The sequence below is a fragment of the Tursiops truncatus genome, chromosome 3 (genome assembly GCF_011762595.2).
Source record: "Tursiops truncatus isolate mTurTru1 chromosome 3, mTurTru1.mat.Y, whole genome shotgun sequence".
NCBI classification, from domain to species: Eukaryota; Metazoa; Chordata; class Mammalia; order Artiodactyla; family Delphinidae; genus Tursiops; species Tursiops truncatus.
This window is the reverse complement of record NC_047036.1, coordinates 87545927-88122642: the sequence shown is the minus strand read 5'-3', so window position 1 is coordinate 88122642 and position 576716 is coordinate 87545927. Positions and strand designations below refer to the sequence as shown.

The following is a 576716-nucleotide window of genomic DNA, read 5'->3' as shown; positions in this document are numbered from 1 at the left end:
TTTGAGTTTATGATCGTTTTTATTGGTTGTATGAGGTAGTCTTTATTTTGCTTTGATACTCTTTCTACATTTGAAAATCCTTCCTGATTTAGTAAGCATCCTGTCCATCTTCCATTTGCCCCTCCTCCATTGTCTACTCTTCTCTGCCCTGCTCTGGCCCCTGAAGGCTGATGCACTCACAATGGTCTCTTTTGGACACTTGACTTTCAGTTGAGTGCAACCAATGAGCAGCCCTGGGATGGGACTGGATGGTAGAAAGAGAGTAAGTCAGGTTATTTATTTCCCCAGCACCCTCCCTGACAGGTAGTCATGGACTATCTGCATCCCTCTATCCAAGGCCACAGCTCCTGTCAGATAATATTTCCATACTGTTACCAACTTCTCATTATGGTAATTCTCCCCTCTCTTGCCCCTTCTGGCATTGGGTGGTAACCTATAGGACCTCTTACTAGTAGCCCCATAGGACATTAACACTGCCCATATCTTTATTGAACTCTTCACAAATTATCCAACTTGATTATACCATAAAATTTTTGCTGGAACCCTGACTGATATAGATGGATAATTTTAGTATGAGATGAGACTGAAGAGATAGGTAGGGGAACAATCATACTAATATGATCAGATGTACTTTTTAAAGAGATTTCTCTTGGTGTAATTTAAAAAAATATTGTAAGAAAGCCAGAATGGGTGTGGGTAGATCAATTAGGACATTTTATCAACTGCCCAAGAGAGATTAATTGTGCTTGTCACAGATTAGATGAGGAGATAATGAAGATTACTCCCAGGTTTCCAGCTTGCATAACCAGATGATATAGTGGCTGTAACATGGAGAATGCTGGAAAGAACCAGGCTTTCCAAATCCAAGCAAGTGAGCACAGCAAGGAGTTCCTTTATTTTGATTCAGAATGTATTTGGTATGAGAAGCATTTGCCATATCCAGGACAAGGGCAGGTAGCCAGCTGGATGTATGGGTTTGGAGCTCAGAAGAGAGGATTTAAAGATGTAAATTTGTGAGACGTGGGCATAGATCAGTTGGCCTAAGGGCAGAGTAAAGAGTGAAGAGAGGAGAGGGCTGGGAATGAGATTTGAGGAATCCATCATTTAATGACTGGCTAGAGGCAAAGCATGCAAACGAACTGAGAAGGAACAGCCAGAGAGAAAAGTGGAAATCCAGCTATTAAAATAGGTCTGTGTGTAATAAAAATACGTGACAGTCAGACTGGTAAGAGTTTTTAACATCCAGACCCATCTCACCTGGTGATGACAGCCTAGGGTGGCAAAGACTCTTTACGTTTCTTTCAAACCTTGGAAAGCTATAGAGACAGTGTAGCTAAAGCAGGATTTAAGAATAGTGGCTCAGACTCAGATAGCCCAGATTTGCATCCTAGCTTCACCATCTATCAATTATGACCTCAGGCAAGTCGCTTCACCTGTTTCATGGTAAAATGGGGATAAATTATTTTTTCACCTTAAGGTTTTGTGAAAATTAGATAAAATAAATGTATTCAAAGTCTATAGCACAGTTCATGACACAGAGTAAATGTTGGACATCATTCTCATTTTTCACAAAAAAACATTAGGGAATAGGGACTTCCCTGGTTGTGCCGCGGTAAAGAATCCGCCTTACAATGCAGGCGACGCGGGTTTGATCCCTGGTCAGGGAACTAAGATCCCACATACTTCGGGGCAACTAAGCCCGTGCGCCACAGCTACTGAGATCACGCGCCTCGTCTAGAGAGCCTGCGTGCTGCAAACTGCAGAGCCCACGCACCCTGGAGCCTGCGCACCACAGCTAGAAAAGAGAAAAACCCACATACCACAACTAGAGAGAAGACCATGCGCCTTAACAAAGATCCCACGTGCCCCAACTAAGACATGACACAGGCAAAAATAAATTAAATAAATAAATAAAAATAAATGGTTTAAAAAAATTAGGGAATACCACTAGGAAAGCAAACAAAATAATAAGTAGAAGAAGCCACCGCCATGAGAAGCCCACGCACCGCAAAGAAGAGTAGCCCCCGCTCACCGCAACTATAGAAAGCCCGCACCCAGCAACAAAGACCCAACGCAGCCAAAAATAAATAAACAAAATAAATGTTTATGTAAGAAAAAGGAAAGAAGATGTTACCGGAGTTGTTTTCCAGGAACTTGGGGTCAGCTGTGTCTAGTTTGAGCTTAACTGGTTAAGACTGGTTAGGACCACCGACCCTCCACGTGGTCAAGTGTGAGTGTCTGCTAGGTGGCTTGGCGACCTTTTTTTTTTTTTTTTTTTTTTTTGCGGTACGCGGGCCCCTCACTGCCGTGGCCTCTTCCGTTGCGGAGCACAGGCTCCGGACGCGCAAGCTCAGCGGCCATGGCTCACGGGCCTAGCCGCTCCGTGGCATATAGGATCTTCCCGGATCGGGGCACGAACCCGTGTCCCCTGCATCGGCAGGCGGATTCCTAACTACTGCGCCACCAAGGAAGCCTTGGCAACCTTTTGATGTTAGAGGGCTGAAAGCTCCACCCTCAGATCCTGCTAAATGCCTCCATGTTTATACCTGCAGAGGCCCATAACTTAGTTACACCTGCACAGGACAATGATTACCGAACCTTTTTCCAAACACCTTTCCCCATGCTCCCCATACTCCCCATGCCTCAGACCTGTAAACCTGGAAAGTCTTCTTCTAGAACCACACACAGCACAAGTAGACTATTATTCCAAGTGAGGTTCAAGCTTTGAGTTTATGATCGTTTTTATTGGTTGTATGAGGTAGTCTTTATTTTGCTTTGATACTCTTTCTACATTTGAAAATCCTTCCTGATTTAGTAAGCATCCTGTCCATCTTCCATTTGCCTGTTTTATTCTTTATCCCATAAATTCCATCTTCTGCTGCTTTATTCTTTATCCCATAAATACTCCAAGCCCCTTGCCTTTGGCGAGGTGGTTCTGAGACTTGTTTTTTTGTTTTCTTGCTTGTCTGGCTTGTGAATAAACCCTCTTTGCTGCAAATCTCAGCATCTCAGTGCTTTGGCTTGCTACACATTGGGCAAAACGAACCTGGTTCAGTAACAAAACACCTAGACAAGAATTTCTAAAAATTTTTCCTTGGAATACCCAAGTTTCTCTGCATAAAAGTGCTCCATGGCAAATTGATTTTGGAAAATCCCACACACTGTTTCTCCTTTCTTTGGAGATTCCACAGGACAGTAGCATATTAAGAGCTCTGAGAGGTACAGCATCAAGGAATACTTTTAATTTCTGTTTCACTCATCATTTCCCCATTTTATTTTATTATTAAACCCTTTTGTGATAGCATCTTGCAGAAATAATGTGTCATAGAACATTTTGGGGGAAAGATGCTATAATTTTGGATGAAGAAAATAATTTTTTTCCTTAGCACATTTGAAGTAAACAGGTTCTAAAGGAATAAAATGATAACCCAACCAGATGGGAGGTTCCTTAAATTTTTTTTTTCATATAGTTCACAATATGATGATGGATGGATATTTCCAATATCCATCCATTCATTCATTGCACAAATATTTATGAATGCTCAGTATTTATGATCACCATATGGCAGGCAGAGTTCCATATGCTAGAGATGTAAGCAAGAGCTAGACAAAGATCCTGCCCTCATGGAGGTGTCATTCTAATGGGAGACTATAACATTGAATCAGGGCTTTTAACACACCTTGAAACTTTTTTTTTTAACATCTTTATTGGAGTGTAATTGCTTTACAATGTTCAGTTAGTTTCTGCTGTATAACAAAGTGAATCAGCTATACGTATACATATATTCCCATATCTCCTCCCTCTTGCGTCTCCCTCCCACCCTCCCTATCCCACCCCTCTAGGTGGTCACAAAGCACTGAGCTGATCTCCCTGTGCTATGTGGCTTCTTCCCACTAGCTCTCTATTTTACATTTGGTAGTGTATATATGTGAATGCTACTCTCTCACTTCATCCCAGCTTACCCTCCCCCCTCCCCGTGTCCTCAAGTCCATTCTCTTCATCGGCATCTTTATTCCTGTCCTACCCCTAGGTTCATGAGAACCATTTTTTCCTTTTTTTTTTTTTTAGATTCCATATATATGTGTTAGCACATGGTATTTGCCTTTCTCTTTCTGACTTACTTCACTCTGTATGACAGACTCTAGGTCCATCCACCTCATCACAAGTAACTCAATTTCGTTTCTTTTTATGGCTGAGTAATATTCCATGGTATATATGTGCCACATCATCCAGACTGTGAGGTGAGTTGAGGGTCCCTACTGGTGCTTGGACAGTCACCTTGCTAACTCTTGACCTCATGAACCTGACTCTGAATCCCTAGCTCTATAAGCCCCTCCTTCAACTCTTCTCTCAATGTCCTTGAACCTCAGCTTTCCCATGTGGAATTGTCACTCTGGATGTCAGCATGCTCAGGTATCTTTGTCAGAGTAACCAGCTCCAGCCTTGGCTACAGTTAGCAGCCCTGACATTCCAGTGGATGAGCCCCAGATCTTCAGGGGGCAGGGTGGTGGTGAGATGGTAGTGTTGAAGGAAGTATTCAGAAAGAATGGGTCCCACACAGCAGCAATTGCATATATACTGAATACACTGAATATTGGAAAGTCACATAAATTGATAAAACATCCCATTTTATTAAATGGCAAGGGGGAGAATCACTCTCAAATTCAAACATGACCATTAATAGACATATAAAGTACTTGTCCCAAAAAGCAAGGATTCAAAGCCACGTCGATCACAGTCCTTTACAGATGTTTCACATTTACTCCTTTTGAGGCAGAACATCTGAAGTTCTATTATTCAGTTATATAAAACTAAAGAAAGGCAAAGGGAGTTAGAATATTACTGTTCTAGTATGTATTTGAATTTGTAAGGTGAAATCATTACCGAAGTCTTCTGGCCAGTAGCCCAGATAATATGTCCATTGCAAAAGATGAGAGTAAAATCATTTTCAGTATCTCCTCTGAAGCTGAACTAAGTTAACAGGTAAAGCATTTGACATTTGATGACACCTGAAAAACTTAATGAATTTTACTCTTCAGTTTCCTATAAGCAAAATTCCTGTTAAAAAGAAATAAAATTTCCCGAAATGACAACAGCCTCCTTCGTTTTAAATTACTAAAATATTAACAACAACTTGTTACTATTTTATAACTTTAGACAGTAATGTGCTGATAAATGTTTAACAACTGTCTCTTTGGGGGGAAAATGTTCTGGAGGATTTGTAGCATTTGCCAATTTCCATAGTGTAAATTTGCCTACCATGGCCGATTTCAAGCTATAAGTGTGACATGGATTCCAGAGTTGAGAAGAAATGCAGGTAATCAGACTTCATGAGCCAGTGAGGGTGGTCCAACGACCATCACTGACTCTAAGTTTACAAGTTCTTTGAAGAAATCTATTAAGATTCTTTTTTTACAATTAAGGGAAGTGCCACCAAAGATGCTTATGTTTCCAGAAATACATAAGAAATTTATACCACAAATCTTGTATTTTCAAAGTCTACCTGAAAGAAAAACAAAACGTCAAACTGTAACTCTTTATTAGAATTTCTAAGTCACAAAGATATATTTAACATTTTTCTTAAGAGGCAGATAGCATAGTGTGTTAAAGAGTCAGAGTCCTGATTTTGAGTTCATGCTTTACCCCTCTCTACCTTTGATTTGGGGCTAATTATTTTATCTTTCTCTGTGCCATTGTTTCATTACCTGTGACTAAATAGGGTTAATTGTCACATTAGCTAATAGAGTTATTGTGAGGGTCAAGTGAAAAAGTGCATAGAAGGTGCTTTGCAACAGTGCACAGCACACAGTGAGGATTTAATAAATATTAATGTTTTTGGCGTCATTGGCTATTTCTAATGAAATAAACACACAACTTGTTAACTTGGGGGTTGGCTCAGCTGCAAAGGATGAGGGGACCTTGGCACTCTAGTGAGCTGGGGACAGGCAGAGGCTTGGCTTGGTCTCCTAGCTCCACAACTTACTGACTTTACTTCTCTAAGGCTGAGTTTTCTTATATGTGAAACAAGCATGACAATAGCGCCTAACTCATGGTGTTGTTGTGAGGATTAGTATCAATACATGATAAAGCACTTAGAATATCACCCTGGCATACAGTAAGAACTCAATGAACATTAGCTAAAATTATTAAGGCACAGGCTGTGTTGAATAGGAAGTGTGCTATAGTTGTAACTTGGCTAAAAGCATAAGCATCATCAAGTTATGGCAGAGGACTCCAAATATGCTTACTGCCTTCCATTGGTATGGACTCTGGAAATGGGGTGGAATAGCATATAAGGACAATTGTTTGAATTAACTCATGGGAAATAAGAAAAACAAGGAAATGAGTTACTGCCCATAAAAGATAATTTGATACCTTTTCCAACAATAAATCCTAATTTGGTATGATATCATAGCTTAATATTTCTCTGGCTAATTCTCAATGTTGTATTAATAATTGCCTTCTAACTTGTCTGAAATTGTCTCTGGGAGATATATGGCTCCTAGAAACTGCACTGTGCATTACATCTGGAGTAATTATAAAACACACTGATGCCTAGGAACTGGTTCAGTTGTTCTCAAGTAGGACTTGGACATCTGTATTTTTTTTCAAATGGCCCAGATTATTTCAATGTCCAGCTAGGACTGAGAACTTCTCTCCTAGAAAAAGAGTTTCACAATCAAATCAATGGTCATCAAAAACCTTTTACTCACAGCTGCTAGCTCTAAGTACTTCAACATGATGAATAATTACCGACTGTCCCTTTTTCTAACACACAACTGAAATCAGATTTTAATTTCTCTTTTCTCCACTAAGCAAAACAAGAAAGGAGAAAAAAAAGAAAAAACAAACTTCATTCAACCAATGTTTTTATCTTCATTCAGCCAACATTTATTGAGTTAATTTTTGTATATAATGTAAGGTAAGGGTCCAACTCCATTCTTTTGCATGTGGATATCCAGTTTTCCCAGCACCATTTGTTAAAAAGACTGTCCTTTCATTGAAAATCGTCTTGCCACCCTGTTCAAAAATCATTTGACTATATTTGCAAGGGTTTATTTCTGGGATCTATATTCTATTCCATTGCTCTATATGTCTGTCTTTATGCCAGTTCTTCAGGTGAAATTTTGATAAGTGAAAGGTAACTATAGTATCAGTAAAGGATCAGAGGAAATATCAGAGCTACAGAAATCTGGGCCAATATTTTATTTTTAGCCTGGCAACATATAAGGCATATATACCCATTATAACTCAGTTCTAGCCACTACCAGTTTGGGTTGGTCTCTTTAGAAGGAGCAGAAGCAACAGAATAGCCCGGTATAGGCTCTGATATTCTCTTCTCATCATCCTTCTTCCTGTGTGCCTCTGTGGTCCTTGCTTGCTTTACCTGTCCTTCTCCCAATTCCAACAAAAAGGCTGAGAAAGAGGGGAGACTTCTATTTTCAGGATTTGAACTTATTTTGTGTATAAATTAACAAGCCTGGTTGTCAGTCATTTATATTTTAATGTAAAATACAGAATGCAAATACTCTGGGATACTTAGAGACCACTGAGATGTAGCGAGAAACTCTAATGTGACATCTACTTCCTTATAGAGTCAGGACTATAAAAATTCAGATACACATTCAGTGTTTTCTTCATTCCTATTGCCTCTTCATGGTGGAGACAAGAACAGGAGTTTTATAAGTGGAGCCAAGGATCCTCAGTGCTTTGGGCTGGGTTGTGAATGTTAACGATGTGGAAAAGAATACAAAAAAGGAAGGTAGAAATGAAAAGCATTGTCTGCTTTTGTATTTTGCTGAGTCCTAGCTCTTGATCAAATTTGGCTAAGAGAGATGAGTTGGGTATTTTGGAATACTGAACTAGCCTCAAAAAAGCTGACGTGTGTGCTATTCCTACTGAAGTTTGCAAGATGCTCTGAGCTCTTCAGAGCACGCATGCAAAACACATATTTGAATATCAACCATGAGAACAATGCTATTCTTATACTGGGGTTGAATGGAGGATTTCTGTCTCCCACTGTTTCACATTCTGCTTGTTACAAAAAGAGGGAGGTGAAGTTCTCACAGCAGGTGAAGCTCTTTCCTCATACGTAGAAATTCTCATGGACATCGCAGCTTTTGGTTAATCTCTGTAGCCTTGACTTTCTGACCTTATCGTATTTACAGGGAAGTCTTATACAAAGGACATCACTAATTAAGTCAGAGAAAGACAAATATCATATGATATTGCTTATATGTGAAATCTAAAAAAATGGTATAAATGAACTTATTTACAGAACAGAAATAGAGTTACAGATGTAGAAAACAAACTTATGGTTACCAGTTGGCAGTGGAGGATAAAATTGGGAGATTCGGATTGACATACACACACTACTATATATAAAATAGATAATTAATAAAGATCTACTGTATAGCACAGGGAACTCTCCTCAGTACTCTGTAATGGCCTATATGGGAAAAGAATCTAAAAAAGAGTGGGTATATGTATTCATTTTGTGATTACATTTTGCTGTACACCTGAAACTAACACAACATTGTAAATCAACTATACTCCAATAAAAATTAAAACAAAAACAAAGGGCATCACTCATAATGACAGTTTAAAATAATGCTATGCAAGAAAGGAGTCTTTGGTATGTTTGCTATGTAAATCAGGCAAAAATTCTCACAAAATTTACAAAATTAGTACATTATCTTCATTATTCTCCAGGATTCAACTAAAGCCTAAGCTCAGAACTGATCAGATTTAGGGTGGAAGACACTGTACATCTCCAGTTTACTTGGACTGCCTTACTTTGGAGTTTTTTGTTGCTCATCTGTGATTTTTATGGGCTACCAAGCTGATATAAATTTAGGTATTTCTAAAATCCGTATTGGGTGTGAAGATTTGTTATTAAAAATGAAGTTAAAACAGGAAGACAACACGTAATTGCACCACTTTGAGAATATGGCTGAATGTCATTTATTCAAAAAAGATTTCTTCTGTTATCATTCTTAATAGCTATCAAGTATGGTCTAAGGCCAAATTTTATAAATGCCTTTTAAAATCAAGATACTTTAGAAAGGTCTTTTTTTTTTTTTTTTTTTTTTTTTTTTGCGGTATGCGGGGCTCTCTCTGTCGTGGCCTCTCCCATTGCGGAGCACAGACTCCGCATGCGCAGGCTCAGTGGCCATGGCTCATGGACCAGCCGCTCCGCGGCATGTGGGATCTTCGCGGACCGGGGCACGAACCCGCGTCCCCTGCATCGGCAAGCGAACTCTCAACCACTGCGCCACCAGGGAAGCCCCTAGGAAGGTCTTTTTGATGCTGCATGCTTGGGGGTGGCTGCCACAGGTTCTCAATGCTGTACTTGGAGAGAAGTTAAAATGGACAATCACTTAGAACATTTACAGAACTCAGAGGAAATAAACGTTTGAATGAATCATTGACCCAAACGAGAAAAGCTTCTATATTATTTTAAATGCATCAGAAACCCTAAAATAATTAGTAGCAAATATGAACACAGTGGAACAAGCCTAGATCTTTACTCCAAGAGCAAAGTGGTGAATCATCCTTCTGGGGCCCATCTAAAATTAACATTCTTCAAGACTCCCTTCATAGCATTTACTGTAGGTATATTTCACTTCATCAGAGAAGAGTATGCATAAACTGATGTTAAAATACACAATCTAGCTCGAAAAAAATTATTATTCCTTACAATTTTCTGTTTTTCTATAAAATGCCACTTTTTGATATCACTATCCAAACAACTCCACTAAAAAAATAATGAAACTTAAAATGCTAATTGGCTATTGTCTCTAATCTGTCCATAATAATATATCTGCTTGAAAGATCTATTTTTACACTTCTTCTTGAAATTAGTAATATCTGTGAACACCAAAAAAAAATTGTATTTCCTGATCTGGATAGTGATTGCAGAAGTGTCTTCACTTAAAAAAAAATCATGAATTTAAGTATGTTTTGTGTGTATGTTATACTTCAATAAGGTGTTTTTTTTTAAAAAAAATAGGTACTATAAAAGCCTCTACAATAATACACTTGGAAAAAATATCAGTTCATATCACAGACCAATGGCTAATTTTCCTAATAATAAGCCTCCTAAAAAAAAAGAAGGAAAAAATCCACAACCCAAGGAAAAAAGTCTGCAAAGTATATGAACTTACAGTTCACAGAAGAAAGAAATTCAAGTGGGTCATAAACACATAAGATAAGGTTAAATCCCATTTATAATAAGAGAAATGCAAATAAAACTTTATTGAAACAGCACTTTTTGTTTGCCAGCTTGTTAAAGGTCAAAAAGGTTGATAACACTCTGTGGGAAGATCACGGAGATCAACAGACACACTTCTATACTATAGGGGAATGAAAATTGATATCACTTTTATGGAGGACAATTTGATGGTATCTATCACATTTACAAATGGATTTTTTTTGACACAGCAATTCCTCTACTATTTAACCTACAGATATGTTCAAGCATGTGCAAACTGACACATATACAAGGGTATTTATGACAGCATTGCTTACAAGAGCAGAAGATGAGAAACAATCTAAATGTCTATCTGTAGTAGACTGATTAAATAATGTTACAGTTGTACAATGACATATTCTTAACCCCAGAAAAGAACAAGAATGTTCTTTATGAGCTGCTATGGAAGGGTCTCGAAGATCTACTGCAGGTGAAAGATAAAAACGGTGCAGGACAGTGTGTGTAATATGCCATCATTCACACAAGAGGGGGACTATATTTTAAGATTTGCTTGTATAGGCACAAAATATGCCTGGAAAGATATACCAGAAATTCATAGCATTGATTGCCCAGTGAGGGCAACTGGGTGACTTGGGAACAAAGGTTCAAGGAGGACTTTTCACCTTATGGTTTTTTGCACCCTTTGAATATTAGAGTGAAGGTATTGTTTCCAAAATAAAAGAAGACATTAAAAAAATATGCCTATGAGCTTCTGTATTTTCAGGTAATCCTTGCAGATTGGAATAGATCAAAATCACCTTGGGTGCAAAGGGTGATCTTATCCAGCTTTAAGGTGTCAGTAGGAGAGACAGTCAATGTGTGGTGTACAGTTATGTGAGAGTTCCAGAGACTCTTGTTTTGTTTTGTTTTGTGCTGTGTGTTGATTTTTGGTGACTATTAGTGTTCCTAATGAGTTGCCTTTGTTACTAAAAAGGTAATTGCTAAAAGACTACTAAAAAGGTAAAAATTGTGCTAGAGAATTATACAGTCTCTTTCAATATTAGTTCTATTACTCTAAGAAATTCCAGTAATTACTTAAAGCATGTGGTTGTTCTAATTCAACTCTATATTTATTGAAATATCACTTACCTTTCTGAAGAATGCCCTTGATAGAATGCCTGAAATAGAAGCTATAGGACACGAGAAAATATAGTCTTGGCATTAAGACAACCAGCTTGTTGGGTTGTTGTCATGTCTTATTTTGTGTTCAGCAGGTATCTAACACTCTGAAAATAATCAGAACTGGTTTTGGCAGTTAATAATCAAATGGCAAGGCTGTACATCCAGTCTGATTGACTGTGCCAACATCAACCATTAAAATTAAAGTAGCTGAAAAAAATCAGACAACATGTAACAATGGCCTTAATTACCCCACGGTGGTAAGATATATCCCTAGGGGAATTATTTAAATCTTTCACAGCATTAGGGGAGACAGGTAGTTTTGTAGTGATCACATTTGGTTTTCTACATGGCACAGAAATCATACATTGAGGAGTGGTGAATATAGCATTCAAACCAATCTCTAGCCAACACAAAAGACCAGTCTTTTCCCTCCACAATACTTTTATGTAAGCTATTGCCCATAATTCATTTTGCCAGATGACTTATAGCACTTTTTCCTCCTCCAGTACGGGACTGAATCTAGTGTTGGATAATTGCATGTAATTGTCATGCCTCTTTAGCCTCTTTTAATCTGGAACATCTCCTTAGCCTTTTTTTTTTTTTTTACAACATTGACATTTTTAAAGAATGCTGTCCCTCTACATAATTTTTTAAAATAGAAGTTTCTTCCTTTTGTGTTTGTCTGATGTTTTCTCTTACTTAGATTAAGGTTTTGCATTCTTGGGTGGAGTATTGCATAGGACAGAGATGCTGTGCTGTTCTTAGAGTATATCATTTGGAAGCACACAATGTGCATCTGTCCCTCATGGACGATGTTAATTTTGATCACCTGGTTAAAGTGTTGCCCAGTTTCTGTACTCCTTAATTACTGGGTTGTTTTCCTCAGTTGCAACCAATAAGCAGTGTGTGGGGAGCTACTTTAAGACTATGCAAATATCCTATTCTTCACTTCTAGGTTTACCATGCATTGATGATTCTTGTATAATCCAGTCTTTACCATTATGGTTGCAAATGATGATTCCCAAAATTGAGCACTCCCTCTACATTTACCAGAAAGGCCCAGTCATTCCACTTTAAGCAAGAGAAGTCACCTATCTATACATCACCAGTAAAAATTCATGAGTACATATTTTTTTCAGTGATTTAAAACTCATTATTTTACTTATTTGGCAAGTGGAAATTCATTCAGCTGGCTTCTATGTCTTTGTGACATGTCCCTATGATGTTTTTTGAGTACTTCTTTACTCTCTAGATAACATGATGTTCCTGTATCATCTTGTACCTACCCTGCCCCAACCCTGGAATCAGTTATTTCTCTGAGAAACCTTTGTTGTTTTTAGTGAAAATGATATTAAAGATAAAAATCTGGATGCTAGGTACACTGATTGCTGCTACCGTGTCTTTGCTTCTTGGCCCTTTCAACAGACAGAGCTAGGAAATACATGTATGTATATCTACATATACATACACACAAACAAACATACACACAAATAAATATACACACACACATATATACATGTACATATACACATGCATTATAGTAGCCATGCCAGCCTCCAAGATGGCCCCCAATGTTCCCTGCCTCTTGGCATTCACACCCTGATGTACATACAACATTGTATAAGGTTTGGTCTGAGTGACCAACCAGACATGACAGAAGTCATGACATGTCTACTTTTGAGTTCAGGTTATTAAAGGTACTGTGGCTTCCGTTTTGGTTTCTCTGGCTTTCCATTTCTTCCTCTCCTTCCTTTCTCTGGGGGAAGTCAGCTGCCATGAGCAGTGTTTGGAGAGGCCAACAGGGTAAAGAACTGAAGCTTTCTGCCAACAACCATATCAGTGAGTTTGGAAATGGTCCCCCAGCCTCTACCAACCATTAAGATGACTGTAGCCTTAGTCAACAGCTTGATGGCAACATCATGAAAGACAACGAGTCAGACCACCCTGCCAAGTCATTCCCTGATTTCTAACCCACAGAAACTGTAAGATAACAAATGTTTGTTGTCTCAAGCTGCTAAATTTTAAGATAATTTGTTAAGCTGCAAGAGATAACTGATATATGCATATACACATGCATATATACATTTTCACATTCATATCTCCAACTCCAATCCCTCCCTATATTCCACATTCGTATGTCCCTTCTTCCTACTGAAAACCCTTGTGCCCAACATCAACATATTAATTCATTTGCTTAAGTCTATTACACATTCAAAGTTGTTTCAGAACTGTGAGAGTCCACCTCTCTCACATGCTCCCCCTTTATAGTCATAACCTTCTTTTTAAATGAAATATATATCATACATTAAATAATTCAATTTCTTGGCATATTCCTTGACTTTTAAATGTGTATTCTTTTTATTATTCCTTCATAGATACCATATTACTTTTCTATTGTTGCATAAAAAATTACCACAAAATTAACAGCTTAAAATAAAACACCTTGGGCTTCCCTGGTGGCGCAGTGGTTAGCAGTTATCCTGCCAATGCAGGGGACTTGGGTTCGAGCCCTTGTCCAGGAAGATCCCACATGCCACGGGGCCACTAAGCCTGTGCACCACAACTACTGAGCCTGCACTCTAGAGCCCATGAGCCACAACTACTGAGCCCGCATGCCACAACTACTGAGCCCTCGCACCTAGAGCCTGTGCTCCACAACAAGAGAAGCCACCACAATGCAAAGCCCATGCACCACAACGAAGAGTAGTCTCCGCTCACTGCAGCTAGAGAAAGCCTGCGTGCAACAATGAAAACCCAACGCAGCCAAAAAAAAAAAAATTTTAATAAAAAATAAATTAAAAAAAAAAAAACACCTTTATTTTCTCAGTTTCTCTGGGTCAAGACTCTGGATATGAATTAGCTGGATCCTCTGTTAAGGGTCTCACCAAGTCTGAAATTAAGATGGCGACCGGTGATGGGGGCCTCTTCCCAAGTTCATTCAGGTTGTTGACAGAATTCAGTTTCTTGCAGTTGTGGGTCCGAGAACCTTAGCTTCTAGAGACACCACTCTCTACAGGCAGTTCACAACATGACTGATTTCTTCTTCTTTAAGATCCACAGGAAAGTATTTGCTGTTGCTTCTTGACTCTTTCAGGGTTCACCTGATTAGGTCTAGCCCACCCAGGGTAATCTCCCTTTTGATTAAGTCACAGTCAAATGTTAGGGATCTTAATTGTGTCTATAATATCTCTTGCCATATAACATAACATAATCCTGAGAGTTATAACATAACATAATCCTGGATGACTCATAAAAACATCCCAGGATTTACAAACCGGAATCTTTTACTACTGAAATGAAGAAGAGCTCCTTTTCAAAATTGACCAGTAGTTTGGAATTAAATTTATTGTTGTTAGAACACTTACGACACAATAATTAGAATTAAGCAAATGAATTAATATGTCCATCATATTCACAGGTTCAGACCACACTCAAGACGTGGGATTATACAGGGGTTGTACACCAGGGGTAGTAAACTTAGGGCCATCTTGGAATTCTGCCACAGATATCACAGATGTTTTAGGAAAAAAACCCCAAAATATCCTACGTTTTTTTGGAGCACACTGAAGTGGCTACAGAAGATAGGCAGGTGACATAAACGAGCAACCTGAGCCAGGTTTGGTAAATGACACAGTCTTGCTCTGTTTAGCAGGAGGGGCAGCTACTTGCCCCCAAACAAATGTAACTCAAGGATGTGGACCACTATCGCCAGATCACCTGATTTTTTCAAGGGAAGTTAGAAATTTGAATTTGTATGTGTAATCTGTCATTTTAAAAAATGTTGCAAACTAGCTCAAATATTTTAAAAAATGTGTTGGCCAAACAATTGAAAATTGGGACTGTATTCAGACTACTGCCTATCAGTTTATGGAACTGACTTACTGTGATCCCATGACTGTATAAGTAAAATAACAGGTTAGGAGACCTGCCTGAGCATCATGAAAGTACTTGTGTCAGGGTTTGGATTAGAACTCTATTCTTGTTGTCTCTCGCACTCCCTTTACCCTAAGTATTCACTGAAATTTGTTCCACTGTTAAGTAGTCAAATAATCCACTTGAAATTCAAAATGCTTTAAATAGGTTAATCATTTCTCGAGGCAATTACTCTTCAAACTAAAAAATTTGAATCATTTTCCCTTCCCTTTATCTTGAAATAAGATACCACAGGAAAGATTTTTATTCACAGTCCCTCTACTAAGACAAGGTATAATTTTTCAAGCTTTAGTAACATTTTGATGTATTGCTTTTGAAAAAAACATTTGCCAAGAGATTAGTAATGTAATATCTGGATAAACAGTTGCCTGCTAGTTGAAAAGCAAAGGTTCTTCTCAATTAACTTATATCACATTAGACATTTATGTCAAGCGGGTGCTTCATGGAGTTTGACATCAGGACAAATATTATTAATAATAAATCTATCTTTCAGGTGTATTGTAAAGTATAATTAGTTACTATCTGAAGAGTGTATGTAGTACACTCTTTATACTTGCTTTATAAATCCCCAGTATGAGTTCTTATTAATAACCTTAAATGAATTTGACATTAATCAAATGTGAGTTAATTTGACATGAATCAAAATTGCCCATGACCCGGGAGTGGTATAAATTGTATAATTATAAAACTCAATGAGTCGAACCAAATTCAAAGGAGTAAAAAGTGGAAATAGATATAGTTAAACACTAACCCGAAACAGTTTTAAAAATACAAGGAAGGGACTTCCCTTGTGGCACAGTGGTTAAAAATCCACTTGCCAATGCAGGGGACACGGGTTCGAGCCCTGGTCCGGGAAGATCCCACATGCCACGGCTAAACCCGTGGGCCACAACTACTGAACCCACGTGCTGCAACTACTGAAGCCTGCACACCTAGAGTCTGTGTTCCGCAACAAGAGAAGCCACGGCATTGAGAAGCACGCACACAGCAACGAAGAGTAGGCCCTGCTCGCCACAGCTAGAGAAAACCCACGCGTGTCAACAAAGACCCAATGCAGCCAAAAAAAAAAAAAAAAAACTCCAAGGTAAGTTATTGTATAGGAAAATAGTAAAATTGTAGAGCATAATAATAAGATTTAGCTATTTGACTATTGTTTTGAATTAAAGTGAGATTCTCTTCTTTTTATAAATGATCTTTTGACTTCATGTGAAAACCTTAAAGGAATCAAATCAAGGAATAACTACCCTCCATAAATCCTTGCATCACTGGACGACTCATAAAAACATCCCAGGATTTACAAACCGGAATCTTTTACTACTGAAATGAAGAAGAGCTCCTTTTCAAAATTGCCCAGTAGTTTGGAATTAAATTTATTGTTGTTAGGACACTTATGACTCAATAATTAGAAAAGAAATAAACCAATTAAAAAATGGGCAAAGGATCTGAATAGATATTTCTCCAAAGAAGACCTACAAATGACTAATAAGCACATAAAAAGATGCTCAATATCATTAGTCATGAAGAAAATGTAAATTCAAGTTACAATGAGTTACCACTTCAACCCCACTAGGATGGCTAGAATCAAAAATGCACATAATAACAAGTGTTAGTGAAGATATGAAAAAAATCAGAATCTTAATAAATTGCTGGGAATGTAAAGTGGTGCAGCCACTTTGGAAAACAGTCTGACATCTTCTCCAAAAGTTGAAATAGAACACCAATTCACACATACTAGGATGTCTATAATTTTTTGATGATAATAAGAAGTGTTGGTGAGGATGCAGAGAAACTGGAACCTGCATATGTTGCAGATGGGAATATAAAATGGTGCAGCCACTGTGGAAAACAGTTTGGTGGTTCTTCAAAAAGTTAGACATAAAATTACCATATGACCCTGAGAAAACCATAATTCAAAAAGAGTCATGTACCAAAATGTTCATTGCAGCTCTATTTACAATAGCCAGGACATTGAAGCAACCTAAGTGTCCATCGACAGATGAATGGATAAAGAAGATGTGGTACATATATACAATGGAATATTACTCAGCCATAAAAAGAAACAAAATTGAGTTATTTGTAGTGAGGTGGATGGACCTAGAGTCTGTCATACAGAGTGAAGTAAGTCAGAAAGAGAAAAACAAATACCGTGTGCTAACACATATATATAGAATCTAAAGAGAGGGATGGTTCTGATGAACCTGGGGCAGGACAGGAATAAAGATGCAGATGTAGAGAATGGACTTGAGGACACAGGGAGGGGGAAGGGTAAGCTGGGATGAAGTGAGAGAATAGCATTGACATATATACACTACCGAGGGTGAAATAGATAGCTAGTGGGAAGCAGCCGTACGGCACAGGGAGATCAGCTCAGTGCTTTGTGACCACTTAGAGGGGTGGGATAGGGAGGGTGTGATGGAGATGCAAGAGGGAGGGGATATGGGGATATATGGTTATGTATAGCTGATTCACTTTGTTATAGAGCAGAAACTAACACAACATTGTAAAGCAATTATACTCCAATAAAGAGGTTTAAAAAATAAATAAATAAAAAATCAGGGGATTCTTCTCTTAAACATGTAGTGCTCTGCCTGAGGAGAGTTAGTTATTAGGGTAGGTGCCTGCAGCCACTACCATTTTGACATTTGGAGCCACCCCTGTCTCCTGGCCAGCTCCCTCCCTGTCCCCACACCTCAGGTGTGCAGAACTACTGGTTAGCCATCCTGATTGTGCTAGAGGTCAGATGAGCAAAACAGTACAGACACTCCAGACCAGCTACCAGGAGCAACCAACATAGTCAAACAAGATCATAGACATATAAAGAAAAACATCAGCATGCAGGAGATAGAGAAAGATATCATACAGACAAAACAAAAATCCTCTTACAAAAAAGAACCATCAGAAGTGCTCTTGGGCAAAATAGAATGGATCCAAGACAGTAAATAGCAAAAGGAGAATAGCTGTTCATGATATATATTTTTTTTTAAAAAAAGCAAATGTTTTCTCCCTGAAGAAGAAAAATGAGAAACTTTAGGGGAAAAAGAGTATAAAATTCATGCTCCGAATAAGCAAACTAAATTATGACTGGACTTGATGCAAAACATGAAAAGAGAATTCATGTAGGAATATTCATGACAGGAATATTAGCCTTCTAGTGGCTCAGGGGTCATGACATTGGACCCAGCACGCTCCTTTCCTCTCCAACGGACCATACTTACATAATGATAGTAATGCAAATATTCTCATCCAGCAGAGCAGGAGTCAAGAAAAACTCTTTGAATAAACAAATACCTTAAAAGAGGAATAGCCAAGAGATAGAATTTAAATAAATAAATGCTTAAATATTCAAATGTAACCAATAGAAGACCTAAAATAATAACTACTAAAAATTAGAAGTGGGAAATGAGCTAAGGAACAGAAGTCATCAAAAGATGAGGAAAAGATCCATCTTTCGGGCTTCCCTGGTGGCGCAGTGGTTGAGAGTCCGCCTGCCGATGCAGAGGACACGGGTTCGTGCCCCAGTCTGGGAAGATTCCACATGCCGCGGAGCGACTGGGCCCGTGAGCCATGGTCGCTGAGCCTGCGCATCCGGAGCCTGTGCTCCACAATGGGAGAGGCCACAACAGTGAGAGGCCCGCATACAGCCAAAAAAAAAAAAAAAAAAAAAAAATCCATCTTTCAAGGCAGGGAGTAAAAGACAGGCGATTAACTGATCAAACAAAAAACAGCATTATGAGCATATTTAGTAGTATGGAGATAATCACCAGAAAAAGTTTTAAAAAAGATTTTAGTTGGCTGCATCTGTGGAGAAAAAAATGCCTAGGAGATTATACCCTTTTTCTTTATAACTTCATATCAATTTTTTTTTGGTATTCTTGTTTCTACGTAATATGTGGCTTTGATAAAAGTATTAAACCCCAATTTTTTTTTGAAAGTCAAAGAAGGAAATACTAGATTTGAACCATCATCTTCTCATTCACGTGAACATTAAGTGGTCAGTTAAACTGGGGGAAAATAATAAAACCTGACACATTCATTAGAGCTTGTCCCTAACCTCCAAGTAGAACAAACATGATCTTAGGACTTGAAGAAAGGTTAAAAAACAAACCAAAAAATTATGCCAAGACAACTATGGGGGTTTGGAAGAAAATACAGCCTCTGCTTCAGAACAAGATGAGGCCGTTGCTGAGGCTGGGAAACCTGGGAGGGCAATGGCCGTCATGGATGAGTGGGCGTCAGGAAACCACTAGGTGGGACTGCCCACTCAAGGGCACCAGAGGCCAGAAAAGGCAGGGGCCTCGCTTTGGATTAGATAATAGAAAGCAAAAGTGAGATCTGCTGTTCTAGACAACGTGGTCAGGAACCCTTCATCAGATAAGCTGACATTTGAACAGAGACCTGATCAAAACGAGGGAGTGAGCCATGAAGGTACCTGAAGGAAGGAAAGTCCAGACAGGGAAACAGCAAGTGAAAAGGCACTGGGGTAGAACCTACACTCAGTGCAGGGCTTCTCGTTCAATGTCTTAAAGGTGTTTTTAACTCAATATGCTCCAAATTAGACTATCTTTTCCTTCAAACCCGTCCCCTTTCAGCACTCCCAACATGAGTAAATGGCACAAGCACACAGGCTTGGTACAAGCCAGGAAGCTTGGAGTCATCCTTGATAAGAGCCCCTTCCTGTCCATGACAGCTAATGCATCTAATCCCTCCTGAGGACGACCACCCTAGTTCACACCCTAGTTCATCATTTGCAGGGACTCCTCCATGGCCTTCAGTATCCACTCTCATTATACTCTACACTGCAGCACGTAAAAATGCAAGTAAAGCATGTCAATCTCTCCCTAAATTAGAGCCATCCAGTGACTTCCCAGTGCTCTTAGGATAAGTACTACAATAATTAGCTTGGCCAAAGATGTCCTGCAGGGTCTGGACCTGCTGGCCTCTCCAGGCTCATGTTGCACACTCTCACCTTTGTCTTCTCTACTCCATTCACAATGGCTTTCTTTCAGGCCTGAGGACACTAGTCTTTCTCCTGCCCCAGGTTTCTGGCATCTGCTGACCGCTTTGTATGCCATCCCTGTAAGCAGGCTGTATTTTCTTGAAACTTTAGATCTCATTTCAAATGTCACTTCCTCAGGGAGAACTTTCTTGATTAGGTCAGGTCCTATTTTTATCACTTCTTGTGCTTTTCCTTCCACATCAATCTCCTAAGTTTTCTGATGGCAGGAACAGTGTGTATTTTACTTACATCCCCGGAACTTAACAATAGTGCCTGTCATATAATAACTTCAGTAAAGTAGACTTTTCCTCTCAAGCCCCTGGCTCTCTATCAGTTCCTGGCCTTCCCTCAGAGTATTTCACTTTCTCTTTCACTGAGAGGACAAAATAAGCTATGCCAGACTTCTCCCTGACCAGTGAAAGGAAGGTCACCATTCCCTAGAGTGGGGGTGAAGAGGAGGGGTGTATTTGCTGTACATCAGCCAAGTGGGATCTTGCACTGTCTCACCCAGGCTCCTTTTATTGCCCTCTGTACCACTGGTCTGCAGACCAGAGGTGGTAAACATGAGCCAGAGAGAAGAGCTCTTCCTGGGAGAGTAAACCCCAACCCTGATGCCTGACACTCCTGGTTCACGGATGGTGAAAGACTGCCACTGAGGCAAGACTTCCAGCACATGGGACAAAGCTCCTACTCCCAGTAGAATGGGGGGTAATAGGTATGAGAGGCCATTCAAAAGTCTTTTAAATAACTGTTACAATAATAGTTAATATTTATTAAGCATTAACCATGAGACAGTCACTGAGCTAAGCATTGTAAACACATTACCTTATTTAATCCTATCAATAACCTATGAGCTAGGAACTATTATTTTATCCATTTTACAAATGAGGAAACACACTTAGAGAAGTTCAGTAACTTACCTTCATCTCACAGCTAAATAACTGGTAGAACCAACTTTCCAATGCAAACCACTGTGCTATACTGCGTCTTTGGCAACATGGACTTTCTAAAGGTAAAAGTGGTGCAAACTACTACAATTTACCAAAGTCAGGACATTAACCGGGCAGTCAAGACGTAGCGTTAGGCAATTTTTTTAGCAAACGTAGACTAGTGTCACCTTTTTTTTTTTTAAATCACAAACTCAGTATGTTTGCCTCAAATATATTCATGGTTGTGTTTATTCAAACATAATATACGTGAACATAATATACATGATTTTAGGTGTGCCGGGTACTTCCACAAGAATAGTTATTCCAAGGCACAGTAGCATTACAGAGGACATGAGCTCTAGTATATTTCATTATTGAAGAGTTTGTCTTGTAGTCTTCAGGTCAATAAACCTTATAGTTGGGTCAATACTGGACTGTTCTGAACAACTTGGTATCAAGCACTTTGCCTGTGGCTATAGTGTGCTGGAACTCCCAACTGCAGGTTGGAGTTGCAGGTATGTGCAAATCTACTTAAAATTATACAATCACGGAGGTAAAAAGAACTTCCTTATTTTTCAGATGTGAAAACCAAGATTTGGAGAGAGTAAGTGAATTCGCTTTTTTAAAAAACATTTTCAAAAAGAAATTTCCAGAAATTAAGAATCTGATGATTCTTAATTCATCAGAATAAAAATGTTTAGAGATGAGATGGGGAGAGAATTTAGTCCTTCCTTTTATAGCTTGGTTCAAATGAGATCCTTTAGGACAGGAAAACCTCTTTCTATGTTCCTTGTCTGTGTACTTTTTTTGTCTATGGCTCTAGGTATTATTTTATGTTGTACAAAAGCTCTAGGCTTTTAATATCTGTCAAAAACAAACAAACAAACAAAAAGACATCGCCCTTGTTATATAAGGTATGCTGAGAATTGAACATAAGTAATGCTGGGCAGTTAGATGATCTAAGAATCAGATGATCACTATCGAATAGAAAAAATCAATTGCCTTACTTTCCTCCCCAGAAGGGGCACAGTAGGGGATAGATAAGTGCGGGCTGTAAATAGTTTATTACTTGGTAGTTCTTCCTAATGGCAGGCAGCACTGAAGCTGAGGAGGTAACAAGTAGTCTCTCAGCCAAAGGTCAATTTCTCTGGCCCAGCAGCCTTTTTACTTGGAAATACAATCTGGGTCTAATGTTGATTTGAAAGGAGAGGTTATTATACCATCCAGCTCCAGGCATCAAAGTTCTAAAGGTTTTTAAACTGTGCTTCGTTTAAGAAAGAACTCAAACCTGTGATATTTGTGCTTTATTGCTTGTGAAAAGAACTGATTGCCGTGGTTAGCATAACTGCTTTTATTGAGAAGTGGAAGCCAAGTAGTGGAAAATAAATCCTGTAGCTCTATGTAGGATGTCTGAAATATATTTCATTGCTTCAGTTAGCTTCCAGAAATAAAAGGGATGAGGTTGGGCCTCTGGTTCTTTCGATTATGATTGTCCATGAAATCAGACGGGGGGCTCTGCGGGGTATGGAGAGGATCACTGGGAGTTTCTGGGCGGAGGGAGGGACCTCCAGACAGCAGAGCCTCTTGTGCAGTAGTGAAAGACTAGTTCTGAATCACTCTGCTCTCGGCAGAAAGGCTAGGAACCCAAAGACAATTGGATTTACATTTACAGTTTTTAAAAAACCCTGCCCTTGAGGCTAAACCTAAGCAATTCTACCGGGACTGGGGGAGTGGAACCTGCATTTAAAGATGCAATTTTTATCTCCATTCAGGGAGAGTACTCTTCCACTTTTGGATTTACTGATAGTATTAGCTATGTTGGCCACAGCCAGTTCAATTTCAGTCTTTTGACACTGATTCAGGTTTGGCTCTTTTGGGGCCAATTATCTCCAATTTGAATAATGCTGATTATTACATATGATAAATTCTTCCTAATTACATCACCTGTTTAATCTCTAACACTATATATAATTACAACTTTTTTTTTCCTGAGGTAACTTTGACTTATTATGTTTCATATGTAGAACATAATTTGACTTCTGTATATGTTATAGCGTGTTCACCACCAAAAGTCTAGTTTCCATCTGTCACCATACAATTGACTCCCTTTACCCATTTAGCCTTCCTCCCGGTCCCCCCTTTCCCCTCTGGTAACAACCAGTGTGTTCTCTGTATCTATGTGTTTGTTTTTGTTTTGCTTTGTTTGTCTTATGTCCCACATAAGGTATTTGTCTTTCTCCATCTGACTGATTTTGCTTAGCAAAATCAGTCAAATCATACGGTATTTGTCTTTCTCCATCTGACTGATTTTGCTTAGCATAATATCCTCAAGGTCCATCCCTGTGGTTGCAAATGGCAAGTTTATATTCACAAATTTTATAACACCTGCTTGAATATATCTCCCATATCTGTGAGTCTACGCGGCCACGCTTAAAACAGAACTAAACTAACTGCTTAGTTCATAATTCAGTTCATATTACTTGAAAAGGGGCAATGACTCAGCCACAATATATACGCATTTCCATGGTTTACATTTTGAAACCTAACTATGAGCAGGTTATTCATATATTATTATGTCTAATAATTCCTTTGGGAATTTTTCTTGGTTATGTGAATACACTTCAGAAGTGAGTTATTCAAGCTAGCATGGATTTGTGTGCTGATCTTGTAGTAACTTCATAATATATTGGCCACAGTTCTTTCAGGTAGACAGCCCCTATTTGTCCCAACCTGCAGCAGTGTAGCTTTATCGAGGGGCCATCACAACTGTAACCTTCACTCATTAGAGGGACAGCATTACAGGCCATTTTGAATCATGTGAAGCTGAAATCAGAGCTTCGGTTTCTATATTTCCATGAAGAAAATGTGTCTCTCAGTATTAAGCTGACTAAAATAATCGAAGGATTGGTTCTGCTTCAAGAGAATGCATGAGAATAGATGTATTTGGCAATTTGTAGATTAATTAAGCCATAGGCTAGGGAGAAAACGGCCACAAATATGACAACAGGTTTATACTGGTATCATAAATGGAGTAAAACACATCAGCAAGAAAAATAGTAAGACTCTAATAAATGAAATGCAAAGTGCACAAAGAGACAATACTCAAAAGAATAAATATAGCCAGTAAACAAACTTGGAGAAGTGTTCAGTCCCTACCAGTAATCCAATAAATGCAAACATTTTTTAAAAGATATTGTTTACATCCTTTAAATTGGCAAAAAATTAAACAAAATTCAAATACCCAATGAGGCTGAAGTGGCAGAGTCTGTCACTCTGCTATAGTGTGCCATTTTACTGGCTCATTGCTTTAAAGGATATTTGGACAATATGCACTGAGAACATTAAAAGCATGCATACTTTTGGTTCCATCCTTCTTAAGAAAATAATCTAAAATGAAAAAAATAAAATCTCTTGTGCATAAAGATAGTCACTTCAAAATTATTTACATTAGCAAAAAGTTGAAGCAACCTCAGTAGTCAAGAATAGGAAGATGTTAAACAAATGGCATATTAGCCATAAATTAATGCAGTCATGAATATTTATTCATACATAAAAAACCTGTTTATAGGCTTTTGGCCCGTATGACAGTTTGATATTTCTCCTCCACCTCAAGTACATTAAAATTTCACTTAAAATTTTTAAATCTATAAGTAAGATCAATTTAAAACATTTTAAGCCTCAATGCCCAAGTTGAACAGTGGCTTAAATACAGCCAAAAAAGAAGTATCGAATTGGGAAACAGATCTAGGAAACGCATTGAGAATTCCAAAGCAAGATAAAAAGATAGAAAATATGAAAGAGATATTGAGACATGGAGGATAGAAAGATCAGGTCCAATATATATCTATGAAGTTTCAGGAGTAAAGAATAGAGAGAATGGGAAGAGGCAATATTTAAATTAAAAATGGCTTAGATTCTCCAATTGTAAGGAGACATGAGGTCACAAATGAAAGGGGCACGCCAGGTCCTGAGGAGAGTAAAACCAGTTCACATCTAACCACATTATAGTGAAGCCAAGAATATGAAAATCACAGAGAAAATTCTAAAAGTTACCAGAGAGAAATTCTGATTACCTACAAAAGAACAATGATGGCCTTGGGTAACTCACCTCTGAGGTGTATCCACGTAATACAGAAAATTCCCAGTTGGTATTACTGGAAATGTTGAGTATTTCCAACCTATACCAGTAGTTGGATTTCTCAATGTTGCCTGTTTTATATATCTATGAAGGATATCTATTTCTATATAATTTTGTACTCTGATAACTTACTGAATTCTCTCAGTGTTTACATAGTTTTTTAGTTGATTCTCTTATGTTACCCATGTATATAATTATATCATCTAGAAATAACAATATTTTTACCTCCTCTTTACCAACGTGTATTCATTTTGTTTCTTGGTCTTGTCTAATTGTGTTGACCAGAACTTCTGGAACAATATGAAGTAGCCCTCACATTTTCATCTTGCTCATCACTTTATGAACCAGTTCCAGTAAAATCTTAAATTACTTGAGAGTGGTGTCACTTGAGAGTGGAAATGGATTCATCTTTAACATAATAAAACATACCTATTGGTTCCTGTTTTATTTATACATTCTTTATGAAAAATGAATGTTGAGCATTATTAACACGTTTTCAGCATCTATGAAGATGATCATGTAATTTTTCCATTTGGATTTATTAATATGATAAATTATATTAATAGCTTTTTCTGATGTTGAATTATTCCTGAACTTCTAGATAAAATGTCACTTGGTCATGGTTTATTATCTTTTTAATATGCTGCTGAATTTTGTTTGTTAATGTTTTATTTAGATTTATTACATAGATATTCATAAGAAAGATTGATCTGTCATTTTCTTTTTTTTCTTTTTCTTTTCGCTGCCGTATTTGGGATCTGGGTATTGCTGTTTTCTCATTTTATGAAGAGTTTGGAGGCTTAATTTGTTTCATATGTTCTGTAACAATTTAGATAGCACTGGAACTATCTGTCTTTTAGGAGCTAAATAGAATTCTCCTGTGAGAACATCTGGACCTGATGATGTTTTGGGCGTTGCTTTTTGACAACATTTCGTATTTCTTCTCTGGTAATGGCTGTTTGTATTTTCAAATGTCTTCTGAGATCAGTTTTTGTAATTTAATTTTTCTTATGCAATTACTCACATTACCAGGATAGATGTATATTATATATACAAGATCATATTATATCTCATATTACATATATATACATCCAATATATATAATCTCAAACTTACAGAAAAGTTGCAAACACTGTGCAAAGAAGTTTTTTTTCCCCCCAAACCCTCTGAGAGTGACTCATTGACCTGATGCACTATTATCTCCTAACATTAGGATAACTTTTCTACAAACAAGGAAAATCTCCTTTATAACCCAAATACAAGGAATTCAGGAAACTAATATTGATATATTACTACCATCAAATCATCAAACCCCATATAGGTTTTGTCAACTGTACCAACAATGTTCTTTATAGCAGCAGTCCCCAACTATTTGGCACCAGGGACCAATTTTGTGGAAGACAATTTTTCCATGGATGGGGGTGGGAGATGGTTCAGGTGGTAATGTGAGTGATGGGGAGCAATGGGGAGCAGCAGATGAAGCTTCACTCACTTGCCTACGACTCACCTCCTGCTGTGAGGCCTGGTTCCTAACAGGCCATGGACTGGTAGTGGTCTGCGGCCCAGGGTTTGGGGACCCCTGCTTTACAACAAAAATGTGTAGTTCAGAATCATGTGTTCCATGAGTTATCACATCCCTTTAGTCTCCTTCAGTGTGGAAGGAAATTTGTCTTTCAGTGACTTTCATGATCTTGGCACTTTAAAGCATTATAGACAACTTATTTGGTAGAACGTACCTTAATTTAGGTTTGTCTAATGTTTCCCTGTGATGAGATTCAGATTCAGCAAGTGTCTTTGGCAAAAACATCACAGAAGTAATGGGAAAATTCTTTTATTTCTGTGGTTAAATTTATTGCTGTCTTTTTTAATTGTCTCTGGATTTTGAGTCATAATTACAAAGCATTCTCCACACTAAGATTAAAGAGGCATTACCCATATTTCCTTTGGTACTTAAATTGTTAGAATTTTACAGTTAGATCTCTGATTAATATGAAATTTATTCTTGTGTATATTGTGAGATCTAATTTTACCTTTTCCCAAATGGCTACCCAAGTCCATCTTTGACTCAGTGATTTGAGATGCCACCCTTATCATACACTGAATTTCTTCATGAGCTTGGATATCTGTCTGGGCTTTCTATTCTGTTCTACTTGTCTGTCTGTCTAGTCATGCACCAGTACCACACTGCTTTGATTATAGTGTCTTTGTACTATGTTTTCATGCCTAATAAGAGTACTCCTCATATTTTTGTTTTGTTTTTTCCTGACAATACAGGCATGCTTGTTTTTCCATACAAAATTTAGGACCAACTTTCTAACTCTATATTAAAGCTTGTTGGTGTTTTTATTGGGTTTGCATAATATAAACAAATTCACTTAAAGAGAATGTAATGAGTGTTCTTGTTCAAGAATAGAGTATATATTTTGCATTTGTTCAAGTTCATGTTTGTGTCTTTCAGGAGTGTTTTAAGGTTTACCACATATAGGTTTTGGACATTTCTTAACTTCATTCTTAAATATTTGTTGCTGTCATAAATGGGGGTTTTATTTATCTTTGTATAGAGGACTTTGTATTGAAACTAAACAAACTCTCATCACCCCTACAGTTCCTTATCCTTCTCCTTTTACCTAAACGAGTTTTTTACTCTATAAGTCATCCTTCTGCATGTATGTACATCTTTTTACATATTTTCTGAAATCTAAGATATTTTCAATCTTTCCACATTTCAAAATGTAGAAGCTAAAACTTTTCTCAAATTCAGTCCATCACAAGAATTCTTAAAAAAACACACTTCAGGAGACTCTCTTTCTTTCTTTCTTTTTCTTTCTTTCTTCCTTCCTTCCTCCCTCCTTCCCTCCCTCCCTTTCTTTCTTTCTTTCTTTCCTTCTTTCCTTCTTTCTTTCTTTATTTTTGGCTGCGTTGGGTCTTTGTTGCTGCACGAGCTTTCTCTAGTTGCAGCGAGTGGGGGCTACTCTTCGTTGCGGTGCATGGGCTTCTCATTGCAGTGGCTTCTCTTGTTGTGCAGCACGGGCTCTAGATGCCCAGGCTCAGTAGTTGTGGCACATGGGCTTAGTTGCTCCGTGGCATGTGGGATATTCCTGGACCAGGGCTTTTAACCACTGTGCTACTGGAGAAGTTCCCTCATTTATTTCTGAGGCAGGTTGACACAGTCTGTGATGACTAGAGGTTTAAATGTATTTAGGGTTGTTGTTTTCTGTCTGATAATCTAAATTAAGTGTTGATCATAAGATTAAAAGTTATCATCTCCTTAATACTAAAACCAGGATTTTTAATGTTAAAGTTCTATTGATACCTTTTGGTTAACTGAAAAACTAATTCACCCATTGTTTTTTAAATTATTGCAGCCATTCTCTTGACTTTCCCTATAGCAGTAGAATTTATGATATCACAGGAAGAATGGTCATTTTCTCTGCTTCAGTCACTCTTTTTAGGACTGGATGATGATAATATAAATAAGTCTACTTTAAAATACATAAAAGCGTCAAGAGTTTTAAAACAAGCTTTAGGAGGGATCCATAACTACTCCTCCCTCTAACCTGAAGAGATGCAGAATATGCAAGATGACCAAAGAAATTCTGGATTTAAAACCCCTGTGGTAACTATTGATCAGCAAAAATCGAACAGGAAAATCTATGGCTAAATTCATGTGATTATTATGGTGCACAATCTGCTATTAAATTGTTTCTGTTTATCACTACATAACCAATATTCTTGGTTGTGGGGAAACAGCTGAACCACCTTGCCAACTTTAGAGACTCAACTTGTGACTTCAGTCATGGTACAGCCAGCACCTCTACAATCAACAGCAGAAAACAAGAATGTTTTCTTATAATAAATATTAGCAAAGTGTATGTATATTTCCGTTCTTCAGATGACTGTGTTGGTTTAATCTAATTTTAGTTCATAGATCCATTTGTCTCTGGTTCTGCATCAGAGGCAAAAATTACTTTATTTGATTAACTGAGGTCTGGGAAGAATTCTTCCATACGTCGTGATATTCAAGTCTAATGCATTCATTAGGAAGAAACAATTCCATAACCTAACATAAATCGTTTCAAATTGGAATAGTCAAAAAAAAAAAGTTAATATCCATATAGAATTTCTTGTGTTACATAAGCATGTGCAATCATCTAAAATTAAAACTCATCACTTTGTATCAGAAGCAGTAATAAAAGCCAAAGTTCTGCCTCATTGTTCTCTAGCGAAGCATGAATAATTCATGATTCAGGTAAGCTTCCCTTCTCCCCTGAGTCTTCCACAAGATTTTACCAATTTCATTACTCAAAATGTGTCTCTTAGGGCTTCCCTGGTGGCGCAGTGGTTGAGAGTCCACCTGCCAATGCAGGCGGACACGGGTTCATGCCCCGGTCCGGGAGGATCCCACATGCCGCGGAGTGGCTGGGCCCGTGAGCCATGGCCGCTGAGCCTGTGCGTCCAGAGCCTGTGCTCCGCAACGGAAGAGGCCACAACAGTGAGAGGCCTGTGTACCGCAAAAAAAATTAATAATAATAAAATAAAATAAAATGTGTCTCTTTAGAGCATTTTAGCTACACTAGAATTGAACTAACACTAGATGTCATACCTTCTGATGTTACTTTTTGTAGATCTGTCCTTCAGCCCTCTTGCAAAGCAGAGTGTGACCAGGTCTTATGGGACTAAACAAGATCTCAGGGCCTAGCCTTGCTTCAGGGCTTCCCACTCTCCCTGAATGTGGCCTGGCTCCTCTTCATATTCTCCAATGTTCTACTTGAATTCAAATCTTTTCTCATTCAGAAGTATGTGGTCCCATCTATCCTTTCCAGAAAGCTACCTATAATGAAAAATTAAAATTATCCTCTTTTATAGCTGAAAACACCTCTTCTAATAGCAGTTTCTACTTCTCAATAAATGCCCCCGACAATAGTGTCACTAGTTTCATCCATCACATATATTAATTCATTTATTAACATTAAATATTTATTGAGCTTCTACTGTAGGTGATGTGCTACAGACAGAAAAAATCTCAAAGTCTGCCTTCAAGGAGGTGACAGATGTAGCAGGCTAAATGCTGAAACACCAGTGGTAAGAGGTGCTATTTCACATGGACTGGAGATGTGAAAACAATGACCAGGGGTAGAGCAATTAGCTCTGCACATAGACTGCAATTGAATCAGCAGGTATCTTGGGGGAAATTGAAGAGGTTACTGCCTGTTTAATTCTATTTTGTCTACAAAGCAGGATTTGAGATTCTTTCTTGAGAGTCATGGTGGTTAAAAGATATGAGGAGAGTAATAAAGGCTTGAAATAGTCACCAAAATGATGGAGAAAGACAGCTGATTAGGAGAATTAGGATAAATTCCAGTTAGCATAAAAGATCAGCATACATTGGAGGCCATGAATCTGTAGAGGTTCCATATCAACCTGGTTGTGTGATTCTCCTCCATGGATGGTAGAGTGAAAACAAGGGACCAAGGTAAACAGTGTTTATGTGTCATAGATCTCTGCCAGAAGGAAGGAAGTGAAGCCAGGACAAGGCTGATAACCTGAGAGATGATGGAGGGATTAGGAGACAGGATACCAGGGAGTAAGGCAGTATGAGAACCAACATGGTATGATGTTTTACTCATGTAGTAACATGCAAGGGTCTAAGATTTCATCTGGATCTAACCTGGTTGAAGGATCAGCCATGGAGCAGGTGACTGAATGGGAGGACTTCAGGTGAGGAAGAATGCAACAGTTCAATGAACTCCTATAAAGCCTCTCTTGGTGTCAGGTACTGTATTAAGTCATGAATCAGACCTTATAAGAACTAAAAGAGTTCAGAGTAAAACTGGTAAATATCCCATTTAGTATGTGATAAATAATAATTGAGATGAAATGCCCAATTATAGTAGGCATACAAAGGAGAAATTATAGTCAATAACTTGGCAAGTTCAGAGAAGACTTTTTTGAGAAGGTAGTGCTTGCCAGAGTTACTCAAGGCAGGGTAATATTAGGAAATAGACACATGACAGTGATGAAGAGGAGTTGACGGCATCCAGTCTCATGACTTCCAAGTGAGAGTTGCAAGCACCAAAAGAGTACAAGAGGAAAATATCTCCCCTCCAATATCTCTAGCTGTCCTAAATCCCACCTAAACCATTCAGCACATCATTGCCTCAACTACTGGCCTTAAGTACCACTTTCAACACTTCAATTTCCTCTTTAAATCCTTCCATTTCTTTCTAGTTCCTTCACCATTAAAATAAGAAACCTCAACTCTTACATCAGAGAGAAATGAATGTTGTGAAGGCCTTTTGTTTTCCTTTCCCCTCGCTCCCTGTCCAATAGTATTTCCCATCACTTACCTATCATGTACTTCTGCGATGTGTCATCTGCTTCCCTTCTCTCCGATTCATAAACACTCATGCCCATTTCCACATATTTTCCTCATCTGTAATATTTCTCCCAAACTTCCCTTCCAAATTAAGTCATTTTTCACAATCTGGCTGAAGATCTGTGGCTCCCATGATGCCTTTCCTTGACTATCTCTGAATTATTTTACTGCATATTTTGGTCTTTAGAACTGTGTTATCTCCTGGTCTTCTCTAATAGTTCACGTGTGATAGACTTACGTTTTCAAATAAGGTCCCTGAGGACAGAGACCTTGTTTTATACCCCTAGATTCCCACAGTGGTTTGTAGAGTATTGAACACAGAATAGGTGCTTGAGAGGCAAATTAATGTGGTAGAAGGTACCTGAGTCGGGAAAACTCATTTTTTTTAAATTCAAGTTTTACCCCTCTGGCTAAATTCTCTATATCTGTGAATTGAGGAACCTGGACCCATGATCACTCAGATCCCCTTCACCTGCTGCAGTCTGATTCTAGCAATACTAATTATTTTATCTATTTGACAAGAAGTTATGATAATGCACATCATATTGCTTTTTTTCTAAGATTCTATCACATAGCATGCACCATATTTAATAGGATAAAAACTGAATATTCAATGTAAACTTTAATTGTAAGAGTCAAGCTCAATGTATGATTTAATATAGATAATGAACAAATATTTATAAAATTTATTCGTTCATTCAGCAAATATTTATTGAGTACCTATTATGTGTTTCAGGCACAATTCTAGACTCTGTAGGACACAGTGGTAAATAAAATAGATAAGGTCTTTGCTCCCGTGGAACTTATATTCTAGTGGAAACAGACAGATAGTAGGTAAATATATAATATAATGTCACGTGTGCTACATCACTCATGTCAATAAGTGCTATGAAGAAAAATAGAGAATAGAAAAAGGATAGAGAGTCATGGGGGTGGTTACAGATGAGGCAGTCATCTTAATTTCAATTCCATACAGTAAAGATATGGGCATTCTTGTAGACATGACATAGACATGTATAGGTGTAAACATAGATACAGGTATAGATATACAGATAAATGTAAATGTTCTAGATACAGCACTATGTGCCACATAATGAGCTAAAGTGTGTCATACTTACTAGTTTATTTAATTTTCCCAACAATCCTTTGAGATGTACTACCCATTTTATGAATGAAAAAACTCATATTCAGAGAGTTTAAATAACACATCAAAGTCACTTCCCTAAAAGTGTCAGTGCTGGAAACCACATTCTATTTGTGTGCCATTTGCATAAGAAAACATGTTCCATTGAGGTTCTTGCACAAAAATACTCGAAATAAGAATAGAAAAATAAACCACCATGTATTCTGATTACCAGGAAAGGCAATGTTTTTTCATTTTAAATATGTTTTAAAAAGTCATAGGTCCTTTGTGTATTTAAGAATTGTAATAGAATATTATACCACCATAAAAGCCAATAAAATAGCTAAATATAGAGATCTCCAAGGTATATTGTTATATGAAAAGGCAAGGTGTAAATATGTAAATATATTATGCTGAAGTTTGTATATAAAAGTGGATGGACTTTTTATGTGTGTATATATGCATAGGATATCTCTAGCAGGATACAAAGAATGTTAGTATCAGTGGTTGCCCTAAAGATGAGTAAGAAGGAGGCTTACTTTTCACTGTATGTAATTTTTATAACTCTTAAAACTCTATGTGCATGTATTGCTTATTGAAAAATTGGTTTGAAAAAATTTAATGGAATAATTAATGTCAAAAAGACACCCGAGCTCTTGAGTCACCCCCGTCCACCCCTGTTGTGGCGAGTGAGGTTGAGTAAGTCCTTGCCTGCTCAGCTCTCTAGTATCTGCGATTCTTATTCTTTAAGATGCCTGAGGAAGTACACCATGGAGAGGAGGAGGTGGAGACTTTTGCTTTCCAGGCAGAAATTGCCCAACTCATGTCTCTTATTATCAATACCTTCTATTCCAACAAGGAAATTTTCCTTCGGGAGTTGATCAGTAATGTTTCTGATGCCTTGGACAAGATTTGCTACGAGAGCCTGACAGACCCTTCCAAATTGGACAGTGGTAAAGAGCTGAAAATTGACATCATTCCTAACCCCCAGGAGCGCACCCTGACTCTGGTAGACACAGGCTTTGGCATGACCAAAGCTGATCTTGTAAATAATTTGGGAACCATTGTCACGTCTGGTACTAAAGCATTTATGGAGGCTCTTCAGGCTGGTGCGGACATTTCCATGATTGGGCAATTTGGTGTTGGCTTCTATTCTGCCTACCTAGTGGCAGAGAAGGTGGTTGTGATCACAAAGCAAAATGATGATGGACAGTATGCCTGGGAGTCTTCTGCTGGGGTTCCTTTACTGTACGTGCTGACCATGGTTAGCCCCTTGGGTGGGGTACCAAAGTGATTCTCCACCTTAAGGAAGACCAGACAGAGTACTTAGAAGAAAGGCAGGTCAAAGAAGTGGTGAAGAAGCACTCACAGTTCATAGGTTATCCCATCACACTCTATCTGGAGAAGGAAAGTGAGAAGGAAATCAGTGATGATGAGGCAGAGGAAGAGAAAGGTGAGAAAGACGAGGAAGATAAAGATGATGAGGAGAAGCCTAAGATTGAAGATGTGGGCTCAGATGAGGAGGATGATAGTGGCAAGGATAAGAAAAAGAAGACAAAGAAGATCAAGGAGAAATGTATTGATCAGGAAGAACTGGACAAGACCAAGCCCATTTGGACCAGAAACCCTGATGGCATCACCCAGGAAGAATATGGAGAGTTTTGTAAGAGCCTTACAAATGACTGGGAAGTTCACTTGGCAGTGAAGCACTTCTCTGTAGAAGGTCAGTTGGAATTCAGAGCATTGCTGTTCATCCCTCGTCGGGCTACTTTTGACCTCTTTGAGAACAAAAAGAAAAAGAACAACATCAAACTCTATGTCTGCCATGTGTTCATCATGGACAGCTGTGATGAGTTAATACCAGAATATCTCAACTTCATCTGTGGTGTGGTTGATTTTGAAGACCTTCCCCTGAACACCTCCCAAGAAATGCTCCAGCAGAGCAAAATCTTGAAGGTCATTCGTAAAAACATTGTTAAGAAGTGCCTTGAGCTCTTCTCGGAGCTGGCAGAAGACAAGGAGAACTACAAGAAATTCCATGAGGCGTTCTCTAAAAATCTAAAGCTTGGAATCCATGAGGACTCCACTAACTGGCGACACCTTTCTGAGCTGCTGCGCTATCACATCTCCCAGTCTGGAGATGAGATGACTTCTCTCTCAGAATACGTGTCTCGCATGAAGGAGACCCAGAAGTCCATCTATTACATCACTGGTGAGAGCAAAGAGCAGGTTGCCAACTCTGCATTTGTAGAGTGAATGCGGAAGCAGGGCTTCGAGGTGGTGTACATGACAGAGCCGATCGATGAGTAATGTGTGCAGCAGCTCAAGGAATTTGATGGGAAGAGTCTGGTCTCGGTTACCAAGGAGGGCCTGGAGCTTCCTGAGGATGAGGAGGAGAAGAAGAAGATGGAGGAGAACAAGGCCAAGTTTGAGAACCTCTGCAAATTCATGAAAGAGATCTTGGATAAGAAGGTGAAGAAGGTGACAATCTCCAATAGGCTTGTGTCTTCAACCTGCTGTATCGTGACGAGCACCTACGGCTGGACTGCCAACATGGAGAGCATCATGAAAGCCCAGGCACTTCAGGACAACTCGACCATGGGCTACATGATGGCCAAAAAGCACCTGGAGATCAATCCTGACCCCTGCATTGTGGAGACCCTGCAGCAGAAAGCAGAGGCAGACAAGAATGACAAGGCCGTCAAGGACCTGGTGGTGCTGCTGTTTGAAACTGCACTGCTCTCTTTCGGCTTCTCGCTTGAGGATCCCCAGACCCACTCCAACAGCATCTACCGCATGATCAAGCTAGGCTTGGGCATTGATGAAGATGAAGTGACAGCAGAGGAGCCCAGTACTGCTGTTCCTGATGAGATCCGCCGCCACCTTGAGGGTGATGAGGATGCCTCTTGCATGGAAGAAGTAGATTAGGAATTTCTACCTGCAGACTTTGTTCCCTCTGTATAGTGTCCCCATGGCTCCCCCAGCAGCAGCCCCAGTGGCCTTGGCCTAGTTGGTTCCTTCTGCTGATGTCTAGTGATTTTATTTCTGTCCTTCTGTCTAAAGCAGGATATAAGGGCCTCAAGCCCTATCCCTTTCCACATTTGACATGGGGTTTGAATGTTGTGTATTGTGTTTTTTTGTTTGTTTTGTTCTGAAATTAAAGTATGCAAAATAAAGACGATGCAGGTTTTTTATACAAAAAAAAAAAGACACCGAAATTGTTGATAGAATAAGCTTTTGCAATTAGATCCTTTTCTTAACAAGGCATACACATTTTCCATGGGAGAGCTTTCACGTGTGGCCCCACTGAAAATTAATATTATGAGAAGCTTGGCCTACTTTATGATTGTTGAATCGCGATCCTCTACAACCAAAGAATAAATGAACACTTGGACAAGTAGAGTAGGAAGTGATGACACTGGAGAGTAGGAAGTGAAAACATAAACAATCTAAACACTATAGTTAGAAACAGTAATTCTCCACCAGACATCCACAGAATAATAGGATCCTAAAAGTTTCTTTAACCAGAACAGAATAAAGATTTGGGTTATTTTTTAAAACTTTCCTCTTATATGACATTTTTCCTTCAAACTTTCAAGTCTCCACCAAAAACCTGTGAAGGAACACGTTATTCACAAGAAAGTGGTGGGAAGTAAGTGAGAAAATATCAGATATCTCTTTGTATAAAATTTCAAGAATGTCAAATGCCAGTGTTATCCTGTTATTTAATGTATTTTAAATATAAAATGCAGTTTATACTAATCATTTGCCCTTTTGAGTCATGAAATGTAAGTTTTTAGCTGTAATAGGTATGTAAGAAGTTTTATCTAATTCAAATTTATGTCTCTGTATTGAAATATGAGGTGAGTCCAGAGCACAGCTTCACCATAATCCACTGGGAATCAGACCTGTAATTAGCCATTCTTGGGTATCACCACTTGCCATTCAATATGACTACAGCTGAGAAAGCATTTATCTGGCAACAAAAAGCTTTTTATATGTTATATGTGTCAGCTTTGCGTAGTTAGTTAGCTCTGTAATTAACTCTCCTTTATAAGAAGCTTTGGCGAAGTGTGTGGGAGTATAGGTAATGAAATATGGCAGGTTGATGCCTTGTGTCATTTTGTAAACTAGCTATAGCACCAGGAAGAGAAAGGTCGTGGGTCAACATAAACTGGAACACAGCATTATAGAGATATTTAATTTCTGAGATTATTTAGAAATAAATGACTATGGTTTGACATACATTGACCCTGCATCTACAGAAATGTAACCTCTTCACTTTGAAACTTCACTCACAGTGGTGAGGTTGCCACTCAGTTTTCTTCCTTCCTGACAGAGCAGGTGGCTCGTTGAGGTCACTGCCTACAGCAAAAAAAATAGTGTACATGTTTAGAACAGAAATTTCATCAGCATAAACTAACTGGGCTGAAATGAGGCTCTTCTGACCTTATGTAATTAGCATCCAGTTGTAACCAAACAACCCAGATACCTTTGAATCTTTTGCTGGGTTCCATGAATTATTAAGTGGGGACTCTGTTGGGTTATCCAATTAATGACATAAATTTTACTTCCAGGAAGGATTTTGTTCATCTTTAATAAGTGTTTACCATTTTATGGGATTTTAAAAAACCACTTGGAATTTGGGTCAGGAAAACCCAAGGGATTTATGTGACTCATTGACAAGTGGTTAGAATAAGAGTAAAATAACCTTCATCTGGAATGTACAAAAATAAATAGAGCAAATTTTCCAACAAAGTGACTTCAGAACAGAGAAGAAACATATTGGAAAAGATTCCCTTTGATAAAACATAAAGATTGAGGTGGGAATAACAGAATTATAAAAAGATGTTCTTTTGTAGTTGGAAATATGAAGCCTTCATGATTAGAGAGCTATATTAGTCATATACCTGGACCATATGTTTGAAACAAGAAATCCTCTATCTGAAAAAAAAAATGCCTGAAACCACCTTTTGTGTACAGACGGACCTTATCTCTCAACTTCTGTGTATTCAACTAGATCTTGGAGGCCAAGTTTCCTTTAAATCCCTTCACAGGTGTATGTGACTGATCAAGGAATCACTTTTTCCTACCCACTTCGAGGTAGCATGACAACATCCAGACACCTTTAAACAAAGAACGCTTGTGCCAGGAGAAACAAAGATATGAACAAAGAAAAGTCGACAAGTTTGCTCAAATCACCAGCCTTCCTGTGCTTCTCCATCATCCCTCACTGAATAATGTCATATCCTTTCTACCAGACATAAGACAAGATGATGGGAAGAATGTAAAAAGAGACAATAATATTCTTTTTTTCTCTGTACTGAATAAGGAATGTACAATTGCTCAAAGCAGGTAATAACATATTTAGAGATAATAAACATGTATTCTCCCAAATAGAGAAAAATAAGTGGTAGTATTTGATCAGCTCCCCAATTCATGGGAATGACTATGCAGTTATAGACAATTAGAATGTGGAGTGATTCACATGGACCAGAGTTAGCGTCATGGAAACATTAGGCTGTGAGATGGCTAGGGAACATGAGAGGGTTGAGACATGTTGGAAAAAGTAACTCAACTGTATAAATACTGCATAAGGGCAAGAGCAAGCAGGGTATATTTAGGAACTAATGATAAGGCCAATGATTGTCTTGGATTGGCTAGAGAAGGAAGAGGGGGTCAGTTTAGAACAACTAATACAAAATATAGAATATGGATTTGTTCCTCTTGACACTGAACACCCTCACTGAAAGGTCATGAACAAGGTAGTGAGCAAGGGAAAATAAATTATGCATAAGTGCAGAGCTTAGCTGTATAAAAAGTCCCTGAAATTTAAAATTAGTTATAAAAGTACTTCATTTAACCAAAGGTCACATCCTCATCTGGCCATGGTTGAGAAAACAAGAAGTAAGCAACAAGCAGCCTTTGAATATCCGGGTGGGGAAAATCGTAAACACTTTATGCTAAGATCATCCAATTCACCATGAGAAAATTGACTCTCAGAGGCTATTCACTGTTAATTTAGAGAAAATCTAACTCCTCTCTCCACTGCAGAATAGAAGCAAGAAATTAAAAGAGGTAGCTTCTAGACTCAAGCATTCTGACCGTTGTAACATTTGATAGCTGACCATCTGAAAATAAAGAAGGAGGCAGAAAAAGTATTAAAAGCAGCCATAAAGTGAGAGATGTGGTAATTATTTACTTGAAACTGAGATGAATTACCTCAGTAAAAAAGTCTTCACTAAATTATTTTAATGCTTTATTTTCATTCTCTAATAATTTCGTTTCTGTAATAGAAGCTCATATTGTGCAATACAAGCCAAAAAAGAATGGTTTAAAAATGTGCGCAAAAAGCCAAACTTTCTCTGATTTTCTGACCAATTTCAGATGTTACATACTTTACTTAATTTCCCATTATAACATGTGGTTGTACTTACACTAGACATCTATTATATTTGCTTCAAGAGAACTGAACGAAGCCTATTGTGCAACTACAATATCTTCCTTGTAATGCTGTAATCATATCTTTGCCAGGAAATAACAAATTTTTAAATAACAATGTTTAAAGGCATATGTGGTCTAAGAAAATGTCTTTTTTTACTAGGCAGAGTTCTTGCCAATTTGATTTCATATCATACAAACTGGTCTAAGTGAACATAGAAAAATGGAAATTTCTTCAAGGCTGAATACAATCCTGATACAGTAGTCATAGTTTGTTGCTTTTCTGTATTAAGCATTAACCTACAAGAAACTGAAAACATGGTAAGGTCTAGCCTAGGGTCTTGTGTTTGTACCTTGGGCTGTCAGACCATGTCCAGATGTGGCTGAAGAAAATGATGAGGATGGTGTCATGATGTGAGAATTCAGGGTTCCATTCTGGGGCCATATGTTGTGATGCCTAATATTAAAGTATTTTGAGTACTTTTTAAAAATAATTAATTAATTAATTAATTTCTGGCTGCTTTGGGTCTTTGCTGCTGTGCTCAGGCTTTCTCTAGTTGAGGTGAGCGGGGGCTACTTTTCATTGAGGTGTGCGGGCTTCTTTTTGCAGTGGCTTTTCTTGTTGCAGAGCACAGGCTCTAGAGCGCAGGCTCAGTAGTTGTGGCACATGGGCTTAGTTACTCCATGGCATGTGGGATCTTCCCAGACCAGGGCTCGAACCCCTGTGCCCTGCATTGGCAGGCGGATTCTTAACCACCAGGGAAGTCCTTGAGTACTTATTATACCCAAGCACTGTTCCAAGCTTATTACCTAAATTAACCCATTTAATTTTATTTTAAAAAGCCCTATTAGGCGGGACTATTATTGTTCCTATTTTAAATATGAGGCAGCTATGGCTGAGAGGTTAGTGACTTGACCATGATCTGGGGAGCAAAACCTAAATTCAAAAGCATGTCCATCACATGGGAACTCTTCTGTTTATTAATTACTATATTTTTCAACCAAATACTAAGATTTGTTTCAAGATTATAGAGTTGGCAAGATGATATAGCACCAGCACTTCCCAGATTATTGCTCTCTGCCTCTCCAGTTTTATGAAAAGTATAAAGGACAGCAAAGCAGAATTCCAAAACACAGCACCAGGAACATGCAACACACTTGCTGATCTTCAGGAACATGTCAACAGTTGATTTTGCGGCCTCCTCCATGTTAGCTGAAGTCCTCAAAATGACTGTTTACCTCTTTGGGAAGGCAAATACAGCCATAAAACTGCTCTTGAGATTCAGTCTGTGGTCATTCCCATTGTGTTATTCAGGATTCTTTTGGTTGCAAAGGGCAGAAACCAATTCAATTCACTTAAGCTAATGTAACTTAAGCTAGTGTAGTATTTAGGGTTCACTACTGGCTCCAGGTGAAGCTAGATCTAGGTACTCAAACAATGTAGTTTGGATATTTTCCACCTCCCAATTGGCTTACCCCCATGTTGCTTTCATTCTCAGGCTGATCTCAAGTGGTGGCAGAATAGCTATTAGAAGGTCTAGGCTTAGCAGCCCCAGAAAACAACGACAGTTTCTCTTTCACAGTGGTTCTGGCAGAAAGTCCTAAACTGACATTTATGGCTGTGACTGGCCTGCTTGGGCCTCAGGTCTACCTCTGAACTAGTCTCTCTGGCCAGGGCATATTGCTCTCATATGTCATATACCAACCACTGACTCCAGAAGAAGGTTCAGCCCCAGCAGAATCACGGGCCTCAGCTACATCAATAGAAGAGTGTGGTTCCCCTAAAGGAGCATGGTTTTACCTCAATATAGGGAAATAGATGCTGAACAGTATAAACCACAGATGTCCAGTATATTCAGCCTGGCATGCCAGAAGAATAAGTTTCCATCTTACCATATCACTTTGAGGACATTTGGGGTTCTCCATCAAAATGACTTCCCTACAGTGAGCTAGCCTGTGGTGAGTCAAGGCAAGAGTGAGCGGAAGAACACCAACAAGGTTTCACTGAATCATACCGATGCAGATGTGTACACAGAGCAGCAGCAGAATACCCAGGCAGCTGTGGCAATCTGAGATGGTGTGACTATTTAAGGAAAGGCAACCTTTAGCCCAGAGGGTAGAGGGGCATTGCTAGTAAAGTACTTTGCCACATTACAGTCAACAGGTTGAATTCACATGGATGATGCTTACTGTGAAAGTAACTGCAAGCCGTGCATGTATCAGACTTTGTAGCTTTGCATATATGCAGAAGACAATGTTGACAGCTGTAATATCTTCAAATGCCAAGAATTCTATTTGGAAATAAAATGTGAAAGAGCTTCTACATTTTCCTGCACACAAAGGTTATTCTGATTTAACTCACTTTGTCAGGCTGCATAGATTTCCATTCATTAGAAGTTGCAGTCACCCAATTCAGTCACTTATAAATACGTCGTATTAAAAAACTTCATTTGTGAGTCAGTGCTTTTAAAATTGGAATCCATTTTTCCATTGAAAATGTATTAAAAATGGGGACTGGGTTCCACGGCTAGCCCATAAGTATTAATTAAGTAATTCGAATATGCTAGGTATAGTGCCTAGCACATTGTAAACACTTAATAGATATAGCTATTATCATTGATTATAATATAATAATGTGAAAAAATGATCAAATCAAAATTATTTTTTAAAATAATAAATAAGAATTAAGCTAATGAGCATTTAGAAAAATAACAGACAGGGAGACTCATTAAGTTACTATGAAAAAACAAGCCCTACTTCTTTTAATTCCTAATTCCAATTCAAAGAAGAAGGTATTTAATATATTTTAGCTTAAAGATTATTTATTGTTACTAAAAAAATTTAGGGAGTTATCTTAATATTTTTCAAAATAGAATATTTTTATATTATTATATTTTGAATTTGGGGATTCTATGTAGTTGCAAAACTGAATCAAATATTGTATTACTAGGAATAATGTTTAATGAATTGCTTTTTATTTACCAAGAATTTTTCAGAACTTCTTCCACCTGCTTGCATCTGGATGCAATTTCATTTATAAACTGAGGAGACAGTATATTTCTATTACTAAAAAAAAGAACTGTAATGGGGACAGCCATAATTGGATTTACATCTTAATTATTTACACTCTTCTTTTTGCAGCCTAAATATTCTATACCTTAGAGTTGTTTTGCAGACAAAATATCACCCATGATTAGTAATGCAGATCCTCTTTTGACATAGGTGACAAGTTCTTTTTGGTAACTTGAATAACTTCTCAGTAAAATTAGCTTCATTTAAGAATTAATTCCACAAAAAGGGAACCCTCCTACTCTGTTGGTGGGAATGTAAGTTGGTGCAGCCACTAGGGAAACAGTTCATTTGTATCATATTTTCAATTCCACATACAACTGATACCATATGTTATTTGTCTTTCTGTCTGACTTCACTCAGTAACAAAAAAACAAACGACCCAATCAAAATTGGGCAGAAGACCTAAATAGACATTTCTCCATAGAGGGCATACAGATGGCCTATATATACATGAAAAGATGTTCAGCATCATTAATTATCAGAGAAATGCAAATCAAAACTGCAATGAGATACAACCTCACATCAGACAAAATGGCCATTATCAAAAAATCTACAAACAGTAAATTCTGGAGAGGGTGTGGAGAAAAGGGAAATCTTTTGCACTGTTGGTGGGAATGTAAATTGATACAGCCACTATGGAGAACAGTATGGAGGTTCCTTAAAAGACTAAAAACAGAACTACCATATGACCCAGCAATCCCACTACTGGGCAGATACCCTGAGAAAACGACAATTCAAAAGGACACATGTACCCCAATGTTCACTGCAGCACTATTTACAATAGCTGGGACATGGAAACAACCTAAATGTCCAACGATAGATGAGTGGATAAAGAAGATGTGGTACATATAAACAATGGAATATTACTCAGCCATAAAAAGGAACGAAATTGGATCATTTGTTGAGATGTGGATGGACCTAGAGCCTGTCATACAGAGTGAAGTAAGCCAGAAAGAGAAAAACAAATATTGTATATTAACCCATATATGTAGAGTCTAGAAAAATGGTACAGATGAACATATTCGTAGGGCAGGAATAGAGACATAGACATAGAGGATAGACACGTGGACACAGGGAGCGAAGGGGAGAGTGGGACGAATTGGGAGATTAGGTTTGACATATATACACTATCATGTATAAAATAGATAGCTAGAGGGAACCTGCTGTATAGCACAGGGAGCTCAGCTCGGTGCTCTGTGATGACCTAGATGGGTGGGATGGAGCGGGGTGGTGAGAGGGAGGTCCAAGAGGGAGGGGATATATGTATACATATAGCTGATTCACTTCATTGTACAGCAGAAACTAACACAACATTGTAAAGTAATTATACTCCAATAATTTAAAAAAAAATTAATTCCACAGAAAGGGAACCCTCCTACATTGTTGGTGAGAATGTAAGTTGGTGCAGCCACTATGGAAACAGTATGGAGTTTCCTCAAAAAACTAAAAATAGAGCTGCCAACAATCCAGCAATCTCACTCCTGGACATATATCCAGACAAAACTATAATTCAAAAGGATACATGCACCCCTATGTTCATAGCAGCACTATTCACTATAGCTAAAACATGGAAACAATCTAAATGTCCATCAACAGATGAATGGATAAAGAAGATCCATATATACAATGGAATATTATTCAGCCATAAAAAAGAATGAAATAATGCCATTTGCAGCAACATGGATGCAACTAGAGATTATCATACTAAGTGAAGTAAGAGAGAAAGAAAAATACCATATGATATCACTTACATGTGGAATCTAAAATATGTCACAAATGAATTTATCTACAAAACAGAAACAGACTCACAGACATAGAGAACAGACTGGTGGTTGCCAAGAGGGAGGGGGTTGGTGTGGGGGATGGAGTAGAAGGTTGGGGTTAGCAGATGTAAGCTTTTATATATAGATAAATACAAGGTCCTACTGTATAATACAGAGAACTATAGTCAATATGGTATGATAAACCATAATGGAAAAGAATATTAAGACGTATGTATATTGGGTTTGCCTGCCGATGCAGACACGGGTTCGTGCCCTGGTCCGGGAAGATCCCACATACCACGGAGCAGCTGGGCCCGTGAGCCATGGCCGCTGAGCCTGCACGTACGGAGCCTGTGCTCTGCAACGGGCGAGGCCACAACAGTGAGAGGCCCTCATACGGCAAAAAAAAAAAAAAATATATATATATATATATATAGAAGTATGTATATGTATAACTGAATCACCTTGCTGTACAACAGAAAATAACACAACACTGTAAATCAACTATACTTCAATTAAAAATATATATTAAAAAGGAATTAATTTCACAGATCTATTATAGGAAAATCTGATGCTAATTTTTTGTTTTTTAAAAATTATGTAAATACTAAAGACATCTAACTGCTATCATTTATCTGATCGTTTTTGTTTTAGTGACAATTTGGGGGAGACTTTTTAAAATCAAATATCTATTTAAAAAATAGAGAATCATGTATGTCAAAAAAACCCAATGTGTTAGTGTCAATAAGACTGCCTCATTAGGGTTTATACTGCTACTTTCTAGGTATCTGGCACACTGCCACATATAAAAGAGATGGAATAAAGACACCAGATTGACTGAATTTTGCTTTATTCTTTCATTCATTCAACAACTAGTTATTGAGCACCTAATATGAATCAGAAATGTTTCTAGGGAAACAGGAGTAAACAAGACAAAGTCCCAACCCTCCATAGAACTTATATTCTGCTTGAGGAGGACAGATAATCAATTATTAGGTGGCATTATTCTTCCACTGAAGGAAAATAAAGCAGGGGAAGGCTAAGGTGAGGGAGAGAGGGAGAGTGATCAGGGAAGTCCTATCTGAAGAAGGTGACACTTGAGAAGGAACTAGAAGGAGGCAGTGAGTCATGTAAAAATCAGACTACCAGGAAGGGCAAAGGCCCTGAGGTAGAACAAGCTCACAGTGTTCAGGGAAGAGCAACACCATGGTGGCTAGAACAAAGTGAGCAGGCAAGAGGGAGAATGATAGACAATGAGGCCACAGAAGCGGGGAGGGCCAGACCCTGTAGAGCATGCAGGTCACGACAAGGAGTTTGGTTTTACTTTAGTTGCAATGGGAAGCCACTGGATGGTTGGGAATAGGAGAGGGACATGATGTGAAGTTTGGAAAAGAGGCCCTAAGGAGACAAGAAGAAGGCCGTTTCAGTAGCCCAAGCAAGGGCTGACACTAATGCACTATTATAATATTGACTCTTTACTGCCTAATTCCTAGATGAAAAATAAAAATTGTTTCTGCATAAGTGGTGTGTTGGGAACAGAAAAATCAGCTATTTAGCTGGAGCAGTACAAATGCAGCTAGAATAAAATACTGGTTTCTATAATATAATGACTGTAGAGCAGGGGTCGCCAACCCCTGGGCCGCGGACTGGTAGTGGTCCGTGGCCCTGTTAGGAAGCGGGCCGCACAGCAGGAGGTGAGCAGACGGCAAGCCATCGAAACTTCATCTGCCATTCCCCATCTCTCGCATTACCGCCCGAACTATTCCTGCCCACCCACGCCCGTCTGTGGAAAAATTGTCTTCCATGAAACCAGTCCCTGGTGCCAAAAAGGTTGGGGCAGCTGCTGTAGAGAAACTATTTACCTGAACTGCCAGTTTACAGAGGTCTTTGTGGATGGGAAATTAGGGAAGAGTGTAAGAGGTCAGAAATTTTCGAAACACATCTACCAGCTTATCTCCATTCCCCTCCCGCTATTGACAGCCTGACTCCTGGGTGCTGTTATGAATTGAAAAGCAGGACTCTACTGCTGGCACTGAACACCTTCTTCCAAAGTAAAACGCTGCCATCTTGAGGTTTCCAGAGTAAAAAAATAATACAAAAAACAAAAAACCTATTTAAATTTGGGAAAAAAATATATAAGTATCATAATTAAATTATATATATGTATAAAATTAATTTTAAAGAAGCAGGAAGTTTTCCCCCCAGGGATCTTTTTTCACATAAGCTTCGCTTAATTTTGTTACATAGCAAATGCTCTCTGAGAGTGAACTTTCTTTAACCATGCAAACAGTAATAATGAATTTGAAGTTACTAAACACATCTGATTATATTTCTAATTGTTTTCTGTAGGATCTTCTCTCTCATTGTCATAATCAGTCGTTTTTTCTGGCTTCATGATGACCTGCTACGACACTTGGTAATACATGCAACTTTCCTAGCAGATGTCATCTAAATAGTAGTATTGGAACTTAAAATTATGGAATAAACCCACTTCTATTTATGGTTTCTGTGATAGTTAACTTTTTATGTCAAATTAGCTAGGCCATGGTACCTCAGTTGTTGGCCAAACACCAATCTAGATGTTGCAGTGAAGATATTTTTTAGGTATGATTAACAGTTACATCATTAGACTTTGAGTAAAGCAGATTACCTTCCATCACGTGGGTGGGCCTCATCCAGTGAGTCGAAGGCCTTAAGAGAAAAGACTGAGATCCCCTAAGGAAGAAGGAATTCTGCTTCAGACTTGAGACTGCAACATCCACTCTTCTTTGGGTCTCCAGCCTGCCAGCCTGTCTTGCAGATCTTAGACTTGCCAGCCCCTGCAATTGCATAAGCCAATTCCTTAAAACAAATCTCTCCCTTTATACACACACACACACACACACACACACACACATCCTATTGGTTCTGTTTCTCTAGAGAACACTGATTAATCCAGTTCCTAAATCTTCAGAGGAAAGTCCTATATGACTTTTTGCATGTTTAGAAGTATTACTTCCTTGCTTCTCCATTCTTCCAAACATCACGTTGGCTGTTAAGAACACGAAGAAGAAAGTTTGAAGTTTCAATATGATGGGAGGTAAGGGAGGTAAATGTAAGAGAGGCAGAGATATTTACTACCAGGAAGGCAGGCACTACCCAATGCCAGGAAAAGCTGGGGGAGCTTGACAGAAAAGTCACAATTAAGCTGGATCTTGGAAGATTGGTAGCAGTTGGCTAACTAATGTAAGAAGGAGGAGATCTTCTAGACGGGTATGATGTTGGGTTCTAAAACATGGCAGCCCCTTGCCATTAATGAATTCATTAATTAATGAATTCATTAATTCATTCAACAAATATTTATTGAGTGCATGTTGTATGCCAGATAAGGGTTTTGTCCTTAATTTCAACTCATATTATTACAGCTGGGGAAGGTCCATCATATTTCTCTTGCTGGGTGGCTGCCTCCCGTAGTTCTGCTCTCTTCAGGTACCATAACAGATGCTGGGGATAAAATGGGGAGCAAACCAAACAAACGTATGAAAGATGTTTAGGATTAACTTTAGCAACTAATAACAGAAATCCCCAAATAACTATAGCCTAGACATGATAGAATTTTATTTTTCTCTCATCTAAATGCCCACACCTATGACCTAGAGTTGGAATGCGAGCACAAGGCTTCTTTTATCTCGCTGCTCTGTCAACCACGTCATGCAGGTATCATTTGATGATCCAGAATGGCTGCTCCAGCTCCACTCTCTTGTCAACATTAAGCCAGTAGGAAGAAGAAAAGCAGGAGGAGAAGAGCGTTCATCAGGAAGTCATGTATATCACTTTTCATCAATATCCCATTTTCCAGAACTGAGTTACACAACTACAACTAGTCTTCATTAGTAGCAGCCATATGCCCAGCAAAAAAAAATTGAAGAAGGGAAGACAAATATTGAGAGGCCATGGGCTGTGCTTCAGAAAGGAGAGAATCGGAATGAGCATTACTCTGTAGACTACACCCTTAAGCTGAAAAACAAAGTTAATATGCAGAAGTTAATTGTTGGTTTAATGTCTTTTAAGATCTTTACTACATAATTACATTGTCTTAATGATAGTTTAGAAGAAAAGTGTACTTGAATTTTACCAAAAATCAGGAAACAAATTTATCTTTTTCTGTGTGAGTTAATTGACCAATAGTTCAAGCAATTGGTTTTTTAATGGTGAATCTATATCCAATAGCTATATCTTCATTCTTTCATGCTTTGAATGCTTTATATGATACATGTGAGAGGAAAACACAACCACTGAAAACAGAAGTCCATAACAAGATTTCTCATTAATAGCAAAAGTCTGAAATATTTTAAATTATGATATTAAACCATATCTATGTGGTGACCATGAAGGAGCACTGCTCAGACTCATGCCTCAAAGGACCTGCTCTGAGGAGCGTCATTGACTGACACGTCTCTGGACCTTCAAAAGTTTCACATTGAGGCCACACACCCTCTGACTGCTCACAGCCAATGACTGAGCACAGCAGGGGTACTAGAGAGGGAACATGTGGATTTACAAGCCTGGTCCTCAAGAGACTTTGCAGCTTCTGCTCTCTGTCTTCCCCTGTCAACACTATATGATGAAGCCCAAGCATCCTCCTTGAGGATAAGAGACTGTGTAAAGAGAGTAGCTTAATCAACAGCTGACACTAACTGCCAGGGCTGTGAGGACATCTTAAACCATTGAGCTCTAGTCAAATGGCCAGATGACTTGCAAACACGTGAATAACACTAGGCAAGAATAATGCTAATAATGCAGAAGAACCCCCTGAGTCTAACTCACTTTCCTAAATGACTGAATCATGAGCAAGTCAAATGGTTGCTGTAAGAAGCTGCTAAATTTTGGAGCAGTATAATAAGCAGCAATAGATAACTGATATACACCTAACATATAAGGTACAGAGTGGAGATTAAAAATATATATACATGGCAAATCCTAGCAAGATGAAAATTCAACATTACGTATTAATACCAAACAGAATGGATTTTAAGGCAAAAGCCATTATTAGAGTTAAAGAGGGTCAATATAATTCTAAACTGCCTACACCTAATAAATGTTCTCAGAATAGGTAAAGTAGAAAAAAAGAAAAAGATGGAGCTACAAGTAGAAATAAATTCACAATTAACACAACCGTATTAGTGATTAAAATAGGTAAAGCAGACCCAAAAAATGTAAGTATAAGGGAGATTTGAATAACGGTTAAAAAGTGGCGTTTAATCAACATTTATAAAAACTCATATTCTGTGGTAGGATGACTCCTAAGGTGGTCCCCAAATTCCCACCTCTGAGGTAAACATCTTATATAATCCTTCCCCTCGAGCGGGTGCAGGGCCCTTGAATATGATGGGATAGTCACTTCCTTGATTACATTATGTCATACATGACTCCATCTTATCATATTGGAGAGAGATACCCTTCTGCTGGCTTTAAAAAATAACCTACCATGTGTGAAACCACATGGCTAGGAGTAGAGTGGGCTCAAGGAGCTAAGAGCAACCCCAGGCCAAGAGCCAGTAAGAAAATGAGGCCTGCCGTTGTCAACTGAGAAATGCAGTTCTACAACTGCAAGGAACTAAATTCTACCAACAACCCACATGAGCTTGGAAGAAGCCCCTGAGTTGCAGATGAGAACACTGCTGGTGGATACTTCGATTTCAGACTTGTCAAACCCTAAGCAGAGAACCCATGCCCGGACTTCTGACTTACAGAACCTGTGAGATGTTAAAAATGGATGTTGTAAAGAAAAAAAAAGGATGTTGTTTTAAGCCTCTAAATTTGTGTTAGTTTGTTACACAGGAATAGAACACCAATATAGACTCAAGCATTAGAGAAGCATACTCTTCTCAACCACAAATTGAATATTTATTAAATTGATCACAAACAAGGTCTTAGGGCATAAACTACGTTCTTTGATCTCGGTACAATTAACACAATAATCTATTCGTGAGTTTTGGGAAATCTAGAAGTTTTCAGTGCCTTAGTGTAGCCTAGAAGTGCTGAGAGTGTTGGCTATACATGAGCAGGTGCTGAGGTCAGGAAAAGGAGGCTGCCAGGAGAGGACACTCTGGAGCCAGGAACAAGTGACTGTGACCGTGGACTAACCAGTGGTGCCTGTACCTGAATAGTGCACAAATGGCCAGGGACTGGCTGTCCTGCCCCAGTCACTGGTCCAGAGGTAGCCAAGCAGCCACTGGACAGGAGGGCCAGCAATGCTCCAAGGATATTTCTCACACCCTTCCAGAGTCAAGAAAGACACCCCAACACTATCTGAAGAGAAGCAGCTCGTAGAGAAGAGAAGTAAAAGAGTGAGCATTGAACCCAGAGAGAATGAACCTCCCCTTCGATGACGGCGACAAAGACAACTAAAATGGAAACAGACTGAGATACTATTGATTGGCTAGTTTTAAATATTTGGTTATTTTCCCTGCTACACAGCACAGGTGGCTGGTGAGGTATTTTTTTTTCCATACCTGAGAGAAGTGTGATTAAGAATTTTTTAACACATCACACACAATATTCTTTAAAACTCATTTAAAAGAGCAATACTTAAATTTTAATATCACATTTCATGGCAGGTGTCTGCTTGTTAGACCTATCTCTACACCAGCATCTGAAACTCAAGTGCTTAACAAGGACCAAGAAGGTAACATAAATGAATGAAGTGGATTAAGTTTAAAAGAATAGGATATGTCAGAGTCTTTGGTAACCTGAGGGGCACATGTCCCAAATAAAAGCATCTCAAATTCCATAGAATGGGGACTTCCCTGGTGGCACAGTGGTTAAGAATCCGCCTGCTAATGCAGGGAACACAGGTTCAAGCCCTGGTCCAGGAATATCCCACATGCTGCGGAGCAACTAAGCTCGTGCACCCCAACTACTGAGCCTGTGCTCTAGAGCCCGCGAGCCACAACTACTGAAGCCTGCGCACCTAGAGCCCATGCTCTGCAATAGGAGAAGCCACCGTAATGAGAAGCCGGCGCACCGCAACGAAGAGTAGCCCCTGCCCGCCACAACTAGAGAAAGCCCACACACAGCAATGAAGACCCAAAGCAGACAATAATTAATTAATTAATTTTAAAAAATCCTGTAGAATGGTTCTGTCCAGTGGGCCACCATTTTGCATTTTCCATAATATGCAATACACATATATATTTGTTTTCTGTATTACAGCTAGATCAAATTGTATCATAGTTAAATATTTTTATATCTGTTTCCCCGACAGAGAGATCCGCCAAATGCTGCATAAGTGTCCTATTCATCTTTATATCCCCAAGATATATCCCCTGGCATACAGTAAGCTTGTAATAAATAGTTGTGAATGAATAAATACTTGTGAAACTGGTGAATGAATGAATAAATGACTAAGGGCCCATAGCAGCAAATCATCCAGATCAATGCATTAACTGAATGATGGCAACATAATCAAATCACAGACATGAGCTTGAGGCCCCTCACAAGGGTCTGCTTGTCTGTGACATGAAGTGCAAACAGCTGACAGCTCTCTGCTTCATGACAGTCTGCAACCTGAGACTCTAGAAACTCAGTGTTTGGAAAAGACACTGATTTCTTTCATTTTTAATTAGGTGACCAGTGGTTAGGTTATTATTGCTAGAGACAGACTGATTAAGAAGTCACTGACGAGTCATTTGTCCTCTTTGGAGGGCTGTCACGCGGGCACATTTACATAATGACAGCTTCCCGCTGGGAGCTCTGCTCTCAGCTTGTGTCACTTCTGGCAATAAATGCTGGTCTCTCACTGTTCGACATTTCAGTAACTTTTTCTGAGCAGGTATCTTTTAGAGGACATTTTTATTGAAAAATTTTAGAAATGGAATTTGCTTTGGCTTCAAGTTCTCTCTGTCTCTCTTTCTTTTTCCTAGAAAATAGGTTTCTTAAGGTGGTGGTGGTAGGACGGTAGAAGGAGGGGAGAAAATCTGCTTTGGAGAACTGGTTCCACCCTAGAAAGACTGCTTTGGAGAACTGGTTAAAAGAGAGTCACTGAAGAGGTGGTGGGGAAGTATAGGAGAGAGAGAGAGACAGAGACAGAGTGTGTGTGTGTCTGTGTGTGTCTGTGTGTGTGTGTGCCTGGGGTAGAAGCTGGAGAGTGAGGGGTGGCTGGGACGGCCTCTCCTAAATATTGTTGTATCTGAAAAAGCAGAAAAACATCTTTTCACCTGATAAATTTTCAGACTAGAGCAATCCCAAGCCTCTAGTCTGCCTTGTTACTTTCCTTTTTTTAATTTTTCATTATTAAAGACTTTCAAGGCTCATTTGTGTTTCTCCACTTTTATGAAAACAGCTGATTATATGCATTAAGTAAAACACTCAGTGAGATAAGACAGAGAGAAAGAGTGAGAGAGAGAAAATTCCGCCTCTGAGTATTTCAGATTAGTGAAGCCTTGGTTATTTCCTAAATGGAATACCATTAATCAAGTCTGTAATTTGAATCATAAACACACACACACACATACACACACACACACACACACACACACACCAAAAAAACAAAAAAAGAAAAAAGAAAAACTAAACTTCAAATGCAACCTTCAAAATAGCTAAAAATATCTATATAGCTCATTTGGATTAAGGATTCCAAATTAAAGAAAAGTCTAATTGTGTAAAATAAGGAAAACTGGCTTTTACAGTGTTGCCAGCTAGGAGTTCTTCTGGACTACTTAATGATGTTCTACCCATATGTCTGAAGTTTTCTGAAATAGGTGAAACATTTTTATGCATTTTTTAGCATTATTAATTTGCTTGGCAAATCTACTTTTCCGTAAACAGTGATGGTTATACTCAGTACAGTGTCAAAATTGTGGAACTACATCAAGATTAAAAAAGTATATTCTAAGAACACAGGGAATTTAACATCAGAAAATCTACTAATGCAATTGATCATATTAACAAATTAAAAAGGAAAAACATAGCAACACCCACTATTTATTTTGTTCAAGAACTTGTAATTTGGACAGGACTTGGTAGAGATGGTCCACCTCTGCTCCACACAGCTTTGGTTGGAGTGGCTTGATTGGGGTTTGTAATTCAACTTCTAAGATAGCTCACTTACAAACAGGTTGGTACAAGCTATTGTCTAGAAGCTCAGCTGGGATGTTTAGGGGAGGCTCAGTTCCTTTCTGCAGGCTGCTTGGGCTTCTCTACAGCATGCAGCTGGGTTCCAAGAGCAAATGTTCCAAAACACTTGGGTGGAAGCTGTAAGGCTTCTTAGGATTTAGACTTGGGAGTTCCATAATATCATGTCTATTGCATTCTATTAGTTAAGCAAGTCTCTTAAGCCAGCCTAGATTCAAGGGGAGGGAACTACCTAGTCTGGTTTGGAGATGCTGGCATTTTTCTGTTTTACTTTTTTAAAGATTTTTTTTGATGTGGACCATTTTTTAAGCCATTATTGAATTTGTTACAATATTGCTTCTATTTTATGTTTTGGTGTTTTGGCTGTGAGGCATGTGGGATCTTAGCTCCCCAACCAGGTATCAAACCCACACCCCCTGCATTGGAAGGCGAAGTCTTAACCACTGGACTGCCAGGGAAGTCCTGAGGTGCTGGCTTTTATAGGAGTTGTACAAGAATACTAGCTGTGTGCACCAGGAGAGCACAGGGTCTGTGCTCTCTCCTCCTCTCTCAAGGGTCAGACATTCTCACCAACACTTGCTATTTACTGTCTTTTTAAAAAATAAATTAGTACAGCCATTCTAGTCAGTGTGAAGTGGTATCTCATTGTGGTTTTGGTTAGCATTTCCCTAACAACCAATGATGTTGAGCATCTTTTCCTGTGGTTAGTGGCCATTTCTACATCTTCTTTGGAAGCCTTGTTTTTTGTGTTAGCTTTCCTCGTGTGCCTGGAAATCCTTGGCTTTTTGCCCTTAAGTGTAAAGAATTAAAAAACTAAATAGATGACTCCCTCTTGAGAGAGCAGTGAAATCACAACTAACTGCTGAACAATCATAGACAGGAAGACACTGGAACTCACCAAAAAAATACCCCACATCCAAAGACAAAGGAGAAGCTGCAGTGAGATGGCAGGAGGGGTGCAATCACAATAAAATCAAATCCCATAACCGCTGGGTGGGTGACTCACAAACCGGAGAACAATTATACCACAGAAGTCCACCCACTGGACTGAAGGTTCTGAGCACTACATCAGGCTTCCCAACCTGGGGGTCAGCAACGGGAGGAGGAATTCCCAGAGAATCAGACTTTGAAGGCTAGCGGGATTTGATTGCAGGACTTTGACAGGACTGGGGGAAAGAGAGACTCCATGCTTGGAGGGCAAACACAAAGTAGTGTGTGCATCAGGACCCAGGGGGAAGGAGTAGTGACCCCATAGGAGAGTGAACCAGACCAACCTGCTAGTGTTGGAGGGTCTCCTGCAGAGGCAGGGCATGGCTGTGGCTCACTGCAGGGACAAGGACACTGGCAGCAGAAGTTCTGGGAAGTACTCCTTGGCATGAGCCCTCTCGGAGTCCACCATTAGCCCCACCAAAGAGCCTGTAGTCTCCAGTGCTGGTCGCCTCAGACCAAACAACCCCCAGGGAGAGAACTCAGCCCCACCCATCAGCAGACAAGTGGATTAAAGTTTTACTGAGCCCACCAGAGCAACAGCCAGCTCTACCCACGCCCAGTCCCTCCCATCAGGAAGCTTGCACAAGCCTCTTAGATAGCCTCATCCACCACAAGGCAGGCTGCAGAAGCAAGAACTGCAATCCTGCAGCCTGTGGAACAAAAACCACATTCACAGAAAGATAGATAAAATGAAAAGGCAGAGGACTATGTATCAGATGAAGGAACAAGGTAAAACCCCAGATAAACAACTAAACGAAGTGGAGATAGGCAAACTTCGAGAAAAAGAATTCAGAATAATGATAGTGAAGATGATCCAGGACCTTGGAAAAAGAATGGAGGCAGAGATCAAGAAGATGCAAGAAATGTTTAACAGAGACCTAGAAGAATTAAAGAACAAACAAACAGAGATGAACAATACAATAACTGAAATGAAAACTACACTAGAAGGAATCAATAGCAGAATAACTGAGGCAGAAGAATGGATAAGTGACCTGGAAGACAGAATGGTGGAATTCACTGCTACAGAACACAATAAAGAAAAAAGAATGAAAAGAAATGAAGACAGCCTAAGAGACCTCTGGGACAACATTAAACGCACCAACATTTGCATTATAGGGGTCCCAGGATGAGACGAGAGAGAGAAAGACCCAAGAAAATATATGAAGGGATTATAGTCTAAAAGTTCCCTAACATAGGAAAGGAAATAGTCACCCAGGTCCAGGAAGCACAGAGAGTCCCAGGCAGAATAAACCCAAGGAGAAACATGCCGAGACACATAATAATCAAACTGACAAAAATTAAAGACAAAGAAAAATTATTAAAAGCAATGAAGGAAAACAACAAGTAACATACAAGGGAACTCTCATAAGGTAAACAGCTGATTTTTCAGCAGAGACTCTAGAAGCCAGAAGCGAGTGGGATGATATACTCAAAGTAATGAAAGGGAAGAACATACAACCAAGATTACTCTACCAGCAAGGATCTCATTCAGATTTGATGGAGAAATCAAAAGCTTTACAGACAAGCAAAAGCTAAGAGAATTCTGTCAAACATTTAGAGAAGAGCTAACACCCATTCTTCTCAAGCTCTTCCAAAAAATTGCAGAGGAAAGAACACTCCCAAACTCATTCAAAAGGCCACCATCGGGCTTCCCTGGTGGCTCAGTGGTTGAGAGTCCGCCTGCCAGTGCAGGAGACATGGGTTTGTGCCCCGGTCCGGGAAGATCCCACATGCTGTGGAACAGCTGGGCCCATGAGCCATGGCCACTGAGCCTGTGTGTCTGGAGCCTGTGCTCTGTAATGGGAGAGGCCCAGGTACCACAAAAAAAAAAAAAAAAAAGGCCACCATCACTCTGATGCCAAAACCAGACAGATACTACAAAAAAAGAAAATTACAGACCAATATCACTGATGAACATAGATGCAAAATTCCTCAACAAAATACTAGCAAACAGAATCCAACAACATATTAAAAGAATCATACACCATGATCAAGTGGGATTTACCCCAGGGATGCAAGGATTCTTCAATATATGCAAATCAATCAATGTGACACACCATATTAACAAATTGAAAAATAAAAACCATATGATCATCTCAATAGATGCAGAAAAAGCTTTCGACAAAATTCAACACAAATTTATGATAAAAACTCTCCAGAAAGTGGGCATACAGGGAACCTACCTCAACATAATAAAGGCCATATAAGACAAACCCACAGCAAATATCATTCTCAATGGTGAAAAACTGAAAACGTTTCCTCTAAGATCAGGAAAAAGACAAGGATGTCCACTCTTGCCACTCTTATTCAACATAGTTTTGGAAGTCCTAGCCAGAGCAATCAGAGAAGAAAAAGAAATAAAAAGAATCCAAATTGGAAAAGAAGTAAAGCTGTCACTGTTTGCAGATGACTTGATACTATACATAGAAAGTCCTAAAGATGCCACCAGAAAACTGCGAGAGCTAATCAATGAATTTGGTAAAGTTGCAGGATACAAAATTAATGCACAGAAATATCTTGAATTCCTATACACTAACAATGAAAGATCAGAAAGAGAAATTAAAGAAACAATCCCATTCACCATTGCAACAAAAAGAATAAAATACCTAGGAATAAACCTACCTAAGGAGGTAAAAGACCTGTACTCAGAAAAGTATACGACAGTGATGAAAGAAATCAAAGGTGACACAAACAGATGGAGAGATATTCTTGGATTGGAAGAATCTTGGATGTTCTTGGATTGGAAGAATGTTCTTGGATTGGAAGAATCAATATTGTGAAAATAACTATACTACCCAAATGTTCTTGGATTGGAAGAATCAATATTCTTGGATTGGAAGAATCAATATTGTGAAAATAACTATACTACCCAAAACAATCTACAGGCTGAATGCAATCCCTATCAAATTACCAATGGCATTTTTTACAGAACTAGAACAAAAAAAATCTTAAAATTTGTATGGAGACACAAAAGACCCCGAATAACCAAAGCAATCTTGAGGGGAAAAAATGGAGCTGGAGGTATCAGACTCCCTGGCTTCAGACTATAATACAAAGCTATGGTAATCAAGACAATATGATACTGGCACAAAAACAGAAATATAGATCAATGGAACAGGATAGAAAGCCCAGTGATAAACCCACGCACCTATGGTCAACTAATCTATGACAAAGGAGGCAAGGATATGCAATGGAGAAAAGACAGTCTTTTCAATAAATGGTGTTGAGAAAACTGGACAGCTACATGTAAAAGAATGATATTAGAACATTCCCTACCACCATACACAAAAATAAACTCAAAATTGATTAAAGACCTAGATGTAAGACCAGACACTATAAAACTCTTAGAGTAAAACATAGGAAGAACAATCTTCGATATAAATCAGAACAACATCTTTTTTGACTCACCTCCTAGAGTAATGGAAATAAAAACAAAAATAAACAAATGGGACCTAATGAAACTTAAAAGCTTTTGCACAGCAAAGGAAACTATAAGCAAGATGAAAAGACAATACTCAGAATAAGAGAAAATATTTGCAAACGAATCAATGGACAAAGGATTAATCTCCAAAATATATAAACAAGTCATGCAGCTCAATATTAAAAAACAAACAACCCAAACAAAAAATGGGCAGAAAACCTAAATAGACATTTCTCCAAAGAAGACATACAGATGGCCAAGAGGCACAAGAAAAGCTGCTCAACATCTAATTATTAGAGAAATGCAAAACAAAACTACAATGAGGTATCACATCGCACCAGTTAGAATGGGCATCATCAGAAAATCTACAAACAACAAATGCTGGAGAGGGTGTGGAGAAAAGGGAACCCTCTTGCACTGTTGGTGGGAATGTAAATTGATACAGCCACTATGGAGAACAGTATGGAGGTTCCCTAAAAAAACTAAAAATTGAATTACCATATGATCCAGCAACCTCACTAGTGGGCATATGCCCAGAGAAAACCATAATTCAAAAGACACATGCACCTCAATGTTCTTTGCAGCACTATTTACAATAGCCAGGTCATGGAAGCAACCTAAACGCCCATCAATAGGTGAATGAATAAAGAAGATGTGGTACATATATACAGTGGAATATTACTCAGCTGTGAAAAGGAACGAAATTGGGTCATTTGTAGAGACGTGGATGGACCTAGAGACTGTCGTAAAGAGTGAAGTAAGTCAGAAAGAGAAAAACAAATATCGTATATTAATGCATACATGTGGAATCTAGAAACATGGTATAGATGAACCGGTTTTTAAGGCAAAAGTAGAGACACAGATGTAGAGAAAAAATGTATGGACACCAAGTGGGGAAAGTGGAGGTGGTGTTTGGATGAATTGGGAGATTGGGATTGACATATATACACTAATATGTATAAAATGGATAACTAATTAGAACCTGCTGTATAAAAATTAAATTAAATTAAAATTTAAAAGCTAATTAGAAATGGGTGTGTGAATGAGGGCTATCAACTCTGAGCTTCTCTTTAAGTTTATCTGGATAAACTTCATTTGATGTTGATATATTTAGGTATTTCCTCTTGGCCTTGTTAGGTTTCTAAGAGTCTTCTGACACTGACTGGAGGGAAAGAGTCTGGCTGACTGTTCCAGATGCTCAATGAAGGATGAAGTTCTCTGCATTCAGCATTCAGTAAAGTGTATGGTCACTTATTCCCTCTGTTTCTGTCATTGTACCCATGTTTCCTCGGCTGTGCATGAATTCCCTTCCCTATCACCCCCTGTACAGAGATTCTGATTTACTGTCTCTGGAGATAAACCTCTGGCAGTTGCCCAGAGGTGTGGAAAGCAAGAGGTAATTTAAAAATAGAATCATATATAAAACAATATTAACCCTGTACTACTTTTTATAGTTTGACTCCAACACACACACCCATACATGAACACACTTCACATCCATTTCCAAATGTACCTGGAACTAACAGTTCCTGAGCCTTCTCGAGACTCTGGAGTAAATTGTGAATTGTGTTCATTCTCAGCTTTCTCGGCTCTTAGTTGAAGATCTGGTCTTCTAGGCAGTTTACCCTCCACGATCCACTTTCCACCTTACAAAATTGTGTTGCTGTTTTCTCCTCTCAACTTGTCACTATGTTGAGAGTTTCTGACATCTTAAATTATACCTTGTCTCTGGTCAAAAGGTAAAAACTCACAGTTATAAGATAAATACGTACTGGGGATGCAATGTACAGCATAGTGACTATGGTTAACAATACCGCAGAATTTGAAAGTTGCTAAGAGAGTAGATCTTAAAAGTTCTCATCACAAGAAAAAAATTGTAACTATGTGAGGTAATTGATGTTAACTAAAGTTGTTGTGGTGATCATTTTGCAATATATACATATATCAAATCATTATGTTGCACAGCTTAAACTAATACAATGTTGTATGTCAACTATATCAATAACTTCGGGAGGGGGAAAAAGAAACTTTGGCTGAAGTTTTAGCATGTTTTGGGAAAAGAATGAGATTATATGTATTATTTTATCCCAGTAAGCAACTTAACCTACATTCTTAGTAGTTTTGTTTTCTATATATATAAGTATATATATATTTATGATGTATATATTCTTCTAGCTGCTCAACAGTGTTTAAGTTTGTTCCCCACTGGAAATGTTAGCCTCTGAAAGTGAGTAAAGAAGACTGACACAAAAATAATCTAGTCTCTAAGTGAAGGGGCTATAACTTTCTGTTATATAACCAAGCTGCTAAAACTACTATGAAATGACTAACTACTGTATATTCTTTGGTAGTTTAACTTCTACAGACTTTTAAGTTTACTGGTGTGTAAAATTTTATTGGATGGCATAGCAGTGGATCCTGGAACCAGACTTCATGTGTTTCGAAACAAGACCTTGGGTAGTTTACTGAATTCCTTTGAGACTTAGTTTGTTCAACTCTAAAAAAGAAATGATGTGTATTGACCTAATAGGTTTATTGAGAGGATGAAATGAGTTAAAACATATAAAGTGCTTTGAATAGTGCCTGGTATCTAGTAAGTACACAATAAATGTTAGGAATTAGAAGTGAAATGCAATTTAAGGTATTGACATTACGTTGTTTTAAGTGTGCAAATCCTTAAGATAATTTTGTATAGTACTTATGAATTAAATGGCCTTACCAATCTTAAAAAAGAGTGACTTTTGAAAAAGTTAACACTTCTGTTTCTTTAAAAGAAAAATTCAAAACATCATATAATAATTTTTAGTTTGTACCTACTTAAACTTCATCCGTTCTGCTAAAACTTAGGAGAAAATAATCCTTTAAACTTTGTTGTAATTGTACTTACATAAACTAAAAGTATGAAGCAGCCATTGTGTATGTCAACTTAATAAAGCCAGTATATAATTAAGAGCAAGCTAAGCTCCATGTGTTAGATAACTCCTTCATTCTTTAGGTGACACGCTGTTTAAAGAATTACCTCTTTCTTTTGGTAATTAAAGCCAAGCAAATTTTTTGTCTTTCTACTATTAAAACGAACTCCCTTTTAGGCCTTGTTGCTTAATTAGAGGATATGTCTTCCCTAGTGATAAAAATATTTTACCACTTGAAAACCAGCTTTGCATTATCTCTTTTCTAGCCGCTGGTTGAAATCTAGCATGAAGCAAGACTGGCATCTGGTGGTCATATGTGTTCATTACATACAGTTATGCCTTTGGAAATATTTCGTTTGGGTTTTAAGGCTCCTTTTTATTAAACAAAGAAACAAACAAAAATAAAATTAAAAAATTTTCAGTGAGTACTTTCATATTTTGTGAACTTCAAAAGTTGTTTTGAGGGACTTCCCTGGTGGCGCAGTGGTGAAGAATCAGCCTGCCAATGCAGGAGACACGGGTTCGAGCCCTGGTCTTGGAAGATCCCACATGCCGTGGAGCAACTAAGCCCGTGCGCCACAACGACTGAGGCTGCGTGCTGCAACTACCGAAGCTGTGCGCCTAGAGCCCGTGCTCCACAAGGAGAGAAACCACCACAGTGAGAAGCCTCCCACGCACCGCAACGAAGAGTAGCCCCCGCTCACCGCAACTAGAGAAAGCCCGCGGGCAGCAACGAAGACCCAACGCAGCCAAAAAAAAAGTTTTTTTGAGGTAAAATTTGTAGAAGATTACAAAAGTAATAAGGGATTTGTATGCAATGAAAATCAATTAGGGGACATTTTGAATTCCAAAAGTACACACAAAAAAATGGCAACTAGATTTATCTTGTTTCATGTTTTTAGGTTGCAAAAAGTATATTGATTCTTCTGAAAATATATGGGGACTTTGCAGAAGATTCCTCCTACAAATCAATTTAAAAGACATCAAAAGCAAAAAAAAAAAAAAAAAAAAAAAAGATACTGCAACAAGAACAACAAAAATGTGTAAAGACAATATTATCAACACTGAACTAAGGGGATATGTCTAATCTTGTCTATAAACTTCACAAGTCATCAATGAAGAATAATTCAATTTAGAGCAGGGTAAATATAAACGCCAGGAGTAAAGAGTAAAGGACAAGTTGGCAGGGCAAGACATTGTAAAAACCTTCTTTCATGTTGCCCAATTTGGAAGTACTAGAACTGATGACAGGAGCATACTGGGAAAAAGACTTGGAATCTAGTCTTTGGGGCCCTTCAGCCCACATTCCAAAGCAGAAGCTAGAAGAAATACCAAGAAGGAGAAGTGTTTTCCTCGACCCATCACAAAGTGGGGAGGGGATGGGGATAATTCCTGGGACCACTAACTCAATCTTGAGTGATAGTGGCAAGGAAAAGCAGGTAAGTGTGGAGATGTAGGTGCACACACACACACACACACACACACACACACACACATGACAAAACATATGATGACTGTTCCCCAAAGTGGTTCATTCATCCTAAAGATAAGAGAAAAACACATTGAAAATAATATGTCCTCACAATTGGTTAGGAAATATCACTATCTCAATTCATCTAGTCTCAGGTGCAGGAGTTTTAACAGAATTATGAAGAATGGGAAAGCGGAGATAAATTTCTCTGAATATAGTTACCCATAGACATGGCTTCCTCCCTATCCAGCTCATGAAGCTACATAAATGAACAGAGGATAGAACATTTCATCTTCTAGCTCCAGTGAAGACTCAAATAGTGCCCAGAGAAATAGGAAAATAAGCCAATAAGAAGCCATAGATGTTATTGCTACACAAATAATAATTCTGAATAAACTATTCTGACTCAAAGTTGAGAATAAGAGAGACAATCTTTAATAATATCTATAAAAGAGAAAAAGAAACCAAACACCAGCATCAAAGAGAATACTCTGGACAAAGTTTACTCTTGCAAATAGAAAAAAATTTAGAAAACAACGTTTAATAATGTCAGAGAAAAGTTGACATAAGAGAATTGCATAAAAACAGAACAGAGTTCAGTATTTTAGGAGGAAGATAATATTGTTGGACCTCAAGTTCATTACGAGCAAAATTTACCCTACAGAGAAATGAAAAAGTGACATTGAGATATGTTTAAGATAGCCACACAATGAAGAGGAAAAAAAGGATAAAGATAATTTAGAAAAAAGATAATTAGATATAGAAGAAAGACAACAGAAAGCCAAAATATAAATAATTGGTACAAATAAAAGGGCAGGCCCTATGGAACACTAACAATTTTTAAAATTTTTCAATAAATGGAGGCTTAACTAAATCTACAGATTTAAAGGGATCATTGTATTACAGATAAAAATTAATTAACTGAAATAAACTGCTCCACAAAATCATGTATAAATATGATTAATGTTTCATTCGTTTTATTTAATTATTCAGTTTCCTAACTGCTTTATTAGCAGGAAGTCCAATTATCTCCCTGTTGCATCTCCATCCTCTTACAGATCTATACAAGAATTCTTGTGGCCATTACAATCTCCAAAAGGTCAAAAGGAGGCTACTCCGGCCTCCACATCTGTGCAGGAATAGAACTGCACCACGATCAGTCCATTTCCATCATTAACTCCCACTGCAACCCAACAGGTTACTGAAAATCAGTTCATATAAATGAGGGAAATAGCAAATCATCATCAGGCAAATAGCATAGTAATAATGTGGCAGGCAAGAACACTCAATGGATGCCAGGAATGAGTGGGCCAAGTATAATGAGAAATAGGGTAGTCTCAAAGAATCTCCCTCCACGATATTTATTAATTGAAAAGGAAAAATGAAAACATCACATTGGAAAAATGCTGCCAACACCACTTTAACCAGGTGATCAAGGCTTATGTCATCCCCAGTAATGTGACATAGTGACATCATTTACCTCCTGAAAGGATGCACCGATAAGAGCATCTTCACTTCCGTGTTTTTTTGCCAAAATGCATAACTTGCATCTAATCATGCATAATAAAATACTGGACAAACCCAAACTGAGGGACTTTCTAAAAAAATAACTGACCAGTAAGTGCTCTTCAAAAGCATCAAGATCCTAAAAGACAAAGTAGGACTGAGGAAATGTGACATATAGAGGAGGTAAAGGAAGCATGAACTAAATGCAATGTGGGATCCCAAATAGGATACTGGACTAGAAAAAGGACACTATGAGAAAACTGAAAAGATTTGAGTAAGATCTGTAGTTTAGTCAATATCATTGTTTCAATGTTAATTTCCTGGTTTTGATAATTCTATTGTGATTTGCAATCTGTTGTTAACATTAGGGGAAGCTGGGTGGAGGGCCAATGGGAATTTTCTGTACAGTTTTTGCAACTTTTCTACAAGTCTAGAATTATTTCAAAATAGAAAGGTTTTTTTAAGTCCATATAATTCATTTAATCCTGACACAGATACCTGTCAGGGTCACATTGTCCTTTGAACGGAAGTGATCCTCAGTGCTGTCCCAGCCAAGTTTGTCCCACCCTTGGGTCCTTGGAGAGTAGCTTTTTGTGCTCAGCTCTTTCCATTTTTTATACACAGGCACATCTCTGGGTCTCTGTTGGGTCAGAAGTTCTGGAGTGGGGCTGGTTTCTTGTTTTGGCCTCCGCGTGATGTCAAAACTATGTCTGCCTTTCACCACAGAAAATAATCCACAGAGCAGAGTTTTTATTTTTAATTCTTAAAATATGAAAGGTCAGATTATTACCTCTTCCCTAAGCTATTCTCCCACTACCTCATTTACCCCAGATGTAGCAGACATAATTGGTTCCATCCCACCTCCCCTGACCCCATGAGTTCACGTGTTCCTGCTATAGGCAGTTTCCAGTATGCTGAGGTTCTCACCTCCAGTGTCTCTTCACTTCTTTGCTTGAGGGAAGTGAAGAGGCACTGAGGGATCTTAGTCCTGGCCAGCAAGTATAACCTGCAGTGTTGGGACGGGGCAGAATTGCTTTGTAATGACAAGACAGTGAACTTGCTTAGATAAATCCAGCGGGATTAGGGTCAATGATCATGAGTTTTCAGTGAGGGTGATCTTCTCTGCTGTGTGACTTTCATCATCAATGTCCAGCTGAGCTGGTGCAGACATGAACAGCAGATAGTTGGGTTAATCCAGGGTAAGGTTTTGCCAGACATGGGACAAAAGATAAAAGAGCATAGGAATTTAGAGAATTGGCAAAGGCATTGTTGAAACAATAAACCTAATTTAAGCTGGAAAAAAGAGTAGTGTAAAAAAATGGCTGGCAGACAGAAAAAAAGTGGAGAGACAAATGAATAAGTATATTTTTATGCATTTCCATCTTTATGCAGATTTCCTACATTTGCTGAATGAATGAATGACTTTTAAAAGAGTGAGCCTTTTATTTTATTCTTTATACTTTATACATGTTATATATTCTTGTATATGTTTAATGTTAATTATCAAATATTTTACATAAAAAGAAAATGCAGAGGTGAAAACACAAAATTTATTTCTGTTACAAATCTCTTTACTACGTAGATTACACGGTCAAACCTTCCCGTTTACAATTGATGCAACCCATGCTTTGTTCCTCAAACAGAGGATTTCTTTTTCTTCTGAAAAAAAATAATCATTCTTAGTTGGTAACAGATTAGAAGGGCTATATCTTCAGGTGCCTGTTCCCAGGGACCTTCAGTCGAGGCAAGAATTTAATTGCAAGGTAGCATTGATAAAATGAACATGACATCCCTTTAGGAAAGCTTGCTGACCACACCACATCACCATATTCTAAGGTCTTCTCCATACCATGTCAAATATGACCTGGCTCATGCTAACAAACCCTCCTGCTCTGGTCTGTCCAGCAAGGCCAGGTGGAGTTACATGACAGTTCAGGTGATGATCAAAATGGCTGCGACAACTTAGAACAACCCTGGGACCACAGGAGAAAACTTTACAGAAATTCCGCAAACACCCTGTGTGCAGATGACCTCACTGCAGCCAACACAGCACCTGTCAGGAGAGCCAGCAAAGACTGGGGCTGGGGCCTTCCCTGGTGGTCCAGTGGTTAAAAGTCCATCTTGCAATGCAGGGAACGCTGGTTCAATCCCTGGTCAGGGAACTAAGATCCAACATGCTGCGGGACAACTAAGCCCGGGGGCCACAACTAGAGAGAAACCCACGCAGAGCAATGAAAGATCCTGTGTGCTGCAACTAAGACCCAATGCAGGCAAAAAATAAATAAATATTTTTTTTAAAAAAAAGCTTTAAAAGACTACAGTTTCAAATAACCTCCTCTTCAAATATTGGACGGAGATATTAAAAAACAAAAACAAAAGACCACGGCTGCTCCTGGACATGTGGATTTAGCGTCACTTTGAAGTCTGAAGAAGACCAGGGTCTTCTCCTGCCATCTAGTGATCATTAGTGGAAATGCAGACCCCCAAACTCCCTGAAAGACTGCAGCAGTCTGGTTCCGGGTTAGAGCTGGCCGAAAGGGAAATTAGGGGGAGATCTGGAAAACAGAAGTGAAGCTGCAGTCAGTGCTCTCTGAAGGTCACTGTGGTTAGAGACGGTGTGAGAGCCAGACACAGAGGTGCCGGCGGGTTCCGGCGCTCCCAGCTCTTCCCGACAGCTGGCTGTTCTGAGCAGCAGCAAAGCAACCCCACACCCACCACCAAATGCTCCTCTGTAACTCAGAGGCGACAGCCAAGAGGAGGGAGCGGCCTTCCCTAGACGCTGACGCCAGCCCTTCAGGGTCCCACGCTAGTAGTGGATGTGCCTGGCTTCCTCCACGCTCACGCTCGGACTTGTCCACCTGTGCCCATAGTCCAGAACAACTGCCCTTTTCCCTGGCCCCCCAACTCCCTTTTCCAAACTTTACTGCCCCAGCCCTTCTCCCACTAGTGTACTGTCCAATTCCTATCATAGGGACTTCCCTGGCAGTCCAGTGGTTAATACTGCGTGCTTCAACTGCAGGGGGCACGGGTTTGATCCCCAGTGGGTGAACAAAGATCCCACATATCACATGGTGCAGCCAAAAAAAAAAAAAACAAACGCACCAAGCTTCCAGTTGCTGTAATAAATCCTTATTCCATATACTTGTAGTGGCTCTGCTTCCCTGAATGAACTTCACTGAAACACTCCCTCTGCTGTAATCCATGACTGCAAAGTGGATGCTTCCCTGGATAACTCCGGGACGACCACGAATCCCAGGAGGTTGCATCTGACTGGTGGACTCTAATTCATGTTTGCATTCCTGCAAATAAGGTAAGCAGGAAATGTATGGTGTCTGTTTTGTTTTTAAGCATTAAAATGTGGAGATGATGTTTTCCAGTGTCCTGTTTGAAACAGATGGCCTCCTTAAACTGGATAGTTTGATGAGAATTTAAGATGTGGGTAGGGGTTTAGGGAAAGCGGAGAGCAGTTGCAGTCCCTGCGCTTGAAGAATAAAGAGAGGGAGCAGATAATACAACCAGATAGGGGTGTGCAGGGGGCATCAGACAGGAGCTTTAAATATTTAGAAACCCTAAAATTTTGCAAAAGTAATTTCTTCAATACTCTTTTTCTTTCTCCAATATTTCTTTTTTTACCCTCTGAAGTAGTTTATCTTAATTATGGAAGGCACTGGGGAATTAATTATTTTAAAAATATTGCATGAGATCTTCCTTCTTTCCTTCCTTCCTTCCTTCCTTCCTTCATTCATTCCTTCCCTCCCTCCCTCCCTTCTTTCCTTCCTTCCTTCCTTCCTCTCTCTCTCTCTCTCTCTTTCTTTCTCTCTCTCTTTCTTTCTTTCTCGAACCTAAAGTAATTACTTCTGTGAAGTTTTTTTCTCTCGTCATGCCAAATCTGACTCCTCTTACCATTCCAGCAGGCTATCCCAAACATATTCAGATTGCTCTAACACATATTCTCAAATACCTCAGAAGATTTTTACATAAATGTACTCATTTTCTCCACTAAAATTCTCTTTGTGTCATCTGTATTTCTTTATTTTGCACTTGGCAATTTTCTATTTAATAAATTTATTTATTTATTTTTGGCTGCATTGGGTCTTTGTTGGGGTGCGCAGGCTTCTAACTGTGGTGGCTTCACTTGCTGTGGAGCATGGGCTTTAGGCGCGCGGGCTTCAGTAGTTGTGGCTCGCGGGCTCTAAAGCACAGGCTCTGTAGTTGTGGCGCACGGGCCCAGTTGCTCTGAGGCACGTGGGATCTTCCCGGACCAGGGCTTGAACCCCTTTACCCTGCATTGGCAGGCAGATTCTTAACCACTGAGCCACCAGGGAAGTCCTGCACTTGGCACTTTTAATTTTCTTTTAAGAGTTTTCATGGAGCTTATTTTCCCCCACAGATATTATTTCCTCACAGTCTTTGCTTTTAAATAAGTTCTACCATTTTCTTCATTTTCACTTTAAAGGCCCTAAAGAGACTTTGTGAAGATTTTAGGGGTTCTGGACAATTTTTAAGGAGAATTTTTTTAAAAAGTTATTCTTTCTTTGCCAACTTTAGATTCTTAAAGAACTTAGTGGATTTTTCTAAATGAGAAGCTTCCAAGTAATTTGATTTTTTTCTTTCTCCCTGTTTTCTTTCCTGACCATAGAGACAGAAGCTGAAAATTCCAGATGAGACTCTGGGGAATAGTTTAGGAGGCTAACCCTAAATCTACTTCTTTCTCTTCTACTTAATAGAGGTTCCCCTCCAACCCCTGCTCTGGGCTAGAGAGGGGTTTTTTTTGTTTGTTTTTTGGGTTTTTTTTTTTTTTTGTGGTACACGGGCCTCTCACTGTTGTGTCCTCTCCCGTTGCGGAGCACAGGCTCCGGACGCGCAGGCTCAGCGGCCATGGCTCACGGGCCCAGCCACTCCGCGGCATGTGGGATCTTCCTGGACCGGGGCACGAACCTGTGTCCCCTGCATCGGCAGGCGGACTCTCAACCACTGCACCACCAGGGAAGCCCAGGGAGGGTTTTTTTTTAATGAAGATTTTCCTCCTCCTAGTGCCCTAGTTTTAAAGCAAGGGTGAATTTCTTAAACATGAAAATTTTCTGGAGCTAATTTCTTCTCTTACACCTTTAAAAGTCTCTGACTTTTTGTAAGAAATCTGCTTCAGAAAATCTTAAAGGCACTGGGGAATTAATTATTGAGGAAGTTTTGCATGAAGCTGTGGTTTTCCTGTCTGCTTCAAGTACCCCGTTCTTTCTGAAAGCCTCAGGACATGAGACGGTGTTCTCTGATGAAGAATGACATCATGCAGTAAGTGTTGACTCAAGCTGGTACTGCCTCCCAGTTGTGAAATTGAGGTGTAGATGAAAGAATGTGGTTTTTAGAGTCAGAACACAAATTTCAAGTTTTGTGTCACTACCACCTAATAACTGCATATTTGTAATTGATTTGCTTGGCCTTTCTCAATCTCATTTCCTGTATCTGCTAAAGAGGGAATCATATCTACTCCCAAAGGTTTGTTGGGAGAGTTAAATTTGATAATATACATAAAAGTGCCAAACATGACTTGGCACATAGGGAGGCATTCAGTCCTGATATCCAAGAAAGCTGGCCAGGGAGCTGGGCTGCTTATTGGTAGGAATAGAGAATATCAAACAAGCCCCATTCTTTGATTATCCTTGACTATGCCTTTAACAGTCTTGTTATATGCTTTCCCTAATATGGTGGTTTTCAATCCCGGCTACACATTAGGGTCACTTAGGTAACCTTAAAAAATATTGAAGGAGAGGGAGCAGTGAGGAATGAAATCAGAATCTTTGGAGGGGGCAGGCAAAGATACATGTTTTTCTGGTGGTTCTAATGTGTAAGTCATGACTGAGAATCACTGACCTGAGTAATTTTATGCTAAGGAAAGATATTATCATAACTTGTGAAGTCTAGTCCCCCTAAAACCAAGTTTCCTGCCAAGTTTATGATTAACTTCTCAATCTAAGACTTTATTCCCTGTCTTGTCCTGCCCCTGTTCTCAGGATTGAGGAGTATCAAAGAAAAGGGAAACCGAGCAGAACTTGCAGGGCCTTCCCGGGTACAAAAGCCTCTCTGGTTCCCCTGTTTCTTGTTTGTAGGAAAAAGGCTTTGGTCTTCTAGGCCTTCCCTGGGTTCTAAAGAGCAGGTACAAGCAGTTACTAATTAGGGAAGTGAGGGAATGCAGAAACAAAGGAAAAACGATTAAGAAACAATAGTTCAGCTATAAAACAGAGTCCTAATTCCTCCTCAAGGGATATACACACCATTCTGACACATATCTTTGAGTTGTTCTGTGGGAATTAAGAACACCTCCAGGGCTTCCCTGGTGGCGCAGTGGTTGAGAGTCCGCCTGCCAATGCAGGGGACATGGGTTCGTGCCCCAGTCCAGGAAGATCCCACATGCCGCGGAGCGGCTGGGCCCGTGAACCATGGCCGCTGAGCCTGCGCGTCCGGAGCCTGTGCTCCGCAACGGGAGAGGCCACAACAGTGAGAGGCCCGCGTACTGCAAAAAGAAAAAAAAGAACACCTCCACCCAGGTGGAGGATGTTGACTACATGCTGACCACAAACATGTAGACCCCAGACTGGTTGGAACTAGAAGGTTGATGATTAAGATACCTGAAGCACCACCCTGTTACCTCGCCACCAACCAATCACAAGAAAGTCACCCACCCTGCAGCCCTCACCCCAAATGTTGCCTTTAAAAACCTTTCCCTGAAAGCCATTGGGGAACTCTAGTCTTTTGAGCATGAACTGACCTCACTCCTTGCTTGGCACCCTGCAAATAAATGCCACACTTTTTTTCACCACAACCTGGTGTCAGTAAAAGTGGGCAAGCAGACCCAAGTTTGGTTTGGTAACACTTTTAAGAACAACTCTCCAACTATTGACAAAAAGACATGCCATAGATTGGGAGAAAATATTTGGAAAACACAGGTCTGATAAAGGACCACTATCCAAAATTTACAAAGAACTTTTTATTGAGCAAGGGTTTACTGCCTGACACACACAGAAGCCAGTACTATGTCACTGGCTTTTCAGAAAAGAAAAAGCTTTATTGCAAGGTCAACCTGAAAGGAGACTGGGGGCTCTCAAATCTATCTTCCCAATCCAGGATTCAGGGTGAAATTTAAGGGGTTTTGGGGAACAGATTGGTATGTGGAAACGCTGGCAAGGCAGGTTTCAACTGAAGGGCTTTGGAACTTGGACATTTATGGTAAAATACGGTAAAGGGGTTTCAGCACTGGATATTCCTGGACAGTGGACCCTTCGCTTCTGAAAGGGTTCCAGTGTTCAGGTTCCAGTCATGTCCCAGGTCCTTTGGTTCTGTCACCGGGGAGGGGAGGTAGAGACTTTGAGGTCAAAATTTTCTCCTCTGCCTATGCTCAGCTGCATGACTTGTGGTTTTGTTCTGTCATCTCTGGAAAACAACTAAGTATCTTGTAATAAACAGAGTAGGTCCAGTTTAGGCTGGTCCTGTGGTTACAAACTCTTACAGTTCAATAATAAGGCAAACAACTCAATTTAAAAGTGGACAAAAGATATGAACAGATAATTTGTATTAATCATTTTATTTATTTATTAAAAAATTTTGGAGTAGAGTTAATTTATAATGTTGTATTAGTTTCAGGTGTACAGCAAAGTGAATCAGTTATACATACACATATATTTGAGGTAGGAGATTGATGGGCCTCTGACTGAACAGCTGGAGTTTGTCCCCTGTGGACAGATACTCCAAGATGAAGGGGAGGAGGAGCTAAGCCCTGCCCAGATAAGAGACCACATGTTTCTCATTCTCAAGGTCAAGGAGACCTTCCTGACTACACATGCATAGAAAGGCTCCTTGAAGGTCAGAAAGGGAGAGGGTGCCACACCATAGTAGGTGATGTCAACCTACCCATAGACCTCTTCGCTAGAATCCATCTTGGCCGAGAAATGCACGTGCACACGTGGGAGGACCCTGAGATAAACCAAATATGAATTCAGAACCAGGCAAAGCAAGATGATTAGCCAAAGGAAACCGAGAAAAGATGCCCCTTATAAGTGATTCAAACTACCACGAGGGCATGACTCTCTCTCTGAGTCCGCCCATGTGTCTATCCACATGTACTCTTTTTCCTCCTAATAAACACTTTACTTGTTGCACTACTTTCCGCCTTTATGGGAATTCATTTCTGCAAGGCTGTATGGGCCAGGGTCTTCTGGTGGTTAGGATTCAGTGCTCTCACTGCTGTGGCCTGACTTCAGTCTGGGAACCGAAATCCTGCTTCAAGCAGGATTGGGAACTGAATAGGAACTAGTTGGGAACTGAAATCCTGCTTCAAGGCCCTGCAAGCTGAGGCCACCAAAGATCATATTCACTCTTTTTAATGTATTAATTGTTAAAAAAATTTTTTTTTGTATTTTATGATGTTTTGACATCTTACAAAGCTTGCTGGCTGGGGAGAGACTGCCCCTCCCAGGGATAGCCAATTCTAGAGATAGCAAAGACTGAGCTGGGAGCACATCTTTTACAGACAAACCAACCAGTCCCAAATCTATAACCTCAACCACCTCCTTGTCTTACTCTCACACACCAAACCAGTATTTTCCTGCTTTACATCATCCTAGGGCCAGGTAGCAGACAAGTAGAGACCATCCTATAGCCCAAATCCCACTAAAGTTACTCAAACTAGCTAGTCCTCAACTTTTTTTGCCCATGGAAACCCCAGTAAAGATGCTTCCTCTTCCCTTTCCTCTTACCAATCTCAAATGGAGGGGAGGGAGAAGGGGATAGATTTAGTGGGTAGAACTAGGGCTGCTCTTTGGGAAAATTGCAAAGTAGAGGTGTGTGTTTGGATTCCTCAACAACCTTTTTGTGTTGTCCCCAAATTTCCCAAGGCCTCACACCTCTCCCTGTCCTCTTGTTTTCCCTGCAGGAACCAAGTGCCCCTCTCAGTTCTCTAGGGCAACTGTCTTCAAACATTTTTGTTCACTTACCCCTTAAAATAAGTATGAAAATCTGTGTACCTTGCTGCTCATTTTTAAAGTCACTAAAATTTTTATCATACATTTAAATAAGCTAGTTTCTTGCCAATAGAGGATACAAAATATTAAATGTATTGTAAGATAAAATAGGATGATTGATTATAATTGGAATCAATATTTTAAGATAAAATTTGATGAAATAGGTCTCTACCTTGCTGAATAAGCATAGCCCACCTAAAGAAGTGATGTTGTATTTTTATCTGTGGGTTTTATCCAATGTATGTCAACATTTTGGTAGCCTCACAAACCATTCCATTTGCATTTAAAGGAATAAGCATCATTATCTATGCTTCTTATCCTGTTGTGAATTTAGTGTCTCAACATGGGCCAAACACCCTATTTCTCAGGCCAAACTTCACCTTTAACAGAAATGTATGTAAGATCCCATGCCTCAATTAATCATTGCAAGAGGGTTCCTTGAAAAAAAAGCTTTGATATTTGTTTACCTCCTCAGAGGTATTTACATCCCAGAGGATGTGATGAGACTGTGATGAGATTTGGATTAAGGGTGGGAGACAGGTATGCCATTCTCATACCACTGGGGACTCAAATATTTAGACAGATCAATTTGAGGAAAAGACACATAAGGATGTTGACCTCACTTTAAACTATTCGTGTAAGTGCACATTTTGGAAAGTTTTCAGGTATCACCATGGGTGTGCGTACCTATTGTTATCTTTTAAAACTTAACTCTATTTTAAACCTTATATTAATGGACTAAAAGGATTCATCCTGTTTAAAGAAACTTCAGGTATCATGGAGCTGGTAGTAGAAGTATTTTGGAAGGTGCTAGTACTTGCCCATTGCCCTGGAAATTACTCATTAATGGTTATCATCCTTTGCCTGCACACAAGATGCACTCTGGTTTTAGATTCTTGAGAAAAATCCACATTTAGATCTTTATTTCTGTATATACTTTCTATTTTATTTCTGAGCTATTAAAATGTAGGTTTCTTTTTCAGATTACTGACAAAAGCTATTTTTTCCTTCTCTATTTTACATATAATCTTATTTCTTTCTCATCGTAAAGACTTGAGATTGTATTCACTTAAGATTTCAGTACATTTTCATATATATGTTTGTCTTTTTTCTAATTTTTAATTTTTTTAATTTTTGGCTGTGTTGGGTCTTCATTGCTGTGCACTGCTTTCTCTAGTTGCAGTGAGCGGGGGTTACTCTTTGTTGCGGTGAGCGGGCTTCTCATTGCAGTGGCTTCTCTTATTGCGGAGCATGGGCTCTAGGCACGCAGGTTTCGGTAGTTGTTTCACGCGGGCTCAGTAGATGTGGCTTGCGGGCTCTAGAGTGAAGGCTCAGTAGTTGTGGCTCATGGGCTCAGTAGTTATGGCTCGCGGTCTCTAGAGCGCAGGCTCAGTAGTTGTGGCACATGGGCTTAGTTGCTCCACGGCACGTGGGATCTTCCTGGACCAGGGCTCGAACTCGTGTCCCCTGCATTGGCAGGAGTATTCTTAACCACTGCACCACCAGGGAAGTCCTGTCTTCTTCTTCTTCTTCTTTTTTTTTTTTTTAAATGTTATTGGAGTATCGTTGATTTAAAATATTGTGTGTTTGTCTTAAATATATAAATGAATGCATTACTTGAGAGATTTCAAATGGGATTAATTTTTTTCCTTCTGCCACAAGTTCTCATTTCCTCTTTCAGTAGCCTAGAAATAAAAACCCAATTTTGTAGTAGTTATGGTTTAGATAGAGGTTGGCAAACTATAACCAATGAGCCAAATCAGGCCCAACGCATGTTTTGTATGGCCCATGAGCTAAGAATGGTTTTGTAAAATTTTTACATTTTAAATTGTTGAAAAAAATCAGAAGAAAAATAATACTGAGCTGGTCAAAAAGTTCATTCATTGTTTTTCAGTAAGATGGCTCTAATAGCACTTAGCTGTCTTTAACTTCATTCGAAACAATTTTGTTATATTGTATTGTGCCATATCAGCATGCATTTAAAAAAAAACTTACCAAAACTGGTGAATTTTTGTGTAGTCATTTTAACATTGAAGATGGAAGAAAACAGCAACATTTTCGGCATATTTTGCTTTATTATTTCAAGAAAGGTAAAAACGCAACTGAAACACAAAAAAGATTCGTGCAGTGTATGGAGAAGGTGCTGTGACTGATCGAACGTGTCAAAAGTGGTTTGCGAAGGTTCATGTTGGAGATTTCTCGCTGGATGATGCTCCATGGTCGGGTAGACCAGTTGAAGTTGATAGCGATCAAATTGAGACATTAACTGAGAACAAAGTTATACCACGCAGGAGATAGCCAACATACTCAAAATATCCAAATCAAGCATTGAAAATCATTTGCACCAGCTTGGTTATGTTAATCGCTTTGATGTCTGGGTTCCACATAAGTAAAGCGAAAAAGACCTTCTTGACTGTATTTCTGCATGCGATTCTCTACTTAAATTAAACGTAATGAAAATGTTTCGTTTTTAAAACAAATTGTGACAGGCGATAAAAAATGGATACTGTACAATAATATGGGATGGAAGAGATCGTGGGGCAAGCGAAATGAACCACCACCAACCACGCCAAAGGCCGGTCTTCATCCAAAGAAGGTGATGTTGTGTATATGGTGGGATTGGAAGGGAGTCCTCTATTATGAGCTCCATCCGGAAAACCAAAAGATTAATTCCAACAAGTACTGCTCCCAATTACACCAACTGAAAACAGCACTCGATGAAAAGCGTCCAAAATTAGTCAACAGAAAACGCATAATCTTTCATCAGGATACGGCAAGACCGCATGTTTCTTTGATGACCAGGCAAAAACTGTTACAGCTTGGCTGGAAAGTTCATCTGCCATATTCACCAGATGTTGCACCTTTGGATTTCCATTTATTTCGGTCTTTACAAAATTCTCTTAATGGAAAAAATTTCAATTCCTTGGAAGACTGTAAAAGGCACCTGGAAGAGTTCTTTGCTCAAAAAGATTAAAAGTTTGGGGAAGATGGAATTATGCAGCTGCCTGAAAAATGGCAGAAGGTAGTGCAACAAAACGGTGAATATGTTGTTCAATAAAGTTGTTGGTGAAAATTGAGTCTTTTATTTTTACTTGAAAACCGAAGGAACTTTTTGGCCAATCCAATATTTTATGAAAGAAAAATTACATGAAATTCAAATTTCAGTGTTCATTAATAAAGTTTTATTGGAACACAGTCATATTCTTTTGGCCACAGCTGCTTATGCACTACAATGGCAAGGTTGAGTAGTTGCAACAAAAACTGCATAGACTGAAATGTTGAAAATATTTACTATCTGGTCCTGTACAGATGTTTGTGGTCTCTGCAGCAGTTAATTATCATACAATTAAAAGTATGCTCCAGAGTTAAAATAAAGTAGTGTACAGACTGAGTTGACTTTTCACATTGTTTTTTAAACACCAGAAAGACACATTTTGAAATAGAATTCTGTCTAGCGGCTTTCCATGTCATTCAGAATGAAATCCAAAGTTGTTATCCTGGTCAACAAGGTCATTCTTGATATTGCCCCTCCCTACCTCTGTAACTTCTGCTACACTCTGCCTTCAGTCAATCTGATTCAGTTACACTGGCTCTTTGCTGTTGTGGGACTCCTACCTCAGGACCTTTGCACTTACTTGACCCACCCCCCACCCCCACATACACACCCACAGATATCAGCATAACCTACTTGCTCATTGCATTTTTCACTCTGTTCAAATGTTAACCTCACCAAGAAGCTTTCCTTAACCATCTTATCTAAAATAGCCCCCAGCCCCCAACACACATACTCCATTTGCTAAAAATGTAAATCCCCTGAGAGCACGTACTTTAAGACAGTTTTATTCAACTCTGTATCTTAGAAGTATGTGGCGCAGAGTAGATGCTCAAGAGTATTTGTTGATGGAATGAATATATGATCCCCTGAAATGGATATGTGTGAGTTACTACATCAAAAAGAGATTCACATCTAAAATGCTGCAAGTTCCACTTGACAAAACACATGCAAGTACGCATAGACTATCCTGCTTCATTAATGTAAGGCTTTAGGGCAGAAAAAAAAAAAAAGTAAAACACCAGAGAACTCAAGATATTGGCAGATAAAATTGAACCGCTGTGGGTCAGACTTCGTAAACTTGCGCTAGATGTGGACACTCACTCAGAAGCTAGTCGCAGAGTCAGTGGTAAACCAAAGAGGAGGTGCCAGCAAGCTGGGCTGGAGCAGAACAGCAGTGATCATGAACCTGCAGGCTGGTGTGCTAGGGTCTCTCATAATTGTTCATTAGCCGTGTAAGTGGCCTGTGGTGTGGACTTTTTTACACGTAAGAATATTGACTCCCAGAGAAGTAATTTGCCTTAACTTTCACTTTATGCTAGTGAAACTGAGCTAGTGGATTCTATAAGTTTTAGGATTGCCAAATGGAAAACCAATATGTGGGTGGTGGTTTGCAATATGAAAGTATGCCTTATTCGAATTCTTTGAAGCAGAAAACGCTGACATAGTTTTTCCTAACAATTCGCTATGGGAAATAAGACAAGGAAATGGGTGGGAGTTGTCCAAAACTGAAAGTTGGCCTGGAGATAGAATGCAGATGGAGGAGATAAATAAGAAGTGTGAAGAGTTGATCTCTTAAGACTTAGTGGTAGAATCCACCTTTCTTAGCATCTTTATAAATGATCTGGAGGAGGCTCTATCAGAGAATTATTGGGTTTAAGTTGACTTTTCCGTTGTTTAGCAGGAAGGGTTTAGATAAGAGATAGCAGTCATTGACATGTTAATGAATCCTATCTCCACCTGATGGATTTGAACAGCTGACGGAAAGAGGTGTGTGTGTGTGTGTGTGTGTATGTGTGTGTGTGTGTGTGTGTGTGTGTGTGTTCGTGTGCGCTGCCTTGGGAGTCTTGGGGGAAGTACCCACTGACTGAAGTACTGACTGAAGATGGAATATAAATGGGAATTTTGGAAGACCAGGAGCCTGAGTCAGTTTGGGGTTTAAAGAGTAATATTTTTTCTAAGAAGTAACTGAAATCTCCCCTAAGAAATGCTGATGCCACCACCAACAGCCACCACAGAAACCCAAAACACCTTTCCCTACTCTTCTGTAAAAGAGTGGGGTTGATACAGTTGCAGTAGTGTGTATTTGTTCTGATTGTTACTAGTGAAAATGGGATTTTTGAAGGGCAGCTAAACTCACTGGAAAGGTATGGGTAGGAGATGGCTGAGAGATCATGAAAATACTAGGTTGAGAAGAAAGAGGAATATAGGGTGAGAAGAGTGATTTTTGTCTGGTCTTTTTTTTTGCCAGTCAGGACATTCTGAGGTTTGCATATCTACTGCTGGTTTCCCTGGGTGTAACTGAAGACTTCGCGTAACCTGGATTCAAATTACCTTTCCAAAATCATCTCCCGTTCCAGCCTCAGACCACCACCAAGCAGCACTGAAGTGCAGCTACCTACCACATGTTAATTGTTGTCATTATCATATCATTCTTTAAAAACCCACTCAGCTGCCCTATTCTGTGAAGCCTTCCCAAAAGGCCTCTCCACCTCCTGCCCTGAGATTAGCCTATCCTTTTTTCTGGCCTTCCAAAGGACTTGTATTACTCCTGCCCTTAGCACTTCTTTTATTGTCTCATTTCATAGCTAATTGTTTATTCCTCCCTACCCCCCGCATCATTAGTTCCTCAAGTGAGGGAATCTTGTTACCTCCAACTTAAAATTTGCTATGTACCTTCTCAAGATTTCTATCAGCTGTATAAAGAAAGTACACAAATTTTCAATGTTTTTCTAAGATATAACTGATTTCTTACAGGGTCAGAGGAAAGGGAGTGTAAAATGATAAAAATGTGTTGTCCTACGCTTTGACATATACCTTTGGTACTTCCTCAAAATGTTCTTAGAAACTCAGCTTGGAGAAAGGAAAATGAGAACTTGAATTCTAGCTGTTTGGAGACAGTAAATCATAAAAGTAGGGATTAAAGAGATGATAAGATGAACACAAATTTTTATTGATTGTTTTCTCCCAAAAATGAGAATAATAAGAACCTTGTCCAAGATACCACCTGTCGTCACATCACTTCTTTCTTTTCTTGTATTTTCTAAATTAACAAAATCAATTACATAATTTTCCTCACAGAGTTTTTCTCTAAGCCATTGTTAAAAAATTTTTACTGACGCTTGTTAAAGATAGTTAGGCAACTTTATTTAGTACCATTGTGTTAGGTATAGGGACCACTGCAGTGGGATTTTACAGTGGGAGAGAGAGAATGGGCTCTGAATACATCATGGGCAAGTGGGAAATTTACAGCCAAGGAACAGGGTGAGGGGTCAGTGGATGGCAAATTACTAAGAGAAAACATCAGGGATCAGGAAGATTCTGGCAAAAAACTGACCTAACAGGATTCTCGCTGAAGACAGGTCAGAGTAAACAGACATCACCTGGGGCATGGTGGGGTGAGCGACCTCATCAGATATCCCAGGTGATCAGATATCCAGGGTGATCAGATATCTAGGGTGAAGGGCTCTGGTTAAAATGACTTAGCAGGGTTCTTGCTAAAATTAGATTTTTACAGGGAAGTTCATGGATGGACCTTGGAAAAGGTTCAGGAGCCTGACTAAAGTTTGGTCAGGCAAAGAATCTTTGTCATCATTATTTGCGGGAGAAAATATTTCAGTAACTTAAAATAGACATGCGGGGCTTCCCTGGTGGCGCAGTGGTTGAGAGTCCGCCTGCCGATGCAGGGGACACGGGTTCGTGCCCCGGTCCGGGAAGATCCCACGTGCCGCTGAGCGGCTAGGCCCGTGAGCCATGGCCGCTGAGCCTGCGCGTCCGGAGCCTGTGCTCCACAACGGGAGAGGCCACAACAGTGAGAGGCCCGCGTACCGCAAAAAAAAAAAAAAATTGACATGTGTAGTAAGTTTCAATAAATTCCACAATGTTAAAAATTACATGAGATGGAAGAAATGTGAAAATAAAAATAATATTAAAGACTGTAACATTAGAGCTTTAACTATTTCAACTCTCCTTAATAAAAATAGGAAACATTACCAAATTTAAATGATCTAAATCACTGCATTGAAGTATCTACTTTTAGGTAAATAAAAGACTTCATAACAATTCTCCCACTTTTTGCAACATGGAAAACATATTACTCACAACATTTTGTCACCACAGGTTGACTTACATAAACAAAATGATTTTAAATGACCAGAACGTAGTCATTTACCCAATGATTATTGTCCCCTTCAAAAAACAGACAGTTACAGATTTTTAAACATGCCACTTATACAAGACCCACCTGCATATCCAGGCTGTTGCTGACCACACCCCCACTTCACTTCCCTGACCACTGGAGCTCATAGGACCTTTGCTATGAGCTTGTCTATGAAGTCAGAAATTCTGCAGATCACGAACAGCCAGGGGGCTTCCCTGGTGGTGCAGTAGTTAAGAATCCGCCTGCCAATGCGGGGGACACGGGTTCAATCCCTGGTCCGGGAAGATCCCACATGCTGTGGAGCAACTAAACCCGTGTGCCACAACTACTGAGCCTGCACTCTAGAGCCCATGAGCCACAACTACTGAGCCCATGAACCACAACTACTGAAGCCCACACACCTAGGGCCTATGCTCTGCAACGAGAAGCCACAACAATGAGAAGCCTGTGCACCGCAACGAAGAGTAGCCCCTGCTCGCCACAACTAGAGAAAGCCCGCGCAGCAGCGAAGATGCAACACAGCCAAAAATAAATAAATAAAAATAATTTTTAAAAGTTCCCTTTAAAAAAAAAAAATGAGAACAGCCAGGGGTTGGGCTGCCTAAGTGTTTGCCCCACATCAAAAACTTGTTCTCTGTATATTGTCTAAAGAATTTTTACTTTACTTTGATATCCATTAAAAATACCTTCAATTAGAGATCTCATTTAGGACAAGAAGCATCTTTACTCTTGTTACTGTTAGCATACCCACACCTTTGGGCAGATAAGGTGTAAAGGGCTGAGAGCTTCTTATTATAAATTATTGTAAATTAGTGCTTTTTCTCAAAGTTAATGGAGATGAAGTAGATGGAGCCAAAGGTGAATGGACTTGTGATGAGGGAGGGGAAAGATAGAGAAGGGAAAGGGCAGGTCTCACTAGGCTGCCTTTGTGAGGATGGGGGGAAGGGACATGCTGAGAGATGGGAGAAAATTGTGTCAGGAAAAATTGTGGAAGCCTTTGAAAAGTGGGAAAAAAGATTACTGGGTGTTCTATGGAAGGTTAGGTGTTACCCAGCCCAAGCTCCCTGGTTATCCACAGGGATTGTCTCAGAGCTATCTTATCACTGTTAGCTGCAGGAAACAGAGAGTAATATGGTGGGGTTCAGGACACACTGTCCTAAAATATGGCACTTTGGAATATTGAATATTTGAAGCTGCAGGAGTTTGAGAAAACAACAGAAGCAAGAAGGTATCTCTGACTTTCCCTTCCCCACCCCACCTCCCTGCCCTTCTCCCCCGAAGCAGTCATAAGACCCTCATGTGGGAGGTGCCCTTCCGATACCCAGAAGAAAGGGTCATCCTTATCTCCAAGATGAAAGAACACCAAGAAGAATCCAAGCAGGTCTTGTGAAATTTCTCCAGTTTACTACACTTACCTCATACCCTTTGTCTTACCGTCTTTCTCCATGACTGTCCACTCTTTATCAGACCTAGCATAAAAACAATTAGGTTTAACCATTTCTTTAGGTCTTCATTTCCTTATGAAGGCTCTCATGTCTGGTAAAACTTAAATAAACTCATATGCTTCTCTCCTGTTCATCTGTCTTTGTTGGTTTAATTTTCAGACCCATCCAAGGACTCTAAGAGTGTCAAGGAAAATTTTTTCGTCTCCCACAAATACAAATAATTCTTGTCCATAGAAACACAAATACATTTTTGTTAGTGGGGATGTAATTGATTATTGTCCTGGCAATATTGACCAGTTTGGCATCTGTAACTGAATTCATCTCAGCCTATCTGATTGCCTGTATCTTCTTCTGCTCTTTGACTTCTCCTCTGACCTCATTTTTAACCTTCCTGGTTCCCCCGTTAAATACCGCGTTTTTAAAACTTTGACATACATTCATTTTACATTTGATTGACAGCTATGATTTTCCTTTTTTAAAAATTTAAATTTTAACAATTTAAAACACCATCCTCCAAGATGCCCAGTGGCTTCACCTGACAGAGCCAGGGAATATGCACCATGGAGAAGTACACCTCAGAGGGAGCCCCAGTACCTCAGCTGGGGCGAATACCAAGCAATACCAGGACTTTAATTTTGTTGACTTTTCCTCCCATTGGCACAAACTCATATAGATCACTGAGTTTTTCTGTTTCTTTGTTTAGTCTTGACCTATGGCTGAAGCTGTAGAACTGGTGTTATAAGTGTTCAATGTGTCTATATATATATATATGTGTTTATAATTCAGAAAGGCCTTTACCTCTTGGTTTGTAACTGTAAAAGGTTTCCCTATCTTTGGAGAATATTAATATACTAGTTAATAAAGTTTCTTAAACAACTCTGTTCTGACTGGTTTATAGACAGCTAAGAATTTACATAAATTTTATATTTCTAGGCTTCCAGAAAATAAGGAAATCAAATATCTAATACTTTAAAAGTGTTGCACTTAAAAATAAATCTATCCTACAGAATGAGCTAAATCAAACATTTTAAGAATTCAAATTTACGTAATTTATGTGAATCTTGGATAAATGAGAATAGTTAAATAATTTTCGTTCAAAAAAAAAGAGAACTCTGTCTTCTCTTTGATTTATCAGTGTCAAGTATAATATAAATGTATGTCATGGGGTAAAAACTTTTCCTCTACATTGTTAGGTTCAGGATTTGGGTGCCTTCAAATTAAATTGACAAAAGACAGATTAGCAAGAGAAAAGATAGATTTTATTTATTTATTTATTTTTGGCTGTGTTGGGTCTCGAGTGCAGGCTTTCTCTAGTTGCGGTGGGGGAGGGGAAGCTACTCTTCATCGCAGTGGCTTCTCTTGTTGCAGAGCATGGGCTCTAGGCACGTGGGCTTCAGTGGTTGTGGCACGCGGGCTCAGTAGTTGTGGCGCACGGGCTTAGTTGCTCCACAGCATGTGGGATCTTCCCGGACCAGGGCTTGAACCCATGTCCCCTGCATTGGCAACCGGATTTTTAGCCACCGCAACACCAGGGAAGCCCCAAGAAGAGAGATTTTTATGCATGTACCTATGTATATATAACTGAGAATTTCACAGAAAAATGTGACTCAAAGGGGCGATTAGAATTTGAGGCTTATATACCATCTTAAGGGACAGGAGCAAAAACAGAAGGGCATTTATGGGAAAACAAATGATTTCTTGGATAGATAAATGGGCCATAGAAAGGAGACAGAGTTTTGTCGCCATGTCTGTTTAGGTGGGGTGTAGAGTCTTCTCATTTCTGGTGATGGGTCAATCTTCCCTGGTTGCTCCCAGGGAGGGGAGTTATAACAACTAAATTCTTTTGAGTTCTTTGGAAGGCTCTGCCTTTAGGCAGATAAGGGATTTCAGGAACTCAAATGCCTTCTGTTCAAAGTAACTTTTGTGCCACAGTGACGTATTCTGGACCCCTTCACAAACCTTTTATTTTACTTGGATTTGTTTTTCCTAAGCTATAGGTTTATTGATCAAATAAATTGACGTTACTCTTACATAACGTTTAGGACTGTGGAAAATGTAAATTTTGTTCGATTAAATTGAGTCATTATTCTGACAAACTTTTTTTTGATAGTTGCTTTTATTTTATTTTATTTATTTTATTGAAGCATAGTAGATTTACAATATTGTGTTAGTTTTAGGTGTACAGCATAGTGATTCAGTATTTTGTAGATTATATTCCATTATAGGTTATTACAAGATAATGGGTATAATTCCTGTGCTATAGAGTATACCCTTGCTGCTTATCTATCTTGTATGCAGTAGTGTGTATCTGTTAATCCCATACCCTTAATTTGTCCCTCCTCACTTTCTTCTCCCCTTGGTAACCCAAGTTTGTTTTCTATATCTGTGAATCTCTTTCTGTTTTGTATATGTATTCATTTGTATTATTTTTTATTTTATTTTATTTTTTTAACATCTTTACTGGAGTATAATTGCTTTACAATGGTGTGTTAGTTTCTGCTTTATAACAAAGTGAATCAGCTATACATATACATATATCCCCATATCTCCTCCCTCTTGTGTCTCCCTCCCTCCCACCCTCCCTATCCACCCCTCCAGGTGGTCACAAAGCACGGAGCTGATCTCCCTGTGCTATGCGGCTGCTTCCCACTAGTGTATTATTTTTTAGATTCCACAAATAAGTGACATCATATAATATTTGTCTTTCCCTGCCTGACATTTCACTAAGCATAATATTCTCTAGGTCCATCCATGTTGCGGCAAATGGTAGTTTTTTATTCTTTTTTTATGGTTGAGTACTATATATATATATATATATATACACACACACACCACATCTTAATATAATCATCTGTTGATAAGGCACTTAGGTTGCTTCCATGTCTTGGTATTCCAACAAACTTTTAATTTCAACAGCAGTTATGTTTTTTTATGTCAGCTTTAAGTATGTCAGCTTTAAGATAATTTTCAGGATCTGTGGTTAATTTAAAACCTTGGATTGTTATTAAATTAAATGAATTAATAGATAATCATTGAATATCAGGATAATTTCTGGGTAAATTAGAATACTGAACCACTGATCATGAAACAAAGTTTGAGATTTATCAACTTTTCATTTTATTTTATATGCGACAGAAAGGCTATATCTTTCAGTCATGTTAATGAATGTGCTCACTCTTGCCATCTTAAGAGCTGTGAAAGAGATGTGCATTGCTGTAGAAAGTTGTATAAAATGTGTTCACAGGCTAGTTTGCAAGTGCTTGTGTATGACATCCGATTCAATAATCCATCCATGTTGGGAAGAAAACTTTTCCTTTATCCACTTAGGTTCAATTCATTGTGGGTTTATGAATTAATTGACAAGCAGAAGAAAAGACACGGTTTATTTACACCCATGCTCACAGAAGTCACTAAGTAATGAGTAACTCACTGGCTAGCCAGAGGTAAAAGTTTATATACCAACTTAACAAAAAAGAGGCATGTTTAGGGCTTCACTGGAAAGTATGGAAGGTTCTATTGGACGTCATGATGCTAATGAGCAGCCGAATTTGCACTTCCTGGTGCTAAGGGTCAGTCTCCTTCCAAACAGGAAAATCTCTCACAAAAGGGTCAATGGCAGTTGTATTTTCAGGAGTATCTGCTTAAGTTTAGATAAGGTTTCTTTCTGTGGCAGCTGATTGTTCAGGTGTTTTAAGCTTAAAGAAATTTTAATTCCTTCACCCCCATGCCATCATTTTTCTCTGTGAAACAGCAGGTAATTACTTTGGTTGTTTTTCTCTTTTTTTTTTTTTTTTTGATTTTGATTTTTTTCCAAGCTATTTTATTGCTTTTAATTTTAAAATTATTTTTTATTGGAGTATAGTTGCTTTACAATGTTGTGTTAGTTTCTGCTGTACAATAAAGTGAATCAGTTATATATATACATATATCCCCTCTTTTTTGGATTTCCTTCCCATTTAAGTCACCACAGAGCATTGAGTAGAGTTCCCTGTGCTATACAGTAAGTTCTCATTAGTTACCTATTTTATACACAGTAGTGTATATATGTTGATCCCAATCACCCAACTCATCCCACCCCCCCCCCAATAACTTTGTTAAAAGTTATAATTATTAGGGGTAGTTGAGACCATAATAGGAGCAAGAATGACAGAGAAATAAAATTGTGCATTTTTTTTTTCAAGAAAAAGAGTAGGGTTTTTTCCTTTAAAATAAAATAATTTTTTTATTCTCTGGGCTCCTTTACATTTAAAAATTATTGAGGACTCCAAAGAGCTTTTGTTTGTATGAGAAATATAAAAAATATTTATTTTTGGGCTTCCCTGGTGGCGAAGTGGTTGAGAGTCCGCCTGCCGATGCAGGGGACACAGGTTCGTGCCCCGGTCCGGGAAGATCCCACATGCCGTGGAGCGGCTGGGCCCGTGAGCCATGGCTGCTGAGCCTGTGCGTCCGGAGCCTGTGCTCCGCAACGGGAGAGGCCACAACAGTGAAAAGCCCGCGTACCACAAAACAAACAAACAAACAGACAAACAAAAAAATTTATTTTTTGGTCATTGGAAAGCAGCAATATCAAAGGAATCCATTGCATATTAAAATAATAACATATTTTTATGAACAATATATTTTCTAAAACCAAAAAAATATGGCAATAGCATTGTTTTATGTTTTTGGAAATCTCTTAAATGTCTGGCTTACCAGAAAAAAGCTGGATTCTCATATCTACTTCTGCATGTAATCTGTTGTAATATTACACATCCCATAGCTTCTGTACTGTACCCTTGTGAGAAAATGAGAATGAAAAAGGCAAATAGCATTTTAATATTACTATGAGAATAGTTTTTACTTCATGCATCCCCTGAAAGAGCTTTAGGGCTCTGTCCTTGCTATAGACTGAATGTTTGTGTCCCCCTGAAAATTCATATGTTGAACCTAATCCCCAATATGTTGGTATTATGAGGTGGAGCTTTTTGGAGGTACTTAGGTCAGGAGGGCAGACCCTTCATGAATGAGACTAGCGTTCTTACAAAATAGACTCCAGAGAGCTCTCTTGCCAGCTTCCAATCATGAGAGGACACAATGAGACTCAGCCATCTATGAACCAAGAAGCGGGGCTCTCACCACACACTGATTCTGGCAGGACCTTGATCTTGGACTTCTTAGCCTGCAGATTTGTGAGAAATAAATGTTTATATTTTAAGCTGCCCAGTATATGGTATTTTGTTATAGCAGCCTGTAGACAGAAATAATCAATAAACCAGTCCATAATAGGAATAGAAAAGAGTTTTATTTGAGCCAAACTGAGGACTGTAGCCTGAGAGACAGATTCAAGGAGATTTTGCACTGTGTTCCTCTGGACTACAAAACAGGGGAGGCTTATAAAGACAAAACCCACAGAATTACATAAGTTGTTTGTCAAGTGTTAGGATTGGAGCTGACAGGAAGTTAGGGTGCTTGTTAAGCAAGGATCCAAAATGGTTGCCTAGTTACAAGGGGAGACGTTGAGACTGTAAGATTGCATCTGGCAGCTGCTAGCGTATTGTTTTGAGAATGGCTGAGGCTGTCCTTGAGACTGATGCAGTTCAGAAAATTCAAGTTCTCAGTGATGCAGGAATGTGTCTGAAACCACACTCACAATGGCCACCTGGCTCCATTTTGAATGCCTGAACCACAATAACTCCATTTTGATTTTTAATTGCATTCTTTTCTTCAATGGTTAAAGCAGATATAGGCCATAAAACAGGCTGTTTGAGTTAGCATAAAGTTCAAGCCAAATCTCACATAAGCCAGAATGACTTCTCCATACCTGAATATGTGAAAATTTCTCCCATCAAGCCCAAATGGATTAATACAGTCTTTAAGAAAAGGGTCAGTTTATTCCAGAATATAAAATAGTGTAATGGGGAAAACTTGGAAAGTGAATTTTATTTTCTTTGGTTTTATAATACCTGAGCTTGTAAAGAGGCTATAAGATATGTTAAATTTTAGCAAAGATTATTGTGTTTTAATGGCTTACTTCCTTGGTTCACTGATTAATAACCTTCAATTGTAATATGAAAGCTCATTCTTTACCTTTTGGGTTATCTGCCTACATAGCAGAGATTCTGTGGCTTATCAGAATAATCTTGTTTATTTAAGAAAAAAAAAAGAACAAAGTCTTCTTACTTTTGAAAGAACTAATGTTCTTTACATTCATGTTACCTTATATATTTACTTTTAAAATCTTTTATTGTCATTTTGATTAAATAAGTAACCAAGTATTGTTGCTCAGTAACCCATAATCTTACCTTAATGAAGTGTCCACTTATCCTCTGCCAATTCTTTGGAAATTGCCTTCCCCAAATGAGAACCCTAAATTTAGAAAAACTAAAATAAAAATTTCAGGATGTCTTTTACACATAAAAGTGTCTTTGGATTTGCAAAAGTTTCCTGGGAAAACCACAAAGATTTGGTTTCTCACCTTATAAAGAGAGAGCTGCTAAAAATAATTAGGTTTGTTTGAGATGTTCCTATTGTGAGACTTGGATGGGAAGAGTCATATCAGGAGAGATGTTCACTCTTCTCTAGAATAGGTTTGTATAGACAAATATTGAGATAACTTTCAGAGTTTGTATTCTTTATTGAATGTCCCTAGAAGTTTGCCAGTGCCCTTGCTATCTATAATAGGATTTTACTCTCAGGAGAAATCAGACCAAAATTTGAAATAGTATGCATTGTATCCCAATAGAGAATTTTACTTTCTTTCATTCTGTTATTATTAGCCACAGTAATAAATGAACCACAGCCATTGTCTTTGTAATCTATCTCTATCTATCTTCCTATCTACCTATCTAACCATCTATCTATCTATCCATCTACCTATCCATCTATCTATCTATCCATCCATCTATCCATCTATCTATCTATCTATCTATCTATCTATCTATCTATCTATCTATCATCTATCTATCTCTTGTAATCTGATGCTTGCCTGAGGACTCTGTTATAAGTTACAGCCCAGAGTCTGTGTCTTCAATAAATAAGGACAGTCTTAGAGACTAGTGGGAAAGGACCATAACAAGTACTTCAAAATGCTGGCATTTCAAAAAACAGACTCTTGCCCAGGCTTCTGAGTTGATATCACTTAGATAACTTTCAGACCTTACCAATGAACTGAGTCAGAATTTCCAGAACTCTTTTTAGTCCAGAGAGCAGACTGCTGTCCAAAATCCAGCAAAGCAAAAATTAATTACAGAGGACCAAATGGAGTGAGGGGGGAAACATTACTATGGCTAGTTTTTTGGAATATTGTTCAGAAACCCCCTTGTTTGGAATATTGTTGATGCTGTGTTACTGTTTCATTTTTTGGATATATGAAGAAGCCCTTTCTCTTTCTTCTTAAGCAATCTATAACCCACACAACTTATTAGACTGCTTTTGTGAGCTAAATTAAACATTTTTACATGGTATTTGATTCTTACTGGCTCTCCCAAATTCAGAAACTTTTACTAAGTCTTGTTGCTTTCCATGATAATGTAGTTATTTGCATACATTCAATAAGACTCTATCTGCCTTTATATCAGGATACAATTGGACAAATTACTTGGAATTTATGATTTGAGAATGATGCCCTTTTAATCAGGTATGACAGGTCATTTTTATGGAAAAAGAAGGTTGATTTTACATACAGGACCAATACCTGTTAAGCCCACCTAGGAAAATTGACTTTCAGGGTCCCACGCCTACAAATGATAAGAAAATGTCATTTTCTGGCAAGCCAGGAAACAGTCTATTTTGAGGACCTCTAAAAGAGTGGAAGTCATCAAATTTATAGGTACTGCAGAAGAAATCTGGTGGAGAGAGGTTTGGGAACTTGATTTCTTAGCCTCAGGATAACAAATAATAGTAGCTTTTAAGAGTCCAGTCCAAGATTCCTTATGAAATTTCCCAGTCAGAAGTTTATTTGTGGCCTCAATGCTTAGTGCTTAAGTTTGAATAGCAAACTCAAGGAAGCTTGTATGGTTGGTTAACACTCTTGCTCACAAATTTTCTATAAAAGCCCCGTAGTAAATATTTTTAGCTTTGCAACAGGGCCGGGATCAGGGTGCAGTAAAATGTAGCAAAGCCTTGCCAAGCCATACTGGAGCCCAAGGCAAAAGGGAAAAAGGAAAAACAGTATTACTGGTCCTGTCTTCATTAAAAAATTTTGACATTTTGCTCAATTTGGGGGGGGGGGGCATTCTTTTGATTTTAAAAAGTATGCATCAGAGCTTCCCTGGTGGCGCAGTGGTTGAGATTCCGCCTGCCAATGCAGGGGACACGAGTTCGTGCCCCGGTCCCGGAAGATCCCACATGCCGTGGAGCGGCTGGGCCCGTGAGCCATGGCCGCTGAGCCTGTGCGTCCGGAGCCTGTGCTCCGCAACAGAAAAAAGTACTTTATCATCCCTTTCTATATCCAAAGAGAAGTATCTACTCCCTGAGTGGCGACAAAGAATAACATCTTATCACTTGGCTAAGGAGGCAACATAAAACAAGAAAAATCCCATAATCCAGGGATTAATGAAGCCAGCCATATCAGAAAGAGGATCAGAGGAGAGGTGGGAGTTACTTCACATCACCACTCCAGCCACTCTTCCTCTGTCTCCCACCTGCCCCAGGAGGGATGACACCTTGAATGGTTCTTTCAGTCCCCGTAGTTTGTGGATCCTGGTTATGACTGTTTTATCTCTGGAAGGAGAGATAAAACCCATATTATAAAGGGAACAGGTTAGGAAGGGGCAACCTGATACTTGTGATCAGATTTGGGAGTGGAGCAAACAAATTTGGAGTATAGACATTTGATTGATTATTATACTGATACCACAAATTGTCAACATTTAGAATTGTGGCTTGCCATTTCTGAGTCACTAAAAGTAAATATTATTATCTCTCCTTTCTTTGTTTATTGTGAGCACATATATAACTATTCTAAAATTATACAATAAGAAACAAAAATGTTATTAAACTTAAGAGGGAAAAACATTAAATTGGTTAGGGAGTCACACATAACTTAATTCTTTCTAAAGGCCCTATTTTACCAGTTGAAACTAAGGAAATACCAGTTATAATATAGGAGATAGCTGGGCACAGAATTGAGGGAATGTAAACATGGTAGAACATCTTTGTGTTGTATTAATTTCGTTTAAATAGAGGAAAAGATAAATATGTGAATCTTAAGCAAAAAAAAAAAAAGTAAAATAAACCCCTACATTTGCCTCAATTACCACATTAACTTATATAAAAGTGGGAGAACAATGAATTCGTTGTATTAACTCTTGGTTAATTGTTTCCTTTCATGAGCTTGAATTAATCTTCGGAGAGTTATGGATAATTGATTATTTCACTTTCTCTTTCTCCCATTAAATTGCATGAAGTCTTAGTTTCACAGGACTGCTTGATGAATACATTTTCTATTCCCACAATAACGAAGTACCACAAATGGAGTGATTTAAAACAACACCTTTTTATTATTTCATAGTTCTGTAGGTCAGAAATCCTGGCGTGGGCTCAGCCGGAGTCTCTGATCAGGTTCCCATGGGGCTGGAATCAAGGCATCAGTGGGGCTGTGCTCCCTTGTTGTTCGGGCTCTTCTTCCATGCTTATGCATTTGTTGGCAGAATTCAGAATTCTGTAGGATGGAGGGCTGGTCTTCTCACTGGCTATCAGCCAGGTGCAGCCCTCTCCTCAACGTGAGAGTTTGCTTCTTTAAGGCCAAAGGTAAAGCAACCGCTGCTGCTTTGAATCTCCTTTATTCTGACTTCCAGACAGTCTTTAAAGATTTCACATGACTACATCAGGCCCACCCAGAATAATTTCCCTTTAAAGTGCAACTGATTAGCGACTTTAGGTGCTGGTGATTCAAGGGTAAACAAAGTAGGCCTTAATTCTGGTGATAGTCAACTAATACTAAAAGAAAATACCACAGCTGCAGACTCTGGTAACTGCTGTAAAGGAAATGAACAGGGTGGTATGACACCAGGGAAAATCTTTTGTGACGGGAGGTGGTACCTGGGCTGAGACCTGGAAGATGAGCACGAATCAGTCATGGGAAGAACTGAGGGAAAACCAGTGACGTACCAGTTGCACTTTTATATTGTGCCTGAAACAAACAATTAAATAGTACAGATCAGTTCCTTAAGGGAATTCTCTGAAAGCCTGCTAAGTTATCTTTATCTTTGGCTTTGAGTATTGCAGCAAAAACGCAATTCAATAATGGATTAAATTTATTGAACACTTGGGGTTTTGCATGATTTCCAGATGCATAAACAATGTCTTCTGCCCCCAGAGTGTCCTTCTAGGTCATCCATTGCACCTACCACAATCAGTGGGACCAATGGCACATTAACTGATCTCTACTTACATCACTGGTGCCATAGGATGTTTTAGCCATTAATAACAACCATCATTAGCCAACTATAAGCATGAAAGCTTTTTATATGTGGGTGTGTTTTTATAGGCAAATGTGAATTTCAAAGTGAGTACATATATTCTATATCAGCAAAGAAGAAAGAAAAGGCTTTATTTTAAACTGTTTTCAACATTTTAATGTGCTGGCTTTCAGTGTGAATCTATGTTATAATATATATCTACTCCAGGTTTGAATTTTATTCAAATATGTAAATATTTTATATTGTAGAATCCATTATTTCACCACAGTGTTATACACTGAAATAAGTCATATGAATATACATGTTGCTATTTTGGGGTTCTTCATTTCTTCCCTACCCATCATCCCCTCCTCTCTACCTAATTCATAAGTAAGTTACTAAATCCTGAAAACTCCACAAAAAATGTTTCTCAATCCCACCCCTACTTCATTATCTCCACCATGCTGGCCTTAATTCATGCTTTTAAGGCCCATCCATTGATCTTTCAAACAGTCTTAACTGGTCTTCCTGCTAAGAGCCTCTTCCTACTTTAGTCCATTTTCTATACAGTTGCCAGATTATCCTCCTAAAAACTGAGCAAAGTCCCTGTCCTCATGGAGTTTACACTCTTCCACTGGAGACTAAAAGTGAAAAATATAACAAAACAGACACGTGCTAATGAGATATAAAGAAAATAAAAGCACTGTAAGAGGAAAAGTAAAGGAAGGTGTAATTTTATTTCAGTTTAATTGAGATACAATTGACATACAGCACTATAAAATTTAAGGTGTACAGCATAAAGAGGGAGTAATTTTAGACAGGGTGGTGACATTTCATTATAACAAATGTTAATGCTCTCCAGCCAAAGACCAATAGGAGCACACCCATAGTTGAACCAAGTTGAGTTTACTGACTTGTTACAAAAAGGCACATAGCACATGTGAGGAATTGTGGAGAGTCTCAATAAAAAGGTGTAAAAGATTTAAAGGATTGGGCTTGTGCTTGGTGATTTTGAGGAAGGTTTAAGGCTTTGCTCTGGATTGGATGCTGTCAGGAAGCAGAGGTTATTCTATGACTGGATATTTTAATAATTGTTATCTAGAAGGTAGGAAGAGTGGAGCAAGGCTTAGGTTGTAATTGGTCAAGAAACAGTAATCACATATATTAGGCAGAATGTTTGGTCATTTTTGTGGTTTGGAGTGTTCTTGTGTTGGTTGTGTTCAGACATGATTACAGAGGCATCTTATTTTTTTCTTGTCTGTTATGATCACAGAGTGGCCATGTTCGATGTTGATGTTTTGTGAGATTGTTTTTGTACAACAGAACACTCAAACCTAGTTGAGAATGCCAGTTAACACCAAGGCCTAGCAAATAGTTCCAGGCCAGCTCCTGGTTGTTCAGGCTGCTTTCCTTTTTCTCATTAAAAAGGCCATCCAGTGCTATAATTATCTCTAAATTGCAATTTATTACTCTTACTCATAATTCTGTCTCCTGAATATTTAGAATACTTATCAGTATTATCACTTAGGGTAATGAGTTCTAAAACTCATTATAGCTCTGGTGGCAATAGTAGTAGCTTGATCCTTATTAAAACATATGAAACCCTCTGCTACATGCTGTGGTACAGCAGCCACCTGCTTGTGGCTGAATGGCTCTGGAATTGGAAGAACCAGTGCTGTATATTTCAGAAACCACTTCAAAAGTCGCAGAGTCACTTGCCTCACCTCTGAAAACAAGAAGATGTAGTTAGATTTTATGTGTAGTTCTGATAGTTCTGCATGGTGCCAGGCTGTTTGTGTAGTAATCACATGGGAAGCTTGTTAAAATCAGGTAAAAATTCTAGGCCTCCAACTCCAGGGTCTAATTCAGCCTAAATTTTTTGAGATTCCTTCATGTTGTTTCCCTCCCTCCCTTCTAATTGCTGAGTAGTGTTCTATCGAACGAGCATACCAGTTTAGCCATTCTTCTACTGATGGACATCTAGGTTGTTTGTAGATTTTAATTATCATGAATAAAGCTGCTATGAACATTTTTGCACAAGTCTTTTTGTGTGTATAGCTTTTATTTTTCTTCGATAAATACCTATAAGTGGAATTGCTAGGTCATAATGTGTGTTTAATTTATATGAAGCTAATGGGTCCACAATTTTGACACAGAGAGAGTAATAAAAAGGCTTAGAACACGCTCTCCTTTTGCTCAAAGTGTAGCCTGGAAGAGATGCAAAGGATTTGTTATAAGGCCTCAGGTAACCCTGTCACTCCTAACCTCCCTTCCTCACCAGTGAAGCTCTGGGGCCCTGAAAGAATCCTTTAAAGTCAGAGGGATGAAAGCTGTGTGGATAATACCTGCAGGTAAATGTAGTTTGGGCAGTGCCTTGATAGAAATGTATGTTAAATCCTTTGATGAATCTTTGCCTCTAGGTTTCTTGGAATTCCATCTCACTGTTCTTAAGCTGAGAAAGGGAGATCCCTGAATGCTGGCAGACCAAAAATAAAGTGATTCCTGACAAAGAGGCCTCTATTAGCAAAGGTTTGATGGTACGTTGGGTGAAGGTGGGGTGAGGCTGGCCACTGTGGTGGGAAAGTCAGGCATGCTCAAACAAAGGTTTCTACGCTGACAGGCCTTGAATATTGCAATACTGCTTCCTCAGTCAGTTCTCTCAGTTACCCTTAGTAGCTTTTAAAAACATCGGCCACCTTCCACCCTTCAGTATGTAACCAGGCTCCACTTAAAGTAGAGACCATTTGAAAGGAACTCTTTCACTTTCTTGCCAAAAATGTCCACCTATCTGTATTCAACCTTGATCTATCTTTTCCTCCTTCCTTCCAGTCACAGTGAAGACGGTATCCCTCCCAAGGTAATCGTCACTCCATCTTCTCAGGGGCCTTGTTGTATTATCTCTTCTCATTTCCCTACTTCCTCCTTTATATTGGCTCATTCCCATCAGCATGTCCAATTCCTTGCAAAAGCCTCTCCCGATTTCTCCCTTGTGAAAACTAACCTTCTCTCAACACCAGGTACTGCTCCTAGTTATTGCCTTCTTTCTCTGGTCTCATTGTAGGCAAATCTTCTAAAGGGTTGTCTGCCAAGACTATTTCCTCTTTTTCATCTGGGTCTCCCAAGTCTGCCTAGAACCTTTTATCTTAGAGCAGGCACTGCATAATCATTTTTAAAGTACTGTACCTGATGGATGGATAGATGGGACTTGGAGGGTGCAGACGATAAAGTCATCCATAGCTTGCAGCCTGGAATGTTGGATGACTAACTGGGTTGAAAAAACTGTTTATCTTTCTGGTGTGTATAAATAATTTGATATATGCTTTCATTCTGAAATAAAGTTATGGAAAGTCCGTAGTCTGTCACAAGCAACAAGTATGCAAACAAGTGGAGAAACACTGCAGTGCCGCACTACCTGCTGTTAGTTCCTTACGTGAGAACTAGAGTCCTCACCAGCCCAGGGCCGCGCATCTGCCACTCCACCCGAGGGGCCGCCGGGGACCCAAGTCGGCCTTCAGGCGGAATCGAGTTTACCTATTCTTCGTGGCCCGGGTCTCCGAGTCGGGAGGTGGGGGTGAAAGAAAGAGCCGAGCGGCTCCCGGCCAATGGCAGTCCTTGAACTTATACCTAGAGACGTCAGCGCGGCAGTGCAAACGGATGCCACACAGCTGGCTCGGAAGCTTCTCCTCCCGCCCCACAAAAGGGGCGTGGGCTACGCGAAACCTTGGGCGACGGGAGGGAAGGGCGCGCGCAGCTCCCCGCGAGCCCCGCACCCTCGCAGGCCCGCTTCCCAGCAGTCCCCACCCGTCCCGGGTGAGCAGCCGGGCGCCCGCGCCCCCGCCCCGAGCGCGCCGCTGCCGCGGCTCCGCCCCCTCCCCGAGCAGGTCGCGCGCTCCTGCGGCTCCGAGCTGTGTCGCGGGCGCGCGCGCCGCCAGCGGAGCCGCAGTTAAAATGGTCCGAGCCGGACCCCGCGTTCCCCCTGCAGCCGTACTGACTGACTGAGCCGGCAGGCTCGCTCCCTCCGTCGCGTCCCCAAAGCTCGCGCCCATCGTTCTCCCGGCTTCCCGGGGCAAAGCATGTAGCCCCCATCCGGCGCCAGGCCGGCCCGCAGCTGACGCCCACCCCCCCCCACCGTCGCGTGTGTGCCCGTGTGTGCGTGTGTGTGCGTGTGTGTGCGCAAGGCGGGCGACCCCGCCGCCCGCCGCGGGCCCGAGGCCCAGCCAGAGAGGGGCCTGCCTCGCTGCCGGGAGCCCGGCTGTCCGGGCCTCCCTACTTCTCTATCCCGGTCCCCCTCCTCGGGGCCTTCTATATGGGCCACCTTCTCTCGAAGGAGCCGCGTAACCGCCCAAGCCAGAAGAGGCCTCGCTGTTGCAGCTGGTGCCGCCGCCGCCGCCCTCTCCTCAGGCTGCCCCGCCGGACCCCGGCCAAGGCGCCCCCCCAGCCGGCGGCGCCCCGGAGCCGGGACTGCTTCTTCCGCGGGCCCTGCATGCTCTGCTTCATCGTGCACAGCCCCGGCGCGCCCGCCCCCGCCGGCCCAGAGGAGGAGCCGCCGCTCTCGCCGCCGCCGCCGCCGCGGGACGGGGCCTACGCCGCGGCCGCCTCCTCGCAGCACCTGGCGCGGCGCTACGCGGCCCTGGCCGCCGAGGACTGCGCCGCCGCCGCCCGCCGCTTCCTGCTATCCTCGGCCGCCGCCGCCGCCGCCGCCGCCGCTTCGGCCTCGTCGCCCGCCTCCTGCTGCAAAGAGCTGGGGCTGGCCGCGGCAGCCGCCTGGGAACAGCAGGGCCGGAGCCTCTTCTTGGCCAGCCTGGGGCCCGTGCGCTTCCTGGGGCCGCCTGCCGCCGTGCAGCTCTTCCGGGGGCCGCCGCCGCCGGCCGAGCCCCCCACGCCTCCCGAGATGGTGTGCAAGCGGAAGGGGGCCGGGGTCCCCGCCTGCACCCCCTGTAAGCAGCCCCGCTGTGGCGGGGGGGCCTGCGGCGGCGGCGGCGGCAGCGGAGGAGGAGGAGGACCTGCGGGGGGAGGCGCCTCGCCGCCGCGGCCCCCCGACGCCGGCTGCTGCCAGGGCCCAGAGCAGCCACCGCAGCCTCTCTGCTCCCAGCGCTCCTCTCCTACTTCGGAAGGTGCCCCCACAGAGGCCGGTGGGAACGCCGTCCGAGCGGGGGGCACCGCCCCCTCGCCCGCCCAGCAGCACCACGAATGCGGCGACGCGGACTGTCAGGAGACCCCCGAAAATCCGTGCGACTGTCATAGGGAGCCATCCCCCGAAACCCCAGACATCAATCAGCTGCCGCCATCCATCCTGCTCAAGGTGGGTCCGGGCGAGTGGCGCGGGGATGCGCGCTGCCCCCCAACCCCGGCCCCCGCCTCGGAGGTTTTCTCTCTCCTCCCTCTAGGCACGGAGGAGGGGGTTCCCTGACAGCCGGAGACGTCCGAAGGGGAGATTGGGAAGCCAATGGGGAGGATGCCTATGGCATATTATTGAAGTAGAAAAACTTGGAGTCTACTAAATGTCTTTTAATAGCTTAGGTCTGTTGCGCATAATTCAGGGTTCATCTATTATTAGATTCCCAGCCCAGTGGTTTAGAAACTATTCGTAAGTTTTGTGTGAAATATTGTTTTATCACTTGAGCAGTTTACACTGACTGGGTGAAGACTTTGTATATTAGTGTTTGAAAGTCTTCAAACAGTATTTTCAGGTTTGATAGCTGCTAGTTGATGTCAAAAACAGTTAATTTTATTGATCATTTACCATGATCAGGCACTGTGCCAGAGCTTTATATACATAATATCTCATTTAATCCTTCAGTTAACGTTGTGAGAGAAATATTGTTAACATCCTTACTTTATACAAGAAGAAACTGATATTTCAGTGCCATGTGCCTACAGTAGTAAGTCAGGCAGAAGTGGTCTTTGCTCCTACGGAGCTTACAGTCTAGTGGGGCTTGAAGAGGTTGAATGACTTGCCCAAGGTCACACACAGACAGTAAGGGGCAGATCTGGGGAATTTAGGCCTGCCTGACTTGAAAACCCTTTTATTTATGCTGTGTTGTATTACCTTTGTACATTTTAACCCTTACATAAAAGCATACAGATTACCAGAAGGTAAGGACAAATGTATTTTTTGTTGGGGGATAGATGAGTGGGGGAAGAGGTAGGTGTCTTGTGGGAGCCTTGTCTCGCAACTACTAAGTAAAATTTGCAATTTTGTCAATGCTAGTGCTAGTCACGTAGTTATGTGATAGTTTGTAGTAAGCTATTATTAAAAAGTTATTTTTTCCCTCATTTTCTCTCTTCTCTCCCACCCCCACATCTGCAGCTTTCTGAAGCTTAATAAATATAAACCTGGTTACTCAGTGTGGATGATATTTAAGACTAGATAGAAAAACCTAGATAAGAATTTGGCTACTTTTATTGTTACTGAAGTTAAGTGTCATCAATTATAATTGTTGACAGTATAATTATATACTGTCAACAATATACTTTGATTAGACTTTTTGCATATTTGTAATCCTGTGTGTTTGGGTCTGTTTTATTGTGATATTAATATTTTTGTAAATAATATAGCAAAGGAGTGGGAAAGCTTACCTTTTCCTTGTGTCCAAATGTAATTGTTTAATTTACAGAGGTGTATTTTTGGAGGAGTAATCGCCACCTCTGTATGTTCAGGGTGTGCATTTTAGGGCGGAGGAAACATTCTTGAACCTTTTAAATTAGTGGATGACATGGACAAATTAAATATCAGCGAATACTTGGTGTAGAGGTTTGATTGCTGTCTTGTTTGGTAAGTAAGACTGTTTAAAAACAAAACAAAAACCAGGTACTTCCCACTTTCTACCTAAACCATTATTATTTCATGAAATAGAGAATATTAATACAAAAACAAAAGAAAGAAAAAAAAGGTGGTAGGACATGATTTCATAATAAAGAGACTTATATAGAATAAGTTTATTTCATTTGCTACATTGTTCTTTTCCACATTTTTGCTAGGGACTGTTGAAAACCTGATCTAAGGGACATTTGGGGAAATTACTCATTGGACTTACCTATTGTGTTGGAGTATTTAGACATGTTATATAGATTTCCATTACTTGTATTAGAAACTTGGATAAAGATACTCTGTGTGGTTTTCATGGTCCTGGTGGTGTTCAGCACAGAGTGAGTCAGACTGTCTGGAATGAATTGAAATCGAGGTTTTTTAGTGTTTACCAACCGAAGTAGAACTTTTGGGGATAAGGCTTTGGGGGCAGAGGCTCTGGTGACACAGATAGTGTCCATTGCTCTATCTTCTCCCCTAAGTACAGTGCCTGGCATTTAATAGCACTCAGTAAATATTGATGAACAAGTGAATGACCAGGTTTTTAGGAAGTCTGGGCTGAGACTCTGGGTGAATATGCCATGCCAGTAAGGGAAGTCTCTAAGGAGTGTTTCTATCCTGAGTTGTTGTTTTGAGCCACAGTAGAGCCATTGGATGGTGAAGAGTTTCTGGCTCTGTTTAGGCGTGGAGAAGAGAAGACTTAGGGAGCTATGACAATTTTCTTTACAGTACCAGAGAGTTGTTGCATGGAGAGGCACAAATCCATTATCCCCATTAGAAAGTATGTCCTACTCCCCTGATAATGGGCGATAACTTCTATAATTGTATTGCTGCGGCCTTTGTACCAGAAGTTACTACAGTTGTAGAAAAGGGGGATGTGGAGGGGAGAGAGTTTGGGAGAGAGACGTGAGGAAATGTGATTCAAAGATGTTTTTAGGGAAGTTGACTCAAACTACCATACTTGCTCAGTTTTTTCCAGGTATGGCAACAGCAAAAGAAAACTAAATTCTTTCTACTGTGGTTCATAGGCAGATTTTTTGGCCCAATATCAATAGGGCTTTTTCTTTTTCAATTTTACTTTTATGTAAGTAGTATTACTTGTTTTAAAATATTCAAATAATGCCCGTAAAGCAAAAGTTGGCCTTGGTTCACCCCCTACTCTCCTATCTAGTTTTCTCTCCAGAGGTCACTAACCACTGTTATCAGTTTAGATTTTTCCTCTAGAGTTGTACTGTGGAGTACAGTAGCCGCTAGCCACATGTTGCTATTTAAATTTAAAGTAGTTAAAATGAAATAAAATTTAAAATTCAGTTTCTTAGTCACAGTAGCTGCATTTCAGGGATCAGTAGTCATGCGTGGCTGGCAGCTACTGTACTGGACTGTGCAGTTCCAGAATATTTTTTTCTTTGTAGAGAGCCCTGTGTAAAACTTCATAGCCTTTCGTAAATGGCATCAAAATGTACATGTTCTGCAATTGTTTTCATTAACAGTATGATTTGGAGGGTTTTTTTAATTAGTGAGTGTATGGTTTCCTTCATTCTTTTTAACTGTTGTATAGTATCCCATAGTATTATGCCATACTATATTTATTTCAGTATGGTATAATTGGATGTTTTCAATTTATTACTATTGTAAACAATGCTAATAGATGTTTTCTATGCACATGTGGTCATTTTTCTAGGGTAGATTTCAAGAAGTGGAATTTCAGGGTTGAAGAATGTGATTCTCTGAAAATTTAAAAAGTCCTTTCTGACTGTAGGAGCTCTGTAAAGATGAAATGAATTTTTTCTTAAAATGGTGAACTTCATTGGAAATCATAGTTATGTAACTTCAGGAAGAGACCTTTGAGGTCATCTTGTCACTCCCTACTTCTTATGCATGAAGAAACAGGCCTGTAGAAGTGATATGGCTTACCCCAAGACATTTCAGATAGTGAATGGCAGACCCTGGGCTAGAACCCAGCTCAGTGTTTCCAGGTTTAGAGATCTTTTCAACATATGGTGTAAAAGGGCTTAAATAGTCTTCTCTCAGAAATTTATGAAAGAGATTCCTGAACTAGGGAGTGGGGGGAAGCTTACACCAGCCAACATCTAACCATTATGAGTCAGAGGCTAATTTTATAATTGGGTCTGTAAGGTTGAATTGTGTCTTTAAATATTAGAAATTAGAGAAGCAGGGACTGGCTCTTCAAAGGTCAACTGTGGGAATAGCATTTTCTAAAGTACTTAAGCCTGTTACATATGATCTTGGACTGGTAAATGGATTGTTTTGGATCACATAAGCTAGCTTCAGTCTTTGCTACCTGTTGCCTTTATTACTTTAAGCAACCTTACCTACTGATATCACAATTATATTTTTATATAGTGGATCCACTATAACAGTTTTACCAAATGATAGCAATGGAATATTTTTCTTTAAGTAGTAGCTATTTGAGTAACTGGGTATTTTGAATCTATATTTAAATTTTAGAGGCTTTGTATGGTATATATTTAGATATCTTGCTCTCTGTCAGCAGACTATTTCTTTCCAAAGGAAACCAGGTGAGAGACCCAAAATCTATCACCATCATTAGAAAACCACTTCACCATGAATGCATCTGTGATAATGTATCAGTAGTTGTTAAATTTGTATTTTTATAGCTTTATTATGAACAGGTTGCTTTAGTGATCGAGGAAGAGTTTTATAAGAGAGGTGTGCTTTGGAGGAAAGCTTATGTATCTGATCTGTTTTTTTCAAATATGAAAACAAGGATAAAAGCAATGACAATGGGAGTTGAAGAAAAAAAGTGATGCGACTTTTTAAAGCTTTGAATGTAGATTACTAGTGGGTAAGAGGAGCTAAGTTACATGTAGCTTTTCATGAGTGCTTTGACTTAAGGCTCCAATACCAGATAAATTCTAGAAAGTATGGCTCTGGAGTTCTAGGGATGGTTTAGCCAGTGCTAAAATGGAGTGTCCTTAGGAAGTCAGGTTCAAGATTGTTCTTTGCTGGAGAATGCCTAGTAATCTTGGATAATTTAAATCAAATCAGGCTACCAAAAGGTGAGATTTTTTTTCTTCTCATTTTGAGAAGGCTATACATTTTGGCGCCTTGTAAAGAGTAGCTGTCAAGGGGAGTAACCTTAAGCTGTTCTTTACCAACGTAAGATACCAGGTTGTATAAATGATAGAGAATGTAAGGGAAGATATGTGAAGGCAAATATGGAAGCATTTAATATTAAAATAATAGTTTCTTAAAAAGTTACTTACCTTTGGTTAAATATCCTGTTTTATGCTTATCAAGAATCTTGAAGCAACAAACATACATTGTCCAGCACTGGGAAATATAGCCATTATTTTGTAATGACTTTAAATGGAGTATAACTGTAAAAATATTGAATCACTATGTTGTACACCTGAAACTACTATAATATTGTGAATCAACTATACTTCAATTAGAAATAAAGAATCTTGCCCAAGTCTTGGCCAATTTGGTGTTCAAGTGATGTGGTAAGGGCATCCATGTGGTGGAAGAAGCTAGCAACAGTGATGGGAGATTGGTTACATACATACATACATACATGCATGCATTCCCTCGCTCTGCCCTCTGAGAGGATCTTTGAGCAGCAATACGCAAGACAGTGAGTACACTTAGTGTCCAGATCTTAGCTTCTAAATATCATTCTCTGCTAAAAGGAATCAGTGTTCCTTAGAGAAATGACTGATTCCAGGACTGGGACAAGTAAAGCACAAGATGAGCTTGGAATATTTTGAGCCAGAATGCAAGGAAGTGCTCAGAGAATAATGGAGATATGTCAAAAGAACACATTATTTCATAGTGTCTCCTCCCAAAATACTTAAAAAAAAGTCTTGTTTTATTGAATTTTGTGACTGGCTTTCGAATAAAACTTATTCCTGTGTAAATACCTGACTTTGCTATAGACTAACACTCTATGTAGTAACAGTTGGGGGTTTTATTAGTTTGCTGTGCTTTAAATTTTAATGATTAAATTGTGAGAAATTATTTTACAGATTAGGAAATAGTTTTAGAATCTGTGACTTCCCTATGGCTGTACGGTTAGAAAAATACCAGAAAGGAGGACCCTGGAGGTCCAGTGGTTAGGACTCACCGCTTTCACTGCCGGGGCCCAGGTTCAATCCCGGGTCGGAGAACTAAGATCCCTGCAAGCCCCGTGTGGCCAAAAAAAAAAAAAAGTACCAGAAATATGTTTTGTGTCTCTGTTTTTCTAAATGGTGCTTTATTCAACAGACTGTTTAGTAAATTTTACTTTCAAGCTTTTGGCAAGCAATATAAGTAGAATATTTAAGAAAGAGGCAAGATATGGTGTACATAGGAAAAAAATTGAAAAGGCCAAAAAAGTTAAACTGACATAGAGAAGATAGTCAATATAAAATAGCTACATAGATTTACTTCTTATATTTCTATAACTTGCATACAGTCTGCATGCTCATAAGCCTTAAGTCCTTTCTGTAGTAATATCTGATAGCACATAAGATCTCTTCATCAAGAAATGAAATGGCCAAATGTAGGTGTTGGCATGGTTGATTTTTAAGTACTGTAAAGGTCTGTGGGATATGTATGACCAAATGTTAAGCAGTGATACGTTCTCTGGAAGTTTTTTTAGTCTGAAGTATCTTCTGATACCTTATGTCAATGCCTCAGTCAAAAATAGAATCTTCAAGTTTTAGAAATATTTGGATATTGGCCTGGTAGTGATTAGTTCAGATTATATCAGTAATATGGCTTGTACATTTTCTGGTAATTAATAGCTTAGTTGCATTGTCCAGATCTGCCAGTAAAGATCAAGAATATTAAGCATGTTTTCAACCCAGGTCCTGACTAGAAGTCATTGTTGTTTCCCAATATCCGTTCGCCTTATATTCTTTTTAGTAACAGTACCCATCGTGTTCTAGTTAGGCACATGATTACCTAACGAGAGACTTTCTTAGCCTCTCATATAGGGGTGGCTATGTGACTAAATATTGGATAATAGAATGTGAGTGGAAGCAATGTATATGACTTCCAGATCACACTATAAAAGGCAGCTGCTTGTCCTTTGCTTCCTCTTCCCTTTTCCAGGGCTAGACCACTTGTATTAAAAGAGTAACCCATTTTCAACCCTATAAATTAGGGCAGTGATGAAAGAGCAACAAGATATAAGATGATAGATCCCTCGATCTAATACAGCGTTAGAGGACCTACTTGGCTTGGACTTCTGTCACGCTAAAGACATTGCTAACAGGCCTGTGTTAAAGTAAGCAATTTCCTGGCTTGATGCAAGTGCCATTTCAGTTTTTTCATTGTCATTTTTTCCTCTTTCTTATTTAGCAAAAATGTTCCAGGCCAGTCCTTTACAGACCTATGTTCTCTTTCTTCAAAGCAACCTTTGAAATGTTCTTTCTCTTGAATCTCAGATGATCCAAAGATAATTCAGAAATGCCTTTGACCATATAATCTTGAAACCAGTGAATAAATCTCATGTCTTAGTGTCTCCCACAGAAACCTAGGTACATGTGCACAGATGTTTGTTAAATGAGTTAAGAAAATAGCATGGTGCATAGTAGTTTTTTTCTGAGGAGTTAGGATAGGGACGAGATAGCATTTTAATGACAGAAAGAAAAGTGGGAATATTTAAACACGTGTTAGTTAATTATTTCTGTTTAACAAATTATGCAGTTTAAAACCACAAACATTTATTATCTCATATTTTCTGTGGGTTAGAATCCCTTTGTGGCTTAGCTGGGTCCTTCTGATCCAAGGTCTCTTATGAGGTTATATTCAGGTGTTTGTTGGGGCTACTGGACTGGGACTTGAGAATTTTCACCCAAGCTTACTTGCATGGTTTTTGGCAGGCCTCAGGTCCTTACTGGCCGTTGGCCAGATGCTTAAGTTCCTTGCCATGCCATTTGGGCTTCTCCATAGGGCTAATCACATAGAGCAACAGAGTCGAGAACACTCAAAATGGAAGCCACACTTTTCTTAATCTAATCTCTTCTGCCATACTCTGTTCATTAGAAGTGAGTCAGTAAATCCAGCTTACCCTCAAGAGGAGAGAATTACACAGGTGTAAATACCAGCAGGTGGGGTCATTGAGGGCCATTTTGTAGGTTGCCTACCACAAGCCATATGCAAAGATCTATTAAATATGCATTGGTATTTTAGCTGAGTATTTTGCCTTTTTACTTTTATCCATCTTTGCTGGTACTGGTTTTATCTTTACTCACTTATTAATTTCCTTTCACCTGAATAAATAAGACCCATCTAGATCTATCTAGATTAGTCAATTTTGTGTTGATAACAATCCTCTCACTTTTACAAAGGAGAAAACTAAGGTTCAAAGAAGGTACGATCGAAAGTCGGACATATTTTAAACAAGGTGTTTCTTGGTTCCAGTGACTATGTTCCACGAATCTTCTCTTTGTTAAGGGACAAATTAGCCCTTTAAAGCCATGTAGTCCTTTAACCTTAAACAAATGACCTAGTCTCTCTAAATCTCTCTAAATTCTCTCATCTATAAAATGAGGGGAACAAGCATTAAAAATATCCACCAGAGAGGGACTTCCAGCTTTGGCTGCATGAAGAGTTTGGTGAATCGTCTCCACAAACACAAAACAAATATATATAAATTTTATATTTATATATATATATATATATATATATATATATATAAAAAATAACTGGGAAGAATTGCCCAAAACTATTTGGGCTTTGGAAATCGACCAAAAGCACACAACAAAATGAGACGCATTTATTCTTAGGAAAACTACTAGAGCTTCAGGTAAGAATAGTGGAGGTCTACACCACACTTGAATGAGGCCCCTACTGTACCCTCGAACCCCAGTACGTTTGGCAAGAATCAGGAGTTTGGAAAACCAGCAGCTTAGGTGTCTTAAGAGGGTAACTTAGTTTGGGGCAATAAGTAACAACCTGTGTTTGTCAACTAAAAGTGATGAACTTGTTAGGAAAAAAATGGTGAAAACCTACATATTTGCAAGTCTCATGTTGTGGTGCCAGTTGGGATGAGTGCGGGATGAGCTAGGAGTTTAACAGGCAGACCTTGGAAAAGAGAGAACCATAAACGGACAATAAGCTCTTAACATATCCTTGGCTTACTCTGAAACTATGCATATGTGCAGGGGAGACTTGAGAGTATCTAGCAGAAAGCAAGGGCTAAAGCAGACTTGAGTATAAGCCTTGAATATGCTTTTCCCATCCCACGCACAGATTGGAGAGCAGACTTGAGATGTTTGAGCATATCTTTGCCCAAATAACTAGCTGGAAACTAAGCAATTTAGACACAGGTTGACCTCCCTAGGAAGCCAGGCTAAAAACAAATATGAATAAGAATTAAAACTTGAGCAGAGACATTCAAACTTCAGGGGACTCATATCCTACCATTTAAGGCCAGGGAGATTAAAGTTGAAAAACAATTCTGAAAAGTAAATCAGATTCCAGAGTTGCTACAATATGTTATCTAAAATGTCTGGTTTTGAATGAAAAATTGAGACATGTAAAGAGACAGAAAAAAATGGAACCTATACTGAGAGAAAAGAAAGCAGTTAATAGAAGCTGAGTAGGCACAGATATTAGACTTAGCAGATAAAACTTTAAACTGCTATTATAAACATGTTAAAAGAATGGAAGGAAACATGATTTAAATTATAGAAGAATATGATAACATTGACCCAACAAATGGGAAATCTCAGTATGAAGAAGTGGAAAGTATAAAAAGGTATTCTTTGATGCTGTTGCAAATAGAAGTGCTTTCTTATTTCATTTCTGATTTGTTCATTGCTAGTATACAGAAATATTTGCTTATTAGCTCTAAATTTTTGTATGTATTTTTTTTCTGTATATAAGATCATGATATCTGTGACTATGGAACATTTTAATTCTTCCTTTCTAACCTGGATGCCTTTTATTTCTTTTCCTTACATAATTGCCCAGGCCAGACTCTCCAATACGATGTTGCATAGGAGTGGAGATGGTAGAAATCTTTTTCTTGTTCCTCATCTCAGGGGAAAACATTCAGTCTTTCACTATTAGGTATAATGATAATTGTGGAACTTTTATAGATGCCATCTATCACATTAAGGAAGTTTCCTTTTATTCCTAGTTTTCTGAGTATTTTTTGTCAAGAAAGGGTATTGGAGTTTGTCAAATGCTTTTTCTGCATTAATTGAGTTGGTTGGGTTTTTTAAACCTTCATTTTATTAATATGGTTAAATGGATTAATATGTTAAATGGATTTATTTTTGCATGTTGAACCATCTTTGCATTCCTGGGATAGATCCCACTTGGCCATGGTGTATGATCCTTTTAATATGCTGCTGGATTCAGTTTGCTAATACAGTTGACCCTTGAACAACATGGATTTGAACTGTGCAGGTTTTCTTACATGCAGACTTCTTTTCAAGAGTAAATACTGTAGTACTACATGATGTTTGGTTGGTTGAATCCATGGGTGAGGAACCGCATATAGGGAGGGCCAACCAAAAGTGATACTTGGGTTTTCGACTGCATTGAGGGTCAGCACCCCAAACCTCTGCATTGTTCAAGGGTCAAATGTATTTTGTTAGGATTGTTTGCATTTAAATTCATAAGGAACGTTGGTCTATAGTTTTCTTGTGATGTTGGTCTATAGTTTTCTTGTGATGTTTTTGGCTTTGGTATGAGGGTAATGCTAACCTCATAGAATGAATTAGCAAGGGTTCCCTCATGCTCCAATTTTGGGAAGAATTTAAGAAGAATTTGTATTTGTTCCTCTTTAAATATATCACTATTGAGGCCATCTGGTCCTTGGTCTTTCTTTGTTAGAAGTTTTTAGATTACTGATTTAATATTTCTACTTGTTATAGGTCTATTCAAATTTTCTATTTCTTCTGAGTCAGTTTTTTGTAGTTTTTATGTTTCTAGAAGTTTGTTTCCTTTAGGTTATCTAATTTGTTGGCATACAGTGTTCATAATATTCTCTTATAATTCTGTTTTTGTAAGGCTGGTAATAATGTCTCTATTTATTCATGATTTTAGTAATTTGAGTGTTTGCTTTTTTTCCCCTCTCTTGGTTGTGTTCTTAGCTTCTCCCATATCATACTTCCTCTTTAGGACAGTCCATAACAATGACTCTTTTAATAATGGCCACTTGTACTTAAGATGGTTTTCTGTTTTTAAAGTTGATTTTTCATGGCTGGAAAGGCGGCCACCCCCTTGCCTGTTGTGCCCCCTCGCCCTTCACACAATGCACTTTCATAGGGAACCTGGTGCTAAACCATTTGTAGATGACCTGCTTCTGGGTCAGGGTGTCTTACAAAGCAGAGTAGCTCCCTCACTGCGATCTATTTAAAGTCAGCCCTCGACAGAAAGGATAAATTTAAAAAAAAAAGGGTAATTTTTTCTAACTGCCTTTAAAATTTTTAGCGCATATTATGTGGTTCCTTTTTTATTCACAGATATTTTCCAATTTATCCCTGGATGAGCGTTGCCTTTCTGCATCATTGGTTTGCAAGTACTGGCGTGACCTTTGTTTAGATTTCCAGTTTTGGAAGCAGCTGGATCTTAGTAGTCGTCAGCAGGTATGGATTCTAATTCTAAAGAAACACTCAGGTTGACCTATTCAAAAAATATCTTTTTCCTCCTCAGAAATCACTTCTTTCACGCTGTTTTTCAAGATAGTTCAAATGACTGTAATCTATAATTCTGTGCTTTAGTAATTTTTTTTCAAATTCAAGTTGAAGCTAGGTTCCTATGATGAAGAATACATTTTTTAGTTTGGATTGGTAATTTTGGGTTGGTTCTTAATCCTCTTTGTCTTAGTCCTCTTCATTCCCCCCCCCCCCCCAGTTTTTACTACCTTTAAAAAGAGTTATTAAACTTTTCATTTTTTGGAGGGGGTCATTTTACGAATATTAGTTTAATAGTAGAAAATAAGGCAAACATTTATATAGTGCTGCTGATGTGCCACATACACACTGTTCAGTGAGCTTTATATGTGTTCATTTGATCAACCATCTTATGAGTTGATACTATCATTATCCCTATTAATTTATTATTATTATTATACTTTTCATAACAGTATAACTTATAATGTTATTTTGTGTGAAGAAATGGAAGCAAAATGGAATAAGATAACTCATTTTGTTTTAATTTTCATTTTGATGAATTTTCTAATCCTCCCCATTGCCCGACTGCCAATATGTTTATATGGTGGCATAAATTAGGAAAGAAGATAGTTAATAGTGCTTATTACAAATAATTTGTTGGACTTGTTAAATTCTTCCCTTAAACTTGGTTTTCAGTGCTTGGCATTGGAAACATAAAAAAGATATCCAATAAGAATAGGATTTTATTAGACTACTAAACCTGCTCTAAATCCTTCCATGATATTGTTAGTGATGTGCTGCTAAATGTTTAACAGCTGGCTTTCAAAAACAAATGAGCAAAGAAAAAGCCCTGATTTGTTACATTTTCCAGTTTTTGTTGTACAAATATTTTCACCATGACCCATTTCAAGCTACCAATGTGATGTCACTGAATGTAGTGATATGACTGACTTCGAAAGTGGTATATACTATAGACTTTTGTGATTTGGTACAAGCCAACTCCAACACACCAGTGGTAGCATTTGTGTGTGTTTATAGACACATGTACTTTAAACAAAATAAGCAAGTTCCTGAGCATTTGTGTATGAGTTTTCTTTTTGTTTTACTGCCTCATTGGTAAGAGGTTAAGACAGTTACAGAATTAGTCATTTACCTGTCCAGGTTCATGAAATTTGTGTCCAGGGGGAATGGTGAATATTTAGTTAGTTGTGGCTGGTACAGTGGAGAGAGATAACGTGAAGTAATCCATTGGCTCTTTACTTCATTAGTCTTGGTTGTCTGAGCTATTTGTTACAAACTCAGACTAAGAAGAGCTTTTCCCCTCTCCTGGTAGTTAGATCTGGAGGTGAAAAAAGAAAAAAAAAAAAGAGAGGTATGCTGTTTCCAACAAGCATAAACAAAGGTATTTTCAACCTTGGCTCTTAACTCCTTGTATCCCTCAACACTCCAATTCTTTCCTTTTTCCTTTCTTTTTTTTTTTTAAATAAATTTATTTATTTATTTATTTTTGGCTGCGTTGGGTCTTCGTTGCTGTGTGTGGGCTTTCTCTAGTTGTGGTGGCCGGCGGCTACTCTTCATTGCAGTGCATGGGCTTCTCGTTGTGCAGTGGCTTCTCTTGTTGTGGAGCACGGGCTCTAGGTGCGCGGGCTTCAGTAGTGGCACGCGGGCTCAGTAGTTGTGGCTCGTGGACTTTAGAGTGCAGGCTCAGTAGTTGTGGTGCATGGGCTTAGTTGCTCTGTGGCATGTGGGATTTTCTCAGACCAGGGCTCAAACCTGTGTCCCCTGCATTGATGGGCGGATACTTAACCACTGCGCCACCAGGGAAGCCCTTCTTTTTCCTTTCTAAATTTCATCATGTGCATTTTCATCATTTCTCATCATTATTTTTACACAAAAGACTTGAATAATGTTAACTCTGTTTTCTTTTTTTGGAAATATGATTGGGCAGGGAATGTGTAGAGGTTGGTTTTTAAAATTTGTTTAAAGAATTGAGATGGCCATATGAATTTTTCAGCAGATGAATTTTAAGGTTACTTACAGGTAGCTTTGAGTCTTCCGAGAAAAACTTTTTTTTTTTTTTTTGCGGTACACGGGCCTCTCACTGTTGTGGCCTCTCCCATTGCGGAGCACAGGCTCCGGACGCGCAGGCTCAGCGGCCATGGCTCACGGACCCAGCCGCTCTGCGGCATGTGGGATCTTCCCGGACTGGGGCACAAACCCGTGTCCCCTGCATCAGCAGGCGGACTCTCAACCACTGCACCACCAGGGAAGCCCGAGAAAAACTTTTTTTTAATGGACTTTTCTATGAAGTCTTCAGTGTGCTGAAACCCAAAATGATATATTGTCTAAGCTATGGATTTAGTTATATGTAATGTATTCTGATAAAAGTAGTAAAACAATTGAAATGTATATACTTTGGTAGGTATCATCTCATAATAAGTGTGAAAAGTCAAGAGTCGTACATCATGATGGCTGATATATACTATTTTTTGGGTTAAAAACAGAACCAACTCCAAATCTCAATACAATTTTGTTTGTGGGGAGTTTTTGGTGAGTTTGAAAGTTTAAAGTATGTTTTCCTAATAAGGATAGATTTTTAGGCGTTTAATGAAAACTAACACATACATTATCACTTGGTGTTTTCTGACACCAAATCTGTGGTTTTTTCCATTCTGACAACAAATTCTCTGACACCAAATGTGTGTCCAACAATTCAGTTCAATTATGACGCTAACTCCTGGAGTTAGTGCAGACCTCACAGGTTAAGGGCTCAGTCCCATAAGACTGTCTCCACTTCATATGCCAGTCACAAGTCCTAGGAGCCACCTATACTTTTGACTGACCAGGTGTAAATTTGGAAGTTCCCCCAACCCTCTCCTTAGGTGTGATAATTTGCTAGAATGATCATAACTCAGGAAAATACTATGTTCACTGATTTATTATAGAGGATGTAAACCAGGACCAGCCAAATGGAAAATACGCATAGGGCAAGGTATGGGGGGAGAGAGTTTGGAGCTTCTATATTGTTTACATCCACATTGACCTCCCAGCACTTTGATGTATTCACCAACCCAGAAGCCCTTCAAATCTCAGTGTTCAAGAGTTTTTATAATCCAGTCTCCAGCTCCCCTTCCCTCCCAGGAAATCGGAGGATGGGGCTGAAAGTTTCCGCCCTCTAATCACATGGTGTTTGGTCTTTCTGGTGACCAGCCCCCATCCTGAAGCTATCTAGGGGCCCCAACTTAAGTATAAACTCAGGCATGGTAAAAGGGGCTTGTTAAAAATAACAAAAGACATTCCTATCACTCAGGAAATTCCTAGAACTTTAGGAGCTCTGTTCCAGGAACTGGAGACAAAGACCAAATATATTTTTTTATTATACCACAGTTCTTATTATGCTTTAATATTAAGTAAGAAGGTTTTCTTTTGATTGTGGTTTTCATGCTATAATCTAATTATTATTTATTGGGGAGAATTTAATAAAAGAATAGAATGTAAGTTTCTACTTTTAGCAGATTTTTAAATTTATTGCTTTTCTTCTCTCTCATAGGTCACTGATGAATTATTGGAAAAAATTGCATCAAGAAGTCAAAATATAATTGAAATCAACATTTCTGATTGTCGCAGTATGTCTGATACTGGCGTGTGTGTTCTAGCATTTAAGTGTCCTGGACTTCTTAGGTATACAGCCTACAGGTGTAAACAGCTTTCTGACACCTCTATTATTGCGGTTGCTTCTCACTGTCCTTTACTTCAGAAAGTTCATGTAGGCAACCAGGACAAACTTACTGATGAAGGACTCAAACAGGTAAATTTTAGCATCTACAAAATGGTTTTACTTGTATTAACTCAACATGTTTTCTTGCAGCAACACTTTGAAAGATTGCTATGTTGTAGCAACATACATAGCAACATACATATTGTAATGTTCAGAGACTAAAATAAGTCATCCTTTTTATGTATCTATGAATATTTGGGTTAGTGAACTAGAGTTCCATGGCTGTAATTGATAAATTAACTTTTTTGTGTTTTTTAATAAGTGCCTGAACTTCTTTGACCAGCCATTTTATTAATTTATTCCTTTGTTACTTAAATTTTATGCGAAATTTTGCTTTAGGTAACAACAGTATGCAGTTTGGGTCAGCATGAGGTTTTAAAAATTAACTTTTAATTCCTCTTTTATGTTACTAGATGACATGCTTACATGTTTTAAAATATCTTTTAAATGGAAGTCCAAGTTAAGGAGTATAAAATGAAGAAAAAGATGGTAATTACCTATATTAGGTGCAATAATTGGATTAAATATAGTATCATGTGTATTTTCTGGTTGATTCACTTTCTTTGGAAATGGTATTTAAGGTTTCTTGTCTCAGAGTGGATATTGAATGGATTCTATGTGCCAGTCCCTGAATTTGTGAATATTTTGAATATTTAGTAATATTCCCTCTATTGTACTAGGCACTTTTTGTAGTTTTTATTTAACCTTTGAAATAACTTTGTGGAAATAGTTGATTTAAACTCATTTTGTAAAGGGAGAGATTAAGGCTTAGAGAGATTAAGAAACTTGCCTAATGTGTAGTAGACAGTGGACCTGGGATTTGAAGCTTGGATTCTCCAAAGCCCTACTGCCCTACAGTCTTTCCATTTTTTCCATGCCAATAGACTGTACTCTTCTAGACCTTGAATAAAGGAGCCTGTTCCATGAGGGCAGAGGCTATGCACATGTACCACTCTACTCACAGTGCCCTTGGCAAACATTTGTTGAAAGAAAGAATTAATAATTCCACTCAAGAACTTTGTCAGAACTATTTTCTAAGTTTAGAATTGAGATGTAGTCCTAATAGTTCCCAGGAAAAGCAGAGTATCAGTAAAGTCCTAGACTTAAGTCTGATCTGAGACGAAGTCAGAAATAATACAAAGATCCCTAAATTTATTGATTTATTTAAATATTTATTTATTTATTTGGCTGTGCTGGGTCTTAATTGCAGCACGTGGGATCTTCGTTGCCACGTGTGAGATCTTTGTTGCGGCATGCAGGATCTTTTTAGTTGCAGCATGCAGGATCTTTTTAATTGCAGCATGTGGGATCTTTTAGTTGTGGCATGCAGGCTCTTAGTTGCCGCATGTGGGATCTAGTTCCCTGACCAGGGATCAAACCCGGGCCCCCTGCATTGGGAGCGCGGAGTCTGAACCACTGGACCACGAGGGAAGTCCCTGAAGATCCCTAAATTTAAACACTGCATATGAATTAACTGAAAGCTCAGTATTAGAAGAAATTTGGAATGACTATCCTAAATAGTACTAGGTGTGTCAATCCAATTTATGTGTTAAGAATCCTGCAATTTATAAGGGAGCCTATTTTGTCTGCACAGGCTAATTGTGCAACAACAGTCTTACCTGTTGTAATATTTGTCCTGATCTATTTCTGCTATGTACAGGATTATTCACTAGCAAAGCATTTTATGAAGTTCTTAAGTCTGTTAAAACAAATTAATCTTTGAGGTAAATTATAAATTTTATAGACATGGCGTGATTTTTTTGTGACGGAAATTTCCCAGCAAGTTATACTTCACAATGAAACATTTAAAAAAGTCTATGTATTTATTAAGAAATGGATTAAATTTGCTATATATTTAAATCTGATATAACACAAATAGGTACCAGTTGACCAGAGTGCCAGGGGTGTTCCTTGTAAAAATAAGGTCATATTTATGGTTGAAATAGAGGGAAACTAAAAAGTTCTTTAAGGAACAAGACAATATGCCAGTTAAGTATTATGAATTTATCTAATATTTACAGCTTTGAGACTAATTATGTAAATCTTCCCTAGAATGTGAGGTATTTTGGAACCCATTAATTTATGATAGATTAGATGTTTGCTTCAGATTTTTATGGTTTCTGAATTATGAATTAGTTATATATGAAGTAATAATCTGATAAAAGTAGTAAAATAAATTGTTTTCATTCTAAGTAATTTTTAAAAGTAATTGCATATGAACCTCATTGCAGTACAATGAGTAATCCTTTCCTATGCTTAAGATGGTGCTGTGGTAGGTCCTCTTTTAGCCTCTTTCTTCTGTTGGGATAGTGTTACGGTATAGTAGAAAGAGAATGGCTTTCATATATACACAAAATAGAAGTAAAACTTTTATGAAGTAATATATAGCCTTATGAACAGTGCAATTGATATTTTCTATTCTGTACTATTGTGTTAAATGAATGTTGATCTTGATCCACTCAGTAAATTAATTTCATGACCCAGTGATATTTGATAAGCCCTGATGTGGACTACATTATACTTTTAGTGAATTAACAACTTAAAAATGTATAATAAAGTTTCAAAAGGCCTAGTATGGAGCTTTCATAATTGATTAATTTTCCTGGTATTTTTTTCTTTTTTACTCTTAAACATAGCAATTGATTGAATTGTTGCTTCTGTAGAGCAAGTTGAAAGGTTTGGAAAGCATGGACAGAGAACTAAAGGAATTCAAGAAAATGATGCATGAACAAAATGAGAATAGCAATAAAGAGCTAGAAAGTATAAAAAGGAATGAAATAGGAATTTTGGTGCTGAAAAGTATAATTACTGATATAAAAAATTTAGTAGAAGGATTTAGCATCAAATGTGAGCAGGCAGAAGAAAGACTCAGTGAACCTGAATAGGACAAATGAAATGATCATGTCTGAGGAGCAGAAAGAAGAAAGAATGAAGGAAAGTGAACAGAGTCTAAGGGACCTTTGGGATACCATAAAGTGAAGGGAGAGTGAAAGAGGCAGAAAGAGTATTTTAAGAAATGATATGGCCCAAACTGTTCAAATTTGGTGAAAGACATGAATCTATACATCCAAGAAACTCAGTGAACTCCAAGCAAGATGATTTCAAAGGGGCCTACATTAAAACACATAATAGTCTAATTTTCAAAAGCTAGAGCCAAAGAGAATCTTGAAAGCAACAGAGAAGTGATTCATAGCATACAAGGGATCCTCAATAGGATTAACAACTGATTTCTCATCAGAAGCCATGGAAGCCAGAAAGTAGTTGGCTAACATATTTAAAGTGTTGAAGAAACAATGTCAACCAAGAACTCTGTATCTGGCAAAACTGTTCTCCAAGAGTAAAGGTGACATTAAGATATTCCCAGGTAAACAAAAACTGAGGAAGTTCGTTTGTAGACTTGCCTTAACAAGAAGTGGTAAAGAGAGTTCTTCAAACTCTCTTTGAAATAAAAAGACACTAGATAGTAACTGAAAGCCATATGAAGAAAAAAAGAATGCGAGTATAAGTAACCACATAGGTAAATGTAAAAGATAGATTTATTGTATTTTTGGTTTTTAACTATTTTTTTCTATATGATTTAAAAGGCACATGTATAGAACAGTATTTATAAATCTTTGTTAATGGGCACATAATGTATCATCTGTGGTAATAACCATATAAAGTAGGAGGGATAGAGATGTACAGGAATAGGGTGTATACTATTGAAACCAACATGGTAATATTCAAATAAGGTTATTATAAGTTTCAGATGTTAATTGTAATCTCCATGATAACCATTAAGAAAATAACTAAAATATATACATGAAAGTAATAAGAAGAGAATCAAATGGTACACTGCATAAAATCTACCAAATACAAAAAGTGCAGTAATGGAGGAACTGAGGAACAACAATAAAAAAAGTATGAAACATACAGTAAATGAACAGCTAAACGGTGGAAATAAATCATTCTTTATCAGTACTTTAAATATAAATAGATTAAATTCTCTAAAAGGCAAAGATTGGCAGAATAAAAAAAAAATAAATCATGCATATAAAGTCTAAAAGAGACTCATTTCAGATACAGACACAATGAGGTTGAAAGTAAAAGAATGGGAAAAGATATTCCACTCAAATACTAATAACCAAACAGAGCTGAAGTGGCTATACAGATGGTCCCCAGCTTATGATGGTTCAACTTAAAATTTTTCGACTTTATGATGGTGTGAAAGCCATATGCATTCAGTAGAAACTGTACTTCAGATTTTAAATTTTCATCTTTTCCCAGACTGGCAATATGTGGTATGACACTCTCTTACGATGCTGGACAGTAGCAGTGAGCTGCAGCTCCCAGTCAGCCACACAATCATGAGGGTAAACAACTGATACACTTATAACCATTCTGTACCCATACAACTGTTCTCTTTTTCAATTTCAGTGAAATTACATAAATACTCAACACTTTATTGTAAAACAGGCTTCATGTTAGATGGTTTTGCTCAACTATAGGCTAATGTAAGTGTTCTGAGCCCATTTAAGGTATGCTAGGCTCAGCTATGATGTTCAGTGGGTTAAGTGTATTAATGCATTTTTGACTTACGATATTTTCAATTTACGATGGATTTATCAGGATGTAAGCCCATTGTAAATTGAGGAAGATCTGTATTATCACCAGAAAAAAAATCAATTTTAAGTGAAAAAAGGTTGCAGGAAACAATGAAGGTCATTATGTATTGATAAAAGTTTCAATTAATCAGGAAGATATAGCAATTATAAACATATATGACTCAAACAACACAGCCCCTAAATATATGAAGCAAAAATGGAAAGACTTGAAGGGAGAAAAAGACAGTTTTACATTGTAGTTGGAGACTTTAATAATCTACTTTCGGTAATGGAGAGAACAACCAGAAAAGATCAACAAGAAACTAGAGGACTTGAACAATGCTGTATGCTAGTTATACCTAACAGGCATATACAGTAGGCTACACTCAACAACAGAAGAGTATACATGGAATATTCTTAAGATTAGATGATATTTTGGACCACAAAACAACTTTTAATAAGTCTGGGAAGATTGAAACCATGCAAGTATCTTTTTTGACTATAATGACGTGAATCTAAGAATCAGTAACACGAAGAAATCTGGAAAATACACAAATATGTGGAAGTTAAACAGCATACTCTTGCACAACCAATCGAACATTGAAGAAATCGCAAGGGAAATTAGAAAATACCTTGAAATGAATGAAAATGAAGACACAGTATAGCAAAAATTATGGCAACAAAAATAATATTTAGAGAGAAATTTATAGCTGTAAAAGTTTATGTTTACAAAGGAAGAAAAATCTGAAATTAGTAACTTAATTGTACTCCTGGAGGCACTTGGAAAAGAAGAGCAAACTAAACCCAAAGCTAACAGAAGGAAATAATGATCAGAGCAGAAATAAATGAACTAGAAAACAGGAAAATTATAGATAAAGTCAATGAAACCAAAACTGGTTTCTTTGAAAATACCAACAAAAATGACAAACCTTTAACTATATTGACTAAGAAAAATAGAAGATTCAACTTACTAAATCAGAAATTTAAGAGTAGATATTACCACTAACTTTACAGAAATAAAAAGGATTATACAAGAAAATTATGAACCACTATGTATACCACAAACTGGATCGCCTAGATGGAATGGGTAAATTCCTAGAAATGTAAAAACTACAAAAACTGACTCAGGATAAGTAGAAAATCTGAACAGATTTGTAACAAGTAAGGAGATGAAATCAGTAATAAAAATCCTCCCAACAAAGCAAAGTCAGGAATCAGATGGGTTCCCTGTTGAATTTGGTTTAACAGATAAAGAAGAATTAATACCAATCCTTCTCAAACTCTTTCAAAATACTTAAAAGAAGGCAACACTTGCTGATTCCTACAAGGCCAGCATTACCCTGATTCTGAAGCCAGACAAAGACACTACAAGAGAAGACAACTACAGACCAACATCCTTAATGACTATAGATGCAAAAATCCTCAAAAAACATAGCAAACAGAAGTCAAAAATATATTAAAAGGGTTATATACTATGGCCAGGTATGATTTATCCCATGAATGCAAGGGTGACTCAACGTACAAAAATCAGTCAATGTAATACACCACATTACCAGAATGAAGGAAAAGACCCCACATAATCATCTTAATTAGCTCAGAAAATGCATTTGGTGAAATCCAACACCTTTTCATGATAAAAAGACACACAATAAACTAGGAATAGAAGGGTCTTTCTCAACATAATAAAGGTCAGATGTGACTAAGCTACAACTAATATCACACTCAATGGTGAATAGCTGAAAACATTTCCCCTAAGTTCAGGAAAAAAACAAGGATGCCCAACTTTTGCCACTTCAGTTCAAAATTGTATTGGAAGTTCTAGCCAGAGCAATTAGGAAAGACAAAGAAATAAAAAGCTTCCTAATTGGAAAGGAAGACAAAAAACGATCTCTATTTGCAGATAATGTTTTTTATATGGTAAACCCTAAAGAATCCACAAAAAAACTGGCCTAATAAATGAATAATTCCATTTATCATGGCATCCATAATAATAAAATATTTAGGGATAAATTTAGTCAAGCAAATGCAAGACTTATACACTGAAAATGGCAAAACATTTTTGAAAGAAAGAGGACCTAAATAAATGTAAAGTCATCCTGAGCTTGTGAATTGGAAGACTTAATATTGTTAAGATAATACTACCCAAAGTGGGCTACAGATTTGATGCAGTCCCTATTAAAATTCCAGTGGTGGTTTTTGCAGAAATGGAAAATCCATCCTAAAATTCATAAGGAATTTTAAGGGATGTAGAAGAGTCACAGCAATCTTGAATCCAAAGAACAAAGTTGGAGGATTCATACTTCTTTATTTTAAAACTTACTACAAAGGTACAGTAAATAAAACCATGTAATATTAGCATAAGGATTGACATATAGACCAATGGAGTAGAATTGGGAGTCCACAAGTAAACCCTCACATCTGTGGTCAGTTGATTTTTTTTTACCACAGTGGGAAGAACATTCACTGGGGGAAGGAACACTCTTCAAGAAATGGTGCTGGGAAAAGTAGATGTCCACATGCAAAAGAGTGAAACTGGACCCTAACCTTATACCATCGACAAAAATTAATTCTGAATGGATCAAAGAACTAAATTTAAGAGCTAAAACTGTAAAACTCTATGAAGAATGTATAGGTACAAATCTTCATGACCTTGGATTTAGTAATGGTTTCTTAAATATGACACCAAAAGAATAGGCAAGAAAAGTATAAAACAGATAAGGTGGACTTGATTAAAATTAAAAACTTTTTTTTCAAATGACATTCTCAAGAGAGTGAACAGACAACCCATAAAATGAGAGAAAATGTGTAGAAATCATATATTTGATAAGAGTTTAATATCCAGAATATATAAAGAACTCTTACCATCCAACAATAACCCCCCCGAACTCAATTGAAAAATTGTCAAAATACTTGAATAGATATTTATCCAAAGGAAAAATACAAATGGCCCTCAAGCACATGAGAAGATGGCCATCATCATTAGTCATTAGAGAATTGCAAATGAAAATCATGAGACATCACTTCACACCTACTCCAATGGATATTAATTAAAAAAAAAAAAAAGCAAAAACCAGAAAATAAGAAAGTGCAGTATGGAGGTTCCTTAAAAAACTACAAATAGAACTACCATATGACCCAGCAATCCCACTACTGGGCATATACCCTGAGAAAACCATAATTCAAAAAGAGTCATGTACCAAAATGTTTATTGCAGCTCTATTTACAATAGACCAGAGATGGAAACAACCTAAGTGTCCATCATCGGATGAATGGATAAAGAAGATGTGGCACATATATACAATGGAATATTACTTAGCCATAAAAAGAAATGACATTGAGCTATTTGTAATGAGGTGGATAGACCTAGAGTCTGTCATACAGAGTGAAGTAAGTCAGAAACAGAAAGACAAATACCGTATGCTAACACGTATATACGGAATTTAAGGAAAAAAACATGTCATGAAGAACCTAAGGGTAAGACAGGAATAAAGACACAGACCTACTAGAGAATGGACTTGAGGATATGGGGAGGGGGAAGGGTAAGCTGTGACAAAGCGAGAGAGAGGCATGGACATATATACACTACAAAAGGTAAGGTAGATAGCTAGTGGGAAGCAGCCGCATAGCACAGGGAGATCAGCTCAGTGGTTTGTGACCACCTAGAGGGGTGGGATAGGGAGGGTGGGAGGAAGGGAGATGCAAGAGGGAAGAGATATGGGAACATATGTATATGTATAACTGATTCACTTTGTTATAAAGCAGAAACTAACACACCATTGTAAAGCAATTATACTCCAATAAAGATGTAAAAAAAAAAAGAAAGTGCTTCTTCGGATGTGGAGAAATTTGAATCTTCATACATCGCTAGTGGGAATATAAATGGTGCACATACTGTGGAAGACAGTTTGGTGGTTCCTCAAAAGATTAAACATAGAATTATCATTGGACCCAGGAATTCCACCTAGATGTTTACCCCAAATAATTGAAAACAGTGACTCAAATAGATACTTGTTCACTTATTTTCATTGTATCATTATTCACAATAGCCAAGGGGTAGAAACAACCCAACTGTCCATTAAGAGATGAATGAATGAATGAAATGTATGTCATGCAATGAAATATTATTCAGCCTTATAGTGGAGTGAAACACTGTACATGTTACCACATGAATGAACTTTGTAAACATATGCAAAGTTAAATAGGCCAGACACAAAGAACAAATATTATAAGATTCTACTTATATAAATTACCTAGTATAGGCAAATTCACAGAAACAGAATGTAGGTAGAGGGCTTCAGGGGCTAGGGGAAGTAGGAAATGGGTACTTGTTGCTTAATGGGTAGGGAGTTTCTATTTGGGGTGATGAAAAAGTTTTGGAAAGAGTGGTGTTGGTTGCACAGCACTGTGAATATAATGTCACTGAATTATATGCCTAAATATGGTTAAATAGCAGTTTTCATGTTTGATATATTTTACCACAATAAAGGAAAAAAGAAACATTACTTGTTTTTAGATGCTGAATTTCTGTGAGATAAACTAAAATGTCAGTCTCATCTAATCTATCTTTACATGTTCTAGTGATATTCAGTCAACTAAGTAAAGAGCAAGTATGTAACCTTTATGAGTATCTACCATGGGTAGGGCACTGTTCATATATTCCAACTATATGTTGATACATTTAATTTCTCTTTTGATTCACAGCCACTCTGTGAGATAGGTATTATTTCATTTTTATAGATGAGGAAGCAGTTACAGAGAGACCATAAGTAATTTATCTGAGATAAAGTAATAAGTGATAGGGCTGGCATTCTTATCCAGGGATGTCTTGAGTTCATACTAAATCCACTTAGCTCATTTCCTCCCCTTTTCAGATTACGTGACACTCATTTTATCCCTATGATGATAAGTGATACTTATAATGAGACTGAGAAACTAGAGATCTTGAAAAGCCTCCTTTATCAAATGTGTTACATTTAGGTAGTTTAAGAATGTTTTAAGCATTCTGTTTCTAAATTAGCATCACAATTTGCAAAGGGAAGTAATATTTTGGGTGCTTTCTATATGACAGGCATTGTATTTTGTGCTTTCATATTTTGTTGTTCAATTTAATCTTCACAGCAGCGCTGAGGTATTTCAGGATGAAAAGTTGAATCTTTTGGAAGTTAAGTAACTTGTCCAAGTTCACATAGTTGGGAAGGTATGGGGCCAATATTCTCATTAAATTTTGCTTGATCTCTGAATCATGTCATGTGGAATCATATCTAGGATTTTAAGCTGGAATTTTCAGTTCAATGACTAGAGAGAAAATTTTCCATCTGTAACTGGGAGTATTGAGCCTTCATGTAATTCAAGGAGGCTTCTTTCTGGAAATTTATCTTTTTTTTTATATTTTATTTTATTTTATTTTATTTTTTAACATCTTTATTGGGGTATAATTGCTTTACAATGGTGTGTTAGTTTCTGCTTTATAACAAAGTGAATCAGTTATACATATACATATGTTCCCATATCTCTTCCCTCTTGCGTCTCCCTCCCTCCCACCCTCCCTATCCCACCCCTCCAGGCTGTCACAAAGCACGGAGCCAATATCCCTGTGCCATGCGGCTGCTTCCCACTAGCTATCTACCTTACTATGTTTGTTAGTGTGTATATGTCCATGACTCTCTCTCGCCCTGTCACAGCTCACCCTTCCCCCTCCCCATAACCTCGAGTCCGTTCTCTATGGAAATTTATCTTTATAGTATTGAATACTTCTAAAAAGTTCCCTTCACATGAATCCTAATAAATAGTGTTCTAATAGCTTCCTTCTTTACCCATTAATAATAATAGAGGTATAAAACATTTATTTAGTACTTTTATATGCTTTGCAGTGTGCCTTAATAAGCATTTCCATTTGTGTTATTTTTTTAAAAATCTTCTCCACAACCCAGTGAGGTATAGGTAGGCATTGTTATAATTCAGCATAAGCCTTCTGGGCCTGAGAATGGAAGTTGGTCAGTTAACTGAAAATCAGTTAAATGATAGAATCACAAAAATCAATATGTACTATAAACATTTTAATTAAAAAATACTATATAACTGTAGATTCATTAGTGAGTCTTTGCGGGGCTCTCACTGTTGTGGCCTCTCTCCTTGCGGAGCACAGGCTCCGGACGCACAGGCTCCGGACGCACAAGCCCAGCGGCCATGGGTCACGAGCCCAGCCACTCCGTGGCACGTGGGATCCTCCAGGACCGGGGCAGGAACCCATGTCCCCTGCATTGGCAGGCGGACTCCCAACCACTGTGCCACCAGGGAAGCCCTATTAGTGAGTCTTTTGATATAGGGTCAGGGCCTTTTTCTTGAGTTAGAGACAGCTAGTTAGAATTTGACTTTATTTTACTTAAACTATATCAATGATGTGGCACCCATGATTTTCAGTTTTTTTTTTTTTAAATTGAAGTGGGACAGGTAGTCACTACTTATGAAGGAATATGAGTGCAGCTTGTTTTAGAATGTGATTTTCCCAATATTTTATAACTTTATAGTTGTCGCTGAAAACTAATGCATCAGCACTTTTTTATGGCTTTCATTGAACATAAAACATTCAACCTACTTTTTTTAGCAAGAGCTTTCTTTTTCCTTCTCATTTGTCAGTTTATTTAATATCTAATGTAATTATGTTATAATAATTATAATTAGAAAAAACAGATTTGGGAAGAAATATCACTTTCTCTTGACTTTTTTTTATCTCAGGTTTTATTGACATTTGCTGTTTCATTGTGTTGATTTTTTTTACTGTGGCAAAATCTGCATAATATTTACCATTTTAACAGCTTTTGAGTGTGCAATTCCAGTGACTTTAAGTATGTTCACAATGTTGTGTAACCATCGTAGGCTCTCTTCTAATTTCTAATTAGCATACTTTCTGGGCCTATCTAGCTACCTCCTGTAAGTAGAATCATACAATGTTAACTCTTGTGTCTGGCTTATTTCACTTGCATAATGTTTTCAGTGTTTATCTATGTTGTAGCATATATCAGTTTCATTCCATTTTATGGCTGAATAATATTCTAGTGTATGTATAAACCATATTTTTTTCTACTCATCTGTTGATGGCTTCCCATGTTTTTAAAGTTAAGCTGCAAAAGTTTTAATCACAGTATTTTAAAATTTGAAACATTAATAATAAGTAACAAATGTTCCTATGTACTCATGCTAAAATAGCATTTTTGCTCGTTTTCTAAAAGATAAAAAAATCTTTTTAGTGTGTAACAAATTAAACAAGTGATTATTCCATGTATGTTCTCAATTTTCATTTACTCTTGAGTTATAATTATACATCATGCTAGTACAACTAAAAATAGTATTGGTACACATTTTGGGAGCTTATGTAGCATATTTTCATTGTATTAAATGGAATGTCCTTTAAATGAGGCAAAGTTAGACAATATAAATCTAGGAGAAAGATTCAAATTTGAGTCCTTAAAGAGGGTCAGATGAGTGGCAGTTTGAAAAATTTGCTTTGCTTTCTTTCATATCTCATTGTCTGTGCTACTCTACTACAAATGATGAAACTAATGAATCAAATTATGAAATTGTCATTTTTATGATTTCACAAACATGAATAGTTAGCGTAGTTGGGTGAAGTTACTAGAAGATATGGTTTGGGTTTTCTTCACTGTTTTCTTTTGCATGTGTATAATAGTGACAGTGGTGACATATTGGGAATGGAAAGTAGAAGGAACAATTTCCCTCTTCTGTTGAAGGTGGCATACCTCATGTTTTAAAAATATGTCCTTAATACTGGTTTTGAGCAGATTTCGTGTGACATTGGAAGACCTAATCTTATTTTTATCCCAGTGGGTCCCATGTTCTGGTTTCAGTTATCTAAATTCTTTGTCGAAGTATATTCTTCCTAAGCTGTTTGTTTTATTACAAAAGTAACCCAGTAACAACATATAGCTTGCTAAAACAAATTCTCTTTTGTAAATTCTCAAGGGTGATGTGCAAAATTTTAGTTAAATTTTGAGATGCTGGGAAATTCACCTCCAAATATTTTATAGAAAAATTTGAAAAATACCTTTGGAGTTCTTGAGCAAAATTGTGAATAATCTTAAAGGATTATTACAAAGAAGAAAAGAATAAATCAAAGACAGTCCTTTTTATATTATGTTCATTTACTCTAGTCCATTTTCAGTTCTAATTACTGTCATGTGCTAAAATGAACCATGGATTAATAGGTGGACTAGCTTCATTAAAATGATAAAGTGGCTACTAACACCCTTTTCATTAAATGATTTCCTTCAGGGTTGACTGATGGGTGCCCTTGACATATTATTAGAGTTAGAGGAAGGCTTCTATTACTGTCCATCTGACTTGCACCTTTCCTAGGGAACTAGATATTGGACTTGTATTGATAAAGATTCAGAACCTCTTAAATGACATACTGGGGTTCTATGTCTTAGGTAACTAAGACCGTTTACTTGGTGAAGAGTGAGAGTTAGGATTGGACCTGGCATGAGTGTCAGGTGCAAATAGCAATGAAGGACAGGCTGGGTGTGAATGGATAGGTGTGGTTGGAGCTAAAATTTCACAAGGTTGATAACCTCTCTTACCTGGAAGGGCCCTCAGGGAGGAGTTTTCCAGTATCCAACTAAGGTGAGTGGTGGTATTCATCCTGTCAATATCAGCCAGATAGGTATTCTTATCTTATGATGAGTAGTTATTATTTCAGAATGTTCTTTGGTAAAGTAGAAAGTATTATGGAGGTAGTTTTGAGGTGTTTGTAGATCCTTTAGCTGTATTGACTTTTTGCTGGGATAAGGTAAGAGTTAAGGAGGGGGGGACTTCCCTGGCGTTCCAGTGGTTAAGACTTCACCCTCCAGTGCAGGGGGTGTGGGTTCAATCCCTGGTCGGGGAACTAAGATCCCACATGCCTCACGGCCAAAAAACCAAAACATAAAAAAACACAGAAGCAGTATCGTAAGAAATTCAATAAACACTTTAAAAATGGTCCACATCAAAAAAAAAAAAAAAAAAAAAAGAGTCAATGGCGGTAAACTTGATACAGGAAGAGATCACCTGGCTGGTGCACTAAGTGTTGAAGTCTCTTTATTGCTCCAGCATCTCAATAAATTGACAAATAAGACACTGGAATAGTGACAGAGGAAAAATATTAACTTTATTACACAGAAAGGCTAGATTGGGAATGTTGCTTAGTAATAGAGTTAAATAGGCTTGTTAACTCAAACGCTGGAGTTTGGCCAGGGGACCCAGTCGTCATCTACTAGGCTGGACCAGCAGTGTCCTGCAAATGTAGAAGTAGATGCTTGCTCCTTGTGGGCAGTTTGTTCTGAAGCGGAAAAAAGATAGAGATGAACTGAACATGTTCAGCTTATTACATACAAACTAATCAGTGTAGAGACCAGAAGTTAGATCAGTTGAACTCCTTCCAGAAGAAGGAAGCAGTGGTAGAGAAGAAGCATTTGCCGTCTATGTCTGTATGTATTTTCTTGATTTATCCATTTTAGACCATCCCAGGGGTCCCCAACCCCCGGGCCGCACAGCAGGAGGTGAGCAGCACGTGAGTGAAGCTTTATCTGCCACTTACTATCACTCCCCATCGCTCGTATTACCACCTGAACCTCCCTCCCCTGCATCTGTGGGAAAATTGTCTTCCACGAAACCGGTCCCTGGTGCCAAAAAGGTTGCGGACCGCTGATCTCTGCTATTTCCTTGCTATGGAAAGATGAGGATTTGGCTCACTATCCTTTTCTATCTCCTATGCCCTCATTGTGTCAAAATAATTCTGTTATAATTTTGATTAAATAAGTATTCAGTATTTACGTTTTATAATTACCTACCTTTCTTTTCCCTCTGGAATTTTGTTTTTATTGGAATGAATAAATGTCTTTTTGTCCTCATTTAGTTTACTTAGTTTTTATATCTTCTTAGTGATGGAGTCCACAGCTTTCCCCCAGTTGCTTTAGTATACCTATATGTATTTACTTAGTCGAATTTATTTTCTTTAAGTAGACAGCAGTCTGGACTTACTGTATATAACTACTCTTGCATTAATTGTCATCTTAGTATCTTATCTTCACCCTTATTCTTAATGTTTTCCTCACCTTGCTGTTCTATTAGATGTCCTATTACCTAGATGTCATGTGTTCTTTCTCTTGATGTATTCTCATGTTTTGTAGAGCACAGATTGTAATAGCTTCCTGATAAAGAATATATGGGAGGTACATCTTTTGAGAACTTGCATGTCTGAAAATGTCTCTGTTCTACCCTCACACTTAATTCATAGTCTGAATCCTGAGTACAGTATTCTAGGTTTGAAATAAGTATTCTTAAATAATTAAGAAGTTTGTTGCCTTTTTTATCCTTAATCCTCTGTATGAAATCTGATTCTCACTAGAAGTCTAGAATATTTTTTTATACCTACGATTATGAAATTTTATGATGATTTGCCTTGGTACAAGTCTGCTTTTGTCATTTGTATTGGACATATGAGTGAGTCCTTTTAGTCTGGAAGTCCATATCCTTTCATCTTGGAACATTTTATAGAATTATTTCTTTTAATTCCTGCATTTTCACTGTATAAACTTTCACATCCCCACATTTTCTGGAGTGTGCTTCTGCTGTCAGCTGTGCATGGCATACCCCAAAGACCCTATGGTTTACTCCCTGCAGTGAACTCCAGTCTTTTGCTATTGTGGGAGAGTGGGCAGGGGCAGGCTGTGCAGAAATGAGGAGGTGATCTGAGTGGTTAACTACTTCTTAAGTAGACTTTCAAGAATCGTGGTGGTTTTAAGACCAACCTCGCCCTCACTGCCAGACATATGTGAGCTTATTGGGAGTTTTGTAGTGATTATCATATTGCTTTTCTGCTTTCCCCACTATTGGCTTTGGATTCAGCTTTCTGGCGTCTAAGTAACATGCCATTGTATGTTCTAGAAATCTATGTGCCTCTTTAATGCATTATAAGATCTGGTAGTAGATCTAATAAACATGGTGAATATTGATGAGCAAAAATGATATTTCACTATCTGCAATAACAATAGTGTTATATAAAATTATCTTTGATTTCTGTTGTTTACAGAGTCACACATACTGCTAAACTACTGTGATTTTCTGTTTAATAAGTGAAAGAAAAGCTAAAGTTCATTTAGAGAATAGTAAGAAAATTAAAATGTACTCTTTTGTTTTTCTTATCCATTTTCCTGGAATCCCTCATTTCCACCTGTGGACCAATTTAGAACTCTTGAATTAAGTAGAACATGGTGGTATATGAGACCATAATCATAGTTTCCTTTATTTGTCCATTTTTCAAAGAGGCCTCTTTACAGTGAATAACTCTGATCAGCCTTTTCATTCATTCAACAAATATTTACTAGGTATCAACTGACTGTAAGACACTGGGCACCAGGCCTATGTTAGTTAAACAAGCTTCTGTCTTCATGGAGTTTACATTTCTAGTGGAATATATAATTGGTTATAGTGTTACCTAGATTAAAATAAGATGGCTTGTATATATCACCACCCCTGGAAAAACTAACTGAAATTGCATATCTTTCTGATAATATCATTACTTTACTTGAAACAGGACTTGGAAGTTTTTATTACAAAAATAATATTTATTTTTAAAAAGATATAAGAAGACTGATAGAAAAAAAGAACAGTACCCATTATTGCACTGATCAGAAATAACCACTGTAAACACCTTGGTGTATATTTTATCTCTTTTCTATATACATGTGTATAATTAAATATGTATATTATATTTAAATGTGCCTAATTTGTTTATAAAAATTGAATTTATTATAAAAACATGTACAGTTTTTATTTGTCAAGTGTTTACTTCAATTTAATGGCTATATAATACTCAATTTTACGAAAACACCATAATTTATAACTTTAGGTTTTCTGTATTTCACTATTAAAAAAAAAATTCTTGTGCTAATTTCTTGTAGCTAAATCTTACCAAACACCTTTAGTTAATTATTCCAGTAGTCTTTATGAATAATTTTAAATATATGGAAAATTTGAAAGAATTTTACAGTGAACACCTGTATACCCACTACATAGATTGTATAATTAACATTGTAGGATGTTGACTTTACTATGTTATCTATCCAATTATCCATCCCTCTTACATTTTTTGGTAAATATTTAGAAGCTGAGTCATATAATTTTCAGGCAAATTTTATAAAATTTTTTCATTTATGCTAACTAGCCCTCCAAGAAGATTTTTAGTACTAATTTACACTCTTACCAGTGGTGTATCAGCACACTTTGAACCCTTACCAAACTGGATTTTATTGTCTTAATGTAATTTTTTAGACAATTTTTGATATATAGGTTTTTAGTAAAGTTTCTTATTTTATCTCTAAGATGACTTTCTTTATATGTAATACTTATAAAACATTTATTTATAGTTTGCTTTGATCATCTAATTTCTACTGTAGATTTTGAAAAGAAATTATATAATTTGTTCTTTGTTGTACTTAATGTTTTTTAAGGGGAACATTGTATCTGTTCAGTAGCTATTTAAGGTACACTTGACATTTCAATCAGGAAATCACTAGTCCTTTTTTTTTTTTTTAGTTTATGCAATAAGTGTGTAAATAAGTATTAACTAGAATACTGGCTATAGCATATTCAGTCTTTTTTCTCTTTCACAGAATAAATGAGCCGATGGAGAAAAATGATACATTGGGGCAATCAGAACTAGAAGTAGAATCTCCTGAATTAAATATTCGTTCACTCACTGGACCTTTGTCTCACTTCTTGGACCTTGGTTTTATTCCTTGGACCTGTGTTCCACTCAGTCTAACACTATGACTGATAAAAAGACTCAAGAGAAATTAAGGCATGAATTTGAAGTGTTATGGAATCTAGGCACCTAGGTGGGCATATAGTATGTGAGGCAGTTGAAGCAAGGAGATAATTAGAAGGTGAAAAGGCTTACACAACACTATTTTAAATGATAGATTGCCTACATTCTATTTTAAGAGTAATTTATAAACAATTATTTAACTTTGGTATGGCTATTTAAAAAAATTATGTGGAAATCCCACTAGAAATATGTCACCTTTGTTATTTTTGGAGCATTCAGTCAAATCTCTTTGTTTACAGCTGGGCTCAAAATGCAGAGAACTCAAAGATATTCATTTCGGCCAGTGTTACAAGATCTCAGATGAAGGCATGATCGTCATAGCTAAGGGCTGTCTGAAATTACAAAGAATATACATGCAGGAAAACAAATTAGTAAGTACTTGTTACCATTCTTGTGTTTTTCATTTTGTTTCTAACTCTTGAATTCCTTATAACTTAGCTTATAAATTTTTTTCTACTTATTTTTTTGGGATGGTTTAGAGGCAGATTCTACTTAAAAGCAAGAATCTTCTCAAAACAATGATTTGTATAAATTGATTTTATAACTGTGTGGGTGCTTATATGTGGTACTTACATGTTAAAAATTCTTCATTAGCATGTGCTAATGTGTTTTTTTCTAAACTCTGACAGTGGAAAAAATTAATTTGAAAAAATTAAATTTGGCTGCCAAATATAAGTATGTAGTTGTCGTTCCTTCTGATTCCCCTAGGGATTGTAGTAATTTTAGATAGTTAGGAATTTTTAGTATTCGGGAAGATGTATGCTTGTGAAATAGAGCCTTTCACGTAGTATGGTGTAAAATGGGACTCGGTAAATTGAGACAGATAATCTTGTTTTTAGTTGTAAAGACTACTAGTTTAGTTACATAGGTTTTATATTATATTTTAAGCACATGTGTAGGTAACTCATTTACACTTATTGTATATTATAAATATATTTAAAGCCATGTGATTTTCTCTTATTGAGATATACTTTATATATCATAAAATTCACCTTTTTAAAGTGTACAGTTCAGTGTTTGTTAGTATATTCACAAAGTTGTGCAGTCATCATCACTAATTCTAGAACAGTTTTATTATCCCAAAAAGAAACCCTGTGCCTATTAGCTGTCACTCTTCATTTCCCCTTCCTCTAGCCCATGGCAACTGGTAATCTACTTTCTGTGGACTTTTGTCTGTTCCAGACATTTCATATAAATAGAATCACACAATATGTGGTCTTCTGGGTCTGCCTTCTTTTACATACCATATTTTTTCAAAGTTCATTCCTATTGTAGGATATATCAGAGCTTCATTCCTTTTTATGGCTGAATAATATTCCAAATCCATTTAATTTTGCTTTGATAGGTATATAGTACAGGTTAACAGAAAAAGTTGTCACTGGGGAGGCATTAGTAGAGTTCTCAATGTTGAAAAATACTGTACGTTAAAATGTAGGCAAGGTGGTCCTGAATATGTATATTTACAAAGAAGATTTGCTTTTTAACTGTATCTTCAAAATAATGAGATCTTTTTGTTGCCTCTTGGAGTTAGTTTACAAAACTTGATAAATACCTCTCACATATTAATGTAAGTTTTGAAAGGTCTCTGGAAGCCTCAGCACTTAAAGTGAGACAACGCTTTTTTTTTTTTTTAAAGATTGCAGTTAGAAAAGTTGAAATACTATGAATTAAAAGTAAACACTTTTATTACCATGTAGAATTATCTTTTTCTGTGAAATTACACAGTAAAAATACTTCCTATTCCTGTTCACATTTAATACAAATTTAATAATCACTCCTGAGGCATTATGTTCTTGTGGATAGAGTAAGGTCTTCTGGGTAAGAGAGAATGAATTTTTGAATCCCAGTATCCATTTACTTGCATTGTGACCTTGGGAAAGTTACTTAAGATCTTTGAACCTCCTTTGCAAATGGGGTTATTAGTATTTGTATTTTTGCAGGTTGTGGTTTTGAGGAATAAATGATATAATGTCCTTAAATTGTCTAGTATAAACTCTGACTCATAGAAGACAATAAAAAACTAGTAGTCTTTATGAGAACTTGACCATATTTGTTGTCCATTGGTTTCCACTTTACACTCAAGATAAATTAAAAGGTGGTAATCCCAGCTTACAATTTTTATATTTCTCACATAATGGGAATATTTGTTGAGTGATTAATATTTGTTTTCTTGTTGAGCAAAACCAGAAAAACATTTTTCTTGACACATTAAAAATTTTGGTCAGTGGTTTTTCAAAAGAATTAAACCATATGTTTTGAAGGTTCTAGTTATGTTCAAATTTCTTTAATATTGTGGTCCATTAGAAAGGTGTTATATACTCAAATGCTAAGGGAATCAGTTTCCTATGTAGTGTTATTCAGTAAACATTTTGATTTCATTGCAAATTAGAAGTGATTTTGCTAAATCTTAAGTAAAGTTCAGTTCAATGAAATTCTTGCAGTTTAAGGTTTTTAGAAAGGGAAATTTAGAATAGTATGAGCTCTTTCTGTTGGACAGTTGAGCTGTTGATAACTGGTCTCCCATAGGAACTTTAGTTTGTATTTTTAGAATTTATGAAATAAGGAGAAATATTTGAATTACTTGCAAAGCTACAATTTTAAGTAGATTGGGTTTTTTCACTCTGAGATGTATTATTGTTAGTCCTTTAATGACAAATATTTTTAAAAGGGTGAGTAGAAATAATAGTCTGATTAAAGGCAAATAATATTTATATATGCATATATATAATTATACCGTATATTTAATTACAGACAGGAAATAATAAACATCATTAAATAGGACAAACACCTAATAGAAATATTCAGTACTCAGGAGAATATTGTGTCTGAAAGGATGCCAACAGAACTTTACCTGTGCAGATATTGATCATTAGCTAAATTATTTCACTAATTCTCTTATCAGTCTTCTCAAAAAGAATCTTCTCAAAATAGTATTAGAGTTTTATTGTGTAGCCTAAAAATAATCATAGCATAGTGCTTTTTTAAAGTATAAACTTTGCTGACTTTAAAACATCAAATTGGTTGTTTTTATATATGTTGACAGTATATGACTAAGTATACATTTTTTTCATATTATATCTTGGCCTTTAGATGGCAGCATTGTCTTTGTATATTTCAGTGACATAGCTTTTGTGTCCTTGATGTAACTATAAAGATAAAATGCTTGTACATGGTTTCTGCAGATATTTATGGTTTATTTTTAATTTTGTCCTTTAGATGGTTTTAGGGAAATTTTCTTTAAAAATATGAAATAATAGTTGCATCTAGAGTGTTACAAGGTGAACTTGCTATCTTACACAAAGTAGCAAGATACTTGAATATTCTTATTTGTGGCACTGTAAGTAAGGTACAGTTTAGCATAGGGAAAGGATTCCTGTATTTATCACAAGGAGTTTTATTCAGGTGGAAAGAGGACAATGATCTGACATCTTAGTACTCAAATGATTTATGGTGAGGCAAATAATTGAGGACATACATGTAAAATCTTACCCCCAAAGAGTGAGTTTTTGTTTTAGTAATTTTTGAGAGAGACAACTGCCATGCATCTACATGGATATATTTTTCATTTGCTATAAAACTGTTGTATAGACTATAAAAACAGATCTGAGGAATACAACTATAGTGAGTGTCTAGCATATTATATCCAACTGTCTGCTGTCTTTATTATTATTATTATTTTTTGAGGTACGTGGGCCTCTCACTCTTGTGGCCTCTCTTGTTGCGGAGCACAGGCTCCGGACGCGCAGGCCCAGCGGCCATGGCTCACGGGCCCAGCCGCTCCACGGCATGTGGGATCTTCCCGGACCGGGGCACGAACCTGTGTCCCCTGCATCGGCAGGCGGACTCTAACACACTGCGCCACCAGGGAAGCCCATGTCTGCTGTCTTTTAGCTATAGCATTTATATCACTTCTGTGCAGTACTGGCTACAAAATTATTTTAAAGCCATGTTTAGTTTGTGTGTATAGTTATTGATGATCTAGAAACTTCATTAAGTATATTTTCTCTGCTTCCTTACTGTCCTTCCTCCAGATTCTGCTTCTCTACTTTTTGGACAGAAGCTCTTTGGTCTGCTTTTTTTAAAAACATTTTTATTGGAGTATAATTGCTTTACAATGTTGTGTTAGTTTCTGCTGTATAACAAAGTAAATCAGCTACACGTATACTTATATCCCCATATCCCCTCCCTCTTGCGTCTCCCTCCCACCTTCCCTATCCCACCCCTCTAGGTGGTCACAAAGCACCGAGCTGATCTCCCTGTGCTATGTGGCTGCTTCCCACTAGCTATCTATTTTACATTTGGTAGTGTATATATGTCAGTGCTACTCTCTCACTTCATCCCAGCTTACCCTTCCCTCTCCCTGTGTCCTCAAGTCCATTCCCTACATCTTGGGCAGCTTTTTATTTGGCTGTAAAATGATGGGGTCAGATAGATTATCTATATTTGTTATCCAACCTGATGTTTTAAAGTACTAGGATTTTACGATTTTGAAAATGGCTTCTATGCTAAGTTCTAGGGTCAGCATATTTGATAGAGATCTCTATGTCTTATATTTATTTGGCTTATTTTATTTTATTTTTTTTTGGCTTTTTTTTTTTAACACCTTCTACTGTGTAGAGTTGAGTTATGAAACTAGTATAGATTTCTGAGTTACCCAAGAAAGTAGTAATGTATTATGAATAGATTTTAGAAAGTTTTAGGGAAATGTTAAATGTTTTCTGGTTAAAATTTGATTTCCCAGTGGTTAATTATGACCTTTTACTTTTTTCAACCTCCTGGTGAAGTATTTTACAGTTCTGTGCCATCTCCCATAGTCCTTTGGCCCTTGCTGTAACATTATTTGTAACATTGTTTGTTCATTGTTTTTAATTTTATTATCCTTTGGAGGCTTACATGTATCATGTAGGACCTAAATTTACCTCTCTCTGCTTCCTTCTGGGATGAATGAGGCAAATACTGAGTGTGAGTTGAATTGAACTCAATTCATATCTTGATCCTACTGTTTCTTAATCATGTGATTCAGTTAGTTATCTTAATTTTTGTACTTTCATTTCCTTGTTTGTAGAAAAGATATAATACTACCTCAGACTTGTTCTTATGAGGATCAGACTAAATGAGATTGAGGTGAAGTACAAAATAAATGGTCCCAAACGTAGGAAGTTCTTTAATAAATGTGTTTTTTTTTCTTCCTCTCCCTATCAGAGTTCACTTTCTGGAGTCTACCAGTTTGAATTGGGCTGTGTCAGTAGCTACTGTCACTTACTATGTTCTAATTTCATCTGTTAGTTACCCACAGTTTAATTCTTATTTTGCTGCTTGCTGTGATTTTGAGGTTGTTGCAGCAGCTAAGTGAATCGACTGGTAGCCGTGTTATCATCAACTAGGGTAAATAAGTAAGGTAAGCATTTGCATCAGAGCTTAAATAACAGTGACTAATTCAGCATTATATTAAGGCTTGCATTTCCTGACTCTTTTACTTCTCAACTTAGAGTTAATACATTAAGGTCCTGCTACCCCTCAACACCCCGACTACATTCTTGTTACCTTATTCCTCAGATACTCCTTGTGAAGTGAGTTTACTTTGTAATCCCAGACATAAATGATGTACATTTATGAAGAATTCCATTCTATAAGTACTCACTTCAGCCTCCAAAGTCTCCAAGGGTAGATATTCGCCTTCATTGCCCTTTCCTCTCTGAATGGATGAGGCATTTACTGACACCGAGAGTGGTAGTTTCCAATAAACAGTGATGCATGCATATGGCGTTCTAAAGAAGGTGACCTAAAGTTAATAAACTTCATCTTGTTATTGTATACTACCTTTGCTGTCATTTTTTGATATCTGAAAATATTTAATAATAGTTATCTCATTGACTGTTTATAATGTACCAGGCACTGTGTAGTTTTACATAATTAATCCTCACAACCACCATATGAGGTAGCTTACTTTTTAAAATTTTTATTTATTTATTTTTATTTTTTGGCCATGTCGTGTGGCATGTGGGATCTTAGTTCCCAACCAGGGATTGAACCCGCACCCCCTGCATTGTAAGTGCAGAGTCTTAACTTCTGGACTGCCAGGGAAGTCCCCATGAGGTAGTTTATTTTTATTCCATTTTACAGATGAAGAAATTGAGGCCTAGAAAGGTTAAGGAACAACAGATAAATGTCAGAGTCAAGAGTCTAACCCAGATCTGTTGGACTCTCAAAAGTTTGTCCTCAAGACCTTTGATGCATGGATACATCACAGGTGGAGCTAATCCATATATGCCTTTGAACCAAGCAATAATTTCCAAAAGGCATTATCCCCATTAAAACACTTAACTGTCAGGTGCTGTGAGACATCAGAGGAGGAAATTAGCTATTAGCATGAGCAGAAGATCCTTTTGCTAGGATGATAACTGATTTTAGGGGAAGCTGCTAGTACCAATGGAGATACACAAATCTTTTCTAGGAAAATTAGTAAAATTACCAAAGAGGAAAACTGTCTTCAGGATAGTGTTTAATGTTGGTTTTAATCCTGTATAAATGTGAACATAATGAACTTTTGTAGAATTGCACTCATTATGCAAAAGTTTTTACTTGGCAAAAACATAATATTGTGTTTTTTGTGATACTTGGATTCAGAAGCTAAATACCATTTCATTTTTGTTCGATAGATTTAATAGAAATTTTAATGGATTAATGAACTGGTAACTTTCTACTCTGTTCCTTAACACTGTTTCAGATGTTGTTTCAGTGGAGTTAATATTTGAATGCCTACTGTGTGCCAGGCACTATGAGAAGTGTTAAGGAATTTAAAAAGAGTTATATTGCCAAAGAAAGAATATCCTTTTCTAGTGGTAAGCGCTATGGAAATGCCAATCGCAAAATAGTTACTTGTGTGAGAGATTAGGGAGGAATCAGGAAATCCTATAAATAGTAGGTGACATTTATAACTGGATCTTGAATGATATATAGTGATATAGCAATTGTGCTGCAAGCAAACATTTTTTTGAGGAAAGTGATATCATTAACAAAGACAAGGCATCAGGAAGATATGTGGAATGTTTAATAAGTGGTGGATGTTAAAGTAAGATTAGGATTATATAAGGCTGGTGGGGGAAGTGTTCATAATTGGGTCTCTAAAGGAAGGTGGGGACCAGGTTGTTAAGTTTCTTGAGTGTCATGCTAAGAAATTTATATTTCTCTTGGTAATTGGGATTATACTTGGGATTTCAAATGTGAAAGGTGATCAGATTTTTCGGTCTTGTATTTTTGTTTTAATTTTAGGAAATTAAAAAAATTTGGAATACTGGAAAGAGTAATAACATATATATGCCCATCACCTAGACATTGACCGTTGTTAACATTTTGTTAAATTTGTTTCTTCTTCTTGAATTAATAAAGCAAATAATCTTTAATTCTCTTGTCTTGCATCCCATGTTATTCCACTATCTCTTTCTAGAGGCAACTACTGTGATGATCTAAAATGCTTAAAAAAAACAACTGCTTTAACAGACATAATGGGTACCATGAACAACAATATAATATTGTTCAGTATGTGGTCCCAAATAGTTTATATTTGATATTATATGGTTAAAATCTGGTCTCACAAAGTATTTCAATCTACAGTTTGCATTTTTACTTTTAAGTTGTTTTTGATATCTAGCCGTAATGAATATGTAATTCATTTTTTTAAACTTTTAGTATCCTATATATGTATATATCTCCTGTTTATCCATTTTATATTGAGGGACACTTATATTGCTTCCGTTGTTTTGCTGTTATAGCCAGTGTTGCAATAAAATCTTTGTGCAAGTCTCTGGGCTTATCTATGAGAATTTCTCTAGGATCTATTCTAGAAATGTAATTAAAGGGAGCAAGGATGGGTACTTTTTGAAATTTTTGCTAGATAATGTCAAATTGCTCTCCATAAATAACTGTAATTATAGTTTACAGCTGTATCTTGCTGATGGATTGTCAACTCTTTTGGGGGTGAAGAGTATCTAGTTATCTTTTTATCCCATCCACCCACATGTTGGCACATAATAGTCATTCAATAAATGTTGGTTTAGTGACAAATGGCTTACTGCTGAATTAAACATACTTTTAAAAACATATTTTTTCCAGTATTTTAGGAACATGCTTTAAAAAGAAGGTGGATTTAAGCATATAAATAAAAGCTCGAAAAATAGGTTAAAGATGCAGAGTCAGTGGTTTTCTGACTTTTCAAATAAGTAAGTTTCTTTGATCTAGTTACTATATTAATGATGCCATTCTTCATGTATCAAATTTATCTAGCCAGAGTCATTAATGTTCTCAAGGAGTATTTTCTGGGACAATATTTTTTTTTAACAATATGGAGTTCTGATCAACTAGAGTATAATTTCTATTCTTGTCTGAATTACATTGACTTGTACATTCGTACGATTAATAAAATTGGTTTTATTTTGTTCAGTGATATTTGAAAGATCCACTTGACAAAAAAGTTAAAATGTTATTTGGCAGATTTTTCAGTCTAAAGAATAAATACATTTTTATTCGTTATATATTCTTTGTTAGAGCTTACTGTCTCTCTTTTTAATCTGTTTTTCTATTTTTCTCCTGTGGGTATCTTTTTTATCTATCAGGTATCTGGATAAGAACATGACTGAATTGTATTCCATCATTTGTGAAAGGCATAGAAAACCATAAAGAATGAGTATGTGTGTGTGTATGTATATTTTTCTTCCCCGTGAACCAGTTTGGTAGAGGGCAAGCAGTGACTTTGATAATATCCAAATAATTTTTCTTTGGAATGCATTATTTTTTTACCCAGCATATTTATTTAACATTATATTAATTTAGTAATACTAAAATTAGTTCACAAATTTTGGGAGCCCATCAACTGATGGTAGGAGTTGCTCAGATGCAAACAGGATTGCAGGAGGAAGCTAGCCTAGTATTAAAAACTCTGATACAGATATTCCAGTGTTGATAATGCAGAATTTATTATAACTAAAAATAGGTGACTCTAAATAGTATTTACATATTCTTAAAAAATTTTTTTCTGGATCAAATTTTAGATTACTAAAAATATCCAATTTGTTTTGGGTTTAAAATTTATAGTTGGTAGGTTATTCCTAGTGTTGCAGTTCTTTTGCTGGTGTTATTTTCCACTTACATAGTCTGTAGTTTAGATCCTTTTTTTAAAATAAATTTATTTATTTTTATTTATTTATTATTTTTGGCTGTATTGGGTCTTCATTGCTGTGCTCGGGCTTTCTCTAGTTGTGGCGAGCAGGGGCTACTCTTTGTGGCGGTACACGGGCTTCTCACTCTGGTGGCTTCTCTTGTTGCAGAGCACGGGCTCTAGAGTGCACGGGCTTCAGTAGATGTGGTGCGTGGGCTCAGTAGTTGTGGCTCGTGGGCTCTAGAGTGCAGGCTCAGTAGTTGTGGCTCACGGGCTTAGTTGCTTTGCAGCATGTGGGATCTTCCCAGACCAGGGCTGGAACCCGTGTCCCACTCCATTGGCAGGCGGGTTCTTAACCACTGTGCCACCAGGGAAGCCCCTAGATCCTTTTATGAAAATGTAATTTTTGTTTGCTTCTTTTAAGAGTGCATATTAAAAAAATCACAAAGTTTTGGAGCAAATCAAATTATCTTTCAGATATAAACATGAAAGTGCTGTCTCAGTCTCTGTGCTCAAGTGTTGATAACAGTTGATAGTGGGTTGAGATAAAGAGCCAAGTCATTAGACTTAGCAAATTGAAACTTTATGAGGTTAGATGGCAGTGGAATGCTGGGAGTACATTAAGCGTGTCATTTATGAGCACACTGCCTTTCTAGACCATCAGTCAACAAGTGAGATGCATTGCTTGGATCTAGGGAGAAGTTTTGGCTTATATTTTTCTTCATCTACCTATCACAGAGGTGTTAGAGTCTTAGGATATCCAAGACTTAATCCCATTTAATGTTTTAGTGATTAGGCTTAAGGGGAGAAGAATTTCTCTTTTTCTTTTTCTCTCTTTTTTTAAGATGTGCCTTTCTGAATATCTTTTACAAACTATAGTTGAATCTGGTTACGAGTTGATAAGATGCTTCTTTTTCAAGCATTTTCTTGTCATTATTATTAGAAAGATACATTGTCATGAAAGTGCATCTAGGCATCCTGTGTGGTGACTACTGTTCCTATTCCTGCTACAGATTTTGCTTACTCATATTACCTATATAGTCTTTCTTCAAGTTCTTATTAAAGGTCTAAAGACGAAGTTGCTCAGATGAGAGTGTTAGGGTAAAATCTTTCCCTTGGACTGTACCTTCTGGTTTTTAGTAGCTGATAATTTGAGGCCAGATGAAATCTGTACTTTTTTGATATTATTTTTTTTAACCCTCCTATTGCTTCTTATTTTGTGTAGCCATATAAAATTTAGGTTGTAGAAAAGAGCAATACAGTATTTTTCTTTAATGGGTCCTCTACTTCACTACTTTTGGTTTCTAAAATATGATAGAAATGAGTTATGGAGAGTTCTTGGAGGTAGAAAATTTGTAGTGTCTATTGCCAGGTTTTTATTGACTATTTTTGATTTAAGTATAAAATCTAGGTATTTATCATTCAGTATAATACGATACATAAATGAATATATTGAGAATTTGTAATCCAAAGAAAAATAGTTATATATCAGAGTCCTTCTAATTGAACTGTATCTGCATGATTATTCTTATCTTTTATTTTCCTCTTATTGAATATATATCTTTGAGAAAATAAAGAGGAAGGTATATATTTATATTCTTTGTTGTTTAAATGCCTACATGAATGCCTACAGATTATAAAATTATCAATATTTTCATCATTTAATGCTAGCTTTTTGTTTTAACTCCTCTGAGAACATGGTAGAATTAGGTGGAGCTGTGATTTATAGATTCTCTGAATGGGAATAAAGATATAATTCCATATCTATTTACTAGGTTAATGTTAACTTTAAATATTTGAAGATACTTACGAGTAGTTTGATATTTCATATATTTTAAGTTATTGCAGGACGCAATTTTATGCACATACACACATATATGTATGTACTCCTCTTCACTGATATATTAATAAGTTTTTTTCATCATGCATAAATGTAGTCAGTTCCATTGTATAATCTATTATACATTTTATAAACTACAATTGTTATCAGCTTATGAGTAAAGAACTTAACGGAAAACAGTGTGAAAGATGATGTTATATTGTATTCCACTGAATTCAGTCATGACCTAAGACATTTCTAAAGATCGACATTTTGTTTTTTCACATCTACAACACAGATATACTCTTGCTAAAATACTGTTTTTTTTTTTTTATCATTTCAAGAATCTGTAGTGGCTAACTACAAAGATTTCTCCAGTTATTTTTCTCTGTTCTCATTGCATTCTTAACTTGTCCACTTAGTCTTCATTTTCTCTTGTCATCTTGCTTTCTTCCAGTATGTGTTCAAGCTGAGGTAAATATTATTTTTTTGGTCAAATATTCTTTAAGAATTCTTCCACATTTATTACTTTCCAATATTCTATCAGCTTCCTTTATTTTTTCTTATTAATCCATTGATAATTTGTTGTAGGTTTCAAGGCTTCAGTTTAGTCATGTAAGCTCCTTGAAAATGGGGATGAGATTGTCTTTTTTGTAAACTTGTAGTTAGTAACTGAATATTTGTCAATGTTTTGACTAAATGGTTAAAAATCAATCTTTTTTACATAAAAATTATAAATTTTCTGAAAAGGACTGTTAATTAAGATGAACCATTCTATTCTCAAATCCTTTTGGTTTTGTCCTGGGAAAAATTATTTTTGTGCCAAAAAGAAAGCTATTAAAAATTAATATTTTTAATGAGGCACATGTCAGTAACTTTAAGTATGATTATTTATACTTTTGATATGTACATACAATATAGCTTTTAGTATACAAGTTTCAATTTTTATTAACGGCATTGGTGAAATACGTTTCATTCTATAGCAGTGTGAAGTGATTCTTCACTAGTGTTCTTACCAGAAGAATGGCAGTCATAGTTTGAGGAAGTAAAATCCCAAATAAGTATGTCCTCTTCAAGAATTAAGTAGTTTTTAAGAAATGATTTTTTTAAAGTGAATGTTAAGGGCTTCCCTGGTGGCTCAGTGGTTAAGAATCCGCTGCCAGTGCAGTGGACATGGGTTCGAGCCCTGGTGCAGGAAGATCCCAAATGCTGCGGAGCGACTAAGCCCGTGGGCGACAGCTACTGAGCCCGCGCTGTAGAGCCCACGTGCCACAACTACTAAAGCCCACGCACCTAGAGCCCGTGCTCCGCAACAGGAGAAGCCACAGCAATGAGAAGTCCCCGCTTGCTGCAACTAGAAAAAAAGCCCACGCGCAGCAATGAAGACCCAACGCAGCCAAAACAAACAAAAAAAGAGTGAATGTTGAAGCTTATGGCTTTAAAGTTCTTTTTATTGCAGATTACCTGTTAGATATTTTCATTTCTTGGTTTACATTCCATTGAGGATATTTGAATTGTTTCAGTGCTTCTACCAGTGCATTTTCCTTCTTTTGCTTTCAGAAAACCCTAACAAAAATCTCTTAAGCTTGCTAAGAATTGTGGTCCTTTTTCTTTTGTCATATTCCATCACTTGATTCTTAAAAAGGTGAAAGTTAACAAATTGCCTCTATATTTGAGTTTGTTTAGAAGAGCTTGCTTTTATTGTTGCAGTTAGAAAGAGATAAATTAAATATATTTGATACATATCTTGATTGCTTGATACCCAGAAAATGCATCAAGCATATCTGGCAGTAAATGTAGTTAGAACATTGACATTGCTTGCTTTGAGCGTGATATAACACGCAGAAATTACACTGACAATACTTTATATAAAATTCTTAGTTTTAAATATCATAAATTGGTTCCATTTATTTTATTATCTTTTTGTTCTTTAATATGTCCTAATGGTTTTGTAGAATCAAAAATTAGGAAAAGAATACCCCAAAGGAAGCATAACTAGGTATCTTAATAGAATAATGCAGTTTATTTCTTCATTTTCTTGGAGAATTAAGTGGCATTTGGAAAATTTAAGGAAAAAAATGGGCGAGTATTGGGTCAGCCTACTGAATTGTTTAACCTTGGATTAAGTTTTGTTTTTTCAATCTAGAAGTGCTTTTTCTAGTATACCTAGATGATTTTCTTCTGTACAGTCAGTCCAAGTGTGTATGTAGGCATCATCTGTTTTCATATATTAAAGTCTATTTAAAACAATCACATGTTTATAATATACTTTATATTATGATACTTTTAGATTACAGAGTCAAGACAGGCTTTTTTTTTTTTAAAGAGTATAATGGTGCTGATTACTGATCAGTCTTAGAATAGGAGGTATTTCACATATAGTCTTTTTCATAGGGGTTAATCATTATCAGTCTAGTGTAGGGATTTCCCCAGTGTCACAGGTTAATTCTCAGATGTGAGAGCCTTTCTCCTTTCTCTCCATCAAGGCATATCTTTCTTTAGCTGTTGTAGAAACTAACTTCTCCAGACATTAGAGTTAACTTGTGATCACCTTAATGCTTCCCTCTCACCTTTGAGATTCTGTATTTGTCGATGTCTAAAGTTAGTTATTTGTTTTTATGCATTATAGTATTAAAGGTGCATTAAACTTGCATGGCTATATTATTGCTCATGTACTTCCTTCTTCTGACCCTCCTTTCTTAAAAAAAAAAAATAGTAACTTAGCCTTGAAAGTGATCTTAGAAGGCCTCTAAACGTGCTTCCTACAAATCCTTTTATTGCATGCCTGATAATGAGCTCTCCACCAGTGTGTGTGTGTGTGTGTGTGTGTGTGTGTGTGTGTGTGTGTGTGTGTGTGTGTGTGTGTGTGTGTGTGTAGAAGGTTATTTATTAATGAATATACAAGAACTCATGCAATATTCTAATGACAATTGAAAAATTATTAGTAAAATGGTGTCAAAATGATATTTGGCCAAATTTAAAAAATTTTAACATTTTAAAGTGATTGTTACTAATGCCTTTTTTAAAAAAAGGCTTACATATACTCACCACATTTTTTAAAGAGGACTAGAGGAACTTATTTTCAGTACTGGTTAGTACCAAATTAGTGTGAGAATCTATAATTTAACAATTGAAATGGTTGCCTCTTCTGAATATGTGCATTGTTTTAGGGGACCTTTCCATTTTAGATGGTGTATGGCACTAAGTAGTGGTCCTCGTAAAACTTTTGTCTTTCATTTACAACTAACATGCTCTTTGACAGCTGTCCTTTAATAATCTCACACCATGGGTTTGAAACGTTTTCCTTAAAGCTTTATAGTTGAATTACAATACATTGTGTCCTTTGTTTTCTCCTGGAAAAGGATTTAAACAACCTTTCTATTGCACTTGTTGAATATGTATTTCATAGTAACCACCATGAAGTTTGCAGCATTTAAGAAGATGAAGAAGCAGAGATAAAAGATACACATTCAAGAAGGCTCGGTTTCACAGTTGGTGCATAATCCTTTCTGCTGTCATTGGTACCCTAACCCTGTACCTACCAGAACAAAAGAAACTGAATTAGAAATTGTGGGAGCTGGGGAGCATTCAGTTGGCAGCCCATCGCATGGCCCATAGGCGTTGTCAGGTCTCAGTTTGATGCCCTTTATTCTTTCTGACAGATGTGAGGTAGGGTCTATGAGGGGGAAGTCATTACTAGAGAGAGGGCAGTGTCAGATCAAAAGTAACCAGTGATCAAACAAGGTAAAGGGCTGTGGAAAATAGGCTCTCTTTCTGGCCTCAACACCTGCCTGATCACTGAAGGGAATAGTCCTTATGTGTCAGGGCAAGTTGATTTTCTTTGATGTACAGTGAATTAGAAGTCAGAATGGAAGCTTAACTGGAGTACAGATTTTTACATCCTAGTTCTTGAGCAGTTTGGGTGTTTAAATTTTTTACTTTAATTATCTAGAGGTTATAGAGTCATTCTCCGTTGAAAAAAATATAAAGACTTAACCATACTAACTTTGTTATCAATATATATTTAGGGATAGTACTAATGAACAAGCAAGTTTCAATACAGTATACTACAGGCTTGGAAGTCACCAAACTCTTTCTTTCAAGCATCTTAACTATAACTAATCAGAACATTTATATAATTACAATGGTGGGTAACAAAGTGGATAGTGCTAAGCTTGACACATAGTAGGACCCTTCAATGGTAAAATTTTGGAAGTAACCTCACTAATTTCAAAAAATTTGAATTAACTCTTAACCCCTAAGTGGGAAAATTATTGTTATTATATTATTATTATAAATGATTATTGTATTACCTCTTAAGGTAATCCTTTCTAAGTCAGCTGAAAGAAAATTTGAGACAATCTCATTGGGGTTTTGTATGTGTGGTTCTTTTCTCTGCCCTTTCATCTTTAGAGGTATGTGACCAAAGTCTAGAACAAGGATGGTATTTTTATCTTTCATTAGCTTTCTGTGTGGATAAATTGACAATTGAGGCATATTTCTAAAAATTTTAATTATGATGTTTTCCTTTACATTAAGAACAAAGATTTGACTGCTACTAGATTTCAGTGTCTCAACTTTTGGTATTTTAAATACTGCCGAATTTCATTCAGGCTCATGGTTAACAGTCGTTTGCCCTCACATAAGAATTGATTTGAAAATACTGATTTTCCAGTAAGACGAATAAAGAATCTTAGTGGGGCAGCCTTTTAAAAGTGATTTTTAATCTCATAACTTGTTCATTTTTGCCAAAAGTCTCATATTTGTTTATTTTTGATAATTAAGTAACGCAAGACTTCCTTTATACGTTTAGATATATAAAAGAATATAAAACAATATATATTACGTTGTATTACCTTTACATTAAATTAATATTTGGCTTCTAGACTACTGTTAGCTATAAATACATTTTATGTTTGAGCAATTTCAGAATAATATATTTGAGCATACCTATAAATAGTGATATTTCTGATTTGGCTTTTAGATAAACTTATTACATAAAGCATTCAGGGTCTCCTTTTTAAGTAGTTTGACTTAGGAATTCTAATTTTGGCATTGAGTCAGGTGACCTAATTTTTTATTTGATTAATTTTATTTGGAATAAAATGTTTTGTAAATTAAGATTCTATATCTATTTTTGAAGCTTTTTAAAATTTAAGAAATCTTAATACAGATTCAATATACAATCTAAATACAGTTAGACTCTTTTTTTTGTTTCTGATCATTTTTGTTCACGTTTGCCCCGAACTGCCTTTGAAGGACTGAAAATTGAAACCAGTATGATAATATTCCTCTAATTTAAGGAGAATGATTTTGGTTTGGCTCTTGGTTGTCTGAGGGCATTCCTCCAGTCTGTCCTTCAGTCTGGATATTTGAAAAAAGGAGTTTACTGATATTTTAATATTAATGTTAGGAAGAAACATTTGTGAAAGGTAAATTTTTAAAGTAAATGTCGATTTTTCAAAATGGACCTCACCAGCATAAAATTTTACTAGTCATAATCTTTGGTTCATGGCATACTATCCTATTTGGTCCATGCATGATCTTATTGTCTTATGAAAGTCAGTTTATCTAAAAATTATTTAACATTCACTCAAGAACCTCCTATCTAAACCAAGAATTAGAGTATTTCCAGTAACTTTCATCTACCTGTGTGTTCTTCTCTCATCTCTGACTCCCTTTCAGAGGTAATTAGAAGTAACCACTATCCTAAATTTTATGTTTACCATTTTCCCCAGTTTGTTACCTATGTATATTTGCCTAAACAATAAATTGTTAATTTTTACTTGTTTTTAATCAAATAAATTTTTAAAGAGGTCATTGATGAACTGTAAATATAGTGCTTTAGCAGGTATTTTAACATATTAGTTAAGAGTGGTATAATTTAGTAAATTAATGTAAGGAAAGTATGTTGCTGATCTTAAACTTGATACTATTTAAATCTAACTTTTAAGATATTCTCTGTTGCATTTTCATGTTCTTTTTAGATCTTTCGATTGCAGGTACAATAACTACATGTTGGTCCCTTGCATTTTGCACCTTCCATTTATAAATTGTATTCATAAATATGTGAAATGAGGTCTTTTCTTTCTTAGTTTTGGTTTGCTGCAGTTGTAGCAATTGCTGTGAATTGATTTACAGGTTAGAAAAGTTAACTCTTTTAGGTGGTAAGGGTAGCTGGTCAGGAATATCTGACTAATCACTTGTTTGGTATGGAGGTAAGTGAATTTTAACCTTACCAAGTGAACTTTTTGTTTTACTTATCAGCTTGGAGTATCACTAGTAATTTAATAAATCCAACCATTGTCATCTTTCAAAAGGATAAGATGATCGTACTATATTTCTTTGATTTCTAGATGTACTATGATTTAACAATAACTTCTTTGGGGGGGAAACCACATTAAATATTTATGTTGATTTTAAGACTTCCTGTGATTTTAGAGCTACTAATTTGTAGAAAAATGAGAGTCCTTTTTTTATTTTCCAGCTTAATCAAATCGGTCAGCAATTCAGTACTGGTCTGATACACAAGTTTTGGTGAAATCAAATCAAACAAAATATTTTCTTAACTGTAGGTGGATTTTTCTCCAGTTGCTATTTTCTAACATGTAGTATAAAAAAAATCTGCCTTTTTGTTTCTGTGAATCCTTTGGAAATGTGGTTGATTATACCTAGGAATAGTCAGTACTCAGAATGGTTAATGATATATAAATGTTGAGTGAGCTAACTAATAAAATATTATTGGAGATAAAATTAGCACATTTCAACTTTGATTGACACAGATTTTTTCCTTTGAGCAAGTTATGATTGATCATATTTACAAGAATGTGGAATATAGAGTAAATTTTTGTACCAATCTCCATTTTTAGGAGATTTTCAGTCTAAATGGAGAGCTCATATGTGGGTGTATATGTATGTTTATACACACATACATATGTAATATGTATTTGTATCCATATATACAAAGTAATATAAGGTGGTGAAGTGATTTCGGATTAATGTAATTTGAATTTAAAAGGGAGATTTTTTCCTCTTTATTGATAGATTATGCTTCTTTGCCTTATGAAGGAGTCTAAGAGGTCCATGTGGAGTGTTGATTTGTCTTTGCTCTCAAAAATGTATCTTAGTGAGATTGCTTGAGTGACAAATACAGTTGGCATAAGGTGTTTAGGGTTGTAGTTTGAGAAGCTGCACATAGTTCATTCCATTGAGGTTTATTCAGTGTTTTGTAATGTGAGGCCTACCTGAAGAAGCAAAGCAGTAAATCCCTTGCATGCGTCTTAGAAATGTCAAATAGCTTTATAAAGATATAATGGTATACTTCCTTGGTTTTTCTCAGTGTAGACCGGTCATTTAGTTAATTTGATGGAAATAAATTATTAAATACATTGATTTATGATATTTGGGAGAATAGAAGCTAAATTTAGAGGCAAAGGTTAGAGGGTGGAATGACATTTTATACCCTAGAAAATGATATTGAAAGCTTGGAAATTAATGGTGCTGTCGTTACAAGTCATATAATTTTGGAAAATATGTTTTCCTTGGCTCCTTCATGGTTATTAGCTACATGGATCAATTAATTATTTTCCATAAGTCCTATCTCCTACCATTCACTGATTCATTCATTAACCATTTATCGAGTACTAACCACATATGCAGCACTATGCTTCTAGAGCCAATTTATCTTGGGTCATGCCAGCCCACTTACTATAAAGTAACTCAATTAACATGAGCAGTTTCTTTCCATCTTGTATTTACTTATGTAAGAGCCCACTGGGGGGGACAGTAACATCCCCCGGTCAAAGCCATTGCTTTAGAGACTGGACTCTTAGCCTTTCTTATATTGAAAACTACATTTTAATAGTAAGAATTTGAAAATAATGACATCTAGATAATATTTTATTTGCTAATGATGATAACCTCTAAGTTAGTTACCTAATTAAGGTGAAATATTTTGAAGATTAAAATTAAAGGAGTTATTATGTAGTATAAAACATGCTGTATTCATTACAGTGACTTGTTCTGTTAGTTTTTTTATGAAGACACTTTGCTGTTAAAGATAGATTTGTTCCATTGAGCCATAGTAGTACTTGAGTAGTATATGGGTAGCAATAATTGATGAATTAAATCTAATGAATTGAGTTTTGGCATTATTCCATTGGGTTCTTTTTATCATTATTTTTTTAAATTAACTTTTATTAGAGTATAGTTGCTTTACAGTGTTGTGTTAGTTTCTTGCTGTATAGCAAAGTGAATCAGTCATACGTATACATATATCCACTCTTTTTTAGATTTCCTTCCCATTTCGGTCACCACAGAGCACTGAGTAGGGTTCCCTGTGCTATAAAATAGGTTCTCATTAGTTATCTATTTTCTACGTAATAGTGTATATATGTCAGTCCCAATCTCCCAATTCATCCCACCCCCCGCATTCCGTTGGTTTAATGTTTTAATTATTATCAGGATATTTATAAGGAGATTGTCATCTATATCACACAGAGTTCTGCCTCATGAGAGCCATCAGTTATATATTCCCTCTGGGCTTGGTACTGGGGAAAGCTAGACTTCTTTTTTTTTGTTACGTTATGAATTTTATTTTATTTATTTTTTAAATTTTTATTGGGGTATAGTTGATTTACAGTGTTGTGTTAGTTTCAGGTGTACAGCAAAGGGGAAAGCTAGACTTCTGAGCAATTGCTTTCCTTTATTATTTTAACTACTGTGAATTTTTTTAAAAATTTATTTTATTTATTTATTTTTGGCTGTATTGGGTCTTCATTGTTGCGTACCGGCTTTCTCTAGTTGCGGCGAGCGGGGCTACTCTTTGTTGCAGTGTGCAGGCTTCTCATTGCAGTGGCTTCTCTTGTTGTGGAGCACGGGCTCTAGGCTCGTGGGCTTCAGTGGTTGCAGCACGTGGGCTCAGTAGTTGTGCCTCACGGGCTCTAGAGCGCAGGCTCAGTAGTTGTGGCACACGGGCTTAGTTGCTCTGCGGCATGTGGGGTCTTCCCGGACCAGGGACCGAACCCGTCTCCCCTGCATTGGTAGGCGGATTCTTAACCACTGTGCCACCAGGGAAGGCCTGTGAATTTTTTTTAAAAGATGTTGTGGTCTGTTTTCCCTCTTTTCTTTGGCATCTTAGAAATCAAGAAACATACTAGTAATTGATCTAAAAGCACTCAGAATTTCTCTTTTACTATAGAATAACTTTTCTTTTTAACCCTTATTTTCCCTTGCCTCATTTTCTACTTGCTTTTCTCCTGTAGGGTGAATTTTCATGAACTATCTCAATTCCTTTTTGGAAAGAGGAGGGGTATACCTGAATACAAACCGAAGTACTTATATAAGCTTATTTTAACTTTAAAACACCGTCTTCTTTGAATAGACAACTGTGATATAATGGAGGGTGCTTTGAGGCTTGAATTAGGAAGATACAGGTTTAGCTAGGGCTTCTGTATCTTAGTTGAGTGACTTTGGGCAAGTGCCCGTGAGGTGATTTTCTCTTTGAGGAATGAATAAAAATATTACCTCAGGCAGTTTATGTAAAAGTGGTAGTCTCATGTTAAGTGAATAGTAAGATAATTTTCTTTAGTCATTTGTCTGTCACACTGTTAATAATATTGAAAGCTAACCATAGTTAAAAGAATATTTGGGAGGATTTTGTAAAATACTAAGAAATATAAGAAAAGAGGCTTAAATAACCCTTGCTGTCATAAAAAATCCTTATGCATGTTTACAAAATTCTAATAGTATAGAAAAGTAGAAAGTGAAAAGTGAGAACTTCCTGTTAATCCCTGTGGTGATTATTTTCAGAAAACTTTTAATGCACATACAAATATGTATGCATATGTTTTTATTTTTTATTATTTCTGTAAACTTTTTTAATTAAAAATTTTAAATTGAAGTATAGTGGATTTACAATATTATATTAGTTTCAGGTGTATAACATAGTGATTCAGTATTTTTTTTCTTGATGTACTGCATTTAAAGTTATTACAGAATAATGGCTATATTTCCCTGTGCTGTGCAGTATGCTCTTGTTGCTCATTTATTCTATGCATAGTAGTTTGTATCTCAAAATCCCATACCTCTATCCAGCCCCCTCCACCCCCGCCCTCTCCACACTGCTAACCACTAGTTTATTCATTATATTTGTGAATCGTTTCTGTTTTGTTTTATGCATGTTTTATTTTTTAGATTCCACATGTAAGTGATAACATAAAGTATTTGTCTTTCTCCATCTTATTTCACCAAGCATAATACCCCCCTCTAGGACCATTCACGTTGTTGCAAATGGCAGAATTTCATTCTTTTTTATGGCTGAGTAATATTCCATTGTGTGTGTGCGTGCGTGCGTGTGTGTGTGTATACATATATATATATCTACCACATCTTCTTTATCCATTCATCTGTTGATGGACACGTAGGTTGCTTCCATATCTTGGCTATTTAAAATAATGCTGCTGTGGGGCTTCCCTGGTGGCGCAGTGGTTGAGAGTCCGCCTGCTGATGCAGCGGACGCAGGTTCGTGCCCCGGTCCGGGAAGATCCCACATGCCATGGAGCGGCTAGGCCTGTGAGCCATGGCTGCTGAGCCTGCATGTCCGGAGCCTGTGCTCCGCAATGGGAGAGGCCACAACAGTGAGAGGCCCGCGTACCGCAAAAAAAAAAAAAAAAAAATAATAATAATAATAATAATAATGCTGTGAACAGCATGTGTCTTCTCAGATTAGTGTTTCTGTTTTCTTTGGATATACACCTAGCAGGGGATTTGCTGGATCGTATGGTAGTTCTGTGTTTAGGTTTTTGAGGACATATGTTTTTATTTAAAAAACTGTACCACGTATTCTGTTCTACAGATGTCATTATTGGTGAATACTTAGGCTCTTTCCTTTTTTTTCCCCATTAGAAATGATAATAGCCATAAATTTCAATGGTTTTCTATCAAAAGAATATATTTTCATATGTACCCTTTTTATGATATCTTGTTGATAATTTTCACAAAACCAAGAAACATGTCTTCACTACATACTGTCCTTCATCTCCATTCCAGGTGTTTTTGTTTTTCTTTTAAATAGTGACCAGGTGTGCCGCTGGATTTTTCTGAGAACATCAGATAGTTTTACACTTAGAGGCAGAGATAAGAATAAACAAGATGCTTGAAAAAAATCTTTGATTCTCTGTGCTCTGTCATATCATTAAGGGACGTACTTTTCTTCTGAGAAGTAACTGACGCTTTCCTGCGGGACAGGTCAGACAAAGGGACACACAGTGACAGACCTTTTGATGCTTATTCTCATCAAGAGGTTGAGGAAAGGTAGCTTTTGTATCAGACAGGTAGAGATTTCAATTCCAGAATTACCAATTACCAGTTCACAAGTTGTGGATTTCTTCTTAAGCACTTAATTTTTTTTAAGGGATCTTTATTTTTATTTATTTATTTATTTATTTTTGGCTGCATTGGGTCTTTGTTGCTGCATGAGCTTTCTTTAGTTGTGGCAAGCGGAGGTTACCCTTCGTTGTGGTGCGCGAACTTCTCATTGTGGTGGCTTCTCTTGTTGCGGAGCACAGGCTCTAGGCACGCGGGCTTCAGTAGTTGCAGCATGTGGGCTTCAGTAGTTGTGGCTCGTGGGCTCTAGAGTGCAGGCTCAGTAGTTGTGGTGCACGGGCTTAGTTGCTCCATGGCATGTGGGATCTTCCCGGACCAGGGCTTGAACCCGTGTACCCTGCATTCGCAGGCAGATTCTTAACCACTGCGCCACCACGGAAGCCCTAAGCACTTAAAATTTAAACTTCTTGAAGACTTGATTTCCTTATGTACAAATTGGAGATGATACTGTTTACTTTGGTCATTGAGAAATTTATATGGATTGAGATGATATATGTAAATTGTCCAACAAGGCATCTTGGAAAATAGCAATTCATAAAATGTTAAGTTCCTCTCTTTTCTTTTAACTTCTCAACTGCCATTTCTCTTCTCTCTCTTTATGACTAAAGGAAACCTGGAAGGAAGTTATTGCTAGAACTTTGCTGGTAGTGAACATTTTTGTTATTGAGCAACTTGCCAAGGGGGAGAAGTAACTGATGGTGCTTCATACATTTGAGAGGGTCCAGTGAGCCTTTCATCTTATGGGGAATTTCTGGAAGAGTCATTTTAACCTCTAGTATTTGTGTTTTTTCAAAACTCCACCTATACTTCTTACTGCTTTTATATTTTTTACTCTTAGTAACTTAGTCACAATGGTTATTCCAGTCAATTAATTTTTTTCATGAATTCCTGTCATTTTCTTTGCCATGAGTTCTCATCCTTAGTTAAATTTTCATACTGTTTAGTGGGGAATATTGAAATAATTAAGTGTGAGCTACATCATATCATCTATGATTCATTTGATTGCAAATAACACAACCTGACTCAACTTGCTTAAACAGTAAGAAGTTTATTGACTCGTAACTGCTCTGTGTAGAGGTAGGTCAGGTTTTAGGATTGATTTGATTCAGTGTCTTTTACAGTGTATTTATGGAACTTGTTCTTTCTGACTCTTTGCTTAGCTCATTGCTATCTCATTTTCAATCTAAGTCTGGTTCCACTTGTAGTTAAAGGTTGTTGATAACAGTTCCTAAGTACATGTTGTGCATGTATCATAGTTAATTCCTGTGTATTGCTGAGTATGTTGTACTTAATTTGATACTTGGTACAAAATATAAACATACAATAATTTGTTTATCCATTTACCTGTTAATGGACATTTGGGTTGTTTCCAGTTTTTAACTATAGAGCTTCCATGAACATTCATGAACAACTCTTTGAATGGACAAAGGTTTTTCATTTCTCTTGAGTAAATGCCTAGGATTGGTATGGCTGGGTTATAAGGTTAGTGTTTCTTTAAATTTCACTTTGTGTGTAACTGCCAAAGGGTTTTAAAAAGTGGTTGTGCTACTTTATGTCCTTCTACAATGTTTGATAGCTCCATTTGTGCTCCATCTTCAGCAACAGTGGTAATGTCAGATTTTTAAATGTTAGCCAATCCGAGTGGATGTGTGGTGGTACCTTATCGTGGTTTTCATTCGCTTTTCCCTGATGTCTCATGGTGTTGAGCACCTTTTTTTTTTTTTTTTTGCGGTACGCGGGCCTCGGCTCCGGACGCGCAGGCTCAGCGGCCATGGCTCACGGGCCCAGCCGCTCTGCGGCATGTGGGATCTTCCCGGACCAGGGCAGGAACCCGTGTCCCCTGCATCAGCAGGCGGACTCTCAACCACTGCGTCCCAGGGAAGCCCTTGAGCACCTTTTAATTGTGCATATTAGGTATTACTTTCTCTTTTGTGAAGTGTCTGTACATATATTTTGCCTATTTTTAAGAATTTTGGTTTTCTTTGTATCAATTTGTAAGTTCTTTATATGTTTTAGATACAAGTTCTTGTGTCAAATAGATGCATTGTGATTACTTTCTCCCTGTCTATGTCTTTCCTTTTCCTTTCCTTTTATTTTCCTTTGAAGAACAGGTTTTAGTTTTGATGAAGTCAGATTTATCATTTTTCCTTAATGATAATTGCTTTTGTGTCTTGTGTAAAACCTTTGGACAGTGTCAGCTGTTTTTTCTTTATTATTGTTTGTGCATCATGCTCCTCTCCTAGAGTGTAAACTCCATACGAGTAGGGAGCTCATCTGCCTTATTCACTGATGTATTCTCTGCCTAGAAGGATGCCAGGCACATAGTAATTGCTCAGAAGTAATTTTTGAATGAATGGATTTTGTTGGTCTCATAGACTTGAAAATTTTAGCCATTGATTGTCTTATTCTCTCCCATCCTTTGTATTCCACTTATCCTTACACTGTCTTGATTGACGCCTTGCTTCTCTAGTGCTACTGCTAATTCTTTATTTTTGTGTCTGAATTACAGTATTTTCATATGCATGTCAGATGCCACCCCCTCCCCCTTAGGGTTTACCTGTAAACCAATTTCAAACAAATCAGTAAGATATTTACTCTGTTTCTCAAAAATACTACTTTTTTTGTTAAGAACTGATTAAAGTTTTATTGTAGATGGTAAGGTAGACCTGTCATCTTAATATTTGTCTTTCCGTATGTTCTTATTTTCCATAGTTTTTACCTTTATTTTTCTCCTTCCTATAATACTATTTCTTTTCCTCCTGCCAAAATAAATTCCACTTATTCTTCAGGTCTTTTACTTATTCTTAAGATCATGTTTTTGCCTAACTCATCTTGCTGAGTATTTCATGATATCATATTCTGCCCTTCTGGATTGTTTCTTCCTTGTTAAGAATTCATGCATTCTGCTTCTTTGGTAAGGTTTTGGTTATAGAGGTGATGCTTCTTGGTTGATCACTCCTTTTTTTCTTGACTGAATTTGATGGCAATACTGCATAAGAAGGCAGTGCCTTCTATCAGCTTTCTCCTCTTTTAAAAATCATTTTATTTTTAATTGTAGTAAAATATACATAACATAAAATTTGCCACCTTTACCATTTAAAGTGTACAGATCAGTAGTATTAAATACATTCACGTTATTGTGGACCCATTCTCTAGAACTCTTTTCATCTTGTAAAACTGAAAGTTTATACCAGTTAAGCAACAAAGCTAACCCCCTTCCCCCAAGCTCCTGGCAGCCACCATTCTGCTTTCTGTCTCTATGAATTTGATTCCTTTTGATACCTCACATAAGTGGAATCATATAATATTTGTGTTTTTTGTGACTTATACTTATTCCACTTAGCATAGTGCCTTCAGAGTTCATCCATGTTGTAGCATGTGTCAGAATTTCCTTCCTTTTTAAGGCTGAATAATGTTGCATTGTATGTATATACCTCAGTTTGTTTATCCATTCATTTATCAAAGGAAACTTGGGTTACTTCCCTGTTTTAGCTACTGTGAATAATGCTTCTATGAACATGGGTGTACAAGTATCTCTTTGACACCCCTACTTTCAGTTTTTGGGGGTATATAACCAGGAGTGAAATTGCTGGATCATATGGTCATTCCATTTCTAACTTTTTGAGGAACTGCCATAGTGTTTTCCATAGTGGCTGTATCGTTTTAATTTTTACCATTAGTGCACACGGGTTCTAATTTCTCTGCATCTTCTCCAAACTTTTTTTTTTTTGGTGATAGGCATCTCAATGGGTGTGAAATGTTATTTCATTGTGGTTTTTTTTTTTTTTTTTTTGCGGTACGCAGGCCTCTCACTGTTGTGGCCTCTCCTGTTGCAGAGCACAGGCTTCAGACGCGCAGGCCCAGCGGCCATGGCTCACGGGCCCAGCCGCTCCGCGGCATGTGGGATCCTCCCGGACTGGGGCACGAACCCGTGTCCCCTGCATTGGCAGGCGGACTCTCAACCACTGCGCCACCAGGGAAGCCCTCATTGTGGTTTTGATTTGTATTTCCCTAATGATTAGTGATGTTGAACGTCTTTTCATATGCTTTTTGGCCATTTGTGTATCTTTGGAGAAATGTCTGTTGAAGTCCTTTGCTCATTTTAAAATCGGGTTATTTTGTTGCTATTGTTGAGTTGTAGGAGTTCTTTATATGTTCTGGTTATTAACCTGTTACCAGATATATGATTCAAAAATATTTTCTCCCATTCAGTAGGTTACCTTTTCACTCTGTTGACTGTTTCTTTTGATGCACAGACTTTTAAATTTTGATGTAGTCCAATTTACCTATGTTTACTTTTATTGCCTGGTGTCATATTCAAGAAATCATGGCTAAGTCCAGTGTCGTGAAGCTTTCCCCCTATGGTTTTTTCTAAGAGTTTTATAGTTTTAATTCTATATTTAGGTCTTTGATCTATTTTGAGTTAATTTTTGAATATGATGGAAGGGTCCAACTTCATTCTTTTTTGCCTGTAGATATCCAGTTTTCCCAGCACCATATGTTGAGAAGACTGTCCTTTTCCCATTGAATGGTCTTGCTACACTGTTGAAAATCATTTTGACTATATAAGTGAGGATTTATTTCTGGGTTCTCTATTCTATCCATTGGTCTATATGTCTGTCTTCATGTCACTACTATACTTTTGATTACTGTAGCTTTGTAATAATTTTTTGAGTCAGGGAAGTGTGAGACTTCCAACTTCATTCTTTTTCAAAATTGGTTGTCGCTATTCAGGGTCCCTTGAAATTGCATATGCATTTTAAGATAGATTTTTCTATTTCTGCAAAAAATGCTGTTGGGATTTTAATTAAACCTGTATATCCCTTTGGGTAGTACTGACATCTTTTATTTTTAATTTTTTAAAATTTATTTACTTTACGTATTTATTTTTGGCTGTGTTGTGTCTTTGTTGCTGCGTGCGGGCTTTCTCTAGGTGCAGCGAGCAGGGGCTACTCTTCATTGTGGTGCACAGGCTTCTCATTGTCGTGGCTTCTCTTGTTGCAGAGCATGGGCTCTAGGCATGCGGGCTTCAGTAGTTGTGGTGCGTGGGCTCAGTAGTTGTGGCTCGCAGGCTCTAGAGCGCAGGCTCAGTAGTTGTGGTGCACAGGCTTAGTTGCTCCGTGGCATGTGGGATCTTCCCGGACCAGGGCTTGAACCCATGTCCCCTGCATTGGCAGATGGATTCTTAACCACTGCACCACCAGGGAAGCCCCAGTATTGGCATCTGAATATTAAATATTTCAATCCATGAACATGGGGTGTCTTTCCATTTATTTGTGTCATCTTTAATTTTTCCAGCAATGTTTTGTAGTTCCCAGTATACGATTCTTAAAACTCCTTGGTTGAGCTTATTTCTAAATATTTTATTCCTTTTGGTGCTATTATAAATAGGGTTATTTTCTTAATTTTCTTTTCAGGTTGTTAATTATTAGCATAGAGAAATACAACTGCTTTTTTTGTGTTGATTTTGTATACTGCAGCTATACTCAATTCATTTATTCTAATATATTTTTTTTGGTGTAATATTAGGGTGTAGATCATATAATCTACAGAGATAATTTTGTTTCTTCCTTTCTAATTCAAATGCTTTTAATTTCTTTTTCTTGCTTAATTGCTCTGTTTGTGACTTCCAGTACAATATTAAATAGAAGTGACAAAAAATGGGCATCTTTACCTGGTTCCTGATCTTAGAAGAAAAGATTTTAGTCTTTCACTATTGAATATGATGTTAGCTGTGGTGAGCCCTTCTATTTTTTATTGAACAATATTGGTCACCTCTAACGTACACAGTATACTGCTTCTAGACATAAACTTACCATGTTTTATTGGCATTAAAGTTTTGAAGCTTCGTCTTTTATTCCAGAAGCCTTGCTTATGGTAAGCTCCCAAGTAATATTTTTAATTACTTTACAAGCATTGATATGGCACTTGTGATCTCATTATTCTGTTTGGGAACATCTATTAAATAATTGATGGCAATATTACAAATGATTTAAGAGGGCTAAGGTAGTAGTTTTTTCCACTAATATCTGGCAAGTCAGCCCTTTGATTTTAATTTTTGGAAAGGTTAGTGGATCAAAAATAAAATTCTTGGGCTTCCCTGGTGGCACAGTGGTTGAGAGTCCGCCTGCCGATGCAGGGGACACGGGTTCGTGCCCCGGTCCGGGAAGATCCCACATGCCGCGGAGCGGCTGGGCCCGTGAGCCATGGCCGCTGAGCCTGCGCGTCCGGAGCCTGTGCTCCGCAACGGGAGAGGCCACAACAGTGACAGGCCCGCGTACCGCAAAAAAAAAAAAAAAAAAAAAATTCTTTTAAAAAATACATACCAAGAACTCTTGCTTCTATTCATTTCCATCTTCTCCCTTTCTCCCTATGTGTAACCATTGTTTCTTATGAAAATATAAGAAAAAGAATAATATATTTTTATATTCTTTTCTTAAATAAAAAATAGATAGTACTTACACAAAGGATGGCATGCTATTTACACAGAAGTTAAATTGGTATATATACTGTACTTTTATTTTTTTCACTTCGTAGATCTCTCATAATAGATCCATAAGATTGCTCTCATTGTTTTTTCTTTTTTTTTTCTTTCTTCTTCTTCTCTTCTGTAACTGTGATATAGCAGTTAATTGTTTGGAAGTAGCATAATTCATTCACTCATGGTATGTATCTAATTTGTGCCCACTCTTTTGCTATTACAAGAATTGTTAGGTCAGTTATACATCTATAATTTTGTACAAATTTAAGTGTACTTGTAGGAGAGATTATCAGAGTAAGATTGCTAGGTCAAAGGGTACAGGCACCTATGATGTTGGTAGATATTCCCAGATTCCCCTCCCTAGGGGCTGTATCATTTTGCAGTCATGTAAGCAGTGGATATGCATTGAGAGTGATTGTTTCTCACAGCCTTGCCAATAGTGTGTTGTCAGTCTATTAGATTTTTGCCATCTTGATAGGCAAGAAATGGTATCTGAGTTAGTTTAAATTTGTATTTATGCCATTGTGAGTCTGATTGGGCATCTTTTCATATGTTTAAAAAACCACTTGGATTTCTTTAACTGTGATTATTCATCCTTGGCTCATTTTGCTACCAAGTTGCTGATCTTTCTCTTCTTTGTTCCTGGGACACTTTTTATGTATTAGTTTTTAGTTCCTTATATGTGATTAGAGTTATAAATATTTTTTTCCATTTTGTCATTTTGCTTTAGCCTTTGCCTGCAGCAGTTTTGCCATGCAGAAGTTTTATTTTTTTAAGATTTTTTAATCTACATTAATCATTTCTTTTGTTTCCTTTTGTTGGCCTCTGAATCTTGAGTTATAGTTAGAAAGGCAGAAGAAGTACTTTCTGAATGGACAGGACAATCATCAGCCACCTAAATCGTACAACTTAATGTGTGGGAGAGACACTGAAACATTTTCAGGACAGTAATATGCAGATGTAATCTTGTATAATAGCATCAACGCCAGTCTGCTTTTGTATAAAACAGAGGCCACTTCATATGTGAAGAAAGTGTGGGAAGAGTGTGAGCATTCTTTCAAATCTGCATTAATAAAAGACATGCATTTAAATTTGGTCAGCATTTGGGAAGAAGCATCCTTCTTCGCTCTTCTATCCTCAAAGAGGAAGCAGAGTAAATATTATAAAGTTGTGAGTGTATCTCTAGCCATAGTCACTTCCATATCAATTTCTTTAAATTTAGTGCCTTATTGGTAATATATTCAGTGATTAAAGACTTTACATGTGAGTATTGCTATAGATTTGAACATACTACAATAAGTGCCATATGATAGGTAAGTAGTAGTAATAATATTAATAATAATATTTTTGTAAGCAACAACTGTTAGGCAACATGAAAATTATGCTCATTAAATATGTCATTGAATACATACTATTAGGACACCCCTGCTAGGTGAACCAGTTGGTGATAATTTATTTAACTTTAGATCTTTGTCATAAAGCTTTCTTTGCATATAGGCATTAAACTTCGGCTTTTTTTTTAAATAAATTTGTATGATTGTTCTGAAATTAAAATCAGCATTATCTGTAAGTTGTTACAAAGCTAACCTTTTTTAAAAAAAACTGTTTGCAAATAACCTACTCAAATATGATGATATGCTGAAAATCAAGTTTTTAAAGGGTTATGGAATTACTTTAGCTATTTATTTTTAGTGCAAAATGCAGGATTTTCATTCTAGGATAAGCTAGAAATTACATATTTAGTAATTGATCCTCTTACTAGTTGAGCAGAAATTGTGAGAAGCAGAAAACAGAGTTTAGCCTTCCCTCAGATTTAAGTATTTAAATGTAATTAAAAATTGTCAAAACATTTAAAGTTCCAGCTTCTAAAGATTCTGTTTAAAGCATTTTTGTGTTCAATAGACTTGTGAAAGTGATTAAATGATTATAGTCCAATTATTTTTTTAGTCCTTTTTTTCTAGACAAGGGAGAAGAAAGCAAAAAAAATTTTGGATGCTTTCCAAGAACTCTACGTGTGTGCATGAGAAGTTCTAATCACTTGATTCAGGTCTGAGTTTTATTGGACAGGCTTGTCTGGTGGGTTAAAATCCCCTCATTCTCTCTCAGATGATAACTAGCTTGTTTTCCTCTCCTTAAAAATAGTAAGAATTTATTTTTTATAGCTATCTCCAACCTGGGGACATAAGCCACTTTGGCTTCATATGATGCTGGCTTAAAGAAAAGAATGAAATATGAAAAGACAAAAACAAAGAAGGGCGTAAAAGGTAAGGAAAGGAACAAAGCTCAAGGTAAAAGAACAGGAGAACATTGAGGATTAAAAAGATGAAATAAGTTCAAAGTAGTAAGGAGAGATAAGTATGCAATGCTAAATGTTCTAAAGGAGAATCTCATTGTCATCTTAGAAAATATTTTTAGAGGTAAGGGAAAAAAATTTTTTTAAAGAAAGAATAATTGTTTTTCAGTAGGAATATCAAAATTGAGTAATTTTTCATGGTGTATAAGTAATATTCAAGGCCAACAGATCACTTTTGGACCTTAGGACACAACTTTAGATCATAGTTGATAAACTTATTTTTCACTGCACACATCTCAGATACATATATTTGAGAAAAAATATTGCTGTTCACTTTTTGGTAGTGCCTAGCCTAGATTCTAGAAGTAATTATCCTAGTGTTTGCTACAGTATTAATAGAAGTGACATATTTAGAAGTAAATTGTTAAATTTAAAAAGTGAAAGTTATCAAAAAATTTAAATTACATTGTTTTTCTGATAGATAATTTTATCTAATTAAAATAATTACTTTTAGAGTATTGATTTTTGTCTATTTAAAATATATTATTTTTAGGGGTGTTAATAGTTATTTTCAAAATTAGTTTGCATTTATTTAAAACTAAAATATTTTTAAATATTTAGGAAATATTAATTTAATGCTGATAGGAAGACATTAAAATCTTCACATTATTTCAGATGTCTTATGAAGTAAATTCTCTTGAAAAATATTAAGTACTTCAAGTTGTTTCATTTGTTAATACTTTTTGCATGGCAGTGCACAGCTAAGAGTCATTAAATATAACCTCCCCCTAATGGTAGTTGCTTGTCCTGACAAAAATAGGACTGCTTTAATCCAAGAAATATGATAGTTAGCTTTTGTTTTACTGTAGGTTTAATGCCACACTTAGAAATATCCAGAAAAATTTCTGAGAAAGTACATCTTAAATGTTTTAAAACATGTCTTAATGGGAATTTTTTTTTTCTATGTTGCTAATTCTGCCCATTCTGCACTTAGAATGATCAGTTTCAAGAATTAGATTGGTTATATAAATTTAGCAGTTACATTGAAGAAAACTTTAAGTGGAATGTCTTATTTGAAATATTTCTTTTGTTGTCTGTATGTGTAGAGTAAAACTATTGGAAGGCAGCTCTGTTTGTCCCCAGAGCTTGTGTCTTTCGGGGGAGTAGACAAAGCAGAATGTTCCAGCTGTGTCAGATCAGGCATAGTCAGTCATGGTTGGGTTTGGCCTTGATTTTGGGATTTGCTGTAATTTGTTTTTTAAATGAATATTTAATTTCCACTGTGATTTTTATAGCTATAAAGTTAAAAGAGCTTTTAAATTATTAATTACAGTTGTCCTATGGTAAATATAATGGACATTAGACAATTGTTTTCATAACCGTCACTTGTTTGGTTTATAATTTTAAATGCCATGGTTGGGAATGTTAAATGTTTCACTATGAGAGCAGTCATATTGTATCTTTATCTTGTGTGCTAGTGATTCTTTGTACTAGAAGTCTCTCAAGCCTATAAAATTAGACTGCTGTTTTCTGTTTTCTATTTATGATTGCATACAGTGCCAGAAAAGCTTAATTAAACACAGTTTTGATGAGTAAGAATGAAAATAATATTTCATATTTGAAAAAATCATATATGAATAGTAAAAGATATCAGTCTTTAAAACTGGTTTCCACTTCTTGCCTAAAATTTCAGGGCCTTTTTGCAGGTTGGTTATTGAAGAACATTTTTTTTTTTTATCAATACTGGATTATTTAGGACCTATTTAGAAATTGAAATAGGAATAGTTGCAAATATATTAACATAACACATAACACAAATATATTAACACATAGGTGCAAGTATATTAACATTATAACAAGAGGTTTGTAAATACTTTTGGTTGATAATCTGTATATCCTACCTACTGTTTAGCAAAGCTGTAGGAAGGGTGTAAACCTGCTGATAAGGCATTAAGTTACTGGCTGTGGTATTATTCTGTTTTTATGAATGATATGCTGGCTATAGCTCATTACTTTTTTTTTTTTGAACTAGTAGAAACTTATTACTACTAGTAGAAAATTATTAAGAGTACAGGACATCTTTTTGTTGTGTGCATGGGTTGTTTTTTCCTCTGTATTAGGAAATCTAACATTCATTTGTTAGAAGGAAAAATGTTTAGTCTTTATAGTTACCTTAGTCCATTGCTTTATGAACTACTTCATAGAAGTCGTTTTGGGCAAAACCATGTATTGAACTTTATTGTTACTTAATGATCTATTAAAGTTTTTATCTTGGCAAATACAATAACAATAAAAACAAGCCTCATGTGATTTTATTTGTAGATAGATAAGATAGGATGCATACATTAAATGCTTTTGCTTTTAAATATCCATATTTGTAAGGTTCTTATTTTACACTAAATAATACTGTTGCACTCGATTGACAGTTGACATTTTATATAGGTCTTGGAATAGATATTTAATCATTTTGTTTTAAGATAGTATTTTTAATGTGACTGTAAGTAGAATGTGCCTACTGGTGTAATTTTTTTCATGAATCTGTCATATTAAGATGTATGGAAATGTTTTCTTATTGTACTTAAGGTGGCTAACCTTCAGTGTAACATATCTTAATTTTTATGCCAAAATACTTATGTTCTTTAGCAGATTGCAGGAAAATTAGTGTCATTATTAAAAGTGCCCTTTGTATCAGAGTTTTTAAAAAGTTATGTCCAAGGTTTTGGGAGTATGATTTTAACAGATAAATGAATATACATAGGTTCAATTTTTGGAGAACTAATGTGTCAACTTTACCTACATTAAAAAAAAACTTTATAATGGAATATTAAATTTAAAAAGTTTAACATTTACCAGTGTACCTATTCCACTTAAAACTTGATGGGATTTGATACAAGCACAGCTCAGAACTAGATATTGAGGCCATTATATATAACTTGAAATTATTATTACAAAGATTTTAAATGTGATGGATAAATACACTAACAAGTAATTTTTTAAAAAGCTAAAGTGGAGGAAATTATATTGGCTCGACATTAAAACTGATAGTTTATGTAATTAGCTGGGTTTATAATAACTGATAAGGTCTCTAATAGTTTAATAATTTGGTGTGATTTAAGGATTACTGATCTCTAAAATATCAACAGCATATATCCAATATGTACAATTTTTTGGTCTGTTCTGTTACGCTTTTACCTAATTTGTTATTTGTTTATTATATTTAGAATATTATTATACTATTTAAAAATGACTACTTGATTGTCTAATAATGAATAGACGACATTGAACACAGGAAATAAGTGTTGTCTTCTGAATTTGAAGATGTTCCTCACTTTTTGTTTTGATATTTTAATATTAAAATCTTAACAGTTCATATTCAAAGACAGCTATCATTTATATGTATAAACTTTTGAATGCCTGCTGGCACAGTGATGACTAGTGCTTGTGTTTTGAAAGATAGGATTTTATTAATCATCTATTAAGTGTCTTTTAGGCTTAATTTGTAATCTATGACAGAAGTAATTTATTGTTGTAGGGAGTTATTTAATGAGAAATTAGAATTTAAAATTGATATTGCCATATAAAAATGGTTTACATTTCAACTATAGTTCTTTTGTTGTCAGTAACCTTTTAAAAATGTATTTGTCTAGCAAGTATTTATTAGTAAATCACCAGTGTTTTTCTCCTGTAAAGTTTTTAGAGGGTCAGGTAAGCAGGATGGAGTTTACTGAGTCTTAATATTTCTTAAGGATAGAGTTTCATCAGATTCATCATACATCATTTTTCATGAATCATAATGCATCATGTTTGAGATAGATCTGTGTGGACCTCACTCAAAGAGATTTCATTACTGAAGACCCTTGTTAAATAGATATCCTGAGACGGCCTTATCAGCAAGGGTGTGTGTTTGCAGGGCAGCATTGCAATCAGACTCTAGTTATGTTTTGTGCCCATTTTGGGATGCTTAAAAATAATTACCGGGCTTCCCTGGTGGCGCAGTGGTTGAGAGTCCGCCTGCCTATGCAGGGGACACGGGTTCATGCCCCGGTCTGGGAAGATCCCACATGCCGCGGAGCGGCTGGGCCCGTGAGCCATGGCTGCTGAGCCTGTGCGTCCGGAGCCTGTGCTCCGCAACGGGAGAGGCCACAACAGTGAGAAGCCCGCGTACCGCAAAAAAAAAAAAAAAAAATTACCTATTAGATGTACTCTGTATATCACAGATACTTGTTTCCTAACATAATAAATCCAAAGTGTTATATAGATTTAGAACACGTTAATTTGTTTTTAAGTAGTCTATATATATTTAAAAATATTTGGAAGATATTAGATTTATATCCTAATTGAATTACCAAAAGATATAGATTAGCGAGCATAATTTCAGTTGTGTTTGATGATTCTTTGAGTTTTTAATGAGACTGTGGTGCTGAATTAAATAAGCATATGCTTGATGCTTAGTTGCTTAAGTGATATTTTCTTTTTTTGACAAGGTTCATATTTTGGGGGGAAAATAAAAGGTCTTTTGGTTGTATTGTAATTGGAAGAAAAACAGTGAAAGAGAACTGTTACCAGATTTGGTTAAAATTATGCACATTTGGGGTAATTTGTAGTGTGTTATTTCAGTTTATTGATGTTAGAAAAATATTTTGAAATATAGTGTATTTAACACAATTAATTTATAACCATGTTACTAAAATTATACATAAAACATTTTCACCTCACCATTGAAAAACAAAATATTAAATTATAAATGAGAGAATCTTCATGATCTTACTAAGATATTTCTGTTTTTAACAACAAATTTTAAAAAAGTAAAACTGATAATAAGTCACTCAAGCTGATTTTCTCCCTGTCTTCTTCTCTAGACTCATAGCTATAGATAGATTCTGAAAAATATACTTGAGAATTTGTTTTGTGAATGTGTATTTATTATTTTTTACTTCAGTAATAAAGTGACCTTATTGATATGTTATTTTCCTAAGTTTTGATTATTTCCCCCTTACCTACTATGAACTGCATTTTGCAGCCTTGTTAGCTGATCAGTTCCAAAAATAATTAATCTATCATTCTTGATTGATTTTTAGAAAGAGTTCTCATGGTAAACATAATGATATATTACACGGCATTTGTTGAGTATCTTTTTGTTCATGAAACTATAAGTAAAAGTGGAAAAACTTTTTTAAAATATGAAAACAGGACAATAAATGATCTTAAATTTAATATTGCAATAAGTTATGAAATTTTCCTATTAAATTGATATTATGATACCTATTTTACCTGGCATGCAGTGTTATTATGAGACTAAAAATATGATTGTAGAGATTATAGATTTTAAAGCATTTTATAAAGTATTAATGTTACACAAATATAGTAATATTATTTATTAGAACTGCAATGATTTTCTTGCCTGATTTCAAAATAATGAAATGAAATAAACGTATCTCATTGCTCTTATAAGTAGTAATTTCAGAATCTGAATGTTAATTTTTACTGGTTTTTTTTTTGTGTGTGTGCCTAACTTCCAGGTAGTATAGACAGACCATTTAACTTTTGAACAAACTTAATCTGAATTAAGTTTGTAATGTGGAAGAAGAAATAGGCTAAGAACAAAATTTAGCATTAAAGTAAATAATATCAGTATGGCATTTGGAGCGCAACATGCGGCAACCGTATGAATAGGATATTAAATTATAAATTATTTCCCTTTTTGTGCTAATTTTTAGAATTTACCTATGGGAAAATCTTAGGAATTTGTTGTTGCATACTGAATTATTTTTCTTTTTTAAGTCTAGTCTTTGTAAACATAATCTTGATCAAACCATTTCGATATTGTCAGACAACTCAAAGTCTATGTTTATTTTTAAGGGTGTATTTGAAGTTCTAGATTTTTCTTTCTTTTACCACACAGTTCAGGAGAAAATGTATTCTGAAGAATGTGGAAAAATGTTAGCATTTAAGGCTGCTTGATTACTTTTTAACTGTTGGTTGTATTAACGACAGTGTTTTAAATCTGGTGTTTCTTGCCTTCGTTTAGGTGTTTAAATTGTTTAACTTTGAAATAATTTCAAAGTAGAAGTGTTCCAAGAGTAGTACAGATATCTCATATACCCTTTACCCCGATTCACTAATTTTTTAATTGATGTATAGTTGATATACAATATTGTGTTAGTTTCGGGTGTACAGCAAAGTGATTCAGTTATTTATATATATATATATATGTATATAAAATATATGTTTTTTCAGATTATTTTCCTCTGTAATTTTGTTATAAGATACTGAATATAATTCCCTGTGCTATACAGTGAATTCTTTTTTGGTCTGTATCTACTTTATGTGTATCTATTTTATGTATAGTAGTTTGTATCTGTTAATCAGATTCACTAATTTTTAACATTTTGCCATCAATATATTTCTCACCACCCTCTGTTTTGATTATGAAAGCATAAATTTTTCTTGATGGTAACTGCTCATATTATTAAGAATTTTATTTTCAGATTTTTAATCAGATTTTCCTTGTCCTATGCTATGTAACTCTATTATTATATAATGTAAAATAAAGTGAACACTATAACATTGAATGTTCAGAAATGATTTTTATATATGCATTGGGACTAAGGCTGATAGGCATTAAATAACTACAATGTAGAGAGTTATAAATGGTGATATTTACCTCCATATTTTACAGAATATTCTGTCTTCGTTGTCATTGAGACTTGAGTGAACTGATAACCCTTATCTTAGTAATGAGTAGAGAAATAATATACATATAATAATATATAAATATAAATAATTGAGGACAATCACCAAACCTGATACTGACCTGTGTTTAATCTTTCCCTTGCTACTATCCAACTTTTACTGAAAGGTAAATGAGCAGAATAGTTTAGTATAGCTACTAAGGGTATATTTTGCAGTTGTTAGCTTGCTATAAATGAATGACGAATTAGGTCTCTCTGTTTTAATTTTTCCATCAATAACACTGTGGTAGACTACTATGTGATAGAAGGTAGGGTTGAAATTAAGTGGCCTTAAGTCTCTTCTTTTTGAAGATACTCAGCCTATCATTTTCAAATTGTAATATCTAGTCCCAAAGGATATGTATCCAATCAGGTGCCCAAGGCTGGGAGTAAATGTAAGTGGTGTGTAGGACTTATTCCAGAGGAATTGTGTTCTCAGGTACTTCTCTGAATAGAAGGGCTTATATGTACATCAATATTGTTGGAAGGATTATTCATCAGGTAGAAAGTTGGAATAGATGAATTCTTCTTTCTAACAACTTTATGCATCATCTTAACTGTCTATTGAAGAGATAAGAAGTGAAAAAGAACTAAAAGTGGAAGATGGAAGGAGAAATAAAAGCATCATGAGCATTGGACAGTCTGATCTTTATTTACTGAGATTTGGCTGTATATTAAATGTTTACTTTCATTTGAAAACATGACAGAAATTATCAATTGGAGTTTGTAATTAATTAAGTTTAAATTCATGTTTTATTTCATGTAAGTAACTTGGGTCTGACATAATAAAAGCAGGAATTCAGAGTCTCTGCCATTAATTTATTATGGTGAAATCAGAAAAGAATACGTTTTAACTACTGAAATGACTATGCATTAGCTGAGAAATGGTCATTATTGGAGCATTTTAATTAGAAGGTTCTGAAAAAATAATACATTTGTGAACATGTTATGTAGAATAATTTAGTTGGCCTGCAAATAATAATGGAGTAAAAATCATTCCTTTGTATTTCTGCAGAGTAGTAAAAAGTTTCCATAGTTGTATTTTAAAAGATATAAAAACATTTAGTATATGACCTGTACTTTTGAAGTAACAAATTCAGAATTAGAACAGCAGGCTTTTTTCCCCTCAAGTTTTAAGGGACTCTTCAATTGAAACTTAGTTTTATAAAAGTTAATTTCTTTGCTCACACTTTGGCATTTGGACAGTGTCATAACATGTGTGACTGCTTAAATAGAAGATACGTGTGAAATTACTCTCATCCTACTGTTGGATTGCCTTCCAGCAATGCATTGGACTGCTACAGTCAGGCAATCTGCTACTCAGGATATTTAAGTTTAGGGAAAGGAGATCCATTTCTTATATATATAAGAAGAAAAGAAATTGCTTTTCTACATGGAAATGTTGCTGTACTAGCTCTGGTTGCATCAGAAGAATAGGTGGTTCATGCCATACAAATAGGCAGTGTTTGAAGAGTTGATTTTTTAAAGTTGTGCTTTTTTTTAGGAGTTGAACTAGGAACACTCTTTCTTTCTAGGAGTGTTTTGTGTAATGGGTCCCTAATCTGGTCTACAGTAGTCTTTTACATGAACTATAATATTGATGGTATTATGGGATCCAGCCAGCCTTTATAAAAATGTTTTTGTGGAAAAATAATCTTTAGAGCACTAGCTTAGGTGGTTCAAAGGATACATTTCTGTGTTCTCATGGTGGCTCCAAAGTGTTGGCTGGGGCACAGGAGTGGGTGCTGGGGTCTGGAGAACAGGTTTTCTAGTTTGTAAGCTAAAGGGTCTGACTAGAACTCTTCCATTGGAAATACTAGATCACACTCAGCGTTTCCTGGCGTTGAGCCTTCATCTTTCTAGTATTAGCATTTCTTTATCTTTTCCTGTCATCAGAGCAAGTCTTCTTCTATCTTTTAAAAAGTTTTCTAAGAATTTATACAGATACCAAACAAATAGAGATTTGGGAAAGGAATAAAAATACTCTTAGGAAGGGTTCAGTCCAAGAAAAGAGACCAGTGGTGGATTTTGGGGTACCCAGAAACTGAAAGTCATTTTCTGTATATATTTGGAAGAATACTGAGACTTCCTTGGAGCATTCCTAAGGAAGAGCATGAAGAGAATCAGTGATAAAAAGTACCTGAGGAAAGGGTAGGTAAGTTAACTTTTCTGCAGTGGGGAACAGAAGGTAAAATGCAATGATTTCAATAGTGCTTATCTTACCCTCATTTTCTTTCCCCCTTCAGTCCCACATTTAAATTGTGTTGACTTGCTCTGGAGTTGTTCCTTGCTCAAAGCCAGCATGGCAGTGGCTGGAGTTATCTGAAGAAGTTTGCTGACAGTTTAGCTAGGAGAAGAGAGGAGGTTAAGTCTGAACCAGCAGCGGCAGATAGTGAAGGAAAATTATCTGCGGACTTTTCAGCCTTGGACTATGTAGGACATGTGTAAGTAAGGGATGCTTGTAAGTCATATATGCTTTTTGTTTAAAACCAAAGAAACTTAAATTCCACAATATGATGCTTAAGTGATGGCTGTCTAATATGGCAATGAGAGAAGGACCCTGCAATAAAATTGAACAAATTTCCTAACATACTTAATTTGTTAATTGTTGAGTAGATATCTCTATATTGGTTTTTTGAAATAGTTTAAAAATATCTCAAAGTTCTAATAGAAAGTAATTTTTTTATTTATGCAGTTTACTACAGTACAAACTATATATATTGTAACCACAGTTAGGTTATTTATTGAAGCTACAGAGTTTAAGTGGTCAGTTTCTGACATAATTAAACATTTAGGGATATCAGATAGCCTAATGGGATCATTAAATGGAAATAAGTGGTTAAATTTTGGGCAGAAAATTTTAAAAAATGGTTTCTTAGAGTAAAACAACTTTCACATTTTGTAATAAGGAGACTCTTGGGTAGAAAAGGAATGGTTAGGCCATAATTTAAGGGTCAGGGTAAGTGGATAGTGTGGTAAGTGCTTTTTTGTTAACTTCACCGTCCTTTTGCAGCTATTGAAGAATGTAGTCCACTCAGAGATACTACCTGTTTTGTGAAATCTTCCAACTGTAAAACTGTGATCTTCTGTAGGAAATTCTATTCCAGAAAATCCTGGTGATGCTTAGGAAGAGCTTGAATTTTCCTCAAACAGAATTATTTAAAAGTAGCTCTTAATGTACAGATATTCACCTGCTTTAAAAAACTCTTAAATATTTAATTTAGAGACTGATACTTTGCATTTTAATAGAAATTTTCAATTTTAGAAAAACTTTTTAGTGATTTTTAGCCATCTATCATACTTATTCTAAATAGAATAGTTTTCATTTGAAGTATTGGTTGTAGAGTTTGTTGCCTGAAACATAAACAGATGAGAAGTGAAGAATCCTTATATTTCTTTATTTTGCTTTTTAAATTACAAAATCAATACATCTTCACTAAAGAAAGCTTGGAAAACACAAAGCACAAATGGCAGAAATCACAAATTACCCATAATCTACAACCCAAAGACAAATCAATCACTGTTTATACCGGTTTATACTGAGTGAATATTCTCAGTATTTTTCTATGTAAATGTAATTTGTATTTTCCAAAGAAGTTATACTTAATGTATAGCTTCACTAATTAATATATTTTGAACATTATCCCGTAACAAGAAATAATCTGATAGAACATTAGTTCTTCATGGCTGGGAAGTATGTTCATTTGGTATTTACATTATTTGTTTTTTGCTCTTTATACTTTTGCACATGCATCTTGGTAGGCATCTTGATTATTTCTTTTGTTTTTAAAGGATGTAAAACATGAAAATGTCATGAAAATGACCTTCTTTTCTGATTATGATGGGAATACATGTTGATTGGAACTTAATACTTTTAAAGTGTATGTTTAAAAGTATTTTTTTAAGTGTATGGTTTCAGGGACTTCCCTGGTGGCACAGTGGTTAAGAATTTGCCTCTGAATGCAGGGGGCGTGGGTTTGAGCCCTGGTCAGGGGAACTAGATCCCACATGCATGCCGCAACTAAAAAAGTTTGCAGGCCGCAACTAAGACCCGGCACAACCAAAAATAAATAAATGAATGAATAAAGTAATGGTTTCAGAGTTCTTGCAACTACATAATCTACTATGAACAATTTGGTTAGCCCCATTTCCGACTTGTTAATGCATATAGGCATCACATATATTTATTTTAATATAAAAAAGGCTCATATTAAGTGTTTTGTGTTATCTTTTTCTAAATTATCTCAGACGTATTTTTCTATGTTAGTAAATACTATGCTTTATGTAACTATTACTTATTATTGCATATGTTTCTGACTTTTCAGTATTATAAACATCCCTGAAATAATTAACTATTGCTAGATCAGTTTCTTTTTCTTTTTTCTTTTATTGGGGTATAGTTGTTGTACAATGTTGTGGTAGTTTCTACTCTACAGCGAAGTGGAGTTCCCTGTGCTATATCTATTTTATACATATTAGTGTATATATGTCAATCCCAATCTCCCAATTCATCCCACACCCCACGCCCGCTTTCCTCCCTTGGTGTCCATACGTTTGTTCTATACATCTGTGTCCCTACTTCTGCCTTGCAAGCCTGTTCATCTGTACCATTTTTCTAGATTCCACATATGCGTTAATATACTATATTTGTTTTTCTCTTTCTGACTTACTTCACTCTGTATGACAGTCTCTAGGTCCATCCACGCCTCTGCAAATGACCCAGTTTTGTTCCTTTTTATGGCTGAGTAATATTCCACTGTATGTATGTACCACATCTTCTTTATCCATTCTTCTTTTGATGGACATTTAGGTTGCTTCCATGACCTGGCTATTGTAAATAGTGCTGCAATGAACATTGGGGTGCATGTGTCTTTTTGAATTATGATTTTCTCTGGGTATATGCCTAGTAGTGGGATTGCTGGGTCATATGGTAATCTATTTTTAGTATTTTAAGGAACCTCCATACTATTCTCCATTGTATCAATTTATTTTTGTATTGTATTGTATCAATTGTATCAATTTATTCCTGTCAACAGTACAAGAGGGTTCCCTTTTCTCTACACTCTCTGCAGCATTTATTGTTTGTAGATTTTCTGATGATGCCCATTCTAACCGGTGTGAGGTGATAGTTTATTGTAGTTTTGTTTTGCATTTCTTTAATAATTAGTGATGTTGAGCAGCTTTTCATGTGCCTCTTGGCCATCTGTATGTCTTCTTTGGAGAAATGTCTATTTAGGTCTTCCGCCCATATTTTGATTGGGTTGTTTGTTTTTTTGATATTGAGCTGCATGAGCTGTTTATATATTTTGGAGATTAATCCTTTGTCCATTGATTCATTTGCAAATATTTTCTCCCATTCTGAGCGTTGTCTTTTTGTTTTGTTTATAGTTTCTTTGCTGTGCAAAAGCTTTTATGTTTCATTAGGTGCCATTTGTTTATTTTTGTTTTTATTTCCATTACTCTAGGAGGTGGGTCAAAAAAGATGTTGCTGTGATTTATGTCAAAGAGTGTTCTTCCTGTGTTTTCCTCTAAGAGGTTTATAGTGTCCAGTCTTACATTTAGGTCTCTAATCCATTTTGAGTTTATTTTTGTGTATGGTGTTAGGGAGTGTTCTAATTTCATTCTTTTACATGTAGCTGTCCAGTTTTCACAGCACCAGTTATTGAAGAGACTATCTTTTCTCCATTGTGTATCCTTGCCTCAGTTTCTTCTTTTTTCTTTTACTTCTGCAATTTTTCCTGGGAATATATTCTGAGAGTGAAATTTTGGAGTCTAGAGGGTATTTGCTTTTAAAATTTGCTACCTGTTGGCAGAATACACTTCAGGGTGAATGGCTGTGTCAGTTTGTAATCTCACCCACAGTATATCTGAATGCTCATTTCCCTGTGTCTATTCTAAACCATTTGTTATCCGTCTTTTAATTCCTGAAAATCAGTTAATGAACAGTTAACGTTTTTTAAAAATTAATGTTACCTATTTATTTCCTTTTCAAGCAAAAGAGTTTTCTCATCCATTAAGGGCAAAGGATGGAGGAAATGAGGACAAAAGTTACTTCTCTTCTAAATAACAGCAAGAGGTGTCACACTGCTCACTTAGATTCTTTTAGTAGTTAAGCAATCTTGTAGAATAATTGCTTATATATAATCTACAAGGGAGGTTCCCCCCAAATTAGATTAACATTTTTTCTTAAAGCAAAACTTTTTTGGACTGCAGAATATACCAGCAGGAGTCAGGGTTGTGTGTAGTGTTAAGGAAGCCAAGTTGGTTTGAATTTCTTTTCCACTACTTACTAGCCATTGTAATCTTGGGCAAGCTACTTAACCTCTCTGAACCACAGTTTTTCTAAATCATAAAGTGATAATTAAATTTTCCTCATAGGATTGTTGCAATGAGATAATATATATAATATGCATAGCACAGTGTCTATGCTTTCTAGGCACTCAAAAAATGAAAATCACCATTATTTGTTATTGTTGTTGTTGCTGTTCATGCTACTATTATTCTCACTAGTACTACTATCGCCCCCTTGTTAGTTTTTACTATTAATACAAAATGTTCTCATTCCTTAATTTTTATTTGATAAAAATTAAAAAAAAGCAGCAGTAGTAGGAATTTTCCTAGGTAGATGGGGTAGAAATTAGACAAAGTCGTGTTTCTATCAGTTTATAGGAACAAACAGAACTGAGAACATGAATTTTTAAGGCAGTATTCATTGATCAACTAATATTTAAGAAATCCTGTCTTATTATTATGTCTCCTAAAACATACATTATTTAAATGAAATAGTTATATTGTAAACCACATACACACATAGATAAAACTTAAAACAAGCTGGAGATGCTTAGAAAACTTATGATGGCCAGTCTTTTCTTTATTCCTCAATATTTTATAACAATATATCTCAATAGAAGCAACTTTTATTACAATGAATATACTCTCCTGGGCCAAGATTAAAGGTAATTTGTTATACAGAATATTTTGTCCAATAGAACTTATTGTCAGCATATCAGCCAAGTATCTTCATGTAAGGATCATCTTTTAAGCAAATGGAAATACATATGTTAAACAGAATCAGAGGTTGATATGGTATAGAGTAAAACAGGATTTTACTTATACTACCAAAGAGTTAACACCTTAGACTAGATAACTGAAGGTCACTCATTTCACTTTAAACCTTTTAAAAGGCAGTCTTTCTAAAATATGTTAAAGAGAATATATCAAGATAATTAGCCTTTTCTTGGTGGCTCAAGAAAGTCATCACTATAACAACTATCAATGACATTACTATGTTATGTACAGTGATACAGGCAGGGATAATTGAAAGGTATATGGGTACTTGATCCAGACTTAGTACTTTTGGGGTATACCATCAAAAAGAGAAAGTATAAGAACTGAAAATTGACAGGTACTGAGGAAGGCATAGTCATTAAATGGTAAGCGGCAATTACTAGTGTCAGTATTTTGGATTTTTTTATATACTCACAAGTGATGATTAGAGAAGAGAGTATGAAGGTTCAAGTTCTTTTTTTTATAAAAGACCTTCAGATTGTACTTAACTTAAAATCCTATGACTCAGCAGTCTGTGGACACCATGATGGAAAAAATGGCAGCTTTATTCTCTATACTCAGAATGATGAAATACTTGACAGACCACACAGTGGAAGCCCCTTCACTTAAAAGAAGTAAGAGTCTGGTTAGATAACTTGTTCCAAGGTAAATAATAATAATATTTTAACATTTGAGTCCAACAATCTGTGAAGCATTAAATATATTTTAACTCCTTTAATTCTCACATCATCCCTATGGTAGGTACTGTTATTATCTCCATTTTCCAGATGAGGAAACTTGAAGCACAGAGAGATGACAGCTAGTAAATTTCAGGGCCAAGGTTAGAATTTGGGCAGTATGACATCAAAAATACATGTTCCTAACCACTGCTCTGTACTACTTCTGTTATAGCAAATTTTTGAACCTAATGTTTTAGACCTAAACATAGTAAAAATTCCTCTTTGAGACCTGTATCCGTTAGTAATATGTATCAAACACATAACCACCAGTGTAGATTTCTCATTTATTTCACAGCATTACACATTAAACCTTTAGCTGTACTTGAGGCACTGGGAAGTACATTTTCTCTGAATATTTAAATGCTCACAGAATAAAAATAACAATAAATATATATACATCCTTTTTTTCACGAAAATGTATAAAGATTTACCCTCAAAATAAAAAGATCCTCTAAAAATACACAAATTTATTCCTTCATGTACATAAACAATTATGGCTAAGACTTAAAAATACAAATGTAATGGCTCTTGAATATACGAGTCTGCTCTGAGTACTACAACAGTACCTTAAATCAGTATTATTCTGTCAGTAAAGCCTCCAGTAGTGGGTTTTGATATAAATTTATTGGGCCCAATTTGGCAGTTTTTTTTTAATAGGAATGGAAGCATTCAGATGTATTAAATAGTAAAGGTCAATATTGTTTTAAGAAACTTTAGTTTTAGAAGTGGATAGATAAATGTATGGATGTTTCTGTGGAGATTGGTCTGAATAGTTGGAAAAGGACCATTTAACAACTGCTTGAGTTCCGACTTCAGCTACTCCCTGTATGCTCAGACTGCTGAATAATTCTCTTAGTCTTATTCTCTTTTATAAACCTTTATTTTCAGTTCAAATTGAGCATGCCAAAACTCAGTAGAACTAAACTCATAATCTTACCTACCCCCTTCTCTCAACCTGTTTTTCTTCTGTTTTCATTCTTGGGTGGAAATCCTTAAATGTCTTTTCCTCTCATATAAGGTAGAGACCCCACACTCCTTAGAATGGTTGACTTGGCCTGACTTCTGCTTAGCAAGCCTTGCTCCTACTATGTCCTTACAAACCCATTCTGCCTTATCTGAATCCATATGTGGTTTGCAGAACATGCCATTCATGCTCACTTCTTCCTGCTCAAAATTCTCTTTCCCCTCTTTTCCACCAGGCTCATCTTTTAAGACTTGTTGATTTATGACAGCTTTATGAGGTAGGTATTATTATCTCCCCATTTTTCAGAGGAGGAAATTGAAGCTTAGAAAGTTTACCTTTCCCAAGAACTGATCAAATTTTTCTCCTGGGAGTTAGAAGTTGTAAAAAATGAATCAGTTCCTAATAGAAAAGTTTTATTGTAGATGTACAGTAGAGAATCGGTTTCAAATGGAAAAGTTTTATTTTTATTTTACTGTAAAGAAAGATCAGGAAGAAGTCTCACTTCCCACAGGGTACGGAAATTGTTTTTTATCAAGTATGTATAAGGGTTAGATATGAGGTAAGAAAAGAAATACTGAATGTGAGAGGTAGAAACAACACTTAGAGAGAGGGAGTTTAAGAGCTCTCTTGGTGCCTAGGTCTTTTCATTCTTGTGGTGATGATTGTTGAGATTTCCTTTCTCTGGAGTTCATTTGAATTGATTTTTTGTTCTTGGCAACCCAAAGGGTAAAATTAAAGCAACGTGTATATTTGTGTATACTTGGTAGCTTTGTTTCAATAATTAGAGGAAATCTTCACTGAAAAGTGTTTGTATTCCATAGGTTTATTTATGAATTTGACTGGAATTTAGAAAATGGCTTCTCATGAAAACAATTAAGTGATAATTATGTTCTTTGGTTATTTTATAAATGTTGAGTTAACCTATTAGATTTAACTACTGAAAGTTATAATGAAATAAAAATAAATAACACTATTGAAATATAGTTACTAAAACAGAATCAGTAGTTCAAATTAAGACTAAAATAGTTTTTCTTGAATGCTGGTACTTGAAGAAAAACAGATTTAATTAAATAATCATAAAAGTAGTAGATATAAATTTGCATGGAAATTGTGGCTGCTTTGTATTTATTTAAAACAACTGTATTGAGAGTGTTTAGTGTTCATGATAGATTATTTGTTTTGGGTTTGAAACTGTAATAAAATTAAAAGGGCTGGAGATACATGTCTTGGGGCTGTGAAGGAGATAGAGGAAGGAGCATAGTATATGATCTCCCCTCCTAAAGGCAGTATTTCTAGGGACCAAATTTCCTCTGTTCAGTATTTCTTAATCTCTTTGGTTTATGGATTTCTTGTTTGCACTCTTAAGAATTATTCAGGACTCTCATGAACAACATTGTTCATGTTGTTGTATCTATTGCTATGTTTTGCATTTGAAATTAAAAATGAGAAAATTTAATATACAAGCATATATTCCATCACTCATTAAAGTGATGTCATCACAGGTTATATAGTTTGTGAAAAACTGCACTATATTCAGAGAATGAGTGTGGAATAAACAATTAATGCATTAGTATTATTATTAAAATAGTTTTGACATTGCAGATACCCTGAGCAGGTCCTGAGTGAGAATCCCTGGACCAAACTTTAAAAATTGCTCCTGTAGTTAAAATACTTCAGTTTTGGATTTCTTTACTTTAAATGAGAAAAGCCTTTAGTTGAAGTAACAAGTAAAGTTTTCAGAATACATATATTTATGTTGAGCAGACTCATCTCTCTCAAATTCAGAGTTATTTTCCACAGTGAAATAAAGCAATTGGACTTGTCTTTGTTTGCATTTAGTCTTAAATTAGAAGACCAAGATATGGAAAAAAAGAATGGGTAGTGTTGATTGTGGGATGTGTGTGTGTGTGTGTGTGTGTGTGTGTGTGTGTGTGTGTGTTTTGGGGAAGTGATCTAGTCAAATGGAATTGAGCTGGTACTAGAAGTGTGTTCTAGGTGGCTCATCTAATGGTGGTCATTTTGCTCTCTGTCTTTAGCCATATGTTATGGTTCAGTGTATGGCTGTTATTTGAGTCCTATACTGGGTAGTTTAGAGGCCACAGTTAGTAAAGGGACTATATTTTGAAGCACTGCATATGTATGAGAGAATCTCATGATTTTTCTAAGGCTTAGGGAAGAGTGTTTATGTTAAGATTTCAGCATTTTGTGTTGTTGCTACCACTAGCTGGATCTGCATCAGGGACTTGAATGTAATGGTAAAGCTATACAATTTCATATACAACTGTTTTCTTACAATGGTAGTATTTGTAGCTTTATGTATTAGGTTCTCTATTTTAAAAAGTGAATGCAAATCTCCATTTTTATTTTACCTTGGTAACATGTTAATTTAGTTGTGACATTTTGGGCTAAAGAAATGATGTAGCTTTTTTTTTAATACAATGAAAAATTATTTTGAACTGTGAATTATCACTGATTTCTCTTTCAACATCGGTTTTTTAAAAAATGAAATATATCTATATATGAATTCCATAGGTTACCTTATAGAAAAAACTATTAGTGTATATATAAAAGATATATGTCAGTTTCTGAAAAAAATAAGTTATATTAAAATACCTCACAGAATACAAACATATTATTCCTTAAAGTATTATTTAAATATAGGAAAACATTTAAATTAAAACACTTAATGTATTTCTTAAATGGTTCAATTGGGTTTAAGATTTGATGAGAAAAATTATTATCTTAATTACAGTTGTTTGGTTAGAAGAAAATTTTCAGACTTTGTAGAAATTATATTTTGTAAGTATCTTAATTTTTCAAGGCTTTCTTAGCCTAAACAATGATAAGCTAATTTACTTTTTAAAAAGGGTTAATTTGAAAGTGATTATTTCCTCAGGCTAAAGACTCATTTAGGGAGGCTTCTAAGACTTAATAAGGTCAAGAAGCAGTATGTGTTTCCAACTTTAATTTTGGGGTTTTGTTTGAAATGGCTATTCCATAAACCAAAAGTGAATCCTCCATCCACCTTTTTGAGAGAAATTACTCTTCAGTTACAATGTATTGATATATTCATGGAAGTATTTTTGACTGTTGATGACTTTATACTCATCTAGAGATAATCATTATAGTATCTTTGTCTCTATTTTAGTGTAAACTTTTGTTTTTCCTGGGATGTGCCAGTTTAGTTACATTGACATCTGTATTTTCAGCTAAATTAGCCTTGACCAACTGCTTTATTGATTGGTCCAAATTTGTGGCATGTTTTTCAGAAAGACTTATGATGGGTTGGTGCAAAGAAATGTCATATTCCAATCACGACATGAGAAATGGTTGGATTGCCTGTCCTTCTAGGAGGTATTCTTAAAATTAGTTATCCTGTTATATCAATACTTGTATCTTCCATTAAGAATGAGAAATATCTGGATTTTGTTACTAGCAGAGTTAAAAATATGATACTTACAGATCCATAGAAATTATCATTCTAGGAACTGATGTGCCAAAGATTTTTGGATTCCAACTTTTTATGGCTCTACTAAATAGAAGAACCATACCATGTCTCTTAGTAAAATAATTATTAACCTACTCCATTTATACTGATAACTGATACACATTTTCCAGGAATAATGCAGTTTTATTATTTACAATTCATTTAAGAATAAGTGTTATTTTTCCAGTGTTTGTCTTTTTTCTTAGGGTTAGATCTATGGTAATTCAACTAAAGCCAAAAATACAAAACTTACCACAACTAATTTCTATTGCATTCACATAGTAGTTAACATAGTGTTTACATTTCTGCCTATTAGAATTGTAACTTAAAGTGCTGCATAAGAAAGATGTAAGAATTTTGCAGCATAGACAAGCTGTAGTAATTGTGTGCTAAAAGAAATTTAGTAAAATTGCTGGCTTAGAATTGTTTTGCAATTCAAATAATGCCAACAGTTCTCCATGAAAAGATGACTTGTTTTATTCTTAAAATTTCCTTTATTAAGATGAATTTTTAAAAACTCTTAAACTCATCTTAGATTTTTATTATTTAATTCATCTATAGAATTTTATGCCCCCTCCATTTTCAGACAGGGTAATAGAAAACTGAGCAACAAAGTAAAGCCAAAGGTCACAGAATTAATAAGTGGTGGAAATAACAGAATTCAGAGATCCCTGAGTTTTATCTGTATCTTTTCTCAAAATTGGTAGACAAAAATGCAGTAAAAAGCTACAGTTAAAATGCTCTAGTGGTTACTCCATGAATCAATTTCATTTCATAGAAAAAACTTTAGTAGGTCCGTTACTTTTTATTATGTTCATGTATTTGTATACTACATTTTACTCTATAATCTAGTTATAGATTTTATTTTAAGCTATTAAACTGTAAAGATTTAAACATATATACATATTCTTTAATATTCATTTTATTTTACTAACTATGAGTCATCAATTTTTGGAACTAGGGGAATTTTACCCTTATGTGTGTAAAATAATTGCATATAGACCTTCATTATAAAAATTCTAGGTAATAAAAATGTAGCCAGAAATACACATCTTTATTTTTTTCCTTTCTCTTTGTTGCCTCTTTTTGTGTAAAAGAAACTGAGTTATTTTATACTAATGAATAATTTTTAGGTCTAGGAGCTGCCCTCTAGGTTTTCTCAAATTGCTGCCATAGCAAAATGAAATTAAACAAAACTTCATAGAATGAATACATCTCTTTTGTATATAGAGCCCTGTTAAACATACTTTACAGAAAAAACCTCCATATGGAGATAATTAGGTAGTATAAAAGAAGCAGTTCTTCTATAGTTCGTAATTTTTAACAACTGCCCTATATAGTACAGTAGATATTTGGTCCACACATTTAATTAAAACAATTATCTTTCTTTTTGGAAGCATTTATTGTACAATTCCAAAATTGTTCCTGAAAACAAAATCATGAATCTATTTGTCTCTAAATTGGGGCACTGAACAAGTAGTAGTCTCTGTATTTGTATTTGTCTCTGTCTCTGTATAAAGTATCCTTCATTTTAGATCTGAATATGTTTTCTTCCCTGTTAAAATTTTTTCCATCAAGTAGAAGGAATGCTTTAGTATCAGTTAAGTGAAACTTTGAAAATTAAGTCCCTAAAATTTTTTTGAGTCAGAGATATAAATATTAAATCATTTAATCTAATCATTAGCAGACCCAATGATTCGATTAAAATGTGTTTTAAAATGTGTTTTAAAAATTTCAAGTGAGACACTGATATGTGACCATCTATTTATGGCTTTAAAAATTAGAGATTATACAGACTCAAAACTGTAATCAGAATTCTCTGTGAGAATGGACACATTCCTTTTGAGCTTTAAGAAATTCATCTTCTGAAACTGCAGGGTGCAGGGTGTAAATTTGAACATGTAGGTTCATTTACCCATCATTTCAGATGTTCTGGGAAGAAATATCTAATGATTTTTCCATGACATCTACCCTTTTTTTCAGATTCTCGACTGACATTTTATCGTGTTATTGTGTTCCACGCTATTTAGTTCCTCCTGGATCCTTCCGAATTTCACATGCACTGCTTCAATCAGCTCCTGCAGAGCGGATAACATACCTAGGGACCCAGGTCTTACTGGACAAGCAGCCAATCATGAAAAGGGGCAGACTGGCCTTTTTATAAAAAAATTTTTATATATTTTTTGCATTTCAAAGTATAGATATTCATTTTAGCTATTGAAAAGTAAAATCCAGTAAGTTTACTGTAGGGAATATTTATCTTAAAAAGGAAGGATTATGTAGAAATGAGCCTACCTGCTGGTTTTTCTTTCCTTTTTCAATAATGTTTACATTGTAACTTAAACATTTTTCTGTCCCTAAAAATTAGGCATGTCTTTGTTTTCTAATGCATATTTCTGTAATGTAAACCTGCTTGTATAGATATGAAAAAAAAAGTTTGAAACTTTTCTGTGTATGCACAAAATATACCTTAATGGTATCTTGGGCGAGGGGTAATAACCTCACGTTTACAAGGGAAGTAGAAGTGAGGGATTTGCTTAAGGAGCTTTAAACTACATGGCTGTGAATTGGGAATTTAGTCTGTGTGTCACAAAGATACAACCAACTTTGCCATCAGTTTAAAAGAAAAACAAGATTTTGGTAGAATCTTGTCTAAGTGACTTTAACACTATTAGAGGATTTTAGAAACTGTTACAAATCAGACTGCTTTAGAAAAGCAACATAAATTTGGGGCTACTGTTTCAGATGTGTACTCATGTTAAAACTAGGTTTCAGTATTGGCAGTTAGGTAACAAAGGAAAATATGGTTTATTTGTATTTTAATGAAATATTGGTACTACATAAAACTGAAGGTTAATTTTTAGATCAATGAGCCAGAATTTCAATGTGGATATGGAAAAAAAGACTTTCATTTTATAAACAAGAATAAATATATATGTTTTAAATGCCAAAGTATTCAGTTTTAAATTTTTTTGTTTCCTTTTGAAGACATGTAAGAACTAAATTAGACTTTTAATTTGTGGTTAATAACAGTGAATAAATAAACATGGGTCTAAAAATTAAAGAATGAATTGGGAATAAGACTTCTGATACTTTAAAATTCTGTATGAGGAAGATAGTATGTTATCAAGGAATGTACTGTATTTTCTTGATCCAGAACATTGCTTTTAAAATTTTTTTTTAATATTTTCTACGATTACAACATTGTTTCCCATATCTCAGACTGAATTTGAGTTGATTTCTTTTTAACATTATTGAGTTAGTAATCAGTGGCATTTAATTTTTGTAGAGTAAAACTTAAGGCTTTAGGTGCTTCCAGTAAAACTGTAAGCCCATTGAAATTGTTTTGTTTAGATTTTAGTTTAAATCCATGTCTATCCTGCTTTATTGCTCTCCCTTTGACTAATACGTAGCAACGTCTTTTTTCTATGCACAGAATTTATACAAAAAGTAATTTTTCTTAGTGTCTTCTGTCCTTTTTTTTTGGACATTTAGAAACCAAATACTGTATGCCTTCTTATCTTCACATTAAGTAGTAAGAAGACTATAACTTGAATAGACTAAAAGTTGTCTTGGGGCATTTCTATAACTTGAATAGACTAAAAGTTGTCTTGGGGCATTTTCTATCATATAATGCTATATTTTGCAAAATTTCTGTAGTACTTTGTGCTTCTTTCTCCCTAAGAAGAAAAAAAATTTAGTTATGTGACAGATAAATTAAAATTGTATAAGTCCTACTTGGGTATTTGTGGTAATGAAAGAGTGAAACTGTTTGATCACAGTTCAGATAAGAAGTAACGATATTGCTTTTGGTGAGAGTAACTTGCATTTAGAATTCAACCAGACAATTGAGTCTTAAGCTGTTTTTACAAATAAAGAATATAGTGCCATATAGAAACCTGAATTTTCAAAAATCGGCTGATTCTAGTTTAGCCAAATATTTTAGTTTATGTTAGCTTTAAAAACTGTCTTTCTAGCAAAGGATAGAGTGTTAAATACTTAGTAAGAATTCTAAAGCATGAGTTAAGCTGGTATAAAATGACTAAAAAAAAGTAAAAAAATAAAATGACTTTAGTCTTTCCTTAATTTATAATGAACACTGGGATAATTTTTAAAAGTTTATTTCTGTGTTGCATAACATTTTACAGTATTGAATGTTACTTTTTAAAAGAAATGTTTCAGCAGTATTTTAAAAAAACTGTTTCAGCAAAGTCTTCTATGGATGAATGGGCAGTCAGTATCAGTTTTAAAATTCTTTTGCAAGGTAACCAATTTTCCTATGCACAGTAAAACAGTTAAAATAATGTTTATACACTGGGTTTTCTGATGTTTGAGTTTTAAAATTTGCCACATAGTCTGCAAATGATTTCATTGGATTGGAAATGCTTTGGGGGATGTTTATTCTCTTTATAAATGGAGATTGAGCACCACCTGTTGGTCAAACTAATGTATTTTAATTTGTGAATTCAGCAAAAAAATTTTGTTTTAATTTAATGATTGCATTCTTTAACTGTTGAGGTCTTATATATTATATAATTCTGTCACAGTATAGATTTATGTCTGAAAACTATACTTCATGAAATTCACCAGAATGCCTTGTTTATTATAGATTATAAAATGATCCACCTTTACCACCTTTACTATTTGTTTTCTTCACTTTGCTCTTTGCTACTGAATTATAAGTTATCCTTTTTTAAGGAAGTGAATGGTCTTAACCCTGGGTTTATTTATGAAGTTATTAAAGGAGATGATTATTTTATTTGCCTCATGTGGAAATTATCAAAATGAGGAAGTCAGTTCTTATGTTGTTAACTGTGTGTTAACTGAATGATGCTAGACTTAATTTTTAAGAAAATGAAATCCTTTTCTATTTGTTTTTCTTATTTAATAACAATTTGAAGTAAAAACCAATGAATTCTTGTATTAAAAGCAGCAATTACTATTTTTTGTTGCAGTTATGTATCTTTTATAATTTTAGACTATTGAATGTTTTGTTTCATTTGAAATGGATACTTATAACTCTAGTAGGCATTAATAAAACAAATGATTAATTTTAAAATGTTTATTTTAATATATATTAACACAAAATTAATAAAATAAACTATTACTCAGAGCAAAGCAGAAAATGTCTGAAGTGACATATGATACTCAGGTATTAAAAATACATTTTCATTAAGACTGGGTATAGAAGGCAACTGGGGTACTTCTGCTACTGCTGACATCAAAGTAAGTGCTACAGCTGTATCAAAGTCTTACCCATCATACATTAATAATGTACAGTAAATAAATCAGTGTTTTGGGGTTTTAGGGAGGTTGATCTTTTTATTTTAGGTCATACTTTCTAAGAAGAAATTGTTCCATGCTTAGTATTAGTTGTATTCTTATCAAGAAAATAGTATAAATAGGGTCAAAAGAAACATATTTGTATTTTATATACAAATATGTTTCATAACAGAAAGCAGCTGATTTTTTTATTATAAAGATCAAGACTTGTAGTGTCAGCTATATTGTTTGAAATCATGAATCATATCCCAGTTCCCCTTGACTCCTGTTGCTTTCTTCTGTATCCATTTAATGTTATCACTTGTTAGTCTTTCAAGCTAGAAACTTCAGACTCAATCCAGTCTCATCTTTTCCACTTTCCCATCAAGTTCAGTTTCTAAACTTTGGAAATAACTCTTCATTCTTTCTTCTCTCTGTACTTTTTTTTCTGACTCTTCTACTAGTAGGTTTCTAACTAATGTTATTGTCTTCAATCTCTTTCTTGTTCCACCTATCTTCAATAACACTGAAAAGTATTTTTGCTTTTTTTTTATTATTATTACTAAAACACTTGGCTGGACAGAGTAAAAATCCTTCTTTCTCTCTCAATTGCTTACACAGTCAAATCTAAATCCCTTAGAACAGCATTCATCGGGACCTTAGAGTCTGTTTCTAATCTACCTTTCTAGAGTTTTTCCCTTCGCATTCCCACCCTTTGAAACCAAATGTCATCTCCTTTGTGAAGAGTTACTTTAAGAATTAGTTAGACTGATTTGAGCTCTTCTAGCAATTGGATCATATTACTAGAAGGTCTCTTATCACTAGAAGAAACATTGTTGGTTTATATATGTATAAATAGTTATGAACTCTTTGAAAACAGAGACTGTGTGTTTTGTTTGATTGTGTGAACTTTGAATTGCAAGTCCCAAGCATAGTCCTTGGCACAGAAGAGGCTGTAAACTTATAGTAAAGAGTATGGACTCTGGACAAGACTGCCTGGGCTCAAATCCCAGCTCTTCTGCTTTGTCTCCTGGAGCAATTTATTTAATTCCTGAGCCCCTAAATATGTTTATATATGTAATGTGCTCAAATCCCAGCTCTTCTGCTTTGTCTCCTGGAGCAATTTATTTAATTCCTGAGCCCCTAAATATGTTTATATATGTAATGTGCTTAGAATAGTGCCTGGTACATAGTAAATGCTTACTAAATATTAACAGTTTTTATTTTAAAAACAAAATAAGCCAGTTAGATAATATTAAATTTCAAAATTTGAGAAAGTACACAAATTTGAAGCATAGTTCTTAAGATCATTCTTTTGCAGTAAAATATCACATTTTAAAACTAATTTAAAATCTTTCCTTGAATATCTGAAAGCCATTTTGTTTAGGAGTTTAGTAACTGAGAATTCAATTATGTTAAGTTTTAGTAAGCTTATCCTTAAGACTTAAAAAAATATGCACATGTATATAAATAACTTTAATATTTTATTAGAGTTGTTGCTATATTATGGTACAGTAAAATCACTTTAAATAACTATGAACCAAAATGTTTTTTGGAGATATAGAGAAATGTTGTTAAGAAAATAAAATAAGAAATTGGCACCTGATCCTTTTAGGTAGACTTTTAAATTAAAAAATGAAGACGTAGCATAGGCTTTTTTTTTTTTTTTTTTTTAAATAGGCTGAGTATAGTAATCTCAGTAGAAGGGTTTGTTTTTTACTTTTTCCCGTCCTTGTTGGTCTGATTAACTTTCTCATCACTTCCAACCAAGTTGAATGTAAAGATTTTCCTGATTTTCTTTCATTGGTTTTTGGAGAGAGGATAGGTGGATACATAAGGAAATGTCAAGGAAATATTTTTATATACATATATAATGTTATAGTTAAATCTGATTTCTTCAGTTAGAGACTTTTTTTTTTTTTTTTTTTTTTTTGCGGTACGCGGGCCTCTCACTGTTGTGGCCTCTCCCGTTGCGGAGCACAGGCTCGGGACGCGCAGGCCCAGCGGCCATGGCTCACGGGCCCAGCCGCTCCGTGGCATGTGGGATCTTCCCGGACCGGGGCACGAACCCGTGTCCCCTGCATCGGCAGGCGGACTCTCAACCACTGCACCACCAGGGAAGCCCCTAGTTAGAGATTTTTATTCACCATTTGGCACTGGTAAGATGAAGGTTAAAAGCATCCACTGGGATCTATGCTTCTGAATCTAGACAGTTCTCAAAAATTCATAAAAACTTTCATAATGAATGAGAATCACTGAGTAGTATTAATATTAGATTGTAAACGCAAAGTGTTTTTAAGGAACTTTCAACTTCTTGGAATTATAAAACATGTATTTCAGACAATAGAGTACACAGAAATTTTATCTTTGGTTGAATCATATATTTTGCAATTTAGTACGATTAAGAGTGTACATATTGCATAAGTTTTAAAAAGTATCATTGATATATATCATTTTTTCTGTGGTTGAGTGCTTATATTAGAAATAAGTATTAATTTGACAGTCTGTGTTTGCTTAATATTATGTGTGTCTGCTTTGAATTATTTTTCTTAATGATTGACATACATTACTCCTGAGTGAGTTCCTTGCTGTTGCTAGTGTTCTTAAATAATTTGTGCAGTTTGAAATGAGTAATTTAACTGCAAATGGCTTTCTGTTTACTTTTTGTATGTTGTTTCATCATATGGTTATCAAATGTATGATGATTCAGTAAATATAATTTTGAGGGGATTTAATTAAACATTTGAGTATGAATATAGTCTAAATATACAATTTTAAAGTTATATTTTACTGTTTAGTAAATAGAAAATTATTCCTTCAAATTTGTATGCTCAGAATCAAGTAGAGACATTAAACTTAGAGGAAACATAAATATTCCAGAATTATTTTCTGGGAACAAAATTATGCTTGTCTCCATATTTGAAAATAGCTTTTAATTATTGGATTTACAATTTTCATACTTTGTATTAGATTAGAAAATTTTCAATCCTTTTTTAAATGAATAGGCCACTTAAAACTAGTGTAAACTATTTCAATTTTATATATAACTCATATTAATAGGCAGTATATCATTTTATAATGAAAATTCCTCATTGTGAGATGTAATGACTCCTACCAAGAAATATTTTAATTTCAAAGTATCAGTGATAACTATATTTTCAGATTAATAAGAAGTTAATAGAAATATACAGTGTTTATTCAAATGTTTTTTGGTGTCTAATGAATACTGGCACTATGCTTTAATTCTGGATATTTCCCAATTAAGTGTTATTTAGGAAGAGAAAGCTATTAATAGAGAATTAAAATGCAGTGTTATATGTGCTATATAATAAAGTATGATTCAAAGGAAACTTTAGAGCAGTGCTTAAGTCTTCTTCAGGGTTCAGAGAAGGTTTTTGTGAGATGATGATGCTTTGTTTTGTTTACAGAGAATTGACGAATATTTCCAGGTAGTAATAGAAAATAAAGAAGGGATTTTAGGTTAAGGGAACATTATGTGCAGAGGTATGGAGGCATTTAGAGAGCAGGGCTAGGAAAAGGAGACTATGGACCTATGAGGCTGACTGGAAATGTAGGCTATAAAAGCTTTTTGGATGTTATGCTAAGAATTTTGGATTTTATCCTGTAAGCATTGGTGAGACATTAAAGAATTTTGAGTGGGAGAGTAACATGTACCTATTTACATTTTCAGAAGATTTTCTGATGGAGGGATGAGGGTAGAAAGACCAAGTAAAGAAATTACTGCAATAGTAGAGGAAAGGGTAATGAGTGTCTGATGAAGGCAGTGGCAGTGAGTAGAAGGAGTATTGAGGTGGAGTCAGCCTTGACGATTAACTGGATGCTGTGGTTCACAACAACAGTTTTGTTTTGAGTACCCAAGACCAACTTCTAGGAGTACCTAGGACAACTTCTAGGTTTGTTGGAATACCCAAGTCAACTTCTAGGTTTCTAGGTTGAGGTGCTACTCACTGACATAGGGACTATTGGAAAGGGGTCATAGTTTTGGGACTTGGGGTGGACTGCTCTAGTAAAAAGGTCATGTTTGAGACGTCAGAGGACACTAGTTTAGGAAATGTTCAGGTAGGCGGTTGGATGTCTAAAGATTTGGAGCCCGAGGGACAGAGGTTTGGAAGTTAGCATACTGGTCCCGAACTCATTTCATCGATTTTATTCTTTAGTCTGCTAATGACTCTTTAAGAAAAGGGTAAAGTTATGAGAGTAAGGACATTTCAGAACTTGAATTAGAGAAATTTTGGAAAAATAAATGTCTGTGTATAGTCTGTTTCAGATTTTAAGGAAACTGGGATTCATTTCTGCTGCCAATTCTCTGCCACCAGCTGTCTCATGTAATCAATGAAGTTGTCTTGAGGGAAAGTAGAGCAGATGATGACCCAGCTGTTCTGTATACTTATAAATTTAGGGGAGGCCTAATATTTTAGTGTATGTTCAACTCACTTGGGTTGGTTATCTGTAGTTTTCTGTTGCAAGCGTCAATGTTTCTCTCTGTTGGTGTGGGCAATAGAGAGTTGACTCTAATAAAATCACTAAAGTGAGCAAGAATAATTGTTTTGATATCACTACCACTCCTATCATTTATTTCAAGGTTGCAGAAATGGAACTAGTCCAGTGTTTAATAACCCACCATTTTATATGTATTGTATGATATTATACATGAATGTGGGTTTTGGATGTTATGTTCTTTCCAGGACAGTTTACATCTGTGCTTCGCTTGTTTTAAATGAAATTGCATATATGTTATGAATCTTCTATTTGGACTTTTGAAGTTTTAATCTGTGTATCATGGAAATATTTTTGTTATATTTTAAATTATGATACATATAAACATACAGAAAAACAAGATTAAACATAATAACAATCGTATTACCATATATAGTTGAGATTACTGAATATTCCATCAATTTACAGAAGGTAATTTAAATGCCATTTGCAATTAAAAAAAAACCCCAATAATAAATACCAGGGACTAAATCCAACAAAAGATGTGCAAGACCTTTATGGAAAAACATTATACAACTTTATTGAAAGACCTAAAAGCTAAATAAATGGGGAGAGGTACTATGCTTTTGAACGGGAAAGCATAAGAATAGAAATTATCCCCCAAATAAATCCAGTAAGTTCAATAATACGATTCTGATCAAAATCTCAACTAGTATGTTTTACAGCATTAGACAGTCTGACTTTAAAATTGATATGGAAGTGTAAGGGGCAAGAAGAACCAAATAATTTTGAAGAACAATATGGGTGAACTCACCCTACCACATACCAGGATTTATACCTTGCCACATACAGCAATATTTAACTAGTATGGTAGTGATTCAGGTAAACAAACTAATGGAACAGACTGCCTTTTCACCCTTGTTTCCTAACTCCTCTTTGTATACAACTGCATACTGGCCAACCCGAACTGTACATGCCAACATTCATGCCTTGGGAATTTCAGTACTGTGCCTTTAGTATTGCTATTCTCTATATAATTCCCTTCATCCCTGTCTACTGTACTTCACTGAATCTATTATTTTATGTACCATTAAGAAAAAATGTTGCCAGTTAAACTGACACATCATCATTGCTGGGTACTTTCTGTTTCAGAGATATTAAAACAGGAAAATAATGTGTCTTAGGATCTTTGGAACATGGTGTTTAAAATGCCAGTGTCCCCACAAAAAATAATCCTTGCTTTCCCTTGTCTGAAAGTAAATTTTCTCACTAAGAATTTGTAATCATTTATTTATATCTTTTTGTGAAAGTTCTACAGAGTAACAGATGTGCAGGGCTTTTCCCCTGAATTTTCCATTTCTGAAAGTATGTATCTTCTACAACAATTCTAGTAGGACCAAGGGTTTCCAAATACTGAGCACCTACTGTGTGTCATGTGGTAGTTGCTTTAAGAATGTTATCTTGATCCTTAGGTAACTCTGTAAGGCAATTTCTATTATTCAAATTTTTACATAGGACACTGGAGCTTGGAGTTTAAGATTGCAGAACCAGGATTGGAACCCCAGACTGCCTGACTTCACAGCCATGACATGGCATATCACACTGCATTTACCTACCTCTCAGCTTCCCTACCTTGATTACAGTAAGCTATTTGAGCGTAGAAACCATGTATTTTGCATCTTTATGTTCCGCGTACCTTCTTAAACATTCCTTAAACCTAGTGAGTGGTCGGTACCTGCTGAACGAATAAAAGTAGAGGAAGGGCACCCCATTCAAACCAATGATTCTTTATTTGTTCATGTTTGTGTGTGGGGTCAGTGCAGGGCAGGCATAATTGAGGCCGAGCTATTCTTTTGACACCAACTAATAGTTCAAATAATAGATGCCATTTCCTACTTCAATAAATTCTGGAATATTTTGGGAAAAAATTTCAATTAAAAATTTACATATCCATTACCGAAAAATTGAAAAATGAAGAAAAAATAAAGGAATAATAATAAGACACATTTATCAAAAGTATATTGTGTACCAACCACTTCACCTGCATTATCTCATTTAATTCACAAAATAACATTATCAGATAGATACTATTGTTATCTGTATTTTACACATGAAAAAATGGAGGTGAAGAGCTGGTAAGTCATTTGTCCATGGTGTCATTGCTAGTAAATAGTGTTCTTGTTTGGAACAATTTTGTACCCTTCCCACTCTGTTTTGGTTTTCTGTTTTTAAACTTGATACATAAATGTCAGTAGTGAACTAACAGTCTGCAGTTTTCTATTTTTTTGCCCAATATTTTTTTAGAGATTTTGTCAGTGTTGATTCATGTAGTTCCACTTCATTCAATAATTAAACAATTTTCAGAAACCAGTAAGTGTACATGGTTTAAAAAGTCAAAGTATGTTAGGCTTAGAGGGAAAAATGGGTACCTCCCTCTTCATGCCTTAGTCCTCCTCCACAGAGACAACTGCTTTCAACTTTTTGTTTTTGTTTCCTCCTTTTTATTTACCTCTATATCGTCCTTCCCCAAATCCATACTACCATTTCCTGACTTTGCAATTTTAATACACAATGTCTTTCTACTGTGAAAGAAAATGATTTAGCATTTTCCCTCCTTTCCTCCTACCATTGTCTGTTTTCCTTTTTCTCTTTTCTCATCTTCCATTATATTTATATCACATTATTATGACTATGGGAACATTTACAACAGAGCTATATATTGTACTATGTTCACTTTTTTTCCTTGTGTAAATTTTTTTGAGTTAATAACTTCCCCCATTTGCTTAGTTTTCTTTGTACCAGTTACTAATTCTTACCTTGAACTCTGACAGAACTATAAACTCTTTTCAGTATGACCAAACTAATAACATAATTGTGTGTGTGTGTGTGTGTGTGTGTGTGTGTGTGTGTGTGTGTGTTTCATTAGAGACATTGCTCCTGGAGCCCTAAACCCTTCTTCAATTTAGATTTCTTTTGTCTCTTTTCTGTGTTAGATCCCTGTTTCCTGGTTTCTATATTTTCCTTTCACTTGTTTTGTTTCCTCAATTTTTTTTTTTTTTTTGCGGTACGCGGGCCTCTCACTGTTGTGGCCTCTCCCGTTGCGGAGCAACAGGCTCCGGATGCATAGGCTCAGCGGCCATGGCTCACGGGCCCAGCCGCTCCGCAGCATGTGGGATCTTCCCGCACCGGGGCATGAACCCGTGTCTCCTGCATCGGCAGGCGGACTCTCAACCACTGCGCCACCAGGGAAGCCCTGTTTCCTCAATTTTAAAATTAATTAATTAATTTATGGCTGCGTTGGGTCTTTTGTTCCTGGTTTCTATATTTTCCTTTCACTTGTTTTACTTCCTCAAGCTTTTTTTAAAATTTATTTATTTATGGCTGCGTTGGGTCTTTGTTGCTGTGTGCGGGCTTTCTCTAGTCATGGCGAGTGGGGGCTACTCTTCGTTGCAGTGCGTGGGCTTTTCATTGCGGTGGTTTCTCTTGTTGTGGAGCACGGGCTCTAGGAACACAGGCTCTAGGCGCACGGGCTTCAGTAGTTGCAGCACACGGGCTTCAATAGTTGTGGCATGCGGGCTCTAGAACAGGCTCAGTAGTTGTGGTACCCGAGCTTAGTTGGTCCGCAGCATGTGGCATCTTCCTGGACCAGGGCTCGAACCTGTGTCTCCTCCATTGGCAGGCGGATTCTTAACCACAGCGCCATCGAGGAAGTCCTACTTCTTCAATTTTAATTCCTCCAGTGGTTTCTTGAGAAAGAATGAATGGAGTTTACATTCCCCCCCCCACCCAGTTTAAAGAGATACTTGATATGGAGTTAATTCTCTAAATCCAACTTGATAATGTTTTTCAAGTTGCCCAATAGTAAATATAAATTGTTTCTTCTCATTCTGTAGTTAAATAGTTTGGGAGGAAAAATATTGTGAACTTCTAGCTTGTTGAAACTTTTCCCCTCCAGTTTAGTGCTGTCAGAAATTTCAGGTTATTTGAGTTTAATAAGTGATGAAACACATGGAGATTTAGAGAAGACATAGTCATTATAACTCATTATATAAAATAGGTACTGTCAGTTGTAAAACAGTGTCATGGCTCTGTTTTCATTGATATAATGGCATTTATTTTAAGTAATTCTTGGCTTAAATGGAAATGTCGAAATTGTAGTATTTAGAGGTAATTATAAACTCATTTCCATATAAAGATGTTCAAGGTACAATCTAAATATAGATAAATAAAGCAATGTCTTTTCTAATTGCCTATGGAAAAATTTACCCAGAGTTTGCATGTTGGCTTATCTTTTATGGTTTTTAAGTGGAAACTTTCTGTTTTTGACATTGCCGAGAAGCCTTTTCACATAAATAACCTCCCATAAATCATTTCAAAATGTCTCAGTAAGGGCCTGAATAATTTTTTTCTTGAGTAGTCTGAAAATGACATCTCAGTCATTAACTACTTTAGGATAAAAGCATTTTGCTTTTATCAAAAGCTTCACTCAAAATTCTTAACTTGTTTAGATTGGCATATGCTGTTTATAGTATTGTATTTGACTTGTTTGTTAGATGTCTTTTTTTTTTCCTTCGGTAAGAAATTTTACTGTTAGTTAGCTTGTCAGACATCATTATAAATAGGGGGATAAGAATCTTGGTGGTAGATTGCAGTGTTTTATACTGAGCATTATTGATCCATAAAGACTTACAATATATTATTCTAAGGTTGTCATTGCTAGAAAGGATTGAGGAAGGATTAAGAAACTACATTGACAGAAGTCATCATTTTAGTGACAGGCAATTTAGTTTGAGGTAACTGAAGCAAGGAAAAAAGCAATCAATCATCACAGCAAGGATTTTTCACAAATGTTTACCAGTCTATTATGAATGTTGTATAGATCATCAAGGTCATTTGATAGCGTCTCTGAAAGTAGTGTTTTCATATTCTCACAAAGCAATTCAAATATTTAAAATAAAATACTATTTCCACTTTCTAAAATTCTGTGGTACAATCAAGTAATGAAATAGAAAGGATTAAAAAGTTGGGAAACATGCAAAAAATCCAGCTAATTCATTAAACATTTCATTTCATCCTTGGAAATAGACATGTTTTCTCTTCAAGTGATAGTTTACTCAAGTGTCTGGCTAAAGAATACATATAAAAGATAATTTTATATTGGATCACGTTTACTTTCTTGTTTTTTGTTTTCAAGTTTTAATACTATATTAAAAATTTACATTTAATATCTCTTCAAATTAATTTCTCTTGATTACCTTGAAGGGGAAATCTGCGTTGTGTAGTGTAAATTCCCTTTTATCTGGATTCCCCATCCACACTAGTTCTGGGATAGTAAATGGGAAGGAGTGCTGAGACCAGAGAAGAAAATGAGGGTGTATGTTTCCCAGTGAGCATAGCCTAGGCTGCTTCTTGGAATCCTTGTTGACAAGGCCTTAGAGTTAGTTTTGGGTTGAAATTTAGGCTCTGTCCTTAATGTATGGGTGATCTAATCAAGAGGCATAAATCTTTCTTTGTCCTCATTTCCTTTTCTGCAGAATGGGAATAATAATACCTTGCCCACGTGGTGGTTGTGAGGATTAATACCACAGCCTTTATAGGAGCCTTATAGTTCTTGACACAAAATAGCGCTTCAAAGATGTTAGTTCATTCCTCTTCCCACCTCAACTGTCTGAGAGCAAAGATAGCAAAACAGTTGATCTCTTTAATGGCTATAGAGGTAGGTAGAAGGGAGGCATGGTTACTATCATACATTCTAATGAAAATAAGGGTAAGTCACAGTAGGCTTACCACAGGCCAGGGACACCTAGAAGGTGAAAATTGTGGCATATTTTTAAAACCTTGTTTTTTTGAATGATTTCATATAACTGTTTTGATTTAAATTACTCCCCGCACCGCTGCCTAAACAAAACAAAAAAGCTGACCTGTTTATTTATTTATTTATTTATTTATTTTTGATCAAATGGTCAGTCAGAACTCTCATTGTAGTTTATGGTGAAGGAAGTGTCCTTGTCATCTACTTGATGAGGTTTGCATTTAGCATTCATGGTAAGTAATCCTAAAGGTCTGTCTGTCTGTCTGTCTCTATGTATATATGTGTGTGTATATACACACACATATGTATATAAAATTCTTAGCGGGTTGATAGTTATTTGTGGAAGCAGTGTTCATACTGATGAGGAACTCTGGTTTGGGGTTACACAGCCTGGACTTTAATTGTGAATCAGTCACTTCCCTTGTGCGGACTTGAGCAGTTATTTAACCTCTCTGTTCTTCAAGTTTCCTTATATCCTTACTTAGGATACTAATAGTACCTACATTTGTGGTTCTGTTTTTAATTAAATAAGATAATACAGGTATCTTGAGAAAGAAGAGCAAAGCTGGAGACATTATGCTTCCTGATTTCAAACTATATTACAAACTGCAGTAGTCAAATCAGTATGATATTGGCATAAAAACAGGCACAAATTCAATAGAACAGAATTCAGAGAGCCCAGAAATAAAGCCATGTATATATGGTCCATTAATTTATGACAGAGGAGCCAAGAATATAAAATGGGGAAAGGACAGTCACTTGAATAAATGGTATTGGGAAAACTGGACCCCTATCTTACACAATACACAAAAATTAAAATGGATTAAAGACTTGAATATAAGATCTCAAACCATAAAATTTCTAGAAGAAAGCATAGGCAATAAGCTCCTTGACATTGGTCTTGGCAATGATTTTTTGGATTTGACTTTAAAAACCAAGGCAACCAAAGCAAAAATAAACAAGTGGGAATGCATCAAACTGAAAAGCTTCACAGAGAAAACCATCAACAAAATGAAAACACAACCTATCGAATGGGAGAAAAATATTTGCAAATCATTTATCTGATAAGGGGTTAATATCCAAAATATATAAAGATCTCATTCAACTCAATATCAAAAAAGTCTAATTAAAAAATGGGCAAAGGATATAAGACTTTTTTTTCTGAAGACATATAAGTGGTACAAATGGCCAGCAGCCTAAGTGTCCATGGATGGATGAATGGGTAAAGAAAATGTGGTCTGTATATAAATGCAATAGAATATTCAGCCACAAAAAAGAAGGAAATCTTGCCATTTGCAACAACACAGATGGCATTATGTTAAGTGAAATAAGTTAGGCAGAGAAAGACAAATACCACATGATCTCCCTTATATGTGGAATCTAAAAAAAAACCCGGCCAACTCATAGATACAGAGAACAGATTGGTGGTTACCTGTGGCATGAAGGTAGTCAAAAGGTAGAAACTTCCAGTTATAAAATAAGTAATGGGATGTAATGTACAGCATGATGACTATAGTTAATAATACTGTATTGTATATTTGAAAATTGTTAAGAGAATAGATCTTAAAAGTGATCATTATAGGAAAAAAAAATCTACCACTCTATTTACTGTGGTGATCATTTCACGATATATACAAATATCAAATTATTATGTCATATACCTGAAACTAATAATGTTACATGTCAATTATATCTCAAGTAAAAAAAGATAGGGCTTCCCTGGTGGCGCAGTGGTTGAGAGTCCGCCTGCCGATGCAGGGGACACGGGTTCGTGCCCCGGTCCGGGAAGATCCCACATGCCGCGGAGTGGCTGGGCCTGTGAGCCATGGCCGCTGAGCCTGTGGGTCTGGAGCCTGTGCTCCGCAACGGGAGAGGCCACAACAGTGAGAGGCCTGCGTAACGCAAAAAAAAAAAAAATAAATAAAAAAAAAAATATATATATATATATATATATATGCAAAGGTCCTAATACCCAGAAAGTGCTTCATGTTAATTAATTAATTATGATTACTTTTTCATACCGTACTCTGTATGGATTATTTTTATATACATGTACACACATGTATAAAAAGTAAGTATTCATACTGTGACTTTTTATAATTAGGTGACTAGTTAAATGTGTAATAGGTTTCTGACAAAGAGAATATTGGTTTTCTCCTCAGTGAAATCAGAGACCTGTTACTGGGAAAGTGTGGCATAATTCGTTACAAACATCATAGCTAACGTGTGGGTTGCTTTTTATATGCCGCATGTTATGCCAGCATATTAGCTCATTTAATCCTCACTATGACCCCATACTGTTACTAGCCACATTTTATAGGTGAAGAAACTAAGACACAGAGATTAATTTGCTCACGGTCACATAGGTAATGAGAGAGGGAACCAGAAATCCCTGTTCTGGAGATCTTTGAAGAGTTCTTATGCTTCCTGTCTAGTTCGCTTACTAAGTACTTTGGAAGGATTCTTCCAACTGAGTGAAAGGATCTACATGAAATACTAAGATGTCATGGTTAGATACGTGGTGAAACCTTGCATTTATAACTGAGTATCTCTTAGCATGTTATTTTAGAGTTGTTGTTTTATAGTATGTAATTTATTGGTAGATATATCCCAACTCGTAAGCCATGTGCCAGCCCACAAATGTGTTCTCAAGAAGTTGGCTGTAAAAAGAGTTTTATTTGTGTTAGAGGCCCATTTTTCATTGTGTGTGGGTTGTTGCACCTTCCCATTTTCTCCTCCAGAGTTTGAATCTGTGTTTTAATGAATAAAGGGAACTCCTGGCTAGGTGTCGAGGGCTCACCAACTATCTTAACTGCCTTTGTTCTGTGTGTGTTTATGTGTGTGTGTGTGCACGTGTATATTCCCCTGCATTCTACTAGGTTACTAGGTAGAAGAAGAACAAAAAAAGCCTAAGAGAGCCCATTTATTTCATGGACTAAATCTTGGGTTTGGAGTAAACTTTCTCCTTAATTTCAGCACTCCTTACCTCAGCAGTGATCCTTTCTAGCCCGAGTGTAGGGCCTGGAACTTCGAAGATGTTTAATAAAAGTGTGATGAATAAATATAAATGAATGGATGAGATGAATGTTCCCTTTCTTTAGCTTGTAGGTTTCTTTTCTCATCGCAAACAGATATTGGATGTAAAGTGAACGATGGAGAAGCATCTGCTACACGTGAATGTGACTTGCACATTTGTGGGATTAATAGAGAAGATAGACTTTTTAATAGACAGAAAGGGAAGAAAACTCCAAGTTTAGTAGTTTATTTCAGTGGTTCACTAGGGAAAGCGAGACTATCAGGTGTCATGATTTCTACCATGATTTGCTTAGGTATAGGTACTGATTTTCATTAACCATTTTCTCTCCTGTGTTATTCTTTTTTTACATTGTTTTATTCACCAAGTCATTTCTTTTCATCATTTCCACTGCTTGCTTGGATGTAATTATATGGAAGGGAGATGAGTACATGTGCCTGCCAGGGGGTGACGAGAGAGGAGGAGGGAGAGGGGAAAGAAGAGGGAGATAGAGAGGGATGTTTCCCAAGAATAAATAGACTTTGGGGGGTGAGTTTCAGCAATCTATTATTCTTTATTTTTATGTGATTTTCCCCGTACTGATAATATTAAAATGGGATATGGGAGACATAATTTAGTAAAATATTATGAACATATATATAAAACTTAAGTTCATATAAAACATAAACTTAATACTGAGAGAGGAATTTTTAAATGGCATTTATTCTCAAGGTTAATGACTAATGAATTCTCTGTTTCTTTGGTCTTAATAGATGAATTTCTTTGGGAACATGTGGTTTTTTAAACAATTTAAAGCTCTACTTTTCATTTTATAGTTGTTAAATGTATGACATAGCTGCATTTGGAAATATGCTAGGGAAGCACCCTCTTCTCAACCTGCCACTGGAAAGGAGTGTAGAGAAGACCATCACTTCTTCATAGGATGTCTACAGACACTTAGAGTTTCTCAGTATTTAAGGTACCCTTTTTAGTCTTAAGAGCTTTTACTGTTTTTTAGAATCTTACCATTTATATGGTAACATGCCTGGCATCCCTCCTTTTTACCTTCCCGTGGATATCTTCTAGATGCTTGGAGATTGTTTACTTCTCTAATGTTTTTTAATCTACATGCTTGAAAACTTAGTTTCAAAGTTGTCGAGGCAATCTTTTAGCTTTGGATATTTGCTGTTGCTGCTTTTTTTGCTTTTGCTGGGACCTGCCTAGTCTCTTTATTGAGGGGGCTATAGCCATACCACTTTACACTAATATTTGCAGTAACAGTAGGAGGAATTGCGTTTTAGAGCAGTACCAATTTTTTGTTTGGTATTTCTAGTAATAAAGTAATCTGGTGGGAAAAAACTCATCTAAAAGATTTCAGGAACATTATTCTTTGAATATCTGTTTTTGTGGCAGTATTGTCTTAGGTGCTGGAGATGCAAAGATGAATAATACATGATCCTCTTTTTGGTGGGAGATATTAGTCTGGGTGGTGGAAGAGGGGCAGGGAGAAAGAAGAGGAGATACAATACCCATAGTTTTATATTCTTGCCTCACTTCAGATTACTACAGTATAGAGAATCAAGATTCTTCTTTTGTGCACCAGCTTTATGATGATGTGGGGCTAGTGCTGATATGAAAAATACATACAAATGAAAGAATTTAGAGGGAGTGAATAGTCAGAGCACAGAGGATTTTTAGGGCAGTAAAATACTCTGTATGATACCGTAATGATGGAGACGTCATTATACATTGTCCAAACACATAGAATGTACTACAATACTAAGAGTGAACCATAATGTAAAAATAGGACTTTGGGTGACCGTGATGTGTTATTGTAGGTTCATCAGTTGTAATAAATATACCATTGTGGTGGGGGATGCTGATAATGGGGAGGCTATGCATATCCCAGGAAATAATATGGGAAATATCTATACCTTCCCCCCAATTTTGCTCTGAACCTAAAATTGCTCTTAAAAAATGAAGTCTCAATTAAAAAAATAAAGGGATTCATACATTTTTCATTGGTATCCAGTATAATTAAGTTTGATGAAGTTAGCCCTTCTGTGTACATTCTTCCTGTTAAATTCTTCAGATTATTCCTGTCTTGAATTATCTCTAGATAATGGTCTCAGTACTCATATAAGTTAAAGATTGAAAGCTTTCATAACAGTGTAAGGAAATAATACATTCTAAGATAATTCAATTTATACAAAGTCCTTACATTTTAAACCTATAGAAGGAGTTATAACATGCAATAATTTATATCAGCCTCTTGTTAGTAGTGTTTATATATCTTTAAAGAAGATGAATTTCTCCCCTCTATGTCATTTTCTTCAGGAGTTGAATTCTAACTTTTTAGTTTGATACTTAAAAGTAAATTCAGCATAGTTCTGATTGAACAGTTTATCAGGGAAGGAGTGAGGAATCAGGCTTTCTGCAACGACTGAAGTATTGTGCGAAGTGGCTGATGCATCTCAGAAGAAAAACATGAGAATTTATATAATCTAAAGTTCTGGTCCTTTTCTGATAACGTTGAACCAGAGCCGTTTCATAGTTACAGATTTGCCTTTAAACCTTATACTTTGAGATAAAATGCTTTGAAAGTAAAAACGGGGAGAGTGCTAGATGAAGTTAGGTATAAAAGCCATGGCACATACATTCCTGTGTGCATAGACACCCCCCCCCACTCCATTTAAATTGTTGCCTCTTAGGAATAAAATGAAAATAGAAATGTCATTTACTCATGATTTATTCATGAGCAGTTTATCCAGTTTCTTGATCATTCAGACCCTTTATTTCTCTTTATTCTTCCCCTCTCCCATGTTTCCCCCCATTAGCTTCCTACCAGTAAACTTCTGGTTTTTCTTTCTCATTATTGACTCTACCAGAGGGTGGAATATGCCTGGGACACACAGTAATTTTAACTAGCCAGCTTTGTACCTTGTTAGCAGTTATCATACTAAGAACCAAAATTAGATGGGAATTACTTTGAGCATATAGTTGTTTATGCCATCCCTATTTATCATTATAATGGATTAATGAAAGTTGATTTTTTTAATAACATTTAGAAAATGTATTTGAAATGAAAAGGACATGATCATTGGTTTTTCAAACATCCTCGGGATAGGTCTCTACTCAAATGTCACTCTCTCAGATAGGGTTTCCCTAATCTAACCCTGTCTAATACAACAGCCTGAAGTCTTTCTTTATCCTCTTATCCAGCTTTATCTTCATAGGACTTATTTATTCATCTACCTTCCATCCACCTATGTACCATGTTTATTGTGGCAGGTAGTTGTCTTTTTCACTCTAGCACAGTGCCTGCCCCAGAGTAGGCACAAAATATTTGTTGAATAAACCACTGGCAAAGGAAGCCATTTTCTCCATTTTATAGAAATGGAAGTTAATACTAAAATATAATAATTTTACCAAGGTTATGTTACTACTAGTAGGGGTAGGATTAAGTAACACCCTGAATCTTACAATTATGTACTGAACATTGCAATTTACATAATTAAGAATTTCTAACCACTTAAATTTGTTAATCTCTATATAAAGTAAAAGTTGAATATTTGGTGGTTATACATCATTTCATAGTGGAGTCTTTTGATTTTCAGTCTAGTAGTAAAAATTTGGTCTATTTTATTAATGTTCTGAAGTATGTCTTGGAAATACTGCCTTTGCTGTGTTTGGAGAATTCTGTGCATAGCCATTTCAGAAATGTTAGATTTTCTGTTATACATTATCTGAAAAGTCTATTGGAAAAAAGTCATCTCAGACATTTAGACTTGTGAGTGTAAATTTAGAAACTTTGGAATAACAGCAAGGGTACACATTTTAGAAAATACATTTCCAAACTTGAAACTTTTTTCAAGGTGGCATTTGTAAGTTTTGTTTAACAAACTTTTAGCTCATACCAACCCAGAAAAATAAGATTAGGTGAACACATTATGAAGACTTTTCTAGAAAAAATTTGAATATCTAGATACAAACACTTCTAGATGTTTGATAATTAGATTATATAACATAATGCCAAGTATAAAAGGTATTGATAATAGTATTAGTTTTCCATCATTCATGTTTTCATTATTTTTATTTAGGGAAACTGGTTTTCTAATGCCAACTAGATTTTTAATGATTCTCTAAAAAATTTCTAATAATATCTGTTATTGGAAAATCCTGAAAATATTATGCTAGTCTTTTAAAAATTTCACTAATATCTAAATGTTAAATACCTTTAATAGTAAAAAACTGATTTTTAAATTATTTTTTTGTGGTAACTTTATACAGTTGCAACTCATTATGCTACAGAATAAATATAAATTTCCCCATCATTAGTGTTATTAAAAATTATTTCCCAGTATTCAGACATTAAAGTGTTAATATAGTTCTGGTTAACGGTTGCACCTTACTTAAAGCTACAGTATAAGATTTCAAGCAAATTTTGGTTCATATTTTTACATCTTGAAAAGATTCTTATATTTATCTATGCCTCAACTCTACCATACTCCCTCATATATCACTTTCTAAAGTTTATAAACTTGAAAGAATTGGAATTAGTTCACCTGTGTAAGAGAAAGCTAAAGGACAACTAAGTATCTCTATATATGAAGAGAACTATATTGCATTTCTGTAGAAGTTAAACTTAATTGCAGTTTTGAACCTTGATGTTCAAAGTATGATATGAGGACCAGCAGCATATAGCCATCACTTAAAAGTTTGTTAAGAAATGTAGGATCTCAGACTAACTGAATCAGAATCTGCATTTTAGCAAGATGTGATATGAATGCACATTAAAGTTTGAGATGCTCTGGTTTAGAATAAGCTGGTTAAACAAAAAGGAAAACAGAACCTGACCTTAAGATGATTAAATATTGTTTTTCAGAGATTATTAAGATATTTAATAATAACAAGTTCCATAAGTCCTGGTGGAAGTAAGCATGTTACCATATATGTGAGCCCTGACAACAGTGGTTGATTGATTTATATCTTAATGATTAATACAGAGGTTGACAAAATACAGCTGCACATTGGGGCATCACAAGTGAGATCTTTTTAATATGTGTTGATTTTACTCATTAAATCAACAAATTGGGCTGAACATACTCTAGATATAATAAAAGGAAATAGTTGAGAAGAGTAAATAGTTTTGGCTATGATGGCTTTTGGTCTATATCATTTGAAAATAGGGTTAATTGGGTCAATTGTTTAGATTTAAGAATTGTATCAGTATCCTTATATGTCAAATTGAAATTCCTTTCCGGAAGATGAGTACAAATAGTTTTGTTCTTTTCCCTGATTAGGTAGAATGACTGATAAATCAGTATTTCAAGAAACAAGGGAACAGCTGCCTTAGTTTAGTTATATCATAAAAGCAAATAAAAGGGCAATGAGATAATCAGTGGCCAAAGATGAAAACATAAAAGATCTTTTTTTTAAACATTTTTGTTTTTTTTTTTGATGTGGACCACTTTTTAAAGTCTTTGTTGAATTTGTTACAATATTGCTTCTGTTTTATGTTTTGGTTTTTTGGCCACGAGGCACGTGAGATCTTAGCTCCCCCACCAGAGATTGATCCCGCACTCCCTGCACTGGAAGGCAAAGTCTTAACCACTGGACCGCCAGGGAAGTCCCAGAAAAAATCTTTTAATGTAGACAAGAAGCCCCAGTGTCTACAATTTAAGAGTACCACAAACTTTCAAACATATGCTCTGCCCCAAAGATCAAAAGATAAGGAGAACCGATGACGGAACTAAAATTATATAAACTGGTAAAGAGAGAAGAGACAAAACTATTCAGTCAACTTCGGCTTCCCTGGTGGTGCAGTGGTTGAGAGTCCACCTGCCAATGCAGGGGACACGGGTTCGTGCCCCAGTCTGGGAAGATCCCACATGCCGTGGAGCGGCTGGGCCCGTGAGCCCTGGCTGCTGAGCCTGTGTGTCTGGAGCCTGTGCACTGCAATGGGAGAGGCCACAACAGTGAGAGGCCCGCGTACCGAAAAAAAAAAAAAATTGTAGACACTGAAGTGGGACAAGAATACCTGTTGTTTTTCTGGTTCAGTTGGGACAAAATTAGTTAATTGGCAAAAAAAAAAAAAAAAGTGTTAATTGAAAAAAGTATAGAGATTCTTTAAAACAAACACATAGTCCACATTAAATACTGAAATTTTCTTTTCATATTGGGTAGTTTGTTCAGATGAAGATAATTTTCTCTTTCTTCCTAATTCTGGTTTTTGAAGAGCTGATTAAGTATCATGGACACTTTGGCAATCTGGTGAAGACTATGGAAACTTTCTCAGGATAATGTTAAAACCCATAGATATATGAAAATATATAGATGTGTTTTTTAATGTATTAATAACATTGCCTACAACTCTCATAATTTTGAAATAATAATGAACATTAATGCTATTTCAAGATAACTAAAAATATTGTAATGCAGTTTGGAAACAACTGTCATTTCTATTGGTGACAGCTACTGTACTTTGTTGCCTATATTTGTAATTGAAGTAAGTGCTGTATAGAGGAAAGTGAAAGTAAAATATAATAGAGGTTAAGGAAAGTATATGAAAGTTACCAAATGTAAAAGTGTAATTTATTTTCACATCCAAAGTTATGTATCCATTAGAGTTTATGGACTCTATGATAAGAACCCTTTAATTTATCTGACAACCTTCCTGAACTCCTTTATTCTGAACTTAAAAAATTTGTGTTGTTTTTTTCTAGGTGGATATTTATATCATACAAAAATAATGATGTTTTTTTCCCTTTTCTTTCCAATCTTTACAACTTTTCTTTTCCATTTTATTTTGACGAAGAGCTCAAGAACTGTATTTAAGAGTGATGGTGTGAGTAGTCTCCTTTCTTTTGTTCCTGATCTTAGAGAGAATAGAGATTCTATGTTGAATATAATGTTTCATGCTTTTTCATAGCTTTTTGCTATACAGATATTCTTTGTTATCTAAGATTACTTGGAGCCTGAATTCAGATAGTTAGTTGGTGGAGCAAGATGATCTCAATTAGTTGGTTATATATGGTTCATCAATTTTGGATAGTGAGTGGTGAGAGCTAACGTAGGGAGGAAAATTGAAAACTGAAAATTTATTTGAATTAATTTTGTTACTAAGTTCTGCTAGCAGGTGTTCAGCTAAGTTCAAGTGGAACAGTATCCCTCTGTAGCTTATACCAACTTAAGGAAGTTCTCTTCCATTTTTCATTTGTTAAGCATTTTAAAAAATTTTGTGAATAGGTAATAAACTTTATCATGTGCTTTTCCTGCATTAATTGAGCTAATCATATGATGATATTGAACCACCTTTGCATTGCAGCATTTCATTGCATTGCAAACACCTCATGGCATCATTATGTATTATTATTTTTGAATATAATGTTGGATTCACTTAGCTGGTATTTTATTTGGAGGTTGTTTCTGCTTTTGGCTGTCCCTTTAATTCATAAATGAAATCCATATTCTTTTCTCATAGTGTCTGGTTTGGGAATCAAGATTCCATTAATTAGCCTCCTAAAATGAGCTGTGAAGTTTCACACTCTTCCCATGTATAATACATGTACAGCCTGTATTATAAAGCCATTAGTGTTTCCTAAAATTTTATTAAAACCCTTTTGTGGGCCTTGGGCTTTTTGAGAGGAGAGTTTTGACTACTATTCCAAATTATTTCATGCTCTTTGGTGTATTTAAGGTCTCTATTTCTTCTTTTGCCATTTCTGGCACGTTACATTTTTATAGGAATTTATCAATTTTATCTTCGTTTTCAACTCAGCCTATACTTGTTATGACACTTTAAAAATCTCTTTAACATTTAATATTTCCCCTTTTCATTCTGTATTTTGCTTTTTTGTTCCATCCCCCCACCTCACCCATGTCTTTGTTGAAAAGTCTGTCAGTAATTGTTAACATTCTAAGTCTTCAGAAAAGCAACCTTTGTTTTAATCTCTCATACTGCTTTTTTGTTCGGTATTTTGTTGATTTATATTTTTTATTATTTCCTAGCTTCTTATTGATATTATTTCTTTGCTTCTTGTTTCTGTTTAGAGTTTTGGTTCTCAGTTGTTATAGGTATTCTTTGTTTTAGTTTGTGTTTAGTTTAGCTTACTTTGTAAGACATAAACAGATAAGACATTTGGGAAAAAAAGATATTTGATAATCCTTATATCCTGTATATTTGCATTATCGTCCTGATTTGGTTTCTTTTTTTTTTTTTTTTTTTTTGAGTACCTTCTCTAAGAATGTTTTTAATTTGGACCTTTCTGAGGCAAACCTTCTGTACTCTTGTATGCCTGAGTAATTTTTATTCTGCCCTTACCTTTGAGAAACAGTTTGGCTTGATGGGAAATTCTAGAGTCAAAATTACTTTTCTTCACTTTAAAATGTTACTGTGTTGTATTGTATCCAGTGTTGTTTCAAAGTTTATCTGCTTTCTCTATGGAAACTTTAGGAATTTTACCTTTTTTTTTTTTTAAATCTAAAATGTAACCAACTTAAGGTTAAAGATGTGTCGTGGTATAGAGTTTTCCTTATTTGTCCTGTCAGAGAGCTCTTTCATTCTGAAATATTTCATCTTTCTTTAGTTCTGGAACATTTATTTTAATTATTCCTTCAAAGGTTTACTTTTTCTCTCTTTCTACTTTCCACTCCCCACCATTTTTCCCTGAGACTCCTATTATCTGGATGTTCACACATCTGCTTCCATCTGCTGGCTTCTCTTTCACGTTGTTACATCTTATCCTTTCCTGTTGCCTTTCAGGAAAGGTGTCCAGTGTGATTTTCTCAATCAATAATTCATCCTTTAGCTGTATCCATCCTGCTGTGTATTTCCTCTATTAGATTTTTATTACAGCTATTATGTTTTTGTACCAATATTTAAAATTATTTTTTAATGATTTCCTATTCATGCTTCACATGCTTATATATTTCCTTATTGCTTTTGTTATATCATGTTTATTTTAAATTATTGATACATCAGTTCTAATAATTCTGCTTCAGCAGATTTGTAAAACTATTCCAAAAGACAATAAAGGGAGTCCAAGTTTCTAATTGTGTAAGTGCAAGAATGTGTGATATCAATATTGATGGAATGACTGGAGCAAGTCTGTGCATCTCACCTGCCAGAATTTCAGGGCATTGGACTGAGAGCCAAATCTGTCCTAGTACTGGCTGTGGTTTGGTGCCCCCTAGTGACCATCTCCTCCCCCGGCTTAAATTTCCATGGGCATGATTTAGTTAAGTGCAAGACAGCAGCAGCAGCAGTCGTCTCTCTTTTTGTGGGCCTAATTGGAATAATCAGGAGAAATATGGGAGCATAGGAACCTACTTTCTCCCTCTCTGCTTATGGAAATGGTTGCCTGGCATGGCTTTGCCCTCTCCTTCATTTCCTATTTCCCATCCTTTCTTCATACCTACCAGAAAGGAAAGCTAATGAATGTTTAGATTTGTGTATTTATTTAATTGTGGGTGTTCTTCATAGTTGTCTAAGTGTCTAGATTTCTAGATCTTTTCTCGTTCCCAGGACATAGCCACTCTGCCTCTTAATGTGAATTGGGAAGCGCCGAGGGCCAGCCTCTGGTCATTGTTAATCTGGCATATTCAACTCCAGGCACCGCTGACTTCCTGTCGATCACTCATTGTCTCTTCTCTACCTAGGGGTTTCACTCTCACCTCATGAAAGCCTTTAAGCTGCCCCGTATTACCCTGCTGCCTTATTTCTATGATGTGGTGAGGTGTATGCTTTGCTTATCTCAGAGGAGAGGCAAGAGCAGCGCCGGAAAGTTTTCCAACAACCTGTTCCCTCCCAACCTAGGTGTAGCACACTGACTCCATCATACATAGTTTTTGTTTGTTTGTTTTTGTATGGTTTTATCTTTTTCTTTCTTTCTTTTTTAAGTTCCTTGCAACTGTTTCCCTCACTAAGCTGTAGTTTCTCCAGTATTGATTTTTGTGGAGGGAACCAGTAGTGTAGGGAGTTTACCCATCTTGACAGAAACAAGAAAATATACTACCTTACAGGTAACTACAAAGCAAGTTTCATCTTGGCTTAGGTTAAAAGACTAGTATTCTCAAATTAGTAAACTTAAAAGTGGTATTTTATTCCATTACCTTCTGGTATTTAAATTTTGATTTTATTAGATATTGAAATAATGGTCTTTTAGGGTACTGTCTGTATCCTTATATGATTCTTTTGCTTTAGGAATTCCTTTTTACCTTTTGCTTTGGGAATTCTTTTTTACCTTTGCTTCGTATTTTTTACATCTCGTATTTTCACATCTTTGACACCGAGAAACTGAACATGCCTTTGGACTTCCTAGAAGCTCTCATACTTTCAGCAACAACATTTTTACACAGCCTTTTTACATTTGTTAATCATATTCATTTCAAACTGACACTGTGTGGAGGAAACTGTAAGGCTCACAGAGGTCGAGTTTGTTGGACACAGTGACACAGCCAGTATATGGTAAGCCAAGGATGTAAACACAGGACCGGTTTCGTTCCAGGGCTTTGTCTGATATACTCCAGCTATATGGGGAATAATTTTTTTACATTAGAATCCTCTGAATTCTTTGAGAACTATTCTTAATTCTATTTTTTCATAGTAAAATGAGTTTCACAGTTTTTGCTGTTCAGAAACTTTTAAGTCAAGGATTTCCGCAACCCATATATTAAATATTGATAAACATTTTTGATAGATCATATTGTATTTTCTTTAAACCAACATACTTGCTTGTACCTGCCTCCCTCGTAGATCAAATCTCTTCAATTCTTGATACTCACAGCTTGAAAAAGTGTTGTTTGTGCTTTCTTTTCTCCAATTCAAATTATTCTGTGAAAATAGCTGATAGCAGCCAAGGACTTGCTGTTGGGGGGAAAAACCTGTCACTTTTAAATCACAGAAACTTGTTATTTAAATGGAAATTATGTAATTGCTTTCATTATGATCTATAGACTGCCTTGGAAATACATAGGCTCTGGATATAGCATATAATGGTTTTTTATTATGTTCAGTTTTTCTCTTGGTTACTGGGATCTAATCTATATCATTTTAAATTCTCAGTGCGTTACTACTTTAGGAATATATCCGGAGCAGACTCTTGTGTTGACTAGTTTTTTACCACCTACATTATAGGATCCTAGAGTATTTTAGCAGAAAACAGTTAAAGATCATCTACCCTGATTTCTGTGATTAAATCTGAGCAAAAGGAAAGATTAAATGACTTGTCCAAAGCCATCTCGTCAGTAAGGGCCCAAGCCTCCCTAGATTCCGTCTCTCATTCTTTATACTGTTCCACTTAATCTCCTGAATGAGTAGTAAACAGAAATTTTGTTTTTTATTTGAATCTGTTCCTCCTGTGGGAATCTCACATGATTTTTCTTTTCAACAACTAACTGCTTCTTTGCTACCTGTTTTTAACTCCAACATATGAAAGGGTAGAAAGAGGAAGAAGAGAGTTAATATTATCAAGTTCCTTCTAAATTCATGTTCTGTATTAGTCTACTTGGTTGGCCATACAAAATACTGTAGACTGGGTGACTTAAACAACAGAAAGTTATTTTCTCATAGTTCTGGAGGCTGGAAAGTCCAAGATGAAGGTCTGGCTGAGTTCATTTTCTGGTGAGAACTCTCTTCTTGCCACTCTTGCTGTGTCCTTACATGGCACATGGCAGGAAAAGAGAGAGAGAAAGAGAGGGAGAGACAGGTCTCTTTTTTTTTTTTTTTCTTGTAAGGCCACAATCCTATCCCATAAGGGCCCTTACCCTATGATTTCATTTAACCTTAATTACTTCCTAAAGACTCTTGTCTACAGATACAATCACATGGGGGTTAAGGCTTCAACATATGAATTTTGGTAGTACACAGTTCAGTCAGTAGCATGCTCTATATATCATAACCCTGTGAAGTAGCTAGCACTCCTAACAGCTGCTGACATGCTTGCCCCAGTGTCCTTAACGTGATCTGTCTTCAGGGTCAAGGTGTGACTGGTCTGAGGAGATGCAGATTGACGCAAACACAATGTCTTCTGCAACCTTTGGCAAAACGCACACAACCGTATAGGATTGTTCCCAGTTCCCCAATCCAGGCACAAATAGGCCTATCTTTCAAAACATTTACTAAATCTGTGATCAATTTAATATCATTTCACCATTTACATTGCTGTTTGAATCTTCATGGAAGGCACGATCAAGGTCATGATTGAGTGCACACATGCACATACTTTGGCATCAGAATACCTAAGTTTGAATCCTGGCTCTGCCACTAAGTCACTGTGAACTTGGACAGGGTGTTTGTCCCTCTGCCTCAGCTTCTCATCTGTAAAGTGGGCAAAATTACCTCACATCTGCTGGCAATGAAGATGAAAGGAGATAGTATCGGCCAAATAGTAAGTATTCAGTTGATAATAGTGATTATTATCATCTTCATGTGCTATTCTTCCTGACCATTGGTGCCCAAGTGACTCTAACATACTTTCTTTATTCCTCCCTTTGTCATTTAGGGCCTTGGTAAGTTTCAATTAATTTTATATCCTATCTTGATAGGGTAAATGCCTATGGGCATTTTTATTCAGGTTTTTAAAAATTATTATCAAATTATTCCTGTGGGTAGAAAAATCAGAAATCAACTTATGATATTCCACCAGTCCCTATTTTATAGATGAGCAAACTGAGGCTCAAAGAAGTTAGTACTTGTTCAATTAGGGTGAGCCCAGAATTCTCTACAGTGTCTGTCTGTCTTCATATCTTTTGCTGTTTCCATCGCACCACATTAAAACCAATCTAACACTTTTAAGTGATAATCTGATTAGCGTAAAATTTTGTAACATCCGAAATACCTGTAACCCATGTAAAGCCCAGGCAGTTTGTGACCCAGGCCTAACATAATCCTATTCCGTGAAGGAGTGTAACTAAAACTCTGTTAAAAATAATTTAAATATTTGTGCTGTTCCTGAAAATGCCAAAGTGCCACAGCAGGTCATAATGAGCATCAAAACTTCTAAAAATATTCTCTGGCAAAGAATTTGGTGTTGAATTCATGATACACAGATAACTAAGCAAGGAACATACAGAACCACCACCACAACAAACCCCAAGGCATTTGTTAACCTCATAGAAGTAATAATATCACACTAAATGGCTCAGCTCTAGATACTGTTTATATAGTCACAATTATATAAACACTAATATGAATCTAACCAAAATTATAATATAACTAGGTAGGAAAGATTGTGTGTATGTTGGATCTGAGTGGAGGAAATAGAACTCAACCCTTGTTTCATGTTGAAAAGTCAACAGATAATGGCTAAAACTTGAAATCAAGAAATAGCAACATAAGCATGGTATTTAGAGATAAGGAAGTCAATTCCAAAATAATAATCTGAAAGAACTGAAAATGCTTATTACTTCTTAGAAGGGGGAAATGAGGGCAGGGGAGAGGAGTCCGCTATTTAAAAAAAAATAAACCTTCTGGGGCTTCCCTGGTGGCGCAGTGGTTGAGAGTCCGCCTGCCGATGCGGGGGACACGGGTTCGTGCCCCGGTCCGGGAAGATCCCACATGCCGCGGAACAGCTGAGCCTGTGTGTCCGGAGCCTGTGCTCCACAGCGGGAGAGGCCACGGCAGTGAGAGGCCCGAGTACCGCAAAAAAAAACCCCAAACCTTCTGAAGTTATTTGCTAATTCAAGCCAGGTGCGTATATAATTTTAATAAAATGAAACCTAAAAATAAAGAAAAAAAACACACTTTAGCCCAGTGATAAATGTTTTGACTAACTTTTGTCAGCTAACAAAACTTAGCTGACGTTTTACTTGAATGTCAAGATAAGCATTGATTTTCTTTAGAAGGCATCATAATTAATTTGCCTAATATTAATTTGATATCTGCAATGTGCTAGGCATAGAAGGGGATGTAAATGTAAATTAGACAGTAATCCTTGCTTCCAAGGAAGTTGTGATCTAGTCAAGAGATGAGATATATGCAAATAACCTAAATGGAGGATGGTGCAAAATACCTGCCAGGAGAGCAGGCTTTCCTGAGCCTTCTTGACTCTGAGCTTTGCCTCAGGCCTTAGGTTAATAATACAGCTCATATTTCCAGTGATCGTGGTCTCATTTATGATTTACAGAGTTGGCTTTTTTCTAGATCTTAATCTGTTTCCAGTCTTGATGGTCTTGACCCTTTTCTCATGGCTTCTCAGCACTTTTTTGGGTGGACTTTACCTAGGAAGATTCTCGCCCAGTGAGAGAAAGCCAGTAGGCAGGAACAGAATATCTTCATCAGTAGTTATATTTCTATTTTTAATTTTACTCTTATTATATAAGAACAGATGTTTTCTGAGTACCAATGGTAGGGCAGAGGTAAATGTTCTGAAGGTTATTTATAATATTTATATGAGATAGGAACCAGATGTTCTCTCAGATTTCCTTCCAGACTGGTCTTTTTGAGTCAGAGACTTTTCTGACTGCAAGGGTTGGAATCCAGGAGAATGGTTTACAGGTGAAAAAACAAGCCTGGAGAGGTTTAGTGGCTTATCCAAGGGCAGAGAGCTGGCTGTTTTTAGAGTCTGTCGACAGAGAAGCCAGTATTCAAAGTTTTGGCTAAAACGTTTTCATGCTTATCATGTGCCTGGTTTTTTGCTAAGCGCTTTCTCACATCGTGAACACAACAGCTTTATCTTTTAGGTGCTATTTCCTGCCCCTCCCTGATAACCAGATTCAAAGTTTGAAATCTATTTTTAGTAACATCTTTAAATGTGAGTTTTCCTAAGTGATTTGTCTAGGGTTGTCGTGCTAGAAAGAGGCTTTAGAAAAAAAGTGATGTGTTGTTTATAAAAACCTTGGAAAGAAATTGCATTATTTCAGATTTTAAGAACTCCATTATCTGATTTTCAACCAATTCAAGACAATATAATGTGTGAAAGTAAAGTGTGGAAATAAATTGACATGTCTCGCATGTTAGAAATGACATCCTGGGAGGTGGAACCATAACATGTTATGAAGTTGGTCAGTCTTTCCATGGACACAAACTCAGGATTCCTTGGGGTTGAGCCTCAATATGCACCCAACACAGTTCTGTTATATTCCCAGCAACCAGGGAAACCTATGGCTACTGAATTAAAAGTCAGTTATCGGGGCTTCCCTGGGTGGCGCAGTGGTTGAGAGTCCGCCTGCCGATGCAGGGGACACGGGTTCGTGCCCCGGTCTGGGAAGATCCCCCACATGCTGCGCAGCGGCTGGGCCCGTGAGCCATGGCTGCTGAGCCTGCGCGTCTGGAGCCTGTACTCCGCAACGGGAGAGGCCACAACAGTGAGAGGCCCACATACCTCAAAAAAAAAAAAAAAAAGTCAGTTATTGGATTGCTTAAAAAAACCCTGAAACCTGTTCTTTCTCTTTTTTGAATTTACCTTTGAATCTGCCTAAATGTAGGGATCAATGAAGATACATTGAAAATCATATCGTTTTCATTTTCTTTGTAGTATTTTATAAAATACTACAAAGAAAACATTATAGGAACAACCAAATGAAAAAGTTAAAATCCATTTTACAGTGTATATGTATTAAAATATGCTGCATGTTAAGCCTTTAGGACCCTAGAACGTAACTTATTTTTATTTATAAAGTAATTATCTGTATGCCACAATTATGTTCTGTCTTAATGGTTTTCAGGATTTTGAAAGAAATATAGTTCAATATGTCAGAATAAACAGCAAATGTGTATTGAGATACATGCATATAAACTTTTCTTCAAGATTGATTAATCTCTTTGACAGAGTTCTACTCAACACTCTGCTCCATTGTGTTGTACAAGTCCTTTGTACATTCACTAAAGCCACAGTAAATTATTTCTAATGTCATAGATATGCATATAAAGCAACATAGTTAGTATGTAGCTTGCACAGTGTCCTATTACAATAAATCTGTGAACAAGTAACGTGTATAGCCCATTTGAGGAGGAGGACATTAGGATTAACATAAACATTGATACTAAGTAATTTTCGTTTTTTAAAATTGAAGTATAATTGACTTACAATATTATGGTAGTTTCAGGTGTATAACATATAGTGATCAATATTTTTATACATTACAAGATGATCACCACGATTGTCTAGTTACCATCTTTCACCATACAAAGTTATTACAATATTATTGATTATATTCCCTATGCTGTACATTATATCCTCATGACTTATTTATTTTATAAGTGGAAGTTTGTACGTCTTAGTCCCCTTCACCTATTTCACCCATACCCCCTTACCCCACCTCCACTCTGGCAAAGACCAGTTTGTTCCCTGTATCTATGAGTCTGGTTTTATGTTTGATCATTTATTTTTTTAGATTCCACATATAAGTGAAACCATATGGCATTTGTCTTTCTATGTCTGACTTATTTCACTTAGCATAATACCCCCTAGGTCCATTCATGTTTTCTGAATGATTTCCTGAAGGGCATAATTCAGTACCTCTGACAGCCCTGTATAGGAGAAAGCAGAGGGTAGGCTTGTCTTTTGTCCTTTGTTCTTACCATTATAACTTAGCTTACATTTATGCAGTAAAAAACATATTTTTATGAAAGTTTTAAAAATTTAATTAATTTTAAAAATTAATTAATTAATTTTTGGCTGCGTTGGGTCTTTGTTGCTGTGCACGGGCTTTCTCTAGTTGCGGCGACCAGGGGCTACTCTTCATTGTGGTGCGTGGGCTTCCCATCGCCGTGGCTTCTCTTGTTGCAGAGCACAGGCTCTAGGCCCGCGGGCTTCAGTAGTTGTGGCACGTGGGCTCAGTAGTTGTGGTGTGCAGGCTCTAGAGCGCAGGCTCAGTAGTTTTGGTGCATGGGCTTAGTTGCTCCGCGGCATGTGGGATCTTCCCGGACCAGGGCTTGAACCCATGTCCCCTGCATTGGCAGACAGATTCTTAACCACTGTGCCACCAGGAAAGTCCCTTGTGAAATTGTGGATTATGTTAAATTATTAAATATTATTTCTACAAGTTAACATATTGTCTTCCCTTGGAATACAATTAAGTAGGAATCTGTTACTCTTTAACGTTGCAGAATCAATGGTGGAGAAATTAGACGCATTTATGATTTCCATTTTCTCTCAGTGTCCGATGCATCCCTTGGGAATAAATGATGTCTTTAGGATGTCTTGATGATTATTTTAAATTCTTATTGGATCATTAAACTTAGTCACATCAGTGATTTAAATAGTGGAGAGTAGGAAAGCATGAGGGACAGAGTTTTCTCTCTAGGTGGGTACTGAATTAAGGAAGAAGCTATGTATAGTCAGAATTTTGGGAATTGGTAACTGATGTCTTGTTTCCTCTGAAATATCAGAGAATATATAATTTAGCCAATTCAAGCTCAGTTGAGGGAATATACTTGAATATGTTGCAAGTTCTTAAAACTTTATTCCTCTTTCTTTCTTAGAAGCACAGTTGGCCACTTAAGAACTATTTTACCAGTAAGTTTCTTTATCATAATGCACCTTGAAAGTTCTTTACATTTGAAGTTCTAGATTCCATAAAATGTATGCATGCCTTAATTAATTTTTTCCATGAATTCAAAACATGAATTTACCTAAGGATACCAATATTGTAGGAAAAGTTGATTTCATGTTTATTATTACTTTTATGTGGATACTTTTTTTTACAAATTTTAAATTATTTGCCTAAATATTTCTTAAATTATTGCTAGTCTAATTATCCTCAATAGTTAATGCTGGATGTTAGAATCAGGGAGGATGACCTACTTTATTCATTTTATCTTGCAAAGAGCAAAGGAGAGGGGGAGGGAGAGGGGGAGAGGGAGAGCGAGAGGAGAGGGAGGGGGAGGGAAGGGGAGAGAAGGGGAGGGGTAGAGGGAGGGGGAGAGAAGCCATTAACCGGTGAGATAGCACTTCTGCAATCCAAAGGACTTTGAGTGGAGAGGTGGCACCTTATGTTATGCTTTAACAAATACAAAAATATTCGTAAAGATTTAAAGTAATACATTTAGCAGGTATGAATTATTTGAAGGCAGTCTTCAAAGAACCATTCCACATGCTTAAATACAAGGATTACCATTGTAGACAACCTGCTGAGGCACAGAAATGAAGATTAAAAAAACACTTTTTTTCTTAGAGTAAAATGTTCTTTCTGTAATTCATATGACTTGTCTTTAAAGGAAAATTTCATATACAGGTTGGGAAAGCTTTGCTTTTCTACATTAGTTTCGACAGTTGCTTTGAACATGCAGTAACAATTTTGAATGTTTTTTCTGAGAATGTTTTATTGACATGGTGATTTAAAAAAAATTTTTTTTGATTTTTAAATTAATTAATTAATTTATTTTTGGTGCATTGAGTCTTTGTTGCTGCGCGCCGACTTTCTCTAGTTGCGTTGAGTGTGGCTACTCTTCATTGCGGTGCACGGGCTTCTCATTGCGGTGGCTTCTCTTGTTGCGGAGTACAGTCTCTAGGTGTGCGGGCTTCAGTAGTTGTGGCTCACGGGCTCTAGAGCACAGGCTCAGTAGTTGTGGCGCATGGGCTTAGTTGCTCTGCGGCATGTGGGATCTTCCTGGACCAGGGATCGAACCCGTGTCCCCTGCATTGGCAAGCGGATTCTTAACCATTTCTCTACCAGGGAAGTCCTCGACATGGTGATTTGCTTTTACTTGCTGAGCTGATATATGATTGTTCTTTAGAATCTTTTAGATCATTGTTACAGAATCTAAGACCTTGAGAAAATCCAAAGACTCTACTCAGAGGCCTCAGATCATATTCATATTAGCTTATGCATTTTCTAAGAATACAGGTGTAATGGAGTCATCTGATGGTGGACCAGATTCGCTATGTGTAATGAGAAATTGAGAATTTTCCAATTAGAACGTAAAGAATAGCAGCAGTACCTGTTACCTAGCTTTGTGAATTAAATAGTGTTTGCCTCTCTGCTGTCAGGGAAATTTGATACCTATAGAGTTCTCTTGAAGGCCTAGAGTTATTTCTGTGACTTTTGCCCTCGTATCAAGGAAAGGCATAGTCAGATATATGTTTCGTGTATCTTTCTATATGTAGTATAATATACTTAAATGGTATTTAAATTCTCAGGCGTATGTTCACTACCAACTTTCAGAAGACAAATGATTGCTGGAAATCACACCAAATATATTACTGTGCTTTTCCTAATTTTAGTAATTTCATTTGTTCCAGAAATTTTTGAAGCAATTCGAAAACAGTGTTTTTTCAGAATTCTGTTTTTCCAAAATTTGTTATCAACATAAGATTCTGATTTAACAAAAACTTGCTGATTTGATTTTGTACTTATGATGCTTTTTTTTTTTTTTTTTTTTTCCCCACTGTACGCGGGCCTCTCACTGTTGTGGCCTCTCCCGTTGCGGAGCACAGGCTCCGGACGCGCAGGCTCAGTGGCCATGGCTCACGGGCCCAGCCGCTCCGCGGCCTGTGGGATCTTCCCGGACCGGGGCACGCGTCCCCTGCATCGGCAGGCGGACTCTCAAACACTGCGCCACCAGGGAAGCCCCTGATTTTGTACTTATGATGCTTTTTAACCCTGTCCAGCTCTATTCTTCAGTCACATATGAGTATGTTTCCCATTGTTGCTTAATTGCTCTGAATACACTTAAGCCAGTTTTATATCTGGTAACAAGAAAATCTCCCAGTTATGAAATTATAAGAGTAGAAGAAATCTTAGGAATAAACTAGTTCACAGGTACAGATTCAGAAACTTTGAAGATATGTCCAAGTTGCTTTCCGAAATGCTTATGCCAATTTATACTCTCACCAGTAATGGAAAGGCGTTCTCTTTTCTTTATTTCATCTCCAACACTTTTGCAAGAGGACTCAGCAGTTTTACTGCTAGGTACATATATACATAAATATGCATATCTTACAGAGGCTTTTGTACATGTTTTCAGAGACGTGGGAGAATGTCCATTGCAGCATTGTTTGTAATAATTTAAACATAAATTGATAATATAATTGATAAATAAATCACTGTATATTAAATAATTGGAAGTGGTTGAATTAATGGAGTAGATTTACATGTATCTATGTCTGCATCTCAGCAACATAATGTTGAATGAAAAGATAAAAGCAAATTGTAAAAGGATGTATAAAATATACTTTTTATAGAAAGAATAAAACCTGGAAAATACTACTTATAGGATTGGTGGAATATTATTTAGCTTTTCAAAAGGTTTATATAATATGGAGAAATGTGTGTTGTGTATAACAGGGTAGAAGGTCGTCTGTGATTATAGCTACAGGAGAGCGACTACATAATGCGTTTACTGTTGTGTGTCCTTTTGTTTGTAACCTGCTTGTTCTATAGTTTTGCCAACTCCTTTTGGCTCATTGTCAAGGAATCTTGAGAATTTTGAAAACCAGGTATTAGATTGTATCAGGACAATACAGTGTGGCTATAAGGAAGGTTTCTTTTAAACTGTTGTTTGATTCATCTAATAAGGGATCAGGCATTTATTGAGTAGCTGTTATGTATCAAGCCCTAAAATAAAGGGATCAGACTTGATTTTCCTGTTCTAACTAAATAAGAAAATAATAATAGCTAAGAACAACCACCTCTGAATAAACATACGAGAAGATTTACATCCTCCTTATTAATAATTAAAGAATTCGAAGTGAGAACACCTTGAGATCATTTTTCCCTTGCAGGTTGGTGAAAATAAGAGGTGTGACAATACCTGGTAGAGAAAGAGACATTCTCTCCAATGAAAATCAGTCAGTATAGTCCTTCTGGAAGACAGTGTAGCAAAATCTCTCAAAATTAAAAAGACACATGTTGGGCTTTCCTGGTGGTGCAGTGGTTGAGAGTCCACCTGCCGATGCAGTGGACACGGGTTTGTGCCCCAGTCCGGGAAGATCCCACATGCCATGGAGTGGCTGGGCCCGTGAGTCACGGCCGCTGAGCCTGCGGGTCCGGAGCCTGTGCTCCGCAACGGGAGAGGCCACAACAGTGAGAGGCCCGCATACTGAAAAATAAAATAAAATAAAATAAAAAGACACATGTTCTTTCACCCAGAAGTCACACTGTAAGGAATACTGCAGATAACTTTCACATGTTTTTCAAAATATGTGTACAAGCATATTCATTGAAGTACTGTTTGCAATAACAAAACAAAATAGACAACAAAACAATAGATAACTTAGATATTCATCAGTATAAAATTGGTTAAATAAGTTTGTATTTTCACATGATAGAATACTTTGCAGTTCTTATATAATTGAGATAAACCTATGCATGTGATATGGAAGGATCTCCAGGATATTATAAGTGAAAAAAGAAAGCTGCAGAACAATGTCTCAAGTATGAAACTGTTGTATGAAATTGGAAAGAAAGATAAAGAGGTACATATACTGTACACAAGTATATACATTAAACAGGTTTTTTTTGTAAGCAACTCTAAGAGACTTGAGTGATTACCTTTGAGAAATGAAAGTGAAAAGAAGATGGCTTTTACTTTTCATTTGATACCTTTCAGTGCCCTTTATATTTTCTAAACGAATACAGGTTTAACTAGTATCTTTGAAAAATGCTAATAGGGTTTATCTCTGATTTTGTCTTTTTACCCTTCACCCTTATTCCTACTTTGGTGATAAAATAACACCAGCTACAATAAGGAAACAAGCAAAAATCAGCAAGTGACCAAGTGATTATATAAAACACAAAAGCAATTATGTTTTTGGTAAGCATAGATGGTGACTGAAAAACACCCTTCAAAATATGTTGGTGTTAATAGTTATTTATTGTCTTGTTAGTTTAAAACATGATGTAAAGTTCAGGACAGTAATGGCTAAAGCCAATTGGTCATTAACTGTGATAGTCACTGACCTTAAAAAGGAGAGTTGGTTTTCTAAATGATTTTCTGAAGTTGTTAATAACTGTATTTGAAGATTAGCAGTTATATTGTGATGGTGACAAGCGTGCCAAAAGACATTGGCCCCATTCATATGAAAAATTGTGTTTTTAGTGTGTAATTTGCAATAGCATTCATCAAAATTATTCATTCTTTCCAAAAGGAAAAAATTGATTGGTAGCAGTCACAGTGCCAAGGTTAGCATTAATGGTGCTGAAACATCTAAATTTCCTGGCTTCTAAACCTTTTAAAAACCTTTGAAGAGATTTATATGGTTTCTTGGATATGTAACAGTTCTTAAAAAATAATAAGGTCACTTTTTTCTTGCATACAAAAAATGTGTTTCCTAGATGTAGAAGAGAGTTGTCAGCTTTTTCTAACTATTTTTACAATCTCTTCATTCATTGGGGTTTACTTTTGGATAAAGGAAAAAGGAATTAGTTTCCCTGCCCTAATGTGGTAGCCTCCATTGGGACTTCCCCTGTACTCATGTTTTGTTAGTGTAGACAAATATGTCTAATTGTGGGCAGGTGACCTCTAATAGCATGTTTCAGAAAATACGGGTCAGATATGTTTTGTTGTTCTCAGCTCCGCACTGCTCCTCGGGGCATCTGGCTTGGGGTAGTGGATTATGAACCAAAGCCAGAGTAGAGGGCATTTCTAATGCTGGGGTGCAGTGTGCTCCCTTTTCTTTCTGTTTCTGTGTAAGTTGCAGTCTTATGCAAGTTCATGTCCTTGCAAAGATACCAGACAAACAGCTTCACTATTTGAATAAGTTAAATATAGAATTCTCCCAGTTTGTAATAAAATATGCATGATACTATTTTTAATACTGATTTTATATGTTTCTGTAAGTTAACATGTTGGTACAGAATAAAGCAGTATATTTAGTAGTGTTGGGCCAGATCATAAGTAGGAATCAGCCTTCACTTTTAATCTTTTTTTTTTACCATGGTTAAAAGTCATGTTCAGAGGTCTTATATCAGTCAGATGCATTCCTGGCTTGTCTCATACCATCCCTAGCAGGGAAAGAGACTGAAATCCCCTTTCCTTAAAGCAGTAAAAGGGATAAAGCATGTCTAGACATAGTAGTGCAGGGTCAAGAAGGACTTAGGTCTCTAGGCCACATGAGCAAGACCAGTGTGTCCATCCATTTGTTAGTTGAGAAAGAGAAAGGAATAGGAAGGAGGGAGGATTAGGATGGGTTGAACCTGGCTTTGAATTTTTCTCAGCCTATCCCTGCTTGAATGTTTCAGTATCAAATATAATTTAGAAAACTCAAGAGGAGAAGTAAAGTATATTGTATTAATCCAAATTGTTACTTTTTGTCTTCCTCTTCCTTACTTCTCAGTGTTCCAAGATTTCTTTATCGTTTCTTTTGCTTTTCAAGAACTACTTGTTATTTTTCAGGGTAGGTCGTGCTGGCAAGAAATTCTGTAAGTTTTTCTTCATCTTTGAATGAATGTCTTGGTTTCCTATTCACTTCTGAAGGACATTTTTTTCTGTATATAGGATTTCGGCTTGACAATTCTTTCAGCACTTGAAAAATATTGTCCCATTTCCATCTGGTGTCCTTGGTTTCTGATGAGAAATCTGCTGTAATATTGAATTGTTTTTCACATTCCAACTATAGAGAGATTTTGCTGCTTTCAAGATTTGTTTGTCTTTAGTTTTTAGTAGTTTGATTATGATATGTTCTGGCATGTGTTTCTTTATGTTTATTCTTTTGGGGTTCACTCATCTTTTTGAATTTGTAGGTTTATTTCTTTAACCAAATTTGGGGAAATTTCTGCCATTATTTCTTTGAGTACTGTTTTATTTCAACATTCTTTCTCTTCTTTTTTCTGGAATACTGATGACATGAATATTACATTTTCTGCAGTCTGTTTTCTCTGTGTTTTTCAGAGGGAGTACTTTCTATTTTTCTATCTTCCGTTTTACTGGTTTTTTCCTCTTGTCTTCATTTTGCTTTTGAGACCATCCAGTGACTTTTTTCCTTTTGATTATTTTATTTACTTTTATTTATTTTATTTACTTTTCGGTTCTAAAACTTCCATTTGGTTCTTCTTTATTTCATCTGTTTCTTTACTGAGACTTTTTTAAAAATTTGCTTCAAGAATGTCTGTACTGTACTTGTTTACTGAAGCATTTTTTGTGATGTCTGATTTCACACTTTTGTCAGATAATTCCAACATCTGCATCATCATGGTGTTGGCATCTCTTGATCTTTCCCTGGGAACCTGAGGACAACACAGTGGTGAATACCCTGGATTGTCTTTTTGCCTCACATGTCCCTCATTGGGTCATGGAGAAGCTAGCAACCTGGAAAAACCAGTGAACACAGGCCAAAACAAAAACAAAAACAAACCTCAGGAAAACCCTGCTGTCCTGCTGTTTCTAGCCAAAGGAAAAGTCTACGTGTGTTTGTTTTATGTATGATGCCCAGGATTTTGTTTTGTTTTGTTTTGTTGTTGTACTTGGTGGGAAGAGTAGGATAATACATCTCATTCTGGAACCAGAAAAGAAGTGCTGGTGTGAATGTTAATCCCTGACGTGGTGAATATGAATCACGTCACTTCCTAGCTTCATACAGATAAATAATACAAACCCCCAGAAGCCATGAATACCCTGAAGATTTTTAGAAGGCAGTAAAAGTTAAATTCTATGAGTAAAAATTAAAACATGCTCAAAACTTTAAAAATTCAACTTTGAATATCAAAAATTTAGCTATATTAATTTTTAAGACATATTAGTTAAAAATTTCAAACCTGACATTAGAAGAAATCTGATAACACATAAAACAAAGTTAACTATAATAGGTTATATTTTTATGAAAGTGACCTTATTTATGAGAAAGCTCTAATCTGATAGTCTTACCTCCATTTTTACAGAATATAAAACGGAGATATAGAAGATTAAATAATGTGTCCAAGGTGGCCACAGTGCTGCCTAGGGCAGAGCCAGAATTTGATACCTGGATTTTTCATTCTTACCATATGTTTTGTACATTCACGTCTCTGGGCCCTTGTACTTATTGTTCTGAGTGGTCCGACCTCACCTCCATGCCTGAAATGATCTTTTAAAGGTCTCTCCTTTGTGACTTTCAAGATACCATTTGGTCCCCCCACAAATGTGTAAAACTAATTGCTTTCTCTTCTGTGATCCAAAAGCAATTTTTGCATGGCTATTTTAGCATTTATCTCATGTTATTATGGGTATCTGTGTACATTACTCCTCACCACCACTGCACATACATACATACTACACAGGGCTTTTACATACTTGATGATAAACATTTGTAAATTGAATTAAAATTAAAATCTAACTCCCAGTTAGACACTACTTTGTCATGTTGCATTGCCTCCTCTAAATAGTTAATGAACTCTACAATGTTAGGTAAGGACAGATTGCCTAAGATTTCAAAAGACCAAGCCTTTTCAACTAACTAAACCAAAAATCTCATTGAACAAAGATGTTTTTCTTTTCATACTTTAGTGTTTCTTTCTTTATGAAATTCCAGAAACTTAGTTTTCACCCAGATTAACATATAATCTTTTCTCTCTTTCACCAAATGAACCAATTTATTTGAATACAATTGTATTGAGTTTGTATTGTATGAATTCTTTACATGCATTATATTTTTTAATCCTCACACAACTCAATGGGGGTAGGTACTGCAGTAACTGAGATGAGGATATTGGGATTTGGAGAGTTAAGTATGTAGCTGGTGTGAGGTGAAATGAGTGACTCAAATCTAGTCCTTGTGACTTCAAGTCTTAAGCACCTCAAGTTGTAGATTCCTGCCGGCCCATTTCTTTTTATATATGCTTATATACATAGCGTTTGCCAGATCCTGATGCACATATTTTGAAAACATGAGGAAGAGGGAGAGCTTTGTGGTAGGGGAGTAAGGGAAGGTGCAAGTTGTATGGCATCTATTCCTCATTCAACCCCTGGTACTTGGTTTTAATTCCTATGGTTAGAGAGAGAGGGCCAGAAACTGAAGAAACTGTGTATGGAGAGACAGACAGACATTGTGAGATGGTGGCCCCATCGGGGCTCAGGTGGTGAAGTTTGGGGCAGAACTGGGGCAGAGGCCACTGGTTCCACTTGTGTAGTGCTCTGGCACTCCCAGGACTAGGAACTTCGATGCCATGACACTGGAGTGATCATAAGAGGCAGGAAAAGCCTTGAGCTCTGTTGAGTGGCTCTGCTGTAAGGCACACGGAGGCAACAGGAACCAGAGCAAGTCAGCACCTGTGGGACAGCAGCTAAAGCTGAGCGCTTGGGCAGGAGTGAGTCACTACTTTGGGCGTCCCAGAAAAGACCATGGAGAAAACTTAGAGATGCTAATTTCCATCAGTCAGGCTAGTGGGGAATTCTAGCTCCCTAATTAGGTCGCTAAAAGCAAATGTGTCTCTATTTTATAATTCCATGCAAGTGAGGTCTGGGATATATTTAATTATTGTTTTCAGACAAAGTACAGGTGAGAAGCTGTGTAATACAAGCACATTATCACCATGTTGCCGAAGCCGTTGGCTTTGAGAATTCCTGGAGTATATCCCTCCACTAAGCATTGCATATTTGTGTACATTTCAAGTACCTTTTAATACTGTGTTCTAGATGTATGTCTTTTTCTGCAGTCCAGTTATATGTTGGAACAGTGATTCAGTGTTTTAAATTTTTGCTTTATATTTTGGGTCTAAACTAGTGAATTGGCTCTACATAGTTTCTTAACAATTTTTTTTAAATGTACATTTTTTTCAATATATAGGGGAAATATATAAACAGATTTTCAAAAATTTGTTTTTGGCTTACCCAAGCAAAGCGTATTTAGATGTATATTGTTTTATAATACATTTTCTTCGTATTGCATGGAAGAATAAAGGCCAGGGAGAAATATGGTACTAATTTTTTTTTTTTTTTTTTTTTTTGTGTACGGGCCTCTCACTGTTGTGGCCTCTCCCGTTGCGGAGCACAGGCTCCGGACGCGTAGGCTCAGTGGCCATGGCTCACGGGCCCAGCCGCTCCGCGGCCTGTGGGATCTTCCCAGACAGGGGTACGAACCCGTGTCCCCTGCATTGGCAGGTGGACTCTCAACCACTGCGCCACCAGGGAAGCCCATATGGTACTAATTTATATCTAATATTTTATAGGTTAAAATAATCTACATCCTATTTTTCTAAATTTTAAGAAAATTTACATTTTATTTCTTAAAATTTTCTAAACTTATTTTTTAAACATTTATTTATTTATTTAATTTATTTATTTTTGGCTGCTCTGGGTCTTAGTTGTGGCACGCGGGAGGGACCTTTGTTGCCGCCTGCGGGACCTTTGTTGCCGCCTGCGGGATCTTTAGTTGCTGCATGTGGGCTCTTAGTTGCGGAATGTGGGCTCTAGTTCCCTGACCAGGGATCGAACCCGGGTCCGCTGCATTGTGAGCGTGTAGTCTTAACCACTGGACCACCAGGGAAGTCCCCAAGTTTTCTAAACTTATATGAGTATTAATTAGGTTAAAATAAGAGAATCAATTTTTAAAAGCCTTCTCCCATGGTTTTTTTTCCTTTTTTAGCATTTGTTTTCTGTGATAATGGAGTATTGATGTAGAACTTTGGAAAAGAAGAACATAAAGAAAATTAAAATCACACATATAATCCCACTACCAAGAGGTAGTTAACATTTTATCTCCTCAGTTTTTTCACTTTGCTTATATACTTAATAGAATGATGTTTAAACTCCTAATAATTATATATCCTGCTTTTTATATTATATTATATTTTCCGATTTCATTAAATGTTTTAAGAAGATATGATCTTTCATGGCCACATAGCAGTCTATCAAAAATATATACCATCATTTAACCATTATCCTAATTTTAATACATTTGGGAGGCTTCTGTGTTTTTTCATTACTACAAATACTGCTACATTGAGCATCCTGGTCCACAAATCTGTCTCTTGTCTGCTGAGCCTATTGCTAGGAAGTCCCCAGATGTGCTCTTTTTGGGTAAAAATGTGTAACACCTTTAAGACTTTTACACTGTACTTTAAATAAATGTACATAAAAATCATCTAGCACAATGCCTGGCAAATAGGCACTCAAATACTGACTTTTAACATAGAAATTCTGCAGTATACTTGTCATTTCATCCTCAGTGATTTGGTTTTTCTAGTACCTGCCTTTCCTAGATTTGACTGATTCATTCATGTATTCCATAAATGTTTAATGAGCACCTACTATCTGTCCAGCCCTGTTAAGGTATATGTTAACTTGGACTTGGGGAATGTTATGAAAATACTTAAAAACCTCCTTTGACCCCTTTTTCCTGGAGAGATGAATCTGGGTCTTGATGTTGTATAACATGAGCTCTGCTCTTTCTGAGCTTCTGATTTAAAAAAATGAAATGAAACGTATTTATACAATATAACTTTTTTCTTTTTATTCTGCCAAACTGACAAGGGAAATGCCTTTTTCTCACATTCTTGTTACTTGGCATGGCGTCCTCTGTGAAGGTTAAGTGTGTGGACCAAGTGGACTAGGTCAGGGTGGGTGATGGACTCACCATCCTACTTCTAGTTATTGTGGGAACCTTATTAAAGGAGGTGGGATTTTATAAGCTGTTTGAAATGTAAGAATGAACATTTAGTGAGCTGTGAATGCATTTGTCTGACATGATGAAAAATGTATAACCTAATTTTAGGTTTTGTTTTTTGATAATAAGTTTTCTTGTTTAAAGAATGTGAAACATGAATATGTAAGAAATGTTCTATATTCATACATTAGGGTGTTCGTATGCTTTTTTTAAACGGGTGATTATTGGCTCTCACTTATGATTAAAACACGGATTGTTAGGACTTTATACCTTGGTTAGATTTTATTTATCCTGGGAAGTATTTTTCTCTTGTTAAAATATTAATCTGAAATATTTTCACAAACACAAGTGACTTTTTGAAGGTCGTGCTCTTGCTTGTATGTATTTCCTTTTTGCAAATTATGCATCAGCCTCCCAGGGAGGAGGTGGTTCTTTGTGCTTATAGAATATTATAATAAATCAAACTAATTATATATTGATGAGTTAAATTCCTTATAATCGCAGGTAAGAAACTTTGCTATTCTACTTATTATCTAAGACATTGGATATTTAGGAGCATTACAAAGTCCTATTTGGGTGTATGTACTTTGTTGTGCTTTCCAAAGGCTTTAACAACAGTAGGAGTGTACTGTCATCTCCAAGGGCTGTTAGAGTATTGTCACGTGAGAACATTAAAAGTAGAATCAATATACCCTTAGAAATATAAGGTTATTTAGATTACTTCCTTTTATTATCTATAATTTTAGATATATTACAAAGTACAGGTAAACTTGTTTCATACAGTTAAACTTTTTACTTTTATTTTACTGAATGAAAGTCTCATTTAACTTAACATTTTTCCATCAATACATAACTTCAGCCTGGTGAACAAGTATAGAATAGACAATTTATGTATTGTCATTTCTATTTCTTTTTTTTTTGTCATTTCTATTTCTAATGGCCCAGTGGTAGGTAGGTGGGACATATCATAACAGAGACTATCATTAAATGCTGCTTTATATTCTATCAAGTATAATGATAGGAATAAAAGTTAATTTTGTACAGTAATGTTTGAAGTGACAGCTCCATGGAACTGGGGAAAGGAAGTGTATACATTGAGTAGTGACTAATCTTTATTAAGCACTTTGTATGGTATGTGTCCAGCACATGGGAATTCTCTTGGAATGCTCACAAGAACCCCATTAGGTTTCTATCTCATTTTCACACTTTTTGGAAAACAGATAACTTCTTTAAGGTAGTAAGCTAGTAAGATGTGGAGCTGGATTGCAACCCAGTCTGAGTTCAGTGATTTCATGCAGTCAGATAATCTTACATTTCTTTATGAGATAAATAAAAAGTTTAATATCATTGATTTGAAATTAGTACAATAATTATATTTAAAATGCTTTCATTCCATATTATGACCAGCCAGTTAAGAAAGGTGTGACAGTGGGTATAAAAGATTCAGAGGAAACATGAGGAAAAGGAAAGGGAAGAACCAGAGAAAGGAGGTAAGATGACAGATGGAAACACAGGAAAGGGGAGAGGACAGCAAATGTCCTGGAGAGGAAGAGATATTCAGGCAGAGGTTGGGGAAGGAAGCAGAGAATGCCCAATTATATAGAAAAGGAGAGAACCCAGATGGTTTGGAAGTCTAAGTTACCTTATAATTGTGGCTTTTCCCTTGCTTTGTGAATCTTAGCGTGCCTTTCGAAATACTAACTAGCTCTTCTGCTATTCAGAGTGCTTCCCCTGTTTTTTGTGTGTTAGCCTTCTGGGACTTAAGTTCATTTCACCCTTTGCGATGAAACCTCAATCAAAGTTAGATGATTCAGAATTCAAGTTGTGTTTACTACTTCTGTTTTTTCCTGTCTTCTTACATAACTCATGATACATCCACACAATCAGATTTTGGTAAGTGATCTGTCTGGTGGATTTAATGTAGCCTTCAGTCATATTCTTATGATTTTCTCCTTATACTCTTTGAAATGAATCCCCAAACTAACCATATCTCTTAATTTAAAAGTTTTATTTAGGAATGAAATAAAGCTTGACAGAATGGAAGAGGCTTTATTTTCAGAGAATTAAAACATATTTTCTGTGGTGTGACCAAAGAATTAATTGTATGTTTATGAAGCAACTACTTTATTATCAATTATGTTTAAGGTCTCAAATTTAGTGCTCATATAGATTCTTTGGTTGTATTTTAAGTATATTATTATGTTGTAATGAAAAGAGTACTGGGCTCCTATGTAACCCTGTACAGATTACTTTAACTTCTCTGTTTCTTCCATTTGTAAAATGGAAATTACACCTGCCTGTTTATCTAACTGGGTGAGTGGACAGATGTATATGTGTACAGAAAATGCTTTGTAAATATTATTGCTGAATACAACTATGGCTGTTAGGTTAGTAGATTTCTTTTTAGATTACTCCTTTCATTAATTAAAGGATGAGCAGATGCAGAATAGACTAATTGTTCTGTTTCATTTACATTACCCAAATATTATTTCAACAAAATAAAGCAGTATTCGTCAAAGAAACTTGGTCAGCATATTAAAGGAAAGTGGTTGAGTCATACCTAACTTACCATAGATCTTTTTAATAGGGACAAATATCTATGCCATTAGTTCTGGACCGGTGTCTCTCCCTTTCACAATACTTTAATGCATAACTTATAAATCTCTTTTTATCAGCCAATCTGACTTTTCCAAACCCAGACTAACATTAAGCAAGACAGGATGAGCAAAACTCAGGCAAGGTCAAATAAGCAATCAAATGATCAGATTCTCATTGGACACTAATGGAATTTTAGACTTTTAGAAAATGATTAGTTATGAATCTCAATGCCCTTTGTTGACAAAAGGTCAGTTTTTATAAAATTGTGGTAAATTTTTAATGAGATTTTTAAATACCGTGTTGGATTGTTATCTCTATAAAAGTATACATAGTTCATTTTTCATATTAAGTCGTACATGAACATTTTTGCTGGAATGATAAGGGTGTTATGGCTCTGATTTTTTAAAGAGCCTATTGTTAGAGATATACTGAAATATTTACGGATAAATGTGATGTTTTAGAAGTGGATGGGGCTATTAATGAAATAAGGTTGGCCATGAGTTAGTAACTAGTGAAGCTAGGTGATTGGTAAATGGAGTTTTATGTATTGTTTTTTCTACTTTTTTATATTTTTGAAATTTTTCATAATAAGAGGGTAAAAAATTTTACTGTTTTGTGCTTCTGATTTGCTTAATGGAATAGTTGTATCATGCTAATTAAAAGTCAAAGTTGCATTAGTAAATATGAGTTCTTAAATAATCCTATTTTTCTCATGATATATAAAAGCAATACATATTCTAGCTTGCTACTGAAATGATATCAGGTGTATAATGATATCAAGCATACAATAGCTTAAAATGTTTGAGAAAAATCTTATTTGTAATAATTGAGTATAATTTTTAGTTATATTTTTGTCTTCTTTCTACATATATATAGAAAGTAATAATTCATTGACTACTGCAAATGATTATATTAAAGTAGTGATCACACCTGTAATAAATGTTTTTTCTTATATCTTTATTGGAATATAATTGCTTTACAATCTTGTGTTAGTTTCTGCTGTACAACAAAGTGAATCAGCTATATGTATACATATATCCCCCTATCCCCTCCCTCTTGAGCCTCCCTCCCACCCACCATCCTTATCCTGCCCCTCCAGATTGTCACAAAGCATCGAGCTGATCTCCCTGTGCTATACAGCAGCTTCCCATTAGCTATCCATTTTAAATTTGGTGGTGTATATATGTCAGTGCTACTCTCTCACTTCGTTCCATCTTCCTCTCCCTCCTCCCCTAACCCCACCATATCCTCAAGTCTGTCCTCTATGTCTGCGTCTTTATTGCTGCTCTGCCACTAGGTTCATCAGTACCGTTTTTTTAGATTCCATATATGTGCGTTAGCATACGGTATTTGTTTTTCTCTTTCTGACTTACTTCACTCTGTGTGATAGACTCTAGTTCCATCCACCTCATTACAAATAACTTAATTTTGTTCCTTTTTATGGCTGAGTAATGTTCCATTGTACATATGTGCCACATCTTCTTTATCACACCTGTAATAAATATTTAACATTTACTCTTCTCACTAGATTGTAAGGGCAGTCTGTCTTAATCATTGTATGTAACACAGTACTTGGCACATAGTATTTGCTCAGTAAATATTGTTGTCTGACCATAGTTTAAAAGAAAACTATTTCTGTTTAAATAACATTATTTTAGATTTCTTTTTAAAATTTAATAACGATATGAAAATTTTATGACATAAAGAGCATAGTGAAAAGGTCTTAATGAAATGATTTATAAAGTGAATCTGTACCAAGTGTTTTGTCTCCATATTTAGCTATTTCCTTTGATCTGATCAGTACCAATTTGTTTTGTGTTTTTGTTATACTGTTTCAAAGGAGGGGACTTTCTAGTGCATTAATTGTAAGTGTACACTACACCCTGTGAAAAATAATACAGAAAAACAAAGGAAGGTGAAAATGAAAAAGAATTTTTTCATAGAGTTTGAAGACCCCACTAAAGCAATGGAGAAATTTTGTGTTCCATTTTAAAGCTCCTACAAGTATAATGTATGGTTACTTGGTATCTAAGTAAAATTTCTTCATTTGGGACTTTTATCATCACAGTACTTCACATAGTACTTCTTTGTCTGTCGTTAGACGTGGATGCTTTCTGACTCTGGCACGTGCCTAGGCCTCATTGAGGTACCCCTCTGTGTGGTATGCTTCTGTTCACGTGGGGGCAGGGACCTGCTGCAGCCATAGTCCACTGGCAGCCTCTCTGAGGCCAGAATATCCCTGTAGCTGGTCCTGGGTACACCTGCTGGGTTTTGAAGTACAACTTTCCCTTTATCACCCTTCCGTTAGAGTCTTCAATGAATGGCTCCATCAATTATGTGCCTGCAGTATGCTGGAACTCAAGGAGACCTTACAGTTTTTTAATCCCTATATTACTCATGTTACCAATAAAATAGATTACCTCCCTCCCTCCCTCCCATATCAAGTCATAACCATTCTGCCAGGCTTTCAACCCTCCATAGTCTAGTCATCTCTTCAAACCTGGTTTCAGATCTAGTCAGAAGGTCCTGGGAAACTGAACTAAACTAGACTGGGATGCAGTACACAGGCTAAAATATTCCCAGGGATCTCACTAGTAGTTGCGGCAACTATACTTTTTTTTTTCGCGGTATGTGGTCCTCTCACTGTTGTGGCCTCTTCCGTTGCGGAGCACAGGCTCTGGACGCGCAGGCTCAGCGGCCATGGCTCACGGGCCCAGCCGCTCCACGGCATGTGGGATCTTCCCGGACCGGGGCATGAACCCGTGTCCCCTGCATCGGCAGGCGGACTCTCAACCACTGCGCCACCAGGGAAGCCCCGTGGCAGCTATACTTGTTCATATCCCAACCTGTCTCCTCTCTGCTCTCTGTACCTCATCTTCATACTGCACTAGTACTTGACATGAGGCATCGTGCGTATCGTAGGTACTCAAATGTTTGTTGAACTAAAGGGATTTAAGAGACTGAGCAACTGAGTGAAATAAGCCCTTTACTATAAATGTGCTTTCTTCAGTTTTGAAGGCATTGCTGATTCTAGTCATTGACTACTGGGGTCACTTCTCTTCTGCTTTCCTAAACCAAGAGGGGATACTTAGACAACCAAACTCTACTCCAGCTGACTTCTGCCCAGAATCATACGACTCTTCTAGTCTGATGAATTTTGCTGAACTGGAACACATGGAAATGTTTTTGCCCTTCGGTTATAAAGCTCAGTTAGAACCCAGCCTAAGCAGATTGCTTTATGCTGGCTTTATTTTGCATTCAGAAGGTGAGGGCACCCCATAGGCCCACGGACCACTCTGACTGAAAGACACGAATAAAAGTAATGAGGTTAGCATTCTTCCTGGAAAATTCTTTAGGAAGTAGACTCACTATGTCCTTGATCCCTGTTGCTCTTTGTCCTTAGAAGTGGAAAGAAGGCCTTGAATTGGTCCTAAAGTCCTAAGTGAGATTAGGTAGTCACCCTGCTAATTTCCTCCCATTCGTTTTCCAGTTCACTCCAGAATCAAAGTGCTGCTGTTTCTTTCTTTGAAAGCTGTATATCCCATTCTTAGCCATGGCTTCTTTGTGGCACTTGGAACCAATAAGATCAACAGATCAAATTTTCTTAGCATTAAAAAGGACTTGTTGGGCTTCCCTGGTGGCGCAGTGGTTGAGAGTCCGCCTGCTGATGCAGGGAACACGGGTTCGTGCCCCGGTCCGGGAAGATCCCACATGCCGCAGAGCGGCTGGGCCTGTGAGCCATGGCCGCTGATCCTGCGCGTCCGGAGCCTGTGCTCCGCAATGGGAGAGGCCCGCGTACCACAAAAAAAAAAAAAAAGAAGGACTTGTTTTTCAACATCGAAACAAGGCATTAACATGCATCAAGACAGGACTTCATTCATTCATTCACTCCTTTTCATTTTGGAACCCCTGTTGTGTGCCAGGCCCTGTGCCAAGCACTGAGCTTAGAGCAGTGAATGGGAGATAGGTGGGGAGACCACCACTTAGTGAGCAAGGGTAGGGGGTGGTGGGGTGATGAAAACAGGTGGAAGAGTTAGGGAGGAGTCACATTATGCAGGGCCTGGTAGGTTATAGAGGAGTTGGGATTTTATTCTTGGAGTAATTGGTGCCATTGGAGCATTTTGAATGGCAGACTGACATGATCAGATTCGCACTTAAAAAGATCACTGTGGCTTGATGGGTGGAGAACAGATTTGCGGGCTCAAGAGTGGCAGAAAGAGGTCCAGTGTGCAAGCTATTGAAAATGTCCAGGAGAAGGAGGACATGTCTTGGACCATGGTGGTCTGTGGTATCAGTACAGATGGCAAAGAGATAGCCCCATGTATACCCAGGGTCATCTTCAGTACTAATATTTGGAGGGTCTAGTTAGTTGTGAATGTTAGATTTAGTTATGGGACTGTTTCTGGATTGATTTCATAAGACTCTTTAAGAGAACTTATTAAAAGTATATATTTCTGGGGCTTCCCTGGTGGCGCAGTGGTTGAGAGTCCGCCTGCCGATGCAGGGTACACGGGTTCGTGCCCCGGTCCAGGAAGATCCCACATGCCGCGGAGCGGCTAGGCCCGTGAGCCATGGCCGCTGAGCCTGCACGTCCGGAGCCTGTGCTCCACAATGGGAGAGGCCACAACAGTGAGAGGCCCGTGTACAGAAAAAAAAAAAAAAAAAAAAAAAAAAATATATATATATATATATATATATATATATATTTCTGGGTCCTGAATTAGTAGGTTTGGGGTGAAGTCTAGAGAAAACTTTTTTTTTCTGAGCAGGGTCACAAAATACTTTTATATTATTTAGGACACTCATGTAGGATTACACACAACAATTCTTTGATGCCAGCAGTATAAAAATGTCCAAAGATTGCTCCACCTTTTTAGAGTTAGTACTACAAATTCCTTTCCTCCCCAGATATGCTAGCATCATTTCCAAAAGTTAATCTTTCAGTGCAGATTACAAAACCCTTTTCATTGACTCAGTCTTACTCTGATAAAGATAGATCTCTCCTCCCATGTTCCAAGAAAACTTTGTCTTAAAATAAGAATAAATTGCATCTCTTTATTTAGAATCCTGAAATTTTTGTAAAAGCTTCTCCCAACCTTATTTTCTTATTCTTTAATTTTAATCCTTTTTAGGTGAAAGTGCTTCCCTGGATTATCAGGTTCTACTTACGTGGTTTTATAATTCACTACCGTTAATGCAGTTTCTTCAACACCTCTGAATTAGACTACCCCAGCCCTCTCCTATGCTTTCCTCTTTTGGGAGGGTTCTCAGGATATACAGGACTATCACGGCATTGGCAGCACACCTGGTCTACCCATAGGAGATGAAAAAAGTAATCAAGGGAAGCACTTCTCTTCAGGAAATTCTTTAAAAAGTAGACCTACTGTGCCTTGATCCTTTTCGCTCTACTTCTCTGGGGATAAAGGGAGGGCCTTAAATTTGCTTTTGAGTGAAATTAGCACCATGAAATGAATCACAACCTAGTGTGTATAGGTTAAAGGGCATGGGTTTCAAAATCTAAAAGACCAAAGTTTAAAGCCCCACTTTGCCACCTGCTAGTGATTTGATTTGGGGGAAGTCAATCTCTAATAGGCTTATTTTAGTCACCTGTTAAATGGGGATAATGTTGCCTCTCGAGGCTATTATGAGCATCTCCTGTGATGCATAGAGAGGACTTAGCTTGGCACCCAGTAAGGCCTTAGTAAATATAGCCATTTTATTATCTACTCTCTCTTAAACTCTTTGGCTACTAGTACCCCAAACCTCAACAGAGTGAGCTGTGTCCAGAGACTGAATCCCTAGATTCAACAATTCAAAAAAAAAATTTGTAAACAATAACTCTCCAAGCAAAATTAGTGACCCTGTACTGCTCACCTTCTGTTCTTTCTCTTTCTTCTAGCCCAGAATAGTTTAGTCATGTATGAACACTTCTAACACAGTGGCTATTACATTTGCCCCGTTTTAGAATTTTCTAGGACTATTGTTTCTACCTCCTGGAGAGGTTTCTCTCTTGTAGCCACATTTGATCTCCCAAGAAACCACCCTCAAAGGATTTCTGAGTGCAGCTTTCAAGAGCTTATGAGAACTAACATTTTCCTTTTCCCTCTGCCCCCTGTGTTTCTGGTTTTCATTTGCTTAGGGTTTAGCAACTAGAGAAGGCCCCCTTAAGGTTCACAAATGGAAGCTCTACAGGAATCTTGCTGTGTGTTTATATTATTGAGGCTTTTCATGGTTCTTGTGACTCTGAAGGCACGATAGACATTCCCTATCACCAGGGCTTTTCCACCTTGTAACACTAAATGCACTTGCATGCTTTCCATGCCGCTATAAAAGTATAGGCTGGCTTTTAGAATGCCAGCTTAAGGAGACGGTCTTCTCTACGTCTGTCATGTGAAGAGATGACACTATTGAATCTGAGGTTCATCGTCCTCTTTATCTCCATCACAGCTTTGACTAAAAGATCAAAATCTGCTTTGCAAGCTGATCTCATTCCCCCCTGATTTTCCGATACTACTTTCCAAATCCTGAGCCATATTTCTCTTTGCATACGGATTCTTTTCTTCTGCCTGCTTTTCCCACAGTCTGTAAGTAAGTAAGATCCTTCAAAATCAAACCGTTACAGGTGTCTTTTCAACAAATAGCGCTGGGGCAATTCATATGCAAAAAAAAAAAAAATGAACCTTTCACCTTACTTCACACTATTCACAAAAATCAACTCCAAGAGCACCATAGACCTAAATGTTAGAGCTAAGACCACCATTAAGGAAATGAAAAGACAAGGCACAGAATGGAAGAAAATCTTTGTGAAACAAGAATCTGATAAAGGACTTGTATTCAAGTTATATAAAGAACTCTTACAACTTAAGAAGAAAACAACCCGATTTTGAAAATGTGTAAAAAATTAAGCTTATACTTATCGGTAACATGACTCAGTAATTCCACTCCTAGATATTTACACAAGAGAAATGAAACATAATGTCCATACCAAGACTTGTATGTGAACGATCACAGAAGCATTATTTATCAAAGCTCCAAACTGGAAACAATTAAAATGTTTATCAACTGGTAAACAGATAAACGAAATGTAGTATAGTCCTACAGTGCAATTCTACTCAGCAATAAAATGAGCCAACTATTTTTACATGTAACACCAAGGATGAATCTCAAAAACATTACACTAGTGAAAGAAGCTAGATACAAAAGACTACTTATGATAGAACTCTATATGAAATTTCTAGGAAAGGCAGGTATGGATGTGTAAAGCATGGTTGTCTAGCGGTGGGAGCTGTGATTGAACATACCGGCATAAGGGATAAAGGGAATTTTGGGGGTGGTGCGATGCAAGTGTTCTACAACTGGATCCTGGTGTTGGTTGCACAACTGTTTAAGTTTAAGGCCTTTTATTAAGTCTCCTAAAACACATCTAAGCCTACTAAGAGTGTTTCTGTACTCCAAGGACTTACTCTGGTCTTGTTTGGCTTATAGGACTCTGTTGATGCTGGAGGCTCCTCCGAGCTCTCTTATTCTGATTCCTTGAGCTGAAAGAGAAAGACCCACTAAGCACATGTTAATACCTTTTTTTCTTCTCTCTGAAAGCTCTAACACCTTGGACTTGAGCTTTCTTGTGTCCTTAATCCTTATCTGAATTCCTCTTCCCCCTTTTGAAGATGGACCTAGGAGAGGCCTGATGTTAGAGTGAGATTAGGCAGGGTTATTTGACCAAATGGCCATAGTTATTTAACCTTTGTTCTCTCTCATCTTCCCCGCCCACCCCACTTTTTAATAGAAGTTTGTTTTCACTAAAGCTTCAGGCAGTTTTAGTGCCTTAAATATTCTTTGTTAACATAATGTTTCTAGAAAGCTGAGTGTCAGGAAGGCCCATTTTTAATTTATCAATGGCACCCTTACTCTTAATCTGCTGAAGCATACTTTACTTTTGAGGGCAGAATTAATCTTTTATCAGACGTACCATGGATGCTGTTGGTTTCATTATTTTAGGAAAATGTTCTTGGGTTGTTTCAGAATTAATACTACCCACATACATTTATTTTCCAATATCTATTCAGAATAGATAAGGAAGATACAAAGTAAGAGTCACCCATATTAAATTTAATGCAAAGGAGATGCAAGTCACTGCTGTTTGAAAAACTAACAGTGGTGTTTAACTTGTTGATTTCATCTTGACTGTGAGGAAAGTGAATCTGAAATTAAGCCTATGATAGAGAATATTTGGACCTTCTTTAATAAGCTACAACTTTGTGGAACAGTGAAGAAAATGTTAGCACAATTATAAGAAGATAATTTTATACATGGAAAGTTTTTGGAGGTTGAGGGAGACAAAAAAGGAATTTCAGTCTGCCCTTTGTTTAAAGCAGGGCCATGTAGAAATGCCAAAAGCTGTCAGTGTAACTTCTTTGCAGCTCTGGGGCCTCAAGTTTTCACATCCCTAAGAGTCTCTTAGGGGCTTGTTAAAAATACAGATCCTTGGGCCACACCCCTTTTGGCTCTGAGATTTTACTAAACTCCTCAGGGGATTCTAATATGTATTACATTAGGTAAGGTTCTTCAGAGAATCGTAATTAGTATGAGGGGTGTGTGTGTGTGTGTGTGTGTGTGTGTGTGTGTGTGTGTAAAAGAGATTATTGTAAGGAATTGGCTCATGTCACTATGGAGGCTGAGAAGTCCCCAAATCGGCAATCTGGAGACCAAGGAAAGCTGATGGTGTACTTCTAGTCTGAGTGTGAATGCATAGGAACCAGGAGAGCCGATGATATAAGTTCCAGTCCAAGTTTGAGTCTAAAGGTAGGAAACTGTTGTCTCAACTTGAAGACAAGGCAGAGAGAGAGAAAGAGAGAGAGAGCGAGCAAATTTTCCTTCACTCAACCTTTTTGTTCCATTCAGACCTTCAACGGATTGGATGTGACTAAGGTTGAGTGGTCACCTTGGGGAGAGCAATCTGCTTTACACAGTCTACTGTGTAGATTAACATAAATGTTAATCTCATCCAGAAACACCCTCAGACATACCCAGAATAATGTTTAATCAAACATCTGGGTGCCTCGTGGTGTAGTCAGGGTGACACATAAAATTAACCATCACACCATCCAAATCTGAGGAATCTGAAGCAGTGAGGGGCAAAACCAGATTTCTTGGAAGAAACACTTGTAGGGAGAAACCTTATAAAGAGACCATTGTTGCACTTTAGGAAGCAATTGTACAATTTCAGTTATAAAAGATGTCCAGACTAGGCAAATTCATAGTGACAGAAAGTTGCCAGGGGCTGGAGGCTGGAGTTGGAATAGGGGAGTGACTGCTAACGGGCATGGTGTTTCTTCTTGGGGTAAGGAACATGTTCTGGAATTAGATATTGGTGACGGTTGTACAACTTGTGAATATGCTAAAAACCACTTGAACTGTTCCTTTTGAAGGGGTGAATTTTGTAGTTTGTGAAGTGTATGTCAATAAAATATGTACATATCTACTGAGAGATGCGAAGAAGTGGAGGTAGATAGTGTTGACATCTCTGAGACATTTTCTGTGAAGAAGTAAACAAACATGGGGTGATAGAAAGGGATGTGGGGTTGAGGGAGGATTTAAAAAAAAAAAAACCACAGGACATATTGCAGCATGTCTGTATATGGATTCAAATGATCCATTGGAAAGGGAAATATTAATGATGCAAGGTAAGGCAGAGGGAATTTGCAGTAGCCAAATCCTTAAATTCACTCACTGTAATGCCGCCTTGACTTTCTTCATGTCTCTTCCCTAGGTGACAGATCAATCGGTGAAAGCATTTGCTGAGCACTGTCCTGAACTTCAGTACGTTGGCTTCATGGGTTGTTCAGTTACTTCTAAAGGAGTCATTCATCTAACCAAGGTAGGAACCGTGGCTACATCTCCTTAGTTTTTCCGAGTATCATTCATATCAGTGCCCTAGCAATGTTATACGTACTTGAATGAGGACTACTCAGACCATTATAGACGTGTAAGTAGTGTTTGGTAAAATTAAAATCACTTTAAGGCAACAATACAAAATCTATCCTTTCTGAAATGGTACATTCATTTAAACAAGAAAGTTTTTTGCTTTTTCATTTGCTAATGACTATGAAATATATACATTAAAGAAACTGATATATATGACAAAACATATTGAGATGTTAATTTATTGTGTTAGAAGATATTTTGATGAAAGTGTTCACTGGTCACATATCATTAGATCTTCTGAGCATTTGGCTTTTAAGAAGTGAATATGGTCAGTGCATATGATTAAGCTGAGTATGTAACGTGAAAAGAGAAGCAAATGTATGTCAAAAATTAACTTTATAGTTCAGAGAGTTTACTTGTATACCAAATATATGAAATCTCATATTTTAGCAATAATGAAAATACCAGTTCCTTTGTAATCTCTCCCTTTCAATGTGTCATCTCTGCTGTTTTTCAGGGTTCTAAAATAATTAGAAGCTAATTCTTATATGCATGCTTTAGAAAACTGGTTACTATAAAATTTACTTGTGTATTATCTGAAATTTGTCAGGTCTCTTCAAGCTTACAGCTTAGCGGGATATAATGTTTTTCTTTCTTCCTAGGAAAAGAGCAAATGTTTACGAGTTACCTAGAACAATGGCAATAAGGCCCAGTGGATAGGAGTCTGGGCTCTGTTGTCAGCTCCTGTTTGAATCTTGGCTCTGCCATTTATTACCTAAGTGAGCAAATTATTTTTCAGGGAATTAATTGAAGTAATATATGCAAGATGCTTGCCTCAGTATCGAAACCACAGTAAGTGCTAAGTAAACTTTAGCTACTATTATTAAAATAGGTGCTACAATATCTAAATTGCTGGAAAATCAGAGCAAACTTTGAAAAAAAAATCAAATCACTGTTCTAGTCTAGTGTATCTGAAACAGAGCCTGTGGTTGTTCTGTGTCTTAAATGACTGATCAGCTTTAATTATATTTTGAGGATCAGAACCTAAAGCCAGCAGAGAGGACAGGCACGTTATTCTCTCTTATTGCTCTATCAAAACATCTCAGTGTAACCAAGACCATATGTAACCATAATTTTTTATTCATTTTCTATAACCTTGGCCTGAACATTTTGGTAGATGAGTATTTTTCTCGTCACATCTAATGCTGTTTATGGTGTAGAGTAGAAATGCCTTTGGAGGAACAGCTTGTGCACAACAAGGGTTATAATGACCGTATGTGGGCTTTTTACGATCACTTGAAATTGTACTCATTAAAGACAAAACAAGACTTATTAGCTCAGTAAGTGCTTCCCTGAGCATTTTGAGATGGCCAAAAATTATTGTACACTGGTACTTAAAAGATCAGAATTATTTTCTTTGACAAAATAGTAGTGATAGCAAATGTCAGCTTTGGAAGGCTTAATTTGCTGAGAAGATTATTGTGAAGATTATATACCAGGATTGGTGTTTGGGCCTGTTAGCAGTCAGAATCTACTGGATTCATATCAAAGCTGGTCCACAGCGTTTTAGGAGCATCTTTCTTGCTCAGCACAGTATTTGTTTTGATGAGAAGACTGGTTTGTGGCATAATATTGCTTAGTTTCATGGATTCGGGTAAAGGCAAGATAGGATTTTAAACATGTATAACTTTTGCGAAGCTATTTTGGTTATCTTATCTCTTGAAAACCAAGGGTAGAACTCAAGTTTTAATAAAATAAAAGCTTTTTTGTTAAAATATTTGCATTCTGACAGTATTTTTCTACTAAGACATTATACAAAATATAATTTACATTCACAAAATGTTTGTAAATATATAAGTGTTCCTAGAAAGTTGTGTTACCCTTATTATAATCATGGTATATAGCTCTAAATAATTTATTATCAACATGGTATGTAATTCTTAAATAAATGATTAGGGAGATATGAGATGCAGAGTGTTGAGAGTTACTGGTATAAATACATTTAATTTTATATGATTTAGAAAATCTCTCCAAGTTATTACTTTACTAAGTCTCTGGCTCTAAGTTTGCTACTAGAAGCAGGTGCCTTAGTTTCCTCCTGTGAAGAGATGTGCCTGTATTAGGTGATCTATCTCTAGAGTTTCTTACAGCCAGACAAATCTCTGAATTTGAGTCATTGGCCTGGACGGGACTGTGAGTGGCTGTCACTGAAACTAAGGAATGTCAAGTCTTTAGTAAGTTAGAAGGGAAAATTGGGGATTTGTGACATCTTAGATTGTTAAATCAAGGGCAAGAAGACAGAAGATTGGGAATAAATGGAAGAATATTGATATTCTATTACTGTGGTCTCGTGGACTTAATTTTACTTTGATGCTCTCAGTCTTGGCTGGACTCTATTTATTGGTGACACACCCTTAGTCTTCAGATAGATTCTGCTAATATCAAGCGATATTGAAGTAAGCGGCCTTCCTTCTAAGCTGCTGTGACTATGTAAATGAGAGTCCAGAAGTAGCCAAGACTGAATGCCCACAGGTGGAGAAGATAAAGTCAGCTTTACCAGAGTGGGTTTGGAAGCAATGATAAGAACTTTTGAGGTCTCTAACAGTTGAGAATGTTAATGACTTGTATCCGGCAGAATTGAGCTTCCTCCAACACAGGTGTGTTCTTTTCACTGCCATGTACCTATTTATAAATGTAAAATATTTCTATCTTGTACTTTTGCTCTCCTTCCCACTTTTCAAAAACAAGTTCAGCAAATGCAAATGTATAGTTAACCCCTAGTGACTAGACTGTAGTGCCTAAGTATCATTTGCCACATTAAGGACTAATAGGAACATGTCAAAGGACCCAAAAGCCAACATGAAGTGCCTCTCACTGGCCTAAGCTGGGATACGTTGAACATCAAAAAGGAAAATGGCTGAAATGGATTAAAACAAATGTATAAAAGTCATGAGTTTACAATGATCTATAAAAAAAACAAAACAGAACTGGATTTCTTCTTCCAGTTAAGATGGAGTAGTGGGGACCAGATTTACTCTCTTCCCTGAAACAACCTAGAAAAACTGACAAAATGTATGAAACAATGGTCTTCAAGACACTGGATATCAGACAACCAAGGACAGTGATCCCTGAGATCTAAGAAACAAACAAGAGAAGCCCTATGCTTGCCTTCGTCTAATATGTTGGAAGAGTTTCCAGCTTGTAGCACAGAGAGGGATAACCCAGGCAAAACTCAGCAGACTGTCTGAGTTGAGACAGAACCAAAAGTCCAGGGAGACCAGGATAGCCAGAATTCAGAGGACAGAGTACCAGAGTGGAGAGAACTTGCATAGAAAACCCCAGAGATTGGAGTATGCTCTCCCTTCCTTGCTCATCCAATCCTAAATAACCCATGAGTAAAGAAGAAATCAAAAGAGAAATTAGAAAGTATTTTGAACTGAATGAGGATGAAAACACAACACATCAGATTTAGTGTGATGCTACTAAAGTATTTACTTTAAATACCACCAAACACCTGTATAAAAAAAAAGGTCTCTAATCAACGACCTTAGCTTCTGCCTTATGAAACTTGAAAAAAGAAAAGCAAATTAAACTCAAAGTAAGCAGAGGAAAGGAAATTATAAAGATCAAAGTGGATATCGATGAAATGGAAAACAAAAAAAAGAGAAAATTAATGAAATTAAAGGTTGGTTCTTTGATAAACTCGATAAATCTCTATTGAGACTACTTAAAAGAGAGAGAGAGAGAAATTGCCAGTACCATGACTCAGAGGAGTAACATAGCTACAGATTCTCCAGATATTAAAAGGATAACAAGCGAATATTATGGACATCTTTATGCCTCTAAATTCAACAAGTTAGATGAAATGGAAAATTTATTTGAAAGATGCAAACTTCCAAAGCTCACTGAAGAAGAAATAGATTACTTGAATCTCTATATCTCTTAAAGAAATTACGTCTGTTGTTAAAAACCTTCCCTCCAATCATACTCTGTGCCTAGATTGCTTCATTGGTGAATTCTACCAAATATCTGATATATTTTAAAAACTTTATCAGTAAGAGATACATACTTGAGTATTCACTAGTGAAATGACACAATGTTAGGGATTTGCATTAAAATATTACAAAGGGATAAAAAGAAAAAAAAGTGGATAGGCCACTAAAGGAGACAAAAATGGCAAAATATAGATAATTGAGCTGGGCTATAGGACATGGCGGTTCATTATATTATTCTCAATACTTATATTTGAAAATTTCCATAATAATAAAAAAGCTTTTAAGGGGTTAAAAATGTTGCTATTAATATAACATGATGAAATCATACTATTCAATAGCATGCTTTTTGAGAATGCATAATACCATGGAAGATGCTCAGGATAATAATTAATAATCATATACATTAATATATAATATTAATTTAAAATCAGTTGGACAGATAAGCCAATGGAATCTGAAATGTCAAAGTGACACATTATTTTTACGTATAGTTGGAGTGCAAACCTCAGAAATGCTGTGGGTTCATGAGTTTAATGCCACAGATCCATTGTGAATTGACTTAGATCAGTTCAAATGATTTCTACCAGTAGTCAGGAAGATGCTATTTTATATGACTATTAAGGATGATGATGAAGAATTTTTGACAAAATGTTCATTTTCATTATATGCTATATAAAAATTTATATTTGTCATAACTTAAGATTGTTGATAAATTTAAAAGTTGTGTTTATTAATTAATGATATAATTCTGATGATATCTTAATTAATGATATTAATTCTGGTGATACCTTAGATCTTATTGTTGCTTATATACATGAACTGAATTCTTAGGATGTGTCAGATATGGGTATGTTTGTTTTTGTTTTTAAATAGAGGTTTTTTTTTTTTGAAGGTAACAGCTAAAAAAATGCCCAAAGTTCAGATATTTTCTTGGACCATATCATATTAAAGAACTTTTTTAAAAACACATATTTTAAAAGTGCTTATGGCTGAAAATATGAAATATTTTCTAAAGAAAAACAAAATTGATTTTTTTCAGTCAATTTAACATAAGTAAGTGAAAGAATGTTCATTCATGCAGCTAACTCAATTTTCATCTTCGTTTTCATGTTTATTCAGAGACTAGAAATGAAAGATGAACTTTCTTGTCTTTCAAATTTCCAAACAACAGATCAGTTTAGAATGTCTTATTCTAAAGGCAGAACATATTATTTTGCTACTTTAGGGTTGTTTTAGCTGTTAAGTTGTAGATTATCATTTCATTTGTTTCTGATTAATTATAGGTACTTGAGTGATATTTTAAGATGTGGCAAGTGTGTGTTCTTAAGTTCATTCAGCTCTGAAATATTCCCTAGTGGGTATGACCAGTGAGGACTCTGAAGAGGTATTTGTAGGATGACTGTGCATTTGGTTCTTTTTAGCTTTCCGGGAGTTAAGAGTTGAGCCAAAAATCAAGTGTTGAGAATTTAGGTGCTGATTCTCTAGGCCTGGTGTGATCCATTAATAGATTTTTTCTTTGAAGTTCACAACGGAGAGCAAACTGCTTACTGCTGTCATCAAAGCTAATAGGATGACTGCTATTGTATGACCTAGGGCAAATCACCTAATCTCTTAGCCTCAGTTTTCTCATCTGTAAAATGAGGATAATAATAACATCTATCTATCTCCCGGGTTTTAGAGGAAGAGTGCTTGGCACATACTAAAGCAGCATTTGAAAAATAGTATATATAAATAAATTAATTAATTAGAAAAATATTCGTCATTATGTATAAAAGCTTCTTATAACTCTTTAGTCCTAATCCATTCATATTCTTTTATTAAAATAAAAATGAAAAATAATTTTCATGAAAATAAATCTTAGTTAAAAATTTTATGACCCTTCTTTCTACCTGAGTGCCAAGGCTGAATGTTAAGATTAAAAACTGTTTGTCTGCTCTTCATGGTTTTGTTTTGTTTTTTCCCCTTTAATACACTGAACAACTAAAATAATATTTTAAATAAAATCATTAAAAAAATTCCTACCATAGCAACATGCTGAATCAGAGGAATACACTTTTGTACCTTATTTTTTCATTTTTTTTATAGAAATATAGTGGATTTACATTGTTGCATTAATTTCTGCTGAACAGCAAAGTGATTCAGTTTTACGTATATATACATTCTTTTTTGTAAATATTCGTTTCCATTATGGTTTATCACAATATTGAATATAGTTCTGTGTGCTATACAGTAGGACCTTGTTGTTGATCCATTCTATGTATAATTAGTTTGCATCTGCTAACCCCAAACTCCCAATCCTTCCCTTCCCCACCCCACCTCCCCCTTGGCAACCACAAGTCTCTTCTCTATGTCTGTGATTCTGTTTCTGTTTCATAGAAGTTCATTTGTGTTATATTTTAGATTCCATCTATAAGTGATATCATATGGTATTTATCCTTCTCTTTCTGACTTACTTAGTATGATAATCTCTATGTCCATCCATGTTGCTGCAAATGGCATTATTTCATTCTTTTTTATGGCTGAGTAATATTCCATTGTATCTATATACCACGTCTTCTTTATCCATTCATCTGTTGTTGGACATTTAGGTTGTTTCCAAGTCTTGGCTATTGTGAATAGTGCTGCTATGAACATAGGGATGCATGTATCTTTTTGAATTACATTTTTGTCCAGATATATGCCCAAGAGTGGGATTGCTGGATCATATGGCACCTCTACTTTTAGTTTGTTAAGGAACCTCTATACTGTTCTCCATAGTGGTTGTACTAATTTACATTCCCACCAACAGTGTAGGAGGGTCCCCTTTTCTCCACACTCTCTCCAACATTTGTTCTTTGTAGACTTCTTAACGATGGCCATTCTGACCAGTGTGAGGTATGTTGTACCTTATTGTTATTGCACAAATTAGTGACTTTGATTTTTATTTTTCTAAATTAGTATAGGCAGTGACTACGTAAGCTGTGGCAGTTTATCACATTTTCTTTCATTCTGTTAAGTCAGTAGTATCTATTCAGCGAGGCTACTCTTTTTATATTTTACAACTCTATTACTCCTACTCTGGTTGTAATGTATATTTGTGCTACATTTTCATTTCCGCAACTATAGCAGCAAGATGTATCAATGTGACACTAGTAAAATAAATGAATTCATCTTTCAAATGACTCAGTTTGTGAAAGTCCTAACAAAGTAAAATGAACAAATGAATTTCTTTGTTGCATCTATCCTTTGATAAAATGGTTGCTTCAGGCTCTACTATAAATATATAAATACAAAATGAGGAAAGCTGGCTATCTTTTTTGAAAGGGCTTTTTCTGGATCTTGGCTTTATACTTTAAATATTATTTTACTTTGCTTATGTTATCCTCAGTTCACTCCTTGAATTTTTATCACACACTTGTTCGTAAATTATGGTTTTCGTTGCCAGTATTCTTGTAGAAAAGGATTTCAACTTTATTTATCTGGTCTCTAACACATGAGGTCAGTCTTTATCCAAGAAAGATATTAGGAGACACTGCTTTCAAGCTCTTTTTGGCTTTCAGATTCATTCACACTGTGTTGTAACAGAAATTTTATTTAAGGATCAGTGTGAATCTGCTTCATTCAATCTTGTGGTTTATACATAAATGCATAGTTATATCAGGCACGGATGGGGTCACATCTCTAAATTGACAGAATAGACTACCTGAATTAGAGAAACCAGATCTGGGGCTTAATGAGAATACATTATAATGAAACTTAATGAGGAGATATACTACTGAGGGAAAGAAAGTAAGCAGATCTCATTTATTAATTAATTTTTTTATTGAAATAAAGTTAATTTACAATGTGTTAGTTTCAGGTGTACAGCAAAGTGATTCAGTTATCATTTATTAATTTAAAATAAACATTTACTGAGAATTACAGAGTTAGAGTCCAATTAATTTGAAAACATATTCAACTAATTAAAACATTGACAGTTATATTCACTTAATAGTTTTGAACATTTATAAAATATTTAACGGTGTTTTATTATCAACTAATTCAACTGTCTTATTTAAACACTATTTTCACTGCCCCTGGGCAGGTCCTGTTAGCCACAGGGAAATGCTTGCATATGTACATATTATATATTCATTTATACACAAACACAGTACATGCCCACACTGTGCCAATCATTAACCATAGAGAATCCAAATTATCAGATTTTTCTTTACAATTTTGTTTAACATTGTGCAGTGTTTATAACGATGGCCTAAGGGGCTCCTGAATACTGAGGGGAAGAAAACTTATGTTGCATCTTTATTGGAGTCACATTCTTTGAAAACAGGGAATTCATTTCCATGGTAACTCTCTATTAGTCAAAAGTTATCTGTGTAACAGCAGAGGTGAGTTCTAAAATTTTATCTTGGAACCTCAGTATTTAACCAGAATTTGGGTCTACGTAATATTACTCATTATTTTCCATAATAATTTTTGGAATAGAGTTTGGTTGTGAGCTCCCTCTTCTCCTGGCACACTGGCCCAATAATAGAGTCCCATAGCGTCTACTGACTAAAGGCAGTTGAGCTCTTCGTATGTTTGCTCTCCAGCCCAGAGGTATCACAGGTATTTACACAAAAGCTGTTGATCACAGTGTACTTACAAAACCATCAGGAACATAGCTGCTTCCCCTACAGTAGACTTCCTTTCAATTGATTGTATCCCAGTGGGATGATTGGCCATCAACATTTTTTTCCAAGAAAAAAGGTGCGTACTGGAACTTTCTCTGTTATATTCATTAGTGGAAATGCTTGGTTATTATGTTTGATCAGAGGTACTTTTCAACATGCAATTGGCTATCAATTTTCTATCTTTAAAAATGAAGCAATACCCCTGTGCCTGAGAAAGCAGAAAGCAGCTCAGGATACTTTTACAGCTTTCATCTAGCTCAAAGGAGAAGAAGTTTATTAGCACCCTGGGTTTCTCAGACAAGGTGTGAGGAATGCTCTGGCAGTTCTTCCTTTTTCTGGGTTGTGATAATGAACTCTCATTAGATTGACTACTTCTTTTCATTTTGGAATCTGGCTCCCCCTTCCCCTTTCTTTCCTTTTGCTTTGTGCTGGTCCTAGGTCTGTTTGCCCTCACATCCTTTCTTCTCTCTAAGCATGCTCTTATATATCATAGGAGGCTTCCCCCTGCAGGCTGCGTTTAGTGGGAGGCAGGAAGGCAAAGGGAGGGAGGCAGTCTGGTATTTCTCAACCTCCCTGTCTGTCTCAGGTAACATTTCTGGCAACAGCTTCATCTCCGTGGTTCCAGCCCTGGACAGACCTCCTGCAGCTCCAGCTTGTATTGGAAGACCAGGCCTGTGGCCATGAACACTGAGTCTTCTTTCTGTCTCCCTAGCCTTAGGGTGTTTGTGGCCTCCTGCTGCTGCTAAATCTGTGGCTTACATTAGTCTCTCCAGTTTGTCTTCTCACCTTCTACTTCATCAGAATAACCACTTTCCTTAATGAAATTCCCTTTGTGTCATTTAATAAATGCTTATGGTGGTTTCTGTTTTCCTGGTTAGATCCTAATACATATTCCTTTTTGTGTCATTCAGGGTTTCTTATGTGAGACCACATCTAAGAGAATAGAACTGATATTTATTTCCCCTTAGAAAGTCTTGTAACAATGGGGATCAAACACAAAGCAGAGAGTTGCACATACTATAACATTTCAATTAGACTTCACCATTCCTTAGACACTCTCTAGCCATACTTTGGTCTTGGATCTAGAAAAGCTATAACTAGAGAGGTAGAGGAAGCTAGCTATGTGGTAATTAGGAATAATGAAGCTACAAGGCTGTGGTGATTCCCAAGAATAGGATAGAGGGCTAGGTGCTTAATTATAAAAGAATAGGGTTTTTTTTGTTTTAGTTTTTTTTGGTGGTACGCGGGCCTCTCACTGTTGTGGCCTCTCCTGTTTTGCGGAGCACAGGCTCCGGACGCGCAGGCTCAGCGGCTATGGCTCATGGGCCCAGCTGCTCTGCAGCATGTGGGATCTTCCCGGACCGGGGCATGAACCCGTGTCCCCTGCATCAGCAGGCGGACATTCAACCACTGCGCCACCAGGGAAGCCCAAAGAATAGGTTTTATACATGACCCTAGAAAGAGTAAAATTTAAATGTTTCTCAGTGCTGTAATGTATAATGTCAATTCACAGAGGCAAATGTAAAGAAAAATATTTGACTAAATAAGTTAATTGCCGTGAACTAGTTATTTGAGTTATCGATTATTAGTTACCAGTTAATTTAAGTTATATCTTGGATGGTTTTGACTGAGAAGTAAAAAGTAACATGCTGGGCTTCCCTGGTGGTGCAGTGGTTGAGAGTCTGCCTGCCGATGCAGGGGACACGGGTTCGTGCCCCGGTCCGGGAATATCCCACATGCTGCGCAGCGGCTGGGCCTGTGAGCCATGGCAGCTGAGCCTGTGCGTCGGGAGCCTGTGCTCCGCAACAAGTAACATACTATCATGTCAGTACATCTGTTTATTTTTTAATTTTCAAAAATCTTGGTCATGCTTTTTGTTGATGTGAGAAGGTATAAGTGACCCCAAAGTACATAATATTAAAGTAAATCATAAATTTTGATATTTAAAGTTAGCTATATACTAGATATTGTTATTTAAATTTTCATTTCAATTAGTTGAAGCTTTTCAACTCATAGATGGAAGAAACTGGTTGAGAGAACAGAATTAGTTCTTTGTATCAGAAAGTAGTGCTTTAATATATAAATCAAAGTTATATAATTTTTACACTTCATTTTTGAAAAATTTGCATTTTTTAATAATAATGTAGTTTCATGTTCTATGTTACTTAAAATCAAGGAAAACTTCATAAAGACCTTCTTTCTGAGTGCTATTTCGTATTGGTATCTGATATACTGCCTATAGCATAGTCATTAACCTAGAATTTTAGATCATTTACTTCCATCTCTTAACATTGAGTATGATTTGTCAATTCCAAATTTAAATACATTGTAAACCAAATGCTGTTGCTTCTTGGAACTGCTTTTGTAGGACAAAGGTAAAACTAAGTAAAACAAATGGGACCTGATTCAGTGTTTTGTAGAGTTCCTGATTTGGATTTTGAGTATGCATCCTTACATGCTCTTTAAAAAGTTTGAGTTTTCTAAGATTTTTCTCACCTGGAAAGTGTTCATTCTTTTATCATTATAGGTGATTGTTGCACTTACGTAGTATCAAGTATAATGCCAGAAATGAAGATTGTGGAAGAAATAGTATTTTTTCCAAACGTGCATCCTGATTTTTTTCTTTCTCGCTAGTAAGGGTGATCTGATTGATTCATTTTTAGATTGTTAGTATCAGACTTATTAATATTTAGATTAATAATATCAATGAATTGTTAATTCATTTTAGATTGTTAATAAAAATATTAGATTGTTAATACCAACTAGAAGGGGTATTTGAGGCTTTATTTGGGGACTTCAGGAGGGAGGGTAGGGGGGCAGAGTTACATATACATTTTGGAATGTTTCTTCTCATAAAAATGGCTTGGAGATTGAGAGAAGAGAAAGCTAATGGATGCCTAGGTTAGCTGTTTTCTTCCTGAATGACTCAGGGCGCTCCAGACCTATGGGGTAAGCCTCAGAGAGAAGCTGCAGGTACCTACTGAAGGGGCCTCATGCTGTTCCTCTGTGAACAGTACCTGGTCACAGATTAGCAAAACTAATGTCTGAAATTAAGTTTTGGGCCTCTTTCACTCTGAACTTTGACTTTAGTCTAAGGCTCAGAAATGAGAGTGTAAGCCCAAGAGATTTTCCATGTGAAGGTGAATATTCTAAACCAGAAAGAAAGAAATAAAAGGCACTTCATTTTAGAGAGTAGGTATATCATTTCTGTAACATTTTTTGAATGCCGGAAAATGACAATATATGCCAGAGTATTTTTAATTAAAAATCATTAATGTCGTTTCTTTGTTTTTCAGTTTCATACATTTAGAAATAAAGAATGGAATAATTTGGCTGTTTGACTTTAATAGTATAATATTAAGAGGTCAATGTACAGGTCACTTGGCTTAGATATGATAAGCTTTTGTCTTGGGCTAATGGCATTTCAGTTATTTTACTATTTTTAAAAATAAGGTCGTAAAACTTTTTTTTGGAATATATTTCCAAAACTTTTGACACATTGAAGTGTGATAAGTGGATTCAGGTGACTGAAATGAGTTCAAAATTCCATGAATTGTCTTTTTTAAAAAAACAGATCTGTGAACTTGGTATGAGGAAATGAAAGAGAAGTATACAACCAGTCCAATTAGACAAAGTAATCTTTCCTTGCATGCTTCACATTTGACTTAATTTATCCTTAATTTATTTAAGCTTTGATTTTTTTCTTACTTAAGTCAAACAGTATGAATGTTTTATTTTTTAACTGAGGAGAAATTCTTTTTCTTAGCTCCTGCTAGGTAAAAAAGTGACAGGGCTGCTTAGTGCTGCTAACTTTAAGTGCTGTTTGTAGTCTGTTATGAGCTCTAGAAATCTTCTATGGAGAAAAGAAAGGGATTTGGTAGAAAGAAGTCCTAGAAAAAAGTCAATTAGAGACTGTGCTGCCTGCCAGAGTGGAAGAGGAGGAGCGGAGCATCCATTCTGATTTGTTGCACAAAGAAAACAGGAAGCCAGTTAACAAATATGCACATTTCTGCAGCAGAAGACAGTGATTAAAATTTTTGGTGGCTTCCCTGGTGGCGCAGTGGCTGAGAATCTGCCTGCTAATGCAGGGGACACGGGTTCGCGTCCTGGTCTGGGAGGATCCCACATGCCGCGTAGCGGCTGGGCCCGTGAGCCACAACTACTGAGCCTGCGCGTCTGGAGCCTCTGCTCCGCAACAAGAGAGGCCGCGATAGTGAGAGGCCCACGCACCGCGATGAAGAGTGGCCCCTGCTCGCCGCAACTAGAGAAAGCCCTCGCACAGAAACGAAGACCCAACACAGCAAAAATAAGTTAATAAACTCCTACCCCCAACATCTAAAAAAAAAAAAAAAAATTTTTTGGTGAACTACTCAAAATTCCTGCCACTCACATCAAAACTGTGAAAACTTAAAGACTGTTTAAATGTTCTTCATTTTAAGAACGAACATGAAAATGAAGAACTGATTATGCTTCTTGTTCTAAAATGATCTTTAATTGCGTAGAGTGAGAATGTTGTTTTTTATTATTTAATGCTTATGTATTACTGAGGTTTATGTTCAAATATATCACTTTTAGAAACATGTAGCTCCAGAGCTGCAGATCCTGCGTTCGATATAGTTAAAAGAACGGAGACCTGGTTTACGGAAACCTAGGTACATGAAATTATTTTTAATGTTTTGTTCTTAATTTCAAATTTACTCATTCAGCAATCAGCATTTAATTATTCCGTATGATGCACCTAGTACTGTGTGAAGCACTGGTGACACAAAAGTGAATAAGACATGGTCAAAGACCTGCATTAGCTTGCCTTAGACCCTAGTGGGAGAAACATACACTTAATTAGACTAAATTATAAAGCAGTGTTTAAGGCCGTGGTGGGAGAATGAGCAACATCAGTGGGTGTACAGAGGGCAGAGTCTCTTAATCTGACGGTGGGCATCCTGGGAGGTTTTACAGAGGATGTGTGCTGGAGGTGTGAAGGCTGAATTATGCTTTGACAGGAAGTGAAGCCAGCCTTGTAACTGCTCCAGGTGGCTTGGGACAATATTGCTGCTAATGCTTTTTTTTTAGAATCATGCTAGTCCACTGTGTATTATTTTTTATTACTCTGGGTATGTATGCCCACAAAATAGTTTAATCAATTAATTAATAATTTTTTTTACTCACTATAAATTGAAAGGCCAGTATGATTGTACCTAGCTAACCTAATGAATTTAGCACATTTATATATAATTAATACTTTTATATATTAAATTTAGAAGTGTAAGTGCTACCTGTGTGCTGATGAGGCCCACATTTATTTGACTCTCCTTGGATATCTAACAGGCATCTCAGATATAGTATATTCAAAACCAAAGTCTCTCCCTACCTGTCCCCAAAGCATCTTAGTTAATTGCAGTAATACCTTCCAGTTGCTCAAACCAGAAACCTTGGAATTATCCCTGATTCTTAGTTTTCTCTTGTGCTCCATAACTAATTTGTCAGAAAATTCTGTTGATTCTAATTTCAAATATATCCAGAATCTGATCACTTTATACTACCTCCAGCTGCTGTCACTGTGGCCCAGGTCACTGATGTTGCTTGACTAGATTAATTCATTACAGCTTCTCTGCTTCTACCATTGCTTCTAGTCTAGCTAGACTCACACAGAAGCTAGAATAATCATTTAAAAATGTAGCTTAGAGCCTGTCACATACCTGCTTAAAACCCACCAAATTCCCAGATTCCTTAGAGCAGAAGCTAAAATCCTTACTTTGGCCTACAAGGCCTCACCCAGTCTTCCCTTCTTTGCTCCCCTCTTTGGCCATGTCTGTAATTAGTTTTCCTTCTATTCACTCTGCTCCAGAACCTCTGGCTCCTTACTAATCCTCCAAAACGCTAGACCAGTTCCCATCTCAGGGCCTTTGCACTTATTCTTGTCCCAGGCATCAACATGGTTTTGTTTGCTGCCTCACCTCCTTCAAACTTGTGCCCATATATCTTTTCAATGAGATCATTCTTGACTGCTTATTTAAAATTACACTCCATCTTTCTTCCCCCTACTGTCCCATCTGCCGTGCCTTGCTTTATTTTTTTCTCTATAGTACTTAACACCTTTTAACATGCTATACAATTTGTTTACTTATTGTTTCTACTGCCCCCTTCCAACTAGAAATATAAGTACCCTATGGACAGGGATTTTTTTGTCTGTTTTGTTCACTGCTATGTTTTTAGCAGCTGGAATATTTTCTGGTACATAATGGATGCCCAATAAATAGTTACTGACTATATGAATAATAGTTTTCTATGTTCTTTTTTGAGTGATTGAAGAGGCTGAGCTTTTTAAATTATTTTTACACTTTCAGTAACCGGATTTAAATATCAGTTGCTCTGAACTAGGGAAGTGGTTCCTTGTCCAGGCTGAGATCAACTGGGTATCTTTTTCAGAAATAGGACTTGTTAGCCTTACCCCAAGCCAATTAAATCAGAACCTCTAAGGATGGGACCTGGTCATTAGTGTTTTTTAAAAGTTTCCCCATATGATCCTAATGTGCAGCCAAGGTTAGAGCCACGTGCTCGGGAACATTTAAATAAATATGAATGAATGAATGAAAGTGCACCACAACTACCGCACCAGAGATGCAGATTTGGACCAGCTCAAGCATTAGGATTGGATGTCAGATGTTGGCAATGAGAGCTTGGTCCTGAGCAGCACAGCGCAGGGAGGGCCGGTGGGGGAGGAGGAAGGGAAGGGGAAAGGGAAGGTGAGTAGATGGAGAAAACAAAGAGGGGACTCCCAGGTAGCTGTAGCTGGAAGGAAAGTTTGTTCCCCTGGTCCCTTGGCAGCTGTTGCCAATTGACGATTTCTGTCTAAAAGGCATAGTTCTGTTGTGGGCTGCCTAGTTAGTAATTTGTGTCAAGGCAGGTATATTATATTTTAAGACTCACTAATTTTTCCTCTCTCTGAAGTAATCAGGAAGTGAGCTCAGTTTTAAATAATGAATACAGGTCTCTGAGCACAGTGAGAATAACTTCTCAAAACTTGGAGAAAGAGATTTGAGCTATTTTAACTTAAGATGTCAGGGAATAGTAGGTATGGAGAGTGAACGGCCTTGATACGCAAGCTCTGGGATTCCTTTCTGCAGTTGAAATGTTTTTGTTTTCTTGAAGGTTTCAGAGAAGGTGGGAGATATGATCAGAGTTATTTAAGGAATATTTATCTGGCTGGTTATGTGGCAAGAAGGAGTTAGAAGGGATAGCTCTGAAGAGAAGCAGTGAGTAAAGTGTCCTAGAAAGCAAAACAGAGAATGAATAAAATGGTGAAAGATGTCAGATCCAGTAGGAGAATGGCAGAACCAGCAGGCCTTGGATTTGGAAATAAAGCAAAGAGACAGCATCCCATTGTGATTAAGAAGGCAGTGGTTGGAAGGAACACATAAAGAAGGAGACAGAGAATTAACGTGGTAGCTACTGTGGATGTGATAAGCATTCCAGACTCTGGAAGTCCTATTTTCATGGTTAGAATTAGAAATTTTTATTGTCTCTGCCAGGCTCTCAGGCTATTTAAAAGCTTTCAGTTATACCCTGAGTGTCTCAGTTCTGTGAGGTGCTGGGAAGGATTTACCTGATGTCCTAAATGTGACTTATCTAGCTTTTATTACTCTCTCCATACTCGAGTACCAGCCTTAACCAAACTGAGGTTCAGCCTAGTTGATGAGCAGAAGGGATGCCCCTCGCTCTCTCCTTTGTCCAACCAGGTTCTTCTCTAAATGTAGATAACAGAACCTGTCGAGGTGCGGAAGGCTTCCTGTGCTCAGGGACAGAAATTCCCTCTCTGCCCCATTCCATTCCATTCCCAGCAGTTTCAGTTTCTTTACTATTATTTTTAGTCTTGCCATGCACAGGCCCTACTATAGCCCCTCCCTTTCTCCTTGTATCTCCCTCCCTGTCCTTAATAGGTGGCTCTCCCCACTTTCTTATAAATGCCTTTCTCTGACCCCTCTGTCTCCCTGTGCTTTTGGTCTCTCCCATGATCCCCATCTTGGCAGCCTGACAGGTGATTGGCAGGTGAGTGTGTGTTGCTGATCTACAGCCCCAGCAGCCTGTCTTAACCCTTGACTTTGCTCCCTGAAGATTACAACCGATTGCTTTGAAACTCGGTCACAATGAAGCCAACATCCACAGGGCTGGCAAGAAGTAATTTAGGTACTAGCTGACATTTGAACATATTTAACTATACAGAAGTTTTTACTCTTTTCAAAAATTATCTCCTCCAACTGGCTTCACGTAAATTATCCTCGTTAGTCTGAAACAGTGGAACATCCCTGCTGCCTTTGCCAAGGTACTGTGAGTCCTCTTCTGCTGCTTCATCCCCTTTAGTCAACCTGCACAATTGAGGATTTTGTTTCATTTTTTACTTTTCCAGAGTCTTAACAAAATTTGGAAGCTATTTGAGGTCTTTTTATAATCCTCCCAGTCTGTGTTTCCTAGGTAACATTTTAGTGTCTCATTTTATTCTTAAGTACATCCACAGCCATACAATCATTGACTAATTTTAGCCTTTAACCTGAATTGGCTATAAGTAATATTTTTTCGCAGTAAAAGCAGTATTAAACTGAAAGTTGATTACCTGCATTCTACATTCTGACTTGCATTTCTTTTAAAATACCTTATGAAGCTGTTTAAAAATTGGAATGAAGCATTTAAAAGATCCTGGTGGTATGGCTTTGCTTATTCAAATCCTCTGTGATTTGTGTAACCCAAGACTACCAGTGAATTTGTAAGGGAAAGTAAGTTTAATTAAAATGTCAGTTTCCTAAATGTAATTATTTGTTTATGAAGGATTATTTTAGGTAGCTTTTTATGAAACGCTGGAGGGCACTATTATGAAATTCCCATAGCAAGGGAGGGAATATGATGAATTTGACAGAGCTGTTTGTGGGGTTCTGAATAAAAATGCCACGCCCCTTAGAGGTGCTCTGTATGTCGTATATTGATGCCGGTTACCAGGAATTAACCTCCTGGAACTGCCTTTGGATTCTGTCATATTTCAAGTTGAACTGGCCAATGTGGTCATAGGGAAGGTGACACAAGCGTAGTCAGTGACTGTCAGCTCATGAAAAATGAGCCTTAATTGAATCCGAGGGCAAAACACTCTTCAAGATCTCAGTAGAAAGCTGGCATGTGAGAGCCAAAGTAAACCTGTTTCCTCATGTTTGAGTCTTTGCTCCATTGGAAGAGAAAGAATGCTCCGTTTATGGACAATAAATACAGGGCGGTATCAGCCACAAGTGGCCCAGTGTCATCATCTGACCCACCTTGAACTGATGAATGGGCATGGATGTAGGATTTCTGAAAGCTCAGGAGTCAATGAACTAGAATTAGAATTTTATCACATGTAGATAGTTTCTGGAATTGTTACTTCTTGCTATTCCATTAGTTCTAGAAGATATCTTTGGGTTTTCCTAAGTCTGAAAAATAGTTTAGATTTGCCATCGACTCTCTGCCTATTATCAGCACTTTAATAAGTTATTCAAACCTCTTGGGTCCTCAGTTACCTTCCCTAATATGAGGGGACCGATCTGGCACAAATAAAGTTTTCTTTCCTACAGAACTTTATTGTATCCTCCCACTGGGTCCTGGTCGAGGAAGTAATTTTTTTTTTTTATTGTGGTAAAATGTACATAACAAAAGTTTACCTTTTTAACCATTTTTAAGTGTACTGTTCAGTGGTGTTAAGTACATTCACAGTGTTGTGATGAGATATTTTACAGTGAAGGAAGCTAAGAGATAAAGTCATAATTCACATAGAAACTTTGTGCCAGAAGCTGTGCTAGACCCCAGAATATGCATGTGTAGGAGATATTTATGTGGCTGGATAGAATTTTTATGATTTTCATCTTTGTAGTGAGTATAATACAGTATAATTGGGAAAATAGAGTAATGCTGTATGTGTATTATACGTGGCTATATTTAATAACAGTTCACATATGCATATGGTTACACGTAGCAAAATGCATCCTCAACATTCATAGGTTTAATGGTCATGCTTCAAAATATTTTCGAGCAGCTCTGTGGGTCCATTTCGTGTATTTCTGATTTGGCTGTGGTACAGACATGGGGCTGCTGTCAGGACATGAGCTCAGCAAGCTGCCCAGTACCTGCAACTCACAGAAGCTACTTCATTCTTTACATGTTCCCAGAACAGTAGCTATGAAAATTTTGGGGGTGTTGGGATCAAAAATACCCTGTAAAAAAAGCTAACTATAAAAGTAATGTGGCTTTAGAAAATGGTGATTTTTTAATTGAGGTATAGTTGACAATATTATATTAGTTTATGGTGTACAAGAGTGATTCAAAATTTTTATAGATTATACTCCATTTATAGTCATAAGAAATGGTGATTTTTATATAGAAAATAGAAATATGGGGTACATTACTGAGGGGAACATTAAGAGGGATATCAAATTTAACAGTGATTCTGATCCTTGACATGTATAAGTTCATCTTTGCTTAATCAAGAATAAGAAAACTTGACCAGTGAAACCATTTTAGCTACTAGTTTGGCTCCAATGCAAAATCTTGTGAAAAAGTTTAGTGAAAGTGAAAAGACAGTTACCTTGTGGTATTAAGATATGTATAGGAAATATGTGACTGTTCTCAGAATATGAATTGAAAGCCAGGAGCTATGCAAACATTTTCATAAAGGATTTCCATTAAAGTCATCTTTCCATGATTGAAGACTGGTTTGAGAAATTTAGTTCCCCAATGTGGAGCTAATAAGAGTGACCACATCAGCGTTGCTTGTCTTCCCGGGAAGTGTTTTCTTGGCCACTGAAGATACACCTAGAGAGAAGGCTGAATGGAGCAAGCATCTCCCTCTAAGCTTTTGTGAACATATGTATCTAAAGAAGGGCAGTGAGCCTCAGAGTTTAAAGTGGCCAAGGATATTCCCCCTTGTCTTAGGAGAAACCTGACTTCTCTTCAAGTATACAGAGTCCCCTATAGCCCTTCTGTATTGATTTTCTATTGCTGTACAACAAATTACCATAGACTTAGCATCTTAAAACCACATATATTTATCATCTTACTATATCCATGGGTCAGAAGTCCAGATGCTGCAACTTGGTTTTTCCAGGGTCTCACAAGGTCACAATCAAGGTGTCAGTTGGGGTTGCATCTCTTTCTAGAGTTTAGATCCTCTTACAAGCTCATGTAGTTGCTGGAGGAATTCAGTTCCTTGTAGTTATAGGACTGAGGTCCGCATTTTCTTTCTAGCCGTCAGTCAGGGACTGCTCTCGGTCTTGAGGGTCTTAGCCACGTGGTCTTCTCACAGGGCCTTTCACAGTCCCTCTCAAAACATGGTTGCTCACTTCTCCGAGGCCAGCAGGAGAATCTCTCTGACCTCTAGACCCTCTGTCAGAGCTCAACTGATTAGGCCAGGCCCATCCAGGATACTGTCTTTTGACTAATTCAGTGTTTAATTGGTCAGGGATCTTAATTATAGCTGCAAAATCCTTTTACTTTTCCTTATAAGGTCCTGCCCACACTCAAGGTCAGGGATTATGTTAGGGCATGGGTCCTTGGGGTCATTTTAGAATTTTACCTACCATACCTGTTTATTTTCTCACTGTGTCTCTCAGGGTCAGAAAGTGGAGGCAGGATCCTCTTTGCTCTCCATGGCTGCTTCCAGACCATTGCTCTTCCAACATTTGTGAAAAATAACAACAACAAATATAACTAACAAAATATCGAGACTTTGAGACTTGGTCCATTTGGCATTACCATTGTCTCTCCTGTTTCATTGCAGTCTTCTCTGTACTCCTTGTGTCTCCTGCTCTTTCATAAAAGACACGGGTACCGGCCTCACAACCTTGTACTTTCCTCCAAGCCTAGCTGTTATTCTGGATGATTTCTGTTTCCATCACCACATGGAGATACGTCAGGAGTTGGGAGGGAAGAAAGCATAGCAAGGAGCACGTGCATCAGCCCTTTGATTCTTTAAATGACTTTAATGATGTCTGAAAGATTATTAGAAACTTATTTTGCTATCTGTTTTGTATTTTATATAGTCTTTTGGTTATTGTTCCTTTAGGTACTTCGAAACATTTTTGCGGTTTTGTTTAATACCAGCCTACCTTATCTGTGGTAGGTAGAGAGGTCAAGGATAGGAATCAGGTGCCATGTTTGGGGTATAAAGCTAGAGCCCAAGCAGCCCACCTATGGGCTCTGGGCATGGTGTTGGGTATAGCTCTCAGATAGTGGAGTGAGGAGATCCTTGAGGAAGGGGAAGCAGCGAGTCAGCCCAGGTTCTGACTGGTCAACTGTATGGAGCTGCTGAGACAGCCAGAGCAGTCTGTCATTTTGTTTGTTTTTGTTTCTTGTTTTGTTTGTTTAACAAAGGTGAGTCTGTTCCCTTTCGTTATGCTTTGGTTGCCAAGTACCAACAATGTTCTGATGTTGGTAAAGCCTCAGTCCATGGTAACTTGAGGAAGAACTTTGTCCAACCCATTTCTTCTTTCCTGGTCCTGCCTCCGTTCTCTCGTGTTGTCCTGAGTCCCACACTGGACGGCGACTTCTTGGAACATCTGACCTGAGAGGCTAATTGCAGAGAGGTTTTCCTGAATCTCGTGCTGAAGGCTCAGAATTCAGCCTTAGTGACAGAGGCTTGCTGTCTCAACTAGAAAACGTTCCCTACTGTTGTGGACCTTTTCGCATTTCACCCTCTTAGCCATCCCTGTTTCTCTCCGTAGCCCTGCAACATGCATCAGAGCAGTGGGCAGGGACTCTGCATGAAGCCTTTCTGTGAGCTGAGGTGGGGAGGAGGGTGTGCGTGCTGCCTGGCAGACCCAGTTCTCCACAGCTGCTCTATCCAACACTGTAGCCACTGGCCACAGATATAAAAAGTAAATGCAAACTAAACAACATTAAATAAGATAAAAAATTTCAGGTCGGGCTTCCCTGGTGGCGCAGTGGTTGAGAGTCCGCCTGCCGATGCAGGGGACACGGGTTCGTGCCCTGGTGCGGGAAGATCCCACAGGCCGTGGAGCGGCTGGGCCCGTGAGCCATGGCCGCTGAGCCTGCGCGTCCGGGGCCTGTGCTCTGCAACGGGAGAGGCCACAACAGTGAGAGGCCGGCGTACCACAAAAAAAAAAAAAAAAAAAATTCCGGTCCTTCCTTACACTAGTCGCGTCTCAAGTGCTCAGTAGCCACGTGTGACTAGCGGTTACCATATTCAACAGCAGAATTAGAGAACACTTCCATCATTGCAGAAAGTTCTCTGGGATGGTGCTGCTTTAGAGTGTTTCTTTCCCTTTTGTCCTACAGCAGCGGCAATACCAGTGTCTTCTCTTCTCTTGGGGTCGAAGCTCGCCTCACTCACTGCTCTTACGCCTGCAAGTCAGCTTCATGCAGGAATTACCTCCTTCCGTTACAGCAGGACTTGAGGGTGGCCTAGAGAAGACTGTCATCTCCTGGAGGGCTCCCTGATGGTGCTGGAAAGGCCATGTACTAGTTTTCTATTGCTGTAACAAATTATCGCACACTTAGCAGCTTAAAACAGCACAAATTTGTTATCTCATAGTTTATTAGAAGATCACCACAGGTTTCATCAGACTAAAATCATCCACCTTGTATTGTTTTCTGGAAGATCGAGAGGAGAATCTGTTTTCTTGCTCCATCAGGTTTTTGAGGAAATTAAGTTCCCTAAGGTTGTAGGTCTGAAGTCCAGATTTCTTACTGGCTGTCAGCTCTAGAAGTTGCCCACATTCCTTGACTCCTGGCCCTCTTCCTCCAGACACAAAGCCAGTAAAGGCAGGTTGAATCCCTTTCACAATTCAAATGTCCCCTACATCTTCCTCCCTCGCATCTCTCTGACTTTAGCTGGGAGAGGTTCTCTGCTTATAAGGACTCACGTGACTAGATTGGGCCTACCCTGGGTGGTCTCCACAACTCAAAATCCGTAACTTTAATCACATATGCAAAGCCTCTTTTGCCATTTGAGGTAGCATATTAGGGCATAGATATCCTTGGGAGGGGTGTTATTTGGTATACCACATGCTTCCAAATTAATTCTTTGCACGTTATTAAGCAAAAATAGCTTATTTGAGATACAGTTTATTTGAAGAGGATAATTAAGATCCTACCATCTTTGTGTAAATGATATTATTAATTTTCCTTGGAGACAACATCAGGGGAAGGCAGGAAACATCAAGAAAGGAGTAGAGAAAGTGAACAAATAGGGAAGGTGGTACATGGAGAAAATCTTTACTTCTTAAACAATGTTTTATATTGCTTTTCACATAGTGGAACATACAACCCATAATACTGCAATTTGGAGTACATTGATAAAATATCACCAAGATATCTCTGAATTAACCACTTACTCATATTTTATCTTTAAAAAAAAAAGAGAAAATCTATACAAAAGTGGCATTATAATCACGAAGATAAATATCTGAAATGGAACAATGTTAAAGAAAATAAGCCTGTCAAATTGTGGGTAATTATGTGAGAGATTTAACAGCTTTCCCACCTATTAGATTGCTAACTTTTTTGATTTTTATGACGCCTCAATAAATCTATTTGATTTTAATGTTTGTTACCATTCACTTGTTCATCATAGATTTCTGACCTCATTTCTAATTTAGTATTAAAATATTATGTAACCATTTAGTTTAATCAAGTGATTCTAGACTGTTGTCTATTGTACAGTGATACTCTATAATAAACTATATTTATAGTTTTTGAGGATGAATGTAGTATTTATATTTCTCATCTTTCATTTTATTTATCTCATTAGCTAAGAAACCTTTCCAGCTTGGACCTACGTCATATCACTGAACTGGATAATGAAACCGTGATGGAAATTGTCAAGAGGTGCAAAAATCTAAGCTCTCTCAATCTCTGCCTGAACTGGATCATAAATGACAGGTAACCATTGTAACATCTTAAAAATACTTTTCCATAGGGAAACATGTGCTCTATGTACCAAGTACTGATTATCATTATAATAAGGCATGTCTACTTTGATGAAAATGTGATAAAGCCATGACTTTTAAAATAGATATGTTTAAGTTTTGAAAACCATTTAGAAGTATACTTTTAACCCATCCATTGCTTATATTTGCAACAAGGTTTTTATGTGCTAAGACTCAAATGTTTGCCTGAACAGTTATAATAATAGAAGTCTATTGAATTTTCTCTTTGTCACCCACCCAAGACATATTGTTTATTTGTCACTTTAATATTTTTGCAACTTTTGTGTTAATTTTACTTCTCACTTATCAAGGAAAATGGTTCTGAGAAACTGTTTCAAACATTATGCATTCAGATCCTTTCTCAAGGATGACATTTTGTTTTCTGTATAAATAGAATTTGTTTTGAAAATGAAAGTCATGTGATGGACAGTTTAATATGTAGTGTAAAAATGTGTAAAATGGGTAGTTTTAAAAACAAACAAAGATAAACCAGTTTTTCTCTGAAATATTTAATGAAGGGAATAAAAAGATGCAAGAACCCTTGAAAATAGATTTCTTTATAATGAAAACAGCTGCAGAGTTAGCACTACTCTACTACTGCTGATTAGTTTAGGTGGATTCTTAAATATAAGCGTGAGATAAGATTCTTGCCCAGTAACTTTTCAAGAATAAATTTTTAAAAAAAGTTAGGCCACCAAAAATATTTTGCTTTCAAAATAGACAGCACTATTTCAGCTATAATTAGAACCTATTTAGATTTAAATATTTTTCACAAATTAGAGCAGAGGTTTATTAAGTTTGTGTGGGATAATGCTTTAAATTCAATACACTTCCCCCTTTCACTTTTAATTTCCTTTTATACTTTTAACAATAAAATCGTGTAGACTACATTTTCCCCAAGTATGGTAAATTCTAGTGACTTTTTTTTTTTTTGCGTTACGCGGGCCTCTCACTGCTGTGGCCTCTCCCGCTGCGGAGCACAGGCTCCCGGACGCGCAGGCTCAGCGGCCATGGCTCACGGGCCCAGCTGCTCCGCGGCATGTGGGATCCTCCCAGACTGGGGCACAAACCCGTGTCCCCTGCATCGGCAGGTGGACTCTCAACCACTGCGCCACCAGGGAAGCCCCCTAGTGACATTTTTATAAAATACCCTGCATTGCTCTTTAAATTATGTGATCGCTTTTGACTTAGCTCTTTCTTAGTAAAATTTTTCTTGAAAAATTTACTAATCCAGAATTGGCCCATGGTCATCATTTATAAAAGGTGTTTATTGTTTTTGAGTAACAGTCACTATGTGAGGTGGATCAAAATCTAAAGAAAATTGATGAAAATTTTAAAAATTAAATTATTCTCTATAATCAACATTCGCCTACATAGCCAATTATGTGGCAACTTAAAAATAATCTTTTAAGTGTTTTTCATAATAACTAATAAAATAAAGTACATGAAAAACATCATCCTGTGGTTTAGGTGTTTAGCATTAGCTTAATATTGAGGTAAACTTCTTGGTAATGCTTCAGATTGAAAGGTGAAAACTATTTGTGCCACAATATGGTTATGAAAACGATTGCCTTTCATTCCACAACAGTATTCTATGTCCATGCATAGAAGACTCAGTACTTGGAGCCTACAGAGGTAAATTAGATGCAGTCCATATATGACTATAAGGGCTATCTGCTCGGTAAACATTTTGCTTAGGTTTGTATTATTTACACAAAGATATTCAGAGATTTCTCATCATTTAGCTCTTCAAATGCTTATTTAGCCACAACTGGGTATTTACAAATAAAAAAGTGGGCAGCCCTCACCTTCTCTTTCTTAGGTTCCATCTACTCAGATCTCTTGCTATTTCAGTCATTTTTTTCCTAATTATAATGGTTATTTGGTATTTGATCCTAAATACCTGTACTGTAGAGATTTATTTGCAAGGAATGAAAGTGTATTTTTATGTTTTTAATGGAAAAGTTTGGATTAATTGAGAAAACATGCATTTTAATGAGGCTGAGCGGTAGAGTTTTAAAGATCAGACTCTTTTAGGTTTTAATTACACTGCTTGCACTTATCCTGTGTACTGTAATAGGAGTTTCAAACATTAAAACCCACTTTGTAGTATCATCTAAATTACTCAGCTCATTGTTCTTGCCATACTCTATCACTAAGCTAAGTAATATTTGTAATTATATTGGTATAAATCTAGGACTTCCCATCAGACTTAATTATAATTTCAGCACTTAGCCGAGATGGGTTAGTAACCTTTCATATAGAGGACACTGGACTGCACTAATGCATTTAGCCTATCAATTAGCGTCTGTTTTACATTTGTTCATTATTATTATCCGCTAGTAAATCAGGAGGCATTTATTAACCCCCTACTAAATACTTGGTGCTGTGTCTCAGACTGTGGAGCACTGAGTCCCTGCTGCTCTCAGAAGGTTTTCTCTTTAGGTGACATAAGACTTAATGAGTGAGATAATAGTGAGCCTTGTAAGGATAGAGGGGAGGAAGGTAACCTGTATCACCCAGGTAATTGATAGGCACTTTACATGTGTTCTCATTTAATCCTTTCAACATCTTTTGTCAGCGGAAGGTCATACTATTCCTATTAAATTTAGCCCATTTGTTTGACTTTTCTTTGGCTTTTCCAGTTGTATGTATTTTACATCTTTGCTGCAGTAAAAACTGGATGGGGACAAACATGAAAAAGCAAATGGCTGATGAGTCAATTTCCATTTCATAGCTAGGTTCACATACAATTGACATTTATATGTAACATTCTTAGTTTTTTTTTAGACTAATTTCGTCATTTTCTTTCATAATAAAGTTACAATAGAACCTTTAGATACTATTTTAAACTTAATACCTGTGAAAAGGATCTATGTTTAATGCTGCTAGCTTTAATAAAGGATTCCTCACATGAAGATACACTTTGATACTCTTCCCAGATCTTTAGATATAAGATTTATGCTGGATTTTAAAAGATTTTATCAATAAACTTTTTTTGAAGCTCAAAATTTTAAAATATTTAGCAATTGAAGGTCTTTACTGTTAAGCTCATGAAACCTTTTAGCATTCTGTGGTTCTTGAATTGATCTGTGTGACTAAGACATGCTGTTCTTTATCTTTGTTTTCTAAAAGGACTTTTTGTGTTTAGAGAGTTAAACAGCGTGATATTTTCTTGTATTCAGAAGGATGGTCTTAGTAGTCGTTTGACATTTACCATTGCTTTTGAATATAAATCAAATCCAAGTGGTTTATGAAAAGATGACGCTGACTATTTCTATCAATGATTTAAATTAAACATCTGGTTATTATGTCTCCTCTACTCTCTCTGACTGTAAGTTTATTGGAATGTTTACTTGTATTTGATGTAAATCCTTTGTTATTTCACATTCAATTTGGTCTTCATTGTTTTTGTATGTTTGGTATAGAGTCCAGAAGCAGCATGCTTTGAATGTAAAAAAAAGATATATGAAAAAGGAATGGTTCTGAGCATCTTTATAGTAATATGCCTATAATGGCTTTTTTTTGTCAAGAAGAATTAAGTGAAATCTAATTTATTTTAATAGATCTTTATGGAAGCTATTTTTAATATTTAAATTGGCTACCAAAGAGAGAATTAATCTACCTAATTTCAATTTTTAACATTAGTCCCGAAAATAAAATTTGACCATATAATGTATATACCCATTATCTAATATATGATTCTTTCGTTGACAATTGACCATGCTTGCTCATGAATTAGGAAAACAGTAGAAGATAACAATACAAGAGAAGTGAAAGATTCTCTAGCATCCGTCAGCTAAAGTCACAAAACAGCAAAAGTCAGGCTGGTTGTTAAAGCCAGTTATGCTGCCAACTAGTTGAACTTGCCTAGCTGGAGATTTATTCTTTGAATTTGCAGTTTAAAACAAAATTGATGTATAAGTTTGTTGAACATGGATAACTAAGGATACCTTCTTTAAGGAGTTAATTTGCTGTATGAATCATATATTTATGTAAAGGCAGCTGTTGCATCAGTGGACACTCTAAAATTTGAGGACTTTTAAACCTGAGACTGTTGCAACCAGTTTCTTTCAAGTATAAAATAACGTTTACAATATGTTACTCTTTCACTTTATATGTACTTGTGTTTAGAATAGTAACTATAAATATCTTCTCTTTAAGTAAAACTTTTGAATACCATCATTTTGAAATTGCAAACTGGTGGGCTCAGCTGAGTCCGGTCCACAAAGCTGTTTTGTTTGGCCTATACAATATTTTAAAAATTGAATTAGTTACCAACTTAAAAAAATTGGGGTAGTTCACATAAAAATTCTGAATTTTGGCCTTCTCTTGGGAAAGTTGCAAATCTAGCAACATTGGACCCACATTTTCTCATGTCAACAGTTTTTCCAGGGTGAGTAATGGGCTTTTCTCGTTGGCCATTCTCCAATATTTCTACTATTCCCACCCAGGATGACCTATTTCTTTGTATTATCTACTTGTTCCTTACCCAGTCTACGAATTGAATTCTCCCTTATTGAAATCCAGAATGTAGAGATTTTTAGGTAAAGATTTCTTATTTTAAATCAAGTAGTTCTTTTTAAATTGAGTCTGATAACATATGTTAACAGATAATATAGAGTTGATTAGTTTACCTAAATTAGTTCTTCATTATTTCAGGCCTCAGAACTTTGACCAACATGTTGAAGTTACAGAGGGAGACAGAATTCAGTTTAAAATAAATTAAAACCTTCGTTTTCATTGACTGCCTTCCAAAATGGAGAACTCACTCCCACTTAGTGTTCAAACGAGTGTTCTAAAACAGTTTCCTGAATAATAGAGTTGAACTAGTTTACTAAATTAACTCCAACTTCAAGCCTGTGATTTAAAATGAATTCATTTGCAATGCTTAGTATTTGATTCACAATTCCTTTGTTTATAATATTAAGAAAAATCTTAAGACTATTCTTTCTCTTTTCTTTTTCTGCGCAGAGCCCTTTTTAGTCTTTTAGGTATACTGAGATTGAAGTTGTAGAGTGACAGATTACTCCACCACCCCTTTCAGGGAGACTGACAGCATCCTGGCTCATGTAACACTCAATGAGGCTTTCTATAAAGATTTTTCTAACTCCCTTGATCTTCTCTGGATGTTTATTCTGTTTCTTCTTTAAAATTTCCGTTGATTCAATAAAAAACGGTGACATTTAAAATAAAGTTCAAAGAGGATTTGAGCAGGTGTTGGTGATATAAAATATTTGCTGAGTGCCCATTGTGTTTTATTTCCAAGAATTGTTTTGTGAACATATGCTATATATTGTACTTATAAGTGTTCGAGGACTGGGTGGATAATCTACCATCTTCCTGTGAATGTCACGTCACAGTGGACTTAGAATTTTATTTCATTTCAATCCCCTAATATTACTTAATTCTCCTAGAGACTTAGGTTCAAAGATTGCCCAAGGGGGACAAACCTATCCATTAAATCCAGCAGGCATGGTTGAATTTGAGTTGGAGAATATTTTGTTTTCTATTAAAGTTAAGTGATCTGGAGGAGAGGAATACTTTTCACCTTGGAGTATTGAGTGTGAAGTTTGAACAATTTGCTCCTATAAAAGCATGAAAACTTGGAAATAAAGAGGTGGTAAAAATAATGCTGCCCATAGAAGCAGCTCCATGGTGGTATTTAGAGCAGCGCTCTCCTGCCAGTGCAGAATGCTGAGCAGTCTATCTGCATACTTTTGGTGCCTAATAATGTGGTAGGGCTGGTTAGGTGGAGTTTTAGTAAATCTGAATTTTAGTTATTTCCGTAATTTACTACATAGTTTTGAGTATGTTCTATATCCATATTTTTTAAAAAAGGATGAATATATTTTACTGAGTTCTAGGAGAGCTGCAGGGACAGAATGGAGCCTTTCTGAGCTAGTGACGCTTGTTTGAGGTTGGCTTATTATTGATACTCTCTTTTATAGTCACAGTTATTTGTAAGACCATCCCTAGAAGAATAGTATGATTTTGGGGTAACTACTATTCAGGCCCCCTAACCATCTTCAAAAATGATGCCTTAGGTGTCCTTCTATCCATTAGACCCTCTCTTTAAAACCATGATTGCTTTTTGTAGTGCCCCTGAGATTGGAGGGTATAATATTTTCTCTCTTTTGTTTTTTAACCAAGGATAATAACAACAGCTAATAATAGCTACCATTTATTACAATCTGTGCCATACAGTGTGCTAAGTGTTTACACCCTGTGTTTCATTTAATCTTTACAACAGCCCTGAGGAAGAAATTAACCTCCTTTTTAAATGGAGGGATTAAGGTCCAGAAAGGTTAGACTGCTCTCAACTAGTAAGTGGTGGAGCCAAGACTGGAACCCATTTTTCCGTGTCTTCAAAGTCCAAGCTCTAACCACGAGGGGCTCCCTGTCTCCCAGTACCTTATTCTGACTCAGACCTAATGACCTAATGTCCTGATTTGCTCAGGACAGTCTCAGCCCATTCCTGTTGTTTTGGAATTCTGTCAGGGTTAGCACTTGCGCTGCCATTGCTCCTTTCTGTGTTCCAGATGTCCTGCTTTGGATGATAAACTACGTGGTCATCCTACCTCAGGCTATGCTTGATCATTCTGAGCATCATTAGAGTGTTGCCTTCTCTTTTCCGTATGGGGTATCTGAGAGGTAAAAGTTTTAGATAAGACCTGTAGATTTAAAAAACATCTAATTTTGTAATAAAAAGCAATTTTTCCCCCAACAACTCCATTTATAAATACTCTTCATTTCTTACTAAGTTTCTTGAAGAAAAGTAGAAAGTATTGCTCATTTTTGTGTCTTATACCACATCTAGCTCATACTTGATATCAAAAAGAATTTCAAAATGAATTTTGAGTAGATATTTAAGCATGTGATGATATACACTTACTTTTACAAATAGTTTATTATCTATAAATGCTCTCTGTCAGTTGTAACAAATTAATCGTTGCAGAGTGAAGGAGAATACTGGGTGGTATATACTTTGAGTAAGTTGTTAAAAAGGAGAGTTAAAAAGGAGGAAGTTAACTTCATTGAAGGTTTCAGTACCTTTGGTAAAAACTAACTGCCGTAACTAATCTGTACAGTTTCCCTAGCATATGTGATTTTTCAGATAGCTAATGATATTTTTCTACAGAAGGAGAAGTTTTTCTGATAAAGCGATTTGTGCATTTATCCTCAGATGAAATTCAAATTAAAGGTACTTTTTCATTGCTTGGTTTGTAGTGCTGTTGGGTATCGGTTCTGATATTGGTTCTTTCAATAATTCTAATTGCCGAATATCATTTTAAAGGAAATATTAATTGATATGTAACATTAGAGCATTTAACCTAGTACAGTCACTTGAAAGGAAATCTATATGAGGTCGTCTTTATCTCATCTGTGTCAGCCTGCCTTGATTTTTAACTCCAGTTCCGGAGATGGGATGGAAACTGGATTTGATGTGGAAGAGCTTGTCTTATTGATTCTCCACGTTCACATTTTTGTCATATAGAAAAACGCGAATTTTTATGATAGTTCCAACGTATAATGGTAATTTTCAATTTCTGCTTTGTCTTTGGTTCCTAGTGAGCAATAATGCATAAGTAAACATTTCCGCAAATAATAATAATTAACAGAGCTTTTATAGAATCATATTATTGGTATTCCTGGATGTGCTATTCTAAATGCTGCCACTGATTTTGTGTTTTTAAGACAATATAAAGATGAGTAAATGTATATTTTAAGCACTTAGTTTGTGGGATTAAAAAATTATGTCTTATGTGTTATGAATCAGAATTCGTGATCAAATTATGGGAAAGAATGGGACACAATGTATCAATATATGATGATGAATGCAGTGCTGTATACGCATAAATTTGGAGGCTTCCTAACCTCAAAACCCATTTTAAAATTAGCAACAATGAACAAAATCTTCACTTATTGATGAAAATGAAAATAGTTTATTGACTGTTGGGACAAATTTATGACTTCCTGCCCTCCCCCTTCTTCCCCCCAGCTGTTGTCTTATTCTTAATCCCCAACCAGAAATGGTAATTAAAATAACTCACTGTTGTCAAAATTTTTAAATGTATGATAAATGAAGCCCAGTAAATAGTAAAAATATGAGAAAGGTGATTAAATCTGACAATTTCCTTGTAAAAGGCTTGAGATGATAAATATCTCCTGTGATTAGTTATTAATTTAGTGCAAGAGATTTTGCTTCAGCCTAAAATATTTTATAAACAGTGGCATAGAGAAATATCTTAGAAGATAGGTACACACATGTTTAACCAGAGGAGAAATAGCTGGAACTTGATTGGTATTAATTAAAAATGGCAGAGCTGACATGTATGTGCCTGGGCTACTTTCCGTATGATGGTGCTTTCAGAAATTAAAAAAGAATACATGAAGACATGAAGAATTGACAGAGTACTTTCAGCTTGAACCTTTTTGTCTCGTGAAGATGGAAAGGTTTTATGTTTATCATTCCTCAACTGATAAAATATTTAGTTTAAGGTAGTATAAAATAACTCCTAAAATAACTTGCTTATTGAAGTTGACAAAAGCAAACTTGTTTCAATAACAGTTATAGTTGCACTGCTAATAGTTTCCCTTAAAATGAATGTGAATTCCTTTATATTTAAAGAAAAGACGAAATAATAATGGTGGTTGTAATGAAGTGCTGTATCACGTTACTGTTGGCTGAATCCATAGCCCATCAGTCTGCTGGTGGCATATATCATTGTGTGGCTGTGTAATGTTTTGTTTATGAATCTCTCTCTTTGCAAGGGCGAATCTGCGTCTTCATCTTTGGCCCTCTGCCCCAGCCTCAGCCCCTGGAACCTCACATAGAGCCCAGCTCAGAGAAGCGATTTAATACCTACGTGTTGAGGGAGTTATAAATGTTGCTTTTGTAGGATGGATAAGTCTGTTTTTAAATTTGGCTTGAACTCTGGCCAAAATCCAGGCAACTGGTTCACATGTCCTCCTTCTTCCAGGTTTACTTATTTCTGAATAAAGTTGATACTTAATAAAGTGAGGACAATGTCGTTGTCTTGATTTAGATAGAGCTTGCTTTATGTATTGCATGCTTTTTATCTGAAAGCCATAGCTTCGTTTTTTGAACAATACCTAGGCTTTAATGTTGAATCGTTGGTTTCTGCTTTTTTAATAGAGTCTTTGGAATACTTTTAAATGAAGATCCAGAAACTTCATTTGCTTTTCATATGTAATGACACCTTGTATTAATTGAAAAGAGGCAGAGGAGACGGTTACAGCTTTTTTTCTGTTTCTTGGTGAGAAAAGTATGGCTATATGAAAAAACTTGCATATTTTTTCTTAATTCTTCCTTGTAGCACTTTTAAGTGCTGCTCTTTAAATGTATGTTTAATATTTGGTTAATTGTAACTATGAATCTAAACATACTGATTTAAGTCCAGGTTCACATTAGAATAATTATCTGGTTAATTGCTCTTGTGCAAAAATAGGCTAAAAAATCATCAGAACATCAACTTGTGAAAGCAGTGGCAGGAGTTTCAAAACCACCAAGCATACCTACTGCAAATCACATCAGCAAAGCAATTAATTTAGGCTAATTGCTTTTCTGTTTGTTCAAGATGCACTTTGGAACTGTCTTTTGAAATCGTGGCAATTAAGATTAGTAAGCAATATAATTAAAGAATGTTAGAATTGTCACTATTTTTCAAAAATGGTAATTATTCCATATGAACCTATATAGTAGATGTATCACCCATGTGGGACTTGGAAATAATTAAAGCAAAATAGGAGTATTTTAGCACACAAGTTTCCCTTTAAAAATAAATCCAGTAGATTACCTTTTCAGCAACTGTAGCACAGGGTTATCTTTAATCTCTAATTATCAAGAAGAATTATCTCGTTTCAATAATGCACACACTAAGGAGGTTTGTTCACACAGAGGGAGAAATAACCACCGAAGATGGCACTGGCTAGTGGCATTTTCTCTAACAGATGTGTTTCGGGGTTCTTGTATGGCTTGTCCTAACATAATCAGGATTTTTAAATGTCTTAAAAAACAGATTAGGCATACCTCATGTTATTGAAGTTTTCCTTTATTGAGCATTATAATTTGGGCAGCACCAATTTGTCTAAAATTGAAAACGACTTGAGTTTCCAACTGTTTCTGCATGAAGCCATGTTGTAACAGAACCTCAGCAAAAAAAAATGGCAACTTTAGGAATCAGTTCTTCATTGGAAATGTAGGAATGTCATTAGTGGGGGAATTAGTCATTCCCCAAACTGCTTCTCTGTTCACCATATTGTCAAACAGCAAGTAGCTATTTCTTTCATCTCTCTCCTTCCCTAAGGAGCCATTCTTATCACGCAGCGTGTTTAGTGGCCTGTCCTGCCCCATGAAATTATCCAAAGCAAATAGATTGGATTGTATTAAGGACTGTGGCTCTCGGAGTGAATCTTTGAGAGACACACCTGTTAAAGGAAGTCTTGATAGCAGTTACTTTGTGACTTTCCGGGTCTGTGACAAGAAGTTTAGGAAGATATTCATTAAAATTAGATTTGATGTAATCAATTAAATTTCAAGTTTTGTTTTGGCATTCTACTTTTTGTTTGTTAGTAGATATAAAAATTATTTTCTTTATTTCTGCTTAAATCGGTATGAATAGATCTCTAAGCCTAGCTAGTTAACTGTATCACAAAACTAGATTTTTCTCTAGTGATCACTTTCATGGAGAAGAACAAAAGTATGTTTAGTTTTTACAAGGATATACTTTTCTTTACTTCTTTTACAAAACTTCATAGTTTCTAGAAGTGCAGCATACTTGATCCAGATTTCCCGGTGATGCTGTTTGTTGTGGAATGTTTGATTAGAAAGCTTCATGTTGAAGGTAAAAATATCAAATCAGATGAAAATAAATATATTGATTAGAATAAATAGAAAAGTGTGGAGGACTCCTAGAATACAAAAAAATGAACAAAGAAACCTAAACGATGTTGGTCTTCTTTTGAATCTGTCATTGAAGTAGCAGAACAGTGTTACTCTAGTTTGGGGAAAACTCAAGCTAGTACTTCTTTCTGGCCTTTAAAACATGAATTCTGCAATTATTTATAGTTGAAAGACAGCATAGGTGCTATAAAATTTGTCACTATTTCACAGACTTTAGAAGATTGCAAACTATAGCCACATATTTACCCTATCCCTATATGCATGCCTTTGTGCATTGGTATATTGACTACTCTTACATCAAGAGGTGGCATCTGTTTCTCTATCCCCTTGAACTTGGGCTGGCTTTGTGACTTGCTCTAACCAATAGGATGTAGTGGAAATTATGTTGTGGGACTTCCAAGGTTTGGCTTCAAGGGGCCTTGCAACTTGCTTTTCTGGAAGCTGCCCCACCTGAAGAGGCCCAGAGTAGTCTCTCTGAGAATGAGAGATCACATGGAGATAGAGGTCTAGTCAACAGCCAGGGTCAAACTGTCAGACGTGTGACAGAGGCCATCTTAAACCATCCAGCCTCAGTCAAGCCTTTGGATTCCTGCAGTCCTGTGAATGAAACCCGCAGAACTGCTCAGCTGAGCCCAGGGAGTTGTAAGCAAGTAAGAGCAGTTTTTTTAAGCTGTGAAGTTTTGGTGTAGTTTGTTATTCAGACATTGACTTTGTAGCTGCTCTACGTTGAACGTTTTGTATTAAGTTAGGCAAGGTGCCAAGAGTGCTTTATTCATTATCCTATTTAATTATCACATCAACTCTGTGACATAGGTATCATTATGCCCCATTTTATAGATGAGGTAAAAAAAAGGCTCAGAGAGGTAAAAGATCTTGCTGGCGATCACAGCTAGGAAGTGCAGTCAGGATTGAATGCAGATCTGCCTGACCTTAGTCTCATCTATCAAACTAGCTCCAAAAGCTTATTTTAAGTTTAAAAATACATTTGGTTGCGATAAGCAGTTAAACCTACCAGTAGAGTCTATGAATATAAGTACTAGCTAAATTGCATTATAATAAAATACATCTCATTGATTAAAATAAATAATACAATAAAATACCATCCATTTGCAGTTTCTAGTGTAACTATTTAATCTTGGGTAATCACCTAAAAAATGCATGGGGAAAAGAGACAATTCTTCTGAAAGGAATAGTGTGAGTACAAAATTAAGAATACATAAATGTAAGGCCTTGATTTTATATGTATTTAAAACAGTTTTTGGCGTTTCATATTATTCAGAATAGATCTCTTTCTACCCTTTTGTCAAGTTAGGGAGAAATGGCAAAAGAGGAGATCGTCTTTTAGAAGAATTGTGGCTGAAGCTTAATCACTGTCATGTTTGCCTTCAACACTGTGTCTTTTAGTAATAAGTCTTGTAAGGACATAACTTCTGTGGCCTATAGGCAGTAATGGTACTAATACCTATGACGAAAATACCACAAAAAATTCTACAAATAGAAGTGGTAGTCTTTTCATTTTTTGAAATGCTTTTTTAAAAAATTTTAACTATCACCTTAGAAACCATACATCAATAAACTAATTAAGACTAGTGGGTGATTCTGACATGTATATCATATCTCATCTTACCATTTACTATAGCACCACACTAATCAGACCTGCCTCAGGGTTTTATTGCCTGTTAAATGAAGCCTGGGAGCATTTCCTCCATGATTTATTATGGTATTTGGAGAACTAGTTTCATTTGGGAAATACAGTTTCCATTTGTTTTCCTTTTAACTTGAATTTAAACTCAATTCCTATTTTTGGTTTTGATTAATCTTTTTTTCCATTAGCAAATTACCAGTGTATTTTAATATTTTGATATTTTGTTGTATTACACACAGAGATGAATATTTTGTTTTGTGTGAGTATATATCTGGAGACTCCTGTGTTTGGGGAGAGGAGAGAGAGTAGGTTGCATTTTTTTTCTTTTAGTTTTAACTTACACGCAGATGGGTTGTAAATTTCTTAGAATGTGACATTGATAACAGCATAGGAATTTAAACTGTATCTGGGAATTTTGACTTTTCCATATTCCTGGGCTCCTAACCAGAAGTTCAGTAAATGTGTGTTGATTGATTAGATGGCAATATAAATAAACCTAGTAAACGTAAGCTTATGTTCAAGGTAAAAGAAAAAGAAAATGAACTGTTCACATTCGTCAAGAAATAGAGCAAATCAAAATAAGTCAGTCAAAAGAGTCAAGTTCATTTAATGAATATAGACATAGCCTTTAAAAATGCGTTATAAGTGTAATTGAAGAGTTAAAGAGGCACACACTGAATTCTCTGACAGGGGTGTGGTTTAAGTGTGAGGTACTTGGATACAGTTTTAGTCTGACAACATGTTAACCTTGCTGGATTAAAAAAAAACTGAATGAAAGGGCTTCCCTGGTGGCGCAGTGGTTGAGAGTCCGCGTGCGGATGCAGGGGACACGGGTTCGTGCCCCGGTCCGGGAAGATCCCACATGCCGCGGAGCGGCTAGGCCCGTGAGCCACGGCCGCTGAGCCTGCGCGTCCGGAGCCTATGCTCCGCAACGGGAGAGGCCACAGTTTATTTGGAAAGGGGATGACAAAATATGTCAAGACAATGCCCTGGCTTTCTTCATTAAATTTAGTAATGATTTGGGGAAAAAAAAGAAGAGTTTTTCTGTAACATTTTTTTCTGCAGATTTATAGACGTTTGTGGGATAAATATCTTCAAAGAAATATATATTACTTATCACACAGTTAATATTTTGCATATTATGGTCTTATTGGAATTAGAAATGTTTAGTAATTTATATCTTTAAATAGATGTACATCTTTTTGTTTCCAAGATTTTTCTTTTATGAGTTTATTTCCAATACTGAGACATCATTATGTTATAGAGGAGCTTTGTTTTTGTTTTCTTTTTTGGTGATGGCTTTTGGCAGCCATCCATCTCCAAGTACAGTGTAACATGTAACAGTGAAGCTTGTTAAAGGGGGAGAAGTATGAACTATCACCAGGCAGGCCCTGACAGACATTCAGACATCCACACAGACACTGCTGCTACTTGATGGTGTCTCCCATTTTGAAAATGTAGCTATTTAAAAAGGGACAAGGTCGCAATAACTTTACACGCCTGTTGCTTGTTGTATGCACATATATTTTACTTGTGATTCTTTCCCCACTGACAGTATCTTTCTAATGTTTAATTTGAATGGTTACATTTATCTTTGCTAACTTGTCACTGTTAGTTGTATACTACGTTTCAATCCTCTAAATAGATTATATATGTGCACACTGTACTTGGTAAAGAATTTAGAATTTTTGGTGATCCACACTGATGGGCTTGGGAGTATGTATGGGGGAGAACATGGGATAGATAGTAATTCAAAGTAGCAGGAAATCCTAACATGCACCCCTCCATGTTTTTAGCACTGATAGGCATTGATTTCATTTCATTGTTGAGATAATGGTGTCCTGTAAGCATTTAGGTGGAACAAATGCCTAGGGTTAAACGTGGACTATAGTTAATCTTCAGTGCAACTCATCCTCAGGCAGGTAATCAAAAATATACACTTGTTATTTTGAAAGTTCTGTTAAAGCTGTTATTTAAAAGTGCCAATCATATCCAGATGAAAATTCCAGAATATACCCCCAATATATTATAATCATCAGCATCGAGCTGCAATCATTTATTTTAAGAATCACATTTGCAAGCTAGGTCCATTTAAAATAAATATTCTGAGCTTCCCTGGAGGCGCAGTGGTTAAGAATCCGCCTGCCAATGCAGGGGACACAGGTTCAAGCCCTGGTCCGGGAAGACCCCACATGTCACGGAGGAACTAAGCCCGTGTGCCACAACTGCTGAGCCCGTGTGCCACAACTACAGAGGCCCATGTGCCTAAAGCCTGTGCTCCGCAACAGGAGAAGCCACCGCAATGAGAAGCCCATGCACCACAACGAAGAGCAGCCCCCGCTTGCTACAACTAGAAGAAAGCCCGCAGGCAGCAAGGAAGACCCAACATAGCCAAAAATAAATTAAATAAATAAAACATTTAAAATAAAATAAAATATCCCAAATCTTAGTGTAAAAGTAATTTTGTAGTGAAATTACTTCTTTTTTTTTAAAGTAGATACACCCAACTGTGTTGTTTAAGTATTTGTATGAGTGAAACTTATTTCCAAAGACTTCAGAGTGGGAAAATCAACAACTTTTTTTTTTGTCCTAAGCTCCTCTTTTTTTTTTTTTAACATCTTTATTGGAGTATAATTGCTTTACAATGGTATGTTAGTTTCTGCTTTATAACAAAGTGAATCACCTATATATATACATATATCTCCATATCTCCTCCCTCTTGCCTCTCCCTCCCACCCTCCCTATCCCACCCCTCTAGGTGGTCACAGAGCACCGAGCTGATCTCCCTGTGCTATGCAGCTGCTTCCCCCTGGCTATCTATAACCAACAACTTTTGACTTTATATTTTAAGGGCAACACAGAGGAAATTTTCGTTCAATTTCTGTTTAATTTGCTGTGACTGCTGTTGACATTCACAAATTATGTCATTAATTTTGACATGCAAATAAGAAAACCAGCGACTTTGGGATTCAGCTCTGAAGAGCTCTCTCACAGGTGCTTAGACATGTCGCCTCTGTCTCCCCGCCAGGCATAACAGGACGATCAGTAAATGAGATGTTGTAGTTTTCCCACAAGCCTTTGTAAAAGGAGTCTTTTTTCCTCTTTCTGATCCATTACAGAACAGTTGATTCTCAGGAACTTTTCCCCCTTTAATTTATGCCTTCTTTCCTTACTTAAAGCCGTGGTCTCTTTTACTTTTTTGTTGATGAAGTCATTGATGGCATTTCTCAGGTAATTGTTTCCCGTTTAACTTGGATCTTCTTCCATTCCTTCAATCTATAGAGTATTTTCTTTTATTGTTGTCAGTGTCACTGATGACATTTTCATCTGGTTCTTAACATATTCATTTTATAATACATGGCATTGTAAGGAGTTTTTTGGTCAGTGACATTTTGGCAAACACTTGCCAGTGGCTACCAGAGAAGGTCAGTTAGACGCAGAGCAATGAAATAAATTACCCTGAAAGGCTTCTGTGCAATACTAATGAATAGGGCTCGCAGAGGACTATGGGAGTCTGGGGTTCTTTGTGTTGTTTTTTGTTGTTGTTGTTATTGTTGTTCCAGATTTTTATCATTGTCATTCACTATATAACCTTGGTAAACTTATTTAAGTTCTCTTTGATAAGATTGAGTTAATAAAGATTGAGTTACCTTAGTGAAATGTTTGGAGGCTTAATCATGTTTCAGAAGCACCTTGAGTATGAATCATTTGTTCATTATTAGAATGGTGGCTTGGGTGGTACCATCCATCATTGATGCTTTATCACCATTGTAGCCTCATGGTTCCCTGCAAATTGACAGTGAAGGTCTTATATCAAACATTTTAAAGACACTAGCAGATTCTTGATGGCTACTTATTGCTTATTGAGTGGTAATACTGAAGTGTTCACACTTATCTGAAGAAAATAAGGCAATTAGTGTGTACTCATTATTGTATATTTTCATAAATGTCTCTATTTTCAGATTAAATGGGTGAAGTGTTTTCAGATTCATAAATGGAGGTTTTTTTTAAAAAAAACCAGTGACCCCTACTTATGTTGCCATAAAGTAAAATACCTTAATATATAGCTACTTTACCTCTGTGAATGTTTTTCACTTGCAGTTTTTATCCAAATACTGTATATTTTAATGAGTTACACTTTTCAAAATATACTTTAACATTATCTACACACACACATACTCACACACACATGATGGACTAATAAGGAGATTAAATGAAATTCAAAATATCTAAGGAAGCAGGGCTTTCAATTTCTAATTTCTGGTTCAGTTGAGCAAATATAATGACTGAAAATTAAGGAAATTAACTGTTTACTTTGAGTGTTTATATGTAATTCTGTGTTTGATATATTCCAAGAATCCTAAGATCTGATCTGGAAGTAGTTTCAAAGGACATGTAACTCAGCCTTCTACCTGTAAACTGCTGACTCTTCATCTATTGCATATATGCGGTTCTTTCTTTTTTTCTTTTCTTCCTATCTTCTTACCACTTTTCCTTGATCTCTCATCTGGGTCTATTTAGTTAACATATTAAATCACATTCCGACTATCTGACATTCAAAATGCTTCATAACTAAAAGATCAGCACTTTCTGAAAGTATTTTAAAAATCAGGTTATTTATTCTCAGTTTTAAAAAAAGACTGCAACACATCCCCTGAACTTTAGAGCTTGGGCAGGTGTATCAGAGGTTTTAAAATACAGAGACATCTCCCTGGAGTGTGTGTTTTGCAGGAGTGGAGTGGGGAGAACACAGTGGACTGCCGGAGGGGCAAACGGCTAGAGGGAAGACACTGCACATGCTGATTTCCCTTTGCTCTGTCTTGCTTTGTTTTTCTAGCCCTGTGGCTTGCAGGTTTATTAAAATGCTAATGATGTTTATTCTATTTTTATTGGCAGCTCTCCAGATTTGATTATTGATATATCTGAATAACAGTGAAATGCAACATCAAGGTCTCACTTGACTCTTTTCCCTAGATTTTTGTCAGTAGAAGTATAAATACCACAATGTCAGATGGATCATATTGTAGTTTTTTTATCTGTATAAAAGTGAAATGTTACAAGAGCACTGTCAACTGTTTGGAAATGAGCTTTTATTGGGATAGCAAGGGGTCTCCCGTGGGCTCCAGCCTTAGGTGAGTGTGCTATCCCACTCTCTGAGGAATAATCATATTTCTAATAACGAGTGCCTGAGTGTGTTTATGGGTTTTCATTGCTGTTCTCATTTTCTGGGTTTTGGTATTTCACATCTTGTACAAACTGTCTAACGTGTATACTGATAGACTGCAGAATACACCTGTGACTGGCAAGGGATTGAGGTGTTACTATATTTCTACCTGCTCTTTCTGAAAATTTTAACCACAGCCCTTTGGGGTTGAAAAGACTTCTGAGAACACCTCATGTGACTTCTTCATCTTGCTGTTTTGAAACTGAGGCTCAAAGATCACCTGTGACTTGTCTAGGTTCACACAGCCTGCTAGTGGTCAAGGTGGCCCTTAGGCTGCTGGGTCCCACTTGGCTGAGCTTCTCCCTCACCTTCCATTATAGCCACTTATTTGCCATCAGCACTTATTTTCTTTCATGGCCTAGAATGGAACTGGGTATCTCTAGATTGTACACTCCTGTGTTTCTTTTATGCCCCTTTGGCAAAACAACAACACACACACAAGGAGGTTTTTAGTAAATATTTTTTTAAAAATGGAGACTATCTAAAATCTCACTTTCTAAACATTTCCATTAGACATTTCGGTGAACATCTTTTTAGATACGCACATATGTGCATGTCCTCCCCCCACCTCCGTTTGGAATTGCATTGTGTGTGCTATTTTGCAGTCTGTGTTTATGTCAACAATATACTACGGATTTATTTTTATTTTAATAAATATAGATACCTCTCACCATTTCTCATGGATTTACGGTAGGGTTTTAGCACATTGCACTTAACCAATCTCTTATTGATAGTCATTCTAATTATTTCCAATTTTTACTCTTATAAATGACTGTATGGTGAACATCCTTATACCTGTGTCTTTGTGTACTTTTAATTTTTGTCTCCTTAGGGTTAAATTCTTGAAATGGAATTCCTGCATATAAGGGTAAATATATGTAAACTACTTATACATCTTGCTTAATTCCCTATAGACGATTATATCAATATATGTCTATATCCCTGGAGAAGAGTATCTGTTTCTCCATACCCATGCCAACCCTGGATGCAATCATCACCTATTTTGGAGCATTTAAAAATAACTTTAGGGCTTCCCTGGTGGCACAGTGGTTGAGGGTCCGCCTGCCGATGTAGGGGACACGGGTTCGTGCCCCGGTCCGGGAAGATCCCACATGCCGCGGAGCGGTTGGGCCCGTGAGCCATGGCCGCTGAGCCTGCGCGTCCGGAGCCTGTGCTCCGCAACGGGAGAGGCCACAACAGTGAGAGGCCTGCGTACCACAAAACAATAATAATAATAATAACTTTAATGTTTAAATTTAATGTTTTTTAATGTGTAATAAAATTATTTAGGCACTAAATAATTATTTTCCACTAAGAGACAGTATGCATAGTAGTTATGCCTGGAGCCAGACAGTCTGGATTTGAATCCTGGTTCTGCCACTTGCTACACATTTGTCACTGGGCAAGTTGCTTAGTCTCCCTCTGTCTTATTATCTGTAAAATGAAGATTCCAATAGTACTCACTTCATAATGTTTTTGTCTGATTTGAATGTGATTATACGTGTAAAGCACTTAGGACAGTTTCTGGCACGTAATTACTCAATACATGCCAGCTATAATAATAATTATTATTACTATCAGTCAGTGAGCATTTGATTTCCATCTACAGTTTATAGTACACAATGCTGGTATATGGGGTTTGAAAAGAAATATAAGACACAAGTATCCCACTGATCAAAAAGACCCACCACATACCAGAGATAAGGCATAAGTAGTAAATGAAAGTTACATAATCAAGTTAAATAACACAAAATTACACTGTAAGAACAGACATGGATTAAAACATTATTAATTACCAAATGAATGGTATATTTATGAAACAGGCTTCCTATTATAGTATTTGGAAGAGCAATACCGCAGTTTGCTCTACTGTTTTGTATTCTTTTTTTCCCAACAGGACCGACTCCTCCTGTGATTTAGGGTGATTGTATATCTCAATTCGTGCAGCACAGTCCTGGTTTGTGTCTGGCCTAATATCATGGTTGGATGATAAACTATATGGTTACCCTTTTATCCCAGTGATACCTTTCTGTGAATGTCATTGTGATGATGATGTGATGTCAAATTCTTGCTTTGGCCTAGGAGCTATTTTGACTATTATCTTTGCTCATTTGTTGTACTTTGGATCAATTTTATAGTTTAATTTAGAGGACAATCTTATTTCCAGGTGCTCAGGGGAAAGCTCATTCTTAACTATCACTTACTGCTTGCAAATGTTAGAAGAGAAACTTGGTTTACTGGCAGAGAACAATAGTTTATTGCTGGATTATTGATGATCCAGCATGTTGCATCAGGGTATCAACTGAGACTTTATTTTTCTGAAACCAAAGGGAGAAATATTTCAGGGTGAATTATGGCAGTGGTGGACAATTTTAAATTTATAAATAAAACAAATCCACTCTTCCTTAGAGGTCTAACATGTTATTTTGCACACAGGTGTGATTGTAATGATAAACATGTTTTGAGCAATGTGTAGTTCTCCACATCTTCAATACAGATTTTTAAAAATATTTTAATGTCCTGCATTGTTGACATCTTAGCCAGTGTCCTAATATTTGATTGTTAGTTGAACCTTCTTATCTGCTTTCCTTGCCATTGATGTCACAATAATACATTTAAAAGATTGAGAGTTTAATTTCTGAATGATGAATAACTGCTAAGAAAGAACATAAAGGAATAGAGGTTCACTATGCTGGGCCCTGGCAAAAATGAAACATTTTTTAGCTCTTTCATTATAATTGTCTCTTAATTAGATATTATCAAATGTTAAAGGAAGATGCTTGTCACATTTGGATTTATTGTGTAGGAAATTCATGCTCTGAACCATAGTGGGCCTAGATGACTTTTTTCTCATCTAGATGAGAACATTGTCATATTATAATATTAGTGTTTGATTCAATATAATTTGTATTCCTTTTTTTTTTTTTTTTTTTTTTAGTAATTGATTATGTGCCAGGCAGTGTGCTTAGTACTGGCAATACATAGTTGAATAAGAAATGGTCTCTGCCTCCCAGAGCAGGGGAGGGTAGGGAGAGGCTAATAAGACTTGTGAATAGCCAGAGGATTTAAAAAACCTACCTGCATATCATTATAGAATAACAGCTGAAACACTAACACTTAATATAGCATTGACTTTGCTAACCGCTATTCTAAGTGCTTTACATATAGTAAATTTCTAACAACCCTGTGAGGTAGATACTGTTATTATTCCCATTTTTCAAATAAGGGAACCAAGGCACAAGAGATTAAGTGGCCCAGTGTCACATAAGTAAAATACAGTTTTCTATTCCAAGTGAACTCTTTAGAGAAGCAGTATTCACATGTCTCTTTTGTGTCTGATAAGCATTATGAGAAGTAATTGTCATGTGACCCAAGAATTTGTGAGAGAAAATTACTGCATATGATTTTGTTTATTTGTCATTTATTCACTTACCAGGTATTTATTAAATACTTACCATGACTGGACATTTGGGCTAGGACAGTAAGCAGAATCTTTGTGTTCCCTGCCTTCATGGAGTTGATAGTTAGCAACACTTGCCTCTGACTTAGGGGATTTCTGGATGATTGTATAATACTTTTGCCGCTTTTCATTTTCATCATTTCTATGCACTCTTTTTAACTTTGTTGAGCACGCTCTGAAACCCTGTTTGCTCTTTCTGTAATTGAGGGAGTCAATGGTCTCCAGTTTCCATGAGTAGATAGTTTTTAATTACTGTACATTGCACTTTTGTGTAACCTGGATTTTTACATATTGTACAATGACTCCCTTAAACTGATGTTTATATACCAAATCTCACTGCTCTCACTAATGAAAGATGGTCCCTGGCTCTTACTTAGATTTTCTAACTTATTTTCAGTGACTAACGAATTTAACTAAAATTCGTACTGCAATTATATTCCATTTTACATATTGGGGAATGAGTAAACTTTTCCTGTCCAAATGAGAAAATAATTCTGGGTCCTGAGTTGATTTATCAGTGCTCAGTGGTGTGACTGCCAACTACTGCAGCTGCTGGGAGAGTGTGACCTGTGTGGAGGCCTTGGCATGCTAATGGGTGATAAGAACTTGTGATAAGAACTCCCTCACTGGTTGAGTTTGCACTGTTTTTTCTTTCAGCATGTCATGATTCTCTCCCCAGGGTCTTGCAGAGAGGCGATCACTTATGTGTAATCTGGGCTGCTGAAAAAGAAAGCTTCTCCCATCTCTCCTTCAGGGACCTAGTGTTTCCCACCTTGGAAGCTAAATGGCTTAAGGGCTGGCTGACCTTCACCTGAGACCCGGAAACAGGGTGGAAAAAAGGGCAGTTGCTCTTAGGTAAGGGAAACTGCTCCCTTCTCAGCCTCAGCCATGAGGCTGAGCCTTTTCCTTAAGGCCCCGTCAAGACTCTTACCTCCGTGCTAAATTATGCAGGCCCAAGGAAGACATGCCTGCAGGATCACAGTTAGGGATTTTATCCTGCCCTTCCTCCATCTGTCCCAAGTAACATCTTAATTCTTTTCTTTTTACTTTCAAACTTGTTTTTAGGACTGGTTTTTATCCTCAAGTGGGGGACTGTCTCTAAGTATATGAAAAGGGCTTTCATCTGGGATTTTTTTCTTTAGTTCAGATATTAAACTAAACATAGAACGTAATTTATGGAAAATGATTTTTCTTATTGGTGTGGTGGCCCATTTTCCCCCAGTAGAATGCCAACCCAATTTTACTCTGCATTCTCAAAGCTGGTGGCTGAGAGCTTTCTTCCTCTTCTCTTTATTTCAGAAGTAAGTAGTGGTTTGTCTAATTACTGTACTGTAGTTAGAATTATAGAGAAAAGGTCAGTCTAGTCCTTGCCAATTAAAGTAGGAAAAAGCTACATTTATAACCACTAAGAGCCATTATGTCAATTTAATGCTGTTCATCAGTGTGTAACCTGTTTTCTAGGATATATAAATCTTATTTTGGTATTATAGTACACTCACCCTTTTAAAGGCCTTTGATGCTGCGGAAAAGACATTATTGCGAGTGACATATTAATTGTGCATCCTTTCATTGTGTCTCATCATGGATTTTAGGATCTGGATTTTGTAAAACCTGGTCATAATAAGCAGGAATAGACCCTCCGAGTCACTGGTTGATCCTTTTATTTTTAATTATTTGACAAAATAACATAACCTGTTGTGATTTAGATTTTCTAACTTTTTCTCAGTGACAAACAGGCATATACTATATAACTAAAATTCTCATTGCTATGATATTTCATTTTATATATAGGAAAAATCTATGAACTTTTACTATCCTAGTGAGAAAATAATCCTGGGATCTAAGTTGATTTTTCATAGCTATTTTCTTATGTTTGCTATTTTCATTTTTATATCTGTATAGTATTTAAGGATTTTTAACATCATTGATTTAGTACATTAAGAAAATATGATTGAAAATGAAATATTTGTGTTAATTTCACCCATTATGAAAGGTCTGAACACAATATATCTTTATATGCCGTGCAGGATGTATCACATATCACCAGGTTTTCGCAAACCTGAAATGTTGTCTTCTTAAGTAATCCTTTTGCTTAGGTAGTTTTTTGAATAAAATCGCATAGTGTTTTGAATCAAGAAAAAGGCGGGTGGGAAAGTTGAGTTTGTCTGGCTTAGACTTGTGAGGGTTATGAGAACATACCTACAACTTGATATTCCAGAGTAGATTTCTCTATTCAGAGTAATTGTCTGTAATATGAGCCAAGGACATTCTGATTCTTGTTCTCTGAGACTTTACAAATCTAAAATATGGGAATACTAATTGAAATACCACCATTTACTTGCTAGGGACCTATTATCTTGGTTTCTTTTTCCTTGTTCCAGTAAGGTTCAAGGTATACCTTCAGGCCTTTGAAGCTCCCCATAGCTATATTTGCCTCTTTCAGTATCTTCTACATGCAAGAGAAAATGTAAAACTTAGTAGACTTATCATGGCTTTCTTTTCTTGTTTTAGCTCTTAGAAGCTATTGTCTTGAACTCCAAGATCGGAGTATGTCATGGTTGATTACATTAACCTCTTCACCAAGCCTACTTTTCTCTAAGTCAAACCGGGACTGAGACATTCCACTTTTCTATGCAGTGACTTTTTTCCTGACCCTCTAGAAATCAAATTTTGGATTGAATTGATTTTATGATCTTAAATCCTTGGTCCGTATGTCACCTTGGAATAGTCCCTGGCTCTGTTCTTTCTCCTCCAGTCTCTCCACTTACTAACATGTGAATAATAATGCCAGCTAGTACAACCACCATGCGCGCACGCACAGACACACACACACACACACACACACACACACACACACACACACACCCATTAGAAGTTGGTGGTTATTGCTTTATAGTTACAGTTTTATTTGTGGAAATTTGATATCTTTCTTTTTAATATAAATTTATTTATTTAGTTTTGGCTGACGTTGGATCTTCATTGCGCGCAGGCTTTCTCTAGTTGCAGCGAGCGGGGGCTACTCTTCGTTGCGGTGCATAGGCTTCTCATTGCGGTGGCTTCTCTTGTTGCAGAACACTGGGTCTGTGTGCACGGGCTCAGTAGTTGTGGCTCTTGGGCTCTAGAGCGCAGGCTCAGTAGTTGTGGCACACAGGCTTAGTTGCTCTGCGGCATGTGGGATCTTCCCGGAGGAGGGCTCAAACCGATGTCCCCTGCATTGGCAGGCAGATTCTTAATCACTGCGCCACCAGGGGAGTCCCTGATATCTTTAAATATTATAAAACATAGCACTTCCTATTTGCTTAAGCCTCTCATTCTTGGGATTTATAGTTTTCTTATTATAGGTCCTATGTATTTCATATTAAATTTAGTTTTATTCAGTAATTTTATTGTTGTAGTGAATGATATCAATTTAATGTTTTTAAGTGGTTATTATTAGTCAATGAGAGTATACTTTTTGTACATTTTAAATATACTTCTGTATGTAAATTTTGTAATTGACCATCTTTCTGAATTTATATAGTTTCTAATAGGTTTATAGTTGATTCTCTTGGCTCTTAAAGGTAGACAGTCACACCATTTGAAAAGAATGATAAATTTACCCTCTTTTTCCTAAGATTTTGCCTTTTATTTCCTTTTATTTATTTATATATTTGATTGTATTCTCTAGAATGTCAAGAGGCAAGTTATAGTGCTTAAAGCTTAATTTAAAAAGTCTAGTTCTTGCTTTTACTGTAAACTTTCTCCACCTCCCCCCCCCCCCGCACTTTTTAACATCTTTACTGGAGTATAATTGCTTTACAATGGTGTATTAGTTTCTGCTGTATAACAAAGTGAGTCAGCTTTATGTATACATATATCCCCATATCCCATCCCTCTTGTGTCTCCCTCCCTCCCGCTCTCCCTATCCCACCGCTCTAGGTGGTCACAAAGCACTGAGCTGATCTCCCTGTACGATACAGCTGCTTCCCACTAGCTATCTCTTTTACATTTGGTAGTGTATATATGTACATACCACTCTCTCACTTTGTCCCAGCTTACCCTTCCCCCTCCCCTTGTCCTCAAGTCCACTGTCTACGTCTGTGTCTTTATTCCTGTCCTGCCCCTAGGTTCTTCAGAACCAATTTTGTTTTTTGTTTTTTTTTTAGAATCCATATATATGTGTTAGTATATGGTATTTGTTTTTCTCTTCCTGACGTACTTCACTCTGTATGACAGTCTCTAGGTCCATTCACCTCACTACAAATAACTCAAATAACACTACAAATAACTTCGTTTCTTTTTATGGCTGAGTAATATTTCATTGTATATATGTGCCACATCTTCTTTATCCATTCATCTGTCGATGGACACTTAGGTTGCTTCCATGACCTGGCTATTGTAAATAGTGCTACAATGAGCATTGTTGTACATGACTCTTTTTGAATTATGGTTTTCTCAGGGTATATGCCCAGTAGTGGGATTGCTGGGTCATATGGTAGTTCTATTTTTAGTTTTGAAAGGAAACTCTACTGTTCTCTATAGTGGCTGTATCAATTTACATTCCCAACAACAGTGCAAGAGGGTTCCCTTTTCTCCACACCCTCTCCAGCATTTATTGTTTGCAGATTTTTTGGTGATGGCCATTCTGACCGGTGTGAGGTGATACCTCATTGTCGTTTTGATTTGTATTTCTCTAATGATTAGTGATGTTGAGCATCCTTTTATGTGTTTGTTGGCAATCTGTATATCATCTTTGGAGAAATGTCTATTTAGGTCTTCTGCCCATTTTCAGATTTGGTTGTTTATTGTTTTGATATTAGCTGCATGAGCTGCTTGTAAATATTGGAGATTAATCCTTTGTCATTTGCTTTGTTTGCAAACATATTCTCCCATTCTGAGGGTTGTCTTTTCATCTTGTTTATGGCTTCCTTTGCTGTGCAAAAGTTTCTTAAGTTTCATTAGGTCCCATTTGTTTATTTTTGTTTTTATTTCCATTTCTCTAGGAGGTGGGTCAAAAAGGATCTTGCTGTGATTTGTGTCATAGAGTGTTCTGCCTATGTTTTCCTCTAAGAGTTTTATAGTGTCTGGCCTTACATTTAGGTCTTTAATTCATTTGGAATTTATTCTGTGTATGGTGTTACGAAGTATTCTAATTTCATTCTTTTACATGTAGCTGTCCAGTTTTCCCAGCACCACTTATTGAAGAGGCTGTCTTTTCTCCATTTGTATATTCTTGCCTCCTTTATAAGGCGACCGTATGTGCATGGGTTTATCTCTGGGCTTTCTATCCTGTACCATTGACCTATATTTCTGTTTTTGTGCCAGTACCATACTGTCTTGATTACTGAAGCTTTGTAGTATAGTCTGAAGTCAGGGAGCCTGATTCCTCCAGCTCTGTTTTTCTTTCTCAAGATTGTTTTGGCTATTTGGGGGTCTTTTGTCTTTCCATACAAATTGTGGAATTTTTTGTTCTAGTTCTGTGAAAAATGCCATTGGTAGTTTGTTAGAGATTGCATTGTGTCTGTAGATTGCTTTGGGTAGTATAGTCATTTTCACAGTGTTGATTCTTCCAGTCCAAGAACACGGTATATCTCTCCATATGTTTGTATCGTCTTTAATTTCCTTCATCAGTGTCTTTTAGATTTCTGCATACAAGTCATTTGTCTCCTTAGGTAGGTTTATTCCTAGGTATCTTATTCTTTTTTTTGCAGTGGTAAATGAGAGTGTTTCCTTAATTTCTCTTTCAGATTTTTCATCCTTAGTGTATAGGAATGCAAGAGATTTCTGTGCATTAATTTTGTATCCTGCTACTTTACCAAATTCATTGATTACTGCTAGTAGTTTTCTGGTAGCATTTTTAGGATTCTCTATATATAGTATCATGTCATCTGCAAACAGTGACAGTTTTACTTCTTCTTTTCTGATTTGGATGCCTTTTATTTCTTTTTCTTCTCTGATTGCTGTGGCTAAAACTTCTAAAACTATGTTGAATAATAGTGGTGAGAGTGGACATCCTTGTCTTGTTCCTGATCTTAGAGGAAACAGTTTCAGTTTTTCACCATTGAGAACTATGTTGGCTGTGGGTTTGTCATATATGGCCTTTATTATGTTGAGGTAGTTTCCCTCTATGCCCACTTTCTGGAGAGTTTTTATCATAAGTGGGTGTTGAATTTTGTCAAAAGCTTTTTCTGAGTCTATTGAGATTATCATATGGTTTTTATCCTTCCATTTGTTAATATGGTGTATCACATTGATTGATTTGCATATATTGAAGAATCCTTGCATTCCTGGGATAAACCCCACTTGATCATGGTGTATGATCCTTTTAATATGCTGTTGGATTCTGTTTGTTAGTATTTTGTTGAGGATTTTTGCATCTATATTCATCAGTGATATTGACCTGTGGTTTTCTTTTTTTGTGACATCTTTGTCTGGTTTTGGGATCAGGGTGATGGTAGCCTCGTAGAATGAGTTTGGGAGTGTTCCTCCCTCTGCTATATTTTGGAAGACTTTGAGAAGTATAGGTGTTAGCTCTTCTCTAAATGCTTGATAGAATTCGCCTGTGAAGCCATCTGGTCCTGGGCTTTTGTTTGTTGGAAGATTTTTTTGTTTGTTTTTTTTTTCCACGGTACGCGGGCCTCTCACTGTTGTGGCCTCTCCCGTTGTGGAGCACAGGCTCTGGACTCACAGGCTCAGCGGCCATGGCTCACAGGCGCAGCCGTTCTGCAGCATGTGGGATCTTCCTGGACCGGGGCACGAACCCGTGTCCCCTGCATCGGCAGGTGGACTCTCAACCACTGTGCCACCAGGGAAGCCCTGTTGGAAGATTTTTAATCACAGTTTCAATTTCAGTGCTTCTGGTTGGTCTATTTATATTTTCTATTTCTTCCTGGTTCAGTCTCGGAAGGTTGTGCTTTTCTAAGAATTTGTCCATTTCTTCCAGGTTGTCCATCTTATTGGCATATAGTTGCTTGTACTAATCTCTCATGATCCTTTCTATTTCTGCAGTGTCAGTTGTTACTTCTCCTTTTTCATTTCTAGTTCTGTTGATTTGAGACTTCTCCCTTTTTTTCTTGATGGGTCAGGCTAATGGTTTATCAATTTTGTTTATCTTCTCAAAGAACCAGCTTTTAGTTTTACTGATCTTTGCTATTGTTTCTTTCATTTCTTTTTCATTTATTTCTGATCTGATCGTTATGATTTCTTTCCTTCTGCTAACTTTGGGGTTTTTTTGTTCTTTTCTCTCTCATTGCTTTAGGTGTAAGGTTAGGTGGTTTATTTGAGATGTTTCTTGTTTCTTGAGGTAGGATTGTATTGCTATAAATTTCCCTCTTAGAAATGCTTGTGCTGCATCCCATAGGTTTTGGGTTGTCGTGTTTTCATTGTCATTTGTTTCTAGGTATTTTTTTATTTCTTCTTTGATTTCTTCAGTGATCTCTTGGTTATTGAGTAGCATATTGTTTAGCCTCCATGTGTTTGTATTTTTTTACAGTTTTTTTTTCCTGTAGTTGATATTTAGTCTCATAGCATTGTGGTAAGAAAGGATACTTGATATGATTTCAATTTTCTTAAATTTATCAAGGCTTGATTTGTGGCCCAAGATATGATCTGTCCATGAGAATGTTCCATGAGCACTTGAGAAGAAAGTGTATTTTGTTGTTTTTGAATGGAATGTCTTATAAATATCAGTTAAGTCTGTCTTGTCTAATGTGTCATTTAAAGCTTGTGTTTATTTATTTTCATTTTGGTTAATCAGTCCATTGGTGAAAGTGGGGTGTTAAAGTCCCCTACTATGATTGTGTTAGTGTCGATTTCCCCTTTTATGGCTGTTAGCATTTGTCTTATGTATTGAGGTGCTCCTATGTTGGGTGCATAAATATTTACAATTGTTATATCTTCTTCTTGGGTTGATCCCTTGACCATTATGTAGTGTCCTTTGTCTCCTGTAATAGTCTTTATTTTAAAGTCTATTTTGCCTGATATGAGAATTGCTACTCCAGCTTTCTTTCGATTTCCATTTGCATGGAATATCTTTTTGCATCCCCTCACTTTCAGTCTGTATGTGTCCCTAGTTCTGAAGTGGGTCTCTTGTAGACAGCGTATATATGGGTCTTGTTTTTATATCCATTCAGCCAGTCTGTGTCTTTTGGTTGGAGCATTTAATCCATTTACATTTAAGGTAGTTATCAATATGTATGTTCCTATTACCATTTTCTTAATTGTTTGGGGTTTGTTTTTGTAGGTCTTTTCCTTCTCTTGTGTTTCCTGCCTAGAGAAGTTCCTTTAGCATTTGTAGTAAAGCTGGTTTGTTGGTGCTGAATTCTCTTAGCTTTTGCTTGTCTGTAAAGGTTTTAATTTCTCCATTGAATCTGAATGAGATCCTTGCCAGGTAGAGTAATTTTGGTTGTAGGTTTTTCCCTTTCATCACTTTAAATATATCCTGCCATTCCCTTCTGGCTTGCAGAGTTTCTGCTGAAAGATCAGCTGTTAACTTTATGGGGATTCCCATGTATGTTATTTGTTGCATTTCCCTTGCTGCTTTTAACATTTTTTCTCTGTATTTAATTTTTGATAGTTTGATTAGTATGTGTCTTAGCATGTTTCTCCTTGGATTTATCCTGTATGGGACTCTGCACTTCCTGGACTTGATTGACTATTTACTTTCCCATGTTAGGGAAGTTTTCAACTATAATCCATTCAAATATTTTCTCAGACACTTTCTTTCTCTCTTCTTCCTCTGGGACCCCTATAATTTGAATGTTGGTGTGTTTAATGTTTTCCCAGAGGTCTCTGAGACTGTCCTCAGTTCTTTTCATTCTTTTTTCTTTATTCTGCTCTGCAGTAGTTATTTCCACTATTTTATCTTCCAGGTTACTTATCCCTTCTTCTGCGATAGTTATTCTGCTATTGATTCCTTCTAGAGAATTTTTAATTTCATTTATTGTGTTTTCATCATTGTCTGTTTGCTCTTTATTTCTTCTAGGTCCTTGTTAAACATTTCTTATATTTTCTCCATTCTATTTTCATGATTTTGGATCATCTTTACTATCATTTCTCTGAATTCTTTTTCAGGTAGACTCCTATTTCCTCTTCATTTGTTTGGTCTGCTGGGTTTTTACCTTGCCCTTTCATCTGCTGCATATTTTTCTGTCTCCTCATTTTGTTTAACTTACTGTGTTTTGGGTCTCCTTTTCTCAGGCTGCAGGTTTGTAGTTCCCATTGTTTTTGGTGTCTGCCCCCAGTGGGTGAGGTTGGTTCAGTGACTTGTGTAGGATCCCTGGTGTAGGAGACTGGTGCCTGTCTTCTGGTGGGTGGGGCTGGATCTTGTCTTTCCTTGGATAGGGCAGTGTCCGGTGGTGTGTTTTGGGGTGTCTGTGAACTTAGTATGATTTTAGGCAGCCTCTCTGCTAATGGGCAGAGTTGTGTTCCTGTCTTGCTAGTTGTTTGGCTTAGGGAGTCCAGCATTGGAGTTTGCTGGCCTTTGGGTGGAGCTGGGTCTTAGCATTAAGGCGGAGATCTCTGGGAGAGTTCTTGCTGATTGATATTACGTGGGGTCAGGACATCTCTGGTGGTCCAGTGTCCTGAACTTGGCTCTCTCACCTCAGAGGCTCAGGCCTGACACCAGGCCGGAGCACCAAGACCCTGTCAGCCACACTGCTGGATCCACATCAGAAGAGCAAGCAATAGAAAGGGCTTCCTCAGAACTTAAAAGCCTCACTGTCGGCCTCCTGGCTGGGTCTCTGCAACACGTAATCCATTACGTCGTAAGCTGATGGAGGTCCAAAGCATTGCCCTCCTCTGAATGGCTTCCTGGAGTGGCTTCCTGAGTTGCCGTAGTCCACCCCACTACAGCAGCTGCCTCGAACCGGAAGTGGTGGTGCCAGCACCCCCGTTTGTGTTTTAAAGCAGATATATTAAATAAAACAAAATGGCAAAAAGTATTAGTGGAAAGTTACCTGTGTCTGGGTAATTAGAGTTGAAAGGTGACTTATAGAAGTAATTGGTGCATCAATTTTATTTAACACTGAACATTTAAAAAGCTAAACTGAGTTTTGCTTTTGATTCCTATCAAGTATAAATTTATTGGCTTTCAGAGGTATTTTTCTTTTATCTTTTCTTTTAATTACGTAGCCATATTAAAATTTGACTGTTCTCAGACAGCATCGTTATATAATTTATTTTGTATATAGTGTACTGAAACTAATAATGCATCTATGCCTTTTAGTTTAGTTTTGTTTTTTAAGAAAAATCCAAGTTGAATTCACTGGTTATTGAGTATTCATAGACCATTCCTAAAATTCCATAGAACACAGCAAACATGATCTTTCAAATAAAAAGTGTTGCATTGGGTTTTGTTTCATCTTTTCTCAAAAAAGCGAACCTTCCTATAAGAGATACTTTGGCATATTTCTATGACTAGATCTGTATAAAACATACTTTATAGTAGTGATTTAGAATTTTAGACTCTTTGTTGATGCAATGTATTTTAATGCCTCTAAGTTGCACCACAAAATGAATTATTTGGAATGGAAAAATGTTCTGGAAAAAATATTTCCCCCCTAACCCTAAAAAAAGAAATCCCCTTAATTATCTCACATTTTTATGTTGTCCTTAGCTTATTCTTTTTTTCCCAGTTTGTTCAGTGCCATTTATAGGGGTGCATGAAGTGAAAAATCAAATACTACATGATGCATATTTTCAGATGATGAATATTTGCATATCTAACAGCTAGATCTAACTCTTATCTTTTGATGTAAAATAAATTTATCAAAACTCTTGTTTTCTAATTTGAATAACATAGATCATTTCAAGAGTGCTTAACAATAAAATTATATTAACTTAATAGGTTGTTAGTATAGCCATTTGTATAACTAATTATACTGGTCCCCATATTTTAATTTTCTTTTCTTTCTTTTTTTTTGATGTCTGTTTGCCTGCAAAAGAGCTAACATGTGCATTAGAATCAAATTATTTTTCTTGGAACTTCAGATGAGAGAAGCGCTGCTAATATTTTTTGTTTTTTGATATGTAAAGCTAGAAGTATATTTTAAGAAAAACTCCATTTTAGATAGATACATACAATGATGTTTAAAACCTGTTTTATGAGCAGATGAAAACTTGCTGATATTAAGTGTTTTAATAACAACAAATTTAAATTTTCTCTAAGTGAGGAAAAGCAAACAGTAGGGGTTGATTCAGAGCAAGATGCTAAGCTGTCAGCTAGCTTTGATACTTTCTCTACTCCAGAAATTTTTAAATCCCCAAGTTGTGAAAAACACAACTATTCCTTTTTTGTACTTTAGTATAGTACATCTAGTATATACAAGTAGGATTTTGTAACCAGAACGACATTAATGTACATTTCTCTGGAAATTATTTTTTGATATCAAGTACATAAATTTTGTTCCTAAGTTGAATAGATTTACATTTTATATTCCATAAAGAATTTTGTCCTGTTGATTAACTGTATGAACTCAAATATATATGTGTATTTTGAGCACCTAATATATTCTGATACTATGTTAGGTGCTGGGCACAAAAAGGTAAATAAATAATGTGATTTCTTGTGTTAAGTTGCTCATTGGCATCAATAAGGGGAAAGACAGATTTACGGATGAATAACTGTAGCATGGTATGATGCTTATTATAATAGAAATCAAAAGAAGCAAAAGTAAATCCCTTATTAAGGTCAAGGCAAATATTCACCCTAAATTTTAGTAGTTTATGGCTGTATGCGGTTAATCAGAACTATATATAAGCTGCTTCTATAGAATTAAAATTAAATTTTAATCAGTATCCCTTTTTTGGCAAAAGGTAACCTCTTTATTTGTAATCCTCTAGCTTTCCAGGCAGTCTCTAGGAATTCTGTAATTTTCATATGCTATAAGTTGAATTTAAAAAACAATGCAGAGAAAGAAAGATAATAACTACAATTAAAATTAACTTGAGGGCTTCCCTGGTGGCGCAGTGATTGAGAGTCCGCCTGCCAATGCAGGGGACACGGGTTCGTGCCCCGGTCCGGGAAGATCCCACATGCCACGGAGCGGCTAGGCCCATGAGCTGTGGCCGCTGAGGCTGCGCGTCCGGAGCCTGTGCTCCGCAACGGGAGAGGCCACACCAGTGAGAGGCCCGTGTACCGCAAAAAAAAAAAAAAAAATGACTTGAGAGTATAAAGTGTGTATTGTAAGATGGATTTGTTAAGGAAGCTTTATTTTTTGTTCTAAATTAGAATTTATTTTAAGACAAATTTATATCTGAGCTCTAATAGTATGCTAGATGTTTGCTTACAAATAATGAATTTATAGAACAGGAGGTTAGGGAAATTAGGAAGGCACACTTGTAGGTTAATCAAAAATCAAGATAAATTCTTACAGAACATTTCTGGGATCTGCTAGTCAGGATTTCCTTCATTGTTCAAACCCAGAGAAGCTTGGGGGTTAATTTTAGAGGCCAGGACTAAAATTGGTATTAGTCTATCTCTAATTGGAAACAACAAACAACTGTAAAAACCTGCTTTGTGTATCTCATTTTTCTCAGTCTGAGAAACTTCGCTTGAAGACACCTTTAAAATGTATGTATGTATTTGAATATGTGTGTGTGTGTGTCTGTTTAAGTTATTTCCCTACTTTGTTACAAAATGATTCAATTAGTTTACCATGAATATTAGTTTATTAGATTAATTTACTGGCAGCTACTTAGAAAAAAGTGGCGAATTTGGATTGTTTTTCTTATTAAGGCCGAAGGGAGGCCTGACTTCTTGTTTATCTCTGGCCTGTTGCTTAACTTTACAGAAATCCCTAGTTTCTTGACTCCAATCCTTGGCTTCTTGCTTTCAGAGCAGTCTGTGAGGTTTATAGTCCTGCCTGATTTCTCTGGTGTTGGTTGGTCTACTCAGGGGTAGTGATTGGGTAAATCGCCATATTTCCTCTTTTTACCCCCTTTTTTTCATTTCTTTATCATCATCCCTTGGCTTTTTTTTTTTTTTTTTTTAGATGTTGGGGGTAGGAGTTTATTAATTAATTCATTCACTTTTGCTGTGTTGGGTCTTCCTTTCTGTGCGAGGGCTTTCTCTAGTTGTGGCAAGCGGGGGCCACTCTTCATCACGGAGCGTGGGCCTCTCACTATCGCGGCCTCTCTTGTTGCGGAGCACAGGCTCCAGACACACAGGCTCAGTAGTTATGGCTCACGGGCCTAGTTGCTCCGCAGCATATGGGATCCTCCCAGACCAGGGCTGTGAACCCGTGTCCCCTGCGTTAGCAGGCAGATTCTCATCCACTGCGCCACCAGGGAAGCCCGTCCCTTGGCTTTTTTTTCATATCTCTTTTTGTTCCCTAGCTCTCTCATTTCATCTTTGAGATTATCTATAATCCTTTCTATACCATTTTCTTCTTTCATCTCTTGAATTTACCCATCTCTGTTTCTTTATTATTCCTTTCTCTTGGCTATCTCCCATCCTTCCATTTTGAAGTTAATTTTGTGTTCACATCTTTGGTTTGGTGGAAGATGGAGTACAGCAGAGTAAATCACTTGTTATTGGTCTTACCCTGACATTTACCTGATGTACCAGTTAGATTTGACTGTGGGCCTTTGGGATAAGTGGGAGTTCCTTCACAGGTCAGAGAAGGAAACACTGCCTGCAAGAAGGAAATTTTACAAGTTGCCTGGGCCCTGGACACCTAGAGAGGACACATAGATATCAGTGTCAAAGGTGTTTGAGCATTCCGGATTTTATAAAACAGTTTTAAACACATTTTTACACAATAATTCATCATCGGTAGAGGATCCTGACAACAGTGGAACTGAGTGTTCTTGTGAACTTTACCGCTTATCAGAGGATGGTCCCGACTTTGAATAAAGCTTTGTGTTCAAAAAGGCAAGATAGTCCTTGGTATTTTTTCAATGAAATTTCCTAACTCTTGGTGGCAGACCTCATGGTCCGTGGATCAAGTGGATGAACTGTGGGGTAACCACCAATTAGATCAGCAGAATAGGTGTTGGCTCCCACAATAAAGCAATGCTTTATCTTAAATTTTTATTCCACTGATACTTACACCTCAAAAAGCATCTTCAGATTTTTTTAACCTACCTACTCTGCAGTGTATGTAGGGCAAATAATAGTATATTGAGTGGAAAAATTGAAGTTCACAGAAATAACTTATCCAGTCAGTTGGTACCACAATTGTATTTGAATTCAGTTCAATGCCTTATGTCATAATGCTTCCTATTTGTTGAATCGTAGTTTCAAAGTAGTGATATAGGAGTTTCTTATTTATATCTATATATGAAGATTCAACTTATATGCTACCTACCACTTTAGGATAGCCAAATAAAATATAAGATGCGCAGTTCAATTTGAATTTCAGATCCTTTTAAAAAAAATAAAATTGAGTTACTTGTAGTGAGGTGGATGGACCTAGAGACTGTCATACAGAGTGAAGTAAGTCAGAAAGAGAAAAACAAATACTGTATGCTAACACGTATATACGGAATTAAAAAAAAAAATGGTTCTGAAGAACCTAGGGGCAAGACAGGAATAAAGACGCAGACATAGAGAATGGACTTGAGGACACGGGGAGGGGGAAGGGTAAGCTGGGATGAAGTGAGAGAGTAGCATGGACATATATACGCTACCAAATGTAAAATAGATAGCTAATGGGCAGCTGCCACATAGCACAGGGAGATCAGCTCAGTGCTTTGTGACCACCTAGAGGGGGTGGGATAGGGAGGGTGGGAGGGAGACGCAAGAGGGAGGAGATATGGGGATATATGTATAGCTTTGTTATACAGCAGGAACTAACGCACCATTGTAAAGCAATTATACTCCAATAAAGATGTTAAAAAAAATTGAATTTCAGAATAAAAACAACAAATGCTTTTTAGTATGAATATATCTCATGCAATGTTTGTATTTTTATTTGCTAAATATAGTACTCTATACAACTTCCAGGGGTCTTTTCCTAATTCTCTTTCCCCCAACAGAGGAAGCTCTGATCTCCCTGAATTCTAGGATTTTTGTTTTCTCTCTGCGGTACTTTGTATTTCATTTTACTTCTTTGTAAAAGTGACTCTTCATTTCTACATGACTGAAAGCTCCTGGAGTAGAGGCATTTATTTTCAACAGTTTGGTGCTTCACCCGTTGAAAAAATGAATCCTTAGATTTAGTGCCCTACTGAGCCACATTAGAGCTGCAGAGAAATATTAAAAAATGTGTCCCTATGTACATTTATCAAAATACCCTCTCATATTTTGTATCAAGTGGAAAAAGTTGATAAAAGCTCTAAAAAGAAGTATGACTGTATATAAAGTAGTTGCCCTGTCTGTTGGACACTGTGCTCGACCCTTATAAACCTTCCTGATGGGGAACAGCCTCATGGACTGGGAGCTGATTGGAAATGACAGTTCCTGTTGCACAATTAATGCAGGGTCATAAAACAAACAACAATGACTGTCTTTGTTTAAAATTTTGATATTTTGTTCATCATGGATTTTTGCGATAATTTTTATTTTTTAAAATATTGCGCCAAACTATTAATTACCTTGATGGCTGAGTATTTTTGGTACCTCTTTTAGTCTTGTGCTTCTGGTTCAATCTTTTGGGGGAGAGCAAGGAGTTATTTTATTTTAGTATCTATTTATGTTTTGATATCTTAGTCACATATATATTCAGGTTCATAGATCACTGTGACTATAAAATCTTTGGAACTCATCAAACCTAATGTCTTTTTTCATAGATGAAGAAACTGATCATAGTGGCCAAGTTGAGACTAGATTTCCTTGCTCACCGTGCTTTCTGCTGGCCATTTAGGCTTCCCTGTGGAAGAATGCATCATTTAAGTCAAACATTTTTTTTTCACCTTTGACATTAAAGTTCCTGAGCATAAAGAGTGTCATTGGAGCATATTGTATTCATTACTGGAGGCATTAATGCATATTGCTCATTGCTAGATCACTTACTTTAAAAGTCGGCCAGGTTTTTAAACAGAGGAAAAAAAGTGGAAACATAGGCGTCCTTATTTAAATTGCTTTTCCATTTTGCATAATAGAAAGATCAGTTTTGATTTTTATGGGTAACATTTGAGCCTAGGTCATAGTTACTTGCTCAAAAAGTTCCACTATTATAATTATCTGTCTTAGCAGAGTTTCTTTTCAGTGTCTACAGATGGCTATGCTCTTCCCAGGATTGCCCTCTTGACTTCTGATTTGGGAATTAAGATTTTGATGGAAACCTTATCTCACCTTCCTATGTAGCTTGCTTCATTAGAGCTGATAAAGTAAGATCCACAGCAAATACAGAACGCTGGAGATATGACAGACAACCTGGTACAAATCTTTCAGGAGAAAAGCTAAGAGTTTGATTGACAGATTGTCCTGTAATTTTGTGAAGCAAAGAGAATTTTCTTTATTAACCAGTGAGACAGATGGGCTCAAGTTTGATGGGCTAAGTTTAGTTCTGCTTGGATTTTGATGACTTTTTTCTTTCTATAGAAAGTAAGGCGAGCAGATAGACTAGAGTTTGTCCAATATGAGCTATGAGGCAACTACTATGTCAAATACTGTATTGAGGCTTTTACTAGAAGGAGGTTTAGAAGATTTAGAAAGGGGTAAAAAAGGGACTCTTTACACTGATAACTTGAGCAAACATAACAGACTTAAAACCACAGACTTCACAAAAGAACTTTATGGTATTTTCCTTAAATAGGCATTCTGAGGACAGATTGGTTAATATAGCAACCATGAGGAATGAGGGCCCCCATGTGAAAACTAAGGTCGTGAGATTCACCAGTGGTGCTAAAATCATTGTGTGAAAGTTGTTGGGGGAAAGATAGTTTTGTAACCTCAAAGATTATTAATTGTGAAGGGCAAAAGGTACGTGTACAATGTTGAAATCCAACAGACATTACCTTAATCAGGTGATCAATCAGAACCACCAGTATTGGGGAAAATGGACATTATGTGCATTCAGATGTGATCCTGTGGGAATTACAGCACCTCCTGTAGTATTCTCTCCAAAAATGCTTAATCTGAAATTAATCACAAAACAGTAATCAGACAAATCGAGATTATAGGACATCCTGTTAAGACAATTTATATGGATTCTTTCTTTAAAAATGTCAATGTGATGAAAGTCATGAGTAAAAGTTAAAGGCATATGACAATTAAATGCAAAGCATGATTCTTCATTGGATCCTGGATTGAAAAAAAAATCTATTAAGAACATGATTGGGACAGGTGGAGATAGTCTGTATATGGAAAAAAATGATTGTTATCAAAGTTAAATTTCTTAGGTGTGATAATGACACCATAATTTAATAGGAGAATGTCCTAGTTCTTTGGATATATATGTTGAAGTATTTATAGATAAAATGTTATGTTGTTTGCAACTTGACTTTCAAATGATTCTGCAAAGAAAAAAAATGTATATTGAGAGAGCAATACAACAAATGTGGTAAAATATTAACAATTGATAAATCTAGGTGAAAGGTTCATAGGTATACACTCTACTCTTTCTTCTTTTCAGCATGTTTGAAATTTTTCAAAATTAAAAGTTAAAAACAAACAAGCATCAGATCCCTCATCATATACAACATTGAAAGTTAAGGGGGTAGGATCAGGGGAAGTCTCCCAAGAGTTTTCTGCCAGCGTTTTTTTTTTTTTCTCTCTTATGCATTGGATTTAGATAGGAAGAGAAAAATAATCAAGGTAAAAAGAAGTACTTTTTTAAACACAAGCCATATAGTTCATAAGAAAACACTTAGAGAATGTGTGATATCTTGAAGTTAGGGCTGTTATTTTCTATTCATAATAAATTAATGGATAATTAACTTGGACTTAATATGAGAAAGAATGAATGTGACTTCTTGAAAGTACAAAGAGTGTGGGCTATGATGCTAAGGTTGGTATTTGGAATGCCAAGCTGCAGCCACTATCATGGACTGTCCAAAGAGTCCATGATTTCATTTACCACCCTTGTCCAAGTGTCAAGGGTAGTAAATGAAGCTAGGACTAGAGCCCAGATCTTTTATGCTTTACACATGCTTAACGCAATTCAAGGTGGAGAATAAGGAAACTTAAATGTAAAATCTACTTATACTTAAGTAATACAAATGGGTGAGAATCAGAGTAATGAGAAACTGAGTGCCAGTCAAAAACTATCTTTGAAGGAAAAAATTTGTAGCTAAGGGGCTTCCCTGGTGGCACAGTGGTTGAGAGTCCGCCTGCCAATGCAGGGGACACGGGTTCCTGCCCCGGTCCGGGAGGATCCCACATGCCGCGGAGCGGCTGGGCCCGTGAGCCATGGCCGCTGAGCCTGCGCGTCCGGAGCCTGTGCTCCGCAATGGGAGAGGCCACAGCAGTGAGAGGAATTGTAGCTAAGACATCTTTCAAATGTCAGTATCTCTTAATGTTTATACGTAATGATCATTAATGTTTAATCACTTATTTAGTTGTTGTGCTATTTTGGCTATTTAATAAAAGTTTCCTCCTCCTCCGTAAAAGCCTGTGGTATGTACGTTGTTTTTTTTTAAATTTTTATTAAAGTATAGTTGATTTACAATGTTGTGTTAGTTTCAGGTGTACAGTGTACATTGTTAAATGACTTACTCCAAGATTGGTTCAGCATGGTGGTGACACAGTTGATTCTGAGCCTGGACCATCTAACTTATCAGGCCTTTATTTCAGTATGCCTCCTACACACCTTCCTCAGAGAATTTGTTAGAAGGTTTAAATGAGATCACTCATGTGAAAAGGTTAGAAAAATTAAAGTGTTTATTCCATGTACAATTTAGATATTCTTTAATTGAATGTTTACTTTGAAGGACGATGAATCAGATATAGATCCTACCCTCAAGGGAATTTACGGGTAGTTGAATCAGATATATGTCTATAAATCACTGTCATCCTACAAGCTTCACTGTGGTACATGCCACAAAACAGTGGTGGGGAGAGAACAGGCTTGGAAGTCACGTATAGAACCCTATCATTTACTATGTACAATGTAACCTTGACAAATTGACCCGAGACTTGGTTTTATCATGAGCAAAGTGAGAAACCCCTGCTTTGCTTATGAGCCATGAGGAGTGATAATGTCTTAATGTCCAGTGACTGACACATTGTTAGTCCTTTACATATAATAATAGTAGTGATATTGTTGTGGCCTATTTGTGTGTAGTTCAGCATTCTGTGTTTTCTCCAGAATCTGTAGCATCAGCTGCCACTTGGTGGTAGTCATCAAAATTACACACACTAGTATGGAGGATTAAATAACTTGACCTGTTTTGCCCTTTGAGACACCTCCCTGAGATATTAACCTGTCATCTTTGGATGTGGATATTCAGTTTTTCAGAGTCCTCCTCATCACACTTAGTCTGTCACATTTTATCATAGATGTATCACCTATGTATGTAATCGTATATGAATAACTTAGTTCTGCCTATTTTTCTTTCTTTATATAGATGAAATCATACTGTATGAATTTCTCTGTGATTTGATTCTTTCACTCAAAATTATTTTTTGAGATCCCTCCAACTTGTATGGAGTTGGAGTTTACTGTTGTTTAGGATTTGATTGAATGAAGATAACATAATTTATCTATTTTATTTTGTAGTATATTTGGATTGTTTCCAGTTTGGGGCTATTACAAGCAATGCTGCTTATATGAATGAATATTCTTATACACGTCTCCTAAGCACATGTGCAAAAGTTTCACACCTAGGAATGTGACAGGTGAATTGTATGTAGGATTGTGTGTTTTCCACTTCCCAATGGAATACCAAACTATTTTCCAAAGTGGTCAAATAAATTTACTCTCAAAACATAGGTGTGTCAGAGTCCCTTTGTTCCATATACTCACAAATGCTTGTGAGACCAGCTTCTTAATTATTCCTCACTCTAGTGAGGTTTAAAAAGAAATATCATTGTAGTTTTAATTTGCATTTTCTGGATTAGATAGCATGCTTTTCCATTTATTTAGGTCTTTTTATGTCTTACGATAAGATTTTATAATTTTCCTCAAGAGCTAGTATATATCTTGTTTAACATTCCTAGATATGGTATTGCTATTGTAAATTTTTTTTAAGTTTCCTAACTCTTGCTGGTATATAGCAATACAATGGACTTTTAATGTTGATTTTTGTATCCAACAGCTTTGTTGTCTGTTCTTATTAATTTATCTGTAGATTCTTTGGAGTTTTCTACGTAGACAGTTGCAACATTTGTAAATGATGACAGTTTTGTTTCTTATCTATTGCTGTGTAACTTTTTGCTTTAGGCTGTGTTACTATGTTCTTACAAGTTTAGAATTTCTATATTTTTCTATTGAGAATGTTTTATTATTCTGTCATGACCCTCTTTTTCTCTGTTAATACTTTTGATTTCAGGTATTTTTTGTCTGATATTAATGTAGGACCTTGGCTTTCTTTTACTGTAAATAGTTTAATTGTTGCTGCAGAGTTTAATCATTTGGATTCGTGTGTCTTCTAATATATTGGATTTTTTTGATCAAGTTATTATGTTTTTTATCTATTTCACTCTCCTAACCTTTCCCCCCATATTTACTCTTACCTTCTTTTGGATTCACTGATTCATTTGTTTTTTCTCTCTTTAGAAGTTACACGCTCTATGTTTGTTTTTTTAATGGTTACCCTCTCTATTTTAAGATGCATACTTAACAAAGTATAAAAGTTAATCAATATGTACTCTTTGGTCAAACTTACCTTTCCCTTCTCCCAACAGAAATTATTGTTTTATACAATTGATGTTTATTTAGATTTAACCCATGTATTAACCAGTATTTTTGCTTAACATTTTGTCTTACATTTCTCTTCTTCCATCTGGGATTATTTTCCTTCCTCCCCAATGGTATTCTTTAGAGTTTTCTTTAATGAGAGGCTCTTTCAGTTTTTGTTTTTTTGAATATTTTGTCTTTGTTGTTTTGGAAGATAGTTTGGCTGAGTATGGAATTTTGATTTACAAGTTATTTTCTTTCAACTCAGTGAAGATATGATTTTACCATCTTCTGGCATCCTTTGTGGTTGTTAAGAAGTCATTATACATCTAATTACTATTCCTTTATGGATAGCAGTCTTTACTTTCTGACAGGTTTTGACATTTCTTTGTCTTTGGTATCACGTGGTTTCATGATGATTTATCAAGCTGTGGATTTCTTTTTATTATTATGCTTATAATTTATTAGACTCTAGATCTGAGGATTGGTTTTCATCAGTTCTCAAAAATCTTTGCCATTGTGTCATTGAAAAATTTCCCTTTCCCATGTGTTGTGTGGAATTCTGGAATTCTGATTATGTAGAATGTCGTTTCCTTCTACGTATCTCCTGCTTAATATCGCCTAACCTCTCCTTCATATTTTTCTTCTCTTTATCTGTCTGTCCTACATTCTGAATAATTTCCTCATGTTTGTCTTGAACTTCTTGGTCTTGATATCGATTTTCTCTAAATTGTAAAGAATATAATTAAGACAAGTGAAATTTAATACTATATTCTATAAGAATTTGAAGCATCAAAGTGAATTAATTTGCTGTTGTCTCAATGGCTTACTCCAGTAGAATACTCACACAGTCCTATAGAAAAATGAAAAAATGACATTTCTTACATAAATAATTATGTGAATTGAGATTTATATTTTTTTGTATCTAAAAATATTTCCCAATTTCACAAAAATGTCTTATTTTACTTTTTTTTTTTTTTTTGCGGTACGCGGGCCTCTCACTGTTGTGGCCTCTCCCGTTGCGGAGCAACAGGCTCCAGACGCGCAGGCTCAGCGGCCATAGCTCACGGGCCTAGCTGCTCTGCGGCATGTGGGATCTTCCCGGACCGGGGCACGAACCCGTGTCCCCCTGCATCGGCAGGTGGACTCTCAACCACTGCGCCACCAGGGAAGCCCCTTATTTTACTTTTTAATTTGAAAGCAAATCAAATGATTTTATTTTCTAAGATGTGTGTTAATAATTTTAGTTAGCATCAGGGCTAAATTTAAGGTTTTATGTGCATCTTTTACCTTTCATTTACCTGTTATTTGTGTCAGATTACTTTATTTATGAGTTTAAAAGAAATCTCTTACTTTTAAAAGTGCTCTTCCAACTAGAGGTGAACTTGGCTCTATGTCAAATAATTTCTGAGTAGTAGTCATTTAAATTAAAAATACTACAATTATTCTGTTTGATTCACTATCATTGCACCAATAAAACCACTTTAAAATTGAAAACATGTTGATTTGATTTTGAGTTGCTGAATAATTTAATATTTCCTTTTAAAATTCAATTAAATTTCAAGAAAGCACATAATGAACAAAACAGAAAGTCCTTTAAAGGAAAATAAAAACTGGGATCATAGATTTTATTTTAAGGAAAGTTCTTTTAAAAAGGAGAAAAAACTTTAAAGTAACAGCAGTATAATTGCAAATTGGTAAAATTAGATAAAAGCATGTATACACTATGAAAAAAATAGAAATAAGCCTTTAAAAGATGTAAATATTTAGTTTGATAATGCCAAAAAAGGAATACTCGTAAAAAAAATAGCTCTATAAAACATAAATGAAAAATATAATTTGATAAATTATGAATGTTTGCATTTTATTTTTGGAAAGTAAGAATGTAAGTGTTTTTCATTTTTCTGTGAAGAGAAGTCATCAAAATTATATTTCTGCCAATTTTCTCTAAACACAGTACTTTCAATTGATAGAGGAGAGAGGGTGTAGAAGGTGAGAGGGGAGGATGTTCTTGCCTTAGCAGATATTTATTCTGCTCCCATTTCATGCTGGATCCTTCATCATACTTCATTTTCTTGTGGGGAAATTATAGTCTTGGGGGTGGGAGGAATGACTGACTCTCCAGTAGTTTTCTAGATCTTTGATTGATGGCATGAACCATATAACTTAAGTCTTTATAGCTTTTGAAGCTTAAAAATCGTGTTATTGCAACTCAGAAGTCTGGATTTATAAAACTCAAAAGAAGCGTTTGATTATTGTTTTCCTGTGATTCCTTGTCTAAGGCAGTGAGGTAAATTGTCGTAGCCACTTGGACAGGAGGATGAGGCATGTACCAGGAACTGAGCTGGAAGAGGGAAACTCCTGTTACTAAGTCCTACTGCAGTGATAATGAAACAGAAAGTAACTTTAGAATTATCTTAAGAGAGCATGAATTAAAACAATCCTTATTTAAATGGGATTTGTAAATCCCTCTTTTTATGCCAAAGAGGTGACAATTTAATTCAGATTCTAAGATTCTGGTTGCTTTGGTGATAAGAGGCTTAATAGCTTATGCTTACTACTGCTGTCTTTGTGCATTTCTCTCTCAGTGTTGACAATGATTGTCTCCAAATTGTAAGAAGAAAATTTTAAGGCAACAGAGATGTAGTGCTATATTATCTTTCTCTGTCCTTTAAAAATGCCCTTTGGGAACTAACTGAGGCACCTAAAGTTCTGATTTTAAATAACTCTTTAAAACTGACCTCTCTGTTTTTTAGAGTAATTCCCTTTATCTGATTAAGTCGCTTTATTTATTTGCAGAACTGCATCTAAAAATATAATCTCTTTCATATCCCTGACTTCCCCACAGTAATAAACATTGTAAGACACTTCTTACCTTTTGTATTAGTAAATGAAAATAAGTAGGAGAATGAAGGAAACTGATGAGTTTTAATGGAGTTAGTATGTGTTTAATTAGGGAAATTTTTGAGTAAGCTGGTTTGGTGGGGAGAGAAAATGGAACTTGTCTTGACCTACCTGAAGTTGGATTATACAAACTTCAAAGTTCTGTCTGCCTCTAACTGTTCTGAGAGAGGGGGTCTGAGATGCTAGTGTCCTTAAAAAATAGAAGTCTGTTTGTTGCCGTGTGATCCCTACTCATTTGCTTTTATTAAGTTAATTGTTTTGTTCTTGATGTATTTATCCTACAAGTACATCTAAATGCACAATAACAGTATTAGAAAATGATCTGTCAAGTAAACTTCATGCATACTTTTAAGTCACAAATGTTTCTTAATTTATCGTTGGCAAGTGCCATACATTAGAATTTATGGAAGTATAGGAAAAATTGGGTCCTATTTTACTATTAAAAAAAAACTTTCATAAAACTGATAATGAAGCAACTGTTTTCTCTATTTAATGCCATTAATTTCTTGGTTCTGGTGGGTTTGGAGTGAAAGTGCATGATTTTAAAACAATGGGTTTAAAATGTTATTGTGCTTCTCTGTCACATTTGCATTTTTAAATATGAAAAGTATTCAAAATTATTGTCTGAGGATTTAACTAAATTACTTAAATATCAAACATGTTTATTTTCAATGTATATGGAGATTCAGAGTCATGAGTTCCATTTTACCAGTTTCTCCAGGTAAAACAGGCCAACTGAAAGATTTTGTCAGTTTCATTCCTATCATGATTTAATTTAGTTTGAGAATTTCGGCAGATTATATGTGCTTAAAAAGTTTCTGATAAGAAAAAGTATGCAAAATCTATTAGACATACTGTATGAGCAATGTTTATGAAATTGTTTAAAATATATTGGCAGTACAGAATTACTAGATACAGTTTTTTTGCCTACAGCAGTTGACTGTCAAATGATTAGAAATGTTGGAATGCTTGGTATATCTTTGAAAGAGAAATCTGCAGACGTCCATATCTATGCTTGGCAAGTTACCAAATTCATGTATTATTGCATTTTAATATAATTTTATTCTTATGTCAGATTTTAAAATAGTTTTAGCTGTGGGAAATTGCTTTCTCCAGTTGACAAATGGTTAAATGAGGGCCTTTTTGTGTTACAAGTAATTCTAGTAGATATATATTGGTCCATGAGAGTACATAAATTTAAGCCCAAATGATTTAACGTTTATTGTATCATTTGGGTTCATATAGGATTAGCTTATTAAACACCTTTTAAGAATCACTTTTCTTAATAGCACGTGCGTTAACTTTTGAGTGCATTAGAGTATAATCAAGTGTATGAGATTACATTAATCTAGTGAAGTAGAGTTTCCTCCTTTGAGAAATGGTTCAAATTAAAAAAACAAACTTTTATTTAATTTTTGTTTCTTTTTAATTTGATCTGAGTGTGTTGGAAATACCAAAGAATTATAGAACCAGAGAGGTTTCCAGGGATATCACACATCTTTGGTTCTGCTCGCCTTAGAGACATGCGTTGCTAATCTATTTTTTGAAAGCCACAGATGAAGAGATGTCGTAACATCTCTCTATAATTTTTCAGTCATAAGTTTTTTTCCATTGGCTCAAGTTTTTAAAAAATCAAGGTCTCTTTACCAGCTTCCTGAGACATAAATTAAAGAATTAAAGAATGTGAGCTGTACTTTTCCTGTCAAAATGGAGTTTTCTCCCACATTCACATGGAGATAAATTGCAGAAGCACCCAAGGCAGGAGTATCCATCTAAGAAAGCAGACTTGCATGTTTTTTTCATGAAAAAATGCAAGGTCACAGGTATGAAGAGCAGCTCACTTCAGTTGAAAGGCCCAACAAAGGTTTATTGGATGCACCTTTGTTAGAACTATTTGAGTACATTTTGGGCTTCAAACTATACTCACATATTCCTATTCATAAATAAGGATGGAGATAGGAGAGAACAGGGTGTAGCCAGAAAGTTGAGTATTCCATGGTGAGTGAATGTTGTGAAAAGTCTGGGCATGAAGAGTTGCCTGGGGTGGCACTTCCGATTCTTTATAAAATACTGCAGCAATGAATAAATACATGAATAGCGTGTTCTTTTCATGTATATGTGAATGCTGTTCTTCTGGTAAAACACATTAGCAATCTATGTTCATTTTGTTTCATTGAAGAATGTATTTAATAGCCGAATAATTCTACATAATGGTACCTGTAATGCCATCATTTCTTCTTTAAGCATTGAAATTCATCATGTAAGGACTTTTTACGGTTTAAAATAAATCTTGTCCAATTCCTCATCAACATTTTTTTCCTTACTGTTTTCCTCGTTTCCAATTAGTTTTTAAACACAATGATTAGTATTACTTATGTAGGCTTCAGGGGGAAAAAAATCAGTTAACAAACTGATATATATTTATAAACAGACAGCATTTTTGGACAGAGATGCTCTTGCAAATGCCAGAGTACTGTTGCTTTGAGCTGATTTAAGGAAATAATAAGGAGCATCTGGAAATTCAAGCCCGACTAATTTACCATTTACTGTATCATTTTGGTTCTGTACAGATTTAGCTCATTTAAACACCTTTTAAGAATCTCCTTTTGCTGGAAGTAGAGTGGGAAAAAAATTCCCCAAGCAGTCTTTGAAAAATTACTGTTTGCAAAAAAGATTATAGGGGAAGTAAAACATTGAATTCAAAATAATTATAATTAGAGTGTAGCTTCTTATAGTTTCTAAAGTGCCAGTACAAAAGTGATAAGAATAGAGGGAGAGAATATTTTAAGTGTAGACAAATTAATGCCAACTAAAGTATGTTATAACGTGTTTGTATTTTTGTATTTGTACATGCTTGGCTTGTCTTCTTATCCTGCTAGCGCTTGAAACATAGGCTTTTATGTGTCAGAGATTTAAAGGTAAATATAACAGCTGCTACTCTGAAGGAGCTGACATTCTCATAGGAGAAACAAACTTTTAAACAAATAATTAAAGTGTGTGAGGTAAATGGAGAAGTTAAAAAAAGAAAGGCACACCAGAGAGTAGGTGAATCAACTCAGCCTGGGTTGAATGATGAGGCCAGAAATATTTCATGGAGGTGTGATGCCTAGACATTAAATGCTTTCGTACAGTCATAGTGACTTGTAGGATGAGGGGGATTTCCCCATATAGACCCTGGAGGAATGTAGTACCCATGTGTGCAGACCGGGAGGCATAGAACGACAAATAGTCTGATACTGCTGGAATGTCTGATTTGTGGGTGAAGGAGTAGAAAGTGATTGTGGAGAAGTAAACAAGGTTCAAGTAGGTCATGTAGTGACTTGGATGTCATCTTGAGGTATTTGGAAATTCCTTCAGAGGTCTCTCATTGCTTTCAGATTAACTAGAGGAGTAACCTGTTCAGATCCATTTTTAGAAACAGAACTCATGTAGGTGTGTAGAAGGAGAAAAGTGATTGGAAAGAGAACAGACTAGTGTCCTTTTTCACTGAGAAAGTATTGACTGGTTCCTACAATGGCTTGAGCGTGATTTGAGGCTCGAGTTACAAAGCAAAGAAAACCTGGCCTGGCTCTGTTCACAGAATAACAGGCAAGCAGACATTCGACAAATCAGCAGGTAGTGTGGCAAGGACTACGGTCATAGTGGTCATTTTGACAAAAGGAAAAGGAATGTGAGAAACTGCCAGGGCTGTGTGTGTGTCAGGGGTAGGAGTCGGGGGCAATCTGAGGACTGTTTACACTAAGAAGGGAGGAACACCGGATCTGTCACCTGGAAGCTGAGTGGAACTTTGTCGAGTAGTTGAGCCATTCTGCCAGGTAAATAAGCCTCTCTGGTTAGACAGAACTAGACCATAGGAGGGAACACCACATCTGGAGGAATAGGATAGTTCATTGTTACGAGAGCATAAAGGGTAGGAGATGAAACGAGAGAGGTAGACAGGGCCCATCCTGAAGAAAACCGACTAGAGAAGTAACATCGTCACATTTCCATGTTAGGACAGATAGGAGAAGTTCAAGATCAAGGTTCAGGAAAATTGATGAAGGGAGACAATTTGGGTGGTCCAGGTAAGAGATGATGATGCCTAGACTTAAGGCAGGAACAGGGAGAAAGTACTAGGGGAAATAAGTTTACAAATTAGGAGATGGAATTAATGAGTCTTGTCATCTGGTTCGATGTGGGGAGTGAAAAAAGGGATGGCTCAGGTTTCTTGTGGATGTAATTGGATGGTGCCATTCACTGAATAAGATAAGTAATCTTGAATTTGTGGGATATCCTTGAGTTTATATATACTTCACCATTGAATCTAGAGGCGAGAACTTGGGAGAGAAATCTGAGGTTTTGAGAGATGTCAGTACTGCTGGCAGCTGTTAAAGCCTTGGGTGTGGATGCACTCTCCTAGGATTGCTGTAGTATAAGGATCCAGATGTAACCTCAACAAAACCATGGATAAAGGGTGGGCAGAGATAGAGGAATTTCCAGAGAAAATGAAAAAGAGGAATCAGAAAAATAGGCAAAGTTGTTGTTACTTGAAACCAAAGGAAGAGAAAATTTCTAGAAGGAGCTGTCAGATGCCTTAGAGATAGTTATGAAGTTGAGGACTGAGGGGAGGCCTGTGGAGATAGCATTTGCGAGGATCATGCTGCCTTTAGGGAAAGCTGTTTTAGCCAAGTAGTGGGGGAGAAAACCAAGTTTATAGTAGATTGAGGAGTTTTGTTTCCTTTTTTTAAAGTGGGTGAGACTTGAACTTTTTGGGAGGGTGAGGCAAAGGAGATGAGAGATGGAGAGAGGTATAGGTGAGAGGAGGGAGAAATTCATGGAGGGAGGTCCAAGAGGAATTCAGGGGACATGGTTAGGAATAAGGGAATGTCAGGAGGAATTAACCTTGAGAGGGAGAGACATCCTCTAGCTCTGAGAATAGAGGGTGGATGCTGATTAAACATTCCTAGGGTTTGTGGAGTATAAGAAGTTGAATGAGTACATGCTCGATGGCCCCTAATTGTTCTTTGAAGCCAAACTAGTTCTGAGATAAAAGCCCGAGGCAATGAAGGAATTGGGTAGGGCCCTTGGGACGGGAGCTAAAATTTGGAAAACTGCTGTGGGAAGTGGCAGAGGGAGCTGACAAGCAGAATATAGAATTGCTGAGTGGTTTTGAGAGCTTGGAAACCATAAATCTGTAGTGGCACCAGTCCACATGGTTGTTGTATTTCCTTCAGCAGAACTCAGCAGCCCGGTGATGAAAACTCTAAAAACGTTGATTGAAACTGAATCTGGAGGTGCTGTGAACCTAGGATAGTATAAGACAGGTATCAGATTCCATAAATTCAAATTTGTAGATGACAGTGTAGACTCAATAATCCTATGAATTCTAAAATTAGCAAGTGCTGTGTCTCAGGTGCTAAATGGACATAATTTGTTTCTTATTCAGTGTTTTCTATTCAAGAATATCCTCAGTTACTTAAACACTATGCATTCACTCTACATCCCCTTCCCCTACCCACTTTCTTCACCACACACACACACACACACACACACACACACACACACACACACATACACACTCACTCTAAGTATGATGTGATCTTAATTCTTCTAGTGCCTATTTTATGCCTGGAAGCTTCCTTATTTCAGTCAGATCACTTACTCTAAGTATTAAAGATTTCTAAATTGGTCATTTAAGAATACAAGTTTTTTCTTTGATGAATGATGTCCCTTGAAGGGAAATAAACGCTCATTCCCAATGAATTAGTAAATCGGAGGCACTTCTTACCTCAGTCTAGCTCTTATGTGGCCCTCTCCATAAAACTTGCCCTAAGGTCTTCTTCCCCTTTTAGATAGACAACCTGATCTCCTCTGCCTGCCTGTTCTAGCAGCCTGTTTTCCATACCTTGTCCGTAAAGCAGCTATCACAGAATTTCATGGCATTTTCCATACACTTTTGAGTTCTATGAATGCAGGGACTGAGTCTTTGTACTTTTCCAATGTCTCCCCGTTGCCCGGTACAAATTAGACAGTGAATAAGCAGTAAATAAATAATAAAGGCATGAATAAAATAATAAAGGCATGAATGACTCATTACTTCCTCAGTGTAAAGGCCATGAGTGAGAGAGAGGAAGAATAAAACTTTATTTGTGATTAGCTATAATTTCTCTTTGCCCCTACACCCCACTGCAGTTCCTCTGGTTTACCTCTGCAATACAGGAAGGGGTGTTTGGGGCTTCCCTGGTGGCGCAGTGGTTGAGAGTCCGCCTGCCGATGCAGGGGACACGGGTTCGTGCCCCGGTCCGGGAAGATGCCACATGCCCTGGAGCGGCTGGGCCTGTGAGCCATGGCCGCTGAGCCTGTGCGTCCGGAGCCTGTGCTCCGCAATGGGAGAGGCCACAACAGTGAGAGGCCCGCGTACCACAAAAAAAAAAAAAAAAAAAAAAGAAGGGGTGTTTTACTTTTCTGTTTGATATCAAGCCCAGTTATTCTAGGCAATGAAATAGGCAGAAAGCATAAAATTGCATACAATCTAAAAGCCCATGCAAAATATTTTACCAAAATTACTGTGAGACAAAAAAATTGAGAGTTTAAAATTTTCCCTTTTATTCTCTATGCTTAAGTTCTATGGATAATGCATATTTAGAGTAAAGCCGATGAAAAATTAGCCAGACATATCAGAAGACAGAGAAAATGGGAAAGAAGTAAAGGTTTTCTATAAATGTCAGTAATCTTGATGTTTGTAGTCTGAACCATATTGTCTTTGCTTGACATGTTCTCACTTTTGCTCATAAGACCCTTTCCCCCAATTAGCTAGTCTTTTTTTTTTTTTAAATAACTTTGGACAAATTCCTTAACAATACATTATCTTGCTAATAGTCTTGTCCTTTTGATTTTTGATGTTTAAGTTATCTTTACATTATAAACACCCTAGTCCTGAGAACTTTTATGGGGAGTGACAAAAAATAGACACAAAGATTTTAGAAAAATAAGACGAAGTAACTTAAAATTTAAGTAATAAGCAGTTATAAATAGTTTTAATAGCTTTGGAGTTTTTATCTTAGAATTGTTGTGCTCAGATTATGAATAGTTTAGCCATAGATAGTGTATTTCCTAGCAGCTCATCCAGTTTTCCTGGACCTAAAGTTAACTGTAATACTCCTCTTTTCCCCATCATTTGAAGTTTCACATTGTTCAACAGTTACTGTATGAAATAAATGTAAAAGTGGTCATGTCAGACTATTTATTACGAGGAAGAGGGCACTAACAAGATACCTATCCAGAAATTTTGGTTATCAAACTGATTTCATGACTTTCACTAGAAATACATCATTCACAAGCATAGTGCGTCTCTGAAGTAGATCATTGTTGGGCAGTGATAAGCTCTGGAATAATTAAATGCTCTCATCAGTGTACAGTTATCATCTAGAGCAGCTTTCTCAAAGGAGGCATGCCACTTTACTGTCATACGTGATTACCAGAAGGTGATCATGCCAGTTTTTTAAAACACAGAGGTTATGGTGATGTTCCTGATTTTGTGAATGTGGGTGATAGGGAGATTAGGAGCCACATGTCCTGATGTGGAGGCAAAGTGCAGGGAGGAGGCTTTTCTCAGTAACGCAAAAAAGAGAGCAGTGGCCAATCCTCGTACCCTCCTGTCACAAAAAGCAGCCTTAGGGAGGCAGCACGTGCTGTATATCATGTGGTGCAGATAACCAATTTCCATAGAGTTAGAATGAGATAAATTACACTTATAAGAAATGACACTGAGTGTCATTATCCTTCTTTAAAAATGACAGACATTTCAAGATTTTTCCATATTTCATGATTTAATATGATTTTCATCATAGAGGAGATGTATTTAGTTCACAGAGAATTTCAGTTAACGACAACTTCTATAATACTACAGGTTAATATGGAATTTCTGATGACTATAGTTTTTAATCTTTATTATTTTTTGTTTGAAAGATGGGTGATGTTATCTGATCATCAAAGTGAGTTTCTTGGAATTTAAAGTAAATGTGACCTTTTCTTTATATATGTATATGTATATATAATTTTAAGTTATAGTTTTAAAATAATAAGTTAAAACCTGATTTCAAAATACCATAACAATCCTAGATTCATTAAATTTTATTTTTGTGCTATATTAAGAAAAAGTGGAATGATCAAAATAACTTTTTTCAGACTAATATAGAAACATGAGGGTTCCCTCTGAGTTTGGACCACACTTCTAATAACCACTCACAGAAACTTCTGGGATTACCAAGTCCTCTAAGTTTTCACTAGCTTGGGCTCTTTTCACAGTGCAAATTTAGTATCATTATAAACTTTTCTTCTGAGGGATCAGTTTTATGTATTAGTAGATAAATTTTTTGTTGTAAGCACAGTACTATTAAATACTACATTGTGTGTGTGTGTGTTTGTGTAGATTGGCTATAGCAGTTCTTGTACCTACTTCTTTGACCATAGTCCTTCATTCCATATTGCCTGCCTGGGCAAGAAAAGCTAGTTCTTATATCCACAGCCCACTTTAGGACAAGAAATACCATTGTTTAAACTTGATTACAGCATACCAAGAAACATGTTACTGAAACTTGCTATCACTGCAACTTAGTGGTTTTGGATCTGATATATGAATACTTTTTTCTTACATTTAGCAAGCTTAAAAGTCCATTTTCCTTTTTGTGAGAATGAATGAAACTTATTCAGAGGAAATGAATGATTCAAGAAACATCAACCGGTAGTAATTTGAATTAGTTCTGCAGTTAAGCTCATAGATAGATAAAAGAGGGTCTTTCCATTTCCAAATCTAAGAGATTTAACTTAGCTGCAATATTTTTCTTTTACTGAACACAGCACACATATATACATGTGCACATTTAGAGATGAAAACAGAATGTTATCTTCAAAAGGAATCTTACTTTTTTCTCCCGTATTTGGAAATAGCAACTGTTGTTGCTCATCCATGATTGAAATACCCCTTATCTTTGCTATGTCTGCGAAGTACTAACTGTATTGGAGACACTGACAGCTGGATGGTGTGAGAGGAAGAGGTGAATATTTCAGAATTTCCTTTGCCTCCATCCTGCTGCTCCCTAAAATATTCATCTAAAATGTTTCTTTTTCTGAGAGATCAGAGATGTTCAACTTATTATAGAGATTAGAATGATTGATTAGAGAGGAAATAACTGTCTTATTTTTCTACCCCTGAACCCCCAAACCCCAAAACCCCAAATCAAAAATTGAGAAGAAAAGGAAATGCCAAATGCAAATGTTACCTTTTAAAATAAAGACCTTTTTACTCCCTTCCCGTCTCTGGTTTTCTCAAAATTCCACATGTAGCCAAAGTTCCATGCTGTTTAGTCAAAAAGAAATTTTTAAGAGTGTAAAGAATTGTGAAGGAGGCCAAACGGTAGAAACATCTAGATTTGTTCACTTCACTGCTGATGAGTGCTTAAGGCGTTAGCAGAGGACTGAATCTCTTGCAAACATGGTTTGAATCTCAAGGATGCGTGAAGTTAGCCAAGTCCCTTTTCTCACCAAGATCCAGATCCTTGCGTAATTCTTACCCTTTTGAATGTCAGGGTAAAATTACCAGGAACAAAAATAGCACGTTGTGAGTAAGTATTCTCTTGACTCCTACCTTTGCTTCTACTCCTCATTGAAACCATCCTCTTGAAACATGAAGGAGCTGTATCAAGGAGTGGTTTGTGGGGGGTCTTAGCTCCCCTTAGAACCACCACCAGCTTTCTCCCTCCAAATCTATGCTAAATGAACAGATAGCATGTAAACACTATGGGCCAATTATATAAACACACTGGTAAGATGATTTCCATAGACGACCTCCTCCCATCTGATTGACATCCCAAACCCCTTCTCTAATGAAATTCTGAAGCTGCCACCAAATATATGGAATATATTAGGTGGTTGCTAATCTTTTTAAGTCTGTAAGTTTTTGGTTACAAAGAATTATTTTGGACCATAATAGATAGCAGTAATACTTTCTATCTAAACATATAATAACAAAAATGTATTTAGAGGGCTTCCCTGGTGGCGCAGTGGTTGAGAGTCCACCTGCCGACGCAGGGGACACGGGTTCGTGCCCAGGTCCGGGAGGATCCCACACGCCGCGGAGCGGCTGGGCCCGTGAGCCATGGCTGCTGAGCCTGCGCGTCCGGAGCCTGTGCTCCGCGGCGGGAGAGGCCGCAACAGTGAGAGGCCCGCGTATCGCAAAAAAAAAAAAAAAAAAAAAAAAAAAGTATTTAGATAATGCTGTGATTATTAAAATATAAATTTATGGGGGCTTCCTTGGTGGCGCAGTGGTTGAGAATCTGCCTGCTAATGCAGGGGACACGGGTTCGAGCCCTGGTCTGGGAGGATCCCACATGCCGCGAAGCGGCTGGGCCCGTGAGCCACAACTACTGAGCCTGCGCGTCTGGAGCCTGTGCTCCACAACAAGAGAGACCACGATAGTGAGAGGCCCGCGCTCCGCGATGAAGAGTGGCTCCCGCTTGCCACAACTAAAGAAAGCCCTCGCACAGAAACGAAGACCCAACACAGCAAAAGTGAATGAATTAATTAATAAACTCCTACCCCCAACATCTTCTTTAAAATATATATATATATATAAATTTATGAAACATGTTTCTAAATTCATAGCAGCTCTTTGTCAACAAGGAAGAGAAAGAAAAGGAAGTGCAGTGGAGGATTAAGGCGTAGCAGAAGGTAAGGAATCATGATCTGAGAATTTCTACAGAAGAAGCTGCCAACCTATGGGTGACTTCAGGAGCCAGGAGGCTGTCGGAATTAGGATTGGAAATCAGTGGATACATCAGTACAGTACACATTTTACATATATGTATGATCTTAAAGTCTGCTCCTTCATGGAGAACTTCCAGTATTTACTTTTGTCACAATGTTAGTCTCCTTTGGTGCCTCTAAGGATAAAATTGTGCTTTTCTTTTCTTCACTGCCCTGTGCCAGGCACTCCTTGGAAAGAAAACTCTGCTATTATCTTAGAAAGAGTGGTTGTGGTTCAGTTGTGTGGTTTGAGGGAAAAATTAGTTGCGTTTTTATTTGTCATTTTCTGAAATTACATCTATCTGTTCTTTTTAAATATATGGGTAGACAACAAGTATGCCCCAGTTTAAGAAAACCTGATATATTAAATTATAAAATAAAAAATAAGACAAATTTAAGAGGGAGTTATTTTCACCATAAAATGATTTCTTAAAACAGAAAAAAGGATTCTCTCTTTGGCTCTCCTGATGTATTTTGTATATTTATTATCACATATTTATTCATATATTTGCTTCCAACTCTGATTTGGAGATGAAATACAAGGGTTTTTTGTCCTTCCATATAATTTCCCTTGGTGGTCTATTATGGTCATGTAACAAATACTAGAGTTGTTTGCCATTGGACTTAAGAATTGCTATTTATTGTTTTTTTGCCATTTTTGGAAAAAATGAAGTTAGATCTTTGGACTTTTCTAAATAATGGTTATATATCTTCAAAACAGCTAATAAGGGCAGCCAGTGTTCAGCCTTACTTTACTGGCAGTGCTTTGTAGTATTAGGACATTAGAAATGATTTTAAACTATATATTCTTCAAAGTATATTGAGGCATTAACAGGGCAGCCAGTATGTACTGAGTACCTACTATGTGTTGGACTTCTACTAAACCTTTTACAGATGCCAGCTCATCTGACTCTCAATTTAACTGATGAGGAAAAGGGAACATAAAGATTTAAAAGCATTCAAGATTTTCTACTAGTAAGAATAGACAGAATTCAAGCTGAGATGTTTGACTCTAAAATTTAAGCATTTTTTCACTCTCTTCTTTCTTCTCTTCCTCTTCCTTTTCTTTCCCTCATTTTCATTTGCTGTGTACAGACCACACCCTTTTCCTTCCTTTCCCCTCACCCCTCCATTTCTTTCTTTCCTCTACATGCTGTCTGGAATCCTGACACTGGGGTTGGCACTGGGAATTCAGTGTTGCTATCAGGGAACTTAAAATTCGTTCTCCAGAATGGGCTGTTCCTTTGTGCTCTGAATGAATGTGTGGAAGAATGAATGAATGGAGAAAATAAAATAGAAATTTTAGATTTCTCATAATTTCAAATAGCTTATTATTGCTATTAGTAAATAAGACTAACTTGGCATATAGAATTTAAAATGAACAATTAGGAAATATTAAAATATAGTGTAGTAAAATCTCAGTGGTCTCCACTTTCCCAAGATATAGTACTAGTTGGTCTCCTCTCAAAGAAAGAACCAGATTTTTAAATTTATTTATATCTATGAACCAGATTTAATATAAAAATTTTTAGACATGGACAGACAGAAAGAGGATACTTCAGAGAGGAGATAGTTTATGGGAGAAGTTTGAAGTTTAATAATTTCAGAATTTTTAATGTTTTTTCCGCCAACTCTTTATTAATAGTGCCTTTTAAATTGTAATCATAGTGCTTGTACAGTTTACCACTGTTTGCCTCCGTATTCCTCTGGAATCTTCAGAGTGATCATATTCATTACTAGCTTGCTGCCAAGTGTGCCTCTGAGTGGATATTTACCACAGTTTACTTAATCATTTACATTTCTCTCTTTGAAGGGAAAATTTATTAAAGTTATTTCTGATTTTTCCCACCACTACCAATACTGCAGGCAACATTTTTATGCATATAATATTCCTTTCTTTTGGTTCCATGTTTATGTGCTGAGTTTAAGGTAAACTAATCTAGGACATCCAAATGGAGATGTTCTATACATATTTGGAGTTACGGAGTATGTATGACGTCCAGCAGCGTAAACATAAATGTTTTTTGGTGATGTTTATACAGGCTGGCCTGGGAAATCATATTACTTTTTGTACTGTAAGAACATCATTGTTAAATAGTTAAAGTGTTTGTTAAAAGGAAGTAGTAATGAAGGTAAAGATATTTTGTAGATCACTGTTTACTTGAATGAAAGGCTACTGAAATGTAAGCTTTTTAAACTTGCAAATCAAATCAGTTAGAAAATGAAGTCCCTCTAAAGCAATTCTTAAAGAGAAAATAACTTTTGAATATTTGTTATAAACACAACATATTATATGAAGCAAGAAAAGTTTATTCGTTAGTGTATTAACTAATTAGGGTTTAGAACTGTTTTGTATTTAACGTTAATAACAGTACACAGATTTCAGTCTCCTGTGGTCATTGCTAACTATATGTAAGGGACAATTTTGAATTGTCAAAGCTGTGTGTAAACTGTTTACACTTTTGCATTTCTTAAAAGGGACTTCCTTCAGTCAAAGTTAACATAAAATAATTTTACTCTAAATAACTAAAGTGATTTCGTGAAAAAAATTCCTAAAATTCAGCCTTGACATTTATTCAGATAATTTTAGATATTATAAGAGAAAATTAAAGGTTTAATGGAACCATAATTATGATAGCTATATAATAATTAGCATTCATAATTATAACAAATACTATAATATTATTTCTTTTTTACTAACCAGTCAGTGTTCTGAATTCCCTCTGTAGTAACGATTTATGTTTTGATGAAAATGTGGTCTCTTGCTGCTCTGAGAATATAAGGGAACTCACAGTGGTGATTAACTTGTAAGGAGGATATCCCCTCCCCCCCACTTTTTTCCCCTAATGGAATGTTTTATTAGGATTTTCCTTCAAAGGTGTGTATTCTCATTATTAAAACCAATAATGCTCATGTAGTTTGTCTCTCCATAGAAGCATCTGCCTCACCACAATTTTAAATCATTTATAGTCATCCTATTAATGAAGACTCTGGGGGTCTCTTCATTTGTGATTTTTGATACCTGAACTTTTGGGCTGCTTGCAGATCTTTCACAAATCAGTCTTAAAGCAAAATATTATTACCAGTCATGGACTTATTTATAATAGAATTCAGAACTTCCAGTGGCGAATAGTCAAGGAAACACATTTATTATTTAAGATTCATTAGATACTCAAGGAAATCTTTTAATGTAACCAGGAAGTAATAATTTACTATTGTCAGAAGTACCTTGAACCAAGAAGTTTATGTCAGAATAGACATAAAACAGGAGTAGATCTGAACCTTTAAAGTTGTTCCTATTCCTGTTTGAAATATGTTATTTATTTCAGTATCAGAGTCAAGAACTGCATAGAGATTTATGTGGATAGTATCTCTTGAGTTTTGCTGTTTTGCTAAAATTTGAAAGTTTAGAAAGACTTGAAAAACCTGGAGTAATGAAAAATATTACTTATTCTACCTTTATTTTTCAGAAACAAAATCTAAATGAGAAATATATTAAAAATGAGGACTGTAACTTTAAACTCAGTCTTTCAGGTTCGGTCACAGCAATATGGGGCTATTAATTCAATGTGTAAGAGCTGTCCTGCTCTCAGCACACCTGGCTAACGTGGTTGTGGCCGTCTTTGAGCACATAAGTCTTATTATGTGGTTGGAACACAACTGATAGTCTATATGAAGTTTAAAAAAAAATACAGTGCGGTATTGAAGCAGATTTTGTTTAGCACTGAAGTTGATAAATGTGCCTGTAAGGGAGCAATAGAAAATAATTGGTTTAAGAAATTTTCAGCATGAAGAAAAGCAGTCTTTACAAGTGAACTTTTCCTAGGTTTTTACCTAGAAAAACCTAGAGTAAAATCTTGAACAGATAGTGGTTTTTTTTTTACTTCATCCACATAAATTGAATCCACATGTAATAACAACCCTTGACATCCTATCCATGGGCCTAATAATGACATTGACACATAGTAATTTCATTGTAGTTTTAAAGGCATCTCCCCAAATTATATGACTGTATCCAAATACTTATGAATATCTTTTTTCTTTTCACTCCCAACTACAGCTTTTTGATTACTAAGATATATGATTTTTCTGCTAATTTTAAGTTTTGTGATTCTTACGTTAGAATGGCAATTTCACGTGTATATGAGAGCAAGAAATTTTTCTTCCTTTCATTTCTTTCCTATTCTAAGTCTCAGTTTTGACTTCACAAAACCTTTTTAATGTTTCTTTTCTCACTTACAATAAAAATTATATATTAAAAGTCAATTATATTTATTATATGTTCATGGTTATATAATAATGTATGACAAAATCTGGAAGGGAACATGAAAAATAAAAAGTTTGTTTATAAATATCCTTCCTTTAAAACAACTTTTTCTCCTGTTAATATGTTACTATTTAAATAAAAAAATTATGAAGAACAGAATTGTTTACATAGACTTATCAGAATGTTTATCAATTCTTACATGGCCTGGTCATTTTTATAGATTATTAAGCATATGTGATTAAAAGACATCATTTATTTAGATAAAAGACTATGCAACAGTGTCTTTTAAAACCTATCCAAAAAATGGTAATTTAATATTATTTTAAATTTAAGAGAACTTAGTGTGCCTGCCAATAATTATTTTCATTTATTTTGAAAAATCTTTGTTCTAATTAGGTTTTAGAATAGATTTTAGCAATCTATCATGGTAATGAATTACTGCTTTAAGGAGTGATATTAATATATTCTCAGGAGTTATGCAACTACTGTGACATATTTTTATTCAGTAATTTTCATCTCAGTAGATACATATTTAAATAAGTAATGTTATTCAAAACTGTTCGTGAAGTCTTTTGACTCCTTTTCACTGTATAGAAAATATTAAGGTTAAAACTGCAAAGTGATTGAAGCTAAATGGGAGCCTACTTTGATTATAAAGGAAAATGATATTCAATTAGACAGTTTCATACCTGTGAGACTTTTCAACAGATAGTGGTAGGTTGTCTATTTTAAGAGCATAAATCAGACTGCAAATGGATTCCTTAGAAATATGTGTATGGAACTCTGCTTGAAGATGCATCCCCTTAATTTACAATACTGTCATCCTGTGACTGACAACCAGTGAATACATTGCATTGATTTCATAATAGCTGACAGCCTATACAACCACAGTACAAATTGGTAAAACCGTACTTTGTGAAAAGACAGTGCTAAAAGACCCTTTCTTTTGCTTTTCTCTTTCTTAACTCATGTGCCCCGTCAGGATGCAATATAGGTAGATTGATTGCTTACAGTTCAAAGAAAATACTTAAATTCAGATTTTCTGCTAACAATAATCAAGACTGGAGTACATTTTTAAGTCAATCTGTGTGATGCAATTCTCTGAGAATGCAATTCTCAGTAGCAGTTGGTATCACTTCTACTTAAAAAATCACATCAACCAGAAAATTTCATTTAAATAGCTAGATGGGGAAATGAATTTCTATAATACCATGAACATAAATGTAATAATTGAACTTGGTTGTACTTGTTTTTATAGTACAAATATTTAAATATCCAGATGTTTCTGCTGAAATTATATATAATATTGAAGTTTATTTTCCTTACAGTTGGCATTATCTGCAGAAGTATACACTGGAAGCTGTACTCCCCAGTGTATCCCAGTTACTTTCTTTAGCTAGTGTTGCGCGATCTATATCTCATTAAAATTTAAAAGTGCTTGAAAAAAACTGTGCTATGGATCTTCACATAATTTTTAACTGTGTTTTATAGACTCTTGTTGATTTTGGTATTTTAATCAGCTATCATGACAAGCCATCAGAAGTGTTGTGTTAAGGGAAGCTTTCTTAGTTATTGTTTTTATCACAGAGTTTCTGTGTGCCACGGGGCAAGTTATAATAAGGTGATAACTTATTGTTGGTATATTAACTCTTTCACTTTTCATTTATTTCATGGCTTTCTTTCTAATTGTAATAGTATTTTTAGCACTGAAGCTGGCACAGGCTAGTTGACTAAAGAACCCTCAGTAACACAACTGACTGTTAATATTAGAGAACACTACACTGGAAATGAAAAGCATAAAACGTTGTTTCCCCCCCCCCACCAATAATAGACAAAATCCAGGGAAAGCAAAAAATTATGACTGGATGATGATTAGATTTTCTGCTTAATGGAGGGTTATGGAGAAATTCTTAATAATGAATAAGTAGAGAAAGCAGAAAAAATATTGTTTCATGAAAACTTGTAATTCTGATTTAAAAATCTCAATTGGGCTTATTATTCAAATCATTTTTCAATGTTTGGATGATTTTATACATAGCATATTTAAAAATCAATTTTTAATCCATGCCTTTTTAATTTTTTTACGCGGGCCTCTCACTGTTGTGGCCTCTCCCGTTGCGGAGCACAGGCTCTGGACGCACAGGCTCAACGGCCACGGCTCATGGGCCCAGCCGCTCCGCGGCATGTGGGATCTTCCCGGACCGGGGCACGAACCTGTGTCCCCTGCCTCGGCAGGCAGACTCTCAACCACTGCGCCACCAGGGAAGCCCTACACATAGTTTTTTGAAACAGAATTTTAAAAATCTATTAAACAAAATTTTGGGGGGGCTTTTTTGTTGTTGTTGTTTTTGAAACAATGGCCTGCTGCAGAATTTTCTCCTTTCTAGTTTCTTATGTTTCTAAGCACCTCTTTCCTCATCATCTTCCTAAGGCTAAGCACCTCCCTTTCTCCAAGCATTCTGTGTCAATAACCTTTGAAACCCAAAGTCCTTTAGTTATGCTGACTCTGCATTTTACTTACATGAGTCGAACAAGCATTGATGGCAGTTTTGAAAAGGGAATCAAGATGAACAACCCTCTTGAGCTTGCACAGCTTTTCTATACTGTTTTTCTTCATTTTATGTTTTGGACAGGACAATGGCAGCTGTTTGGTATTAGTCCTCATAGTAGCTGAGCATCAGAATTTATCACCGTGGACTCACCGTAGCTTCAATTTGTGCTATAGTGAGGATGACAGACAATTCAAAAGCCACTTATACAAAGACATAAATGTCTGACTCTTCCAAATTTATAATTACTTTCTTAGCCAAAAATGACTTCTTAAATTTTATGTTTATATCTTTCTCCGTATTCCTATTGGCACAAGCCAAGTAACAACAATAAAGCATAATACAGAGACACAAAGACAGGACTAAAATTGTATTGATTTGAAGATTTTAGACACCCAAAGGCTTCTGGTGACTTTAAATGGAATCTGTGTGATGTTTGTAATATTGTCTTCGGTGACCACTGAGATTTTTTTTTCCCTAAATGTGTCTCTCAGTGAGCTAAAGAATAGACTAAACCTGGTTATCTAAAATGTTGTGCCTTAATAGCTTTAAAGACAGTAAGCTTTTTCATCTGACCCTTCTTTTAGAAAATAGGCCCTCAGCTGACCCATGCTCTATATTTGCTCTGAGAATTAATGATATATTCACATATAAATGAAATAAAACTATGACTATGGTAAAAATATAAACTGGCAGTTTCTCCCAGGGTCTTAGCTGTCTAGAATGTTAATAAAATCATTTTTAATCTGAAGTAAAAATAGTCTGACTTGAATTGGATGGAATTTTCAGGTTTGTTACTTTAGCAGACAAATTTTTAAAAAATGCTTAGTGGTTCAACAAAAGAAACTGAATCTTAAATGAAAAGAGAGAGAAGTGAGTGACCCTAATCTAGTTTTACCTACAAAACCTCCAAAATAGTTTTAAGAAAATATGCCCTTGGGCTGATATCTCATATGCCAGGTTCTAGCCTAAGGCCCAAGTTTTTTTTTTTTTCTGCCTGATTTTTAAACTGATCAAATTAGAGGCTAAATTATACTCTCTATTTTGGTTAAGCTATATGCTATTAGCCGGGTTCTCTAGGACTATCTCTGGTCTACAGCTGACCAGAAACTACTTACCTCTGCACCTCTCGTAACTGCACATGATCGCTGTAGAGAAAATTCTCAAAAGCCCCATTCCATCAGAGCAATCTAAAATTAAGGAGTTACCAAATAGGAATTTTACACTTGTGGGTTTTTAGAATTTTTGTTGACTATTTTGGGCTCTTTGGACTGTGAGCTTATACAGGTGTTGTGTTTCACTTGGTTACATTTCTCAGGAAAATGGAAGAACATATATGGACTAAGGAAAGGTTTCTAGATCTTCCTGGGGTTTGGATAATATTTGAATGATAATACTATAAACTCATCCAGCTTAAAAAGGATCCCCTCTCTCCCATGCACAAACTGTAACATAGTTCTGGTAACACAATGAAAATTATATGCAAATATCAGCCAGAATATCCTTTGACATAGCCAACCAAAGCCATCACCGTTGATCAAAACTGTCTGCCATTTTAGGGCTTCCCTGGTGGCGCAGTGGTTGAGAGTCTGCCTGCCGATGCAGGGGACACCTGTTCGTGCCCTGGTCCAGGAAGATCCCACATGGCGCGGAGCGGCTGGGCCCGTGAGCCATGGCCACTGAGCCTGCGCGTCTGGAGCCTGTGCTCCACAACGGGAGAGGCCACAGCAGTGAGAGGACCACATACCGCAAAAAAAAAACCAAAAACACAAAACTGTCTGCCATTTTAAAAAAGGCTTCATAAAATTCCATTACCTACTCCCCTCCCAAAGACTCTAATAATTAGTTACTCAGAGACATAGATATAAATTCTGAGTATCTCATTTCAGGAAGTTCTTATTTCTGTCTAACTTAAATTCTAATAGATGTTTAAGTCTTTCTCATTTTGTTCAGTTTTGTTCCTGACCTACTTTTATTGATTTTTCTGGAACTTTCACAAAATTTTCAAGTTCTTTATTTTTATGTACATTAATCTTGTTATCTTTATAGTACAAGTAGGAAAGGTTTTAATATTTAATATTCTTTATGTTGCATTACATTTTTTCCTTGTGTCACTTAGATATGTATGTGATTTTAAGTGCATTACTTTAAAAAAAATAAAATGTAGGATTTTATAGCTTCTTGTACATTGATAACAAGGAAAATATCATCGGCCAGTTTTCCAACCTACATCCCTTTTCCTTGGGTAATGAGTTAGATAATTTCAGGGATGGAGTTTTATACTTAGGATAATTGCCCTAGTCGCTTTCCTGTCTCGAAAAGGGGATATTTGATTGCAGTTAAATTGTGAAGTTCTAAAGCTACGTTAGCTAAATTTTTTACTATGTCAGCAAGCAGAATATTGTTTGCACTTCTTTGCTTTTTAAATGCTGCTCAGGGAGCTGTGTAAGTTATAATTGATGCACAGAAGAGGTTTCGAATTTTATATGCCTATAAATTGGCACTGCTACATAGACTAGAAAGATGAGATTGGAGAAGTTATTTTCCCGTGAGAATGATACAAATTACTGTCAAACTGTTTATGCTTGCTCTAAAAATATTTTCAATGTACAGGTATTTGCTTACTAGCTGGGTGGCACTCTTATTAGAGTTGAATCACATTTGGAGCCAGAGTGAAATGTTTTTAGTACCATTGCATATTGTTGTAATTCTAGGGCTTAAGTACCTGTAATTATGTTTGTTCTCTAAAACTCAGATAAATTTACTTAAGTTTTGGAGTTTAAAATTTTTAAACAAGTAAAGAGTTTATCTGGGCCATCCTTCTTATTTTACATGTGAAGAAACTGAGGCCCAGCGGAGTTAAGAAATATACCAATGCCAAAGACCCAGAAATTAGCATGAATGCGACCAAAATTAAGTTTTTCTGCATCAGTTTGGCCCTTTTCTGATATATCTCATATCTAAGGAAATTGTTGTGATTAATATGTATTTATTTCAGGAATATAAACACCTTTCTCCTTATCAGCTTAACTTAACCTCTAGATGACCTGAAATGTGCAGTGTTGAAGATGAATTTTTGTAGGACTTAACTTGGTGAAGTTAGCCAAAACTTTAAATCTGTAGACTAAAGTAAGCATAAGCAAATCCAATGTTTATCTTACTTTGTCAAGGCAGTTTAGTAATGTCAACATCAGGAGTGTGAAGAGATTCTTTACCACAAATAAGTTGACAGTCACTGACTCAAACTTAGTGCACGCTTTAATATAGTTTCCAAAGAATACTAGTTGGTAGGTGCTCTGTCGTTGGAACTCAAGAGAGGAACTCACAGCCCAAGGTACACAGGAATTTCAGTTCATTTTGTGAGTGCCTTCTTTTAAGAATGATGCGATAATGTTTTGTATGTGAAGATACTGATTTTGACTGAGCATTTCAAAGGGTAGATTCTTGGTTTTGCTTCCCCTTTACCCAATAGCAGAATCTAGGAAGTCGTATGTTTTGCAGTGATTTATTTTTCCTTATTGGTATGTAGAAGAGACACAGGAATAGGGCGCATCAGCGAATAAAAGGTGACAATGAGACGACAGTTTGAGGTGTGCTGAAATAGGATGAAACTAGGGTTTGCTTTCACTCAGACTGCTGTTTTTTCTTCCATTCTAGAAAGTGAGCTCCAAGGAGAAGATTCAGTACTATGTCTTTATGAAAAATTCAATAGTACAAAAACACCAGAATATAATTTGTTTACATTAAAGTTATGAATGGAAATGTAAACATAGTAGCTGAATATGTTTCAGTGCCCACAGTGATGTTTATTTTAAGATTTGTCTTTAGGAATTGGCCTACACACATGATTTGCTGATCTTTAGGTAGCCTCCTTCAATTACTTTGAGTGCTTGATGTTACTTTTTGGAGCTTTGCCTGTGCTGAGGGGGAAAAAAAATGTGAGGTTGAGAGAAATTAACAGACTAATGCATTTCTCCCAGGAGAAAGCTGTAATAAAAATAGAGATATTTGAGTAATTCCTACAGAATTTTGACTTTCCTGTGGAAGGTTTTGCCAAAACTATGTGGTGGCAATAAAAAAAGAAAAAGGCAAAAAACTCAACCAAGCATATACACATAGCAAGCAGTGCCACAACAAAAATATCCGTTTCCTAAAAGATCCAGCATGAAGTAGGAACTCTTATATACAGCAAAAGAGTAAAAATCAGACTAGAAGATGAGAAATAATAATGCTTGTATCCCACAGCCCAGATTAAGGTCATGTGTTAGCAGTATGAGAAGCAGGCGCTCTAGTGAACTAAATGTTAGGCTAATGGATGTGATAGCCCACCAATAAGCAGGGGTAATTATGGGAGCTTGCTGTTTCCTTGCACATGCTCTTCTCAAAGGCTGTAGGAATGAGCACGCTGTGGGAAGAAGCTGGAGCAGTGATGTCTGGGTAGCTCCTCATGGGCATTTTCTCTAAAGCCTTTTGCCGACAGATAATGCGCTAGACACTATTGAGAGTCACTTGCATCTGCCTCGCTGACTTTGAGTATATGGTACTCAGAGGTCTTGTTCTTATATGAATACAAGTTGGCATATAGCTTAAATCCCATAATGTTGATTTTCTAATTTTAGATATTTTTCCCTAGAGGTTATTTCTGGTTTTTTCCTCCTGTATGCGTGTACCTCCCATTTATGATAATAAAAATTAGGTGCACATTTTAAGGGAACTTCATGAGTAGATTTTTTTTAACATCTTTATTGGAGTATAATTGCTTTACAATGGTGTGTTAGTTTCTGTTTTATAACAAAGTGAATCAGCTATACATATACATATATCCCCATATCTCCTCCCTCTTGCGTCTCCCTCCCACCCTCCCTATCCCACCCCTCTAGGTGGTCACAGAGCACTGAGCTGATCTCCCTGTGCTATGTGGCTGCTTCCCACTAGCTATCTATTTTACATTTGGTAGTGTATATATGTCCATGCCTCTCTCTCTCTCATTTCGTCCCAGCTTACCCTTCCCCCTCCCCGTGTCCTCAAGTCCATTCTCTATGTCTGCGTCTTTATTCCTGCCCTGCCCCTAGGTTCTTCAAAAGCATTTTTGTTTTTTTTAGATTCCATACATATGTGTTAGCATACGGTATTTGTTTTTCTCTTCCTGACTTACTTCACTCTGTATGACAGACTCTAGGTCCACCTACCTCACTACAAATAACTCAGTTTCGTTTCTTTTTATGGCTGAGTAATATTCCATTTTATATTGAAGATGTGCAACATCTTCTTTATCCATTCATCAGTTGATGTACACTTAGGTTGCTTCCATGTCCTGGCTATTGCAGATAGAGCTGCAATGAACATTGTTGTACATGACTCTTTTTTTTTTTTTTGTGGTACACGGGCCTGTCACTGTTGTGGCCTCTCCCGTTGCGGAGCACAGGCTCTGGACGCGCAGGCTCAGCGGCCATGGCTCACGGGCCTAGCCACTCCGCGGCATGTGGGATCTTCCCAGACCGGGGCACGAACCCGTGTCCCCTGCATCAGCAGGCAGACTCTCAACCACTGCACCACCAGGGAAGCCCTGTACATGACTCCTTTTGAATTATGGTTTTCTCAGGGTAAATACCCAGTAGTGGGATTGCTGGGTCATATGGTAGTTCTATTTTTAGTTTTTTAAGGAACCTCCATACTGTTCTCCATAGTGGCTGTATCAATTTACATTGCCACCAACAGTGCAAGAGGGTTCCCTTTTCTCCACACCCTCTCCGGCATTTATTGTTTGTAGATTTTTTGATGATGGCCATTCTGACACGGTGTGAGGTGATACCTCATTGTAGTTTTGATTTGCATTTCCATGAGTAGATTTATTAGAAGAAACTGCAAGTACTTATCTTTACATTTTCTAACAATGTACTTAATTTATGATACTTTCACAAAAAATTAAAATCCATTTCTCTGTGAAATATAACATAGTGATTAAGACCACGACCTCAAGAGCCAGACTGTCTGAATTTGAATACTGGCTTTGTTACTTACTAGCTATGTGACTTCTTTTTTTTTTTTTTTTGGCCGTGCTGCACAGCATGTGGGATTTTAGTTCCCCCACCAGGGATCGAACCTGTGCCCCCTGCAGTGGAAGCACAGAGTCCTAACCACTGGACCACCAGGGAATTCCCTGAAGCCTTCTTCTTCTTCTTTTTTTTTTTTTCTGCTAAATGACTAATTAGTAAATTATTTAACCTTTGTGTGCCTCAGTTTCCTCATGTTTGAAATGGAAATGATGGTATCTATCTCATAGGATTTTTATGAGGATCAAATATATATGTATTTGTGTGTGTATGTATATATATGTATGTATATATATTAGTTGGTATTTTATTTTAGAAGTTATACAAATCATATAAAATTATCTATCTATATTATAGATAGTACCTACCTGGTACATAATAAGCCCTTTATAAGAGTTTGCTATTGCTATTGTTGCTATTTTTATTCTGAGTGCCCAATATACTTTCAAAATTTGACTTGTAATTTAGAGAATAATATTTTATTGCTCTTCAAAGATGTTTTAGTATTTATTAATTTGATTCCACCCTCTTCCAGTGCATGGAATTAGAGTATTAGTTACCAAATATAATGTAAAATGTTTAGGTTGGAATATAAAAATACAGAGTAATGAAGTGTCACTTTTCAATATCTTTAAAAATAAGGTGAAGAAAATGTTTAAATTGTAACCACGTTTTTCTGTCCATTAGATTTATGTAGTCTTTGTCTTTTTTATAATGAACAGCTGTATTAAAATATGCATAAGATCATCCTGTAAAACTTAGAAACATTTCTTTTCCAATCCTTTGTGTATGTGGGGGAGTGTAGATGTATGTCAATCTATCATCATTTTATATGTTTTATATATTTCATTGCCAAAAAACATTAAAATTCTCTTAATAGTGTAGCCTATTTATTTAGAAATTCTTTAATGGTGATGGATTAAATCTGAAATCCATTTATTCTTTTGAGCTTTTAACTAATATAAAGAAATAATAAATATGGTGAGAAGGATAGACTCATTCATTCTGTCAGTCAATCAACTGATCAGTCAATATTTGAGTGCCTGCTATACTGCCAGGCACTGTTCTAGGCACTAAAGATACATCAGTGAAACTTTTGGATCAGACAATAAACTAGTAAGTTTTTTTACTCCATGATATAGGAACTTAATGGTTATAATTATTAATGACATACATATACACATTCAGTACACAGAGTTCTTCTTTTACCTGTTTCATGGTGGTTAAAATGACTTTTTTTTCTCTTCCATAAGATACCTTAGTTATTATAGCAGTGGTTAAATCTGAAACACCATCTAAGAGAAGGTAAGATCGAACACAAGGGAATTGTTCATAGAACTTCCATCTTGATATATAAGCCACCTTTTCCATCAAATTTGGATAAGTTGTGGTTTGCTACCTGATTTAAACTAGTTTTATTTAGCCTGAGGACTGACCTCTTTGTTCCAAAAGGCAAAGGAGCTGGAAGAGGGAAATTTGCTGCCCTCCTCTTTTCCACAGGGAGTTTGTATTCCTCGTAGTGAAGTGAAGATGCAGCTCTCAAGTAAATTTCCCTTCCCCTAGCACCTACTTTCTGGAATGGGATGAAGTGTAGATGAATGTTAACTGTAAAGGTAATGCTAATAGCACCAATGCAGCATATGTTAACACTAGAGCAGCTCAATGTTGAATGCACAATATGAAGCAAGGCTAATGCCAGGGCCTGATCAAGCAGTGCCTAGAGCCAGTGGGCGGCTCATCACTAATTGTGGACCGCTACCACTATTTGTGGACCACCTTCTGAATTTCGTCAAGTTGTATACCATGGAAATCCAATCACAGGTTAATTTTTATTAAATCTTATTCTCTGGAATTATTTGAAAACATAGAGAAATGATCAGGAGTTGTTATTGTTACAGTGTAGGGAGGCTAAGTAGATCTCAAATGAGTAGACCATGCTGACTTGTAGTCTCATTACATAGAAACTTCTGCAAAGTGTGTAATTCATGTAAGAAGTTACTATACAGCCAACTCCTCATTAGAATATTAGATGTATTCATTTAATTTTGTGACAGAAATATGAATGCCACAATTTCATTGATTAAAGGTCTACATTCCAGAACTTTCTTCATTGAGTCTTGGAGAGATGGGAAATACATTCTTTCTAAAGTTGAGCCTCCTGATTTTCTCATTGTTAACAATGGGCCCTATTATGATGCTTCCAACTGAGCAAGGCTAGGAAGAACTTCACAGCTGGCTGGGCACCTGACATGCCCAAGGCAGGTACTCTGACCTGCTCATATAGCCCTGGTTCCTCCTGGGGAGAATAGCAGTTTCCATTCCCCGAAGTGCCTAATTTATTCCAGGCTATGAATAGAATGAGCTTGTTGATTTGGGACTAGTGGCATTCCCCTTGCACAACCTCAGGACATGATTATCCACGCCATGGTCAGGTGGGAGCTGCCTATCTGACCCTGCGAGGTCCTCGCCCTGGGCACTTACCAAGAGTGATAAGAGGCTATTGGAATAACACATTCTCTAACATTTATTTGTATTTTTAATGAGGTACTGACATCCTCTTTTGCTTTTATCTGAGCCTGACTTTCTAGTAACTTGATTACAAAAAGTGTGCTGATTTAATGTATTGTTAGATGAAAGATATTAATACATGGATCAGGAAAATCATACTCTTGGAATATTACCTTTTAGAAACCATGTGTTTTTATAGTTTGTATTGTATGCAGAGGACTGCACTAGGTTCTATCAACAACAACAGAAATAAAACAGAAAGCAGTGCTTCTGCTGCCAAGGCAAGGGAAAACATGGAGCCATGGAGAAGTTGAGAAACAAGTAGAAGGAAACATATTAATCAGTAAAACCTTATACACTGTGTTCTAACCAAATGCCTAAGTTATATTTAAACACAAAGAACAAATCACAGAAAGTGATTAGGTTTCTTGTAGATAGTAAATTGTACTGTAAGTCCTAGAGTGTTTAAATAAGGTCCAAATGAATGGAAGGCTAGCTGTCGTGAGTAGTTTTTGCCAGGTAGGGGAAAACTGGTATCTTCCTAGTGGGGCTGCATCTCTCCTAACAGGGTGACTTTTACTCTAGTGGTTGCTCAGTAAATATTTGTTGAATTGAATCAATTTTCAACTTAGAGGAAGAGAGACTGAGGTCTCTGATGCTGTCAGCCCAATCAGCCCAAGCCCTTCAGATCCTCACATCCTTCCGGCATATGGATTTGTGACCAAGAGAGGCCTATATTAAAATTAAGATATTTGAAACTTCAGTATATTTTATGCCTTAGTTGTGGAAGATAGAAGGGGGTATTGTTTACAGTTGGAAAAAAAATTGAGGGAATAAGCAAGGATGTGAGATAGGCATTTCTGCTGGAGTTTCTAAGAGGGTTAGAATAAGGCAAGGAAGGAAATGGTCAAATTACAAACTTAGGATTTTAAAAACTTATTTTTAAGAAGTATTATCTCAATTTACATACAGTATTAGAGAGTTAAACATTTTTTAAAAACCTGGAAAATAATGCATGCCATCTCAGTCTTAGTGGGCAAGGTAGCTATATAAAGCAAATAATTGCAGCAATTTGAAGTGAGTGCCTTTTGTATATATGAATAAAGTACAGTGAATCAGCACAGAAAGGGAAGTATGCAAAGAACAGGGGAGGCTCCTGAGAGGAGGTAACATTTCACTTGAATCTTAATGGATGAGTTAGGAGTTTTTTGGAAGAAGAGAATAGTAAAGGCATTTCAGATCGAGAAAACCACATGTGTAAAGATAGAGAGATTTGAAGGGTCCTGGCCTATCCTAGTAAGTGCAAGAAGTTAGAAGTACCTAAAACACAGGGTAAATGTGGAGGCCATAGTGAGAGAGGGGTTTAGAGAGATAAATAGGAGCCAGAGCATAAGGGACCATGGATATCACACTAAGAATATAGGAAATTGTCATTATAGATGATAGGAAGGCATTGAATGGTTTATACTAAAAACAAAAAACCAGCGATGTACAGTGGATTAGAGGGAGATCAGAAGCAGGGCAACCTGATAGAAGACTACTGCAGTGGTCCAGGGAAAACAATTTTGACATCCTGAACATCAGTAGTGAAAAGCAGAATGCAAAGGAAAAGATAAACTTGAGTCATTCAGGATGTGTATAGGTCTTAGTGATATAAAGCCTGAGGGAGCTGAGAGACTCTAGAATTTACTTTAGTTTCTGGCTTGGGCATCTAGGTAGGCAGAACGCTGTTACCAAATTGTAGAAAATTGGAGTATAAACAGATTTTAGGTGGAAAAGAATGAACTCAGTTTTGGACATGTTGATTTTGAAGTTATCATGGTCACCCAAGCAGAGATAATCCTTAGGTACCTAGAAAGTTTGGTCTGAATCTGAAGATGGAAATAGGACTGGAGATAAAGATATTGGAGCCATCAGGATGTAGATCATAGTGAAAATCGTGTATATATGAATGGTGACTAGAGAAAAGAAGAGTCTCAAGTGTAATACTCAGCGAAGCATGAAACAGTGGTTTTGAACTCTGAAAATACATGAACATCTCCTGAGACAGAACTATCCCATTTCATTAAGGCAGCCTACCTGCCAGCTGTTGGGTGATACTATCAAATAATGGAAACGGATCCTGCATAACTGATTTTTCATTCCTTCTGCTGCCAGCCTTCTGACAAGGAAGAATCCTTGAGGGAGTTTTCCACAACGATTTAATGTGGGGTTTCCCAAACTGTGTTCTGTGGAGCACCTTCTGCAATTCTGCAGATGTTAATAAGCATTAAATAAACTCCTGTATTCAAAAAAAACCCCACAAAAATGGAACATTTCTTTATTGCAGGGCTTCTCAAAACCTTTAATAATGCACATACACTAGAAATTTCCAAGAGGGGTATGTAGCTAATAGTTCCTTCCCAGGCTTTTCTCTTTTTCAACTACAGACCCCTTTTCTTCCTGGAATACCTATTATCTCAAGGTATTGCAAAAAAAAAACAAAAACAAACCTCTTGATTGGAGAAGTTAATGTCATCTCCATAGAGTCATTGGACTTTTAATCTTTGAGGGTCTTTTATATTTGAAAGAAATACTCACATTTCCTTGTGTTTTTAATTAATACTCAGTTTTTTAAAGTTTCCAATCTTAAAGCCGAGTTTTTATAAACCTTTAAGCTCAATTTACAAATCTCATTTTTAAAGTTAGTAATTTTAAAATCTCATTTTTAAAGTTAGTAAAGTTCGTAATATTTAAGCACTCACTTTCATTTGTTCCTTGATTAACTGTCAATTAGCTCATAATTTTGGCAGCCTAAATTCTCCTAAACATTTCACACCATTTTCAAACTTGATTAATTAAATTCCTTTAGGCATTTCAGACGGTAACACCCAATATACTTAATTTATCCAAGCACTTTAACCTTTAGCAAGATAACCTTACAGAAACCTTCCTGAGCACTTAAACACAACTTACAAACTGGAAACCTAATGTATGTATTAGTCAATCAGTTTTCAAATGATGTGTGTAAACTTAGTCCATCAGACTATCTTTTTTTTTTTTTTTGTGGTACGCGGGCCTCTCACTGTTGTGGCCTTTCCCATTGCGGAGAACAGGCTCCAGTCACGCAGGCTCAGCGGCCATGGCTCACGGGCCTAGCTGCTCCGCGGCATGTGGGATCTTCCCGGACCGGGGCATGAACCTGTGTCCCTTGCATCGGCAGGCGGACTCTCAACCACTGCGCTACCAGGGAAGCCCCAGACTATCTTAAAATAGTTTAAATTCAAATCTCAAGTTTACTATTAGTCAACTTCTTTTAAATATTTTAAATAAAAATCACAAGCCTAAAATGTCAGATTTCCTAACGTGTCAGATTCTCTTAAATGTTTCAAACACGCTAAATATCAAACAAAACATTCCTAACCCTAGCAAAAGTATACAAATTATTGTTTTGATCCACTTCATTATTTTTGTATGTATCCCTTCCCTCTTTGGGGTTGCAGGGTCACTTACCTGACAAAGTACAGAGAATCATCATCCCAGTCTTGCTGAAGCTAAGGATTCAGGGTTGTTGGCCACACTGGGAATTGAAAACCTGGGTGTTCATTCTTGTAGGGATCTATCTCTGCTACTTTTTAGAATGATGAGATTTTTTTGTGCCCATGACATTTTCTTGCAAAACGTATCATGCATTTTTCATCCCATTATTCTCTATCTTAACTTTTCTTACTATTTTTAGTTGTTCAATTTGGATTGATGATATTCTTTACCCCACTGTGAATTATTGTTAATCTCTCATCACCTGACCTGGTTCTGCACTCACTTCCTCTTTTGCTTCCCAGTCCTTCTCCTAGACCTCCCTTCTGGAGTCATTTCACTGATGTCAGGCTGAGGGCCTTCCTGTATTCTGTATTATATGCTTCCGTGACTTTAGGACTTCTCTCATTTCTTTCTATTATTTTTCTGGTTTACTACATTCTTTATAAGGAGATTTTGTTCACTGTCATCTTCATTTCAAAATTTCTTCACTGTGTATCTTTTTGTCATTTTTCAAGCCAGTAATTACTCGGTAAAATATCTAAGCCAATGGTTTTTTATCTTAAAAACAAACAAAAAATAGTTGTGGAAGGTGATCAACCTGTGTTTTGTTATTTAATTTTAGTGTGACTGTGAACAAGTTCATTTTAATCTCTTTGAGACTTGGCTGCTTCCGTTTTTAAACTTGATGAATATCTTCCCTGTCTGAAGGCAGGGGGCCAGATGAGATGCTGTCTTGGGGCCTTCTCTATCACTGATAGCTCTAATTACTCCTTTTCATCTCGCTCAGCTGCTCATTACGGACATGGTCTGTATAGATGGGCCATATTGTAGAACTCCTCAGAGAAATAACTTTTCAACTTTGAATTAGTTGCAAAAATTTTTAAATTGGGAGATTTTCTTTTCTTTTCTTTTTTTCTAAAAATTGGGAGATGTCTGCATTCCCACTTCTCCCCCAGCAGCTTGAGATGAATATTGACTACCGTCTCTGGATGGACCTGTGCTTTCCAGTTTGCCCCAGTTCCCCCATATGTATGGCATTTACTTAGAAATGAGTCTAAAAATGAGGCCAGTTCTAGAAGTTAAGGACTAATGTTTATGTGTATGATAGTATGTGCATTTTAAACAAAAACAATTTTTTAGCTTACTATAAATTTATTTTTCAACATACACACACACTAAATTCTCACATTTTAAAAACTAACTTAGGCTTCATAGTCAATGAATAAAGCCCATGCTTCTTCAGTTTTTGTTTTGTTTCTTCCCTCTAAGAAGAACTTAACTGATTTTACCATGCGTAATTGGAAGGGACAAACATTTTTGTTTGGGTAACTTGAGCACTTATTGTTCTGTCAGGTTATTGTACCTAGACGTATATTTCCCAGTTATCCCTCAGCTTTTTCTAATATGTCTTGAATTTGCCCAATTGTCAGGTGATTGATGCATTCGTTTAAAAAATTGCTTGGAGATTACGCTCTTGTATACACTCAAAAGAGTGCATGGCTGTGCTTTTTGGGCTATATTTCTGTATAGGATTAGAGGCACTCTGTTAATATTCTGGGTAAGAAAAGAAATCTGCAACATGTTTGTCATTTACCTTGGTTTTCTGGACTTAGGACATGAAATTCTATCCAGCAGCTTGAGAGCAATATTTAAAAATCATGTAGCATCACAAGTCAGTGATAAATATGTTCACCCTAAGAATTTAAATGTGGTGAGTAGATGCAACAGTGTGATTAGCATTCAGTGGCGTATCTCTAATTCCCTTTTCAGGCATTGAAAAGCCAACCAAGCTTGAAACATTTTGCAATGTGCCAAGCATTTGTGTGCTTCATTTAGTATCAGGGTGAATTTTGCCCATTTGAATGTCTTTCTGATATACACAGTTTGAAAAACAAATGGCCACAGATAAGAATATAAAAGTCACTTAGTATCCTACACCATCACAAACAAAGAATGTGGGGCAACTGAACATACAACAACTTTATTTCTTATTATTGGCTATAAAATTGTTTTCTTGCCTAATTTGTTTCAGTCAGACATTTAGTGATGTGTACCTAGTTGTCTTTCAGTAACAATAACACTCAATTAATATAAATGATGATTTATGCTTGATGTCATATTGAATTTATAGTAATTTGGAAGCCAGAGACGACAACTTTTGGGAATTGAATGAAATGTGTTCACTAAGATACTAACAAATCAAAAGTACTTTAGGAGTAAACAAATTGTCATTATGCACAATAAATCCGTAAATAAATAAGTTCTAGGAACTGGCGTATGTAAAAATCTGTACATGTCATATTCACAAAATGGTGTGTAAACTCCTGCAGGGTGTTTTCTGTTTATTACAGATAATGGCAACCAAGATTAGCTTTATGACTTTCATATACAGCCTGCTGTGTAATATAAATAGATATTGCCACAGTTCTATAACTGAAAAAGTTATATAAAGGATTGTTGTTCAAATGACTCATAAAATTAATAATTAAAATTTTCTTCTATTTGTAAAAGTTCCAAAAAATGAAAGAAATCAAAGTGTATATTTCTTTTTTTTTTTTTTTTTTTTTTTTTTGGCGGTACGCGGGCCTCTTACTGTTGTGGCCTCTCCCGTTGCGGAGCACAGGCTCCGGACGCGCAGGCCCAGCGGCCATGGCTCACGGGCCCAGCCGCTCCGTGGCATGTGGGATCCTCCCGGACCAGGGCACGAACCCGTGTCCCCTGCATCGGCAGGCAGACTCTCAACCACTGCGCCACCAGGGAAGCCCCAAAGTGTATATTTCTTAATTATTTATGCCTTAATTCTGTTTTACTCTTTCTTTTGAAAAACCAATTTTCTAAAGAATAGCTTTCACAGCACCATTCCTAGGATGGCTATTTCAGGTATGATGTTCAGGGATTATTATTCCAAGGCATGTTGTGTACATGTTGTGTACAAATTCTGGGGACAGACTTTCCAGGTCTTCCTTTCCTCCAAGAAAGGAGGATTTTTAAAATAGGCATCCCTCTAACTGGATCATCTTAATGTGAGGAGTGTACTTTTTAAGGTGACATTTCTCAGAGACTCGTCAGTTTTTGATGCTGTCTTGGTGTCTGTCATGAGAGTCCTTCAGTAGTATTCCCGCCTCTGAGAAGACATCTCAGAAGTACTTTTTTCTTTCCACTTGCCAGTATTTCTCATTTACCTTATTGGATTGTTTCACATATATTACCCCCATTCATAATTCGTCCTATCTTTAATATATTAGAAGTAAAATTTAAGAAAATAGAATTTCCCAACACATTTTATATTACCTGCAACGGTTATTGACTTTGTTCTGTGTTCACTTTAGTCATTTTAAAATTACCATGAATATTAGTAACAAATATTCTTTACTAAACTTCTAACTTTATTAGAAGTAAACTAGCCTATATGTAGGAGGATTAGGGCAATGCAGTAATATTTTTCTATCAGAGTGTATCAGCATAAATTCATATTTGATACTAATAAACACTAGGTTACAGCTACTCTAATGAAAGATAGTGTGTGGTTGCCCTCCCTCATCTTTCCTTATAGAGCTCCTCATTCATCTACAACCTTCTAGATTGCAGACATGCTCTCATATTGACCGTTATGTCCCCAGTACCTCATGCATATAGCTGACATATAGTAGACGAGTCAATAAATACTTGTAAATAAATGAGTGAATAAGTCTATCATTGGAGGTGCCTGGTGGAAATAACCCAGTAGTTTTTAAACTAGATATCCAGAACCAGAAGGGATGGAATATATGAAAGGGGGATTGTTTCATCCCTTATCCTGTTCTCTCCTCCTAGGGTACATGTATACACTCACTCCAGGAGCAGCATAGCATATGTCTATCCTGCTTCTTGCACTTAAAGAGCTCAATGGCTAAAAAGTGTTTACAAATGATCTATTCATTAATTTAAAAAATAAAGAGACTGAGATCCAGCCCCATTAGCCACATGCCCTTGAGGTTTTCACGCAGAGGCGCAGAGCCCAGATGGGAGCTGGTGTCTCCTGATGTCTTGCCCACACTTTTTCTTACAACACTGACATGTCTGGAGGAGAGAAGTCTAGATAAGAGTGCAAGTATGAGGAAAAATAGGGTGATGTATTGACAAAATCTAGATTGCATTCAACCAGATCGCTGTATGCTGTGTAATTTTAGAGGAGTAACTTTCTATCTGTAAATGGGGTAGAATGTTGAGAAGTATTAGAGAGATTAGGACTATGAATGGCAGATTAAGAAAAAGTTTGGAACCAATGAAGTGTGATATAATTACCTACTCCCGCTTTACCCCTATTTTAAAGTTTAAATATCAGAGGAAATCAGAGGAAGAAGTTCAAGATTTATGAAAATGTAATATTTGTTAAATGTAGACTATTTTGACCATCAAGCGTATCAGCATACCATTTCATCTCTAGAAATTTGATTTGGGTCTTTTTATGTCTTCCAGTTCTCTCTTGATCGTGCTCATGCTTTCCTTCTCCTTCTTTTTTTTTTTTTTTTAATGGCCTTTATTTTGCAACGGGAAGTGGAAGAGCAAGGGGTATGACAGCTCCAGCTCCTGGGGCGGCTCCACAGACTTGGTCACCGCTCTCCTCCTTTTTTTTTTTTAATGTTTTTGATTGCACTCACGGCAGGCATGTGGGATCTTAGTTCCCCGACCAGAGATCGAACCCGCGCCTCCTGCATTGGAAGGCGGAGTCTCAACCACTGGACCGCCGGGGAAGTCCCTCCTCCTCCTTCATTTTTTTTTTTTTTTTTTTTTTTCCGGTACGCGGGCCTCTCACTGTTGTGGCCTCTCCCGTTGCGGAGCACAGGCTCCGGACGTGCAGGCTCAGCGGCCATGGCTCACGGGCCCAGCCGCTCCGCGGCATGTGGGATCTTCCCGGACCGGGGCACGAACCTGTGTCCCCTGCATCGGCAGGCGGACTCTCAACCACTGCGCCACCAGGGAAGCCCTGTGCCATTTCTTTATCTATTTTTATTGATTGATTTTTCTCCTTGTTGTGGGATATATTTTCCTCCTCCTTTTCCTGACTGTTCATTTTGATTGGATGCCAGACATTGTGAATATTAGGTTGTTGGGTGCTGATTGTTTTTATATTCCTTTAAATATGTCTGGACTTTGTTCTGGGATGCAGTTAAGTTACTTGGACACAGTTTGATCATCTAAGGCTTGCTTTTAAGCTTTGTTAGGTGGATCCGGAACAGCTTTTAGTTGAGGGCTAATTTGGCCACACTAGTGGGGCATTGTCCTTCTGAGGCCTTGAGTTGATGCCCTGTGGATTAGCAGGTCTTTGTATCCTGGCTCATGGAAATCAAGGTATTTCCAGGCCTTTGTGAGCTCCAGACGTTGTTCCACTTAGTCCTGAATGATTATTCTTTCTCTAGCCTCAGTAGTTTTCTTTTATGTAGAACCAGACCAGTATTCAGCCCAAGACTCTACTGGACTCCTGTGCGTATCTGCACAGCTCACTCACTTGCTCTTTCTGTGTAGCTCCCTCCTTTCTGGTTCTCTATGCAGCAGATTCTAGCCACCTTGGTGTTCTAGAACTCTGAACTCTGTCTCTTGAACTAAGCAAGACTGTTGTGCTCTGTTTGGGGTCTCCTTTCCCATGCCGTGATCTGGAAGTGCTCTAAGCAGTGAGTGTTTGATGTGTAGGGCTCACTTGTTTGTTTCCTTGCTGTCAGAGATCACTGTCCTGCATTGCCTGTTGTCAGTGTCTGAATACCAGTTTTTTAATATGTTGTCTAGCTTAGTGATTTTCTGAGGTAGGAGGGAAAATCTGGTTCCTGTTCTCATCATGGCTGGAAGCAGAAGTTCCAGGATCCACCAAAATTTTGTTGTTTCATATTAAAAAATCTTTAACTCTTGATTTAATTAAGATTCTTGGTCATTTAATCAGAGCCTGAAGTCGGAATCTTTTGGTCAGTTCAGGGTATGCCATAGGGCCCTAGGTTTACGACACAGAGCTCTAATGTGAGCGATGTAGTGGGTTCTGTGTGGCCACTGCCTGGACTTCCGTAAGCTTCTCAAGGACTGGAACTAAGTAATAGATCCATTTGGCAAATATTCATTGAAACTTCATTATGCGATAGGATTTTGTTAGTCACTGGGAATATAGAAATGAATAAAGCATGATGCCATATTCTAGTGGGAAAAGCTGGAATGTACAATTTTATACACTGACTGAAAGATTATAAAAATGGGAAAGATCTTTCTGAGAGATCAGAAGGTCTTAGAACACTGTGTTTGCAGGATGTAACATATCATTAGATCTTGTGCACAATAGTGTTCAATAAATGCTTATGGATGATGAATATTGCAACTAATTTATAGACCTAGTCTGCTTAGAAGTATGTTAACATATTTTTTCTTAGGTATCTAGAAAAGATAGCTTAAATAAATACACAAGAAAAATATGATGATATATGTTTTAAGAAAAAGTTAATTTAGCTTGTACTCTCATGAATATTATTTTTGACAATTTCTAAGACTTTAAATGTGACATTGATAGCTAAGTTATGTAGATCTGCTTTGTTTCTAATTGTCATATCAGACAGTTGAAGAATACCAATTCAATCAAATCTTCATTTTTAACTACAGCTCCCCACTCCTTTTTTTTTTTGCTCATTCCTGTTCATATTTTTAAAAGCAGTGTCTGCAGATAGTTATTTATATGTATGAATTCACTGGTTCATTCTAGTGCGAAATAGGTCATTCTGGAACAGTGAGAAATGTGATTACTGAATTTCAAGCAGTTTTTGATGTTCAGCTGGATCTGTAGAGAAAGAAAAGGGGTCAGGCCAACACTTGTTGAAGATTTCTTGTTGCCATTGGCCTGATGAAGGAGACTTTGTGCTGGTAATATGGACTCTTCAGTGTATTGGCAAGAGGAAGGAGACTTAGAACCCAGGTTTAATAACTACTCATATTAGGATATTTTATTTGAACCACTAATTAGAAACAAGGAAGCACATAAAATGCCATCCTAATTAGGTGTGTGGGGCTTCTTCTCCTTAAAAAAATTAAGGTACAGCAAATGATAGTGTGATGTTTTTCAGGCACAAATCTGCTATTTTTTTTTTTTTTTAAAGCATGCCAATGTACTACCAGGAAAGAAAGCATACTGCAGTAGGATTGACAAATGATGATTCTCATCAAAAATAACAAATTCTTAAGTATTAAAATAAAGAATACTTTGAAAAAATTCGACATTACTCGGCATTTGAAAATTGAAATCATTTAAAAGCCTTATTTTCTTCTAAATAGGAAACTGCTTTCAAGCAGTAAACTTTATTTACAAACTTGAGAAAGGGCCCATTAATTAAAATCTAATTCCACAGTCAAGTGGCAAGTTTGTTTATGATACATGTATTAATTCGTTTCTTTGTCTTTTTTGAATGGTATAGCTATAATGCACTGTAATTATATCTGTTAATATCCAGGTAAGAAATATGAGAAATTCTATATTTGGAAGTACATATTTTAGTCAGTTTCAAGTGTTATTATAAATAAATAGCTTGCATTACTGAAGAATTTGTTTCAAATTAAACTTGAAGAGAGGATCTTAAAAAGAGATTAATTCAGAATTATGCTTCAGGTTCTGCTCGGGTGTTCTTGAATCCAGTGGGTTTTCTCATACACAGTTTAAAGCAGATGAGTGAAGACGAAGGCTGACAGAGCACTGAGAGCTTTGCCTAGCTCTGGTCCAAGAGCCAGAGCGAGCTAGGGTGCACCCGTCCTATCCAGGACTCGGGTGAGGAACAACAACCACACCTTAGTGTCGATAAACTGTGGTCACTTTATTGACCCTTAAGCTAGACGAGAATAAAGGCATTTGACTCTTGTTATATGATAGACTTCTAATGACAGACATTATAAAGAAAAGAAATTCTTTCTCTGATTTTCACAGAGTGGATATATTCTACCTCCTGCCTCTGCCCATTCCCCCCTCACCTTCTTTGGACTTGATGTATTTGATGTGTGAAAAGTTGGACTTGATGTTATTTGATGTGTGAAAAGTGATTCAAATAAAATGTAGTATTACTATCAAAAAAGATCACAAAACATCTTAATCATGTATTGCTCTTGTATTGCTATGCATCGTTTATATTAAGCATATGCAATAAAATAATGAAAGCTCATAGGACCATGTTTGGGAATCCTGGGAGGGGAGCAGTGGCCAGTATTCCATTCTCTCCATCACTCCTTGTCTTTCCTTTTGCAAAGCCCAGGTATTTCCCTGCCTACTCTACCTTTTTACTTTCGCAGTAGGTCTTTGTCCAAGGGTGTGAATCTTTTGGCCTACTAGGGAACATGATCTAATGGGATGCTTTCCCCCAGTTTGTCTTGTTTTAGGTAAGAACACAAACCAGGATATCTAAGGGGTGTTCTACTTAGTGCTAAAAAAAAAAGGAGAGGGTTAACAAAAAAATGTTTTACGATAGAAAAGCCAAAGGAAATTTTAAAAATGTTTAATAATAGTTACTCATAACTTTATTCAGATATATAGACCTAGCCTAACCTGATTATCCTTAAACACAGCAACTTCATTCATTCAGGAATCCATCTATCCATCCTTCAAACTTAACTTGGTACATTTGTTTATGAATTCATTCTTCAAACTTACTACGTGCTCAGCCGCAAGGGTACGAAGGTGATTCCTGTATCCGAAGAGCTCATGATATTTCATAGTTTTCTAAGCACTTTCATTGAGGTTCACCTGATTATTTATTTATTCAACGAATACTTGCTGATCTCTATTCTTGGCACTGGAGTTACAACAGTGAACAAAACAGACCCTGCCTTCGGGGAGTTACATTCCAGTAGGAGGGATGGATAATGAACAAGTGAAAATATTCTTCAGATAGTGGTAAGAAAAGTATAACAGCTTAAGTGGATGTAGGGAGTAGGATATGTGCCTGGGGATTATAGTTTGCAGTTTTCTACAGCTTAGTGAGGGTCTGCCTCATGGAAGAGCTGGCACTGGAGCAGAGACTTGAGTGAAGTCAAGGAGTGAGCTGTGTGAATCACTGAGGAAATAGCAAGTACAAAGTCCTTGAAGCAGAACCACATTGGTGTGTTTGAGAAACAGAAAGGAGGGCAGTATGGCCAGAGCAAAAGTCAGTGAAGGAAGGAGGGATAGGAAAATAAGGTCGGAGTGCATGACAGCAGGCAGATTATGTGGGGCCTTGTAGGTCATGTGAAGGGGTCTGGATTTTTACATATGGTGAAAAGCTATTGGAAGGTTTTGAGTGAGAGAATGACATGATCTCATTTAAAAATGATCATGCTACCTGTTGAGTAGTGAATAGACAGTACCAGGGAAAGGATGGAAAGCAGAGAAATCAGTTGAGCAGTATTATAACAGCTTAAGTAAGACATGATTGTGGTGTGGACCTGCATGATAGAAGTGGAGATTAGTATATAGTTTAAAGCTAGAGCTAAAAGCATTTGCTGCTGGATTATATGCAGGAACTAAAAAGAAGAGCAGAGAATGTCCTCCCTCGATGATCTGTCTTGGTCCACATATAACCCCATGTTGCTGCACTAAACGGCAGCTAAGGAATGGAGTTCCAAGGTGTTGAGTACTTTTGCAAAGCTTGTTCTGTTTCAGAACCTGGACCAGGTCTGAAAAAAAATGTTAAATTCTTTTTCTAGCCCTTTGTTTTTTCCATTTCTTTCTATTTAGAAAACTAAGACCATCCTATATGCAGGCAACGGGGCAGTAATCTGGATATCAGCATTATGCATACAATGAACACATATTATTATTTTATCACCATAAGGACTACAAAGATTTTCATTGCATTTTTTTGGAAGAACATACTCAAGATTCTAGGTCATTTTCTTTAAGATTGAGTCCTCCTTTCCGTTCCAAGTGACCTTTCTTAAGTAGTACAGCAATGAATGACTGACAGCCATGTGTAATTTTAGAGGGAGAAAGAAATACTTAGAAAGGGCTCTTATAAATCAGGAACAGGATAGAAAATGGAGGCAATAAGTAGGTAGTAAAAAGGAACATTGGGAATTGAAATAACTCATTTATGGGCAGGATTATCTTTGGTGCGTATTATTATCTCTCAGGAGTGATGGTCCCAACACCCCTTCGTCTCTCTGATATGGACTCACAGGGTGTTTTCCGTGGAGCGGCAGGCTAGGGAACAGAGGCAGCAGTCCTGCTCCTTGTGCTGTGCTCTGTGAGCCTGGAAGCCCAGATGGGTTAAGGCTGACCCTAATGCAAGCTGCAAATGAAGGAAGGCACTCAGATGGTCCTTGTTTTCATTACTAAGGAATTAGCTAACACTTAGGCTGTGCTTAATGTTGTATTATGTACACAGCACTGATCAAAGTGCTTTACATATGTTAACTCATATAACCCTCACACAAGCTTGCAAGGAAGTTATGATTATTTTCCTATTTTAGGATGAGGAACCTGACCCCAGAGAGGTCAAGTGACTTACTTTGGGTTCATAGTACTATAGCTAATAAATTGCAGAGCCAAGATTAGAACTCGGGAAGTCTGGCTCCGCTGTTCCGCTCTTAACTCTGCACCATACATCTCATGAGGAGTAAGCACATGTGTTGAATCAAATGAAACAGGACAATGCTATTTACATTTCATAGTATAAATTTTCAAGTTTTAGAAAAACAAAAATAAAGGCTTAGAAAAAATTTTTTGTCTAGGATAGAATTAATTCAATTTCAATAAAAACAGAATCAAACTAAGAGTGGTTTTTGGCAAACATCCGTTAGAAGGATACATGATGTCAGAGAGAGATGATCAAGAAAGAAGACGTGGGATGGGCTTACATGAGTCAACCCTAAGGAAACGGGTGCCCATCCTGACCTGTCAAAGTCCTTATGACTCCTGAGAGGTGTATTTACTTTATTTATGTAGGTGTCATCTGTCCCTTTAAAAATACCTTTTGCCTTATCTCTCTACATATTCCATTCAAATGAAGGATTTCATAAAAACAGTTTGAATTCCGTAATTCACCTTTTAATTTCTCATGTCTTTAAGACTTGTGGAGTCTTAAAAGAATGAAATTTTAAAGGAGCCTAGTGAAATGACGTTTTGAAGCTGCAGAAGAAACTGAATTATAAAACAATGCCTAATCGTAGTTTTAAAACTTTCTTTATCTCACTTAATTAACAAAAGATACCAAATAATATACTTTTCAGAGTTGTGTTTAAAATTCAGAGGTTGTTAGGAAAGAAATTCTATGTAAGTTATTTTTGTAATTATTTTCTATTTTTAAATTTCTCTATTTCTCTCCATTTTTTCACCTCCTTTAAAAATAGCAGCTTTGTTGAGATATATGTCACATACCATGAAATTCACCATCTTCAGGTGGTATTTACTGTATTCATAGAATTGTACAACCATCACCACAATCTAATTATCGCATATTTTCATTAGCCCAGAAAGTAACCAATAGCAGTCACTTCCAATTACCCCCTTCCCCAGCCCCTGGCAACCACCAGTCTACTTTCTGTCTACAGATTTGCCTATGCTGGACATTTCATATCAGTGGGATAGTATATATGTGCCTTTTTGTGTCTTTCATTTAAAACAATATTTTCAGTTTTCTTCCATGTTGTAGCATTTATTTGTACTTCATTCCTTTTTATTGCCAAATAATATTCCATTGAATAGATATATGCCACATTTTGTCTATCCATTTATTAGTTGATGGACATTTGAGTTGCTTCTACTTCTTGGCTAACATGAATAATGCTGTCATGAACATTTGTGTACAAGTTGTTATGTGGGCATATGTTTTCACTTCCCTTGGAGGTTACATATATATCCCTTTTCTTTCTCTCCATGTATCTATTTACCTGTTTGTCTATCTGGAAGTGGAATGGCTGGGTCATATGGTAACTTTAGGTATAATATTTTGAGGAACTCTAGACTCTTTTCCAAAGTGGCTGTACCATTTGATAGTCCCACCAGCAGTGTATGAGGCCTCCAGTTTCTCCACATTTTTGTCAACACCTGTTAATGTCTTTTAAGTTGTATTTTATTTTCATATTTACAAGAAGTAGAATCCTGTCCTGCTTTGTTATTCTGCAGTCTCAGTTTTCCCCTGGTGCATACTGTGGTGGTGTTGGTCGAAGTGGTGTAGTAGAAAGAGCCCTCAACTTAGAAGAATTGGCTTTCAGGCCCAGCTTCTTACTTACTGCTTGAGTGACCTTGAGTAAATCAATCACTCCACCTCTGTGAGCCTCAGTTTTCCACCATTTCAAATAGGATTAATCCCTCACTTTCTGGCAGTTGTCCAATAAAATAATATGTAAAATTAATTTGCAAATTGTAAAGCATCAGACTTCTTCCTGTTCCTTCTCTGTCACCGTCACTTTTATTCTCTTTTTGTTGCATATTCGTAAGTAAATAAATAGGGAGAGATACTAAGTTTTTGCTTTAATGACCTTTTTTTCTAATAGAATATAAACTCTACAAAAGCTTTATGTTTCTTTCTTGTTTTTATAATTGTTAGTTAACTTTAGAATAGTTATATCAGCAAAAATGTTGAAAGCAGAGCTCTTCTGTCCTATTCCTTTTGGGAAGAATCTTACAAGTTGTCTAGGATAAGAAATGAAGCTACATAAACAGATTGTTAAGAGTTAAATGTAGCTCTCTTTCTTTTCTAGCAGTTAAAATTTTTTCCCACATTTTTCCTATCTGTGTTTGTAACTTGGGTATGTACCCAGAGAAAGCTGTGTTTTATCCTTTACCTTTTTTATAGTTACGAGCAACTTTGAGAAACATATGCAAGTTCTAATGGCTTAATAACTACATTACGTCAAAGCCTTCACCAGTTTACAACAGCCAGGCTTTTCTCGGAATCATCTCCTGAAGCCAAATTACATCTTTTCTAAGTGCTAAAAACTTTTCTTCCACAGTGCTGTGTGCTTTCTCTGCCTGTTTTTCAAGGTTCACACCAGTTCTTTCTGCCTTTTCCAAGAAGCCTTCACCCATCTGAATCCATTTTATTTATTGTCAGTTCTTTGTTAATTCATACCTAAGCAATTTATACTTTTAAAAAAAAGCATATCCAAACTGTATGAAGAAAAAGGTAAAATTCTTTCTATTCCCCAGAGTTCTCTGTATCTTTCTAGTCATTTTTAATATATTTTAATAGAAATAGGACCATCCTATACATGTTGTTTTGTGCCACTTGCTTTGTCCCAAAACTCTGAAAAATGTTTTACATTCAGTGAATGAATCTTTTACTCTTCGTATCTGTTTTTAACATTTTCATATGTGTTAGTCTTACTCAACTAAAGTAAGAAGCTTCTCGGGGGACAGAGGCTATATCTTAAGCTTTTGTTCTTCGTCATCAGGGATGCACAGAGGTATGTCCTGTAGGAGACAATAAGTATAGTTGGTTGAACTGTACATTTTGAGCCTATATCTTAGTGTGATCCTCTATAAATTCAGGAGAAGCCTTAGAGGATTGATTAATTTCTTTATTCTTATTGTAGGTAACCTTTCTAATGAAAATAATATTTAGAAATGTAATTATGTGTAAAATTAATATTTGGCTGAGGGAGGGAATAGAATTGATGAAGGAAATTTGAGAATGTCCAGCATAAGACATAGTGTCTGGCACAGTTTGCTCCGTGGAAGCAAGAAGAGGATGGCAACTTGAGGGGAATAAAGGAAAAATCAATAAAAAGCATCAGAGCAACTTGGTTGTGAACTGTAGAAAAAGGGTGAATTAAGGGAAACTTTTTGAGAAATAAACTAAATAGAGTCAATACAAAACTGCAGAAGAGACCTATTATCCTTTTAACTATAAAATAAGAGACCTACTAGCTTCCAAAATATCTCTTCCATCAAAGTGAAGGAGATGTAAGCATTGTGGTAAATGAAAGAGAAAATATCTTATTTTCCCTGAAACACTTGAAAAATAAAAAGTTTTACTACAAGAGTGTGAGATTTCCTGGTAAGATATATGACATGACACAAAAGCTCAAAATTAACCTTCTCACACATTTTCTTTACTTTTAGTGCTCACAAACCTCTGCTGACCAATGCTGTATTTTATTTTTTCTTAAATTAGATTACTAGTGTTTTATACTGCAAGTTTATGTTGAAAATATTAGATGATAGGATCCAAACTAATCAAATGATCATTTAAACAACAATGACAAAAACAACAAATGTACAGTTTTTGAAGCAGAGGCAATGCCCTGCCATGTGCATTTTTCTAAGGAACGCTGTTTGAATTTGAAAGTTCTTCATGCCCCTTGAAAGCAAAATGGCTGCAGCTTAAAAATCGTAAGTTGCAGGAAGTTTTCTGAAGTTTCAGAAATTGAATTACTGAATACAGGTTACCTTCTGCATAACTGTATAAAGCTGATGAAATGGGTCTTTTTTGCTCTGATTGCTTTCTAAATTCTATCCAAGTGAATTCACAGCTGATGATTTTAAGCAGAGTAAGGACAGATTAACTGGCTCACATAAAATAAAACCTTTAAAGACAGAAAAAATAAGTAGTTCCACACTTTCACAAGGTGTTACGCATATTTGCAAAGTACCCAGTAATTCTGATGGCAAATATCCTTTCTTTCCCCCTGATTGGCTTCTTTGTGGTATTTATCACATATTTACCTTTTCCTACTAGCCAACATTCTTTTAGTCTCTCGACTCTGACTTTACAGTGTTTAGAATAGTAAATGTTATTAGCAGAAAAAAAATCATGAGAAAACTGCTTTGTCATAAGATTTCCAGTCTTATAAATGATATGATTTAAATATCTCTTCTGCCAGGAATTCTTTAGACAGTCAAGCATTACTGATACCTGGGGGAAATTACAACACACTGTGCTGTGTTTGCAGAAGTTTCTTCCTATGTAGGCTTTTTGTCTTGTGTTTTTTGTTGTTGGTACCATAAGTACAGTGGTGAACATAAACAAGAGCAAAACCATAATGAGGGGGCTTCCCTGGTGGCGCAGTGGTTGAGAGTCTGCCTGCCGATTCAGGGGACGTGGGTTCGTGCTCCGGTCCGGGAAGATCCCACATGCCGCAGAGCAACTGGGCCCGTGAGCCATGGCCGCTGAGCCTGCGCGTCCGGAGCCTGTGCTCCGCAACGGGAGAGGCCACAACAGTGAGAGGCCCGTGTACCGCAAAAAAAAAATCTAGTGTTTCTGATCAACAGGGTGGACTAAGCTGAAAGATGGTGATGGGAAAGATATCCCATCACCACACACACTCCAAATTCAAAGCGAATATGTAGGCATCATTTCCATTTTACAAATAAGGAATCCGTGACTAAGAGAGATTAAATAGTTTGCCAAGATCCCAGTTAGTGGTGAAATCAGGATTAGAACTCAGCTCTGTCTGATTCAACATTCCATGTCTTTAATCACCACACTCTTGATTTTTGTTCCTCAGTTCTAAAAATTTGCTGGAAATAAAGCTACCAAATGGAAATTAAAACTTGTAATAAATTATTTTCCTAATTTGAGACCGATTTGGCACTAAAAATTTTAGTATTTAAAAATAGTATCGATACAATGCCACTTAGGAGTCTGTTTTGGGGGGGATCAGCTTCTCTGATGCCCCCTCTATCTCTCCATATTTCATTTTCATGAATCTCGCTCTTTGGAGACAGAAACCCTGTAGTTTGTAATGGCCACCCATTCTGGGGATTGAGGGAAGCAAGTTGTATTTAATCCTCATTCCTTGAGGATAAGCTGCCAAGACTGGTTGAACTCATCTCACTTGAGCCACAGCCGCCCACATTCCACATTGAATGAGCGCCCCAGCCCTGGAGTGCGCATGCCCTGGGAACTGGTGAACCCATTCACATGGGTCTCTGTCACCATTTTCTCAAGGGTTTTTCGCCTCTGTGATGTCTATTTTGAAATTTTTGCAAAGTATATCCTTACCATTTCTCCCAACTGAAGTGGCATCCTTTGTACATTCAATTCTATATTTTTAGTGGTTTTGAAAATTTTTTGTTAATTAAAATAAAAGCAATAGATGATGATTAAAAGTTGGTACTTGTTGTCCAGTTTCCCTGCCCATGTGCCATTTTAAAGCGTGGGAGAAGATTGCTTGGAAAATTACTATCACGAAGTACATTTTAAAATGAATAATTATAACCATTTTCTTCTTTTTGTGTCAGTTAATGTTAAAATACAGCAGAGAGGTAACTCAATTTAGTTCAAAAGCCATTTTTTAAATGAGAATTAGCTGGGAACAGTGTTACATTAATAGACACTGCCAGCGGCTGGATTCTGCATACAAAACACTTGTTCATGTTTTTCTTGAAGTCCTTTGATTGGGCCCAGCACTAAGTTTATACTGAATGGGCTCAGTCTGGTCCTTGGCAAGCATCAGGGAGTAATGAATAGTGGAACATCGAAAGCCTTATATGTCCTGGCACAAGCCCTGTGTCGGTATGATGAGCTAACCATGGCATTGTTCAATGAGAAGGCCCTGTGTCCTTTTGGAAATAAAATCTTGGCCTGTGGACAGAGGTCTATGTACACTCATTGAATTTCTCTGTCTTCCTGCTATGCTATTCCACTCATAATTAAATTTTGAAAGCAAAGTTCTGAAGAGGTTCTTGAATGCCTCTCCTCCTAGCATGCCCAGAAACAAGTGGCTGATGTAAAAATGACATAGCCTTACCCCTTTATTTGGTAGCTCTCCGAAATTCACATCAAAGACCTGGAGAACAAATTCTTTAAGCTAGAGAGCAGTGTAGACATTCAGTGTTTTCTCTTCCCCCAAAATGTCTTCCTTCTGAAATCTGTGGTAATTTACCACAGATTTTTGCTATGGAATTCTGATGTTCTGGTCTTTTATGTTTACAGCTCCAACTGTATTTGTAGTGAGATGTCTAAATTTGTCGTAGTACATCTAAATTCCAAGAATGAATTGATCTTCTTATGAATATTTTCACCTTGAAAGCAAAGAAAGGAGGAAAAATTAAGCTCCAGTGATTGATTAAAACTATGGCATTATAACTTGCCTTTCATTTCTAATTTTTATTCTTAATAACAGAATAAAAATTTGGTAATCAGAGCCTGCCAGAAGGTACCTGAAGAAGCCAGGAATAAAAACTTACTTTAGCTGTGTTGAAACTACTGTTGATATTATAAATTATCAAGAAGAGCCTCCTAAGTGTCCTTTTAAAGCATATTTTAGTTTTGTATAATACAACCAGGCTCCTAGGTGGATGGACCTAGAGTCTGTCATACAGAGTGAAGTAAGTCAGAAAGAGAAAAACAGATACAGTATGCTAACATATATATATGGAATCTATAAAAAAAAAAATGTCATGAAGAACCTAGGGGTAAGACGGGAATAAAGACACAGACCTACTAGAGAATGGACTTGAGGATATGGGGAGAGGGAAGGGTAAGCTGTGAGAAAGCGAGAGAGAGGCATGGACATATATACACTACCAAACGTAAGGTAGATAGCTAGTGGGAAGCAGCCGCATAGCACAGGGAGATCAGCTCAGTGCTCTGTGACCACCTAGAGGGGTGGGATAGGGAGGATGGGAGGGAGATGCAAGAGGGAAGAGATATGGGGATATATGTATATGTATAGTTGATTCACTTTGTTATAAAGCAGAAACTAACACACCATTGTAAAGCAATTATACTCCAATAAAGATGTTAAAAAAAAAACCAACAGGCTCCTAATAAAGTATAAACAGGTTAATAAAACCATGAAAAGAATTTGAAAAAGAATAGATACATGTATATGTATAACTGAATCACTTTGCTGTACACCTGAAACTAACACAACATTGTTAATCAACTGTACTCCAATATAAAATAAAAAGTTTAAAAAATTTTTTAAATAAAATAAAATAGAAGAATGACACCCAAAAAACCCCATGAAAAACCTGCATTATGTGAATATTTAAAATCTGATAATCTATTAGAAATATATTTTGACATACAAATTTAATAACATAAATTCTGGGATTATCTGAAAGCAATTCAAAGTGGGGAGGGGAATGGAGAGAAGTGTCAACACATAAATGACAAAAGATTGGCCATGAGTTGATCATCGTTGACCTGTGGGGTGCATACATGAATGTTCATTATACCATTTCCTCTATTTTTTTTTACTTATTTGAGATTTTTCATAATAAAAAGTTAAAAAATAATTTCTGGTTGCTCAAAATGATGGCTTCATTGAATGAACTGTTTTCTTGCTAAAGAAAATCTAGAAATTGAAGATACCTTAAAAAAACTTTACGAGGATTTATGATATGCAAACAATATTCTGACATGTAAATAATTAATTTTTCCTTTAGTGATTGCATTTAGGATGCTAGCGGTGGATATGGATATAAAAATCATGCTATGGGCTTCTCTGGTGGCTCAGTGGTTGGAAGTCCGCCTGCCGATGCTGGGGACACGGGTTCGTGCCCCGGTCTGGGAAGATCCTACATGCCGTGGAGCAGCTGGGCCCGTGAGCCATGGCCGCTGAGCCTGCGCGTCCGGAGCCTGTGCTCCGCAGCGGGAGAGGCCACAACAGTGAGAGGACCACGTACCGCAAAAAAAAAAAAAAAAAAATCATGCTATGAATAGTGTATTAGCTAAAATGCTAGCATCTTTGAGATAATTAGGATTGTTAAATTAGTCTCTAATATAGATTATCCACAGATGAACACTCTTCTAAAACATTAATATATTGCAGTATAAGCAGTAAGCCCATACCAGGCGTAACCTACTCTCCATAAGGTAACTGAGAAAATGATTGCATTTTTCTGGTTATGACTTATCATACCATTGTAGACATGGAAAAATTTTGGATTACAGATTATCAGTTAAGAGAATGAAAGATGTACTATGTACCAAAAGTAACTGATAAGTATGCCAATGTCTATTCATATCACATAACAAACTATTTTATGCTTCATTTTTGTTTGGCTTAGTTTGACCACTTATCAACTACATTAGAGTTTAGTTTTTAAAACTAAACTCTAATGTAGAGTCTACTAGGAGTTTACGGAGTGTCTAGTAGATCCAGTGGTCAGTAAGATAGGCAGATTTCCTGTTCTCCTGAAGCTTTCGTTTTAGGGGTTGTGGGAAGATAAACAAGTAAAAAGCCTATCAGATAGTATAAAGTGGTATTTGGAGAATTAGAGTAACTTAATGTGATGGAGAGAGATGTTGGGTGGTCAAGAAGGGTACCTCTGAAGATATAATCTTTAACCTGGGATCAGAATGTCACAAAGAGCCCTTCACGCAAAGATGAGTTTCTTAGTTCTGTGTGTTAAAAACTTAAAATCTTAAAGCTGTGACTCACTCTCCTAGGGGTAGGGTTTTTTCTAAATAATATATGTACTTTGATTTGCCTTGACCAATAGTGGACTGGCTAAGTATTCCATAGAGGAGCATTTAATCCATGCCACTCCCTCATCACTGACACACTGTAGGTTGGCTTTCTTTCTCCTGTACATTCTACAGGGCTCTTTAACATCCAGCAGGAAACCTGAGCAGGACGCTTGGGTTTGGCGTGCTTCTGCCGGCCTTTCAGCCCTTGTTGTAGGGCCTGCCCTGTCTAACCCAGAACTTCACACTGCCTCCTAGTTGTTCAGACAGCTCCTTACTTCCTGATCTTTTTCATTCCATGCTGACTGGACATCCAGGCACAGTGTTGGTGCTGCGTGAACCCCACCCCACCCCACCCCCACCGCCCAACTCCCCAAATAAGGGGAACCTATTGTTGTCTGTCTGCTTGATGTCAAACTCGTTCTTCCAAGTGGTTACTCCTGGATAATCTGATTTCCGAATCTGGGCCAATATGTGGACTATGTTCTCCTTCTCTTTCTCCTACTCCGCTCTACCTTGCTCTCTATCACATTCTTTCCCTTCAGGGTAGCATAAGCAGTTTCTGATAGTCTTTTGAGACAGAAGTTTGTCCATAAACTTGGTGTTAATTTTGAGCTGCCACCAAAGACATTCTGGAGAAAATGGGCCTTGTAACACTAAGGTTGTCCTGTGTGAGTAACTGTCTAAATTAAAAGCTGTTCCTGCTCATGTCTGAAAAACACCATATTTTCCATTTGCACAGGAGCTGTGTTACTGATAATGAATTAATGGTTTCTTACTGAGCTGAAAAATCATTTTGCTAGTGCTTCCTATGTGGGCTCTCCATGCCTAAATAAATTGTTGTACATATGCAAAGGGTAACTAACATTTAGAAACAAAATCATAGAATATTTTGTGTTGCGGTAATCGATCATGTTTCCTGGAGTCTTTAACTTTATGAAATTGCTAACAAGCATAACCGTTTTAAAACACTGAGTCTATATCTAGGAAGATAACTAGATTGGTATGGTAATCATACTGTTTAAACAGACCCAGAGCATTTTCAGCTCTTCAGAATTTTAAACTTTTAAACAACAATTTCATCTATGTTTTTAAAAGTTATGTTTTGTCATAGACAGCATGTCCATGTTCAGCATTGATTTTACCTGTCTCGGAAATTGATTTATCGTTTTTTCTCATTTCTAAGAAGACAGTTCTCTTCATAAAATTCCTAGTTCTTTTCAAACAAATTGAATTTGTGCCATTTTGTTCTGGCATCTGACTTAAAGGTGAAAACTCTATGAGTGATGCAATTTATCATCACATCAGCCCTTACTGTGAATAAAGTGTAACTACATTTGCCATTTATTACCTCTGGCCTAATATTAACAGTGATAAATTGTACATAAAGGTTCCTAACATAACAAATGTTAAGATTTGTTGAACAGAAAAATGACCTCAGTTGTCAGGAAATTATCAAATCAGTTCGATGTTAGATTTCATCTCGTTAATTTGAATAGCTTCTCGATTTATTCTGTGTAGCATACAGGGTGAAAGCTGGAGGAGACTTCTGTTCTCCAATTTCTTTGTTAATAGCTTACTAAAATAATTTATTTAAATGTTATGTAGCTTGAGTTTTCCCACATAATGGGCATAAATACCATCCCCTCTCCTTCTTCCTAACAGTATGGTAAAAGTTAAATAAATACCACATATCAAGTGAGAAAGCATCTGAGGTTCCCACTGATTTCTGTTCCCAGTTCTTCCTTCATTTTCATGTTGTAGGTGAACAACTTTGCCATCTGATGGTATTTATAAAAGTTGCTCAGAGATCTTCAGAAGTCGGATTCTGAGCACGTGTAAAATACTTAATAGAAAGAAAAATACATGTCCTCCCGCCCCCCAAATGTAAACATATGACATGTTATGATTTTTAAATGAATGTCATAAATGACACATTTGCTTTCTAAGAGGGACTCCTTATATGTAAATTGGAAAAGCTAAATATATCACTTATCGTATTTGCCCAGAGAAGCAAGTTTTTTTCCCTTGGTGTGATGATTGGTAGCATTGGTTCCCTACCAGTTTTGAAGTGTTCTGATAAAATGCATAAGAAATAGGCATGCCAAGATAAATATTAAGTTGATTTTTCATAGAAGGTCACTCACCGGTTTATTTGTTGGTACGCTAAGTTTCTATCAATTTTGATATGAGCCTTTCAAAATTTAGGCTTTTAAAATCATTTTTATTTTTGTTTCAGCTTCCATAAGGTTTCTAATCAGAGTAAATCATGTAATACTTAGTCCCCAGAAATGGTTTAGACAGTAACATTTTTAGAACAGAATATGAGAGCCCTTACAGATTTTGAAAGCAATATATTTTCAATTACAAAAAGACCTTTCTCCCATAAAACAGTAGGAGCACATTGGCAGCTTTTGTTTGTGTTAGTTAACCACAGACACATTTTTATGCCTGAATGAGAAATTTCTAAATGTTTATTGTCCATGTGAATGAACAGAATGGAATTTAGAGATAGTTTTGGTATTCTTTAAAGATATAGGAGAGAAATAGAATGAGTGAGTAAGGAGAGGTTTCCTGGATTTTTTTCTCCAAATGGCACATACTGTTTACAGTGTTATATACTTGTCCTACTGGCATTTGTATTAAGGAAACTTGGTCATATAATAGTAGCCTCTCCCTTATAGAACTGCCGAGTTTACCAGGGTTTGAACAAGTTTCTGGATATAAGATATACAGAGATATATAATTAATTTTATGCATTTTATCAGAAAGATGATTTTGTAACTTGTGCAGAAGAGCTTTTCCCTCGTGTTTTGCCCTTGCTTCTTGATTAACTAACTGGTCGCAGGGAGCATAATTTGCACAGAATAATGACTGAAGTAGCACATGCTGCTAAGTGCCACAGATTGCATTTATATCTGTGCTCTAGTAATCATTTTAAGTTTAAGAGGCCAAGGCTCTTTGTAAGCTTCAGAGAGCATACTATGTACAAGTACAAATTTTGATGTTTAAACCATAGACTTTTCGGTGCTATTTTGGAATCTTGAGTGATTGAGGAACTACAAAGGAGCACATCTCACATATGGACATCTCAAATTAAGGATTATAGTGCATGCAGGTGTGTTCTGGCTCTGGCAACCTGAATTTGTGGCTTTCTAAGTACTTAATGGCTTTGATTTTTAAAAATCATGCTTTGTTTCTTTCCACATTATCCTACATTTACTTGCATCTTGAAGTAGAGTTAGGCATTAGAATAAAACATAGACACCCTACTGAGTTAAATTTTTTAAATCTTATTCTATTGTCATTACTCTTAGACAGATCTACCCATTTAACTCTCACTCAGGTCTGCATATAATCTTTGCAAATATAAATGCAGTGAAATTACTAAATCGAAAGACGTTAGAAACTGTCAGAGTAGGATTGTGAACCTGAATGGGTAGTAAAGAAAATTCTTCTGAGATGCTAAGATGCTCAGCACTGTATGCTTTAATGTTTTTTCATTAGTGACCCTTAGGGAATATCTAGCAGTGTAAATTACCTTTTTAGCTTTTGGATACATTTCAAGGTGGAGTTTCTTATTAAAAATTCAAAGGAAATCTTCTTTGGTAATCATTTTAATGCTCCACATCAGTGGATTCAACTTTGCTTTCTTAAAAAGTTTTGCTTTTCCTTAGTAAATTACTGACAAGATGCGGGGAGGGGAGGTGTTGCAGGACTGAGTTTTCTTATAAAACTCAAGGGGGCTGTAGTTCCACTGGGAGAAAACTCTCTGCCCTAAGCTAAGGCATTTTACCTTTTTAAAGTAGATTAAGATTTTTAGTGGGATTATTATCATAAGAGTGTATTATGGTATGTAAAATACAGAAAAGGGGATTTTTTTCAATAGGGAAATATTTACCAATTTTAATAAATTATAAAAACTGAATTTTAGTTACTCTCCATAGAAACATACTTGGAAGTATGTATGATGCATGGTATTTGGGGCAGGGACGGAGAGAGGGGAGTGAAGGGGTGCGAAGAAGTCTGTGTATGTGTAAGGTTAAAAATTTAACTGAATATTTTATTATTTATGTGAGTAAATGGTTTAGAAATGTTTTATTCTTCTCTCCATTGCTGATTCTCTAATTATCTTACAGATTCGTTATATATTTATTGAATTTGGTGATTAAAGAGAGCATACTGTAATTGGCCCTTCAATTCCTTGTCCTTGCTTTCTTCAAAACAAAACAAAATAACCAAATTCTCTGAAATATATAGTACATCTTAACAGTATACACAAATCCAGTACTTACTGCTTATTTTCCTTCTCTTCCCTTTGGGAAACATTCATCCCTCTGGTATTTAACAGACCTATTTGTGTACTCATTTCAGGAAAGTCTTTAATGAGACCTATAAAAATTTCCCTGTAAATTTCTTATTTGTTTAAATATAGACACACAGCCCCAGCCTCACCCTCTAGTTTCTCAAGGCTGAGTGTTGGGTGTCATTTGGCTACTGTCATTGTGTTCACCTTTCCTTGGTGTGTGACAGGTCATTAGAAAACGTCCAGTTATGGACTGGTCCACATGTACACTGGAGGCTTTGTAGAGATACTCTGATCATTAATCTCAACAAAGATACTAGTTAATTTTTGTTGGCGCATTCAAATAAATTTTAGTATGTAAAGTAATATATGGAACTAAAAAATACTTGATGTCTGAAGTCACAATTTTTCTCAGCCTAGAAGATGCCAAAGATAACGCCAGAATATAAACAGAGGAGGGATGTTGTGTTTTCTGGACAGAGGAGTTTGACACATGAATTAACAAAAGAAAGCATGATTATTTTATACTGTTACTAAAACTAAATTTTTTATTTTGCTACTAGATATTATTCTAATCTGCAATGTAATATAAGGATTAGAGTTTATTAAATATTTACAAGAACTCTTACATGCACCTCAATTTAACTGAAATGTATTTTAAGCAAATGGAGATTTAAGGAGCTCACAGATTAAGTTAAAAATTCACTTTTATAAGCAGCAGTCCATTTCTTGGAGGGCTGCTATGGGCTGAACCCTGTTTTAGGGGAGTATGTAGGATATATATTTTGCGTGTAAGGAGTGGGAGAAAAGGCCTGATGCCTGACCTCAAGGAGCATACTTAACAGCCTGCCGATGGGTGAAGCAAGGTTCACATAAAACAGACAGCAAAGTAGCAAGTGGTAACAAGAATATGCAATAAAATGCCAAAGCAGGTGGTGTATTAAAGGAAAAATAAAGTCAAAATAGATCTCCTTTTCCAAACCAAATTGTACACAAGATGCCAACATAGAAAACAGAAAAATGTGACTTTTTAAAAACTATAATTTTGTCACACAAGTTCACATGTATATAATATTTACTCAAGAAGTTAATTCAAAAAGCAAACGGGCTGGTCTATAGTAAGGACTCAGTAAATGTTCGTTACTTTTGTTATTTTTGCCATTAGTTTTAAATTACGTGTTTTGCATAGCAGTTGCAAAACAATACTGGCTTTAGCTTTAAATCTATTTCTGTATTTTGTTCAGGTTGCACATTTCAGAGAAAAATCTGGATTCACACAAATAAGTACTTGTACATGGAAAGCTTTGTTTGGTTTTAGTAGTTTGCTTTGTCACATTGTGATAGTCTTCATTTTAATCAAGATGGCAGAGAAGAGATTCTTTTAAGCAGAGCCCCCCTCCCCAAATGGGGGGGAACCCCAAAACTTGGTGGCACAAGTTAATTCACTGGTTATTGTAGTATACCAGAAAAAAGGGGGTGACTGTATGTATGTGTGTTGTGTTAATGTGTAACAACCCACAAAGTAAAACAGAACCAGATATTTGAGAACCCCTTAAAACACCATGTAATACAAACTTAGGAAGGTGTGCAGTTTGTTTCTTATAAGACCCAGGTCATCAAACCACAGCCTGTAGTTCAGATCTGGTGCACCACCTGTTTTTGTAAAGCTCATGAGCTAAAACTGCTTTTTACATTTCAGTGGTTGAAAAGATAAATAAAAAGAAGAATTTATCTTGACACATGAAAAGTTTGGAGGCAGAACTAACAGGACTTGATGATGGATTTGGATGTGGGGAGACAGTGAAGGAGGGAGATGTAGCTAAGACTGTTTGGTTTGGGTTTTTTAGTACAGGATGGAGGGTAGTACCATTCTCTGAGATAGGCAACAGTGAGAGGCCCGCGTAAAGAAAAAAAGTATGAGAAGTGTCAGGGGAATGACAATGTTTTAGAGAAGACAACCAAAAGGGATGGATGAGTATCTACGGATTTTTAAATATGAACGTCTTTGATGACTAGAGAGGAAGACGTGTGATGAGGCAACGAGAATAGAATCCCTAAATCATTGTTTTATCAAAGCTATTTATATCTTTAATTGTATTAGTTTTAAAGAAAACCTGCATTCCCAGGTGTGATTTTATTTATTTATTTATTTGCGGTACGCGGACCTCTCACTGTTGTGGTCTCTCCCGTTGCGGAGCACAGGCTCCGGACGCGCAGGCTCAGCGGCTATGGCTCACGGGCCCAGCCGCTCCGTGGCATGTGGGATCCTCCGGGACCGGGGCACGAACCCGTGTTCCCTGCATCGGCAGGCGGACTCTCAACCACTGCGCCACCAGGGAAGCCCAGCCCCCAGGTGTGATCTTTTTATTGTACAGTTGATCTCCAACTTTACAATGGCAGTTAATTTAAAAATGGGATTCACTTAAAAGAAATTTGCTTCACAGCAAATTTTGATTGAAAACATCTATTTCCTATCACCTAAATACTTGAAATCTTACCCAGATTATACAGCAAATCTCCTTCAATAAAAAATTGCAATAATGAGATAAAGTTAAAAAGCAAAACTGGTGACTCTTGGGAAATATCACATTGCTCACAGGCCTTGTCAATTTTCAGTAGGTTCCCAGCCAACTTAATTGTATTACTCCGATTTGTTAAATAACGCCTTACTCCTTTACCAAGGTTTCTATAATATGTGTGGCCAAAGGAAACTGTATTATTAAAGAAAGGTTGGAAAAGCAGAGGGGTGGGTGGGGTAGAAGAAAATCTGTTTTGCATTTTGTTTATAGGGATTTGGTGAGGATTTTCCTTATGTGGTTTCACACATATATTTTTCTTCGGTTTTCTTATGTTGTTGTGATGTGTTATAATGTGAAAGTTGACACTCTTGGGTTCTTTGGCCGTAGACACTCAGATGGAGGTTGGTTGGGGTCTAAGATGTTTATTAGGTATCAACTACTGTGAAAGGAAGTGTGGAGGGAGGATTGGGCAGAGGGAAAATTCAAACCGTGATGCTGGTGCCGCCAAGGTCTTGGCCGACCCTGTGGAGCTAGCATTGCCGGTCCAGGTGTGCTGCTTAGGGCTGAAATGGACAGGTCTTTGTGTACCGCCCACCCCTCAGCCACTGTTATAGGCTGCTGCTTGGATGAGCCGTCTCTTTGCAGCCGAGGCTGACCCTACAGCCCAGGTCAACAGCCTAGGCTGACCCTACAGTCCAGGTCAACAGCCGAGGCTGGTGCTCTCGCCACCCCATGTTTGGCAGCAAGTCCTTGTTTGAAGAGGAATCTGAGCAGCGCATCTCATCGCTAACACACTGTCTTGCAATTTTCCATGTAATTGAGTTGAATACCCTGTATACATTTATATTGGTTTGGATTCTTTGTGTTACAAGCAAGAACAACCACTCATTCAAACATTCAGGGACTTTATTGGCTCATGTAAACAGAGACCCAGAGGGCGGGTGGGCTTCAGAGCGTTCTTCATCCAGCAGCTTCAGCTCCATTCTCTGGGATTCTCTTGACTTTGTCGTCTTCAGGGTATAGAAGGCTTCTCCCACTGGCTGACCTCTCTGATGGTAGAAAAGAAGCTGTGGCCTCGCATCTGCGTACCACCTGGGCCAAAGCAGGAAAGAGCATCTGGTGGGGCTATGCAGAGCTCAGGCGGTCCTGAGACGACCCCGCCTGGACTGTGGGAGCTTAAGTGTAGGGGCAGAGGTACTGAAGGCGCTGACTGGCTTAGCCGAGGCTCAGCGGTCCATTCCTGGAGCCAGGGATAGAGTCTATTTCTAGAAGCCCATGGATTCCCAGGAGAAGTCAGGGGTATTGAAAAGGGACGGGAAGCCACCAACAAACGATGAGACATGGGGTTTTGATAACTATCCCTGACTGTGCTGTTGTCTGATAGCAGTAATTGGTTTTCCTAACTTGTGTGTGCTTAACTACAGACCAACTTATATACCAGAAACTTAGCTGCGGAAAACCCAATTCCCCTTGTTCTTTGAGCTGTTACTAGGAAGATAAATTAAACTTGTAAACACTAAAGCTTTCATACAGTTGGAACATCCAATGCAGGGAAGGAGGGTGGAGGGACTACACAGGACAATGGAATCAACATTTGTAACTGATATGTTGAGTTTCATCTTGTCTCTTTTGCTCTGGTTCACTTCTGCATGGAGATAATAATGGGGTATTTGGGAGTGAAAGAATCAAGGAGCTCAGAAAATTCAAAAATGTAAACCCCAGTTAAATCACTGAAAGCTGACTTGTGGGTCAAGTTGAAACTCCAGAGAGAAAGAAAAGTGAATAAAACTGGCATATATGAATTGTAAGTGTTAAAATATTTATCCACTTAACAAGTTCCTAGTCCCATGTGGGACACCTATTGTATAGATAGGAAGTAGACGCTATAAAAATTTCATTTTCTCAGAGATTTTATTGGAGTTTTTATAAAACAACAGCATTTGATTTCTCTGCCTTTACTAAGTGGTTGAGATTGCAGACTGACACTTACTAATTATACCAGATTTCTAGTTTTAATTAGAGAATCTCTTCTGAGACTAAACCTTTCTACCATTAGGCTGTTTGAAACCTATGAGATAAAAAGGGAGAGTTCTTTCATAAAATTATTTACATGATTTTAATTAATGATTATAATCTCTATGGTCATTTTTGCAAAAGAGTATTTAATCCCTTAACCTGTTTTCCTGATTTGCATTTTGCAAAAACATGTCGGCCCTGCAGGCTTATTATGTGTTTTTTTTCCAGATGAAACTTATTTGGGGTGAGTTTTAGTTTGCTGCCGCTCCGAGCCCCGTTTCATACCTTAACACCTGTTTCTCATGCAGAGCAAACTGGTAGAAAAGTAAAGTTTGCTTCTTTCTGCCAAGACATAGCCCTTAGCAAGGTTACCCTTGAAAGCAGTTTTTCATGCAGAGACAGTATACAAGTAGCATTGCTGTTGGCAAGATTCTCTGACTAATGAAGGGTCGGAGAGATGGTGTATTCTTTTTCATTGCTCGCTGCCTGTATATGTAGCATTTCTTCTGAGAAAAGGCACTCTAGCGTTTCAAACAGAAGCTAAAAGTTTAACCTTCCAGGAGGAAGGTCAGTGTTAGTTTTTACTGATAACACAGAAGAAAGCCACTTTATAAGAATATGAAAGATAAATTATTTGCTAAGTAGAAACGATTAAACAGTGAGTTTCCCACCTTTCTTATGAAAATCAGTCTGAAACTATTTTCCATTTTCAAAGTTGTTTTTTTCCCTTTCCTAGCTGAGGTGTCAAACAGATCCTTCGTATAGATGATGCTAAACGCTGCTGCCCAAACTGTGGACAACTGGTCAGGGTTCAAGGCCCAGGTCTCTGTATATGGCTGCCTGCTCTGTTTTGGTGCAATTCCGCCATACATATTTTCGGTCGTGTTTAATTATATTTAATGAGTACATTTACATTTCCCATATACTTGAAGGTGTCTATAGTTGAATGTTTTCATAAACTCTGAGACTGATGCCTTGTTTCACGAGTGGGAAAATCCTAGAGAGTATACACAGATGTTTTGTGAGTATACACAGAGCTAGGGAAGGAATGGAAAATGTGTATCCCTATGTGTGATCAAAATAGTTGCTATCGTAACTGTGTGTTTGTGTGTGTGTGTATGTGTGTGTGTGTGTGTGTGTGTGTGTGTGTGTGTGTGTATGAAGCCATAAGGATAGGGGTCTAGTGTTTCTCACTTTATTTTCCTTTTCCAAAAACAGTCATTAGGTAGATGTTTTCTACCATTTAAAGAGTTTTCATATTTTATACCTCCTTAAATATTGATTATTTGGAGGTTATATTTTTCATTGGTTTTCCTTATATTTTTCTGTCCTCTCAGTCATGGACAAAGACAAAATAAGGCATTAATTCCATAAAATTTCCATAATACTGATGTATAATTTTGCCTTCCTGAAAAAATGCAGGTAGCTGATTGACAGCGTTTCTTTAAATAATAAATTTTCTTATTGAGATACTACTGAAAGGCTTCACTTACCCCTAGGTATTGTAAGAATTCAACTTTCTTCACTTTAATTTTACAATCTTTTCTTATTACTTTTGGCCAAAGATGATCGGACACAGCATAGTTCAATCTGTTCATCAAAAGTTGGGAAATAAATTCTATAAAAGGGACTGAAGACAAAACAATAATGCTATTACAGTTTTTGTCTTCATTATTATTATCAGTTGATATTTTCCAAAAAGGAACTCATGGATCACTCTGGGCTGTCATTGTGACTCATGTTCTAGCGCACATTGCAAATTATAAAGGAATATTTCCAGGAAGCAAGAAAACTTGAAATAAGTAGAAGAGATTGCTATTATGTGAAATGGATCACTCTGGGCTGTCATTGTGGCTCATGTTTTAGCTCATATTGCAAATTATAAAGGAAGATTTCCAGGAAGTAAGAAAACTTGAAGTAAGAAAAGATTGCTACTATGTGAAATTTTATCTACTCTGAACAGAGGCAGAGTGTCAGGTGGCTCCTGCACACCAATCTGTGGTTGGAAATTTTTAGAATGACAATGAGGACAGCTAACACATACGGAACATTTGATATGTGTCAGGCATTATCCTGGGCACTTACTGATAATACTGAGTAATTTAATTTTCATAACAATGCTATGAGATGCGTCACCATTTTAGAGATGAGAGACCAGGCATTTATTGCTAGGAAGTGACCCAGCTGAGGTTTGAACCAGGCGATCTGAGCCTAAGTCCATGGTTGAACTACTGCTCTTTCTACATTACAGCTTTAGTGCTTTGTTACCAGAGGGGACTTTGAGAAACACTCTGTAACCCTTATTTTCCATATGTCTTTATATGTAAATATGTAACTGGCTGGGAGACACTGAGTAATTTTCCCAAGGTCAGAGAGTAGGGACAGAGATGGAATTACAGTTGAGCCCGTGTGCTTCCTGCTTCCCCAGTTTTCTCACCCACTGGGGCCTTATGCTGGTGACAGACATTGGAGATCTGTTTTACCAGGAAGCCTTTTGTCCTCAGTTTGTATGTAGAATTGAGAGTTGGACTTAAGCTTTTTCGTCTTAATGAGTTTGCAGCCCAGAGGATGCTGGAGTATAGCTAAGTAGGCAGAGTAGAAAGTTACTTGGAGAGAGAAAAAAGGGAAAGGAAACTGTGTGGGCTCAGATGGAGTGGGGCCTGGGGGAACAACTGGGACATTATTTGCCAGGCGAAGCTTGAGTACTGTCTGAACCTATGATTATAAGGAGACCCTGTGTGTTACTGTCCCGTGCCTTTTATGTTAGAGGAGGAAAGGCCCTAACTGCTCAATGTGTGAGCATTTGGTATGTGACTCTGCTGATTCCTGATTTTGCCTTTATTAACAGAGTAGGTGATTTCTCCTTTAAAGAATGGGAAATGCAAATCTTTGTGAAAAAGATTGTTTCCCCTTGCCAGTTTGATTGGAAACATCTCATTGAAGAGGAAAATTCTACTCTCACTATATACCGAAATAATCCATAGGCCAGATCGTTATCCTTTGTATTTCTAAGAGAAAATTAAGTTTTAGCTGCATTTAGGCTTTTGTGTTAGAACGCACTTCTTAATAAGTTAAATTTATCTGGTTTTAATTTTTCTCTAAGACATTTACTTTAAATCCTATTCATTTCCATCACCCGTAACCCCAGCGTCACAGGGATGCACTGAATAAATCAAGTGCCTGCAGACAGTAGGTGGTGGTGTTCAATCCTGTACGGAAGTGCTGTGTGATACAGAAATAGTTCGCTTAATATCTGCCTCCCTGCCTTGTTTCTTAATTGGATCTGTGCTCTAGGGGGCATTAGGTTGAAGTGAACAACAGTGTAGAAACAACATTGCATTCCTGAAGCCAAGTCAATTAATCACACAATGCATTTCAAAGGAGTTACTTCTAAATAATTGTTGTGTAAATGACCCCCATTGCAACTGCTGGGTAGTAAACAAGAGACAAGCCTGCTTTATGCAACCAGAAATACAAGAAAAGTTTGCCACTTCTACAGCCCCTGTGAGATAATCCTTCAAACCTCATTGCTCGCACCCACAAAATAACCGTACAGATTTTATAACTAGGTTGGTTATGTTTTCCCAGTGAGCCTATAATTGCACATTTAACTTTTTCAAGCAGAGGTTAATAATGATGAAATTTTTGAGTTTGAGGATATTTTATTTTTCTCTAATGAATTTCTCTGGTCCTTCTGTAATGCTGAGGATTAAAGCACAGGTAAGGAATGTCTTGTCTTTAAAAACATTGAAACTCCACCCTGTGGCTTCCATCACATCAAATATCAAATATGTTATTTTTATTTTTAATCAGGAGTCAGCAATTATATCTTGAGACTTCCTATTTAAGGAACATGTCCAAAATTCTAAAAAGGCCCTTGTGGAGAGAGTTTCAGGATCACTTTGCCTCATCATTATACAAATTATTTTTCAGCAACATAGTCAAGGCCGGCAGTAAAGTTTACACCAGCTTCATTAGGAAGCACCCAGCTTTCTAGTAAGCAGGCCCAGGGAGTGCAATTCCTGCTGAACCAGGACTAACCACTTGACCTTTGCTGTTCACATTTCATCACCTTCTCAGACATCAGATGGGTTTGGCTTCAGATCTCTAAGGTAGTGTTCCTAAGAGGGCTTGTTTAGTGATTATTCTGGATCAACTGTAAACATAGCTCAAGATCCCCAGTCCAGTGCCAAGCCTGGGAAGGTGTCAAAACAGAGCTTCCTCAGCCCTGGTTCTGAGTTGTGCAGACAATGATCCTGAGAGAATGAAGCCAATGTATAGAGAGAAATGGAAAGAAACACAGAGAAAGTAGGACTTCACTGTCCTTGCTTCCAGTTATTCCTGAATGCATCTTCCTCTTCTGTGGAACCCAGTCTATTGGCATTTTATCCAGACCTAGTTCTAACTGCGTTTCTTTCCCATTAAACAAAAGAGACCTGCTAGGTTAGGTACATCTCCCCTAGGTTTCCATAGCACCCTCGCAAACGTCTGTGAGAGCACTCACCAGGTTGCTCAGTTTTGTCTGTTTCTGTGAGAAGAGGCGTCATCTTCATTATTACTTAGCACAGAGCCTGGCAGTTAATGGGTAACAGGTAAATATTGGATAAAGAATGAATGAATGAGCAACCATATAGCTTTCAGTGTCCTACTTTTCTAACAAGAAAATGATTTAAATCTACTTGATTTTGCATGATCTGGTCATACAATGACTTATTATAAGACAAGTATAGAAGCTGTTATCGTGTCACCCTCCCCCCACCCCATTTTTACCCCCCATACTTCTTTCCTACCTAAAAACTCCTGGTGCCTGGTTTCATGAGATTGACCTAATCCTCAGTACGAATTTATGTTATTCCATTATATTTCATCATAGAAAATGCTTTATAAATATAGCACTGAATGCTTCCTTAATAAGGTCCTTAACATGTTGGATTTTCGAGCAACTAGCTTATGCTATAAAGCTTTGCTATATTTTCTCATCTTCATCTGCTGAGCCTTCCACGTAGAACAGGTTAGTTACTTTTTTATTTTTAAGTTTTGGTTGTCATTCATTTCCTCTCGTGTACTGTTTCTCATGGTAGGTTTTGACTTCAATTTAGATCCCTGTAGATAGTACCTTATAATTGATGGTAATTAAATTCATGAGTAACATTTTCTTTTATTTGTTTATATCTCAAGTCTTCATAGCTACTTCAGAAAGTAAGCAAGGTGTTCATAGATGTTTAAAATACTCTTCTCTTCCACCCTTATAACCACTCTAGCTCTGAAATTTCAAAATCAATGCAGTTCAGTCTTTATCCATTAAATAAAGGGAGTGGCTTCTCCCTAGATTTCACGTTCCAAATGTAGTAGTATAGACACAGAGTTTGTCATTTTTTACTTTGTCCTTTTTACTCTGCCATTTAGCCAGCTATTGCTATGAAGTAGCATTAAAATATAGCCTTATGGGCATTTCTAACTTTTGTAACTTGACATAGGACTAAAAGTGTTCTTCCTGAAGCAAAAACATGTGTAAATGAAAAGAAGCTTATCAGAAAATAAGCACATGTATTTCAGCAGTTTTATGGATGGGATCCCATGTACCTTTTTTAATCTTTTCCACTTCAGGTATGGTCCTTTTATTTGTTTAGCTCCATAACATTTTTCTGCTAAATGCAACATATTTCACGTCGAGAAGGTTGAGCGACACTTAGCCTGCCGCTAGACATCTGAAATGTCTAATGCAGAAGAGTTAACGAAGAATGAGTTGGTGGTTAAGATTAAGATATTGCTGAGGACTTCCTTGTCAACCTCTCTAGGAATATTTCTGCAGATCGTGACATTATAACAGTTCTTGACTTGGCTTTTGCTCATTCTTGAACTTGCGGTATTAACTCTCTCATTTATGTAACATATTGTGAAGGTTTGGGGGTGTTAGTAAGAATTCTTTTAGCATTCTTACTTAACTCTTTACATTTGGTCAAGTAAGCTTTCTTAAACTTTAGTTAGGTAAAATAAGGTGTGAGGGGATATAGATGATGACTGGTTTTAGACATGTTATATCTCAGTTGAAGTCTATTTAGACAAGTGTCGCAGGCATAAAGATTAGGGATAAAGATCAGGACCAAGGATGCATTTGGGAGGCATTCGGGAAGAGTGATATACACATCACTTGGAATAAATGAGGTTACGCCATTCAAGGGAGCTGGGGAAACACATGCTAGGAGACTAAGAAGCAATCAGTACGATAGGAGAAGAGCCAATCTGATGCTGCCAAAGAGAAGACGGCTTCATGAATCGGGTATTTGGCAAAACCAGATATTGTGGAAGCTGTTTAGGGTAAGATCCTAAGCTGGATTTTTGGTTTAGGAAATCGTGTGACTTAGGTAGTTTTGCTGGAGTTGTAATCTACTATTTGTGGGTTAGAAACTAGAGTATAATGTACCAATGAGTAAATGAAAGATGAGACAGAAGGGACAGCAAGTTTAACTGATTTGGTGTGTATTCATGAAGGGGAGGGAAAAATGTGATAATGACTTTGGGGTAAAACAGAATAAGGGAAGTTCCTTTTAGAATTCGAGAAAGGAGCATGGAGAAACACAGGAGAGAGAGAAAGGCTGACTGAGGTTGGGAGAGAGGAATAAGAAGAAAAAAATAGTCAAGTTTGGAATGAGGTAGGTAAGGATTCTGATTACTGATTCCAACGTGTGGAGATTTTTCCCACGCCAACAAACAAGCCCTGATGCCGGCTGGGTGTCCCGCAGTTCAACTCAGTCTGACACTGTTTACCCAGAGATAGCATCAAATTCCAAAGTGAAGGATTTGGTCCCACAAGACTGCCCTCCACTTCAGATGCCAGCTGAAGCATTTGGCTGAATGATTTGGCTACATATTGGGGGTTCTAATGCGCCCCTCATTGGGTTCAGTTAGTTTGCTAGATCAGCTCACAGAACTCAGAGAAACGTTTTACTTACTAGGTTACTGGTTTATTATAGTAAAAGGATATAACTCTGAAACAGCCAGGTGGAAGAGATGCACAGGGCAAGGTATGGGGAGAGGGTGAGGAGCTTCCATGCAGTCTCTAAACGGGCCACTTTCCCCAAATCTCCACGTGTTCACCAACCCAGAAGCTCTGCAAACACCATCCTTTTGGATTTTTATGGCGGCTTCATTAAGTTGGTACCATTGATTAAACCTCCAGCCCCTCTCCCCTCCCAGAGGTGGTCAGGGGAAGAGGTCGGGACAGAAAGTTCCAATCCTCTAAGGACAAGGTTGGTTCTCCTGGCAATCAGCCCCTTCCTTAAATGGGATCCAAAAGTCACCTCATTATCATAACAAAAACACGTTTATATCTCTCAGCGCTTTGGAAAGTCTAAGGATTTTAGGAGCTCTGTGCCAGAAATGAGGGAGGAAGATGAAGTATTTGTTTCTTATTATACATCACAGTATCACAGGGGGACTGAAGAGATTAGGCTTGGGAAGGATGTGTTCAGAGCTACTTCCTCTGTGACGTCAGGGCAAGGTTAGAGGAGGACAGAATGATTCTCAGCACCCACCTCCACCCCAAAGTGCTGTGGATAAGGAAGGTGACTTAGAATCAGGTTGGTATCAGTTTGGATCCAGATTGAGATTGGCACAAAGAGGAATCCATGCAGTTCAATTAAGTCATCCTCACAACTGGAGATGCCAACAATGAGATGAAGTTTTCTGTTTAATTTCAAGCCTACACCTGAGATATGTGACACAGATGGAGTTGTGTTTTTTTTTTTGGCGGTACGCAGGCCTCTCACTGTTGTGGCCTCTCCCGCTGCGGAGCACAGGCTCCGGACGCGCAGGCTCAGCGGCCATGGCTCACGGGCCCAGCCGCTCCACGGCATGTGGGATCCTCCCGGACCGGGGCACGAACCCGTGTTCACCTGCATCGGCAGGCGGACTCTCAACCACTGAGCCACCAGGGAAGCCCACAGATGGAGTTTTGTTTTTCAAATATTACTGAGTCCTGAAGCACATACTTCCTGTTAAAGATTTTGCTCATTGTCTTTTACCTGAGAACTTCATACAGATTGGTTGAGTATAATAGAATTATAAAAATCTTAGTACTTGTAGTCCTACTTTCGAAACAGGATATTAAAATGCATGTTTTGGCAGCCAAGCCAAAAGTTACACATTGGGAATTTCAGTGGGACGACTGAGTTTGTCCTAGCCGTGCCGTCTGTGGGTGGTAGTGCATTTTATCTCAGTAACAAAAAACGTTTTCACAAATCGATCTTTCGTGAAATTTTATCTCAAGGTGCTTTGCATTCTAATTAGCTCAGAGAGCTCTTTCCAATCAAGAAACTGCATTTGGCTGGTTTTAAAAGTGTTGTAGCAATGTCTTATCTGCTTCATCTGCAAAATTATTGAATTCCCTTTTTTTTTTTGGTTAGGATTCACTGTTATTTACCCTGAAGAGTTTCCTTAAAATCCTCCTGCAAATTAAAATTGCATTTCCCAGTGGTAGTTACATGGTAGTGGGTATTCTGGATTTGGGCCTCTCTATTTTAGAAGGCCTTTATGCTCTGCTGCACTCTGGAACTATTCAGCCCTAAATTATCTTAATCTCACTAGTTCAGATAATAAGGACCAGGGTTAGTAAAAACTGTCCAGAGCAACCTATATATTTTTAATTAAGTGACATTAACTTGGATATCTTTATATCTATGTTTTCAGAAACGCTGAGATCCTTGCAATTGAAGTTTGGTTTACCCTAATGAGTCCTGTTTTGATTTATGCAATAGAAACAACAGTAGGAAAAGAAGATGCATCTTGTGAGATGGGTTGAAAGCCTTTGTAGTGATAAAGTACACCCTTGTTAAATAAACCCTGTTTGGTAACTTAAAAACAGTATGTTTTTCAGTTTTCATTTTATGGCAGTTTCTTTCTTTATGCTACCATGAAAAGCTCTTTGTATTTCCTAGCACGAAAGGTAAGATTTTTAGTAATAGGGAAGAACTGTTAAAAGTATCTTTAAAAGTTAATGTCTCTGAACCTAACAGTGGTTTTTAAAGACCACCACACTCTGTGAAGATGAATGCAATCCTGAAGGAAACTATCGTTAACCTGATCAGAGCCTTAAGATTAGATGTGTTATTGAACGTTTTGCAGAATTTGGCTTTATAGGGCCTAAATGCATATAAGGGAATGACATAGTGAACAGAGTAATTTATGATGAGATTTCCAACACTGATAGATTCATTTACAAATCTGTTATAAGGAGAAAAACGTCTACTTAACCTGCTGTTTTAATGCGTAATATTTTAATTTGAAATATATGCCATGTGTCCAAAGAAATATCTTAGGACGTCAGTAGAGGAAGAATCCAACAACTAATCTAAATGGGTAATTCTCCTTGTAAGAGTAGTCTGCAGATTAGTTTTGTTATTTGACCACTGGAGTGCTGTCTAGCCTCAAAATAATTATATCTAGCAGCCTAGAATATAAAGTGAAACAAAATCATTTATCAGCACTGTAGAACTTGGTTTCAGGCATCTGCTTGAGGAAGGTTTTGAAATTAGAAAGATATATGTATGGAGTCGTCAGCTCTCATTTCTTCTTCCTGCAGTGTGGGGGGCACGACACCCTTTGAAATCAAGAAAAGGAAGGCAGCTTTCTTGACTGACTGTAACCACTGGGGCTAGGTGAAGGGAGGGAGCAGGAAAAATAAAATAATCTTCCTTTTCTCAGTGGATCAGCAGGAAGTTTAGTTTACCTCTGTGATTTTCTGACTTGCCGGTTACAGAATCTAGCTTTTTAATGAGGATAACTTCCTTTGCAACTTTCTCCTATGAGTTCTTATTTTCTATTTATACCTACTGTTGGCATGACGCATATACACGAAAACACAGTAACAGATAACACAAAATTATCCTTTAAGAATGATTTTTCCCTTATTCTTGCTTTGCACATGGCCATCACTCATATTCCTTATCTTCTTGACTTAAAAAAGGTATGTCCTTAATGTTTCTACTTTCCAAATAAAATAAGTGTTCTAGAGTAGCCTTACTATAAGTCAAACTGTTAAGTCCTGTTCTCCTAAATCTTTAGTATCCATCTCTTAAAATACATACTCTACAAAATAATGTAGATATAGCATAATATAAGAAAGGAAAGCAAATGATGTAATAGTTGTAGTAAACATGATTCAGTTGTAAATTGTAGGGCATGTTCTCCATATAGTTTTTCTTATTTCTCTTAGCTTCTACCCCCGCAAAATAACAAAATGTCCTTTGAAAAGGATCAAAATATTTCTTGCTGTAGACCATGGTATGTGTGTGTAGCATGTGTGTAGTATGTGTGTGTGTGTGTGTGTGTGTGTGTGTGTGTCTAAGTAATATCATACTCACACCTTCAGGCATTTGTTTTAACAAAAATCTTATGGTCTTATTTTCAGCGGAATCAGATGTTCTTTAAATGTTTTCTTACATCATTCCAAGGCCAAGAGTATTCTAATTGCCCTGTTAAGCTAGCACTGATATATAAGTTTAGTAGTTTTTTCTGGTGAAAACTGTGTCAGCGTTTCCATGTAAATGTTATTTTCCACGCATCCATTACTCAGCATAGGTTGTAAGCATTCATTTTGGGCTAACACTTGTCAAAAAAAGTCTGTTAGCAATTAGGAGTATTTATGTTTTATTGGTGTAAAGAGAACTTTTTTTTTTTTTTTTTGCTGGCTTTAACAAAAACATTGACTCAAGTATTTCATGGCGCTTTCATGATGGTTGACTTTTGATATTTTGGTAGAATAAGTATGTCAAAATATTTAACAGAAAAGTGAGTGTTATATGTGTATTGTAATTACTGCACATTTTTTAACGAGACATAAGATCACACAGGCAAAAACAACAACTTGATGATATTTTACATGCTGAATGAATCATAAAGAATTTAAAAAGTAATATCAAAGTGTCTGTTTTCTTCAAGTACCTTAGGCTATCTGAAAATATGAGTAAATGTGAAATGTCAACACATGAAGTAAAATAAGTGAAGTAGTAGAGTGGCCGTTAACTGTCAATAAATGTCCAAGAATAATTACCAGAAAAGAAAACTGCAATTTGAGAAAATGTGCTGATAACTAGTTGAAATCTCACCACATGATTTGTTAGATGATGAACTGTATTTCAGAGTCGTGTGCTAGCCCATAACTTAGAATTGGCCATATGTTGATTTTTTAACAAGAGATGACAGATATTTGTAAATGTAAATCAAATCTTTGTTACCTGTCCAAATGTTGGTTTACTTTCAATTCTTGTGTCAAGTATCTTAAGTGTAATAGGAAACTATGGTGGAGCGGATCCAAGTTTGTGGAGCCTGCCACTATTATAACTTTCCCTCCGCCTCTAAAGAAATCAAACACAAAATTACAAATAAAAAATTGGTTCTAAATGTGCAATAGTTTAAATGACTGTTAAAATATCTTATGAAAACTTATGATCATGTGACTACAATGCTAGGAGTACTTCCAGGCCTTGGAAGGGGCTCACGCAATCTAGAGGCCCTCAAGATTGTAGATGACAGAAACTAACATTCTAGTCAATATAATTATTCTGTTAAGTTTTTGTTTTCTCGTTGTGTATAATAGTAATTTTTCTCATTTTACCATTTACTTTAAGAGTTCTTTAGCATGTTTTAACTGAAAATTGAATATTATAATCAATTAATTCATTCAGTATTCACTGAGAGATCAATTATCGAACTCCTAATATTTATGAGGTTTGGTGCTTACTAATAGGAATACAGTGATATATATGTTGCTGGAGAGAAGATAAAATAAGGACACATATAACAATAAAATGATATGAGGTATATATTGTCTATTTTATGTGACTCAAATATTCTGTATAGTTAGTACCAAAAAATCCATATTGTTATGATAATGATACAAACTTTTCTCTGTTACATAAATTATTAATGATATCCATCACATTTCTTTTAGAATATTCATTCAACAAACATGAGATATTATCTAGGTAATATATTTTAAGACATCTATTTAAAACATGGTGTAGATTCAGAGTTATATGATACTGTGACCTTGCTTTATTGTAGATATAAGATGAAAATTAATAATTCATTCTCAGAAGATAAACTGAATTATTTCATTTGTAAAATATATTTTTGCTTTAAACTAGTATTTAGCTTTTATGTTTAAATGCTTGGTGCTCATTTTCAAGATCCAAATGCTTTATTTAATTTCAGATATAATTATCTCATTTATTTTCATATACTAATCAGAAAACCTAAAGGCATATGTGTTGTATTTTGAATAATTGAGAATAAAACTGAGAAATTCTTAAATCCCACTTCAGGTAAATTATAAAATAAGTGATAGTTTTGTGAAAATATGTAAGTTTGTAAAAAAGATAATAAAATGGAGGAAAATTGTAATTACTTGCCTTCCAAAATGATAATGAAAAGAACACTTCAGTATTTTGACACTGTCCTTAAATTTTAGATGCAAATAATACACTTAAACCTATTTTATATTCTGATTTATTAAAGAAAATTAACATATAGGTAATTTAAAAGATTATATTATAGTTCTCTAGAATTATATAAGTTGTTTGAAGTCACTTTAGAATGGAAATTATAATTACGATTGATCCTTTTATTTTGTATTCTGATAAGGCAGTGAGGGTCATATACATGCATGAGGCCATGCCACGTATATATCCCAGACTTTTTAAGTTTAAAAATATTTAAAAGGTAATCTATATATTTAGGTTTTATGTTAAAAACAACTTTAATGGTTACTATACCTTGGATATTAAAAAATACTTTTTTCTTTAGCCCAACATATTGATTTAATTAATAACAGTATTAGCAGACTGTGAAGGATCTCTAAGATTTCATAACCCTCCTCATAATCAATGTCATGATATCGCTCTTGTTCTCAATAAAGACATTTTGGGTTTGGAGTCTGAAGTTTCATAACTTAGTATGAGCATTTTCTCTTCCTCCCTTCCCCTTTTTAGCATTTGGAAGAAGTTCTTACCAGTAAGGATGTCTGAAAATTCCTGCCAGAAACCTGATCTTCAATAGTCCCCAGTCCTCTTAAGAAACCTTTCTTCCCCAGGTTCCCTCAGTATTTCCTTTGACAGCCATTCCTTCCTCATATGAGACTGTATTGGTAATGTTAGAATTTCCGATTCAGACAGCCCTGGTAGTTTTATTTCACTTTTCTCACTTTAAAAAAAATGTATTTTCATCACCTCTTGCTTGAGAGGAGTTTTGCCCTGAAACTCCAAAGTTACTAGAAAAGGGAAACCTTTTGAACCCCAAGTCTAAAATCTTTTCTTTCATGTTCTCTCCATTTATTTTTCTTGCTTTCCCACCTATCAGGCATATATTTCATGTAATTCATGGCCTATTTTCTAGGGTTCAGTAATCAGTCGTACACCTTGAATTAATACCTTTGAGGATAAGAGGGTGACTAGAAGCAAAATTTATTGAATTTGAATTGTCTTTCCCTTCTGTAAAAATTCACAGTAAACCATTCTATGGTCACGACATGCAAGAAGTTAATTGCCATGTTGTGTTTTTAAATTCCAAGTTTTAACCATTACAAAATATGACCAAAAATTAGCAGTACTTTTCAAATTAAAAATGTGCATATTTTTTGACCTAGAATTCCATTTCAAGGTATTTATCTAACAGATAAACTCTCACATGAGTGAAATAATATTTAAGGATGTTGGTTGTTATTCATATGTCCAATGTGCATTTTAAAACTAGAAAGTTCTGTATATGGAAAGTAAAAAAAAAAAAAATGCCAGAATAGCATATGGTATTTATAGCAGACAAATTGCATATATACACAGATACATATGTATCTGTATATATATGTAAGATACATGTATATGTATACACACACATATGGAATATATTTATAAGTACATAGGTTATCTCTGGAAAGCTACTCAAGAAATTGCTAGTAGTGTAGCTGGCCTCCAGGGAAAGATACTGGGCATCTAGGAGTAGAAGAAGGAGGTAGACTTCATTTTCACTATCTTACTGTTGTATCATTTAAATGTAATGCCCATCTAGAAGTAAATAGAATGTTTAAAATTAATATTATGGGCTTCCCTGGTGGCGCAGTGGTTGAGAGTCCGCCTGCCGATGCAGGGGACACGGGTTCGTGCCCCGGTCCGGGAAGATCCCACATGCCGCGGAGCGGCTTGGCCCGTGAGCCATGGCCGCTGAGCCTGCGCGTCCGGAGCCTGTGCTCCGCAACGGGAGAGGCCACAACAGTGAGAGGCCCGCGTACCGCAAAAAGAAAAACAAAAACAAAATAAAATTAATATTATGTTTAAAAAGTTAAAATTAAAAAGCAGCGGCCCAGTTGAGAACTTCTGACAGAATGAAGCTGTAGGAAGACTGCTCTGAACAGATTAAGCCTAGGAACGCTGAGATAAAATCCCCAAGCCCTTTAGGTTTAACTCTGTCCATGATGCAAACTCTGGACTGTCAGTTTCTGTGTGGGTGAGAATGCACTCATCTGACAAGGCCAGAGATCCAGCTTGCATTACAGTAATGTGCCATTCTAAATTAATAAATTAGCACTCTATAGGAATTTGATTTTCATGGGTTTATCCCAGAGAGGCTTCTCAGTTTTAATTAAAGCACAAAATCATTTCTGGAGTGCGAAGGTAGGGACCAGGTCCTGACTGCAGTGACCTAGATGAAGTGTTGCCCCCGAGAGGCCTGCCAGGCCTCCGCTGGGCACCCTCAGATGCCCCCTCTCCTCCATGACTGTAGCAGGGCTGGAGGCACATGTCGTTCACTGCCCATCCGCGGTCTCCCTTGTCTCAGATTTTCATTTCAGCTCTTCAGTTTTTACTTCATAGACTAGACTGAGCTCAAATCCCAAGAGAAGTTGGGAAAATGAGTGCTCGTTTATCTATATTACAAATTGTGAAATTATTTCTCAGAAAGAGAAAACACTTGATGGACTCGTAAGTGAATATTATCTCTATGCAGAATACCTCAGAACAGAATAAAAAGCACAGTAAGCGACTGACATAAATATAGATGTGCCTACAATATATGTTAGTAAACAGGGCTATAATATTAGGGACCAGAAGCAATCTGTTTCATATTTAAAATATCAAGTTAAAATTATCTTCACAATTATGAATTTTTAAACAGTGTTAATTCTTCTCAATATATAAGACATGCAAACATACCACATCATTTTTATTGCAAAAACAAAAAAATAATTAAAACTATAAAACGCTGTTCTTAGTGTCATTTTAATGTGTCTTTGTTATTGCCATTTATCTCTGAGAGATAATAAGAGAAAGAAATTGAGAAATAATGCATCAGTAGATGATAAATTTTGTTCATAGCAAACTGTTTTAAAAAAATCACTATTGTCTTTCATCCAAGAGAACAACGGAGAAAACAAGACACATCTATTGTAAATGTCTGTTTTGATTTTACGTCATTTTAAAAGTAAAGGTTTGGTTTTTTCCCCAAATTTTCAATTTAGTATTCCTCTTTGTGTGATTTCCATCTTACCTAATTTTCTTAAACATAAGGAAGAATTTTATTCATTTCAATGAATGTGAGTATGAAGGAATTTCTGTCTCATACATTCTTACAGGTTCACACACAGATCCTTCACTGGTGAATCTGACAAATTGGGAATAGTAGTTCAAAGATTGGGCTTCTTATTTTCTTACATGTTAACAGCAGTAGGCTGAGGGGCCCAGAGGGTGGAAGAGCTGCTGAAGAGAGAAATTGACAGCTCACATCTTTAAAAACCAAGTTAAGCTGAGGTTACTGAATAGCTTTTACCTTATACGTAACCACACCTCAGGCTTTCCTGTAACTGAAATATGAGGCTAAATTCTTAGATAGTTGACTAGGAGAAATTCTGGCCCCTCTCTAAGTTTAGATACCAGTGCACTATGACATCTACTTTTCTTGGAGTGCTCTCTAAGTAAGACCATCACCATCATTTGTGAAGCCATTGAGGAACAGTCTGTAGGACAAATGACCAAGTTCTGGGGAATGTCCGCTTTCCATTGATAAAGCAACTTTTTGAAAGGAAATATGAACTCTAAATAGAAAAGAAAACACATGCTTTGGGTATAAAATGCTTCTTGACATATTAACTGAAAAGAGCATGATATAACATTGTATCCCTAATATAACAGTGTATGAGATACAAGAAAGATAAACACACACGAACAAAAAAAGCTAGGTATTGGAAAACAATAAAGGAAATATAAAAGAAGTGACTACTGACTGCATTAGACTCATAGGATTCTTTTTTTCTCACTTCACTTTCCTGAACTCCAAATTTTCTTTTATGAACCTGTACTGCTTACATAATAATGAGATGAAAGGAAAGCCCTGTCCTTTGGAAATTTGATAATTTTAAGTTGTTTATGTCTTTGCAATTACTTTGTTGTCCATTCTCTTAATATTCTGTAAATTTATGTATTACATGTCAAAAAGAAAAAGTGAAAAAGGAAATTAAACCATAGAAAGGAATAAATACTAGAAAAATATTTAATAAATGCTTTATTATCCTCAAAAATGTTGATATGAAAATTGTCTTAGTATTTTAAATCCTACATGGAGAATATTAATTTTCATTAAGCTAGGGAGTTTATTTAATGTTTCCTCTAGCATAGAATCCAGCTTTCTCCCAATTACTGAATAGCTTGTAATTATTTGTGGCTCTCTTTAGTGATTCTCTCCTCATTCCTTTCTTTTTTATCCCAGATGGAATAGCCGACTTTGTTAGAAAAGTTTGCATTCTTTTTAATTGATAGCTATACTATGATAAATGTGAATTTTATATAGATGGATTTCTAGCTTTATGTTGGATAGCCTCATATCCATGGCCACATAAGCATGATGTCTGTAGGCTAATATGCTTACTTAATCTTTAATACATTATATTTTAATAATATAGGAATGCCAAGCTACAGAAAAGCAAATGAAAAGGTTATTTTTAATTCATGTACTACTGAATGTACCTTCTTTCTGCTTGTAGTTCATTATACATGCAGTGGAGCCCAACTTTTTAAAAGTGGAAAGCATACCAAATTAAACCACAAGTTTTGCAACTGATGTTCCTTTTGTAAAAGGAGTACTCTCCATCTTTTCAGTTTTATTTATTCTGACTGCTTGTTACTCATTTGTGCTTCTCTCTTCTCCGTTATAGTCAGAATTTCTAATCCCATTTCAAGCAGAAGGCTGCCACTTTTCATCAGAGAAGAGGCAATAAACATGCATCACACTTATATATTCTGGCTTTCATCTGGGGAGCTCAAAGTGTTTTGTGCATAAGTAGTGTTTCCCCTGGCTTTTTTTTTTCTAAGTAGGAAAACTGAAGCCTAGAGAGCTTAAATGACTGCAGGAAGCCCACACCTGCAACAATGAAAGTCGTGATTTTAATTAAATATATATCCGTGAAAATACTCAGGATTTCTTGACCTGGATATCAGTTTATATGCTGTGCTTGAAGAGTGACACAATTGTGGAGAGTAAAAATTGGTACTAGCACATTTTTGTCATGGTCCAGTCAGGGGAAATGGTGCCAAAACAAAAGTGAGCGCTAACAGAGGGAAACTTCATGAACATGACTATTCATTTCATGTCTTTAAATTCAAAATTATAAAAAGAACTCAGCTGGAAAGAAAGAGTGTTTTCAGGGTCAAACTTTTTAGAGTTTTGTGGCTGTGGTTGAGCAGGCCAGAGAAAGGGCAGCCTATGGCTGGGGCGGGGCGGGGGGGGGGGTCTAGTCAGTGTAGCAGGTAAGGCTGGTTCTCAGGAACGAGCCCCTTCCTCATTTAATCTCTCTCTCTCTCTCCCTTTTTTTTTTTTTTGCCAAAGACATAAGTGATCTCAGTGGAATTCAAATGTGGATTATTAGTCATAAAAGCATGAGTAAGAGATTAATAGAAAATAGGCAGTTTTTTTAAATATTAATTTTAAAAGACCATCTTGTTCTAAGGATGTCTGGATGTAGGTCTGTGATTCTCAACTTGCCTTGCACTGGTCTGTGGGGCAGGGGACTGGGGATGTAGAAAATCAAAGGAATGAGGACTCAGAAGGTCTTTTTCTCTCCTGCACTTTTGGTGGTGGTGTTCAGATTAGTTTAATGCATGCGTGGGGAGTGGAGATGACTGGGAAGTTTGACTTACATTGAGAAAGGAGGCATAAGGTGTGGAGGTGGTGGTGGAAGGAGAAAAATTAAAACCAAAGAAGACTGTGTCTTTGAGAGAGTGGTGGTAGAATTTAGAGGTTTAAATGTGGAGGTTAGAGGAAATGAGAGCTTTTATTAGAGTTGATTCAGTAACTATATTACTTAAGAATTTAATCTGGTTTGCGTTATAAATGGTAAAGAGATACAGTGAGATCACGTGGACGTTCCTCTGCTGTTCGACCAACCCATTATTTGATATCCTTAGCTCTCAGTCACCCATCGCTAACATGAGTGTAGGGGACACAGCACTTTTTGGATATACTTTTTTCACCTGGCAGAAAGTATCACACACAGGCGAGTTCAATAATCCCTTACTCAGTAGCACTTTATCTAGTCACTAGTCTCTCACTATCTAGTTACACTTCCAAAAATCCTTTTCAGAAATCTATCTTCCCAAAGTCCCGCTCATCACAGAAAGCAACTTAGAATTTCCTGCTGAATTCCAAGATATTTATATATTTATTTCCCCTAGAAAACCACTTTAAAATCCCTCCCTATATAGATATGGTAAAAAGTACTTATTTTTTTTCCTCAAATTATCCTTATAAAATTTAGAAATACTCTTGGGTGTTGTAAATGCCTGTCAATACAGTAGTTGGGGGGAAATTATGGGTATATTAGCCTAGAAACAAACATCTTAGGATGTCAGACACCTGTCTGATATTCCCACTGCAAACATTTCATGCTCAAAATTGCAACCTGTCTATGTTTGGGGTGGTTCCTTTGGAGAACAAAACAGCAAAGCAAGAAGGCAGAACACCTCCTTAGCCTTCTGCCTGTTGGCCCTGGGTCAGACCAGCAGAGAATGCCAAGACGTGGTGCATAGAAAGCCTCTGACTTGCCGTGCTGCTAAGACACCATGGCCTACCCTAGTGAGGAGAGGCCATCTCTCATTAGCAGTGCAGCCACTTCTCAAGGTCCTAGGATCTTGGAGCAGGATCTCAATTGCTTCTGGGCTCTTGCTTATTCATATGTAAATGAAGGAATGATATGACCTTTAAGGCCCAGTCAGTTCTAATATCCAGAGATTACACCAATTAGCCTCATCTGCCCTGAGGCTATTTCTTACCTATACCTTTAGAATAATGTACTAGAGGTGTGGATCTTGGAGATAATGCCCTAAAGATTTCACTCTGTAGTAATTATCCTAAGAGAAAAGCACAGTGTGTTTCATACTCATAGATTATTTTCAGACTCAAGTCTGAAATATCAGAAGCTGTTCCCTAGAATATTAATAGGTCTTACCCTTAGGAAATACTTGATCAAGCCAAATGAAATAAGCCTTTGTCCTGCAGTACTGCTCAAAGCTTTTTCTGTGCTTGGATGCATTGTGACCCAAGGATCTGGGGGTTCCACAATGCAGTGTTTTTCCAGTTGATTTGAGTGAAGTCTCCCTTTTTTGTGTGGAAAGTCTCTATGCTCTGAGAAACGATGTTTTTGGCTGTTTTCAGTCTATCCACAGACATATTCAACTAAATGATCCTCAGATATAGTTGAGTGTTCCTCTTCCTAAAATCTGCCCTTCTACTTTGCTTTGGCCTCCAGGAGCAGCTTCTGCAGGAGCGCCTGAAGGCATTGGGCTATGAGTTCAGGGTTAGGCAGAACTGTAGGAATGTCAGAATACTAAGAATCTGCAGATCAGGCCCAAATTTACCTGGTATTTTGAGTTCATTCCCCTCTCCCCTTTCTCATGTAAGAAAGTGTCCATGTAGACAAGTACTAGGCTTCTAGTACTAGGCTTATCTTAGCTTCTGAATTATTTCTAGCTTTAAGTTTTTCCTTGTAGGGAAAAAACATGAACTTTGTAATCATACTCATGCTGACCTCAGTTTAAATCTGCCCCTTACTAGATCTAACTCTCAGACTGAGCCATTGTTCTGCATTGTAAAATGGACATGGTAAAATGGAGTTGTATTTTACAGAATTAAATAAGTAAATATTTAGCAAATTACCAGCTAATGAATGTTCACTAACGTTAGCTACTTTAATTCTTTCATTGTCTAGCAGAGAGGTCCTAGATCTAGGAGCGAGTAACCTGGTCTCATTTCATTACTAATTTATTACTAACTATCCCAACATATACGTTGGCCCCAGGATTTAATTTCTCTATAACTCAGCCCTCATGAAATCAAATGAAGATAAAACTACCTTACATGGTGTTTTAAAGTATAAACTGAGATAATAGAGCTGTAGTTAATTTCAAAAGTACCAATTAATGTTACTTATTTTTAGTAGTGGTAAAATTATTATTGACTTTTAGTTTGACAAAGGAACCTTTTTGTTTCCAGTGCGGTATCTGTTGTAATGGGATTGTAATGGGATTGCTGTAATGGGATCTGTTGTAAGAGCATACTATTTTAATAGAATCCCTTAGGACGGATTTAAGAAACAGTACTGAGCCTCTTGTTTTCCATATTACGTAGGAAGGTTTATATAATTTAAACGTTTGTGTACAAGTTCTTTCATCTTCAACTGCACAACTGTAAAAGATTTAGAGTTTTTGAAGATTGTGCATTTAATTTTTAGCTGAATTGTATATAGATCAAATCCATGCATCAGAAAGTCTACAAAAAGAGAATTTATAGAGCTTGGGGAGATGGAGTTAAAAATTTATAAGTCTTTGGGACCCTTGAATGGGAAAGATGTGAAAAATCTGTTTTTGACTTAAAAACTACATTTTAGAACTGTGGGAAACTAATGCTGTAAATTCTTACTTGAGAAATCCTACTACTGATTTCTTCTGTCACATTTAAGATATGTCATTATTAAATCTTTGAATTTCATAACGCAAAGATATGATTGGCATTGAAATCTTGTTCAAGTTATTTTATTTTTATTTATGTATTTTTTTGTCCATGCTGCACAGCTTGAAGGCTCTTAGTTCCCCCGATCAGGGATCTAACCCGGGCACTTGGCAGCGAGAACGTGGAGCCCTAACCTGTGGACCACCAGGGAATTCCCATTGTTCAAGTTATTTTAAAGCATTTTCTTCTGAAATTAATTTCTTTAAAAAAAATTTTTTTTTGAATTTTATTTTATTTTTTTATACAGCGGGTTCTTATTAGTTATCTATTTTATACATATTAGTGTATATATGTCAGTCCCAATCTGAAATTAATTTCTGATGGGAGATTTTGATAGTTTAGTACAAAAAGCTTAGGCCTTTTTTTTAAAAAACTAGATTTTAAAATTTATTGTGAGACATGTATTATGTTTATCTTACATTATGTCAAACTCTTTTTGCCTAAGTTTTTCATTTGTGTATCTGACCTCTTTGAATAGGCTAATGGTTTTGAAGACATTTGCAAAATGCTTTTGGGTAGTAGATAGCTTACCTGTCTTTTCTGATAAATCTCCACTTCCTTACTGGATATTTAGGAGAGAGATCTAGATTACCAGGTATGTCTCTAAAGGCCTTGCTGCTTATTCTGTCTCTTGCAGCCATCTATTCATAATTCACTTTCCAAGTGCCAGTTGTTAGGTGGGCATTTTGTAATTTCCTGTAGGAGTTAAGTGTGTAGACAGAAAAAGTCTTAAAATTGTATTGTTGAGAAAAGATTTCAAAACATGTAAATCATTGGTAACACTGTGTTCCATCTAAGATGTGCTTAAATTGGTGACATTGCCCAAGATCATAGATCAGGTGTTTATTGTAGAGTGTATGAGGCTGTGAATTTCTGTAAGTTCCATTTCTGGGCACAGCACTGTATCAACACCATGGTATGAGAAATCCTTCCTACTTAGCACTCAATCATGAAAGTTGGTTAAACATGAGCCTCCTTTGTTGCAAGGAGGAACATTCTCAGGTTGAGACTTTCAATATAAAATACTAAGGAAAAAAATCTTTAAATATTTTACAAATATATATTTTCTGAGTTAGAAGTATTTAATCATAGCTAGCAATTAATATAATAATTGAGCATCTTTACATGTCAAGGAAAATATGTATCATCCTATTACATACCTGCATCTGGATACCATAATTTATTTAACCTATCCTATTTGTGTTTGCAGTAATAAGATTTCTGGGTCACAGGACATATTCATTGAAAGCTTTCTTAGTTTTTGTTCATCCTGGAATTCTAGGATCCAGTGTATCCCTAGGCATATGTGGTGGTCCATAAGTATATAAATGATGGAGTGAATAATACTAGACTACACTCCAGAATGGTTTTGCTAATTTGTGTTGTTGCTACATGTGTATCTGTTTCCCCTCAACAAGGTATGAAAGTTGACAACTAAGTCCACAGTTACCTTTTTATAAATAAACTGCTCTTAGAGTGAGAATAGAAGCTCCAAATGATCAGAGACTCATAGTGGTGACTGTTTCCAGTGGCTCTGAGAGGGCAGTCATATAGTCCGCTGGTTTTTGAAGAGGCATTAGTCTGATTCATAAGCGCTTATTTGTAATTCAAGATTTTATTAGACCTAAATATTTTTTAATATTTTGAAAGTTTGGCTTAGAGAAACTGTAATATAAAGTTTTCTATTTTGTTTCCCAAGGTGCTTCAATATTTTTACTATTTTTAAATAAACAATTAAACAATGTCATTTTTTAATTTATGATGAGGAATTCTGGCATGGGGCTTTAGGCACTAATTATATATTCATTTTATGCTGATTTGTTGCTTTTGTCTCAGTTTCCAACAGCTTTGAGATGGGGGCTATATTTAAATCAAATCTATGATAAAATATTTTTTATCGAGATCCTTTTTTTTTTTTTTCCCCAACTTCAGTTTATTAGAACACACAGGCCAGGATTTTGGTTAGCTTTCTGTGATTATACTGTTGTCCCCAAAGTGTACGAATTAAACTCAGAATTATGCTTGTGTTGATATTCAACTGTACTAATGAAGAATGATAATTTTTAAGAGAAAAGATATTTAAATTCTGGAACTTTATAATAGTGACTTTGAATATTTTACGTAGCTTGGCTTTCAGAAGAAAGCGTATTTTAAGCACTGCTTTTCCTTTCAGAGCAAAGTTCAAAGTCATCTTGTTGTTTTATTAACTAGCTAAAATGAACATTTTCTTGCATTTTAAGCTACTGCCAACTCTTTTGCCAAATGGGAATAATATAAATAAATTGTCACAGTTATAGTATTTATTAAGTCTAGTTGATATCAGTACATTTTATTGTATATTTTGTCTTTGGTCAAATACAAAACATGGCTTTTTGCAATTTGGAAAGGCCTCTAGCTTCTAGACTGTATTTATTGAGGCAATAGTTGGGCCATAGGATTTTCATTATTTGAACTTTAAAACATCATATCATTTTCTCAGTTTATAGCACTTTAATCTTATATTGTGAATTAATCAATCTAAATAGTTGAAATAATAATTTGAAAAGGATTTTAAAACATAAATAACCTTTGGACTCTGTTAACCAAAAAAGGGGTCCAAAACTTACTAAAGAACAACGAAGCAAACTTGTAACTCAGTGAAAGCCCTCTTTTCTGCCCTGATGGAGATTAGTATTTGTTGATTTAAAGAGTGAAGGTAGGAGCATTGTAAAATAATATATTCAAGGAATTTGCATAATTTAAAATTATATAAATGCCCATTTATTCATGAGTATTCTGTTGAAGGACCAAGGCATTTTATTTGTATAAGAGCATGCTGATGGGAGTCACGTCATGTTTCTTCCGTAAACTACACCCCAATTGCATCATCGGTGATTTCCAGTTTTCAGTACATTAAAGTGGGGTGAGAAGGATACTTGTAAAGCAATATAAATAGAATCCTTTTAAATTTTAAAGACCTTTCCCTAAACATTGTATTTTTTTTTTTTAAGTTTTTGCTTTTGCTTGCTTGCTTGGCTTAATTAATGACATTTACATACATCATGAAATGATCACTATGATAAATCTAGTAACCATCTGTCCCCATACAAAGTTATTAGATTATTATTGACCATATTCCTCATACTGTTTACTATATCCTCGTTGCTTTATTTATTTTATTACTGGAGATTTGTACCTCTTAATCCCCTTCACCTCTTTCTCCTCACCTCCCCTTCCCTCTGGCAACCACGTGTTTGTTTTCTGGATCTATATTTTTGTTTTGTGTAAGTGAGAACATATGGTATCTGTCTTTGCCTGATTTATTTCACTTAGCATAATACCCTCTATATCCATCCATGTTATCACAAATGACAAGATTTCTATTTTTTAATTTTTTTTTGCTGTACGCGGGCCTCTCACTGCTGTGGCCCCTCCCGTCGCGGAGCACAGGCTCCGGACGTGCAGGCTCAGAGGCCATGGCCCACGGGCCCAGCCGCTCCGCGGCATGTGGGACCCTCCCGGACCGGGGCACGAACCTGCGTCCCCTGCATTGGCAGGCGGACTCCCAACCACTGCACCACCAGGGAAGCCCAGACTTCTTTTTGTTTTTAATGGCTGAGTAATATTCCATTGTGTGTATATATACCACATCTTCTTTATCCATATGTCTATTGATGGACACTTAGGTTATTTCCATTTCTTGGCTATTGTAAATAATGCTGCAGTGAATAGTGGGTGATATCTTTTTGAATCTGTGTCCTTGTGTTCTTCAATTAAGTACCCAGAAGTGAAATTGCTGAATCATATGGCAGTTTTATTTTTAACTTTTTGAGGAATCTCCATACTGCTTTCCATAGTGGCTACACCAATTTACAATCCCATCAACAGTGCACAAGGGTTCCCTTTTCTCCACATCCTCTAACAACACTTATTTGTTGTTTTACTATCATTGTGACAGGTGTGAGATGGTATCTCACTGTGGTTTCGATTTGCATTGCCCTGATGATTAGTAATGTTAAACATCTTTTCATGTGTCTGTTGGCCATTTGTATGCCTTTTCTTGGGGGAAAAAAAAAAGTCTATCCAGGTCCTCTGCCCATTTTTTAATCAGGTTATTTGTTATTTTTGATATTGAGTTGTGTGAGTTTTTTTGTATATTTTGGATATTAACCTGTTATTGGATATATCATTTGCAACTATTGTCTCTTATTCAGTAGGGGACCTTTTTGTTTTGTTTCTAGTTTCCTTCACTGTACAAAAGCTTTTTAGTTTTATGTAGTTCCATTTGTTTGTTTTTGCTTCAGTTTTCCTCTCCTGAGGAAACAGATCCAAAAAAGTATTTCTAAGACGGATGTCAAAGAGCACACTGCCTATGTTTTCTTCTAGGAATTTTATGGTTTCACATCTTGCATTTAAGTCTTTTATACATTTTAAGTTTCTTTTTGTATATGGTGTGAGAAAGTAGTCCAGTTTTATTCTTTTGCATATAGCTGTCCAGTTTTCCCAACACCATTTATTGAGAAGGCTGTCTTTTCCGTGTTGTATATTCTTGCCTCCTTTGACATAGATTAACTTGCCATATAAGTGGGGGTTTATTTCTAGGCTCTCTATTCTGTCCCATTGATTTATGTGTCTTTTTGTGCCAATACCATGCTATTTTTGATTACTGTAGTTCTGTAGTATAATTTGAAATTAGGGAGCGTGACACTTCCAGCTTTGTTCTTTTCTCTCAAGATTGCTTTGGCTTTTTGGGGTCTTTTGTGTTTCCATACAAATTTTAGAATTATTTGTTCTCATTCTGTGAAAAACGCCATTGATATTTTGATAAGGATTGCATTGAATCTGTAGATTGCCTTAGGTAATATCATTTTAACAATGTTAATTTTTCCAATTCATAAACACATTAGTTTGGGTTGTCTTCAACTTCCTTTTATCAGTCTCTTATAGTTTTAGAGTACAAGTCTTTTACCTCCTTAGATTCTTTCCTAGGTATATTATTCTTCTAGATGCTGTTGTAAATAGGACTGTTTTCTTTATTTCTCTTGCTGATAGTTTGTTATTTCTATACACTAATAAACTATCTGAACTCCTGTATATTAATTCTGTATTCTGTAACTTTACCAAATTCATTTATTAGTTCTAACAGTTTTTTGGTGGCATCTTTAGGACTTTCTATATATAGTATCATGTCATCTGCAAACAGTGACAGTTTACTTCTTCCTTTCCATTTTGAATTCCTTTTATTTCTTTTTCTTGTCTGGGGATTGCCATGGCTAGGATTGCTAATATTATGTTGAATAAAAGTGATGAGAGTGGTCATCCTTGTCTTGTTCCTGATCTTAGAGGAAATGCTTTCAGCTTTTCACTGTTGTGTATAATGTTGGCTGTGGATTTGTCACATACGGCTTTTATTATGTTGAGGAATATTCCCGCTATATCCACCTTGCTGAGAGTTTTTTTTTAATCATAAATGGATATTGAATTTTTCCAAAGCTTTTTCTTCATCTACTGAGATGATCATATGATTTTTATTTTTTAATTTGTTAATGTTGTATATCGTATTGATGGATTTGTGGATACTGAACCATCCTTGCATACCTGACATAATTTCTGCTTGCTCATGGTGCATGATCCTTTTAGAGTATTGTTCAATTCAGTTTGCTAATATTTCGTTGAGGATTTTTGCATCTATATTCATCAGGGATATTGGCATGTGATTTTCTTTGTTTTTTGTGCTCTCTTTGTCTGGTTTTGGTATTGGTGTGATGCTGGCCTTTTAAAATTAGTTCAAAAGCACTTCTTCCTCTTCAATTTTTTGGATTAGTTTGAAAGGGTTAGGCATTAACTCTTCTCTAAATGTTTGATACAATTCACATATGAAGCTGTCTAGTCCTGGACTTTTATTTGTTGGGAGTTTTTTTATTACTAATTCAATTTCATTACTGGTAATCAGTCTGTTATCTTTTCTATTTCTTCCTGGTTCATCTTGAGAGATTGTACATTTCCAGGAATTTATCAATTTCTTCTAGGTTGTCCATTTTATTGGTATATAACTGCTTATCATAATTTCTTATGATCCACTGTATTTCTGTGGTGTCAGCTTTAACTTCTCCTCTCTCATTTCTGATTTTATTTATTGAGCCTTACCTCTTTTTTTCTTGGTGAGCCTTGCTAAAGGCTTATCAATTTTGTTTATCTTTTTTAAAAAGCAGCTCTTAGTTTCATTAATCTTTTCTAATGTTTTTCAGTCCCTATTTCATTTATTTCCATCTGATATTTATAATTTTCTTTCTACTAACATTGAGTTTTGTTTGTTCTTTTTCTAGTTCCTTTTGTTGTAGGGTTAGATTGTTTGAGTTTTTTGTTTGTTTCTTAAGGTAGGCTTGTATTGCTATAAAATTTTCTTTTAAAACTGCTTTTGCTGCATCCCATAGATTTTGGATTTTTGTGTTTACATTTTCTTTTGTCTAAAGGTATTTTTAAAATTCCCTCTTTTATTTATTCAGTGACCCAGTGGTCGTTTAGTAGCATGTTATTTAGACTCCAGTTGTTTGTGGGTTTTGTAATTTTTTTCTTGTTGTTGATTTCTAGTCTCATACCATTATGGTTGTAAAAGATGTTTGATTCTCCTAAACTTTTAAATCATTTCATACCTAATTAAAATCATTTTTAATGAGTTACTTTTATCAAATATATGTGAAGCATTTAGTGTAGTTTTATAAAAATAATTCTTTTTCACTTTCACATTTAATTTAGTTAAATTGCACAATTTAAAATTTTAAATTTAGTAGAATTTAGTTAAATTGCACAATCAGAATAACAAATATGATTGGCAAAGTAGATTTGAGGGCAAACACACAAGATAATGAATTTTTTAAATTTAATGTTTATTGTGGAAGGTTTTAAACACACATAAATATAGAAAGAATCATATAATGAATTCCTGTGTACCCATCACCTGAATTCAGCAATTACCAACATTTTGCCATTCTTATTTCATTGACTGATCCCCTCAACTACTTTTTCCTGGAGTATTTTAAATTAAATTCTGGACAAATTACCATTTGGAAACACTTCAGTTATCTCTAACAGATGAAGATTTTTTAAATGCACACATACAATACTATTATTACAACTAACGAACATAATGATAATTCCTTGAAGCCTCTTTTCAGCTCATTTATTTGAATTAGGATCCAAACTAGGTTACATGTTGCATTTGGTCTCTTTTAATGAATACTACTACTCTTCTTTTGCCTGTCAGTCATTTGTTGTGGAACATGAATTGTTTGTCCTGCAAAATTTCTTTCATACTGGATTTAGCTGATTGTCTTCTTATGATGCCATTCAATATGTTTTGCTACCTGCCCACCCCCATATATTGTCTATAAATTGATAGATAAATGAGAGTCTTGATTAAATTTAGGTTCCTGGTTTGGGGACAATATACTGCATAGGTAGTGCTGGAGTGCTGAATAGCTCTTATTATATTAAATCAGGAGGCACATATTAGCTAGAGATAATGGAAATTTTAAATTAAGTTATAATAGCTAAGATATGTATCATCTAATTTGTGCAAGGCACTGTTCTAAACACTTTATATATATCATTTCTTTTAATCCTTACAAAAGCCTTTTGAAGTAGATGTTCTTATTACACCCACTGTATGGATAAGGAAAGTGAGGCACAGGGAGGCTAAATAACTTGCTGAGGTTCCCAAGCCTGGATTTGGTCTGGTCTCTGGAACTGAGACTACTGAGTCTGTGCTCCAGAGCACCCATTCTGCCTCTTGAAGGCAGTGACATTTCTAAATTACACTAAAAATAGTTAGGTGTGTACCAGACCCCTCCAGTAAACATACTGTCTTAATTCTATAAGCAAATGAATGTTAAAGGGTATATATTTTAAATAAAAAGTACTTTTGAGCTATGTTGTTTACCACATCAACCTTCTTTGAAAATAATACCTTATAAAACCCATATTTATTTTCTTACTGTGATATTTACTCTTACATTGACAAATTGTGATATTTTCCTTTTCCTGTAGTGGAACTTATAGAAAGTAAACTTACTTCCCTTAGGTAAATAGGTAAACATTTCTTTTGCAACATCAAGAAATATAAAGTGAGTTCCTTGAAATTCATGGCAGTTTGTAATTTTCAATATCCATAGCATTTACGAAAGAAATTATTTCAGTTTTTGTTGCTTCTTTTGCTTACATAACGATGCGTATTCTAGTGTTTCTCAATCAGTTTGGCTTAACTGTTGTAGGAGATACGTTTACTGAGGGAAATTCAACAAAATCCACTTTATGTTGTTTCCTTTGCACATTCTTATCCTATTTATATTTTAAAGTCTGCCTATCTTCATGTACAGTTTTTTCCCCTTTAAGTCCCTCTATATTTTAATACATGCTCTTCATCCTTTTTATTAGACAGATTTTACATAGATATTTCTCTTTATAACTGCAAGTAATTCATTCCTTGTGCCTAAAAATAATGTTCTGCTTTGTTGACATATGCTTATTAAAAGTGGTACATTTGCTATTTTTATTCAGAATTCCAAGTATATACAAGAGCATGACTTGTCTTATCAGTGTGTACCAATCCTTGACACATTCATTCAACAAACCTGTCTCGAGCATCTCATCAAGGATGAGTAAAACATAGGCCCCGTGTCAGGTCAGACTCGAAGTCAGGTCAGGGTGATGACATATACTTCATACAGTGGTCACAACAGAGGGAGGAAAAACTAGGAGTCAAGAGCAACTGTCAGTCTGAGAAGAGTCCACTGCTGGAGTCTGACCAAACATAGAATGTAACTGAGTAAAGTGGGTCAAATGTAATCATTGGGGAATAGTGGGGACTGTAACAACTGAAGAATGCATGTCTGATCTAAGGACACTCATATTCACAGGTTTGTTTAAAACACTGACTCAGCCACGCAGACTATGGCTAGGATGCCTATTTGTGATTCTGGTAAGGTCTTAAGTACATGAAAAATTTAGTGTTTTGAGAAACTATCTATGTAATAATTCTGTTTAGTGGGCCAAGTCAGATAGACTTATGTAGAATTTTGGGGCCAGAAGTCAATATCTAGGGTTTCAAGCTACAATGAAAGAAATAAATGGGGGACAAAATTTGAACAGAAGAAATGTGCCAAAATCATCTTGGTCCATAAAACAGGGGCATAGAGGTTCTCAGTGAAGGGTATAGCAGTAGGTTGGTACAAGTCTGGCATTCTGCTGGATTACCATTAAGCAGACCAAGCACATGCCTAGTGTATCACCCCCAGAAGGACAGCATCAACAATCTGAGAAAAAAAGATTAAAATTAGACTTTGGTCTTTCGTTCATGAATTTTGCAGTTTAGTGGAGTTTTAAATTATTATTATGAAATTAGAGCTGGAAGAGGAACCATAGTTTTTTCCAGGACTCATGGCCTCTACATGCCTTAATCTGGCCTGGATAAGCCAATAAAATTGAAGATTCCAAGCATAGCGGAATTAGGTGTTTGGCTGAAGACCAGACTCAGGGTGACTGGGCATGGATGTTGGAAGGTAGGCTCAGTAACAAATGTGGCTGTACCCAGTTTGTATGAATATACAACCTGCTGGCCATTAAAACTTTTTTCAACCCCAAATAATTCTGAATGTCTCTTTATAATTAATGTTTGACATTGGTTGTACTAGCTATTAAGAGAGATTTCCAAACTCATAGATTTGGGCTCTGTATTAATTTTTGCAATAAACATGCATTTATTCTCCCTTTGTAGGGATTTACAGACATTGATTCTAATCAGTGTTTAAAGTTTACTTCGAAAAGAATTAGGTTGAATGTCTTAAAAGTTATATGGTGTAATTGAATAATATAAAAGTATAAAATAACTTTTAAAGGCTTTCATACAGTAAATGCAATTATTTCTCAGTGGTTTCCATTTTTAAATATTAATCTTTTGAAAAATAATATAATGGTTATATAATTCTTACTATATTTTTACATATTATATTTTGAAATCAAGGTATAATATCTTTTCCTCTCATTGAATATCAGACTTTGGTCATGTGAGGTTTATAGTAATATGCCCAATGCTATTAATATCTTCATTATTTTTATATGATATATCAAAAAGATATTTCAGATCTAATAGATATCCTCAAATATAGAAACCTATACTGTGCTTGGCGATGTTAATATGGCTGTTCACGAACTTTTGCATGTCCTGAACCTTAACTAAATCCTTTAAGAGATGTGTGACTCTTTCCTTGATCCTCTTTGGGGGCTTTGTTTACAAAGAGTTCTTTAAGTACCTAATGTTTGGTTGCTTAACACAAATCATCTTGATCATAGGTGAATCATTTTATGTGAGACAAAAATAAAATTTACAATGGAGTGAAAAAAGATAAACTGTCAGGTTAAATTTTCTTTGATCTGTTTTGTTCTTTGTTTACTTACGATTGGAGAAAAACACTGACCTTGTCTCTTCAGCAGTACTAAGCATCTTTATGTTCATTTGCAACTTCCATGGTTTTCAGCATGTTTTGGTGACGTCTTTTATTTTATGTGCAGTATATGTAGCTATGAAAATCAGCAGACTGTGTGTTACTTAAAATTGGGCAATTCACTTAGATAATTAGTAACACTAAAAGAAAGGCAGTTCCATTATTTTTTTTGCCAGATTGAGGAAAACTCTGCTGAGAGGTCCATGGTATCCAGCTTTTACTATATGCTGACTAGTGCCAGAATCCTAACCCAGTTTAAGGCAACACATTTTAAAAAATGCTCTTGGTGGTTGGATAAGCAGTCTACCTTTTAAGGCACAAAATTATATAATGTCTTTCACCAAATATTCAGTTAGGGTAGGAACCTTAAATGAAAAGCTTGATGCTTATCAAGGAGATCATAGTTTTGGAGCTGATTTTATATTGGTTTTTAACTTTTAGTTCAACTCATGAGAGATAACGTGGAAGACAACATATAACGTTGAAGGCTAAGAACCGTCTGAGATCCCTTTCCTGAAGTTATCTGGTTATTGTTGGATAGTCAGGTGCTTGGAATAAAGATGATAGACGAGATAGAATTAGATATCCCTTGAAGATATCCCAAAGAACAAGCAGATGGAATGTTGCATCTGGGCCAGAAGGCTATTGCAAAGAGTCTGCAGCGAGCATTGTCTGTTTAATGAATAAATTATATCATGTATGTGTACTTTTATATCATGTGCATTAAAAAAATTCTGGAAATATACAAATAAATTTTAAAATATTGATCAGTTTCTAGCTATCTTTTATTATTGTGTATTTTCTTAAAAGATAAAAAGAGTAGGGGCTTCCCTGGTGGCGCAGTGTTTGAGAGTCCGCCTGCCGATGCAGGGGACACGGGGCATGCCCCGGTCCGGGAAGATCCCCCACATGCCGCGCAGCGGCTGGGCCCGTGAGCCATGGCCGCTGAGCCTGCGCGTCCGGAGCCTGTGCTCCACAACGGGAGAGGCCACGACAGTGAGAGGCCCGCGTACCGCAAAAAAAAACAAAACTAAGCTATAGTAAAATAAAACAAAGTAACAAAACATATACAATGGTAGTTGCCTTTGTGGGTGGGTATGGGCATTGACTGGAAGGCGGGGCATGAGGGAACTTGGTGGGGTGCTAGGAATAGTCTAGATCTGATAGGGGTTCAAGGTAGACAGGTATATGCACTTGTCAAACCTGATTGCATTTGAGATTTGTGTATTTCACAGCAGGTAAAACTTTTTTTTTTTAAGAGAACCATTATAAACATTGAACTTTAATGATGTGTATGATAAAGTATTTATGGGTGAAATGTACTGATGTCTGCACTTAACTTTAAAATGCATTAAAAAGTAAGAATGGATAGATAGATACCTGGGTGGATAGAGAAATAGATGGGATATATCTGAGATAAAGCAGATGTAGAAAAATGTTAATTATGGAATCTAGATGGTGAATAATGGCTTTGAGTGAACAATTCCTTTAAATTTCGGTATGCTTCAAATTTTCGATAATAAATTGTGCAAAAATGAGTGTTTATTCTAAAAAAGTTTAGAAGACATACCTTTTTGGAATTTATTCTAATTCAGGCTGAAGATTTGGTAGGATTCTTTAAGGTTTTCTTTTTTTCTCCCTTTCACAACTTAAAATTTTGTCTTATCTGATTATGTCATCTTAATTGCAATTAGTTTGTTACCTTTATTATTTTTTAAATAAGTTTATTCATTTTATTTATTTATTTTTGGCTGAGTTAGGTCTTCTCTGCTGCACGCGGGCTTTCTCTAGTTGCGGTGAGCGGGCTTCTCATTGCGGTGGCTTCTCTTGTTGCGGAGCACAGGCTCTAGGCACACGGGCTTGAGTAGTTGTGGCATGCAGGCTCAGTAGTTGTGGCTCACGGGCTCTAGAGCGCAGGCTCAGTAGTTGTGGTGCACAGGCTTAGTTGCTGCGTGGCATGTGGGATCTTCCCTGACCAGGGATTGAACCCGTATCCCCTGCATTGGCAGGCGGATTCTCAACCCATGCGCCACCAGGGAAGCCCCAGTTTGTTACCTTTATAAGTCATATTTCTTGGTGCCACATGTGTAATCCAGTGATTCATTTAATGCCATTTATTAGGCACTATATTCATTTCCTGTGGCTACTGTAACAAACTACTACAAATTTGGTTGCTTGAAAGCAAAAATATTTATTCTCTCACAGTTGTGGAGGTCAGACATCCAAAATCAGTTTCACTGGGCCAAAATCAAGGTGTCAGTCTCCCTCTGGAGAGAAGAATTCATTCCTTTTCTTTCTGGCTTCTGGTGGCTACCAACATTCCTTGGCTTATGGTCATATCACTCCAGTCTGCTTCTGGGGTAATATTACTCTCTCCTCTCTTGTCTATGTCAAATCTCCCTCTGCCTCTTTCTTGTAAGTATACCTGTGATTGTATTTAGGGCCCACTCAGATAATCTAGAATAATCTCCCCATCTCAAATCTTTAATTTAATCACACCTGCAAAGACCCTTTTTCCATAAAAAAGTATAAAGTATATATAAAGTAACACTTAAAGGTTGCATGGATTAGGACCTGATGTCTTTGGGGGCCATTATTCAGCCTACCACAGGCATTTTTTTATGTGCCAAGTTCTGTGCTAGGGCCTAAATAATAATAATTAAAATTTAATTGCTTCCTGTGTGCTAGGTGCTGTCCTATGTGCTTTACATTCATTTTTTTACTAAGGAAAAAAATCGATTTAACATGAACTTATTGGAGCTTACATTTCTTTCTTGCATATGTCAACTATTAAAGTCCCACATTGCTAGTTTACTAAGAAATGTACTTGAAAATTCTATTCGATCCTAAATAACCCTGTCTTATTTGTGTGGAAGATGTTTAAATTGACAAGATTGTGAATTCCCTTTGGGAAGAGACTTGTCTTTTCCATCTTTGTATCCATTAGTTAGGGGCAGAGTAAGGGTTAGTAAATGTTTGTTGAATAACTAAAAGCACCTTTGCAAACATTGTGAAATGTAACATTTGCAAAATCCTTGGAGATAGGTATTGTAATTTCCAGAATTTTACAGAAAAGACTTAGAGAAGTTCAATTACATTCCGAACCCCAGGACTGTGTCTTACACATACACACATACAAAACTTTGACAATGTGAGCATTGGGAGCATATTTCTACGGTCCATGACTGATTGATTTTGTACAAGAAACATTAAATTTCAGTAAAATTTTGATATAGCTAAATATCATCTCTGTTTTATTATTGCATTATATTATTAATCATGTGCAATATACTTTTAAATTTTCAGCTTTTTGAGAGGCCATTTTCATGTGAATTAAGTCCACAGTGGTATTAAGAAATGGGAGGAAATTTTCCAAATGATTCCGAATATTTTAACAGTTTCTTGAAACTTCAGCCTTTCCCCAGAGATATGTCAAGCCTATCTAGTCTTTTTGTAACTTCTTTTGATCAGATTTTTTTAACTCACTGATATTATGAATCTTATAAATAATCATACTTCCCTCTTTACTTTGGTTCCTTGAAAGTTTATTCCAAAATCTTATTCCATTTGTAGAAGCTTTTCAGGATGAATCATATCAATCCCTTCAGGGTGAGTATATCCCTAACTTTATTATTTACTATCCATATTTTCTACCTTCTTTGCCCCTCTCAAACATTTCTTTTGTAGTTTTGTATGCATTTCTAGGGAAATAAGGCTGGATATAAGTAAACAGATGAAATGAATTTAGGCTCCTTAGTAATTATGAAATATATGAATGTATTATTGTATATGTTACATATAAAATGTTATTTTATATAGATATCGTTATGTTCTGTATATATTGTTTTTCTTCTTTTTCCTCTTTACAGCCACTATTTCAACTGATGTGTCCCTGAGTATATATCATGGTCACTGACTTGCTTATACTATTACCCTTTATATTTTCTTTCACCTTTTTCAAAGTATGATGTGGCATTGGATTGCCATTAATTTTCCCAAAGCCCCAAATTTTACCCAATGGCCAAAGAGTGTCCTGTGTCTGATGAGCATGCACTTACCTTTCAATAACGGATCACAAAAAGGAAATTGTTCTCTTAATTTTTTTATAAAATTCTATCATTACCAGGGCAGCACTCATGGTACCCCCCAGTAACCAACCATAGGAACACACAACTGACTCCAAGCACATTTACCTGATGTCCCTTTCAAACACCTGGCATTGCTCTTGCCTCTTTATTCCACTAACAACCTTAGAAAACAATCAATTGCCCCTCTCCTCACCTCAATCTTCTTCCTCAGAATATCAGAATGTATTTCTTTATTTACTTGGGTACATGAGAGAAGTGTTTTGTGTGTAGAGCAGAAATATTAATACTGTTACTCCATTTTGCTACATGGTTTGTTGATTATGCAGACAGAACAGTAACTATAATAATCAACAACTAATCAACAGCGGAGCATTTAGAAACATGCCTCTCACTGTTGCGGCCTCTCCCGTCGCGGAGCACAGGCTCCGAACGCGCAGGGTCAGCGGCCATGGCTCACGGGCCCAGCCGCTTCGCAGCATGTGGGATCTTCCTGGACCGGGGCACGAACCGGCATCCCCTGCATCAGCAGGCGGACTCTCAACCACTGCGCCACCAGGGAAGCCCTGATTTACCTTTTAAAAATAACATAAAACAGGACTGGGGTTGGGAGTGTTGCTTGTTCCTGCTGACTGTCAGACATGATGTTGCCTGTAAGGTACCCGCTGTCTGAAACAAATTGTGAAATGTGCTGTCTTCTTTCTCCATGCTTACTTACTGTCTTGCTTTTGCAACTTTCTGCAAGGAGAAAATGGGTAATGCTTCCCCCCTATGGTTTCTATCAGTCTTAGCACTGGTTTCATTAGCTTTCCACCACTTTCTCCAAGAACAAAGAGATGTGTTTTCCCTTCATAGGGAATAGACTGAGGACTAATTCAAGCAAAGCAACCTGAATTTTAGTGATCATGGCATTTCAGGGGCTAGGCTGCTAAAATTCCTTTACTATGTGCATTTACAACAATTAGATATTTTTTGATTGAGATAATTTGTTGATTTACAACAATTAGTTATTTGTTGATTGGGAAGGGAAAAGTGTTAAGAATTGTATTTATAAGTGTATTTATATACATGTGGACATCTATACTACATAGCACTTTGAATATAAATTAAATTGCTGATAATCAGTTCTTGTCATTGATGGATAAATTAAAGTGTTAAGAAAGAATCCTCTAGAAGTATATTTTACAGGCAAATGGACTTTATAGTGTCAAGTATCATTGAACTGGCCAGGTGAAGCTAAGTAAGGTTCAGTAGCCTTTCTCTGGAATTTTAAAATCTCATTCTATTGCACTTACTTGAATATTATTTAAGAAGGAAATGGGGAGGCCTTTGTTTCTCCATCCTTCAGATAAATAAAAATTAACTGAAATCAGTTGTCATTCTTCCTTTGGGATTAAAAATGTAAACTGCATACTTTTCATAAGAGGATTCTTGGTTAATGTCCCTTCTTGTAGTTTGTAGAAATATATGAATTGTTTCTTTCGTTTTTATTTTTAAAGAAGTGTAAATGTTATTTCTTTTTACTAAGTGAGAAAGTTATCTTTCCGTGTAAACATAATGTACCAAAACAACTAAAGGTGACCCGCTGCCTCTCTTACCTGTAAATGTTAGAGCAAAGATTATTTCACCCCTGACATGACATTAATATGTAATGATATGGAAGAAAATAGGAATAAGGTAATGGGAGTCCCGGAGCTTTGGAAGTAGGTTTTATGAATTCAGCAGTGATGACCCTTAAGCCTCAAAGCGTTCAGAGTTCAATCTAGCTAAGCATCAATAAGGTCAAGTTTATGTAGTGTCCTTGTCTTCTTCAGTGCCATGTGATCTTTCTCCTTTGGTCTTTCTGAATGAATATGTGGATAACTTTATTCCTACTGCCTATACTTTTCCCACTCCCTAACCTAGAACTCCTTCCTCATCCTTTCTTTTTCAGAAACTAACAAGAAGCCTTCACCATTTTCTTCTCTCAATTACAGGATTAATTAGTTTTTTATAATTGTACTTAAAATCACCTGTAAAAATTCTTTTATTGGCTTTTGATTGGGCCAGAAATTTGCTAAGCTTAAGAATTAGTGACAAAGTGCAGGCTTCCTGAATATGAATGCTTGAAGCATGTGGGAAACATTTGGAACGGAGAATGTTGACCTGCTTTCTTTGTGTCCTACTACAGCTATCTAATTATAAGCTTTCAAAGATATCAAATTAGGTGCCCTCTTCATTGCATTTTACAAATATAGTTTTTTCATATTGCTAAAACCATTCTCAAACAAAATTTTGAGTGGTACATTGGGATGTTGGGAATCATTGTTAGCTAAAGTGAAACCATTCTTTTGACTTTTATAATTGTCTTTACTGCTGTGTTTTATAGTCTTCTGAGAATTTGGCTTATCCAAAAAGAGATTCTGTGCCTTCCCAAGTGAGAAGGAAACCTTTTGTCAGCATCTTGTCTGAGTTAACTCCTTGGCTACACAGGTCATGGGAGGTCTCCGTTGAACATCAGTCTTTGGCTCTATCACAAAACTGGTATTGAAGCACAGGCCAGCTCCCCCAGTACAGAGGTTAAAGAGGTAATTAGTCACTACAAAGCCGACTTGTGGCGTCTTCGGGTAAGGAAGTACTTAACTCTTTCCTGAATAATGCCTGAAATCTCATCTTCAGTATATTTTTATAGTCCACTAAAATAATTTTCTCTTGTCCATTTTAAATTAAAGGTGAGCTTAAAATATATGATGTCTGTTGAATTGAGACTTTCTCATCAATACTTAAAGCAGTAAGTGTAATGGGGGTGGAGATGGGCAGGGAGATTATCATCAATTGTATGTTTAATATTCCATCTAAATTTCATGTTAGCTGTTTGGAAGCCTAACAAGTCTCTGAAATATTTCTAGTTTTACCATTAAAGTTCTTATTTATTATTGTAGGATGGGGTAGGAGTTGGAACTTGCCAGAATTTTGCCTGCTTGTTTTTCAGAAAAGGAATGGCCTCTGATGGATCACAATTCACTGAACTGGACCATAGTTTTATATGTTTTTATATTCCTGTTTTTTTGTTTTTTTTTTTTTCAGAGCCTGGGCTTTTGCTTCCAGACGGTAAATTTTTGTTACATGTAGGATAATAAAATCTTCTCTTCCACCCTCTATCTTAAAATATGCCAGAATGCCATAAAGATAGCACCAGTCTTAACTGTATCAACATTGTGCAATGCCTGGATTCCCCCAGAGATATTGGCTATAAATTGATGGAACCCCAAAAACCTTTAAGGATGGAAGAGATTTCTTAACTTTTCCTATTTCAAAATAACTACATTTTTTTTTCCATTGAAGAATGACTAAACGGCTGAATTAGGAAGTCTTACCTTTAAATTTTCCCCTTCCCTTTCTTTCTAGCATTTCCTTCAGTCCTGAAACATGACTCTTTTCAGTTGATTTTCAGTAGATATAGAGACAGTGATATGCTTTTTCTGCTGCTGGGTATGAACATTAATATCAGCCATAGCAGCAAAAATAAATAGTAGTTGATCTATCAAGGTTATAAGTATTATGGGTATCATTTTATAATAATGTGGCTTTCTGATTAGATCTTTTAACTTTTCTAACACATAATTTGCACTTAATAAAACCTTGTTGAAATAAATAAATCAGAAATAGCTTAGAATCTTTTTTTCTGCTTCTTACATACTCGGAGGCACGCTCAGAAAAAGTTAGCTCAAGTTATTATATAATGGTTTAGTGTAGCTGCGGTAAAAGGATGGATCAATGGCTAAAATTAAAAACAAGACTTTTGGATAAATGTATCTGAAATATTAAAGCCAGAACCAAGTTTATCCAAATGTGTTAGTTTGGTTTCCTCTCCCCTGCCCCCTTGCTTTGGAAAAACATTTAACCATTTTGTTTCTTAGTAACTTAAGGAAAATGTGCATTTAAAAAAATACTGCAGGCTTTATTCTATTTGAAAAACATTTTTAAAGTTCTCTAAGAAACATTCAAATTACATTAAACATGTTTTTCTATATAAATAAAGGAATAAAATATTCCCGTAAGAGCTGGTTTGTGATGGTCACTCCTAAATATGTTAGAAAATATTATTTTGCTGTTGTATTACTCCTTTTTCAGTGCTGACTCCTACTTACTCTCCAGTTAGGAAACCTACCTAATGCTAGAGACTGTCAGGGAAAGGTAGTCCAGACAGAATCAGCAGATGACAACATCTGCTCTACCTCTTCCAAAGGTGTAACACCTCTGTTGGCAGAGATGTAAACCCATAGAATTTACGTTTCAATAACATCTCAGGCCACTTATTGTGGTACATCTTATTAAAAACAAACAAACCAACCACTCTTCTCATTGTGTAATCTTTCACTATCTCTGTGTGACAAAATGGGCATCAGTTTTCCACTGTTTAAGTAGCAGCTACCTAAATTAATCTTGGATTCACTAATCAGATTTTGGCTTTCCAGAGAATAACATTTGGTAAGTGAGAACTTAATGAATATCCCAAGAGAATTGTAACTGGTGGAGCTGGTGACATTTTGCATGTCACTCCTAGTCTTTGCCCCTGAGACATATTGTGTTTTGAGTGAACACTTTAGCATTTTAATTGCAAGTCATCCTTTTAAAAAAATCTCTCTTGCAGTGAACATCTCTTTTATGAGATTATCTTTAGATGTTTGCATGAAAAATTGACTTAAGCATACATTTGATACTGTGCTGTTAAAGGGATGGAATAGAAGAACGTTTACAAGAAAGTGTACCATGAAATACAAAGGGTGCTCAACGTATCAATATGATGCCATGTATCACTTTCTCAAAATAGGCTTTCATTTGTCATTATGTACATTTCTTTAAGTTAAAGATAAAAATAACCACTGAATGCTATGTAATGTTAAGGTGTCGTGTTACTAAAAAACGTACCTATGAATGGAATGTTTATAAATGAAATTATATTCACATATAACAGGAAAGGTACTGTTAGTAAATTCTTGAATTGATTCATCTTGTAAATGTTTAACTGTAAATTTATCTTTTTTTAACATAGAAATCTGTTATATAGTGCACATTCTGAAAGCAGGGTATACCTATAAATCATGTCCATTCATTTGCTGCACTGGGATTAGACTATACGTCAGTAAAACTCGATTTGGGGCTTTAGAAAAATCAATCAAATATCAATATTCTTTGTGTAAGATGCCAAATTGTGTTTTGGTGACCTCTGCTATCATTTAAATGACCCGTGTATGAGTTAGTCAGGATGAGCTTTTGTAGCACAGAATTGGACCAAGTTTGCTCCCTTGTTTCTCTCTTTAGATCTTGTAAATCCTTTTTATTCCTTTTCGTGTGTGTGTGTGTGTGTGTGTGTGTGTGTGTGTATGTGTGTGTGTGTGTGTGTTGCAGGCTCTTCTGCTTTTACCCACTTACAATCTATATAACACAGAGTGGCTTGTTGGTTTGTCTAGTTTCAGGAAACGATGAAAATTAAGTTCTATTTCTAAAACCCCCAAATAGATCACTTTTATGATGTGTTTGTATTTAAGGAGTTTTAACGTTTGATCTACGTGTTTATTCGACTTTAAACGTACTTAGCTCCCCGTTGCACTTATTTGCCAATTACTTCATAGCACTGTTCATACTTTTTGTTTTAAATCTGTGGGGTTGTTTTTGTCTTGTTGCATTTTTTCTTCTGCTTGAAGATATATCTATTATTCAAATATAAAAGTGACTTAGGAAAGAACATCCTAAAGTTTATTTAGAAATTCACCAAGCCACATACTAATGCATCTCTAATGGGGACATTTCTTTTCACACCTCTAAGGTGATTGAGCCTGTCCTTTAAAGTGAGATTTGCAAACCAGTGTCTGGCAGCTCCAATTAGCTTCATTTGGATTTGAAACACATCACAAACAGTAACAAGGTCTCCTAGGACACTCCTCTTTGCAAGCAATGTAGTCATATTTCCTCATTAGTTCTTTTCAATTGTCACTAATGCCATGTTCCAGCTTTTGAGTTGGAGACAAAAAACATAAAAATTTGGTATGTATGTAGAATGGCCATTGTTTTCTATAATTCAAGGCTCTTTTGAATTCCTTTGATAGTTTTGAAGCTTACACAGCTTAATTCATTAACCTTTACCCTTCACATAAATCAGGTTACCAGGAATCTATTGCTAGGGAGACAGATTTTTCCCTCCACTGAAACTAAGTAATGCCTTCTCTTTTTTTAAAAAAAACAAACCCTATATTGATCACAAAAGTACCTTTTTACTGTTTTTCATATTTCATCAAATGTTTTAGGTGCATTTTAGAACGTTATCAAAAGCAAGTGAGCATAAAACCACATTATTATAAAAAATAATTCTGGACGCTTTGGACACTTTGGAGCAGGTTTTCTGGCCCTTTTCACTGTTCTAACGGAGTTTATACATATATGTACTCAACAGCTGTTACTCAGGAATTTACAGTGGTTGCAATTTTTTAATTCTCTTCAGAACCCTGCCAAAACATAAAAGCAAGAAAATAATCTGAGGGGAGGCAATTCAGAATGAACTAAAATATATTTAAATGAACCTAGGACATTTCATTTGGATAAATTTTTCATATAGGCCCTCATTTTTATAAAGAATGATGATGTGGGACTTCGAAGAAGATAGGGGTTGTTCTGTGGTTTCATGCAGGTGAAAATAGAATGTATGTCTTCTGATTCTTTATTCACTCTTGTTAAAACATGTCTCCTCTTGTTTCTCAGAACTCAGAAAGGTGGTTTAGTAGGCTTGTGTTTGATGTTCATGGGCTACTTTAACAATATTTGATATTCTTCTGCATTTTTCCACTATGCCATATTCCTATATTATGAATTTGTTCTTAATAATCTTACAGATTATTACTTTCCCTAAGGATATTGTTCTTTTCCCAAGTTTCGTAATTCCTTAGGTTGTCATGCATGAAATAGAAAATCTTCGAATGCATTGACCCATAGAAAATGTTGGTCATATGGTATTCTGAGGTTTATCCTTAGGGATGGTGGGGACGGGTAGGGGGATAATGGGAAAATTTTGAATTCTGGATTCTGAGTTTAGGAATTCATGGCTTACCCCTAGGGACAAAACTATAATTAATCACTGAGATTAATGCATATTCTCCTATTTGATATCTGTGAATAGGAGAGGGGATGGAGAAGCAAAGGTTTTAAATGTGGTCTTTGGTTCTTTCACTCTCCTCACAGACCATGACTTTGCAAACATTCCTCCCATTTTTGGGTATCATTTTTAATACCCCTTAAAAATTTACATGAATACCTGTAGTCAAGGTGTAAATAATTACTAAGCCTTGTTTGTTGCCTGCATACAGTCTATGCAGTGAACTGGGAAATTCTCTGATGTTAATACACTAAAGGCCACAACTAAAGCCAAGACTCTTGAAACAGAGTAGATTTAGAGTAAATGTGGTCAACAGACTTGTGTTAGGGTACCTCCTGTAAATATATTCTAGAATGGACTCTAAAAGTTTTAGAAGGAAAGGACAGTCACCAGCGTGGTCTCTCATCATGACTTGCTATCACTACAAGCTGCCTGGGAAACTAGGTAGGCCTAGACGAATCACAGGACTTAAGACACTAGCCAGGGACCTGATGTGGGGTTCCATTTTCACCAATTTGCAGTAACAGGATAATATAAACCACTTCCATTTTCAACTCTCAAAAAAACAGCTATTTTACCTATTTATTTGAACCACTCAATTTTGTGTGTTAATATGATATTGAGTTTCAGTCCAGGTTCACAGAACTTGGGACTTCTCAAATATCACATCCATGAAATATGTGATATTTAAATTAAAAAAATAATTTTTGCCAAAAATCTTCCAGGGAATACTTTTTTTTCCTCCGTGAATTCCTATTTGCGGAATAGTTTTACGTTGTGCATAACTTCTAGCACACTGGCTGTGATTACAGGGTAATTAAAAGTATTCGGAAAACCTTATGTGACGGAACTTTTTTCTTTTTGCGGTACGCGGGCCCTCCACCGCTGCGGCGCCTCCCGCTGCGGAGCACAGGCTCCGGACGCGCAGGCCCAGCGGCCACGGCCCACAGGTCCAGCCGCTCCGCGGCACGTGGGATCCTCCCGGACCGGGGCACGAACCCGTGTCTCTTGCATTGGTAGGCGGGCTCCCAACCACCGCGCCACCAGGGAAGCCCGTGACTGGACTTTTAAAAACAGAGCAAGTGCTTGCTTCGGCAGCACATACGCTAAAATTGGAATGATACAGAGAAGATTAGCATGGTCCCTGCGCAAGGATGACACACAAATTCATGAAGCGTTCCTTATTTTTTAAATAATTAATTAATTAATTAAAAAAACATTTAAACAAAAGAACAAAAATCCTAGGTGATCCTTTGTAAAACCAAAGTGCTTTTCTCTTATGTTTCTCTTTTTTTTCCTCTAAAAGATATGTACTGTACTGTTTTTTATTTCTTAATCACATGTTTTCTCTTGGCTATTGCCCCTTGAGTAAGCTAAATATATGTGTAATATCTATTCATAACTTTCTCTGTCATGTAGGGAGGAAACCTGATGCTCAAGGCCTTTCATCAGTTTTAGGACAGTTTTTATCCAGTGATTGATTATCTGATTTTATGTGAATACCGGTTTTTGTTGCCTATGAAATAGCATTTGATCTGGCTTGTACACTGAAATCAATTTGTGTTTGCTGTCTGTAGTCTGCTCTGTGTGTCTTTAATGTTCTCGTGTGCTTGTAGCATACCTATTAATATAGAATCAAGTGGCAGGAACACAAATAGAATATTGTATTTGCTTAGAGTTTTTCCATAATCAGATGTAAAATCAGGTGTTTTGAACTATTTGAAAAGACCATGAGAACAAAATAAATGATATGAACATTATTTCTGCACTAACTTATTTCATTTTGTGGTGGTCATACAAAATGTTGGATCTGCTAACTTTTTTGGTAGGTAATGGAGGAGGACAGAGAGCTATGCATATTCGATACAGTAGAAAGTAGACTTTTTATTAACTATTTATAATATAATCATCTAGGGCCTTTATTTTATCCTTAGTATGTGAAAATTAGTTTTTAAAGTCATATGTAAAACATGGTTGTTGCCTGTAATGTTTTATTTTCCCTTTTCTTATGGCTTTATTCAAATATTACAGTAAAGCGAAATGACACAGAATTAGGTTTAAAAATTTCCCTTCATAATAACCTGTATCAATCATAATTACATTGTTACTGTTTTAAGTTTTCTGTTGTAACCATGGAAGAGCTTACCCATTTTTATCATATACCTTTTTTTTTTTAAATAGCCAAAAAAATGTCTATTCAGTTATTCTGAGGAACTTAGAAATGTTTATCATTCCATTAAAACAATATTCTATAAAAATATTTTTAAAAGAAAAATATGTCTTCTCTATAATTAATTTAACCTTCAGTAATAAATTATGTGAAGTAAAATTGTATAAAATTTCCTGACATTTTATGAAGATACTTACAAATAAGCCAGACAGCAAATAAAATATCTGGAAGACAGAGATGGATACTCAGTAATTTTTTGATGGATTACACACATAGGTATCAAATTACTTGATCCTTACTTTCTAGAAAAGGTTAATGACTCTTTTTGCTTTTACCCTTTTACTTAACTGTTATTTATAAAGATTAAAACAGGAGCTGCATTGAAGGATGCATCTGCCAATGTGTCAGTTTGACTGTACAGGTTTTTCTGATAATTCAGGGGACTGAGCCACACTGTTAATCATTGTGTTCAAAGTTCATTCAATTCTGTACTACATGTTCCACTACGGCCATTAGAGCAGAGTACACCATTCAAAAACCTTTTAACTGAAATGAAACCAGAAAAGACTTTAAATCTTACATATCTATATCTATATTATGAATATGGCCTATATGTATGCAACAATTCATTTAAAATGTTAAGAGTAAAACATTTTAAAGTAAAAGATTTTAAAGTTCTTATGTGTACGATTTTTCTTTCATCTTTAATCAGTGTTACAGATTTTGAAAACATTTTTATTTTGAATAAAATTTCACAAAATGTGTACTTCAGTGTTATCAAAGTCCATCATTAATAATTAAACAATGAGCAATATTACCATTCTTTTATAATAACCATCTGTCTATATTCTACACTTTAATTACATTATTTTTTATGTAAATAACATATGTTCATTATATAGCACATGTTTACTAATCCTTTATTACCAAATGTAATACTACTCTTACAGGAATATCTCTCTTTCATCACTTTGGTTTTAAAAGATGTGCTAGTCATAAATGTATTTAATTGAAGTCATTTAGGTATTAGAGCACTTGAGTTTAAAGCAGGGAATATAATACCTTTTCCTGAAACACCTTGAAAGAGGTTTGTTGAAAGGAGAGAGCTGTGGCATTCATCAAACGCTGACCTCTTCCTGTTACAGTCCTGGCCAAACTCTTGCTAATTTAACTTGAAACGCATTAGTGTAACTCACCATTTTTTGTATGTGTTTTAGGTGTGTGGAGGTCATTGCAAAGGAAGGACAAAACCTGAAAGAGCTGTATTTGGTGTCCTGTAAAATCACAGATTATGGTATGTAATGAGCCATTGTCCTAATCATTTTCAAGAATAAAAAGGTACAGGATCTTTGAAAGCTTTTTTAAAAGAAATCAAAAGCTACTAACTCATAGAGACTATGAGTTTTATCTTTACTTGTAGTCTCTGATCACACCCCCCCGAATCAAGAAATCATGAAAATGGAACCAGAGTAAAAATGAACATGTATATCAGTTTATCACCACATGTAATCATACACACATATGTGCACATGCACATACACACTCACATAGGATTAAAAAGTATGGCTAAAATTGCTGTATGATGAAAATAAATACTAGGATAATTACATATTTGATATAATAAATATAAAGTAACTATTACATTGAGTTGATTTGCTTAATGTCATGTAAAATGCATTCTTGTGCCATTCCAAATGCCAACCTTCTTAATGCCTTAAATTCTTTAAAACGCTGGAAACTTCCAATAGGAAGTTCAGATATACAGGAAGTAAAGGGTATACATTTGTTTGTAAGAGTTTAAATTATCTTAATTTTAAATATCCCTTTAAAGTGGAGAAAAGCAAGTTGTTTTTTAAAAATATGAAAAGTATGAAATCATCCTATTGGAGTAATAAAGAAAAGTAAGCTAGCCTTTCCTTTTTCATTCAGCTTTATATATTTTTTCCTATTAATTTGCATATGTAATCCAAATACAGAGTTTTAACTAATTATTTGGCTTTATGGGAGACTAAAATGGTTTCCATTTTTCTTTTCTGATTTTTAAATTTGTTCCTTTAAACTGGAGAATATGCTTTCTGCCTTGAAGGGAACTAATAATCCATTACGTTTTTTATTGTTAACTCCAACATATGCTAATAACCGACTCCAATCCTAAGATGTCATACTGACCATCTGCCCTGGGTGGGAGAGTTGTATTTTATCAGCTACTAAATTCATCCTTTGGAAAAATTCTATGGAAGCTGTAACAAAAAATAACATAAAGGATTTGGCTTGAAAACCCTAATTTCTTTTCAAAGTTTATTTTTTGAGAATGGTAAATGTCTTACATGGATTTATCTGTAATGTTTCTGGGTGTTGTCTTTTTCCTAACTATACCATGAGAAAGGAGTGTTTTGATATATTTTCTTTTTACTTGTAGTTTGTTTTCTGGTTTGGCGTATTAGATTGCCACTTAGATACAGTAACTCTAAAACCTCCAATATCTCCCTATTGTCTAGGCCTTAGAGTGTTCTCTCTGCCCAACACAGGGCATATCCTCAATACCTGTAGATTTGTTAATTAACTAGTACATTCATACGTTGCAAACTCTTTACTTGGCATTCAAGATCCTTTACCATTAGTCTCCTACCTGCCCCTCCAACCTTACTTTATATTTCTCCCTTTTACCTGTTTGCTGTCAATGTCAGATTGCTAATTGCCAGGAGAGCTAAGTTCCTTAGAACTTTTCAAGGTCCTGCAGTGGAAAATGTTGCTAAAGTTACACTCTGTCCCAGTACCAGTTAAGTTAGCCAGTGCAAAGAAGTGTTCCAGAAGATACGGAAAAGAGAAAAACCTTTGGACTTGGGACAGATCTGGGATCGAGTTCTGTCTTCGTTCCTTGTTCTTTGGCCTTAGGGAAGTTCCTTCGCGTCTCTGAGACTGTTTCCTCATTTGTGAATTGACTTCATGCTCCTGTGTGTGTACCTGGTACCTAGTCTAATGATTAGCACAATGTATACTGCTGAGAAAAATTGCTTTCCTACAGGAGTGGGACAGAGAAAAGATTCACACAAAATTCTTCTACCTCCTTTCCTTTCCTTGGAAGGAAGGAAGGTTTATTGCTATTGTTTATTGCTATTGTTTAGTGATATTCTCAGGTTCTGATATTTTGAGATCTCAGGATTTTTTTTCTCCTGGTGAGGTGAAAACGGTTAGAACTTTGCCCATGTGGTTTGCATTTATTCCTATCTCTGAATTATTTAGGTCAGCGGTTCTCAACCCTCTCTGCACATTAGGATCACCTGGGGAGTTTCTAAAGCGTTCAGATGCCTGAACCTTACACAAGACTAATTAAATCAGAATTTCTAGGAGGTGGTGCCCAGGCAATAAAACCTGTCTAAATGTTGTCAATGTCAGCCAAAGTTGAGAACCACTGATCTAGTCTAGTTGAGAGGAAGTAGAAGTGAAACTTTTGAGGACTTCCTTCCTCCACCCAGACATGAAATCTATCACGGTTTTTTTCATACCTCAGTCCCTCCAGCTTTCAAGCTCTCTGCCCCACCTAGTCTCTCTTCCTTCTTCCGTGAGGTTTTAGGTGTTCTAAGGATTTGTGATGAAAGTCTCTGTGCATCTGTTGGTTCTGTTTTTCAAAATGTTTGGGCACAGTTGAGGATGAGGGGGAAAGGTCAATAGTTCATGAGATTTTACTATAATTGCTACTTGATTTTAAAATTAAAAGAAGTTACTAAACACTCAGCTCAGTGCATCTTTTTTCCTCTGGTACCATGCCAATAACACGTGAACAATTTTTGTCAAAAAGACAGCAAGAAAGATTCTTCATTGTAACCAGAGAAACGGCATGTTATTGGAGGTCATTGCTCTACTAGGGGAGGCTGTGATCCCTTGCCCTGTGTTAATTATAAATTTTAAGAAGGAAAAGCAGATGCTTTCTTCCTTCTTTAACTGGATAATTAAAGACATATTCTGTGGGACTTTTTGATTTTTGAGGCTACTTAGAAATTGTAAAATTTGATGTACACCTGATACCAGGGGAATTTCATCCTTCAAGAGACTACTCCCTAATTCTGCTTCCTATTGCTTTGCTCATATTCTAGCTAGTCTTCTCCTCACCTCCTTTTTCTTTGGTGCTGTGTTCGTACATGCATTCAGTACTGTATCCTGAGATTTTTGAAGTGTTTTTGCAGGATGCATTGATTCAGAAACAGCAGCTCTCCTGGCTTATCATTTGTAATTTTTCTCAAGATTCTCACAGTTGTTGAGTGTAGTATTATAGTACTTAGCAACACCTGCCCAGGCTGTTAGGAAGCTATGTTCATTTTTTTTTAATTAATTTATTTATTTTTGGCTGCATTGGGTCTTTGTTGTGGTGCATGGGCTTCTCATTGCGGTGGCTTCTCTTGTTGTGGAGCACAGGCTCTAGGCGCACAGGCTTCAGTAGTTGTGGCACACAGGCTTAGTTGCTCCGCAGCATGTGGGATCTTCCCGGACCAGGGCTCGAACCCATGTCCCCTGAATTGGCAGGCGAGTTCTTAACCACTGCGCCACCAGGGAAGCCCAGTTATGTTCATTTTAATTGATATATGATACAGTTGTCATGAAGAAAACTATCATTCTAATAGGTTTCTTATTCCCCAGATTGAACATAGATCTTTATGGTAAAGGATAACAATTATAAACAAATCAATAATTCAGGCACAGCTAAATGGAAAATACAGTCTTGGGAAATTGCTCCCTAAAGAGAAATCTAATATTGTCACTCTTCTGTCACTAAACAAATAAATGTTATAGGTAGTATCGTGGGAAAAAAACTCAAACTGAGTCAGAGAAGTAGGTTAGAATTCGCCTCTTCTTTTCTTTGTGACCTTGAGCAAGTTACTTAACCTCTTAGTTTTGTCATCTGTTAAGCACATGATAATACACACCATAAAAGGTAGTGAAAATGAATATAAAACATCTGTGTTGTGCCTGGTGGCATAGTGGACACTCACTAATTGGCAGTTTTTATAATTACAGAATCATCTCTTTTTCTGAAGAAGAATTAGCCCTCCTCCTCCAAGTGTGGCTTTCTGTTTATGGGAATCATTATTTAGAAGTTTGACCTGTATTAGTCTATGCATGCCTAGTTGACTTCCACACCTAAGCTATCTAAACCAGATTCTTATTAGTGGGGAATAAAAAGAAAGATGCAGCAAAAAGTATAAAATCTTTAATTTGTCTCCCTATCTTAGGTTTCTTCCCTATCTCTTCTCTATGTTACCTTCATTTTTGTTTGGATAATTTTCTCTTGGCTTCCCGTATGCTTTTGTTTTTTGTTCTTATAATAATTTATCAACTAATAATTTCCAACCAACCTTTCTGCTCACCTTCAAACACTTTTCTGTTGAAAATTCTCCTCCTTCAGAACAGTGTATCCTTAGGATTAAAGGGAAAACAACTTGTATCATTCAAGCCTACAGAGGTCAGAGCCAGTCTTACTCCAGCTGCAAGGCATAGAACATGTGGTATAGTAAATGGGATGGATGAATAAAGCCCGTATCTCCATTAGCATCTCCGTAGTGAAGGTTACCAGTGTGACCCTGTGTTAGGGAGCAGTTGTAAAAAGGACCCAGGTTCCTTTCTGGGTTGTTATCACATTTCCTTTGACTTTATTTAGCACTCCTCAGGGCCCTTGAAATACACTCTAGAGGATATCTTTTTGCTTCCCATCTCAAGTTGTCAAATAACCTTTTAATTAAAGAGGACTGTAAACACTCAACTACTGACATCGATGTCTGGGGCCTACAAGTCTCTGACAACCCACAGGCTTATCTGGGCCGCTCCACATTCTCCCGTCACTCCCGCAGGCCCTGGGGCTGCTCTCTGAGGACAGTCTTTGACTGCCCCTTACTCTGCTTGCCAATGCTCTTCTGCCTGATCTGGGCCTTTTAAACCTAACCCCAAGGCTTGCCATAAAAGCTTTTGGATTGCTCTGGGCAAAAGGTCTTCCAAGACAAGGAGGTCATTTGTTCCAGTGGTTATCATGTGAGATGTCATTTCAGTTGGTCTGCCACACGACAGACGTGATGTATATTCATTCTGTTAACAAATATTGATTCAGTACCTACTATGTGCTGGGCTCTGTGCTAGAGGCAGGACATGTAGTTTCTGCATTCCTGGAGCTTTCACCCTGTTGGGATCCAGAGGACAGGGCTGGCCTGCTTATTAAAAAAAAAGAGAAAAAACAGGTAATGCATCTTCTTCCAGACAAGAAGAATGGCAGGGAGTGCCAGCAGCCATAAATCTTTGCTTTGGTCTAACCCATGCCTCACCCCAGCCTTGTTGGCCTTCTGACGCTATTGAAAGATTAATAAGTTGTACATTCGCTACCTCTTCTTGGAATACCAGACCTCTTTAGCTATTAGTTAATCCAAATTGGGATCTGGGATACATTTTCAAAATAAGCACACTGAAGAAACAAAAAGAGATCCCAAGAAGCATTCTGGGTTATACTAGTATCAGGAGTGTTTCTTTTTTTTTTTTTTTTTTCTTGCCAAACCAACACTGATATATTATTCAAGAAAAAAATCTTATACCAAAAATAATTTTGCTCTTTCTTACACCATCTTATTTTTCATATTATTAGGTATGCATTACATACAGTGATGTTCCATTTAATATTTAATTCTTGGTTCTTTTCCTTTTATGTTTTGTTTCATTTTCAAATTGTATTTCAGACTGCTCCAAGGTTGCTGGGTAAGATTCAACTCCTTTTGTAGGAGGAATAACTCTAATAGTTGTAAAGTGACAGAGAAGAACTTTAGAAAATACAGTTGCAAGTCAAAAAGAATGTCTTATTGTTTACTGTTGATTATTCACTTTCTCTCCATTCTGTCATTTAAATATAGATAGCTTTTATTGTTTCTAACAAAATAGTACTAAATTGCTAAATCTTCTACTGTTGCAAATTCACCTTGTTTTTATGCCCATCTTAAAAGTTATTGCTCTCCACTTCTAATTCTTTCATTCCTGGAATTCCTCACTATTGTATTTATGTGTCTACTGTTATACTTAGCAAGTGTTATTTTCTCTTTTTTCTTTCTTTTCAGTAATTGTCATGATTTTTAACCAAAAAATTGGTATTTAATTATAACTGTTTTCTAAATGCTTTTTTTTTTTTTTTTTCCGCTCAACAGCAAAGAAATTGTTGACTTTCTTCCCTATTTCCTAGGTCATCCTAAGCCTGCAGCTATATAACCCTGAAATAAAAGACTGAACAATAACCATGCTTATCATAATAGACTTTTCATAATAGACTTTCATCTCAAATGTATTGAGAAGCACTTCCTTTTTTTTTTTTTTTTTGCGGTACACGGGCCTCTCACTGTTGTGGCCTCTCCCGTTGCGGAGCATAGGCTCTGGACGCGCAGGCTCAGTGGCCATGGCTCACGGGCCCAGCCGCTCCGCGGCATGTGGGATCTTCCCGGACCGGGGCACGAACCCGTGTCCTATGCATCGGCAGGTGGACTGTCAACCACTGAGCCACCAGGGAAGCCCGAGAAGCACTTCTTAAGACGTTTGGTTTTTTTTTTAATAAATTTATTTATTTTATTTATTTATTTTTGGCTGCATTGGGTGTCCGTTGCTGCGCGTGGGCTTTCCTCTAGTTGCAGGAAGCGGGGACTACTCTTCATTGCGGTGTGCAGACTTCTCATTGCAGTGGCTTCTCATGTTGCGGAGCACGGGCTCTAGGCACGCGGGCTTCAGTAGTTGTGGCTCACGGGCTCTAGAGCACAGGCTCAGTAGTTGTGGTTCACGGGCTTGGTTGCTCCGTGGCATGTGAGATCTTCCCAGACCAGGGCTCGAACCCCTGTCCCCTGCATTGACAGGCGGATTCTTAACCACTGCGCCACCAGGGAAGCCCTTAAGACATTTATTTTAAGAAAAGTCTCCCATAACCAATTCAAAGGCCATCTCTAGCTTCCTATATAATAGGGTTCTTTTTTTTTTGACTAAGGAATCTTCTAACTTACATGTAAAAGACGAATGGACCGGTTTCTGTGCTTGCCCCTGAACTTTCTTACACCTCCAAATACATGAATATTGTTGCTGCAAATTATTTAGTTTATTAATTTTTATAGCCAAATACTCAATTTCCATATACAACCGAATCACTAGCTAAAATATTAACTTTCCCACTTTCCTTCTCTCAACTGCTTTTAGCATTTCTAAAATAGAGTGTTTGATTTTAGTATTAATTAGCTGTTTTAGTGTTAATCTTATGAAGGAGTCCTGTTACAGATAAAAGAAATTTATCCCAAATCACATGAAAAGTAATTTTTTGGAGTTCCTATTTTTAACCCCCACTGCTTAGTACCCTTAAGTATGCAGACTAAGCATTTGTTTTCCTTGAAATATGCTGTAATATAAATAGTGTCATTATTGACCATTATCAGTATTGTATCAGCAATGAGTAGATCTAAAGGGGACTACAATAAACACCAAGATAACTGCAATAATACTAAATTTCTAGTATCCCACAAAATAAACAATCTTCTAATGTTTAAAACTTCTTAAAAATAGAAATTTTGAGTGGTAGTGAGTCCTCTATTACAAGAGTTATTCACACCGAGACAATCTCTCGAAAAGAATATGGAAAGATGGAAGCACTAGGTAAGGAATTGACGTACATAATGTTTAAATTTCTTTCTAATCCTGGGATTTATACTGGACCAGTTCCATTTTTGTTTCATTCAGCAAATGTTTACTGTATGTGTACTAGCTGGGTGCTGAGGAGAATACAGAGATGGGTGAGAAGTATATACGCTTACATAGAGAAAGAAGACATAAGCAGTGAAAATGTTTTCCAACCTATTAAGCAACATGATGGTGTCAATTTTTTTTTTTAACAAATAGGCCCTACAAGATGTAGGGGCTCAGGAGGACAAGGTCATAAGAGGCTGAAATCTTTGGGGAAGGATTTCTGTTGGAGGAGGCATGGGAGGACAGATATGAGAAGCAAGGGCATTTGAGGTAGTACAGCCTTAGGAAAGACTCAGAGCAAGAGCAGGTGTCTGAATGGATGAGTTTGTATGCATTGGTTAATCTAAAGAAAGAGCAGAAATCATCCAAAGTGATTACGTGCACACACAGGCAAATTTTGAAGAAACCTTATGAAAATATTCTAGTTGAAAATTCAGGGTAAGTTCCAACTTTCATCTAGACTTTTCCTGTCTTATTCACCATTCCCATGGTAACAACTTCACTTAACATATATAAAAGGAAACACTACTTTGGGTTTTAACTACTAATCAAGTACCCAGTTCAATTGACAGAAGTCAAGTGTACATTTTCATAATAATATAATAGAATAGTTACCATTTATTGGATATTTTCTGTGGGGCATTATTCATTTAATCCCCTTAGATATGGACTGTTAGTATTCAAGCCTAGAGATGTGGAAACTGCGGCTAGGAAACCCTCAGGTTCACACTGTCTGTGAATAACCATATGGTATAGATTCAGTGTTAAATATCTCTTGGATAACCACTCATAGGTCAGTGATATACTTAGTAGTATTTATTACTAGAAAGCTTTGTTGGATTTTCCCGGTTGTCAAAGCTTAAACAAAGGTAACTGAATCCCATGATAACCATGTTTGTCCATCTGTGTGTAAAAAAACAATGTCGCAAAGCAGCTACCCCATGAGATCTAATTATATAGTTATAGAACTTAATAGGTTTAATGTGCTTATTCACTATAACTTTGTTGTGCTGCCACCAAATATCAGTTATATTCTATGATTAAACATTCCCTAGCTGGAAGATAGAGACTCTCATTGATATTGTGTATTCATGTATTCAATAAATGTTTTCTTAATTATTTCAGAACTGTATATAATTCTTCATGAGTTAAAATTTTTTCCTATACTCTCCTTCTAAATTATTACCAAAAGCTTATGAAGGAAGCAGAAATATTACTTTTTTAATAGATGAGAAAATTGAGCCCAGACAGGTTTTAATTAATTAACAAAACTGGAACTATAATCTCCTCACTCCAAATCGTTTACTGGATTATGTGCAGATAACTTCTTAAATTTCTCTGCTTTTCATATAGAAATAATTTCTTCATTTAAATGATCCTTTAAAAGCAATTTTAGTTAATGCCAAATGACGTGTTTGATAGCATTTTTTTAACATCTTTATTGGAGTATAATTGCTTTACAATGGTGTGTTAGTTTCTGCTTTATAACAAAGTGAATCAGCTATACATATATCCCATATCTCCTCCCTCTTGTATCTCCCTCCCATCTTCCCTATCCCACCCCGCTAGATGGTCACAAAGCACCGAGCTGATCTCCCTGTGCTATGCAGCTGCTTCCCACTACCTATCTATTTTACATATGGTAGTATGTATAAGTCCATGCCACTCTCTCACTTTGTCCCAGGTTACCCTTCCCCCTCCCCGTGTCCTCAAGTCTATTCTCTACATCTGCGTCTTTATTCCTGTCCTGCCCCTAGGTTCTTCAGAACCATGGTCTTGTTTATGGTTTCCTTTGCTGTGTAAAAGCTTTTAAGTTTCATTAGGTCCCATTTGTTTATTTTTGTTTTTATTTCCATTTCTCTAAGAGGTGGGTCAAAAAGGATCTTGCTGTGATTTATGGCAAAGAGTGTTCTGCCTATGTTTTCCTCTAAGAGTTTGATAGTTTTTGGCCTTACATTTAGGTCTTTAATCCATTTTGAGTTTATTTTTGTATGTGGTGTTAGGGAGTGATCTAGTTTCATTCTTTTTCATGTAGCTGTCCAATTTTCCCAGCATCACCTATTGAAGAGGCTGTCTTTTCTCCACTGTATATTCTTGCCTCCTTTATCAAAAATAAAGTGACCATATGTGTGTGGGTTTATCTCTGGGCTTTCTATCCTGTTCCATTGATCTATATTTCTGTTTTTGTGCCAGTACCATACTGTCTTGATTATTGTAGCTTTGTAGTATAGTCTGAAGTCCAGGAGCCTGATTCCTCTAGCTCCGTTTTTCTTCTCAATATTGCTTTGGCTATTCAGGGTCTTTTGTGTTTCCACATACAAATTGTGAAATTTTTTGTTCTAGTTCTGTGAAAAATGCCATTGGTAGTTTGATAGGGATTGTATTGAATCTGTAGATTGCTTTGGGTAGTATAGTCATTTTCACAATGTTGATTCTTCCAATCCAAGAACATGGTATATCTCTCCATCTGTTTGTATCATCTTTAATTTCTTTCATCAGTGTCTTATAGTTTTCTGCATACAGGTCTTTTGTCTCCTTAGGTAGGTTTATTCCTAGGTATTTTATTCCATTTTTTTAAAGTACAGATATTTCTAAAGATACACAGTTGTACCATTCTCAAAAACATAAGCAATTGTTCTCTTCTTTAAGTTCTTCCTTAAACCTGGGCTCAGAAGTTCCCGGGGCCTCAGAGTCATCACCTGCATCAGGTGCCCCTTACTTTTCTTCCCTTAGGAGAGCCTCTTCCGAGAATGTCCTCTGAGAAGTCAAAATTGAATCTCTCTTCAATGTGGCTTTGCTCTCTGCCTCCTTTATGCTGTTTAGCATCAGTGCTCCTCATTTTCTGAAATATCATGAGAAGTAGGAGCCGAAAGGGGGTAAAAACCCAAGGGCTGCATCTCTTCCTTCTAAAGCAGTAAATTATATCTACAAGTGCTCTCTTAGGGTCTCACCTTCTCTTTAAGATAATTTAAGATAATTATGCCCTCCCCAGCTGTGTGTTTGACTAAATCTCCTTCACTATTTACTGGTTAATTAGCCTACTTAAGACACTTGGCATCTGATTTATTTTGGGGAAAAAAAAAACAACGGAAAAGCAAAACAAAACAAACGTCCACCAAGTTTCCCATTAGAAAATGATAGTAATGCTCATAGCAAAATATAAATTAAACATTAAACTAGGGCTTCCCTGGTGGTGCAGTGGTTGAGAGTCCGCGTGCTGATGCAGGGGACATGGGTTCGTGCCCGAGTCCGGGAGGATCCCACATGCCGCGGAGCGGCTGGGCCCGTGAGCCATGGCCGCTGAGCCTGCACGTCCGGAGCCTGTGCTCTGCAGCGGGAGAGGCCACGACAGTGAGAGGCCCGCGTAACGCAAAAAAACAAAACAAGAAAAACATTAAACTAATTGATTTTACTGTATGTCTTTCACAAATTAGTCTCACATTGTTATATCCATTAACACTGGTAGGATTAAACCTTACCAGAAGTTCTTTCTCTTTTTATTTATTAGCAGGATTTCCTTATTATTAAGAGCAACTTTCCTTTATTGACTTCTTGGTTTACTTGAGTTCAATTTATATAGGAAAGGAAGGAATGATACTTTCTCTTTATTTACCAGTTTTTAAAATGCTAATTTCATTTCCATTATTCTTCCAAGGTGACCAATGAGGTGTTGTTGTTGCTTTTGTTTAAGTATTATTATAAACTCAATAATCCATTGCAGTTATTTTTAAATTGATAACTCAAATTGTCCTATCTTTTGGTAGTACAAGCTTCTTCAAAATGGTTCCCCTGTCCATTTGACATAGACTGATTATGTCAAGATATGCCCGGCTCATCTTGTGCATTTCATGCTGGAGACATGGCATCAGCCGTTTTTCTAAAGAACTTTGGTTCTTGAATGAATTAGGCTTTTTAAAAAAATGTATCTTTGAAGTCTATGCTGCTCTCTGAATCTTACATCACAGTATTTTCTGTATTTTAAGCCTCCAGCTTAAAACCTATTTTAGATCTCATCACAAGTCCAACTTTTCCATTACAACTCAGTAACATCAGCCCCCTGGGTTTTAGAGAATCCTCATTTAGGGATTCTCAACACACTAGAAATTTCTAGTTCCTTACACAGGCATACCTCATTTTATTTTGCTTTGCCTTATTGCACTTTGTAAATACTGCGATATTTACAAATTGGAGGTTTGTGGCAACCCTATGTCGAACAAGTCTATTGGCACCATTTCTCCAACACATTTGCTCATTTTGTGTCTGTGTGTTGCATTTTGGTAATTCTCAGAATGTTTCAAACTTTCCCTTTATTACTTTATTTCTTATTGTGATCTGTGATCAGTAATCTTTGACGTTCTACTATGACTCACTGAAAGCTCAGATGATGGTTAGCATTTTTTAGCAATAAAGTATATTTTAATTAAGTTATCTACCTTGGTTTTTTTAAACATAATGCTATTGCACACATAATAGACTACATTATAGTATAAACATAACCTTTATACGCACTGGGAAACCAAAAAATTCGTGTGACTTGCTTTATTGCAATATTCACTTTATTGTGGTGGTGTGGAACCTACCCTGCAATAGCTCCGAGGTATGCCTGTATCCAACACTCTCTTAATTCTACCCACATTTTCTGCTTTTGGAGAAATTAGGAGTGGAACTTGGGAAGGAGAGGTACTTTTACATTTTAGCTACCCCATCAATTTTCTGGGGATTTCCTTCTAATTTTGTCTCAGATATTCTGCATTTGTTTTAAGTAAGTCCTAAAATACGACCTCTTGGACCCATTTGGAAATACGTAGAAAAGTGTTCAAACTGTATGGTGTTACATAATCTTATTCAGGGCTTTTAAACTTCCTTGTTCTACTGTGAAAAATACATTTTGCATTTAAAGTGCTTGTTGGATTTTCACTAAAGTTATTTCATCGCTTACTAGAGTGACTAGCAGTTTGTAAAACACTGCTCTATTTCATCTCCTTCAAAGTATAAATAAAAACTAGACCTCTCAGTCAGTGACCTGCTTAAGAGCAGGAAACTGGTGGATTTCCTTGATACAAAATGGACACTGTTCTTGAGGTAGAAGGTGCCAACCTTCCCAAGCTCATCAAATCCAGTGTGTTGATCTTATTATCTATGAAATAAGGAGTTAATATTCCTTTCCTCTCATATCTTTGGGAGTAAGAGAATCGAATAGATTCCCTTTATGATTTCACTTTAGGATAGATATTAAATGGAACTTTCACTTGAGGCAGAAAGGTAGTTTGGTTAATTTAATTTCCTAATTAAGTCAAACTTACTTTTAACTTGAATATGAAACTATTCATTTTAGCCCATATCCTAAAACATTGCCTTGGCTTTTTAAGACTCAGTCAATGAGAATTTGTCTGTCAAATGTTTTCCTTTTCTTGGGTTTATCTGCATGACATTAAATAAATAGTTTGAACTTTTCAACTTTTCAAACAGTTGTGTTGAGTTTGATGTGACTGATCCAGCCTATGTGCCTCTGTATGCAGTGCATGCCCAATGCCTGAAAGCAACTTGTCTTTCATTGAGAATGACTGAGTATGGGCAGAGAAAAGGAGATTTTAAAAATTAGAAATAAGAAGTAAACAAAAAAGTTCTCTCTGTCTTCAGGGAGTTATGGTACTCTTCTATTTTATATATATTAATATGTATGGCTTTTTTAAATGAACTACCTTCATACTGGTATAATGTAAATTTTGCTTGCCAAAAATATTTTATATGGTAAATAATTCTTAGAAGCGGAAAAAAAAAGTATGTAGAAAACTAGCTAAGTAATGTTTGATGAGTGATACTTGTAATATATTTTTAATCATCTCTATCACTTTCTTAGGTTAAATTTCCCATTTTCTTTCTTTCTATTATCTCTTTCCTCACATACGGCCTCTAGGAGCTTCTCCAAGAAAGCAGTTTTGCTTTGAAGATATTTCACTTCCTCTCATAAAGGATTCTTCTGTTCTTTTAGATTTGAAATCACAATAATGCCCTCATAGGATCCAGCCCCTTCTTCTGCCCTCTGTTTGAGAATCTTTCTGAAGTCAGCCTTGGAAAGTCAGATTTGGAGATTTGAAGTCCAGAGGTGCTTCTCTGGGGTACTGAGGATGAGACAGTCATGCAGGAAGCAGCTCATGACCAAGACAAAACCATCTAGAATAACACTTTCTGAACATACTTGAGGAGAATATATTTGAAATTTTAAATCATTTATATCCTATAGTAACCAAAAACTTCTTTTAAATGAATGAGAATACAGTAATCTCCCTTATTCATGATTTCAGTTACCCACAGTCAACCTTGGTCCAAAAATATTAAGTGGAAAATTCCAGAAATAAAGTTTGTAAGTTTTAAATTTTGTGCCTTTCTGAGTAGCGTGATGAAATCTTGCACTGTCCCACTCCATCCCACCCAGGAGGTGAATTATCCCTTTGCCCAGTGTGTCCAGGTTGCTTACTGTACCCACCCATTAGTCATAGTAGCCCTTTCAGTCCTCAGATGATTATTGGAGTATAACAGTGCTTGTGTTCAAGGAACTCTTATTTTACTTAATAATGGCCCCAAAGTTGCAAGAGTAGTGATGATGGCAATTTGGATACTCTGTTACTGTGCCTAAAATAATAAATTAAACTTTATCATAGGCATGTATGTATAGGAAAAACCATAGTATATGTAAGGTTCGGTGCTATCCAAGGTTTCAGCATCCTCTAGGGGTCTTGGAACGAATCCCCCACAGATAAGGAGGGACTACTGTTATATCTATGTATTGATAATAGCACATACATATTACAATAGTATATATATGATATATATACATATATGTCAGAATAAATAAGATTCAAGCCAATTTTGAACAGCAGTAAGGAACTTAACATTTCAGCTCTACAAAATAAATGAAGAGTTTGAAATTCAATCAGTCCTATTTTATGTTGAGGCAAACGTACTTGGCTTTTCATGAGAATCATACCTTCTGCACTAGTTTACATAAGAAATTGGGTGAAATCCTCTAATGCATTCGTTTTCAACTTCGGGATTACAACGCACCTTGCAATCAAGGTTTGCAAAGGATTTTCTTTCTAAAAAATTAGAAATTAGAACAGATTCAGTGACTTCTTCTTTTCACTCACTTGGACTCTGATAATTTCTTCTTGAGTGGCAGAAAGAGAGAGAAGTTTAGCAGGCATGCTGAAATTTGCACATAATTTGTGGCTTCTTTGTTGTCAGAGCATTCGGTGTGGTACTTACCAGTATAGCATTACTAATTATTTACATGCTTACAAAATATATTATTGTGAAGGCCAGTCCTTTACTCCACATAGGCATATTCTCCTAAAATTTACTTCCACAGTATTTTGGGCTTAGAGCAAATTCAGGGAATGTGCATGAGTATGTGCTACACATGTCAGTATTATCCATCACATTCATCAATCTGTGGAGGAAAACATGGATTCTAGAGCTGGGGGCACTGAGGACAAACAGGGCACCAAACACAGTACAAACCTGGAGAAAGATCCCCCACCCGCCCACAAATTATGCAGAAAGGCAAATTATGTGGAAAAAGCCTTTCAATAATTATACCGCTTTTCTCACATAGCTCATACTTCATCTTTTCGTCAAACAGAATGTTGATTTGAAATCTATTCTAGTCTCTCAAATATATGAAAACATAGAATTTTTAACTTTTTATTCAGGAAAATGATTTTTATTTTTAATAGCCTATATAGCATATACCTTTAAATTAGTTATTTTAAGATACAGCATTTAAATTAGATGCCTACTGTAATTTCTTAAGGTTTCCTGATATATCGCAAGCCTCTTTAAAACAAGTTTTACATGCAGTGGGCTCTACAAATATTTACCTCGTTTTTTTCAACTTCAGGAAACCAGTTGAAAATTTTAGAATTAGACTTTGGAGCTGTGTAGTGTGTTTTCAGACTATTACAAGTCTATCCAAATCTACGACCTGCTAGGCAAGATCGAATCCCTTCCAGCTTGTGATTGTAATATATGATTTGTGCAGACTTGAGTCTGTCTCACAGATGCATTTAGTATTTTCTGAACCGAGTTTCTGTTCTGTGCCAAGCAGGTTTCTAACTGTACGTGTTCAGTCCACTGATCGACTGACTGAGAGCTAAATTATGCTCGCTAACACATACTCAATTCCCAACTAACTACTACAGAAAAGATGGACTCCAGGCCCAAAATTGGACCCTCACTAACAAAGCCTGCTTTCTGCCGCTAGTAATACTCACACAGTGAATGAAAATTCAGTGACCTATATTCTTCCATTTAAACCCTTAAAAATTTAAATTAAAACTTTGTCAACAGTAATTCTACCATACTGAGGCAAAAAGAGCGTTCCCTGCAATCTGGCAGCACTAAATGTAATTCATAACTATCAAAAATCCGTTTTCTCTGCATAACTTTTAAGAACGCTCCTGATGTCTTGAAAATTCCATGCAATTTTCTTTAAAAGTTGCTTTGGAATGCCACTGTGCATCTTGAAGCCCACATACAGTGAGTTAAATTATAGCAATAGCATATTTCTCAAGCACCATATAGTTGCAAATCCTTTATCGTGAAGTACATAGTAAAGGATTTTCTCCTTGAACAGTGAAGGAAGTTGAACTTTGGGGTTGTTTCAATTTAACACATGATGTGCTGCACACTTAAAGATGTGTTTTGCCTTTCCTCCTTTTTCTTCTTTATTCGTTCCTGCTCCCTGTAAAAAGAATTAAGTATGTAATGCTGATTATAAAACTGGATCCTTATTATCACTATTCTCAGAGCACCATTTCCCCAAACTGGCTTATGTAAGTACTTACTTTTCAGTGGGTTAATCTAAATGCAGAGTGGAAGGCTGTTTACTCTTCACCATGTCTACCACGTCTTTGTTAGCACTACCTGTCTTCTCTGACTCAGAACGGGCATCACTATTCACCTAGTTACTCCAGCCAAAACTTAGGTGTCTCTGATGCCTCATTTTTCTTCATACCTCATCAACATGCATTAACAAGCCAGGTCAACTCTACCCTCAAAATGTATCTCGAATAGAGCCAGCTCCACTGATAACTGCACTGGCCACTTAATTTTATCCCCTATTTGTCTTCTCCTTACCTTACAGTCTATCACAGAACAGCTACGATGAACTTTCTAAAATATTCTTGGGTGAATGAATGAATTAAAATGTTATTAAAGTTAATTTGTTCATGACTTTAGCAGTATTGTTATCCTGGGTTACATGTAGGGCTAAAACCAAAAGCAATACTAAAAGTTAAACATTTAGGCGCCTTGCCTACCATGAGGTCGTATTAGGTTCAACTAAACACTTAGACATTTAGCTGTTGCACGGGGCACTTGGCACAGTCTACTCAGAAGGGCGAAGGATGGGGACCTCAGCTTGCCATAGGGCAGTGTCGGCTGGTCCTTTTCTGTGGGAGACCTCACAGCAGCCCGTTCCACAGCTCACCCAGCAGCCAGGAAACATCTTCTTTCACCAACCAGGTGAAGGCTTAAGTACCAGGAGATGAGATCCACATTGCATGGGTGTGGGCACTACTCTGGCTTAGAAGCTTCAAACCTCTGAGAACTAATAATCTTTTAAAACAACCAATAGGCATAGCATCTAGCATCCCTAACAGTTACATGTCCAGTTACAAGAATGAGTGTACTCAGGGAATCTAAGCAGTGGTGTCCCCACCAGGTATTTATAGTTCCCTTAAACCAGACAGATGCTGTCTACCAATTAGGGGATCATTGATACTGTAAGCAATGTTGCCTAGCAACATGGTTAATGTACCATTTTTGGAGAACACATCTAGGAAGTTAACCAAAGGTCAGATTCTCATTCAGAAAGGGGACGTTTTTGTTTGTTTGTAGTTTGTTTTTGTTTTTATTCTAGAACATAGGAGAGCTAACCCCAAGAAACTAATTTCTTTTCTGTTCCTTCAGCCAAAGAATTAGGTTGAAAGAGATACATTTTTAATTTACTCAAATATTTAAATTCAGATTACCTAAGTTCTACTTTTGCTATTATAATGAGCATTTAATATTATAATGAGCATTAACTTAAAAATTTGTAATGATGAAGTCATTTAATTAGAAATTAGTTCCATTTTGGAGACTTGGTTTTGACTTGTCATTCTTTCATTACAAACGTAAAAACATCCACACATACCATCCTTATTTCTGCTTGGGGTTTTCTCTTCTCTAAATTAGATCGTAGCTAGTAAATAGTTACAGTTGTTATATATAAAAATATTGCAAAACTAACAAAGTCTACTACCATATATGAAGAGAATTTTTCTTCCTTCTATTCTTAGGTTATTTAGGGCTATGAGGACATCATTCATATAAAATACCATATAAAACCTCAATCATTTGAGGTTTTATATTTGCAGATCAATTTAATGATTATGTGCATCAGCTAGTTCATAATTCCATGTGTCCATAGTAAATGGAAGTGAGCACAGGTGTTTTTGGTTACCCATCACCTATGACTACTTCGTGATTCAAGGGCTTATGTTCTGTTCCACCTAGCAGATGATGTTACTTCACTAGCCAAATGCTTTAAAATAATTTATTGTGCTCTTTCTCTTTTTCTTTACAACAAATTCATTTTTGCGAGATCTTTCTAAATGGATATTGTTTTTGTTCATGGAAAATTTCAAGGATGTAAGGTTGATTTAAATGCTTTTAACCAATCACTTACCATTAATGCACTGAATCATCATGGAGATGCTGAGAGCAATTTAAGGCTCTGCTATTTGATACCCTCTAGTTCGATTTTATTGTCTTGAGACTCTGGCTATCTCTCTTAATAGAAAGTTGAAGATAGAATTTTTATTCAGTGTATGGATTACATTAGTATAGGATGTTACGAAATTTACCTTTCCATCAAGCATATGTATTAAATTTTAGCAGGAATCACATATCCATTGTCATTTCTGAAATATTGTTACTGTGCTTCTGAGTGTGCCATCTAAGAAAGAGACTTGATTTTCCTTGCTAGACTCTCCGGAAAAAACAAGCAAACAAAAAGATGATTAACATATAGATGTAAGTAGAATTCTGCCTTTACAGTGCTGCTAGAAGGAGCCTGTCCTCATGTCCTCCCCACATACTTTCCATTACCAAGTGTAACCGCTTCTTTCTGTTTCCACCCTAGTCTGGTGAAGCCTCAGCAATAAGTATAATCTCCAAAATTTACAAGCAGCTCATGCAGTTCAATATCAAAAAGACAAACAACCCCATCCAAAAATGCGAGGAAGACCTAAGTAGACATTTCTTTCTCCAAAGAAGATAGACAGATTGCCAACAAACACATGAAAGGATGCTGAACATCACTAATTATTAGAGAAATGCAAATCAAAACCATAATGAGGTATCACCTCACACTGGTCAGAGTGGCCGTCATCAAAACATCTACAAACGATAAATGCTGGAGAGGGTGTGGAGAAAAGGGAACCCTCTTGCACTGTTGGTGGGAATGTGAATTGATACAGCCACTACGGAGAACAGTATGGAGGTTCCTTAAAAAACTAAAAATAGAACTACCATATGACCCAGCAATCCCACTACTGGTCATATACCCTGAGAAAACCATAATTCAAAAAGAGTCATGTACCAAAATGTTCACTGCAGCTCTATTTACAATAGCCAGGACATGGAAGCAACCTAAGTGTCCATCAACAGATGAATGGGTAAAGAAGATGTGGCACATATATGCAATGGAATATTACTCAGCCATAAAAAGAAATGAAATTGAGTTATTTGTAGTGAGGTGGATGGACCTAGAGTCTGTCATACAGAGTGAAGTAAGTCAGAAAGAGAAAAACCAGTACCGTATGCTAACACATATATATGGAATGTAAGAAAAAACAATGATCATGAAAAACCTAGGGGCAAGATGGGAATAAAGACACAGACCTACTAGAAGGTGGACTTGAGGATATGGGGAGGAGGAAGGGTAAGCTGTGACAGAGAGAGTGGCATGGACATATATACACTACCAAATGTAAAACAGATAGCTACTGGGAAGCAGCTGCATAGCACAGAGAGATCAGCTCGGTGCTTTGTGACCACCTAGAGTGGTGAGATAGGGAGGGTGGGAGGGAGACGCAAGAGGGAGGAGATATGGGGATATATGTATACATACAGCTGATTCACTTTGTTATAAAGCAGAAACTAACACACCATTGTAAAGCAATTATACCCCAATAAAGATGTTAAAAAAAAAAAGTGTATAAGAAGCTTCTGGTTAAACCATCCGTCTGCCTCATCTTCAAGGTTTCCAGAGTGATGTTGTTGTTATTGTTATTATTATTCCCATATACATACCCAGTAATAAGAAAGCAGCTTCCATTTATAGAGCATACCATACACTTATGGCAAATCTGGAAAGGAAGGAGCATTATCCCCATTTTATAGATAAGAAAACTGAGACCCAGGAAAATTCTGTAATTTACCCAAGCCTATGCAGCTAGAAGGCAAATCTAAGTTTATCTGAATCTAAATTTCATTCACATTCTATTATGTGACTACCCTGACCTTTTTAACTTTGGAGAACTTCGTGTTTTCCACCCACCTTGTTTTGCCTTTCATTATCTCCTTCCTACTTCTCAATTGACACCCCATTTTAACTTGTTACTTTGCTTTGACTGTGGTATATGAAGGTGTCTCTGATTCAGACTGTTGAGTAGTTTGTGCTCAAGCACCAAAGAGCATGAATATTCACTTATCCATTCATTTAATCAAGCAACAAGGGTTTATTGAGTATCTATTATATGTAAAGTAAAGTACTCTGCAAGACATTTTAGTGAGCATGAAGATTGAGATAGACCTGCCTTCTTTTGCCTATGTCCTCCTTGAGAACAAGGCCTGAGAAATATAAGAATGAAGGGAAAAATTTTAAAAAGACCTAAGTAGTTGGAAGTAGTTGATTTCAGGAAGTAGGGTTTGGAAATGAGGACACGTACAGCATGAGACTGCTGGTTGTAGCATTTAACTTATTATTTTTTTTAACAATAAACATGTATTATTCTGATAGAACTAAAACCAAAAGTAAACAAATTTCAAAAAGAAAAGCATTCCAAGATGTGATGGGACAGTAGGCATGTAGGAAAGTACTACATGTTTCAGAAACGTGAGAGTCTTATGTGGCTAGTGCCTAAGGTGATAGAGGAAAAAAACATAATTCTCTTAACCAATAAATATTTATTGAACACCTAGTTCATGTCTGTCACTGTACTAGATACTGGGGACACAAAGGTAAAATAAATCATAATTCAAAAAGACACATGCATCCCAATGTTCATTGCAGCACTATTTACAATAGCCAGAACATGGAAGCAACCTAAATGCCCATTGATGAATGGATAAAGAAGGTGTGGTACATAAATACAATGGAATATTACTCAGCCATAAAAAGGAATGAAATTGGGTCATTTGTAGAGATGTGGATGGACCTAGAGACTGTCATACAGAGTGAAGTAAGTCAGAAAGAGAAAAACATATATCGTATATTAACGCATGTATGTGGAATCTAGAAAAATGGTACAGATGAACCGGTTTGCAAGGCAGAAATAGAGACAGATGTAGAGAACAAACGTATGGACACCAAGGCGGGGAAAGCAGGGGAGGTGGTGGTGGGATGAATTGGGAGATTGGGATTGACATATATACACTAATATGTATAACATAGATAACTAATGAGAACCGGCTGTATAAAAAAATAAAATGAAATAAAAATTTAAAAATAATAATAAAAAATAAACCTACATTAACACATCAAAAAAAATACTGCATTGCATATTTACAAGTTGATGAGAGAGTAAGTCTTAAAAGTTCTCATCACACACACAAAATTGTAACTATGTGTGGAGATAGATGTTAAGTGAACTTATTGTGGTAACCATTTCACAGTATATACATATATCAAATCATTATGTTGTACACCTGGAACTAATATGTTATATGTTGATTATATCTCAATAATAATTTTTAAAAAGAATAAGAAAAAAAACGACAACACTAGGTTCTTATCTTTATCCTACTCCCTATCAAACTGGTCTTGGCAGGAGCGCTAGACCTGTACAGTATAGTGCGGTGAGTGGGATATATGATGATAGCCATGTACCAGATTCCTGGAGGTCACCTGCGGGTAGCACTGAAGGCAGGGAGAGCTCACCAGCAGACAAGGAGGGAGACAGGGGCAGCAGAGCTATGAGCAAGCTTGGCATGATCGGGGAGGGCGAGGCATTCGCCTGCGGTGGAGAATTCTCAAAGATGAAAGTGGAAAGTTAATTTGGAGTGAGATGTTGGCAAGCTTTAACTCTAAAGATTTTAGACTTTATGCTATAAATGTTGGGAGTTATTGGAGGTGTTTGAGGAGGAAAGTGATAAAATCCAATTTATCTTCCAAAAGAGGACTCTAACAGCGGTGTGAGGATGAGTTGCACTGAGAAGAGATCAGTGGAGAGAGTGATAACAGGAAAGATATTGGAGTAGTTTAGGAAAGAAATGACAAATCTCAGTTTTCTCAAGGTTTTTGTTTGACTTTCTGACCTCAAAAATTTTACATATACATATATATATGTACTGAACTCCATATTCTAGTGACATCTGTGTCATTTAGAATTTATATTTATGTATTAGAATTTATATTTATAGTATATATTTACAATTAAGTTCTTTAAATCTTATCTTGGTAGATCATAATCCTAAAGAGCAAAAACATTTCAGGTAGCAATGTAACATGCTAAATACCTACTGTATAAAATCACATCAGCATCTGTGACTCAAGAAACAGTTTGCACATGGAATTCTTAATGAAGTTCAACCCCTTCTGTTTGAGTCAGAGAGAGTATTTCTCATGTATTGTCACTTGCCTGAGTATCAAATATCTTTGATTCTCATTCTAGGCCAGTACTGTCCAATACAAATGTAATGCAAGCCACAGATTTGAGCTACATATGTAATTTAAAGTTTTCTAATAGCATATTGAAAGAAGTGAAAAGGAGCTGGTGAAATTCCTTTCAATGATATACTTAATAAAATGTAATCAAAATATTATCATTCCATCATGCAATTAATTAAAAATATTACTACCGAGATATTTTACATTCTTTTTTCTTATATGAAGTCTTTGAAATCTGGTGTGTATTTTCCCTTTAAGCACATCTCAATTTGGACTCTCCATGTTGCAAGTGCCCAAGTGCACTAATCGCTGGAGTGGCTACTATATTGGAGAGTGCAGCTCTAGACTAACTATCTTTAATGTAAAACTCCATTTCTGAATTCATTCTAAATTAGTGTAATATGAGAAAAATGGATGTCAGTGTGACTTCTGTTTTTCTTTCTTTGTGGCAAAGATGCAACCAGTCACTGAAAATGGATTTTATTTATTTTATTGACTTGGTGACTCAGGGTGTTAATTCATACATCTAATTAATAGGCCTTAAGTTTACCTCCTTCATCTTTCTGAGGCTTTTTCTTTCTTTTTATTACCTCATCCTTTGTTCTCAGCTGTAGTATCATTTATAAATAGAGCAGACTATCCATCTGACATCCTGGAAGACAGATAGGAACAAATCAGACAAATAAAAAGGAAACCATCTTCTTCATAACTCCTTGCCCTCTTGTAATGAAACCTGTATTAGTTGATATGATAGTCAATTCTTGAAATTGTTTTCAAGATGCCATCTCTTTAATATTCTTGGGTAATGAAAAGCAAGGAGCACTGTTTTCTCATTAGGCTGCCTAGAGGGGTCACGGGAAGCCCATGTGGGGTGGATCCCCTGTAGAGGACATCCGTCGGATTTCTGGGCTGTGCTTTATGATGAACCCTTGGAAATGATGTGGTGTCAGTAGAATACCAGAGTTCAGCATTTTAATATTACATATAAATTGGGAGGAGCGGAGAGACTAGCTCTGAGTATTTTGTTAGTAATTTAACATATGCTGGATCCCTTAGTCTTCACATTATAGACCTTCAATATCTGTATTATTATTGTTGTACTGATAAGGAAATATACTCAAAAGTTGCCTAAGGATATAAATTAATGGTAGAGAAAGGATTTAAACCCGCATCTCTCTGCCCCTAAATCTGGTAGTCTTTCCACTGCAATGTGCTGCCTGCTTAGATATAATCTTTCATCCTTGAACTCTCTTGAGTGTGGTGCAGAGGAGCCAGGAGATGGTTTCTAGTCCCTGTCCTGCCACTAACAGTGTGTACGAACATGAGCAAATTCTTTATCTTCCTTCCAATATTTTTTATCTACATCTGTCTCAGGTAATGTGCTAGGAGTAGTGAACTTAGTAATGCAGTCCATTTTCTAGGAGAGGTTTCATGGTGAAATATGATTCTCTCTGTCTTCCCAAATCACTATCTGCTTGAAGGCAGAGGCTTTAATACTTTGGAGTCAAGCAGGCCCGAGTTCAGAACCCAATCTTGCTTCTTAATATCTGTGTGAAGACAAGCAAATTATTCAGTCTCCCTGAGTCCCAATTTCTTTGTCTGTGAATCGGACTGTCACAGAGATGCAAAGAGAAAATGGAGTAGACAGGATTTGTCCTTTCTTTACTTTCCCCATCAGAAAAAATGAGAGTTTCATTCATAAAACACTGCTTACATAAGAGTTAAGCCGTGTCAAAGGAATTTAGAGAAGGAAAAAGATAATTGAGCACTGGAGTGTGATCAGGGGAGATTTTGGAGAGGATGAAGATTTTAGACTGGTGGAAGAAGGAAGGAAGGATTTGAGCAGGAAAACTGGGCCGCAGAGTGAGCAGCGTTATATGAACAAAGGTGAAAACCAGGCACGGCAGATATGAGAACATTCGGAATTTGTAATGGTTTGTGAGCATTTCAACATGGTTCAAGTTGTTGAGTTTTTGGTGATAAGTTAACCGTAAAATTAAGTAGCTTCTTCTTCTACCTGAGTGTCTAACTGTAGCTAAAGGAATAAATCTGTTCTGGCGGGCTGTCTCTTCCAGACTCAACTACCCCACTGTACTTCATCAGTCGCAGATTTCAATTTTTTGACTCCTTTAATGCCTGCGTTTTTCCATGTCTGCGTTTTTTTCATTTTCCATGTTCCATGTCCAGAACTTTCACCGTCTTTTGTAATAGCAGTTTTAGGCCTTTTACTAGGTTTCACAGAACTAAGTTAAATACTCATTGATTTAATACTACTTATTTATTTAATATTCTTTATTTTTATTTGATAATATTATTAAATTAAACGTTAAGTGGGACCAGACTACTTGAATTTCTTACATCTCATTATTTTTCAAAAATAACTCTTTTAAAGATCTGAATAATTTATAAACCCCTCAGAAATTTGAGTTCATAAGGCTTTGGGTTACATTAATACATACCTATACAAACTCTTAAGGGACAGATGATTTTTTTTCCTAAAAAGTAAGGGAAGTTTTATAGTCTCTAAAATAAGGCCTACTGGAATTGATGAGGAATATATCCTTGTTTTTTGGCTCTTTTCATTCACCTGACATAGTTTAAATATCCTATACTAAAGAGTTTATTTAGCCATCTTTACTCTTAATGGAGGCTGTGTCACATTCAAAATTATTCCTAAAACCTCAAAGATGCATATATTTTAAATGAATCAGGTTAAAAAAAATTGGCCTTGTACACCATTGAAATTATTTAGAAGAACCGCTTCTGTATATTTTATATGTATATAAAAGTATTTATTAATACATAAAATTCAGAAATAGCAAATACTACAGGTGTTACAGTGTGAAAAATGGTCTAATACTATTTTAATTCATTTTCTGCTTTTTAAAAAACCTCTAAGTATAGTATGAAGTGAACATATAAGTTCAGTGAATCTTCACAAACGGAATACATCATATTACCAGCAGCTAGATCAAGAAACAAACATTTCCAGTACCTCACAATCCTCACCCCTCCCTTTACCCTTTCCAGTCATTACCCTACCCCAAGGGTAATCAGTATCATTCCTTCTGACAGTATAGATTAATTTTGCCTCCTTTTCTACTTAAAAAAACATTTTTCTTTAAACATATGTAACATTATAGAAATATCTAAGTAAGTTTTTTAGTATGCTTATTGTCTTTTATGTTTTTTTTAATATTCAATTTAAAATGCTATCTTCAGCCTGAAGATAAATGGTTCATAAATGAATTATCTGTGGCCTCAAAGGGAGGGAGGGAAGCTAATACACACACACACACACACACACACACACACAGATTTTGCCCTACCACAAATTCTTCTGACTTAAACCAATGCAATATTAAGAAAACACACGATTTCATTGATTTTTTTGGTAACATTTGGAATTATTTGGCATCAAAATGGAAGCTTTTCTTTTTAAAAACAATTTTTGTGATACCATGTCACTGGCCTTTATTGGAAATAATTTTGAAACCTCCTTGAATAGTCAGAGAAACAATCGAGCTTTATGAATCAGTGTTTATTCTATTTATGAATCAGCATTATTCTGCCTCTTCCAAGCTTTCTTGGTTATTCGTCTTTACCTTTAAAATGTATTTTAAAATATGTAGAATTAATCATAATGATGATTTTAGTATAATTTTAACATAATTTGGAAAATCTCTACTAGCTAATTCTTACTCTTCAGTCTCTGCACCACAGCCCTGAATAGGACACTGAAGGGATCGTGCATTCTTGAGCTAAAGGATGTTAGTCTGAAGTGAGCTTCATCCGTTAGGATGGGCTCTATTCAAAAATTGCTTGGCTGTGGCATTATCGGGTATAAATTCTGGTTTACCAGCACATTTTGTTTTAGTACTGCCGTAACTTATCTATTTGGGATAGCACAATAATATGAAGGAGTATGATTTAGAGGAAGATTCCTGAAGAACAATAACACATACCCACTTTTTCAAGCTAAGCATTATATTAAAAGAAGATATTATATGTAAAAATGGGACACCCTCGGGAAAATATATATTAGAATATATATCAGATTAAATAAAGGAAAACATAAGAAATGTTCCTAATTATGCAGGCCTTGACTTTTAGATACATGAAAAACATCTGCCTAGAGTATTTATTGCTTAGTCAAATGAATGTAAAAGTAAAGGCTGCACTGACATTGAACTTTCCTGATATATCAAAAATGTCAGAAAAACTACATGTGTTTAATAACTTTGTTTAGAACATATTTGCAAATGGGGGTTTAGAAAATCCCTGCACCTCTAATTTCTTACCTGATGATTGTTTCGATAGAGCCACAGATTAGACATCAGACAAACGCATGGCTAAAGAATGATCACTCATCATCTCACCATGTGAGTCTAAAAGAATCTTTTTTTGTCCAGGCAAGCTAATAAAAGTATTAAGACATAAGAGAAAAAAATTCTAGGAATGAAAAAAGTGTAAGAGCTATGCCTTGAAAAAGAAAGCAAAATCCTAATTATTCAGGTGCTGGATAATCGCTTGATGAAACGCTGACACCCTCCCCCTCCAATGGTATGTCATGCTGTTTGACATTTGCTTTAAAACAATCCAGTCAGTGTGCCCGTGAGGGTGGGGGAAGTCGGCAGAGATATATGTGAAACAATTTTGCCTATGGGTTAATTGTTGAAACTAGGTGATGAATACGTGGAAGGTCATTATACTATTTTTTTTACTTTTGTGTATGTTGAAAATTTTCCATGATAAAAAAGTTTTAAAAATTTGTCCCCCAAAGCACTCTTAGAACTGACCTGAAAAATTCTTCCTGTTTCAAAATCCGCTTAATAATGGCAAGATTTTTAACATTAAAAAATGATAAAAATTGGAAGAGTCATAGCTTTGTTTATACATCTTTCTCAAGGCCAACAGTTTTTGGATTCTAGTTCCAGTCTCCAGGAGACAAAGTATTCTTGTCTGATGTGCAATAATAGAAAATTTCACCGTGCTCTGAATTTAATACTATACTTTTCATGTTAGTGCAGGATATTTGTAATATGTTATATTTCCATAATAGAAAGTTAATTTCTTCCTAGTCTGACTAGATCTATTGATCATTAAACTGTATAAAGAGAGATGATTTGTACGTAGTTCCTCCTAGTTCTTGTTTGTCATAAGGAAAATCCCAGCGTTACATGGTTATATACCTGCCTACATGGTTATATACCTGCCCCAATTTAATATTTTTAAAAGTCGTGTGTGTGTGTGTATAATTTTATCTCGGTATTTTTAGATGTAAACAGGTGAAGTCATATTTCATCTCTCCTCTCCCTTCATTTGAAAGAAATTCTGATTTAGTTTTTATTTCATTAAATATTGTGATTAAATCTCTGTACCGGAAACAATGGAGTGATATGCTTAGATATGTTAAAGTGTGTCTTATATAAGGTGCCCCTGAAAATAAATTATGTTGATGCCTCATTTCCCAAGCTGATGACAGGATATTGTAAAATAACAGATAAACCATGCAGGATTGTTTTTCTTCCAGCATAAGCAGTAGTATCTAAATACCAAAAGCAGAAAGAGATAAAGTAGTAAGAGGAACTTAGATCTGAAAGAGCAGCCTTCAGGTTATTTCTGGGGAAGTGGATGAAGGTTACATAGCACGTTTGCCATCCTGGAGTTTAATTTTTTTTTTAATTTTTTAATCTTATCTGTAATTTGGCTTCATCACTGGTTAGGATGTAACAAGTTATGTTTGTGTCTTCACTCAGTGCCGTAGCTTATGCAGAGTAAGAGCTCAGGTAACACCTTCTGGTAATGACAGTAGCATCTGGTCTTTGCTTTGAAGCACAGAAATCACGTCCAGTTTTGCAATAAAAGGCTCAGCAGGAAAGCATTGAACTAGGGCTCCTGGTACACAGCTCTCACTGCACCTCAGGAACACTTGGGTATGCTCTCTAACACACCAGCGCCAGGCCCCACCCCAGACCGATGAAACCAGGTCTCTATGGAAGTTGGGCACTGAGTGATGATTCTAAAGATCAGATCGAGATGAGTGCATGCAATCCTGGTACTGCCTTCAAATATTCTGGGTATCCTTGTGGGAAGTGGGGCGTTGGGGAGTACAAATTACTACCCCTATATCAGACTTACTAAAATCTGACTCTTGGCAGGAGTGGTGTAAGGGTGTAAGGATGGTAGGCAGAGCTCTGTAGCTTTTTGTTAATGTTCTTTAGTGTTTTTCCGGTGAGTTTTATGATTAGTTAGATTTAGGTATCACTGCTCCAGAGAACATTATCCTCTTTCAAATAAAAAAAAAAAAAATGTGGATTTAGAAACATATACATCTTCTATGTGTATGATACTTGCTTTCCACAACACTTCTCAGGCCTCCAGGACTACAAACCATGAGGCCTCAGCCTTGTTCCTTGAACTCAGCCTTTTATAGTCTCATCTCTACTTTCAGAAGCTGTGTAGTCATGTTAGACAGACCGAACAGAGGCTTTTAGAAAGCAAGCCCCCGCGTTTGAAGATAGGCACAAGGAGCTGAGAAGAAAGGCTGACGTTCTTTGTGTTTTGGGCTTCCAGTTATCTACAGTCATGTACATTTCAATTCATCTTCAGGAAGTCTTACTTTCATATGCCTATCAATATTATCGCTTTTTAAAATCTTTCGTTAATATACGTCAACCTTGAAGTATAAAGTTGGGCTTCTTCAAATATAAAAATGATTTTAGCCACTTAGCCTCAGATTTGATCCTGACTTCATTCTGAAAATTGGCGTTTGTTATAAGGATACAATTAGGTGGTTATTAAGATGGTACTTCACCTCAGGAATCCTGACGCAGACAGATCCTATCAGTCCCTAAGAAGATGCATGCCCAATACCAGCAGACAGGTTCCCTGGCAGGGACCTTGTCTTTCATGTCCGTCTGCATCCTCCCTTGCTTAGCTGCTTGTCAAGCAAGACTTAACATTATTCATATTTCTTATATTAAAAATTATTAATAATATTTATTGAGCACTTGTTATGTGTGAGGTCTATTTTAAGGGTTTCCACATTTATTAACCTAATTCTCACAACAGTCCTAACTAGGGAGTTATTATTGTTATTATTCTCATATTACAGATGAGAAAATGAAGACACAAATAAATAACTTGCCCAAATTTATGCAGGTTTTAAGTGACAGAGCTAGAATTCAGATTTACAAGGACTAACCCCAGAGTTTGCACCCTTATTCATTACTCACCTAATAATTAATTGTTAACTGAATAAATGATGATGACCACCTTTGGCCCCAAACCTAACACAGAACTCTAATTAAGAAAAAAAAAAAAAAACATGGAGGACTCCTTTTTTCCTGGTTGTAGGACCACCTGGGTGTTCCTGCCACTAAACACCAATCTTAGAATTAATAACCCCATTGAAACAAAAAGGCACATCTATCCGCACCCTCACCCGCCTGTCCTCCCTGGGGCAATAGCTCCAGTTCTGTCTGCGCATGCTGAAGGAAAAGGGATGGTAGGGAGACTGCTGAGCAGAGCCTCATGGGAGGATGCCGGAAGAAAGCAACCACCACAGCTGGTACAGAAAAGCTCTTATCTCTTGAAAGTTTCATCCCTAGAACATGTTGCTCAATTACCGTCCTGGAATCCAACTTCAGATCCACACTCCTCTTCCATAGAGAGATGAAGAGGGGTTAGGAAAGGAACAGAAAGGAACTTCAAAGCTTTCTCTTGGAGCCCAGCAGTCGTGGTCCTTTTTGAGTAAAGATCTACGAATGGTTTCAACAGGGAGAACCTGGTGGAGAAATTAACTTAATTCAAGGAATCACAGTATGTCATTATTTATCTAGAAATATTACAAACTCCAAATATAGGAAATACACTCTTAGTTATATGTTCAGATGACAACACCCGCATGGGCAAATAGACATGACATGAGGTTAAATAGCCATTTGGGATTATCCTCTTCATTCTCAGGTATAATCAAGAGTTGACTTCTTTGCCCAAAGTTCTTTCTTTTTCAAATTTCATTGCTGTCTAAGAGAAAATTTACCTTGGGCTTAAATTCCAGGTGGGCAGTTACCTACATTACACTAAACAAAAGATCAGATCATCAGGCTGTTTTTCAATTTACATTTAATTAATGGGTCTAAAAATTCAAATATAGTACCATATCTAGATGAGAAATTTTATTCTTTTAATCCATTTAAGCAAAATTTTTACATTTAAAAACTAAACCTCCAAATTTGGTCTATTATCGATAGTACTGGTTGTGTGTTTGATATTTCACTCATGTATAGGAAATGATCTTTAATTTAAATGCATTGCTCTATTTTTATAAAATAATTTCTGTGGTTCTCTATGAGAATACTACTCCTAAAACTAAACCACTTAGGAAAGGACTATTTGTAGCAGCCTATATATTCAACGTATATCAATTTTTCAGTGCTCTAAACGTGTTGATTTTTGCTTATGAAAGTGTTAGCACCCTATATGACATCTTCAGGAGAAAATGATTGAAACTCTTTTTTTAAATTTCAAAAGTGGAAGAAAAGTGTTTGACCAGTAAGTTCTCAGATTAATCTGTTTCTGCAGTAGAAAAAAGTGGTAATGAGTTGAAAGGTGATATCTTGCTAGACTCCTAGATATAGAATTACTTGGTTTCAGACTAATCATAGAATGCAGGATATTGTAGCTATATTACATACAGCATATATTATGAAGAGGACATTTGAATTTTTTGTCATTTGATCTTTATTTTTTTAATTATTTTTCTTTTAGAAAAAGAAGAAATATATTAAAATTGTCTCTGTGCACTAAAGTAAACCTGACGATATTTGTGTTTGTATTGGTGACTTAAACTTATCATTAGTTAACTTTTGTTTGTTTTCAAACATGTAGGTATAAAAAAATAAATCAAACAGTGTTCTCTTTTAGCCTATATTTATACAAAAAGATTTAATTAGTTTAGAAAATAATTCTCTCAGCTATCAGCATCAACTCAATTTCACATAATCCATCCATGAAGAATTAAACACTATCAAAATGTTGTCTTTATCATTAAAATAGGTATAGATTTAGTCATTGCTTGGCCTGACCAGAGCTTTTCAATCATTCCTAAGGACACTCAAACCCATTTTTCAGTCTTCCCATAACCAGCCATGGTTGCAGAGCATCTATTCAACATGTGCTAAATTAGGCTACATTTCTTGGCTTTGCATATCTTTATAGTAGACATCCCTTAAAAACAATAACAAGATGCCCACTGAAGACGGGTTTTATTTTCTGGACACACAACGTGCAAAGAGCATGAGCAGGCCTCAGGCTGAATCACTACTACTTTCTTATTAGGTATGTGTCTTGGGCTACTAAATATACGTGAGCCTTTTTTCTCACCTGAAAAAAATTGAAGAATTTACGAAGGAGGGCATAAAGAACTTATACAAACCACCTGGCTTATAGTAGATTTCATTCTGTAATTGATTGTTATTATTCTTTTAAAATGAAAATCTTATTTTTTTTTTCAGGATAGGTTTTAGCACCTGGAGAAAAAATTTTTACTTATCTGCCTGATCATTATGAATCTGATATTGTTTTCTTTTAAGAAAAGATGAGTGTTGGTTAAAAAATTAAGCAGTAGCAGTTATGAAAAGCTGGAAATCTGCACTATTTATGTGGTTTTGGCTTTTATATATCACTTAGAAAATACAGTTCTCTTAATGCCACTTTTTTTTTCAAATAATCAAGTATCGTACAGACAAAATATCTAAAGTGTATGAGCTATCATATATTTTAAATTTAACTCCTGTGTTTTTCCTTCTCGCTCTTCTCAAAGGAGCGGATCATATCCAGCCATCCTTTTATAAATGCTGTTGCTAAAAAATGTGTTAAAGTTTCAGTTATGTGACTTTTTTGGCCCGAGTTTATTAGTAATTTTCAACCTAAGATGTCAGTAAATTTGTATGGACTTTTGGAAAATTTAGTAGCTTTTATATTCGAAAAAATATTGCTCAACCATATAAACATAGCTTTCCCACAATTGATTTTACAGTAAGGTTAAAATGATATTATTTGTTAGATATTTCCACCTTCAAATGTGATTACTGGAATATATTGTTAAATTTTGAGCGACTGATAGTTTTCAAAATTGTTATTATAAATAGGGCTGCACATTCTTAAATGTGTCACTATTAACTAGAATGTTTAGTGTGTTAATGTATATGCTTTATTTTTTAATTAAAATAATTATCAAGTTGTCAAGATAATTCCAATAAAATATAATTTAATAGACTATTCTAAGTGATTTAGATCTGTTTTAAACAGTTTACTTGATTTCAGTGTGTATTCCTGTTACATTCAAAAGGCTATCAATATATGATATTGAAGTTTGAGTTCTTTTAATGTAAGTAGGGATACTTCTTGTAACCTTATTCACATTGCAAGTAAAATGATAAATATATCTAAATCAGTGTTATGCTTGTGTTCTGTTGTTCTAACATTTGAATAAGCTGCTTTTTTTGGGTGTTTAATCTTATAATTTTTCTTAGCCCTAAAAAAAGTTAAGTTGAGAGCATTGATGTCTTTTGTGATGAGAGAATTAAACATGCCAACAAACATCCTCTCTATTAAAATAATTATTTATTTCAGGTTTCCATGTATTATCTTAGTTATGGTCGGTTTGACAAGGCAAGAAGTAGATTTAACAGTATAAAAAAATGTATATCTAGGGCTTCCCTGGTGGCACAGTGGTTGGGAGTCCGCCTGCTGATGCAGGGGACACGGGTTCATGCCCCGGTCTGGGAAGATCCCACATGTGCAGAGTGGCTGGGCCTGTGAGCCATGGCCGCTGAGCCTGCACGTCTGGAGCCTGTGCTCCACAACGGGAGAGGCCACAACAGTGAGAGGCCCGCGTACCAAAAAAAAAAAAAAAAAAAATGCCTAAAGTTGCTTTATATTACGTTTCTTAGCAGTATGGCAGAGTGAAAAAAAACAAGAGACCAGTTTAAGAAGGTCCACTTAGGGCAGTCTGAAAACACACATCATAGGCACAAAGAGAATAGATATCAAACTCTGACAGGCTTTCAACAGAAAAGCCAGAATGTTCTCTGAGGTAATCCTGGAATAGCTACACAGTCTGCACCACCTCCACTGAACTTTTTAGCTTTCTCTTGAGACACTTGGCAACATGCCATATCAGCCTGATGCCAGAGGTACAAGGACTAATCATCCTTAGGCGTGGCATGCTCTGAAGGTGCATATAATTCTTTCAAAAACTGAAATAGGATCACAAGTCTGAGGCACCTATTTCCAATTAATTTGGTCACAGGAGTTTATCTGTCATCTTTGTTCTGTCACAGCAGTTTGTGGTAAACCTGCTTCACATGGATTATCCAATATTAAGAACAGTGGATTGCAGAATTTTCCCCCCAGTCAATTCCTATTTTGTCACTTTTGGTTTAAAGTAGATGAAACTAGCCATGGGTTTAAAAACGAACTTGACATTTTCAAACTTCCATGAAAAGGAATTGGTCAAACTTCTGGCACGATGACATAGTAGATTATCATATACACCGTACTAATTCATTCTGATTTTCTACAAAAGCTTAGTATAAAGTTTTTACTCTAGAAAAGTATATACAACTTCAGCAACAGAAATACTTCCTTCTTTTTGTCCAAAGATGAATATATGGGGATTCTATGCACAATATCCTTATCGTGTGCTAAAATGAATACTCATTTTCTGAATAATGTCTTTCAATATTTAAATATCTTTTATCCACCTTAAAAGCATATCAGATTATTTCCCCCTCTATGATCATATAATTCCAGTGCAAAACGGGTAAGAAGTTAGATGGTGTGATAACCATTTTTAATTTTTATTTAACTTTAACTGTTTTAGGCTGTTTTAGTGCAAGAAGTAAAACTTTGCCTGGGTATGAGCAAAGGGATAGGTCATTAGAAGAATGCAGTGTGCCTTATAGCAAATGGATACCAGAAACTCATGGGCACCTGGGAACTGAAATTGTGTGGCTGGCTTCCTCTACCCTGGAATTAGATCCAGAGTACCTCTGGGGACCTCACAGGATGAGGGAGTAGACCTTTGTTAATATTGTCATTCCAAAAATGTGTGCTCACTTGTTAATAGTCAATACACTATGTCTGAATTTTATAAAAATAAGAATTAAGCACAACTTATGTTACAAATTTAAAGAATTAAATAGCTTGAAAGTTCATAATAGGAGATGGAAATGTGACTGTGACTCTGAAAATGTTTTAAATACCTAAGCCTGCCTTCATAATAGCTCCGGGTAGTTTATGTTATTGTCCCCAGGTGACTTGTCCAAGTTGATGAACCAGCTCATAAGGGGAAAAGCTGAGAATCAAAATCCTCGCCTGTGCAAGCCCCCAAGGCTGTGCTTGCTCATGAGGCCACACAGTCTGCCTGTGATGGAAATAACAAGATTTAAAATCACTCATGGAAAAAATAAAATAAATAATAAAAAATTAAAATAGGGGGTTCCCCCCAAAAAAAATAAATAAATAAAATAAAATAGGGGCTTACCTGGTGGCGCAGTGGTTGAGAGTCCGCCTGCCGATGCAGGGGACACAGGTTCGTGCCCTGGTCCGGGAGGATCCCACATGCCGCGGAGCGGCTGGGCCCGTGAGCCATGGCCACTGAGCCTGCACGTCCGGAGCCTGTGCTCTGCAACGGTAGAGGCCACAGCAGTGAGAGGCCCGTGTACCGCAAAAAATAATAATAATAAATAAATAAATAAAAATAAAAATTACTTATGTCTGAGAGGCATGATTGGCCACTCCATTTCTTCTCTTTAGGTCCTCAAATTTTCTTTGTTCATTTCAAAGCAGGTTAAACCAATCCAGAACACCCCTCCACCTTTTTTATCATTGTGTCTTCCCCTTTGTCCTATGCTCCCCTCTACTTTTGTTATTCCCTGCACTGCCCAATCCCTTCTATTTCAATTTCTGGTAAGTGTTAATGCGGGTGGGATGTGATGCATGCCCACAAAATAACTTGGGGAACATGCAAGGCGTCAGCTTCCAGTCCTACCCAGGCTCTACCCACCTCGTCTGGCTTAGCTGTTCTGACGTTCTCACTGTTAGAAACGTTACTTTGGGGGTGGACCTTAGAGGCTGTAGTTTTATCCTCTGAATTTTCTGATAAGTTCATGTTTATTGTGTGGAGAGAGGTTCCTCATCAACCGTATACCCCTCTCCCTTTGCCATCTTAGTATTGGTTTTGTTTATGAAGGTCCTTCATTGTTACTCAAAAGGCAAAGAATGCTGACACTGTGCAGCTCAGATGCAGGGCGGACAGATTTCTTCCAGAGCAAACAGCAGGGCAGCAAGCAAGTCTGGGAAAGAAAATGGCATCAAAGAGAAGTCATCAAGTCCACCCCTGATGAAGGAGAATAGGATGCTTTTGAGTAAGAAAGTAGAGAAGCAGAGGCTGAGAGAAAGGGCAAGTAAGCTAGGAAAAGAAAGGGAACGACTTGATAAAAACGGACGTTGCTAATAATTAAACAGCCAACTTCCCAAACTTTTTTCTGAGAGAGGCCTCATAAGTGTGTTCCCCATGGCCCCCATAGTGGAGCATGAGGGAAGCCCTGTGGTCAGTGCCAGGAAACATGAAAACCACTCCTTTTGTTCCCTCCCTCGGAGGAGTCTTGATTATAATGGAAATCCTGCCAGACCCTTAATTAGGAAAGTACAACAGGGCATTAATATAATTCATCACCTGTTAGAAGGAGCACTTGTGGGCTATTTACTAGAAATCTATTAAATATGACACGAAGACACATCGCACTCCATTTCTTAACATGACATTATAATCAGGATGTATGCTCAGTAAAATGGTTTATAGAACCCTTGTCTGTGAGTCCTACCAATTAACCTAAATTCTGCATCAATGAGGTATAGCCAGTGTAGCACCCTGAGAAAATGGATGCGTTTTTCCTCTGGTTCTCAGCAAAGTTTCATTTTGAAATAAAAGTGTTGTTTCCATGGCCAAGTTCATTGCCATATATTTTACTCATCAATGCATTGAGTGAAAGGATTATAAGAGTACTCACTTCATAGTTGTGTAACTGAATATTGAAGGACTTGTTTTTATGTGAACCTGGTACATTTCCTTGACATCCTAATATAAAAATCTTTTGTATAGATAAGGTCAATATTGATGGCCCAGTACTCTAATTCTGTAAAATATGCCCTGATGTTTCTTAAAGTACAAATATCCTTTTAAGATTTTGTGTTTACAAATGAAAGAAAATCCATTTATGTATTATCTGCATATCAGTTAAAGATGAGAATCTGACTTTAAGGGGAGGGTATGTATTTTCAAATGTATTTTACCCTGTGCTCAGGGTTCATTCTTGTCTTTTTTTTTTTTTTCACCTAATATGTGACTCTTCTCATTAAGTTATCATTATAGTTAGGACTCCACTCTGTATTGCTCTAAAATTATATTAGAAATGTTGCACAATGACCAAGGAGTCATGTTTAACATTTTCATAATCAGCCTTGGTTCAAGTCTCTGTATTTCTGTAATCAAGTTATATGCAAACATAGCTTTATCCATAGGGAGGCATTGTGTTCTTGGCTACAATGAAGGAAAGTAGTGGAAGAGGTCAACCAACATGGTGGAGTAAAAACGTCATCTGGGTGTGGCTCGGGAATAACTATTTGTTTTTACTTACTATGTTTATTCATTGGTTTTTCTCCCTTTCACATGCTGGCAAGAGTATCGAGGAGAATGTTTTTCTCATATAATGTCCCCTGCCCTGGTGCCATATTGTATTATGCTTTAAAATAGAAGCTGCCACTGCCAACCCAGATTTCTTTAAAGAAAACATACTTTCTTCTGGCAGGAGTAGAGCAAATGTTCGTTAGACCAGTGGGACACTTAAAGCCCAAAGGAGTAGATAACAATGACGTAGTCCGGTCTCTCCTCGTCTCCCTGCCTTGACTCAGCAGCTCTCCACCTCTACTCTTTCTGTCTGCCTGTAGCAAAGGGTTACTCCCTTAGTCAAATCTCTATCGCTGTGGAGACAGAGAAGGCGTATCTGTGACCAGCACAGGGGTGCAGAAACAGTAAGGAAAAATAAAATGCTATGATAACATCAGGATTCTGGCTAAGAAGGCCTTTGACTATGAAAGGGACGATCAGGTCCAAAGAATTCATTTTCACCCCCAGGTCTCCTTCTATTTCACTTTATCTCCTGCTTCTCTCCAGCATGAGCTCTTCCTCAAGCCAAGCCGGGCTTCTTCTCATTCTCAGCCTCAGTCCAGTCTCTGTGACCTTGCCCATGCCTCAAATGCCCTCCCTTTTCCCCTCACTATCGTGTATCATCTCCTCTTTGAAGTATCAGTTCCCTGATAACAGTCAAGCACTATTCACTTTTGTATCTCTTCCAGAATTTAATACAGGATATTTTACTAAGGAGACAGTAAATATGCATAGAGTTAAAAAATATTATTTTATTAGGTAAAATTTCTGTGTAGTTTTTAGGCCTGTAATATCTTTAGAATTAAGGTTAAGGATTTATGAGAGCATGAAGATGCATTTATATTTAAAACTGTTCTTGTTAAAGTTTATTTCTTTATTTTTAAATCTCTTTTCCTTTTCTGTGTACATCTTCAGTATAAGTAAACAGGTTATATTTCTTGAAATCTAAAGGCATGAAAATAATCCTTTCATTGTGTTCTTGTGTATCTCATGCATCTAAAATTAATGTTCTCTGAAGGACAGTTCAGGGTTCATGATGAATACTTATTAAAATGAACAATGAAAGTCCTTAGTTAGCTGTTAGCCCCAAAATAGAAATGGTCATTATCAATAATCAAGTCCCTGTAATAGATTCTTACTCTTTTAGAGGAGACCTCAATGTTTGCTGCCTCATTTTCAGAAGAGGCGTGTGAGAGAATCAGTGCCGGAAGTCACAGCTGTCAGACTCTGGAGTCTCAGCAAGGCATACTGGGTTGGAAAACCAGCTTTCCAAAGGGTCAAGGAAGCAGAAACTGATTTCTCACACACCATTACACAGTTTAACTAACATAACAAATGCCAAATAATTGCTGGCACTAATGGGTAGGTGGATGTTTACTTTGTATGGTTACCATGGATTCCCTTAGCATTGGTGGGCCTGCTGTGATTGAAATGCTGCAAATTGAAGGAAATAGAAATGATATGATTAACTTGACTCAGTAATTTGAAAAGGGTTTATTTATCTGAAAGACAAAACTATATCATACTCAGCTTGCTTTGATTTCACATATTGTCTATGGAAGTTTTCAGTGTTACATAATTTTGTTTAATCCAAGTATGTATGTGTGTGTGTATAACTTTATTATATATCTTAACGTGTCATGCACTGGAATAAGCACTTTACATGCATTATCCTATTAAATTTCATTAGGTATAATCATCCCCACTTTACAGATTAGAAAACTGAGGTGGAGACAGGTTAAGTAACTTGTCAACGATTCCATACTAGTAAGTAGTAGACAAAGGATTTAAACCCCATCGGGCCCCAGAGCCTAGGCCTCAACCCTTATATGTGGTTCCTTATCCAGCACTACCTGGAAACTTGTCCGAAATGCAACTTCTCAGGCCCCACCACAGACCGACAGAACCAGAAACTCTGGGGATGGGGCTCGGCAATCTGTTTTCACAAGCCCTCCAGGTGATTCTGGTCATGCTGAAGTTTGAGAATCACAGCCTTCCACTCCTCTCCCCTCTCAAGCATAGGTTCCCAGCCTGTGTGTGCCCAGCTGCAGCTGCCTTCTGGCATCCACCCCGTCCCCTCCAGCCCCTCCTCTAATCACCCTGCTGTCTTTCACGAATCCAGCCATACAAGGAATATTACTTAAGTTTATTGAAAGAACAAACTATGTGCTAGCTTTTACTCTTGAACAAGCACTTTATGTAATCATTATCTGATGAAAGGTATGAACCTCCTGCCCAGAGAAATGCACGTGTATATGTCCATGTAGAACTCATTAATCATGTCTCCCTGGCGCCAATCCATGGGATGACCATGGAGTTCAGGTGAAGACTCTCAGGCAGCAGCTGTAAAGTATCATCAAGGTTATATACAAGGCCCCTATATGCCCCTCACAACACAATAATAAGCAGTTCATCTCTGTTCAGTAGTATTTTTCCTTTAAAAAAATCTGACCTCTGTGTTCAGTAGTATATTTTTCTTTAAAAAAATATTATCTCTGGGCCTCCCTGGTGGCGCAGTGGTTGAGAGTCCACCTGCCGATGCAGGGGACACGGGTTCGTGCCCCGGTCCGGGAAGATCCCACATGCCGCGGAGCGGCCGTGCCTGTGAGCCATGGCCGCTGAGCCTGCGCGTCCGGAGCCTGTGCTCCGCAATGGGAGAGGCCACAACAGTGAGAGGCCCGCATACCGAAAAAAAAAAAAAAAAAAAGATCTCTGACACTTAAGTATCTATGTGTGAACTTAAACAAGACTAACCTTCTCTGAGCTTCAGTTTTTTTAAAATCTGTAAACTAGGGGTAATAATACCCACCTTGTAGGATCCTTGAAAATTTAGAGTAATAAATTTAAAGCTCCTAGCATTATAGTAGGGCACTCATTAAATTATGCAGATGTGTGTATTCCTTATCATTTGGAAAATACAGACGAATACAAAGAAAATAAATGATAATCCATAAATAAGATAACTAATAACTCAGGAATAACCACAATTGCTTCTAATTTTAAAAACATTTGGGGGCTTCCCTGGTGGCGCAGTGGTTGAGAGTCCGCCTGCCGATTCAGGGGACACGGGTTCGTGCCCCGGTCCGGGAAGATCCCACACGCCGCGGAGCGGCTGGGCCCGTGAGCCATGGCCGCTGAGCCTGCACGTCCGGAGCCTGTGCTCCGCAATGGGAGAGGCCACAACAGTGAGAGGCCCGTGTACCGCAAAAAAAAAAAACCATTTGGGATATGCACAGTTTAGTAACCCCCCCGTTTTTACTAAATAGTATATTATCATTCTTTGTAAACCTGCTTAGAAAGAATTATCTTCAATGAATAATTTAGTATAGTACACGAATAAGATTTAGCATGTCTACACCCAACTATATGTTCTTTGTCCTATAATAGTGGCAAGGGATAAGCCTTTTTTCATTTTAATTTGGTTCTTAAATAGCAAACATCCTTGAAATTTCTAACCCCTTTTTGCAGTCAATTCCCAGTGATAATGAGCTTGGAAAGTGGGAAGGGAATGGAGGTGAATGTGGATTTAAAATGTCTCTCATTCTCTTAGTGTATTCTAATACTTATAATTTCCCTCCAGCAAGACTAGAATTGTGTTTTATCTCTAGATGTTACAGCCTGAGACCACAATTTAAGCACTATTTATATATATGGAAGTCTGTTCCATGATCTCTTTTACTGTCTTATCCTTTTCTTTTCCTCCAGTTGTTTGCCATAACATGAAATGTCTCAAGAAGTAAGACAAAAAAATGTCATTCAAGCACTTTTTAAAAAATAAAATATGTTTCTTTTTCTACTCACATCTTATCTCCCATGATTGTCTGGAATGGGTGTCCCCAAATAGTCAAACTGAAAGCGCAAACTTTACAATCACAGGAGATCATGGGCAGACCCTACCTGCCCTCAGATCCCTGATACCAGTGTCACCGCCACCTAGTCTTTGAGTTTATACATTATGAGCCCTGAGAAGGAAAGTGTAGGTCTTTTTTTCTTAATTTTTGTCCAGTATCTAGTACTGCGTAAAATTAACAATTTACCCAATAACTCTTTGTTGACTGAATGCTATGTATTAGCTTCAAATAAGCATGAACAATTCAAATATCTTTTTCCCCCATATTTCAGACATTCTTATATCAACTTCAATAATTGTTGGTTTAAGGGACATTCAGTGATGAGAAGAAAAATTGCAGATACAGAATTCTAGATTCTTCTGCTTCCTTAATACTTAAAAATGTTCTTTAAAGTGTTTCTCTTCCCATGTTGTTTTTGGTAGAATTGTTTCCCAAAGCAAACCACTCACTCCTTGATCTTGGCTCTCCTGGGCAGAATTTTGGCATTCTGTAACATCTTTGGTGTTGGCAGTCCAGTTCTTCCAGTAACTTTGTTAACGTGCTGTGAACAATTGACAATTTGAGTATGTAGTGTATATGATATTGTGAATTAGTGGGACATACGATGTAACAGCATATCAATATTTGAAGATATTGGTACTTGATATCCTGTCAAGGAAAATTTGCCTCCAGATTTTAAGCTGGAAAGTCACTGGAATAACTGTTCAGAAAAGAATCACAATTACATGATTTTTTTATATTTTTGGTACATTATGTTAAGAATTGTGTACAACTTGAAATGTCTGAGTACTGATCCTCAAAACAACCAATAAATCTCAATTATGAAAGAAAAAAGATGTTCTTTATACTTGTAACTAGTGAAGATAAGATAGACTTTTAAAATAAAGTCATGATTCTTCCAAGTGGCCGTATATCAGCCCTGAGAGAAGTCAGCTTGTATCATATATAACATCTGGAGATTTATGATCTCTTGGAGAATGCTAGCAGAAATCTTCCAGTCTTCTCACAATTGTATTTAGCTTATTAATACCTTTTTATTTGTCTGTAAACATGATATTCATAGTCAAATATTTGAAAGATATAGAAATTGTAGGGGAAAAAAATCCCCATCACCGCCATTCAAATATACAAACATAACCATTCTAACCTTTTGTTGAATTTCCTGTTATCAAGTCCGCATTTGTTCAATGTATTATAAAACAAAGGGTTGGAGTAAACTAATATTTATGTTCATTTTGATATTATACAACCACTTTATTACATACCCACTATTGGTATAATTATCTTCATGTTAGAACATTAAACATTTCCCCCATAAAACTTTGTTACCTATGTTAGGTCAACTGTCTTTAAGTTTCTTTTTGGAAAAATCAGATTTAACTAAGCTAGGAAAAACAAAACAATCTAGTAAGAGCAAGATTCCTCATTGAACCTTACAAATGGGATCTTTGGTATTATTTTTAAGCTTGTTATTTCAAAAACTTCAATTATCATTGTAACAAAAATGAACTGTCAAATTTACATTTAGATTGATTCAGATTCCACGCATCCTTTTGATTTCTAGAATTCTTTGTGTATTACCTAAGAAAATAGTAAGTTCATCCAACCCATTTCAATTCATAAGTCAAATTCCAGTAATCCTAATGCCATTAAAATGAAAAATACTATAATAAAAAAGTATCCAAATCTCAGGCAATGACATGTTTTTTTCAAGTCCTCTTTAATGGAATAGATTGTTCCAAAACCAATTTTTAAATATATTAATTTTAAAAGGGTTCACTTACATCTTTAATCTTGAAAACTATATAAAATAAAAATACAAATATCAGATAGTATTTAGTAAGAATACATTATAATTTGATGATATGTTAGAATTGAATGTGTATTATGATATTTCTTTATGTGATCTGTTTACCTGACCTTGGATTTAATCCTGTTAATTAAACATATTTCAAGAACTGTAATGAAAAATAAGATTACTGTAGGGAAGTGAATTTCCACAAGTTTTTGGCAAGGCTTCTAAATTGGTAGATTTGCATCACCCAGCCTGTCTTGTCCTGGATATGCTAATGAGCATTCAAAGCCAATACATGAAAAAAAGGAAGAGGAGAAGTATTTGAGCACATTTATAGGCAATCCATAGCTCAATGACTAGACACTGAATACCTGAGAATTGATTTTATAAAATGGCATATTTTAAGAATGAGAACTTTCTCAAGTTCTTTTACTCCCAGAACAAAGACTGTTATCTTACTATATTTTTAGGATGATTGTCTAGGGCAGCCTTTTGATATAAATAAATGATGCATTAACATTATATGCAGACAGAGTGTATATGCCAGCAGAAAACTAAATGCGGGAGAATTGTGTTTATACAATACTATTCCAAGGTCAGTTCACTAACTCTTTGCTGAACATCACAGCTCAGATATTTTTTCCTTTTTTGATATATTTTCCTTTTTCTGTTAACAGCAGATATCCCTTTATGAAACATTCCATAAATCGGAGTCTAGTGAGATAATTTTTTGTAATTCTCCCTTGACCCATTTTTGTGCATGCAGTTTTGTAAACATCTAAAACAGTTGCACAAAACAACTTAGTAATCTAAAATAACTGAACCTGGAACTAAAAGAAATTAGGAAATAATCAAGAAAGAGATTTCATATAGCAATCAAATTTTCAGTCAATAAATATTTTTGATTAACTGACTGAACACTACTCTTTAAGGACATTATTGTTCATTGTCTTCAATCTTTTGAAGATTGTAGCAACAATGACAGAAATGTCTGGTGGAAATTGCTCTAGGATCAAATATTTTTTAGTAGAAATTAAATTCACTTATCTAGTTAAAAATTACCAATGAAGAAAGACTTTGCAACTATTGACGTAATTGCTTTACCCTTTTTTAACTATATAAATAGGATATCTAGTTTGAAGTTTAGAAGCTAACAATCATTTTAGCTGAATGCACTTAATTTTAGTTACTTTTCACTAGTTTTTGCTTCTGTCTGCAGTTTACTTAGTATTTTGTTGAATAATTCAGCAACTTGATCTCATGATAATACCACTGTCACAACTACCTAGACTGATCAAGTTTCTACCTTTAGTTTCTTATATTGACTTAAAATCTTTTTACATTTTAATAGTTAATTAATAGGTATTGATTTAGTTTTAAGTTGCACAGTGACAATAACCAGTATAATAAAAAGCATCATTACAAAATCTTGGTTATAATTTTATTGCTCTGTTTTGTGAATAGCAAATCTACCCAAAGTGGTATAATTTCCTTCTCTGATGAAATATTAACCCATACAGGCTAAAGGAAAGCAATGGATAAAGTCATTATCAATTCACTATCACCTTTAATTCCACCCCATAAATTACTACCCTTTATCAATAAATAAGATTTTGTCTAAGTAGATCCCAAGACAATCACAATTAGGTAAACATGTTTTTTTAAAAAAAAATTTTTTAGGAGATTACTCTCTAAAGTCCTTATTGTAAGCTGTAAGGGCCTGTTAATTGAAGATCTTAAGGATTCAGCCCTGGTGCTCATGATAGATTCCATTCTGCCTTTTCATTAATTCCTGGGCGACAGAATAAAAGGCATACTGATTAAGTTTGGAGATTACACTAAGCTAACAGGGGTTACGATGCTTGGAAAGCTAGAACTAGAATTTGAAATGATCTTAATAAATTATATAAATCACATTTCAAAAATATGGAACAAATTCAAGGTTATATCCTAAGAGAGAAAAGCAAACTATACTGTCAGCAGAGGGAGGAAGGTTGTCCAAGCACAGATAGGACAAGAAAAAGACTGAGTTCCAGGAGAGTCAGCAGAGCGGTGTTCACCCTAAAACAAGACTACAAGGGCCAGCCTTGCTCCGCAAAAGGCACGTGTAGCTCCTTTGCGGCTAGAACTACAGAAAATTAAGACGAGGCCCACCTGGAACCAGCGCCACACCCCCGAAGCTCTAGTTCAGCGAGCTGGTGAGAGCAGAACAGAGGGTGTAGCGTGTGCTCAGGGCACCTCTGAGCAACTGTCCACAGAGAGAATGTGGGTGCCAGGCCCACCTCAGACACCATGCGTCAGGGAGTGCGTGAGGACCAGCGGACGCGGAGAGGCTGTAAGAGCTTGTTGGCTTTCAGCAAAGTGCGCTATAAAACTCCTATGATGCTGGCATTTAGGGAGGTAGGAAATAATCCTTTGTTATGTTTGGTGTTGTATAAGCTTTTATTAAATTATTTTGTCGACTTTGAATTTCTACATTTTAAAAGGAAGTGTGAAAATTGGAAAAGGTCTGTAGCAAAACAACAGAAATGCTTAATGGGATGTAAAATAGGTCATGTGGGGAAAGATTAAAAGGAGTTTGGTTGCTTAGCCAGGAAAATAGAAAGCTAAGAGATGACTTAATAACTGTCTTATCGTATACAGAGGTTTATCATAAGAATGCAGATCAGTTCTCTATCCCTACGGAAGAAGGAACAAAAGAAAATTAGTTTAAAGTAGCAAGGGATAGCTTACTTTTACATTGGAAGGGATTTCTTGATTATAAAATATCAATAAGCATTGTCTAAGGTTACCAAGAGACAGAATATATAATCTTTGAATATGTTTAAAATGAAATGAGCACCCACCTGGTTGGAAGACTTAACAGTTGACCTGCTTGATGGTAGAACTGAGCCAGACAACCTTTTTGAGAAATTTAACAGTTCTATCATGGTTATAAAATAAAATATCGTAGTCATCTTCCTTTCCTATTCATCTATAAAGATAAATGTACATTATTAATATGAAGGCTTTATGTGACAATTTCAAGAGATGACTTTGCTCACTGTTTCCCTATCTCTAAGTAAGTACACTTTTTTGTTTCCTTTTCTTTCATTTATTTAACAATGTCTGTTGAGTGCCTGCTCTGTGTAAAGCACTGCTCAAGGCTATGAGTGATACAAACAACTGAACACTCCTTTATTCTTTCTTCACAAGCATTTGCTAGTCATCTCCCCTTTGCTAAACACTATGTGACGCGCTCAGAGTCCAACTACAGGTGCGAAGATGGCTCGAAAGAGCCCACAGGCTAGTGAATGAGGATAATAAGTAAACGGAATTGCAGTGTGATGTGACTTGGCCTGTGCCAAAGGTATAAGCAGGCGGCTTGGAAACATGTGAGACACGGTGGGTGCATCTAGTACAGACTCTGGCAGTGTCTGGAGATTTCAAAGGGTTTACTGGAGGAGATGCCATCTGAGCTGAACTGCGGCGTGGTGAGAAGGGAGTCCATTGTGCTCCAAAATGCCAAGAGGATTATCACAGGAACTGATTGTTACCACCTGGCAAGATACATGAAAGCATTTGTTTCTTTTTATCAACTAAAATGTTATTGATTCTGTCCTCTGCCCTTTCTTTGATCTTTAATAAAACAATGAAACCTAATTTACAGTCAGTTCTGTTATAAGGTGACATACATGTTTCTAAATTCATCATGCTGCACAGAAAATTGTAGCTTAGAGGAAAAAGGGGTTAGGGACAAACACTCAAAAACTTCATCCGGGGGACACAAAATTTTTAAATGTTAGGAACTTAATGAAAATGGTAGCATGGTTTACACATATTGAAGAGTCAAGGAATACATACTAATACTACAGTACTATATAGATTCTACAAAAAATGTGGCAGTGTACCTTGAAGAAGACCTGGACTTTACTTGTGGAAGTCAAGTCCGAGCGTGAAGTGGTGGAGGGAGGTGATCTGAAATAGGATAGAAGATTGTGATGGGAGATAGGCATGAATATGGCTCATAACTGAGTCATAACACAGGAAGTGAAATGAGAAGTTTGAGATGTGTGCTGGCGTGTGTTTTGTAAATTTCTCCACAATTCAGTTCAGCTGGGTACAGTTTTCTGTGCTCACCTAGTGTTTCTCAGCAAGATCTTGGCGGAAAAGTAAATGTGAAATTCGCATTATGCTCAAGTCCTTCCCTAATGTATCAATTCTGTTGGAACAAATGTGCAGTTTCCAAACAAGCCTTATTGCAGAACTGACTGTATTTGTTGCAAATTAAGGTCATAATTTTCTTACAGTATATCCTGAAATCTCTAACATAGTGTGTTTAGATTCTATTGGACATGTCAGAATTCCTCATAAATCCAGTCTCCTATTTAATGCTGATATAAGTGACTTCCATTTTTGCCAGAGCTACATTTTCCTCTCAGCTTCTGTAACAGGGGAGCATCTGCAGGGAACTTGGCAAAACAGGTGAGGGCCATAAGATTGCAACCAGTGTTTGGCAGCCGGAGCCTCCATATTTGCAGCAATCCTTGGGGAGATGCAGTCGCAAGGACTGCAGGTCTTTTCTTCACTCTGACAAGGTAAATGGCCAGAAATGCAAAGGAAGCTGTCTGGAGAGTAGGGCTTTGGCCATGGATCAACCTCAGTGACCAGGAATCACTGCTGCCTTTTAGTAGGAAGCCAGTAGGTCCTTAGAACTGGACTCTTTGTTTTGCTCTCTCCTTTTTGTCAACGGGCATAGATTCTGGCGTAGGGGGAGAGGAAAACCCCAGTGGTGGAAATTCGTGAAGGACAGAGGAGGTAGCAGCTGGGGAGGCAGGTCAGGCAGCGTCCCTCTCCGGGCTTCTGTCTCCTTGTGAAATATTTTCCACCACAAAAGATATAAAAACAATGTTTTGTTTTGCTCTCTATGCAATGTGGAGGTCTTTTTTTTTTTTTTTTCACTTAATTCAAGTGTTTGTGCAAGAAAGGCAGCTCAGAGTTACGTTATCTGAGGTCAGGGAGAAGAGACAGTTTTGCATTTGGGTTTGGATTAGGTAGCAGGGTCGTCAGAGGCACTTGATGGTGTTGTTGAAGTGGCTGGAGTCCTCCTGTTCACACAGCCCCGGGAGTCACAGGCCCAGAGAGAGGGAAAGGTTCCATCTATCCACACAATTGCCAGATCTGACAAGTCTGTGTAAAAATTGGGAGCTAAAGAGTTAAATTATACCAGATGATAAAATCCTTACACAGCCTCAAGCAAACATTCAGCTGACAAAAATGTTATTGTATGTTCTCTCTTGAAAGCTTTAAGATATGCTTGGGTTAATTAGATTTCCAAATATGCAAATATGCCCTGGTGAGGTTTTTCTGAAATGCACCATTTTAAAATTATGTAGCATGGCATTAGTGTTCAAAATACTGAATTGTAAGACTTAGCCTGAATAGCTTACTAACATATCATATAAATTCATAATTGATCAAACTCATTTATTCCCCACTGTCCACATTATACTGTTCAAATTGGGTTAGAAAGTTTTATGGAAATTAGGTTCTCTAGCAGGCTTTGGGGGAAGATCAAGGAGTAGTTTAGATTACGGCACTAGTTCTTCAAAAAATGCCAATTCACTTGTCGATATCAGTGTTTCCAACTTGCTCAGTGTAGGGAACACAAGACTTCTAGAGCCCTGAGACTGGATCACCTGGAGGAAATTAGAAGACAAACTTTGATCTCAAGGAGAAAGAATACTTTAGCAAGTGCATCTGCAATGATTTCATTTTGTTCACCTGCTTATGCCAGTGAATAATTCTAAGATTTCAACTTCTGAATAGTTTTTTTTTAATATTAGATTTCATTTATAATCAGATTTCTGGATAGCTGAAATGTTTGAGCTGTGTTGGTTAAAAGAAAATCATTTTGGGGGAAACTGTTCTAAAGTGCATCATATCCTTCAATGCTTTATTAAACAGTATATACTGAAATTTACTAAAGATAAGCCAACAGTTTCTGGGTAACTCAGTTGTGCTGGGCCCACGTGGCCAAGTGAGGTGTAGAACGCTGTTTACTCATGGTTTTAATGACCTCAACCACAAGGTCGACAAACTTTTTCTATAAAGGGCCAGGTAGTAAATATTTTAAGTTTTGCAGCCCAGGTGGTCTCTGTTGCTGCTACTCAGCTGCCACTGTATTACAAAAGCAGTCATGGCTGATATGTAGTGAGTGAGCATAGCTGATTTCCAATAAAACTTTGTCATTGAATAGGCAGTGGTTGAATTTGACTTGCAGGCTGCGGTTTGACAACCTCTGACCTCAACTACCATCTTTCTCGAGTAACTTATTAGAAGTTCATGATTCTCGTTTCTTGCTGTTCTGATGTTCTTGTATTCCTTCCTTTAGCAATGTCTCACCCTTTTCTGTTTATTGCTTTTGATGTGGTTTGACCTACACGGGAAAAGAACATAGCTTGTTAGATTTGTACTTAAAGTAAGAATCACTACACTCCAAGCGAGGGGCAAAAGGCTTTCTAGTCAAGAGGCACAGAGTGCATTTACTATGGCTTTCCTTCTCGATACTTGCTCAGGGGCCATTTTTATTTATTTCTAGGTTCTTGAACAAATTGTTAATGTGGAAAATAAGTTTTGTGTTAAAAGAATTTTGTTGTAGTTCAATGGGCTTTTGTAACTATACATCACATTTGCTTAAAAGTAAAAACATTTTTCAGCTGCATTTTCGTGGGCATAATTTAGTGTGTCTCGTCCAGTATTTTCCATATTTATGAATTAGTTTATCAAGAGTAACAGATGTGGGCTTCCCTGGTGGCGCAGTGGTTGAGAGTCCGCCTGCCGATGCAGGGGACACGGGTTCATGCCCCGGTCCGGGAAGATCCCACATGCCGCAGAGCGGCTGGGCCTGTGAGCCATGGTCGCTGAGCCTGCGCGTCCAGAGCCTGTGCTCCGCAACGGGAGAGGCCACAGCGGTGAGAGGCCCGCATACCACAAAAAAAAAAGAGTAACAGATGTGTCTACTCTAAAAGAAGAAACTAAATTGCCTTTCAGATGGAAAGAAATTGCCCTGCCCTCACCATGATCAGTTTTCTATAATATTTTGTGCCTACTCTAGTTTACTTTGTTCACATAACTAAACTTTGTTTTTGAGTTGTTGGAACTCTTCCATCTGCCCACATAGCTGAGTTGTTGAGAGCACTGGGTTTGGGTTCAAACTGTAATTCTGTCACTTACAGCTGTGTGATATTGGGCAAATTACCTAACTTTTCTGAACCTTGGCTCTTTCATCTACAGAGTAGGTGTGACAAGGGTACCTACCTGAGAGCATAGTTGTTCTGTTTCTTTGATGTTGTTGCCCTTGTAATTCCTCCTCTTTTCCTCCTCCTTTCCTCAAGAGACATTCAGATCAACCATAGGTTCAAAACTTACCATACTATTTAAGTTATACTATCCCGTTAAGGCCCTTTTTTTTTTTTTCCAGTTCATCGTTGAAGCAGATGACTCCTGAGATTAAAATAACTTGCCAGACTTTAAAATGGTGGCCACACTGGGGCATGAAATACAGAAAGTGAGGATTTATAACATAAAAAGCCACATCCAAGTACAGAAAATGTTATTTTATCATTTTTGCTATTACATTACTAGATGTTTAAGGTATTATCTACATTGAATTTGGCATGCATGCACAGTAAAACATTGAAAATTTTGTATGAAACAGGTCCTAAAATAAAGTCTGCCAGCTCTAGGAGGAGCTAAGTTTAGCTGTCAACATTGGTCAACAAGTTCTCCATGTCTGCACATCCAAGATGTTCCAGAGACTTAATTCTATTATTCAATTTCCTAGTTGCTTTCACCACAGGAATTTAGGAAGATCTAGGTCCCTAAGCATCAACTGTCCAACAGTTACTGTTCTAATAATTTCTACAGAAACATCATTCTCAATCTCTTTGGTATACACAGTTTTTTGTGTACCCCACAAAATGATCTAAACCCATAAGGACCCCAATAATGAAACGAGTAGTCTAGTTGATGGAAAGTGCCCCGTTGGGTAATTAGGCAAATCACAGTGGCACCCAGAGCAAATTGCTTACTCTTTCCAGGCAAGAGTTGTCCCATCTTTAAAATAAGGAGATGGGAATTTAGGTTTTACAATGATAGAATAAAAGCATTTTTGCACCCTTCTCTTGAAAATCACACCCACAACTAGAAAAAAAAGCACAAACATAAAGTTTGATTACGATTAAAGTAGGGAATCACCCACTGTAGTCCAAGAACACAGCCTGTGAAGTTGGAAGTCAGATGGGAGAATGATAAATGATTAGAGTAATGGAAAAGTTTTGCAAATAGTGTTGATGGTTGTGCAATACTGTGAGTATAATTGTTGCCACTGAATTATACCTTTAAAAATAGTTAAAATGGCACAATTTGAATATATTTTTTACCACAATAAATTTTTTTAAAGGAATGATAAGTGATTTAGTAGATTTTGGTCAAACAAAAATGCATGTAGGTTGAGAGTACCAAAGAACAGTTTACCAGTCTGCCTCCCAAAAAGATCTCAGAATTGGAGGTCATGTAGTAATACAGGGTGAGGGTAGTGAAAATAGGGATTGCTTGAAAATGTGTACAAGTTGCAACTAGACCTCCTGGTCATTTCCACTGCCCCTGGTCAGATGACCTCACCCCTTCCATCCAGGTAGAAGATGATGCTCTGGGGAAGACAGAATCAGGGAGTCTCAGGACTTAAAGGCTACAGGGACTGAAGAGGGTGAGGGAACCACACCGAAAACACAGGTGAAAGTCTAGTGGTCCTACACCTGAGCCTCTAGCCTCTTCCCCTGAGGAGCTCCAAAATGCAGATAGTCAGGGCTTATCCCTGTGAGCCACGTCACTACAGTCGTAGCTGATTTTAAAATATGGAGCCAACAAAAACAAAAACAAACAAACAAAAATAAATAAAATAAAATAAAATATGGAACCAAAGAAGAGCCGAAGCAATGGCTAAAAGAGTTGAAAGTCATTGCCTCTAGGAAGGAGGAGGGGAGGGAATGGGAAAGTACCCCTAAGTTTTTGACTGGCCTTTTATTATTATTTGATTTCTAAACTGTATGCATGCAATACTTTGGGTTTTTTAATGATGAGAATAAATTTAAAAGACATAAAATAAGGGATGATTTTTAACAGTCCATCTTGCCTTTTGTTTGCTTTAGTCATATTCAGTCATGTTGTCCTTTAGAGAAAATACTGTTTCTAGATTCTTGACTTTATTCCATAAGGGAAAAAATTTTTTACCAAAATAGCTGTTTCTAGGTAGCGCTAATTGGCGTTATCATACTTTTTGTGTTGAGTATGTTTGTATTTAGATAGATATTTTTCCTCCTAGTAATTATATGTCTGTACACTAGACTATGTCTACTTCAAGATCAGTAAATTAGTCCAGATTCAGAATGTCTAATGATGTAAACTGGACTGGGCTAGCTTCCTTTATCTTTTTTTTTTTCTATTCCATTTACTAAGTAATGGAATAGAGTATGTTTAAAAACATTTGAGGGAAAAGTGTCCTATCTAATATCCAGCCGCTTTGCATTTGCATAGAAAATGTGTGCTAATTTCAAAAGGTCTTATCTATACCTTAGAGAAGGAATGGGATTTTATATTTTGCAGCATCTTCTTTCCATATAGAGATATCTCATTGGCCTAGTCACTAACAGGCTTATGTTTTAATTCATTTTTATGAATCTAAACAATGATTTGATTTAACAGACATTGTTGTAATAGGTATTTTTCAGCAGACTGCTGCAGTTGATTTGTACAGTTCTTTGTTTGCTCCTGTGAAAAGACCATTTTCATCTTTTGTTTTTATTTTCAAAACATACAAGGGTCACTAAACCTCTTTAGAAATTGCTTCTGAATAGTCATTCTTTGTGTGGAAAAACTACAGTATATTCCTTAAGTGAAATTCAATCAACTACTTTTATGGTAACTGGGCTTAAAAGACATCAGTGAAAATACCCACACAAGCTCTTAAGATCCAGGCATTTGTTTCAGCTGACTTTAGTATGTACTTATCCATTGTGCATCAAATAATGAGCAAAATAGCCAGACTTCTAATAAGCAAGTACAATATAGACAAAAGAGAACACTGATTTAAGGTCCTAGTGTCAAATGCGGTAAAACACTCTGTTTATAGCGGGTCAGGCTTGGGTTTACAATTAGCACTAATTACTGAGAAAAAAATCAAAACCACAGCTTTAAGGAAGGACACTTTTCACTGCAAGATCAAAGCCATTCTCTACAGAATAGGGAAGCCTCTGCCGCTTAATTGCACTGAAGTGCTAATTGGATTGTAAGGAACTTTCATGAGTTCCTCCAATTAGCCAGCCATCCCTGACAAAATCCAAAAAGAAGAGATTATGAGTTCTTAGAGCTTTTGTCTATAAGGTTGCCATTTGTATACTTGAGTGAATGTAGCCTTGCCTCCTTTTTATGCAAATTGAGGTCTTTGGGGTCCCAGTTATTAGCTTCCTATAAATAGCCTTGAAGGTAGAGCTATCCATTCGATATCAAGTCTTAACTGTGTGCTAATGATAATGGGACAACATTTAATGGAAACCATGATTTTTATTAAGGTTCTTCATTTAAAGCATGAGAATTGGGTGCAGCTTCTTGGCTCAGGATTGTTTTCTCATGCAGTTAGGATCCAGTTAGCATATTTGTATTACATTTGATATTTGTATCACATTTAAGTACACTTCACTTTGGGTAATTTTTTGGAAAGGAATAGATAATCAGTAATTTCATGGTGTTTGTTCTCTAAGTAATCATTTTTATCCCCGAGAATTATTCATGGCTCTAATTGTGCTTTGCCCAGACACTGCATCCCCTGTGATTTTTATTGTTGTTGTTTGATCATATAAGGCAGCAACAAATCTTTCAGCTCACCATGTGAAAGCTCGTATGACAAAGTGATCTCTTTGCGCAAAATTCTCCATTTGGATAAAGAAAATGGGAACCTTTTCTTGATGCCGGGTCCTCCTTACATAAAGTGAAGTAAAAAAAAGAAAGGGCAGCTGTGGAGTGAATTCACCTGTCTATATTAGATTGGGTCCATGATAAATCTTAGAAAGCTCTTACTGACATAAAACCTATTCCACTTTATTTACATTCCTAAAACTTTGTTTATTTGGACATTTGCCTAGGTGATAAAAGTGCTAGGTCTCCTTTGTACTGGCAAAGGAAGACAAACTTAAGCATTTATCCAGGATTTTAGATGTTCTGAATTATCTGATGATTAACCTCATTAACTGGAAAAGAATTTACTTCCCACACTTTACTTTCTGTTATATAAACCCTAGAGTGAGTTTTCAAATAATAAAATTGTTGATTTGCATCTCCAAAATTTGAGTATGCTAAAGATAACAACAACAGAGTGTCAGAGAGTAGTAACATGATTTTCCATGCTCCCAGAGTCAAATGTTTCATGCTGTTTGTGTATTTTATAATAAATGGCGGTATTAAAATAATAATGGTACCTACTATGTGTGCAGTTGGTACTGTTAGACATTTTACATACTTTATCTCTTCTTACTATGAGACTCAAAGAAAAAGCAGTGCTATCATCATTTTCCAGGTAAAAATACTGAAGCTTAGAAAGGCTCAGTAGCACAGCTGTTAAGTAACCCAACTACTTACTAACTAGAGAAGCCAGGATTAAAATCCAGTTTTTCCTGACTTCAAAGCCTTTGCTTTCAGCTTGTAGAAATTGTTGGCAAATTAGATCCCTCCCCTTATGTTTAGTCTTAGCATCTTGTACATTTCTTTTTTTTTTTAAACATCTTTATTGGGGTATAATTGCTTTACAATGGTGTGTTAGTTTCTGCTTTATAACAAGTACATTTCTTATGTAGGTCTTATCGTTTATATTTATGTGTTGCTCCTGTTAAATTTCTCATTCCCCATTTTAAAAGCAAGGGACTGTGTCTGTCTTGTTCATCAGTGCCTAGTGAGAGTGTCTGGCCCACAGTAGGCTCTCAATTAATGGGAGGAGGCCCAGGACCAGAGCCACAGGCTTCTCACTCCCAGATCCTTCAAGTATTCAGGGAAAGTCCTGGGATTTACAATATATATGCAGTTTACTAAAAGATCAGGATTTGAGAATCCTACAAATACTTTATTCTTTGATAGTGTGTGATTACTTCTTCCAAATATTTTAAGTGTTTTTTTGTTTTCCTCCTCATCATGAACACATAATTTTCTGTTACAGATAAAGACTTCCCTACAGGGGGGTGGGTTTTGTACCATGAAGTTATTCAGATAGCTTTTTAAAATTAGATTATTGGGTGGTATGCATTGCTTGAAATAACTGTCTTCTCTATCAAATTTTATGCTTTTGCCAAATTCTGGCATATCTATGAGGAATCCTATATGAATCTTGAAATTACTTAAATTGTTAAAAGAAATTTATCAGCTGTGTAAATTTACTGATATCCACTTCTCTGTTCTAATTTATGAAAATAATTAGCTTATGGTTACACAAGATTCCTTAAAATAAAATGGAAAGTGGTTCATTTTAAAAAACTAACACTTGCTCTGTTATTTACAACCAACTGGCCCATAGGTATCTTCTAAAATTGCATTTAAGAATGTAAGAAAAATTTTTTAAAAATTAAAAGAAAAGAATGTAAGAAAAAATTTTAAAATCCCATCTGGCGTGTAAAGCAGTAGCAGTAACTTCTATGTAATGGTCTTTCAATTTTTGCATGTAAATGTTATTTCTTATCCTAATAGTATATATTTCTCATCTGTAAAATGGGAATAATACCAGTATCAAAGGGCATGTGTTGTAGGTTGTATCACAGGCCTGACAGAGTAGATGGTCAATAATTGGTAGCTATTTATATAGTGGAATGTTAGTCACAGTGAAAGCATGGGTTATTAAATAATGTCATTACTGGTGTTTTACCCTACATGAAGAGTTTTGTACTATAAGTCCTAACTTGTATATACAAAGTTGGCCCTTGAACAACGCAGGGGTTAGGGGCACCGACTCTCTTTGCAGTTGAAAATCTATGTATGACTTTACAGTCGACTCTCTGTAACCATGATTCTCCATCCCCAGATTCAGCCAACCAGGGATCATGAAGTACTGTAGTACATATTTATTGAAAACATCTGTGTATAAGTGTGTGTGTGTGTGTGTGTGTGTGTGTATGTGTGTGTGTATGTGTATATATGTTATATATAACTTTATATAGTTTTTAATTTTTTGGTAAAAATATGCATGACACAGAATTTACCATTTTAAGTGTACAATTCAGTGGCATTAATAAGTACATTCACAGTGTTGTGCAGCCATCATCACTGTTCATTTCCAGAACTTTCCAAATAGAAACTGTTATATGTTTTATTTTAAATTTTAAATTGTTTTCCATTTTTAAAGAATTAGACAACAAAAAATATATAACAGATCTATAGTGAACATTTACTGTGTTCCCTTTTTTTAATTCCAAAGGCATTTCACTCTTCTGTGAATCACATTTACTATAATGAATTAATGAATAAAGGTATCATTATAAAAATCTTGATCTTTTCTTACCCAAACTCCAAGAACCCATCTCCTATCCTTTGTTCCCTCCCACCCATTGCCACATACCCACCCATGATCACTGGAAATCAAGAAGTTCAGCTGAGAAAGCTGTGCAACTGAGATAGAGGTTCTCACATCCAAATGAAGGCATTCTCCAACTAGCTGTCTTTCAGGAAATAAATATTTATCAGGAAAAACATTTGACATTAGTTCTATTTTATCCACAGTGTAGCAGGTTTTGACTGATTTTGATTTACCCATGAGTTTAAATCATCTCTATTTCCCCAGGCCTTGCCCCACTCTTAGTGCCCACCTCCCACCGCCGTTCCCTTAGTTAACAGACATTGACCACACTTGGTGATCCCATGTCTGTGCCTCTTGCATGTATTGCTTTTTCTGCCCTAGTGTCCCTCCCCAACTTGAACCTCCACTTGTTTGCAGCCAGGCTGGTTGTTACTATCACTCTGTGGTCAGCTCAGACTCGCCTTCTCAAGGAATCCTTCTCTGGCACCCAGCCCACCTGCCTCTCCTCTGTACTCCGGTAACTTCCTGTGCAAAACCTCTGGTAACCTGCATCACACTCTGCTGAGAATTAAATACTCACCAGCCTTCTTTCCCTCTGGATTGGGAATTCCCTAAGGTTTGGTAGTGTTACTTATAAATATTTATAACCCTATTTTCTAGCACAGTACTGCCACAGAGGAGGCAGTTAGTAAATAGTTACTAAATAAATGTTACAGAACTAGAGTTTTTCCAATTGTAGTCAACCTTTCAGACCCAAGTACAATGGATTGCTATATTTGTATTTTCAGTCTATCAGAATCCTTTGGGGGTTACTCTTAAGGTGAGAGTAGATGAGCAACTGTTGCATGTAAGGAGGACAAGTTGAGTCCCAGAACTGTGAGCTCCGGCCCACATGAAAAGCAAGGTATCCAAAGGAGTGAAAATAAAAACGAATCAAGAACCAACAGGAACCACAAAGTTCCCCAAATTTGCCTTCTGCCCATATCATTCCTGTTCTTGGTTAATCTGAATATCAGTTCCCACAACAGAATAAGGCCCCAGGACTTGTGTGTCGCATGAGAAGGAAAGTATACAGATTAATTTTAGTCATTGAGAACAAATCTACTGAAATGTTCTCTGCAGTAAGTATGGATTTTACTGCAAAGTGCTGAATAAACCTCCCAGAGCTTTTCTTGCCTTTGTGAGACCATGTTAGTTCAAAAGACAAAAAAAAAAAAAAAATGCATAAAAGAAACAGGGAACTCAGAGGCCATTTCTGGCCACAACTTTAGCAAACTGCTTTAAGCTCTGGTCTGTGTCAGTTGAGACCATGTTGGAAGGGACCTGAAACTGATATTTTCAGTAAAATTCAGACATAGTCCCCATGTTATAAGAACCACTATAACAAAACTTAGTACATTGCGCATGTGAACTTTTTTGCATAATAAAAGCCACCCCTACTAAAATATAACATATGATGGGGTGATTAGCATGCTTTTCACAGTGTGGTCATTGAAATGTACCAAGCAAATAAACTAGTGAATTTGATGAGTGGGTAGAAGGGAGTATGAAGTTGATTAGAACCAGGTGAAAGGCAGGTGAGGCATATCACAAAATGCATACAGAAATAAAATCTATCTCCATAACAAAGAGTTGCCTGTGTGCGTGTGAGTGTGTGTGATTATTTCTCAGCCCTACATATTAAATAATGATCGTGATTCAGAACGTTTTAATTTTCTGTGTAACTGAATAAAAGTAAGTTGAAAATACATGAGGTTCTTCTACATGATTCCTGAACACCTCTCTTTATATAAAGTGGTCTTTGTACTTTGCTAGACCCAGGGTTCTGTGAGAGAATTTCACCCATCAGCATCTAAACTAAACTTAGTGATCAGCCCTGAATGCAGTGGGCCCCCACCTAAGAGGAGAACAATTCCATGGCCCAAGCACTCGTCAGAAAGTCAGAAATATCACGGGGTATTGTGCATATAAGAGAAGGGCCTTTGATGTAAGCACCAAGGCTGTTACCATGGAGACCACATTCAAGTCACTTCCTGATGCTAAAGCACCTGATCTTCATGTCTCCACTAATTTCCACAGAACCTTGACCATACTTGACAGTTTTAACTCTAATGTGACAGAGTTTATTTTAAGAAAATATGTGATTGCCCCATCATTCATAAAACTGAGGATGCAGAATTTTGAAAGATGTGCAATAATCCCTGTAAAATTTGGAACTTGATTCAATTTTTCCTTCATTTTCTTCTTAGCATTATCACAGGATTATTTTCTACGTAATTTTGAATGTTACTGTTTTAATTTAGGAGAAAGCACAGGCCTGTCTAATGTAGGGAAAATGGGCCACAGGGTGTTAGCTGGCCCAGCACTAGAAGAAGAGACTGTTGTTTAGAGGTGTGCCAGGAGCACCCATAGGAGTGTTCACTTTAGAGCTTTTGCCCCATTCCTCAAAGAAGTGAGGCCAGAGCTTGAGTGGTCCCAAAGCTTCCGTTAGATTGTATCATCATAGGCTGTTGTTGGATGAGTCACAGCTAGAGCATGAGCAGTGGCCATCGAAGGGGGAGTGATTGAAGGATGGAAGAATTCTGGTAACTTTTCATTTGAGGATGAGGAAGGAGCTCTTAATGATATCTTTCTTGAGATATACAAAATACAAACATGCTGCAGGTCACATTTCAAAATAAAGAACGTGGTTTCTTGTAAATTCTAATTTGTCATGTTGTTTTTACTGAACTCTAGTTGTGTGACATCACTTTGAAATAAAATTAAGAAATGGATGATTTTTTTTTTAAGTGAGGCCATAGGTCAGAGAAGCACGCTGTAAATATCTCTGTATTAAATAGCCCAATCATTTGCGTTTTGGTGCTTTTTAAGGACAAGTTAACTTGTAGCTGGCCCATCTATAGAGGGATAAATAATTTAGGCTTTTCTTTATTCACAAAAGGAGATAGAAAAAGATATATTAGATGTTGACTCTTAAATTTTGAGTTGGCTGAAGTGCAGATCACTCTGAGGTCTGTATAATATATCTTTTGTTCTGAGAGTAAATATTTTACATTAGTCAATAAGAGTATTAAAACTGAATAAAGGGAAAGGGTAATGGCCTATGAAGGAAGAGAGATATTTAAAATTACCAAAAAATAAAGGAACAGTTCTATATCTCTATGTGCTGAGAACAACTGACCAAAAAAAAAAAACAAACCAGAATCTGGGCTATCTTTTCTCCTTCTATTTTTACTCATGATTCGCTTTTTTTTAAAAAGCCATTTCATCTCTGTGTACTATAGTTGACTCATAATCATAAGGGAGATAATTATGCTCTCCACCTGGATTACGTGGCCATTGTACCATTTCACCTTAGATCTTTTCCCTACCACATCAACAGTTAAGAGTTTATTGCGTGGACACAGAGCCTCATGCCCTGTACAGGATGCCTGATTCACAAACTGCTGTTTATGGAAGCATTCTACATGTCAATGTCCATCACCGCCTAGAATCAACTAGGTCATCTTAAAACTGCTTAGTAAAAATGGGAATAGGGGTTCATTTTAAAACATGTTTTGTTTTTCCTCAATCCAACTTAGTCATCAGGAAGTTTCTACCACAATTAATTATAAACATTTGCAAACTGTATTCTCTGTAATTAAAATACAATCCAAAGTGCTGGTTTTCATTTTATGTGTACATAAGTGTGTGCTTATGCTGTATTTGGACATACAAAGCAGCTTAGGTGACTCCTGAGTTGATGTGGGCAGAAAGTTATACAGTTATGTTAGGTGGAGAAAAGGAATATGCCCCAATTTGAGGAATCAAATGTAGTCAATGCGTTAAAATCTGTATGAAGCTCTGAAAGGTGACATGCAACATTTCCTTCACTAATATCAACTTTAATTGTAGTACTTTTTAGTAATGTATTTCTAAATATATATTTCAAGTAGGAAATAAAGAGTCTCTTCTTCCTGAGTGATTTTCGGTTTTTTTTTTTTTTGTAACTTGGCCTGAAGCCATTTTTTCTAACCAATGAAAAAATCCTGTTTCCTTTCTCTCCTTTCCAGTGTTAGAACTGTTTATTAGCATGTTACTTCCTGATCACACTAATTGGCTGAGTCTAGTGGAGCAGTTGGTGGAACCAGATGTTGTTTACACCCACTCTTTCTGGGTCTCTATCCCCATTTTCCTCACCTGTATTAGTTATAAAGCCAATGCCCTTTGTCCTCATAGCTGTATACTTCTGGCACCAAGATTTTTAATCAGTGACACTGGAAGGTTGAGAAAGCACAAGGGAAAGAAACTAATAATCAAGAAATGACTATATTAAGCAAAGCAGTGAAACCATGTAAATTTAAAATGAAAGGAATCAGCCTCACAGTCCTGAAGGTGACACATTATATCCTAATTTTAAATGTGAAATCGATGCAGATTCATTTGCTACCTTCCCAACACTATCGGTGCCTAGATTTGGGCACAAAAACTAAAACTTTACCTTTGATTTGGAACCATTTCTTTTCAGTGCTTCTCTTGACTTTCCCTAAACTGTTCAATTGGCAGTCTCTCTTCTGCCCACTCCTACAAAATTAGTTTTCTGAAGAGTTGGTATCAGAGTTTCATCATATCACCTTATCTTAGAGAGTCAGGAGAACATCACCCCAGAATAGTCGGTTTCTTTTCTTGGCTGCTGTCTTAAGGTACATTTTGTGGACCAGCTGCAGGACAAGTTAATTGCCCCTGTGGGGATTGAACTAATAACATGATCTTTGAGAGGCTCCTGTGTGCCAGACTTAAGGTAAATTTTCTTTCATCCCAAAGCACCTCTATGGGAGGTTAAAATCCTTATTTTCAAGATGAGGAACCCAAATCACAGAGATTTGAAGTCACTTGCCCAAAGTTAGGTTGTAAAGGGAAGACAAGAGTTGGAGCCTCATTCTACCTGAACTCTGACCACTACACCTTATGCCTGTGGAAAGAAAGCTAGAGATTACCAGCACCATACTGTACACAGCAAAGTGGCCAACCAAGTCTTTCTACAGCAGTAGTTTTGAAACCTCACTGTGCAAAATAATCACATGGGGAGCATAGTAAAATTGCAGATTCCTTACTATACCTGCAGAGGAATCTGAATATACCTCCAGGAATCTGAATTTTTAACAAGTACCCTAGGTAATTTTGAAGCAGATTTCCACTTTGAGGACTGCTTTTCTGTAAGTATTAATAAAATTATTTGTAAATATCTATCCATCCATCCATCCATCCATCCATGCATCTATCATGTGTATGTGGATCTGGAAGAGTTTCCGTAATAATTTTTACTTGAAGGAAAAAAAAAACTGACTTCTCTTGCTACATGATGGTTAAGTTTTTTTTTTTCTTAAAAAGAATTTATTGATGTCTCTGTAATTGAATCAAGTGGATGTACAGCAGCAAAAAACACAGCGTTGAAAACCAGCTATATCCCATTATAAAAATAAATTACAAAAAAAGATGGTTAAGTTTTCGATAGTTTTAATGACAACCCCTTTAAATCTAAGCACTCCTTTTCTGTCCACTTTGTTCATCCCAAGAAAGCTAAAGGGTTGGTTTTGCTTTCTTCAGATTGATACAAGAGTTCATTGATTTTGAGTTAAGTCTTTTCAAGTATTGCTAAAGATATTTTCATTTTAATAGGGTCAGAATATTATTTAAGATTGATGTCTCTTAGTGTTTTGAGAAAACTTTCTTTTGACACTTTAACCATAGAGATTGATTTTAATTAGTGGACATAACTTACTTTAAAAGACTTTTGGAAGGTGGGCTATTCTGAACCCAGATGTAAGTGTAGGCTACCTTGAGAATCTATGTCTCTGAAATAATAACGAATTGGGAAAAAGTAGGTGTAGCAGCACATCTTTTGTTATGAGAAATTTTTAATTAAAAAAATCAGTTTTCCATAAGCCAGTGCATTGTTCATGGAGAAAGGCTGTTGGTGACACTTACTAAAGTGCTGCAACATTTTGCTAATTTATAAAAGGTCTACTTCAGATTGATTGCGACCTTATCAATAGGATGATCTCATTCATCTCCTTCGGAGACTCCTGTCACAGGGAGCTGCAATAGCTCTGAGCTGCCTCTACTCTGACTGCAAAATCAACATTAAAGAGGGTTATGGAATCAGTTTGTGGTAAAGTAAAGCATCTTTGTGATCTTTCTAGTTATTAGTTTTTTAAAAGTAAAACATCTTTGTAATCTTTCTTAGTTATTTGTTTTTAAAAAAATCACAAACCCATGCTACTGATAGTATTCACTCTAATTTCTTTCTTTTTTTTTTTTTCTTAAGACTAACAGCTATTTAGGTAAGGGGAGAATGATTTTGTGGTATGTATTGAATTTGCGGTTCTTCAGGGTCAATACTTCCTCCTGCTCAATGCATTATTTAGTTCATATGAATTATTCTATTTGTTGGAAGCGATTTTCAAATATCAGCAAATGTAATTAAAAAATGAAATTCCTTATAGTTTACTAGTTTTCAGCATTTACTTCTAAAAATTATTTTATTATTTGGAAGAAAAATTTTGTTTCCTTGAAGTTGGGTAAAATTTAGAGTTGATTTTCAAAATGCATTACATATTCCATACTTAACATATCTAAGGTATGTCAGTAAATTAATGAGATTAAATTTCCTGTGTGGAATTTGAAGTAAATTTCTGGCTTTAAAGTCGCTTTTTGTATCAGAGCAGTAATTGTGCAATCTATAGTTCCCTGAGCCTAATTTTATGGATAAGAAAAAGGAGAAAGTCAGTTTTCCTATAATTAACCTTATTCCACTTCTTTTCTGCTTTTTACATTTATTGATTTCGCCCTAACCATTTCAGCTTTTTAATATTAGTTTATCTAAATTTTCCTTCATTTGTAGTCTTCTGTAATCAAAATCATTTTTCTCTCTGCCTGCTATCTTTTCATTCATCTCTCCTTTTAAAATCTGTTTCCTCTCCTGTAGACTCATGAATATGCCATGGTATGTCAACTTTCTTTGACTAATTAGGAGGGGAAAAAGAATTCTTTACTTTTGAGATTGTCATTCTTCCTGTGTACCAGTGAAACAATTAAAATCAGCTGTCTTTGCCTATTAATGATTCCGCAAGTTAGACGTGGGAAGTTGAAATAGGATGTTTTCCTTGTGAGGACCCCTGCACTCTGTAACAGTGTGCCCTCCTTTGCACTACAGGCCAGTGGACTGCTGTTCGGTGCGTGGTTCAGCATACTTTCTCAACTGAGATCTTTCCTGAGACAGCACTGTCCCCTTAAAGACGTTGCTATTTTACATTATTTTTGTGTTTCATATATGTGTCAGGAAAAACATTATTGAAATGGCCACATTTGGGTAATATCCATAATACTTGTTAGAGTTATTTTATATTCATTTTATTTTGTGCATATCTACTTACCTTTATTCTCACTTATAAATATTATATTAAATGAGATGCTCTTCTGAGTGGAATATTTAGTCAGCACTCAATTTTTTTCTTTTAATATTCAAAACTATCAGAAAATATTTGCAAGTATCGTATTCATGTTTTAGAGCTACGTCAGCCAATAACAAGTTACAGAGAAATATGATTCAACGCAATGAGAATTTATTGAGTACCTACTATATGCATAAACTTTTCTAGGTCTTATGAGAATTACAAAAAAATTTAAAGTTTGGCAATTTGTGACACAGTAAGATATAAGATATATGATTAAGTATCAAAAGAATTGGTAGACTCAGTCGATGCTCTATGAGTTCAGAGGAGAGAGAAATCAATATGAATTGATGACCTTGGAAGGGTTGATTGAAGAGATAGTATTTACACTTGTCCTTGAAAGATAGGTATATTTCAATATCATATCCATACCAAAGACCTGCTACTGATTATATTCAGAAGATAAAAGGAAGCACTCAAAGGAGATTTCAAGATTTCATGCTAGGATAACCTGGAGATTGAGATGACATTAGTGGGGGAAAAAAAAAATGTCATGGGAGTTGGCTTGAGAGAGAAGGTGAAGAATCTGGTTTTGGACATCTGAAGTGTGAGGTCCAGTAAGAAGGTAGAGGTGCAAGAGACCAAATGTTGCGCCAAGGAAAGAAATGGATGCAGTGCTGTATAGTAGAGAGCAGGCAACTGGAATTGCAGAGACCTGTGTTCTAGTTAGTGCTCTCCCTGATGCCAACTAGATGGGTAAGTTTAGCCAAGAGACTTCATGGCTTCCAGCTTCCATTTTCTTGTACATAAAATAAGAGTCCTGAGATTCCTTGCATTTTAACATTCCATAAAGCAACATTTCAGAGTTTGCTACACACAAGTAGTAACTGGGCCCATAAAAGTACATCTATCCTTTTACGGTCAGAGGAATATTTAGTGAGAGTAAAGGAGGAAGACTGATCCTGGAGGAACAGTGAAGTTTCCAAGTGGATGAAGACAAAGTAGAAGGGGATGTGTTGTCATGGGGCAGATGATAGTGTTAAGGAGAGAAGAGAAGCAGCATGTGTGGTGACATCATAGAGTAAGGTGTGACAGTTCATGTCTCCTGCCTTTCTGACCAGTCTGTGTCTGATGAGACAGATGTCATGCTCTAGCACTGGAGTGGTGGTTCTTAAGAGGCTGTAATCACTAATCACAAGATATACATATGGATTTCACCTTGCGTTGAATATTTGTATATTTTTCATCAGGAAAGTCAAATTAACTTATTGACTGTTCTAAGAAAAGCTGGACTTCTTTAGGCTGAATCATGTTCACATACACATTCATGTACACAATCTAGTTTAATCAGAATATGTGGATGTATGAAAGTGCCATTTAAATAGTTCAAATAACCTTGCTTTCATGTCTGATTACTTACTTCAGGTCTGTATTTTGGAAACATGCCAATGTATTAAACAGAGTCACTGAAAACATCATTTGATTATCAGAGCTATTTGATGGTATATTAAAATAACGAACACATTTGTGAACCTAAAATTTGACACACATCAGAAAACCATAATTTGAAGAAGTCTTCGAAGGCCTAACAGTTTCTTTCAAATTTAACCCTTCAATAAGAAACGATTATATTAAAATACTCATCATTGCTAACCAATTCTGTGACTGGAGACTCAAATAACTAATTAGTTATTTATCCCCGGAGATGATACCAAGATAGTTTCAGTCATGTTGGAGGCAGATGTGGAAAACTGCCAATATCTAAGATATCTACTTTAATTTTAAAACTATGAGCAGTGCAAAAAAAAAATCCAAATTGTATCCTGTCAAAAGAGAGAAAACCATAGAAAGGTGATTTTATAGAAGAATGCCAAGAGTAGATAAATGTAAAAATGTTTGAAAGAGAGGAGCCATCAATTATTTTATGTGTCTACACTTAGTTTGGCAGATATGTTCATACTTAAACCAATGACTAAAAGTTAAGAAGTTTGTTTTTTTTAAAAATGTATGTGTATTCCTGTCCTTGAGGGTCTACAACTGTTAAAATAGTCCAGATTTTAAGAAATTTTCTGAGCTAAAATGAGGCAGAAATATTAATTCTAATTTCTATTTACTCTCAGAATTTACTGTTTTGGGACAGACTTTGTCTTTGAACCCTTGTATAACCAATGATAAAAAGCCAATTAGATTTTTTTAAAAAAGCTGCTTTGGACAAGTAAAGGTCATTTGTATTCACCTCAAAGTGCTATGCAAAGAACTTTTGTCGCCCCCTTTGATCTGTGAAAATTGACCATCTTGGGCTTTTTCTCTATTTTCCCTTACCTCATACTTCCTAGGCAGCTTTCATCATTAAAATGTATTTGATGCAATAAACTGCCGGTTTCTTTAGCACAACTGTGTATTAAATGCTTTAATACACTATTTAATCCCCACAACTGTTTTTCCTTTTTGTAGAGAGATACTGAGATTTAGCTGAAATAAGCTGGCCAGAGTCACATAGGCTAGTCAGCGGCAGAGCCAAGATTCTGAGCCTGTTTGCTTAACTCTCTTCTATATTGTCCTTTATTTCTTGGCTATCCATTCCAGGCACAGTGCTCGGTGCCAGGGATGTAAAGATGAAAAAGACCTTCTCTCCGATCTCTCTGATCTCATGACACTCAGTCTAGCAGGGTAGGGTCATTGCCTTTCCTTGTACAGTTCACCAAGGTCTGCCAGTGGCTACCAGAGTGGTTATTCTCCCCCGGTATCAAGTGGCATCAACGAAAGCCTCTGTTCTCCCAAAATCTGCAGGCAGTTTTCTGTCTTAACTGCGAGGTGACTGTTGCCTAAAGCAAGATCTTGCTGTGACGCTACCAAGTAGTTTCCAGGACTTCTGGTATTCTCTCAACAGAAAAACAGGGAAGAAATGTTGCAGAAGAGTAAAGAAGGAGTATTACCCGTATGCACTGAAAATGTGTTTATACCGTAGGATTGAGAATTCTTAGGCACGTCGAGCCCGGAGTCCGAACCGGGAATGAGACTCACTTTTTTCCAGCACCTTGTGACGTGCTGCCAGGCAGGTCCATTATGACAAAAGCAGCAGCAATTTTGTTCAGCTCACCACGTGACGACAGCCTTTCCAGTGTGTGCCTACCATTTATTAGGACATTAGTGGCCGGCCATCCTCCAGATGCCCAGCTGTGACTATCACACAAAGAAAACATTAGCTTTCTTGGATGTTGCTATTATAATTCGGAAATTGGTTTTGCCTTCATGGCTGCATCACATTTGGAATCTCTCTTTGATGTTGTTATTAGTTTGGGCTCATGGTGCTCATGATAACTGTCACACATTAACCACATCCATCATGTTGATTCTTCATTTGTTCAATTATGACAAATGGATTTAGACACAAACTTGCAATTACCTGTTTTGAGGTTAATAGCAGAGTTGGGGTTGTAATTCGTTCCCACATATTCAATTTAGGGAAATTATTTCTCACCCAGCTCTAAAACATGTTCTAAATGAGCAAATTGTATTTTTTTACTATCACTACAAAATTGTGCCAGATGAGACCATGTGAGTCATCTGAGCATAGTAATAGACCCAAAAGTTTTTACCAGACCAGATTATCTGTGCATTCTGTGGGGTGTTCTGCTCTTTGTCATTATCTTATTTATCCACCTGATTTTTTTTTTTTTTTTTTTTTGCCGTACGCGGGCCTCTCACTGTTGTGGCCTCTCCCGCTGTGGAGCACAGGCTCCAGACGCGTAGGCTCAGCGGCCATGGCTCACGGGCCCAACCGCTCTGTGGCATGTGGGATCCTCCCAGACCGGGGCACGAACCCCTGTCCTCTGCAGCGGCAGGCAGACTCTCTGCGCCACCAGGGAAGCCCTATCCACCTGATTTTTATATGGATCTCAAATTACTCCAGAACATTTTGCTTTATAAACTCTCTCCTTATATGGAATATTGTATGGTTGTTATTCTATTTTTAGAATGTTAACAGTCTTAACTTCCTGCAGTTATCACTTTTTAATGTAATGGCAAGACGATATTCATAAAGGTTGGTATACCTTTTGATTTTCCTCTTGGATCTTTTTGTTAAGTATGGCATATTTTAAATTATTGTATATCTAAAAGCATCTCAAAATTCTCTTTCTGAATGAGCAGAGGGATCTCTTATAGGGTCGTTTTTGATTATAGAGACTTTTTCTTGGAGGGTTTGTGTAGATTAATATTCCCCTTCTGCTACATCTCTGTCTCCTTACATATGCATTCCTATACATCTCCAGGAGATGGTACATATTCATCTATTTCCCATAAACTTCCTTTCCTTACAAATCTTAGAAACGGGAAATCACAGGCCTATGGGATGCCAGTCAACAAGTGACTGCAGAAAGTTGTGAGAGATGGAAAGATGGAAATTAGAGGTAGAGAAGATTCAGAAATCAACTAGTTTAGAAGCTGGCTAATATGAAGGCTGAGAGTCCAGATTCTGGAGTCATGCAGCCTGGATCTGACTCCTGTTCAGCTATTTTCTGTTGGACCATGGGCAAGTCACTTAACCTATCTCAGTTTCCTCATCAGAAAAATGGTGGTATCTATTTTTAGAGTTGCTGTGAACACTAAATGAGTAATTCTGTAAAGCTCTTAGCACATCGCTGAGTGCTTAGTAAAAGTCAGCTATTATTATCTAGTCCCTGCTCTTATCCAAAAAGGAAATTCTTTCCACATGGTTCTTAGAGGATGATAATTCAGTCTGTACTTAAAATCTTTCCTATGAAGAGCCATTTGTTACTCTCCCAAGTATTTTCCCCACTGTTTCTGAGTAGTTCTGATAGTGAGAATTGAAGTCTTCTTCTTTGTGTCTTCAGGACTTTGGGTCCAGCTCTGCTCATCAGGACATATATAATGTGTTTTCTATAAAAATTCTTTTCAAATATTTGAAATGTCTTGACATCCTCTCTTCCAGGTTTTTTCTTCCCAAGGCTAATGACCCCAGTTCCCTTAACTATCTCATATATAAAACATTGCTAGCAGGACCCTTACCTTCCTACTTGTCCTAAGTTGGTCCTTAATTCACATGTTAATGTAACCATTAAAATATGATGCCTAGAATAAAACCAGATATTATCTGACCAGTGCAACGTGTGACTTCTCTTGTTTTGTTTGTTTTATTTTTTAATGAAAGTATAGTTGATTTACAGTGTTGTGTTAGTTTCAGGTATACAGCAAAGTGATTCAGTTCTTTTTCCGATTCTTTTCCCTTATAGATTGTTACAAAATATTGAGTATAGTTCTCTGTGCTATAAAGTAGGTGTTATTGGTTATCTATTTTATATATACTAGTGTGTATATGTTAATCCCAACCTCCTAATTTATCCCTCCACCCCCTCCTTTCCCCTTTGGTAACCATAAGTTTGTTACAGATATAAGCAGTATCATTATCTAAGATTTCTGTAGTTTTTTCTGTGTGTGCATTGGGGTAGGGAGGTAGTGTGGAAACCACTGTGCTCTTTTCTCTTAGATCCTAAAATCCTAAATCACCTAACATCCTTAAGGTCTTTTTACATTAACTGTGAAGTGCTCTAAGCCATTTTTGGTGTTGTTGATATTTCAGCCCAAATGTAAGACTTTATATTATATATTTTTTAACTTTTATAAAAAGTTAAGTTAAATGTAGTAATCCCCTTGTTGACATAGCAATGAGAAAAGGGGATCTATTGGGAGAAGTATTAGAAAGGATTCGTTAGTTTTTTGAAGTGCCTAGCTTACTGTGATACACAGAGTAGATACCCTGGGAGTCTTTATTGACTATAAAATATTCAGAGTTAACACTCCTTGAGTACTTGCTATGTATCAAGAACTATCATAAGCACTTTACAGGCAGGTTCTACTTCTTAGCTGCATTTTTATAGCATAAAATTTATAATGTAAAGAGAGATCCTATAACTTGCTGTAGCTCACATAGCTAGTTAATGATGGAAAGGTAGACAGGAACCAAATCCTGTGTGCCCTGAAGTCTCAGGAAGGCGTGTAGATTTGATTCAAAAGCCATTGATGTGACACTGAAGTGTGTTCCCTGGGGAGTGGCATAGCCAGGTTTGTGGTTTTAAAAGGATTGCTCTGGCTGCTCTGCAGAGAGAAGACTGGAGAATGGCCAGAGTGCCAAGAGGCCACCACGAGGGTATTGAAGAGTTTACGCAAGCCATGGCTAGGCAGGAGCAAGAGCAGAAGAGAAGTGGAAGGGAAGGTCTTTCTGGAGTTGGAGTCCTCAGGATTTGGTGGTGGGCTGGATGTGTGGTCAAGGAAAGGGAGGACTCTGGGGTGACTCCCAGATTTCTAGCTTCAGCCACAACATGACAGTGATGATTAGAAATACAAACTAGTTATATAGACCTAATTACTTACATGATTATGTGCTCATAATATATCTTAGTGGGTGACTACATGAATGGATGATATATGTTAAAGTTAAAGGAATACTTTCTGGAGGTTTACTTCTCTATTACCTCCTATTACTTCTCTATTTTCCTCTATTGTTAAGGAAAATTTTATAAGACAATGTCCTTATGAGAAAATGGAGCCTTTTTTTTTTTTTTAACAATAGTACCTCGAGAGATTTTTCTCTCTAGAAGAAAATGTCTTTTTCCCGTGAGGAAAGTTGGCAGGCAGCAATTCCCATTTGTTCCTTTATGTTTCTAAGCTTTTTAGTCTTCTCTGATATATTTCTATGAGATTAAATCATGGGTACATGTGTCTAAACCCATCTGTTCAGAGTATGTTTGAAATGTTGAGGTACAAGAAGGAATAGAGCTGGAAGAAGGTAGAAGAGAATAAAAGAAAGAGGAGGATCATAGAATTTCAGGTCTGTAAGGAACCTTACAGATAATATTTACTAAACTGCTCATTTTAGAGTTGAGGAAATTAAGGGCCAGAGAAGTTGTTCTTCATCCAGCCTGAAGCCTTAGATACTCAGGCTAGGGTTCTCCTGACTGCCATGATTTTTCTTGGAGTATCTTTTAGAACCCAATTCTTTAAAAAAGAGCTGTAGAACAAGAACCAAATTCTAAGTTAAGGAAGAAGTAGCTTCCACTTGATTGCTGGAAACAATCATAGAAAAATATATCAGTGAGAACTCCACATTTTAGGGATCAACAGGTGAGAAGAGAGGAGAAAGGAGCTTAGAGTAGATACCCTAGTGAGAGTCAACAGCACAGAGTCAAGGTCAGTCAAACCTCAGACAGGATAATGAGAGTCAGTAAGCACCCAGGAGCCTAGGTGTCAGGTGTAAAGAGGTTGCTAAGTGGACTGGTAGGCATATTTCAGACATCAAAAGAAAGCTGAGCATCTTACAGCCCAGGCAAAGCTCGCTACTTTCCGAAGGTTTACTTCTCTATTACCTCATAGTCTTAAGGAAAATTTCATAAGACAGTGTCCTTGTGAGAAAAGCTTAAGACCTGCAGGAGCTTGAGACCAGAGCTTAAGCAGAAAGCAATAGGCATGAGGCATTTCATCCTAGGAGCTAAAAACCAGAATCTTAGTACATAAGAAGCTGAGCCATTGAAATTGGGGTCCATAAGCCATGCCAAGGTAATGGGCATTGAACCACCTGTCAGGCCCTGACCATAAGCCATCAGTGTCTGATCAGTCCATGAAAAAGGTTATGTAGGCATGAGAATAAGTGGGAACTGGAGTTCACTGAGAGAAGAGGATGAGAAAAATAATGTATGCATTGTAATAGAGGAGCTATAAAAAAATATATAGCGAAAAGTAACCCTCCCAATCCTGGTACTCTGCCCAGTACCCATTCCTGCTAACAGCTAACCACTGTTCTAATTTATCCTGTCCAGTTTTGTTTTTTGGTGTGTTTTTTTTTTGCATATGCAAGCTGAATAAATACAATGTTCCTGTTTCCCTTCATTTTTTACAAAGTGGTGCTGCATTATGCGCGCTGTTCTGTACCTTACTGTTTTCATCTGATAAATATTATATCATAATACAGGAGTCATTTAAATCCAAAATGTATCCAGGTGCTTCTGCCCCTAATGAAAGTTTCAAGATACATATTTATAATTCAAAATTAAGTAAGATTGATGAAAGTAATAATGCGAGAATGTTGGACGTTGCTTGAAAATGCCCCTATTTGATTATACCCCGTGTCTGCGGATGTAGCAGCTTGGGTACAGACCCAGCTGTTCCAAGCCTGTCACTTGCCAATCTGACAATACTGAGTAATTGAGTTATTCCTGCAATTTCCTTTCTTGTAAATGGGAGAGAGCTAGGCTGGCCAAACTTGAAGGTAAATTCTAATTCTAGAACTGATAACACTGTCTGAGTAGTTTAAAATCTCACCAGTTTGCTGTCGGGTACCGGAATATGGCTGTTGGATTTATTATTGTGGAGGTGCATGTTATATCAACTTCCTTCAAAAAGAATTGTCTTCAAAGTGATTGACTTTTTAAATTGTGAAAGTTCTAGATATTCAGAAAAGCATAGAGAATAGTGTACAAACATCAGTATATCTTAGCTTAAAAAACCAGATGATTACAAAGTCCATAATTACATTCCATCTTTCCCCTCCAAAAGTAACCACTCTCCTGATTTTGGTACTTATCAGTCCCGCACACAACTATGTATTTTTGCTCTATTTGTATGTATCTCTGAACAATATAGATCTTTCCTTTGCAGGTTTTAAAATTTTATGTAGGTGGTATTTTACTATGTATGTTTTTTGCTTCTCACTTTTTTTTGCTGTTGTTCAGCATTATGCTTTTGTGACTTATCCAAGTTGGTATATGTGTCCCAGTTAATTCGTTTTTGCCATCCTATAAACAATCCCAATTTAATTATTCATTCTCCAATTGAAGGACATTTAGGTGATTTTTCTATTACGAACCGTGCTGCAATGAATATCCTTGGATATATCTCTTTGTGTCTAAGAATAAACCTAGGAGTGCATCTCCAGCTTTACTAGATATTGCCAATTTGCTCTCCAAAATTAGCCAAGTTGTGCTAATTTACACTCCCACCATCAGGTATAAGATTTCTCATTGCTCAACATCCCTGCCAACATTTGGTGTTGCCAGACTTTTTAATGTTTGCCAATCTGATCGGTGTGAGATGATATCTCATTATGGCTTAATTTGTATTTACTTGATTTCTGATGAAGTAGAGAATTTTTAGGTATGTTTATTGGACCTTCAAGTTTCATCTTATCTTGGACTGCCTGTTCTTATCTTTTTGTTTGTTTGTTTAGGAGATTGCTTTTATCTTATGGATTTGTAGGCATTCTTAGACAATCTGAATGTGAAGCTGTTGTCAGCTATATGCTTTGCAAATATCTTCTCCAAAACTATGGCTTGACTTTACTTTGTTTATGGTATCTTCATGAACAAGTCTCTCATTTATCATTTTTTGCTTTGTTTCGTTGTTTCTATTTTGCCTTTTAGAGGCCTTTTCTATCCAAAATTATAAAGATTGGGACTTCCCTGGTGGCGCAGTGGTTGAGAGTCCTCCTGCCGATGCAGGGGACGCAGGTTCGTGCCCCAGTCCGGGAGGATCCCACATGCCGCGGAGCAGCTGGGCACGTGAGCCATGGCGGTTGAGCTTGCGCGTCCCGAGCCTGTCTGTGCTCCACAACGGGAGAGGCCACAACAGTGACAGGCCCACGTACCGCAGGAAAAAAAAAAAATTATAAAGATTGTTTTCTCCTAAAAGTTTTGTTTTTTTATACTTAGATGTTATCCACCTGAATCCATTTTTTTTAAATGTGGTTAACCAAATTATTGAGTATTCCATTCTTTACACAGTGCCATTTAATTAATTAAACAAAAAATACATTCTAAACCATGTAGCATTCCCATCAAAGTTAATAGCCTGGGGCTTCCCTGGTGGCTCAGTAGTTGGAAGTCCGCCTGCCGATGCATGGGACATGGGTTCGTGCCCCGGTCCAGGAAGATTCCACATGCCGCGGAGTGGCTAGGCCCGTGAGCCATGGCCGCTGAGCCTGCGTGTCCAGAGCCTGTGCTCCGCAATGGGAGAGGTCACAACAGTGAGAGGCCCACATACAGAAAAAAAAAAAAAAAAAGTTAATAGCCTAACAGAAGTATCTATTCTCTCAAGATGGCTGCCATTGCTCAAAATATTTTGGAAATTTATCTTTTTAAAATTACATTCAAAGCCTGCTAAAAATTATTTAACAACTACCATCATTGGTAAATTTTTCTTTAAGGGCAGATTTAAGTTTTGGAAAGGATTAGAACTCCTTTAGAATAAGCTTAGTGATGAAACTAAAGAGTGATTTTTCATTTAACTTGAAATGAGATGTACCTACAAACTGTTAAGACTCCTTTTCTGGTGTGAACATAAAATGACTCTGAAGGCAGACTTTTAGAGAAATTCTCAAACTATTTTGAAATAACAGTAATCTCAATATAAATAAGGGCATAAAATCTCCATTATGTTTATTTGGAAGTTTAATCCTGATATATTTAAGCCAATTCCTTATAACTTAGCAAGGCAACCAGATCTGCAGATAGATGAATGAATGAAATACTAAGTGATAAATGCAAAATTGAAAAATGTGCTATGGAACTAAAGAAAGTACATAAGGAGGATCTGACCATTGAGAGGAGTCAAGGAAGTCTACATGGTAATTAAAGATGACATTTGAACTGAACTGGGAGGATGAATAGAAATCCTTCAGATGGAGAGCGTGATATGCAAAACACACAGCATAGGCACAGAAGAATAAAGTTGGTGTTAATATGCAAGGCACCTTCAAGAGCAGGAGTTTATTAATGTGGTCAGAAATACTACATTAGGCAACCTCATTTTGGTCCCTCACCACCAAATGTAGCCACAAAAGTCTTTTAAGCATGGAAGCAGTGTGATCAGATCTATATTTTGATCAAAATCATCCTGACAATGGTGCAGTTAGAGAACTTTTTCTGTAAAGGGCCAGATTGTAAATAATTTAGGTTTTGTGGGCCATGCATTCTCTTTCACCATTGTGGCATGAAAGCAGCCATTGATAATACGTAAATGAATAGGTGTGGCCTGATTAAACTTTATATACAAACACAGGCAGCAGGCAGGATTTGGTCCTTGGCCATACTTTACTGACCACTGGAATAGAGGATAGATTGAGGAGAAGATGTATTGGAGACAAGATGAACTAGAATGATTGGATTGGATTGGGTAAAAAAAAAAAAAAAAAAAAAAAAAATCCAAACCAGGACTTTGAAAGTAGGCATGGAGAGAAAGGGATGGCTAAGGAAATGTTGTGGAAGTATACTTGACACGGTTGTATTCTGGAATGGGGTGGAGGCTGGTAGTGAGGGAAGGATTGCTGTGGGACCTGCCTCTAGGAAGCCTTGAATGTCCTTGGAGACTGTTCCACCTCTTCTCTGAACTCTCCAAGAGGACAAAGTCTTGTTTTTTTTAGAGTCCACTTTGTATGACTCCTGGGATCATGATGGTGGGGAAGGGCCTACTGAGGGAACGTTAGGCCCTCTGAAGAACAATCATGGGAGCTCAGTAGATTTGCTGGTGTTGCCTGTATCCAGACTTCAGCCTTGTGCCAGAAGGTAGAGAAGCTCCATACAGGAGCATCTGTGTACAGAGGCCTTCCATGTGCAGTGACCACCATGGTGCCTTTGAGTTGGCAGCAGACATTTTCATGTGCAGCTGCCACCCGTAGCCATTTGAGAGCCAACAGTCAGAGCCTGAAGGGCCAAGAGCTAGTAAACAGAACTTCCTATCATGGTAGTCGCTGAAGGAGGCCCACAAATTCTTTCTCTCTTCTAACAGCTGAAATAGTTTAGCTATATTCTGCCACTTGAGTTCTGTTGGGGGAAGGGGGTGTGTATAAGATGCTGAATTAGGTTCCGCTTGAATTCCTTAGTCCTCTCGACATAGAAAGGTTCTCCTTATCTTTTGAAACGTGAGTGCTAACTTGAAGACAGTGAGGAGATTTTCTTTCTATATCTCTAACATGGGATCAGGATTACATCGTCCTCAGCCACCAAGTCTTGTGTTAATGGAACTGAAACTCTCTGGGGAAGCATCCCAAACCTATTGAATGTTCCCAAGCACTGAAGTTCGCATTAAGACTTTTACATTAGCTGAGGTGTCTATAAAAATACATGCTTGCAGCCAGGTCCCTAGTGGCTTCACATCCGAAGAAACTGGAGCATCCGTCATTTTACCCAAGAGCTGGAATAACTTTCACTACTGCAGATACTTCTGTGATGTAACTCAGCTGAGAGTGGTCTGCAATCGCCGTGGCAGAGTGTAGCCCTGATTCTGTAGAATAGTGTAAAGATACATTTGATTTTTAACTATTGTCACCCACGATGCATTGAGAGAGAATTGCGGAATTTTAGGAAAAGAAGGTTTTTAAGATGAGTGGTTGATTTTCTTTTTACCCCTTTAAAGTCATTTCCCCACTGTTTCATCATCATGTGCTGTGACTTAACCTCTCAGCATTCTGGCTCACGTCTTGCCAGCAAGTCCTTACCTTTTAGCATGTAATCACAAGCAAAAAAATTATTTAAAAAAATTTTCACTTGGGCTTCCCTGGTGGCGCAGTGGTTGAGCGTCCGCCTCCCGATGCAGGGGACACGGGTTTGTGCCCCGGTCCGGGAAGATCCCACATGCCGCGGAGCGGGCCCGTGAGCCATGGCCGCTGAGCCTGCGCGTCCGGAGCCTGTGCTGCGCAATGGGAGAGGCCACAACAGTGAGAGGCCCGCGTACCGAAAAAAAAAAAAATTTTTTTTCACTTGATTTAGCAATAATTTTGCTTGAGACATTGTTTAGAATCATATCTTAGGTGAAATCTTCTGAACTGGTGGTTATGTTCTGCTGTTTGTGTGGCAAATGTTTAATAAAAGTACATTTTTTAAATTTTGTCAATGAGACACTAGAAGCCAAGAAGCTGTGGTCCTCAGCCTAGGCTGCATGTTTGGATCACCTAGGGAGCTTCTAAAAATACTGATGCTCAGGCCCTCCCTCAGATTAATTGAATTTGATTCTCTGGGAGTGGGGTCGGGGCTCCAGTATTTCTTTAGAAGATCCCCTGATGATTCTAATGTGCAGCCAGGTTTGAGAACCCCTGCCTTTTAACAGGCACATCCAACTGGGGGCCTCCACACTTTAAAACGCTTTGTCCACAGAAAACAGCTTAACTGCTTAGCGTTTAAGATCCTTCCCAGCATGGCTCCACTACTCATCCAGATAAGCTCATGCAAGTCTGCTGTACATACCCTCCAATGACTCCATTATTTTCCAGTTTTATTGAGATATAATTGATATACTACAGCTCTGTATAAGTATAAAGGGTACAGCATAATTATTGGACATATATACCTAAATGATTACCACAATAATACTCCATTTTCTCAGACAGGCAGTCCCACTATTTAGCTACACAACCCCTCCCCTCAACAAAACACGCGTTATTTGAGGGGTGGGGCGCACCTTACTACTCTGTCTTATTATACAGTGCCTAAATCATAGTGAGGACTCAGCATAGGAATGAATGAAATTTAGTATAAAAATTCATTTTATGGGGAGCAGTAGCATGGCTTACAGAGATAGACTACCTGGGTTCAAATGACAGCTCTACCACTTACTATCTGTAAACTTGAGCAAGTTTCATAGTGTTTCTAAGCCTCGGCTTCATTTTCTGTTAGGTGAGAATAATACTGTTTCCTACTCGTGAGAATTAAATGGGATACTATTTGTAAAGTGCCTAATATTGTACCTAATGTATAGGAAGCTTTAAATAAATGTTCACTGCTATTATTCTTATTACCTCCTAATTGTTTTCTATCTGGATATAAGTCTAAGTATTATCTGCGATAGGGATTAGAGCATGAAATAGGTGAAACGTGGTCAGTGAAGTTTGCATTAGTCCGGTCTAGGTTGATTGAAACCTCCTGCCCTTCTCTTCCAAGGCCTTATCGGCTGGCTATGGGAAAGGAGTACACAGAGCTCGTGGACTCAGCTGGGAGAAGACTTTGAAAGACAAAGAGAGGATCCTTGGTTTTGAAAGGATATGCTCTAGCAAGAGAGTGAAATAATTCAGATTGTATATGAGCAGAATTATTCTATACAATTTTACATGATTGGAAATAGGCGATACTGGAAACAGGGTGATTCTCCCCAAAATCTGACATGAAATAATGAGACTATTGAGGGTAGAGACTGACTCTGAATTTCCTACTTTAAAGCAGCCTGAAATAAAAAACTTTATGGCTACAGTCATCCACCCAGAGGCATTCGTTGAACCCAGATCATCATAGCCCTTTCTGATCCGTGGAGGTTCCAGTAGTTAGAAAGCTAGAAGAAGAAAGAAGATGGAGAAAAAAGAGAGCAAGCGAACAGTCAGATTATTTATTTACTCTTTCTCATGCTGTATACCCTAGAAGCACCAGGATTGTTAGGGTCTCATGTGCAAAATTACCATTGTGATAACTGAGAATTACAGTGAATTCTACCTGAAAATAATATAGCTGTAAACATCATTACTACGTTTTTACCTATATTTTAGTTGTAGGTACAATGAAAAATGACGTGCAGTGTCCCATAGCACAGTACCTGGCACATCATCTGAACTCAGTAACCATAAACTGTTATTGATATCACGGGGTTGATGATGATTATTCCATGACTCATTCATCAAAAGGAGAAAATCCTCCACTTCCAGAGCACACTTAGGAACATTGGTTGGGATGATGCATTAAAATTCAGGCTAAATTCTGTTTGACCCAAATGTAAATAGTAATTCTATCTTGATATTCGAGTGTGAGAACTTCAGTATTATAGGAAAGAAATTTATAGATCCTAGAAATGCAATGTTATGCATAATAGGGATTATATTCAACTGATTTTAAAATATTTCTTTCAATATATAATTCCTATAAATATTTCAAAATCCATAGAAGAGATAACAACCAAAGGATAAAGAAGGGCCACTATTATTCAGTTATAAAAGTGAAGCGTATGGATATTTTCTAGAAGATACGTTTATGGTAATGTAACATATGGGTAACATATGGAGAAAATCAAGGTGAAGCCCTCTGGAGACTGGACTAATATATCACCACTAGGCAGATGTAAATTGCAGTGCCTTAGTCACCCACTGACTATCTCTCTTAGAATTAAAGGAGCTTTTTAGTAGCAGAGAGTGAAGTTATTTTTAAATGTAAAAATCAGTTAGATACATATTTACATACAGCGTATTTATTTTTGTCTTTAGTATTTAAATGGTCTGACTACCATTTGTGAGGACTGATGTGGCTAACAGACAGATAAGTGACTAGTAACCCTTTTCACCCTGGATTCATAGAAACTAGTGACTTTGATGCCTAGAATCATGTTTTCCCACATAAGTTTTCTCAGTAGGAGCCGTCCCATTTCTTGATTACCGATAACCAGCTTCACCTCAGCTTCTCTGTTTTCCCAGGACTTTTTTTTTCTTTTTTAACAGCTTGGCTGTATCATTTTGAATGGTACTTCACTGAGTTCTTTAAAGAATCTCTAACACTCATCCGGCTTATGTTAATCCCATTTTGGGTCACCATAAAGCAGTTGTTTTCGTGTCTAATCGGCAGGCTTGCATAATCCACAAGAAGCCTGTTGTCAAGTGCACTTCTTCAACCTGGTAAATTCGCTGTGGCCTGGGATTGTGTTTTTTGTGTTCCTCTCTCATTGTTTACTATTAGCTAAAGTATTACAGGTGGTGCTGATGAAATTGCGCAGATAATCAGATGTGGTCAGTCAGGGTCTCTAGCCATGTACTGGAAGGTTGGACATTCGTCACTTTGATCTTGACCTTCTTGCTACAGTAAGTGTGCACCCTGTCTGCCCAACTCAGAGGTCATGCTGGCCTCCTTGATTTGATTTTCTACTCTGTCAGTCAGCACACCATTAGGCAGAGCGCTGCCAGTGACCCCTGTAATCTCAATATTGCCAGTGAGCGGTGTGGGGGGTTCTGCTGACGGGGCCAAGTATGTGATCTCATGCTGCAATTCAGTTCAGCATCTATTTATGGCACACCTGCCACTGGCTTAGAAATACACAAGTGCCACAGGATAGAAAGAAATGCGGGCACATTTTCTACCTTCAAGGGGCTTACAGTATTATTGCCTGCTGATAAAAGTCCATCTCACGATCAGGAGAGACAGATGAGAAGTGCTGTTGGAGGTCAGAGTAAGCTTTTCAGCATCTTGGCCACTGGATTTATTCTGCAGAAAGATCTGTAACCATGAGCTGTCTTTCCATGTGTGCATTTTGGAAGCTCCCACGTCAGCCCACAGCAGTAGCCCTTGAACGACTCTCACAGGCTTTTAATGATATTCAGAGCTGTTAAGTGGAGTTTCCCAGAAGACAAAAATCACAGTCTAACGCTGGCTCCTGAGCCCTTTATTCTACTCTCAGAGAATCACTGCACACAACAGACTGAATAAGATGGGGTGATTTGCATCCCTGCTTCACCGATTGGTGACTGAGCATCTCAGCCTATTTACGTTCAGACGATTATTGGATGTTTCACATACATTGTATAATGTTTTTTTAATCACTAAGTTAATTCACACTCTTTTATGTTTATAAATGAGAACATGGCAGTTTTGCTTATTTGTTACCCAAGTTTTATCTTGCTTTTTTAAATTTAAGAAACATTTTCCTATGCTAACATTGGCTGTTTTGTTTTTTTCTCAGCTGTTTTTCTTATCCATGTTTATTTGAAATGATGAATTATTTAATCTAATTTTTGTTCCTCTTTGAGTTTCTGTATAGTGGTAAACTTCCGCTAGCCTGCTTAATATAATACAAAAATGAGTGTTAAATACAAGTTCATGGTGGGTAAAGGTGATCGTCTTGTCTCTCTTGTAATTTATAACCTGGAGAGTTTACCGCTGTAAATATTTAGGAAAGTGGCCTTGCCACCCAGCCTCCTATTTACACATGGGATTTACTGGTCCAATGTTAGGTCAAAAGTCAATGCAAAACAGGAATGGAGGCTCTGATGTCTTGTCCCTTGGAAATGTTTTCAGAAAATTCCACAAGCAGATCACTGTACTGTGAAAATAATGGGCTGCTTAGCACATCTTCAGACTTCACCTACATAGGGGCCTTTGTGTAACACATCAGTCAGCCTTCTAATGTAAAGTCATCAATAGTTCCGAATACAAGAAAGTAGGACAAAAGAATACTTGTTAGATCTTCCAAGGTAGAAGGTGGCACAAGGGGAGGAGGAATAGTTAGCCAGAAGGCAAAAGAAAAGCAACAGACTTAAGAGGATTCAGAGCCTCTGGGAATAATTTTAGAAGAAATAGATGGTAAATTAAGTGACTTACAAGCTTCTTTGACCCCATTCAACAATAAGTTGAATAATCTCGCAATGTAAAACAAATCTTAGGAAAGAATTTATACTTTGACTTTTTCAGTAGTAAGAATTTGAACAAATTTAAGAGTGTAAAATAGACAGTTACGTAAACATTGAAGCTACAGAATGCCTTAATAGGAAATTATAAAATACTGCATTTGAAAAATCAAGTTCATTTTCAAACTCATCCAGTAGTGCCATTAATGCAAACTAAAAGGAAAATATCAGTGCAACTTTAAAAACAGCTTTCATGCTTGTAGTAAAAACGTAAAGATATAAGACTTTTTTGGAGCAGATGGCATGCAGCAAAGTGGCTGGTATGAACTATAGTATTATTAATATATGGGTGTTAATATTACGACTGAGTGTTATAAGTTCAAAAGAGAATTCCCAATTAAGTTTCTGTGTGTTACTTGACTCTTAACTATGGTGCTATCTACAACCCCAAATTCTCCAGGATTTCTTGAGCTTGCAAACAGTTCTCCTAATTGCTTATCAGGTGGCATGTGGTGCCCTGCATCTCCCCCGCCCCCCATGGTTGCTACAATCTCAGGTTCCCCTCCATTGCTTCTTCCCCTGTTCAGTCTGATTTGCAGAATGAGGTCTTGTGAATGTATTGGACAAACTGGTGCTGGCATTTCAGTTCAGATGTGTTACCTAATGTTCTTCTTTGACTTAATAAATGGAAAATGGCCCTTTATGCCAACTTACACGTTTATATCTTGCAAAAGTGTCAAAGGAAAAGATGGTGTATGTTATTCTATTTGATATACCTTTTATTTTATCATTCCTTCTAAAGCACTAGAGTATAAACTGTTTTTAAGGCAAACCATGAGAGCACATTCACCTTCTTTCTCTTAAAGATCCCTAACAATCACTGTGGTAAGTGTTCTGTTACCACTGACAACACTTTTTGAAAAGATGTTGTACAATATTTTGAGATGAGGTGTGTATGTGTGTGTGTAGAGAGAGAGAGAGAGATGTGTGTGTCTATATGCCTCTTCTGAGAATCAAGAGCATTGTTTTGTTTGCTTTAGTTTGGTTTTTACACGAAAGCTGAGGCGAGTCAGTAATATTTATATACCTTTACTACGGTCTCCTGCCAATGTAAAAGGGACAGCAATTACTTTCAAATCAATTCTTAAGAGTCCTTGATTTTTGAAGGCTGCTGTTCATACATAGCAAACAAAGAGACTAATCTAGGCACGCTTTGCATCTTCTGTAAGGAAATAGACATGTAAGTAATATATAAAATACCACTTTTTATTCAACAGCACCTTGTGTGAACAAAGTACCATAAAACAAAAGACATCTTGTTGATCTACTGACCATTCTTTTCTGTAGACAAATGACAATGATAACCTCCTTGGAATAAATTTCGAAGACCACCTGACTTGACGTCCACGCTTTGAGCACACATTTTATTTCCAGTCATGCCGGTACTATGTTTTAGGCCAACATCTGGCACCTAACTTTTTAACATGACTTTATGTACTTTACAAAGTACATTGAAGTATGTGATAAAATGTGTATAAGTAGTTCAAAATGCCTTTTCATACTTTTGTAGGAAATACAGTACATAGTAAGAGATTCCAGCTTTTAAGACTCCTAAAGTCAGGGGTCCGTCTGAAACGCAGTCATAGCAATGGCTGCGATTCCCCTCTCCACCTACCCCCAATAAGGACACCAGAGGCTACATTTCAGATATGGTAACTAGAGCCAGTCTGCAGTTAAAGAGTGTGTAGTGAAAGAATGAGAAGAAAATGAAATTAAGAAAACAAAATAGGAAAGAAAGTTAGAAAACAGCCTTTAACATTGTATGTACCTAGTTTCAAAAAGAAAACAAACATCTTTGGCAAAGTTAACCTGCTTCAAAAAGGTTTAAGGTTTAACCGAACTTTTCAATAACTTTAACGTAGGGATAGTAATTTAAAAGTATTTTTTGAATATCAAAATATCATGCCTGAGGGCTTCCCTGGTGGCGCAATGGTTGGGAGTCTGCCTGCCAATGCGGGGGACGTGGGTTCGTGCCCCGGTCCGGGGGGGTGGGTCCCACATGCCGCGGAGCAGCTGGGACCGTGAGCCATGGCCGCTGGGCCTTCGAGTCCGGAGCCCGTGCTCCGCGGCGGGAGGGGCCACAGCCGTGGGAGGCCCGCATACCGCAAAAAAAAAACAAAAAAACAAAAAACATGTCTGCTTATTCTGTCATATTGACTATTTTGAAATTAAGAAAAAGATTCATTTAGTTTATGTTAAAATGCTCATTTAATATTGGATGATAGTGAAAAAGTGATTTAACTAGACTTGTTCTCTTTGAAATCTGCAGTGCAACATATGTAGTCAAATATGTCATTTGAAATAGCATTTTTGCTCAGACTTCACTTTTAGATTATTATTATTCTACCATGGAAATAATTCTTTTCCCAAAGCCTAGATTTGTCATGGAAAGTAAAAGAGGTAAAGCAAATCTAAGTCAATTACAGGGAGAAGAATTTCAGATACCACAAAGGAATACGCAATTTTTCAGGTCTCACAACGTAGCACTTGTGATGTCAAAAGACAGGCTGTGCTTACACCCCTCAAGTCCACGTTACATGGAAGCACAGTCACAGTCCCTTGTGTTCGAGAGCAGCCACAGTCCTTATCTCATCCTAAGAATCCAGACCTCTTCCTTTATGTAGTCCTGGTATAAAGCTATGTGGGATAAGAGTTCACATCCTTTCTTCCTCTCCTCCAGTTCCCATCTGTTTTTCTTAGAGTTTCTCAAATGAAAATAAATGTAATGGTCAAAGTCAGACCGTTAGGGAGAAATGTGTCCTGAAATATATCACAGATTTTTAACTTTTAACACTACCCCACACTTTGCAAAAGGAGGAATAGCAAGTCAAGATAAAAACCCACAAGCAGAATCAAAGGCAAACTGGTAAAAAGTAAGAAAATAGAATTGGATACATGTCAGTGACTATACTGTAACCCTATCTGGGGGATGGGGTATTGTTTAAAGTCTATATACCTACCACAGATTCCTTATATATTTGAAATAATTAGGAAAATAAGAAGGGATTTAGATTTTCTATTCTTTGAGTTCTAATTAACCTGATGTAAAGAACACTTGAGAAGCCTATTAAGTCACATTATCTTAGGTGTAGTTTAAGTGACTGTTTATTGTTGGTAAGTCGATAGTTGTGATGCATCTTCCCAGGCTGTGTATGGAGTGATCGGTGAGAGGGTGAGTTTTGTGCAAACTGATGAAACTGGATAAAATGGCAAATGTAGATGTCTTCCAAGTCCCATCTCATTCTTTACCCATTGATCCTATTTCTGTGCCTCTGTCATGGTAAGCCAATAATAAAAGACAGCCATTTACAAGGCACCCATAACATAAATCATGGTGGGTCCCCAGAATAAGCCAGTAAGAAATTCAGTGCCATTTCGTCCCTAAAATAAAAAAATAGACTCCTTTTTTTTTAAATTTATTTATTTATTTTACTTGTTTTTTTGGCTGTGTCGGGCCTTAGTTGCAGGAAATGGGATCTTCCGTGGCGGCATGCAGGCTCTAGTTGTGGCGTGTGGGTTTTCTCTTCTCTAGCTGTGGCACACAGGCTCCAGGGCGCTGGACTCTGTAGTTTGCGGCACGTGGGCTCTAGTTGAGGCGTGCGAGCTCAGAAGTTGTGGCGCACAGGCTTAGTTGCCCCACAGCATGTGGGATCTTAGTTCCCTGACCAGGGATGGAACCCCCATCCCCTGCATTGGAAGGCAGATTCTTTACCACGGGACCATGAGGAAAGTCCCCAAGACTTCTTTAAAGTGACTTGGCTAGGGTCACCTTGCTGTTCCTTGAACTCTTATCTTCTAATTCTAAATCCTATCCTTCCTTTACTGCTGCCTTCTCCTGTCTTCTGATACCATTCAGTTTTTCCTCTTCAAACTTTTATCTCCATTTTCAGTTTTTATAATACCCATAACCTTACACTCAGCTCCTAGAATTCCTAGTTTATATCCACAATCAACATTGAACTAGACATTCTGTATATTCCTGAGCATGCTTCTTGCTTTCGGTGGTGATAGTTTTCAGGCTTAGAAGTAACTTGGATTCTAAATGCTGTTTTAGAGATAGTTTATGAGTCCCTCCCCCTCCTTCTGGTATTCTTTCCAGTTTCTCTTTAAATTTATTTTAATAGATATCTCTTATTTTGAAATAAATCATGTTCAATTCAAATATTTTAAGATTGTCTTTGATCTTTAAAACTCTTTTACCATGTATTAGAGAAAAGAGACTTAGTTCAATGATTTGAGATATGACAATATTAATAAAACAAATCAAATTTGTTTTATTAAATACATTTGGTGCTGAGAGTTCAGTAGACAACAGTCGCACTTTATTTCAAACCATTTAATGGAACTGAATAAAATAGATCAAGTAGTAAAGAGTTCTTTTCTGTTCTTCACAGTAATTCCACCTGCTGCTAGCCACATGGAAGTCATTAAAATATCCAATTTCATTGTATTCACAGAAAGTTTTAAACATAAACATATTCCTTAAATGTAGTCCTTTTTTAAAAAAAAACTAGTATTAGCTAATTTTACTGTTCAAAAGATACACCAATGAGAATATTCCATTAGATGTTTCATAAAGTCATAAAACTTTCTATTCTCATGAACATTCAGTAAAAATTTATTGATGACTACAAGATGCCAGATGATGTGCAAAGTGCTGATGGAGACATTAAAAAGTGCAAAATAAAAGTCCTTCTGCTAAGGAGAAAGACTGGACTAGTGACTTTCAGCATGTGTGCCCCTCTCCATCAGTATCCAAATCACCTGCAGAATTTGTTAAAAATGCAGATTCCTGGACCCCACCTCAGACCTTTAGCACCATAATCTGAAGATAGGATCAGGGATCTGCACTTTTGAATAACTTATCCAGTGATTCTGAGGCTCATTAATTTGAGAGGCACCTGTATATCAAGAAGCTGGACCTCAAAAGAAATAAGTATAACACTGAGTGATAATTATTCTAATAGAATTGGCATTGATAGATACTTTATTTAAATTTATGTTTCCAATGTATGTAAAATGCGAACATATGACCTATCGTATGGAGTGAGACATGGATAAGTATTTATCTAAAATTCCATGCCATTGGTGCCTTTAAGTCTTAACAGAAATTAATTAAGCATACTGTTCTAGAGATTCTGTCTGTTTTGAAGTAGAAATGTCAGAATGAAGTCATGTTTGCACATGCAGTAAAATAGAAAGATACCTATTTAAGTTACTCAATTAAAAAGATAGCTCAAAAACGCTAAAGAGGTCTTGGCTTCTTAGATATTTCACAGCAAAAGCAATATCAAGTGACTCTACTTGAGGCCAGCGCTACTGCCTCGTAGTGCTGGGTTTTACTGTTCTGCTCAGTTCTACCAACTGCTCAGCTCAGCCAAAAGTGGTTGTTCACAAAGACTGTATATATAGCCCCAAGGAAAAATGTCCTTATTTCTTTTTTACCCAGCACTACAAAATGATAAATAGAGCTAAACTGCAAAAGATGCTTGTACAGTCTTGAAAACACTTGAAAATGTCAAGGTAGAAAACATTGACAAGCCAGTATAAATAAAGGCCCCTGAAAAGTATATAGCTTTCCAGAATTTATTAATAAGGTACTCATTTTATAAATCAGTCACATTTCATAGATAAGCATGCAGTAACTTTGTACTATAGGACATAATTATATATAAATAGGTAATACCATGCATTGAAATATAAAAGAACGTTAGGATGCTGCTAGATTTCCTATTCACTTCCTCCTTTTGTGTTTATTCATTTAACAAATGCTTATTAAGTGACAGTGCCAGGCACTGTCCTAGGCTGTGGGGCTGCAGCCTAGAATGAACACATGTAATCACTCCTACCACTTGGGGTTTGTATACCAGTTGGAGAGTAGTCCATGAAAACATGAACAAACCAAGTTATAAAACAATTCTTAAGGAAATTTACAAGATTCTATGACAGAAAAGTACAGAACAGAGCAGGGGTCCAACTCTACACAGAATTAGCAGAGAAGGCTACCCCTAGAAGGAAGTATCTCGGCCCCAACCTGAAAGATGAGAAGGAGCCAGGCACAAGAAGAGTTGGATCAAGAAACTGAGCAAATGACAGACACAAAAGCCCTACAGAGGGAAAGTCTGATGAGTTGAAGGAAGATAGGTAGACTGTTCTGTGTAGGCAATGAACTTAGCTTTTATTCCAAATGCAGTGGGAAGCCATTAAAGAGTATTAGGCAGAGAAATGTGATCAGAAATATGTTTTTAAAATTTACTTTGGCTGCTGTGTACAGAATGGATTGGGGGTGGGGGCACTGTGGTGGAAAGATGACTATTGCTGTGGTCCAAGGACAAATGATGGTGACCATGGAGATGGACAAAAGTGAACGGATTCAAGGTATAGTTTGGCGGTAGAATAAACAGACTTTGCTGATGGATTGCATTTTCTTCTGGAATTTACATGAAGTTATTAGAGCATTATTTTCAGGAAGAATATATGTAAATCCAGACTTTGTAGATGTAGAAATGTAAGCAAATAGGGGATAAAAATTTCACAGCTGCTAGCTCCCATCCTCTCTTCACCCTAGACTTTGTCCTCTTTAGTGTGGTTACCACAAAAATGTTTTGCCTTTGTATACACAGATGTGGGAGAAGATGGAACAAGTCACTTTCCTACAGCCTTTCTCTCTTTGATTTGTCCCACAAAGATCTGTAAGCATTGTGGGGTCCTATAATTATATTGGAAAATGTTTCTTGGAACCATTGTGTTTCACAGATATCTGATTACAACTCGTATTTTTGACTTTTATACCATGTTCAGATTGTCAATAAATCAACATTTTTTTATTTTAAAATTTTCTTTTTTATTGAAGTATAGTTGATTTACAATGTGTTAATTTCAGGTATATGGCAAAGTGATTCAGTTATATATATATACATATATATATTTCAGATTCTTTTCTCTTATAGATTTATTACAACATACTGAGTATAGCTCCCTGTGCTATGCAGTAGGTCATCACTGGTTATCTTTTGTATATAGTAGTGTGTATATATTAATCCCAAACCCCTAATTTATACCCCCCCACACTTTCTTTTCCCCTTTAGTAACCATGTTTGTTTTCTATGTCTGTGAGTCTATTTCTGTTTTGTAAATAAATCAACATTTTAGATTGAGAGTAAAATCCAAGGAAACCTGCTGAAGCATTTAGAAACTAAAAATCAGGAAAAAATATTTAAAATATTTTTATTTTTGCTAGCATACACTTATACACTTAAAAACCATATCATAGTTAAATATTGTTTTTATAATAATTTAATATGTTTTCCCACTAAGTAGTAGTAAAAGTAATTTTAGAGCATTTAGATTTATCAGATCTAATAATGGCAAACAAATGTGGCTCATTTTAAGTAATGAGAGTAGAGAAGGAAAAGAAGCACCAGGAAAAATTGGAAACCACGGAATAATTAGATTTAGGCTTTCAAAATCACTTGGCTCCATATTCTCCACCCTACCCCAAAGGAAATAAAAGGACAAGCCATTTAAAAAATGAATTTTTCTCTGAAGACTTTCCCTATTGTATCTGTTTAGTCTGAACAGTTTCCAGTATTGACAGTGAGTTTCTTTTCACCACCAATATGGCAAGTTCCTTTGAGGTAGAGAGAGATTTTGCCTTTCATTGCCTTGTGTTATTCCCCCTCTACTGAACTATGTAAAGGAAGGTAAATGGTAAAATGGTGGTGCAGAGATGGAGAGCCTTAGATCATTCAGTCCTGTACAAGGAGATTGTTTTCTTTTTTCTAGCGTCGTGTATGTTTGAAAAAAAAAAAAAATCTGCTTTAGCAAGAAATTCTCCTTCCAGAGAGGTAATTAGGAAATACATAACTTCTGTTTTAAGAGCATATTTTCTACAAATGGCTGCATACGCTTATAGTGATGATTGTATAATCATAGGCAGGCCCACAACTACATAACAGATGAAAGACCCTTACTGGGAAGATTAGGGATACATCATTTTGCTCTTATAGTAATAATATGTTAGGAATGAGTCCTGCTAAAACCACTACCTCTTTATCTTCAGATTCTTGTCCTTCCCATAAAATAAAATTTTGAAGCTATTGATCAGTGAACTAAGTGTGCAAGCTACATGCCTTCCTTAAATCTGAGTATATAAGGTCATTTAGAAGTAGTAGTCATTGTTGAGGTTCTGTATGTAAAATTAAAATGTAATATTTCTAAACGCAGTATAGCCTCTTCAAAAGGAATATCTAGGAATTATTTTGGGGAGGTCATCTTTGCTGACTTATAAAAAAATCAAAGCAGCTTTTTGTCTCTTAGAACAAATCCTAGAGCTGAACTCTCTTAAGTAAATAAAGGTTTAAGAGAATAAATGTTTCACAACTAAGGGTGTGATGGATTGCTACTGTATATGTATTTTCCTCCAAAGCTAGTCAAAGGCTTTTTTTCCCACTGCCTCTTTAATCTTCGTGAAAAGCTTTCCTTAGAGCCTGAGCGGCCCCATAGGAGCCCTATTTTCTCTTTATGTGTTTCTACATGCTGCTTCTCTTTACCAGATTTTGAGATATATCCACGTTTCCTTCACCAGTGCTCAAAGGGCAATCACATTTTCTCATATTAATTATTGTTTAGAATTTCCTTTGTTATGGTTGAGAGGGACTACCCAAGAACCTCTTTTCCCAGGGTAGCCTTAATATTTTTAAAGCCTCTGCAGATGAATGGTAAGAAATTAATCATTTTATAATATCATCTGCCATCCTTAAAATATTTGGATGTTTAATGTCTCCATGCCAAATGAGGTCAGTTATAAGAACAGGTGAATTGAAAAGAGTGATTGCTAACATGATATGAAAAGAGGTCATGTGCAATCTCTTTTATGCTTGCTCCTAAGCTTCTTGGAATACATGTAGAATACCAACCATCATGTGCCAAGAAAAGGAGTTTGTTATGTTGGGTGTCAATTTAGTACCATAATATTTTTTAAAACGGAGTGTTTTTTCCTCCCCCTAAAGTATACTTCTTTGAAATTATAGAATCTTTTCTTCAGAAGAAAATTACTGTGTTAGTGAAAAACATAACCTTGTAATAGATAATATGCTCTTTTATATCCAGCTTTATTTACTAGAGAATCATTATGTGTTTATAGTTAAAGTCTTATGAGAGCTGATTAACTGGAAAAATTCTTTGCTGTATGTTTCAGTTTTCACATTTGACTCATAATCTTTTATATAAAAGGAAGTGATTGTTCTTAGCTGTTGGGCAGATGGAATGCTCAAGAATCAAAGACTTTAAAGCTTTCTACAGAGTCTTAAGTACTCGCTTGCTCTTCTACAAAATCTTGGGTAACGTAACTCTGGAGTAGGAGTTACCATTGCATTTTTTCCTCACGTGGCTAATTACTGACAGCGTGCGACGTGACCCTGAACCGTTATTTAAATACTGCTATTATGTAATGTAGTTACAGTTATTATTAGAGGCTGTTTATTATTTACAACATTTCACTCTGTCATGGCTAATTCACCAAAATAGATGAACGTTTAACATTTTAAATATTTGAAGAGAAATTGGCTTAGCATTTGTTTTTCTATCTGGTGTTTTTTTAATTAAAAGTTGGTGGACTTTAGAGACATCATTTTAATAACCACTAAACACCCATTCTGTAGATGACAAAGTTTAGCATATTTTTTCACTTGCTTATTCACCTGTGTAATTTACAATTATTATTTTTAGATACATCATTTCTTGCTTTATTTTCTTTAAATGTTTCATCAGTAATTTTATTGTGCTTTGTTTTTAAACAAAATTCAAGTCACTAGTCCAACAAAAATAGATAGGTTTCCAGTTCTCCATTAACTTATTGGAGAAGGTGGGTATAGGTAGCTCAAAAATGTACATTAGTAACTGAGAAAAATTTTTTTTCTTAAAGTACTAAATGTTCCTAATTTATTTTGAAGTGGAAAAAAATTGCCACCACCACCTCATCCACCTGCCTCCCTCATGATAATAATAAAGGAGAGACATTTACTTCTCTATCACGGACAGGCTAGTTATTCTGCTTCCTTTGACCTGAGAAATGACTGTTAGACAAGTAGAACATTTACCATAGATCACGACACACATTAATCACCAAATTAAACATTGGAATAGTCTCATCAAACGCAAGGCAGACACATGAATTTACTTATTCAGGAGATGCAAGGAGAAAGAGCAGGCAGGGATGCAGGTAGCCAGAAGGATTATGACTGGTATCGTCAGTAAATGAAGATGCAGTAATGCAGATTTTTTGTGTGTGACAACAAATATGTTAGCAACCCCTCAGATCCCTTAGTCTCTCTGCAAGCCCAGAGCAAATAAATATTAAGTGGACTCCCCACGCCTCCTCCTCATGTAGATCATCTGCTAGTGTAGTGCGGGATTAAGAGCTTGAACTCTGGAATCAGCTCTACCATTTACAGCAGAACCATTGGGAAGTTACTTACCTTTCTAACTCACTATTACATCATCTGTAAAATTGGATTTATGCAATAGGTATTTAATGAGTGCCTGATACGTTTTAGGAACTCTTCTAGGAGCTGAGGCTTAAGAGTGAAGTTAGGATGGCATAATAACTAGCCAGTCTGTGCTAGGTAAAAAAAGTAAATGTGTCTCCTTTATTATTATTATTATCATTAAAAAGGTAATAATATGGAGGGAGGCAGGTAGAGGGGATTGTAGTGGTAGTATTTAATTCTGCTTCAAAATAACTTAGGAACATTTTAGTATGTCTTGTGAACAGTGAGTGGTGAAAAAAGGCTGTACCTTCCATAGTACCTACCTCACAAGGCTGTGGGGAGAGTCAATAGGGTATAGAATAGGGCACAGTGACTGACGTAGAGGACGTGCTCAGTCGATGTTACATGCTTTCCTCATCTTTATTAATGCCACATTTTGTGTACAAAGCACTGAGTAACGTGTTATAAGAAATCAGAAGAAGGTTTGGACTGGACCTATCCTTTATCGTTAATAGTCTCTTTGCATATTTGAGATGTAGATTACTTTAGGTTTTAATTCCTGAGAGTAGACTCTGAGGCAAGGATTTGAATGCAAGTATTTAGGAGGCTATCTCAAGGAGCAGTTATAAGGGTTGGGGATGGAAAATGGGCAGAAAAAGAAAGCTACGAGAGGGCACATTTATGAACACATTACTGCAGTGGGCAACTGGGGCTCAGTCCCACTTGAGGGGCTCAAGAAGTTGACAGAGAACATGTCTCCCCAAGGAGAAAAGAAAATGGGGTATTTATCAACCATTGACTTTATGTTGTTGGCCAAGGGCTGCTTCTGGGGAGATAATTCCGTGGCATTTCCAACCAGCACCGTGTGCTGCCCAGGCCTGCTCTGGGCCCAGAGAGCACTCTCAGTGGAGTCACAGGCACTTGCAATGGGAATCTGTTGGCCTTTTCAGAAACAGTAATTATAGAGGGATATGGGAGGGCACCAACAGCATTGGCTACATAGATCCTCACCCAAAAGCTACAACATGAGGCTGAATGTGGCAAAATATATAGAAACATAAGAGGAGTGTACAAATGCTGGATTTACATGTTTATATTTTTAAATAAAGGTGAGAACATTAGTATGGAAACACAACACCTGAATAACATAAAGGAAATCTACTTGAGAATTTTTCCTTCTAAAAGCATTACAGGTAATTGTTCGGCTCTGAGGAACATTTTAGAGTGGTCACCACTTTTTGATCAGCTCTTTTGTCAAATTAGAACTTAATTACATAACATCCATATGAAAAATCAATCTTTTTTTCCCCCTTAGTTGCTGAAGCACTTGGACACTCCAAAGTCATTTGAATCTTTACATCAATTTTGCAGGAAAAGAAACAGTAAAATCTTTGTCCTTGAGGTTCCACTTGACAGGGTCAAAAGCAATTCTTTCATTGTGTTTCACTATAACACAAATCAGAAAATGCAAAGATTTCAGAATTGCTCTATTTCACTTATTATCTTCGTGAGCTTTCCTCTGCAGCTAAGCGAGGTGTTATTAGGCATAAGGAGTTTTGTTGAATTCTTAAATTGGTCTCAAGAATTTTGTGATGGATGGTTTACTCAATTTAAAACAGATCATCTGGTGATATTGCTTTGAGGTTAAAATGAGGGTTCCTCAGATTCTTTTCAGGGCAGATCCTTTTGATTATTTGTTAAATCCAGAATTGCTAAACTGTAAAGTACATGGACTCCAGATGCATTGGTGGTGAATGTGATAAAAAGAGAATTCTAGAAGGAGACTAGAGCAACCTCAAGGCCCAACCTTATCTGCTTGAAAGTTTTATAGAGGGTTAAGTCCTAGCCTGACTACTTATTTATCTTCTTTCAAGCCAGCTTATTCTGAATACTCTAACCCTTAATTAGTGATTATTAATTTGACATGAAGCGCTATGCAAATGCCCGGATGCCATCTGGAGTACTTTACCCAGTTACATGTAATAAATATTTTTCTAATAAGACTCCTTGTACCCGATTAGAAATGTATGTGGCTCTCTGCCCTGAAGCTAAGCTTTTAGTGGAACCTAAACCACATAAATGCAGACAAATGAAAAGATCTTTTATGTACTTCCTTCATATTTTTGACATTTTCTGGTGAAAGCTACATACAAACTGAAGTCTCAAAGGAACACTCTCTCAAAAGTCGAGTCTCACTGACTCAGATGTTACCTCCTCAGGTGGAACTTCTCTGGTTATCCCATCTGAAATAGCCCTTTGTCCCGGCCACTCAGTTCATCACCTCGCCCTGTTATATTTCTTCAGCACATTCATCACTATCTTGTGTCCTTTATTTATTCTTGTTCCTTTATGTGTATGTTTGTTTGACTTCTCCCACTGGAACGTTACCACCATGGAGGAAGAGAATTGATCTGTCTTATTCATTGTTACACCCCAATGTCAAGGACAGTGCTTCCCACAGAGTAGGCGCTCAATAAATTTTTGTTGAATGACTCAACGAAAGAATGGATATTAAGAATCCTGTGTCCTTGAAAATCAATGTAGCATATCAAGTGCCTTAGGGTTATAGGAAAAAACTTTAACTCTTTCCAGCTTAAAAAGAGGCATTTTCTTTCACTGCAGCAATAATATAAAGATCTGAAAAAGAGGCATCCTCTCAGGAATAGAATGCTGAGCTATTGACCATGGATTTTCTGACAAGGGAGCACTAGGTGCAGGGTTTTGGAGGATGGCCAGGAGCAGACACTCTTGGCCAGTGTGCCAGGCAGCTGTGGAAATATAACTGGGAAGTACCTGGAAGTTAAGATGACATGAATCAGCGAAGAAACAGGAGGAATCAAAGGCTCAATAAATCTCCACTTTCTCATGGCTCAAACAGTCGAGCCATTCCCTGGTTGCAGGGGCCTATTTACCAAGACCAGGACAAAGATGAAAATGCCATTATAGGCCACCAGGGGAAAGCACAAGCTGGGTGTATTTAAGGTAAACATACCATGGGAGTTCACAGCAGTCCAGTCTGTCCTGAAATGGTAGGTCATTTATTCTTTTAACAAATATTTATCAAACCATTTAGACTCCAGCCTCATTCCTTCCTGCTCCTCTCACCCCCAACACACTTGCGTACCCATTGCTACGGAGGCACTCTGCTTTTGACTTCATTATTCATTGACTTCTCTTGTAAAATTCGGTTTGGAAAAAGGGCTTTGCCACTATAACAAACCCACCAAGCCTTCTCTGCACACATTATTAACACTAGTAGGGAGTGCTTGGGCACTAGATAGAATACAGAAGTTCTGAAACACAGGATAAATGCTCTATGTCCCACCAGAATATTCCTCTCTGTCACCCCCCACCCCGAGAAATTGGGAAGTCTCCAAGGCTATTCTTGATATTGCATCATTTGTGTGCAGGCCTATTTTTTCAAAGGTGGCAGATGACCTTGCACCTTCAGGTAACTGAGATTGAAAGTTAGGTTTCTGCCAAACTCACTCTGGTTTTTTATTTGACTGAATATGAAGAAGCTGGGCTTTTAGGATTGCTTCTGTTATATTTCCCAAGATGTGAGTTTGACAGGAAATTTTATTTTAAAACAATACTGTGATCCACGTACTTACTGACAGAAGACATTGGTTTAAAAAAAAAAAGTGTCAGTCTTAAAGAAGTTGGGTGCAGCTAGACTGTAAAACAGATAAGTCAATTTACTGAAGATGCCTCATCCTCATTCATTGAGCTCTTAGGGAGAGTTTTATTAACCTACTGTGTTTTCAGGGTCTATACAGCTTTTGCCCAGTGGGCCATTACCCAGTGGGATTGCAGCGGTTGAGATCCTTGCATAAACTCAACATCTTCTTAACCAAAATGAAAACAGTATCATATTGCCTTTTGAATCTGTTTGAAGGGAGAAATATTTTTAGGAAAAAAAAAGATAATTGAAAAGCTCTGTATTCATCTTTCTGTGCCCTAGGACATTGATTTTTCAGATGCTGTAATATATTACATGGTGAGATAGTCCTGAGGACTTCCATACATATTAGTGACTCTAGTGCCCACAGCACACATTGCAAACCTTCCACATTCAGAGATTCAGCGTGCCTTGTGGTATTTCTGTCTGACCTCAATCCATTTTGGAAATAAAATGTTCCATACACTGAGGGAAAGCACATCTTATTGGCCTCTCTCTGACTTCTGCCATCCCTTGGTACCTTGTAAGGAAGCCAGCGCAGGCATCCTTGCTCAGAATCTGCCTGGTGATGCCCAGGTCTCTGCCACAAGGTTTAGGTTCCCAGCAGTACTGTCCTACCTGTGTGGTCACAGGAAATGTGAGCTTTGTATTCAGCAGGTGCTCCATAGATATTGAAATTGAATTGAATCAGGACTCAGTAAATCTGAGCCAAATCAGGTTTAAGTTATGTGCCTTTATCTTCCCTGGAAAGCAAGAGGCGGAGGGAGGGGGCTTCCCTGGTGGCGCAGTGGTTGAGAGTCCGCCTGCCGATGCAGGGGACACGGGTTCATGCCCCGGTCGGGGGAGATCACACATGCCGCGGAGCGGCTGGGCCCATGAGCCATGGCCGCTGAGCCTGCGCGTCTGGAGCCTGTGCTGTGCAACGGGAGAGGCCACAACAGTGAGAGGCCCGCGTACCGCAAAAATAAACAAATAAAAAAAAGTTGGGGGTAAATATTTAGGATTTTCAAAAGCTAGTACCAAATCTCCTCCTAACACTTTACACTAAAACCCTATCAAGGGATGCTCTGAGATGAAATCTGAGAAAGGTTTCAGCTTATCATTCATGATAGAAGCTCCTTGGCTTTATCAGTCCTCTTGTGACCATTAATAAACAGTACTGTCGTAAATGAATGTCTCCCTGAAAATGGACCCTGACATCAAATTAGCATGTGCGTGCATATAGACTTATACAATTTTAAAAATTGGTTTGTTTTTAAAGGAGAATGAATGGAAAATAAGTCTTTGCCAACTGTGTCTTTATTTATTCTTTTTATATATTTGGCATGTAAATACAAAAATGTTCTCTTTAGATTCCTACAGCATTAATTTTGAACGCTGTTGCAGGTAAATTTAGCACACATTTTCTTTTACAACTAGTGTGATGAAAAGAACTCAGGAAGGTTCAGCCTTCAGAATTCCTGGATAAACCTCATGGACTGTAAGGTTTTGCTAAGAGTGTGCGGATAATTAACTTCTGACTAGGTTGGAAATAAAAATTCAATGACCACCTCCCTCATTCCCATTTAAATCTGAAACCTTCTATTCAAATCATTCTGCCTTGTTTTTATTCAGTTTATTATAGTCAAGCAGTATTAGTTTTTAAATATTTTATCCTTTGAATTTTCATGTGACTACATCCTGTGGCTTTGTAGTGTATATAATAGCATATATTTTTTCAACAAGGAATAAACAAGTGCTATGAAAATAGAAACGAATTGTAAGCTGTGATCCTGACATGAGCAACTTAGTTCCTAGTGGGATTGGGGAGCAATTTTCACGGCTTTGAAAGGAAAGCAAAAACTTGTAGTAGTGATAAATTATACCGTGGAGACCTCTTAAACACTTAGCCTTGGTGAACATTAAACCTGTCTCTTCAACAGGTTTATTGCAGGATTAGGCACTTCCTGGAGAAAGTGTCACTCTGCCTTTGGCATTGATGTAAATTTGGTTTCTGCTAGATTTATAAAAGGTGTTATACAGAGGTCATTCAATTTTCTCAAAAGTTACCTTCAGAATTTGGGGTGTGGATTTATTCATGTCCCAGATAGATATCACTTCATTGTCCCCTAAAGTTGACCATCCAAAAACATCTCAGATTCATATTGAGCTAGGTTGTCCCAATCCTCTGTAATAATTCATATTCACTTAAAAATTTTGTTAACCCTTTCTGGCCACCAGAGTTTTGCTGATTAAATGATAAAGTCAGTGCTGCAGAGACTTGTGGGCCATATACTAAGATTCACATCCACGGTTTAGACATAAATGCAGCAGCCCCAGTCACTTTGGTTCTCAATTTGCCAATTTGTCAGAAAAGAACTAATATGTCATTTTGAAATATCTAATGACTGAAAGAGTCACAAAACTAAATAACTTGGCTGTTTGAGCTTAAGTTTTAAGTATGCATTCTGCAACTATGGCATAAAACTAGATCTTAAGAGTTTGCTTGGTTGAACTATTTTGCCATCATTCAATTCATTTATTCTTTAAGTATTTATTGAGCATTGTACCCCAGGCTTACTGGAGATAAAGCAGTGAAGGAAACAGGTAAAATTCTTGCCCTCAGGGGTTTACATTCTAGTGTAAGTAAATAAGTAGAATCAGCTGATAAGTGATAGAGAGACAAATAGAACGGGGCAGGGGAGATAAGGGAGGGTGGGAAGTAGTGCCATTTAACAAGGGGATCAAGGAATGCTGTCACTGAGAAGGGAACTCTGAAAGATCTGAGGGAGGTGAGAGTGTGAGCCATGAAGATTTGGGAGAGGGAGGATTGAGCATACCTGGGTGAGGGGAACTTCAGGTACAAAGACCATGAGATGGGAGGATGATTTGTTTGTTGGTAAAACAGTGAAGAGGGCAGTGTGCTGGAGTGGAGTGAGCAAAACCAAAAGCACAGGCAGATAAGACTGGGAGGTAAAGGGAGCCAGAACATTAAAGCCTTTAGGACATTACTGTGAGTGAGGTGAGACTCTATGATGGCTTGTGCAAGGAGGAGGGACTTGCACTGATTAGCTTTAAAAGGATCCCTTTGGCTGCTCGTGAGAATGGTTCTAGGAAGACAAAGGCAGATGGAGAGGAACAGATTAGAAGGCTGTTGCAATAATACGTAATTCAGGTGGGAGAGGAAGTTGGCTTGGACCCGAGTGGTAGCAAAGGAGGTGGGGAGAAGCACTTGGATTCTGGATGGATGGAAGGCAGAGCCAACAGGACTTGCTGATGGAGCAAATATAGATGTGAGAGCAAGAGAGGAGTCAGGCCTGCCAGCATTATAGTCCCGATTACTTGTTATGTAGTAGCCAAAACAAGAAATCCAATTTCCATTTAGTTAGGACCCTACGTATTTTTTCTCTTTCTGACTCAGTGAAAATCTGTGTCTCTGTATATAAAAAGAACAACATGATACAAGCAGTATTTGCTGCAAGGTAAACAAAGTTGTACTATGGTGTAACAAAATAGAGATGCTGCTTGAGAATTAAGTTACCAGATGCTCAGGTTCTGTACTACACCCCTCTCCCCCAAAGTACAGTCCATGAGTAATGGAAGCAGAGGGAGTGTCAAATTTGAAATATAGGAAGAACAAAAACAAGAGCTCATGCGTGAATTCCCTGGATGGGGAGACAAAATCCGGAGGAGGGCTGAACACAGATTGGTTGCAATAGTTACTCAGCAAGGCTACGCATGGAAATCAACAAAGGAACATGGCACATCCTCATCTTTGAGGAGCTTAAAGTCTAATGAAAGTACCTTGCCTTCCATAACTCAGTGGAGCACTAGGATTTTATTTATATCATTTACAGAGATATATGTCAGTGATGTGACTATTTCAAATATAAATATAGATATATTAAATATAGATCTGTATAGATAGATATTTCAATGTACGTCTTTTATGTATACACAGACCAGCAATATAGGTATGTGAGTGCAAACTTATGCATATTCTTGCTCCAAATTTTAGTCTTCAGAATTTGCTTGGCTGCTGTGATCAGTAAGAGCAATTGTAAAGTAAGAGGTCATGTAAGCTACACAAAGCTTTTTGTCCACAAAAATAAAAAGATCAGTTTGGAAAGTTAGTACCCAAGTTAATGAGAAGATATTGATCCAGATTCCTTGAGAAAACCTGGTGCATTGAGTAACAGGGTGCAGTAATCTCAGTGACTCTTGTAGATGTGCCAAGAGCTCCCTCCCAGCTCTAAAGGTGCCCCTGCCTGGGTTACAGCCATCCCAGAAGGTTGGAGAGCTGCTGTGTGCAGACTCTGAAGGACTTCTGGCTTTGCCACCATGAGCCCTACCCCTCCACCACCCACACACACAAGGGAGATCTGCCTCCTCTTCTTCAGAGCAGGGCCCTCATTGGTCCAGCTCTTCTCCCATCAAGGAGCTGGGGCAGCAGCTGGCTTTCTTAAGTGTCAGTAGGTCTGCCTCTACCCTCGCTGGAAGGCTTCCTCAGCAAGGAGTGAGGGGACATTAAGCTGGCAAACCAAAGTGAGGAGGAAGAAGACCTTAGCTGAGGGTTGTCATTAATGTTTCTACGATCCTGTGCTACATAGAAATAAACATTTAAACCATTATTCCTCAGTCTGTCCAATGGAGGTAAAGTCGATAATCTACTTGTTTCAGAAATTTTCTTGTGAAATTTTCTGTTTAACTCACATTAGTTCTTATTTTTTTCTCCCCCCTCCCCCTCCTAGCTTCTAAGCTTCCTTTAACTCATTTGGAATAAGCTGAAATGAAACAAAATCATATATTCTAAATCGAGTGCTTAAAACAGAACTGAGTTCATTGATTAAATATGAAAGGGAGCATCTTTTGCAAAAAGAAAGGCAAGCTTTTAAATCGTCACTGAACATTGGTCAGTCTTAAACCCTCTTGGCACTAGTTTCTTCATACGATTTTGCATATCAGGAGTTTACAGACTAAACAGTAGATGAGCTCCAAGTATACTATGTCATTTAATGTCAATGAGCTAACCCCGTTTATTCGGCTGTTTGCTTAGCAATGAAATAATCTGCATAAAAGTGCTCAGTATGCTACAATTAAGAAGCATGCTTGTGGAAGGCACACTCTTGGTTCATTTTTTAAAAAGACCATCTGTTTCTTAGTATGCTACTTGTGCAGGTTTTCCTTTCATCTTTCACCTTCTTTAAAAAAACGAAATCCACAGCTTTCTAAAGCTTTTGATATTATTTCGTTCTTAGGTTTTATAGAATGCTCATTCTCTGGATTTTCAGCTGTGGTTTTACTAGCGTCCTCACAAGATCATTTTAAATCCTCAGGAATCTTAGAAATTAGAAAAAAAAAAAAATAGGGAAGCCTCCCCACAACACTGCATTTATTCCTTTCTAGGAAACTGACAGTTTCTGTCAGCAACCAGGAATCATAGTTGTAATAGTAGTGGTGGTCATGGTGGTCCTAATCTACTAATATTTGCAAGTTAACAGGGTTAAATATATTTAAGGTTTATATATTGAAGAAACTTTTACTCATGTCTTTGAAATGCCCTTAGGAAAGGATAGAAATGCCCTGACAGGCTGTGAAATAGGAGATCCTAAATAGGATTCTTAGACCCAAAGTTGCTATGTCTTAGTGACACACCTTGATCATGCTCAAAGACTAAATTTTTAGCACGTTGAGAAAACGGTTTCTCATTCTGAGGATTTTTAATTCAGAAAACAAACTTCTTTAACCACATACGTTTGAGGCATTTTCTCATTCAGTCTATTCTGAAGGTAAAAGATGTACATTATTTTGCTGGAAATGAACAGGATAAAGGGAAGAGGTAAAATACTCTTTAGTTAAATGGCACATTTTATGCCCAGCTGCCAGGGGAAATAGGATAGCTTATTTAAGAAGTTTACTTTCTTATATAAGAAAGAAGAAAGATGTTTGTATAGCCTGTGGTCTGGAATAAAATTAGCAAATTTTAGACTTGACTTCATTTAAAATGATTAACCATAATGCCTATTTATTGTTGAGTTTCTTGGAGGAAAGAATAGTCTTGTCAGAAACCGTATATCCTCAAATCTCTTTATTTGATGTCATTTTTATCTTGTGAAACTACATTTAAAAAAGGTAAGCAGGAAGGGAAAAAAACAGAGCTGGAAGAATCAGACTATACTACAAAGCTATAGTGATCAAGACAATATGGTCCTGGCACAAAACAGAAATATAGATCAATGGAACAGGATAGAAAGCCCAGAGATAAACCCATGCACCTATGGTCAACTAATCTATGACAAAGGAGGCAAGGATATACAATGGAGAAAAGATAGTCTCTTCAATAAGTGGTGCTGGGAAAACTGGACAGCTGCATGTAAAAGAATGAAATTAGAACACTCCCTAACACCATACACAAAATCAAACTCAAAATGGATTAGATGCCTAAACGTAAGACCAGACACTATAAAACTCTTAGAGGAAAACATAGGAAGAAACTCTTTGACATAAATCACAGCAAGATCTTTTTTGATCCACCTCCTAGAGTAATGGAAATAAAAACAAAAATAAACAAATGGGACCTAATGAAACTTAAAAGCTATTGCAGAGCAAAGGAAACTAGAGACAAGACGAAAAGACAACCCTCAGAATGGGAGAAAATATTTGCAAATGAATCAATGGACAAAGGATTAATCTCCAAAATATATAAACAGCTCATGCAGCTCAATATTAAAAAAACAAACAACCCAATCCAAAAGTGGCCAGAAGACCTAAATAGACATTTCTCTAAAGACATACGGATGGCCAAGAAGCACATGAAAAGCTGCTCAACATCACTAATTATTAGAAAAAGGCAAATCAAAACTACAATGAGGTATCACCTCACACCAATTAGAATGGGCATCATCAGAAAATCTACAAACAACAGTTGCTGGAGAGGGTGTGGAGAAAAGGGAACCCTCTTGCACTGTTGGTGGGAATGTAAATTGATACAGCCACTATGGAGAACACTATGGAGGTTCCTTACAAAACTAAAAATAGAGTTGCCATATGACTCAGCAATCCCACCACTAGGCATATACCCAGAGAAAACCATAATTCAAAAAGACACATGCACCCCAATGTTCATTGCAGCACTATTTACAATGGCCAGGTCATGGAAACAACCTAAATGCCCATCGACAGACAAATGGATAAAGAAGTTGTGGTACATATATACAACGGAATATTACTCAGCCATGAAAAGGAACGAAATTGGGTCATTTGTAGAGACCTGGATGGATCTAGAGACTGTCATACAGAGTGAAGTAAGTCAGAAAGAGAAAAACAAATATCATATATTAACGCATATATGTGGAATCTAGAAAAATGGTACAGATGAACCGGTTTGCAGGGCAGAAATAGAGACACAGATGTAGAGGACAAACATATGGACACAAAGTGGGAAAGAGGCAGTGGGGGTGGTGGCAGTGGTGGGATGAATTGGGAGATTGGGATTGACATATACACACTAATATGTATAAAATAGATAACTAATAAGAACCTGCTGTATAAAAAATAAATAACATTTTAAAAAGAAGAATAAAAGAGATTTTCCAATATATTAAAAACAACAAAAAGAATAAAAGACATTTTCCAATATATTAACAACAACAACAAAAAAAGGTAAGCAGGAAGTGATGCAGCTTTAAGGAAAATTACGTCAGAAAAGAAATTGAAGTTAATGGGATAACTCTACACCCTGTGTGAACCCCTGTGTTCACCTAGGATGTGGATCAGGTGGAGTTCTCACAGCAACTTTAGCCGTGACTAAGAGCCTTCCCAATCTCTGTGGTACATTTTGTTTTAGACTTTAAAAGCATGACCTTAAACCATGTTTAGGTGGTCTTACATTTTATAAAACCTTGTGAAAACAAGGGATTGATTATTATAGTCCCAAACCACCTAGTCTTTATTGAATAAATATGGACATAATACCTGGGATCTGGATTTTGTGTTTACTGCACCAGCTACACCACCCAGTGGGGCATAGGTGAAATCTGCTCTACCCAGAAGATCTTTAAGCAACCAGTTTAGGTGCTTACTAGACTGCCCCACCACAAGAAGAAAAATCTATTGTCTGAGGAAGAAAGTATTAAATGAGGTCTTATATAGTCAGAGAAAATATCTGCAAAACGATGAGGTGAGAAGTCCAGAGGTACCTATGGGTGAGTGCAGATATCTGGCACCAAGCATCCTTTGTCTGCTGGCATATGTGTAAAGTTCTTTGAACCAATAGATGTCAGCCTGATTGAACACAGATGGGAGACAGCGAGAACTAGCAATAACGATGAAATGTTTGGGAAGTCAAGTTTGGATTAAGGTATTTTGTTCTAGCAGCTGAACAAGGCAGCAGACAAGGCTAAAGTAAACACAGCTCTCCTGTTTAGCTATTGATTTATTGTAAGCACCAAAATTACTTTTATTTTTACATGCAAAAAGGTACATCTGGTTTCTAAAATTATATGTCCCAAGACTAGATTACACAAGAACAATGTGGTTCACTGTAAATTTCTTAGAAGGTAAGGAAGAAAAAAAAAATCTCATTACTTTCATAAGTTCTTGCAGAAAAGACTGTTGCATATTTTTTCCAGACTATTGGTGGAAATTTTTCTTCACATATAAAGAATAAACCATTCCCCGACCCCAGCCTCTATTCAATCTGGGAAACCGCTCTTATGAAATAGCAGTTCTCTAAAATAAAAACACCAAAGACATTAACTAGTGTTCTTTTTTTTTTTTATTGTTGGCATTGAATACAAATCAGCATTAAATCTGAGACCATTTTTAGCGTCAGATTCCCAGATCTAAAATAAGGTATACAAATAAAAAAAAATTGGCAAAAATGTTTTACTTATGCTTCATGCAGCTTTTAATGGTTGAGACTCTTCCTTTAGAATTCAAACATACCCCTCCAGATTCCATATGGCATAAATTTTAGGAAGTTCCCAAAATAATGAAGGGACGCTTGGGTCTAAGCAAATAATATATTTTAAGATTTCAATTATAGTAAGAAACTAGTTTTTCTCTACACAAAAGATAGTTTATTAGCGTCTCCATCAAAGACTAAAATGTAGTTCAGTGTTCTATCCATATTTATTTTTAAAACCATTAATCAAACGAATGGAATATGGTCAGTTAGGAATCTTTTGGTTGCAGTTAATAAAAACACCAACTCAACTGATTTAAACAAAAAAGGAGGGGTGAATTTGATTGGCTCATGGACCTGAAGAGGTAGTTCCATTTACCTGTGAGATTCGTGTTCTCAGGCTCCAGTTCTGTTTTCCTGCAGTTCTTTGCATTTTGTCTCCCTCAGTCTATTGGTGGTGTCCTTAGGCTGACTCTCCTTGTGGTAGCAAAAAGGGCTATAGTAGTTGTAGACCCAATAATTCACAAATATCATCCCAAGGAAAGAAAGAATCTGTGTCCCAGCATTCACAGCAAAGTCCTGGGGTTTACTCTAGTGGGACTGGCATGTATCAGATGTCCACTTACCGCTTTGGCCGGGTGTATGGAATTCATAGATGTGTTTAAGCTCTTCAAAGCCTAACTCCAGGGTTAAAGATGGATTCCATTTAACCCAAGTATAGCTAAGAATTTGGGGATTGGTTGATTCTTAAAGGAAATCTGAGTGTTTTTAGGACAAGGGCAGGAGGATGGCGAATAATTAGGAAACAGCCAGCAAATATCCTCTGCAACTGTGTACCTAAAAAGGGTACAGACTTAGATACCTAGGCTTAAATCAGTCAGGGGAAGTTTATCTTGCCCATTATCCCCCTTTACCTCTCAGCAGAGAGGTCATCCAATCCCATTATTTGGGTATTTTCCAGTAGAACTTTTGCAACCTTACTTCAACATGTTAATTTTTTTTTTTTTTTTTTTTTCTTTTTGCGGTACGCGGGCCCCTCACTGCTGTGGTCTCTCCCGTTGCGGAGCACAGGCTCCGGACGCACAGGCTCAGCGGCCACGGCTCACGGGCCCAGCCGCTCCGTGGCATGTGGGATCTTCCCGGACCGGGGCACGAACCCGTGTCCCCTGCATCGGCAGGCGGACTCTCAACCACTGCGCCACCAGGGAAGCCCCAACATGTTAATTCTTAATCCATTTTGAAAACAAATTCACTTTTCAAAGGAGGAGTGTAATCAGCAGATGTAACTGGAGTCTTCCCCCTTGACTCTAGTGCCTCATCTTTCCACCTTAAGTTGTATGCTCTGATTTGAAGCACTGTTCTGGTTTCAGTGAACTGCTTATACGGTTTAGAGAAAAGCTAGATTTGATAAACATTTTACTAGTTTTACATTTAAATTTTCTACTAAATTTATAATGATGTATTCCTATAGAATGCTGAACTTGTGTATGGTGGACTCATGGTTGCACTGTATACTCATGTGATTGTGTGAAGTGTCTCTCATTAAAAAAACAAACCAACCTCATAGAATGAAACCTGAAGTCTTTCCCTGTGCTTTTCCTGTTCTTTACCTATGCTCATCCGAGTACATCCATTTCAGTTGTGTGGCACATGCTCTTGTGCTGTTTTTAACAGCCGTGGAAGTTCCCTGGCTTGGCCCTCAACTGGGTTTGAATTTCTACCCACCGCTGTCAGTATTTGCAGAATGAGCAGTGATACTGTTGCCCTTAGCAAATATCATCCTCCCATGCTGAGTTTATGAAGCTAAGCCCTGAATGCTGTCCTTAGACAAAAAAGGGGAAGGGGTCTAAGGGTTAGAATGTGGTCTTTCATCCCTCCTGACCCGCACCCCTAGTCTCCAGGACGCAGTGCAGTGAAGAGTTAATGGATCTGCTTCACTTAAGGATCAAAGATTCTCAGGGAAGCTCTAAACAATTTTTATCTAAGAAGTGTTCCAAGAGAATCAAGGGAAGTTACCAGGTGATGTCATTATCATTGTGATCATCACCATCATCAGTATCACCACCAACTCTTTACATATCCTCTTTTCCTTTGCTCCCTTCCCAGAAGAAAATGTCACTTCTCTTAACCCAGCACGTGTGCTTCTCTCTTCCCATTTCCTCTGTCCTACTCCAAAACTTGACACCATTTCTCCACCTCCCCCTCTGCCTATTCAGAATATAACAAAGGCAGCAAAACAAACCTCTCTTCAATCTGTCACTTCCACACAAATCACACCTTCTCTTTTTTCTTCATGGCTAGCCTCTTGGTAGTCAGTATCAGAGTCCATACCAGTTTCCTGATACTCCTTCTACCTTCACCCTCCCACACAAACACACATCCTCCTAAAATCTCTAATAATTCAGTAAGTATTTCTTGTGAGCCTATTGTGTGAAAAGCTAATTACTGTTATGATACAAAATATGGCCTTGTCTTTAAACCACTTACAATCTTCTTTTTAAATTTATTTTTATTGAAGCATGGTTGATTTACAGTGTTGTGTTAATTTCTCCTGTATAGCAAAGTGATTCAGTTATACATATATATATATATATATATATATACACATTCTTTTTTATATTCTTTTCCATTATGGTTTATCTCAGAATATTGAATATAGTTCCTTGCGCTATACAGTAGGACCTTGTTGTTTATCCATTCTATATATAATAGTTTGCATCTTCTAACACCAACCTCCCAATTCACCTCCCCACTCCCTCCCCCTTGGCAATCACAAGTCTGTTCTCTTTGTCTGTGAGTCTGTTTCTGTTTCGTAGATAGGTTCATTTGTGTCATATTTTAGATTCCACATATTAGTGATATCATATGATATTTGTCTTTCTCTTTTTGACTTACTTCACTTAGTATAATAATCTCTAAATCCATCCATGTTGCTGCAAATGGCATTATTTCATTCTTTTTTATGGCTGAGTAGTATTCCATTGAATATATATACCACATCTTCTTTATCCATCCATCTGTCAATGGACATTTAGGTTGTTTTCATGTCTTGGCTATAGTGAATAGTGCTGCTATGAACATAAGGGTGCATGTATCTTTTTGAATTATAGTTTTGTCTGGATTTGTGCCCAGGAGTGGATTGATGGATCACATGGTAATTCTATTTTTAGTTTTTTGAGAAACCTTTATACTGTTTTCCATAGTGGCTGCACCAACTTATATTCCCACCAACAGTGTAGGAGGGTTCCCTTTTCTCCACACCCTCTCTAGCATTTGTTATTTATAGACTATTTAATGATGGCCATTCTGACTGGTGTGAGGTGATACCTCATTGTAGTTTTGATTTGCATTTCTCTAGTAATTAGTGATGTTGAGCATCTTTTCATGTGCCTGTTGGCCATGTGTATTTCTTCTTTGGAGAAATGTCTATTTAGATCTTCCACCCATTTTTTGTTTGGGTTGTTTGTTTTTTTGTTGTTGAGTTGTATGAGCTGTTTGTATATCTTGGAAATTAAGCCCTTGTCGGTTGCATCATTTGCAAATATTTTCTCCCATTCTGTAGATTGTCTTTTTGTTTTGTTTATAGTTTTCTTTGCTGTGCAAAAGCTTGTAAGTTTGATTAGATCCCATTTGTTTATTTTTGTTTTTATTTCTATTGCCTTGAGGGACTGTCCCGAGAAAACACTGGTACGATTTATGTCAGAGAATGTTTTGCCTATGTAAACCACTTACAGTCTTATGATAGCTATTTCCCACCCTGGTTAAGCCACTGAAACTCCCTCAGAAATGGTCCCCAGTGCCCACCTAGACATCAAACCTGAAGTCGTCCCCAAGTCCTTATATTACACCTCTTTACAACATTTGATTCATTGGCTAAATATGGAAATAAGTGGCAAACCTAAAATCTGAACCTAAGTCTTTTGGGCACCAAATTGTGAACTTTTTTTTAATATTATATTTTAGTTGTACTAATTATATATGAATACTTTGTCCTTTAAAAAAACATGTATAATGTTACAAATAAATCTGAAATTCCTTTTAGCTACTGCTCCCCTTCCCTAATGGAAAACACTGTGACAGGTGTACTTCCTGCAGACTATTTTTATACATATTCATATGTATGTACCCTTACAATATTAACAGTATCCTTTTGAGATTTGCCTATGTTGATGTATATATATCTAGCTCATTCTTTTAACCACTTTGTGAATTTCATGAAATGAACATGCCATGTCATATTCATCTATCCCCCTGTTGATCAACATGAAGCTCTTTTTCATTTTTCACTATTACAAGTTCCTCGGTGGACCTCCTTGTGTGCAACAAAGCAATATATTTTGCTGGTTAAATCCCAGCTCTCGAGTTACTAGCTGTGGGACCTTGGATAAGTTACCTAAACAATCTGAACTTCATTCTCCTCATCTTAGAGTTGTTATAAGCATTAGATGAGGTAATATATATCAGGTGCTGAGTTACAGGCTCAGAACATAGTAAGTGCTCTATAAAGTGAGATGTATGATACAGCATAAATGTCTGGATCCTGAGTTACTCTTGCTTTTAGTTTAATTGGTATTTCTGAATTGCCCTCCAAAGTGGCCACACAGATTTATAATTCCCTCAGCAGTGTAAGAGTGCTCATTTTCCTAATTCTTCCTAACACCTTGTATTAGCAAACCTTTTTATTTGCTCTTCTGTCCAATAAGAAAATCCTTTCAGTGACATTTTAATTTGCATTTTCTCGATTAGTAGTGAAGATGAATATTTTTACGTATTTATTAGCCAGTTTGATTTCTTTTCTAAATTATTTGTAGCCATTGTTCGTTTTTCTATTTTTATAGACTTTTGTCAAATTTTTAAAAATATATTCTTGATACTAATTCTTTGTTACATGCTGCAAATATTTTCTCTCAATCTGCCACTTATTTACCCTAGCTTAAAATATCTTTGTCTTTAAGAGATTGAATTTTATGGGGCCACATTTATCAGTCTGTTCTTTGATGTGCTTTAGGCCTTGAGACTTGAGATATGAATCCCAGCTCTGCCACTCACTGACCCTGAGATCTTAGACAACTTACATAACCTCTCAATGCCTTCATTTCCTCAGCTATAAAATGAGGATAGTAATAATACCTGCCTCATAGGTTGTTGTGAGGTGGATGAGTTAATACATGCAAAGTGTCAGGCACAGAATGAGCACCATTTTCCACTATTTTTTTGTTTTCTAATATTAAGTAATCCCTCCTCAACTGAAAGTCAAAAAGATATTCTTCTATAGTATTGTAATTATTTTAATTTTATTTTCTTCAGTTCAGGTCTCTAATTGACCTGGAATTTTTTTTTTTTTACATGTAAGGTTGGGACCTACACATTTTTGTGTAATGATCATAAGTTGTCTCTGAGTCATTTATCGATGTCTTTCCCCCTCTGATCTGATATGGCACTTCTCTCATAGGCAGAAGTTCCATACATTTATGGGCCTGTTTCTGGAATCTCTTCTATCTGTTGTCTATTCTGTCACCAATACTATATTGTTTTAGTTACTGTAACTTTATATTTTGACAGGAAATCTAGTAGATTTATTCCCCCTTAATTCTTTTTCAAAATTGCCTTTTCTCATTCTTACACAGTATTCTTTCATACTAATTATAAATCAATTTCTTAAATTTTATTTAAAAACAATATTGGTTTTTGGAGGGATTGCACTGAATGTATAGGTTTTTCTGAAGAGAGGATGTATTTCATAGCATTAAATTGTCCCATCTATAAATTAGGTACAACTCTCCATTTCTGTCTTCTTCTATGCCCTTTAATAAAGTTTTATGATTTTCTTCACAAAGCTATTTCATGTTTTGTTAGTTATATTCCTATATAATGTTATTTGTGTGTGTGTTACTATTGTCAGTAGGATCTTTTTTCTCTTTTAAATTCTAACTGGAGTTCAGGTTTTTGAGAACGAGCCACCCATTCTTGCTTGGCCCTGCAATAACCTTCCTCTGCTCAACCTCAAAAAAAAAAAAAAAAAAAAATCTAACTGGTTGTTGTTACTATATTGAAATGCAGTTGGTTTTATGAATCTTGTAACTGTCCAACTTACTAAACTTTCTTAGTATTTTTAATAGTTTGTCAGTTTGAATCTCTTGCATTTTTTGGGTAAGTAATAGTATCTTTTGAAAATCCTGATCATTTTGTCTCCTTCCAGTTTTTAGGTTTCACATTTCTTCTTTTTATTTTATTGCCATTGTCTAGGACCATAAATACCCTGGGTGCTAGGAATGTCAGAGAATCTCTGGCTTGTTCCTGGCTTTAATGGACACTTACATTATTGCACCTTCCAGTCTGATGTTTGCTGTGAGTTTTAGATGAACACTCTTTAGTGGGACTCTCTCTACTACACCATGCTGTTTCTCATTTTGCACTTTTGCCTTAAAAATTTTGTCAGCCTTCTTCATCTGTAAAGCAGAAGTCCCAATATATTTACTTGTAATTTGTCACTGATTAAGTTTTGAAGAATGAAAGAATTTTAATTTATTTCATTTCCTTCTTTGTTAGTTTTCAGAAAAGTCAGGCCCAATTCCATTATTTCTTTCCTTCCTTTAGTGGTTCTTTTCTTGACTTCTTTGAATAGTTTGTCCCCTGTTTCCCCCTGGCCAGACTTTTACCCACCCTGGAACATCTTTCCCCACAACCCCCATCCCATACTGTGAGCAAATGACATTGGAGATTCTGAACTGCATTTATTTGAGTGGTTTATGGTGAGGTTACTTTAGTTCAGCGTAGCTCTCCAAGAAGAATTTAGTGACCCTACTTTTCTAAAGAAGCAGATTCTTAGAATGCAACCAATATATATCCTATATATTAAGCCATTTCGCTTCAATTATAGTAAGGTAAATATAAACATATTTGTTAACCTTCCTCAAGATTGAATTTTATCCCTGAAATGTTTAAACCTCCTTGAAGCAGAAGATAGCTCAGGTCTGGTCCCAGTGCCTGAAGCGTGAGTTTTACTGAATTCTGAGCAAGATTCTTTAGGGAAAGTTAACCTTAGTGTTGGTTAACTGTAACAGCCTCCCCCATCTTTGGATGCAGCCCTCCCACTTATCTCTTTTGTTTTTGCATTTAAGATTTATATTGTGGGCTTCCCTGGTGGCGCAGTGGTTGAGAGTCCGCCTGCCGATGCAGGGGACACGGGTTCGTGCCCCGGTCCGGGAAGATCCCACAGGCCGCGGAGCGGCTGGGCCCGAGAGCCGTGGCCGCTGAGCCTGCGCGTCCGGAGCCTGTGCTCCGCAACGGGAGAGGCCACAACAGTGAGAGGCCCGCGTACCGCAAAAAAAAAAAAAAAAAAGATTTATATTGTATTTAAAGTCTCAGAATTCATTGGGCAAGGATTTGAAGGAGATTGCTGCCATTTGTATTATGTTTTCTTGAGAAATCCCCGAGGCAAAGAGGCCTCAATTAGTGGGGAAAGTGAGATTTTGCTACTTAAGCTTATCGTGCGGGATAGGCTGGAGAAATGTTGTAGTTCAGGGGAAAATGTTTCAAAGACCTGCGGAACTAATAGCTATTCTTTGTATTTCCATCATTCCATTGTCGTTTAAGGATTTTGAAGACGATTTCATTCAACTACCTTCCTAAAGTTCCATGTGCTCATTAGGCAAGGCAGCTAATTATGGTTTGAAGCTCTGTTAGTCTAAAGAATATGTAAGTTATGTGTAGCCACTGAGCAATAAACATTGTTCACATACAGTAGGTATCATTATTTGAAACTAATTTGACAGACTTGAGACACTATGCACAAATTGTGGTTCTTTCCATGGAAACTTGGTGCAATTGTTCTTTCTAAGTACTCAGGATCCACTTAAAGGAGTTAATAATGCATCTTCACAATGGTTTGACTGGAAACATTCCCTTCACTGTATTTTTACTCAATCTGCATTGATTCACAGTATAGAATTCTGTTTAATTTTGTTCATTTATTCCCTCGGAATCTCAGTATAAGTTGTTCTAAATATCTATTTATGTTCATTTAAGTATACAAGTGAGATCATCACAGGTTTGGTTAGTCATAATTAACATGGGGCAGAATCTATCACTGTGGCCACTTGTTGTGCTGCAGTCAGCAAAAGTGTGTGTTGGCACAGCAGAAAGAGCCGTTTCAGCAGGAGATCACTATCCCAGATCCATAAGTATAAGGCTGTTGGGACCTTTCAATACAGTTCAACTTTCCAAACTAGCATTTCAGACCCTTGTAAGAAGAGCCCAATCTTCATTTACGACCTTAATACCCACTGTTTCTTTTCGTAGATTCATATGCTCACTGATGTGCTTGTTGAACCCCATCCTACCATGTACATTCCCACCTCAGAGCCTTTGCTTCCCCTACGCACTTTCTAGAATACCCTCTCATCACTTATCAGCCCATTTATGCTTCATGATCCAGCTCACAGCCCACTTCTATGGAGTCTTTTTTGATGATTCCAGGACACAGGGATTCTCCCTTTCTTTGAACTCATGGCTCTTTATAGGGAATTAATTGTTTACAGATTTTTGGTCACATTTTTCAGTTTTGTATATATAGTTTTCTTGAATGGGCCCAAGGTTCCTTTAAATTTGAATATATGGACATTTTTAGCTTAAAAATCATGTATTTTTTATCTGTCTTCCACCTAACCTGTTCTTTCATTTTCCAGTGCCTAAGAACTATGCCTGGAACCTAGTAGGTACTTATAATCATTTGTTGGATAAATGAATGGATTTTTCTGTATACAGAAGACAGTATTTTGAATATTGGTGAAATTAGCAAATAAATCTACCATGACTAAATAACCAAAATACATGAGAATTAGTTCTTACCCTAATAAGTATAGGAGATACCAAGTAGAGTCCGGTTGGTTATTTGTCTGCTTGGTTGATTTTTTTTTGTTTTGCTTTGTTTTGGAGAGAAAATAGTTTGCAGCTATTCTGATTTGGCACTGTGCTGAGATTACAGTGTTTGGTACTGAGCTTATATGTGCGTATTGTGGCTATTGCATGTGAAACTGTTCAGTAGCAATGCCCAAAGGATGTCTATAAAGTAATGTGACTGACCTTTAATCAACATACTAGAACTTTCCTATTTAGATCACTGTTATCTCCTTCAAATTCGTCATCTTTTGAGACTATTCCTTATTCATTACACTGTAGTCATACTTCATAGATCTTTACAAGGTAAATGTGTGAAGTGTAAATGTGTGATATGGTCAAGGAGAGGTAGAGGACGACAGGGTAAGAAGGTGCAAATTAGCTATTAATATTTTCCTCTATCAAGGAATTACTATATATGTCATGGGAGTTTTATCTATTTTATGAAGGTATTAATTGTGATTCAAAAGTTGACTATATTTCCAAGTCTGACTGGGAAATGTCTGCTCTTGTAATCTAGTATCACATTACTTTCCATGCAGAATGGAAACTAGAGATATGCCTAATTAAAGGAAAATTAAGTTTAATGTAACAGTAGTATTATAAGCGACCCCAAAATTGCATAATGTTTATGACTGAGTAGTTTCTTTGTCTTGTTCAGACTGTTTAAATGAAAGTCCTTAGTTGCCTTTGAATCTCTTTGGTTACTTCAGTTTACTATTTATAACAATTCACGTTTATTAGTCATGTTCCTAGATATGTTCTCCCCACCGGAATCCTGTTGCCTTCTTTTCTTTATGAGTTGTTTCTAATTATCCAGTGGTAGGAGGGGCAGTGTTGGAGTCTGGTACAACCAACAGATCTGGGCTCCAGTCCTGTCCCTACCTCTTATTAGCTGTGGTCCTTAAGTCATACAACCTCATCTGAAATGTAGCCTCCTCATTTTTATGACACAGATAGCATTTACATCACAAGAAGGGGATGAGGATTAATTGAGTAAATGTATATAAAAGAACATAACACCATGTTATCAGATAATACATATTCATAAGCTGTCACTCCTTTTTTTTTTTTTTAATTGTTACTTTTATTTATTTATTTCTGGCTGCGTTGGGTCTTCGTTGCTGCACGCGGGCTTTCTCTAGTTGCGGCAAGCAGGGGCTACTCTTCATTAAGGTGCGCGGGCTTCTCATTGCAGTGGCTTCTCTTGTTGCGGAGCACGGGCTCTAGGCGTGTGGGCTTCAGTAGTTGTGGCTCACGGGCTCTAGAGCGCAGGCTCAGTAGCCACGGCACGTGGGCTTAGTTGCTGCACGGCATGTGGGATCTTTCCGGATCAGGGCTCGAACCCGTGTCCCCTGCATTGGCAGATGGATTCTTAACCACTGCGCCACCAGGGAAGTCCCCTGTCACTCCTTTTGTTGTTGTTATGTTATTCATAGTCTCTTTGATGGCTGCTATATTGCTTTATCTCTTTTTTAAATTAATTTTTATTGGAGTATAGTTTTGCAATGTCATGTTAGTTTCTGCTGTACAGCAAAGCGAATCAGTTATACATATACATATATCCATTCTTTTTTAGATTCTTTTCCCATATAGGTCATTACAGAGTATGCTTTATCTTTTATTTTACCTTCATTTAAAGTAGCTTTTACCCATTATGCTTTAGTATATGAAGCCTTAAAGTACTAAATTCCAGATGTACATGCTAGATATAACATACCTTGAATGCCTGTGATGTTTAAGGAACATGCTTTCAAAAAATATGCATTAGTAGAAATTATTCTCACTATTTGACTAGCCTGTCATCTGGCTTCCAAGAAAAGGTCAAAATGTACATTTGGATCTAGGGAATTTAAGCAGATTTGCTGAACTCCCCAAGAAAAAATCTGCTCCAGGCATGCAGTCTACCTCTTTTCCTTTTCAGTTCATTTGGGCCTAATATTAGATTGGTTCCCAACATGGTCATGTCCTTATATTCCTGCTTAGTTGAACTGCAGTTCCATACATCATTCTCAAGAAATGTTGCCCAAAGACACAAAGGTAGACCCACAGATTAGCACTGGAGACCACAGCTGCCTAAGGCAGGTGAGGCCCCAAGAAAATATAAAACATATAGAATGTATTAAAAGTCAAGTCTCCACTCAAATAGTATGATTTGAAATTTTACTATGAGAATCATTCCAGATGGACAAAGGCCTGAAAATAATCTTTTAGTGTTGGTAAGTTGTAGCTTCAGCTATATATCCAAAGACAGGAGATGTATGTATATGTGTACATCTGTTGCATGTATGTACCTATGTGGTGTGTTGTGTGTATCTGATGTATGTATATATGTACATCACATATGCTGTGATTGTACGTTCAGATTTACCTGTAACTGGCTGTATTTAACTACAAATATCTGCAATTGTATGTATTTGATGTATTTCAAGGTCTCATTTTCACAGTAGATACTAAGTACTAAGTGTACATTATTCCACAAATAGTAAGCAAATATTAAGTTAGAAGTCTGAAGAGGTATTCCACATACCTTGTTTTAAGGGTATACTTGCTCATTAATCAAAAGTAGATTATGTTAGAAATCAGAGCAAAAGGAATTGATCACAATAATATCAGATAAAATCTTGAGTTTGAGATAAGCTGCTTTTAGATATATTTTGTAAACAGAGAATGTTTAAGAAGACACAGAATAGACAGTTTTATATTTATGGAAGAGATTGGTATTGTGTTAATGATTATTTAGTTAAAAGCTATTTTTGCACTATTGGTTGCTACACCTGAATTAACATTTTTCATCTACTCTAAATTTTTTAAACTAGAGCAATAACTTTTAAATTACTATTTAAAGCGTTATTACCCTTTTATAATTAAGTCTTATGAAGAGCCACAATATATTTAGCAAAACAGAGTTGAACTGCCCTCTTTGAGCTGGAAGCAGGAAACCAGGAATCCAGCTTACTTGGATTTTCCTTCCCTCTTCCCTCTGCTTTCTCTTTCACTTTTCTCTTCCTTTTGCCCCATCCCTGGAATTGAGGAAGTACCTGGGGGTACTTCAGCAGAATTCAGGGTCCTTTAGCAATCTGCTGGGAAGTTACTCCTGGATTAAAAAGTCTAAATAGCAATTCAGGATAATCCCATACTGATAATACGCGAGCGTGACCCCAGACTGATAATACGTAAGCACTGAGATAGTTGTTACTGTTTTATAGCTTTGATCCTTTAGTAACTTTATTTAGGGAAAATATACTTCTATTTGGTTTTCACTGTTTTATTTGATTATTGTCATGTATAAACTTTCCATTAAGAACTTAAGTTTATAGGCCTGACCTTGCTGTCAGTGGGGGCTACTTACCTATCAAAAAATTGAGATGTTTATTATATCCCGGCTTTGGGGTTCAAGCACTAAACTAGGCTTTGCAAGTAAATAAGGTTGTTTCTTCATCTTTTAAGTATGCTTGATATGACTGGAAACTAGAAAGCTTTCTTTCTGTGAAGGCTAGATTGAAGTGGGGCTAGACTGGAGGCAGGGAAACTAATTGAACTGGGTCACTGGTCAGCAAGAGATGTTGTGGATTCAAATACGTACAGAGGCAGTGGGGATGCAGAATCTGGGGGAGGTTGAAGAGCTGTTGAGGAGACAGAATCAATAGTACAGTAAGTTCCTGATTGAATATGACGGCCAAGGAAGAGGAGGAGTAAAGGATGACTCTGCTGGCTCTGATCTGGGCAACTCATTGGTGCCATGACCTGATAAGGAATCAGAGGAGTAATAGGTTTGGAGTCAAGAATGGTGAATTTATTTTTGGACACGTGGCCTTTGAACACCTGTGGAATATCTAGGTGAGGTCCCAGATGCAAAAATGCAATGTGGAGCTCTGGAGAGAGGACTAGGCTTGGAGTCATTAATGTTTTACAAGTTCATTCTTGTACAGTGAACTGTACTGATATCAAAGTCAAAATGTTATTCCTCTTTTTTTTTTTGAAAACGCCGTAAACACTTTTTTAATAAAATAAAATGACAGATTTTAGGCCAAACATTGATACAGCATTACTATAAATAGAATGTGCTTTTCTACAAATATAAAGATGTCCAACAAGGGAAAAGTACAAGTTGCATAACAGTAGCTTTATATGACCCCTTTTTTTTTTAACATCTTTATTGGAGTGTAATTGCTTTACAATGGTGTGTTAGTTTCTGCTTTATAACAAAGTGAATCAGCTATACATATACATATATCCCCATATCTCCTCCCTCTTGCGTCTCCCTCCCACCCTCCCTATCCCACCATCTAGGTGGTCACAAAGCACCAAGCTGATCGCCCTCAAAATGTTATTCTTATAAATGTGTGATTATGGGTGTATTAAAGAAAGCTCCCTTGTAGTCCTTGGATCATATGACCAAGGCTTCCCTCCTGCCAGCTTGTGACATGGTGCCTTGATGGCCTCAAGAAAACCAGCTCAGGGGGGATGAAGAGGGTCAGAGAAAAATTGCTTCTGGAATTGTAATAGTAAAGCTCAGACCATGGTATGAAAGCAAATGTCCCGTCATTTTGCACTTTGTGGTATGATGGTTTCTATTTTTCCTGGTTAACTTTGAGATTATTATTTTCTCCCCAAGCAAACTGTAAACATCTTATAGTTAAGGGACTGTCTTCCTCCTTTTTCCCCTTGTCTGTCCTCACCTGTCATCACATGCCCCCATGACAGATCTTCAATTTAAGAAGAGAGGCTTTGGGACCAGGTCGACCTGGGTGTGAATCCTAGCTTTGCTGTTAACTGGCTACATTCCACCTCTGTCTGCTCAGTGTTCTTTTCTGTAGCATAAGGGTTATGCTAATATTACTTATGGGTTGATTCATTTGCAATTGCAGATGTTCAGTCTACAGAGACAACAATTTCAAGTGGTTCAATCCAATACTGTGCAGTGTTACAGTGAGGATGAGGTATTGTGTTTAGACTACCTTGGAAGTGCTCCATAAATAAATTTTTTAATAATGATTATATGATTGACTACTACCACTATAAATATTGCCTCAATTAACTATTTTCAAAATGATACCAGGAAAGTGAAAATTGCTTACGTTGAAAATCTAAAGTAAAATAAATATAGGAGGAAATGTCTTACAATAAGATCTGTGAAATATGAAATATCAATGTTTTCCAGAAGTATGTTTCCTAAATCTTTTTGTTTAAGCTTAAGATTACAAATCAAAGGGAGGCTCAAGAGGGAGGGGATATGGGGATATATGTATACATATAGCTGATTCACTTTGTTATACAGCAGAAACTAACACAACATTGTAAAGCAATTATACTCCAATAAAGACGTGAAAGAAAAAAAAATTACAAATCAAGTTACAGTTAAAAAGACAAAATCAAAATGACTTAATGGTTTTCATTTTTATTATATAGATGTTGATGAAATACACAAGAAAAGTTCTTCAGTCTCATAAATTACTGAGATAAAACAACATTTCTGTTCTCTTCAATTTTTATTCAGGCAATGCTGTGAATGATGATTTTTATTATACAAACTGTAGTGAAATTTCAGTGATCTGGAGATCACTTATCAACCAACTTCAACTAGAACACAAACCAAAAGCCTGCAAGTTATTAAAAAAAAAAAAACCCTGTGCAATTAAAATAGATACCACAAAGTACATGCATAAAATCTCTTGTACTTTTGTTTTTAAATTTCCATAATAAGAACTTTTAAGAAATAAATAAAGGCAGATGAGAAGAAAGTATGAAAAGATATTTTTAGATGGTCTTCAAGACTGCATCATCTTCACATAGCTGCTTTACTTTATGGAAGAAAGAAAACAACCTCTGAGATACCCATGCTTTGCTTAGTTACTGAAGGATAATCCTTGTTTAGCTTTTTGAAATGTTATAGTGTTAATGACTCTGACTGTAACTCCTACCCTAAAAGGGGGATGCTGTGAGATGGTAATATCCTTGGCACCTGCTCTTCTTGCCTGTCCTTCTGGCACTCCTAGTTGCATTAGTACTGTACCAATAGTAAGTATTTCATTAAAACCCACCCTGTGATGTCATGTTGGAATCAACAAAGTAGATTTAAATATTTTCAAAGAACCCTCTTGTCCTTTACTCCTGCCAAACTCATTCATTCCAACCTTATATATTGTTGTGACAAGTGAGATTATCTGATTTCTCAAGCTGTCCAACAACCTGGAGTTACTGAAAAATAGCTATGACAACAGGGAAATGAGAAATACATAGAGAGATGCAAAACCACACAGCATCATGTGGGAACAGGTAGAGCAGAGATTCCAAACTAATGCTTTATGGTCCATATCCACCTCACAAACACGTTTAGTTTAGCTCCCAATCTGTTGATCTACACAGTATTTTTGTTTTTGTTTGTTGATTTCCTTCAGTTCCTAACACAAGTATCAGGTGATTCACATTTTAAAAAAAATTATTTCAAGTCTCCCTTGAAGAACTGAAGATCGGGAAGCACTGAATCTACATTCCTAAAAAACATTAATTAGTTCTTGGGAATTTAGATTGACTGCAGTATATTGATTGCAGATGGAGGTATCTGGTTTTCTACTGCCCCTACTTTTAGGGAGGGCATTTCAATATTCACAGTCCCCACTCATCCCCATTGTCTCACCAATACTGAAGCTTAGTGTTGGTTGCCATTTATCTACAGTCTGGCTAAAAAGAAACTGAAGAAAATATTTGTTACATCTGAGTGTCCATCAAAGTGAGGAATGGGAAGGCAGGCTTAGTGGGCTGAGTGTTGTTAAAAGACAGGGAGCAAGTGCATTTTTTTTATAGAGGAGAAAAATGTTTCAGTGTGTAATATGCAAACAAAGTGTGTCTGTGTCAAAGAAATATAAATAAAGCAGCTTTGCTCATGTACTTTATCTACACGACCCTTTAGGCATTTGCACTTAGTAAAGAATTCTTCTATAGCTTGGAGCACAGCTTCTCATTCCAATAAAGTTATAATAATCAAGGAAAAGTTTTGCTAGGTCCAGTAAATGCTATTTTAAAAGATAAAGAAGTAGATACAACTTTCCAGAACTACTTCAATCTAGAAGAGCCAAAATAAGAAACTTTCAGTGTGCAAGTTGAAGCATTTGAAGCTGCCAGTATTTAATAATTTCAACCGACAAAAATGGCAGCTTCACATTAATTAACCTACTATAAAGTAGTAAGTTTCTGCCACCTGCTTATTTCACTTATATGGAATTCCTTCTTTTCCCACAATATCAAAAAATGAGATAGTGATTTATCTGGGTTAATAAAATTCAAAATATATAGAAGAATAGTTACAGATATTATGGAAGCTTATAAAAGCAATTAAAACATACAGTACCATGCTTCATTACAGTCTGAAATATAGCTTATGTTCATGGATGTGATAATGTATTCCAAGTGTAATGACTGAAAATATTTGCAGTTGATGATCCCTGCATTATGAGAGGATAGTAGCTTCACAAATCGAATCCCCTGAGATGTAGTGCTTTCTCTAGAGAGGCTTACTCTATTTAGCATCTAATAAATGTGTTCTAGAAATTAACTACATTGCACTTTGTTTGTTTTCCTCTGTGGATGCAACTTTCACCTTTTATAGGCTTTACCTGAGAAAGAGATCATCACCTGAAATTCAGTAGATTTTATAAGAATCTTCAGTAAATGCAAAGGACTTAAATAGAAGCTTTTAGGGATGAAGTTTTATTTAAAATCTTTCATTTAGCATCTGAACCATTCTTGCAAGTGATGTATTTACTACACACAAATAATTTTTAAGCACATGGTGGTTACCCTATGCTACATACATATCCTAAAAAATTGAAATGTAATAATTAGTAGAGAACTACATTATCTGATATACTTTAGTTGGAAGAGTTAGGTTTTGTTTAAAGCATAAAATTTCAGAGAACTAAAATGTTTAAATTCTGCTTTTAATTTCAAAGCTATTATCACTGAGGATAAATTGCATTTCCTAAACTGATAATAGTTTGTTTATAACTGTGTATATAAATATTTATGATATCACTGATTTATTTAAGGGAACTGTCAGTCATAGTCTATTTTCTTGAAGACATCTCTCTCTGGACCTGAAAAATAGTTGACTGAATTTAATGACTATTTCATATATTGTGGATAGATGAAGGAATTTCATCAAGATTTGCTGCAATTAAATCGAGTTGAATTCTCTTACCAAAAAACACACTGAATCAAGTCATGTTAATATACTTACTTTAGCAAAAATAGTCCCTTTACTGAAAATATACTTTTGCATAAAATGCCACGTGTTTACTTGTTTATTTTCAAATATCTTGAAATAAAAATATTTAGTGTATTAAGGTTTTGGTGAAATCAGAAGAAGTGTTTCAAATATGTTATGAGGGAAAGATTTAAATTGTAGAAACTATTCTTTGAGAATATAGGGAGAATTTTCAAGCATCTGAGATTCTATTTCAAATATTGTTTTACTCAATGGTAAACATATTACTCTGGCTGATAACGTATATCCCAATAGATTTTTTAAATAATCTATTCACCCACATAGATTAACCTAAATATAGAGAAGAATAATATAAAATATAGAGCAGATTAATAGTGCAGGAGCCAGGAATAACTAAGAAGATATTATTATTTAATTATTAGGTTTACTTATATTTTCCAGGATATACTGCTCACCTTTGACGCTAAGTTGGGCTACTTTTTACTCTGCCTTTAATTTTTGCTTTTAATAGACTGGATATGTAACATGTACACACGTAAAGAGACTGAACTTTCCTTTAACTATATTTCATTCAAGCCCAAAAAAGCAATTTTTAATGAATGACTAAAACTGGGAACAATTAGGAAAGACCATAGGTTCCCATGTTCTTTCTCACCAATTGAAATGGCTGATGGACCACATGCATTTATCTTCTCTTCCTCCTAAAATCTTGCTAAAGTGACATTAATGGGATTAAAAGACAGAGAGAGAGTAGGAATGGATATAAGAGAGGATGAGAAAGATGTCAACACATTTTTAGAAAACAGAAATCAGAAGGAAGAGTGCTGCTAACTGTCTTAACAAAGCAGAGGAACTCATAACCTCAATGCTTTCAGAGAGGGCCTCCATGACAGGTGAGCTTGTTGCAAGTGAGCCTGTTGGCCTGCAGAACCCCTGCAAGGCTCAGTTCTCAGAAGCATCAGATATGCTAAAAGGCCCTCGTGATACGGTCAAAAATCCTTAAATGACCAGACATTTGAGAAAAGCTTTTGATGTAAAACAGAGAGATGAAAACAAACAGAAAAGTGAGGCTAAGAGGAAACAGAGGCAATGCAAATAGCATAAGAAGACATCAAAAACCTTAAGTACTGTTCTCAGAGATAAGAAAAGCAATTACATCCTTGAAAAAGAACAGTCTGCTCTGAAAGAAGGAAGAGTATGAGTTTCCAGATTGAATGGGCCCACCAAATGCCCAGCAACATGTATGAAAATAGATCTACATGAAGGCACATCATCATGAAATTTTATATTGCCAAGGATGAAAAGGAAATTCTAGAAGTTACCCAAGAAAGAAGACCGGATTCATGCTATAGATCAGAAATGAATGGCTCCAAATCTCTTACAAGCCATATAGGTGATAATCATTTTGCAAACTATAAGTGTATCAAATCAACATATACCTTAAACTTATACAATGTTATATGTCAGTTATATCTCACTTAAGCTGAGAGGGGAAAAGGCAGTACAAGAAGCTAGAAGATAATGAAGACAATACCTTCAAAACTAAGGAGGAATGGTTTTCAACCTAGAATTCTATACACTGTTCAACTAGTAATTAATTGTGAAAATAAAATAAAGATTCTTTTAGACATTTAAGGGCTCAAATTTTATCTCCCGTTAGCACTTTAGAAGATGTGTTTCATCACAAAAGAGAAATAACTACAATAGGGGGAAGACATGGGATCCACAGGACAGCTGAAAAGGGAAATCTTAGGATGTCTGGGCACCTATCTGTAGCAGTCTTCACCTCAGCAGGAGCATGGGTTTGGGACTTCGTAGTGGAGGGCATAGACACAGGAGGGTGTGGTAGGGTAATGGAACTAATAAGTTAATTTAAGTGTTTAAACTTTTGGAAAAATATTGGTAGGGATTTGAACCATCTATAGGAACATTCAAAAAATAATGATGCAAATATAAACTCCAGATAAAAATTGAGGAATAAAGGTTGGTCGTAGTATACTACTTGGCTCAGCAGTGAACATAAAAGAAAGGGACTTTCTTTTACTCATTTTTTATCCCCTTTATCATTTTGCATGCAGTAATCATACAACAAATATTAGTCAAATTAACCTACAGTTCAACAATTCTCTATGTAATTTGTTATTTCTCAACATTATTGACTCTCTTTAACTTCATAATTCTCAAACAAACAAAAAAATCCTGGGGGATACTTTTGATTAACATGAAATAGGTATCCCCTATTGAGACCGGCACATCCAGCAGTTTTTGATTAGAGCCATGAGTCTCCAAGTCCCTGAAGAGGTGGGAATGTTCAAGCAGAGTCCCAGTTTCACATTGCAAAAATGTTGGGGAAGAGGTCACTAAAGGAGAGACCATGTTGATGAGCCATCTCTCTCATCTACCAGCTTGCTTTGGAATGGGGAGGACTGCTAGAAGTGAAGTGGATGAATCATAAGGGAGAGAAGGAGAAAGTTCCAAAATTCAACACAAAAATGACCCCAATAGTTTAGTTATTAGTAATATGTAACATCTTGAATGTAGAAACCTGAGAGGATAAAGGAAATAATAGACTTGTGGTGAAGATACCAGACATAAAGATTCCCAAGTAGTTGCTGCAAATGGCTCTAGCTCATGACTCACCTCCCCATATTCCCCACATTCCCCACAGATAACCAATCCCAGTCAATCAAAGACAATTTTGAAAGGAACAGATCTATGCTTCTCATTTCATTTGAGCACATCGTTTGCAAGGTGAGGGGTGGGATAGGAGGAAGTTAGGCAAACAGAACAAGAATGAAACACATGGATCTTGTGTCTAAGGAGTTTTGTAGAAAAGTCAAAAGCATCTGACAGGTTCCAGGAGATTAAATCACTACAGAATAATCAAGACATGTCCTGATAAAAGTATTGATCCTAAGAAATAAATCACATAACTTCTAGACATTAAAAGCAAGACACGTTTGAAGGGGGAGAAATCAGGTTGTACTTAGGTTTCTCCACAGCAAAACTGAAGTACTTGTCTATAAAGCTCTGAAAGTAAAAATAAGTATGACCCCCAAATTTAATACTTAGCCACGTTGTTCCTTAAACATAAGGGTAACAGTCTTTCTCAAACATTCAAGAACTTAGGGAATTATATAACGAATCTGTCTTTGAAAAAAAGCAAAACTACTTAAAGATGCTACCTAGCCACCCAAGAGATTAATCAAAAAACAAAAAAACTCAGGGATGAAAAAACAATCATGGAGAGACTCATGGTATTTCACCCATTTAATATAGAACCAGAGCAAAACAGCCATGAGAATTGTGGTTAGAAAAGCAGATGGAAACGTTAAAACCTGATAATGTAAAAATAATAATATAGCTAACAAATATGAGAGGAGGAAGAAAAGCCTGCCAGTTTTCTCATCTCTCCTAGAAGAGAGTCAATAGATTCTGTCTGAGATTAAAGTGTAGAATTTTTTTTTTTTTTTTTTTTTTTTTTTGCGGTACATGGGCCTCTCACTGTTGTGGCCTCTCCTGCTGCAGAGCACAGGCTCTGGGCGCGCAGGCTCAGTGGCCATGGCTCACGGGCCCAGCCGCTCCAAGGCATGTGGGATCTTCCCGGACCGGGGCACGAACCCCTGCATCGGCAGGCGGACTCTCAACCACTGCGCCACCAGGGAAGCCCTAGAATTTTTTAAATAGCTCAGAATTCTTAAAAGTTTTCATGAAATTTTAAAATTAATATGTAAACTCTTTTAAGAGTTGCTATTTTTTATGGTGAAGAAATATTTAACTGAAGTTCTATGATTCTTTTAATTTCAATTCAGTTTCTTTATTTTCATTAAATTCAAGTAAAAATCAAATACTTTTTAAAAGCATGTATAATAATATATATCTCTGAAATTATTATTATTATTTTTTTTTGCTGTACGCGGGCCTCTCACTGCTGTGGCCTCTCCCGTTGCGGAGCACAGGCTCCGGACGTGCACGCCTAGCGGCCATGGCTCACGGGCCCAGCCGCTCCGCGGCACGTGGGATCTTCCCGGACCGGGGCACGAACCCGTGTTCCCTGCATCGGCAGGCGGACTCTCAACCACTGCGCCACCAGGGAAGCCCTCTGAAATTATTTTTATCTTTCTTTTGCTGTGTATATGCAGAAGATCCTAGAAGAATGTTTACCAAAGTTAGTGATGCTATTTCTGGATAGTGGGATTTGGGATAATTTTTAAGCTTTTTTGTACTTTCCTTTATTAATTTAACTTTTGTAACAAGTTGTGACATTTTTACTTAATAGAGTCATTGTTTAAAAATCATGGAACTGAATAAAGTTATTTTCATTTGACAGCTAAAAAAGTGAGTACACTAATGAGAACTTACTGTATAGCACAGGGAACTCTACTCAGTGCTCTGTGGTGACCTAAATGGGAAGGAAATCCAAAAAAGAGGGGATATATGTATACATATAGCTGATTCACTTTGCTGTACAGTAGAAACTAACACAATATTGTAAAGCAACTATACTCCAATAAAAAATAAATAAAGTAAATTTTTAAAAAGTGAGTACAGATATTTCAGTAACATCTACCAACAAAACAAATGGTTATTAACTGAGCCATATTTATACATTCTGCTGTTGTGACTCTTTCAGCTGAACACTGTTGAGAATCCTTTTGGGGTTTTCACATTATTGTAGAAAATAACTGAGCCATCCCGTGCATAGTTTTCTGTATCAGTTAAGATTCTTTGGTTGCAAGTAACAGAAACCAACAGAGGCTACTTTAAGTGAAAACAAAACCAAGAACAAAAGCACAGAAATTATTGAAAAAAAAATGGGGTAATCCCCAGAATCAAAAATAAAACCTAAGTAAGGTAGGCCTTGGGAAGGATAAGTATGTGGGATCTCTAAGTAGCTGAGACTAATAAGAGTCTCTTTAGGGAACTCCCCAAGGATGCATGGACTCCAGCTGTTTTTCTTCTGAAGTCATTCCAGGCAGAATTCAGATATCTGCTGGTGAGTGTGCTTAGTCAAGTTTGGGGCACATGCCCACCTGCAACCTGGGGAAGGGAGGGGACCTTTGATTAGAGCTCCCAAACTGCACCCATGGAAAGGAAAATTGAAGGCTTGTTACCAGAAAGTGGGAATGAATGGATGCCGGGCAGGTAAAAACTACCGATGCCCCCATCTCTGCCTCACTTTAAACTTGCAGTAAAGTAAGCTTCTCTCACTCAGTATGCCTCTAGAGGAATTAACTGATTTAGTTTCTTTATCAGATCTGTTCCTTCATTCCTTTCAAGGTAATTACAGGCTGCTTTTTCCCTGTCTCATGACACTGATTATTAGCTAAAGCTAATTCATCAGCTAGATATAGGTGAAACACCTTTAGCTGTCTTTCAGGAAAGGCTTAGTAAATTATTTGTCATTCTCCAGCCCAGGAAATGTTCTCCCTGTAAGTAAAAGTTTATTAGATACCGTGAGAGGTCTCTGGGTTCAGCCATTTGCTGTCCTAGCTATAATTAGAGAGCTAGACAAATTATATCAACTCCTAGGGAAAAAATCCACACACATACTCTTTTTAATAAATCCAATTTACTCTATTTGCTTGGTATTAACAACTGTTAATGTTATGTCCAAATTCCCTTCCTTCCTCATGGAAAAACTCTGTCACTACAGCCAATACATACAAATGGATAGTTAATTACTCTGCACAGAGGGTTATGTGATTCATCACTGCAATGAGGAAGTGAATGTTGCCAATATTCAGCTTTTTCCAAACTACATAGTGTTATATGGTTTATGTCCCAATCAATGGTGGCTAAGCTCCAGAAAGAATTACTACCTAGATGTCAGGGACTCATGAAACTGATCAGTCTGTGGTCCTTTGTCAGTGATTTCCAAACCTGGCTGTGTATCAAAATCACTTGATGACATTTAAAAAAAAAAGAATCAGGAAAAGATACAGCCTCCTGGTATCCACCCGCAAAGCCACTGAATCAGAATATTTTGGGTTGGGTCAGGGACAAAGTCAGGGTTTCTCAGGGCCTGAGGTTTGTACAATTCGGGGTTTCTCTTTAAGAAAATGAATGCAAAATATCTTGCTTTAACCGATTTTACAAAAATATATGACCATGTGAATACATTTCTAGGACCAGGCCCTGGTAAAGGTCCATGTAAATGATGGACCCTGGAGCTTAACCTTCATTAGGTTAAGCTGTGGGCTAGGGCCTAGGAATAAATGTGTGTTTGCATGTCTGCATCTGTGTCTGTGTGCACATGTGAGCGTGTGAACCTGTGTGCATGGTTCAAGCTCCCAGGTAAAAGGATCCAGGGCTGGGACTCTCTCTTCTCCCTCAAAAGCAAAAAGAATAGGAAAGTTTAGTGTTCTCTACATTTTAAGCTAGTTCTGCACTAAACTTTAAAATCTCAGATTGAGATACTTTGAATTTCGTATTTTTATTTACTTTGCCCTTCTTATGGCAGAAATGCCCATCAGCAAGAATTATTGCCAGTTTCTAAACTAGTCCATATGCTGCACAACAGCCCCTGAGTTACAGCTGCTCTGGTTATAGTCAGGGAGGAATAACTGAGCTCAACTTTCTGTGTTTCGTTTTAGTTTACAAATAGCTTTTTGCTTTTTTCCCATGATTTTAGATATTGAATTTCGGCACCAGTAAGTGTGTTTGTTTGCCTTAAGGAGCGCTGAGTTGGAGAGAAATGGTATTATAGGAAATGTCAAGTTCTTCACTTTGGTAAAATTAAATGATCTGTCCAGTAGCACCTTTTTAAAAACTGGTTTTTAATCCTTTATAAAAGTAAAACTTGCCTAGTGTTGAACATTTTAGAATGCATAAATATTTAAGGAAATATATGTTACCTATAATCTCCCCAAAGATACCTACAGTCATCACAGTGTTTGACATACTAGAGCTACTCAATAAATATTTTTAGAGTAAAAGAATAATATAAACTCTAGAGAACACATAAAACCCCTTTCTGAGTTTTTTTCCCTAAGTGCCTGTAATTGTGATATCTAAGATACCCATATTTAAATGAACATACCTTGAGTACTAACAAGTAAAGTCCCTATGCTAGACAATGATGATATAAAGATGAATAAAGGTGGCCTTTGCTCCTCTCAGTGGAATTTATATCCAGTAGAAGAAGCCAACAAATCCCTACCAACACAAGGACACTTAGACACACAAGGACACCAAGAGCAGCTATGTAAAATCCCATGTAGGAAATTTCTTTCAAATCTAAGTGCCAAAAAGATTTCTTTTCTCTTGACATTCTTGACTGTTCTCTTTCTCTCATTCCACATCCACTCCATCAGCAAATATTGTTGGGCCCATATTTAAATTCTATTCATAATTCAACTCCTCTCCATCTCCATTATGCTGCCCTGGCCCAAACCACTATCACTTCTTGTCTGGATAATTGCAATGGCCTCCTTATTGGTTTCACTGCTTCTGTTCTTTCCTCCTTACACTCTGCCCTCAATCCAGAAGCTGGAGAAGTCCTTTGAAAATTTTTTAGCTCATAATGCTCTTCTGCCACAAATTCTCCAATGTATTCCCACTTCATTTAGAGTGAAAGCCAATGTCAGTAAATTGGCCTGTAAGATGATTTTGTCCACCCCCTTTTCCATCAACTCCTTGATCTAAAATCTACTGCTTGCCATCTTGCTCCTTTGCTCCCTCTAGAACAAGCTAGCAACCTTCCCACCTCATGGACTTGGCACTGGGTTTTCTCTGCACAGAATGCTTTTCCCTCAGATACCTGTATGGCTTGATCCCCTCCCCTTCAGATCTTTGTTCAAATGTTACTTTCTCTGTGAGGCCTTCTCCTTCCATCCTAATTAAAATTAGAGCACTCCTACCTCTGGTCCCTGCTTTATTTTTCTTCAAAGCATTTTTACCATCCAAAATATTATATAGTATTATTTATTTGTATTCATAATACGAGCTCCACGAGGGCAGGAATTTGATCTCTTTATCCCCAGCTCCTAAAACATTTCCTGGTGCGTAGTAGGTGCTCAATTAGTATTTGTTGAAAGAAAGAAGAGATAATATATTCACTCGGCTGACATCCCCACGTTCTTTCTTCCTTTGGTTTCCTTCCTTTCAGTATCAAGATACTTTTATAATGTTTACTGGGCAGCTCGACAACACACATGTTGTCACTAACCTTGGTATTTCTTAAGTGGTAGTCGCTGAAATCACATCCTACTTTTCTGCACACTGGGGCAGATAGATGTTTGTATCTGACGCCTGCTTGAAACTGATGCCCTGTCTTTATGGTGGTGTGGAAAATTCAGTTCAGAAAGGTGGCCAAGGCAGATAGATGACAGAGACACTAATGTACTTTTCCATATCTATGAACCAACATATTTAAGCCTGGAATTCACTTCTCATAAAGTGAGGAAATCTAATATAATGTCAGGATTTTGAAAAGGATGCATAATTCTTTGATAAGTAATGTATGTATTTATGCAGGCTGGAATAAAAAAGAATCATTGAACCAGGGACTTTAGGTTCTCAGCTAATGTTAGAGTGGTAAGGCTTTTTTTCTTCCTCATCTCAAATTCTAAAATTTAATAAGGAGATTGTCAGGGGAACCTAACATTCCACTCAAAGGGTTGCTTACCACCAAATACAGCACCACTGAAAACCAGAGTAGTGGATCAGATTCCTGTTAAATGAAGGTTATTTCTAAATGCACCCCTTGTTCATTACATTTTTGGATGTCACGTATTCAGAAATAGTTTCTACTTACTCAATCAGATTTGTATCTTTCTGCATTAAAATAAAAATAATTAAGAAGGGTTAAAGCAGGAAAAATACTTATCCTTGCTCCTAATGTATCAAAAGACCTTTATTTAAAAAATTCCTTCACTTGAACTTTTACTTTTCCACCAACTTGTTTATCTCATAGGAAGGAAAGCAGACACAGCCTATAAATAGTGCTTGCATTTCTGTTTCAGGATGTATAGGGCAGGAGAGCCTCTTCCCAGTAAGGTCAAGGGCCACAGCCAGGTTGCTCCCTTTGTAAGTCAGACAATACTCGCATGTTGCTATTCTGAACTCAGTAAGCAGAGTTATGTAAAATAAATGCCCTATGTGCAGCATCTTGAAAATTCTAGCACAATTCAGTGTCTCCACTCTGTTATCCACCATTTTTGGACAGTTTTCATACAGATTTCTTTTTCACTTGATTTTTAGAGATTTAGAGTTCCTAAGTAAAGCATACTCCACAGTCTTTGAAATTTCCAGAACTAAATGAGCATTTGGAAAGTTATCTATAACCTTATTTGTTCCCTGAGTTTACTTTATTATTTTAAGAAACTTCAAGACTTTTCATGTCTCCAGAGGATAGACTAAGTTTATTTTACTGGTAGTTTCCTTCAAATTACATGGAAAATTATCTGTTGTCTAGAAAGCTAGTTCTCTGCTATAGTCTAATGATAGAAAAATTATGTGCTTTTCCTCTTCATCAAGTTAATTTAATAGCTATCTACTGAGTACTTGCAAGGATAGAGGCACTAAGCTAGGAATTTTTAAAAATGTATGACACCATGAAAAGATGCACAAAATCATTAGTGCTTAGGGAAATGAAAATTAAAACCCCCAATCAGGCACCGCTTCATACCTACTAGAGTGGCTGTAGTCAAAGAGACAGACATTCCCAAGTATTGGCAAGGATGTGGAGTCACTGGCCCTTTCATATGCTGCTGGTGGGAATGTAAGATTGTACAGCCACTGTGGAAAACACTTCGGCAGTTTCTTAGGAAGTTAAGCATAAACTTAACCATATGACCCAGAAATCCCACTCTTAGGTATTTACCCAAATGAAGTGAGAACATATATTCACACAAAGACATGTGTGCTAATGTTCATAACAGCGTTATACCTAATAGCCAAAAAGTGGAAACAGCCCAAATGTCCATCTAGAGTAGAATGGAATGCTTTTCAGCATTGAGAATGAACGAACCATCAGTACACATAGCAATGTAGATGAATCTCATCAACATGATGGACAGCTAAAAAACCAGAAACAAGTGTGTTCGGTGTTTGACTATTTGTATGAAGTTCAAAAACAAGAATACTAATCTGTGTGATGGGAAGTCAAGATAGTGGTTATCCTTTTGGGGGAATAGTAGTGACTGGAGTCGGGGATGAGGGTGCTTTAGAGGTGCTAGTCATGCTCTGTTTCTCAGTCCAGATACTGTTACACAGCTATGTTAACTTTGTCAAAATTCATCAAGTTGTACCTTGAGGATTTGTGTGATTTTCTACATGTATGTTATACTTCCAAAAAATATATTAAAACTATAAAAAATGAGTGACACTTGATTTTCAGAGATTCAGGGGTCCTAGGAAAACACTCCATGTTCACTGCTTCACAGATTTTACAGTCTTGGGGAAGATGGGCATGTTGATAAATAATTCTGATATGAAACAAACTCTGATAAGTGCAGCATTAGAAACATAAGTAAGTGCAGTGAAATAAAGAAAAATATTTACAAAAAAGGACAACTTGGAAAAATGTAGGGTGTAGTCACTGTTGGGTTTGCTACATAATAATGGGAGGAACAGAATAATGTTTAAAAGTGGAATTAAAGCTATAAATTAGAAATAAAGGGATTAAAAGCATTGGATTATGTACAAGAAGTCATAACTGTTTGAGAGGCAAAGTTGTTTTAAAATATCAGAACACATCAGTTATTTATATCCTTAAAAATGAGTTCTTTTGTTTTTAGTTGACTGACTTTGCTGGAGTTGTAGGTTACTCTGTTCCAGTGGTTCTCAGCCTTGACTTCACATTGGGATCACAGGAGCTTTTATAGTTTCTCCTGAATCAGAATCTCCAGGGGTGGGACTCGGGCATCTGTACTTTTTTTAGGCACCTGTGATTCTCCTGAACTGCCAGGGTTAGGAGCCACTGCTGTAGTCCCTGCGGGGTAGAGGGAACCTTTGCAGGGGCCATGATGCAACAACAAGTGTCTCTGAAAGCGCCGTTCCTTTGTTTTGGGGGCTTCTGTGGCTTCCACAAAGAAGAGCACTTTTCATATTTATCTCTCTGTACCCGTGCCAAGAAATTTCTCTGCAAATGGCTTTTATCCAAGTATTACATGAAAGATGTTAATCCTACTGTTAAATTTTAACCCTGATTCTTTCATGCACTAGGGCATTTCTTCTGATTTTATTACAGGTACATAGATCTACAGCAGATGATAGAACTGGAAGGGACAAAATGGCACATGCGGGTCACTTGTTAGTGCACTCATATGACTAATCTTTCTCCTATGAGGAAAAAATGTATTTTTAGTCCTAACATTTATATATCAGATCTTACAGTGTAAAAATAATACCTGCTTTCACTTAGAAAATTTTAGTCCTCTACTTAGTTCGTTCACTTGGTATCTCTTATTATCCATGTTTTTTCCTCTTTGCTTTCAAACAATTTTAGAATTACAGAAAAGTTGCAAAAAATAGTAGAGAGTTCATGTATACTCTTCATCCAGCTACCTCTAATGTTGAGGACATATAACCACAGTACAGTTATCAAACTAGGAAATTAACTTAAAACAACAAGATTAACTAAGCTACAAATCTTACTTGAATTTCACCAGGTTTTTCCCTAATTTCCTTGTCTGGTCCAGGATTCAATCCAGCATCCCACATTGTATTTAGTTGTCATGTCTCCTCAGTCTCCTCTAATCTGTGACAGTTCCTCATTCTTTTCTTATACTCCATTATCTTGACTCTTTTGATGAGTACTGGTGAATTATTTATAGAATGTTTCTCACTTTGGGTTTGTGTGATGTTTTCTTATGAGTAGATTGAAATTATTCATTTTGGTGAGAATACTGCAGAAGTGATCAGGCGATACATTATATCTCTATATGTTATTACTGGTGATGTTAACCTTGATCATTTGGGTAAGGGGGTGTCTGCTGGGTCTCTCCACTATAAAGTTACAATTTTCGATAGTGGATAAATATCCTTGGCACTATGCCAATATTCTGTTTCACCTCAAACTTTCACTCACTGATTTTTGCACCCATTGGTGGATCTTGCCTGCAATAATTATTACTCTAGGCTTCGCCTGGTAACGTTTTTTTTTTTATTTCCCTCATTCCTTATACATTTATTAATTGGAATTCTTCTGTAAGGTGCCCTTTCTTGGCTATTTTTTAATTTATATCAGTATGAATCTGTGAATGCTTATTCAGTTCTCTGAATTATAATCCAGTACTATCATTATTTATTTTGCTGCTCAAATTGTTCCAGCTGTGGCCATTGGCAGCTCTTTCTGATTGGATCCTCTGTCTTTTTGATGTACCCTCACTCATTTCTAAGCACTTCTTTTTTATACGATCACAAGATATCCCAGAATCATCGTCTATTTTCCCGGCCCCAGTTCTGGAATCAACCATTTTTCTAAGAAGCCCTGATTTCTTTTATTCACTTTATTGGAGAATGATACTTAAAAACTAAGATCTGGGTGCTAGTAGATCATTGCTACTGGGGTATCCTTGCTCTGAGTTCCTCTCAGCAGAAAGAGCTAGGAAATGTATGTATGTGTACTAAGCCATGCATGCATGCACATACATCATATTTATTATTTCTACATGTATTTATCTGTAATGTGTGTATAAAATACCATGAGTTCATTCTAATGTCTCTGATTCCAGTTCAATACCACAAGATTCATTATAAGCCTCCCCCCTTTTCTTATTTGTAACTTCTTTCCCTAACAGCGAAAAGACTGGCTCTCATTATTTATAGTCCTAGATTATGCGTAAAGTAGTTACTGAATTGCTAACTCACACCCCTGTGAGAAATAGATTTCCTAACTAGAGTGCAGTATTTGCTGACAGTTCTTTTTGGTTTTCACTTTACAATATCCAATCAAAATCATATTTTCCGAAGCCACTTAATTCTTAATTCCCATCCCCTTTGGTGTGGTTATATTATTTGCTGGGGCCATGTTGTTCATTTGTAACACAGTTAGGTTCATTTGTTACTGTTGGTATTCCACTTCGGGTTCCCCATCCTGGCTGGTTTTAATTTTTTATTTTGGGAAGTATGTGAAGCATTACTATGGCTCAGAGAGTCAAAGCTATAGCCAAAGAGAGAGTCTAAGAAGTGTTTGTCCCCCTCACTCTCCCAACCTCACCTCCACATTCCATGCCCCCTTCTTTTCTCCCCTTTCCCACCAACCCCCTATAGTTAAACAGTCTCTGTAGTTTCTGGTGTGTCTTTCCCATATTCTTTTTTCACAAGTGAGCAGATTCACGTTTTTGTTTTTGTTTATTTTTTTAATTGCATTGTCTTTTGGATGGTGGTAGCACATCATGTAGACTCTTTTTTGCACTTTGGTTTTTTCACTGAATGATTTGGAAGTTCCTAGTGATCTTCCCCCATTAATTTTTTTTAAAGCTGCATAGTGTTCAACTGTGAGGATGTAGCATAGTTTATTTAACCACTCTCCTCTGTATGGGCATTAGGGGCTGTTTCCATTATTTTGCAATTACAATCAACGCTTTAATGAATAAACTTGTATGTGTGTAATTTTGTATAATTAGAAGTATATTTTCAGGATAGATTCCTAGAAATGGAGTTTCTTCGTCAAAATTAACTACATATATGCTCATGTCTTTCAGTCACTCTGTATGCCTATGGAAACACCTTTTAGTGAGTTAATGTATATCCTTGATCATCATATGTTTCTGAATTACAGCTTTGAATTTGTGTAACTTTTTTAACTTTAACTTTATTAGTTACACTTAGCACATTAAAAAGTGCATTAAAATTGCATTGGGATAAGGAATTAGTCTTGCATAATTTATCCCTTTTCAAGGCTTAATAAATACCATTATAATGTGTCAACAGCCCCTAGTGAAGATAGTAATCATACCTTCCATTTACAGCCCTATCATCCTAGGTGCAGTCTGTAAGTTCGTGATCACCGATGGAGAGCAGGGAATTCAAGAACTCTAGCAGTGACATAATGACTAAGTATTTATATAATGGTCCCATTTGCCCAGAGCTTCTTATTTTTCAAAACTCTTTCAAGTCTTTTCATTTTAAATCAACTGCACCACTGTAGAATGGCATGGGGAAATATCGAATAAATCAATATTTTATTTGTGTAGTGCAAAGTCCCTTACATGTATTATCTCATTTGAACCTCAGACCAACCCTGTGAAGTAGACAGGACATATAGTCACCATCCCTCTTGTGCAGGTGAGGAAGCTGAGACTCAGGAAAGTTAAATGTCATCCTGAGGTCAACATCTACTAAGTAGTGAGGCCGGAAATGAATTTGAGACTCTACCACAGCTAGCTCATGAAAAACAATAAAAAAATATATCCAAAGGTAGGATATATTCACAGAGAGGTAAATTACTCAGTATATATTTCGGGATTTAAAGATACTCTTGAACTCTTTTTTATAGTCACAGGGTAAATACTTGGCTACCTATGAGCAGTAGTGTTTAAATTTTGAATGGAGGTAAAGGGAAATATATTCTGAACATACACAGGCTCCTCTACCACCCTGGATGCTGCTGCTGTGAGAGAATGAGCCCTGGCTTTGGAGCCAAACTATCTCCATTTGCACCCTAGTTTTGCCACTAAATAGGCATGGGGCCTTGGTGAGGTATTTAACCTTAGTTTTCTTACCTCTACCATGGATATTGTTTTTGCAGTGCTGTTGGAGGGATTAAAAGTAACTTCACCAGGAAGACTCATCCCTGGTGCCATCTAAATGTCATTCTTACAATGATCATTCCATTTCCTTCAAAGCACTTGTTACAATTTAGAATTATATATACTTTTGTGTCCACTTCACATCTCTCCTTCTAGAATATGGGCTTCATGACATCAAGGACTCTGTTTATTTTTGCTACTCCGTTTATGTCTTATGCCAACCCCAGTGCTACTAATCATGGAGTGAATATTTCTGGAATAAATCTGCCACTTCCTTGTACTTGTTTTTATTTCAGCCGCAGTCAGCCGCACGGAATGACCTGCAGCTCCCCAGTCCTTTCACATCTCTCTGCCCTTACATATGCTATTTCCTTAGCCCGACATAGTAGCCCTCACGCCTTTGTTTTTCTGGAGAATCCTTACTCATCCCTCAAGACCTAGCTTAACTCTTCCATGAGGGCTCCCGTGATCTCTCTCCTCCCCTGAAGAGTGAGGGGCTCGCATGCTTCTTGGCGTGCCTCTATAATAGACCAAACCACATTATGGTCATTGGCGTGTTCAACTAATATATATATATATATATATATATATATATTTTTTTTTTCTTGCGGTACGCGGGCCTCTCACTGCTGTGGCCTCTCCCGTTGCGCAGCACAGGCTCCGGACGCGCAGGCTCAGCGGCCATGGCTCACGGGCCCAGCCGCTCCGCGGCATGTGGGATCTTCCCGGACCGGGGCACGAACCCGTGTCCCCTGCATCGGCAGACGGACTCTCAACCACTGCACCACCATCAGTACTTAAATCAGTTTAAATCAGTACACCACCATCAGTACTTAAATCAGTTTAAGAACTGATTCTGTACCAGGTGTATGCTAGATGCTGGGGATACAACAGTGAATAGGAAATCCGTCATTCTAATGGGAGAAGTGAGCTGCAAAAAAAGTATATAACTGAACAAATAAATAGTAACATTTCCGATATCAGAAAATGACAGGGCAATCGGTTCTGAGAAGCTGACCTTTGACTCGAGATCTGAAAAGTGAGAAGTTAGGGACGGAAAGAGATGGGGGATGAGCATTGTGTTGTGACTGTTTACTTGGTTGTTCCTCATTTCCACCCAACCCTCCCTCCCCCCGCCATCCCCACTGAGCTGACCTCTGAGCTCTGTGAACCTTTCTGTCCCTATGACCGAGCACAGGCCAGGTGTGTCACACCACAGTTCCATACGCTGGCAGTGCAGCAGGTTGGAATTGCCAGGTGCCTGGGCCCGTGATTCTGAACTAGTAGATCTGATGTGCAGCCAGGACTGAGAGCCGGCTCTCAGGTTAGTGTCTACTCCCCACTTACTATCTTGTGATACTGGGAAAGGTGTTCCATCATTCTGTGTCTCAGTTTCCTGATCTTTAAAATGGAACTACCAATAAGATTTTGTAAGGTTGCTGTGAGGATTAAATGAGATAATGTGCCTAAAATTCTTAGCCCAATGCCTAGCACATGGATAGTCAATAAGTATTGGAGAGAAATGCTCTAGGGTGAGTGCTCGTGAAGTGTTTGTTGAGTAAATGAATGAGTTAAGGAAAAATAAAATTTAATTCTTACTTCAGTAAATAGAACTATGGCAAAACAAAAGCTGAATACCTTGATTCATCTTCAGTTGTCTTATTTACTGTTTGTTTTAATTTAGACAAGAAAGAAAAAAAAAGGAAAATACCAAACACTAGTGATTTTAGCATCTGGAATTAGTAGCTGTTAACTCTTCATTTGCTTATCAAGCAGCCTCTGGAAACTCCACAGATCACTTGATTTACAGTTTTCTGGATAGTGCAGGGCTTTCACATTCTAGTCTCAAACCTCAGTAAAAATACGCTATCCACTAATGTGGGGTCATCCTGCATCTTGTGCTCCATCTTTTGAAATCACAGTTTGAGCACTTTGTATTGAAAGGAATTTCTTTTTGCACCTTCTACTTCTTTTATCATACAAGATCCTCAGGATATCATGACCAATGGAATTTATGACAAAATCAGAGATAACAATAGTTTTCTTAGGTCAGGAACACCGATGGGATTAACCTGGGATATTGCTTATACTACACGAAAATATCACTCAGACCATTCAGCAAACCTTTGCAGATTTCCCCTGCCCCGCCCCACCTCCTTGGAAAACTAAATGCCAAAACAGCATGTGCACAGATGAGAACATCAACAAACTGATACCATGAGGAACTTCCAGGAATTTTTTTTTCTTCCTTTATAGCATTTTCACTGGAAAACACTGGGATCATGATTATTGTTTTTATAAACTTTAAATATCTGGCTACTTCGGAGTGCTTTGATACTTGAATGCATGGGCATGAGTTTTCTAGTTTAAAAAAAATTACTTAGGTAATTAGCAAAGAGATTTTGCCAAGTGTTTTTTTTCTGCGAGCTATAAGTAAGTAAGTCAGAAAGAGAAAAACAAATATCATATATTAACGCATATATGTGGAATCCAGAAAAATGGTACAAATGAACCAGCTTGCAAGGCAGAAATAGAGACACAGATGTAGAGAACAAACGTATGGACACCAAGGGGGGAAAGCGGGGATGGAGGCGGGGTGGGGTGGTGGGATGAATTGGGAGATTGGGATTGACATATATACACTGACATGTATAAAATAGATAACTAATAAGAACCTGCTGTATAAAAAAAATTAAAGTGAAAAAAGAGTTAATGTTTATTTACATGAGTAATTCATTCTGCTCTTATCAATCTAATCAATTGGAAAATATCATCTGCTTTTAATGTCACAGAAATCAACTCATCCTATTTTAGGATGAGGAAATAATTAGCAAACAATTTATTATTCCTTTTTAACATTTTTGGCATTGTTTTCAGGGTTTTCATTTACAAACCAATGCACCGTAAACTTTTTCTGGCTGGAGGTATTGAAATCTGTTTTCCTGTGCTGCAAAGGTAGAAGTGTGCACGTCTATTTAATCAGAAGTCTGTAGCAAAGAGCCAAATTCACCGACTGGTTGCTCTGCCAGGAAGATGGGTTATGGAGCTTTGCAGTGATAAGTAGTACACATCATAGATGATGGGCTAAGCATCTGCACGTCAGTAGTGGTACAGTGCTAAACAGTGAAGAAGACTAGAGATACTGTCGTAATGTTCAGATGACAAGCTTCATTTCATATGTTAATAGAAGGAAGGCTTTTGATACGGTGAGGAAATTCCCCATAACAAATGCATTCCCTTTATTGTGCTCTAGCATAGCACCAATTAAATTCAGCTGTATGTGTAATGTACGTTTAATTCCTAGCGGTCCCAAGAAAGACTAACGTGAAAAATATTATATACTCTTACATTTTACAGATGATGAACAGATGGGAAAAAAATGCCAATTGGTAAAGAAATTCATATGCAGTATAACACACCTCAAAATGGTGTTTACATGTTTTTTCTTTTTTAAAATTATTAAAGTTATCTTGGGTAAAATTTAATTACTGCTTAGGGTTTTCTGTAACGTCATATGTGTAATTCATTTTAATTTATGCCTTCTGCAGATACGAGTGTTTGGAAGTACAGGTAACCTTGTAATGAGTAAAACTGATAAAATGTTATGTTCCAATGAAAGGGAAATTATGGCATGATTATTCACTTTATGAAAGGGTTTGTCATAGGGCAAGCTTTCCTAAAGCATTTTAAATTGAATTTCGTTTACAAAACATTCATTTACACACAACATTTCAGGAACAAATTTAGTGAGGAAATGAGAGAAATAGTCATAATGAGATAGAGAGATCCCTTACCCTGCTAACGTTTATGCTTGCTTTCTTCCCCTTTGTCCCTCCCTGCAGCACTGATAGCCATTGGGCGATACAGCATGACAATAGAGACTGTGGATGTTGGATGGTGTAAAGAAATTACAGACCAAGGAGCCACCCTGATTGCACAGAGCAGCAAGTCTCTAAGATATTTGGGGCTGATGAGATGCGATAAAGTAAGAGTTGTCTATCAAGTTTCTTTTCTACATATCACTGTAGTTAATAGCTTGATATTATATTCTTCCTCTCTCCCTATATATATATATATATGTTTGTATACACACACATGCATATACCATTACACTGTAAGTTGCCCGGTTTTCTAAACTTATCTGAGATTATTTTTGAATTTCTCTGTTTAAAAATGAATTTCGTGCTTATGCAGAAAGAAAAAACAATCATACACACGCTCAGCTTAGATTTTGGCTTCCTATCCATAAGTCTATGGACCACAATTAAAAACGTTCGCATGGCACACTGCAATGTGCACAGTCTAAGAGTAAAATTTTGTTCTGGGTTCCAAGTTTCCTACAACAGTAAGCTGGAAAGCACAGCGGCAAATTGTTTTGTCACAATCTGAAGTGTGCCATTTCAGTGCTCAACATCTAGGTATTCTGGCCATTTGGGGGCAAGAAAGGGCCAGTGAGGGAATGTTATGTGGGAATTTGCCTCTCTCCACGTTTCAGGCGCCACTTCTCTCACATGATGAGAAACGGTCCCAGAGGCCCCACGGACGGTCAGTGGAGCTGGCCAGAGACGTGAGCATGAGTTTGAGAAATTGTGCTGCATTTACTAAAGATGATCAAAACCTGAAATGATAACCAGGCATTAGAGAGGTGCCTTCCCCTTTGTCACTTTCATGTTTTCCCCTATAACAAGTCTAGGAAGTAATCGTTTGTACTGTGAAGGGGAGAAAATAGAGGCTCAGAAAGACCAGGCACTGGCCCAAGGCCACTCCTCCAAGACTTTACCCCAGATCTTCAAGTCTGTGTCCAGGGCCTGTGGCAAACCCTGGGGGCTATCTCCAGGCAAGGGGATGCTTCCTTGGAAAAGACCCACCTCAGATACTTGCTCCGAAAGTGCTGGCATCATGTAATGATTTACACATGTGCTACTTCTACAATTGGTGATTAGGGACAAATCTAGCAAATCCAGCAATGAGAGTGAAATGAGAGTGAAACTAAATATGTATGCCTCTCAAAGGACATGCATTTTCTAAATGTAGCAAATCTGGGGGCAAATAAGAAGAATGGCCCAAGATCTTTGTCATTTTTGTTAATTGACCTAGTTCTTTTCTCCATATGCTTTACAATCCCAACTTATACTAGGCCTTTGCCAGTTAGTTATGTTTAGAGGGATTTTATTATATATTCTAAGCCCAGCCTAGAAAGCTGACTGACTTTGTTACTAAGCAACAGCAGAGACCCAGGGGTTGCAAGTCTCCCTCCGATTTCACTACTAACTAACCTAACACTGCTACTAACCCTGTCACTTTAAAATGACTTCTTTTAAAACAGATAAAAAGGGTCCGCAGTAGGCAGAGTGTTCTAGAAACACTAAACAGTGACAGCAGAGCTTCTCAGCTTCACCAGAAGGAATTGCTACATGAGAACTACTACCTAAGCAAGGATGCCAAAATGTACGCATTCAAAACGTATCTTTGTAGCCACAACCATTCTCAGAAGTCACCATGTTTCTAGTCCATACTCTTTAGGTTTGTTGAGATCAGCTTCACCTTCAGAGATGAATTGTAGAAATTAGTGTTCCAGTTAGTGCAGAAGATTATTCCAGACATATTTGCTGACCAGCGTTTTGCCAATTTTCAGTTAGGTAATGGATCCTTTTCTACCTAAATGCAGATTAGTCCAAAATGGGATCAGAAGGAGGTTTTGATGAGCGATATTCCTGAGGGTTTTAGCCCTTTCCTCAGGTGGCCTCTGAATCCTTTCTCCAACCAGCCTGCTGCTCTGAGAGCCCGTTGGCTCTCGCACCCAGCCGTCCGACCACAGCCTGCAGCAGCATGGCCCAGGCCTGCCGTCTGGCATCCTCAGACTTAAGGCAGCTCAGGGCCAAACACGGGAAGTTCTGTGAGGACGGAAGAAGTTTCCAAACCACACACACAGCGCGTGTAAAACCTTGCACTTAAAAGCCTGCGGGTTGATTTAGTTGGTTGGAGATCTAGCGTGATTAGCTATTCTGTCTTTGACATTTGTATTACGCTGTCTGTCTCCAGATTTTAAAGTTATCAAGATTCAAAGGAATGAGAAAAAATGAGAAAAAAACTGTATTGCCTGCCATTTTGAAAGGAAATTTTAAAAAAGAAGAAAGAAATTAACTCAGATTAAAGAAGATGTTGCCCTTTTACTTTTTTGTCACTTAAATTTAAGATTATTATTTTCTACATAAATATATCAATAATTACATTTTCAACACACTTTACGAAGGAAAACTAATGCCTCTGTGGGACAGTGTATTTGGAATCAACTTACTGATCCAGGCATAATGCTGAAGAAAGATTTGCAGTGGGGGAAAAGGGTGAGTTGAAGATAAAACAATTCAAATAGGTAAGGAAACAGAAAGTATTAAGGAGAATAATGGAGATGTGGCTCCCTGGTGGTCTAGCGGCTAGGATAAGAAAAATAATGGAGAAAGAATAGAAGAACAGAAACAGGAAACAGTGAAATTACTATTAGGATACAGAGACAAAGAGCCACTGTCTCAACGTGATCATCTGTGCCAACAAAGAATTAAAGAACAAAATTAATTTAGACCTATTACTCTTCTCCCTGTACCTTAACCTAATCTGCTAACCACTAAAAACTTGTTCATTTGAGTTCTCTTTCCCCTCTGCACACCAACTGGAGCTAAAGGAGGGGGCAAGAGACCTCACTGGTTTCCACAACTAGCCCCCTTGTCAGGCATGTTGCCAGTGGGATCCCTGCCTTGGAGAGAGATGGGGTTTGTGATATCTGTGTGTCCCAGGGTTCGTGTCCTGCAATTCTAGGGTTCTCAGAAATATTGAAGGCTAATTCTATTTTCTTTCATTTGGGGCCACTTATATTTGATTTGGAAGCTATACCAAACGTCTGCTTTTTTCCTCACTTGAGCTTCTGAAGAATTAAATAACAAAATGCATTGTATTTGTTGTAGGAAAAAAAGCGTTTTTCCTCTGTTTCTTTTTCTCCCGTTTTCATTAGGTAGACAAAGAACAGATAAGAAACATTAAATGTATTCTTTGCAGATGAAAGCAACATGTATATAGATTATCAGTCAGGGTCTAAGCTAAACAGCAGTACATTTGGCTGCAACATTGGTGACTCCTAGGAAGGAGTCCTCCAGCCGTTAGACAAATGCAGTGTTCCCCACACACTTGTAAAATTAGGAAGCGCATTAAGAAGCCCCTGTTTGAGTAGCTTTTCCAATTGCTGGATGGATAAGCACGTTAGAGGCATTACTTTCGGTTTTGAAGCCGAGGCCACTTAATCTCCTAAACTTTAGCGCATTGTAAGAACCCAGAGAAGAAAACACTGTGTGAGACGGCTTTGATGAATTGGGGTGAACTTATATTCTTAAAGACTGTTCAAAGGCTTACTTGACCTTGGGAATTAGAGTTGACCCGAAATCACCTATCAACTTAACACGCATTTATTTGGTGATTTAGTTAAAACTACTTGTATAACCAAGGGGACTGTCTAATAAGAGCAGTATGTTTTTTCTGCTTTCCACAATTACAGACAGGCAGTAGCTTTGGTCACAGAAATCATTTTCACAACTTCAGTGAATTCTAGATTCTATACAGATCTGTTTCTTCTACTAATATGATATTTTTCTCACTTCTTACATGGCAGTTTGGATGGAGAACAAACTAAAAAGGACAAAAAGAAAAAAAATTCCTGGGAAAGCTGTAGGGCAAATGGAAATGCAACGTTCAGTGTTAATGAAAAATGTTTGGGGTAACAAGGTTGATGAAAAGGGAGGAAGCCCAGTGGCATGGTATTGGCTGAGAAACCAGACCTCACCAGAGGCAGCCTGGCTGGTTTGGGAAACCTCAGTGATAAAATGTCGCGGTGGAAACCTCTGCAGCGAGTGTTAATACAGAAGTTTGGAGACAGAGGGCCTGAATTATGAGCAGCAAATAGCATCATAAATGTAACAATTCTCAAATGCCAAACCCTTGTGAAAAGCAGTTGGATGAAGAAATGCTGGAGCTTTTAAAAGCTCCCTTTCACTTTCTACTTTTTTTTTTTAACTTCATGCAGAACTAATTTTATACACTGTTCGTTTGATTTGAAAATGCCAGCGTCTGGGGTATCATCAAAGAGCGTTATTGAGGGAGCCACTCTTGGCAAAGCGTTTTACTTAAAATGCTTATTAGTTCTTATGTTTCTGCGGAGCTGTCCATAGGAAGGAGAAAGGGTACCTCGATTTACCTAACTGCGTTCCTCTGCCTTTGCCCAGAGCAGGTAGCAGCCCTTCTGCTGAGAAGCTACCTCTCCTTGGCCTGTAGAGGCGCCAGGAGGGCCGTGGGGGACACATTACTTAAGGAATAGACATAAATAGAGTTTGAAAGGTCCACCCCAATGTCCTATGACCAAAGCCTCTTGGAATTTCTTTGATTTCTAGTTGACATAAATTAGAATTACACAGGCGTGAAGAGTCCACCCAGAAAAGATCAGAGAGGCTGCTGGGGGAGGAGAGCACCTCTGTGTGTTCCTATTGACTAGCCAGCTGCCTTCAGGCCAGGGGCCTCTGTGGAGGCTGACTATTATTGATCCACACCATGGAAATAATCAAATTAATTCACTTCTCATCAAACTGCCACTGCCAAGACCTTTCTCCTCGACCTGGCCTGATTCCTGAAGTACTTAGTGAAGGAATGAAACAGATGATTTTCTTTTCCTAAGAAAAGATTTCTTCAGGTCATAAGAAATCTTTGTTTTCGCACAGAGTTCCTCATTGAAATGGTAGAGAGATTGAATCAAATCAATGAGAAGTCAATACAGAGAGCAAGTAATAGCAACCAGTCAGCTCTTTAAAGCCAGGAATCTGCTTTGCAACCTTAAAATCTCAAGGGTCAAGTTTTATGTGCCCATTTTAATGTAAAAATATTCAGGAAGCATTGACCACTGCATTTTTCAGGAAGTAATTATGGTAAGAGAAAGCCTCAACAACATAAAGACTTCTGTGGGGAAAATGGAGTTTTTATCAGCTTGTTTAGGAATCATGAGCAGGAAAGCCCTATGGGGAAAATAATATAGGACTCTGTAACTAATATACAGAACTAACTGGAAAAATCAGTTTAAGGGAAAAATAATTTGTGGGGCACTGTGTCCAGGACTGGGTAGCACTTCAGCCATGAAACAAAGTGCGTACCTGCAGGGACTCCCCTCTCCCCACAGTGTATATCCACAGATGTTTCCAGGTTGCCCATGGCCAAAATTGAATATTGCAAAGTATGCCTTATCAAAGAAAATAAAGTGAAAAAAACAAAACAAAACTTTCTCTCCTAATAAGACAGGAGTGGTCTGACTGTATCAGATCGTGCAGTCCTATAGATCGGGGGAGACATAACCGTTACCCGGACAGCCCGCAATGCCATGCGCACCAAGAGAAAGGGGAGATGAAAAATGGGGAGAGAGTATGGCTGGGGCTCTGAAATCTGCACTTAAGTCCTTCACTTGAAGTATCAGCATCTTGTTCCTTTTGCTGATGAAACAGTTTCTTCCAGTGATTTCCGCACAGGAATACTTTAAAACACATTTTTACAACCCTCTCCTGATTATTGCTGGTAATTGAAACAGGGAAAAACACGTCAGCTGAAACTCAGAGGTGATCTCTCAACCTCATTTTAGCCAAGTTCCCATCCCGTCTTCTTCCAGCCCTCCTCACCTAAACCTCTACGAAGTGGTAACTGAAAGGCCTTTCCTGTATTTCGGTAATAAAGCAAGAGACACTGGTGTGGAGTTTTATGACAGAGGTTAAATTGGCGAGCACTAGTGTCAAACCACTAGGTTTTCAAATTCTACATCCTTCACTTTACTATCTGTGGGACTTTGGACAACTTAGTCTCTAAAACCCTGTGTTACCATCTGAAAATGGGGGTAATATTTACCCCAGGGGGTTGTTATGAGATTATATGAGATATTGCAATAAAGCACTTAGCCTAATGTCATGTACTCTGTAAGCACTCAGTGTATGTCAACTATTATCATTATTATCATTATTATTTATTCATGTATACATGGCTGCTCTGGAATCCTATCTGATACTTAACCATGATATGAACTGCCTAGTTCATATATGCTAGCCATGAATATAAATTCACACGCTAAGATCTTCCAAGGAAAACTAGGGCCCTGAGACTTAGACAGCAATTCTTAAAAGAAAAAAAATACGATCCATTTTTTGTTTTTTAATAGTTAGGACCCATTAAATGACAGTCAGACTTATAGAGGAAGAAGAAACCTAGAGACCAGCAGGGCTCTGTGAACAGAGAGAGTAAGTAAGAGTAAGACTCGGCAAGTCTGACCGCCAGTCAGTTCCAGGCTGGTTTGTTTCTTCAAGAAAAACGGCATCTCCCTGGAACCTTTTAAGGGAGTGTGCAAGTACTTGCTTATGTTTTGCTCACTTCTGTTACGGGATGGATGTATAGTGAAATTGTTTTTGTTTTTTTAAAAAAGGAGGCAGGAGGGGCCTACTGCTCCCCAAATGCTGTGGGGTGAATAGGATGTTATGTTGGACTTTGCCTGAAGGCTCCCTGGAACATCATTGCTTTGCAGTAAATAATCTCCTTGGAACTTTGATTTGACTTAAGTAATTATGAGAAAGAATTAGGTTGCAGGATCATATTATTTTTCTAATTTAGGAATAGAAAAGGTGACAGCAGTTTCTTAATGGAGCTCCGATTAGATCCCAGAACTCTGAAGCACCTGACTTCACAAAGTAGAAACAAGGACGTCCTGCTGAGGCTCAGGAGACTGGGGGACCGTGGCTCCGTGGAATGGAAACGGCCGGCCTGCCCCCGAGGCCCAGCCACTCAGCAGCAGGTTACCGGGGCCCCGCCATGCTGGGTCTAATGAAAACTTTGTTTGGCAAGTAGTTTTTCAAGAGAAAACCTAAGCTTCCTTCCCCAGCGTCCAATTTTTATTATATATTTTATCCATTTATTCAAGAAATATCTATTGGGCTTCCCTGGTGGCGCAGTGGTTGAGAGTCCGCCTGCCGATGCAGGGGACACGGGTTCGTGCCCCGGTCCGGGAAGATCCCACATGCGGCGGAGCGGCTGGACCCGTGAGCCATGGCCACTGAGCCTGCGTGTCCGGAACCTGTGCTCCGCAATGGGAGAGGCCACAACAGTGAGAGGCCCGTGTACCGCAAAAAAAAAAAGAAAAGAAAAAAAAGAAATATCTATTGAGCTCCTTACTGTGTTCCAGTAACTGTAATAGGAGACAGGTCAGAAAAAACAGTGAACGAGATAGAGTTCCTACCCCATGGAGCCTGCAGCCTGCTAGAGAAGACAGACAAGTAAATGGGCAGTTACAGTGCTATCAGACTGTAAATTAATTTTCAAAAGCGGCACCTGCGATTCTGTCTCTTCTACAAGAAGAACTTCACTTTGGTCCCACCTGGCTTTCAGCTATGGTCCTCTCCAGTTTTATCTTTCTGGCACTCAGCCGTTCAGTTCCTGAAAAGGATTAACTATGCACAGTTGTCCTTACTTTTCACCACTCCATACACTCTCTTTTTGTTCTGCAAGGTCACCAGTAACTTCCGTGTCACCAAATCCAGTTTCCATTTTCTCTAACCACAACTTGCTCCATCTCTGAGCAGCTGCATCCACATGGTAACCACTCCCTCCTTAGTGAGGATGCTTTTCTGTTGTCTCCAGTGTCGCCACACTCCTGGCTTTTCTATCTCCACCTCCCATACTGCTTCTCTGTGCCTCTGTTCCCTCATCTGTAAAGTGGAAATAAAAACAGCAGCTATCTCCTAGGCTATTGAGAGGATTAAGTGAGTTAATATGTGTAAAAGTCCTTACATGAAGTAAACAGTGAATATTAGCTCTTACTTGTGGTGGTGGTAAATTCTTACATTCTCACCCCCATGACTCCCCTCCTCCTTGGAATATAAGATCCATGGGCTTCTAGTCTATGTTATATTGCCAGGCCCTACCACAGTGGCTGGTACGTAACAGATGCTAAACAAATATGTGTTGGATGATGGATAGATGGATTGGGGATTGTTCCTCATCTGCATTCTGTGTGGCTCCAAGGTTCTGAGGAGGTTCCTCAGAGCCTCCAGGAATGACAGAGTGGCTAAGAGGCCGTGGGGCCTGGTCCTTGCACCTAACATCAGCCAGAGCACCCCCCCTTTTATTGCTTTATCCAGTTATTTATTTGGTTTGTATACTTATTTATTACTTTGGTGTGCAGAAGTATTGCACAGCCAAAAGCAAGTTTGAAAACCATTAGATCCCACTGCCTCTGAATAATTTGATAGGTAACAAAAAGTATCTAGACAGAGGGAAATAAATAAGAAAGATGACACCTTGGATTTAATACCAGTTTCCTGTAGCTGGGGAATTCTGAGTGCAGCCTCAAGGGTTCAGGTCAGTCAAGGACAGAGTTCAGACATCTGCTGTGTGGGACGGGACTCAGCATCCTTCAGAGCCTAACCCTGAAATGCTCTGATTTATGTAGAGTCTCTCTTCTGAAAGCCAAAGATATCACTTATTTTCAGGTTTTTAAATTTTAATTTATGGATTTATCACTTTTATACAGAATACATTTTTGCTGCTAATAAACTTGTTTTAGGAAACATGTCAAATCCCTAAATTCTACCTGATGGAAACTCAATTTTAGAAAGATTTCTTTTTCGTCAGGTGTCCATGGGTAATTACCACTGTCCTAGGCTTTATGTAAGAAAATAAAAACTGAAATCAAGAAAGCCATTACGCACAAAAGAAAACATAAGTTTTGGTTCTGAGAGTTTTCTCCCTCAATTGTGTTTTTCAGCTTAACTTTGCAAGTTTAATTTAGAAACACTCAGATGTGTTCCATAAATATATTACACTTACCGGTCACTTAGTGACAGTGTTAATTATCTTATTAGGACCCAGGTTTTCTCAAATAGTCTTTTACTGAATCATTCAGAGCGCCACCAAGACTCCCCGAGTGGCTTTCTCCATCCTGGTGTCCCACACATGTCAATTTTGGTTCTAACCTGCATTGCACATGCAAATCTATACCAAAAATGTACAGACTTGCACGATGGGTCAGTTCCATGGGTTTGTGGCCTCAGAACGTCCTATGGAATACTGTGTACCTGGAGGTTCCAATTGGCTTGAAACATCCTTCCAGGTGAAGGATCACTTGGTGAAACAGGGAATGAAAATGTCACTAATTTTTCTCTCTGACAGTCTAGTTTTTGGACTCCTGTCACACTAATCTCTAATCAGAGGCTTCAGGTTGGTGAGCCCCGGTTCTCACTTAGTACTGCAGGCGTTTCTGTGATCTCCATCCTCCCAGGTTCTTCGCGGCTTTCTCACCATGCTAATTCAAGTGAACAGAAGCAATGCCAGTGTTAACAGGAAACCCACATTTCATGAAAAAGAGACAGCGTGAATCCAGGCCTGTTGTGATAGTGGCAGAGCATGGCACTGCCAGTCATTGCAGATCCTGAAATGGAGTGACTGCATTTGACAAAGTTGACTGAATTTATGAGCCTGCCTCTGTCAGGTTCATTGCATTCTCAGTATCTGTCTCCTTCTACGCTTTGGGATTTTTAGATGAGTTTTTTGCCACCCAAAACTAATATTTCTTACCTCTATATAAAAAAAAAAAACATCCTTAAAGGCCTCAGGCTCTTGGTATGAGGTTCATGCATGAGGCATAGTGCATTATGGGTGTCCTGTAATCAGCCGATGCCCATAATTTAGCAGGTGGCTTTTAGGCTCCAATAAGATAATCATTTTCTTCTTAAAAATTATATTAAATACTCAGTCATGTGTGCCCTCTCCTCTCACCTCTTGAGTGGTCCTTGAGGAAGCACTACGTCCTTGTGTGAACTGGGTTTAGGGGAATCTTTCCCTCCGTTAGCTGTTGGGAAGGTCAGGTGGCCACCTCCTTTGGCTGTGCCCAACTGGAGATGGAAGACCAAGGTGGAAGGACAGGAGACCAGTCTGTTTTTGCTACACTCAAAGAATATACATTTTGTTTCAGACAGTGATGAATATCTGAAACAAGATGGCCCAACAAGCTGTAGGAGCAATAGCTTCTTTCCTCCAGAACCCCTGACTCAGTGTTTAATGTGGTGGTGGCACGGGAGGTGGGTGGGTACTTGTTACCTGTAAGTGATGGTAGTTCAGACCTTGATTTCAGATTCCCAAGTGCAGAAACCACCTGCGCCCTCTAGGAGCTCTTCCATCAGCCTGAGCTGCACATTGGAATCTCCTAGGAGCTTTAAAAAATACTAATGCCTGGGTCCCATTCCTCCAAGGTTGGGTTACATTTAGTCTGGGTTATGGCCTGGGCACTGGGATTTTTCAGAGATCCCCAGGTGATTCTAATGAGCAGTTGGGCTGAGAACCACTGTATTCTTGTTCGTATTCCTGGTTGCAGACACAGTTTAATTTTTTAAATTCGTTATTTGTATTTCAAAGTTAAATCCAAGCCACTTTGACTTCATAGGAAATCCACTGAGAAACGTTTTCCGAGGCTGAACACCTGTTTCCCCTTAGGGCCCCCAGACAGAGCATGTTCAGGTTAATTACTTTCATTTTACAATCACTGCTGTCCCACCACTATGAGTTATATACCTAAGACCACCTAAACTGTGTGTGTGGTGTTCTGAACATTCTTAGTTATACCCTAATTTCAATAACTGCAAAAGGTTTTCTGGGGTAAACTGTCCCTCGAATTCTTTGGCTACTTCTGCGGATGAAGTCCAAAGAGCTCTTAAATGATTCTCCTTTGGGGGCATTATTGACACAGCTTAATTCGTCCCACATCAGTAAACGTGGATTGATCATTTGTTACGTATGAGTCACTGTGGAGTGTGGAGAAAGGCTTTGGTTTGACTGAGAAAGGAAGCGGGAAGGAAAGGCACGTGAAGCTGCCTGCAGGGTGGAGAAAAGGAGCTGGGCGCTCCACTCATGCCGAGAATCATTCCACAGCCCTCACCAGCCTTTCGCTTCCCTGTGGGGTCCGCCTGCAGCCTCTTTCTGCCTGTTGAGCTGCTGGCTGCTGGGACGCTAGGCTTGCAGCTGAAGGGAAAGAGATGAGGTGAGAGATTGTAACAGTGGCGCCAGATTCCTGGTGTCCTGGACCTCCCTGCTCTGATCATAGGGAAACATTAGCCGGATGGGGTATGCCACCCAAACAGGGACATGAAACGTCCTGCTGCAAAGGGAGGGAAATAGAATCATCAAAAAAATCTACCCTGGCCTGCGGAGAGCCCAGTGCATGTGGTTGCTGTGAGGGTCCTGGCAAAATCACTGTTATTGTCTGCTCTTTTATTCTCTTCTTAGTGTCCTATTTACAATATTTTAAACTGCACTTAGATGACTCATCTCATTTACATGCAAATTTGAGGTATTACTAAATTCATGTCACCCTTATTTTATCCGTTTTAATACATGCCCATCTTGGGGCCAGTGGGCACTTGGTGAAAGAGCAGCTGTCACCCGGTGAATGCCAGGTCCCACGGACAGCCAGCACGCTGTCCCGGGAGCCAAGAAGCTCAGAGGGAGGCCGACTCCGGAGGCATATTGCCCAGAAGTCAGCCTGTGGGGCTGTTAGCAGTGAGTGGCTGTTGCCCAGGAGTCTGTGAAGAGTGACAGACCAGCGTGAGGGCAAGAGCCCTGAATTAGGACGCAGGAGTTGACTGTGCTATTTGCGACACTTTCACAGACTTACTGTGGGCTCCTTACTTTTCCAGCCTGCAGAAAGGGGAGGGGAGGCCTTTTCTTTGCACCCACCCACCCCCATGCTCAGAGCAGTGCTATTGGAAACAAGAACTTACTTCAGTTACACCCTTGAGTTTGTTAGATGGGCTGGAGAAGCATTGCCTTACAAAGCTTACAAAGTGAAGGACAGATTATTTGTTTTATTCTAGCTCATGAGCGGGTTTCCCTTCTCCCCTGAATAATATGTGTATATTTAGTGCATGGGGTACACAAGCCGATACGTCCTCGTCCTTCAGGAGTCCCCTTAAGTATCGCTTTTTTTGGAAAGCCCTTTCCAGCCCTCCTGGCGGAGGTCAGGAGCTACTAAGTTTTGTCCACAGCAACCTGTACTTCCCCTAGAAAGCACTTCTCAGGCCTTGCTGCTGTTGTTGTAATTGTCCATCTTCCCACACCAAGAGGGCAGGGACCATATCTGTCATGCTGGCCATTCTACCTCTGGGACACAGAAAAACGTTTTGAAGGGCAGAAGATTGGAGGGAAAGCTACACCAGTTTATGGCATGGTGCCCCGCTAAAAGGCTCCGTCACATTTCCATCACGTGTCAAAGTCTCCACAACCACAGTTCCACAGCAAAATGTTCCCCAGGCCAAGTGAGATCTATTGTAATTTACATTCCCATAGAGCAGCCACTTTGAAGAGCTTGTAAAGGACTTTGAATTGTATTTATATGTAAACCGCCATCACTTTTTTAATGTTAGCTGGAAAATGAATGTCAGTGAACGTGTCACTGAGTGTGTGCTCAGCTAGGCCCTAGTCTGACGCTTCGCGCATCGCATTGTGTGCAGGGCAGTGTGTCCCAGGGCAGAGAGCACCTGTGCTGCAGGGTCCCGGATTCAAATCCTGGCTGCCATTTACTAGCTGTGTGACCCTGTGTGAAATACTAATTCTGTATGAGCCACAGTTCATCTGTAATCAGTGGTATTAATGCTTAGGTGCTTGGAAAATAGTAGATGCTCACTGAATGTTTCTCCCTAGTCCTCTTCCTCCATCCTTGCTGGAATGGGGACATACTTTTATTTTGCCTATTGGTCATTAGGCTGAAAAATTAACAAATTGCTTTCAAGTATTTTGCCAAAATAAACCATGCTGAAGAATCCGTTTGATTTATCCCGTAGCACATGAGAGCCTAATCCTGATAAGTACAGTGTCTCTCAGTAGGGAGCATGAGGCAATTTTAGTGGGAGAATTTTTCCTTGTCTGGGACTATACTGTATATTGGAGTATTGTTTACATGTTCCCTGGGACAACAAATGCCAAATACCACTGTGACAAGGAAAACAACAACCAAAGACCAGCCCCTCGGGTAAACAGTGAAGACATGTAGAACTGCTGAAGCCCAAGAAATCAGAGGGTGGAAATAGCATTGTTTTGAGTCAGGAGATCTGCCCACAGTTCCCCCTGTCGCCAGACAACTGTGACATCAGAAGGAACCTTAGATATCACAAAACTTCAGAATCTTCTGTGGGACCCTCCTGGGTCTGCTACCCTGAGCAGGGCACTGGATGCTGAAGGCTGAAGTATGAAATCTTCTGAACCATGTGGGTTTTCACAAAGTTTTGGAAACTGGCGCATATGCAGTGACCATCAGCATGTTTCTCAGTGTCACCTACCCAGTGTAGTGTGTCACTCATCTCCAGTAGGAAGGCTGCCATCAGTTAATCTGAAGTATAGCCTAGGCATTTCCTGAGCACTGCCCAACAGCCACATGGCCCAGCGACCACCAGCTCATGATGCTGAACCACCATCACGGGCTGCTTTGGTCTCCTGTGCAAAATTATTGGAAAGCCCAGGCAAGGTGTATCTGGAAGGAGGCACCCGGTGATATCAGATGGAAAGAAGAGAAAGGAGAGTAGCACAAACAATCACCTTGGTTGTGAACTTCAGAAGATTAAAGGAGTTTGGAGCTGCCCTAATGTCAAGACATTAGAGACTGCCACCACCATAGCTAAATGCCCTGGGAACAAGGTGAGCTTATCTCCATGATTTCTGGGTATTAGTATTATTTGGTGCCTTTTTGTTTCCTCAATACACACTCATGGAACAACTACTATATTAATTTAGCCAACAAATATTTATTGAGTACTTATTATGTGCCAGGCATTCGCTAGCTGCTAGGGGTTTGGTAGTGAACAGAAACAACAAAAACTCCTGTCTCATGAGCTTATATTCTAATGGGATGAGAATGTGCCAGAGAGAGTGTGTAGGACTGAAAACAAGAAGATGACTAAAATCCTCCTTGCTGTCAAGGAACTTACGGTCTAGGAAAAATGCAATACATTTATTGCTTGTGGTATTTTAAATAGTGTCCACTTTTTGCAGAGAAACTTTCTTCATTAAAAAAAATGATTTTAAGTGGTTCATTATATTCTTTTTTATAAATTAATTAATTTATGTATTTTTGGCTGTGTTAGGTCTTTGTTGCTGCACGTGGGCTTTTCTCTGGCTGTAGCGAGCAGGGGCTACTCTTTGTTGTGGTGCACGAGCTTCTCACTGCGGTGGCTTCTCTAGTTGTGGAGCACGGACTCTAGGCGCACAGGCTTCACAGTTGTGGCACGTGGGCTCGGTAGTTGTGGCGCATGGGCTTAGTTGCTCCGCAGCATGTGGGATCTTCCCAGACCAAGGCTCAAACCCATGTCCCCTGCATCGGCAGGTAGATTCTTAACCACTGCGCCACCAGGGAAGTCCCTAAGTGGTTCATTATATTCTCAAGTGTGGTTTTAATATACTCAGATGTCAAATATTTCCCCCTGACATAAGAAGCATGTTCTATTTTATAACAAGAGTCAAAGAGGAAATAAGGATCACTTAACATAAATGGTTTCTGCAGCAAATTCCATTAGAAATTGTATTTTTTGAACAATAGGTATTATTGAGGAGATATATAATAGGTATTATTATAATTAATAATAGGTATTAATTAATAATAGGTAATTAATATTAGATATAATTAATAATAGGTATTATTATTATTCAGGCCTAGGCTTGCACTTTCTGGAATTTTCTGGGGAAAGTGTCAATAAGGAGGTGAAGAAACAGGGTGATGGTCTGGATAAATTGGTTAAACTGAATCTCAGAAACTCTGAAGGATCTCTCCTCACCCTTCTATAGTAGCAGCAGCAATAGGATGAAACTATAGTATGATTTACCTTAATTTGCATAGCAGTTTGCCTCACATTTTCAAAAAGTGCTAATAGATGTTAACTCAAAATAGATTAAAATACCAGACAAATTGCTATTACCTTAAAAAGAGTTACAATAATTTTGAAAATGTAAATTACGGCTATACAGTCTTTGGAGAGAACTATATTTCTTATATTAAAAATAAAACCTGTGGTACAAGCTTTTTTTCCCCTTTAATCACAGTAATTTCTTCAAATGACACTGCGGCATACTTCTTTAGGAAGATACGCTGCATTTTTCAAATCTTATGTGTAATATAAGAATTGCCATTGATAGTTTTCAGCAGCTGAAAAAGAAATTATGGAAAACCAGGGATCGTGGGGAAACTTTTTAAAATTCATCTTTATGTTCCTTTTTTTATATTACATACATTTTATGAGTTGGAACAGAGAATGGTTCTTTTCATTCTAGCAAGTGGAGTTGTGCATGACAAAATGCCTGCAGAAATGTGTATGTAGGCGTAACGATTTAAAATGATTTGGACCCTCCTGGTGTCTTACACCCAACTTTTTCTCTGAGGCACCAAAGCACTTATGGAGTCTATACAAAGAGGTGAGCATAATTTATACTTCTGAGGAGTAAATGAAAATAACTTCAGTATAAAATTTGTCACACCATATTGCCAGGAGACACTATAAGTAAAAGATAGAACCTTCCCTAGTGGGAGTACATGTATTTCCCCTGAATAGCTTCTACCCAACAAAGCTCTAAAATGGAAAATTTGCATTTTCCCTACTGCTTTGTTTTGCTAACACAGTTAGCAAAAAGATTGCTTAGAAGACACATTATATCCACGGAGGATTACCTGTAACGTTTTTCATACAGCTATACAAAGCCAACTTACTGTCTGTCCTTGCCCATAAGCTATGAAAGCCAGAGATCTAACACACTCTATATTCTTAGCTATAGGTGGATCTTACTTCATGCAACAGAAATAGGTAAATTGAATTTTGGTAAGTCAAAGGAATATAAAACACATTAAGAGAGCTGACAAAATAACCCTACCATGAAAGTCTTTGCTAAAGTAAACAATTATCTCCTAATTTATGTACTTCATAAATCCATATCTCATGTATCAAGTTTGCTTAAGGTAAATTTTATATCTCCTCTTGAAAAACAGTTATCACTTAGTGATATTTTCTCTTTTTAAAAATTGGACCCTCGGGGCTTCCCTGGTGGCGCAGTGGTTGAGAGTCCACCTGCCGATGCAGGGGACATGGGTTCGTGCCCCGGTCCGGGAGGATCCCACATGCCGCGGAGCAGCTGGGCCCGTGAGCCATGGCCGCTGAGCCTGCATGTCCGGAACCTGTGCTCCACAACGGGAGAGGCTACAACAGTGAGAGGCCCGCATACCGCAGAAAAACAAACAAACAAACAAAAAATTGGACCTCCAAAACAAAATGCCTGTCAACCCTCGGTATAAAACTTTGTACAGGCCTATGTGTAGATTAGAAAAGATGTACTGCAGAAGACAGGCCCCATCTTTATGGTGGGTTTAAATGTTTTCCCTTCTCCCTCCGTTTTTCGTTTATTTTTCAGTTAGTTGTTCCTTGAATGCTAAGTGATTTGGGCCGTGTTTACTTCCTTTCCAATTCGATGCAGATTTTCTGAAAGTCCTCTGACCAGATGACTTCAGCTGTCCCTTAGAAGGACCTGCATCCTTCTGGGTTTGTTCATGGCTACAGGGTGGAATGTAACCTAACCACAGCCTGGGGAATGTCAGGTAAAGAAAAGGGAGGATTTCCTGAAAGTGGATATTTAAAACCTGGACTGTATTACTAAGAAAAGTTCTGAATTCTCCAGAGAGCATTAAGATAGAATAGATTCTTCTTGTATCCGAAGTATTTTTAAAAAATTTTTATTGGAGTATAGTTGCTTTACAATGTCGTGTTAGTTTCTACTGTACAGCAAAGTGAATCAGCTATACGTATACATATATCCCCTCTTTTTGGGATTTCCTTCCCAGTTAGATCACCACAGAGCACTGAGTAGAGTTCCCTGAGCTATACAGTAGGTTCTCATTAGTCATCTATTTTATACATGGTATCAATAGTGTATAGTTACTTCTTGTCCTGCGATGATTTTATTTTGAGCATTACAACTTATGTTATCAAGGTTTATTTCTGAAATATCTCAGAAGTTGAACAATATTGAGCATCCCTATAGAGAACTGGTCACCCTACCATAGCATTAATTAATTCAATGAATGACCGTTTACTGAACGCCAGCTGTACTAATAAGAGCTACCATTTGGGGACCTTTTTATGTCAGTCGCAGTGTTAGGCATATTATTTTATCCTTGTAACAGTCCTGTGACATCAGTACTATTATCCAGTTTTTACAGTTGAGGAAACCAAATGGTAAATCAGGATTCCAACCTGTGCCTGGTTGACTCTCAAGTCAACTACAGTTGTCATGTTTCTTCTCTACTTTGTATACAGCTCTATAGCCTTAAAGATAAAAGGCAGTCTCTGGTCCCCAGACTTTGGTTCAGGTAGGAGAGAGTGGCAAGTAAAGAGATGATTGCAACACAATGTGAGAGTGCTTAAATAAGAGACAAGCCTTGCAGTTACCCGTCATGGGTCCACGGAGAAGGTGTACCGAGACCAACCTCGTGGGGAGTTATGCTTGCTTAGGGAAGGTTTCCTGAAGGAGGGAATTCCTGAGCTGAATACAAGTTCCTCTGGGAATTGTTGGTCTTCAGTACGTTGTGATTAGTATGTTAGTGTCTGGCTTTGCCTTGCTCTTGGGTTTCTATTTTTTATTTGTAGTTTGTTATTGTTTTCTCATTCATTCACTGAGAAGTAGGCCTGGCTCATGAATACAAAAATGATCATGGCTCTTGTAAGATCTTACATGGGAACAGGAGTAGACATTAAACAAAGCAATTATAAACTAACTTTGAAGGTACCATGAACGAAAAGTAGGCAATGTTGGAAGAGTGAATAACCTGGAAGCCTTACCTAATGTGGGGAGGGGAGCAGGGTGAGGGCTGTGATCAAAGTTCCCTGGGAAAATGACACTGAACTAAGAACTAAGAATAAGGTGGAGTAGGCATGAGAAGGGGACATTCAGGTGGAAGTGGATTTAACAGTATTCCAGATAAAGAGAACAGCATGTGCAAAGATCCTGAGGCCAGAAGGAACTCGGACAGCTTGATAACTTTAAATTAGGTCAGGTGACTGGTTAGTATCAAAAATATACTAGAGAGATAGGCATGGCTAGATGATGCATGACTTTCTAAGTGTACTGTTCTAAGCAACCTCAACTCAAGCAAGACTTAGGATAGAAATTCAAATTTAAAAAACCAAAAATTATATTGCTTAGAACTCCTTTTGAGATCATCAGTTGATATTCTCAACTCTAATTTGTATATCTGTTTTTCTTTTTTATTCAAAATTATTTTGTGTTTTTGTGAATGAAATGTTATACATTGTATCTACATCACAAAAAGAATTAACTGCATGGCTTGGTTGAATTTGGAATGAAAACTGATTTTAATACAAGAAAGTCTTGTATAGCAATGCTGACAAAGACTAAGTATCATCAGTGCAATGTGGAAATATCAACTCTAAATTTAACAAAAAGATTATATATAACATGGTTTACCAAATCACCCAGAAAACACCATGTTATTTCAGAAAAGCGCAGATGACTTAATGTCATGGTCATCACACTCCCAAGCGTGCTTTCAAAGCAAACAGCAAGGGTTTGATGTTGTTTTAGGTTTTTCCTTGTGGTCCTGATCTTTTTCAATAGTGGACAGACATGGAGAGGGAGCACAAAAAGGTGTGTCACCAGCAACTTCTTTCAGACCAGCTTACCCAGTATAAATGAAATATTGATGTATTTGAAAATGCCCGAGTGTTCAATAAAGATTTTAAATAAAGCTACCTAAAAGTTGCGGTTCTTGGGTTAATCATTTATTTACCTAAAGGATGAAGGAAGCCGTCTACTTTTGTGATATGAACTGCAATCAGCTTAAAAATAATTGACAAATTAATCCCTTCACAGCACAGCAATTGTAAAGGTGTTAGTTTTAATTAGGCCTGTCTGATTGCCTTGTCTAATCAAGAATCAAAGTGGTATCTTTGATGGTTAAGGTCTATTGGGGCCATCCCTGACCTGCCAGCCATGTGTGTTTTAATTATTGATTCTTCACAATTCAGCCCTTTCCACAAAGGGACTTGAAGTTTGCAATACCTTAACGTTTAAAAGGAAGAAAAATAAACATTTTCCCCAACACTTCTATCCAGAATCCTGTGTATCCTCTCCACCAATCTACAGTTCTATCCTCAAAAAGCTGTCAGCTGGACGATGAAGTCCAGTGCACACTAGGATGCTAACTGCTGCCTCACCTCCCAAGCGCCCCATTTTCAATGGACATTGTTAAGATCTTGACAAGTCACGGTCATCTATGCGTCTAGAAAACACTAATTTCTTGATATCATGTCTTTTCAGAAAATCCCTTAGGGTGAATGTAGTACTTAGGAAATCAGGGAGGTCACACAAAAAGCGACACTGTCTTCTCACGAAGCATTGGTCACACTGCTGAAAAGGAAGGAGACGAGGGTTCCCGGTGCCATGGAAAGCGCACCCCAGTGAGCGTGGGCGGCTGTTGGTTTCGGTGGTCCCTGTGGGTGACCGTGGCTCTTCTTTGTGTTTGCAGGTCAGTGAAGTGACAGTGGAGCAGCTGGTGCAGCAGTACCCCCATATCACCTTCAGCACCGTCCTGCAGGACTGTAAGAGGACCCTGGAGAGAGCCTACCAGATGGGCTGGACCCCCAACATGTCTGCTGCCTCCTCCTGACAGCCCTGCCCACGCTTGGGTCCATGTGGATCAGCCAGCAGGGCGGAGAGGAATTGTAGAGTTGGGGTGGGTGATCTCTTGCAAAGGTTTTGACTGTCCCATGTCTCCATGTGTACCCAAGTGTGTATATCTGTGTCTCGTTTGCATAGTGCGTAGCATAAGCTCAATTGCTATTTTGTTCCCAGGTGAGCTGGTTTTTTCCTTAAATAACGATTTTGACAGGCACAGACCTTTAGTTTTTAAGTTCAAAGGCTTATTTCTCTAAAAAAAAAATTTTTTTTTTTTTTTGCTGTAGAATCAAAAAAAAAAAAAAACGGATCCATTATTTTGAGCTTCTAATGACTGCCACTGGAGATGCCCCCAAACGAAGGCAACTGCCTTCTTTTTTGATGGGAAAGAATTGTGCAATTCTACTGATGATGACTGGAAAGGAGCCACGTTGCGCTAATTAGAAGCCTGGAAACTAGTACTTTTCAAGATTTCAAGCACGTACACACATATAGGTTCTCATACTCTCTCATACACACACACACCCCCACAGCACTTTCTTTCTAGATCATTTTCTGACACAGGGGCCTTTCTCCAGGCCACTGAGGGAGCATGGCATCCACTGTCACTCTGCCTAACTCACTGTCCCCACAGGTGGCCCAACCTGCTTGTCTGGTGGGCCACTTAGGGACTATAGGGGACAAAACCTTTTGTGAAGTTTTCATATGGAGGCAACAATCTGAACTCCCCTGACCAGCTCACAAAAGTTAATTATTCATTATTGTACAAAATTCTGTTGAGTACTAAGTATTTTGAGTTTCATGTTAACATTGTATTAGCTTTTATAATACAATGGATAGTAACTGGTCTGGATATGTTTTAATGATATTTGGAGCTACTCTTAGCATTATCCACATTAAAGCCACCAGTGTAATTACTAGTGTGCAGTTATTTAAAAAAAAAAAAACTCTACAGATCATTTAATTATTTTTGTTAATTTTGGTAATTATGAAAGTATATTTCTGAGATTTGGGGCTAGTCACGTTAATAGAAGGTTAATGAGTGAGATATGAGTAGACAATCTTTCTATTAAGTTTTTTTTTTTTTGCTTTGGGCTTTAGAACAGATTTTTTGGATATATGCATGTTATCATATTTTGAATAATTGTTATGCTATGGCAAAGATCTGTTGCTGGTTAATGTATGAGTTAAGAAGAAAAATTAGAAAATCTTTTCATTAAGCTTCTGTTTACACTTGTCAGAAATAAGCATTTCTTTGTTTAATTAAAGATTGCCAGTTTTCAGTTTAGACGGTATCTATTAGTAAATGAATATATGTTTTGATTTCACACATCTTTATGAGTAATTCATATTGGGGACTCAGGCTCAAATAACCTTTCCTATGTCTAGATTTATAATCAGGACAGCAGGGAGGCTTTTTAAGCTAAAGAGTGATTGTCTTTCACAGTAGAGTTAGATATACAAAACCCTGACTTGTGAGTTTGCTATTTATTCTCTCCCAATGTGGACATAACTGTTTTTTGGTCTTTAACAGATATGCTAAGATTTGAGATTCACTTTATATAAGTCCCAGTGTTGCTAAAATGATACTAGCTGTAAGAAATGAAAAATAGCTTTACATTCAAATGCCGTTCACTTATTTATGATAACTCTTTTTGTGTAAACAACTTTCCTTTGATTATGTCGACCTGTTTCTGATGTGGCATGTTTTTGCTTTTAATCCCAATCAGTCTGGAAAATCTAGTCACTAAGCACCGAGAGTATTTTTTCCATCACTAAATGGCTTACTAATTTAATTTCAAGGGAATAAAATTTATGTAAGAAAAAAAAGCTGTTTACTATTAACAAACTGTAATTCTTCTTAAACGTTGAACTGTCTCCCCTTCATGTTCATTTCCCCACTACTGAAAACGATCTTAATTCACAATATTTTAACTGATTTTTAATCCAAAACTAATTTATAAGACAATATGTAAAGTAATAGTAGCTTGAGTGAATAAGCAAAAGTTTAATTTTTATATATGTCACACTATATTTTAAATAGTTAAAAAAGACAAAAGGAAGGAGAACCATCAATGATATAGGCGGTGCCGTTTCAGTCCAAAGCTGTGATAATCCTTGGAATGTCACAGTTTGGTTGTCAGATGGTTTCAGAAGTGTGTAATCAATTTTTTTTTAATGTTGCGTTGTTTGAATCTCAAGTACAGCACTATAACATGCTTTAGCTTGGGGGTGGGGGTGGGTTGGGGACTTGCACTTATTCTTTAAGATGTTGACTAATCCAGAAAGCCTGATGCATCATAACCTGGAAAACTGCTTTGGTGTGTTTGTAGGAATCTGTAGAAACATCACATCCAGCCTCAAAGCATTAATCACAAAAACAACCAGAAAAAGCATCACCTTGAATGATGCTGTGATGGTTGTTGAATGTGCTGTCATTAGATGCTTTGAAATAAGGCTTAAAATGATTTTTCTGGGCAATATAGAGTTTCTTTTTTTGCTTAGAATGTCATAAATATATGTGAACATGTTTAATGCAGGGCTTTTTATCCTCTCCAAAATGTCAACAGTATTTTCAGAATAAAGACTATGAAATATATTGCTGTGGTGGAAAATTCTGGTCCTTTGTCTTTAACGTCTCTTTGAGTGGATAAAGGAAATTCATCCAGTTTCGAGTTTCTATATTTCTGTGAATCTTTTGACCTTGCAATGGGTTGCAATAAAAGAGAAAGAAAACACAGTGTCTTTTGTTTTATTTTAGAGACAATAAATGGCCTCCCTTATGCTGGTTGGGTGTGATGCATGCAGCGGTCCGTGTCCTTGGGTGTTTCACTGCAGACTTTATGTAGGTTCAGTGAACCCAGAATAATAAACAGGACTGAATTTAGGAGATTTGCATTTGGCCAGTGAGTACTGAGATAAGATTAAAACCTCAAGGGTTTAAACAGGTGGTCTGTTTAAAGTACCATTCCCTAAACCCTCATTCATTTACTTAGCCATTTAGTCATTTTCTCAAAAGTAAATAAATAAACTTATTGAGTAAAAAACATGTGCCAGGCACTGGCCATTTAAAGATAAATAAAACTCATTCCCATCCTGCAATTGCTCATAGCACAGCAAGGAGACAGTCTTAAAAACTAGCCATAGTAGCGGAGCACAGTCAATGTAATTATTAGAGGGAGCACAAATAGGAAAGGCAATACCCTTTTACAAAGAGTGAACGAAAATAAAGCAAAGCTAAAGAGGTAGATGGTAAGAAAAATTACTATTTTCAGCCTTGGCTATTCATGGATTGTTTTTTAAAAAGGTTCTTCTGAAAATAAGTGGCCACTGGCTACCATTCACATGAGTTATTCTGAATCTACAGTATTTGCATTGTTTGTATCGCTTGTAATTTTCTTTTTAAAAGGATTCATTTCAGGAGTGCTCATTGCCCAACAAAGCAGACAAAAATCATCTGAAGCCTCAAAAGAAAAACAAATATCCTGCCAGCAAATATGAACTCACAGTCTAAATCACAGAGAATAGCAGGGGTAAGCCAACATTAGTTCAAGTCAACAGAGAAAACAAACAATAGGCCCACATCCTCAAAGGCTTCAATATTAAATGTTAAGATAGATAATTCGGAAAAAATGTTTGATATATTCAAATATATTAAAAATTATTTATAACGTATAAGAAAAAAACTACCAAAAAATGAACAGAAATATTTTTAAAAGAGCGAAATAGAATTTTTAGAAATGAAAAATATAATTGACCATTAAAATGGAAAGGCATTAGTAGAAAAGATTCAGCTATAGGGATAATTCGTAAACAGAAAGGTAGATGTGAGTAAACTAAAAGGAAAATTGAAAAAAAAAAAAAGCTTTTCTTCTTTTGCGTGGATAATTTCCATATGGATGACTGAGAGGTTAAGACACACGGGACACAGTATGAGACTTTCCAACATATCTAATCTTGCAGAAGAAAAAAATAGAATAAGGGAATGGCAGTGTTTAAAGCTATAATGGAGTTTCCATTTACTTAAGAAGGAAAAAAAAGATTTTGGAGGAGAATATCAAAGGCTCAGTTTTGGATGAGTTAATTTTGAGATGCTCATTAGACTTCCAAATGAGTATATTGAGTATGCAGTTGGATATAGGAGTTCAGTTCTGAGGAGAGGTATACAGATGGCATTTCAAACCATAAGCCGGTCTGAAATCGTCATCTCTGGTCATCATCCATTACTTTAGACAGAAAATCAAGTCTAAGGACTGTGTCTTTGGTCACTCCAAAATTTGGAAGGCAGGGAGAGGAAGCAAACTCTTCAAAGGAAAGTGACACAGAATAACCTGAGAGGAAGGAGGACAACCAGGAGTGTGTTCTATCCTAGAATCAAGTGAAAACAAGCAAAATTAAATAAGCTATTATTTAGGGACACAGTGTATTAATAAAAATGGAAAAAGGAAAAGGTAACAACTGCACAGTTTCAGGGTGGTGGTTACCCTTGGGTGGGCAGGCGTGGGACCACATGGAGGGCTTCAACTGAATCTGCAGGTTCTACTTCATTAGTTGAAGTGTGGATTCACCTGTGTTTGCTTTATTAATATGCTTCATAATGTGTTCATATGTAACAAATTATTTTGTATCGAATGTTTTGTTAACATTTTAAAGAAAATTTTATACCTTGTTTAAACTGATTGATTATCCAAAATTGCTAAACCTAGATGCAAGATTCCCTACCTGTTTGGTAGTGGAGGTTAGCTCTGTGTGACGCAGAGTTTACACAATCCCATGTCTAAGCAGGTGGCAGAAGTGGGAGAACATTCTAGTCTTACCTTTCTTTTCTCCTGTGCTGGGAGCGTAGCGTTGCGTAACTCCTTGGTTTCTATCCGACCATCATTGGAATTTTAAGTGGAACAGCGGTCCATGTGGCAGGGAGACAGCTGTGGGAATTCTTCTGGCACACCTGTCATGTCATTACCACTACAGGAATCAAAGGACCACTACACTGTTTTGTAAAACAGTGGGGGGCCCTTTCATTATCACTTCATTTTTTTTTTTTAATATTTGAAAGTAGCTTTTTTTTAAAAAAATTGGGGTATAGTTGCTTTACAATGTTGTGTTAGCTTCTGCTGTACAAGGAAGTGAATCAACTATACATATACATATAACCCCTCCCTCTTGAACCTCCCCCCCATCTCCCCCATCTAGGTCACCACAGAGCACTGAGCTGAACTTCCTGCTCTATACAGCAGGTTCCCACTAGCTATCTGTTTCATACATGGTAGTGTATATATGTCAATCCCAATCTCCCAATTCATCCCCCCTTTCCCCCTCCCCCACAGTGTCAACATGTCCCTTCTCTACGTCTGTGTCTCTGTTCCTGCCCTCCAAATAGGTTCATCTGTACCATTTTCCTAGATTCTGCGTATATGCGTTAATAAACGATATTTGTTTTT

General features: G+C 36.9%; 1 protein-coding gene, 1 non-coding gene and 1 pseudogene across 9 annotated transcripts; all 3 read left to right on the top strand.

The window, feature by feature from the left end:
* The first annotated feature begins 33574 nt into the window (after positions 1 to 33574).
* Positions 33575 to 36060, top strand: LOC101333644 (heat shock protein HSP 90-beta pseudogene; annotated as a pseudogene).
* A 59413-nt stretch (positions 36061 to 95473) lies between these two features.
* Positions 95474 to 574015, top strand: FBXL17 (F-box and leucine rich repeat protein 17). Of its 8 annotated transcripts, XM_019940792.3 has the most exons (9): positions 95489 to 96908; positions 107864 to 107986; positions 111564 to 111821; positions 129497 to 129628; positions 238731 to 238838; positions 262309 to 262439; positions 411320 to 411396; positions 551346 to 551488; positions 571127 to 574015. In XM_019940792.3, the coding sequence occupies exons 1-9, from the start codon at positions 95913 to 95915 to the stop codon at positions 571265 to 571267; spliced, it is 2109 nt and encodes a 702-aa protein (XP_019796351.1). In that variant the 5' UTR covers positions 95489 to 95912; the 3' UTR covers positions 571268 to 574015. The 8 variants fall into 8 exon arrangements, with proteins under 8 accessions (XP_019796354.1, XP_019796357.1, XP_019796358.1 ...); XM_019940794.3 differs by lacking the exons at positions 551346 to 551488; positions 571127 to 574015 and adding an exon at positions 443609 to 446283 and having other exon boundaries at positions 95479 to 96908; XM_019940796.3 differs by lacking the exons at positions 551346 to 551488; positions 571127 to 574015 and adding an exon at positions 430030 to 430956 and having other exon boundaries at positions 95480 to 96908.
* LOC117312059 (U6 spliceosomal RNA) lies at positions 409015 to 409121 on the top strand. The gene has a single exon (XR_004526227.1). It is a non-coding gene; the product is annotated as a U6 spliceosomal RNA (small nuclear RNA).
* Positions 574016 to 576716: the final 2701 nt, after the last annotated feature.

What these genes read in the sequence shown, in the direction of transcription:
- FBXL17 (XM_019940792.3), top strand. Translation starts at nt 95,913, where the DNA reads ATGGGCCACCTTCTCTCGAAGGAGCCGCGTAACCGCCCAAGCCAGAAG. An exon ending in CGCCATCCATCCTGCTCAAG is followed by an intron (nt 96,909 to 107,863) that starts GTGGGTCCGGGC and finishes TTTTATTCACAG; the next exon opens with ATATTTTCCAATTTATCCCT. An exon ending in GGCTGATGAGATGCGATAAA is followed by an intron (nt 551,489 to 571,126) that starts GTAAGAGTTGTC and finishes TTGTGTTTGCAG; the next exon opens with GTCAGTGAAGTGACAGTGGA.